General features: G+C 40.4%; 2 protein-coding genes, 1 non-coding gene and 1 pseudogene across 5 annotated transcripts; all 4 read left to right on the forward strand.

Annotated features, from left to right (window-relative positions):
• Positions 1-47,836: 47,836 nt before the first annotated feature.
• Pou6f2 (POU class 6 homeobox 2) lies at positions 47,837-409,478 on the forward strand. Of its 2 annotated transcripts, XM_075970147.1 has the most exons (9): positions 47,837-48,076; positions 165,392-165,483; positions 168,419-168,647; positions 296,725-297,113; positions 363,020-363,160; positions 382,924-383,130; positions 393,826-393,994; positions 405,436-405,604; positions 408,833-409,478. In XM_075970147.1, the coding sequence occupies exons 1-9, from the start codon at positions 47,911-47,913 to the stop codon at positions 409,335-409,337; spliced, it is 2,067 nt and encodes a 688-aa protein (XP_075826262.1). In that variant the 5' UTR covers positions 47,837-47,910; the 3' UTR covers positions 409,338-409,478. The 2 variants fall into 2 exon arrangements, with proteins under 2 accessions (XP_075826262.1, XP_075826260.1); XM_075970145.1 differs by lacking the exon at positions 363,020-363,160.
• LOC142848902 (keratin, type I cytoskeletal 18 pseudogene) lies at positions 218,962-220,285 on the forward strand (annotated as a pseudogene).
• On the forward strand, positions 275,266-275,373 carry LOC142849163 (U6 spliceosomal RNA). Its single transcript, XR_012910556.1, has one exon. It is a non-coding gene; the product is annotated as a U6 spliceosomal RNA (small nuclear RNA).
• A 104,005-nt stretch (positions 409,479-513,483) lies between the features above and the next one.
• Yae1 (YAE1 maturation factor of ABCE1) lies at positions 513,484-518,451 on the forward strand. 2 transcript variants are annotated; one of them, XM_075970148.1, is made up of 3 exons: positions 513,484-513,657; positions 515,090-515,211; positions 515,743-518,451. In XM_075970148.1, exons 1-3 carry the CDS (start codon positions 513,532-513,534, stop codon positions 516,170-516,172), a joined length of 678 nt encoding a protein of 225 aa, XP_075826263.1. In that variant the 5' UTR covers positions 513,484-513,531; the 3' UTR covers positions 516,173-518,451. The 2 variants fall into 2 exon arrangements, with proteins under 2 accessions (XP_075826263.1, XP_075826264.1); XM_075970149.1 differs by lacking the exon at positions 513,484-513,657 and adding an exon at positions 513,779-514,336.
• The last annotated feature ends 31,779 nt before the right edge of the window (positions 518,452-550,230 follow it).

Here is a 550,230-nt window from a genome sequence, read left to right on the forward strand (position 1 = left end):
CACAGTCACCTGTAACTCCAGCTCCAAAGGATCTGACCCCCTCTGCTGGCCTCCACAGGCACACACTCTCACACATACATATACAAAACAGAAGCACACACACTCATAACACATATATTTACAAACTCATATTCATACACTCACGGAGATACATACACACATACACAGAGACCTGGGTGTATACATATACATACACTCACATGAATACAAACACACAGACACAAACATATGAGAATGAATGAATAAATCTTGTAGAAATAACAAGTTTTACATTAAAAAGGAAAATGCACAAGAAATACTGTTTAACAAATCCTCAATGCAAAAATTATAATAAGAATTTAATTGAAATAGTTTCTTTTTAGATAGGTGTTTCTTTCTTTGTCGAGCGAAACATCTGCTACTTGATCATATTTAGCATAAAGAAGAGAGCCTTTGTCCAAACCTCATTATAACTCTGATTTTAGAAAAATTGTATGTACACTATTTTATTAAAGATTAGGAAAATATTATTATTGGCATAAGTAAAATAGATTTTTGGATACAATGCAAATTTATAAAGCAAATTGAAACATTAGAAAATACATTTTATCTCAAGCTTCCATGTGAATATAAAAACATAACAAAATTCCTACACTGGACTATCCATCAACATAAAAGTAATTTTTAACTTTACACCATTGAAAAGAAGTTGCTTTCCTTCCCTTGTTTGACTTTCTTAGAACTGGATCTGCATTTTGATCGGCAGGACTCAGAACTCTGCACTTACAAGTCCTGGTCTGAATGCACCTGAGTTTTTTTTTTTTATTGCAATAATTATGTCTTACTGCATCTGACATGTGAACTGGAAAGGATGTTACTCATTGTATCTACACAAGTGATCTGCTTTTAAAAGAAGGCAGGTGTCTGTATATTCTCAGATACTGGGAACTCTTATTTCAATCCCAAGGATTTTCCTGTTGCATATTCTTTTCCATTGGGCATTGAATGTTGGACATTATGTAGAATCTTGACCTTGCCTCATAAAAAGTCACATGCTTCAGTCAGACATGTCACAAATGCAGATGGTGAGAGAGAATATAATACTAGTGAGTCCTTCATGCTGGAAGAAATTATAGTTAGCTTCGTATTGAATGAGTGCCAAAAGAGCACTAATTGATTAAAAGATGGAAAGGAAACCATTTTAGGATATTTTTGATACGACATCCCGGGAAAGATACCAGTGAATACAATTCCTGTAACACATGTGAATATTCAGGTGAGCAAAATTTACATGTGTTCTTCATACTGGTTTCCTGCAGTTTAAAACGGTTCCTTTTCTCTCTTCATTATACAAGCATTCTACAACTTTACATCCAATCAATCCACACACTTTTCCTTGGAAAGGAGCTGTAACATGAGTTCGTATTTGCATATGCACAGAGAAATTCCGACCTAAAGTTGCTATACCAAGTGCCTGCTTTGTCTTACCGGATACTGCAGGACACCAAGTGTCCGGGATATTCTGAGGCCTCTGAACTACCTCACTGCCACACAGGTCATATTTTTAATAGCCCCTTTAACACAGAGCAGGGGAAACTTCAGTCACACACAGATCAGGACGCTAACTCAGGACATCCTCCCAGGAGAAGGGAGTGCACCCTTAGGCTTGTTTTCTTGTGACACACATTCTCTGTCTAAATTCTTTAGCAAGGATTCTTGAGACTCAGCGCGGTGAAGAGCATCACTTCCCCAGCTGTGATACATTATGGGCTGGGAGTTACACCAGTTCAGTGTGATCAAATGACTGGTAAAACTGGTACTCAAGGTTTCCTTGATCATTGCACAGAGGGGAGACAGAAATATTCCTGAAATGGCTCCCAGCACCCAGTGACTCCACACATATCACATCACATGTGGTTTTAGGTACCAAGAGAATATATGCTTTGTACTGATGAATGGTCACCTGAAACCACACAGATATATTTGGCTGAGGAATACCAAAATCCCATCATGCAGCTACCCTATAAACTGATACAGTTACAAACATATACGCTTGTACGGCTATAATGACATTTCCTTGTATCACATCTATCAGGTTACAAACGGCTAATAATTTTCTTTTCTAGTTACAGTCAAACATTATAATGACACACATCATAAATCAGCATCAACACAGAACATTGCTTAGCAGAAATAAATGTACATGCATTGCAGAATGATCTGAGATTACAAAAATATATCAGAAGTCAAAAGTAGCTTGTGTGGAGAAATGCTATATCTTTAGTTTATTGAGATTGTTTGGAGGATCCTAATGTACTGTCACCGAAAGAATAATTTTTCCTTTACAATCTACTTAGCAAAGATTTATCGATCCTTCCCCCCTTCATAGAGAATTACTGATCCATTTTAGAAAATCAGATTTTCACACCTTTCAGGAGAATGTGCCTGGCACTGTACTCAGGGGACTGCCTGGGAAGTTGACTTTGACACTCGGTCCCTTGGAACGTGCACACCGCAGCCTAGTGCCTCACTGCTGATTTGTTGCAGCAGGCAGTAAATACTTTCATACATTTATAGAGAAATGATTGTTCTGCAAGGACTTATTTTTCCATGCTAGTGGATGTATTCAGGCACTGTCATTTGTGTAAACAGTGTTCGTAGATGTAATGCCTTCTCTTCTCCTTTTCTTTATCCTGTCTTCTCAGCTCTGATGTCTGAACAGTAAGGTAAGATAAAAGTTGTTGAAATTCATGCTGCAAAGCCATGGGATGCTGTAGAATTTTTCAATGTGGGTGTAAATAACTTTCTTTGCGACGTGTGTGCCTGCTCTTGCTTCATTACGGGAGTAACCAAGGTAGCTAAGCAGCTGACGTGCTATATTGAAGTATGCATCATAATGAAGGTGATTTATTGTAATTAAAGCAGCACGGAGAGGAGCTTTGCACCAGACATACTGTCTCACGGAAGAGCTTAATAAAGAACATTATTATTAGTTATGGATTTGGGTGGAGGATGCTGTTTACCATGAGTTACATGATTAGTAAGAATCTCAAGCCGCTTTTTGAGTTCTGAATCAAGAGGGAAGAAACACTCAGCAAAAGAAGGATTTTCACACTGGCAGGAGGCTAAGAGTATATGTACTTGTGTGAAAGGATGGGGAGAGGGCAAGAAAAGAAAGACAGCTAAGAAAATGACGTGAGTCTGAAGTGTTCCGGGCAGGAGCAGTTCTAGAATTCTTTATTACGTATCTATGGAGACAATGGCATGGACTGTAAGTAGCTCCTGTCTCTTGATATAATAACACACATAAAGTCAGGGTCAGATTGGGTTCGCACTGGGCTTTGATGCTGCAGAAGGTCACTAGGAGAATCGATGGACTAAAATGAGCCTTGAGTTTCATGCAATCAATGCTATTTTTCTATTAAAAGTGGACAATACTGGGTATAAGTCTCAAGCTTCAAGTGTGGTTTGTCTGAGCTTGTCAGATCAAGCATACATTTTGGCATACATGGGTTGTTTATTATCATAACTGAGAAGAGGAGAGTAAACTGGGCAAGAAAGTGGAAGCATTGTCTGTAAGTTTGAACCCCTGCTGTAAGGGCAACTAGATTTAGAATCATGTGGCTCTGAAGGGGACCTGTGCTTTTGTTATTTTTAATGAATTAAAACCCAGAGAAGCCTTTAAAATGGAAATAAATTATTGAAAATAAAAATATTGCTTATATGTTGCTGTGGTGTTACTGCTTAACCCCACCCCCACAAAACTACTGTTGGACTATGTTGATTGGCAGGTGGAAAGAAGGATTCTCCCGCATATGTATTTTTTCATACAATTTAAAAGTTTTAGAAGTTTTCACTTAGCAAAGGATGCTTTATTATCTGTAGAAACAGAAATGTCGAGATTTTGTTGATGCTACAGGTCCTTAATCTGCAGGAGTGAGGAGATTCTTGTCAATAGGACTCAGTCATAAATGCAATTTTCCTAATAAACTGGAAGTTCTGGGGCAGCTGGAGGAACTCCCAGGGGCCTCTTCATTTTGCCCCATCATCACTAAGATGCTTCTCTGTTATAATTTAGGAGTGGGGTTACCAAAAAAGCCTTTGTGACTTCATTCAGGGAGATGGTGAACAAGAGAAGGCTGAAGTCTATAGAATAGTTCAAGTCTACTGAAAACTATCCCTGGGCTACTTTACCGCAGCAGGCTGGCACTACAGAGACAGATTCTGTACATAGGGTGAAACTTATTTCTAATCTACCAAGGAAACTAGGTGAAGGAAATGCCCAAATACTAAAAACCAGGAAACTGAAGGAGACAGGAACTATTTAATACTCCATAAACTGATGCACACTGAACTCGGAATTATCGCTTGATGAGGTGGTGCTCAGATTTTCATTCTTCCCCCTTCTAAAAATCACAGTGTTAGCTACTTTTTCATTCAAGTCTAATTTGATTCAAACATCCAGGATTAGTAACGGAAAACTGAGGGAAATGAATTGGCAGCATCATTAAAACCAACTCCACTGTCCCTCACAGGGGCTCTAACAGACTACACTAAAATATGTCTCCCCGACCCCCTAATTAAGCTAATTAAATGTATTTGCCATAGTATAAGTAATGGAGTTTAGGAAGTGAAACTTTCTTTGCTGAACAACAAAATAGTCACCACCCCAGGAAATTAGAAGTGTGTGGGAGAAGATGAGACGTCCTGAGAGCAGTTCAGCCATTGACTTACAGGATGTTTCTGGAACCCACTTACCATGTGGCAGAGTGTCACAGTTCTTGGAGTATGGGTGTGTATTTAGGGTCTAGCTGTAATTTTGGCTCCAGTTAGATTTTTGTGCGGTGAGAATGACCAGAGGTCTTTTTATTTAAGACTTTTTTGAGTTTGTTTAATTATAATAATTTCTAAACAATGGAGAAAAGCTACTAAAAATGGTATTTTAAAGAATATTTAAGTTGAACGCAATCTCAAATCTCAGGACTCTTCTTGAAAGATGTAAAAATAATGCACTTATTTTACATTTTTCTAAGTAGGAAATTTGATTGGGGAAATGGGATATTTTCCTCTGCTTTGTCAATGGCTCTCGAACAGATACAACTCCAAACAATATGAGGAAGGTAGAACTTTCAAAACTGTAGTTGTGATTCTTGCTTTCTAGGGTGAATTTATTCATAAAAATAATAGAACACTAAAGTTTTCTGACCTAGGTTGCATGGTATGTGTACATGTTCATATGTGTGCTCGCATGTGTCCGTGCATGTGGAGGCAAGAGGACGACCTGAAGAATCTGCCTCTCTCGCTTTTCGTCTTGTTTTCTGAGACAGGGGCCTTCACTGAGCCTGTGCCCGAGATGTTTCTGCCCTCCCGGCACTGTGAGGGCAGAAGTGTGCTGTGTGCCCAGCCTTTTCTTTTCTTTTCTTTTTTTTGTTGAACAATAAAGTTTATTACTCCTAAAACAATTTATTGAACCTCATAACAGGTATTTTATTAATTAATAAATTAATAAACTTGAAAGTTACATAACTGAAGACAACATTACCACTGAGAATCTTAGTAACCATTTACCAAGAGTCTGAGCTCAGGCCCTCCCGCTGGCGCGTCAAGTACTTTATCAGCTGAGCTGTCTTCCCAACCTCAGAGAAAGTTTTGTAAAGATCGTATTTTTGTGCTCCAAGAAAGAAAAAAATCAAATATTAATTTCAGTACATTTTTATTATTTTGCTTGAAAATTGAGCCTTTTATTTTCATTATTTTTGTACTGTGATTTATTATACCTTACCCATTTAACTCACAATGCTATTATTCTAACTTGGAGGTTTTGCTAAAATGAAAGAGACGTGCTTTGTTGATTACCATTTTGAAGTCCCCCTTATATAACCCTCATTTGAAAAATGAACTTTGAGCCCCAGTCGCTGTTAAAGGCCTTTTGGGGAGGTTGAATTGAGGCTGCTGGCGAAATGCTTCTGGCTCTGAAATCACTTTTCTCTCAGATGAGGATACTGAGGTAATAGAAAAACTCTTAATCTCAAAAGCACCCTGAATGTGCCACCCAGAAAATTAACCTCATTCATCGCCTTCCCCCACCTTCATTTTTTTTCTTTTTTTGAGATCTCAGAAAAATTGAGCACATAAATTAAAGTGTCCCCTGCCCTAAGTTATGCCCCCGCCTGTACTCCCCAGCACCCGTGGGCTCCAGTCTTCAGGAGTACCACTGGGTTCTTATTTTCACCCAGATGAACTGCTCGTCAACCTTTTTTTTTTTCCTTTTCAACATCTGTGATCCAAAGTGCCTTCTCTTTAATGAAGCTTGCCTTCTTTTCTTTCTAATTTCCTTTATTTTTTGAAAAATTATTAACAGTGGTTATTTCTGCAGAAAATCCTCCCACTTCCAAGCTATGTTCACTTTCTCCTTAGCGTGGCCAGCGGCGTGCCAGGCAAACAAATAGGTGCCATTCTCATTGGGCATATGCTTGACTTGGAGTGTTATTTGGAGGCACCTTCCATGTTTCTAAAGACTTCCTAAATCTAAGACTAAACAACTTTCTATGAATTGTCATTGTTTTAGCTTATCACCTATCTGTATTCTTTCATATACTTCAATCTCTAGGTTATTTATAATACCTAAACCAACATGAACATTACATAAATAGCTGTCATGTGATATTATAGAGAAAATAGTGATAGGAATATAGTCTCTGGCCATGTTCATTTGGATGGGATTTTCACAAGTTCTTTTGACTCCGGGTTGGCCGCATCTGCACATATTGACACAGAAGGCTGAGTGTACTGTGCTTGTTCACAGTTAAGATCACCTAACTCCCTCTGGATACAAAACCTATGTTTGTTTTGGAAGAAAATTCACCTTACTTCTGTAAAATTTGAATGCTCTGGAATATTCAAGGTCTCTATATGTTTTAGAAGACTGTAGCATTTTGTTTTCTGGAATAAGTGTATGCGAATCCTTACAGGTATGCATAAATTGAAAGAGACAACCAAGAGAAAAGGTTCTTCACACCAACTCATGTTCACATCGCCACACTTGCTTCTCTAAAGAAATATGGCCCCAGGGTAATTTGAATATTAGGGAATGTCTTTCCATTCTTTCAATATGGATTACCTTCATTATAACCTTGAAATAAGTGAAGTTTTTCTGTTTTGTCTTGTTTTCTTATCTAGGTCTTTAAAATTGTGCTTACTGATGTTGTTGGCTTTTTAAAGCTATGACTAGCATTCAGTCCTTACTTTTCTGGGTTTTATCAATTGACTCTTTCCCTTTCACTTCTCTATTAAAAGCTTTACAGGTGTAGAGTTCACCTTAGTGGACACTCACTGCTTTGTTGATCTTAGTCACATTTTTGTGGTTTGTATGGGGTAAATGAGATAGATAGCTTCCTTTTATGCGTCCCTCTACCAAGGGGAATTATATTACATGTAATACAAAGAGTAGGCACTGTGGATATTTTGTAAGTACTGAAGATGGAAATACTATTAAAATTCATTTTTGATTCCTTGAAAAGAATACACACACACACACACACACAGAGAGAGAGAGAGAGAGAGAGAGAGAGAGAGAGAGAGAGAGAGAGAGAGAGAGACAGAGAGACAGAGAGAGAGAGAGAGCATGAATTCAGGCCAGTTTGAATTCACATAAGTTTTGCCATACAATTATATCACAGTATTGACATTAGGGCCTCTGGGGTGTCTCTTGCACTGCTGATTTGCAGTTTACTGGTTCCACAATTCCATTACTCTCAATCTGATTTTCTCAACATTTCTCCTTCTATTTTGCCATAGTCAAAACTTCTGCTTGGGGTGGCAGATACAAGAGGCTCCAGGATACTGGCATCATATTCTATTTCCTTGATTCTCGGATGTTCACGTCATGTTCTACATTTTATTAAAAGAAAAAGAATCAATAGTCTAGAAGCCTTATTAATTTCCATTGAAATCTGATGTTATTTAGGGGAGAGTCATTCCTCTGATGTCTACAACCTTAATTTTATAAAGTACAGATGAACCCTTTTGTGACTACATCAACTAATTACATTTACTTAAGGAAGAAAAGAGAAGAGACCATATTTTTCTTTACTTTGTCTATATAAACAATCTTCATAATTGCAAAAGGAAAAGAAAGATATAATAGTGATCCCATGTAATCCTAATTAGGTCAATGGATACCAGGCATCTATCAATTACTTACATAACTTAGAAGTGGGCATGTGTTAGTCAAACAACCATCAGCTTGTGAGTTAATAGTCTCTGTAAAGCAAATGTCTTTAGACACAGAGACTACCTTGGGCATGGGTTTTGAAATATCTCTGAAAATAGAACCCCAGGAAAAGCATGCCTAAAAACCTGTATTCCCACCTTTTGATCAATAGATGGGCATTATGTAAGCAATGCAATTGGATATTAGATTAGAATTTTGATTGGGTCTTGATATGCTGAGATGTTGGATCATAAGGAAAATCCAACACGATGATTTCAAATTCCTGTTGAACACAGGTTTCTGGAATCCCAGGTTTAAGTGCCTTGTAGTGAATTCTCTCATCTGCTCCCTTTTATCAAAAGCTGTAGAGACAAGGTTTTCATGACTACCAAAATGAAATGACTGCCCTGGGTTGCTCTATTTTTCTTGATAAAATTCACATATATATGTATATATATACGAACACACATGCATACATACATGTATACATACATGTACATATATATAGTTTGATATATCAGATATATAAACACACATGAACCATGCATATATACATAATGTATTGATAATTCTTCTATCATATTCACCACCAATTTTATTGTTTTGTTAATAACCTTGCTCTCTCCCTAAAACTGCTTTCCTTTTGGACTTTCCTGTACCTGTGAATCCCTTTTACCCACGTCAAACTTTCATCTGGAATTAATTCAGTCAACTTTGTCTTTTGTTATGAACTTTAAAGGGCCAATAGTATTCTTGTAGTTGAAGTAATATGTACTTAGTAAAGTATGCAATGAACACCTTAGAATGTAGTAAATCTAGGACGTAAATTTTAGCATCATAGCGTTATCATCAATGGCATTTATTAAAATTATTTATCCTCTCTTTAAGACCTACTTTGAAATCTCATTCTTAATTAGTAATGAATGCCATTTCTAAGAAAATAAAATATTATTTCCTAAGACAATATCAGAAATAGTTTAAAATTTCAGCAGAGTTAGAAAATTACTCATATAAACTTTAATTTTAAAGATTACAAAGTTATGTTGTCTCCTAGAAAACTTTCACAGAGGAAATTCACCAAAATTACAGTGCTGTAGTTACTCTAAAGTGGAGGAATTTTGAGCAACTTTTATTTTTCTTTAATACTCTTAGATTTTCTTTTCTTATAGTAATCATGTCTTGCTTTTTTAGCAATAAATGCTTAAATCTCAATACAAGACTATTACATAAGCAGTGATGCTCAGTCAAAAAATTTTCACCCCCAATCATCAGGTATGAGGACTACAAAATGATACTATATTGTTGGGCTGTCTGTGTGGTCCAGTTTCCCTGTACCCTTCCTGACATTTGTTCTGCTTTTCCGCACCCTCTTGCAAAGAGGCACACACACACGTGCTCTGGAGCCAGGCAGTGGTGGTTCACATTTATAATCTAAGCACCCAGGAGGGAGAGTCAGGTGGATCTCTGAGTTCAAGGCCAGCAGTGTATAAATTGAGTTCCAGGACAGCCAGGACTACATAGAGAAAATTTGTCTCAAAAAACAAAAAATTAAAAAAGAAAAACCAACCAACCAAACAACAACAACAAAAAAATCACTGCCCCCCCCCCCCAATTGTCCTGCACAACTCTTATGATTTTCTCAGTCCAGTTACTAAAGATTGGTATCTTGAAAGTAATTATGATAAGAGTTTTTGCATTGTGGCAACCCAGAGACACTAATCAAGTCTTCTTTGTGGTATGGTCCTTGCTGTGTTTTTTATTCTTCAACTTGTTTTTAACTCAGCAGCACTGTAAGTCCTGTTCCACACCTTTATAACTTTTCTCTGGTTCTTATCATAGTCACATGAACTTCTGTTACAGAGACATAACCATCTCTTTGAGTAGATGAATTTATATGTATTTCCTCCAATTCTTGATGTTACACGAAAAACAGTGAGAACTATCATGCTTATTTATATACCTTCATTCGTGTTGTAACTCTGAAGCATTTCCAGTGGAGACTTTTTCTTTTTATGTAAAGCATGCAAATTAATTTGTGGAACACAGGCAAATTACTCTCAACAATCTTTGTAGAGCAATAGTTAATGGATTCAAGAACAATCATTTTAGTTTGCACATCAACCAGTTCTCCATTTTATGTTCAGCACTAGATGAAACAAACTGGTTGGTGTATTATTTGATCAGTAGTGAGGGGAATCATGTTTATTTTTAAAATGTCTGCTTGGTCATCTTTTGCCTTTATAGGAATTTTTGTTATTGTTGACCCTTCAGCTTTATATATTGTAATTTTTCTCAATGTATGATTTTTTTTCATCTTACTGAAGACCTCATTTGCCTTATAAAACTCAACACTTTCCTTTTGATGCCTAAGTTTCCTTTTAGACTCACAGAAACTGCTTTTGATCTAAGTTACATGGATTCTTTAAGGTGATGTTATCAGGCTTCTACAAATGCTGTGCAAAAGGAGATCGCTCTACAAAAGCAGATCTCTCTCCTTCACAGCTGCAGAATGAGTGCAATGTTCTATTCTTACTTCCACTAGACCAATGGTTCTCAACATCCCTAATGCTGTGACCCTTTAATACAGTTCCTTTTATTGTGGTGACCCCCAACCATAAAATTATTTTCATTGTTCTTTCATAACTGTAATTTTGCTACTGTTATGAGTCATAATGTAAATATCTGTGTTTTCTAATGGTCTTAGGTGACCACTTGACTCAAGGAGTTGCGACCCTCATGTTGAGAATCACTGCCCTAGGGCCAGAGGAATTAATAATTTGACAAGGATGCTGAGAAATTAATAGGTCCGATTTACAAATATGTGTTCTGAATGTTCTTAACTTGGTTTTCTGTGGCATTCGGTTTCCTCGCCCCTTCATGTTACACCTCTTGTCTTCTGGGATACATACTCTAAAGGATGAAGAGTGGGCCAAAAATGAAGTACGCTGCAAATTATTACATTGTGAGCAGAGATACGTTGCATTGTTATATATTTATATAAAAGTGCCTTATCAAAAATTTTTTAAGATTAATAAAATCAGACATTGGGGAAACACACTAAATGGGGAGTTAAAATACAAGCTGTAAAATACACAGAAAGCTAAATAAGTGGTGGCATCTATAATGTTACTTGCTGTTGAGACCTGCCGTCTTCATGTTTACTATTTCCTGGACTTTGAGACATTTTCCTTAAGATGCAATAACCATGGAAACTTGCATTGGGAGGAGTCTCTGTCATCAGCATCCCTAAGTGACTATGATGAACGGAGACCTCAACCAATCCATACTGCTAATGTCAGATGAACAGGAAACAATACTGTGTTATGCTCCTAAAACTTTGAAGTTGTTTGTTACTGCAGCTTAACCCTGCTGTTACTGACCATCAAATTTATCAATGCTATGATAAATAAATCTTATCAGAAGCTACTGAAGACCAAGTGAGATGCCCATATTTTTTTTTTATTTTAGCTTCTTCAGTTCTATACAGATGGCTAAGGTGTGCTTGCTGTGCATATCAATCCATGTTTTTATAAAAGCAAATAGAGCAGAAAGCTTTTTTTCCTTCCTTCCTTCCTTCCTTCCTTCCTTCCTTCCTTCCTTCCTTCTTTCTTTCTTTCTTTCTTTCTTTCTTTCTTTCTTTCTTTCTTTCTTTCTTTCTTTCTTTGTCTCAAGTTGTGTGTTATGTTTTATCCTCCAATCAGAGATCATGCCTTTGGAGGATGTGGAGAGACTATCCAGGACAAGTAAAACTGAAACCTGATTTTCAATGAACAAATGGTTCATTTCACTTTTAAAAATTTTTGAAGAGTGCACATTGTGTGACAGTTCCATACCTGTATATGATGTACCTTGACGATCATATTAGTCACATTATTACTCTTCTGTATCTTCCTTCCTTTTCATCAGTCTATAGTCTGCTTGATGCTCTATCATTGCTTCAGACCCAGCCCCACATCAGTCTAAAATCATACACTATTGTGTTCATGGGTCTGCTTTATTTCACTTAACATGTTCTCTAGCTCCATTCATTTTTCCTGCAAGTGACGCAATTCCATTTTCTTTTGTAGCTTTTTGTGGAAAATGTTTTCTAATATGTGTTTATGCTCTGTAAATGGAGTGCAGAGGTAACGACGGGACAACATTTGATAGTTCACAAAAGGCGTCTTCCTTCACACCCATTCTTGTTGAAATTCTACAATTGCTTCATGGGGTCAAAGTTGGAGCAAACCACATTCTTCACACTATTGTGTTTAATATGACAAATTCAATTCAGGAATATGGTTTCAAACTTTACCACCTTTAGTGTAAAAGTGGGGGGTGAAGTGAATGGAAAATTGAACTTTAGAAATTTCACCATCTGATGTAAAAATGGACCTTAGTACGACAAAGTAGAAAGGACTGTTTGTGGGAGCAATCTGTGTGACATTATTGGGCTGTCTATAAATATGTCCTCAGTGCAGAGAGACTGAGGAGGGGAAACTGCCCTGTAATATCCATGTAGAGAAGTGAAGGACTGATTTCCAAATGAAGGCGAGTGCTGCTGCAGTAATGGGGCATCAAACAGGCAAAATTGTATGTGTTGTCAATGACTACAATGTAATTTCATTGATTTACAATGTTGAAACTGAAGACATGATTTCTAGCTTATAGAAGGTGTCACACTGGAGTAATTGCACACCAACTGGATTTTATGACCAGAAAAGAACCTGGTAATGCCCACACGGATCCCTCTGGCTGCATAGCACTTAGGGTTGTTCTACACTCGGAGTTATTATTAGCCGGTGTCTTGCTTGAATACTCATAGAAGGCACAGGTGTCACATATACTTTCATATTAAATCCTGGCTCAATGTATTATTTTCATAATGATGTGGAAGTAAGTGCTGTTCAGTTGGGATTCATACTTTTATTTTTAATTTTCATTTTTTCCTGGGGTAGCAATATAGAAGTAAGCTAGTCTAAATTCTGGGCAGTAGGAGTGAGATACAATTCATATTAAGTAAAATGATCATGAAGAAAACCATTTGATACTCTACAGTATACTGTATCAACCATCATTTAGATATAGTTATTCAACAAATTACATGAGATGTCCAACACTTTATCATAAACTGGCTATGAGTTAGATGACTTTGCCCAGCTGTGGGCATGCTTTAAGCATCCTGGGCACATCTAAGGCAGGCTAAGCTAAGCCATGATGCAAGTTATCTGTATTACATACATTTCTGACTTACTGTATTTTGAACTTAACAATAGGTTTATTGGAGAGCAAGAAATACAATATTTTTAATCACCCGAAGGAAATTGTCTTAGAGTTGCTTGCTTGGATTAGTCCATAGCCATTCTGTTCTCTTCATTCTTCCTTTCCCATCATAATGACCAGGATGCATGCATTTTTACATGCCTTGACTCAAGTAAAAAAGCAAAAGGGAACATCTCTCCTAAAGCAACTTACCAGAGTCTTCTCAGTGACAGCCATGCCCTGGGAACCACACGGGCTGTAGGCTCTAGTTCAGAGCTTCAGTACAGTCTTCAGGGAGTGGAATGTCCAAAAGTACATTCTGAAAAAGAACTCTAGTGGAATCTTGTGCTCAGTGGAATCCGGGACTATAGAAATAAAAGAATATATGATCCATTTAAAAAAATTCAGAGAACATTTAGGGCTTATTTTCATTGGTATTTTAACATGCACTTATGAATTACCCTAAATTACAAAAATGCAAACATCCATATTCATACTAGCATTCTAAACGTGTTTTATGTTGTTTTGAAACACATCACATTTGAGGTTTGTTGTGCATAAGGCTACACCCAAATATATTTACTTAAGAATTAAATATATTTTATGTTAAAACTTTCTCTGGAGCTGACTACTTCCATTGATGACAATAAAATGTCTTGAAATACTTTGAGAATTTTTTCTTTAATGAAGAAGCAAATTTTAGCATTTTGATTTACTCTTAAAGAGGTTATTAGTTTTACTGAATCTAATACAAATTTGCAAAGCTTCTTTCAAAATATTGTCTTAGAGTCATTAAATAATAAAAGTTCTCTCCAATTATCCTGTAATCTATTAGAATAGAAATATGTTTCTATTCTGACAAATTGTTGTGGTCAACACAGGGTATGATTTCTTACAAGCTACAAATTGCTAAGTGAGTTCATGAATAAGTTGATAAATATGAATAGGTTTCTGCAGAGAAATTTGCCCAGGTTAGCATTTAAAAAGAAGAGAACATTGTGTTGCATACAATATTTTATGAAGGCATTATGATTGGTTTAATTGGAAAGCATTAGCATACTAGCAAATTGCCATCGGTATTGAAGTCGTGACCTGTGGTCACTACAGGAATGGTTTGACTCCTTTCTGAGTCCTCATCAGGTATGCCCTTTCTTCATGTAAAACAAATTGGCACAGAAGCACATGGATTTGTGGGTAATGACTAATTGGAACTGCAATTACTTGACTCTTGAAGGCTGTCAACTCTGTGGTCAGATCTAGTATACTTGGGTTATTGCTGTGAAGTTCATGCCCTGTGTCTATATCTTGAGTTGGGCAATTATCAGCACCTTGGTCAGCTCCTGGGCCCTCTGTGCAGTCTTCAGAAGAGAGAATCTTCAAATGCAGCGCTTGCCCATCCGACATATGTGGAAGGAAGAGTTTGTGGGCACAGTAAGATAGTTTCTGTGTTCTTTTTCTGTCATGATTTCTAGGGATACCACCATCAGTAGGCATTTTGGAATTTGCCGTTTCCTGTTACTTGCTGTGGTTTTCACTCTTTATGTCTATCTGTCTTTCCATTATTGCCCTCATTTTCAGTTTAGTACTAAGATATTTTGCTCTCATTAAAATATATTTAATGAAATTAATTATCATGACATAATTTGATTTTTCACATTCAGTCATTCTAAAAAGTAGAACTTAGTAATTTTAGTTAATTCATAGACACACAAACATCCCCACTAAACTGTTTTAGATCACCCCCTACATTCCAATGCTTTTCTGCAGCCAGTTGCCTCTTCTGGCTATAGCCCAGTCAGTCTGCAATATTTTCATCAGTGTAAACCTACCTTTTTCAGACATGTTATTTGTCCATTTTACTTTAAACACATTTTTATCTATCTACTATCTATGATAGATTCCTCAATTGTTTCCAATCTTTTACTATTACAGTAGCATGATATTTGCATGTCATGATATTTGCATACACATTCATGTGGACACATCTTTTCACTCTTTATAAAGATATGTAGGGTTGGAATTTAGGCTATGTTTATATGTTTACATTTCAGTTTTAGAAGCTGATAAACAGTTTTCTAAAATAGCTATACCATTTTAAATACCAATGTTGGACAAAGAGTCCAGGTTTCTCAAATTTACACCAAACACTGGTATTGTTCTTTTAAAATATTTATTTTTATTATTTTTAGTTATGTGTATATGTGTGCATTTGTGTGTCATGCCCACAGAAAGTTAGAAGAGGCTGCTGCATCCTCTGGAACTGAAGTTACAAATAGTTTTGAGCCACAGGGTGGGTGCTGGAAATCAAACTGGGTCCTCTTGAAGAGCTATTAACTGCTGAGCCATCACTCTTGGCCCCAGTATTGCCCTTTAAAAATTTGTAATCATTAGGGTTGATGCGTAGTGCTACCTTTTTATGCAAGTATGGTTTAATTTGCATTCAATTAATGGTGATGGTAAAGCTTTTTGTATGTTTTATATATCAGCATATTGTCTTCATTGAAAATATGTGTAAGACATTTGCTCAAGCTGCGGAGAAACCTTGTCTCGAAAATCCAAAGAAAGAAAAAAGAAAAAGGAAAAAAAGAAAAGAAAACAATTTGCAATTGAATTATCCTATTAGCTTGAAGAGTTCAGTATATATTTTAGATATAAAATACTATGGCAGAAATATAATTTTTGATTGTCTTTTCCAGTTGTGGTAAATACTTTTGTTTCCTTTATGGCATAATTAGAAATAAAAAAGTTGTAATTATAATAATTATGAGTCATGGTGAACCTCATCAATAATAATTATGAGCCACAACAATTACCAACATAACACAATAACCCCAAGGGTGCAATAATGCCATACATACCTTAGCGGTAACCAACATCTCTAACTGGACTTTAGTCCCATTCAACAAGAGGGAAATCATGCGTAGTACTTGAAACCTAGTCAACTGCTAGAGCTAGAGAAGTCATGGATCTTGAAGGAGAAGAACCTAAACTACTGCTTTATGAAACCAGCATAATCCCTAAGTACATTCTAAACATTTGTCCTTATACCCAGAGATACCCTGAATCAAGAAAACTTCTTTTTGCAGCAAATTGAGACCACTTCAAAAAATGCCCACAATCAATGAAAATGTAGAATTGTGGAGCCCATTCCTGCTGAGTACATCTATAATACAATCCCCACACCTAAGGCTCAGGAATCATTGCAGAAGAGGGAGTGGAAATATTGTAAGAGCCAGAGGAACAGGAAGTTTGCTGTGATATGTGTCTCCTAGGAAAATAAGAAGCTACACCCATAAAGTCTTACCACCATGACTGTTTAAACAGAAGAGCAAAGAAATAACAGACATGTTAATATGGAGGGTGATATGGTGGAGCCCAGGAAGCTTCAACACTACCCAAGGAACTGCTAGAAACCAAGGAATGCTGAGAGCAGGAGAAGTAGTCTTCCCTAGGAAAGAGCACACTGTTTATCCAATACCAAATGACCAGTCCTGAAGACATACATAAAAGTAACATTGTGCAGATCGAGAAGGCTGTACTTAAGAATGTATGCACACACATCTATATGCGTGTGTGTATTACATATATTTGAATATGTAATGCATATATATGATACATATATGTACATAAAAACAATGAAAGAGACCACAAATTTGAAAAAGAGCAAGGAGGGATATATAGGGTTTGGAAAGAGAATAAAAAGAAATGGGAAAAGATGTTATAATCTCAAAAATAATTTTTTAAAAAGTTTATTTTATTTAAATATTTTATTTAAATCTATCCATAACAATCCCCTTTTTCTTCCCTCTCTCCATCCCCTCCCATGCCTGTTCCTCCAACCTCACCCCTGTACTCCCTTCACTCTCAAATTGCTGGCTTCTCTTGACTGTTTTTACACACATGCACGCGTGTGCACGTGTGTGTGTGCGTGTGTGTATACATACATCCATCTAAATACAACCTGCTGATGAGCCCATTTAGAGTTCCTTTTATGCATGTGATTTCAGGGCTGACTACTTTGCACTACATAATCAGAGTGCCCATTCCCGGAAGAGACTAATTCTCCCCCCTCTGCAGCCATTGGCTGTCTGCAGTTCTTTGTCTATGGGAGGGAGCCCATGAGATTTCCTGCTTCCATGTGACCCTATCTATTGGCATTGTCAAGGTTCATGTTTATTTAGGCAGCCATATTGTTGAGATATTCCGGGTATAATTCTCCTGTTGTTTCTAAGAGATGCAATCTCACAGTAGACTTCTTGGCCCTCTGAGCCCTAGGCGAAGGAGTTGTGTAGCAGATGTATCCCCTGAGGCTGGGCTCCCCACCATTTCTGCATTATGACCAGTTGTGGTCTTCCGTAATGGTCTCCATTCACTGCAAAGAGAAGCTTCTTTAATGAGAGGTAAGAGCTACACTTATCTATGGGTACAAGAATAACTTTTAGAATGCAGTTAGGGGTTTTATTGGTGGAGTAAAGTGTCAGCAGTGAGCCTTCCTCTAAGATCTATGATCTCGCTGGTCATGATAGTTGGCTCTGTTTCTAGTATCAGACATGGTTTTCTTCCTGTTGAGCAGGCTGTAGGTCCAATTAAACAGCTGTTGGTTACCATGAAAAGATGAGTGTCACTGCGGCCCCTTTAGGGATATCTTACCATGATGACCATTGTTATGTTTTTCATAGGTGTCACAGCCGGGTAGGACTATTGATTTCTCCCTGATCTTGGCAGCTTGCCAAGCACTTTCTGGGACTATGAAAGTTGGACAATAGTACATAGACTTTCAGTTTAGATTTAGCTGGAATTTTCTAAGTCCTGCGTCTGAATCATACAGTATATATTTAGCAATAGGAACTTACCTTCAACCTCTGAGAGGCAGCCAAGGGTAACAGCAACAGCCTATATTGTTTTGGGAGTCCCTTGATATTGCCTGACCAACAACTCAGAAGGAAGTTTCTCAAGCTAGGTACTGGGGGTTTTATTAGAGAGCCTAGGACTCTTGTGGGAAACAGTGTCAGCCCAAGCTGCATAACTTTATTTAACACACATACACGTACACACACACACACACACACACACACACACACACACACACACACACAAAAAGTTATGATAATACAAAGTATGTATATTATTACTAATTTAGGAAAATATAAATCAATAATTTCTCGAGGCTTTATCAAATATCTCTGGTGTTATTTGTCACTTCTCTCTCCATCTCCTTTTGTATTGATTGACCTCTCTTCCTCCTCTCCAATTAAATTACCCCTCCTCAATTTCCCCATTTTCCTCGTAAAAATACCCGTGTATTGTTTCTTGGCTTTTTGGATTAGATCAAGTGTAATACCCATTATTATCAGTTTATTGTTTTATTTTTCTAAAAAGGATTTTAGTTTTTAAAAATTAATTAGGCTAATTTTAATTGTTGAATTAAAAGCATGAAAATTGTACGTAGTACGATTAATTAAAACCCAGAGACAGAACTTCAACCTGAAGTTCAGAAAAGCAAAACACCCAGTTTTTGGCTTACCTCTACCTCAGTCCGAAATGGCAATCCTGCCTCCAGGAATCTCAGAATGAGACTGTCTGAGGGCTGTCTCCCTCCATTTTATATTCCTCTCTAGGGCTGGGATTAAAGGTGTACAAAACTACCGCCAGGTTTCTATGGAGAACTAGCATGACAACAGGGATTAAAGGTGTGTGTCACCATTACCTGGTCTGTAAGGCTGACCAGGGTGGCTGTTTTACTCTCTGAATTTCAGGCAAGCTGTATTTATTAAAATACAAATGAAATACCACTTTAAACACTTATATGTACTTTAACACATATATGTATTGTAACATGCTTAAATCCAGTTAGAAATAGCTATGCAAACATTATTATTATTATTTATTATTATATTTTGAGACAAGGTTTCTCTAACTGTCCTGAAACAAGCTATGTACATCAGGTTGGCTTTGAAGTCACAGAGAAACATCTACTTTCCCTAGACCACACTGGAGTGCTGGGATTAATGTGTCGGCCACCATACTTAGCCATTGATCATTTGTTTCTGGTGGAAATGTTAAAACTTATTTTGATAACACTTTGAAGTATGCACTATGCAATCATTCTCTAAGGTCACCCTGCAGGATAACATAGTAGAAGTTCTTCTGTCTACCCAGCTGTAATAGTTGGTTCAACAAATGGTTCTGAGTTATTGGATCCATACACATTCTGAACAATGAAACTAAATCCTTATTTCAGAAAAAGCAGCTCAAGCTAGATTAAAGACAGAAACATAAGCCCCGAACCCATGGAACTGCTAGAAGAAAAGAGAGTGACTTCGCAACACTGGCATAAGACAACAGTACAGTAAAGAAAAGCAGAGACAGACAAATGGACTTACAACATATGTACACACAGAAAAGGAAATGAGTATTAGAAATCAAGAAACAAACCACAGAATCTAGGAATACACTTGCTATTTCCAAGGTACATTTGACAGGGATTTACGACTACACAGTGCAAGGAAATAACAGGACTAAGGTGAGAGCTCAGCTGGTAAATTAGTTGCCTTGAAAACATGAGGGCTCAAGTTCAGTCCCCATAAACTGTAAAAACAACAACAACAATACCAAAAACAAAGCAAAACAAAACAAAGACCCAAAAGAGTTGATGTGGGAATGTGGGAGTGGGAGTGTGCGTTTGTTCCAGGACTGGGGAAGCAGAGCCAGATGGATCCTTGGAGCTGCTTGACCAGCCAGCTTCGACTAATTGGCAGATTTTAGGCCAATGAAAGACCCAGTTTCAAAACATCATATAAAATTCCTGAGAACTTACACCCAAGGTTGTCCTCTAGTTTCCACACACATGCACACATGTGCACCAGCACACATAAGTGCATATAGATGTGTGTGTGAACACACACACAGACTTCAATTACACAAACTGTATAGCCAAATTTTAAATAACAGGCACGGACCTAGTTAGACATTTCTCAAAAGAGGACACATGACTGAGCAGTATGTATATTAAAAAATTAGACTTTCTGAACATGGCGAACAATGAAGGCTGATGAGAAGCCAAGGACAATGGCACTAGGTTTCGATCCTAATACATGAACTGGCTTTGTGGGAGCCTAGCCTGTTTGGATGCTCACCCTCCTGGACCTGGATAGAAGTGGGAGGACCTTGGACTTCCCACAGGGCAGGGAATCTGGACTGCTCTTCATTCTTGAGAGGGAGGGGGAATGGAGTGGGGGGGAGGGGGGAGGGGGAGAGGAGTGGGGGAGAGGCAATGTGTGGGAGAAGGGGGAGGGAAATGAGAAATGGGGAAGAGGCAGAAATTTTTCTTCCAACAACTAAAAAAAAAAAATAAACAAAAAAAATTGGTAACATTTCTGGTTATCAGAGAAATCCAAACCCAGTCACTGGCTATTTGAAAACTGCTATTATCAAAGATAATAAGTACTGGTCAAAAGACAACCTTGAACACTCTTAATGGAGATGTGTCATAGGTAAAATTCGCATTATTCAAAAATACTCAATAAAATACTGCAAATCAAATCCAAAAACACATCAGAACCATCATCCACCATGATCAAGTTGGCTTCATCCCAGAGAGACATGGATGGTTCAACATACAAAAATATGTCAATATAATCCCCCTATAAACAAATTGAAAAATAAAAACTACACGATCATCTCATTAGATGCTGAAAAAGCTTTTGAAAATACAGCATCCCTTCATGATAAAGGTCTTGGAGAGAGAAGGGATACAAGGAACATACCTAAACATAATAAAGGCAATATACAACAAGTCAACATCCAGCATCAAACTAAATGGAGAAAAACTCACAGCAATCCCACTGAAATCAGGAATAAGACAAGGTTTTCCACTATCTCCATATATATTCAATATAGTTCTTGAGATTGTGGGAAAAGGGAACACTTCTGCATTGCTGGTGGGAATGCAAGCTGGCACAGCCCCTTTGGATGTCAGTGTGGCGATTTCTCAGAAAATTAGGAAACAGCCTTCCTCAAGACCCAGCAATACCCCTTTTGGTTATATATCCAAAGGATGCTTTGTTTTCATGGTGTTTCTAACCAGCTGGGCAGGTGCTGACAGAGAACTTAATTCAGAGCAGCTGTTATAGACATAAGCAACAACCTCAAGGCAACTGATTTGGGAAAACCAGTTCTCATTGGCTGAGGCTGCAAGTGTCTGAGAGCGCTAACCTAAAACTAACAGAGAGAAATGGTAAAGAAAGAGCCCTAGAGATACTTCATATTCTTGGCTTCACCTAAAAGACCCGGGGATACCTAAGCTATTTAGACATTCCTGTCTCAGCAGGAGCCTTTACGATTTACCAAAGAATTTTGTTAAAGACCCCTATGAAGTAAAATAAGAATTAAAATGGCCTGACCGGGAATGTGTCCTTGAGACATAATCAGACACACCGACCAACATTGAGAGAGCCATTGGCTTCAGAAGCTTGAGTCTTATCTCTCTCCAACTTTTGGCTAACCATTGAGTTATGGAGAAGTGGACTCTTAAGAATTTACCTTGAAGTATTGAATAGGAGTGAGAAAGTAAATAGAAGAGAGTATGGCTATATATTTTGAAAAGAATGAATTGCAAACCACTAAGAAGCAAGTTAATAAACAAATATATATAAACAATTTTTAAAATCAGAAACAAGACAACCCTCTAAGAGATAATATAATAAGAATTCCAAATTGCTGTAATTCAATCTGAGAAGAGAGTGTGAGAAAAGTAGACATTTTGCTGAGTGTCCTCAGATTTCACAGTTAGCTGACGGCTTCATCTCAATTATACAAGTGTTTCAAGGACTTAAAGGAATTACAATTAACATCTAGATTGGGCAGTGTTAATCCCAGCACTCCAGAGGCTGGAGCAGACAGATCTCTGTGAGTTCGAGGCCTGCCTGGTCTACAAGTGCTAGTTCCAGAACAGCTAGGGATATTACACAGAGAAATCCTGTCTCGAAAAATAAAAAAAGAAGGAAGGAAGAAAGGAAGGAAGGAAGGAAAAGAGAAAGGATATACATATTCCCCCAAAGAAGAAGCAGTGAAGGGTACAACAGCCTCAATCTGACAAAAGTGCAAGAGACATGGGATGTTATGAATAGCTGTACGCCAATAGACTCAACAAATTAGATGAAATGGACAAACTTCTAGAATATAGGCATTACCAAACTGACTGAAAAAATACAAAGTTTAAGCAGGTGTGCAACTGGACCACTAACCACAAAGGAAATCCAAATCCTGTACTACCCAAAACAAAACTGCAGGTTAATGTCTATCCAAATGCAAGGGCAAAATCATTTACAAATGCAAAAACAAGCTATTGAACAGACAATAAATAACTACAAGATGACAAAATGCGTCTCAGCCAAGGAACAAAAATTAATTTGACATCTCAATATCAATCTATATGGCAGTCTTACAGATTGAGAAAAATCAAAATGTGTTTGGCAAAAATGTACATGAATTCATGACTTTAAAAAATTCCCAATATTGGAATAAAAATTAATGCTTCAATTTTTATTTTAAAATGCCCTCAAATTAGAATTCTTTTGCTTACTGTTTTATTATAACAATGCAAATATTTTTATTGATTTTATTTTACTCTATATTTTTCTCTGCTCCCCTCCCTGCCTCTCCTCTCCCCTTCAACCCTCTCCAAAGGTCCCCATGCTCCCAATTTACTCAGGAGATCTTGTCTTTTTCTACTTCCCGTGTATGTCTCACTTAGGGTCGTCATTGTTGTCTAAAGTTCTCTGGGATTGTGATGTGTAGGCTGGTTTTCTTTGCTTTATGTTTAAAAACCACTTTTGAGTGAGTACATGTGATAATTGTCTTTCTGGGTCTGGGTTACCTCACTCAAAATGATGTTTTCTAGCTCCATCCATTTGCCTGCAAAATTCAAGATGTCATTTTTTTTTTGCTGTGTAGTATTCCATTACGTAAATGTACCACATTTTCCTTATCCATTCTTCAGTCGAGGGACATTTAGGTTGTTTCCAAGTTCAAACAATGCTGCTATGAATATGAACATAGTTGAGCACATGTCTTTGTGGCACAATTGAGCATCCTTTAGATATATACCCAAAAGTGGTATTGCTGGGTCTTGAGGAAGGTTGTTTCCTAATTTTCTGAGTAATCATTATACTGACATCCAAAGTGGCTGTAGCAGCTTGCACTCCAGCCGGCAATGCAGGAGTGTTCCCTTTACACAATACCTGGAAAGCAAGAAATAGTACAAAAGATTTAGAAAAATAAAAATGTGAAAACTGCCCACCATTTGGAAAGAAGATGTTATAGTACATAATATCTTAGGCTGTTTTGTGTATCATTTTCTAGCATCGGTCCAATGAAAGAGCATGGCTATTTTCATAATTTCTGCCATAGAATGGCCACCTTGTCATGGGCATTCCTGAAAGCTTCAATAAATGAAATTTTAAGTGCTATCTTTAGAACTAAATAATACTTCTAATTTGGGCATGATATTCATGTTGAGAACTGTTAGATCATCCTAGGAAGTATGCATGTACTTCTAAGAGACTCAAGAGCACCTTTAGAGAACTCAGTCTAATGTTTAAAGTGAATGAGCAGAGCTCACAGATATAAGATACTCCAGTAAGGGCAAGGTTCCAGGTCACATTCATACTCACGTACAACAAATAGGGAGGGAGGCTAGTAAGTGTCACCAAGGATGTGAGAAAATTGGAACCCTCACATCTTGCTAGTGGGAGTGCACAATATAAAACAGAGCAAGCCCCCATGGGAAGCACAGTAGCTATCGCGTAAATCAGTTTGATGGTGCTAAGAAAGTTAAGCATATTCTTATATGCTTAGTTAAAGAGGGATGGTGGTACAGGCTTGGAATTCCAGCTATTCTGGGGATGTGCACAGAAAGCTCACATGCTCAACGTCAGTGTGATCAACTTCATAAGACTCTATTTCCAAATGAACAAACAGAAAATTGGGGATATAAGTTCATGACTGAATATTAGCATGCGAGCCCCTCTGCCTAATCTCTAACTCAGAAAAGTACTTGATGAATAATTTCCAGTGGTCCAGAGATTGTCCAGTTGAAATTGTTCTTAGAAAACAGAAAACATAAAATTTGTGTATGAATGGTCATCAACAATATTTTTAATAGCCCAAAAGGGAAAAAACTCAACTCACTATTGACTGGTTAATGGCTAGAGAAAATGCTATATATCCATAATGTGGACGCACCTTGATGTATAGCTAAGGAAGTCATAAGTAGAAGCCACACATTGTGTGAGTCCATTTGTTTTTTTTTTTTTTTTGGTTTTTTATTAATTTATTTATTTCTTAAAGATTTCTGTCTCTTCCCCGCCACCGCCTCCCATTTCCCTCCCCCTCCCCCAATTAAGTCTCCCCCCAGCCCGAAAAGCAATCAGGGTTCCCTGTCCTGTGGGAAGTCCAAGGAACCCCCACCTCCATCCAGGTCTAGTAAGGTGAGCATCCAGACTGCATAGGCTCCCACAAAGCCAGTGCGTGCAGTAGGATCAGAAACCCATTGCCATTGTTCTTGAGTTCTCAGTAGTCCTCATTGTCCGCTATGTTCAGAGAGTCCGGTTTTATCCCAGGCTTTTTCAGACCCAGGTCAGCTGGCCTTGGTGAGTTCCCGATAGAACATCCCCATGTTCTCAGTCTAAAAAGTTTCTCTTTGAACTGTCAAAGTGTACGGCTGCATGCTTTGTAAATAAACTAAAAACTGTTTTTATTTCAAAGTGTATACTAAGATGCTGAATTTTATTACATTTAAATAATGTCTAAAATATTTTCCAAATTTTCATTATGATAATGAAAGAGCCCCAAACATAAAAATTTGTGAAATCCCTAGGTAGAATGAATAGTTCACATATTTATTATTTATTGTCCAAAACTGAGATGAATTTTTACTAGTTTCAGTGAAATATCTGATTTGTTATTCACCAATGTGCTGCAGTTGGATTCAAGAAGTAGAATGTGTCATTTTCCCCACTGTTTTCTTTAGAAATGAATAAATAAATAAAAACTGCCCACAATAAATCAGTAGTTCTCAAAGATTTTAATCATAGGACCACACTGTCTGCGTTTTTCTTTCTCTTCCTTCCTCCCACCCTCCTTCCCCTTTTCCCTTTCTTTCTTCAGTGTGTGTATGACTGTGTATATAGATACATGTGTGCGTGTGCACACGGAGGCCAAATGACAATATCCAGTATTGCTCTTGAGGTGCAGCCCACCATTTCTTTGAGACAGGGTATCTCTCTAGGCTGGAACTCACCAGAGCGGCTTTATTGATTGGCCGGCAAGTCTAAGAGATCTTCCTGTCTCTGCAGTAGAATGGCACGTGCACACTTCCCTGCTCAGCCATGCTTTGGTAACAGGGGTCCTAGGGCTGGGACTTAGGCCTTGTGTTTTTTGCTGTAAGTGATTGAACTGCCTCCCTGGCTTTTAAAATTACTGAAAACTGGAAAGAATTTTCATTTATTTTGATAATATCTATTTATATTCATCATGCAAGCCTTACAAACAGAGGGAATTAATTTTGACATCTTTTAATGAATTTTAAAGTAGTGATAAATTTATTGTATGCTAATCATTTTCCAAATCTAAACTGTACTTTTCAAATAGAATAATTTTGAAGAGTTATATTAATTTGTATTTTGACAAATTTCTTTAATATTCATTGAAGATAGCTGGAGTCCTAAACCTACCACTTTATTCTGCTGTGATACGTTTATTTGAGCTTTATGCAGAAATTAAGAGCCATGTTAATGTGAAGTTGTGTACTATTTTCACAGGGTTTTAGGACAATGGTGCTCACTCTTTGGTCCACATCAAAACCTGACAAAACGTGAAAGCTATTGTTTTGTAAGGCTAAGTTGGATTGTAGAATCAAAATGCACGGTAGTAAATACACGAGCTCACTCCCTTGTAACCTGTTCACGTGCGTCACACTTTGGATGGCTCTTCTGTTGACACATATGCAGCGGGAGGCACTGATCATCTGGGCACATCTTTCCAATGCTGGCCCATTATAATATGAAAATCATGTCAGGTATTTCAGCACTGACCTCATGAGAAAAAGGCTCTAAGAATGGACATTATCGAACTTTTAGTGATGGTAAGGTTGTCTAAAGTTCTGTTTTATTTTCTGAACATTCAAACATTTTATTATTAACTACAAATTCTTTCAGCTGTTTCTTCGGCAGTGACAGGCTCACTTCATTCATTTCCTACAAAGTATGTGCTTGACAAGGATGAAAAACTGAAGAACTATGGCTTGTCATTGTTTTTTCTTTTTCATGTTCGCAGCTTCAACAATCACAGAAGTGCTTTTTCTAAGACAATCTATTTTGGCATGCAGCCAAGGTACTTTATTTTTTTATGTCCCGGTTCACAGCACAGAACATTTCAAAAAATGTACTCAAGGATTCAGTTTAGTACAATTAATATTTGTATCACTCCAATAAGAACTTTTAAATGAGCACTGGCTGCTTAATTTTGTTAAATTTCAAAGTGACTTCAAGGGTACTATATATGGGTGCCATCCAATGCCATTGTAATGACTTGTACCAAGACATCAGCAATTTCATCCACAGTTGCGCTTGTATCATGAGTGTAAATGTTAACACAGACAGTGTAATTATTGAGGACTTAGGATGACAACACTGTAGTATTACACTAAAAACAATTTTGACCTTGCAGATTCCTTTAAGGATTTCGGGGACCTTAGGGATTGGTAAAAGCATGATTTGATAAGAATTGGTGAGTGAGTGGGCTTGAATGAGAAACTATATGCTTTTCCTCATGAAGTAACAGATTTTTGAGTCAGCATGAACACAAACCCACCACTTGTTATATTTATATACAATCATGTTATTATGATATCATGAAGAATAACAATGTAGGTAGAAGGTAGCCACTACGCACTCTATCCTGACACATGGACATTACCATGGAAAGCCATGAGTGGGAAAACTGTATTAGCATCCCCTACATTGGTTACCATCCTTTGACAGACATAGTTTCAGAGTGCCAGCAAGAGGATCGGGAAATGAGGAATTGATGCTGCATCAGTGAAGCAACATTACATAAGTGAGCATGGTGGGACACGCCCTTAGTAATCCCAGGGTGGGAGAAACTGAGGGAAAAGGATGTTATTGAGATCAAGACAACCAAGGCTACTTAATGAGTTCCAGGTCAGTCTTGACTGTGTAGTGAGATCTTGTCTAGCATTCCCACCCAAGTAAACAGAAAACAAACAAACGAACAAAAGAAAAGTTACATAGGAAAAAAATCTTAGTGTGACATGGTTCTTGAAACAGTGACAGGAAAGCCAAAGAAAAAACACTGGAAGGCTCTGAAAACGGGGCCACAACATAGCACACTTCACTTACAGCGGGTCTGAGAAAGATTTGGTGATCCATAAATGCGTTTATGAAAAATAGATCAGCATTCCTTTGGGTTTAGTAAATAATCTGGGTTACCTTTTTTGGTAGATAAATTCATAATAAATCAGTATTAGACCTGTATAAAGATGCCACAAAAATGAAAATTAGCATTGTTGTGGATTCTATACAACAGAAAACCTATAAATAGAATGTGTGCTAAACACACAGGGAGGCATTAGAAAATTCATTTGCAGACTTAACTCACAGACTTCCTACTGTGAGAGCCGAAGTCATGATAGTAGAAAAAAGGCCGAGGGGAGAGACAGCAGGATGACAGGCAAAGCAGAGGACCCCGAAATAAGAAAACATTTTAGTGACAAATCAAAATGAGCAAAAGTAACATTAGAGGATCAAAATATAGGTTGTTATCAATGTTTAAGAAAGTAGTGAGGGGGCCAGATGAGCTAAACAAAGACACATTAATTCGAAGAAGAAACACTGGTCAGCAATCTAGACTTTTCGAAAAGGATATGAAAAGATTGTAAAATAAGCAAGGTTTAAGTTCAGGAGCATCGCTGAGAAATGAAGACTGAGGTCTTCATTCTAAGGAAATCAATGATGAGGCTCACCCTAGAGACACCTTAGACTTCTGTTTTAATAAAGAGAATAATTATATAAGCATGCTCCTGGAAACAACAATATGTTATCTAGAAAGAACAACAATCTGGTTAGTTTGAAATTATCCTCATTGAGAAACTAATTTAGTCAGACATTTAAGTGGCCTCTGAAGAAATCGAGCCACAAGTTATAATAGAAAAATAATTTAGTCAGCTAAGACATCTTTAACACATGAAGGCAACAGAAATATATTAGATTAACAAGGGCTTAAACAGCATACCATTGTCATGTGATTTTAAAAATTATTAAAAGGTTAAGATGAATGAAAATTTAAAATTAAAGAAAGAAGGCATCATTGACTTGATGTGCTATTTTTGGATTTGAAGCAATTAAAGAGAGAGGACTGAGCACTGATTCTAAATGTATTTAAAGAATTATATGCCAATAAAAACACTAAACAAAAAGGTTTCAGAATGTGAAGTATTTTCAATAGCAGTAAAATTTGTATGCAGCTCTAAATTACAGGTTTAGTTGAAGTATGTGTTGGTGGTTGCATGTTATATAAAGCACTATTAACTAACTTTATTTTTTGGGACATAATCTCATCATAGACTCAGGTTAACCTCAAGTGCTTGGTCATCCTGCCTCTTGAGTACTAGGATTATGGGTGTGTGCCACCATGTCAAATCCACCAAATATTACAGAAAGAAATATTTAAATTATTTCATTATACTCTTGACTACAGTGACTAAAAACCACAAATCATATGTATATATATGCATATTTTAATGTTTACCAATTGAAGAACATAAAGAAAGATGTAAAACTTCTCAACTTCTATAAAGACCACTTGAAAACTACACAAGGGACAAAACACTCAATGAAAAGAAAGAATACTTGAAATTAAAAATTAAAAAAATGTAAAACTAATAATAAAGTAAAAAACAAAAAATAACAAACAAAAAACCCAGTATAAATCCTAGACAGCAAACTAAGATCAAATATATGGATGACATTAAACATATTTAAGTTTAGTTTTATTTGCATATTATGTTTTATATATTTAATTTTATTATATAATATAATTATATATTATATTCAAAATTTTTATGAAATAATGTTAACTGCACTCTTGTACTGAATTAAAAGGAATTAGGTACTTTAAAAGAAAGGGATATACTTAATATAAAAATAATAACATCCAAACACAAGAAATTATTGTCAGTAAAACTCATGGCAAAGTAGAAGTATAGATAAGAACTGCTAACAAGGACAACAGTTATTATATTGATTTAAAACTATAACCCAAATAAAGTCTAAAAATTCTAAAACAGAAGATATAAGAAACTCAGTTAGATAAATTTAAATCAGCATTTGAAAAATAATTTGCATAAATCAGTCAGCTGAAAATAGATTAAGGAATCTCAAAGTAAATAATGACATTAAAAAACATAAGCCATAATTTTAAATGTTTATTTTGTATAAATTTAGACTATACTATAATATCATGTATTTATAGGATAGTTCCAAAAACTAAGTTTAAATTATTCTTCAAAATCAAAATGCAAACAGAACTCAAAAATGAACTAAATCTGTTGTATTTTCTGACACAATACAATTTCAAATAATCAATAAAATTTTAAACTTTGCTAAATTTAAAATATCTCTAAAATTATGGTTGGGTCAAATAACAGAAGGAGAAACACCAAAATTGTGCATTAGCATTGAATTCAATGACAATTGAGAATTTCCTTCATCTAACAAATTTACAACCTTCTAGTCTCCTATTTACCCCTTTAAAGGAAATCTAAGTTAACTAAGTGTGGAAATCAAGATGCTTAAGGATTTGAAGAAAGAAATAGATAATAAAAGTATAAATAGTATAAAAGTATAATTTGTTTCAAGAAATTAAAAAAACCCATATCAACAAAAATCACATAAAATAAAAATAGTACATATATCTTTTGTGAATAGAGAAATTTCTAATTATAAAAGAAATAGAATAAGACATGAAGGACAAATGTGACTGGACAAATAGTTTTAAACATTTTAAAGAATCAATGTTAGTAAAAAACCAAATCATAGGATAAAAAGTGTAGAAAAGAAATTCACTGGGGATTTTAAACTTAAAATCAGAAGTTTTGCCAAGAATATTCTATTTCCCCTCCAATATTCTCAATTTTAGCATAAATGAAAAGAGAACAATGACCCTCTTGATTTCTGAAAAGTGCAGAAATAAGGTATATATATTCCCTTTCTCATACCCACATGTACATATGTATATGTGTGTGAGAGAGAAATATCAAACTTCTGTGTTCTAAACACTGTCAACTATTGCATTACACAATTATTGATTGCATATAGCTATACCATAATTCACGAGAAAAACACTGAGATTCCCCCAACAGAAAGATATGCAAAGGACACGAGTAATTTATAAAAGAGGAAGTTCAACTAGCCAATAAACTTGAAATTTTTAACCTTGCTAATGATATGCAAATTAAAACATTAATAAAACTCCACATTCCAACTAATAAATTAGAAAACTATTGAACTTATAATACAAAAGGGACGCTTTCTCATGAACTGGTGCATAAATTTTCCACAGCTTGATCTTGAAGGCACTTTGGTAATGGTCCACCCTCTTCCAACCCGCACTGCTACTCCCAGGAATATATTTTAAGCTGTCAAAATTTTATTTTTGTGTGAATAATTAGACATATTTTAAATCAAGAGACTTTATGGTCTCTGATATCATAAATTTTTCAATGAAAATAACTCTTACAGCATATTACTAATATATGTAGACGTATGCATTTGTAGTTATTTTATGCTATGGATTTTGTCACTAAAAACATATAACACAAAATTGAAATGCTGAAGTGAATATAAGTTCTAACATTTTCTCCCTGCACCATAACAGATCAGCTAATATGTGAAGAACTTGTTCCTAACTTCATTCCTAACCTTTGTCCTGAGCTTCATCCTCACTCTGTAGTTAAAAGGAGGGGAAGGAATCACACTGCATCATTCAGAGTAAATGTTACGCAGTTGCTTGGAATCACAATTTTGGATGATATTTAATTCTGAGAACATAGATGGTGTTAAGGAAGGGTGGCTATATCCCTCCTGGCTAGCTCGTGTTTATAACTCCAGGACCTAGCAAAGAGCACAATAGATACTAAATATCTAAATAGTCACTGAATAAGTAACTGAACTGTAAAAGCGGGTCCTAGCTAAGAATTATGCTACACAATTGTAAATCAAGCACCCAACGGTTTGAGGCAGGAGTATCACCAAGTTTGGCAAGCCTGGGTGGCATAAGGAGACCCTGCCTCTAACACATATAGATACATGTACATACAGTAATTAATTAATTAAAGCATAAAAATAGGATACTTGTTGTAGGAGGCCACTTGTTAGTTCCTGGCTGCCCAGACCACAAAATGATCCCACAGAAATTATAATATTTGCAATACGGTTTGGCCAATAGCTAAAGTATATTTCTGGTTTGCTCTTATATCTTTTTTGGGGGGGTGTTCAAGACAAGGTTTCTCTGTAGCTTTGGTGCCTGTCCTGGAACTAGCTCTTGTAGACCAGGCTGGCCTCGAACTCCCAGAGATCCGCCTGCCTCTGCCTCCCGAGTGCTGGGATTAAAGGCATGCGCCACCACCGCCCGGCTACTCTTATATCTTATATCAACCTATTTCTATTATTTTATATTTTATCATGAGGATCGTGGCCTACCTGCAAGGTTCTGACTGGCAACTTGCATCTGTCTCCAATGGCAACTTTATGGCTTCTCCATGACTCTGCCTTCTTTCTCCCAGCATTCAGTTTAGGTTTCCTGCCTAGCTCTATTTTGCTAAGCCACTGGCCAAAACAGCTTTTTTCATTAACCAATAAAACCAACATATAGACAGAAGGACTTCCCACACCAAATACTTACTTATATTTACTATTTGATTTCAAAAACATGTAAATATTATATATATTCATATGTGTCAATGTGCCTCTCTCTATATAGACACATATGAACTTTTGTATATATGTATATTATTTTCAGAAATTTCTACAAGTTCTATAATCTTTAATTAAAATTTAAGGCTGATATAGCAAATCTTGAAGATGAAATATGGCAGTTTTGAAAGGATAAAAATCTGAAATTTAGATTATAAGAAATTAGTAGTTAAATAACCCAAATTTTGCAACTCAAGAGAACAGAAAAAGAAGAACTTAGACATCTTTTCTCTTGTTTAAAGTTAGACTTGTGTATTGCCATGGATACTTCTGGATGCTTGGACACTTGGCTGCCCCTCCTTCTTATTCTGTTCTGTAGGCACACATTCAGTATTCGTAAAATTTTTCCAGCCATCTTGTTATCAGCATAGATCTCTGAGCCTCTCACTCTGAGATCACTTCACAGGTTATAGAGAAAGTCTGAGAATCTATAACCTACACCCTACACAGGGTTATAGCCCATGGGATTTGAAGAACACAGATGAAAGAATCACGAAGAGTGTAGAACCTTCTTGGCATCTGCAAGCCTGGGGATCTCAGAATGAGTAACAACAGCTCGGTAGGAATTGAAGTTATGATTTAAATAGCACTTGAATCATCTTCTGTAACTGCAAGCCAAAAGCTGCATTGAAGCAATTCTTAAGAGCAAAACTTCCATCAGGCAGTGTGGTGCATGCTTTCAAAGACAGACAGATCTCTGTGAGTTCAAGTCCAGGTTTGTCTACAAAGGCATTTCCAGGTCAGCCAAGGTTACATACTGAGGCACGGTCTCAAAACTAAACAAACAAATAAGCAAAATATAACAAAAATTCTTAAGGTCCCTGCAAACAGTTGAAACGGGGCTTTTTACCATGCATGATTAGGTTTCATTTACAAAACACTGAGAGTTCAAAAGAGGCTGGCTTGGTGACTTAACTGGAGAAGGGGTGTCAGGCCTGGAGAGTCCTGCACAGTCTTGCATGTAGTAGTGTTTTTTCTCTGTCAAGCTTGGCTGTGTAGCTGTTAAATTCCAAGGAAGTGACAGACACATTTATCTATCTGAATATCTATCTGTCTGTCTGTCTGTCTATCTATCTCCCTCCCTCCCTCCCTCCCTCCCTACCTACCTACCTACCTATTATGGATGTCAGGTTGGACGCACAGATGTACATATGTAGAGGTCGGAGGACAAATTGAAGGAATCAGTTCTATCATTCTATTATGTGGGTCACTGGGATTGAACTCAGGTCATCAGGGCTTGGCAGCAAATACCTTTATTCACTGACGTCTGAGCTTTCTGGCTGGTCATACATATAGACATGCATATACATACACACACACACACACACACATATAGTCTTGTTTTTTTTAAAGTTAGTATACAATGTGGTTGGTTTCATCATAGTATTTTCATACATGTGCGTCATTATACTTTGTTCTAGTTGGGCTCCTTTCACAGCTGCCCTCTCTTGTGCTCCTGTTTAACTGCTAACTGATTCTTCTCCCTGCCAATACCATGGTCTTCCACTCTGCATTCAGGTCACATGTATTCTGTTCTCCTCTCCTTATGCCCATCCTTAAGATCTCTTTCCTCCCCCTTTTTGATCCTCTGTCCAGTTTTGTTACCTTCACACATACAATTAAATAAATATTTATTAGTACATTTGTGCTTTATATGCATGAATGTTTTGTCTGCATGTATATTTGTGAACCCAATGGAGGCCAGAAGAGGAACTGGAGTTACATACAGCTAGGGGCCACCATATAGGTGCTGGTAATTGAAGCTGGACCCTCTACAAGAACAAAACATGCTTTTGACAAAATCTGAATCGTGTTTCTCCAGCAGGCTATCAAGAGATTAGGTATATGCCAAGGAGTGATACAGCTGGGTCATAGGTAGATTCTTGTAGATTTTAAGAATTCTCACCATTGATTTCCAGAGTGACTATACAAATTTGCAATCCCATTTATTAGTAGTTGAGGGTTCTCCTTTCCCCACATTCCCGTCAGCATTTGTTGTCAGTTGTTTCCCTGATGTTGGCCGTTCTAATTTCATTTCTGTAATTGCTATGGGTGTTGAGTACTTTAAAAAATATTTCTTAGCTATTTTTACTTCTCCTTTTGAGAACTCTCCTTCCAGTTTTTAAAATAGACATTATTTTAGTTGTAGGAAGTATACATAGATGTTAAAGTGACTTTTCAAAGACTGCCTGGGGAGTTCTTCCCGTGTTTACAAGATTGGCCTTCAGAAACATTGGAGCCCAGATCCCTTCCTCTCCTGGTCACCAATAATCCAGTCTAGTTCAAATGGACCAAAAGGCATGGCCAATATGGGTTCTGGAAAGACAGATAAACAGAGAGATGATTCATTTGGTTGATTTCTTAGAGAAATTGAATTGTTTTCATGGCTATTGGGGTAAAACATTTATAAATGTGACTTTGAGTTTTCATAAGATTTGAGTCACTGGATGTTTTTCTGGTTCCATAAATTAACAACTTCTTCATGTCCAATAGTCTTTATTGCCATTTTGTGTTTTCAATTAAAGTTTTATCTAGTGCCCAAACTTCCAGGTATTTTTCCATTCTACTTTTATCTTCCTCCAAAATAGCCTTGTGAAAGAAGAGTTTGGTTTTGGCAGTCACTGTCAAGGACAAGGGACTCCTCAGGTTTGGTTACATCCCAAGTTCTCACCTTAGCCCAGAGGTCCCATATGAGCTTGCTCTTGGTCACTGCCAACTCTTGGTCCCCAGAGGGTACCCCAAATTTCCCAGGACACAGTTTTTTTTCCTGTGATATTCACATGACAATTCTCCCAGTCTCTGTGGTTTCTGCCCAAGGGTCCCTTCCTGTGAGACATGATAATCGCTAAGTACATTTGGACCTCCATATCCAAGGTTTGTACTAGTAGATGCAAAAAATATAGGTCAAAACAATTTTTGAATGTGTTTATAGGGTCAGGAAAATGGTTCAGTGTGTAAAGGTGCTTGCTGCTAAACCTGATGATGTGCGGTCACTCACAGATCCCATCATCTCTGGTTCTCACATGGTGGACGGAGAGAACCGACTCTCACACCTTGTTTTCTGATATCTTTGTGTGACCATGCTTACACACACACACATACACACACACACACACACACTACACAATTAGTAAGCAAATGTTAAAAAAATTAGACGTATTTGTAACAAATTATGCATTTTTGTCCTTGTCCTCATTCCTTAAAAAATGCAGCTTAACCATTTGCATAATATTTACACTGTACCAGATAATCTTCTAAGAAAGCTAGAACTGATTTAAGAACAGCAGATTATGTTTAGACTAAAGACTGACAATTTTTTTTCTATAGATAGGATTTTTCCGTAGAGCCCTGACTATCCTGGAACTTGTTTTGTAGACCAGGCTAGTCTTAAACTTAGGACTGCCTCTGCCTCCTGCCTTCTGGCATTAAAGGCATGCACCACCACTGCCAAGCTCAAAGACTTTGCATCCTAGAAGTTTTTCTTGGGCCTTGCCCAGTACAACTTTAGCTTTGCTCTTAGCTTTCATTACTACCCTTCATTGTGATGTTTCTTTAATTATTTATTTGACTTTTATTAGTACTCCTTACTATAAATTTAGCAGCAAAGGGCTCTGAACTCTATGTCTTGCTTAGTGATACACACCTGTCATATGCAGAAGGGAGTGATATGTAATATTTACAGATATGTATTTTTAATAACTAACATTAAAACACCACGAGCATCAACGTTAAATAAATAAAATAAATTCCATAATCTCTTTACAAGAACAAATCAAACTGATTTTCTCTGGAGTTTTAGAAACATATCCGATGTTTTAAAACCCACTGTAATTGGCTGGATGCTTTTAAATTAAAAAAAAAAAACTTGTAAATTCATCCTTTAGTTTGTCTGAATGCTAATTTGAATTTACTTTATAGCTTATTTTAATCAACATTTTCTTGATGATTTGTTGGATTCACAAGTATGATTAGTTTTGCTTGGCATATGAGGAAACAGTGGCCACAAGGCCAAAGGCCAAAAGCAAGCCTCTGGAGTGCCCCCATCATGGGAGTCCATTAGTGGGAGCAGAAGAAGCTGGTGCCTGAACCCTTGGAGCTGAAGTGTGCAAAACAGTAGGAGAAATGATATTCCACTTCTCATTTGTTCTGCACAAGAAACAGGAAACATTTTAGGCAAAGCGCATGTGTATGCGGAAGTCCAGTACAAGTATCTAAGAGCTGTTGACTGAACACCCTCAGCACTACTGTATCTACTATAGCACAGACTACCTAAGGTATTGACAATGGAACCCAGCCACATTATAATTAACAGGGAAGTTACTCCATGAAAACACATAAAGTCGGATGTCTCTATAAGGTCTTCATAAAAATCTTAGTGTGTTCATTGGGTTTAGAAACCTCTTGGCTACTAAATTGCCTGGATGAAAGCTACAGAGGTTGAATAAAGGCAACTTTATTACATCGAGGGCTGAATTATCCCAAATCTGAGCATGCAAGAGGAATCTCTGACAATGACATCCCTGTGCCCCACATTAGTGTCTGTGTACATGAATGTACCAGTGCCCCAAAGAAAACAAATCCATACTTGAAATTTGGCCTTAAATACTGGACACAGAATAGTCACTGCGATACTCCTTCCTCTCCATCTTCAGAACAGCTTCTGATTGCTGGATGTTAACTTGTCTTCAGACTACTCCTCAAAGTGGGTGATCCTGTATCACCAGTTGCTGACGGTCTCCTTAAAACCAAGAGCTAGGACAAGGTTCTCTGGGTGGAGCTACATGTTCATTAACAACCTCAAAGATGCCTGGACATTGCCTCAAAGAAAGGTAGTGTGTCAGTGCACGCATGCTCAGTCACTTGGAGACTGTGTCACAGTAGCATTTAACAGAGCCACCCAAGCATTGACACCAACAGCAAGTATGCTGAGGCACACTGGAAGCACTGAGTGTCTCTTCTCCTTCCTTTCCTGGTATTTACCAGTCAGCAAAATATGTGGTGGTAGCAAATCTTTCTTGATCTTTCCTTTCCCCGCTCCTGCAATCTTCAGAACAACACTTGGACATAATGAACTCAATAGATATCTGTTGGATTTCATCAGTTTTTGTCTTAAGCAGACCCTGGTTTTTAAGCCGTTCTGCATTTCAGAGGTTAGAGGTTAAAAGACATACTTAAATAAGTCTATTTATCATTTGAGTTGGGGGGAAATCTGCAAAATAATTTTTGACAGGGGTTAAGAAAGCTAGCCAGTGAGGTTGGGATAACCTGTAAAACACAAACCACCCAGCTCATGGACTTGTGAGAGCCCAGAGAAGAGATTTAGATAATCTTTCCAATCATTCTCCCTCCTTCCCCACCCCCATCTCCTTGGAATTATGTTATCTCTGCTTCTCTTAAAAGCTCAGAAGCCTTTTGAATTGGGGCAGCATTCAAAGAACAGTCAAGGGTCACCCTTGGAATATTAAAGGAGAGTGGATTACCCGGAGAGGGAGGGCAAAGAAATGCTGGGGCTGGACTCTGCCATGTGCAGGCTGAAGGGAAAGAGAGGAAGCCCACTAACTGGGCTGAAAGAAGGGGGGACACAGCTAGGAGCAGCCCCATGAATAGTCTCAGCAGGCTGTGTCAGGCTGGGGTGGAGGGAACATTATTGAAATCAATTAGGCAATGAATGGCCTTTTGACCAAAATAGGATGACTCTTTAAAGAACATAGAGACGTCAAACTTATAAAATAAAATTAAAAGCCAGATACAGTCTTAATTTGGAGATAAAATTCTATAGAATTTACAGTCCTCTGACAGTTACTTATTCCTTAAAATAATAAACCTTTAGGATTTATGGAGTAAATTCCTTCTCAAAGGACTTCAGAGTAATTTAGTTTAAAAAAAAACTAACAGGTTTTTGACCTTTCTTTCATTTTTTATAGATATCGATTCTTGTTTTTGTTTTTCAAATAAAATCAATGCCTATTTAGGAGGGGCTTGGTGTGTGCCCCACACCCTCCTGATGTTTGGAGTAGGAAGACCCAAAGGTAGGCTGGCCCCTTAGCAGTGGTTACTGACTTATTTATTTTTGTGTATGTGTAGGGAGTAGATCAGAGTCTCTCTGAAAATATAACGAAGGCTAAGGAGCTCCTTTTACTAAAGTACCCAAACTCTCCCACCTTGTCAGAGGGTAGGAAACAAAGAGCACAGTGCAAGCAATAGAGAAATCTCTTTTATTACTAGGCAGTCAGCGTGGTCTAAGCGCTATTTGAATTATTTATTTAATCTGTAAACGCATCCCATGCGGCATATGCTATTATTACCCCCATTTTCTTCCCAGGGAATTGGAGGCTCAGGGATGTAAGTCCTAGCTCCTAGCCCTGCAGAGAGCAGGTGACCTCATGCCTGAACTCAGGCTGCTGCTGGGCCCAGTGTCCAGACACTCACCCTAGGCACCATGGGACTGGAAAACATCCCAAGACCCCCAAGGAAAGCTGACTAAAGAAAGAGCTCACTGTAGACCAGTGGGTGTTTGTGCACAAATTTGACCAGGTCACCCTAGATACTTTATTGCCACATGACACAAAAATCATCTCCACAATTTCACAACACCAGAATGTGAATAGCATATTCTATGGTTTACAGTGCATAGCAGGGCGCCCAACAGGAAAGGTAGATCAGCACCTAGCATATTACACAAAAATTTGGACCCAATTCACAATGGACACACGGAAGTTTTGAACTGGATTTTTAGGAATATTAATTGGTCAGCAGGGGGCAGGATGGATTTTTCTATTTATTTACAGAAATCAGAAACAAAGGAAAACAGATATTTTGTAAAAAAAAAAAGTTTTAACTCGGTATCTTGTTATTCAGAAGGGAAGGATGAACTTAGAGGCCCCCATGTATTTAAACTACTTATTAAAATGATAGAATTAGAAATTTTATAATAAAATCAAGCTTCGAATACCACCTGTGTGTATTTCTATGGACAACTCCTCGGTGGCTGAGGAGGTTGGGAAGACAGTGGTGTGATGAACTTCCTGTGCCAGGTAGATTTTTCTAGAGAGATGCCAGGTAGACAGAGCTTAGAGTCTGACCCACGGGGAAGGAGCCTTTTGTTCCTCTGGGCCATTCTGAGCCCTGCAGTTTCACTTTGATGCCCAGTCTGAAGGCAGCTCTTTCTCAAGTCCCTCCCTCCTGACCTCCCTCTTGCTTCCTTCACTATTACTGAATCAATCAAAACCCGATGTAACTGGGAGCGTAGTTTGTATCAGACACATTGCTCAGTACTGAGGATTCTGCCTGCTCAGGATTAACCAATAGAAAATTTATCATGATTTTGCCACATCTGAGACGCAACATGGGAGGCTGGAGAGAGAGCTCAGTAGTGAGGAGAGTGTATTATCCTAGAAAAGGTTCTGAGTTCGGTTTCAAGCACCCCTGTTTGACAGCTCACAACTGCTTCTAATTCCAGCTTTTAGGGAATTCAACACCTTCTTTTAGCTTCCGTGGGTATCCGTGTGTACATGTGCATGTCTGTGTATGCGCACTCCTGTGCCACACACTGTCTGTGCACACTAATGTACCAGCGCCTCAAAGAAGGCAAATCCATACTTGAGGGTTTGTCTAGTGTATTACCCTATGCATGCGTGCTCATGGACATGCACACACACACACACAGACATACACACAAACACACACACATGCACACAATCGACTAGTATAGAAATGTAATGTGGGCAGGCCTAGGAAAAGATTTCTTTGAGTATCCTGAAGACTCAGATAAAACAGATGAGAAGAACCAATTTAGTTTTAAAAACAAAATGGGCAGTTCAGTTGTCCTGACTCTCTTTGAGGTCCTAAAGGTAAATCTCTGAAAATCTTAAAACTTCTCAGTCCTTGGCTTGGAATCCCAGACTCAAGATCAGATTATCCAATTCTGAGAGAAGACTGTCATTCACCTTTGCAAAAGTTACAGATGTTGAACGCACATAGTGCACACCCACAAACACATACACACGTCTGCTAGAGATTTTAAGACGTTATAAATAAATTTTAGTTAGAGCAGGGCTTGAATGATTTCTTTTTGTAATTCTTTAACAGCCGTCCACTCCAATTACTAAATGTAAATTCATGTTCCTCAGAGCTGTATTTTGGTTGAGGCCTCGTGCCCATTTGAAGCCTTGAGATTATAAAGATTATGTGAATACAGGGTAGGTGTGTGCAGTGTCGATACTGCTACATAACCCCATTACCTAAAGCTCCAATCCAGACAAGCCAGATTGAACTCTTATTGATGCTTTTACATGAGGCAGCAGAAATCGAATTGATGGTGCTATTAGGTTGTCAATATCAGTGTCTCCCTCTCTTCCCAGATAAGTAGGCATGAAGCATTGTCCATACAGTCATATTAGCTTCCAATGGGCCAAGACACTATAGAAGTCCAAGGTGACGTTCTAGATGAGGCGTGTCCAACTGCAGTTTTGTATAGGTGCTTTGTAGAATTCCAGAATGGATGGACTCTTATTTGTGTGATCATTATGTTGTTATCTCAGCCTACACACTCAGGTGGATGGGGTTTTGCTTATTGCCTCACTTGTGATTAGTTACAGCTGTGTTTAGTGATGCCCTCTTGAACGGAGTCTGAGTTACCCCCAGAGTATAAGCACAGTTAGGAGTATGTGATACTATGGTACCTGGAGAAGGACAGAGACTCTAGGAGGAAGGGGCAGTCATTTACATATCTGAGGTTCAACTGGCGAAAAGCAGTGCTTAAGCTGCTTATATGTTAAACTCACCCCTGGTAAGTGAAATGTCATAGTCAGACACAAAAGCAACCAGATAATATGCTGTCTTGCCTTTTTATTTCATATGATTCTGTATATTGATCTTAAGCAAATAGAGCCTGGATAAAATGTTGAAGATAAAGAGGAAGTGGCAAGCAGTGTCCTACCCAGGGTATGTTCCCAACAGAGGCACTAGATTTTGTCAGTTTTTTGAAGGTTCTTGTTGAGAGGAGTTATTGCTGACATTGCTGGTGCTTAGGAATCGAGGGCCTTGGAAGGAAGAAGAGGAATCCACTATGGTAGATAGTAGAGTCTCCTCCTCCTTCAGCAGCAGTGACTGCTACTCCAAACCAAAGGCAGAGAGAGATGTTAACCCAGGTCAGTGGCTTTATATGGACAGCAGTAGTGTAGAAAACAGTCTACAATACACTCTACCCTTCAAATGTATTGTATGTATTGTCTATTTGAGTCTCACAATATTTCCAAGGAGATATAGAACATCATTTTGAAAAGCAAACTAAGATTAAGGAGATAAGAGGTTCACTCATGGTCCTGTAGATCATTAGTATAAATGTTAGGGACATCCACAATAATCCCCTTCATATTTTTAGAAAACCACTATATGTGTCCAACATTCCTCTGAATTTTGAGTGCCTTGTTGGGTTTCCACAGAATACTTACATACATGGGGATAGAATTAGGAAAATTTCAGCATTCTAACTATGATGGAATCGAGGTAAAAGATGAGAATTGTGACTGTTGATTAGAAAAAAGAAATTCAGATTCAGCCAACATTTCTGTGTGAATTACTGAGGGACCTTCAAGAGCACATGTGGAGTTTTCATGAAGTTTGTTATGATGCAAATTTCTGCTGAGTATTCGTTGAAACTGTGGCATTTCCTGCTTTTCTTAAAATCAATCCTTTTATAAATATAAGAAATTATATTTGAAATAAAATAGTGACAGATAAATGTGTGGCATTTTAGTGTACATATCTGATTTTCCTAATATTCAAGATTTTCCAATTTTCAAAAATACGTACTTAGGAAACATAAAAATAATATAAAAGAGTATCTATTTTCCAAGGTTAGCTATGTTTTTTTTTTAGCTATGTCTTTTAAAAGTTATTCTTAAGAGGAGGTAATAATGACTGCTTAAAAATTAGAGACTGGTAAACCTTAGGGAGAAAATATTCTTCAATATATTAAATATACTGAGAATTGAACTACTTAACATGATAATTGATGAAAAAAAACAAGAAAATTTGTTTTCTCCATGGCCTAAGTAACATCATTTACTTTTGATGTAATTACTTCTCCAAACTTGCTATAGTCTGTTCCTTTCCTCTTAATTATTTTCTACTTTTACCACTTTTCTGTGGGAAAATTGTTCACAAAATATGGTGTTGTGTTTATATATTAAACTGGAAGTAGGTAATTTGATCCTATATTCGTTTCCCTACCCTAAATGGAAACACGTTTTTGTTTTTTTATTCTTTGAGGCAGGGTTTCTTTGTGTAGCCCTGGCTGTCCTGGCACTTGCTCTGTAGACTAGGCTGGCATTGAACTCACAGAGATCTGCCTGCTTCTGTCTCTCAAGTGCTGGAATTAAAGACGCGTGCCACTAATGCCCGGTAGAAACATGTATTTTGTTTTCTTTAAACATAAATAATATTTCTATTGAATTCTGGTGTGGGTAATTTTATCATGCAACCAAAGGAATTTTTCAAGGATTTTTGAGGGCTGCCTAAGTTATTTATATTGTCTCCAAAAGTAACTTCGACTGTCAGTTTCATACATGATTTGTTTACAAAAATATGCTGGACCTAGCTCAAGTTCTGCGAAGAGGGGTGTGGCTGTTCCCATTGCTTGGCTGCCACTGGGCACGGGTGCTTTGCTGAATTCATAATTTTGCTCTCCTTATTTCTCTGAGTAGAAATTGAGAGTGATTATGCTTCCAAAAATTTTGTCAACTTCTGAAGGTCTTGAGCTGAATTATTCGATCTCTGCTTACCTGGCATTATTTTTAGCAACCTGGCAAACGTCCATGCTGAATTCTCCATAGTAATACGGTGTCCTGTAGCCACTCATCAAATAAAACTTGGACAGAGGTGCATTGGAACATCTCTGGTGGGAATTATAGTAAAGGATAACAGAAATTAGAGTATGATGAGAATGCATTCAATCAATAAAAGCTAAATGGAACAAGGCTGTACGTCAGGTGGACTTAACTGAACTTTGAGGACTACCCTTGTATCATAGAATATCTTGGACACCAGTGTTTTGTGACAGGCATTTAGAGAAACACTCTCTCATTCCAACCTTTTTATTTCTGAGATAACAATATTATGGTTGAAAGTGTTTACATGGCGTGTTAGGATTATCTAGAGAGGCCACTGAATGCATCTGGGTATTGAACACCTTACAGGGTCTGGTCTCCTATATGGCAGTGTCCCATGTGTTTTGCCCAAGCAGAGCCATCCTATGGGGAAGAAGATAATACACACAGCCCACTTTGGAATTGCTTGTCTAGGCTTAACGCAAGCCATGGCCCTGTTGACTTTTCGATTCCTACTTCAGTCACACTCAGTGGTTACTGGGAAATAGAAAAGGGTCCATCTACAAGAGCTTGAGATATAGCTTCAAAACTTAGCCATGTGTCTTAGGTTCTGGTCACCCAGCCTTTTTGATCTTGAGTTCTTCATCCATAAAATGTGGGTAATACCTTGCCTTGTGTGTATTACAACAGATACCTCTGAAGGACTTGTCTGACAAAGGTGCTGAGTGAGTGGTTCTTATTCCTTAGGGACACCTGAAAGAGACCTAAATAGGTACTGTGCCCTTTTGATGTTGGGGTACAGTCCTACTGTTCACATTAGGATATGGTGAAAGTTTCCTTGAAATTTTGCTAATGGAGTAATTTCCATTCTTTTTCAATTTTCTTCTGTCTTACTCTCTAATTTCGTTCTTGTCTTTTCACTATCCTGGCCTCTTGAGTCTCTAGCGACCCTTGTGAGTACCTATGGTGACATAGGCTATGTCCTATTCTTGAACCTTTGACACTTAAACAAAAGACCACTTTCTCCTACCAGTGTTTATAACCAAATGACACAGAGGCCTTTATTTCTCCTACTGCAGTGGTAACAACTTAAAGTGGTTAGTATGAAAGTTTTATTCATTTTTCACTTTAGCCATTTTTTTTTCATGTTTGTGGCTGTGGAGATCCTTGGCTATGTTGAAGGGAGAGCTCTCTTACATTTCTGCCAGCTACCATGTGGGTATGTACTGGAAAGTCCTGTCTTCTCTCTGCAGAAATGGCTTTACAGACTACCATAGCACTTGGCACAGAGACTGTCTTCTAAGCTCACTCTTACTTGAAGGAGACACTCGGTTCCCATAAGTCTGCGCTTAGTGGTTACTGCAGGTGGCACATTTTCAAATAGACCACCTAGTGGCTGCATTTTTGATTAAAAGCTGTTTGCTCTCTGACTCACTAGGGGTTTGCTATTTAAGTATGTCATGCGCGTGCGTGTGTGCACGTGTGTGTGTGTGCACATGCAGAAACATGCACATACACAAAATCAACTATGCCATGGAAATTGTAAAGTGTTTTGTTAAATGAAAACTCAAATGAGTACTTTAATGACAAGCTGAATTTTTTAAACTTCTCTCGCGAGAAGCACTACTTGGCAACCTAACCATGTATGAGGTGCAGAAAAGTCATTTAGGAAACTAATGGCCAGTGAATATCCACCACCGCACAGGACATGCTCTGCACAGATATTTAAGTGCCGGTGGACTTACCAGCTTCATCTCAGCTCTTCAGTGGGATTCGGGATTCAATTCTGACCCTTCACAATTAAGCAGGACAGTATTCCTTTTTAAGTCTACGCAGATATTCATTGACACATGAATAGTCTCGTGTAGCTTACAGGAATGTATTGCCAACAGAAGTTCACCATCAACATCCCTTAAAAGATATTCAAATAAGCAGTGGAACGACAGAGATGGGATGTCTCAAAGGGACAAATCATCTCTTCCTTTAGGTTACAGAATATTCAGCCTTTAAGGAAGTATAAAAAAATGTTCTAGTATTTAAACCTGGGTTCTTGTATTCTATGATAAACACACTGTAAATACCAGGAGTCTTGTTCCCTTCCCTGTTCTGCCCAGACTGTTCACTAAATCAGAACAAAACGCACGCGTGCATGTGCACACACACACACACACACACACACACACTCTCTCTCTCTCTCTCTCTCTCTCTCTCTCTCACACACACACTCTCTCTCTCTCTCTCTCTCTCTCTCTCACACACACACACACACACACACACACACACACACACAGTCGTCTGTAAATGTACAGAGGAGAATTCTGAGGAAATTTAGAGAATTGCCTGTCTCCTTTCTGTTTTGTCAGTCTCTCTCTATCCCCCAATGCCAAGTGCTCTAAAATCTAGCCTCCAAAGCCAGTGTCTGGGATGCGAATCTATATTTAGATTGACAATACGACCACATTGATTACACTGATTCTATTTCAAATATTTACAATATACTGAGACAAGCCTAATCTATTTTCTAAAGAGTTCAAGGTAGGTATCAGAGTTTCCGAGGAGGTAACAATGGAGAAATGTTTGTGGTTGCTATCTACAATAATCTGATGTTGACAGAGAGTAGTATTTTATTTAGTAATTAACAGTGTAAAGGGCCGAGGAGCTGTCATGTTGGTTCTTAGGCTAGGGAATGTGATGAAAGATGATATCTGCGATCGCATCCTTTCCACTTGTTTAGGATTGTCAGGATGAGAAATGTCAGCATTATGAAAGCTCAGCTCTGCTCTTGATATGATAAAACCCTTCAAAAGCCAGCCTTTCTCTCTCCCTCATCCCCCTCCTTCCTCGCTCTCTCTGCACTTGCTTTTTTTTATTTATCCTGTTTTGTTAGATGGCAGAAATATAATTCTTTTCTTTCTTCCTATTATAAGCCACCATTTTTGTTTTATTATATGTTTCACAACCCCTAATGCCCCACTGAAAATTACCTTGTTAAATGACAGTGTTTCAAAGCCATGAATCCTTTCCACCATTCCCTCAGAGGTTTGAAACAGTCAACAGACTGTAAAGAATAAATAATAAAAAAGTATTGATTATTTTGATGACTGTGAGATTCAATTAAGTATTAATTTTGCCCTCCAGTGGACCTATCAAGGTATTCAAAAGGGAGGATTCGGCTCAGCTAAATGCGTGCTGAGTGCTTCAGCCTTAAATAGGGAGAAAATGTGTTTACCTACAGTATTTGAAGAAGAAGTGCATTGATGCACAGAGTCCAATATTTAAGTGCTGTGCAAATTAAGCCCTGGTGACAGTGACATTGTTTTCAGTGGTATGAGTATTGACTAAAGAAGTGCATTTGATGACAGCTTAAACTATTTGTATTGATTAACATTTTCATAGATTATCATGTGTCATATCAAATTCACTTTTCAGGCATGAATACATTAAAAAAAAACCCACAGGCATACCACAACCAATGTGATGATGGGCAGGGGAGCATGCGGCCCCACCTGCTCCTGCACGTCACCTGTTTCCTGCTCAGGAACCATTTAGGCATGAACTTGACAATAAATAGCTCCCAGATCACGAAGGAAAAAGGCAGTTTTTGCTTTGCTTTGCTTCTGCATCTGATATCTGTGCCAAAGCCATCTTAGTTTGCAAGTGGACTAAAGGCTAGATTTGGGGGGTATTCCTCCTCATCGTAACATGCCCTTCTGAACGAGCTGAAGATAAAGCCGGGCTAAATTATTGGGGAGAAAAGTTTTGCCTTTTTTTTCTTTCTGGAGGTGATTCTTGATTTCTTTTTCTTTAATGCTCTGGGTGCATGATGCTCTAGGTAACTGAATTATTGAAAACAGTTTGTAAGTATTTTCCCACTTCCTTAAAAATGTAAGGCAATTACTGTATATTTTGTTGTGTACTGTTTGCTTTAAAATGTGCATTTGATTGGGGTCAGTCTCTGTCCCCAGTCTGGGACCCATGTAGGGTAGAAAACTTCTAAGTGTGCTCAGATTTTACATAAGAAATATCTCTTATTCCACTGAAAGCTTGTAGCGGTCTTTTTTTCCCCTGTCTCTTTTCTCTGCTCTTGGGATAGGGTTTAATTGCTTCTCCCCCAGGGAGAAGGCTTCTTAAAATAGTCCCGTTCCCTCCATAGGGTGCCCCTTCTAAAGAGGAACGTTGCTGGAGTACAAACCAGCACTTTCTTTTTTCCCCCCTTACTGCATTAAAGACAGAACAAGGTGTAAAAACATCCTTACAAAAGCACATCCCACAATTAAAGCCTTGTTGGTTAGGCTGCTTGCAAAGAAGTTTTTTTTTTTTTATCCCCCTCCTTCCTTTTCCCTCCGAAGCTCCTGAATCTCTCACATGCTAGTTGAGCTTTAATAGGGTGGGGAGTAATGGAGAACTCATCGAATCTGTAATAGCTCTTCACTTGACTGCAGCCAGCAATAACAGCAGGAGCAGGCAGAGATAAGAGAGAGGAGAGAGGGAGTGTGTGTGTGTGGAAGAGAGAGAGAGGGAGAGGGAGAGAGGACACGCTCTCTAAAGCTGCCACTTTTTTCCTCCCCTTCGCTCTTGCCCCCCATCCTAGGATCCAATGATAGCTGGACAAGTCAGTAAGCCCTTGCTGTCAGTGCGGAGTGAAATGAATGCGGAGTTGAGAGGTGAGGACAAGGCTGCTACTTCAGACAGCGAGCTGAATGAGCCCCTGCTTGCGCCCGTGGAATCAAATGACAGCGAGGACACTCCCAGCAAGCTCTTCGGTAAGTCTGTCTAGGTATTTCATTTCAGTCCTACCATGTTGTCCGGAAGAGCAAGCCAGCCACCACCACCCCAGCCCCCCTTTCCTCCTGCTTTCCATTCAATGTTTTTGTAAGTGCTAAAGAGGGGCTTCGCATCCTAGAGGGGCTGAGGGACCCGAGCCTCTTCAGCTGGCTGGGAGGGATGCCCTCCAAACTTTTTCACCAACAAGGAACTTCCTTACTGTCCATTTTGACTTGTCAAGTAGCGTTGCCGTGCCCAGGTTGCAAATTATTCGAACGAAATAGAAGGAAAGAATGAAATGAAAGAACGGAATGGTAATAATAATCAGGAAATCAGTTCCATTGCGAGAATTGGTTAACATTTATTGAATAAATATCGACTCGGTTTCGGGTTGCTTTGCAGCCTTTTGTTACAGGGAAGGAGAGTAAAGAGTTATTATCTGTAGTCAAAAGATGAGTGAGGAGAACTGAAAATGTCAATACAAATCGCTCTGTGCCAGGTAAACAAAGGTGGCTACAGGCATGGCTCTTTGAAACATGTTTTGTCGTCATCAGCTGAGTGAGTACTTCTGCTAAAAGGGTTGAGGCAGGAGAACCGTCCCCTACCCTTCTCCCTACCCCTCTCTCTTTAACATATTTTTGCCTCCCACCAACCGTGGCAACAGCCCAGGACCTTTTAGGAATCTGTTTCATAAACAAAATGACAACAAACAGAGAGCCACTTCAGCAGAGACATCTGTCATTCAAACAGATGACAGTCTGCAAGCCAACTCCAACCACTGTGATCTCTAATCAAGGGGAGCAGGCTGCTGAGGCACGTGCCGTTGTGATGGATGCTCTGAGACTTCTCTGCAGCACAAGTACTTTATGCTTCTGAGTGACATTAGGTTTTCAGAACAGCAGTCTCCGACACGCTTGCTCTTAATTATTTCCAAGTGTGTCTGTCTACACATCTGTATACAACTAACCTAGTATAACAGGCAGAGAACCGTTGGCTCTCTGATTAAAATAAAAACGGTCCTAAGCCTGAAGTTTAGAGTCAAACAACATCAATACATAAAATACTTGGTGAGGGATGCTGATTAATTTTAAAATCCGTTTTTATTTTTTTTATTTTTTGTAGAGAACAGACAGAGCTTCCTTGGCCAGTGGGTCAGCAGCTCTCAGCGGCTTCCATAGAAAACAGCTTTCTACTTATAAATGTTCAGGCAAACACTTTTATGTTTTGTATTCAGAAGGGAACCACAGAGAAACTTTGTTTTAAATTTTTCTTTTGGTAAAATGCTGATTTTCACCTAAGAACACAACTGATTTCAGTTTTCAGAAAATCCTATGGTTACTTTTAGTTCAAAAGGCTCCAGCTTCTGAAATCAAGCCTTCATGCCTGGCTTGGGAAGTCTTAGCATTTCACTCTGAGGAAGCTTTTAGCTGTAGTCTAAGTTCTTAGCTGTGTGAAAAGTTATGCCCTCAAACACTCATTTTCTTTTAAGAGGCTAGTGAGAAAAATCAGATAAAATTATCAATTGCAGGAAGGCAAAACCCATGTGCAGCGCTCTCTGCAACTGAGTGTATTGAGGAGGGCTTTAGTTTTCTAAAAGCTGCTGATCTCAACCTCAGCAAAGCAGCATATATTAAATTATTTGTCCCAAACATTTTATGTATTTTTCTTTTATCAAAAGTAAGAACATTTTGTCGACTTTGGTTTTTAGCCACAAGTTCTTTTCTGTCAGCTGACGTGATGAAGGGTTGATTGATTTAACGTGGCATTTATTTAGATTTTTCAGTGTTAAGAATTGCTTCACACTCTGCAGCCTACTTTTAATGTTCTTCATGTACAGTGAAGAAAACTTTGAAAGAACCAACGGGGCCAAAGAAATTTTATTTAAAGTTCCCTGAAAAGATTTTAAGTGGAGTCTTTCTGGGATGCCAGAGAATAAGGAGTCAGAGGTTAACCAGAAACTTACAGTGGACTTGGGAGGGCCCCTTCCCTGCATTTTGAGATTCTCAGTGTGTGACAGTGAGCCCAGCCAAGTCCCCACACTCTGCCTTGGGGTGTTTCTTGTTCACTAGATTGCCTTTCTTTTCTAGATTACTTTATAAACACAATATAAATCTTTCCCACTTTTCAATTAGGCAGAAAAGAAATCACTTGATTTAACAATCATGAAAACTTAAAACAAAAAAATGGAGACAATGCAAGACAGAAACGGTAGGACGTCGCCAGGGAGGAGAGCACTCACTGGTCTTGGGAGGGTGTCCTCGTTATTGGGATGATTGCACTCTCGCTTTTGAACAGTACTAAGCCTCAGAATTGGAAATTTTAGTTTGCACATCTGTCTGAAACTTTCTGAACTAATCATCTCCCCGTCTTTTCGGGAACTTTGATGACAAAGTTCGTGATGCAGGAATCTGCTGTTTTCTTTAGCATGTGAATGTTTGGATCTCCATGTTTTGTTTGTAGACATGGTTCTAATTGTGTTCTTTATTTGACATCAGAGAACTGTGTTGTTCGTAGGTAGTTGAGCTTTTCTGTAAACCAGGGTCATTCTGCTGTTTCTCTCTCAAGTCATCATGCCTCTACTCTCTACCACGTGGTTGAAGCCCGCGCTTCTTTTATGAAAGGACAAATTAGAATAATCCTGTGTATTTTAGTACGTTTAATGTCATGGAGAGACATTATCCAATAACAGGGCACCGGAAAAGCGTGCTTTTCCTATTGCACCTTAAATTTCAGTATAAATGGATTTCTTCAAACCTGATTCACCTGTCTGGGTCTCACTCAAATTAGTAGTCCAGAGGACAGGCCTGTTTCCCTCACAGTATGGCATCTCCAACCCCAAACTGCAGGGGAAAGGCTAATGCTGATGCCCTCTATGGATAAACAAAGGAAATTCCAGGAACCATCGGGCTTTTTATGCCTCTGCTTAAATTGCACCTCTGTACTTAACAGCATCCAAAGGGAAACATACTGTGCAGAATGTTTCGGGGCTCTGAGCCGCTCAGAATGCTAGGAGGAGGAACAGGAAGCCATATGCCAGCCTAAGTAGAAAGTTTAGAAAAGGGCCCTTGTGTTTTATGAAGTAATTACATCAGAGGTAACGTTTTGCTTAACTTGAACAGCCATGGAAACTAAAGTACACTTAAGAGAGATAAATCCACATTTCATTGAGAAACATGTGGTGAAGGAGTTCTCTGCAACATCATTAAGTGTACATTATTTATTCTTATAAAGCCTGCAGAAAACTCCCTCCATTTTCAGCTTCCAAGCATATTCTGCTAAATTCTGAGCCACAGGGACAGCAAGGGCGGATGGGGCACAGGCTGGCACGTGGGAGAATTGCCAGAGAAACTGGTGCTGTGTCACATACTGCTCTAGTTGCATGATGGTGACTGAGCCCCCCCCCCAATATAGGACTAGTGATGCACACACTGAAAACGGTACCCCAAACTAGCCTTTGGCAGGCAGTCTCCAAGGGAACAGGTTGCTGTGTTTCTCCGGTGACAGTTATATTGCTCATGTCAACGGGGTGTCTCACTTGGAGTTACGCCTATCAAGCCTTCATTGTCCCACGTTCAGCAGGCAGGATGCTAACATTCCAAAGGTGGTATCCACCGCTTGGGCAGGAAAATGGCTACAGAAAAGACGGAAGTATGGTGTATTCCTGGGAAAATATCTGTATTCTCCACCGAAGAAGTGAGACCTCCTAAAACATACCTGAAATATTTCCTCTGTACATATTTGAGGTATGGATGGTGATTATGGGCAGTGCTTCCCCTGGGACATTTCTTAGTGTTTCAAGTTAAACCTCATGGTTGCTTGCATTTAACTTCCAGCTAGCCTAGGTGACCGAGCTAGGACCAGTGGCTTGTTCTCCTGTTATATCACATGAGCGGGAGGCACAGCCCAGAACCTTGAACTGAAAGGGAAACTCACCCTTTATGAATGCTGTATGTGAAATAAAAAAAAAAAGTCTCTTTTTCCCCTATAACATAGTGCCTTTTTTTCCCCTGGCTTAACAAAAATCACGATGACACTCTCAAGAGTGAGCCGTCTCAATATCATTTATCTGTGAAGTCTTAGGAGAGGGTTGAAGGCTGGGTCAGTTATTTCTCCATGTTAGGAAACAGCACTTGTCTGTTTGTTTCCCTTTCTTTCTCCTGAGCTTTGTCCAAAAGCGCGCGTTGGAAAATTTTCTGTTTTTAAATTGCCATCCAGTTTGACTTGATTAGAATTTATGGCCATGGAGTCGTTTTCAATGACAAAAGGATAAAGGACTAAATTGTCTGTCACCCCTTGAGACAGTGGTCTCTGCAGGTCAGCAGCGAGGTCACTGCAGGACCTAGTGGGGGGCTGCTCTTCGGCAAGGCTGCCTCCTGCCTGTGTGTGCAAGTGGAGGCCTTCGTTATGGGGTCGCTGGCTTCATTACTTTATTTAAACGTCTCTCTCAAGGTTTCAATGCATTAGGTGCTTATAATACTGGGATAAAATATGCTGGAGTCAGTAATCAGCACATAGGGCTTAAGCCCCAGAGGGAGTTAGCTGGAAAATGAAGAGGAAAAGTCTCTAGAGAAATATATTCATTTGAAATATGGAACATGCTTCTACATTTCTAAAAGTTGTTATGCTATATCAATTGAAAATTCATGTTCTTTTTTCACTAAAGAATGTGTTTTGATAAAAAAATTAAAATACCACACACTTGTAAACCAATTAAATAATTTGAACAATATATTCTATGCAAAAACCACTAAACAGAAATCAATAGAAGTCTGTATTTATGTAAGGAAATGGATGCAGGATAAAGTGTGTGCCACAGTTTCCAGCTTAAAAGTCAAGCAGCCCCTTGCCCTGCTGCTCTCTGACTAACAGAGATGGAAATGCAAACTTAAATATTTTTTCTTACATTTCAGAAAATCTAAATCACTGAAGTAACTATTTTAAAAAGTCATTGAGAGGCTGTGTGTATTTAGACAACTTTACTTAGTGGCAATTTTCCTACCAGACTATCATTACGACACTGCATTGTATAAATCCACTTTAAGTAATATTAATATATAGACTTTGAAGCAAGAATAAATCCAGTAAGAAAGGTGCCCGTGTTCTGACTTCTCCCCAGATTGCCTCACTGAACTCTGCTCACTGCTAAGTGGCTCAGCACTGGAGCATGGTGAACAATGTGTGACCGACAATTCAGTGGGGACTTCTTAGGTCCTTCCTTTCCTGCCACTCACCACGCCTGTGGTGCTCTGGTCAGGCCAGTGCTGCGGAAGGGCAATAGTGCAGCGTTCAAGGACTCTGGGAGACAATACATCAGCCAGCCAAAGTGTGGATGTGCCTGTCCCTTTAGCTTCCATATTCTGTTAATGTTGTTAAATGGTTCCATAGGCAGACAAACATACGTTAAGGCATGTATGATCTGATTTATCTGCACTCTGTCCTCCTTTTAAATGATTCCATCTTAGCCTTTAGAAGGTCTTCCTGCTTCTGTCTTAAAGGTTACCTGGAGTTGGAGTGTTCTCATAGTTTGCCCAGCCTTGTCTCTGTCCTAATTAATGGAGAGGTACTTCTCAAGGCTCAGCCTTCAGTAGATTGCCTGCTGTCTTAATCACCTAGTTCAGTTATAGAATTGATGCTATTATTTTCAAAAATTGACCAAATAAAATATTCTCCACCTGAAAGCCGAGCTTTAGTAGGCTGTCTCAAGCAAAAAGTTGTGTGTTATCACACAGTAGACACCTCATTTGTGAGAGAGCTGGCATCTCTTTGGCGACCTTGCTGGTCTATGTTTTGGGATTAATAATACATCAGACATCACACGTTTAAAGGAAAGTAGCGGTGGAAAAAAAGTGGGGGAGCTCAGCTCTGCTCCTGGGCTACCCCTGATTACTCAGACCTTTCTTTGGAAGGCAAGGCAGCTTTAGGAGAAGGCTTGTTTACCCAAATCTGCACCTGGACCACTTAACTCACTTCTTGAGTTTCTTATGCTAAAGAGAAAGATAGCAAAGTGTTGAGACCCAACTGGCACCCTGTCAGGGGGTAATCTGTATAACATTTCCTGCTGTCAGGTTAATAAATTTTTAAAAAATATCCAAAGGCAGAGGTAGCTATGGCAAGCTCATAGTAACCGTCGCCTTTCTCGCCGGAATCATTTAATATCCACCATGGCTCTGGAGTTTCCTTGTTTGTTGTTTTCCTAGGTTCTGTACTTTGCTGGTATTTTTGTTCAACTGTTTATGCTACTTCTTACTTTTAAAATGCTTACCCTTTGAAATTTCTTTTGCATTTCTCTTAGAAATCTGAATATAATTTATTTTAATTTTTGTGGCATTCTGCAACCGGACACGCATGGCCTTGTGCTCCACCCAACCCAGATGAAGCTTTAAGCCACCCAGTACAGAATTTATTTTGGGGAAATATCTTCCTGTAATGATTACATTAAAAATCTATTCATGAAAGAATATTTAGGTCTCAGCAGTAAGCAGGCATAAGGCAATGTCTGGTTAATAACACATAAACCAGTTCTTAATCTTGAAGTGTAAACTCCAATCAGAGCTAGGTTTCATAAAGCTATAAAACTGTGTAGCCTTGTCTAGAGGTTTACTCAATGTAATGTCCTGATTTATGAGGCAGATGAAGCCTTTCTTAGTGATTTCAGGGGTCAGAAAAACATAACACTAAATTCCTTTTCATTTAAGAAAGCATGTCCTCAGAGAAAGGGAAATCAACTTTGTTTTATAAGTATTCAAAGACAAATGTCTAATATGAACACTCAAGATGCACGGCTCGAAGGGTCTCTAAAGCTGCTACTACTTTACTTATTTTATTTTTTCCTAGTGTATTTTATGTCTGTCTATGTTTTATTTCAGAATCTTAAAGAAAGACCTTGTTTAGCCCCCCAGATTCTGCCCTTTGTTTTAGGGTGCTTACACTTGAACACATGATAGGATATACTATGTATTTTACACTAAAATGCTAACCATCGGGAGCTAACACCATGTAAGTACTTTTTGGAGAGCTGTGCTACCATCAAAACTGTTTGAAGGGGAGAAGTGATCTGAGTGCATTAACAGAGATGAGGAAACGGCATCACACAGAACTTGAAAACTTTCAAAGTTTTTTTGTGCTGTGAGAAATAAGACTCTGTAATGAAAGTTGCTATATTAAGATGCTCAAAAGCCTTTTGATAAAATAACTCTGATAAAATTTGTTAGTTTGTCCTGAAAATGAGGTAAACCATAAAGGTGTTTTCAGGAGACCTGTGTACTAATGATACACAGAAAAAAATCACCAATTTAATCAGTTTGTCCTCATGAGTCTTTAGGTAGTAACATTTCCTTATACTTTTCTATCAAATATTAGCCAATAAAGAGTTTTCCCTATTGAAATACTTCCAAGATATTTTGTTTATTGCTTTTAATTTTGTCCAACTAAAGAGGAGGGAGAACAACCCAATTATGACAAAAGTTTGTTAAAGGCAAGAAATCAGAAAAATGTTTGTGTCCATCTAAAATATGAGGTGTGTTTTCCTCTTGGTTTTCATATTTATTCTTATACTACTTCATATTGTCCACCAAATATGTAGTACTATGTATTTTCTGTCACCATGATGATAAAAGCCAATTTACAATACTAAATATTCTTTCAGTTCATATCTTTCATGCATCACTTGAATGTACTTCTGCATGTTAAAATAGTAGATGTTACATAAATTGAATCAAACAAGTTTGCCGGTAAAGGACAACTAAATATACTGCTTTGGGCTCTCATGGGCTCTATTCCAGGCCCAGTGTCCTTCTGATCCTGACTTACAGGTAGTGGGGGAGACAGTGGGATTCCCCAGAAATCGTGCGGTTTCATTCAGTAAAGCAATCTAATAGTTTGCTGTATAAAGAACATCTGGGCTTTGAAAACACAACCCACCCAAGCTCAGGTTATGCTTATGTCTAAATTATGGAAACAGACACGTATTACTTGTGGATATACATCTATCACAATGTAAGTGTTTATCATTATTGTAATCAGCAAAGAGAAATTTGTTCAATAGTAAGTAAAGTGTTCCGCAAGAATTCCAAATACCTGAATAAACAGTTGGTATGTGTTGGGCTTGTGATGCACAAGAAATATTGTCATTTTAATCATTTTCTATTGAGTTAGTTTGGTAAAACTCATCTCTGTTTGCAGCTTTTGATGGCCACATGTAGTGATTTTTCTCTTACTCCTGGTATAGCAAGATTTACTTTTGCAAATTAATGGTTTTCAGTAATGCACTGAAGACAAGAATCACCCCTGTCAGAGGAGAAGAAAGGCGAAAGGATTAATTTGATTTAAAAATGCAAACATTTGAAGCTGTTTAAAAAGCATGAAAGTATTACTGCAGAGTCACTTATTGCCAAAATCAACCAAGGGTAGAAGAGAATATAAAAAAAATCAAATAAGAAAATCTGCACCCCGGTATTTAATTATGAATGTAAGGACCAGGAGTGAAGGGTTGAACTTCCCTTTGTGAGAGCTGGTGTCTCTTTCCCTAATACACCCATTTCATTTACCAAAATTTCAAAAGATAGAAATGTATAAAAAGGAAATGATATGCAAAGGAAGCTGCATGAAGGACATGTTGTATGTTACTGACATTTCAATGAATCCATCTAGTGCTGCCAATGGACGACAGTGTAATCAGTGAGTGGGTAGATAGGTAAGGCAAGGGTCCTCTCGATTCTGTGACAAGACTTCCACAGACTTGAGAGGAAGTGCACATCTGTGTCTGGGTTTTGGATGGCTGATTTTGTGCAGAGTATTGAGACTAAGGCAAATTTGAATTTTAAACTAACTTAAGGAATTATCAAAAATTTCTGGTAGACTGGTCTATGCTTTAGTTTGAAATGTTTAGCTCTCCCCTTATAGTTTGTAGTCATAGTAATTTCCCACTGAACCACCTGGAATCTACAAGGAACCAAAAAATTCCTCAAAAAGTTACGTATCGTGGTTTGATGGGCTTAATATCTGCAACTGATTGCTGGAAATAAAAATGATGAGGAAAGGAAGTAGTGATCTGAGAGCTTGCTGAGGCTCACTGAGAGCCTTGAGATGGGTGGACAGGCTTAGAAATGGGGCCACACGTCTTGTGATCAGTGGTGTATCAATATGGTTTATAATGACATAATAACCTGAACCCTGTAGCAGTTTATGGTTCTTTTGAGAATTCTTATGGATTCTTAGAGTGAGGGAGCTCAGAGGAAAGATCTTGAAAGCTTTCATGAAATCTGGCCGTGTGTCAGGGAACTCCGATGACGGTGATTTAGCTGCTGAGGAATCCCATCGACCGGGAACGTCATTAAATTTTTAAGGTAAAACAAACCACAGAGCAATTGGTAGACGTGAAGGGTACCGAGTACCCAAAGTGCCCACGGAAATTGGAAAGGGAAGCTTCTGAGAGGAGAGGCAAAACGCAGTGAGGCCATCGTCGACCCCAGCGTCCTGTTTAAAACAGCACGCAGTGAGAACCGTGTTCTGGACACTGGAAGCATGTCGGGTATCTGCGTGTGTGTGTGTGTGTGTGTGTGTGTGTGTGTGTGTGTGTATTTCCTTCATGGGATCTGTCAGAATTGATTGCTGCTCTTTCATTTTCCCTGGCTATTTTTAGTCAATGATAAATAAAGAACCAGAATTGTGAATCTGGCACCAGTGAGATATCGCACCAGAAACAGCAGGGAAGAGCCAAGATGAATAACTTTACATCCGTGGACGCGCATAGACCTCGGGCCTCTTAACATTTGTAATCCCGCTAATTTCTATGGGCTTTTAAAAATACACTTCCACATGAGCTCTCAAAACCCATAAACGTGTGGCATGTAAAGTAAATTGTTTGTCACTTGCCGTCGGCCTGCCATATTTATTGTCAGGAGAAATGGACATTAGTTGGAAAAGCAGTTGTTAAAGGCCAAACAATTTTTAAAGATGCCAAAGCTGCGCGAGGGCTTTCCTTTTTCTAACAACGAGCCACCCCTTCAGACATCAAAAGACAAGATAATAAGACACTTCAAGCGCAATTCAAGATTATATTCAACATCTAAAGGCTCGTCTCTTGTCAGTTTGCATTTACCCTCCGAGGGATGGAGCATTTCTATCATCTTTCTGTCAAGAGGAGTCTGGCAGAAGAAGCAAGGGCTCTTATTTCACACACTTAGGGGTTTTCTTTCTTTTTATTTTTTTTTATCAAATAGCCCACACTCACTTGGATTCAGCCAAAATGGAGGGATAATTCCAGGAAGGTCATAACAAGTACAAAAATCTCATATTGATTTGTATGATTAGAAGGCATTAGAACCACACACTCACGCCAGGTTCTCGGAGGTTATGTCAGTTATTCGGTCCTACGCTTGTGCAGTCTGGAAAAAAAAGATGACTAAAAATTTCAAAGGAGACAACTGAAAGCTGAAATTGTCTTAATGTACTGTGCTCGAACATTTAACAAGTGAACATAAAAATAATTTAATGCTTTAACTTCACAATATTTTCAATTAGCTTGTTCTTCGTGGCATACTTCATGCAGTGTACACAGAAAATACGCTCCTGTTTACCAGCTGAAAGAAATGCTTTTCTCAAATTATTTTTAAATACTTTCAAAAATTGATTCCATGTCCTTAATTTGTGGATAACAGGTGACGACATTTTCAGTATAAGTGTAATTACAAGGCTATCTTGCAGTGATTAGCAATGTTTGATAAACATTTTCCACTCTGGGATGATAATGCGGCTGCATTTATCACCTCGTGCCATCCTTTCCAGAGATGTTACTAAAGAAATAATAGCAGAGTTTGTTATGATTATCCTCTACCTAAAAAATCACACTTGCTCTCCGAGAGTCACACAGCCACACAGAGAAGGATTCTAGGCCTTTCGTTTGTCCGGTTTTGTTTTGGGTGTTGGTGGGGACACACCTACAGAAGTTAGAAGAGCCACAGTTTCTTCTCAAAGCAATTGATGAAAATAAAACCATGATATCCTGGGATTGTTTCTATATTGAATCGCTGAAATTACTTTTCTTAGGAATTTTCATCAATTCCCTGTGTCTCTGCTTCTGATATTTCTCTCCTGGTTGTGGAGTGTTTTGAGTCTGGTTTTCTTCTGAACTACGTTCTCACATCAATGCAAACTGAGTTTCCGCAATCTCTCTCTCTCTCTCTCTCTCTCTCTCTCTCTCTCTCTCTCTCTCTCTCTCTCTGTGTGTGTGTGTGTGTTTGTGTGCTTGTTTGTGTATACATAATGTACAGTGTCATTACAGTGTGTTATGGAAGTGAATATACCTGATTCTGCCATATTCCTTCTATTTATTATATGATTCTATTTCTACTCTGCACTGTACAGTTTATGGATCAACATTTGGCAATGAACCAGTTACCTCAGTAAACACATACCAGGTGCCTTCTCTGTGGCGGGTGTTCTGTTGGGTGCTGGAGAGGGCATGGAGAATACAACAGATAGTAGGAGTGACCTCGTTCCACATTCGGACATGGATTCGTATGCAAAAATGAATAGAGCATGGTTGAATAATCTACATTTCTGGTATTTCTTTAGGAAGTATTGATCTTTAAAGTTAAACATTTCTGAAGTTGTTAGTTGTTCAGAAGCCTTGACATTCAGGAAATGTTTTTATCCCAAAAATATTATAAAAGAAAAAAAAGGATTTTTATGTGATCCACAGAAAAGTACATTGGTAATGCTTTGCTATTGTGTCTGGGGCACAGGGACAAAAACTCTGCTTTGCAAAGAGTTTCTTAGTTGTGTCCAAAGGGAAAATAAGCTAGAATTATATTTTGTTGTTTTTCCTACCTCTGTTCTCTTTCCTAAACTCTTGTCACTTACCACTTAACACAATGCTCAAGCTTGTTAAGTCCAGTCTTGAATTTGGGTTTGACTCTGGCTCTGCCATCTATTTCAGCAAGATCCATGACACACTTAAGCTTTTACTTTCTCACCCCTGATTGGAGGGTTTGATGAAATGTTCTGCACAAGGCAGTGCTGGAGTTAAAACGATCGCCATGGATAGAGAGCTCTGAAGAGTTTCCAGCATGTGATTACCACAATTAGTTAAACTGAAAACAAATTCACCATTTCCAGAAATCAATTGATCAATTTATTTTAGCACTAAATGTGATACAAGCAGCAGCCACAGTTCTGAGAGAGCTGGAATGATCTGTACCTCCTCATGAAGAAGCATCAGTTCTCAGAGCTCCGTTGGCCGAAGGAGTCTTCTGGGGATCTTTTTCTCATGATGACAATAGCTTCCCTTCTTTAGAAACATTAGCAACTGCTTTTTCCAAAGACTCATCCAGGAAGAAATCCAAAAATGGATGCTAGAAGATTCTACAAAAGATATAAATCACTGCCTGCATCCTGTAGAGCATATGGGTGTGGGAGAAAGGGTGGGAAAGGGACAGTTGATAAACACATAAATATTTGTCCTGTTCTAAGTTAAAAATGTGGACGGCTGTAATTCTTTCATATAATGAAATCTGTAAAATAATGCTGGTGTTGAGAAGCAATATGAAACAGGAAACCTATGGAAGGAGGTAACACTTCTCTAGCTGGTGGTTTGGTCTCATTCTCCAGGAGCTATATTCTTTTGGGGGGATTCCTTCCTTAGGTCAAGTGCTGACTTTTTTCTGTCTTGAACATATTTTGTTCAAATTTGGTATATAATGTTTGTACATAGTGAGATGTTCTGAGCTCTTTCATAGACTAAGGAGTTTGAGTTCTTACTGCGTGTGTTCTCTAACACGATAGTTAAACTAACAGGCTGGTAAGTTAGGAAGATTAGGACAATATTAAACATTGTCTATGAAGACTATGCAAGGAAGGGCTATTCCTGCAAGAGGGATATTTAGTGAATGTGAGTCCCTTTTCCCACTGGTAAACTAATGTGTTTTTCTGAGTCTGAGAATGAACAGTTATCCTGCTGACAGCCCCTGAAAGTATTTGAAACAGATTTTAATGATTTGACAATATCATTTATTCTCCACGAGCAAATTCTTCAAATATTTTTTGAAAACAAAAAACCAAAAGTAATATGGAACCTTAGTAAGACCTTTTGTTGCAAGACTTGAACATTCTTGTTGGAAGTCATATTTGGGGAAAGAAGCATCACTACCTTTCTGAGAATGCAGATTTAGTTTGAGAGTATAAAAATTTAGTGCCTTTTAGGCACACAAATTGGCCAGGGTAAGAAGGTTCTATTGTTGTTATTGTCCCCATATCAACTTGGTTTTAATTAAATATCCATGCCACTACATATTTCTTAGAAATTATTGACACTTTTAGGTCAATTTATTTCCTTATATGTCAATCTCTCTCTCTCTCTCTCTCTCTCTCTCTCTCTCTCTCTCTCTCTCTCTTTCTCTCTCATATCTACACATATATGTATATATGTGTGTGATGGAGAGACAGACAGAGAACATATTTCCATATATGTCAACCCCTCTCTCTCTCTCTATATATATATATATATATATATATATATATGTGTGTGTGTGTGTGTGTGTGTGTGTGTGTCTATATATGAGACATGTAGATAACACATGCTTTCAAATTTAATTAATGTACAAATCATGTTAATATCAAGTAGACAGACAAGCTTTTTCTCTTTCTGCCTCTTATTCTCTCTTTTGAGACAGATTTTCACATAGTCCAGACTAACCTTGAACTCACTAAATAGCCAAGGGTAATATTAAATTAAACTTTATTTTAAAATTCTTTACTATTATTATTATTATTATTACATGTGTGTTAGTATGAGTGGGTAGGGATTTTGTACACAACATATGCATTGAGGGCAGAGATAACTTCTGGGAGTTGGGTACCTCCTACCATGGGCTAGATAGAACTCAGGGCATCAGGCTTCAGAAGAAGTAAGTGTTTTTACCCTTTGAGCTGTCTTGCCAGTCCAAATTTTATCTTAACTACTTCAATCTAAACGTCAGTCCTAAGATGAATTATTTCTTCTAGGCAAGGCTTTAAACAAACAAACAATAAACAAATTTCTCTGCCTTTATAGTCCAAGGAGGCTTATAAAACATTTTTCTTTAAGGTCTTTTAAGGTCTTTAACATTCCTCAAGAAGAGCAGACTGGAAGAGCTGTGCCTGAGTAGGGAGACGTTGATTAAAGAGAAGAGAGTTTCAGTTGCGAGGGACCTGCTTTTGTGATCTTTTGTGCACTGTGGTAGCTCTGGTTAATAATGTATTGTATGTTTGAAAGTTGTCAAAACAGTAGACGTTTAATGTTCTTCACATATGAACATAAATAAAGTGGCAGGTGTATTAATGAGCCCAATTAATACTTGAAGAATGTGCATTCATGTCCAACATCACATGCATCTTGTAGATATACACGACTACTATTTACCAATTAAAAAGAACGTATTAAATGCAGGAGAATTACCTCAGTGGTTAGAGCACTGGCTACTCTAAGAGAGGACCTGAGTTGGGGTCTGAGCACTGACATGGTGGTTTGCTCCCATTTGTAACCCCGGTTTCAGGGAATCTGATATCCTTCCTTGCCCTCCTTGGGCACCAGTCATGCATGTGGTAGACGCAGAACACTCAAACACATAAAGCTAAAACATATTAGAATATTAAGCCTTCAACTGTAGCTTATCTTCACTTAAAGCATTACAACCCTTTTGCTCACTACAGAGCTTGCTTTAATATTTCTTGTGGATGAAACAATAATTTTATACATTTTTTTCAGAGAATACCATGGCCCTACTCTTCTGATCTTTCAGAGATGCATCTTTTCCTATCAGGTGTCATCATTTTAGAGAAAAATCTATAGAATCTATAGCAGGACATTCTTAGCCAATGTTACATCACTTCAGTGAAATAAAAGGGGCCAGGTGTGCATACACATTTACTATCTTCTGTTGTTATCTATTTTAAACTTATGGCAAGGACTTTTCCCCCAAAGTAATATTTATTGAATGTTCCCCAGCCTGCTCTCTTTCCTTTCTGATGGTAAAAATATTTTGATCAAGCTTCTTGGTTTCCCACACGAAAGCTCATCCTGCCTTCCCTTGTGTTATGGCTGTTCTCTCATTTTTCCCCACTTTTTTTGCAGTCACTCTCAGGGTTTGCCTGGTATTATAATGACTTGTGCATTTGTCTGCCTCCCTTGCTGGGTAGCAAGCCCCTAGAGGATAGATAATAGATCTTGCATATATTAAGTGCCAGATAAATGTTTTTTGAATTGAACCACTTCTGAATTGGATGTTTCTGGACATGATCCACACTTGGTAAATACTTACTGAATATTAAGGGAAAATAGACTCTACCCACAGGAGTCTACTATCCTACCTAGGGACATATGTAAGAAAGGAGGTCAGAGAGAATAACAAAGCCAAGATAAAGAAACGAGTATCCACATGCCAACAATTATTTATTTAGTATGTTTGTGATAAGCGTTGTACAAGGTTTGCATAATAGAGTGGTAACTAAGACAGAATTTGTCCCCGTTCTCATGGATTTTTACAGATAATAAACAATGCAGGTGCTAAATAATGCTTGCCTAGAAATTTAATAATCTACCATTTCAAGAGAATTGATGAGAAAATATGTGGATACCGTTTTGGAAAATCACTTCTCTCCCATTAAATAGATCCTTCATAGGATACTCACTCAATGTCCTTTTTCCCCTAAACAAAGAGAAGTAAGTCCCTCAAAGTAATCGAAGATGCTAGCTGTCTCCTTGGAAGGGAATTCTTCAGCTGAGTGGCCCAAGAACCACAAAACAGTTAGTGTTAGTGATCTAGATGGTAGAGACTTAAGAGATATTAACTGAACATCAGAAATTAACATTATACATTGTTGTGCTGACTCTCCAAATTAACAGCTCATAGAGGGACATTTATTGTGCTCATACACCTTCATCATGGGTGGGTATAGAATAGACAAGGAGCTTCTGTTTCACTTGGTGTCATCTGATGGAATCCAACGGCCAGGTGGGGGCTGAACAATCTGAAGGCTGATTGTTTCAGTTCCTGGTCATTGGGGCTGGAGCCTGGCTGGAATTTTAGCTGGAATCATTAGCCAGGACATTTATTTGGCTTCTTCTTGTGATCTGGGTTTCCTTACAGTGTTGTGACTGGGTTCCCAGGGAAAGCACTGATCAAGAGAAGAGTGGGCAGATGTGAGGCTGGAAATGGCAGGTGGAATCTGCCTTTCCTGAACTCCAGTTTTCAACCTGGCCTTGGAAATCAACAGCATCACTTGCACTATTATATTCTCTTCATTAGAATCAAGTCATTAGGGCAGACCAGAGGTGGGGGGGGAAAGAGAGAGAGAGAGAGAGAGAGAGAGAGAGAGAGAGAGAGAGAGAAAGAGAGAGAGAGAGAGGAAAGGAGGAGGAGAGGAGAGGAAGAGGGAGAGAGGAGGAGAGGGAGAGAGGGAGAGAGAGAGATAGGAGGAGGAGGAGGAGAGGAGAGGAAGAGGAAGAAAGGGAGAGAGAGAATTCCACATTTTGTCAGGAATGATGTCACATTTATATATGAGTTTTGAAACCATTACAAAGTTCCTCTCACTTCTGTATATCATTCCTTTTCTCTTTGAGAAACTAAACTACGTAAACGCACTTGGGAGGCAATGCCCCACTATCAGTTAACAAATACTGTAATGGGTCTGAGGATGTTGTTTGAGACAAGGTTAATGGGATGATGTCTACAGCATTCACTGAGGACAGCTTAATATTTTTTTTTAAATAGTTGTGTTTAGTTCTTTTGAAAGTTAACTTTCTTTTCACCTCTTTTATTTTCTTTGGAATGATTAAGGAGCATACTTTAGATTTTGGAAACTGGGCCTCTACCCTATAAACATGAAAAAAATAAAAGCAGTCTGGTGTTAAGAGTCAGGGGCAGATGGAAGATAGATTCTGGGAGCCCACTATGGCTATACTTATGACAGACCATTGGTTATAGCAAATGAAAATAGATTTCCCAAACCTAACATATTAAGTTCAATACATTTCTCTTTAGTAATAACTGACAGAAATTTAAGTTATAATATACCATCTCTGAGCTTTTATATCCACCACTGGGCAGTCTAAAGAAGAATGGGCCAGCAAAAGAAGGTTGATGTGCTTGATGCTATTTTGTGTCATCATTGTTTATAAGAAAATTATCTGTGCCATAATTTTCTTAAAGTGTTTGAAATTAGATTCTACATTTCAAGATTGTTTTGCTTCAGATTTTTCTACTGGTTGTATCTAGGAGACTCGTGCTTCAAGTATCTGGAATCTTTATAAAAGTCTATTTTGTTTCTTTCTCTTCTTTTTTATTAATTAAAAAATTAATTTATTTCTCCAGCCCGATTTTCCCTTCTCTCCCCCCTCTCTTCCCAGTCACTTCCCTCAACCTCTCCTCTCCCCCCACCCTCCATCCATTCCTCTTCCTTTCTCTTGAAAATAAAGCAGGCCTCCCATGTATCAATCAACCATGGCATAACAAGTTGCAGTAAATCTAGGCACCTCCTCTCTTATAAAGGCTGGATAAGAGGTAAGCCAGACCCAAAAAGAGGAACATTGGATGTACTCACTCATATTTGGTTTCTAAGCATAAATAAAGGACATTGAGCTTATAATTCATGTTCCTAGAGAAGCTAAGTAAGAAGGTGAATCCAAAGACAAACACATAGGCATCCTCTAAATATTAACCTTCATCAGGCGATGAAAGGAGACAGAGACAGAGACCCACATGGGAGCACCGGACAGAAATCTCAAGGTCCAAATCAGGAGCAGAATGAGACGGAGCACGAGCAAGGAACTCAGGACCGCGAGGGGTGCACCCACACACTGAGACAATGGGGATGTTCTATCGGGAACTCACCAAGGTCAGCTGGCCTAGGTCTGAAAAAGCATGGGATAAACCCGGTCTAGCTGAACATAGCGGACAATGAGGAATACTGAGATCTCAAGAACAATCGCAGTGGGTTTTTTGATCCTACTGCACGTACTGGCTTTGTGGGAGCCTAGGCAGTTTGGATGCTCACCTTACGAGACCTGGATAGAGGTGGGCAGTCCTTGGGCTTCCCACAGGTCAGGGAACCCTGATTGCTCTTTGAGCTGATGAGGGAGGGTGACTTGATCGGGGGAGGGGGAGGGAAATGGGAAGCGGTTGCGGGGAGGAGGCAGAAATCCTTAATAAATAAATAAATTAAAAAAAATTTAAAAAAAGGCTGGATAAGTCAACCTGTGGGACTAGACATCCAAACATCAGGGAGGAGTTGCTCCACACACCACTCACACAGCCTCAATTGATGCAAAAGCAAGAGGATTTTTATTCTGTCATGAGAGGGCCCTTCAGGTTCGGGATATGAAGGACATCTGATAGCTGTTACAGCCCATCTTTTAAAGCAAAAAGCCACAGACACAAGGGGGGAAACCTGTAGGTTGTTTTCCAACTTATTGAATTGGCTTATTCAAAGGGTTACTAGCAATGATTGGTCTATTCCAGGGCAGGAGAATAGTTGCTTGGTCAGGTGGTAAGGGAGCATCTCTGTGGTCTTCCTGATCTTGTTCTAGTGACTAAATCAATACACCAGGAACTGAGTCAACATCTGTGGGTTGTATTTGCCTCAATTCCCACAATGAAGTTATGTTTGAAGATTATTCACAAGGACACAGGAGGATGAGCAGTCCAGCATGTGCATGTGGGCGACTGTCCCGTTTTTAAGAGAGAGTGAATGTAAGGTTTTAGAAAAATGTCTTAGGGTTGAGGGGGCTTACAAGTGCATTTAGAGCCTTTCAAACCCAGTAGGAGGCAAGGGTCCCAAAAGCAGACAACATAGTCAGAGGCAACCCCTGCTCCCACTATTAGGAGTCCCACAAAAATACCAAGGCTCACAACTGTAAGGTATGTGCAAAGTGCCTAAGGAAGTCCCATGGAAGATCTCTGATCTCTGGTTGGTGGTTCAGTTTCTTTAACCTACTATGAACCCAGATTAGTTGATTCTGTGTGTTTTCTTTCGGTGTCCTTGGCCCCTTTGTTTCTTACAATTCTTTTTTCTGCTCAAGATTCCCTGAGCTCTGCCTAATTTTGGTCATGGGTCTCTGCATCAGTTGCTGGGTGAAGCCTTCCCTCATGTCAATTGAACTAGGCAACAATCTATGAGAATATCATTAGGAATCATTTCATTTTTTTTTTTTGCTAGTCACGTTTAGTTCTATTCTAGGTCTCTGGGTCCTGGCCCTTCAGGCAGTGTCAGAACTGGGCTCCCTCTCATGGTCTGGGTCTGATACTGGACCAATCATCTGTTGGCTACTCCCAAAATTTATGCACCGCCTTTACCCCAGCTCACTTTGTAGGCAGGGCAAATTGTAGGTCAAAGGTTATGTGGCTGGGCTGTTTCTAAATGGATCATAATTTCTGGAAAGAATAACCATTACAGGAGATTCTTAGATGTTAACCTGAGCAGTGTAAAGTGTTTCCCAGCTTGTTGGGGGAAAGTCGGGAGCAAAGGCTTGCATGAGGAATGTAAAATGAGTAGTGGTTACTTACGGAGTCAGCACATTGTAACTTTGCTTAATTGCCATGCATGGTGATCACATACATCGATTGCTCACAGGTTCTACTAACTGGAAACAACTGGTCCTGAACACGGAGTTCCTTTGCTACTGTGAAAGGTCTAACTCACAGGCATTCTTTCTTGTTCGGTGTCCCCCAAGGTCTGCAGCGCCCCTCTGGGTGCCTTTCATACCCAATACTGACAGGGAAGGTCCCCAAGACAGAAAGGCAGTAGCTCACCAGGAAAACACGCTGAGGTCGGTATTGTAATCATTCTTCATGTTCCCAACTGTGAAGTACAACTCCAGTGCCAAGAGAGGAGGAGAGACAGACCAGGCTGGGAGACTGGGGAGGTGTGTGGAATCTTAGGCAGATAAGATATGTTTTATTCAATGGCACACAGGCCCTTAGACAGGCACACAGCAGCATAGACCATTTAAACACAGGTGGGAATAAACGCCACACACACACACACACACACACACACACACACACACACACACACACAAAAGACTAAGCCACACAGGCCTACAGACAGACACAAATATAGGCAGGCTAGTAAAGGTGAAGAAGACAGGTCCTCTGACTTCAAGTATGTATATTCAAGTACTCTGCCTCCCCCCAAAAGTCATTACACAGCAGACTAATCAAGGCTTTCTTTGGGGTTCTGCAGACACTTGCCATCAACCATCATTTTCTGACTTATAACATCCTCAGATGCTTGACATTGGTCGTCTTGCCTCATGCCAGATCTCCATATCAGCACTGTCATGTTATACTAAACATAAGCTGGCCCATAAGGACTCTGATACTGATATGGCAAGTGCAAAAAATATGCAATATGAAATTCTACCCTGCAGAACTATTTCCTTAAGTCCACTGAGAAGAGCTTCATGATAAAGTAGCTCTGCGAGTGAGTCCACAAGCTAAGCTTCACTGTGTGCAGCCTTCGGTGGGAAAGTAGTGGTTCTGACTGGATAACTATTTTAACATATTGTTACTCTGAGCGACTTCATGAAGCAGATATTTGCCGGGATTTGACTGTTTAACGTCAGCAAATACAGTTTTCAGAATTATGATCATTCTTTGCTCCACCAACTCAAACTTCACAGTAGCTTCTGAGTGATCTCAGAGTAAATTTCAAACATGTACAATGTTTCCACGATCCACAGAACTTCAAGCTATTCTCTCTACATATCTAGATTCCGTTAACCTAGACCTATGCATCCTTGTAGCATTCACCGTCAACACGACATAGCCTAGAACTGTCTGAAAAAGAGACTCAGTTGAGCAATTTTCATTATCAGGTTGGGTGTGTCTGTCAGAGACTGTCTTAATTGATCATTGTGGTAGGCGGACCAAGATCATTATGGATACCATTTAATGGGAAAATGGTCTTGGTCTCACAAGAAAGCAAAGTGAGCATGAGCCTGGGCAAGGAGCAAGCTTCATCCTTCTTTGGTTTCTGTTTTAAGTTCCTGCCCTGGCCACACCAATAACAACCAAACTGCAACGATATGTTATGCTATCATTTTGTAACATGCCTCTCTCCATGTTCAGGTGGGTTTTCTCTCTCTCTTTTCTCTTTTTTTAAAAATTGATTTTTATTGAACTCTACATTTTTCTCTGCTCCACTCCCTGCCTCTCCCCTCTCCTTCAACCCTCCCCTAAAGTCCGCATGCTCCCAATTTATTCAGGTGATCTTTTCTTTTCCTACTTCCCATACTTAGATCTATATATGTCTCTCTTAGTGTCCTATTATTGTCTAACTCTGGGATTGTGATTTGTGGCATGGTTTTCTTTGCTTTATGTTTAAAAACCACTTATGGGTGAGTATATGTGATAATTGTCTTTCTGTGTCTGGGTTACTCCACACAAAATGATGTTTTCTAGCTCCATCTACTTGCCTGCAAAATTCAAGATGTCATTATTTTTTTCTGCTGTGTAGTACTCCATTGTGTAAATGTATCAGATTTTCCTTTTCCATTCTTCAGTTGAGGGACATTTAGGTTGTTTCCAGGTTCTGGCTATGACAAACAATGCTGCTGTGAACATAGTTGAGCACATGTCCTTGTGGCACTATTGAGCATCCTTTGGATATATATCCAAAAGTGGTATTACTGGGTCTTGAGGAAGGTTGTTTCCCAATTTTCTGAGAAATCGCCACACTGTACCATCCAAAGGGACTGTACCAGCTTGCACTCCCACCAGCAATGCAGAAGTGTTCCCTTTACCCCACAACCTCTCCAGTATAAGTTGTCATTAGTGATTGTGATCTTGGCCATTCTTACAGATGTAAGATAGAATCTCAGAGTTGTTTTGATTTGCATTTCTCTGATGTCTAAGGATATTGAACATTTCCTTACATGTCTTTCAGCCATTTTAGATTTCTCTGATGAGAGTTCTCTGTTTAAGTCTGTACTCCATTTTTTTTATTGGATGATATGTTTTTTTGATGACCAATTTCTTGAGTTCGTTGTAAATTTTGGAGATCAGCCCTCTGTCTGATGTGGGGTTAGTGAAGATCTTTTCCCATTCTGTAGGCTGTCATTTTGTTTTGTTGACTGTGTTTTTTGCTTTACAGAAGCTTTTTAGTTTCAGGAGGTCCCATTTATTAATTGTTTCTCTCAGTGTCTGTGCTGCTAGGTTATATTTAGGAAGTGGTCTCCTGTGCCAATGCGTTCAAGTGTACTTCCCATTCATACTTCTATAAGGTTCAGTGTGGCAGGCTTTATGTTGAGGTCTTTGATCCATTTGCACTTGAGTTTTGTGCATGGTGATAGATGTGGGTCTATTTTCATTTTTCTACATGTTGATATCCAGTTATGTCAGCACCATTTGTTAAATATGCTTTCTTTTTTCAATTTTATATGTTTTGCTTCTTTGTCAAAAATCGGGTGTTCGAAGGTGTGTGGATTAATATCTGGGTCTTTGATTTGGTTCTGTTGGTTCTCCTGTCTGTTCTTGTGCCAATACCAGGCTGTTTTCAGTACTGTAGTTCTGTAGTAGAGTTTGAAGTCAGGGATTGTGATGTCTCCAGTTCTTTTATTGTACAGGATTGTTTTAGCTATCTGGGTTTTTTGCTTTTCCATATGAAGTTGAGTACTGTTCTTTTGAGGTCTGTGAAGAATTTTGCTGGGATTTTGATAGCATTGCATTGAATCTGTAGATTGCTTTGGTAAGATTACCATTTTTACTATGTTAATTCTACCCACCCAAGAGCATGGGAGATCTTTCCACTTTCTGGTGTCTCCTTCAATTTCTTTCTTCAAGGTTCTTGTCATACAAGTCTTCCACTTGTTTGGTTAGAGTTACTCGGAGATATTTTATGCTATTTGTGGCTATTGTGAAGGGTGATGTTTCTCTGATTTCTTTCTCAGCCCTTTTATCATCTGTTTATATGAGGGCTACTGATTTTTTTGAGTTAATCTTGAATCCTGCTACATTACTGAAAGTGTTTATGAGTTGAAGAAGTTCCTTGGTAGAATTTTTGGGGTCGCTTATGTAAACTATCATATCATCATCAAATAATGAGAGTTTGACTTCTTCTTTTCTGATTTGTATCCCTTTGATCTCCTTTTGGTGTCTTATTGCTCTAGCTAGGACCTCAAGAACTATCTTGAATAGATTGGAGAGAGTGGACAACCTTTGCTTGTTCCTGCTTTCAGTGGAATTTCTGGGAGTATCTCTCTGTTTAGTTTTATGTTAGCTGTTGGCTTGCTGTATATTGCCTTTATTATGTTTAGGTATGTTCTTTGTATCCATGCTCTTTCCAAGTCTTTTATCATGAAGGGATGTTGTATTTTGTCCAAAGCTTTTTTAGTGTCTAATGAGACGATCATGTAGTTTTTATTTTTCAGTTTGTTTATATGGTGAATTGTGCCAAACCCAATTTCTATCTTAAATGTTTGGGTTTAGAAAATATGAGGGGTGAGAAGTAGTAACTCTTTAATTTTGTTTTTGGTTACTAATTATAATGAATAATTTTTATGTGACATTTGGCAATTTAAAAAAATTCTTTTATTGAGAAATCTTTGTCTTTGTTTTATATGCATTTTCAATCGAAATGGATACTTACTACTATTTTTCCAATATTTTATAAACACCAGTGTACTACTAAACAGAAACTGATAAAAACATTGTCAAAAGTATGGTGCTGAAATGTTTCTTTTATTAAATAAGTATATAGATAAACCAGTAACTAGAACCAACTACTGGCTTATGAATGGCAGAATTTTACTGTATTGAGCCCGGCTCGAGTTCCAGAAATCTGCATATGCAGAGCATGTGTTCTGACTCAGAGACACACCCAGCCTGATAATTGCTTCAGTCTAAACAGAGAGGATATGCTATATTCAGGCCAGGAAAACTGGAAAAAGTTTAACAAAGCTACAAATCTTGGCTGGGATGTTGGGGAACACAGTAAAGAAAAACCATGCACTTAAAAGCACAGTATTCTTATTATCCTTTGGCTCCTACTATATTACATCCTAATCATAGTTTCCCTCCCCCCCCAGTCCCTCCTTTCCACTTCCCTTCTCCCCCAGATCCACTATTCCTCTAGGGCAGGTCTCCTAGGGATATCAACCAAATGTGGCATATCAAGTTTCAATGAGATGATACACATCCCATCATATAAAGGCTAGATGAAGCAACGCAGTAGGAGGAAAAGGGTCTCAAGAGCAAGCAAAAGAGTCAGAGATAGTCTCTGCTTCCACTGTTAGGTGTCCTATCAGAACACCAAGCTACAGTACAATAACATATATGCAGAAAAACTAGGTCAGACCCATACGGGCTCCCTGATTGCTGCTTCAGTCTCTGTGAGCCCCTATGTGCTCTGGTTAGTTGATTCAGTGGGCCACCTTCTTGTGGTATTCCTGATCCCTTTTGCTCCTGCAATCCTTCCTCCACCCTCTTCCACAGGACTCCCCAAGCTCAGCCTGATGTTTGGCTGTGAATCTCTGCATCTGCTCCCATCAGTTGCTGGGTGAAACCTATCTGATGATCTTTTACTTCACCCAAATCATAGGAAAAGGACCATTTCTGTGGAGGGATGCAATTATCCTAAGATTCCACAAGGAAGAACAAAGAAATAAGTTTCCAAACTGAATTCTCTTACATCCCTCCAATAACAAAACCAATTTGGAAGTAGAGGGCAAGAACTGGCTTTGAAGCAGTTTCTGTAGAAAAACCTCCGGGAACACAGAGCAAGGCTGAGAGGTAAAGGCAGAATGCACCCTGTAAGGATAGATAACGTTAGCTAATGGAACAGAAACTTAATTCTAGTACCCATCTCATGCCCCATTTTGCCACTTAACTTTAAAGTCTATGATTATTAATCTATATCATGAGTATAACTGTAGTTCCCTCTTCATATCACTTCTCTGAAGAGAACTAAGGCACCTGTGATCATTTGGCACACAGTACATAGGATGTATGCTTGTGCAGGAGGCAGGAGAGGATCTAAGGAAACTGGGATGGTTTGTCTTTCTTCCCCTTTCTTCACTCTTTTAATTGCAGCTTCTGTCATGGTTGCTGGTTGAGATTCAGCTCAGCATCTGCAGTATAAGTTGGAGGGACCAACCCTGTCCCTTTACTCAGATCTCATTTGGAACATTCACTGCAATGGTTCCCACTCAGCATCAGTCAGACATAAGCATTTTCCATGTGTGTTGGCTACCTCTGACCATGGTGCAGAATAGAACCGGGGTCCTTGTGGTTTGTCCCAGGAGCTTCAGCATCTTCCTTCTGCACAGGCACTTCCAGCTGTGGTCCTTACATCCAGGGAAGCTTGTCAGAAAACTTACATAATAAAATGGATACATAGTCAATGGCACTTTTTGTTTTTACTGTACAGCTGTATGGAATGGGTGTTTAGCATTGACTTACATACAGTCTTTTGTTTCAACTTGTCCTTTTTGGGTAAGTCCCACAAAATAAATCAGAGAGATTTATGTACTTAAACCATAATAACAGATTTATTGACAGCCTTCAGATATTTAGATAGTAATTTACAATGAAAATATATCTTCATTTGGAATGTGAATGTAAAGGTTTGTCATTCAAAACAAGAGGAAAACCTCAAATAATTGTAAGCAATGTCATTTACTGGACATTTTGTCTCTGCCTCAGGCCTTACTTGGCTGTTAATTATAAAATGCTCACCATCTTAACAGTAACTGGCAGAAATGAAATTGCCACAGTTGTGTTTCTTGGTATTGCTCCAAGCTCTTGTTATTTAGCCTGAGATTGCATTTGGAAAGGAATAAGGTCTTCTTGGTGCACATTAGCATAGCATGACCGTGCATTCCAAAGACACTTCTACCCCCATGACAGTGACAATATAGCTTATTCTACGAGGTGTTCCTTCCACCAGCAGGATGAGGGTTTAGCATAGTGACATAACTTCTGTATGAAATTATGATGTATTTATGACATTGGCAAAGATATTGTTTTTATATCTTTATATTGTATGTTAATGACTTGAAATACTTTATTAGAGATAAAGTTGTTACATGTATTATAGAGTATAAAACAAAAGATGTACAAATGTAATTTTTGATGAAGTTGTTCTGAGTGATATTTCTAGTTTAAATTAATGACAGCAGAAAATTCAGGAAGAAGTCTAAAAGTCAAGGTATAACTTAAGAACCACATCTAGATGATGACTCCTCTAGCTCCACCATATGGATGCCTGGAGCTGACTCACGCCTGTGGGAAAGGAAGAGTCTATATTTTCAAGAATTTCGTGTTGCAGCCATTTAACAGTTACCTATTATGAATTCAACTATTTAATCCTACAATTATATAAAGTACACTAAAATCAAATGTGGCAAAGCAGGGCACGGTCCTCACTGTGGCCTCATTGTCTCATTGTTGAGAAAGAGGGTTGGTGAAGCATGACCCAATGTGTTCCTCAGGGCACTCTCTCACTGACCTTTTTCCTCCCTCAAAAACCCATCTCCTCAGGGTTCCCTTGCACCATAGGCAGGCTACCAAACCTTCAGCGAATGGCTTTTGGCAGAAAGTTCAGATTCAAACCTCACAGATATGAGATGTTATTTTGAGTCCATTCTCAGCTCTGTGTTTAATGATATCATGCTGGTAGCTTGTAATTGGGCATTGAGAAACTGTTTACATATTGGAAGTTAGCCAGTGCTTGGTCTACTATTTTGTTGATTATGTAAAAATGAGAAAGTGGTAGTAAACATGCTAATAACACAAATCTACTGAAAGCACACTTTCTAAAAGTTTCATGGAGTTAGTAGCATGAATAAATGAAAAAATAATCTTTTTTATTACTCAAAAGCACTATGATTCTGCAAGGAGTTTGTGTGTGTTGCTGGTAAATGAAGATTCAATATGTAGCCTTCTTATTTCCTTTTCTCTTTACTGGATCAAATGCATGGAAATAGGCTCTGACATTCAGTTAGAATGTTTGGCAATGGCATTAATGGCTTTTATATGAGTCAAATAATAAGTACATTTGCAGTTTCATTTTTGTAAGACTGTTGTAAGTAGTGTTATTACAGAAACTTGCACTGGATTTTATATGAAATAAAAAGCTATAAAATTACAAGTATATAGAAGGTGGTTAGATATATTGCATACATTCATTTTATTTAGCAAGAAAGTGTTACATTTACTGTGTTGATTGATATTAATGTTTGTGTGAATATATATATATATTCACAAAGAAGTTTATTTTTAAATAATTATTGCCATATAGTTGATTAGAGGGTATTAATTCTCAGACTCTTTGTTCTGTTTGTCTTGACATATTAACTTCAAGTTGACGAGAACCCAAAAATATGAACAGATCTTGCTAAGAGTTAACTCAAGGAAGATGATGAAGACATTTGTACTATTGTGCTAGCATTTTCTACTCTACTATCAATATTTTTCAAGAAATAAGATATTTATGAATTACTCTGAGTATTTAAATTTATGTGAATAGTGAAGTTAAAGTGAAAGGTTGTTTTTGCTCATATTAAGATAATGTTATGTCCTCTGCTCAGCTGTTCCATATTTCAGTTCATATTTCTTTGCATAAACAATGTGACAAATATTAAAATCACAGATGTTGCCCATTGCATCTGATAGATACATTACAATCATAGATAATTATTTTAGCTATAGATTAGATGCATATATAGATATAGAGGTGTATGCAAATGAACCAAATGACATGGCTGCTCCTGAAAATGAGCTGCATTTCATTTGGAAATCAAAGAAACCGAGCAGACTGTGGAAACTTCCCTGAGAGATAAAGGGTTGCACAGTCATATCAACACAAAGGTTCAGTCATGAGACACCACAGCCAAACTCCAGAACTTGAAACTTAGAAGCCACAGAAGAGGCCTTCAAACACTAGAAAGGGTTTCTAAGTGTAGGGAAATGCCAGGTCTAGTCTGGATAACTACTGGGATGGAAACAAAGCTCAGGAAGTCATGGGTAGCTGGCTTTGGTGCAATGCAGGAAGGTTATCTAGTAGAACTGTGAAGGTGTACAGGTAGCTGAGGAGGTGGGAGCCCCCATCATCAGAAGTCTTCAGGAAGAGGTGAATCGTCTGCTAGACGGGATGCGGATGATCACACAGTAACCCTCCAAGTCTACAACTCCATGAACTCCTAGCCCTTGAAAAACTGGGTAAATGTGTTGGTTCATAATCTTAAGATATGATATAAGTAAGCTATAATTTCAAAATCAACAAGGTTGTGTGCTATTTTTAGGTGGATAATTGCAGGTAAAATTCTGCTAGAAAAAATATTCTTAAAATAAAAGTACTCTTGGGGGACAGGGAGATGACTCAGGGGCTAAAGCACCTCCCGTGTAACATGAAGACCCAAGTTAGAATCCTTAGTGTCCAGGGAAAACCTGTGTGTGGCAGATGGCCTATACTCACAGCAATTACAAGGAGGAGTCTGGCAAAAAAAATGTGTTTTACATTTAGTGAGGAATTCTCTCTTAGAAAATATGTGGAGAGTAATAGAAGACGACACCAGATGTCGACTCTTGGCCTCTGCCTAAGTACCTACCTGCACACAGACCTTACATGTATATGCACATTCAAACATATAACACACATACATTCACTACTCCCAAAGTATTTCTAACAACAAAGTATTCTGTATTCTTGAGGTAGCACATAGCACAAAGGTCCTGTTAACAACAGATTGCATTTTTTGTAATAATTGGTCCTATACTTAATCATAAAGACTTTTTAGTCCATTGGCTTTTCAATATAGCTAATACATAGGCAAAAATAAAACACAGGACAGACAGAAAGCGTTAAAAAATCTCAACAATATTTAAACTGAGTTACTCTGGCAAGCTTTTTCAATATCCTCATGAAATTATTGGAGCTTAAGTATTGAGTGGATTTTTTTTTGTATTACTTTTTAAAAATACATCATCCCCTCCAGAGACCAATTATATCCCCCAAATCAGTATTTTACTTGAAAAAGTTCATAGATCAAATGAACAAAAATGAAACTTGACTGGCAACCTGGAATATGAATTAGATGTGGCTGTGTGGCTATGGAATTGCTGTGTGTTAAAAGGATTTGTGCTCATTAGCAATGCTAATCAGATTGCTACTGTTCCACCCCCTGAGAAAAGACACTGCTATCTGGAGCCATTATAGATTAGATGTTTATATTTTTAACCCTCTAATTAACTACTCATGATTTTATAAGACAGTTAAGATTTTTTTGAATTATAATTTTAGTCTTACAGGGAAAAAAGTTATTCCAAGAATCAGACAACTCACATAGGTATCTTGGCTTCAAACTTGAATCACCTCAGATATAAGACAAAGAAACGTGATATAAAAAGAAACTTAGAGAAACATTCTTTTCTTGCTTGAATTTAAATTCAGAATAAGTTCTCTTAGTACCAACTTTGGAGAAATATATCATTAGGGTTTGTAAAAAAACAGGGAGAAAGTAATCTAATCTTGTTGAGTTTTATTTTGTTTTGATACTTATACATGCATGCGTGTGTGTGTGTGTGTGTGTGTATGCATGCACATGTGCATGTGAAGAAGCAAAGATAGAAAAAAGCACTTTTCTGAAATTAAGAAGAAATTTAAAATACCAGCACGGAACTGTCTTACCCAGGGCGAGGCCAGGCTCAGGGTCACAGCTGAAGGAGACTGGGACATTACTTGGAACACTCCACCATGGGCAAATAAAGCTTGTGTTTTCTCATCAAGTTAAAATGAAAGGTTCAGAGGGTAAGTGAGAGAAGAAAAACTTAAGGAAATAGAATGATAATTTTTTGTAAAGTTATGCAGGGCGAATGAAGTAAGTGGAGGTGAAAATGGAGCTTCCTACAGATCCAGCCGCTGACCCAGTCCACTCAACAGAAGACCTAGAAAGGTGAAGGACTGGATGCATCGGTACTACATTTTCCTAGACTTTTTTTTTTTTCCCCACAAATTGGCTCTTTAGGGACTGTGCCTCAGAAACAGCTCATCTCTGGTGTCTGTAAACCAGGAAGGCGCCTCATTTCCACAAAATCTAATCCAGACCCAAATAATGTGTGAATCATATGGAGTTGTTTATCATACACTTACTAGAACACACTTGCTACCTGTCTGCTGTATCTTGTTGGTCCCAAGTGCTGGCTCAAGGGAAACAGTGATGGAGAAAAGCGCATACATACATTGCTATTACTGGGAGAAAAATCCAGGAAATCCCTCTGGCTAAATCCAAGCCTTCTTTTTCCTCCTTTTTTTTTTTTTTTGTATTACTGCTTCAAAGGCTTTGTTTAATGAAACTACAGTTCACTGTTTTGCCTAGTTCAAGATCTTGAATTCCTGGTAGACACATTAGCCGTAAACTCATGAACACCGTGGCTATTCCTGTCGGTGCCACACCACAGCAAACACACCAAGAATACCTTTAAGATATAGATTCATGAAACGTCTCTTAAAAAGTGGCTTATCTAGGCATAATGGAGCATGATTGGAATCCCAGCTCTAGGGAGGCACAGACAGGAAGATTATGAGTTTGAGGACAGCCTGAGTTGTGTAACCAGTTACTGGACAGCCTGGACAATCTAGTTAGATGACACTCAGGAAAGAATGAAAAAAATAAAAAGGAATCTATCAGGTGTCAGGGTATAAAGTTTACAAAGCAGGAAAGAGAAAGAAAGGAAGGAAGGAAGGAAAGAAAGAAAGAAAAGAATAGAGAAAGGAAGGAAAAATTGAAGAAAGAAGTAAAGAAAGGAAGGAAAGAAAAAAAAGAAAGAAAAGAGAACAGAGGGAGAGAAAAGAGAAATCCATGAATGCACTGGTATACATATGTTGACTATAGACAGGGAGTTAGAATGCACACATAAAATAAATTCTACCAAGGAGGTTATGGGTAAATAAAGCTGTTTTGTTATTTTTGTCAGCGCTAATAGTCTGGTGATGGTGACAGCGGTCATGATTATCACCTTTCAAAATGGTAAAAATTGTACCCATTTACGATAATGTAAATAGGAGATAAAGCCCATTCTTCTCTTCTGCAGGGTCAGAATGCATATTTGGCTCTAGGAATTTAGCGTTTACCCTTCATGGGTCAATGGATAGGTGAGTCTTAAAACCTCTTTAGGTGGAGATTATTCTTCTTCTAGCCTTCTGCATTTGAAAAGCCCCAAGCAATATTCCACATTTCTTTAAGAAATAAGGTCAAATGTGGGGAAAGAACAAATAAACAATATCATTCACATGGAAATCATCACCTCAAGTTAATAAAAAAAAATGGAGATTTTTTTTTCTCTTGGCAAAAGGGATGGAACTGACTTTTGATGGGATTAAAGAGAAGGGATTTTATTTCAGTTGTTGTTACTGGTAAAGTGATGAATTACAATACTTATACCATAAAGTGAGGTGGTTAAACCGTATTTCAAAGGGAGATTGCCTTTTAATGTTTAATGCTATTTTATCTGATCACTTGCTTCGGAAGAATTAGTGTGTAAAGTAATGTGTTTCTTTTTATGTTTTCACCCACACTTTGTTTTGTTGGTCTCTCTTCATTCCCTTCCCTTGGCCGTATTTGTCACCTTCCAGTGTCTCTCTAGCCACTATGATGTCACATTGACTCCATCACCCTCTCTGTCCATGGCTTAAGCTCCCTTTTGGCCCTCTTATGGTTTCCTTTGTACTTTCATATTATATACATACATAATACACATACACACACTCATATGCATATTTTAAATTATATTTTTTTGCCAAATAAATTATTTAGTATACCTTTGCCAAATAAAAATGGTACATTTCATAGAAGTTGAATATAAAGTCAGTCTGTCCACATACACAATGAGAGCACACACGCAGATGGAGAGGCAGGCTGCTTGATATATGTGGGTTTGCATTATTTGTCTGTAGTCCTTTGATTTAGACAAATAAAAACTGCAGTGGTTTAGGTAGCTAAAATAGAGATTAGCAGTTATATACAGTACACAAGTGAAGTCTGAGTTGTGAAAGACAGAAAAGATACTCCCAACACCAGGTAGGATGGAGAATATATCTTGGAGATGACTACAGCTCTTTATTTGACAGACCAGAACTATAAGGTACAACTGGTCCTTGTGAAGACAACTAAGGCCCTGCAGAGAGAGCCAGGCCTGGCTCGAGCCTCCTGAGTTGCTCCTCAATGCCCCTCTGCTTTCCCAGGTTCTGCCTGTGAGTGACAGGGGTGTGCAGACACTGCATCTTCTCAACATACTGACATATTTCCCGTCATCGTAAGTTCCGACCACCCCAAACCTTTAGCGTTTGCTTTATGAGCCCCTTCAACTGACCTTCCACTTAACTTCTCTGCCCCTTGTGCTCTGGTTACTCCAAATACGATGGCTTTAGTCCAGTGTCTCCTCTTGTCCCTGCTCCTTGTTCTTTGCTTTCCACAGAGAACCTGCTCACAGCTTTAAAAGATAACACTTGCCAAATATTCTTGGGTTCCATGGAAATGTAGAAATGACAGAAGAAACTTCCCTTCATCTTCTGAGAAGAAAACACAGGAACTGCAGACTTGGGCTGGTGTGCTATTTAGTGGAGAGGACGAAAGTGATCAACTCAGGACTGATGATAAGGGCCTGCTGTTCTGTATTTAATTTAGATTTATTTATTTATTTGTTATTTTATACAGAATCTCAATGTGTAGTCCAGGCTGACCTCATATTTGTGATCCTCCTGATTCAATATCCTTTATGTGTGTTATAGGCATATTTGTGTATTATAGGTTATAGGCATATTTGTGTATTATAGGTTGTAGGTATATTTGTACATTATAGGTTATAGGTATATTTGTACATTATAAGTTATAGGTATATTTGTGTGTTATAGGTTATAGGTATATTTGTGTGTTATAGGTTATAGGCATATTTGTATATTATAGGTTATAGGCATATTTGTGTATTATAGGTTGTAGGTATATTTGTACATTATAGGTTATAGGTATATTTGTACATTATAAGTTATAGGTATATTTGTGTGTTATAGGTTATAGGTATATTTGTGTGTTATAGGTTATAGGCATATTTGTATATTATAGGTTATAGGCATATTTGTGTATTATAGGTTGTAGGTATATTTGTACATTATAGGTTATAGGTATATTTGTACATTATAAGTTATAGGTATATTCGTGTGTTATAGGTTATAGGTGTATTTGTGTGTTATAGGTCATAGGTATCTTCCACCATGCCTAGTTGGATGCTACCATTTTTTTGAATTATAATACTGGGAAGAAAAGAAATGAGATTTAAAATAACACATACTTTCTCCTTACCCTTACCTGTATGTAGCTCTGAGAATAGCTATTTATACCTGCATTGTGGAGCTATTCCTTTAAATTATCTATCAGCTTCAACTTTGCATGCTTGTTGTGTATTGGTGAGACAGATCAGAGACAAGTCTTTCACTGTCCCATCTATTGCCATTTTAGACTTGTGCACTCCAGACAGCTATGCGGATAATTGTGAAGTCAGTTACTTCATCTTGTGCCCTGTCATTACTAACTGCCATTTGTTGAGTACGTCTTCCCACTAGTAGTCAAGCCGCTAGCTATGAACGTTCCCTGTCTAATGTCATTTAAATTTTCCAGCCCCTGCTGTTTATGTGAGGGAGTGAAGAGACTGTTAGGGCAGTACCACAACACCGGAAGAGAGTGGGAAAAGTGAAACCAGATGTCTCTCTCCCCAATGTCCTCCTCTTGGGGGCTAACCTGTTGCTCATATAGCCTTTCTCCTTGGGTGTTTGTTGACTTTTACTCTCCGGCCAGCCGCCATCCCCTTCTCTGTGACATTGTTCTCCTTTCTTTCTAGCGTCATCTATCCTGATGATTTCCCTCCCATGGACAGAAACTTTAAAATCCTCTTATTCATGTTGAGATGTTTCTCTGTAAACATCTCACAAGCATGATTGCACATCAAGAGATAAAAAACTCGCAAGGAAATAAAATACAAAACTAGAAACAGACCCTCAAACAGTATCTCATACAGCTATGGGGAAAGTACAGGAGGAAATTAAGAACCCATCCCAAATTATCTGAAGTGACCTTGTATAATGCGCACCTTCTTTGTACGGTGAGCCCAAGAGAGCTCCTATTTGTAAGTGAATTATAGCCAGGAGGCCCGTGCTTTCAGGTGCATATCAATTTTGTGCTTTTGAAAGATAGGGTATATTTCAAGAGAATTTAGCAGTGTTATACCCAGAAAATTTCTTAATAGCAAATGAATTATTGTTTTGCTTGTTACACAATAAATCTTTAAGATAATAAATCTTCCCTGTGCCTGCAGAAAAGCTTGGACTTGGGGTTTGGAGCAGAGGAGAGTAAAGAGAAAGATCTAGAAGTGTGTGAAGCTTGAGTTACAGCATTTTCTACCTCCAGAAACCCAGAATCATGCTGATCCCATCTGCAGTTAGAGAAAAGGAGGGAGGGAGGAAGAGAGGAAAGGAGGGAGGGAGATAGAGGAAGGAAGGGGGGAGGGAGGGACAAAGGAAGAGCTAATAATTGAAAACTAAAAACACTGCACAGATAAATCAGGTGATGAAGCATTTCTTTCTACTTTCTCCTGAATCCCAGAGAACATACCTGTACAGAAATGTACAAGACACAAACCTCCAAAGAACAACAAACAGAAGGGATGACCTCAAATACAGTCACCAAACTTTGGGAAGAGGGGAGAATAATTGTCTTTGCCAAGTATAGAAAGTGAGTCCTTGCTTCATACTGGAGAACTCACTAAGATGGAAACTACCCACCAAACTGTAGAAATTTGCTAGGTAGTTAAGGAAATTATTAAGACAAAAGTTTAAAAATAATTCGAAATAACTATTACATGTAACAGTTTCAATTTTAAGGCAGATGTGCATGATAACTATGTAAGCATCATAGAAATCCAGATTTGAAAGCAAACTAAGAAAAAAGGAAAGAGGAAAAAAAAAATACACCATTTCCCATGAGTCTTAGTGCCAGCTGACTTTAAACAATGTGCTACTGGGTTGTTAGTAAGCAATATAAATAGATTTAAAAACTTGATCTAAAACCTATTTATATAATAGTCAAAATAAACCAGTGATGATCTTGTTAATGCCATAGTTTTTACAAGTTAAAAATATATTTTGTAAGTTATTCAGCTATAAAGTAATGTGTCCCCAGTGAGGGCTTGCACTTCAAAATGGAGACAGGCGTGAACAGTGCACTGAAGTTCGTGGAGGTCAAGGACAGACTCTCAGTTGATACTGTTGGAAATGGCATGGACTAAAATCCACGCAGAATAAGGTGTCTCAAAGCAGGAAGAAGCTACAGCCAGCACTCACAGGACCAGTTGGCCAGTTATTGCCTGAGACATCTACTGACCAGAGCTCATTGACCCCATGAGCCTGATATTATTTTATCAAACAAATTCAGTAGTGTACCAAATCTAATGCATCTTAGCACACTACCTCATATAGTTAAAATGGTCACACTGTGAGACAGGATATACCAGTGCAATAGACAACCTTTCGTGAAAAGTCATATTTTGAATCAGAATCAATAAAATATTATACAGATTATATTTCTTGAAATATTAATTGTTGAGTGATGAAATTCATGGCTTCTTCACAGCTATTGCATGACAGAAACAGCTTCAAAGAAAACATAATGTCCCATAACTCATTGACAACTCAGCAAGACCATCTTCATATTGAAAATATTTATATTCATTTCTTCTCTACTTCATTTTGAACTGTTAATTTCCACTTAGAGATAAAAATCAATACTGTAGGTTAATCACATTTATTTTTATTGGAAAAAAGGTAGAACATTTCAGAATTCTGTGGAACGTAGTACTGCATCCTTTGATTTGAAAAATAATACGGCACCGTGCTTTGACGTTTTCTTACTTGAAACTCCACCTTTTCAAACTTTTGTCTCCAAAAGGCCTCGCAGGGGTGCAGGACTGGTGAATGGCAAGGGTCTGAGAAATGATTGAACCAGCAGGTTTGGTGCTGCGACAGACTTTCTTGATAGTTTACAAGAGTCTGTTCTGCCACCTCGCTAGAACTCTGATCTTTCAACATTGCTTCTTGCTGTGACCCACAGTGAAGAAATGTCAGCATGTATAATATGTAAGGGCAGCCACTGTTGTGTAAAGCTGTTGTTTTAGCTCTATATTGTTGAAAGAGAGGAAGGGAGGAAGGGTGGCTTGGGCGAAGGAGGGAGGGGGTTGCTGTTAGTGGAAAGGTTAAAAAGTCAAAGCCTACCTATTAAGACAATGACCTAGGAATGGCCTAGCCCGAGCTTTGCACAAGGTACAAACCCAGCAAGCTGCCAGTACTTCAGGTACCACAACTTCTCATCTGTTACGTCTTCTAGCCACCTATGTAACACTCTTTCCCCAGTGCAGAGCAAAGACAAAGCCCCACACCCACTCCCGTGTTAGCTTTTACTTTCAGCTTTCCGGCATCCAGGATTTTCTGTCACCAGAACTCTTTGCTAAGTGGTATGTTTAAGACTAGCAGTTTGCAAATGATTTTCCTATCTGGCTAGAAAAGATCCATCAATAGTTTCCTCACAAAATACATACTTCTTATTCTTCCCCCTTCTTTACCCTAAGTAAGCACATGATACACTTGCGGTTTTCTCCTGTAATGTATGCATTTGACTGGCCTATCTTCGCTCAGAAGTGTGCATACCCATCCAGGAGGAAAGATCAGTTAAAGCAGACATGAATGTGTAATAAACAGCTAAGGTGGTTATCTCTGGTGTGGTGCCCAGGAGAGGGATCTGATTCCCTTTTCATTTCCATAACTAATTGTAATGTAATCTTAACCCTCTCGTTGAAGATTTTCCACAATTAGTTGTTTAATGAAGTATGTCTTCACATTTCCTATAAATATTCAGCACTTCTTAAAGCTGTGCTGCAATCAACCTGCAGGGCATGGATGTTCCTGGACTGCAGTGTGATCGATCTGTGAAGTTTACAGATACACACACAAGGATTGGTCCACACTGCAGAGAGCACTGTGTCTGAAAGGACATAGCACAAATTCTGACACAGCCAGGCCACCTCACAAGAGCCAGCCTCATCTCTGAGAAGTATACAGAACTACCTTTAAAGAGAGTTTGAGGGTGTATGCAGTTTCAAGGGAGGGAACTAAGCAGGAATATTTCCTTCCCATAGTGCTCGACTGACTGCTCTCATCCCAACCTGCCTGCTGATTATGGGTCAACGAAATGCCAAACTACTATGCCGTGTGTGTGAGTGTGTGTGTGTGTGTGTGTGTGTGTGTGAGTGTGTGTGTGTGTTCATTTCATCAGTTGGAACTGTGTGATGTAGCAAGTCACTTAACCTCTCTGAGCCTCAGTTCCCTGCATATGAATATTGGCCCATATATACTGAACAGATTAAATCTTTTTCACAGATTAAATGTCATGATAGCTAAGAAAAAGAGTAGCTCCTCAGTCAATGCTTAAACGATACAAAAGAGTTATGTTGGCCAGCAAACTCGGTTCTTCAATAGGTGTAATATCTGACAGGTTTGTCTCTGTCTTAGTTATTTTATTCATCAGTTTTCTGGGTATGGGATGAATTCCTTAACTCTTAGGGGAGTTAGTTGTTTCATCAGAGAGCCATGAGAATATAAAGTGTAGACCTGAGTTAGCCACAGCATCATGGGTGCAGAAGGGCACTAAGAAATGGAGCATTTGTTTGATTGGATTCTTGTGCAAGCAATGCTTTCACTGGTCCTTGGGATTATCTTCTCCAGTATGCACGGTTCTCTTTCCAGATTTTAGAGAACCAATTGTCTGTTAATTCTGGGTGTGTTTAGATTGAGGGTGGTGCTTCAGCCACTGTCCTGGGTGGCTCAGTAAAGATTTCAGAAACCATAAGGCCTTTTCTATTAGCTCTTGCTCATTCTCGGCACCTGTCTGCTCTCAATGTACTGCCTTTGAGCAATGGTGCCTCAGGTTCCTGGAGAAGGAGTTTTTAGCTTTCCTTGATCGTCATGACCTTTGTTGTATTTTTTATTCTTTTATTTACAGTTCTACACACTGACATTTCAGCAGCCTCACGTATGTCAAGGAGAAAAATCAAGTTACCAGTTTTGAAACACATTTCTATATAGGGAATATAAATGCATCTGTGCACACCCACAGCACTGCAGCCTGTGCTCTGCCTGAATATCCTCCAGAGCTTATGTGCTCCTCTTGGCTCACTCACCATAGGCCAGGTCCAAATAAATGGCTAAACGTGTCTGGAAGGAGGCCCAGAAGGATCACTTTGGAGGACAAGGGCAGTAGAAACGACTACTTCGATTCCTAATAATTTTATTACAAAATCCAACCCTCTATGAAATTTCTACTTGTCTTTGTGCATTTTCTAAAGTTAAATTGAACCGTGCAAAAGAGATCAACAACTTCTCTCTTATGAAACAGCCAGTTGTATTTTGAAATGAACAAGCACGGCTTTCAAGATGTCGAGCATTCTTGCTGTTGTCATTATAGCTATTGTCACCGAGATGATGACAATCATGACATCTTAGACGTATTACAGAGTATAATTCCTCAGATACTCCCTTCCTTCTGGGGCTCTTACATTACCAAGGTCTCATATTGAGTGCTATTTCATAGGAGCAGGTTAGATATGATTGACAGTCACAGTCACGAACCCAGAACCTATTGGCATAGGCAGAAGAACTAAAAGGGTTTGGCAGGCACACATTGAGTGACTCAGACATTTCTGAAGAGGTGCATCTTGCACGTGTTCTTGTCTCTATAACATAGTGTCCTTCTGAGGCTGAATTTGCTCATGTTTGCCTGAGACACTTGGCAAAGGCATGATCTTTAGACTTCCAGTAGGTTATACTTTTCCTTTCCTTATGTTGCCTTCATGTGTGCTGTTTATGTATGACAGAATGTAAAGTTCTCATCCTCTATAGATAATCTGAAAAGGTGGGTGAAAGCAACGCAAGTACATATGGGACTTTTAATGTTAGGTATTTTCTAACATGTCCATGTATCATGTCCTGTACAAGATAGTAGATCCTGACCTTTGATACAAAAATGTCTGTTGCATTATTATCCACCCTTCTTATTAATTGATGATAGAAAAATTATATTCTATCTATAATTGAAAAAAGCTACCACAACATTAGGCATGAAGTCACACACTAGCCTGTACCCATCTTAAAACTTGAAACCATGCATATGTGAAGAAAGCATGCTGTGTCTTTGGCAGTGTTATCAGGAAGATCCCCGAGTAGGAAGTCAATGCTGGCTGGTATTTTAAAGCTGAAATTAGATTCTCTGCTTTGATTATTCCGTTGTGGCTCCCAGTTATATTTTAGTGTCCTTCACCCTTTCCTCCTTTATTATTTATAACCCATACTCTTTGAGCAATGACCAGTACTAATCTGTAACCTTCTGTCCTTCTGACTGATTCGCTGCCTTTTTTTTGAACCTCCAAGATTGAAGCATATATTCTGAGACTTTCTGTTAAAAAATATATTACATTTTTTCATATTTCTGAGCCTGAAATAAGAATCAGTCTTGGGTTTGCTAGTCTCATTCATTTTCAGCAGGCCTGAGAGAGAAAGAGAAAGGGAGGAAGGGAGAAAATGGATGGAGAGAGGGAGGAAGATAGAGAGATGATAAAGAATTACATTTTGTATTCATTATCATTTTCTCACATTAAAACACAAATATGCTTTTGCATATACATTTGTTATTGCTTTCTCTTGTTGGATAGGTTAGTGCATTACATCTTTTTCTTTGTGATATTTCTCCTCCTCCATCTCCTACTTCAATCTCTTTCCATCCACAGTAGCTAGGCCTAAATAATAACAAAAACAAAAACTAACAATTCATTTGTTCTTGGTGTACATTAAAAAGAAGTGGGGCATAAAGCAGCATTAGCAAGAAATCCCCCGAGGACCAAAGCTTCCCTTGGTTCTAGCCTCCTGAATGGTGCCTGTCCCTGCCACAGCTGATGACTGAAATGGGATCCTCGGCCACCAGGAGCTTTTAATTTCTTTACATTGTTCAGATCGCTCTGATTCAATGCAAAGTGACAGCTTCCATTCCCGGCTGGCTCATCATCAGCTTTTACACGAGACAGCAAAGACACACATCTTTATCTGAATGTGGAGACTAGCCTCTATCGTGATAACAATTCACAGGCTAAGGTACAAGCTCTCCCAGTAATATGGGCATCTGTGCACACACCACATCCAAAGGCATCCAGGGAAAGCAAAGCAACACAAAGCAGAGGTATATCCTTTATCCCCTGAGATTGACAAACTGGAGAATGTGGATTAGTATAACAGTCACCAGGTAGAGGACAGGCAGACTTCCAGGAAAGTCCAGCTGTGAGAGGGTGACATCAAATCTGAGCTATGGATCTGAAAATGGATGGATTGCATTGCTTTGCTAATAATCTGCTCTTGGTTGGATTTGTACATGAGCACTCCCTCATTGAGTAAGATATTTAGTCAGTCTATGCTAGTTAACTGTGTACTGTGATCTTTTCTGTTTCTAGAAAAGACTGTGTGGGCTGCCTTGGGATTTTCCCACATAGTGTAGATTTTGAGGTAAGGATGATCATATCCGGCTCAGGATTTTTCTAATTATATTCTACTCAACAGCTTGGGTTGTTGTCCTATTGGTGATTTGGAGCTCTTGGCATGACACCTAATACTCCCTAACACTACAAACAAGAAAGCCAGAACCAAATGTATGTATGATCTCTATTAAATACATACAAAGGTATCTATAGATATTATAATCTATACCAACACATGCTTTTCTGGAAGGCATATATTGATACTGAGTGTGAGTAGGGTGACATCTTAGCCTAGTGGACTGAAGAGTAGGTGGGATGTGCTGTAGGTCATTTTCATTCCACAGCCCAGCCAAGCTACACAAGTAACTTTAAGTTTTCTAGTAGCAACATTAAAAAAATAAAAAGATTCTGGCTATCACAAACAATGCTGCTATGAACATTGTAGAGCACAGGACTGAAATCTCAAGGTCCAAATCAGGAGCAGAAGGAGAGAGAGCACGAGCATGGAACTCAGGACCGCGAGGGGTGCACCCACACACTGAGACAATGGGGATGTTCTATCGGGAACTCACCAAGGCCAGCTGGCCTGGGTCTGGAAAAGCCTGGGATAAAACCAGACTCTCTGAACATAGCGGACAATGAGGACTACTGAGAACTCAAGAACAATGGCAATGGGTTTCTGATCCTACTGCACGCACTGGCTTTGTGGGAGCCTAGGCAGTTTGGATGCTCAACTTACTAGACCTGGATGGAGGTGGGGGTTCCTTGGACTTCCCACAGGACAGGGAACCCTGATTGCTTTTCGGGCTGGGGGGAGACTTAATTGGGGGAGGGGGAGGGAAATGGGAGGCGGTGGCGGGGAAGAGACAGAAATCTTTAATAAATAAATAAATTAAAAGAAAAAAAAATAAAAAGAAATCGGATAAATTAAATTCAAATTTTATTCAGAATCATGCATAAAATACTATTTCAACACACAAATTAAATTACTGAGATTAAAATTTTAAACTTCCATAAGGATCTTTTAGTTTTATTTATTTTATTCTATGCGCACGAGTGTTTGGTCTGCATCTAAGTCTATGTAAAACATGCGTTGCTGGTTCCTATGGAATCAGAAGCTGGCATCAGATCCTCTGGAACTGGAATCACAGAGAGTTGTGAGAAACCATGAAGGTGCTGGGAGTCAAATCTGGGTCTTCTGCAAAGAGCAACACGTGCTCTTACCACTGAGCCATCTCTCCAGCCTCGCAAACGTTTAAACACTCTATGAGGGATTTTATATATTTTCCTTTCTGCTTCTATAAGGTATCTGTAGTCTGTGTGTGACTCATACTGATAGCACGTCTCAATTGCACCTGACCACGTGCAGTGCTGTTGACCACAAGCATTCGTGACTTTTGTGGGAGACAGTCAATTTGGATTCTTTACTAAAAAGACGGTTACTTTATACATTTTTAGTATTTTATTTTATTCATTGTGACAGCCTTATATATCCCAGGTTGACCTCAAGCTAGCTACATAAGCAAAGATGACTGTGAACTCCTGATTTTCTGGCCTTTGCTTCCTAACTACTGGAATTTTAGTACCTTGTCTTAGATAAGCAACATTCATTCATTCATTCATTCATTCAAGCACTATTCAAGGTGTGTTATGCTCTAGAAGCTACAGTGAGGAATAGGAACAACATACAGATGTAAAAGACAAATGATGGGAGGACAGGAAGGGGAGGACAGACACAGGGCTTGAAAACAATAAAGACTGGAAGAGCGACGGGTATACTCATGTTATACACAGTTATTTTATATGAGGACAATGGAGCTGAGGTTTGAATGGAGGGAGAGATTAGGTCATATGAACACCTGGGGAAAATTTATTTCAGGTAGCACCCCCCAAATCTCCAAGACAGGAAAGTAAATTCCTATATCCTGTAGGCTGCTAACATGACTTTCATTCCTCTTGTTTGAACTGACCACATTCAGGCTAGAATGACACCAAAACATTTAAGGTAGCGAGGGTATCTGGGTGTCCTACACAGAAGAACCAGTTCAGGTCACTTATATGAATTTGTATTTTTATGCCTATGTGGATTCATTTCCTTTTTAATCATATCATCTCCCTAGAAGTAAAACATGAGGCCAAGTGGCATTTATGAATCCCCTTCTAACAATTCTGTGTGAACCAGAAAACTTATGAACAGCTCTGTCTCTTAACTATGGGGAGCTGAATCCCAGACATAAATTGCATCTAGGACTGTCATGGAGCCTATGCAATGAATCTGAATATTTGTGTATTGGTACACCTAAATTATTACGTATAAATGGACTAAATTAGATGTCTATCTCTAGTTTAATGGTAAGCATTAGAAAATATTCTTACATATAGACTGTTTAGGGTTCCTGTGTATATACAATTCTACTGTTCGTCTTTATCCAAGACCCTGATTAATATCAGTGCCAAGTGTACACAAGATGAAATTGGCTGTATTTTATTCTCATTCTAACTGTGTCTTGCAAGGCAACAACAAAGAAAACCAAAGATATCCTGATGCTTAAATCTGTGATCGCCATGCACTCTCAGGCAGCCCAGCAGCTAGATATAAGCCATTTCTTATCTCCTATTAGAATCACAAGTTATTCCCGCTCTCTGATTTAAGGTTTCTTTGGAGTGAACAAAGTACATTTACCTTAGAAAGGAAATTCAGCTGAAATTCTGTATGAGTAGATTGGACTCCAAGAACAAATCTCTGTCTCACATCCTTATTTAGTAAAAGACTGTCTAAATTCAGTTAGAAATCCAGGATCAGTGTAAGAGTGGATATTGCTTTTGGAATACCATAGTGAAAATAAACATATCTGAAAAGACATGCTTGCCTCTCTGGTGTTCAAAGCAACCAAAAGGCAGCAAAAGATTCAAGGGTGAATTACCTTATCTTGCTCCTGGAGCATTTCTTAGTGAGGTCAGAAAAACTGGCTAACTTGTGCTTGGTGATAATTTCTCAGTTTCTTCGCAGGGAGAGATGTTCTCATTTTTTTCTCATTGAGAAAGATATTAAGACAATCCCAAGGAAGCCATGAGAGTAGAAATTTCACCCATTTTTCTGTATTCCATCTTGTGTCCAAGTGTCCTTAGAATACAGTGATGCTCTGCGAACAGCAAATAATCAACACTACCCTTCGCTGAAATTGAAATTTGATTTCAATATAAATTGTTCTTTAAAGAAGCCCTTATAAGTATACCTGATTACCCACTTAGCCCCCATAGCAAACTTGCACCATCTCTTTAATACACAGTGAACTCATATAATTTGGTTTTGAAGTAATGGCCATTCTGTGGTATTTAACTCTAACGGTTGTTTGGCAATTAAAATATTATTTACTTGCAAACTAACAACACAAATCCATCTACCTAAGATTGATGATAGCTAAAGACAGACAGACAGGCAGAACAATAAATATTCAAACTTCTGGACCTTTGCATATGACTTTTAACTCAAATTGGGGGGATTTTTCCTTCTGCAACAATACAAACTTTCAAAAGTATTGTTATAACTATTCAGAAGTATTTCTATAGCACTGAGTCAAGTAAAATATAATTTTTATAAGTAGATTGTGTGTGTATGTGTTAGAGTGTCCTGATAGATTTTTTCTATAGGATTATCTTTAACTGGAGTAAAGTTATATTTCATATGAAAGGAATCAAAACAAATGGAGGATATCAATTCAAATCACTTCCCTCCGTCTCTCTGGCAGCCAGGGAATTCTGTGCCAGTGGAGCTGAACCTCCCTCCCCCCCTTTTTTTTTAAATGTTAGTTTTTTGATATACCCATCAGGTAACTTTATGCCTGATGGAGATCCCCTTCATGGAGAAGGAAGAAGCTGAGCCATTGCTGAAGGAGGGCTGCTAGTTAGTTCCTGGCCACTTAGCCCAAAATAACCACACAAAACTGTATTAATTAAATCACTGCTTGGCCCATTAGCTCTAGCTTTTTATTGGCTAACTCTTACATATTAATTTAACCAATTTTTATTAAAATCTCTATCACCACGTGGCTGTGGCTTTCTGGCTAAAGTTCTGTCCTGTGTCTGTCTCTGGCTGGGTCTACATGGCTTCTCTTTGACTCCACCTTCCTTTTCCCAGCATTCAGTTTAGTTTCCCCTGCCTACCTAGGTTCTGCCCTATCAACAGCCCAGGTAGTTTCTTTAATCACCAGTGGTGTTCACAGCATACAGAAGGGCATCCCACATAAAGCCATTGCTGCAAAGACTCTCTTATGGAACAAGCAACAAGGTGAGTTAAGCTCAGGACGGCTTGGAGGTTTTCTGTTTAAAGTTTTTGTTTGTTTGTTTGTTTGTTTTTTACCTCCCTACACAAAAGCTGAAAGAAGCCACACATGCCACGTTAGGAAATCCTTCACAGTCTAACAAATAATCAGGTCCATGTGTGTTCGTGAGTTGATTTCTTAGAAAATCGACTTAGACATAAGTTTGTTGTTTTTAAGCAGGAAGAGGATATTTGGCTCCAATTCTTCCGGCCACTGTTCTAAATCACTTCTGAATTTCTAGATGCTATACAGAATGGGGGCATGACGCGTCTCCCCTAGTGAACAAGTGGCATCTGAAACAGCCGTGTTCAACCAGAGGGGCCACTTGCGATTCGCCTGATGTTGAGCAGGAATCCGCGCTCCAGTTCCCACCTGCTGCCCGGAGCCAGCAGCGTCGCTGTGCTGCAGGTGAACCCGGCGCTGAACCACTTTCACAGTCCAGAAAGCATGACATTCCTTGTTACCAGTGGGAGGAAAGGCTAATTGAGAAGTGTGTATAAAGGCTGTAATGAGTAGCATTTACATGTATTGATTAGAAGTAGGGCCACCGTTTCTCATTTATCACCACCAGCAGCTGTGAAAATTTCCCCACGTCGATTGGCACGGCTCCTACTCCCGCTCCTCCAGCCCTTTATTGCCTTTCTCCCCCTTCCCCTCCTGAACCGGAGCGCTGATCCACCAGCTGGAATGGCCTGGTAATTACTCCAGCTCCTCCACCAGCTGCCACAATTGCCAAACCGCTGGAGTGAAAAATTCCATCCTGCATTTCCGATTTTTTACATTACCATTGCATAATCATATTTGACGAATAATTAACCTGGGTTAATACTTCAGGGAGCCATTTGCAAGTAAATTGATAAGCTGAGTGCTGTAAGGGCTCACGGAGGCTGAGGACTTTGGGAGTGGATGGCTGCTACCCGGGCTGGCTCTGGGCTGTACTCTTTCTGACCACCGCACTGACCAAGGCTGCCACTCTTAAGAACAGCTGCTCAGTTGGGAAAGAGGAGCAAAGACCCTAAACCTAAGATCACACTGAGTGGCTGGTAACTCTTTCTTAAAGGGCTACCTTACTTGTTGGAATGGGCATTTAAATGCCCTAAGTCCGTTTTCAGAGATGTGTTAATTCAGAAGGATATACACTGGTATTCAGCAAAATACAAAGACTATTTTGTCTTTGTCTTTGAACTGTCATACTGAGCAGCAGAAAGCAATGTTCTTCCTGCCCACAGCAGCCATTTTAGAAGCAGAGGAAAAAGAAGGGTGGGGATAAGGTCCTTAAACTTCCCAATCAAAAAAGATTTGAACTAGCCAGGCTGTAGACCCGAAGAAGCAAGGAACAATCACATCTAACCGTCTAAATTCAAATTCGTTGGCATAGTTGGTAACTGTAACTTTTCTGTGTGACCAGCTGGTCTAAGGAGTATTTTTTCTCACTTTCAGTTTCTTAATTTGAATACTTCCTGATTTCTAGTCTTCTCACTTTTAATTTAGGGCTGTATTCTCTTCCAAAAATAATGACAGGGGTAGATGACAAGCCTGTGACTTTAGACATGTTTGGGTCATTTACTGGACTTTGGAATATGAGCCCAGCATCCTTATAATAGCTCAGCAGAAGTCAGCTCTGGGCACCATCGCTACACAGGGCCACAAGAAAAGTTGGTGCCTATCAGATTCAACTGGACCACTAAGTGAAATCAACGGACCCAAACCACCTAACACAATTGGTCACCTACCGATGGAATTAAATGTCATTGTTAATGTGACTTGTCATTGATCTGACCAGAAACAGTTCAGGGTAAAAGTAGCCCAAAGTTCCGAAATTCTGTGTATGAAGTGTTCTGTAGGATGAGAATCAGGAAATAGAAAGGAAATAAAATCATTTTATTTGGAACATAGTTTCAGGACTTGACCTTTTTCTTTTAGAGTTTTGATACGATGCTATGTTGACATCCTCCTACGCTAGGAACATCATCCCTGTTCAGTGATGTGTGAGGTTATCTCCTTGACATGAGTGTTATGAATTCCTGGGGACAGTGAAACAAACCAATCCAGCTCATGAAATATCATGTTCTGTTTTATTCTTAGCTACTGACAAGCAGGAACCCGATGCTTGTCAAATATACACTGTGAACCTGTCTTATACCGTTTGCATGCAGTCACATGGTATTGCAAGCTACTGAGGCCAGGAGATCCTGTCCGTATCATTCCTCACGATGCCTTTGAGCAAGGTAGTCACAGTTGCTCAAGCCCACATGTGACTAAGAGGAGAGTGTCCTCATCAGAGCAAGGCAGCTGCTGTGCATAGCCTGTGAGCTGTGGTTTGAGTCAGGAGCACCCACGTGAAGGGTTTTGCTATCTGAAGTGAGTGTTGAGTAGGGAACAACAGGGTTTCCCAGTGTCTTATGTCTGCAATGGTAAGTTGAGAGACCCGAGACTGTCTTTCCGTACTTATTGGGTTTCAAAATGGTCATGGATACTGCGGTGAATGTACTTATGGGATTTGAATAGAAAACATTTTCTCTTCAAAGTAGTTTCTTCAAAGTACTTTGATTTTGACTTGCATATGTCACTGTTGGCCAGTTTAATGAATTCCCCCTAAATAGAATGAATATTTCATGATTACTTTAACATTACCTGTTGCTTTTCTTGTATCAACCACAAATATGGTGTGGTAGGTATTGTACAGCACAAGTATAAGGGGTCATAGTCACAGAGTACACAGTGTGAAACCCATGTTGCTCCAGAGATGATTTTGAAAGGAATATGTTTTTCTTATGTGACCATGGACAGAAATAGTACAAATAGCACAATTGTTCTCTAGTCTAGATTTTAAAACAAATTGTTGAACCTACATCCAGAGACTCCTATTCAATATGATTGTTTAAGACCCAATAATTTTCATTTCAATCAATTATCAGACATTATCACTTCTACTTCAAGAACCATTGTGAGTCTTAGGAGCTGCTTTCTCGATGGTAAAGTGCTTGCTGCACAAGGATGAAGCCTGGGTTTGCATCCGCAGCACCTATAAGAAGTTGACACAGTGGCATGTGTCTGTAACCACAATACTGTACAGCCAGGAGGATCCCAGGGATTTGTGGTTTAGGGATCTAGCCAAAGTGCTGAACTATAGGTTCTGGGAGAAACTTTCCAAAGCAAGGTAGAGACTAAAGCAAGGAATGAGTCCAGTGTCAATCTTTAACTTTTAAACACTCACTAGTGCTTGAGGTCCCCCCTCAAAACCATTGCTAACAGAATCCACAGGTCATAATGTTAGATACAGAAAGGAAAATTAAGTTCAATACACAAATCGTGAAGAAATAATAAAACATATCCTGTGGAAGAGAGAGAATATAATATTGGGTGGGTGGAGATGGGCTGGGAGGTGTTGGAGAATAAAAACATGATCAAAATATATTATACAAAAATATTTTTAAATAGAAAGGAAATGAAAAAGATATCCTGTGACAAGTATATGAGACGCAAGACAAGAAATTTGACTACATTTATAAGGAAAATGTTATACTCATTGATGGAAACTTTGAAAATGCTGAATATATTCTTTTACTCACCAATTCAAGTGTTCACTGTATATCAAGTGCCATCCTAGTTCAAGGTCTAGCAGTAAGCAATGTGTCAAAATTTACAACACTTATAAGTTTATTTGCTGCAAATGCAAATATCAAAATGATATCCCACATGAAGGTGACAATAAGCTAAATCAATAAAGATAGAATCAATAAATTAACAAAAATAGAAAAATTATGTAAGACTATGAGCCTATATTTAACGCCACATCACAAGAACTACTCAACTATACTAATTACAAGATAATATATTAATATTAGTAACTTCATTAATATAATGTGTTAAATCAATAAGTCTATTACTTTTAAGAATGCTGCTCTTGGTATAAGAGACATTATTTGATGAAGAAGGAAAATGCCATGAAATACTAAGAAAGACAGATTGTATACTTAATCTGATGAAATCGTTGTGAAAGGAGAAGCAAATAAAATACTTCACTGTGACCCATGGGAGGCAATTCCTCTAAACCTGAAATAGGGGAATTCTCACCATTGCCAGTGTTCTCTAGCATTGTTTGAAAGTTCACGTAAATACAATGAACAATAAAAGTAAGACCAGTGAGAGAGGAGAGAAAATTATGTTTCTGTGATGACAGTATGATTAGACGCACCTTGGAAATCCAAAGGAACAACTAAATAATGTTTTGAAGTAATAAGCAAGTTCACCACAAGCAGATGGCTTCAGGATAAATTCACAGGGAGCAGTTGTATCCCAAAGAATAGTAATAAGATAATAGAAGGTACAAAGCCATGAATTATCCACATGTAACATCTTCACAAAGAAAATCATGAGGTTTTATTGAGAACCATAAAGGAGTACTTGAATAATTGGGTTGTTTATTTTCTTGACTCTGCCTTTTCCTTAGTTTTTTGTGTATTCTGGATATTAATCCTCTGCCAGCTCCATAGCTAGGAAATAGTCTCTCCCACTCTGTGGCTTTCTCTTCACTTGATTGATTACGTTCTTAGCTGTACAGAAGCTTCTTAGTTTTATGAGGTTCTACTTGTCAAGTGCTGGCCTTTATTTTGGGCAAATGGGTTCCTATTATGAAAGTCCTTTCCTATACTTATGTCTCAAAGGACACTGCTGTAGTTTCTTCTTATAGTTTTAACATTTCAGGTTTAACATGGAAGAATTTGGTCCATATGGAGTTAATTTCTACAGGGAACTAACAGAGGACTAATATCATTCTTCTGAATGTGGGCATCCAACTCCCATAGAACCATTTGGAAATAGGACAATTATACAACAAAGTGATGCTCCATTTACCCAAACTAAGTTTTCATATAATTTCAATCAAAATCCATATTGGATTACTTGAGTAGAGTCAGAAAACCCAAGTCTGAATAAGAAAAACATTAAACAAGTGTGAAAAGTTTGAGAAGTTAGTTGGAAGGCACGGTCCCAAAATAGACTTCTCGACTATGTATAAAAATTTGTTATAATGGTATAAACACCAGATGTCACCAAATGTATTATAAGGAGTTGATGCTCCTTATGATAATGTGTTGCTGTTAGCATAGATGATTCTACTTTTCTGCGTGCTTATAAACTGTAGAGGAACTGCACAATATTGACTTTAGGAAGAAACAATACAATATTGTTTGTATTGTAATAAAGATGTCTAAACATTAGACCATGTTTACACTCTGAGAATTAAATGAGACAATTAAAGTTTACAGGCAAAATACCTGACCTGTGATGGACCTATAGTATTGTCTCAGGAGAGTTTTATTACTTACTATAGTCTGACTGGAACACCCCATCTTAATTTCCCATCAATGGGCCTATAGTCCAAGTGTTCTCCCACCCTATTCAGAGAGGGAAACAGTCACTAGAGGGTCAGCTTCATGAGCGTAAGACCTGGGCAGTCACATAGACCTATGCACAGAAGGACCTGGTGTCTGTTTTAATACTCTGTCACTCACCATCTGGAGCCTTTAACAGTGTTTGAGCAAGGGCCATGTGGTATCATTTTGTGCTGGCACTGGAGATACATTGTCAGCTCTGTAGATGGCAACCTGTCTTCCCAAATTTATGGTCATTCCACTGTTACATAGGGCTCCACTATTACTAAGGTATTAAGAGCTTGCATTGTGAAGATTTGCTCCTGCAGGAGAAGCTGCCTTTGCCCGAAGAGTGTAACATCTTAGCAAGCAGATCATTCCAGCACCTACATGTCGGCACTACGTAGCTCTGATGAGACCTGGCCTAGATCTCCTCTGCTTCCTTTGTGTAATCTACTAGCTAAAGTGTTTGTAGGAATCAACCATCAACCTCAATCTTTGACATAAACATCTTGTGCTTTATCTTTGGGTATCTTCATCACTCTATTATTTTCTGTTTTTCTTTTGTTGAAAATAGATGTTTTTCATGCAGGGTATTAGGATTACAGTTTTCCCCCCAGAAGCTTTAAAGTTTGCTGTGAAAGGTGCCTATAAAATTTTATATTTGGAGATTAGTTCCTCAAATCATGATGGGTTTTGTTTTGAATGAAAAGTGACCCACCCCTCAGGGCTTGCATATTTGAATGCTTTGTCCTAAGCAGTGGCACTGTTAGGAGAGATCACACAACCTTTGGGAAGTACAAAGGTTGGAAGTATGTTATTAGGGGTTAGCTTTGAGGGTTCATAGCCTTCCCCCAGTTCTTCCTGTTCTCTCTCTCTCCCTCTTCCCTTACTTCCTGTGTGCATTTGAGTTGTACTTTCTCAACTTTCTTCTCCTTATGTTGCAATGCTCTTCTGCACTCTCTCTGTCGGGAACCATAATCCAAAGCAAAGCCCTTCTTTTATAAGTTGCTTTCGATCATGGTGTTTTTTCACAGCAACAAAAAGTCACTAATGCAGAGGGAATTACAGTCATAAAGGTGAGTCCCTCATGATGCAATTAGTGGTCTTATAAAGAAAAGAGGAAACCTAAGAGCAGGCAGCATGCTCTTTTTGCCATGTGATGTTCATGACTTGCCATGACCCAGCATGATGGTCCTCCTCAGAAAACAAGCAGATGCCATGTCGTGATCTTAGATTTTCAGAACCATGAACTAAACAAACCTCTTAAGTTTATAACTTCTCTGGTTGGTGGCATTTGATTATAGCAATAAGAAATGGACTAACACAGGGCATTACTCTTTAACTCCCACATTACCAGAGTAGGCAAAGGGTTCGTGTTGATTTCTATTTTTTACCCAGGTGTCACTCTGTTTTTCAATATCATGTCAACAGGACTCTCTTGGCCAGAAGAAATACTATATGCTAAGGGGTAGTGGCTGAGTGGTTCCATTTGTTTGAGTGACTAACTACAAATTCTTCCAGAATGGCTGAGGTGTAGACAATAAGAAGGTACTGTATTAGTTTCCTCTAAGATACTGTCACAAACTGTGTAGCTGATGATATAAATGTACTTATCCCTGGTTTAAAAACCAAAGTCTGAAATAAAGGTGTTATGTGCCTTCTGGAGGCCTAGGTGTGAGTTTGCACTGGCTTCAGCTTCTACTGGGCTGTGACTCTGTTCTTCTACTCTCTTCTCTGTGACCAGTTTCCCCCTCCTCTGTGTGTAGTCAAGTCCAGCTGAGGCTCCTTGTTTATACAACCCATAGAGACAACAAAAGATGATTTATCCTTTCTCAAGACCTTTAACTTTATGACGTCTTCGAGGACCTTTGTCCTCACAGCATCTACTGGCTTCACAATTTTGAAAGTACACAATTTTGGAAGGGACTATTATCCCACCTTTCTCAGAGAGGAAGTTGCAATGGTCTTGGAAGATTGCTTAGGGCAGTAGGGAGTTCTCAGGGTCTCCTAAGAGTCTGTGTTGATTGACTTGCTGTCAGGAGCAGGAACAGCGAGCTGGATACACCACTGCAGGCCAGGGCACTTGACTGAGATTGGAGGCAACACCTCCTCCTTGTTGGACAGTGGGGTCTATGGGTTATGGATAACCAGAAAGTCAGAAGTCTTTATGAGGGCTCCTGACCTGCTGGGCTCTCATCCGAGCTTTTGAGCCCCAGTGTCTGTTCCCCTGTGTCCTTCCATTCACAGCAAAAGGCCTGAAGGGCACAGATGCAATAGCTCACCAAGGTCATGAATAGCTCATCTAATCAGCAACACGATCTCAGTAAAGCAACTTATTTGGAAACCTGGATTTTAGGGGGCAATCAGTGGAACTCTGGAGGAATTTTCCCTCCCATTATGGAGAACCCAAGTCCTTAGTCTTTTCAAATCCAGTTTACACGCAGACATCTGAATCTCTTCCAGGTCTAGTATGCCAGATTAGAATTGACAGAGAAGATGAAACAGAAGCTTGGTAATTTGTATGTTCTTCCAGATCCCAGTAGCCTCTTTTCACTGAGTTCTTATATTTCCTTATATCTGGAACACAATGGTAGAGATTTTTCTGTGTTTTTTAAACTTACATGTTTGAGTCATTTGACACAATTGATATATGTATTATGAATATGGACATATATATATATGAATGAGTAGATATATTACTTCAAGTAATATGAATACTTTGACTTCAATTTCCTATCTCAGTCCCACAATAAATTATTGATCATCATAATAAATATTTGTTTTTAAAAAGTCTATGTGGTACCTTAGGAATATCATTGAAGAAGACTAAGCAACATGTCACAACCCTTCACATCAAACCAAATGAAACCCTGTGTCTCCACCCATCAGAGCATCTCCGAAGGTATGGAGTGGCCCATGGCCCTTCCATATAAAGTGGACATTGTGTGCTGAAGCGTCTGGCTCTGGCTTTTGTCTGGCAGCTTGGGCTTGCCTTTGCAGAGAGCTTTGAGTCTGCTTGTTGCTTGCAGAACATTTTCGGATGGGCAGCAGGGAGGGCTGCTTGGGTGCTCTCTTGTATTAATATCTCCTGTAGGGCAGGAGAAAGGCTGAGCGCACGCTGGTTGTATCCGCTGAAGCTTGTTGGTGTCCTCCTTGTGCATTTAGCTGCACGTCTATTTTAGAAGAAGAGAATGAATTTCCTCTGCCGAGAAGAAAGATAACTACTTTGAAAAACAAACAAAAATATTACTTAATAAAGTTCAGCACACAATGGAATTAGGCTACCCATGAAACCTCATGCACCCCGGATTTGGTTTCCGTATTGATGTTTTTGAACTATAAAACTCGGCTATAAGAAATACAATAAGCCAACTTCTCATGAGCCTAGAAACCTTTGCATGTCTAGTTACAGTCTTCTTTATTTGATCAGTGTTTCCTCACACAAGGTAAAAAAAATTGTAGCCATGTGCCTCTTTCCCGCTGATCCTCCCACTCAGCTAAGAGACGTGAACAGTTTGAAACAGTGCCCCACATATTATATTTTGGTAAATATTAAAGCATGCCTATGTGTTTACTCTCTCACACACAATACACACTTAACTTATAAACACGCACACACCGTAACTTATAAGAACATAAAAGCATTTAATTGAAAGTAATCATTTTTCAATCAAACAAGTTTATCAGAATATAATTGTCTGGATGCTGAGAAGCAGAACAAACATAAACTGCACCTCTCCCACACTTTAAATGAAAGTCTCAAGATCGGAAATAACTTTGGTTTGGCAAATATAGGAGAAGAAAATGTTCCACACAGAAAGCACTTTAAGAAGCCCCTGACTGCAGTGCCATGTGGATCCTCATGATGACCAAGGCGAGAATCTGAAAAAGTTGCACAGGACACAAGGCAGACTAAGAATGACATGAATACCTCTACATGTTCGTCCCAATTACCTCGTTCATAAACCAGGTATGGTCCAAAGGGGGAGGTGACTGGTGCTATGATTCAGATGCAGTCTCTCTTCCGGGACTCAAGTGGAAGCATTGGTCTCCAGAGGGGCAGTGTGAAGCAGCAGGATCTTTAAGAAGTGGCACCTGGGAAGGATCTTCAGGTCAGTTAGGAATGTGTCTAGAATCTGTGTCTTCTTGTCAGATATGATCTGGCATATCCTTTAGCCACTGTGATATCATCTGCCATTAGGGCTCTACCAGAGCTGTCCAAGCCCTCGCAACATGGCCTTGAAGATTCAGAACTAAGCAAATAAACTTTTTTAAGACATAGATGTGGCCTGCAGCAGTTAGTTTGCTATAGGAACAAAAGGCTAACCAATACAAAATGTGGACGTTGAACTTCCTGAGCATCGCTGAAGAAGTGTTGGACTTCAGGACTGGCTGAAGTCAGGTTTGGTTCATAAATGGTGCTTATGGAAAGTTGCGTGTGGATTATAGACTTGAAGAAGAGGGCATTTTTTAAATAATAAAAAGTATTCTATGAAAAGAAGACCAGCGTTTCTCTGAACTGTATTTGCTTTCTAAGAAAGATGTCTTGGCAGACTCAAAGTGGACATTTGTGGGATAAAAAGCCACATGGACTATAGGGGCGGCAAATTGTATTAACTGGCCTTTCAATCCCAAGGCTTGAGCTGAGCAGATGTGGGCACAATATGGGTACTGAAATGACTGCTAAAATAAAGAGACGAGCTGAATGTGGGGATCAAAAGGAATTTTACCAGGGGTCTGGACTGCAAGATAGAAGAATCTGAACTTCCTGGTGCAAACTGTTGCACTCTTTGTGGACAGATTATCAAACAGTTTCGCTAAGGTTCCCTGGCAGGTGGATAGTGAATGGGTTCCTGGGAAATCTGAAATTCAAAGGTTGAATTGGACGCTGTGGGCAAACAAGCAGAAGACACTCTTTGGAGGGCTGATGCCAAGGTCAGCAGCAGAAGTCAAACAGTGCACAGCGTCAACAGAGTCCTTGCTTCTGATTCACCCGCCTTCCTCTTCTCTGCCATTCCTTCTTCAAGTATTGACCCAGTCCTTCCTAGCAGACACCAGGAGCCCAAATGAACATAAGCTGGATTGTGTCTTAAAAGGAGCCTTGTTAAAGCAACACCACTATTTCTCTTAACTTTTGAGTCAAATTATATGAAAAATATATGGAAAGGCTCATCCTTTATCTACATTTTACTATCAATGAGTTAGAAACAAAATTGTTCTGCATGTGCCATATTATATGAGTCTGCCCTATTAAAACATTTCTCATATTTATCTTGATTCTCATGAAAACTGATTCATGGCATGATTCATCCTGAAAACTGGGTGTGTCAGATTCTGAAAAAACCGTGTTTCCTTTGATTGTCACTGTGAATTCATCAGAGTTCTCTTTAATTTCCCGTCCTTCTGCACCAGCCCTGACAGTTCTATTTCTCTTAAGTTTATTATATTGCAATTTTGTATGCTCTGTCAATCCCATGTAAGCAAAAACATGAAGTCTTTGAGCATTACTATTCAAAGAAACAGCTCTCTCTCTCTCTCTCTCTCTCTCTCTCTCTCTCTCTCTCTATGTATATATATATATATATATATATATATATATATATGTGTGTGTGTGTGTGTGTGTGTGTGTGTGTGTGTGTGTGTAGGTATGTGTTATCTGTATGTATGTGTGTATGTGTAAGTGACCATTGAATAATTGCTCTGTAATGTGTCTGTGGCCTGGTCCACCACTGTGAATGTCTCATGGTTGAGATGGTATCTATTGTTCTCTTATGCTCACGCAGAAATGATCTTAGACAAAACTGTCATTTGGTATTATTATCATAACAAATTCTTTATAATTCCCTGGTCACATTGTCTTGGGGATTACATGTACTGCAGGATAAACCTCTGCAAATTTTGAGTCACTCCCTTACTTCTCCTCTGGAGTACTTTGTCTGTCACCGTCTTCTTTCTCTAATGTAATTGGCAATATACTAACTAGCAAGTCATCAATGGCCTTACACCACAAAGGATATGATTCTCTTCCATACTGACACATTTGGTCACTCACAGTGGGTTTTTCAGACTGGTTTCTCAGCAGCTAACATGGTTTCTCAGCAGCTAACCTTATACACTGTGAATATTCTAAACGAACTAAGGTTCACATTGGCAGAGAGAAGGGAATCATGGGGAAAGACAATATGAAATTTCATCGTGCTACTTAGAAAAGCATGTGATTTCAATCTAGCAGATAATTTAAGTCCAGAATTTTCCATTTAGTATTCATGTACATCAAGATCAGGTAACCATTACTAATGAAATCCTGGAAAGTGAATTATGGGGGAAAGGGATAATGGTATGATAAAGTAAATCTTTCTGCAAGTCTAATGTACATTTACATTTAATAGTAGAAAACAATGTGTGAACTAGTGTGTAAGAATACACATAAATATTCAGGAAAGCTAAAACTTACCAACTTTTGGAAGTTGATATTCCCTACAACTTACTAAAGAATAATTTTTTTAAAGTGCCAGTGAGAGGATGCAGACACTTACACTCAAGCCCTGAGACTTGAATTCAATCACTGGGGCCCACTTGGTGGAAGAAAAGAACTGACTCCTGTGGGTTGTGTTCTGATTGCTACATATGAAGCATAACACACAGACACACAGTCACACATACACACACACATGCACAATATACACAATTACACATACACACAAATTCACAATACACACACATGCACCTTATAATTTCAAAATGAATTTTTAAGTGTTCAAATGTTTTCAAAAGGAACCTTCCCTCCTTCCTTCCCATCTCTAGACCACTCGTGACAATACATTTTAAAAATAACTTTTAACATAATGTAAATATGGATGGCTCTGTTGTGAAAACACAAAGTATCACTTCATAACTGGGGTGAGTCCCGCTCTATCAACAGAAAGGTTCATATAGGACAGGGAGGAAATTTTTTTAATCTTCACTAATGTTCAGCTGACCTCTCTGTCACTGGACACTTTCTTATAGATAGACACTTTGGTGAGTTCAATTTGTACCTTCTTGAGAATCACAGGAGAAGTCCAGGGACTAGTTGGGCATTAAGGAAACTAGCTCACCTCTTGACTATATTCTGATAGCTGGATGTCCCTCATTTCCTTTCTTCTTCTGGCCCAAGGGTTCCATCTTTTCCTTGTCCATTTTGATGTGATGATTCTCAGTTTTCTCTGACATGGCCATTTCTGGTCCAAGTGTTTCTTCACTGGATCAGTACTGGTCTTAGATATCCTCTCCAGGAATGGATCTGACTAAAATGATGTAGGTGGTGATAAAAATCATTTTTTAAGAACTTCTATGGACACATAGCTATTGATAGGCTCTTCATGGTAAACTAGGGAACACTATTAGTAACACACTTGTAAAAGAGAAGGTGAGGAAACTCACTAAATTAACCCAGTCAGGGAGATGCAGATCTGTCATCCCAACTGGGTCAGCCTCCAAAGACCGTGGTCCATCAAAATGGTTTTAGGAGACTGTGAGTGGTCGGGGAATTCAGACATGATGAGATAACTAACACATTGGAGCTGCTTCCATCTGAGAAACTGTTTCAGTTAGGAAGGAAGAAGTTGGTGGAGTCTTGGGAAGAATGCAAGGTTTGTTTTTGGATTGTGGAGTTTTGAATATATTTGTTTGCTGAAGAGAAAGCAGAAGCAGGGAAGTGGGGGAGAATCCAGGAGCCAGATGGGATGCTGATAACAGAGAGCTCCAAGAAGGCAGAGCTGGACCTGGGAGCACTGAGCCCCTAGCTGAGGCATTCTTGACTGGCGATCCTCACAGCATGGTATATTTGCCTGGTTCCATCCCTTACTGTTCCTCCCAGAGCTTAAGACAACCCCCCCCATCTCTGGACACCATATGGGCTTTGTCATATATTACTGGCCACGAAACCTTTGTGGTCCCTTTAAAGTTTGAATCTTTATACAGCCATATAGTTACAGCTTCACCATAATACCCTTTGAAAAATTACAGGAAGTAATATGTAGACCTGAACTAAAATGTATCCTTTAGAAAAAAAACAATTCATTTTTTAGACACTGTGTCTTGGTCTGAGGGGACTACATGGAATTGATTAATTCTACTTCATAATTCCATAGAAATCTTCTGCCATCTGGGACACAGAAAACTGTCCTTCAAATTCTCATCATGATTCCAAATACACTGCTAAAGTAGCAGTGCATTCTCTGCTATACATATGGGCCTCTTGCATCTTCTAGAAGGTTCTGTCCTGTAGAGAATTTTTCTATCTGTAAGATCCATTTGTGATTGATCCCAGTTAAAATGGCATTTTAACTAGCCAGAGCCTCTGCATAGAGAAGTGGGTTTATGTTTCCAATGACTGTCCTTAAGTAGTTGTGGAGGTCAGCACTGATCAATAAATCATTCTGATCACACGCATCTTCTCTGGGGACCCATTAGCTGGTGACGATGACTTAGTCTTCTCTCATCAGCTTCCTTAGACCAGAAGTCCAGAGCCTTCTATTTCAAACCACTATTGAACCACGGTACCCCTTCTCCCTCCTGAGCTAGATAGATGGAGTTTCAGAGTTTCTTGTGCAGAGATTTCTATGACATATCATCAGTCATCCAGTGGCAGAGTGGCATCTATGACACCAATTCCCTTTAATAAGGACAGGGAGAAAATGCCTGATACTATCCTGTAGCTTCTGCTTTTTTCTTATTCTCAAGATGGAGAGACACCTTCTAAAACAGCTGGATTTAATTACTTGAAACACCATACCATGACAGTGATGGCCTTTCGCTAAAAGTCCAACCCACTTAAATACAAGCTTGCTGTAAGGGCTTTCGATTAAAACAAAAAAAGCCCTGAGAGTTTGCTCCCATATTATGACAGAAAAAAATAAATGAAGGACTATGGTATAGGACTCTGGATAACCCTCTCAAAATAGAGCAGAAACATCTATGTAAACCATTGTTCTCCCTATGCCTTTTTTGCTGGTAAGATCATCAGGAAGGAAAATAACTCGAACACTTCTTTAAATTGGCAGAATGCATGTCAGGGAGGTGGCCTGTGGCCAGTGCTGCTTACTTTGTTATATTTGTTGCTACCATGAATTTTAGTTTGCTAAGGTTAGAGATGAAATTGAAGTCCAAAGCATCAAAACTATGCCTATCATTGGGTGCTTAGAATCATTTAAAAATCTAGTCTTCCATATCTGATTAATTCTCCTGGACAACTTCCTGATTCAATCAAGGACAACGTGACCATCTATGCATCTGGGTGAGTAAGTGCCCCCACCAACTGGTTTTGTAAAACTGAATACAGAAGGAGCTTGTATCACCAAGCTGTCAGATACATACGGATCTGAAGACGTTGTCTCTCCCCCCATTCCTGGGGAGAGATGTGAGGAGTGTGGTTTGAGGTCCTCTTACATCCCAGCGACGTTGTCAGGACATGTATTAGAGGTAGGCAAAGTATAGGTATTTGAATCCAAGAATTCTGGAATTCCTTCCATGACTGGGTTCACTCAGATCCCAAGGTCAAATTACTTCTGAAGCCCCTCTCCCACTATCTGTCCCTAGGATCCTCTAGCTCCTCACTGCCAACAAGACGTGCTCAGTGCACTTTAATTTTAGTGTGTGATTCTATGTCTATTTTTCAGCTATTTGCTGCAACATTCTGGGGAAGTATGTTTTAAATTTCCTACAATCCAAATCATTTTCTAGTTTACTTATAAGTGATTCTGAAACAGTTGGTCCCTGGAAATCTGACAACTTGATAAAATGTATCTTTCAAATCAACTCTGTGCTGCTTTTATATATAGCTAAATCATCCAAATCCAGGGTGCCCAACTAAGAAACAGAGAACTTCTTTATGTGGCTGTCTGTCACTCTGGGTAAGAAAACACACAGTTATGCTGCTGTGTGCTTACTGAAGTGTGGTCTCTTGGGAAAGAAATAACTGTTGGCTTTTGGCAGGTTTATCTGCTTTTAGCCAATAAGAAATAGTTTCCTTCAGTGATGTGCATTGGACAAGTGTGGTTTGGGAAGACTTAGTGTCAAAACCAGAGACCAATATAAGGTTGATGGAGAAAAGAATTCATATATATTATATATTATGATGAAAGTTAGAGGGTTGAAGAGCAATTCCGAGCATTCGGCATCAAGGATGGCCGTTTATATTGCCTTAAAAAACAGATTGATCTGTATTTGAACTGATGTAGCTTTTTTTCCCCACGACACCAAGCTGAGGTTGATGTGACAGAACTAGTACCTTCCTCGTGTCAATCAAAGCTCCCAGACACTGCACCCTCACTGATTTTTCTACAATGTGGTCAAATCATATTGTGTGGAGAAAATACAGTTATCAAGAGTGTAAAGAAAATATGGATTCATTTTAAAATATGTATTTTATATCTGAGTTTCTAGATGCCAGTAAAAGAGTTTGATGAATTCTGCTTTTAGAATAAATCAGTGAAAATAAATCAATGTGGCCTCAAATTATGCCTGGACTTGACAATAGAATTAGAAGGTTAATTAAAAAGATGAGTACAGTGATTAAGCCAATACGTATTTACATATGAACAGATCAAATAGTGCTATTTTCAATGCCTTTTATTTAGTTATTTATCCTCCACCCTTTTATGCAACTTGTTTTCCTAAAGAGTAGTGCTGAAAGCATCTACAGTTGAGTCCCTTAATCTCACAAGAGCTTGCAGCACCATGAAGAGCCATGGAGGTTCTCACCCTATTATTTCAGTCAGTTTGCTGGGAAGCCAAGAGACAAGACAGGCATCCTTGCACTGATAAATGAAAGCAAATGCAATATTCTCCATGATCTATAATGTTAAGAAGAATATGGAAAGCATATAGAAGCATGACTACTATCTGTTATGAGTCTGATCATGGAGGTGGAGACTGCTCATTGTTTCCTGGCTGTCTGGACCTGAATAATCACACAGAAACTATATTAATTACAACACTGTTTGGTCAATGGCTCAGGCATATTTCTAACTAGCTCTTACATCTTAAATTAACCCACTTCTATTAATCTGAGTATTGCCATGAGGCTGTGACTTACCGGGTGAGGTTCTGGCTGGTGTCTTTCTCCTTTGGTGGCTACATGGCATCTGTCTCCTTTGGTATCTATACAGCATCTCCCTGACTCTGTTCTTTCTCTCTTTCTCTCTGTATTCTGTTCTGATTTCCTGCCTGGTTTTACTCTGATCAGCCACTGGCCAAAACAGCTTTATTCATTAACCAATAAAAACATCACATACACAGAAGGACATCCCACATCATCTCCCCTTTTCTGCCTAAATAAAAAAGGAAGGTTTTGACTTTAACATAGGAAAATTACATATACAAAACAGTTATCAAGCAAGAATTATAATTGCAATATTTAGTCCATTTACATTTGGCAAATTAGTCAGAAAAGGAGAGATGATGTGGGATGTCTTTCTGTATATATATTGTTCTTAATTGGTTAATGAATAAAGCTGCTTTGGCCTATGTAAGGGCAGAATATAGCCAGGCTGGAAGATAATACATACATACATATATACATACATACATACAAGAGAGGAGGGGGGGAGAATATGCAGAGTCAACAAGACGCCATGTGGTTACAAAGGAGAAGGATCTGGATACCCTTCTGGTAGGCCACAGCCTCATGGCACTACACAGATAGATAGAAATGGGTTAATTTAAGATGTAAGAGTTAGTTAATAAGAAGATGAGCTAATAGGTCAAGCAGTGCTGTAATTTATACAGTTTCTGTGTGATTATTTGGGTCTGAGTTACCAGGAAAGAAATGAGTAATCTCTACCTACATGAGTATTCGAATGTTGATTATCACTTTAAGAAATAAATTGGATTATTTGGGTTTTGATAGTGTTTTAGCACACAATGAATTCCATTCACTATTTGTGAACTTTCTAATCAGTGATTTTCAAAATAGAACCAATCATCTAGGGAGGCTGTTAAAATGAAGTCTGTGTTTCCTGCTGTTCCAAGTTGCCCCAGCGTACCCAGCTCTTTTGTAATTATGCTGGCATGAGACAGCAATTACAACGTGGTCTTTGAAGGAAGGGGAGCCTGGCTTTTCTTCCTGATCCTACTTTGTTTTAATACGTTGGAATATAAGCTCTCTTAAATCCAGAATGACGTCTACATAAAATTCTCAGAGAATCAAGTAAGCCAAAATTCACAAAGCTTTTTGCTTCACTGTTGGCAAAGGAAGTCCTCCATTCACAGCTTTGTCACCATCTTGCACTCTGTGAGGCCCTAAGGCAAGGCTATGACTGTGTCATGTCTTCTCTAAAATACTTTCACATCGCCAAGAGCTGATGCATTTTATTGAAGTTACAACCATGGTTAGTATTGTCTTCAAGAGTCAATGACCCTGAGTGAAATATGGATTGATGAGTTGATGGTTTTCTTTGTGTGAAGGCCCTGTGGATGAGGGTGGGACCTCCTGGCCGAGTGGAAAGGATGACGGCTGGCAAAGAGAATGCTTCTCCTGCAATGGTATGATTGACTTGCTATGAAACTAGGAAGGAAAGGAGTGTGGAGAGCTGGGTATGTTCTAAAGAGAGCACAGAATTCAGATGTGGGGGCATCATTGCACATTTTCTGCACAAAGGATGCCTCTGTGCTCATCCATGCTTTAGGACAACTGGAATGTGAGCAGGACAGAGCTACCTGTGGGGTAAATGACCTGAGTACACAGGTTCTCCCTTTCTCCCCAAAGAAGAAACACACCTGAAGACAAGAGCTCGATGCTGACCCTCCAGAGGGAGCAATGCTGTTTAGTGGGATCACACAGCTCCTATCCTATAAGCAGAGCAAGGCCAGACTGATGTAGAGAGTCTTTAGGCTTCACTGTAGGAAACTGAGAAACTTTTGGAAAGGAATAATAATTCCAAACTCTTGTTGATATTATTGATTAATTTTTAGTTTGATACTAAAATTTTTTCCCAGTGTTTTTTCAGGGCAACTTTTGCATAAGTAAGGGGCTGAGAAGTGAGATTGAAAGGACTTTAATAATCTTTTTTCTCTATAGCCATAATTCTTTGCCTTCTAAAGTTCTATGAAAATATGAAAAAAAATTCATTTTGAGGACAAGGCAGAGGAGAATGAGAAGATGGTTTTCTCAAGGTCATTCTGGAAGAGTATACTTCACACTTACAAAAGTTTAATCTGCAAACTATAAGCTTGGAAGTTGTGAATACTTAGGACAGCCTTTACTGGTAAATATACATCAAATACATTTCCTCGTATTTGTTATCAGTGCTTTCCTGAATACTGACTCTGAGTATTTGATACAGCTTTGTGTTCTATCAGAAGATAAATTAAGGGTAAGTCCCCAACTATCATTTATATTATAATTCAGTGATTTTAGTAGTTTGTTCATTAAAGAGGATAGATTTAATTGAAAATGTCTTTCTAAGAGTGCAACTATGATTTAACTTTTCACGTGAAAACATGTAAACAGTAATGTGACTGACATGAGCCTTCTCTAGTGAGCAGCATGATCCTACATATACACAAAGTCCCCTAAGACCTCAAGATTTATTTGAATAAATCCTCATCCTTAGGTTCAAAATACCATGTCCTTCTTGATTTGATAGGCCACTTTAATTGTCATATCAAACTGCTATTAGATATCTTTCAAAAACAAAAATCCAGTAGATATTGTGGTTAATGAAGACAATGATCTAAAAAGATTCCATAGCTCTCTCAAATTATCAAGTAAAACCAAGATTGTGTGTTTCTTGACCAACACAGGCATTTAAGGCAATTAATGAAGAAATAAATAGTAAAATTATGTGATTAGTGAAGTTAGTATATTTGGTATATATGTGGTTTGTTGTTGTTTTGGTTTTATTGTTTGTTTTTTCAAAACAGGGTTTCTATAGCTTTGGAGCCTATCCTGGAATTAGCTTTTGTAGACCAGGCTGGCCTTGAACTCACACAGATCTGTCTGCCTCTGCCTCCTAAGTGCTAGAATTAAAGGCATGCATGACCACCACCCAGTAGTATATAGTTTTTTAAACACCATCCTAATGATATATCTCTATTGGATCATTTACTAAGCTGAATGCTCATAAAATATTGAATGTTTATTGACTTCTGATAGGTCCTATTGCCCAGTAAGTATCTTGCAATGTCATGTGATTTATGCCTTTAGCTCCGCCTGTAATCTTTATTACATCTATATAGTCAATGTCTGGCACTATGCTTTAGATGAACTGAAAAAAGTATAAAATAGGACATTGTCAGACAATATTATAAAATGCAATGCTTTAATAGGTGCTCAATTTCTCAGAATGGAGCAAGGATTTTAAGAGGTGCTTTTTAAAAAAAAAATAATGGGCAACTTCCAAGCAGGTTTTACAAACTAGTTGTTTATACTTGAAAGATTAGCTTTGAAATTTCATACTTGTATGGCTGGAAGATATGGTCAAGACATTCTAATGCATCCTGTTTATTAAAAGATGAGCAGTCTGTACAGGAAAGCTATACAACCACCCTTAAGACTATAAAAGATCATCCTGGAAAATCCAGGACCAAATCTCATTTTCATGATTCTCATCTAGTGTTCACTCATCTTTGATTATGTCCTAGAGAAAGGGAAATTGTGCAGAGCTATGTGAACACAGAACATGTAGGTACAGGCAGCTCTACCAGATGTCCAAGTAGTGCTTTTATGTCACCTGGTCAGGAAGGATCAGTGGAACAGCTTTCTTCATCATAAAAACTTCATCAAGACGTTAACATTTTCAAAGCTTTCTTTTGTGTCTATCTCAGATAAAATTGACTTTCTCCTTGCAATACCAGCAGGTACATCCTTAGAACTTTTTTTTGTATTTACTGTAATCTGTGAATATTGTGTTTTACAGCTTGTAAATTAGATATAGAATTGAATACTGAGGCAGAGCACAGAGTGTGAAAATGTCCAATTCCAGTGGGGGAACCAGAGGACGGTTAAGGCCTGGTGCATATAATGTTAATATTACATTAAGTACTATGTTATTGCATGAGATGCTTATTGTTAATGTCTGTGGGGAAGATCTGTTTCAAAGATTTCAATTTCAATAAACAGATTACCCAGTTCCACCATATGCAATTAGGGAGGTGGTAATGAAATGGTTTTAAAGTCTCCGGTGGGTCTGCCATCTTTTTTAATTTTGTAAATAACATCAGAAGCATTCTAGAGGGAAGTGCTTATGCATTTATTTATTATTGATTTTTTTAAAAATACATTTAACATTACTAGTTATTGCAAATCTTGTCTCAGAGAGTTAAAGAAGATAGGCTGTTTCTAGATTATTAAATGCAGGATGTATAGGGAATTGTGAAGTGAAATCCTTCATATAAATATATTAAATATTTATAAACAATGATTCCAAGAAATTAATCTTCAGCTACATTTACTTGGCAAATAAAATGTTTTCAAGGTTTTGACCTTCTGCGGTACACATTGCATGTTTTACATCTGTCCCTTTAGCAAATGATTTAGATAACAGCACGTGCATCTCTAACTGCTAAAAATCAACCACAACTGCAGGAGCTTCTGCTGGGTTACACATACATTCCTCCAAACAACAACTGATTGTTAGAGTCATTGCAACAAGCTGACAATGTTCCGAGGAACCTCTAAATAGTTAACCATGACTTGTTCAGGCGCCTATAATGCAGTAAAACATTTGCAAAAATTCATGATGCCAGCCACTCATGTAGGATCTGTGCAGATTAAGGAGCAAATTATCTGGATCTCATTCTTTCAAAAATCAGTAGCTTGCATCATTTCTCTGAGTGTTGGTCTCTGTGAAACAGGAGGGATATATTCTTCCCAGGTTGTTACAGAGATAAAAGACATAGTACACACTAAACACAAACAAGGTAATTGTTCATAGTGCTCAAAGTCTACTTAGCAATTTACAAACAGCACTCTTTACCCACTCATAGTTCAAGAATGAATTATTAAACGTCATGTTTGGTAGGGCAGAGGATACAATGGTAAACAGCAGTTCTCAAGTTTCAAACATTTTGTCTATTTCTAGGCATAATTACGGACTACGAAGGTTAATTGTTTAAAACCAGATCAAGCTATGATAGTACAGGCTAGCTTCAAACTCTGAACCGTCTTCAGTCATTCTTCACAATTTTGGGGCTACAGGCATGTGGTCAAGCCTAGCAATGATTGGAAACTATGAAGATTTAAATACTGTACTACTTAGGTAAGATAGTATCTACTTAGATACTATTTCCCACAGTCAGAACCAACATCATAAAGAAACAATAAATGGATGAAGGGAGAATTACTAGGGAAATTCTCTCATGAATTTTAGTAGCCAAGATATCCCGTTTTAGGCTTCCCATAAGCTTGAGAACCAAGAAAGACAATAGCAAAGTTCAGTCCAAACCTAAAGGCCTCAGAACCTGAGATCTTGTTGGTATAATTCAGTTTAATAGCAAATGATCTGAAAATTTTTAAATATTTCCCTTTTTAAGACTACAGGCCATAGACTAGAGAACCAGGAGTCCCCATAGCCATGAAAGAAAATGGGTGCGCCACTTCCAGACCTGAGGGTGAGGTGGAGAAATTGGCCTTGGTTATTTTTTTCTTCTATTCTAGCTCACTATGTATGAGAGTGAATCTCCTCTAGTCTATAGATTCGAGTATCAATTTCTTCTAGAAGCACCCTATAGAAATACCCAGAAACAATGCCTTCCCAGCTGTCTAGGAATCCTGTAATCGATTCAGATTGACACTTGGAATTGACCCTCATGATGTTCTTTCTGGGTGTCATGTTATCCTTGTAGTCATTCTAATAATCTTCTATCCTTCACAGTCGCTGCCCCAAGCACTAACTACTGTCTCTGTTGCCCAACCTATTTTTCAACATTTATCAAATTGAGGTATTAGTCTAAAATTAGTCACATAAATATATTAGCACCATGGACACATGGAAATAATTTACTGTCCCAGAGTTTCCTACCCAAAGATTTAAACTTTATATTCATGACTACAGTTTTTAAAGTCTACATGGGTTTTGTTAAGTGTAGAAACACTGCTTTCTATTTAGCTCAGTATGGATAAGTATTTCTCACCTGCTGTGAGAAAGTACAGGGTATATATTAAAATCGGTGTTATGCTAGGCACTGTGGTGGGAAGATATTTTTAAAAATGTAAGTGCTGGTGGTCAGTAAATGATAGATGACCGCCAAAATAAAAAAAGGAAGAAGGGTATGATGTAGAGAAGGAAGATACAGCAGGAGAGATGAAAGGAAGAAACAAGCAAGGAACGTGAACCCTGTACAGAGAGTTGAACCTGGGAGTATGACAGGGAGAAGGGAAGGAGGAAGGGAAAGAAGGAAGGGGAAGGGGAAGGTAGGGAGAGGAAATAGGAGGGAGGTAGCAGGTAGGGAAGGTGTAAGAAAAAGGAAGGAAGCTATTTATCAAAAGGAGAGGACAATCAGTAGTTGTCAGCTGTTAGACACACTTCCCCAGACCCCTGGTGGCTTAGACAACTTAAATAGGCTGACCTCCACTGATGTGGAGTCAGTAAGGAAGACTGGGAGACAAATGTCAAAACAGTATCAGTAAATGCGGGAGAAGACATCGTGGAATGGGGAGATACAGTCATTCAGAAAAAGTATGGCTGGCATGGAGTAAGTTGTATGAAGTAATCTATGTTAAACAAATGCTACCTATTCGAGTTATGCATAAATTATGGATGTTATTGCATAGTCAGGAAGGAGACTTAAAAGAGGCAAGTGAATTTTCTAACCTTAGGAGGCTGTTGATTAAAGGTTTGCTTCAGAGGCCTACGTGGTCCAGAGAGGGAAAGCCCTTCAATTTCTTCTTTATTTTTCAGTAACATTGTCACTTTTGTGTTTTTTCCATATCTCCACCTCCAGCTGACTCTGTGTGGGAAGCTGTCTCCTCGGTCTACAGCTAGAATCCTTACCACAGATTCATGATAGATTTCTCAGTTATTCACAGGAGAGGGATGATCCATGTGTTGCTTCTTGGCACACCACATCTTTAATTTTACGCTATATCCGCTGTTTTTGGCCTTCCTTCCCATTGGATTAGTCAAAGGCCATGGATCCTATTTAAAATTAGCATGTTTCCAGAGAACTTTCCTGACAACTCACAACTCATTTCTTCTAATCTGTCTGATTGTTCTAAAAGCACATACACTATTCCAGCTTGTGTGACATTTGTGACTCTCAAAAATTCTTCCCGTCAGATTTTAAGACTCTGGAGAAGATGTTTAGAATGTTGAAAGAAACCACAAATTTTATTATACAGTTACTAAGAATTTTCTTAGCCATGTCTCCTTGAGTGCCTAACACAGTGTTGTACATGTGATGGTTACTTCTTAAGTACATTCTGGTTTACTGACATTCTTTTCTTGTCTTCACAATTGGTTATATGATATTCATATATAGGATGAATATTCTGGGTGTCAGCAGCAGACTGTGAGATGAAGAAAGTGGAAGAGGGAACAGATGCAGCGTGCCAGCTATGCATTCTGGTCTACTGCCTAGCCTCGTTACCATCCACTGCTATCGACAGCTATGTATTCTAGTCTACTGCCTAGCCTCGTTACCATACACTCTAATCTACAGCTATGTATTCTAGTCTGCTGGCTAACCTAGTTTGTTATACACTCTGATTTACAGCTTTGTATTCTAGGCTACTGCATAGCCTTTCTATCATCCATTCTGATCTACAGCTATGTATTCTTGTGTACTCCCTAGCCTCGTTACCATATACTCTAACCCACAGCTATGCATTCTGGTCTACTGCCTAACCTCGTTACCATATACTCTGATCTACTCCTATGTATTCTAGGCTACTGCATAGCCTTGCTATCATCCATTCTGATCTACAGTTATGTATTCTTGTGTACTCCCTAGCCTCGTTACCATCCACTCTGATCTACAGCTACGGATTCTAGTCTACTGCCTCGCCTCATTATCATCTGCTCTGCTTTGTAATCTCTTAGACCTTTTTCATTTCTCTTCTTTTCCTGCCTTATATCTGTACATATCTGTAATTGTCCATTTTGACAAAGTTACTTTAATTCCTTAGGTTTTGTGTAACATTTCATTATTTCAATAGAATTCGCACATCTCATTAAATCTGGTGTGTAGCTTGAATCATTTACATTTGCTTTGAGTATGTTTATTTGTCCTAATTTGTACTTATTTATATGAAGATCAGTGAAGGTTGTGCTAAGATTGTTTCCATAGTCATTAGTCTGCTAAAGACAGCTGTGTAGTAAACATGTTAATAAAGGTATCACCATTTTTTAGTCAGATCCATATTCTCATGTTTGTTTACTAGATAAGAAAATAGTAGCTTAGATAGATCAAGCTGCTCAACATAGCTTCAGAATTACCTGAGTAGACTTATGATGTATTTTCCAAGTTTTTGGAACAAAGCTATATAGTTATCTATTGGCTCATGGTATTATATTGGTCAGTGAGAGGTGTCCTTTGAGCCACAATCTCATTATATTTCACTAGTATCATGAAAATTAAGGAATAACAGGAAAATAATAGACAACAAAAGAGTAAATAAATGGTGCAAGAAATACTTTGTACATGCGCGGGTCTATTCTGATGTGGTTTATTTGACACTAAGAGTCAGGCATCTCCTGATGGCTCATCACCTAGTAAAGTCAGTGTACTGATCATTTTCAATACTCTGTAATCTGCATGGTGATACAAGGCTAGCATTTGACCAAAAAAATAAAAATTACATTTGACCTACTGTTCATCATGATGTATTGGATAGGTTTTCCCATGTATTTCTCCTAATCCAAATCCATCCTCTCATGGAGTTTCCATGCTGACTAGTAGTCATCTTTTATAAGACACAAGCTGAAAATTGTGGAACAAGTGAAGGATGTTGGTAAAATAATAGCTATAGAACATGGATGAACTAAGGAGGTAACTTGATAAATGAAGTAATATTATGGAAAGAGTTCTATGGGGAGACAGAAACCATAAACATAAGACAATTAATGACATTAATGTAGATCTTGTTATGACTTTAGTATTTTAATGAGTAGCTGTGTGGCAATAGGCACTGTATAGAAGAGTGACAAGAGCTCACTAAGCAGCTCTGGTTGTACCCTGACTTGAGAAGGATTCATTGATGGTAGCCATATTTTTTCTGTTAAAACACAATAAAAATGTGCACTTTTTAATAGAAAATGATCAATACTTTCAAAGTACACAAGTCTTAAACATTATTCACAAATGAGATTTTTGTCAGAACTGAATTTTGTTTCTTTACAAGATCCAATAGTCTGTATTTATAAGTCAGCACAGGCTTGATACCACTCCTTTAGAGCCATGTTGCCCAAACATGAACACTTGAACAAGATGCTTATAAATAACATGAAATTTTGATTTCAAAGAAGCTTGCTGTATACAAAGTTAAGCAATCTGACTTTCTTAGCAAAACAATAGTGTTCTGATGGCAAAAATTAACATATTATCATGTTGATGCATTTCCAATATTTCCTGTAAACATTTTTTCTTAAAATATACCTTAATATTGCTTTATAAAACTTGGTAAAATTGGGTAAATGGGGATGCCTGGGCTTTCCATGGATCTGCAGAATCATTTGGGCTGGGATAACAGGGACTCTCATAATCAGACTTCTCTGTTAACTCCTGTTCTGTCACTCTGAAGGGAATATCAGGACCCTGCTTAGATTTTAGATGTTTAGTTTTAACCTATAACAGTATGAGTTTAACCCCCTTTTCTTAATTAATCAAAGACAATTATGAATGCAATGTGTCAGAGTGGGCAATAGAGCAGAATGTGAGATGAAGTAGTTATCAAAGTCTGATCTACCTCAGGAAATTAACTGCACAATGAGCTTAATGATTTCTGAACACTTCTCCCTTTCCTGCCCCAAGAACTGGGTCTAAATCATTAGTAAGACTTTACAGAGCTTCTGTGATTCTCCTCTCCTATCTCTAGTATAGAATAGGAGACAGGAAGTTCCCATTACAGCTGCCTGGTGTAAGTGGAGACGGCTCATTCATTTCCTGGCTACCCAGACCTGAATAATCACACAGAAACTATATTAGTTAGGACACTGTTTGGACAATATCTCAGGCATATTTATCTCTACCTCTTACATGTTAAATTAACCCTTTTCTATTAATCTGTGTATTGCTATCAGGCTGTGGACTACCAGAAGTTTCTGGCATTCAGGCATCTTTCTCCTTCAGCAGCTATATGGTGTGTCCCTGACTCTGTCTATTTTATGTATGTATGTATGTATGTATGTATGTATGTATGTATGTATCTATCTATCTATCTATCTATCTATCTATCTATCTATCTATCTATCTCTTCCAATCTGGCTATATTCTGCTAAGTCATTGGTTGAAACAGCTTTATTATTAACCAATAATAATAAAATATACTTGTAGCATACAGAGGGAAATCCCACATCATCTCCCCCTTTCTGTCATAGTTATTTTCTTCTCATGAGTTAGCCAAGCCATATTTAATATAAGACTTAGATTCCTCAGTATAGGATAACTATTGAAACATTTAGCAAATGTGCCTTGTTTGATGTTGTTCTTGCTGGTTGTAATTCTAATTTTTATGTATGTTTTGCCTCTTATATTTCCTGGAAAATACTTGATATTTGTTATTATTGTATATAGTTTTGTATTAGGCTTAGAACTCTCTTAAACAAAAGAGGGGGTGCTGTGGGAACTCCTTCAGCCTTTAAGATACCATCCCACTTTGGGCATGGTCTCATGTACTATAAATGCAGACAAAAACATGTGTGGGTCTCTGGGAAGTTGAATTTGGTTCCAGTTCCCAGCGCACACAGGGAACTGAGGATTACTACTCTTTCTGTGAGTTTATCCCAGATAAATAAATCTTGTTATATTTCATTCCAGGCTATTTTGGACCTCTTTTGTACACCAACAGCCTGGAGCTGTGGAGACCTTGCTAGGAGAGGGTGGAAGTCAGAGCAGAGCTTCAGGAGTTAAGGGTGACTCAGACTTGGAATCTGACTCCTGTTTAGATACCTATGTGCAACTGAATACCTTAAACTCATTCTTGGCCTCAGTTTAATATTTAGAATGCATAGGCTAAAGCAACCTGACTACTGATTATATATAGCCAAGGACATATAATCAACATGTTGAAGAGACAGATCCACTCACATGTTCATCACAGTTAACTCCTCATAATAGCAAAGATATGCATTAAACCATGAATGAATAAGCTATGACGGAATCCTATTTGACCTTTAAAAGGAACTCTTATCATTTGTGATGACATGGATGAACCAGAAGTATGTTAAGTGAATAAATCAGGCACTAGTTTCCAGATGATAAAGCAGGTGTGGAGTGGGTTGGAGAATAAGATTAGGAACACTCTGGTCAAAGTGTATAAAACTTTAGTTAGGTGACATATTACACAGGTGAGCATTAAGAAAGCAATGCACTGCGTAGTTGAGAACTGCTGAGAGTAAATTTAAGAACTCCTCACAAAAAGTATATGAGCTAATCAATGTTAACCAGCTTTACTCATGCTACAGTATATTTATACTTTCAAACATTACTTTTGACCAATTAAAAATAATTAATAATAATACCAAAAGCAGCAACTTAACCAATTTTATATAAGTAAATAAATGCATACTTGCAAGAATAGATGTGGGACCCAGAGTTCTACCTACTCAGTCACAGGGTTGAAACCACTGCTACCCAAGGTTCCTATAACAATCAACTATGCTTGCCAAGTCCCAGTTTCTGCTGGGCAGTGTCAGGAGAAACGAAGCCTATGAAAAGACATTCACTGCCCCAAACACTGGTGTACATCAGTTAAGGGAGCCCGAGCTACACAGACAAGGTTATTACATAAGTGTAATCTAATATTGGGAACCAAGGGAAAGGGGATGTTAGTCATGTACATATATATTAAGAATATATATACATATATATGTATGTATATATTCCTCCCCACTGGTAAAAATGAGAAAGGAAGCCAGAAATCTACTCCTGGGAGCCACATGGCATCTGTTAAAAATATATTTTTAAAAATTTTTCTTTATTTTTTTACTGGAGAATTTACAAGCTGATATCTCACTTTTTTTTTTACCATAATTAACTCAACTACCAATTCCAAGTTATGGACAATAAAATGGCCTTTCACTTCTCATTAATATTAACCACTGTGCCATTCATGATTTCAAATCCAGTCTTTGTTTACTTAAACTCTGCCAAGTATGTATTCTTTGAAATTACAACTTCACCAGGACCACTGATTATGTCCTGGTTCCCTTGGGATAGTAACCAGCCATGACTGGCAGTCATATTCCATATTCTCATAAGACTTTTCCATTCTAACTGTAATCTATGTCATCAAATGGTAGCCCGTATTCTCAGAGCCCCCTATAAAATGTTGCACCAGATGGTGCTAACCTTTCATTACCTAGTTCCCCTCTTCAGTTAATCTGGGGCTGTACTTGATATGTTTAACAGGACAAAAACTCACTGAATATTAGTGAGAAAATCTGAGTCATCATCACATAACCTACCCATCCAATTTCATTTTGTATCAAAGAATAGAAATTGGCAATTTTCCTGGTGGATGTGAGAAAATTAAATGTCCCAGCCTTTATAAATCTCTGCACCATACCAAGCAATGTTGTATACATGATAGTGTTTAAAAGCCATCATGTCTTACTTTCCAATCTATCACTGAAAGCCATGAACTTAAAACTTTTGACAATGACTTTGGCAAATTTTAGCACACTAGATCTCTTGAAGGTTTGCAAGTTTTAAGAAAAATAATCATTTAATAAATGAGGGATCTCTATCACATACCTTCCTAAGTTTTTTTTAATGTAACCTCTAGAATATAACATAAAGTCCATACTCTAGCCCCAATTCAACCACAGACAAAAGCACTACTGAATTAAAAAGTCTTAAAAAGATTTACCCTTCACACATTAAAAAGAAGAAAGAACCAGATGTATGCAGAACATAAAACCCCCATAGCATGGGGTTACCTCAACTAGGATAACAGGATTTTGGAGATTGTTAAATGTAAATGATCCTTGAACATTCATGTTTGGTTTAAGTGTTCCTTTTCCAAACTTGTCCATGCCTGAGTTTAATTTATTTGTGTTTACTGAACTATGAGTTCTTCTCTCCCTTAATCAGAGAAAAATGTTTACTACCAAATAATGTAGTTATTTAACAACTAAGTACATGGCAAATAAATACTAATAGCTTTCCTCATTACAAAATCAAGTTCTCAGTGATGTTAGCGGTTGTGGCACATAAATTTGTTCTTCACAGTATGAACACTTCAGTACTTTCTCAAACATTGTGGGATACAGAAGAGAGAAAGTTAGACATCAAGTTACCAAAGGGAAGCCTTGTAATATAAACATGTTTAGCTCCCCAAAGTTGCTTACTTTTCGCCAGTGGTCTTGACTGAAGATCTATGAAAGAATGTTTCTACTGTATTCTCGACTGAGGTAAGGGAGTTACAGGGTACCCATGTTAGACAGTGGTGCAGCAGGCCAGTCCCGGGCTGTAGGAGGCAAAGGACAATGATGGCACTTCATTACCAACTATCGCTGTTTCAAAAGTCAAAAATTAACGTATCAATAATGAGCAACTGAAATATCAAATTCATTTTAGGCTAAAATTTTTTATGGGTTAATATATTTACTAGTGATTCTGGATATAGGTCATTTTTAAAAACTCCAGTTCTTTTAGAGTTTTGTATAATGCATCTTGATCACATTCATTTCTCCCAAGTTCCTCCCAGATCCATCCCCAACTCCTTGCCCAATTTTACTGTCCACTTTTTTTTTAAACAAATGCTTTAGACACTTCCATTCTAATTTCTGCTGATAATATATTCTTGGATGTATGGTCTTCCACTGGACATCCCAGCAGCTATATTCTGAACCAATTCTCTCTCTCCCAGCATCTATCAATAGCTCCTCAGCTAGGAGTGGAACTTCATGCCCACCGCCCTCTCTCCAGGCTGGGGTGTGGTCTGGATGAGTTTACACAGTTCCTCTGTACGCTATCACAACTGCTGTAAATTCATATGAGAGCTTTGCTGCTGTGTCTGGAAGACACTCTTCTCCAACCCGACTTTTACAGTTCTGCTCCCTATTCTGCAGTGATCCCAGAGCTGTGGAAGGAGACGTGTCATTTGGGGCTGAGCATTTTGCAGTGTTTTATTCTATGTACTTTGACCGGTTGTGAGACTCTGTATCAATCATCCTTTACTGTAAATAGAAGTTTCCCCAATGAAGGTTGATAGATACATGTCTAATGATAACCGTTTAACAGTATAATAGTAGTAGGATCTTCTCTAAGGCCCATGCCTTTTCCAGTCATACGTTCTTGGCCTGATAAAGATGCCAGTTATAGATTTTATCTAATGGAGAGGAATTTAAATTTAATAAGAAAGTGTTTGGTTTACTCCAATGATTTCTGTACCACCATTGTAACATTAGCCATGCCTTGCCAAGGCGGTTGCTATTATAGATCCCATGGTTCACAGCTGGTTAAGACTGATTATTACTTTTCTCCTTTGGCAGCATTCAATGTATCTTTAAGCATTATGAAAGCTACCGGCTAGGGATGAAACTTCCAGATCACTACTAGATTGATTTCATCATGTTCCATGACTCAAGTACATGATAGCTTCAGCAACAGGATTTTATTATCAAACTTTTGGAGGCTAGCCAAGAACAATGGAATAAGCTGTATTGTTTGGGGGTCTATGGAACTTCATTGGCTAACAATTCTCAAAGAGATAACACCTTCCTTGTACTGGGCTCCTTGCTAGCTTCTAGTATGTAGTAGGGGCATTATTGTCCCATTATAGGTTGACTACATTTTAACTCTTTTTGCATATTTGTATGTGTGCATTTTAGGAAGATTCTGCAAAGGTAGGTTTCCATGTGACTTTTCCAACAGTTCTTTAGTGCTATTTCTCCTCCATCATGCACTCCACTGTATTGTCTCTTTTTCCATTTCTGTTTCATTAATTTCAGCCTTGATTTTGAGTATCTCTTCATATTTACTTTCAGGTACATCATTAAGTTATTAATTTGAGTTCTTTTTTTTGATGTAGACACTTAGTGCTATAAATGTTCCACTTAGAGCTGCCTACATTGTGTCCCATAGATTTTGGTATGTTGCGTTTTCATTTTCATTTAATTCTAGAAAAATTTAAGATTTACTTCTTTATTTTTTTGCTTCGCACAACCATTGCCCAGCAGTGCGTTGCTTATTTTACTTCAGTGTGTGCTTTCTGTTGCTATTGCTATCCAGCTTCAACTCATGTTGACAAGACAGAGTCTAGGATATTATTGCAATTTCCTTATGTTTATTGAAACTTGTTTTGTGTTCTAACAAGTAGTCCATTTTGGAGAAAGTTTCATGGAATACTGAGAAGAATGTGTATTTTTTAGTCTTTGAGTGAAATTTTCTACAGTTTCCTGTTAGGTTCATTTGATTTATAATATCATTTAACTTCAGTTTTTCCTGTTTGATTTACTTTTATCTTTTGTTTTGTTTTGTTGATTTTAAGACACGGTCTCTCTGTGTAACCCTGATTATCCTGGAACTCACTGTGTAGACCAGGTTGGCCTCAAACACACCAAGATTCACCTGCCTCTATCTCTGGAGTACTGGGATTAAAGGTATAGGCTGCCACATCCAGCTTCTTTTGGATTGTCTTGCAGATGACATGACTGTTTGAGAGATTGGGGAATTGATATTAACTGTTGGTTTTGGTCAAAGTCTATTCTGTTACATATTAGAATAGTTATGTTTGCTTATTGCTTACTTCCTTTTTTTTTGTAATATCCTTTTCCATCCTTTTCCATGAAGATAGTATCTATCCTTGATAGTGAGGTATATTTCTTGGAGTTAGTGCAAAAATGTATCCTACTTCTGCTTTGTTTTTTCTTTTCCTTTTTTTTTTTTTGAGACAGGGTTTCTCTGTGTAGCCTTGGCTGTCTGGAACTTGCTCTGTAGATTAGGCTGTCCTTGATCTCAAAGAGATCCATCTGCCGTTGCCTTCCAAGTGCTGGGATTAAAGGAGTGTGCTTCCACCACCCAGCTGGACATTGTTTCTAACCTAATCTGTTTGTTTCTTTTTATTGGATAATTGAAGCCATTAATACTCACCGCTTTTGGAAAATGTGTATTTTTTCTATTAATTTATCGTGTTTTCTCACTTTTGAGTACCTTTCCTAATATTTTTTCTTTATTTTCTGTAACTGTTTGGGTATATTTATTCTTCTCTCTGGATTCAAATGGTTCTCCTAGTATCATCTGAAGAGATGTCTTAGTAGTCAGTAATTTTTTATATCTGCTTTTATTTTTATTTTGAAAAAGTTTTTATTTCTCATCCCATTTTAACAGATAATTTCGATGGGTAAATAATTGGGGATGCTTCTTGGGATCTTTCAGGACTTGGAAAATATATTCCAAGCCCTTCTGGATTTAAACGTTTCTCTAGAATACTCTTCCAATAGTCCTGGCTTTGTAACTGACTTGAGCTTTCTCTCTGGAAACTATTCATTTTATTAACTTTGTGTTTTTAACGTTTCAACTATAATGTATTGTAAAGAACTTATTTTATGGTCATGTCTCTGAGGTTTTCTGTACGCCTCTTGTAGCTAGATAGGCAATATTTTTTTCTGATTTGGAAAATAGTCTTCCCTGATTTTACTAAAGATATTCTTTAAGTCTTTGCTATGTATTCTTCTATGGCCATAATTTGAAGATTTGGTGTTTTAATGGTGCCCCCCAAATCCTCCCATGTTCTATTCATATATTTCTAAACTTCTCTATGAGTTTTGAATGATCTAAATCCTTCCATTCCTGACTCTGTTTTTGGCTTTCATTATTTGTTGAAGCTTTCCATTTGGGATTTTTAACTAGATTATTAGCTTTTCATTTCTAGAGCATTTCAGTTTTTGTTTTCTTAAAAACTTCAAATTCTCTTTTCATGTCTTGAATTAACTTCCTTTTTTTCTTTCATCTATTTGTATTTGTCTCATTCTAGTTGTTTGATCATAATTATAATCCATTCTTTTGAATTCTTTGTCTGAGAATTCTTGCAGATTATTTTCAATAAGGGAGACATGTTATTTTGGTTTTCTGTGGTTTTTATTTCTACATGGGGATTTGTGCATCTGGAACTACTTTGTTGATTGAGGGTTTCGTTGTTATTTGAATTAACTTTCTTCTTTCCGCATGGGTTTTTAAAATGTTCAATAAGGGAATAATTCATAGAAATGTTGAGATGTTGATTTCCTCTGTTTGTCTAGTGTTTTGGGGCTAAAGCCTCTATCCCAAGTCTTCTGTTTGTTAGTTTGTTGCTTTTGGTGGCTTGATTAACAATTTCTTCCAGCACTGTGGGTCTCAGAGCTGGATAGAGCAACTGGAGGCTCCCATGCAAACAACTAGCAGACTCTGGTTAGTCTTGAATGGAGTCAATAGCCTGGGTCTGCCTATCTTTTGAACTGTCTGGAGAGTCCCCTATGAGGAGCAGGTTGAAAACTAGTGCGTTCCAACGGGAAGGTGATGGATCAGAAGAAAGTTTTTGTACTTGGAAAGTAGCCAACAAGAAACCAGAATGAGGAGGTCCTGCCACATGGGCAGGATGAAGCATCCATGGTATGGAGAAGTCTGTGATCTGACAAGCTCCAAAGGAAGGCTGGAGGATCCCTGACTAGCATCCATAATTGAAGAGAATCGATGAATAGAAACGCTGTTTCAATCAAGGAAAATCAGATGAAAATATGTTCATTTTAAATAAGTGCAGTTTGAAATAAAAGTTTCCCATGATGTGGCAATGTATGAGAGAACAGCAGTATATTCATGGTGGAGAAAGTCATGGAAATATCTGAGGGTGAAGAGGTGAGGAGAAAGGATAGTACTCTGATTAGAGAATCCAGAGACAGTGGTAGCTAGTTAATAAATATAACATAAACAAGATTTAGCCAATTGTAAGTGAGAAAAGCTCATTCTCAATCCAAGTTCCACCAAATTCATGCCAACCAGTGCGGCTCCTCGTGACAGCTCCCACTCAGGGAGGAGCACCCTTGTCCTGAAGAACTCTCTCCTCTCACTCTAGGGCCACTTAGTTATGTCACCTTTCTATGTTCCTGCCATGCTGCTGTTACCACATCTGGATGCCCTACAGTTTGCCTTCATCTCATCCACTGAATTGTGTTATACTTTCTGACAGTTTTAGTGCCCAGTACAATGTCCAACACAAATAGAATACATCCATTAGCAATGGTCTAATTAGTAAGTATTAATGAATGAGTCTTGCTGCCAATACTGGTGGTATTTTATCATGTCTGGTCTTATTTCCAAACTATTTTTATACTGTGGATTAGCTTGATTAGCTGCTGGACACAAAGTTGGTAAATGCCCTTATTGTCATCTTTTATAGACGTTCATGTGAGAGCAGTTAGACTGTCTCACCAAGTTTGGCTTAGTTTCATCTTGTAACTTCCAAACTTACTTGAGAGTGGGAAATGTTCTTCCAGTAAACAATTGTTTCCAAGAAACTAATATTCTGCAAGGCACTGACTAGGAACGGGTTCTTTGGCTGAGGGAATGTGTTTAACAGGAAGTGAGTATACACATCATTTTTGACAGAGCCCAAGTGTCAGCCTGACCTATTACCTATGAAAGCTAGTTCATATCACTGTTATTAAGGGAATCTGACACGATGGGAAATGGTAGCTTGTTACATCTGTCCCCAGAATGCTCAGGAGCTGGTGCCTTCTCGTCTGGCTCCTTTTGATCCCTGTTTAATCCGTGTCTATGGCTGTGGAACTCTTATTGACAGCTAGTAGCTCTGAGTGTTCACCTCCCCCTAGAAAGGCAAAAATCCTTGTTCAAAGAAGGTCTCTTTTCTAGTTACTAAAGGAGATGCTTTTTTTTAAAGTAATGTCTCAGACAGGAACAGGATTTCTATACACAACCCTAAACCAGTAAGTCTTACATACAATGGTAAAGCAGCATAAGGTCTTTGGAAATTTTCATGGACTTTGCTATTAACATATTACAAAATACATTTGCACCATATTAAGACAGTATAGATGGGGCTAGGGAGGTGTGCAACTGTGAGGATTTCAGTTAAAATCCCCAGAACCCATGTCAAACCTTGGACATGGATGTGTGTGCCTAGAGCCTCTTCTCAGGGGTAAAACAGAGAGCAGAGATAGGCAGATCCCAGAAGCTCATTGACTGGTCAGCCTAGCCAAATAAATAATCTTCAGGTTCAGTGATAGATTGGGTCTCAAAAAATAAAGGTGAAGTGTGATCAGGAAAGATAACCAAAGTCTATCTTATTTCTGGATGCACACACATGGGTACACACACGCATGTAGACATAAGTACACAAACCTACACTAATAAGTATGTATACTATACACATATGATAGAACATACAACAAGATAAAAAACCAACAATAATGCCAGTTAAATTCTTTCAGGGCTCTCTTAGTATCTATTTCCAGTAAAAAAAATTTTTAAAATAGTTTGGTTTATGCTTCACAATTTTATACATTTGATTTATATGAAGAGGGATATTATATGGCATGTATAAAACTATAATGTATGTAGACATAAAGATTTAATGTTTGCAATGCACACAAATGCAATCTTGTTTTGTTAACAAACTGTGCTGCTCATCCTATGCATATAATTTAGAATCTTCCCCAGTCTTCCACACAGACTGTCATGCCCATCTACTCATTGTGTTGCTCATTTTTATCAGCTCCATAGTGTCCTTACGTGTCAGTTTTTAGATAATTAGGATTTGATAGTAGCCTACTGACAGATTCACCTTTGGATCATTTGTAAGGAATCGACCGCTCTCCATGAAAACCCTCTTCCCTCTTCTTTTGGTGAGTGTCACATCTGCTAAAGGAAAAACACTTAGGAATAACGCTTCTTAGCCGACATGGATGGTTTACTTAACCCAGTTCTGCAAGCTTTGCCTGTACAGCAACTGGTCATTCACACTGATCTTCAATGGCTAATGGTCTGAAGAACCCTTCTCTTTCTTTGTTAGCTCTTTGTAGTTCCCTTCTGTTCATTCGTATACTTTGCCTGATTTTCTGTTTAGTTCATTTTGTTATGGATATGCATCCAGGAGTGTAGTTTGTGAATTTTAATGTTCTGAATTTTATGGAGATTATAGTAGATTGTAACAAGTCTTTCATTGTCTTCAAAATTCATTTTTTCCTCTGAAAACTTGTATATGTTTATGCACACATGGTGTTTCACGTGTGTCACACTAAGAAAGATCTTTTCCAACAGATCTATAAAATGGTTAATATATTGTATTTTGATACTCTGTAAACTTTACCAATTCTTATAAATAAATATTTAGTCTATATAGAACACATTCCTTTATGCATGGCAAGGTGTAGGAATTTTCAAGTTGAGAAGGACAACACAAAAATTATGACTGCGATGGAAACACAATTCATTATATTTTATCCTCTTAAGTCTGCAAAAATTATAATAGTAGAATTGTTCACCGTGCATTAGTTCTGTCCTCTTTATTCTCCCAGGAGGCATCTCATGGCAAAGCACATCATATTTATGTAGTACCTTAAACTGCCAAATCTTTTATCACCTGCATTTTCCTTTCCTACATCATGGCAACCCTTTATGTTGACAGGAGGCAATGATACCTGTTTTAAATGACCAGTCTAAGTCTCTAAGACAATTAATGGCTGTACTGATTCAATACACAAGATCTCTTTGCTTTTCAGCTTCCAAGTATTCTTTCTACTCATAAGCTTCCTATGAAGCATTATTTTGCGTATTGAAATATCCCAAGACAAAATACTTTGCCTATAAAATAAGTGAAGAAGTAAAAAAAAAATAGTGAAGCAATTTAGATTTGTTAAAGACTGGTCAAAAACACTTTCTCCTCATGCTGGCCTAACACACATGGTCGTGACTGAGTTGCAAACCTGCTGGAAATGGGTCTGGGGTGGGTGTCGGGAGCAAGCTTAACTGGAGAGGTGCAAATTGTGCCCGTGTAATTCCTAATACAAGACAGTGGAAAATTGCTAGCCCAATTGAGAGTTGTTAGCACAATAGAAAGGACGCTGGAGGAAAACCTGATGTGTCTCTCCCACATCTTTTTTGTCCCCACTGCCATTTTCTGAGGGGATAAAATGAGATGACATTGGGAAGAAAACTATCACACCAGAGCTACATGATTGCTGCTTTGAATGCGGGGCAGGAGCGCCAGTGCGGCCAGATTGATCCATTTCCAAGCAATGGTCATTACATTGCGTTTTACTCGGGAAAAATGCAGCGCTTTTCTGTTTCCTGAGGTGTCTGTCGTGATGGATGGCGGGCTGCCCTACCTCAGTAAATTATTTCATGTTTAACAACCCTGTGTCGTGGAATTAACTGAGTTGCACATTTCGGTGGTATCCAAAAGCTTCCTGGGGGACCGTGAAAAGAATGCAAATTAGGGAGAGGGGGTTTGAATCTGAAGACATGGTTTATCTTGGTCAAATGACTGTGTTTTAGATCTGATTAGATACAACATCTAATTTTTATGCCATTTTTTAAAATGTTTGATGATATTCAAAGAGAAGACGCCCCGTCTTAGAAGAGTTGGCTTAAAACTTTTCTTATTTCTCTCATTTATCATCCCAACATTTTAAAGCCATTATGTTTTGAAAATGAGTCTTGGTGGAGAATTGTTAACACTTTTTAAGTCTACATATGAGATCAGACAAGCTTACAAAGGGTTAATTCCACAGCCCCAAAATCTACGAGCAATGAAATAGCAAACACTGGCATGAAGGTAGTTCCGGCCAGCACAGATGAGACACTCACACGGGCATCCATTACAGTGAGTAACACTGCCCCAAATCATATCATTTTAAATTTTTTTCAGTGATGAAAACATAACTTCTTTTTCTCAAGCCTCACACAAACACGTGGTTAACTTAAGAACAAATATGCCTGGACCTTCTGCCACAGTCACTTGGATTTCGACCCCTAGTCACACAAAGCAGCTCATGGTAAAACAGTTATTGGATGATTAAATGATTGAAATGAAGGCGCATACCAGAAATAAAATAACCATGTTGTCCAATAAAATTGTCTGTCATAAAATGTCCTATCACATTTTTGTCGACTTAAAGGAAAGCTCAAGGTTAAGGTTTTTTGTCCTGTTTCCGCTCAGTCTCTGCATTTTTTTATTGCTTATTACTTTAAAAATTAAGTTAGGCTTATTGCTGTGTACACGTGGGGCTCAGAGGACAGCTGTGGGAATCAGTTCTCTCCTTCCACCGTGTGGGTCCGGGGGGTTGACGCCAGGCTGTTGTGCTCATTGGAAAGACCCTTTCCCACCAACTCTCCTCACCAGCCCTGCTCTTTATCTTTGAGTGATAAAACTATGTGTTCATCTACTCTCATCCCCTACTCTTCATAAAGAAAGTAAAGTAGGAACAAAGAAAACAGCAGATTCTGTTACAATTCCATGCCGCATATGAGTTACAGTAACCTCCTTGGCCTAGGGGCTGTGAATGAGAGCAGAGTGTCAAACCTTAAAAACTTCTCCAGATTCCTAAATTTGAAAAGCTTAAGCATGCAATTTTAATATTGTAATGTCATTTATTATGTATATTTAATCATAAATCTAGGATAATAGATAGTAATTATCTACTCCTCATTAAACTGATTAAAAAACTTTATCTTTATATAAATCATTAGTATTTTAAATAGAATCAGCAAATTTAAACCAAAAACCAGAATTTAAATGGATTTTCTATATATCTGAATTATATTTTATAATATATTTATTCTAATCTCTCCTATTAATTATTACTCTTAAGTGGTACTGTAAAGTTATTAAGTAAAATTTAAGGACATTTCCTGTTAAAATCTTTTAGAATTTGTGTTTAAAGACAAAATGTCTGGGGATCTTAGCATAGTTGTCTCATAATCAGACAAGGTGTCAGACCATTGAAGCACAAGGCATATTTTAACTCAGGAAGTAAACTGTATATTAAAATAGGCCTATTATTTAGATCTAACTTTTTGTTGGGCACTTTAATGCATGTTCCTCAATGTGTTTTGGATTAGCAAAAAAAAAAATCAGGAGTCTTAAAAGGAGAAAAAGAGGCTTTTGGATAAAAAGAAAAGATGTTCAACTTTAAAACAAAGATAATCCTTCAATTGGCTAGTGGCCATCTTCCTAACCCCCAGCAAGCAATCCCCATTTCAGAACGCTTAGCTGTAGGACATCTGGTCACCGTTCCCATGCTATCTCAGATGGAAAGAGATGTCACCCTGTCCTTTGCTGTGTTGGAAGCAATCTTCTCTCTGTAAGTCACTTACTTCCTAAAACATTTAACTGGTAAAAACTTAAAAGTCAAAAGCAACTACCTTATGCCTAGCTTACATCCTCAACAGCAAGGCCGTGAGGCAATTTTTGCAATTGCCTTATTGTTTGCTTGATAATTTGTTTGATTTTTAGGAGAACAAAGAGCTTCTAGAAAGAAAGAGGAGGCTGTCTTGGCTAAAACATCATTTTTATAAAAAATGTTTCCTTTTTGGAAACATAAGGAAAGTGTAAAGAGATAAGTTTGGGGTTTTCTTTGTTTGTTTTAATCAGCCAACTTCATGTTTACCAAAGAGACTGCTGTCAACAGGTTAGTGCACTATCTCCCCATTGTTCTCGGCATGTGTGTTTGCAGTTATTACTGTGAGGTAGACACGGGTCACAAACATTCTCCAGCACCAGTGTAATGGTATCTGAGTACAATTAATATTATAGACCACATGGCATTTTCTGTGTATTCCCCAGTTTACATATCCATTCCCCATCATTGGTCATTTAGCTTGGACCAGCTTGTCATTAAACACTGTTTTAGAGCTGAACTTCTCTGTAATTTAGTTCCTTGGTTACATTAGTTGCTTAGTTTGTAACATCTCCTTGACTGCTCTATAAAATGTAATACACTGAAGATGATTCCTAACGAGGATATCATTATTGGCAAGGCATTTGTAACTCAGGAGGAATAGGGAAATTATATTTGAGGATCAGTTACTATTCATTTACCCATGTCTGTGTTTCAGAAAACGGGAGCTAGGAATTACCCAAGGCCTGTGTTGCCCACTAGAAACACAATCCACAAAAGCAGTCATATGTGTAATTAATGGTCAAGTCATCTAGTAGCCACATTAAAAAAATACGAAATAAAGGAAACCAATATTAATAAATACACTTGATCTAAAGAACCTAAAGTATTACTATTTCAAGTTTAAAATCAGTAAAAAAAAACCCAAATGAGATGTTTTATATATGCTTTGTACTGTTAGAAATCGTGTGTGTGTGTGTGTGTGTGTGTGTGTGTGTGTGTGTGTGTGATATCTGGGGCCTGGAGAGACTGATCAGTCAGTACGAAGCTTACTGTGCAACCATCAAAACCAGAATTCTAATGCCTAGGACCCACATAAATTGCCAGAATTGATGATGCACACTTGTAATCCTAGCTCTCTGAAGGCCAAATCAGGTGGATCCCTGGAGCTCACTTACCAGCCAGTTACCTGAATTGGTGAGGTCAGTATAGTGGAAGATTCTGCCTCAATGCTTAAGGCAAAAAGTAAATGAGTAAGAAACCCAACATTGATATCTGTCCTCCACATGCACGCGGGCGCACGTGGGTGCGCGCGCGTGCACACACACACACACACACACACACACACACACACACACACGCACAGTGTTGTTGGAAGGCCACTTGTTTTTTTCCCTGGCTGCCCAGAACTGAAATAATCACACAGAAACTGTATTATTTAAAATACTCCTTGGCCAATGACTCTAGTGTATTTCTAGCAAGTGTCTACATATTATATTAACCATTTCTATTATTTTATATTTTACCATGACATTCGTGGCCTACCAAAAAGGTTCTGGCTGGCAGCTTGCATCTTTCTCCTCTGGCAGCTCCCTGGTGTCTCACTGACTCCACCTTCTTTCTCCCAGCATTCAGAATAGTTTTCCTTGCCTAGCCTTACTCTACCCTATCACAGGCCAAGGCATATTTCTTTATTAACCAATGGCATTCACAGCATACAGAGGGAAAATACCACATCAACAGAGGAACACACATGCCCACATACACACATAGACACACATAAAACATGCTTATACAAATACACCATGCACATATAGCACACATAAAAGAGTAAAAATGGAATGAAGAGATGGCTCAGTGGTTAAGAGTACTGACTGCTCTTCTAAAGGACCACAGTTCAATTCCCAGTATCCACATGGCAACTAACAACTGTTTTTAACTCAAGTTCTAGGGAATTCAATGTTGTGTTCTATCTTCCATGGGCTCCGGACACATGTAGTATATAGACATACATGTAGACAAAGCACTCACACACATAAAATATAGTTAATAAAAACACCTAAAAAATTAAAAATATCTATATCCACTATAGCTGTACTCAAATGCTCACTCAGTACTACATGGTCTGGCTGTAGTAGATGACCCAGATGCAAAGAACTTGGGAAGATGGAGTAAAGACAGTGTATCGCATCTGGAGTCTGGACTATTCCTGCTACTAGCAAACCACAGACAAATTACTTAATATCTCTGTGCTTTAGTTTGTCTATAAGTAAAATGGCAATAAAACTGTGCAGAACTGAGGTAGGGAATCTATGGGATAACTTTAGGAGTGATATTCAACAAATATATACGAGAGTCTTTTAAAAGCACAGATATCAATCCAACTCTAACTTAAGTGATTAATTTTAATATCCCAAGCCCTTCTTTTGTGATCTTGTTACTATTTCATTATGTATACATTATTTAGATAAGCATCATTACAGCTCATATTCATTATTTTTTCTGCTGTTGTGATAAAATCCCACAACCAAAGAATCTTGTAAAATAATGAGTTTACTTAGACTTTCAGTTCCAGGAGTCTAACTAAGGGTCCGTCGTAGTGGGGAGACCTGAGACAGGAACAGGAGGATAAAAGCTCCTACTTTTTGCCTCAAGCTAGAAGCTGAGAGAGAAAATTGGAAGTGGTGAGGGTTCTTTAACTTTCAAAGTACCCCTTAAACCTTCCCAAAGAGCACCAGCAACTGGAGACCCACTGTTCAGATGTCCAAGACTATGAGGGACATTTCTCATAAAACCACACGCTCTCATACTCCAGAGGAAAGGACTGGTATTCCACTCATTGCCCAGGTTACCATGCATCATGGATGTATGTGCCTCCTGATTCTTTTGTGTGTGTTGGGGACTGTCCTTTGTGAGTCACATACATCCTGCCCAGCAGCAATTAGCATTATTTCCCCATGACAGTCTGGATATTATATTCTGAAATCAAGAGGAAAGGATGCAGAAGGAGCCATGGGTTCTTGGCTTGCCTTAGTCTCTGTCAGATGACTGTATACTTAGTGGAGAATTTGGCCTATTCTACGTCTCCCCGATTTCTAATATCCTACTGTAAGTCTGAAGTGGAGGTAGAGACAGCTAGAAAGTACTTGACATATTTTCCAGCTTTTCACTCTCCCAGGTGTGTGTGCCTCAGCACTTCTGCCCTGTGCAAGGATAGACGTGCCCTGACACAACCCATGTAGGAGACTCAAATGGAGAAATCTTCTTCAGCTGAACCTAGACAAAAATTGGATTCCTTCCAGCAGAAGGACCCTTGTAGATGGAGACTGCTTGTTCATTTCCCTGCGCCCAGATCTGAAATAATTACATATAAACTGCATTAATTAAAACACTGCTCAGTGTATTAGCTCAGTCTTCTTATTAACTAACTCTTACATCTTAAATTAAACCATTCCTATTATTTTATATATAAAGGCTCGTGGTTTACCGGTAAGGTTCTGGGTGGGTGTCTTTCTCCTTCAGCAGCTACATGACGTCTCCCTGACTTCACCTACTCTCTTTCTATATCTCTGTTGGCTTTATTCTGCCCTGTCATAGGCCCAAAGCAGATTCTTTATTAACCAATGATAAGAACATATGTTCACACCATACAAAGGGGAATCCCACATCAGACTCTGACTACAGCCACAAATCTTTTGCACTTAGAGAAGTGATCAAGATTGATAGGAAATATTATGTTGAAACCCAATACCGCTATGGAACACTGCAGGTAAAAATCAAAACAGGGTCTTTGTATGGATTATTTTAAGTGACTTCCCTGTGTTAATATTAAAAATGGAAACTTTCCAAACAGCCTAGCCTAGCAACACAGTCTACTGTGCAGTATAAGCTGGATCCTTTAAGGACCACATGATGGACTGGGAGATACGGCTCACTGCCACTTTCCAGGAAAGTGGCGCACAAAAAAAGGAAAAGACAAAAATCCAGTGTGGTTTCTATTAAATACATATCCCTTCTATACATCCACACATTTGAAAATTCCTTAAGTCAAGCAGTTGCAAGTTGGGGGACAGCTACATTTAAGAAGCTATAACAAGCTACATCTGACCTTTGTTACATCCTAGGACAGCGGTGATCTCTTTACTTTCTTGCACTTATTTCAGAAACCATCAACAAACTAACCTGTAGTCACATCTGTCCTTTTCTGGTACTCAAACATGTATCCTCTTCTGGTGAAATCTCCTCTAATCCCTACGTCCTCTCTTGCCTTGCTCCAGCTCTCTTCTGATTAGCTCCTCTATTCTCTCCTCAAAGCCATCAGTCTTCACTGGCTTTTCTACCTCTTCTCAAGATATTCACTTCTTCCTTGGCTGTGTGACCCTCCTCCTACTTTCTAGTCTCTCTCTCTTTGTTATCTTAGCTCCAATATTTGGAAGAACTGCTGTTACCTGTGACATCCCTTTTTTTGTTTTACCTATTTTTCCAGCATCAGAGATCTGGACCACGCATCTTATGCCATCCACTGCTGTCACCATGATCCAAATGTGTTTCTTGGAACTAAAGGCATAAACACTGTCCCTCTCTTTTTACATGATTCCTCTTTAGTGTTTGATGCTTATCTATTCTTTTCTTTCCCTTATCAAATCAACACTCCTAAGATGCTACACTGATTTTTATGTATTTAAATCGCTCTCCTACCTCTTCAGTTCAGAAGGTCCTCATGTGGTGTGTCTGAGGCCCTGCTTTTCTCTGTGTTCTTTCCCACAGTATTTAAATGACACTCCAGGTGTGACTTCAGATCTGTCTTCTGACTTCAACCCAAGCTTGCTGTTTCATACTCACTAGACACTTTTCATTCTGATGCACAAACATAGACAACTTCTAATGAAGCGTACTCTAAATTTAGTGAAACGGTATAGGGTGAACATACATTTTCCTAGCTAAACTGTGTCATTTTTTATATGAAACAAATGATTTTCATTGCTTATAGCTAAGCTACTGTTACAGACATAAGCAAAAGCTTTCCCAAGGATGTTGGTGGCTTCTTCTTTAGGCACAGACAGCAAAGTTCTGGTAGACTGTGACATTTTTAGAGGCTCATGAAATTATTTTCTGGTCAGCTAGCAAGTCCAAGGTGTGGTCTGTAGCCAAGTGCTCTCTTGTCTATCTTTCAGTGTTCTCTTTTTTTGAGCCTATTTGCCTCTCCCTCCATCAGAATTTTCAGTATCCTTTTACTGCAAGTCACAAACAAAACCACCCTGGCCTATATAGACCGTTCACCAGGCAAGGCTTGGTCCTAACTTCCATTGAGCTTGTTTATGGCAGTCAAAGGAAGACCTTCCTTCCCGGTGCAGAATTGGAGAATGGTGTTAAAGGGACTGAGAGTGGCTCATCTGCCGAAACCGCTGGATATTTGTCTTTACATGCCAAACATCTGATTTTAAGAAAAACCTTAGCTGTAAAGATAGGTAGTTGCACCTTTAATGTTATAGATAATGACATTAGGAATGTTGTACAGCATATAGTCACTGCCTGTGTAAGCAGCTACTCCACAGCTGCATAGAGCTGGTAAATTGTCACATGCTCCATAGATTGGACCAATACGGTCACACTTGGGAGGAATACAGGAGAGCATTTCCCTTCCCAAAGCATGCTCCTTTGATCATCTCTGTTGTGTAGCTATCTGACTGGAAATAATGCTGATATCCTGCTTTCAATATTCCTTTCATCTATACATGAGCACAGAACCAAATATAAAAGTTTAAAAGGAAAGACACATATACAAACATACACTCAACAGCACACATTAGCAAGCAATCACACATTTTCAAACTCTAGACTGTCCCAGCTTTCCAAATACCACACAACCATAATAATTAAAGCGTAGGAAATAAATCAAAGTTCTTAGTCTTGAGGACATTGGGGCCTCGCAGAATGAAAGCTAAAGGCATAGTTAGAACATACTGATTTCATACTAAAAGAAATAGAGCACATTCAGAAAAAAGTCATGATACAAGGCCTCATGCGTATGCCCAATCTCATTACTTTTGCCATCCTTCAGATAGCATGCTGGTAGAGAAATGTGTGCACAGAGAGGGAAACATACTTATCTGAATGGTCGTGATAGATCAAGCTCATCCCCAGACACTGGATTCTCCTCTCTCCTGCTCTACACTCCAAATTCAAATGATCCATACACTGTCACCGAAATGTCCCCAGAACTCCTTAAGTCCTGCTTTTCCTCAGAACTCAGAACAGGGATAAAATGTTTGTTTCATCTGACATACGAAAAAAGACCAAGCTGAGTTCAGAGGAAGAGGGTTGGATCTAACTTGTGGTATCTGCCACGGGAAGTTACAGAATAGTGGAAGCCCAGTCATGGCTCACCAGCAATCTCAGTGGCCTCTACTACTTTATGGGCTGTGAGTCACCACTGTTCTACTCTTGTTTTCTGGCCACGCTTTTCCAAAATGCTTGCACAATTCGTGTCTCTTAGATTCCATTAATTCCAATTCAAGCTGGTGTTCACTGCAGTTACCAATCCATTTCAAAAGGAGAGTCCAGTTAGATCAAGTCTCCAAGGATTTCTATTTCTCTAGTAGATGAGACTAATAGCTCCAAATCAGCCTTCAAGCCATCCTAGAAGGTGGACCTTCACCACACAGAACACCTTGTAATGATGGAGGAAAAAACCCTGAGGGGAGAAAAAAATATAGTAGAGACATTTCTAAAGACTAGACACATAGGTTCTCACACCTTCAAGCCCTAAAAGCTGTTACGCATCCAGTTTCTCCTTTCTGTTAATAACATATGGACAGTGTCTGTGCTTTATCCCCTCGTGTTATTACCAAAAAAGAATCCACCAGACAATGGCAGGAAGTCTCCAGGAACAAACGAGCCATTGATCTGTATTTTGCAGGGAAAATCACCTTAAACTACGCAGAAGAAACTTCTTAAAAATCAAAATAAAACCCAAGAACAAAAACTACTATCTTATGATTAACACCCTAGATCTCCCTAAGAAACTAGTATACTGCTTGTTTGTTTGTTTTTTTCTGTTGTTGGACACTCTAAATTTTGCCAAACACTGTGCTATAGTGCATCTGTGTGATGAAACAGACAGAGGCAGCATCACCTTCAACAGACTGCCTTTTACCTTGATCAAAAGTTGGCAATGCACTTCCAGGAACTCTACATAGGCTTGTAGGTGCGGCCCAAGATTGACCTGAAGGGACCACTAGTTCATCCATAAGATTATGCTTAAATAGTCTGATATCACCAAACATAAGTTTTTCAGTTTTTCATCCTTTGAAGAATTTTAACATTTCCAAATTAGGAAGTATCTCAGAATTGATACTTTTTATATAACATAGTGTTTGAATCTATGAAGCTCCATTTTAATATTAATCATTTCTCTGAATATAAAAGGCCTAACCTGTAACAACTTTTGTTACACATTTACATACATGACTTATGGTTGTCAAGTGCATCCCATATAGCTCCACTTGTCTCCACTATATATAATAACTTCACCACCACCCCACTTTGACACGTCCCACTGTCCAACTTTTCTATATCCCTATAAGTAAGTATCAAGGTTCACATCGTATAGTTTGATTATGAAACTCATCTTTCCACACACTGAGACAATGGGGATGTTCTATTGGGAACTCACCAAGGCCAGCTGGCCTGGGTCTGAAAAAGCCTGGGATAAAACTGGACTCTCTGAACATAGCGGACAATGAGGACTACTGAGAACTCAAGAACAATGGCAATGGGTTTTTGATCCTACTGCATGTACTGGCTTTGTGGGAGTCTAGGCAGTTTGGATGCTCAACCTACTAGACCTGGATGGAGGTGGGGGTTCCTTGGACTTCCCACAGGGCAGGGAACCCTGATTGCTCTTCGGGCTGAGGGGGGGACTTAATTGGGGGAGGGGGAGGGAAATGGGAGGCTGTGGCGGGGAAGAGACAGAAATCTTTAATAAATAAATAAATTAAAAAAATAAAATAAAACTCATCTTTATTTTATACTTTATTTTACAAGTATCATAAGATTATAATGAGTTACAGCATTAAATAGTTAAATATACTTCTAAAACTACCTATATAACTACTCTCTTAAATGTAAAACAGGTAACCCAGCAATTTCATAACTTGTCATTTGGTTGGGTGTAGACTTTGTGGTTATGGGAAGTGTGCCTTGAGCCTGCCCATGTGAAAGGCTATATCATATGGATGAATAGAATCATAGTAATTCATGTTTGGAGACAGCAAATCTGGAAAGCAGGTCTTGGGCTTCCTCAAAAATAGGGTCTCTGATAGGGTTGCTTGGCAGAGGGAGAGCCTGCCTTGTTTCCAGTAACCTGACTTCTATAGAAAAAGCCCTTCTGGACAGGAACACTGTCCACTGCTACTGTCATTCTTCCCTTCGCCAGGTATTTTAACTGAACATTTCTTTTTGTACTCAAGTCTGATCAAGTATAGGGTATTTTTAGCTGACTTATAATATATATATATATAATAATATATAATAATATATTATTATATAAGTATATATTTAAAGAAATGCAGTGTTTTCCTAAATTCTAAAGTCTTCTCTTAACATGAAGATTCTTCTTTGACAGGTCCAGGATGATCTGAGATCCTGTGTTTACTGCTAGGTATAGATAATACTTGGTGAGCTGAAGGGGTTCAAAGCAAACAGAGAATGTTGTTTGTAAGAATTATTATTAAGAATGGAAAATGAGGTGCTCTTCATCTACTGGAAAGTTCTCAGCACAAAGACAAAAAGACCAGCACGGGTACATATATCTATACACAAGAATCCAACACAAGCTTTCTCCATGGAGTGCCATAGGACTGCCCAGATTCAGCCCTGGCCCCAATTGGCTGTGTGAAACATCACTTAGGGCTCACCACTTAAGTGCATTGTATTTCATTTCTCCCATCTTCCAAATGGGGATAATAGTACTTGCTCTACCTACTTCACAGGATTGTTGGAAGGGTCAAATGAGAAAATGTATGTGAAAGCTCTTTGAAAAATTAAAAGTGCTGCCCAATTGTAAAGGGATCAATAGTAGTAGAAGGAGGGGTGGATCGGGGCTGTTTGCTGGTAATGGAGAGCTAGCCAGAAGGGTAGGTAACTTCTGAGCAGAGGTCTGAAGGAGACTGCAAAGGCACATTGCCTTTTATTCCAATACAGAAGTCACTACCACCAGGGGACACAGCACAAAGCTGGAAGGAATCAGCCCAGGTGTGTAAGTATATATATCAAAAGCCAATCCAAACTTTCTTCATGGAGATCCTACCCAAGAGAATTCATGCAATATCCAGTCTCTAAAATGCATAGTCAAAGAAAGAGGTATGAAAGAAAGTTGTAGGAAGGGGAGGGGCTTTCCTTTCTGAAATCTCTACTGAGACTTCTGAGGGATTGCTTTTCAAAACACTTTCTTTTTACTTTTTATATTAAAATTTATTTTGAAACATATTTTCTTTTACTCCTCCCAGTTCTACTCCCATCTTCCCTTTACCCAGAATCCACTCTCTCCCCCCAAGTCTTCCAGGAGGAAAGAACAGGCCTCCAAGTGACAACAGTCAAACATAACCAAACAAGATACACTAAGACAAGGCAGAAGACCTCACAATGAAGTGGTGTAGCAGACAAAAGGAGGAAAAGAGTCCCAAGATCAGGCAAAAGAGTCAGAGACTCACCTACTTTCACTGCTAGGAGTACTCTCCAAGAAACAAGCTAAGAGCCACAGCATATACACAGAGGGCCTGGTACAGACCCATGCAGGCCTTGTGTTTGTCCATATGAGCCTTGCCTAGTTGATTCATTAAGCCACGTTCTCCCTGTGTCCTCCATCCCTACTGACTCCTACGGTCCTTCCTCCCCGTCTTCCACAGGGTTTCCCCACCTCTGTGGGTTTCTACACCAACTTCTTTCTGCTGCCGAAAGAAGACACTTTAATGATGACTGGACAAGGCACTGAGCCATGAGTATAGCAGAATATCATTAGAAATCATTTAAATGATTTCTTTTAACCAGTCATATTTGGTTCTACCCTAGGTCTCTGGACTAACCAATATGATTCCTGGTTATCCAAGCTGAGTCAGGCGTGGGTTCCCTCTTGTGGAGTGGACCTCAATACAAAGCAGACATTGGTTAGCCACGCCCACAAGTCCTGTGCCACCATTGCTGCTAACACATCTTTCAGGCGGGGCAGAGTGTAGGACAAAGGTTTTATGGCTGTGTTGGTGTCTACATTTCTCTTTCAGCAGCCTGCAGAGCACCTTCCCATACCAAAGTGACTCAAACATTGGGGTGAAGGAATCATGCAGGCACCAGCTTCATCTCTTCATAATCAATTAATTGTGTGGATGTCGTCCTCAGAAATGAGGCCAGTCTGTCAGTTTGCAGAGAATACAAGTAGTGAAATCAAAATTATTAGAAGCGGGTCCCAGGTATAAATATATATGCAATGATGCATGTGTGGATCTGGTTCACACTCATCTTAAGGTTCAAAATAATTTTCTTGTTCATTGTAAGCATCTTGCTTGGTCTCCTTGTTCTTCTTGCTTTCACACAAACTTGAATTTTCTCTGTGGTCCTGGATATTTTTTTTTTAGTAGTAGGAATTGGAACCTAGTGTCTCATGTCTACCAGGCAAATTATGTACCATTGAATCAGCCCCAGACCTTTTTTTTGTTTTTTGTTTGTTTGTTTTTGGAAACAAGGATGTGTCTTGCTGAGTTGTTATGGTGCTGAGGCTGGCTTGAACTCTTGATCCTATTTCAATTCTCTAAATTAGCTGAGATCACATGTCTGAGACAACAGACCTGATGGGACCTGGCATTTGTTGCAGTTCTTTTAAGTGGAGATTGCTTATTCTTGCTCAGCCCAGGTACTAGAATACCAGGAGGCACTCAGCAATGTACAGCTTGCATGTTGGTACCACACCATCACTTCTCCCATATGTTCCCACAAGAATCTTGATCCTCTGTGCATGATCACATTGCTTGCCAATTTCTATACAGAATGCGATGTTTTCCAGCCACCTCGATTTAATGACCCTTGCCTTCTCTCTATGGACATGTCTAACTAGCTCTGTTACCATCCCAAACTCTTCTGCTTTGAAAGCCTTATCCTGGGTCATCCCACAGATATTCCCATCATCCTTATTCTCCTACACAGAATACATTTGATTTGTAGACTGAGACATAAAAATGCTGTTTAAGGAGACAATGCTCACCTCACTACACATGATCTTTAAATTTTGCAACGTGGAGCCTCAGACACTCTGTGGTCTTAGCTCTTCAGCAAACTATTTGCTCACAAAAGGCTCTGGTTCCACTCATTTCAGTAACTGTCTCAAACAACACCCATCCCTCCTCTCAAATTCAGGTCACTTCTATATCTGTCACAGCAGTTGAGTTGGTATCTTCTTCCTTTAGAAAATTGAGGCCATTAGGTTTCTTCTCTGTCAGCTTCTTCCATGTACCTTCATCCTCTTTTCTTCTGGTCACCATGTATATCCCCTTCCTATTCTTCAGCATTAGCTCTCTGAGCCAAATCCCTTCTTTGAGAATCTCACTTTGGTAGGAGTAGCAGCTTTCTTACTGAGCTTTGTAACTTTTCTTTGTGGATTATCTCCATTCACCCAGATTATAACTCCTCAAAAACAACAAACTTTACTTCACTCTGACCATTTTCTTCTTTTTAATCCAGAAGATTTCAAACTTTCTGCCCTCAATTTACATTATAACATGATCCACATTAGAGCTTATCACATCCACTAGCAAAACAGAGCTAAAATGGCTTGAAATAATATTTACCCTTAATATGATGCACATATTCCCTATGTGATTTTACTTGTTTGGTTTAATCTTAATAAAGGTCTCTCTGCCTATGCAAAAAACTCCAATCGAACCAGATTAGACCAAATTAAAATGCCTGTGTTTAATAAATGCAGCACTCTCAGGTGGACTGAGACAGCATGGCGGGGACAAAAGCCCATGCAAACCCTAAACCACATGTTCCTTTATCTGGCCTGAGCATAAATAGCCTGTGGGAGTGGTCCTGACCCTCCCCAGGGGAGGGGTCAGTGCTTGGAAGGCTGGGAGTTGGAGTCTGGACCAGGGCGACTCCCAGGCCAGGGGCTTCCAATCATCACAGACTTCTTAGATATAGAGGTATTAGAGGTATGGGGTGATGCCCCCCACTTAATATTACATTCCAGACCTTTTAGATATAGGGGTGTGACAAGGAGTTGAGGTGATATTTATGACCAACATTTAGGTTCTCTTTGGATAAAGGGACATTGGCTCAAGTCTGGCTACTTCCTGTGGGTATGGGGTGACATGGGGGACAGGAGAGCTGAGAGTTGGTGCGCTCACATTCAGTGAGAGGAGTGGCTGGAGCGGTGTCCAGTTTGCTGTCATCCTGGAGTATGAGAAGGCAGGTGGCTAGGAGAAAAATATTGTTATTATTGGCCCTATGAAATGGGGACTAGCCATGTGAGGGAACACAATAGCAGATAAACCAGATTTTAGACGGCAGGTATCCTTGATCCAGAAGAGTTGGTACCGATGGTGAAGTCCCAGCAGCTGTTGTAGGTGTTTGGCATTATCTGAAGAGCACTTTGTGAGGTGGTCTTGGCCTAGGCAGCAGGAGTGACCTGAAAATATTCATAAAACTGGCTGGGGTTAGTGCAGCAGAACTTTAAGAGAACTGGAACAGATTTAGCAAAGACAACTGCTTTAGGTTAAAAGGTATAAACATTTTAGAAGACAATTAAAGGAAATTGGAAATGCCAAACCTCTGAAGACACACCTGAATCCTGTTAATCCTGGACTATGAAGCCTATTAAAGAGGCATACTTGTCTGTATTTTATCAGGAAACTTCAGTAAATGTCATGGATAAAGTAATAAGTTAATAGTACCTTAAGTTGTCAAATACCATTAGATAGATCTGGGAGGGATAAATGAGCAAAAATGAGACAGCATTTTAGCTATGCAGGCAATCCCAAATCCCCTCCTTAGTCCTTGGAGAACACCAGTCTTAGAAGCAGTGCTTGCTATTAGCTGCTGAGTACAAGAGGCCCAAAGATTTTCCTGTGGGGGAGGATTTAATCTACCTGGCTTGGCAGGATGAGGAGATCAATTCCCTGAAAGGTATCCAGGAAGCTGAAGAGGTAGAAGGCTGTTTTTTGCTGTGTGAGTGGCTTTGCCAAACCCAGAGGCAAGGCCTGGAGGCAGAAGGTCTGTCTTTTTGGAGGAGCTAACGGGTGCTGCAGGAGCTGCATGTCTGTGTTAGAAGCTCTTGTTAAAATGCCATGCCCTCAGACCTGTAAAGGCACTTGAGAACTAAGTACTGTTACCTGTTATTTAAACTGGCCATATAAGCTAAATTTAGCTGTGTATTTTATCCCATTAGTTACACTTTATCAATGCTAGTAGGTGCAAGAAGATTAAAAGGAATATGTTGAACACATCATGGAAACACATTTATACATTTACACAGACATAGTGAAGCCGCATCATTCTGACAGACAGATAAAACATTTTTAGAAACCTGTGCTAGCTGACCAACTTAAACATCCCAGTGCGGTTAGGCCTGCCAGGGAAGCACAGCAAACAGCTAGAGAGGGGAGGAACGGAGTATGTGGCAGAAACCACGGGCTTTGAAGCGTTGTTAATTTAGGTTAGATAGCCCCAATTTAAAAGGATTTTTGTAAAAGGCCGTCTAAGGGCAATTTGGAATCAGCTTAGAATCACTAGAAACCCATTTTAAGCACATGTCTTTGTGACTCAAGCCTGTTGCAATGCAGCCACCGAACAGTGCCCTTGAGTCAAACACGGGGGTGCCTGAGAATTGAATGGGGGACGTCTCCTCACACCCAAGTCCCATCACACGGGCTTTTGCTGTGTGAACTAGGTTTCTGCTGAGGAGTCATGGCTTCAATGAAAGCCAAAAAAGGAAATGGGTCACCCCAAGACTGTAATGGCAATGCAGTTTAAAAGGGGAACTCATGGAGTGAAGCCAATGGTGCCTGGTAGAGTGTGTGTGGGAAGGGAGTTTTCCAGCAGGCAGCCCTGGGCCCTGGGCTCTAGGACTATGGGGAAAAAACAGACCCATTTTGGTGGGACCTCCATCTGTTTGGTTTAATCTTATTAAAAGCCTCTCCACCTATGAAACTCTAATCAAACTAGATTAGACCAAATTAAAATACCTGTGTTTAATAAATGCAGCACTCTTGGGTGAAGAGACAGCATGGTGGAGAGAAAAGTCCATGCAAACCCGAAATCACGTGTTTTTTTTTTTTTCTGGTATGAGCCTAAATAGTCTGTGGAAGTGGTCCTGACCCTCCCTGGGGTAGGGGTCAGCACTTGACAGGCTGGGAGTTGGAGTCTGGACCGGGGCAACTCCAGGCCAAGGGCTTCCAATCATCCCTTTGGATATAGGAGTGTTAGAGGGCTTGGGTGACACTCCCAACTAAATATCACAACTTCCTTCTACTGTAATCTTGTATTCTGTTGTATCACATATAGATACATATGTGTATATACATATGTATGTATGTATATATGTTGCATTAACAAAATATATTTTATATCCAAATAATAGCCTCCCATCTGCCATTTGAAAGTCACTCCTCTAAACTATTCTTCCTGTTTAAATACACTATATATTCCACTACTCAATTGTACAGTGCCCCTTTCTCCACTGAAACTGTTCCTGCTAGCCCCAGCTAATCTTGAAACCCTATGTACTTGCATTGCTCACCCTCTGTTGACTAGGCTTAACCCAAGAAAACAAACTCAAAAGAATAACAAAAGTATGATACCTGAGTTTCTGTACATTTCTGGGATCAAGTCTGATAGAGACGTAAACTAATCCCTAGAAATATGAGGACATATTTGAGATAGTCTTTAGTGACCACATGTGTGCCTACAAAGATCTATTCAATCAAATAATAATGTAAGTACCTAATGTATATTAGCAAATCCACACAACTAATGGGTAGATGTCTCTCCTTCCCTTACTTGACCCTTGTAAAGTTACTGAAACAACCCACTCTATGGTCCTACAAAACCTCCCCTTCCAAGGTGACCAGATGTGAACTCTGATTTATAGCTTAAACTCATCAGCTGACAAAAAATAAAACTACACAGAATACAACATTACAACTACCTGACTAAAGGCCATATCTGTCCAGGAAAATACAGGTGTTCCAAGTCATGTTTGCAAATGCTGGACGTCTTTTCTTGGGAATATTCTTTCTGTTTTAATAGACCTCAAGAGGACCAGATAAGTGTAAGTAGTCTATGGGGGAGGACAGATGTCCTATGCAAATAGACCGATACATTATTTGCACAGAAACAGAAACATCATGAACATTAGAGTGATCTAATTTTTAATTTTTCATTTTCTATATTTTGGTTATCTTTCCCCCTTCAGGTGCAAAGCCATTTGGAGTGATGCCAATTTGTTTAATTGGATTTTTGAGTAAGTGGAAAAACATTTTTTAAAAGCCCTTTTTAAGCTTTTATAGTAAGCTCAACAAGGACCCACATCAATTAAGCAGATTGCTTTAAAAATGCCTAGCAAATCTAGCTACGCCCTCCCCACCTCAGGAATAGTATATGCCAGCCAGGCTTGTGCAAAGCAGATCTTCCCAGATGAGTTAGCAATGTCTCAGCACTAAGGACTGACAAGGGAGATGCTGGCAATACCCCAGTCACGGCCTAGAAATGGTGCCACTCTGCTCCAGGGGACCTGCTGTGACAGCACAGAGGTGATGGTACCCATACAGAGGTGATGGTACCCATACAGAGGTGATGGTACCCATACAGAGGTGATGGTACCCATACAGAGGTGATGGTACCCACACAGAGGTGATGGTACCCATACAGAGGTGATGGTACCCACACAGAGGTGATGGTACCCACACAGAGGTGATGGTACCCACACAGAGGTGATGGTACCCACACAGAGGTGATGGTACCCACACAGAGGTGATGGTACCCACACAGAGGTGATGGTACCCATACAGAGGTGATGGTACCCATACAGAGGTGATGGTACCCATACAGAGGTGATGGTACCCATACAGAGGTGATGGTACCCATACAGAGGTGATGGTACCCATACAGAGGTGATGGTACCCATACAGAGGTGATGGTACCCATACAGAGGTGATGGTACCCATACAGAGGTGATGGTACCCATACAGAGGTGATGGTACCCACACAGAGGTGATGATGGTACCCACACAGAGGTGATGGTACCCACACAGAGGTGATGGTACCCACACAGAGGTGATGGTACCCACACAGAGGTGATGGTACCCACACAGAGGTGATGGTACCCACACAGAGGTGATGGTACCCACACAGAGGTGATGGTACCCATACAGAGGTGATGGTACCCATACAGAGGTGATGGTACCCATACAGAGGTGATGGTACCCATACAGAGGTGATGGTACCCATACAGAGGTGATGATGGTACCTATACAGAGGTGATGGTACCCATACAGAGGTGTATGACTCCAGACACTCACCAAAGGCATGGCTGTCATCCAGTTCTCATATCTTTGATGAGACATTGCGACCACTTTGTGCTGGACTTTAAAGAAGGCATGTCTCCCTCCTCTTTCTGGTCTAAAATTGAAAACAGCAGACAAATGGAAACTTTAGTGCCTTTGTTTTCCCCTTTGTTTCCACCTCCTCTCACCTAGCACTTAATAAACACTAGTACAAGAGCTGTATTTTCTTCTGAGCTGTAATATGTAACCAGAACAAACAGAGGACACAGGAAAGGTGGAGAAAAGTTAGATATATAAGCAAGAAAAAGTGAGTTATTGATTTTATTGACTGGTCTGTTAACTTCTGACATTGCAATAAAGTCTTATTTATTTGTATACAGAAGACTCAATTACATAGATACATATCATTTTAACAACTGGGTTATTTACAGGAGAATTGTGGCTTCATAAATAATACAGAGCTGGAATTTCTCAAGCTGATGTTTATCCATTGTTACCTAAGGAAGTGATGGCTCTGGGGCAGCTCAGTGCAGAGTCATTAGGAAGCACCACAATAGCAGGGATGGGGGTTGCCCTGCAAAGAATCCCAGCCTAATCACACCCAGGTGGAAGCTGTTGAACTGCTCTCTCCCTGCCATAGCATGACAGCCAGCAAACAGCCAGAAGCACAAAGGGGCAAAGGCCCCAGTCTTTCAGTTTCACTTAGGTCATCCATTCCTAGAGGACTGCATTTCAGACGTGTGTGTGTGTGTGTGTGTGTGTGTGTGTGTGTGTGTGTGTGTGTGTGTGTTTGTTTGTTTAAGGGTTCAAGGTTCATGTATTTTGGGGAATCGTGTGTGCAAGTGCACATGCAGGTGTTTGCGTGTGTGTGTGTGTGCGCGCGCACGTGCGCTAGATCACAGTCTTCTGGTGTTTTTCCTTCGTAGCCATCCTCCTTGTTTTTGGAGATAGGGCTTCTCACATGGCCCTGGAACATGGTAATTCACCTAGGCTGGCTGGTCAGTAGCCCCAGGTAGCCAACTGAATCCACTTCTCCAGCACTGAGGTTACAAGTGTGGACCATGACACCCAGTTCTTTACATGTGTGCTAGGGATGAAACTCGGGTCCTCATGCTTCACTGCAAGCATGCTAGTGACTAATCCATCCAGCTCCCAGCATCTTTGCTTATACAGTCTTAAGAGTAGAATCAAGTACTTCCCAAATTGTCTTTTCATAGAATGAATCAATTAAGTAAACTGCTTTAAAAGATAACTTATGAGTTGGGGGCAGGGCAGGATTTTTAAACAGATAGCATCAACCTCTATTAAAGCTCATCCTTATTTAGAGGAACACACACACACAAGGTTGTTGGAAATGAAGAGGGCCGTTTTGGTCCTGCCTTGTTTTGTGCGTTCCCTAGAGATCACTTGGGGCCAGTTCTGTAGTTTCTGTTTTTTGTACTAGTTCAATGAGTAGCTTCCTTGCTAGGCTGGACACCCAGCAACCATATTTGGTATTCATTCAGAAAGCATTTGTTGAGAATTCATCAAGCGGTTGAGGAGTGTAATATGTGAAGTGTTTGTGTGTCCTTCTTATCTTGTATAACACCCTTCACCTAGTGAACACTGCAAAAAAATGTAGAATGGGTGAACAAATGAGTAATCAGTTTTCAGATGAGGAGGTTTACAGTTGGTCGCAGGTTTGGGACTCAGAAGCTCTGAGAATAGTCCCCTGCAGGATCAGGGAAGTATGTTTAAGTAATTGACGGTGGCAAGAAACTAGAAACAAAACCCAGGCTGTGTTCAGGTTCTGAAAATCGTCTGCAGCTTAGGTACCCTAGTCCTCCCCTACCCAGCCCTTGTTTATGAATGTGGTTCTTGTGTTAGAATCCAGCTGCACCTCTGCCTGGGCTTATGTTACACACAGATCTGAGTTCTGTGGATGCACAGCAGCTCCACCCCAGACCACGTACAGATTCCTCTGTACCAGTTGAACAATTTTCACAACAGGTATCACTGCTAGTCATTTCCAGGCAAATTCTCCCTTCCACGTTACAAAACCCAGGTTCTCCCATTCTGTTTTCACCCTAGCTCATGTAGGAGCAACTCTGTCTATCCTGGGCTCCACTAATCCTGTCTTGAAGAGTTGAGTCCTCTAGTTGCCTTGCATCCACAGAGGCCTCCGGAGTTGCTGGGCAGGCTTCTGGCTTGGCTCCATCCACTGCTGTCTTCACAGGACGCTGCCACAAGCTTTGGCCCTATTCACTCCTAGGTCTTGACAATGCTTGAGTTTCAGGGCCTCAGCCATATCAGATAGCTGCTGCCTGGTGTATTTGGCCTCCTTTGTTCTGGAGCCTGGGTGCTTGGAACTCCTTCCACATGCTGGGCAAAGGCATCGTTATCTTCCTCCCCAGATCAACTTAAAGAAAGTTCACATTTGCTGAAGGTTTCATCTGTGCCAGAATCTGTGATCATGCTATTTATTCATGTGGATTAGTGGGTTTAATCCTTGCCCCAGAAGGCAGGTACTGTTTTTAGTTCAGTTTTGCAGATGACAAAACTGAGCTAGAAAGATTAAGCAACGTGCTTGCAATCACACACCTGGTAATTCCACTTCAGAGTGGTCTCCCCCTCCTGAGGCACTAATGCTCTTGTGGACCCTTGCCTGGGCTGGCCTGTGTCACTACAACAGATGCAAACAAGCTGCATCTCTGCCTGCCTGCTCCTCCCAAGCCCTTATGGATTTTATCTCTGGAAATAGGGCCTGAAGGTGAGGCGTCAGGCGCACCTCACTCTGTGGCATTGTTGACAGGCCATCTTGGTCACCAGCATGCTGATGGGCAGGAGACAGGACAGAGCAAAGACATGCTTGTGATATGTGTGGGTACCCATGAGCGCCTCTGAGATAAGCCGTGAGTAACGGGGTGGAGTGGGAGAATGGCGAACAGCTACGAGGGAGCGGAGGCAGGGCAGAGGTGATTTAAATGAGGGCTAACAGAGCATGAGTCGTTTGTGCAAATTCAGTAAGTCGAGGAAGAAAGGAGCCCTGCGGGAAATCCACTGGTGAAAATGCTAATCAGCTCCAAGGACTGCAGATGCTGAGTTGAACATCAGAGACCTCTCCCTTGTTCGGGCTCCCCGAATTTCTTCCCAAACATCCACCTTCATTCTTGGGTATTGGTGGGGAACTTGTTTGACTTAACCGGTTCCTCTAAAGGGCCCCGCGCTAGAGAGACTCTCCTGTGGTCATAGTGCTCTCCAACGCCTGTCCCATTACCAAAATCTTGTACGATGGGACCATGTGCGTCAAGTTGTTATAGCAACATTCCAGTAACACTTATGGGGCTCTGGCCACATCAGTGCAGGGCACGGTACTGAGATCAATTTAAATCTCACAGTCACACTGGGGATGCTATTGTGCCCTCTTTACAACTGAAGAAACAATATAAGGTTAATTAAATATAAGGCTAATTAACTTTCCTAAAGTTCTACAGGCAACTCACTTTGTTATTGAATGTGGGGCTCACGTCCGGTGGGTGCCTCAGGCCTAATGTGGCCATCTGTTCTCAAAAGGTCCATAACATGTAGAGAACAGAAAAAGAGATTTATTCAGTGTGCCACATTGGGAAGAGGGACAGAGACCAGTGAATCTCCAGCTTCATCTTTGGCGTTTGGGTCAGACTGAAGTGTAGACAGACGGGAGTGTGCATCTGAACAGTGCTGGTTGAAGTACAGCCCCGCTCATCATTGCCCATCGTTGTCCCACCGTTATCTGGCTTCAGCCTCATCCTTAAAATACTCTGTCCAGTTGTTTGAATGGTGTGAAATCTCTTTCTGGGAGACAAGTTTCCCCTCTGGCTGGTGCCCATCTCTTCTCCAATATGAAATTCCTGGGGAAATACCCATTTCTTTGGGGTCCATTGTTCTATTCATCTGATAGATTTACAGACTAAAGGGTTTCTTTAGAATACTTTCATTTCTGCCAGGCCAGTTATGGTGTGAAACTAAGATAAAAACATAAACCAGTTCAACTCTACCCTATTTTGTTAATTTATTTATTTTGGGGGGCAGGCACATGCTATGGTGTTCATGTGGGGGTCAGCAGACACCTTAAAGGAGTTGGGTCTCTCCTTCCACTTTATACGTCAAGGTGTGTGCTAACTGGCTTTACCTGTTGAGACACCTCACAGGACTCTTTTAAAATTATTATTATTATTTGTGTGTGTGTGTGTGTGTGTGTGTGTGTGTGTGTGTGTGTGTGCGCACACACACACACACACACAGGAGAGGGCAGTAAAGAAGCTGCTGACATGATATAGGGGGGAAGGCTTTTGTTGTGAGTAAGGAAGATAAAATATCCAGAAGCATCTGGAAGAATCCAGAGCAGAGACAAAGAAATGCAGAGTGCACATAGTCAGGGCTCTCTGTGAGACACGTGAGAGAGCGTAGCAGGGGAAACAGGGACAATAAGAGACAGAGAAGAGAGCAATAGAGAGAGTAGGGGGTGGACGAATCATGTAGACTAGAAGGAGGATGAGAAGCTGGGGGAGGGAAGAGCCAGAAGGCTAGCTTGGATTTTGATATACTGATAGGCATCACAGGTATCCAGATGGCCCTTCTGTCACAGGTAAGAGAAATAGCTCCTTTAAGCTGATAGGAACCTGTTTCACAAGTTCCTGAGGAATGCTGGTGGCTTTTATCTATAGAAATTCTTCTATAGTCAATTTCTGGATGTTTGAACTTCTTGAGACCTAACACATGTGTGCGTTTCTTTTAAACAGTGTCTTAGTAGGTAGTCTAGGCTGCCCCAAATATCATGGTCTCCCTTCCTAGCTTCCCAAGTGCTAGCATAAAAAGTTTGTGCCATCATGTCTAGCTTTAGATTGGGTTTTACAAACACTTATTCTCTTGAGGTGGTTCTAGTTCTGGGTCATGTGGATGGTTTCAGAATTTTGCAGAGTCTGATTTTCTGAAGTCAGTGCACCAGGCTGTCCCATGCTGCCTTTATTGCTAAACAATTTACAACGTCTGGTCTTGCCATCTGAAGATTCTGTTCCAATAGCATGGCCTGTTGGCCAGAATGTTATCTAGAGTCACACAGGTCCACTCTGCACCCGAATGAGAGGTGGCCTTCCAGGAAATGCTCTTTGCTACCAATGTCTCTTGCTGGACAAAATTTATACAGAGAGGATTGTCCATCTCTTTAATCTCATTTTTGGGCCCTCAAAATACAACTTGTTTTCTTCCACTGAGAAAGGGAAGATGGCCCTTGACAATCAGGCTGGAGAACAGAGCTCACAGCAAGCACTGATGCCGTCCTAAGGACCCAGGACGACTTCATAAAATTTCCTGTAGGCAGGGCCATGCTGACTATTGTGGATTAGGTTAAATCTGAAACACTCAGTAACCATAAAAACAAGTGCAGCATCTGAACCAAAATGGCTTGAAGGAGTGCTATAATCTTACCAATAACGGCTCCAAATTTGTTCAGTCTTTCTTACCTTCTAAGGAATTATTAAAGTATTCAATCCGAAGTTCCCCCACGTCTATCACTTTCTGAGAAGCTTTGACACCCCCTACCCTGCACCAACTTTGTGATAGTTCTTGCACATGTTGACTTGAAAGCGCCTAGAAAGTTGACGAGATTCTAACTCGGATCCCAGCTCCTCCTCTTTTCTCCCTCCTTTTGCACAAAAGAAAACTGAAACAGCAACACTGACTGTAAGCTGGGGATCTGAGTTATTTACATTCTCCGGGCTTTAATTCTCATGCTCTGTGTTGGACTGAAGATATGGAATTTTCAGCCATATACCAGACACGCTCTGAGCCATTTTTTCTTTCCCTGACCCCTTATGTCAACTCATTTCTTCTACATGCACTGTGCTACCCAATTGTCATTTTCCACTCAGATTACATGTAAATTTCCAGTTTATTCTATCACCTATTCTATGTGTCATAATTTATTGATATGTGGAAGTCAGTGAGTAATGAGTACGAAAATATTTTATTTACACTTATATTGGCAGATTTTCTTCCTTGCACTCATTCTCAGGTGACACCTTACAGGGAACAGTTGAGGATGAGCTGGTATGTGTCTTAGAGTCAGGTGTATGCCAGGGTTTCTTAGTGCATCACACAATATTCATTAGTTTGACATTAATAACATCTTAAGTATCATATACAATTTAGGTGTGTTCCTATTATTGCCCCCTTTGTATTTAGGAGTTAGATCTACTTCTTATTATAATTCCAACACTAGAGTTCTAAACAGAAAGGTGAACTCAGTAAATGGATTTTTAAAACATCTTAACATAGACTGTGTAAGTTACAAGTTGAATCAATGATGGTTTTTTTTTTTTGGTGTCTTTATATAAGATAACCAGTGACATACACCCCAATATGGCAACATAGCAAATGGAAATTGCTACACATCAGATGTTTTTCTGTAATGGAGAAAATATAGTGATAAAAATAATCTGAACAAATTCTCTCCACAGAGCTTTTGTTTCATTTAAGTGGAACAAAAGCTACAGAAGAGGAGGACAATAAAATGATGCTTTGCTAAAAGGATAAGGAATACGACCCCACTCTATTAGGGAAGCACACCATGAATGCATTCCAGTGAATAGCATCATTTTGCAATCACTAATTTTTCAATTACAGTGATGCTAAGAAATAAATAGGCTAAGGGAGAGAAAAATGATCAGAAGATACCTGAATTGGACTAGTCCTTTGGCTGGTTTTAGTTGTTTTTAAGCAAGCAACTCTTGGGTAAAAATAGAATCTAAAAACAGTTTCCTGATTGGGCAAGGATGGACATTTTCAGACTCGAGAAATGCCGAGTGTTATTGGGAAGGCAATGTTTCATTACCCCATCTCTAGAGGTATTAGAGATTCATTCCTGGTGTGGTGTGCAGCATCCTTCTCTTCCAGCTGTGTTCTGTTGTGCTGTTAGAGAGACTCTATTACAGTAACGGGCTGCTAACTAGGTGTATGCTACAGTTTCGTGCCATGTGATTCCTCTGGGGTATTTCTTCCTGTCCGTGAGTCCTAAATGACCCGACTTTCACCAGTCCTGAGCCACATGCAAGCGTGGCTGCAAATGCCACCCTTTAGGAGCATCTGAGAAGAAATGCAGTTTTATTTCCTCTTTAAGGGTTTTTAATTTTTTATACTTCTCCTTTTTTTTTAAGTGGCACCATGGCTACTTTTGTAGGGAATGTGACATTCTGAGAGAAAAATAACGGAAATGAATGAGCCAGATTCTTCCCGGATCTTCACAAATAGCAGGACAAAGATACGAACACAGAGGAGAAAGTGGTCAGAAAATTTTTCATAAATCACAGATCTTTGGTCCTGTTGTGATTTGTGAAGGGCAAATATACGTCTTTTTAAGAACTTGGGCAGCTCCTCCTGCTGGCAGTCTCTTGACTGGTGTCTTGATGTGGTTCTCACTGGGGTGAGGACCAGAGGGGCTCTAATTAGACCCATCCTCTGGAACCCTCCTCTTAACCACTCTTCTCTGCCTCTCGCCCTTCTGAGCCCTGTGGGGGGGGGGTCTTAAAAATCTATCAAAATGTATGATCAGTGTTAGGATTCTTAAGTACATCTATGCTTTAAATACCACTCTTTTTTTTTTGTTTAAAAAAAAGAAAGGTTAGAAAAAGGAGGGAGAGACTCAGAATGGGTGAGTGCGGGAAGCCCAGCGTTATAAACTCAGAAGCAGTTTCTCTTTTTTGTGCCATGTGTAAAAATTGTCTGAGGCATTTTTCCAAATGTAGAGCCGACTTATGCAGAGTCTGAGCCTTGGATTTGGGAAACAGAAGTGAACTCTTCTCACGAGTCCCAGCTAACTCCTATGCTGCTGGTCATGGGCTCAGGCCTTGACCATGAAGCCTGAAAATGCAGCTATCCTTTTAGTTAAAGACGAGTGGACATTTATTACTTAGGTATGCAGCCAAATAAAAGGAAAAATTAGGACACAAGAGTGTTACCCAATTTTTAATATTCTCCATTAGTTTGACTATCCTGTGAAACTCCAAAATCTAGGCAAGTGATTGGTCTGTGACTGCTGGACCACCTGCCCATGGAAGTCATAAAAGCAAACACTGAACGGAGAACCACGAGTTCTTTGTTGGAGGTCTCTGGGATCTTATACCATGTCCATTATCAGAAGTGACTGCACCCAGAGGCCAACATTTCAATTGAAGTAATGATGCATTCTGTTATAGTTTGTGCAACTATCAGACCTTAGGCAGTGTCTGGAGGTCTTAGAGAAGCAAGAAATGATGGGAACACCATAGTAACGTCAGGCTGGGCTGGGAGATTAGTCTTGCCATCATCATACGATCATCATATAACTAGCCCCATTTGACCTCATGTCCCTTTCAGGCTTTGCTTCCCAGGTATCCACGTGAGACTAGGTTAAGACTCAACAAACTGAACATAAATGTTTTCTTTGGAAAGGTTATACCCAGTCAATTCATTATCAGCATTGTTAATGTTAGCCAATAGAAAACAAAATAATATTTTATCTAGAGCTTAATTTTCCACCAAATGTAACTGGTGATAACAGCCTATAAGTGACAAGTTGATATTTTCTATAGATTTCATTCTTTCGGGAGATAAAAATTTGCTCAAATTGCTCTGTAGACATGAGCATTCTTTGGACTTAAACATAGATAGAAAAGGTTTCCCTGATTTATGATTAAAAATTAGCAACTCCAAATGTTTTAGAAACTGAGTGAGTGGAAACATTGAGGGCAGCGGACCTATAAAATCTTTCAGTTTCGGTGAAGTCATGTTAGGTTGTATCTTAAAAGCCCTAATAATTTGCCTTTTGATATGTGTCTTATTGTTAAATTCAGTGGAGCCGGTGTAGAGAGACTTGGAAGCCTGTGGCCGTGAGACCTCTGCCCCCTCCCTGCCATAGTGGCTTTTTCATCCTTCCTTCTGATCTTAAGGGGCGTGGGCTCAAGTGGCAAAGTTAAATATTTCTCAGAGTATTCCCACCACCACTGATCAGGTGAGTGGTGCATACCCTGAGGAGATTGCAAGCTTTGAGTATGTCCCCCTCTAGAAGGTTGAGGCTGTGGTTCAAGGGACAAGGGAATTGACTACCCAGGCCCAGGTCAGGGACCTGCATTTCTGCAGATTTTTCTTTGCACCAAGCACCACAGCTTGTGTAGCTGAGCCTTTCATAGAGTCGGGCACAGATGAACCATGCTACAGATAAACAGAAAGATACTGGATGCACAGGCCTGCCTCATCTGTACATCGCCGGAGTGCCACCATCAAGAAGAAACACCAGATGCCATGCCAGTGTGTTGAGGGTGACCTGAACAATGAGTGACCTTGCCATTTCTTTGGAGATACGTGTCATATGAGCAAGGCTTTCTGGATTTCAAAGACCTTTTTAAAATCACACCACTTCCAAGTGGCTCAAAATCTGTGATTAAATTGCTCCATCCTTTTTAAGAATATCAGCTTGCTCCAGAGTTTCTAATACCAACTGTATGTGGACATCCACATATGTACATCGAGCACTCACGACTCAGCCCAGAGCGGGCCTGCAGGATATCAGGAGATGGCTGTCTTCACCAGGAAGGTCTGCCACTCTCCAGGAGACAGCACTACCCAAGGGCCTTGCCTACCCCCAAGTTCTTTATCCGCTAATAGCGTGCCATAGAAGTTTGTTAGCATTTGTTAGCAATTGTTGGCTCTCTCTCATTGCTCTTCACCAAGTACAGTCATTGGTCTGGATCAAAGGAGTTGGTCTATGCTTTTAATAGATAGATATGAAAACAAATGATAAAATGTGTCTCCAACTTAAGGAAAATTTGATAAATTATAAGAAAAAGAATCTTTAAAATCTCTGTAGAGTGCAAACTAAATCCACATGTAAAACTGGCTGAGTCACTGAACAAAGTCATCAGTTGGTAATCAAGTCCACGTAAGGGATCTGTGGAGAGTATTTGTTCTTTACCTAAATATCCCACACCTCCCTTTGACTTTCGTGTATATATGCAGCCTTAAAATAAAGGTCATTTATTTTAGACCCTAAACTCAAAAAAAGCTGAGTTTACTTTCCACAGGTCATGTGAGTCACGACCAGTAAAAAGAAATCCATTTTTTTTTTACATTAACACCATCAGATATTCTTATTCTCTGAGCTTCTTGCAAAAGCACACAAATCCATGTGGATTGATGAATGTGGAATTTAAGATGCCTTTTATAGAGTTAGCCTTATTACTTTAGAGTCTCAAATTTCACCAGCAGTGTGTAGAGTTCTGTACACAAGCATGTGTGTGTCCAGTGTCACAAAGAGATCCCATCCAATGATAAAAAGTGTCTAACAGTGGCAGTGGCTCCACAAAGGGTTTTCTATAGACACTTCCAACACTTCCGCTCCCTTTCCGGCATTCAGTAATCTTGAAGAAATTGAAAGAAGGGGAAGTTTCATCTAGACAGGCCTTCTGCCCTGCTTAGCTTGGGTTCATCTGCTCAACATGAAATAGTGATGCACTCAACTGCCTATCTTATGATAAGTAACCTGGGCATCCCTCAGCTACTGGTGGAAGAACAATGGGTAAGAACGGTATGAGATACCAGAAGGAGATGGCACGTCCCTGTGACCTTCATGTGATTATGTTTGTGCTAATGCGTGGAGGAGAGACCCCCACATTCAGACTTCTGAGGAACCCAATTCATTAAAAATGCATTGGTCCTTAACAAGGGAACTTTCTGTTCTGTCCGTCAGAGCAGTCTGATTGAGGTCCCTTTTTTTCTCAGTCCCATATCACTGCAGCCACCACTGTGTCCTCTTTACAAAAACAGTGTGGCAAGGCTCCAGAAAGGAGTTCCCCCTCATAGGATGAAAGGAACTCCCGTGGAGGAGTCTCCTTCACAAAGGGAGGCAAATTCAAATCTAGACTGCAGCATGCATTTGCTATATTGGAGTTGCTAAGCTAAGAGATGCTAAGCCTGGCTGTCTGTGTTAAAAGCTGTGACAATGAAAAGAAGTAAAAAGGAATTTGAAAAACAACAACCTTACTGTGAGGAATCCAGTTAGAACCATCAGTGACACCCTGAACTGTGAGCTTGGCTGGACCTAGATGGCAGAGTGTGGGAGGCTGGACCCCCACTATCACACACATACACCACACATTCATGTATTCTCTCTCTCTCTCTCTCTCTCTCTCTCTCTCTCTCTCTCTCTCTCTCTCTGTGTGTGTGTGTGTGTGTGTGTGTGTGTGTGTGTGTGTGTGTGTGTTCCTCCTCCTTTTTCTTTCAAACAGGAACAGGCAGGCAGCATTAGGAGTCACAGATCTGAGATCTGGTGGGAAAGGAGGGCTTGAAAGGAGGAGGATCTCTGACACAGATCCTTGATTTCACATTCCACACTGAGACCCTTTTCCACTTGGTTTCCCCTCCATGAATTACCTGTGAACAGAAAGGCAATTATAGAATGTGTGTCTTTGGTTCTTCTCCTTTCTGAGCTGGCAATCTCAATCTGATTAAGATCAGAGGACATCCAGGGCGAGGAAGCTGGGAAGGCAAGAGGAATCATGCTGCTCACGACCCAAGGGCTATACACAAAGTCGGTGTTATATGATGACTTGAGAGGTGTGTGGTGATGATGCCAATGGTGTACAATCACACAAGTGGCATTGATGGTTCAAGTCATGTATGTTTTCCCAGGGCAAAGGAAGCTTAAACTCTACCGCACAGCAGTGAAGCCACCATTATTTATCCCCCACCGTCTGTGATCCTTGTGAAGTTTAAGAAATGCCCCTACAAATACCATCTTCCACTCTCTGTCCCTAGGTTCCTGTGGGCTGTGAAATGATTCAGGAGGCTCCAATAATTATTCACAGATTTAAGTGGGGCGGCACTTGTGTAAGCCATGGTCTATGAGAGAATTTAGAAGCTACTTGCTAGACTCTTGGCACCACATTTTCTGAGTGTGTTGGCATGGACTAGCAGCCTATAAAGAGACTCCCATATCATCAGCATCTCATCTATAGATTTTTTTAAAAATGCCAATTGTGGGTTGCAACTATTTGGGAAACAATTTTATTTAAGTATGTATAGACTTTTTCTTGTCACAAGTGTTTAAACAATGCAGTATAACAATTACATAGCCATGCCCATTGCATTTAGCATTCTGAGCAATTTAGAGGCGAATTAAATGAATGAGAGAGGATATATAGGTTACATGCAAATGTTAAGCAGATTTAGATAAAAGACTTGAATGCCCTCAGATTTTGGTATGCACAGGGTCTGAGAAACAGCTCTCTGCACACTGAGGGAAGACTATTGTAAACATCACGTTTTGTAAGTTCTGAGAGACTCAAATATGCAGCTCCATTTCCGACATTGATCGTATGGCACACAGTACATAGTGAAGTATGTACACAGTACATAGCCAAGTACCCGTAGCTTATCTATATTTCTGAACTATATACACATAGAGATTAGAATATGTGTCAGTTGGCTTTGATGGGTGAATATTAAAAGCAAATTGAATGGTATGAAATATTACTTTAAGTACAAACCTTATTAAAGTACAATAACCAACAGATGAAGTAGTTATACAGCAAGCATTCAGAGCTTACAATGAACTTACATGTATATTATCTCATATGGCACTCACGGCAGCCAGCTTGTGAAGGAAGTTATTCCTGACTTTCATAAGAGAAAGCTGATGAATAAGCAATTTGAAGACAATTCCAAGTCCACGTTCCTAGTGAGGTGGCAGATCTAAATGTAAACGTGGCCAAGGTTAAGATGTAAGAAACCTTGCCTTTAATATTTTTTACCAAACGACTTCCTATATCTGCTCCAGTCAGCTTTCTGTGACTGTGGCGTAGTGCCTGACGGGGACGAGCCCTTCGGTCAATGGTCTGTTTGAGGCCACAGAAAGGCAGCATATGATGGAGAGGACCCCTTGGATACCAGAGTTATGGTGGCCAGAAAGCAAAGAAAGCATGAGGAAGGGACCAGCATCTCACTCTTCTTTTCAAAAGCATGTCCACTGTGGTTCTGCTTCCTTCTGCTAGTCTCTCCTACCTACAGTTCTATCACTCCCTCATCTTATCACAGGCTGGCAGTAAGGCTTTTAACACACGGGCTGTAGGGACCTTCTACATCCATGTCGTAGCAATCTGTCATTTGGGATTGAGATAGAGTTTGTCAATAACTTCATAATTTAAAGATATTTCCAAGATTTATGCTAAACAGAAGGAAGTAATCAAATGAGTGTCAATGTGTATCTTAAGCCGAACCTCTACTTGTAGTCACTAAGTGTGAATGAAATGTCCTGGCCTGAGAGCTCACAGTCAAAGGGGACCATGAGCAAAAAGGATGAAGGCATAAGAGGATGGGATAGAAGAAAAGGAAGTGACGCACGGTGAATATGATCAAACCGTGTTACATTTTTAGAAACACATTACACAACATTTTTTCTACATGTACTAGTTGCTGACAAAAACATAAAGGTGTTAAAGCACATGCCATTCATCACACAGTTGAAGTCAGAGGGCTCCAATGGTGTACTATGTTTTCCAGGCTCCTGGTCAACTATAATATTTATGTTTCCTTATCTTTGCCATGGAAATGCCTAACCTCAAATTCTTTGCTATCATACAGTAAGTGCTGCTTCAAATCTCTAAAACCTTTAGCCAAAGCCTTTTATTCATTCTGACTGCTGGATTCCCCTCTGGCTCCAGCAAGGCCCCTGTACAGGAACTGCCTTCCAAGCAAGCAGATTACTTTCTGGCCCTACAAGGTTAAGCGCGATACATGTGTTTGGGGAAAATGGAGATGCACGTTAAGAGGAAACATTACTTTTTGATCCAGGCGGGAAAGCATACATAATCTCCTCTAGAGCCTGTGAAAGACTTCATTTTACACATGAAATTGTGTGGAATTGCCCCAGACTGCGTTGAACATGGTTTTTGAGCATAGCCACTCTCAGAACAAGTTGCTGAGCACCAGTTAGGGCCTCAGAGCACCAAAGAATAAATATAAGCAAATGTAATCTGTATGGAATTGTAGAGAATAAACATACACTGCTGTTGGCACAGTGCCTGCATGGGACCAGTCCTCCCTCAGCCTTACAGTGGGATGTGTTAAGAACAGAGTCAAAAATAGACTCTGAACACATGAAGAAAATATGATGCAAAGGGGCCCATCTTGCTGTAGAAAATTCTGATGTCAAGTGTATATTTAATTGTTTAAAAAGGGACTTTTAGATTTTTCTGTACATTATAAAACTTTCTTTTCTGGCATAAAAATCCAGGCCTGAGAAGCTGAAGGAAGCAACCACATTTTTTCTAAGCAGTGAATTCTTAGTCATTTGCAAATTAGCCTAATCTTAATATTTGATCAAAAGCATTATTTGGGGGCTGAATGGAGACCATGAGATTATACTATATAAGATGCTGCCTAGCTTAACATGCCCTGGTTTTCAAGCATAATAAACTACACATAAAAAATTCAGGGGAAAGCTCCTTTGTATACACGGGGATTGCTGGTATCTTCTGATGGATCATCTTATTCTTGTTATTAAATGACAGTGATCATTAAAATGCCAAACATATCTCGACAGAATTTGGTTTATAAAATGTCAGCAAGTCTGTGTTTTTATTAGTTTGTTCCAAATCAATTTAGAAATTTCAATAGACTGCTTGTAAGTATTCCCTAAGCAATGTCCATTCCTGACTTTCTGCACAAAAAAAATATTACAAATTAATCAGATTTTCAGATTTCTGCATAATGGCTTTGCACGTTTATTGCTTAATCCTATTATAAAATGCTGTTATGATTGACACATCACTGTGGAAATAGAAGTCAATTGAATAATATGTAGCAGTCAATTTTATTTGTAGCTTAATGTGCTGAAGTATTTTTTCCACATTTCCATTATTTATAAGTCTGTCCCTTTGGAGACGATATAGAAGAATTTGTTTTAAATGAGCCAATAATACCTTCTTTAAAATTTATAAGCATGACAGAATCATATCTTTTTTCATTGGTTGGCCTCAGCATGCCAGTAAACAGAGCCTGAAATGTCTTTCACTTGCTATTCATAGGACAAACACCAGGAAAGTAGATCTTGTTAAGGTTTGCTTAGAACTGGATTTCAACCACCCCAATAGAAAACTCCAAGAAAACAAAAGCCCCCAACAGGGACACTTTCAAAAATTGCAGTTTTATTTTTATTCAAGTATTTATCTTGTTTTTTTTACTCAAGTATTTATTGTTTCTACCATTATCTGAACCACTTTGGTTTGTCCGAAAATGAAGCACAAATACATGCAGACAATGCCCAAAAGCTTTAGAGATTTGTTGTCAGGGTGCTTGAAATGCAACAGGATCTCAGCACAGGAATACAGCTAGTTCAGTGCCTACCGTAGTGGGTCTCTGTGATTGATGCGAGACATTTCTCTTTTGCTCCACACCCAGAAAACTCGCCTAAGGGGACCCATATTCCTTTTAGGACATTGTGGAAGGGAGCATTAGAAAGGGCTGTGGTTCATAGGAGTCCATCCAAGGCCAGCTTGAAGAGATGGCCTAAGGGAACAGAACAGAGGGAAGAATCTCTACCAGGGAACAATATAAGAGAGATGGTCAAATCTGAGACTGTACTTTGGCTTTGAACAACTGATTTGTCTATTATTCATTTAAGCATAACAGACACATTCACACACATGCCCCAAAACATGTGCACATACACACAGTGAACTAGAGTCTGCTTTCCAAACCGATATCTAATGTAAGTCTTTTGGCATATATATAAAAGAATACCTTTCCCTATTGTCTTTCTTTCTTTTCTATCTCCTGATGACTTTGGCCATCCTGAATGTACTATAGCATCATCTTTGCCCTAACTGGAACTACTGAAAATCCACTCTTTTATAAGCATCTATTCCTCAGTATTCGGTGATATCTCAGAAATATACTGTTCCCAGGCTGCTGTTAATACTAAGGAAGCTTTTCTTTTGAATTCTAGGGGCCAGAGGAAACACAGTACTATCAGACCCAGGAACTCCTGACCAGCACCAGGCCAGTCAGACCCACCCCCCATTTCCAGTTGGGCCGCAGGTCAGTATCTCTCAACTGCTTTCCATTAGGCTCCATTTAGGATGGTTTCACCATATAAATAACCAAATAAATAATAATGAGTTAAGTCCAATTAACTCCAACAGAGCAAAGATGGTGATAAATTTTTGTATGAAAAGCTATATGACTACATTACTTATTAAATACTCTCAAGAAAATATGTGTTTGTAAAAGTCTCTTCTTAAAGGAAAGGTTGGTTTTAATCATGTGGAAATGTTTTTTTTTTCCTTTAAAACCTACTATATCTAGGCTGTTGGTTACCATGCAGTTTTTTTTAAGTAAAACTTTAATGACTGGAGTGTGAAGAAAATTAAGTTATTTCAACCTTACTATAGCCATTTTTGAAATACAAGATGTGATTTAATATAAAAAAGTTAATGCAATTTTAATGCAAGTTCAGCTTATTGGGTTTGACAATACTGTACATCACACATAGCTCTTGCATTAATAAAGAAATACATTCATTATTTTTTAAAGTCCAATATTTGTTTTTTGCAGCCTGGTGTGGGTTATATGGAGATGTAGAACACAATTATAAAAGGCTAGGCTTTCTTTAACCTCTGCCATCTACTGTGAAACTTTCAGAGTTCATCTTGCTTTTAGGGAGAGAAATGCCTGTGCCTTTCTCTCCCCATTGCTGCCATTGTTGTCCCAGGAAATTAATCACGTTCAGTATAAGGAGGGCTTGCCCAAGTGTAAAGCTTGACTCAATTACATCACTCTTATTCTAGTTGCCATGAAATCTTCCAGTGGCCTCAGATCCTATCACCCATCTCAGAGCCCACACAGCTCCAGACATGAAGACTGGGCAGTGTCTATTTGGGAGACCAAAACCTAGATAGAGGTCATAGACATGAGTCATTGGCTTCTATGTGTCATACCCTCATAATGACATTCTTCTTACCTCATAAGTTCATACGTGTAAGTCCTTCTGTACATGTGTGTTCACAGATGTTCCTAGAAGCCCATGAGCTCCAAACTGGTCTAACACTCTAAGTTAGGTAATTAGAATGACGAACTCAAGACAGTGAAGAAGCATAGCTCTGTGACAACCTGGAGCAGGTACATCCTATACTAAGCCCCAAATCCAGTCTTAAAATTTTGCATGTCAAGTCTCCAAACCTGTGGACAGTCTGAGAGCTACTCCATGTTTCCCTTGAAGCTTTGCACTGGTCGGCCACAATATCTTACCCCTAGGAACCTTAGAACCAAGCTACAATTTCATTATTATTCCCTAAGTCTGATGTTTTTTTTCTGCCAAGTAACTTTGTGTATTTTAAAGGAGGGAGCAAAGTTATTACTATAAGTTCAATAAAGTGAGCAAATACATTGGGAGCCCAGTACCTCTCAAGAGCTTCTTTTGAAAAATTGAGATGGTACTCTAGAGAGATAGCCCACTCTTACCCCCATTCTTCAAATGAAACAGCCCCCTTTCTCTGACTCTGTCCCTTGTGTAGACTCTGGAACAGTCTATCTGGTCTTAAACTTGACCTCTCCATGCATGAGACAGGGAACTTCCAGGAAGTTATGAAACTCTCTGAGTCTCATTGGTAGGATAATTGGAACGTAGGGTCTGGTGATTATAATCTGCCTTTATATCATGTACATATTTAAATACCTGTTTTATGTTTCATCAAAAAGAAAGTCAATCCTAGATAGAGTTTAATATTTAATCATGTAGAGAAAAAATGTGGGATTATGTTTAACTCCACAACTCTCAAAAGGGTGTAGAGAAAATCCTGGATTAAAGACCCTAAGATTAAATGACTTACGCTGCCATTTAGCCTGGCCAGAACCACAATCTTAGTATAGAACTCCAGTGAGAACCCCACCCCAGCACTTAACCAAGTTTTCTGCTCTAATGCTGCCTTTTACACCAAACCATGATTATTCAATCAAGAGTGGACATAAACATGTGTTTTAATAATAACATCTTAATTGAGTGAAGAATATGAAAGAATTAACAGAAAAAAATTTAGTATTGTATCTTCGAGTATAAGTATTTGGTTTTCTATTACGTTTTATGTCTTGACATCTCTCTCTCACACATATATATGTATATACACACACACATATATTACCATCTCAATAGTAACCACTTGTCTGTTTAGAAACTATTCAATTTTTTTTCATATCAGGAACATATTTTTAAGTTTCCGAAATAGATACCAAAACGATCCATATTAATGAATACACAAGCACCTCTCCGGGCTTAGCACTATAATATGAACAGCTTCACCATTTATGTAACTTGAAGTATATTGCATAATTTCATACATTTATCTCTTTTCCACTTGAATTCTATCTTGAAACTCTATCCTAAGAGTATATTCTGAGTCAAATAAGGATGAATATATTTGCCGCTCTTGAGATGTATGTGTTTCCAAATTGCTTTCCCAAGGATTATGCCCGCAATCAGGCCCTCCAGCCACAGAAGTGTGTGACAGCATTACTAAAGACCTCCTAGCATCCAGAAAATCTTTGACACTATTTTTGTTAATGTAATACTTGAAACCAGTGTGTTATTACTATTTTTGAACCAAAAATAGAATAAAACCCCTACCAAAATCAGTGAATTCTTTCTGTAACAACATAGAAAAAATTAGCTGAGCGCTATAAATATGTGAGAATTGGGACCAAATGAAAACTCAGTCGAATTTGCAGTATGTAAAGACATTGGGTTTCTTTAAAAGGTGTTTAAGCATCACGGAGGCTGTTAAAAATTTGAAAGTTTTCAAAGGTATAAATGAAACATAATGTCAAACTATTCTTTCCTCCTCCCAGTCTTCTTTTCTGGGATGGAGTATGCTTCTTTGCTGTTTGAGAAGCCTTCTGGTTAGATATAATGGAGGCACTGTGCTTTAAAAACCATGTGTTGTTCTGCTGGAAAGTGAGCCAGGTTTCTCCTGTTTTGCAGCCTCTTCTGACAGCACAGCAGCTTGCCTCTGCTGTGGCCGGGGTGATGCCGGGAGGCCCCCCAGCCCTCAACCAGCCCATCCTCATCCCCTTCAACATGGCAGGACAACTAGGTGGTCAGCAAGGCCTGGTCCTCACGCTGCCCACAGCGAATCTCACAAACATCCAAGGGCTGGTAGCAGCAGCTGCAGCTGGAGGCATCATGACTCTGCCATTGCAAAATCTACAAGGTAACATCATGCCCAGGTGCTGTGCAGTGTTACACTCGTTCTTCTCTGAAATGGACAGAAAGTCCCCTGAAGGGAGAGTGCAGCATAGGGATGTTTCTATCATAAAGGGCATGAAAGGCCTCTGCGGAAAGCAACATTTACAGCTAGCTGTTTATGAACGCTGAGCTTACTTAAGCTGTGGTTTTATCAACCCTCATTTCCTCTCATGAACAGCAACTTTTCAGGTCCTCCGGTACTTAAAAGCAATCATGACGGGGCACACCGTCATTTAAATGTGAAACTGTAGCATTGTTATTTGAAGACACAGTTATAATCTGGCAAGGTATTCAATTTGGCCACATGCAAGAAAAGGTTGGGTGTTCCTTGTATCTGAGCTAAGTGGTTGGGACACCACAAATACAAAAGGTCATATGGCATTATTAATTTAATGATTATTTTGCTACTACTTAGGCTTTAGATGTAAGTATTAAAACACAGACTGTATTATTTCAGCTTTTTTGGTAGAAGCAAGACCTGGTAGAAGGGAGAAGTTTTTCTTTAGAATTTGAAATTTTTAGCTATTCTTAAAAATCTTGGTAAGAACAACACTGGTTGTTGTTAGAGAAAGAATAATTATCGTGAGAAATGTTCTGAATAAGAATATAGTGTCTGATACCAAAGAAAGAAAGAAAAAGAAAGAAAGAAAGAAAGAAAGAACGAAAGAAAGAAAGAAAGAAAGGGAAAGAAAGATCCAACTATTTACTTTGGGATACTTAAAGCAGTTGACAATCCTTATTTATATAAATGTAAGGATATTTTTGTTTTATTACAGAATGAAGGTTTGTCTGGGTAAGTCCTCAGAATAACAATTGAAAGTACTTTTTAAATTGGTCAGATGTTAGATGCTTATATGGTTTTTTAAAAATTGGTTAGAACATCCGTTCACACACTGAAGAACAACTAAGAACTAAAGAATCTTGTTCCTTGGGACCTCTTTGCAGCCTGTGTTCTGATATTTCACCCATTGTGGCTACTTCTTAACTTTCAGTTTCATGTTTAAAACAAAGTCTCCCTTATACCGTTAAATTGTGCCAAGAACTTGGCCATTCATAAATCATGCATGCTCAGGATACACTAATGCATGAACTTTGCTTGTTTCAAATTTGAGTGCCTGGGAAGTGGGGAACTTGAGATTAAGCAAATAAAGCAGGAATACACAAGGTGAAAGCCGAAGCAACAAAGTGTAGGGCCAGGCTTCTTAATGTAGGTGGATGATGAAATCTTAATGAAGAAACGGGCATTATCAAAATGCAACCTTCCATTTGGAACATGTGTGCTTATGGGAATATTGAATATTATAAATAAACATCAGCTCGCCGAACTCCTGGGCTGTGAATTAATTCTGCTTGGTTAAGATGGACTACAAAGTCAGAGTGGAAAAAAGGAAGTTTTTTGTACTTTCACTGTTAGTCAGTGTTGTTGGGATTTTTCGTACCTCTTATTCTAGGGTTTCAAAGTCAGCGCTGGCCGGTGTGCAGCAAGGCCGTCTCCGCTTTGTTTTCAATGTGAAGTATGGGCTTGTGCTTTGGGCCTTGACTTCTTGGCACTGGTGCTTTCACATCAAACCTGTGTCTGTGCCCAGGGTAAGGGCAGCAGAAGCGTTAACTCCTTTCGTCCCTTGGTTCCCATGGCAAATGTTCCAAACAATATTGCCTTCAGAAGCATATCTGTGTTCTCAACTAAGCTCGTGTCAGCCACAGAACCGTGAACAAATATTTTTTGCTTTGAAGTCATCTTTAAAACTTCAGTGATTAAGAGGTGATGAGATTATTAATGTGAAACTCTCCATCAGGAAGTCAGCTGACTGTGGGAAACTTCCCTCATTGGTCTTAACATCAAGCCCCTCCTTTGACATCTTCTCCCTTGAGGTCCAAATCAACACCAGAGAAGGAAGTTCTACTTTTGGTTTCTTTAGGCATTTCTGACCCTTCCATATCCTCTCAACACCCAGACCTTACTAACCAAAGATATAACCCTCCTGGTTTACTAGCAACTGGGATATTTCCAAAGAAATAGTATCTTCAGTGTTAAAAATCAAAAAATTTCCAGGAAAACAGAAAGATTTAGTTGCCCAATAATAAGTCTGAGGATGATAAGGATAATAAGCAGAAAGTTTATCTCCAAGGTGACCAAGATCAATGTGCATTACTTGAAGAGCAAAGTCAGATGTCACCTTGCAAGCCAGTCCATCAGATTCAGCCCAAGGCTGATCTCAATACCTTTAGGTGACCTTCTATAGCAGGGGCTCTCAACCTGTGGGTAGCAACCCCTTTGGCAAACCTCTATTTCCAAAAATCTTTGTATTATGATTCACAACAGTAGCAACATTACAGTTACAAAGTAGCAGCAAAAATAATTTTATGATTGGGGAGATCACCACAACATGAGGAACTGTATTAAAGGGTTTCAGCATTAGGAAAGTTGAGAACCCTGGTTCTAGTCTGTGATGATCCTTAGGCAATGCTTTGGGTGGTGAAGCTTCCTGAGTTATACTGAATTGGAGAAGGGCATGTCACATGGGAAAGTGTAGTAATAAGGAGCGGCGGTGGGGCTATGTCCCCAAAACCCCAGCCGCCTGCCCTGCCCGGCTAGCTTATGCCCCGAAATAATTACACAGACACTGTATTCATTTAAACACTGCTTGGCCCTTAGCTCTATCTAGCCTCTTCTAGGCTAATTCTCACATATTAATTTAGCCCATTTCTAATCATCTGTGTAGCGCCCCTAGGTGCGCTTACCGGGAAGATTCTAGCCTAAGTCCATCCTGAGTCGGAGCTGGGGCATGGCGTCTCTCTGAAGTGTCTGCTCTGGAGAGGAGAGCTGGGGAGTCTGACTTCACTTCCTCTTCCTCCCAGCGTTCTGTTCTGTTTACTCCTCCCACCTATCTCCTAACCAATGAGATGGGCCAAAGCAGTTTCTTTTAATTTAACCAATGACCTTCCTCCATCAGGAAAGTGAACAGATGGCTGGTAGAAAAAAAATCATCTCTAAAGGTTCAGTCTACTTTGAGATGGAATGACCGTTCTAGATGTCCTCAATTCATACATAATTTTTCTCAAAAGTTGTGGTCCTGCTGATGAACACAACAGAATAATCTGTACACACATTTATATAGTCAAAAGTTAGCAAAAAGGACAGAAGGCTGGTCTCCTTGCAGAACCCACTCCTCATACAATAAACATGCTAACTTCAGCCCAACGTTTCCACCTTTTTTGGGGGGCGGGTAGGGTGTTTATTTTGCTAGTTTATTTTGAGATAGGGTTTCTTTGTGTAGCCTTGGCTGTCTCAGAACTAGCCCTTTAGACTAGATTGGCCTTGAACTCATGAGATCTGCCTGCCTCTGCCTCCTGAGTACCAAGATTACAGGCGTGCATCACCACCACCTGGCTGATTTTCAGTCTTTTAAAATGATTGATAAGTCTGTTCATCTGTAATAGACATCCCACTTTCTCAATGATTTTGAGTAGTGAAAGTTGGAGGGAGGCTTTTAATTGTAACACACCTAATCCTAATCATATATTATACGTAGAGCCGGTTAGTTCCCTTTTTCCTCTTGTAGAGTATTATGTTTTTAATTCATGGTTTAACTTAGCCTGCAAGAATTTTGTCTGATGATCTTCCAGATTTCTTGTCCAATCCTCCCTCTGCCTGTTCTTATAATTTCAAAAGCTAAAGGTTTACTAGGAAGATTAGAAATATGTTTCTAGCATCAGTTTCTGAATGGCTTGAGCTCAGTGAAACATTTTCAAATATTTTCCTTTATACTAATGTGATTGAGAACTTATCATCTATATCCCCTATCAAATAACAATATAGTTCTCAAAGGAGCCCATAATGCACAGATGCATCATGATGAGCGCTGGTGAGGAGATGAGAGTGGTCCTCTTGGATCCAGTGGTTCACTCACTGGGCCATCTCCCTTCATGCACACTTGCATCATGATGAACGCTGGTGAGGAGATGAGAATGATGCCCTAGACTCAGTGGTTCACTGGACCATCTCCCCTTCATGCACAGATGCATCATGATGAGTATTGGTGAGGAGATGAGAGTGGTCCTACTAGACTCAGTGATTCACTGGATCATCTCCCCTTCATGCACACATGTATCTTGATGAACGCTGGTGAGCGAGGTGTGAATGGTCCTCTTTGACCCAGTGGTTAACTGGACCATCTTCCCTTCCGAATGTGATCCTAGACAGCAGCAGGGAGCTTAAAAACACAGAACCTCAGGCTGCAGCAGAAACCCGGAACAGAATCTACATTTTCACAATTTTCCCTCGGCTATTCCTGTACACATTCATACTTAAGAAATGAAAGAAACTAAGATGCTTTCTTATCTCCAGTTGGCAACTCCTCTCCTCATGAAGTCTTGGTTCATTTTGGCTGCTATGACAAAAATCCCATGGCCTTGGTGGTGTACAAACAGCAGACTTCCTTTCCTGCAGTTCCAGGTTCTGGGAGTCACAGGTCAGTTCTGACAGATGCCCACTCCCTCCTTCACTGAGCCCTCACTGGCAGGAGAGACTTTGGGTTTTCTTTTATATGGACACTAGTTTTCTACTCTGACCACTTTCCAGAGACCTTATTCATACCAGTTCTTAGGGGGGTTCAGTTTTGCTACAATGTGGGAGGAATACAAACACTCAGGCCATTGCATTCCCTAACACTGGCAGAAAGCTCCTCTGCCAAACTCTGAGCATCCTATGTGGCTAAATAGTGTTCTCGGGAACACTCCTGCTTTTGTCCCCAAGCCAAAGCCCAAGGCGGAGGATGCCAACCTAGGATAGAACTTAGTGGAGACATATTTGTTTTGCTAGTGCATTTGTGTTCCAAAGACCAAGGGAACCAATGCTCTTACTAAATGAGACTGTGACTGAACCATTTATCCAGGAAAACCTTTACATCACCCATAAAGAAAACTTCGGTCCTCAGGCAATCAATCTGCAAGGCCTACTGATTTTAGTTCTTCCTTCAGCAGAGATTTCCTCTCAAGAAAGAGATTCCCTCCCATCTTATTGCTGGCATTGTGTTGATTGTAAAGAATTTTGTTGCTGGTTCCATACTACAAGAGGAAGGAACAGAGCATTACATAGCGTCCTAGGAATGGCCTGGAGGCAAATCTCATTCTAGCCCGAACTGAGGCCTGGGTCCCAGAGTATCCAGTGGCTATGAGGAAGCTAGTTTTGAACTAATTTCATGTGTGCATCAGGCAAATGACTGAAACTCCATTTTACATCTTTTGCTGTTCCCTTCAGGCCACTTCTCTATTGCAACTTAGGTTCATTTGTGGTCCACGTTCCAACTCTTGTAGCTATGAAGAACTTTATACCACTATCAGGCTCCATTGTGTTTCTAGCCCTTTATTTCTATTTATTAAAATTTTAGAATATCCAAGAGAGAAATTACCTGTTAGGATGGGATATTTATATTCTGGATTACCTTATAAGTTCACTAGCCAAGGGGGAGTGTAGTTGGAATTTTCTTTGTGCCACCAACCAGCTCCCAAATAAGGACATGGAGATTTATTATTAATTATAAATGCTCATCCTTAGCTTAGGCTTGTCCCACTAGCTCTTCTAAATTAACTTAACTTGTTTCTATTTCTATGTTTTGCCTTGGTACTTTTTACCTTTCTTTCATTCTGAATGTCCTAATTTCCTTCTTCCTCTATGTCTGTCTGTCCATCTGGCCCCTGGCATCTCCCTATACTCTCTTTTTCTTCTTTTCTTGAGCCTAAATTCCTCCTCCTACTTATACTTCCTGCCCTGTTACACCTATACATCTTTCATCAGTATTGACTGTTCAACTTTTTATTAAACCAATAAGGTTCCTTAGGCATGCAAGATAAAACAGCAACACATTTTTCCATAATTAAACAAATGCAACACATCTTTGCATAGTTAAATAACACATATCCCACAACATGGGAGATTATCAGGCCCCATGTAGAGGTGTTTGTTCTTCGTCAATGTGTATTAGAATGTATGCAACCTGAGCAAGCATGCTGAGGGAACATGCTAGACCTTTTGTGCCATGGTTATAGGACAGTAAATCTCTAAGAAAGAAAATCGCTAAGTGTGTTCTGTGCCACATTATTTTGAGATTCATTTAAAAGTCATCATCCTACCAACTCCTCTGAAAAGCAGATCCTGTGCAGAGTTCCTCAGGAAAGTATCAATTAGATGTAATGGCAAAATAAAATCTTCTTCCCAGAACTCAGACAAATCTGTTGACTCTTTTGCTTAAACTCAGTCAGAAAAAGAGAACATAAGCTTAGACAGTGTGGGTGTCAGGGACAACGGCAGCAAGGGGAAACTGCCTCTGGAAAGATGAGCTGGGTTAGCAACCTGTTCTCATGGCACAGACCAGAGTGACCCACTAATCACCATGGGTAGCACAAATGGAGAATATAAATGTGCCACGGAGATTTATGTCGAAGTGTGAACATTCCAGTTAAGTCAGGCAAAACATTTAAATTAATGACCAAAAATACATTAGAGATTGCAGCTTAACCTGAACATGGAAAAGCAATTAGGTTCAAGGCAAGTTTAAAAAGAAATCAGGTCAAAGATGGTTTCTCTGTCCTTGGCTCTGGCAGGAATCCCGCCCTGCTTTTCTCTGACTCCCTGGATTAGTCTGCTTCGTGTTGCTATAAAAGAATCACTGATGTCAGGTCCTAGGTGAACAGATTTCCTCAGTGGGCAGTTTGGGAGATTCAAAGATAGAATGAAATTGGATATTTCCATAGGTTTGATCTCAGGCAAAGGCCTTTTTGTCCTCCACAATATGGAAAACTAGAAAGGGAATTAGCTATATATATATATAAAAGGCTAAGCACATGGGTTAACCCCATGAACAACCCATTCTCATGAGATTTACACTGCAAGATAAGTATGAACTCCTTCTGGGGATGATGCCCCCATTATCTGATTGCTTTTTAATGTCATCTTCTCCTCTATCAACATTTACATCATTACAAAACATAGATATCACCAACACAATGCCACCACATAGAGATAAAAGTCCCATCCAAGAACCTTTGCTGAACAAGCCATGCCCACCTATAACATTCCCCAAATTAATGTCTTCCATAATAAAGTATTCAGGGATGCTCTGTGTGAGCTATATTCCATTTCCTTTTTGTTTGTGGTGGTATTGTCTTCACTACGATACTGCATGCAATAAAATACATGACCCTAAGTGCTCAGTTCAAGAGCATACAACCTTGCGGCATACATCCACCTCAATCAATAAACAAAACATTCCATCATGTGGCGGCCTTTTGTCCCAACACTTGGGAGGCAGAGGCAGGTGCACCTCTTAATTCAAGGTCTACACAGTGAGTTCCAAGACAACCAGGAGTACACAGAGAAACCCTGTCTTGAAAAACCAAAATGAATAAATAAATAAATAAATAAATCCATTATTCCACCAAAAACCTCTTGTACTCCTTTTCAGTTACTCCTTTCTGTCTAATTTGGCAATTACAGCTCTGGTAATCATTAGTGTTGTCTGTTCTAGAATGACATGTAAATAAATTCATATTGTATATTGTTTTTAAACTCAGAATTATATATATTATATTATATATATATATACAGCTCCTTTTGTTTAATCTCAAAGCAGTTTACCATCATTATAATACACATCTGTTTTTACACAGTCATTCCAGCATCCTAGTATGCGGACACCCTCAAAGAAAATGTCTTTGGGAGTTGTATGAGGTAAGATTCTTTAGAAGAATAGAACCAATGGAGTATGTACACACACACACACACACACTACAAAGATACAAAGAGAGGATTCATTGACTAGTTTATATGATAGGCCTTGGCAATTCAATCCTCTGGAAAGAAAGAGACCCTAATAGCTTCTTAGTCCAAGAAGCTATACCCTTCAGAGAGAGGCCACAGTGACATCAATTAATACTGCTTTTAACTTGAACCACCTTGTAAGGAACCGTCCAATGTGTTGTGTGCAGATGAGCAGGAACTCTCCTTTACAGCTTCCCAATTCTGGGGCTTGGGCAGAAAAAGCAGGTCTTCTCCTGGCAGTGCCATTCTCATTGAGAAGGAAGAGAGAATGATAGGGCCTCACTGCTCTCCAAGCTTTGCCAGGGACATCCTGAGCATCACTTCCACTCATCTTCTTTTGACTGTGGAAGTCTTCTAGTCATGCATGGGGGATGGAAAAGAAAAGCCTAGAGGATAGGAAGGAGGAGCCTGTGCTGAGAAGCTGCAGTACAGATTGCTCCATCATCCTGACAGGCACAGCGCTGAAGACAAGCTGCAAAGCATTGGACCCATATGATCTTTAAAATTCTTGCAGCATCGAAACCCCAAAATTCCATTAGATGAACACATGACTCCATGGAACATATGTATTAATAACTACTTAAAGTTATGGAATTCAAACAATGAATATAAAATCAGATAACATTCAAAATAATTAGAAACTACTTAAAATAGCAAGTTAACATTTGTTAAATTATTATTTCTCCTTTAAAGCATCTAATTTATTTTTAATTAAAATATGACTACATTGTTTCTTCCATCCCCCTCCTGCCTCCAACCCTCCCAGTCCCCACCATTCCAACTACATCTTAAAGTTGTGGCTTCTTTTTCTTCAATTACTATTGTTACATATATATGAATAAATGTATAAATTCGACCTGCTGCATCTGTTTAGTATTGCTTATGTGTATATTGTTTTAGGGCTGATCTCTTTGTACTGGATTAAAAATTAAGGAACTCATATCTGAAGAATCTCCCTCTCTCAACTCTCCTTAACTGCCAATCCCTCCTAACTGAAGGGTAGTTCCCTATGAGATCTCTCCATCCACATTAACATGTCAACTGATGCCATCATTGTTCAGGGTTTGCTTAGGCAACCATGTTGTTGAGATTTTGAGGGTGTAGCTCTACTGTCATGTATAAAAAACACAATGTCACAGCAGAAAACCTGATCCTCTGGTTTTTACAATCTTTCTATCCCCTCTTCTGTGATGTCCCCTCAGACTAATGTAGGGATTATGTCATAGATGTAACATGGGCATCTCGTGGTCTGTTGTCCCGGTATTTGACCAGTGTTGAGTTTCTGTAATGGTTCCTATCTGCCACAGAAAGAAACTTCCTGGGTGAGTGGTGAGAGTGACATTTACTGTAGGTGTAAAGATCAGTACATAAAATACAATCCATAGTTAAGGATTATGCTCATTAAGAAAAATGGTAGTGGTCGGCTCTCTTCTAAGATCCATGACCTCAATGGCCCTTGGGAGTTGGCAAGATTTCCAGTACCGTGGTTTCCCCTGTGCTGAGTGGGCTTTAAGTCACATCTGGATAGGACTATGCTTTGCTTTACTCTCTTGTCAACATAGCACCTTCTGGTACTATGGAAGCCAAGACGTCAAGGAGGAGGCTTTATGGTCAGATCCAACTTAGACCCTGTGAGTCCTTTGTCTGAAGCACATGGTTTTTTTCAGCAAAAGGGACGTACCTTCAACTTCTGGGAAGCAATCAAAGGCAATAGTGATGGCCTATTCTATTTGGGAGCTTCCTGAATTCTGCTAAGCAACAACCCAAAAGGGGATTTCTTTTTCCCCCCTACTGGAATTTTTGTTAAATATTGTATGACTCTTGTGGGGTATTATCACCCCAAATAGCATAACTTCATTTAAATTCTCTCTGCATATAGATACAGTTATATAATTTTACGTTTCATATATAATTTTAGATAAATATAAAATAATTTTCTGTGGCTTTTTCAAACATCCTTAATATTATTTTTACCTCTTTCCTCCCTCTCATTTATTATCCTCACTCCCATCTCCCCAATTAAAGTTCCCTTGCATTTTTTCTCATTTTTGCCTTATTTATTTGACATTGTAGGAAAATTGTAGGGACCAGAAACAGGTGGTGGTTGTGGCAGATGACAACACAGGAGAAAAGGAAATGAGGAGGCTGACACACACTGCTCTCTTTCCCCATAATGGTGGCCACACAAATACGGTGGCTTTGTACACAAAGGGAATTTTTAGTGGATGAAAAATATATTTTAATTGTCCAAATAAAGGTAATAAAAGTAAGAGTATGCTTTAGTGGTGGACTAATTTGGAAGCTCTAAAGAAAGATGCCGATGTACAAGATTGCTGGTGGGGTTAAAGCCTGAAAAGACTTCAGGGAAGTTTCCATTAAAAATGTTGTTTGAAGCTAGAGAGATGGCTCAGTGGTTGAGAAGAGCACTGGCTGCTCTTTCAGAAGAACTGGGTTCAATTCCCAACACCCACAGGGCAGCTCACAACTTATGCAGTATTTACAAATTCGTAGGCATGCTGAGCAGTGGTGGTACACACCTTTAATCCTAGTACTCGGGAGGTAGAGGCTGGTGGAGCTCTGTGAGTTTGAGGCCAGCCTGGTCTACAAAACGAGTTCCAGAACAGCCATAGCTATTACAAAGAGAAATGTTGTTTCAAAAAACAAAACAAATTCCTTGACACATCCTCCTGAATTTTAAAGTCATCTCCAGGTGACTAATAATAACCTGTACATAAAGGGTTGTTGTACTATATTGTTTAGGTAGCAATTACCAAAAATACTATATATGTATACACATTTTCCCCATAGTTGGTTGAACCTGAGGATATTCAATCTGTAGATATGAAGCGCCACTTATATACAACAGTCTTACTTATAGTGTCTACAGTCAGAGATTATAAATGATTGAATTTCTTATGCTAGTTATCTGAATACTCAAAAGTGTCTGTATTAATAAATTAATAATTATTATCTTAAAGTAAGAATATTTTGTATTGATTAAGAGAGATCATGCCCAAAATGTTATTGCCAGCATCACCAAGGTTAGGTATGTTAACTTTCTACCTTGTTTTTCAAAAACCATCTCTTAACTCAAAGTGCATTACTTCCCAAAGTAAAAGCAACAGAAACATAAAAACATGTGCATTCATTATGGGTGAACAAGATTTCAGACCAGGCATAATGTCTGTAAAGGGGGTTAGTCATATTGGTTGAAGTTGGCATTGTTGGCGTGTGAACAGAGAATGGTAGGAACATGCACTGAACATGTCCATGTTGTCTTATTTTTTTTTTTTTTGGATTTTCGAGACAGGGTTTCTCTGTGGCTTTTTGGATCCTGTCCTGGAACTAGCTCTTGTAGACCAGGCTGGCCTTGAACTCACAGAGATCCGCCTGCCTCTGCCTCCCGAGTGCTGGGATTAAAGGCGCGCGCCACCACCACCCGGCCTTGTCGGTGTTGTCTTAAAGATAAGAAGTTAATAGCAACTGCTTGTTCCTGGTAGTTCCTTTGTGCTATCCTGCTGATAAGCACACTCCAAAAGCTGCCCTCCACCCATGACATCAAGAACATGAGAACAGAGATGAGACAGATTCCGGCTTTTAGTTTTCTGTGATATGTGGCTTGTTGTTACCAAGCACAATATTAAAAAGACCTAGTGCATAAATTCATATTTGCAGTGATTCAGAAGAGTCCCACATGACACATCATACAATAATACCAAATCCGCCATGAAGAAGTTGTGAAAGGTATTTACGGCGTGTCTTACTTTGGCAGTTTTCATACCTCTGTATCTCCAAGGCTTCAAGCATTTTATTTAAAACACCTGGAGAGCCTGTTCTCAGCACATTATCCTTGGAACAGGCATTGCCGAGGCACTGGGGCATGGATTAAACTGGAAGCACGCGAATGAGGAGTTTGACTAGTATAGTGTGTATTTAAGAGATACTGTCAATGGAATAAAGCATTGTCAAAGGATAATGGTTTCCAGCTGCCACATAAATGTCAAAGCAGAGCCAAAGCATTTACTTTCAAAGCAGAAGGCAGGAAAGTAATGTGATCCCCAGTTTGCACATAATAAGGCTGTATATCCATCAGGAATTTCCACAGCATCTCACAATCTGTCTACACTAGGACCTGCAAACTGGATTAGATTCCAAGCCAGCCATCAGAGCTGGCAAGAAACTCCTTCCCAAGATGGCTGCTTCCAGAATGGCACAAATCCCTGCCTGGAAAAAGACCAGGCTGTGTTTAAAATTCTTCTTAGTCTTGCACCATCATGAAAGATGAAAGACAGCTGGGATTACCAGTTCATCTTTTCCCAAATGAAGATTTCTGTACCTGGGAGAAGAGTGAGGTATGGAGAATGGAGAGGTATTGAAACGTACAGAAATGGGAGATGTTTTCCAGTTCCTTTTCCCTGAGTTTTAGAGGATGAGGAGTTAATGTTTCCCCAAGAAACTCAGCTCTTATGCATATGATTCCCACAGGTCGTATTCCTACTGAGAGGTCACTATGATATCTCAGCTCCCTCTAGGGAAAATCTACAGCCCATTTCCTCCCACGAACTGTGGCCAAACATTGATGGATCTACAGCTCAACCAATTGCTTGGCATCTGTTCTTTGCCAGGAACTGTGGTAGGCACCAGTCTAATCGAGAGGCTATTGCAATAATCCAGGAAGAGAGCATTGGTGACAGCAAAAGATTAGCCAAAGCTGCTTTAGAAATCTTGAGGATAAGAGTTGCAAAGGCCAGCATTTGCTGTAGAGTGGTAAAAAGAAAGGAAAGGAAGAACAGAATCCTTGATTAGTTCAGCAATAAGAAGCTAACTACTTAAATGGAGACACTTGTGTTAGTTGGAAACCTCAGATCTGGAATGAGGAATGGAATCTGTGCTGAAGATCCTGATTCGGGAACCTGGTGTGACTAAAGGTCAGAGAGAGAGAGAGAGAGAGAGAGAGAGAGAGAGAGAGAGAGAGAGAGAGAGAGAGAAGAGGTTTTGCCCATGAAAGCCACAATTCCAGCGCTTGGGGAAGGCTCAGGAAGACTCCTCTGAACTCTTATGAGCACCTGCAATTATGTCAGCATTGTGTTGTCTTTCCAGGGCATAATGGACATATTGCTATTGGAGTTTTTGCTGGTTACCCCTTATATAGCAAGAATGAAGCAAGAAAAAATTTTCCATCTGTCAGTTGGCTTTTTAATCTTCTAAGGACATGCCAAGTTTCTAAATATACAAACGTTATTTTAAGAGCTTGTTCATGAAAGCTCCGACAGTGTTTTCTCTTTTGCTGAAAAATAACTCCATTGATTTAGATCTATTATTAATTTATTTTATATCTATTATTGATTTAGATCTATTTTTTAAAAATGTAGTTGTAGCTCTAAAAATCTCAAAATGAAAATGTTTGAATTTTTTTTTCTCTTTCTTCTCCTTGGGTTGTACCAACAATGGTTATGTCAGTTGGGTAAATGATGTTGTCTGTAGAGAAATGCAGACAATTTCTGTGTTCTGTAAAACCATAATTTAGGAAATATATTTTCTTAGGTGATTTCCATAGTAAAATTAAGTAATGTAAGCAATAGTAGTTTTCAAAAAATATTGATCTAATGCTAGCCTTTTATTTCATTTTTAGTGTCATCTTTTCCCAAAATATGTTTATCAACTGTGCTCACTAAGATTTCAGCCAAAATTTGGGAGGGGGAAAATCCCACATGGTCTGTTTGCTGTTTATCACTGGGGTAGATTAGCATATATGCTGGGGTCCGTTAGCACATCTTTATGCAGCTCCTTCCCCTGAGTGCCACTTCGTTTGAAATTCGTAGCACAACTTATATATGCACTCAGCATTTGACAAAAGATAATTCGAGTTTGCTGTGTTTAGAAAATAACTCACATGGGAGAAAGTCATATTAAATAAATAATAAAGATAAAACTTATACTCTATATATTTCAAAGCTAATGTCGCTAACTTACAATGGAATGGTAACGTGAAGATACAGTGTTGTAATTTGATTGATTTGTTTTGACAGCGACCAAATAATTGAGAGTGAAAGGTGTCAGCACAGATGAAATACTCTATAAGCCTCATCCAGAAGGCAGCTCCAGTCGCAACAGCCACGGCAGTTTTATTTCTTTTGATTTTGTGTTCTTCTTGACTTCCAGTTTATTAGGAAGCCATGAAAGGTACACAGCTTCCCCAGCTATGGAGATTTCCAGGAGCACAGGCATATTTGGAAGTTTGTCAAACAGTTGAAGAATGAGGACTGACAGAGGTTCTGAGACAGCCATGGTGCACCAAGCTGCACGGCATCAGTCTCTTCCTTTCTTTTTTGCAAGTTGCTGCCGCGGTGCATTTTGTCTCATTTTAAAGTGATTTGGAGTCAGAGCAAATATTAAATCCCATTTCCCAGTTCCTTGACAGGAGACAGACAGCAGAGAAGAGAGTGTGCCTGGCGAGGCCTCTGTGCCATGATGCTTAACTGAAACCCCAAGCACCTGGTGAGGATAAGAATTGAGGAGCTCAGTTAATATAAAAGGTAAATGGTCAGGAGAGAATTAATTAGGACAGATCCTCTGCCCTTAGGCAAACATGGAGAGAAAGTTATTGGAGTGCTATGTGAATCATACTGACCACCTTTAAGTCCAGCCAACCACTCACTGTCTGGTTTCCGGTGGCTATTTTAAAAGGTTGTTTTAGACATTAAATGTGATGCTATGTGGAACGTGATTCACACAAGGCATAAGCACACAAGGATGATAGCTGCTTTCATGACTGAAAGATGTAAAGTCCAATATGGTAGCCATAAGCCACATGCGACCTTTCGGCAGTTGTAAGGTGGCTATTGGAAGGCAAAATACGTTACGAGCGAAAACGCACAAAGTGCATGCTTGTCAATCCAAGATGCTGAAATCTATGCTAGATTTGTTGATTTATTTAGATACAATATCTCTTTTTTTGAGGAGGAGGAGGAAGAGGAAAGCTTTTATTTCAGCTTACAAGTTATAGGCTATCAATGTGGGCAGCCAGGGCAGGAACTCAAAGCTGGGACCTGGAAGGAGGAACTGATACAGAGCCCATGAAAAAAAAATGGTGTTCTCTGGCTTGCTTGGCTAGCTTTCTTCTATAGCCCCAAACTCACCTGCCTAGGCATGGCGCTGCCCTGAGTGGCTGGACCTTCTCAGCCACTCAGAGGAAAATGCTCCACAGATATGCTCGAAGGCCAATCTGATGGATGCAGTTTTTCAATAGAGATTCCCTCTTTCCAGGTATGTCGAGCCGACAGCCAAGACTAGTCCTCATACCTTCCTAGAAACATACACTTTCTTTTGAGGTGAAGCTTCTTCTTCTTGGCTGGAGTTGGCCAGCTGTATTGCCCTGCACAGGTCGCCATAACAAAATACCACACTCTGCCAAGCGTTAACAGCACTAAATTTGCTTTCTCACAGTAGCAGGGGCTGGAAAGTCAAAGATTAAGGACCCAGAGGGTATGGTTTTCTGGTGGATTCGTCCTAGCTTGTAAATGTCCACTTTGGCCTCGTTTAGACTAAAGCTTCCGAGTATGAGGAGAAAGGGAGGAGGCACAGAAAGGTGACTTCTTGGTGTCTCTCGTAAGGGTGCTTATATCATGTGATCATCCCAATCTCATTTAAACTTAATTATTCTCCCTGCAGCAAATACAACCGTATAGATACAATAGCTTTTAAAATTAAAGATAGATTCTTTTCTCTAACAATATATCCTGACAAGAATCTCCCCTCCCTTCACTCCTCCCAACACCCCCCAAACATTTCCTCACCCCCAGACCTACTTCTGCTCTGTTTCCTCTTCAGAAAAGAGCAGACCTCCAAGATACAACAGTAAAACAGACAAAACAAGATACAGTCAAACAAGGTAAATGCACTCATACCGAGACTGGACAAGGCAAGTCAATAGGAGGAAAAGAGCCCCAAGAGCAGGCAAGAAGGGCAGAGAACTGGATAATGATACATTATCAAATTAACTTCCTCTGCTAGTTTTTCACTTTTTAATGTAAGTATGCCAGAGTTCTATTATCACATTTGTGTCTCAAATTGTTGGCCTTGGTGAGTGGTTTCCTGAAGGATCTGCCATGTGCATCTCAGGTACATACAACACTAGTTACAAGCCGTGTTGACTAAAAATAATAATATACATACATTTAAATCTTGAAAACTCAAGCAGAAACTTACAAAGGACCCATGTGCATAACAATCTTTAGACAGCGGATTTCACAGGGTCCCTCTGAGATTTTGGAATGCTGGGCATTGGGTATGTAGAGCAAAGAAGTATTGTACCTTAAGAGACTTCCATCTATCCATCACAATCTAAAGTGATCTATCCTTTTTAAACTCCAAAAGATAGCCTCCAAAATTTATAGAATTGTCATTTTTAAATAGAGAAAAATGGCTATATAGGTATGCATACCTTTTCATATATATTACATACATAAAAGTTATATCAAATTAACAGATGCCAATGTTGGCTTCATTTGCTTAGGAGTCTTCAGGTTATTGTATAAGGCAATGGGTTTTATGCTGTTCTGTGTGGCATATGTCATTACAGCTCATTCTGCATGCAATATTTTATCTTAAGAAATTAAATGGGAAATTTTTTTGCAACAACTAAAAACATAAAATAAACAAACAAAAAACTCAAAAAAATTAAAGACAAAAAATAAAAAAATTGATATAAAAATTATTTTTACTTTGAAAATAAAAATATAACTATAAGTAAATACAAAAAAAGAAATTAAAGGTATTTTTGAGAAAATTGCTAAAGTCTCCACCCCAACCTAGAGTCACCCCATAACATCTTTGCTTCTTAGAAATAAGTTTTACCCTTACAGTGCTGATAATATAATGGCATACATACATGAAATACAGATTTTTCATTTTCTTGATGTGCTGAAGGTTTGCATAAAGACCCTGCACTATGAATGTACTTTTGTATTTTGCCTGTTTTGCTCACTGTTTTTTGTTTGAGATTTATCCGTGCTGATACAGACAGAGAAAGATGTCTTTTTATTTATTTCAATCATTTTATTTTATGATATTTTCTACCTCTTTTCTCTTTTTGTACATTCTAATTCCATTATTATGTTTCCTTTGTTCTCATCTACTGGTAGTCTTTCAGTTATGACTGCTTCTAGGCAGCTAAAGCAGTCATTTCCTCTCATATGATGAACACACTTTGTCTTCCCTTCTTCTGTTCTATGTGATTTTGCACATTATTATATACAGAAGCTCCCTCAACCTTAGTCATGCATGCAAGTCTTTATTCTATGTGTAGTAATTCCTTCCTTCTCAGTCTTCAAGGACAAATTTTTCCTCCACCTACATTTTTTTTTTGGTTTTGTTTTTGTTTGTTTGTTTTTCAAGACAAGGTTTCTCTGTGTATGAGTCACCACTGGCCAGCTTCCTTTTCTTTTTAATGGTTTAACTTGGCTTTGAATTCCAAGTTATTACTCTTAGAAATTGAGAAAACTATCATCCAGTCTCAATATTTAGCTCACTAATAAGCATCCTGTTAGTTTGTCATTGCTTCATACATTAATGTGATTTTGATTGTTTTTAATTTTAAAATGTTCTCTTAATCTTAGACATTCTCCATTTTACTGTGAAAGACCTCTAGGTGAATTTGTTTCTATATCTCTTGCTAGGCATTTGTGATTCTTTTCTTATACATACAGGGGGTCCTGCATTTGCATGTTTTACCTACTGTCACGCATTCCCTATTCTGTATAGCATGCTGCCCATTTTGGGATTTACACAAATATGGTCTACATCCAGTTTACTTATTCTCTCTGCAGCCATGTTTACTGTTTAGTTAACCTTAAATTTCTTATTTTAAAGAAAATGCTTTTCACATTGAGAAGTTTTACTTGACCTTTCTTTCACTCTTTCTTAGTTCTCTTCAATCGTTTTAAATATGCCAATTATTTTTTACTTGGTGTGCTTCAGCTTAAGTATCTAAGAGTTGACTGGAGTACCAGTCTTCTAGTTTTCAGTGTGGGCTAGTTTCTTTGGGATAAGTAATTTCCTATTTTGAGCTTACTTTAAGCAGAGATTAGTTTTTTTCTATGTAAACTTCCCACCTTTGGGGCTGTGCGAGTATTGCTAATAGTAAGGTTTGCTTCTGTGGAATGCCCAACAGATTACAATGAATAATCTGTCTGCTTAGACATATCTCTGCCATGCAGTATTTCAATCTGGGCTCCAATTTTCTTGGGTATCTTTTCTCTAACCAGAACTTTTGACAAAGACAGACATCTTTGTCAATTCCCTGGGAATAAGGAATAGTGACGTGGTTCTCACTTTTGGAATAACTCTGGATTTTCACATGGGCCTCAGTTCAAATATCTTTACTAGCTTGAGGACAAGACCCTAGACCTCTGAGTTGCTGTACAAATATTGGTGGTTAAAAGAATGACGCCTGTATCCATATCTACTGCCATGGATTCAGGGTTTCAGACTTGATAGTCTTTATTCTAATGTATGACTATTACCTTTTTTGCCTATATATTAATTTGATATGTTTTAATTCATAATTTGATGCTTTGGAAACAGGTAAGTTGTCCATGTTAGATCAATGTATTAATAAGTACTGTCTAGAGAAACATAAGAGTTGACAGAGACCAGAAAAGTTGATGATGGTTTCTCTGTAACTAACTAATATTGTTGCTCAGCCTGAGTCTGGAAACCATAGGAAGCTGCTGTGGTACAAGTCACAGCTCACTTGAAGGCCTGAGAATTGGGGAAGTAAGCAGGGTTTTCCACAATCTGTGGCAACTAGATGTTATAAGAGCCTGCATGTTTGTCCCCAGCTGCTCAAGCCTGAAATAACCACATAGAAACTATATTATTTAAATCACTGCTTGACCCATTAGTTCTAGCTTCTTATTGGCTAACTCTTATATCTTAATTTACCCCATCTCTATTAATCTGTGTATCATCATGTGGCAATGGTTTACGCGTAAAGTTTCAGCATGTCTGTCTCTGGCAGCAGCTCCATGGCTTATCCTTCACTCCGCCATTATTTCTCCCAGCATTCAGTTTAGTTTTCCCCACTTAGCTCTATTTAACCCTATCAGGCCAAGCCAGTTTCTTTATTAATCAATGGTATTCACAGCATACACAGGGGAATCCCACATCACCTAGAGGTCTGCTGTCAAAGGGCAGGTGATCCAAAGTGTCCAGCTTAGGAGATAAGGAAGAACAATTCACCTTTCCTTTGCCTCTTTCTTCTATCTGAGCTACAATAGATGATGGCAGATCCTTCTTAGTATCTGAATCCAAAAACCAACTTCTTCTATAAAATACTTGCAACTTCTTCTCAAAACACATGCATACCCCCAAATAATTCTTTATGAACTTTCTAGGTATCCTTTATTCTATTCATGTTGTCATCCAACTTAACTAATAGCAAAATTAATAGTTGGTTTAACATATTATTTTTTTCTGGATTTTTGACTTGAACTCTATTGTATGTTCAGTGGATTGGTGGTTTTGGTTGGTTGGTTGATTAATTTGTTGGTAATATTCATTCTAGTGGATATAAAGTTGTCACTTAGTGTGGATGAGGTTCATTTGGAAAGAACAGTTTCTTAGAGAGTCATGCTCATAGAACTTGATTATACTATATGAATACAAATTTTAAAATAATCACAAGAAAATGCACACTTGGAAAGTTACTTTATACTCCATGTCCTTCCAATGTCAAATATTGTCATTACAGTATTTATTAATAGCTGTTGGACTTATTTAGGTCTATACAATCACATGAGTCATGAAGGCCAACATCAGCAAATTATGTCTTGAAAGAAATTATTGCTATGCTAATGCTGTTTCTTTATTGACTTCCAATGTACATATAAATTTCACTGGACAAAAAGTACACACCAATAAAAGAGAAGTGTGCTTGAATATTTTTCCATCGTGTCTTATTCAGTGGGTTACAATTGTTCTACTCTTCACAGAGCCATTTGTTTCCAACCTCAAAACCACAGATGCCTTTGAGAAGTATTTAATTTCTTTTCTGAATCCTAAGAATTGTGTTTTACTTTCCTTTCCAGTTGCTATAACAAAATATCTTGATGAAAACAATTTGTGTAAACAGTATTTATCTTAGCTTCCAATTCACAAGTCCATCGTTGCAGGGTGTCAAGGCAGTAGGAACTTGAAGCAGCTAGCCATACCACAGTCAAGAACAAAGAGAGAATGGATGTATGCTCACAAGAGCTTGCTGCCCCTCTCCTTTTCACTCAGTCCAGGGCCCAGTCCATGAAATAGTGTTGCTCACATTCAGGTTGACTCTTACCAACTCAATTAAGAAATACCTCATAGATAAGCTCACAGCCAATACAATCCTTACAAGTTTTCTTTTGGGGGGTCCCTTCCCATGTGATTCTAGACTGTGTAAAGCTAACAGTTAAAACTAATTATCACAGTAAGTAAAAATACTTATATCCCTATAACCACAGCCTCATTTCCATCTTTGAGTACCTAGAATATTTCTACCATAGCCATGTTTTAGTCTATAGGGGAGTACTTTATGGTCAACTCATAATATAGTATTACTTTTATAGTTATTCTTGTTATTTTACTTTGACCTAAATTTCTATGACAGGGGCTTCAAATAATAACAAAATTGCATTGATTCTCTATATTAGCATTTCATCCAGTATTTTGTAATATAGTCTAGCCATTTCCATAGTATTTTTAATAATTTTCACATGCAATGAATTGGCATTGTTCAAGAAAAATATGATGTGAGGGGGCTGGAGAGATGGCTCAGTGGTTAAGAGCATTGGCTGCTCTTACAATGATCGTGAGTTCAATTCCCAGCAACCACAGGGTGGCTCACAACCATCTGTAATGAGGTCTGGTGCCCTCTTCTGGCCTGCAGACATACGGACAGAAAAATATAATGTGCAATTAGTGAACTACACTTCACCAGCAAGTTACCTTGTTCTTTCTTTTGTGTATAAAGTTAAATGTTTATTAGTCTTATACCTTTTAATTAAAACATAATTACATCACTTTCTTCTTCCCCTTTCCTCTCTTCAGCTCCTTCCAAATCCCCTTCCTCCAACCTCTTTTTATGTCACCCCCATTCTCAAACTGATACCTCTTTTTCTGTAATTATATACACATATGTTATACAACTATTCCACATATGTGTATGCTTAAGTACGCACAGATATCTAAATACCAGGAAGTTTGCTGGTATTGAAAGAGTATCTCCTATAAATGGCTGCATAACGAAGATCAGAACAATGGCAATATCAATGGACTAATATAGAAGGGGAAAATCTCAGGGGTCCTATTCCTAGACAAAGAACTGCAGGCAGGCAGCCAATGACTGCTCAGAGACGTAGAACTGGCCCCTCCCATGGATGAGCCCTCTCATTAATTAGCCAGTACAAAGTAATCAGCCCTGAAACCATTCACATAAAAACAACAAAAACGGACTTACCTTGTTTTTCCTTAATTTCAGCTACCTGCCCATGCTCTGGCACGTAAAAGAGTAGAAGGTAAAGTAGCCGGGTCACCTCAAAAGTAGAGAGCTGGTCTGCAGAGGCCCCTCAAGATCATAAAGTCATTGGTGCTCATAAAATAATATTGCATCTTTTCAGGATATTAATAGGCGGCTCATAAAATTGCATTAATTTTTGGCCAACTTCCAGGAAGAAAGTTGTGTGTTTCCTAGGTAATGCTTTTCCAACCCACAAAGCCTTGCTCTGAAACTATTTGCTGTTCAAAACACAAAGATCATTACACTTCTTTACTTGAAGAAAAAAGGGAAAAAAAGAAATAAATAAAAAGAAGAAAAGTAGCTACCAACATTGCCAGCACTCCCAGCATTTCTGCACAGACACTTTAGTAAAGGACTCACAAATTTTGGGAATGAAGGTGAGCCATCTGGATAGAGTGTTGGCGAGCATGCTTGATTCCTATACAGCAGCCATGGGAGCACCTCAGAGCCATCAGGCTGATTTATCTTGCCTTACCATGATTCTGTCATGCTCAGGAAATCTGACTGTGCAAGTCCAAATTTCTCTGTGGAAACTGGGACAGGGTTCCATGTTGGGGCAATTTTCTGGTTACAATCATTTGGCAACTGTATTTGAGAAATAAAGTAATCACTTCTCATCTGGAATATTTTAATATCGTGTTCACAGGTTAAGTACTGCTTACACATTTAAAGAACAAAATCATAAAACTCTTTGAATTGCACCAGTGCTGGAAAAGAACCCATTACCAGACATAAATATCTGCTCGATACAAAATATTATCAAATTACATATTTTGACTAAAGAGCAAAAATTCGAGGCCTATTGTGAAAACTTTGCTGCTTCATAGCTGCCCAGTTTGCCCCTGAGATGCATACTTCACTTTCTCCTGACAAACGCCGAAGGTGCCTTTAGTGCCTGAATATTTCTGAGAATTGTATTTGAGTTCCCACCTCTGTCACTGAAGAGAAACCTGGATCTCGAGTGGCTAATGATCAAAGAAACATTTTTATATTTATGCCACGCATTTTCTTTGGTAAGTAGGTTGTACTTTATGCTGGTGTAAAACATTGCTATTTTCATGGTAAATGTTTGGCCATAAGTGATTTCATGCCCAAAGATACACCTGACTTTTAAGGGGAACATAGGAAGCCTTAGGTCTCATGCCAGATTTTAAGGTAGAATTAATTCTTTTTTTTAAGTATTTTTTTTTTTTAGAAAAACAACATTTTTCTAATGTACATTAAGGACATTGGAGAGCTCACTGAAGCATAGGCTCCGAGCTTTCAGGAGCAATCTGTAGTCAGGCATTTTAAATGAAAATTGATTTGTGATTTACATGGTCAGTGGGAAGAAAATTAACTTATGGAAGGTTGTAATGAAATATTAGACAAGTAAAAAGTAGATGGTGATCTAGTGGAACTAAAAGTCCCATCTGGAAGAATTCTGTGACATTTTTACATTTATCTGTGTTCTGCATGAGCTGTAATGTTAGTGGTAATTTTATGGGACTGAACTGAAATGGAAAGGGTGTTATCACAGATTGCCTACAATATAGGATTGTGCTCAGTGGAGAGGCCTGTATCCTTTTCTCCATTTTCCTATAATATGACTCATTGCACTTTTTTCAGCTACTGTTGTTGAATGCATTCAGCCTTTTACTTGAGGTTATTAGAGAAGACCATCAAAGGCTCACAAACACCATCCAACTGCACATTTTAGAGGCACGCCGCTGCTGCTCCTTAGTTCTGCATTGTTTAGGTAATGTCCAGGAAAACTCTCAGATGCACACAGGAGAAGCAAGCACACTGAACGTAAATGTTTTCTTTTAAACCGCTTTCTTTTTTGTCTTGAACGTATGATTGCTACCTCATCAAAACCTAGAACGTGTTAGCAAAATGGTAAATGTGTATCTTCCTACAAATGGATCGTTCAAAAGCCCATTTTTCTTTCTTTGTGTTCCAATTTTAAGAAATAATTGCAATTGTTTCTGTGACCAGAGAAGTACATTCCAGGAAGGAAAGGATAAGCCTGTCCCTTTCTGTTTGTGTGTGGGTGGGTGGGGGGTAGTTCGTAACAGGGAGCCAGGGGTGAGCTATTCCTTCCCTCTTCATTACACTGACAGCTGCACATGACTTTTTCAAGTCTTGAATTTCTAAGTTACTATACCTTAAATATCAGATATAATTTAAATACTTTGACCTTCATGGCAAAGCTTAAGCCTTGAAATTATTTGCCTTAGAATTTCAGAATTTCAAAATCTATTATCTGACTCTTTTTTTTTTTTTTTTTGTCTCTTTCTCCATGAAGCAGAGCTAACTACAGGTAGAATTTCTTTAAAAAAAAAATTCTTAAAACTAAGGTCTTTAGCTAAACTGACACTTATGTTGTTTTTCAGTAAATCCACTCAATACTGGAATCAGCTCCTTTCAGACTGACTGGTTGGACTGCCTCTTCTATCGCCGTTATTCTCATCAACTACACTTCATGTGTGCTGATTTCTACTTTTGACTTTTCTATTTTTTTTCTCATAAGAAAGCTACAAGTTCTTTTCAGTACTTTGAAGTTGGGGCTATCTGTTTCCTACTGCGGTGGGGCTCAGTCAAAGTCGCCACACGGAAGCTTTGACATTGGCTTCCCCACCCTGTTACACAGCTCTGACTTGATGGTCCAGCACACCTCCTGGCTCTGGCATCATGAAAATGTTCTGCTAATATGCAGCTCCTGTTCAGACTGCAGCTCTATGAACGCTGGGCAAAATTAGGCTGTTGTAGGTGGGGGAGGTGAGGAGAGAGGGATGGAAAGGCGGGATGACTTCGCCTGCCTTACACAGGCCACGCTTCTTTTTCTTCCCTCTGTTTTTATGATCTGAGGTTATTTATATTTATATTTGTAGGTTTAAAAATGCAAATAGACATATATAGAAACAGGTTATAAGAAAATTATATGCTATACTTACTAAGATTTTCAAATCCTAAACTCAAAATATACTACATATTATTTATTTTAAGTGTATGTATTTGTGTGTGTGTGTGTGTGTGTGTGTGGTGCATATATGTGTGTGCACACCAGTGTGTGTGGGTATCTGGAGGCCAGAGATCAACACTGAGTCTCTTCCTCTATCTCACTTTTTAGCAATTATTTTTATATTTTATTTATAATTTAAGAAAAAATAATTTATTAAAAATATTTTATCCATTTAATTTCTTTTCCATGGCTCCTCTCCCTACTCCCTCTCAAATCCTTGCCCTTCTCTTCTTTGCTGTATGTGTGTGTGTGTGTTTGTGCATAAAATTAAAATCTGCTGAGCCCATTCAGTGTTGCTTATAAGTACATGATGTCCGAGCTGACCACTCAGCATTGGATAGCCAATTAGGGAGCTCCTTCTTCTGGGAAGACTGCTTCCGGGTGCTCATCCCTTATTTGCCTGTAGGTCTTTGTCTAAGGGTGGAACTCTATAAGATCTCCCCCTTCCACATTAGCAAGTCGATTGATACTGTCTAGGTTCAGGTCTTTAGGTAACCATATTCTTGAGGTATTACGGGAGAAGCTTCCCTGGCATTTCTAGGAGACACAATTTCATAGAAAATTTCCTAATCCTCTGGCTTTTATAATCTTTCTGTCCTATGTTCTTCAATATTCTCTGAGCCTTAGGTACAAGAATTGTGGTGGGGATATATCCACTGGGGCAGGGCACCCCATGCTAGATAAGTTGTTCTCTGAACTCTGGCCAGTTGTGGTTTTCTGTAGTGGTCTCTGTTGCAAAGAGAAGCATCTTTGGTTTAGGTGAAGATTTGTAGCTACTCTTCTGGGTATTAAGAGTAAATGTTTAGAAGGCAGTTGATGGAATTGGTTTAGAAAAGGAGTGGTAGTGGGATCTCCTGAGATCTATGACCTCATTAGCCCTGTGTAATTGGCTAGATTTCCAGGAGCAGCTACAGTCTCTCTTCTGGAGAGCATGTCAAGCTAGACAGCTGTTGGTTACTGCAAAGATATAAGTGGCACTGTTGCACCCTTAGGATTATTTTGTCATGCTGATCTTTGTGGCTCACAGGCTCCACAGCTGGGTAGGACTGTTGGTCACTTCTCTCCCTTGGAAGCTTGCATGACAACTACCCATACCATGAAAGTTAATCCTTAGAAAGAAGCTTTTCAGATCAGACCCAGCTCAGGGCCTCTGAGTCCTGAGTCTGAAGTATACAGTACCTTCAACAGTAGGCACACACTTTCCATCTTTGGTGGACAACCAAGACCAATGACAGTAGTCTATGTCATTTTAGGAGTCTCTTGGACTCCTTTGACCAATAACTTGAAAGAATGCTTCTCAAGCCTGGTATTAGATATTCTGTTAACTAATCCATGACTCTTGGAAGGAGTGCTGGTAGCCCAAGTGGCTTAAGTTATTTTTTTAATATAAATAAATGTATATATATATACATACATATATAATATAAACACATATACTTTCATGTATTGTATGTAATTTGGGGTAAATAAAAAACAATCACTTAAGGCTTTTTAAAACATTCTTATTATTATTTTTGCCTCTTTCCTCTTCCCATTCTGTACTGACCTCCCTTCTCCCTCTTCGGGTTTTGAGGCAAGATTTCTCACTTCACCAGGAACTTGTCACTTCAATTAAACAGGACACAAGTCCCTGAGATTTGTCTGTCCTCTTCCTACCCCAGCACTGCGATTACAGATGCATGTTGCTCTATCAGCTTTTACGTGGCTGCTATGGATTCAAACTTTATGCTTGTCCAGAAAACACTTTGCCTGGCCCATTTTCTTTCTAGAGATGGTGACTTTAAATTATGAGTGTTTCTCTAAATTTAAAATAAAACATTCATTTTACTTCTGAGAACTGGTTGGGATATGTTATAAAGACAGGAGGACCTTTGTGTCTGTTTTTCAGGTTATTAGTTATTCTATACAAATGGAAATCAATTAGTTCTCCCACCAAAATGTCCCCCAACTTCAGAGCCAGAGACTGTCGCTGCAGGTGCTGTCAGAGCATTGAAGGAGCAACTGACATCCATCCCTCAAGTCATTTCCGCCATGCATGCAGTTTATAACATTTCTAGGGGAAAGGTCATGGCTCTGTCACCAGTAGTGTTTGTGGCACTCAGAAAATAAAACGGGGTGGTTAATGATATCTGGGGCAGGCCGTGTAATCACAGGATGCTGCCCAAGTCAATATCCAGTATCGGCTTCCCGTCCTGTCCATCTGAAACAATATACTGAAGTTAATGTAATCAGTAAGTGGCCGCAAATGAATCTTTTAGAGACATCTGCATTACAGAAACAAGAGATTCCTGAAGAGATGCTAAGTGGGATCTTTTGGGTTGTAATTGCAGTCCTGGGAACAATTACCTTAATTAATAGCTGCTGAACCCGGGACCCTTGCTCCCTGGCGCAGGGATGGCTCCACAAAAGCTGTACTGGGAGTACCTTGTGGACTCCTCAGAACAGAGCAGTGGAGTGAACAGACCCTGGGGACCAGACTCAGACACTGAAAGCCTTCTGATCTCCATCTCTTTGCAACCACAAGTACATCCCCGATAATCCATCAGTGACTGCCATGAACCACCGAGTGGTGAGCAGTGGTTGTGGGATGGGATGCAGGGATCCTTTTCAGCATCGGGTTCCTGGTTAGTAAAGAGAGCATCTGTGAGATACACTTGTTCTGGTAGATTGATAGCTTCAGTTAGAAGATAGCAGCCCTCTTGACATTTCCTTGGGAATATGTAAAGGGCTGGAGAGAGAGAGAAAGAAATATGATGGGTTTTCTTTGTGCGTCTTCCACCTATATTGCAGGGAGCAGTCTTGAAGAGCTGGCAAAACCTCTTCTGAAAGGTCAGCCACAGGGAAAACCGAACAAGTTTCAGTCATAATATTTCCTTAGCTTTCCAAAGGTTCTTTCTTCTTCCCTTGGTATCAATTGCTAAGCAAACCGTGTTGACTCTTTTCAGTCCAAACCACTTTTCTGCAATGGTTCCAATGACCTTGCTCTCTAAGAAGTGTTATTTCTCACAGTCTTTCCAGAAGTCAAAAAGCAAAGACTCAAACCAAGCCTCTGCTAACTAATGCGGGGATTATTTTAGAAAGAAGAAATGCCTCCTCCACCTCTTATCCTCACCATGCAGCCTGATTACCTAAGATCTTCACTCCTAAGGTATTCATGTCAGGGGCTCAGATGTGGCCTAATCGATTTGCTCAGTGTTTAGGTTCATGTATTAAGAACTACTACTGATTAAAGTTTTCTCGGTAATTACATAAATGTTCTTTACAAGGAAAATGTACATGTCCAATTGGGATTTTGTAACAGGTGCCTCTCTGGTTATCTTACCATCTTTGCCCCGAACAATCGAACAATGTGTGTGATCTTGGACACTGTAAAATTGTGGGGTTTTTTTCCTAAAGAAAATATTGAAACTTTTAATGCAGATATATACTGCCTCAAACCTAGTTTATATCTGCTGAACATATACTAAAGCTGACCGCTTAAAAATCCATCCTACTTAGTTCTCACACTGAGGGAAAATGAAATGATTCCCACACACTTTGTGGCAAACTCAAGACAGGATCACTGGATGGCGCGAGTGTGGTATGCAGAGGTAGTAGCATGTCCCAACCAGGCTAGAGTGTAGAGCTGAGTGACTGGCGAGAGCAGCCTCCAGTCTCTGACTGTGGTGTTTTCCCTTCCCACAGCAAGGAAAGTGAGACAAGCACAAAGCCTCCCATGGAAGCTTCAGAAGTGACTCAAACAGCTTCTTCCATCCTTGAAATAAATAATAAGCAAAAGGAGAGGGTGGGGTCTCATTTGTCGCTATATTTAACATGTTTTTTATACGTCAGATGAAGTCTAAGCTGACAAAAATGTTCTGACGCAACCACCACCTAAGATTGGTCTGTGTTATTAGGGTTCAGAAATGCTAGGGGGAGAAAGAGGATTGGAGGATGTAGCCAAGTGGTAGAGAGATTGCCTTGCATGCACAAGGCCCTCAGTTCAATCTCCAGTACAGAAGAATTACATATAGCACAGCAGTTCTTAGCTGGGGATGATTCACCTCTCAACTCCCAGGGAATATCTGGCAATGTCTGGAGACATTTTTGTTTTTCCTTATGGAGGAGGCAATGCTACTGGCGTCTACACTGTAGGGACCTAGGGACAATTCTGAATGTGAGGAACAAGACAGCTGTGCATCTAAAGCTATCCAGCCCAAAATGTCAAGTGTGCTGAGCTCAGAGATGTTAGAGGATGAAAGGGGAGAAGGTGGAGGAAGGCCTGATTGGATTTACAATCACAGAATGAAAGATTTTCCATCTAGAAACTGTGTGGTAAGCAGAGAATCAGAGGATCATAATATGGTTAGCTTGACTGAGACTTTTTTGCATCCTTCATAGTTTTGTGGACTTGACTTCAGAAATTCAATCAACTTACAAGAACACAGCATTAAATACCAGACACTTAATGTTTTATAAGCATCATATTTTAATCATCACAACTCTATAAAATTTATATAGTTGGCCCATTTTAGACAAGATGAAATTTTGACTTTAAATGATTGGGTGATACACAGAGTATCTTCTCGTCTGTCTTGCAGCTAAGAAGGACTCTGTTTCACATCTCAGATCATAAGAATGCGGGTGAACTCAGGTATCTTATTCCAGAATTACCACTGAAAGCCATGCTGTGAAGCTCTTCCCCCATCCCATCTCTCAGATGCAGAGGATTCAATGGAATTAGAAAAAGGCCTAGGAAAGTTGTTCTCAGCCTATGGGTCACAACCCCTGGGTATGGAACGACACTTCTGCTGCATGATGTTATAAATGACTACCAACCATGTTGAAACAAGTGCAAACCATTTATAAGAAGTAAATGTAAAATGATGTATATGATTCTTCACTGTGTTTATGGTAGAAAAGTCAAAGTATATAATAATTATTGGATTTTTCTCATTACGGTGATAAAAAGCTGCCAAAAATAGATTCCTAAAACACATCAGTAGTTTAAAATGTTAGAAGCAGATAAAATTATTATGTTTTGATTGCCATCTGAATATATACCATTGTTGACTTGTTTGTCAGATATTACATAGATGTTTGTTCACTGTTCTTTCCAAACACAAACACCAGACAAACAGGCTACAAAGATGTCAGTAATAAAAAAAAAAGAACAAAATCAATGCTGTTTTCCTGTTCCTCTTCTAGATCAAAACAAACGGCTGACTCTTGATGAATAATCAAGGTGAACTAGAATGATATCCACCGCATTTGTAAGCTGGGGAACAAAGAGAGATCCCTCTAGGAAGAATGTGGCTTGTGGAGGCCTGATTGAGAATTCTTTAATTAAAAGGAAAAGTGTTCAATTTTATAAGAATCCATGTCCGTCCCTCCAGCTAGAGGGACCAATATTTGGAGAATGGATGTTAGTGGTATTATGCCACAACAGAGTGACAAGAACAGGGTAGAATGAATAGGAGCAGAAGTTGTTAGAATTCTCCTTTAGCTTCTTGGTATTAGGGATTTCACTGACCTCAACATTTGGAGCAGATGTTATTACTGTAGCAATTGTTTCATGTTTCCATGACATGCTAAGATCAGGAGTAGTTATGGCCCGTGTCATTGGTCTGAAAGAATGCACATGCTAAAGGCAAAGAATCTGCTGCGATGGGATCAATTTCCATGGCATTGAACTTGGGATTTGCCCATGAAATGAAGTTTTGTGCTCTCTTAAGGACATCTACAAAATTGCTTGATTCTGCCTGTTATATTTCTATTCTTCCTGGAACTACTTTTCTTGGTTTCTAAGCTTATCATTAGTAATATTTTAGTTTCTTGTAGATAACATTGTAACTTGAACGTTTAAGGTATTTTCTTACAAAATGTATACAAATCATGAGTTAATTCATCATTCTTTGGATGTTTTACTAGCTAGTGACTTCATTCTTGGCACCAGAATACCAGCTATAAGGCTCTTTGGTCCACATTCTCAATATTGCGATATTCCAACACAAGCAATAGAGAGTTCATAGACAGAACGTAAAAATAGGTTATTTAGAAAATAGGCTTTTATTATTTTTTTAAATGTTTCAATAATGTGGTATTTAGCCTGAATTCAGCAATTTGTTATTTGACCAAATTAGGTGCCTTTCAAGTCACTTAAGTTGTCGGTAATTTGTACCTTATAGACGTGAATCAGTGTGAAGCTTCTTGCACTGCTATATTCTTGTTCTCTGCAATGGAAAGGAAGGGTTTGCAGGGGAACATGCATTTTCATCTTATTGCACCGAGGAGCCATTCTGTCCAGAGGGCCTATGGTTAGAATGCTGCAAGAGAGACCTTGGTCTTGGGACGTCTCTGTACGTTTAGACCACTCCCATTGGCAGTCAGAGTTCTATGAGGAATATAAGCTTAGGAGTGTCACCCCCACCACATGGTTACATAGCTGTACCTCCTTGTGACTCATTTTCCTGCACAGCAGAGTCTTTAAAAAACATAAAACCTTATGACTTTAATTATATCAATCCATCTGCTCAATTGTCCCCCACTCGTGTCTTCTAGGCTCCCAGTTGTGAAATCAGAGCGTGTGGTTATTTCCTCGGAGATGTTTCATTAACTGCTAGTCAGCTCAGAGAGAAGCATTGCTGAATCTTTAATGTTCTGCTACCCATAGCTATGTGGACCTCCTGTCCCGTTTGTGTTAACAGAAATTGTATGGAAACTCCACCGTAAGTGAAAGCTTAGCACACAGTACGATACGAGCCCCACCCTGTGGACAATAGTCCAAGGTGACTGTAAATTTTCTATTAGGAAAAATGTACGTTTCTATTTTAATGATGAATCGGTTCACTCAAATATTAAATAAGATGGCACCCTTGGAAATTATCGTAATTATAATTAGATTGTAAGCCTGAGTGGGAATAGTCCCGAGTCTCTGATAAGCACACAGGTACTTTCACCCTTGCCTATTGGTAAGTCTTCCTGGGATGCTAAGAGAGAAGGTACTGCGAATGGCACCTCTGAAACCACACAGGACTGGGACCTTAGGTGCTCCTCAGCCTCAGCTGCTATGAATTTTGCTGTGAAGATTAGTTTCCATCAGTTATTGGCTTCGGTGATTTCTTTTTCAGGTAAAGAAAAAAATGCAGCTATGTGTTCATCTCCAGGAAGGAGGTGGGGTGGGAGGAGAGGGGGGTCCACCAGGTGTGGTCCTAGAAACTGCCTTCCTTGGTATCTCTGGCTATCCTGCTTCTTAGCAACACACCCCGTCTAGGTATCAAAGCATCTTTTGTTCTAATCATGCTTATCTGTTCTTCACATCAGCAAGATTACTATTTAATGGAGACTTCTAAAAAAAACTTGCTTTCTGCTAATGTCAATCTTCTTGCCAGCACATTGAATTTCCCATGCATCATTAATACCATTGTTTCTGTCTGTTTCTATGACATGTAGCATCTTTCTAGGAGTAAAATAATCCAGATCAGGGCACCATCTAACAAAATAACTTTGTTGCCAGACCTAACCGAATATAAGCTGTCTTCTACAATTCTTTTCAGGCTTAGCTTTCTCACTGTATTCAGAAGCCCGTTTGTTTTGCCTTCCCACATCCTAACCTGCTGGGTTGTTTAGCTAAAGTCTGTACCACAACGATGGTGATGCAAGCCATTCCTCACAGTTCAGGACCAGCGACTTTTCCTATCCTAATTAGTATCATCTCATCTTTTCCTTTCTTACTATCAAGGTGCTTTCACTCGGCCGATTCTTTTGAGAAGCCCATCTTTACTGGTGCAGATCCACAGGCGCTCATTCCTAGAAAAGAAAGAAGAAACAAAAGCAGTATCACAGCAGCGTCAGTGCCCATCACAATGAGAATGACTCCAAGGTGTCGAGCTGCAAGCTCAGGGCAGTCCAGCTGGTTTCCGTTCATCCACATGGTGACTTGGTTGAGGCAGTTGTTGCCATCCCCATTTCAGTCATTCGGAGCACAAACTGGTCAGCTGTGGTGCTGAACCTGCCCGCACTGCCCCTTTCCTTCCATGTCACTGAGTCTCGGGCTGTTTCTCCTCAAAGGTCCTTGGCGTTGACAAGACATGGCCTACATCAGATTGCATCTATTCCTCTCCTTCCTGGGCATTGTCTCTACTGAGCTTTTTAACATACAGGAAGCCCTTCTTCAGAGTAGCTGTCACCGAGGTCTATTGTAATTTATACCTATTGACACTACTTGCAGGAGATTCACCCTTGCAGCTGTCACTTCACACTGTCACCAGAAGTCGCGGGCAAAGGGAAATGGGATGCGTAGTGCCTATCAACAGAGGACCTTGGTGTCTCCCGATGTGAATGCATGTGGCGGGGGAGGGGGTGTGGAGGGGACTTAGCTTGCCCCTCCTGGATTGTACAGACACTTCTTCAGCAGGATCATTGTTCAGGGGCTTTGAAGGAAATCAAAGATGACAAGAATAAACTACGAGGTGTAATAATTATTGAAAGAAAATACTAACTGAGCACATTTGCATTTTCTGGCATAGCCCTTGAGTGGATACTTTTATTGTTGGGTTAAGTATCGAAATGCAATCATAACATCCTCCTGAAAAACTGCTTATAATATGCCCTGGAAACCCTCCACTCTGACCATTTCTTTTGGTGGTCTCAAAATAAAAACCAGGGCCACAAAATTCTCTTTTCTATAAAAAGGACATTTCAGAGATTATTTGTCCTGGCTTGCATTTAGCAACCAGAAAAATTAAATTGTAGGAGTATTAAGGGACTTGTTCAAGGTTAAATATAATGAAGATTCCTCAGAAAATATCACGGAAACCTCTTTCTCAATTAATATCACAGCAGCCACACACACTTCTATGCCCTTTACCCTGCTTCTGTGGCATTGGTAATAACAGAAACGTATTCCTGCCTTCAGATAGTGTTTGCATCTTCTCCCTCACTCTTGTGGTCTGAAACAGCCAAGGCATCAGTTCCAACCAATATTCGCTTGAATTTGAAATTTGTGGTTCGACGTGCCGCTTTTCATTTTTTACCATTTCACACCTTGTCCGCATCTTGAGCAAGCTTGTAAGTTTCCAGCGCATACATTTCGTGTGATGATATATTGTCCTGGTGGAAAATTTCATTTACTGCTGTGCCCTTTGCTGAACCTGTTGCTAGTCAGGGAGCATGATAAGCGTATAAGTAGCATGCTACTTCATTTATCATACATCGTTGTAGACACTCAAGTATCTCATATACAATTCTGCATCCTGAATAGCAAAGAACGACCCAACTCATAGAAAAAAAAAGATCTTTGAAAAAATTGTCAGTTCATGACTTATACATACTTATGAATGTATCCTCTTAATAAAAATTAATCATAGCTTACACTAAGTCTGTAAGTACTCCTTTTCTTTTTTTCCTTTATAACCCTGCTAACCACATGTTATCAAACACTAATAAAAGGTATCTGCCTTTGTGATTTGGTGTATAAGAGGATTGGAAAAATATAAAAGCACGCTCTATTTTCCATAATTGAATTACATTGTAAAATAAATCAGGGCATTGAGAATCTCAGCAGTGTCTCAAGGCTTGTCTAGCACCACGCTTCTCGTGCAGGGAGGCCCTTCAGCATTTTCCTCCTGGCAATTCAGAGAAATCGCTTGCAGAAGCTTGGACGGAGTGCACAATGGTGAGTTTAAAGACAGAAGTCCCCGCCCTCAACGACTACCTAGAAAGTCTGATGTTCAGGGTTATTTTCCAAGGCAGCTACGGGAGGTCATGCCTACCTAATTTCAGTAACTTTCCGTGTATTGATTTCTGCTCTTCCCTGCCTGTCATTACAGTGTTTTACTAGCCCCCATGTTTTATGTATAGCATTAAAAAATCTACATTCTGTCAGAATGGGGCCATTGAAATTTTGAAAGTGAAACTTGATTTACATTAAACACAGCTTAGACTAATTAGGACCTTTCTCAAAGGAATTGTGAGCGTGAAATACAGCTAACAATTATGTGTTCGCTGTCTTGCTGTTCTTTTCGATGCAGGAAGTACTTTGGAGATATAGAACCCATACGTGGTGGGGCCCACCAGCACGTTTATAAAGATACAAATTTAGAGCTACAGATATTTTTACTCATGTGGGATTATTGACCTTCAGAAACAGCAGTGGTACCAAGTGTTTCTGCATCAAACTCACTTACTTGCTTGTAAATTTGACACTGCTGGACCACACCTTGTAGGCAATGCTCATACAAAAGGGGAGAAGCTTTTCAGACAAAACGTCACTATTTTTCTAAGGAAGGAAAAATATCCCTTTCTGAAATTTTATATTTGAATGCAGAATTTAGATGTGTTGCTTTTACTGTTTAGAAAAACATGCCTCAGCTACATGTATGGCAATAAACCATTTGGCTTTTTCCATTTCTCATGATTTCATTTTTCATCTCTCTGTTTAGATGTTAGTTTTTCATGATCTGGGGACATATTTGAAATGCTCATTAAAGCTATAGATCTGCTCTACAGAAAAATACATATGCCCCAGACATAAAATTTCCACATATCATTTCAGGAGGTACGAATACTCTGAGGGTCACTCACGGATTTGCCAGAAGAACACCGCGTACTTGACACCAGTGTGCAGGGTGTTAAATAGCGCCAAACTCACTTTGGGCATCTATAAAATGAGAACAAAATTATGCTTGCTCAAGGAGTATGTAGCCATCCTTTCATTACCACAACCAAACACCCAAGATAAGGTCCTTGTAAAATTATAGGGTTTTGCTGTTGCTGTTCACAGTTTCAGAGGTTCCAATCCACAATCACTTAGTTCTGTTACTTTGGGATGGTGGTGAGGAGCACATCATGGCAAAGTGTGTGGCAAATCAAACCTTCTGTATCATGAACTTGAGAAAAGAGTTAGGGATGAGAGGGCTAGGATCCCATAGTAAGGAACAGGTCCCCAATGATTCAATGACTTCAAAGGCATTTACAAGAAAGGAAGTTTGGCCTGACCGTAGCTTTACTCATCAGATCTCACCACCTTCTGGTTCTCCAACTGAAGATGTGTTGAAGTATACACGTACCTCTTTACTTATTGCTTGTATGTGTCAGAGTCCGTATTTGTCATGAAGATCACCAGGCCTACAAAATCAAAACTATTTACTATATGACCCTTTACAGAAAAAGCTTGTCTTGTAGGACCTCTGCCTTAGAGCTATAAACACAACCAAGGTCATTTGTGGGCCAGCTGCCTTCGTTCTGACTGGAGGAACTGGTTTGCCCTATTGTGATAGCTTATGGAGGCTCAACCTGGCTAGACACTGACAGTTGATGGCAATAAGTACCAACTCTGAAGTGGAACCACCAAGAGAAAAGTGGTTGAGTGTAAATGATATGCTAGCATTGCAACAATAAAAAGAACAAATTATATCTACTTCCAGAAGCATGGGCAAAGGCAGGAAAGGATCACAGGTGATCCTGTGAAATCACCTGAATCAATTACTAGGACATAGAAAACTAATTCATGATGTAAGTTAATGTGGGAAGGGTGGTGCCTGAGGAAGGGTGCAGAGGACTCCTGGGCTGCTCAGATGTCCAATATCTTCATCACTTAGGTCAAGATGGTGGGAAAATCTATTAATTAGTTGATGTCAATTAAATGCACTTTCTATATATAATGAGCATGAATTATTTTAAATTGTGTGTGTGTGAGAGAGAGAAGGCATGCATACATGCAAGCAAGTTTGTGCATATGCTTGAAAAGTCCATACAGAGGCCAGAGGGTGCTTGGATCCCCCCTGGACCTGGCTCTATTGATGGTCGTGAACCACCTGAAATGGGCGTTGAGAATCAAACTCTGGTCGTCTGGAAGAGCAGCAAGTGCTCTAAACCATCAAGCCTTCTCTCCAGCCACAAGAAAGAGGTGTAATTGCCAGAATATTAGTATGCTTGACTGTGGAATGCTAAGGTGTGATCTGATAAATGATATGCCTAACTGGCACATGTGTGTGTGTGCTTGCATTTACATCTGAAGCATCTAGACTGAGGGCTTCAAGTAAGGGCTGTGTATTTATACCTTCCTCGCAGAGTTTACAGGAATTGATGCCATCCCTGCGGGTACTAGAGCAGTGCCTGTCCCACACAAGCTCTTAGCCAAGATTCGCTTTATTATCATTGTGTTCTCTGTTCTCACTCCAAGGAAACCTGTGGTTGTAGTTTTCCTTAGGGCCAGCTGCCATCAATATGGAAACTTCTCCTTTCCACGTACCTAAGAATTGTGGCCTATTCGTTTTCCTTTAAAGAAACTTTTAAAGAAAGGAGTAGAAGGGTTGTGAAGACTGTGGGCCCCCTGGCGGTGGGGGGTAGGCACTAACTCAACATCTGGAAGAACTCACTGCAGGGTCTTTCCAGCTTTTAGATTACATCTCCTCATGTTCATGCTCAGTGTTCTTGGACAGGGTTTCTTGAGAGTTCCCTGATGGACTAGGAGGGTCATTTTATTCAGTGTGAAATCTGCCTGAGTTTGGAAAATCCACCACCGAGGGGTTTCCCTGTAATCACGATTGTTCCAGTACTAGCCTGTTTGTTCTAGTACTTGTTTAGGTATGTGTCAGTCCAATAAAATAAGAATAAGTGAGTGCATCAGTTTGAAAACAAATTGCATCTAGATAAAAAATACAAATGTTAAATTCCAAATGAGTGATCCTGCTGATAGAAGGAATGACACCTGACTTAAACCCGAGCGACATGGACACGCATCTGCAACTGGTGAAGCCATTCCATGTGTAAGATAGCTTGGACAAATAGAAAGAAGTAAAATGACATACAGTATCACTTATTGACAGAGGGACATTGACTGAAGACAGAGAAGGTCATTAGGGGACAGTATTTAAGGACCCATTTGAGAGGATATGTTTTATTGCCTAGTTAATTGACTAAACCTTGTATGTCTGATAATGGGAAGGATTTTCTTTGATTTATTGACCTACAGAGTACACAGTGTTATATCTATCTTTTTAGTATATAGTTCTATGAGATCTGGCAGGCACAATAATCCATTGTAACCGCCACCACAATAGGATTGAAAATTGTCCCTAAACATCCTATCAAGTTCCTTTTTAATTAGCCATCCGTGGCCCTCAGCTCCTAGCCAAGAATCTACTTTCTGCCTCAGTAGTCTACCTTTTCCTGAATGTCAGAGCCATGTGCATCCATTGAGTCTGCCTCCCTTCATTCAGCCTGTACATTTGCTGCGTTCCTGACTTGTAAGGCTGGGTAACTTCCTTTGCCTTGGACTTCACTGCATGACTTTATTACAGTCTATTAATCCATTCACCAGCTGAGGAATATCTGAATAATTTTCTGTTTTTAACAATTATGGATAACAGAATTATAAACACTTGGTTTTCCATCATCATGCGTTCTCATTTCCCTTAGGTAATACTGAGACCATGGTTGCTGTTAAATGTCCATTAACTGCAGACAGTTTTCCAGAGTGGATGTATGGCTTTGTAATCTGATTAACGGTGTCTAGCTGATCCTGTTTCTTCACATCCTTATCAGCACTTTGTGTATCAGTTTTGGATTTGCTTTCCCTTTCTTCTTATTTATTATTTGTAGTTGAGTCATTCTAGTGAGTGTGGAGTAACAGCTCATTGAGACTTTAGCCTTCATTTTTCTGGTGACTACTAATGGGCCTCTCTTTTGCTTTATCTATATCCATCCTTTTTGTCTAAAGATAAAGATCTGTTATAAGAATATGGATAAAGAAATGTTATAAGCTTTTTTCCCCTTGGATTGTCATATCAAAGTCACATCTCTCAGAATAGGAATATGTGTGAAATTACAACCAGATGAGAGATTATTCCATACAGCAAGCATGAGTCAACAGAGTGGGTACAAGGCCAATAGTTAGTGTGCAGCGTATTAGCAGTGATAGACACTGAGTGTGCGAAGCACCTTGTAGGGTGCCTGCCAGGATTTGAAAAGCATAATTACCTTATTTATACTGCCCTGGATGCATGCAGGGGCATTAGTTTTCTTGACATGGCTGCCGCATGTGGACCCAGGCAATCCTCACACGGCCAACATTGAGAACAAGTTTTGTTTGTTGTGTGAGTGAACTGAATCACTTGCTTTAGATCATAGAAATAGACAGTGATCACTGAAACATCTGAACTCTGGTAACATTCCCGTAAACCACCTAATGATACTGCTCCCGTAGGAGCATGTCCATTTGTGTTTATCAGGTTAACTGAAATAATAAATGACAAGAACTCATGTTACATAAATACGTGCAATTATTATGCACCAATAAAAAGTAAAAGGATTCCTTAAAAATGTAATCCCTGACTATTATACTTATTTCATAGTTCTGGTTCTTAGACGAAACCTGGCTTAACAGACACAGCAGGCATAGCTCATCTTCTCAATGATGTGTCGGACAGCTGCCGTATTATTTGGACAATAACAAATGCAATGTGCTTCCCTATTTATCCAGTTAAATAAAGAATAATGGTTCCTAGGCTCGGCAGACTGTAAGACTCCTTATCAATGTTCTGTAGCTCCTTCACACGTCTGTCCTCCAGTTGATGGAAGAGAACCACCATGGACACTTTGCAGAGACTCCTCTCCTGTACTCCATCTCCTGAAGCCATTGCAAAGCTGAGTTGTTTCTGCACTTAGTTGTATGCCATCTTTGTCTATTTCAATAGAAAGATCCAGTATCATGACTGACCATGATTGTGAACTTGACAACACATAAAATTACTACAGAAATGAATCCCTGGGCACAGGAGGGATCATCTGCTAGATTAATTGAGGTGGGAAGAACAACCTGGAATGTGAGTAGTACCATTTCATAGGATGGAGTCCTGTACTGCATACAATGGTGAAAGCTAGCTAAGCATGCTTATCTCTCTCCCTCCCCTCCCGGCCCCCCACTTCTTGACTGTGGTCACAAGTGACCTGCAGCTGCTTGCTCCTGTGACCATGCTTTCTCTGCTATGGTAGGCTCCTCTTTGAAGCCTAAGCTGAAATAAACCCTTCCTTCCTTGAGCTGGTATGGTCAGATATTTGGTTAGAACAACTAGTTGGTATTCCTCAAGAGCATGGCGGCACCCACCTTTGAAGCCACTTCTGCAGAGCGAGAAGGATAAGAGGGAGTAAACAAAAATAACAAAAAGCCCTCTCTCCTTTCTCAGTTATCTGCTTGGCTGCAGGAAAGTTATTTTGTTGAGTCCCTCAAGAAGAGATAAGAAGTGATAACTGTACCATCAATAATTTAGTCTAGGAACAAGGGAAATCTCTGCCACTAGATCAAGATGGACATATTTCTAGAGATTTTATATAATAACAGTTTGAAAATCCCAGTTTTGTCAGGATAGTACGCTAATCCCCAGAAATGAAGTCCCCCAAATCTATTTGACTTGCTTTAAAGTCATTCAGGGAACCCAGAATTTGCTTTTCTTTTGTAACTAGCAGGAATTTTATGTACTCTGCTCTAGCAGACTTGGATGTGGGAAGAGGTTGGGGAGAAGTGGCACACACTTGTCATGCTGATGTTGGGAGTCAGGAATTCGGCAGCCACTGACCCATGCCAGTTTTCAACTTCTTAAAACAAGATACAAACCAAGAGAGACTTGAGGACATTTCTATCAAAGGTAGTAATGACCTGCAAATTTCTACCTATGACATTTTCTCTAATAATGTCAATGATGTAGACTTCATTGAGAGTAGTTATGAATTATTTCTAGATGAAATACAACCACAGGGTAGAGAAACAAAAACCCAATGAAAATATCCTAAACCCCCAATATATATATTTGGAACAGAGTTTCACACTGCAGTCAAAGGTAGCCTAGGACTCACTAGGTAGTCTAGGGTAGCCTTGAAGTCCCAGTAGTCCTCCTCAAGGCCCCTAAGTGCTGCTGTCACAGGTATGAGCCTGGCTTTATTTCCTATAGAAAGAGACATTGTCTTTTTCTGAGGGGATCTAAATTGCCCCATGTCTTCCTCAACATCCATATACAGCCACACTTTGCCCAAAATGATTCTTCCATTTCGAAGGGTTTTCATTATAGAAGGTCTCCGTCCTAATGAGGCAGAGGCAGTCAGTAAAGCAGCCACATAGATTTCATTTTCTGAATATAAGAATGGCCATCTTTTTTTAAAAAAAAAAGGGGGGGTTCTGGAGATGTAGTGTCTTCTAGCACTGTAGGTAATTCATAGAGCTAATGTGAGGCTTAGAAACTGAGTTGGCAGAGCTAAATGAGCTGCCATCAAGCAAAACTAAGTCTGCTTTGTTTCTGTAAGGCATAGAAATAGCTTTTTTTCCCCTCTCTTGAGTTTATTTGGTAGATTCTGCCGAAGAATATCTGCCAAGCCATTGTCCCAAGAGGCTATCCCTATAGCAATATATCTTTTTCTCATACAAAGTCTTCCCTTACGACTTGTATTTTTTTTTATCGAGTGCTCACCTTTCTCTCACACTTATTAACAAAGACACTATTGTCTCTCTGTGTGCTTGTTTGTCTGGCAGACTGGATTAGAACTGAACACTCGCTCTGTCAAGGAATAGCTTAAGATTTACAAAAAATTTCATTATTATCTACAGTAATGATTTTCACTACTACACCAGACTGAACAGAATTGCATTTAGATTTTTCGTAGAGTGCTCCAGTGGAGAAAGAAATCATCTTTAAAAAGTAGAACTACCAAGCAATTAGCCATGCAGATCACACTGTGACGGTCTTGCTGCCTTTGCCACTGTCTCCAACCCTTCTACAAACATGGTAAATGGGACAGGGGACAGAAGAAGCGATTTGAGGACCAAACACAGGGCGAATCTGAAATATCATTCATGACTCTTCTTATTTCCTTTCTTCTCCATGAACTGCAGAGAGCTGCAGACCCCCGGGGCTTAGGGCAACTTCTAAGAAACAATCAACATTTCAGTTTAATAAAAGTCAAACCAAAGGCTTTTCTCCACCTGCCCCTATTCTTCAAAATCCTTACTGGATTTATTCTGGCCAACGTTTGGGTATACTATCAGTGAACTCTTCCCTCAGAAAATACGTCCGAACTCCCTCTTCTGGACCAGGTCCTATCATAGTCGCTAGGAACTTCAGCAAGGAAGCCAAAGACTTTTCTAGGGGCAAGATAACTTACTTACCCAAAGATGTACTCAAATGGCATGTCATTTCACATCATGATAAGCACTATGAAGGAGGAAAACCCAATGTCAGGGCAGAGAAAATAGAAGCCATACAATTTAGACTGAGATAATTTAGGTTAACCCTCACTTGAAAGTGACAGTTAAGGAATATTATTGGAAGATCATTTAAACCAGAGTTCTTGGGGTCATATGTCAGTTCCACCCTACATATTTGACCTTTGGCAAATTACTTCAACTGCTGGAGTCTTAGCTCTCTTATGGAAATCTGGGGTGACAAAACAGCCCGTTTATCACAAGGTATGGATGAGGTGACTTTCCGAGAATGGGCTCACTTCTGAGAAAGTTCAATCCACAGCAGCTGCCATCACTACTCCTCACGGATGAGGAGGGAGTGGGAATAGAAGTGCAAAGGTAGACACTGAATTTGTGAATCAGGATCAGGTTTGGTTTTTTTTCCCCTACTATGTTTCCTTGGCCAATTGTTGTATGGATGTTTCTAGTACCCAAAGAAAGAGATGGAAGCTTTTTTTTTTTTCTGCTCAGTTCTGAGACCTATTCCAGATCAAGTCACTGCGGGATTTTCAGCCTCTCAATGCTCTGAATAAGGAACAAGAAAGGCCAAGCGTATCTCTCGTGCCTATGTTATAGTTCAAGGCCTGTGTTAGGTGAATTCCCATGGAAAGCCACCATTTGATTCATGACCACTGCTAGTGAGGAATGACCATTTCCACTGTACAGACAAAGAAGCTAAGGCTCAAAGATTCCTAGAGAGAGGTCTTAGTGTCACAGTGTTAATAAGGACTTTAAATCCAGTGCCTTTCCTGGTACGATCCAGTCACTTTGAAGCATGCATCTAGCTAGCAATATGTCAGGTATTCCTCAACAATTGTTTAGTGAGGGACCTCACTCTCCCGAGACCATGAAGGAATTCTATAATAAACCCTCTTCCCCAGGCTAGTACTTCTCTTCAGCCAAAACCCAGTGGGTCCAGGCTTTTAGGTTAACGGTCACCTGTGGAAAAATATTTCAGGACAGCTGCTAGGCCATAGACTGTCAGAGCTTAGGTACTTCCCGTTTTTTGAAGATCTCTAGAATATTTGTTAATACTCCTCTGCTATTTCTGGGTCTTTCATTCCTGCTGATCTGAATGGATCCTTTACCTAAGAAATCGCGGGTACATTTCATTCTTTAGTATGTAAGTCATGTGGAATTCCAGAACCACGGGTGGGACTTAGTCAGTTGCTTTCTCTAAAACTCACAGGAACTGTATTCGTAGAAAAGCACAGTGACATTACCATTTTGGGAGGGGTAGACACATTGACTTATTAAATATTGTTGACATCTCAAATGTCAGAAAGATACTTAAGAAGAATGAGACTAAAGTAATAGTTCTGACCAGTGAACGAAGTCCCAGACTAAACATCCACCCAGGAAAGGTTTCTAAAGAAAGACATTCCCAATTAAAAACCAAAGGACAAACAAGAAAAGCTGAGGAAATCATTCTCACCAAGGAGATGAAAAGAGAAGGGTATTTCCAAATCATAAGTCACAGCCAGAGAATCAAAGGACCCCATAGACAGAGAACGGTCCCTGCTGCATCCTAGGCTTTCCATGTTTGGCCCGTCCCTGCACGAGGACACTCCTAGTGGCCACCTGTCTGTGCCTCTGTGTGACAACGGGACAGCCCAGTGAGCATGGAAGTCTTCTCTACATGGAATTTTTTAAACCCCAAGACCTTTCTTTCTTATAACTAGTTTTCTTTAAATATTTATTTATATTATTTACTTACTGTAGGAGATCAGGTCTTGCTAGGCTTGGTCTCAAACTCCTGGCTCCAGGCAGCTCTCCTTCCGGGACCTTGTAAGCAGCAGAATTACAGGCTCCTATCTCTATTTCATGATGCACACAGAGCCGGATCTCCTCAGTAGGGAATGTCTGTGAAATATACACACAGTGTGTGGCATATACACTTAGTCCATATCCCGATTGTCACTGTGCTTCCAGCCGTTTGAGGCAATGCTGCTGTTCACTTTGTAACAGCCAGAGGAAGCTGGGGAAACTGGGCTCGCTCACTTGGGTGCTCACAGTAACTCCATTTTTCTAGGGCAGTTCAGCTAGGCTGGCCACACTTCCAGCCCCACTGAACTGACTGAGTGACTTGCTTCATGGTTTTGAGAGTTGGAGACAATAGCATCTCCCACCCTCCTCCCACCCAGTCTCAATGAGCTTCCTTCCAGCTCTCTCTAACCTCCAGCTCCCTACTGCAAGGGTTCATCGTAGCCTATAAATTTCCTTTTCTATTGATATATATTTTTCCCTGCACCGGTCTTTATATCCACCCGCACCCCTTCCTTTGACATCTGAGGCCCACCCAGCACAGTTATAAAATCTTCTTCACAACAGTGCTTGCAGGCTACGAAGAAATCCTTTTTTGTGTTGTTGCTGGCTGTTTAATGTACTGTCACAATGTGTCGAGCTCTTTTCTGAATGAATTAATTTCAAGGATTGTTTTTTTTTTGCTTCATCAAAGCCCTCCTGCCCCTCCACTTAACAGAACTATTAGCTCCCAGACACCTGCTCTCTCTCCGGTCCTAAGCAGCACCCTGAATGGTATTCTTCCCGCAGAACCACAGACGTTTCAATGAGTCTCTTTCAAAGCATGTGGAGCCCATTACTGCTCAGCTCGGCTCTTTCTAAAATCACATCTGGGGAAACTGAGAAGCTCCTTTTGAAGGATTACATTATGGCTTTGATTTTTATTTATAAAACATAAAGGACTAATATATATCAGTTAGGACATTTTGCTTCCAAAGTGCATTGTAGCAAAATAATTGGAAGGCGGTTGCAGTGTGAAATATATGACAGCTTTACAGGACATAAAGAGCAGCTTTTTCTTTGTAATAGTGTAATTGCCTTAAACCCCACAATCATAATTGTTATCAAAAAATAATCCCAAGGAAAGGCTAATATAAGGTGAGCAGACTATTACAAGAGCCCTAATACACTCGATCCCTTGAACAGCAAATGCAACTCTCAATCTCCGGGTGCTTTTAGTGTCAGTCAGAGAGTGCTCAGTCATTTCTGCGCATCAAGCCTGCAGTATTGATTTTTCCACTGACTGAAACAGCCGTATAAGCATAAATTTTGCATGAGCCCTTTCACTTTGTAGACTCTCCTTTGGTCAGATGACACATGATGTGAACATGAAGACTGTATAATAACAATGCATGGTCAACCTGCAGGCATTAAAGCACGGGCTCTTGCGACTCTGAAGGACAAAAGCAGGGTACAGAGCGTGGCGCCTCGCCAGCGCCCAAGAAAACAAATATCATTCCCATCTCAGCAGCCAGGGTGCATTTTTATTTTCTACTTCTCTCCCGTATGTTCACATCTCCTCTCCAGAAACCCCCCTTCTCTCTTTCTCTGTCTGTCCCTCTCTCTCTCTCCGTGTTTTAACTCAGCTTTTTGGAACAGCATCCAGCAATAATGGCTGCACAGCCCACTGAGCCCTTTTCTTGCACAGCCTCTGATTTTCTTCATGTTGTTTTGTTCCCCTTGCTGGTTGGTGTCATTTCTTTTGTGTCACCCGAGAGACTAAATAGTATGTAACAACATTTGATAAGATCTTGTGTCCTGCTGAGAAAGCCTTATCGAAAGATGGGGCTCACTGGTACACAGGTATGAGGAAACCCAGCTGCCTTTTATAGCCACATTCCGCCCGGCCCACTGTGGCCCCTTGAGAGTTTCTTATTCACGAGCAGCTCTTTAGCTCATCGCTTGGTGATGGGAATGCTCTGTTTGAAGTGCAATCATTCTGCTAGGAGGCTCTGGCAGTGGGGATGAAGAAGATACCCAACCCACAGGTCCGACCCACCTTAAGTCCAGGTGGTGTCTTTGTCGCTCCGCCCCAGCACATTAATTCCAGACACTTCCTGTAATGACATCATAAATGGCACAAGGCATTCCCAAGAGGAAGTTGAATTGACCTGGGAAAGATTAGCTCCATGAACTATTTTCTCTCTCCCACCTCCCATCCCCTCTCTATAGTATATGGTGTGTGTGTGTGTATGTGTGTGTGTGTGTGTGTGTGTGTGTGTGTGGTGTCCCGGTTGCACAGATAAGACCGACCAGAAGAACACCATTTTTGTTCAAATAAAAATCATGGAGCCCAGCAGGACCTTGTTCTATTGAATAACTGCAAATGCACTCAGCTTCTGTCTCTGTGTAACCATTTGGAATAACAATAATAACATTCACCTTGAAGCTTGCTAACCTGGGGAAAAAGGTGTTAGATCCAGAATGCAGCGCTTCAGACTGCTGCAGCTTCTAATTAAGGGCACGAACTTCACACTCGAGGCATCACTTGTTTCTGTTCATCCAACCACAGTCTGTTTTGTTTTTAAAGAGAACCGGGTCTGCTTTGTCTGGAACTGAATGGGAGCTCCCTTGCTCAGCACCAGAGATGGGCTCTGGGCTTGGCAGTTTCCTTTCCTCTCCTGTCTCCTCTGCTTCTTTGTCACAAGCTTTGTCAATGCTGCTTTATGTTTACAAGGAGTTTTGAAGATTATTTTTACTTCCATTTGTTGGTATCACCGGAGACATTTTTCCTTAAAACCCAAGTTATTGTGGTGAGCAGTGTTCTCTGAAATGAGTTTCGGGCAAGGAGAACGGGCAAAACCACACTTGTGAGCCTAAGTTCCGGAAGGCTTGGTCCCCTCGCTGAAGTGTACAGGAAGAACACCTGGCTCACATTCAATCATGGGCAGCTAACGATTTGTGGCACAAATGGAATGAGCTTCCTTGTTAGTGATTTTGCCCTCCTCTCACTGAAACTGGCTCAAATGCCACCCCATCGGAAGAAGCTTACAAAAGCATATTCGGTGAACTAAAACTAAAGAGGAAGATGACGCCCCAGCCCTGTTGATCTTCCATTCCGGACTCCTTTCCTTGTAGGCAGATTCAGCTGAAGGGTCCTGAGACATCATGTGCAAATAAACCACATTCCTTTCTGGCATACATTAGGATGGGACACTCCAGGAAACCAGAATCTGCCAGACCGTCCACCAGCACAGGGTGAAGGACATGTGGAAAGAGATCTTTTAGGTATTGCTTTTCTTTTTCCTCCTTTCACAGTCCCAGTCACCCTACTGAACGTAGATTCCAGCCAGTAGAGAAAAATAAGGAGCTGCAAGATTATTAAAGGGTCTGTCTCGGAAGCCTCAGTATTCCCCAAGTGCCTGGTACCTAGAAATCATTTCTGCCTGATATGTGGCCTCAAGTGATGGTCAGCCTTACAACATTCCTGGTGAGGCCTGTCCTGTCATTTTTCTCATTGTTTTCTTGTCCCTGTAGAGAGATAAGCACCCTGCACTAAAAAAATTAGCAGGCAAAGATTGGTAACTAGCTCTTATAGGCCTTATCACCCAAAATCCTAACCTGCTTTCATTTACTGCCCAGACCAAACATGGGTCCTGTTCCAGAAGAGTCAGAAGGGATTCTGAGCAGGGTGGCTATAGGCCAGTTGCCCTAGGTAGATTTCTTCAGACACCAAAAACAGACAGACAGACAGACAGACAGACACACACACACAGTGAGAGAGAGAGAGAGAGAGAGAGACAGACAGACAGACAGACAGACAAAGAGACATAGAAGGACAGAGAAAGAGATGCAGAAAAATATAGAGAATGAATTATGAGAAGCCATAGAACTTCCCTGACCTTTCAAAAACAAACTAAAAATACAAAAAAAGAGTAGAAATTATTGAATGCTACCACAATAGCTTCTCAGAATCTTTCATCTCAGACCTAACTAAAAGATGGTGGTAGTGGTGTGTGTAAATGTGTGTGTGTGTGTGTGTGTGTGTGAGAGAGAGAGAGAGAGAGAGAGAGAGAGAGAGAGAGAGAGAGATAAGAAGGGAGAGAGGGAGGGAGGAAGGGAGAGAGGGAGGAGAAAGGTAGAAAGAGGAGAGAAGAGACAGGACTGGGAAGAAGACACTCTTAATTGCCAGGGTGGGGGAGCTGGTATGGAGCTGGGACAGAGCCAGTATTTACAAATACAGTATATCGATCTTTTTTACTGACAGCTTCTATTCTTACAATCTGAGGTTCAGAAGGAGGAAGTGACTTGGCCAAGATGTCAGCCATTAAGTGACATTAGTATCTAGATCTCTACATTTTCATCTTTCTAGTCTCAAACTTACACCCCATTCACTACAAAAGGAACAGTCCCAGTTGTCTCCTGATAGGAGTGTTGATACTAGCTGAGGCTAAAAAAGAGGAGAGAAACCTATCCATGCAGTCTGGACTGAGGCATGGGTGGTAGAGCTGACCCTGGCATAATGACCCTCCATAAATAATGGAGACTTTGAAAAAAAAATTAACTGAAAGCTTGAAATGGATTTGTCGCTGAGAATATGATGTAAGAAGCATTCACCCAAAGATGCCATAACTCACTTTTTTCTTTTCCATGGGTATGGTCCTTACATGAGTTCATTAACAAACTTCCTATTACAGAGATTGGACAGTTGTTTGAGGAAACACACCGTCTCTACTTCTGTTCACATGTGCTCAGAGCTCTGAGCTTGCCATTCCTTCCACTGGAAGGCTTTTCCCTCAGTTCCACATGGTTATCGGCCAGGAGTCTGCTCATAGCATCTTATCAGTGAGAACTTGAAGCAATATACAGAACCAGAACCCAGACTCCCTTTCCAGTGGGCACACTATGCTTTCCCCCTGTCGTATTTCCACTCAGAGCTCCATGCAGCAGAACATCACTTATAACGTGGCCACCTGCTGCCTTGCTGGTGGAATGTAAGCTCCATCATGGACATAAATCACTGTGGGTGGTGCTTGCTGGCTTCCTAACCCCCAAGTTACCAAGTCACATTAGGCATTCTGTGACTATTTCATGCATGAAGTCATGTCACATGTCTGTTTTCTAGCTGTCCTTAAAGAAATGAACCCAAACAAATACAGAAAGGCCCATGCAGTCCCTGGACTGGTGTTCTTAGAGTGTTTAAATTCCGCAGGATGACTCTAGGGAGATACTTGAATGAGTAGTTTAGAGACTGAAGATTTTTTTTCTGGAAGATTCTGGTGGATCTTTACCTTCTTGCATTGTACTGCAGCCTTGACCTACAACCCCCTGACGGCAGCAGAAGGCAAGCACAGGTTTGCTAATTAAGGTTGTGCATAGCACCTGGCTAACAGAGCCTCCACCTTCTGCTTTGTAGGCAGAGGCCTGTGATGGACAAGCTTTATAAAATAGCAGCAATAATAACCTTTATTTAATTTTGGTATTTCTATACTTTTTGTACGTTGCCTTTGGGCAGTGTGCAGCTTTAATAAATAAACACACGGCTTCTAATGAGGGAATGAAATTACAGAATCACTACCAACCCCAGAACAACAGCCGAGATGGCTATTGCACATAAATGGAAAACGTGTAATATAGGTCACTGTATTGAGAGGCAAGGACCCAGTGTCATGCAAAGCGAAGGGTGGATAAACAAGGCGTGGGGGAAGGGGATGCTGACAACAACTCCTGAGAAAAAGGCACTGCAAAAAAAAAAAAAAATCTTTTCTTTCTTAAACACACAATGAGGTTTTTAAACTGTGTTTTACCCGGCTATTCTGTTACCACAACTAAACCATCACCATTTTCCTTTGCAAGGTTACTCATCTCCATTCCAACTCTTCATATCTGGGATCATCTCGGTTTAGTTATTAACCTTTCCCTAATCTAGAATGTATTTTGAAAATACCTGACAGTAGACCATTTGAAAGTCAGAATATGCCAGGGCATGAATGGGTTAGAACTCAGAGCAAGAGTAGTACTTTCTCTGGGCCTCTATCATTGGACTTGCCCCTTCATGGTATAATTTTCTCACCCTATCCAGTCTCCCTATCATTTCTTCTTCGGGTCCTAGGCATCTCCTGGGTAACCACTGGCTTACTCTATCTGGGGAATTCCGGCATGGATTTATGCACACAATAAGGCTGTACAAACATTGCTGAAAACATGGGAGATTGATTAATGTGGAGGTCAATGGAACTGAGGTTTGCCTCTTTCTTAGTTTGGCTTGAGCATTTCTAAGAGCCTAGCATCCATCAAGCCACCACTCCATCATCAAAGTGGGCAGCTCTCCCTGTCACAAAGGTTGCCATATAAGAGAACGTGCATATACAAATCACCTCAAATGATCCCAGTCCTCTTACATGCTACTCTTACTCTTTCCGGATGAGAAGAGACTCACTCCTGCAAAAGAACGTCCATGAAAGCTCTTAATGAGCACCTCCTATAAGCCAGAGAAAGGCACAGCGGAATCCTCAGGGAATCATCCCTGAGAAACATCAGGATCTGATGTGTCTCCAGTGGCCTGATACTCTTTAGCCAATATCCCTGTTCTCTCTAAACATCTACTCTTCCTCTCCCCTATCCAGCCATCAGATTCCAATTACTCACAACATCTTCTACAATGTCAACTTCAGTGGCCAGTTATCCACATCCTGCCTGCTTTCTGGACCCGAACTGTCTCTTTAACCTCCATGCCTACTGATTACAGTCTCCCAGTCCTACTTTTACAGAGAATAACATTAGCCCTGTTCATTTGTTTGAGCCACTTAACAAACATAACCAGCAAGGCTTCACGAAGAAAGTAAAATCATTTCAGAGCCTAGGCTAAGGCACAAGGTCATAACAAAAATAATTTTATATTCTCATAAATATATGTATGAGCTGTCAGAACCCCTGTCCCAGTCTCTCTTCACTCTCCTCTCCAGACAACATGAGCTTCACCACCCGCTCCACCACGTTTTCCACCAACTACAGGTCCCTGGGATCTGTGCGGACGCCCAGCCAGCGGGTCCGGCCTGCCAGCAGCGCGGCCAGCGTCTATGCAGGTGCTGGGGGCTCCAGTTCCCGGACCTCCGTGGCCTACTCCTCAAGCATCTGGGGTGGCTCCGTGGGGTCTGCAGGTCTGGTTGGGATGGGTGGCATCCAGACCGAGAAGGAGACCATGCAAGACCTGAACAACCGCCTGGCCAGCTACCTGGACAGGGTGAAGAGCCTGGAGACCGAGAACAGGAGACTGGAGAGCAAAATCCGGGAACATCTGGAGAAGAAGGGGTCCCAGGGCGTCAAGGACTGGGGCCACTATTTCAAGACCATCGAGGACCTGAGAGCTCAGATCGTTGCGAATTCTGTGGACAATGCCCGCATCGTCCTGCAGATCAACAATGCTCGTCTTGCTGCTGATGACTTCAGAGCCAAGTATGAGACAGAACTGACCATGCGCCAGTCTGTGGAGAGTGACATCCATGGACTCCGAAAGGTAGTGGATGACACCAACATCACGAGGCTGCAGCTGGAGACAGAAATCGAAGCCCTCAAGGAGGAACTGCTGTTCGTGAAGAAGAACCATGAGGAGGAAGGTAAAGGACTGGAAGCCCAGATTGCCAGTTCTGGATTGACCGTGGAAGTGGATGCCCCCAAATCCCAGGACCTCAGCAAGATCATGGCTGATATCCGGGCCCAGTATGAGGAGGTGGCTCAGAAGAACCGTGAGGAACTAGACATGTACTGGTCCCAGCAGATTGAGGAGAGCACCACAGTGGTCACTACCCAGTCTGTGGAAATCAGAGATGCTGAGACCACACTCACAGACCTGAGGCGCACCTTCCAGGCCTTGGAGATTGACCTAGATGCCATGAAAAATCAGAAAATCAGCTTGGAGAACAGCCTTAGGGACGTGGAGGCCCGATACAACATGCAGATGGAGCAGCTCAACGGCATCCTTCTGCACCTGGAGTCAGAGCTGGCACAAACCCGGGCAGAGGGGCAGCGCCAGACCCAGGAATACGAAGCCCTGCTGAACATCAAGGTCCAGCTTGAGTCTGAGAATGCCACCTACCGCCGCTTGCTGGAGGATGGCGAAGACTTCAGTCTCAGCGATGCCCTGGACTCCAGCAACTCCATGCAAACCGTCCAGAGACAACCACCCGCAAGGTCGTGGATGGCAAAGTGGTGTCCGAGACCAATGACACCAGGGTTCTGAGGCACTAAGGCTGAGGAGGAGGCTACTATCCCTGGGGACCAAGGAACCAATAAAAGTTCGTGCCTTCCTTGGCAAATAAATAAATAAATGTATAAATATATGTATATATGTATGTATATAAATATATATGCACGTGTGTATGTGTATCTTCTTGTAATTCTACCTAAGGCACTTATTATTTTACACATTATACAGATTAATCTATAAAAAGCTAAATATGATACATTTATAAAATGTCTCAAGAATTTTGAGAGTGTGACTATATATAATCATATTAATTATATAGTATATAATTGAGTATATAAACAAAAATATTAGTTATAAAAATGAACCTTACATTATAAAGAAATAATTAAAACTTTTAGAAGTGAATTTAGATTGCTTTAAAATTGAAATATAAATGGTATTTTCCATTTATAAAATTAACTGGGTCTCATACATTGGAAATCAAAAAAATCATAATGATTAAAGTAATAAAAGACCCAAGCACAAAAAAAAAGCCAAATTGTAAAAAGACCCTTTCAGAGAGTGGATAGGAATATTCCAGGGAAAGAAGATTGAGTGAAGAATCTAACACATTTAGTGGTCAATAAATACTTTAGGAATTAATAATAAATGACTGTGGTCTTAATATTTAGAGAAATAGAGCAGAATGTAAACTACGCGGCAGAATATAAAAGTTTTTTATACTCCACTTACTTAAAAATTAAATCAACTAAGTACCTGGTTCAGATCAACTAGCAGCAAAGAAGCTCACTGTTAGCCAGTAAATTCCTTCAGAAGTGATAGTCCCAGGTAAGGAAAAGGAATCAGTACCTGTGTCTAAAGTTAAGGACATTCTAGGAGATTCAAGAGAGCGCCAGTAATGGAGGCTCTGTCTTTCTTTCCACGGACTGTAGCATCCATCACCACCCACACAGGTTTCATCTGAGAGCTGCAGCAGGAGGCAACTTTATCTTTCTCCACATGCCTTAAATACGTTGTTTCAAACACATATAAAATTAAAATCATCTAGGAGAAAAGAAAGGCATTATCTGAAAGGGACACCGAAGAGGCTTCTGTGGGCTGGGGAGTGAGGATATGGCTCAGATCAAAGCCTATTGTGCAATCATGAGGACCTGGCTTCAGATCCCCAGGATCCATGTAAAAAGACTTTTGTAGTGTTACACACTTATTATGACCTCAGTTTTGCAGGTGGTGGAAGGTGAGGGCCTAGGGCGTTACAGCCAGTCTAGCTAAATTAGAACCAGTAAGTTCTGCGTATCTTACCTCTGGCCTCTAAGTGTACACACACGCATGGGAAAATAAAACAAAATACCCAACAAAACAACAAATCAGAGGGCTTTCTGGGTTACTGATGATGATCTATTATTTGATCCAGGTAGTTGCATCTATGTGTCTCTTTGTGGCAATATACTGGACATGTACTTAAGCTTTGTGCACAAGGACGTGGTTATGTCACGCTTCAATAAAATGTTTACTTTTAAAACTGCATAGGAATATAGAAGACGGTCTTAGTGTACATGTAATAATGCTTGATTGCTTCAAGCAGGCAAGCACAAGAGTGACTTCTGTTCATTATTGCTACTAGGTTCCTTGACTTCTCCTTTGGTGTTTCTTCATCCACTGTGAGATGATTGGCATTTTGTTCTTTTCAGAACACTACCATATTGCTTTCTTACCTGTCATCAGTCTCACCTTGTTGTGTGCATAAATCTACATACATTTGATAAAGGGTATGGCATTGCACACAGTCAAGCCTCAATAAGTGAGGTCATACTGTGTATAATGGCATTTCAGTAAAAATTAGATGTATGTACCATGGTGACCCCACAAGATTGTGTTGCCTGGGGATATCATAGATATCTTGTTGTAACTATATTAATTTGTGCAAATACACTCTATGATGTTTGCACAGTGACTAAATTACCTAAGGATATATTTCCTGGAAGGAAACTATTATTAGATAGCATATAAATATACTCATCACAAAAAGAATGGAATCTGATGGAACAAAAGAATAGCATGCTCAAAGGGTAATGAGCAAAAAAAGGTCTTAGCATCAAAACTCCCAAGAGAAGGTGGCATGGGGATAAGGGTAGGAAATAAAAAGGAAGTTTACTAATCACTAGAGGGAAGCAGAGGATTCTGAAAGACAAAATTAGAATGTATTCCACATTGATATCTGTAATGTATTTATATCTATCTATCTATCTATCTATCATCTATCTATCTATCTTCTATCTATATATCTATATATCATCTATCTATGTATCTATATATCTACAGATCTATGTATCATCTATCTATCTATCTATCTATCTATCTATCTATCTATCTATCTACCCTTCCTATCTCTGGTAAGAACAGTTCCTCCTACCCTTAAAATATCCATATCCTAATGTACAGACTTTGTGAATGTGTTATACAGCATAAAGATTGTATCCAGAATGAAGGCCTGTACCAGCATCTGCTAGCCTCAAAAGGGAGTATTTAGGAATATTGGATGAATTCAATGTGTCCAGAGACCTTAAGGGTCAAATAGGCAGCAGGAAATAAATCAAAAGAAAGAGGAATGATGATAAAATCCAAAGCGTGTCTTGGATTGGCTGGCTTTGCAGATGGGGACAGAGCCATGAACCAGTCCAGAAGCAAAGGTCCTCTCTAGATGCTGAAGAGGGGGTATTTCCTTAGAGTGTCCTAGAGAGAACACAACCCATGTGAAACCTTGATTTTAGTTTAACAAAACCCACATTGGAGCATTAATCTCCAAAACTACAGAATAACACATTTGTGTTGCTTGTATGGCTAGGGTCACTTAGCATGTCTGCAGCTCAGAGCTTGCTGGCTCACATAGAATGAACCACAACAGCCCTCTCAGGTAAAAACTATTCACATCTACTCATTTCCCTTAGCACAGCTAAACTTACTGTCTGTTTACACTTTCACACTTTGGTATTTTCGGCAAAAGCCCTGATAATGTAGAAACATGGGGAGAGAAGACTGTGTGACCCCCTGCTTTGGAGAGTAGTCATTGACATGTCCTAATACTTTGGAGGAAATACTTGCACCTGGAGTCAGAATTAATATAAGTTCTGCAAAGAAAAATGATATTTAGCCATTGTTAAGAGCTGGTTACAATTCAAACAATGTAATATGCCTTAGATTAGAATTTTCAGTTCTTTAAGGAGAAAAATGTCTTCCCAAGACAGAGAAATTTTGAAATCCTATTCCTATTGATTTCACTTTCCTTGGAAATCATTTTGTATTATCTGGTAATAAAAACCATCATTAGCCTCCCTGAAACTCCTTACATAGTGTCTCCATGTGACTACCTGGCCCTCCCTAACCAGCCCCATGAAGCTGTTCCACATCCCATTCCAGTGAGGGAAGATGCCTACTTACAAATAAAGCCAAAATTCAGAAGGTCAGGGAGGGCATGGCCTCGGGATAACTCTCTTCCCTGCCACCGGAAGCCTTAAAAAAGGTAGTGTTTCTGCACGAGCTAAAGCATCACAGCAGGCTGAGAAAGACCTGCTCTCTTACAGACTGTGTGCACACAGGGAAGTGCGTACAGTCCACATTCAAACTCTTTTTACTTCTCCCTCAGAGATATATTGTCATGTGTATCAAAGCTTTCAGAAAATTGGAACGTTTGTGCAAAGGCAACAAAACCCCTTAAAATAAAATACCAGTGTTTATCACTACTAACACTTACCATTGTGAAATGAAATAATGAGGTCACCATTATGTCCCTTCCACTCCACAGTGAGGCCAGAGTTGACAAAAGGGAAGACTGTAATGTAAATGGAGGATGGTGAGGACATCACAGACTTCTTACCTCCCAGGCCCTTGGGTAGTAGAATAAGCTCAGAGATGTTACCACCACACACTGTAACAGGAGAAACAGAAGCTAACTGCTTCAGTTTTTCATTTGTGCATCCTGCCTCACCCCACACACTCAGAAGTAACAACACTACTGTAGGAGGGGCCACTCAGCCTCCCCCCCAAAATCACACAAATACTATATTAATTAAATTACTGACTGCTTGGCCCGTTAGCTCTAGCTTTTTATCAGCTAACTATTACATCTTAATTTAACCCATATCTAGTAATCTGTGTATCACCACAAGGTCATGGCCTACCAGGAAAGTTCCAGTGAGTCTTTCTCTGGTGGGGGCTACATTGCTTTTCTCCTACACCACCTCTTTTCTCCCAGCATTCAGTTTAGTCCCCCCCCAGCCCAGCATTCAGTTTAGTCCCCCCACACACACACACCTACGTTCTGTCTATCAACAGGCCAAGGCAGTTTCTTTATTTAAAAAATGGTATTCATGGCTTACAGAGGGGAATCCCACATCACACTACTCTGCAGTTTGGGGTATTTTGCTTTTTGAACATAAATGTGAATCATAAACCAGAATCTTAACATTTCCTTTGTCTCAGAGCCTTGGAGTTTATCCAATATTTTGCATGCTTTGGTATTATACTTCCTGTCACTCAACCCTGCCAGTACATGGCTAACAACAGCCCCAAGTTTTTCATTTTATGAATCTTATGCATAGACTTTGTATACGAGTAAATCAGTCCATCTTGGTTCTGTTTATTTAATTTTACAGAAGTCTTTTAAAAACAATCTCCAAAATGGTAATAGAACTGTTGTTATTTTTTTCTCATAAATTACATTTTCAGCATGTTTTTGATCAACAATTGCAAACTGTTTGAGGTTGTGTTGTAAGTCTTTACTCTCATTGCTAAATAATAAACAACAAGTGAATGAATAAATAAGTAACTCAAGGAACAGTGGAATTTTAGATGCTGAAAAGTGGGTCAGGTAAATGGAAAAATCACACAGGGACAGCGATGATTTACCTGGTGTGTTAAGTAGGACAAGGAAAGAAAGCAGGGGCTAGTGGCACTGAAGGGGTATTCTGGCTGTGGGCCATTTGTAATTCTAAGGAATGGACAAACATATTATGCTTCGCCCACTATAACATACTGGGGGACTTATACTTAATTTTTTTCTTATTATGTTATTTGAAGGACAAACTCATTCTTCAAGGAAATTGCTTCAGGGCCTAAGGGCTCATGTAACTTGTTTAATCGTGATTGTTATTTGATAGCTAACCTGGTAACAGTATCAAAAGTTGGATGATTATCCAGGAGCCACACTAAGCAAAGGCCTTTGAAGGCTAGATTGACAAAAACCTAACACTGTTCTGTAATAACTTGGTCTTGAATTTCAGCAGTAGTGGATTTTTGCTTTCTAGTCTCAGTATTAACAGAAGAAAACAACAACAGCAAACCCCAGCAGCTGTTAAGCTAACAGATGTTTGAAGTAAATCTGGATAAGGTTCTCAGCCTGTGTAGAGAAGTCTGTCTGTCCTTAAGAAGAACCCATCCTTCTCAAACAGGCATGAATCACAACTGCTGCCTGAGCGAAAGAAACAAAATGGCTTCTTGGACACCATTGTTGCAGGAGGGAGGGGACAGGGTAGTGGACATGTAGGAATAAGAGGTCAAAGGGCAAAACAGGAGCGCAGAGGCTAAACAGGAAGTAGGCTGCTAAGTTCATTAGATAGTGGCTCATCCAGTCTGAGCACTTGGACTTACTTCCTCCTTAAAGCCTTCCCAAAAATAGCTTTCGTCTTCTGAAAGCACATGATAGGAATGTGTCTGGAAAACGGGTGCCTGACCTGTGATGCTAAATTTCCTAGGCCTTGAGAGCAGCCTGTGGAGATGGAGAAGTCCATGCAACATGCTACACTTGCCCTGGATTCTACAAATAGAGACTTTCTCACACCCTATCTCTCCCTCCCACTTCCCCTCAAACGCTGCTCATGGAGTTCCTGCCTGTGTTTTCCATTTGAATATCCCTCTCACTATTGGTTGTCTTTATTCCCCTTTACAACTTCTTCTGCTCCTTTAAAAAACATGAGTACAGCTCATTTGAGCCCAGTCTCCCACTCAGCTCCAGGCTTTTTTGTAAGAAAAACAGTGCCCAGATGCCCAGGGCTGCCAAGCATGGGAGCAGATCCTCTAGCAGAAACACTGGACACAAGTCCCATTCACCATAGTCACCATACACTATCACACAAATTGCATTCTACATACACACACATACATCACCACATAGCACATCACACAAATAGCACACTCAGCATGTACTACGTACAAATATCTTACACACATACCACATACTACATACACATGTATCAGACACACAAGAAGCATATATATATCATTAGCATATACCACATACATTATGGTACACATGCTACATGCTACATATATGCACACCACACATCACAGACATGATATATTTTATACACATCACACACACACACACACATACACACACACCACACCACACCATAGCAGACTCAGGATTTAACCTTGAGCCTTACCGCACTACACCACACTGTCATTTTGCAATAAGAAGTGGCAAGAAGGAGTTCCCAATCCCTAAGACCCCTTTCATTTCTGTAACTGCGTGATTTGTCTCTTTTTTTGCTATTTATATAAATAAGGTTTTTTTTACCATGTTTATGTAGATTGAGTTATCAGAAAATTTACCAGGACTTACTTATGTTTTTAAGAAAGGTTATGAATGAAATGAGCCTACAAGTCTAAAGTACACTCAGTATTTTTTCTTGTCAAGATTCTTGTTGAACTCCTGGCTATGAGGATGAGGTGCATTCTTTGAGTTGCCTGCTATAGGAAGCAATGCTGGGGGTGGAGGAAAGCTGGAAATAGGTCTGGAATAAGAAGGGGCTATAGAGGCTCCCAGTCTAAGCAGATCCTCAGAGATCAAAACCTTTTGCCCACAACTAGGCTATAGTCCAACATGAGCTTCATGTGTTGGAGAACTAAGCTGGTAGAGTGACTCATGACCCTCTTGGTGGCAGGGAACAGGCTTATCTGAGGCTTCAGGGATAGTACAGGAAGAGTCCCAACAGCCAACAACCACGTTTCAGGAGAGGGTGGCTTTCCTGGACAGGGACGAGCAAAGCGGAACTGCTGGTGCTCATGTCCCATGTCTATGGTCACACCCATGATGCTCCCAATGAGCTTATGTCCCAATGGAGGCTGTATTCATTCGTTTCCTCTTTTCGCCTGTGCCCTCCACACAATAATAGTTCACTGGTAGAATCTGCCACTGACTGCTGGTCAGCTCTCATTCTGAGAAGACCAATTACCCAAGCTGCTATGTGCTTATGGGGGACAGACTTGAGCTTCGTTTTTATAAACCAAGTTTTGTAGGGTTTTTTTTCAGTTTTAATACTTAAGAAAGCATAAATATTAATATAGCTAATATGACACTAGGAATACTTTGAAGTGATCTACCTAGAAATATCCAGAATTCTCATAAAACAGTAAGCTACTTCAGACTCTACTCTCATGATAAATGCACTTTATTTATAGTACAGTTGCAGTTCTTTTATTCTTTTCAAGATGACATGAATCATGGCATTAGACTTTTTTAATGTAAAATGCACTGGAAACTATAACATATACTTAACAAAATTACCCAGTGCGTTTCCTGTGAATGGTACCCAACTCCCTTTCTCTTCTGTCTGACAAGAGTGCTGTTGCCCAGAGAATCATCACTTTCCTTGTATTTGACTGAATACAGACAGGGATGCTGGGTTTCCTAAGGTACGGTCTTCAGTTCATCCAATGTGATATCACCTTAAAGATGATTGTGGCAATTTGTTTTCCTAGTGCTGTGAAACCACATGCTTTCCCCAGAAATTCAGGCCACATTTGTAGAGATGGCTTTTGTGTGCCTTTTATTATTGTAAAGAGGTGGCCCATTTTAAAATTTAAAACTACAGAAAACACGAAAAAGAAAACTAGAATCATATCTGATTTGTCAAGAAATGAAGGAAAATGATTCCTTCTCCCTCTTCTCAGTATTACTGAAATAAGAATATATGGTTTGAAATCACTCACGATCTTAAAACTCAAGGCTAACTATTGATAATGTTCAGTGTTGTACCTAATCACACACCGTGCCTTCTTTTAATGCTCCATCCACACACTGTACAGTAGAGTATTGTCTTCTAAGCATCTTATTGTCCATGTATTGCTGAAACTGTCCCTTTAATTTTGAGCTTAAGTGGACTTTTAAAGATCTTAAGATTATGTATTTGCTTATTAAAGGTCCACATCATTGTATAACTTGGCTATCGCTTGAATACAAATTATTCAATAAAAAACAGAACAGATGAGAGGAAGATTCTGATAAAATTTGCATTTTCTCTGACTTGTATAACCTCTGGCAGATGATTCCCAACTTACTATAGTTAGACTTCAGATTTTTCACATTTTCTGTGGGGTAAAAGCAATAAACATTCAGCAGAAACTTCACTGTAAACTAGGATGTTTACCAGAACTAAAAATTAACAACATAACCCTCTCTGGGTGCTGGGTTGAGCACCAACCAACAACTCATACCCAGTCACATGATCTCAAACAACAATAACAAAAGATGGATCCCCTTCAGTGAGCTGTGTCACCAAGCTAGATGAATGCTGTGTGGATATTAAAATGCACATTCAATTGATGGTATATTTCTCTTTGGATCGGCTCATCAAGGTTGATGTCCATTATAAAAGGGAAAGGACTTGTATATGTGCAAACATTTGCGTACATATATACAAATGTACATTATCATTTCCATCTACTTTGCATTTTCTTATTGTGCTTATTGCATGTGACAGAATACTGGAAATCATTTATCTATCCCCCCAAATCTTATCACCACCCCCTCATCCCAAAGCAGAGGTACTCCATGAGGACAAGGACTTGAATACCCTCTTTTGATCCACTCTAGAATCTAGAATTGTGCCTGATACATAACAACAACTCTCCAGCAGAGTGCTGGGTGAGGAGAATTTTGGCCATCCTTTAAGTTAGCATTATCAGTTAAATTAACATAGCCTAAAGCCATATCAAAAAAGAAAAATCTCAATTGCCTAATTGTCTATCACATTGTAAGTATGGTTTTAAGGGATTTTTTTTATTGTCTTAATTAGTTAAGGATGGCCCAGCCCACTATGAGCAACACCATCCCTAGGCAGGTGACTCTGGAAATTATAAGAAAGCCAGCTAAACATCAGCCTTAAACAAGGCAGCAAGCAGTGTTCCTCCTTGGTTTCTGCTTCAAGATTTGTCTCTGAATTCTTGCCCCAACACTCCTCAACGATGCACTATGACCTAAAAGTATAAAGCAAAGAAACTTTAAGTTGGTTTTAGTCAGTGTTTTATGTATTATACAGTAACAGAGAATAGAGCAGCCACATGCATGCCTATGTGAAGACAGTCATCTCTTGATCGCCATAAGGGAATGTGTTTGAATCCCTTTGAAAATATTAAAATCCGCAGATGCTCAATCCCTTAAATAAACTATCACAGCATTTCCCATGACATGCCCTATATTTCTGTATTCCTAATATCATATCTAGATTCATTATAATCCCCAATACAATACAAATGTATGATTAGTTATTATGCTGCATTGTTTAGGGAGCTGTGGTAAGGAAAATATTTGTCCATTTTCTGCACAGGTATAAATATTTTGAAACATCTTTAAAGTAAATTTGAATCTGCACATGTGGAACTTTTGGACACAAAGGGTCAGTGGTGTGTGTGTGTGTGTGTGTTTATGAATATACTGTTAACTAGCATGTATATACCCTTAAATATCACAAAGAATTGTTCCAAGGAATGAACCGAAGAAGGCATCTTAAATTGATTTGAAAAACTCTAAATGTCTCTGCAACAAAAAAGTATTTGCTCTATTGTCAGAGAAGGATTATTAGAGGAGGCTGTTAGGCCAAAGGCTGAACTTTGGAGGAAAAGGTAAAGTTTGGCCAGGCAGAGAAAGCAGACCTGGTGAAATAAACAGAAAAGGTCAAATGCATACCTCAGGCAGTTCTTGATTGCTGTTTGCAGAGAGAGAGAGAGAGAGAGAGAGAGAGAGAGAGAGAGAGAGAGAGAGAGAGAGGGAAAGACATCTTTTCCCACTCCAACTACAAGCTTACTGTAAATTAAGGTATCTCTCATTCTAATTATCATTGAAATCCCAGAAGTTCAAGCCCGTGGTGCTCCCAGGCCTAAGGCCAGTGTGTTTAATCTAGTGACCACATTAGCGATTCCCTGAGCTGGCTCTGTCGTGGGTTTAGAGCAAGGACATATGTGCGAAACTTAAGGTAGCATAATTGCCCTTCTATCCCTACTTCTTTTAGAGGATAAACAGGAATTTTATGTCTTATACCCTCAGCTTCTCGTCATCTGTCCCACACATGATTATTACTGTGTTTGGCATATTAAAAGTAAAACACACATATTCACAAGGTTTACATGTACGTTTCTATACGGGGCAGGTGCTTTCCAGTCAGTCATCCCACTGTCGCAAGAGTGGTTAACATTCAAACAGGGAGTGTTTCCAATAGCTGTTATTTCATCAGCAATGTTTTTTTAATTCCACTTGGTACTTTTGCAGATGGGCTGTGTGTAAGCCAACCTTCAAGGCTGGCGAGCACACCTTCTATCCAGCTTGGACTCCATCAAACTAAGCTTCTGTAAACAGACATCAATTACAACTCTTTTGAAGGGGTTTAAAATGTAATCCAGCAGCACTGCTTAACTAAATGAATCCCAGGAAGTGATCTCCGGTGAATTAATAGCGCGGTGTGCAGATGAGTCGCTATGACTCTGAGTTAATGACTGGAGAAGATCAAATTAATTACAAGTGTCTCCAAGGAGTTTTCTGGAGGAATTCTCCCTTATCAGTGGAAGTCCATTTAACCCTTCATGTTCAAAAGCCCATACATTTTCTAATTGCTGAGATATCAAATAATAACAGGAAGAAAAAGGTGTCTGTCTTCTCCTTGGAAGTGTAGGTTTCAGATGTATCAAAGCATCCCTCCCCACCGGGAGGGAGAATTCTTGTGAAGACCGATTCAGCAGGCCCTTTTCAGAGGCTGGAACCCAGCTGAGTTTGTGTTTGACCCACCATCTGAATTCCCTTGGCAAGGAGCCACAGGAGATTTTAATGACGGTTTTATAGTTAAAATGTATCCAAGAAAGAACTTTAATTGGGTATGGAGGATAGCCATATGAACAGGGTCAGATATGAGTGTGTACTGATCAGGATACAGGGTTCAAAGGGATGATCAACATGACTGCATCCCTATGAGGGTGCAATAAAGGTTGAACATCCCTAACTGAAGACTCCGAGATCCAAAATGCTTCAAAATCTGATTACTAACATAACTCCTAACTTGGAAAATTCCATAGCTGACTTCATGCGATGGATCACAATCACTATATAAGCTCACTGAAAACACAGCATAAAAATTGACCTTCTGGTTAAATGTATAGGATGGATGTGAAAGTAATGGATTTTATTTTTATACTAGGGTCCCATTCCCTCCCTAATATCTCATTATAACACAGAGACATGAACAGTGAGACCATTTTGCATTGCACATATAGGATAGGAGATTACAAGATGAGAATTTTCACAAAAGCTGCTGAAGAAGCCAACTGGTCCAGCCAGCCACAGCTGGACCACACTCAGGCCACACTTTCTGCTCCATCCGTCAGGTTCTGCAAGAATTACCCTTATCTCAGCCCTGGCTTTGGCTCTCTGTACTTCCCAGTAGTAATTTTTTTTAAGTGAAGACTCTATAATTTATGATAATCTGCCTTTAACTTTATTATCATTATGCTGAAAAAAAATAATGGTTACTAATGGCAGTAAGCTTGCTGAATAGCGTAATAAAAGTAAGAAGGCCAAAATGCAAAAATCTAAAAAAAATCAAATTGGAAATAAGAAGTAAATGACAATATGTGGATAAGACAGCCTTGCACACACAGACATACACATGGTCATATTGTGACAAAAATAAAGAGTTTTCCTCCTGGACCCTCAACTCTTCAAATACAGCAGTGTCATTTTCTAAAGTCTTCCTACCTCTGAGCACCTGCTCTTCACCATTTGTAGAACGATCTATGATAGCTATGCTTTTGATTTTGAATGTGTGAGTTTAGTAAGAATATAGCAAGCCAAAGTGAATGAATAAATAGCAAGAGTTAGATAAGTAGACAGACAGACAGACTGGGAAGCCCCTCGAGGGAGCTAGTGGGAGCTCTTGGTTGAGAAAGTCTCAGAAGAGGATTTCAAGTAAAAGAACAAATAGCAGAGATAGATAATGTCACTGAATTGGGTACTCATAACATCCAGCAGAAATGGACTGGGGAAGTTGAGGCAGCCAGCTAGAGACCCTGGTTGAGTTTCACCTCCAGACAAAAGCTTCCCATGACTGAACTTCCAGCTTCTTTTATGTCAGGGAGTAAACAACGGCATCTTTTGTGGGAAATGGATTATTTAACTGTAGCTGTTTCCAAGGACGTTTTCACTGCTGGTCTGTGTTGGTGTTCTCTTCCCTTCCTGTCACAGAGTTAGAGGACGGTCCATCACCAGGGACGCTGCATTAGAGGACGCTTTGAGACAAACATGTTTGTGTGGGGTGTATCAGCCTGCTTCACAGCCAGCTTCCTAGTTAGCTCATACAGCACATGAAAATTTATGAATATAGTGTACGCTACAGACCCCTGTGTTCAGGGCATGAGTTAATGCATGTGTGTGTTTGATACATATGCACTAGCAAGCCACATATCGGACCTGGTAAGGCAGCAAGTGCCCCAGACCTGTTGCTTGTCATTGCACATCCTACAAAGGTCCGTTTTGTGCCCAGTCCCCATTACTTTCTGAATTTGCATAGCATTAACAAGCACTCCATTTTCAAAAAAAATATGTCTAACTGATAAGCAATAGTGTGTTTTTATTTAAACTTCTGCTTTAACTGAGAGCATGCTGTTAATCAGAATTAGAAGTATGGTAACACTATAATTCCCATGTCTCTTTTTTTAACATATTATTCTCAATGCAAAGTTTTTCCTATTCCTAGCCCCTTGTCTCTCTGTGAGTTTGAAATAATTAGAATGAGTCATGCACAGCTTGCTTGTAGGTAGAATCTGTATGCACAGAGTGTGTGATCCACAAAGTGTATCCTGTCGCAAAGCTGAACTTCTTAGCATGAATTCCAGAATGAACTAGCTCTTGGAGACTTCCTCAGTTTCTGGCCTTGCAGTAACATGCTTTTTTTTTTTTTTCTTTTTATGTGTCTTCTGCATAGGGAGATGTAGCAGCAGAGTGTGAAAGTCATGGCGTCACATGCTAGAGTGGCTGATTTTGTTGCCGCTGCAAAGTCCATCAAAGATAATGGAAAGTAGATAAAATAAAATCACATTGCCCATTCCGCACTCACCTGAGCGGCATGGCGATGCACAGACACTAATTGGAGCCGGTTCAGATCCGCCCGGTGTTATGTTTCTGAGTACTCAGCCTTGGGAAGCGATCGTACAAAACATGACAGGGCAGTGGCTGACGCCAGGGAAAGGACAGGAGTCTGGGAAGTACCCAGGCGAAAGGAGCTTGATGACTTTCTGCTAGGTTTTTTTTTTTTCAAGCAGAGAAAGAGAACAGTTGTTAAGTTGCTCAAGCAGAAGGGTGCAGAGGGCACTCCAAATGGCAGTGTTTAAAAGGCTCCTTTGTCACTTTGTGTTCCCTTAGAATAATACGTGGGGGGCAGGAAAGCTAACGCGGGGGCCAACCGGGCACAGTGAAGCACTGCCCTGACCCAGTGTGACTCTCAGATGTTCTGCCAGACCTTGCGTTCTGGAAAACTCTTTTGATGATGATCTCAGCTGTAAACCTTAAATCTACTTTACATAGAAATCCAAATAACATTTTATACAGAGTCACACACTGCGTTGTCCAGGAATGCAACTGTGCCTGGCGTCAGAGGAGGGCTGGTCTTTGTTTAGTTCATGGTTCCGGATGTCAGCTCCTGTGTTGCTGTGGTGTTTGAACTGTCGTCTCCATGCACCTAGGTCCTTCTCCTTCTCACTCGTTTCTGCTAGAACTGCCACTAAGACTTCCACTACAGTCACATCTAGCTTTTCACAGATGGGAAAGGGTTCTTTTATTTTTTTTTTAAATCATCTTTTTCTCATTTCTCTTCTCTGAATACAGTGATTACTTTGAATTTTTAGGAAATACGGAGGGAGGTAGGATAGACTCTTGGAATTCGGGCTGAAAGGGGAGTCTTATTAAATGTTACAAAGAAATTGTCCTTGGTGTGATGTGGTTGAGAATTTCGCAAGGAAACAGAACAAAAGCCCAAGCTGTCAGTAGGTAAGATTCATATTGAGCCAGGCCCAGTACCAGCCACCTGTAGCACAAGAGCTATCCCATTTCAATGGCCCATCTTGGCATCCATAAGTCACATGGGTATGTCCAAGGGACTCCGCTTGTCCTGGAAGTGGTCCTCCTTTCTTCACAAATTCTCCTTTCTTCTCAGACTCTTCTAGCTCAGGCCCTCTAAGGGGCCGCATCTTAGACTTAAGACTTGGATGCTTAACACACTCTCTTCCTATAGCCCAGCTGCCTTAGTGCCTGAAGCAAGACTCCTTCCACTTTGTCTGGCACAAAGCAGGAACTTGCAATGAGCTACTGTGTATCCTTTGTAGGAGATAAATGCAGCAGCAGACTGGGAGAATCCTCATCCTGGCCACACTGTCTTCATTTTTTTTGCTACTACCAAGTCTGTTAGAGACAAAATAGGCAAGGTAAAGTTAGGCAACCCTAACCCTGTCTGGCGGTGTGTGTGTTGGGGGGGGGGGGGTCAGGTGACCCTATTCTCAATTCACCAAAACTGGAATCTCAGTGCTAAGATGAAACAGATATAAACACTCAGTATCTTTCAAGGGGAAGCAGGGAGGATGTTTTACCAGCACAGGAACTAAAACACCAAGCACTAAGAGAAGAGTTCATGAAGTGTGGGAGAGAATGCCCGGCAGCTCACCTGCAACCTTGTTTGTTTCTCTCGTCTTTCTTCCTATGTAAATAGCTTGCCTCACATTCCAGGGGTGGCACCATGACAAGTCCCCTCTCCAAGGCTTGACATCCTCGCGTGTGACACGTGATTAGCCACCTCTACCTGTAAAACTCCTGCCAGGTTGATGAGAGAGTAAAAGAACGATGCACCAAGGACCTTTTTTTGGTGCTGGTGAGGGGAACAAGGTATTGCGTGGGGGCTTTCCACAGGCTAGGAAAGCACCCTACCCTTGATCTAACCTCAACTCCCCCTTTTGATGCGTTTTCCTTTTAACACAGGATCTCACTAAATTACTCAGTATGGTATGGACTTGAGATCGTCTCAGCTCAGCTCAGCCTCCCAAGTGTTTTGAATCTCAGCCCTGAGTCACCAGACCAGGCTTTGCTTGTTTGCTTGTTTCCTTGTTTGCTGACTTGTGACAGGACCTTGTTGGACAGTCTAGGCTGGCCTCGTCCTTCAAAGGTACTGGGATTGCACACCTGGGCCACCACCCAAGGCCCTCAAAGCACTGTTGTAAGCTCCCTGCATATATAAATTTCCTGTCCTTAAAACAGTCCTGCGTTATAGGTGAGCAAACAGAGGCATGTACAGTTTAGAGAACCTGTCAAAACCCTGTGGGCAGACTACAGGAGAGTGAAGCTTTTTAATCTATTATCATTCTGTGGAAATCCATTTAGGAAATGGTAGCTATTATTGTTACTGCTGTTCCTTCTCTTTCTTTCTCCTACTGAGTGAAGGGAAAAGGAAAGGACACAGCCTCTGTAATGGAAAAGTTAACGTGGGACTCTCGTGCCACACACAGGCTCTCCCGGAATCTTGTCCTGTCGCTGAATCAGGCTATGAAATAGCGTTCATCCTTCATGGCCACTGCGAGGCTTGGGGCTGACAGAATTCCTTGCAGCACAACTTTATTTTCTTTGTGATTATCTTATTTATTTCTTAAGTATGCAACAATAGAAGCTATTTAATCTCATATTCAAAACATTAGCTTTTTTTTTGTCCCAATTGCTAACAGAATCAAGCTAGCAGGTTAAATGGTATTTCTTCTATAGGCTTAACAGGTAACTATATTTTAATATTCTCTGAGATCCCTTCTTCCTTGATGATTCTGAGATTCTGTTTCAAAATCACGGGTTAGTTAATTCACTATGGCACACCCCCAAGAACATAAAACAACCTCATCTCCAGTTATGATCCAGGAAAGCCCGAGGCCATTTGGCAAAGCATTCCTTTGTATTTGCCTAAATCAAGCGTTGGCCAACCAGGACTAGTAGGCTGGAGCCAGCCTTCCACCTGATATGTATACCTACAAGCTGAGATTTTCTCTTTTATTACATTTTTGAATCATGAAAGAAATCAAAAGGAAAGGAGTCTTTCATGACACATGAAAATGGCAATAATTAGATTGCAATACACGCCAGTAGCCTCACTGGAACTGGGCCTTGGCCGCTCATTTGCACGTCGTCTATGGCTGCTTCTGCAGCCCTGGCTGAGGTGAGCCAACTCAACAGAGACACTTTGTGGTGTTTTATAGATGTTTGCTGACCCCGGATTTATCATGTAGCAAAAGATAAAGAAATCCAGGTTTTTGGTATGTTTTACAAAGAAATTCAGATACTGTTCTGTGTTCAATCAGTGAAATAAATAACCTTCATGACCAGGCAGTGGCCCCCACAGTCAAGAAATTATTGGAGGCCCAAGGCCTGGGATTGTGTCTGCAAAAGTGGCTTGGCAACTGTGTGAGCCATGGGAAGCAGCTGATTATCACAGCAGCACAGCCTTCACAAAATTCTCCTCTCATGACTCAGGAAATCTAGGGTGTGTGCCACCAGCTCCCATCAGTGGCATGCCCAGAGGCTCCTTTTCAAACATTAGCTCCGCCATGAGAATAATTTGTTGTAAGGTGGGGATGAGGCATCCAGGAGCAGTTCAACTGGCCCTTGACTTATTTTTATTTCTCCTTTTAACTAAAAAAATCCTGGAAATGGAAATATGCATTTTCAACAAAACCAATTTGCAGAGCAAGAGAAAAACCAGAAGATTTGATTAGTTCTGACCAAGTCAGGGGTTGGATTCACCAGATCGATAAGGTCATGAAGAGGATGAGGAGCCAGGTATATGTCTGTGTGTGTGTGTGTGTGTGTGTGTGTGTGTGTATTGTTAGATTGTATTATGAAAATGTGCTTCTGAAAAATACATAGATTTGAAGGTATATTTAAATATGTGGTGGCTACCTAGAAAAGTGAGGGGGAAATCTAGATATCCGAAAGTGACAAAGAAGAGGCTATTCTGTAATTCTGTTGCGGTTTGCATGATGTTTATAAGGAAAGTGTAATACCTAGACTGATACAAAGAGATGGGCCATAAATACCAATAGAAATTTGCTAAAACGTAGTCAATTCATGACCTGTGCAGTTGAAGAGGAGCGAAGTCTAGGCTGACCCCACCTTCCCAACCATTCAATTGCAGCTGGAAGAACCATGCCTGTCAACTTCATCCTGTCTTCCTCTTGTGCCAGGGGACCCTCTCGTCTTCTTTCCTTATCAGACTGGAAGCCCTTGGAAAGTAAGGCCATATTTTATTAACAATAAATTCAAGTGCTAAAGCCAAAATTCTGATAGCTATCCAGTAACTAAATGTTTACCGAAGAAAAGAGAATACCTAGTTAGCTCTACGTTGGAAGTAAGGAGGTACTTTCCACTGAGTACAGAACTCTCTGGAAATAAACATGCTATAGATAGATAAACGTCTTTGTAACTGTAGTCTCAAGATTAAGTTTTTCCAACTTTTATTAAATTTTTATCAACGAAGTAAGTAGATTTGCTGTGCTAAACTTTGGCATTTGTAATGACATGCTTTTTAGAAAAAACCCATTTGTGAAAAAAACACAATGCTAAAGTGGAGGCGATTTATTCACCAGCGGTATGCTTCTACTTTTACATGCTTCTTCCTCTCCTTGGCACCAGGCTTCTATTGTAGAACAAGCAGTAATGTGGCTCTAGTCAAATAACAAGAAATGAGGAAGTAGGAGCATGATCTTCTGGGATTCCTTGACCCTAAGGACGCTCTATGATCTATAATCTACAGATTATGATGTCTGTAAACATCTTGGTAAAGGAAAACATAAGGTAATATTGGCAGAATGTATGGGAATATGTTATTTTACAGGCTCATAACCAATAAGTATCAACTTGAACAAGCAGAGACAAGAGGATAAAAAGAAGTCCCAGGTTTTCCTTAAGAAATTCAAAATAAGAGCCCCACCCTAGGAAGTAGACTCCAATTCTTCTCCATCACTTCCACCTCTGAGATTTGTGGCTTGTGACGAAGGGAAAGATCATGAACAATGGTCAAATCAAGAAGGTTAGTGCCCTGTGCAATGTTTGAGCTCATTGTTCCTACTGTGATGCGTTGAAAGTGTTCGATTTCTTTATAGTTTCCCCTCCCTCAACCTTATTGAATCAAGACAAAAAGATGAGGTAAACTTAAATTGGGAGACATTCTACAGCATTCGTGGCCAATGCTCCTTTGAACTTTAAGTTTATACATAACACAGAAGGATTAAAAACCTGGTCCAGAGGTGGGAGAGTAGATAACTAGCTATAGGATGGAAATCTACATCTGATCCTCAGACAAGAGGGTACTCATGAAAATTCAAAAAGGAAAGAAATAGCATCACCAAAGAAGTAAACAAAGGATAATTCCCTGTTGTGGAATAATCTTCGTGCACACTGTGAAGATGTGTCTTTGGCAAGGCGCCTTCTGATTGGTTTAGTAAAGAGCTGGATGTTCAATAGCTAGGCAGGAAGAGGTTACGTGGGACTTCTAGGCAGCCAGGGAGGAAGAGGAGATAAATTGAGGTGCAGGAGAGATACCAGGGGATACAGAGAGGAAACAGAAGATGCAAGATGCAAGAGAGGTAGAAAGACATGAGGCAAAACATAGATTAATAAAAATAGGTTAATTTAAGTTGTAAGAGCTAGTTGGAAACAAGCCTAAGCTAAGCCCAAGCTTTCATAATTAATAAGAAGTCTCCATGTTATTTGGAAGCTGGCTGGAGGGTCAGGGAAAGACAAATTACAGCTCTCAGCAACTTGTTAACTTTCTCAATGCAATGATTTAGATTTAGAATCCACTTTCTAGAAGTCTGTGGTAACAATAGCATTATAGTGCTAAAGCAATGAAAAGTATAAGTTTACATACTTAAAATATTATTGGAACATATACTACAAAGAATAAAAGGAATGACAACTTTGTATGTTTACCACTAACAAATGTGACTTACTTAAATAGCATATTCAAAGATTTGATGACCTCCTCATTTCAGTTTCAAACTTCTCCCCATAACATGCCTTTCTGTCTATTAGTATTTAATTTGAGCTATCCATATATAAGGTTATCTTTTAAGATACAGCAAGCAGTATTGTGCTTCTGGATGAACTGTTTTTGAACTGTATAAATAATAAAATTTATGAAATGGCTGAATTTTAGTAAAGCTGGGTAGGTAGGAAGTCCTTCTCAACCTCCCAACTAACACATCTGCATAACCAGAAAAGTACATATCATAGAAACTTCAAGCACCAGAGCCTTGACTTCTACCCTGGGGGAGGATGAAGCCTATAGGAGCTCAAAGATTTGCCATCAGCAATTGAGTGAGGACAGAACCAGGGGAAGGGAAAATATTGATGCCCGGGTTAAGTTTCTCTTTCACAAGTTCCATTATCCCCATGGCCAGTGAGGCATTCTGCTGGGATTCTGTGGAAGCCAGGCTATCTTACAAGACAAAGTGGGAACTGTGGATGAGCAAAAAAAGCCCCTGAAGGTTCACCCTGTAAGAGAAACTCTGAGAAGCATAGAAGTGCATTTCAGAAATGTCCCTGGCACAGAATCAAAGACCATGCCACCATCAGAGTGTGACCAGAAACTATAAATAAGCTGCCCCGAGAGACCTGGGTCCTGGAGGCACAGAGCAATGGCCCCAGGCCTGACTGTGGTAGCTTAGTGCATGGTTGGGTATGAGGCAAATTTGCTTATCTGGTTGTGCTCCTCTCCAGAGTGATCAGACAAGCTGCATGGCCCAGGTTACAGCATGCCATCTGTCCACTTCTTACGTCATGAAGAACTCACACTCTAATGCCGCACACACGAGGATGCGGTGAATGAAGGGTACTCGGTGGGTTCTGATTTGACTTCCAGGGCCTCCTCGTAGATTACAGCCAAGCCAACCTGAACATGCATGTATGCAAGTATGCTTGCCCTAGCTATTACATTATTGCCCTAAGACCTGTCTTAGTAGATTTGCTGTTACAAATATCTTCTTAGTAGTTTTTGAGAGAACAGGAAGCCTAATGTCAAAGAGCCAGTCCCTGGTGAGCCTGCTTGCTGCATCATCTATGGCAGAAGGTGAGAGGTGTGGGGCAGGGAAAGAGGGCAGCAAATTGAGCTCCCAATCTCGGGGTCTCTATAATCAGCTTAGTCCATTCATAAGAACAGCTCTGCAAGGCTCAAATACCCACCATGCGGCCTTAGCTCCCAAGTCTGGTGAGTCAGAGCTTAAGTTTCCAACACAAGAACTTGGGGAACACACTCAAACCATACATAGCAGGGTCTTTTTTTTTTTCATGATCAGTGGTTGTTCTTTTATCACTATAAGAAATGCATTTAAGAAACTCATTTATAGAGTGGTTCTATGTCTATGCTCTTTCTTCATGTCTGTATCCAGAGGCTACCCAGCACTGAAATGAACCTATTGCCATGCACGCATGTAGCTCTGTCCAGAAGAATCTCTGTGCATTTTATTCTGTGTGTTTACCTTCCACAGTCCAATTGTCACTAACCACAGGCCCCTTAGACAAGAGAGCGGGGACTTCACCCACCTTCCCCACATCACCAGTCACTTCCAACCCTGTGAATGACCACATTCTAGACACTCCACCTCTGAAATAGCACTAGGGTTACCTTTTGCTCCTTAATCCAACTCGTGGTCTTTGGGTTTTGTTTATTTGTTGAGACAAAGCCTTGTTATGTAGTCCAGACTGGCCCCAAACTCAAGTTTTTTTTTGCCTCTGCACCCTAAGTAACAGGATTCACAGGCATACTACTACTAGGATTAAGAGTCCTCAGCCTCCCAGTTGTTCCCATTGTTAAGAGTCTCTCTCAACTGCCTGCCATGGTCTGGGCATCCAGGGTTAACTCCAACCACTGTTCTGACAGCCTCATGTTCCCCTTGCTATCTGTGCTCGTCTCCAGCACCCAGTTTCTCACCTGCAGAGCCTCTCCCGTCATGTCACTCTATCCACCAAGCATCTACTCGTGTGCTGAGACTAAAGCAGATGCCAGCCATCAGCAGTCCCAGACACGTGAAGGGGCCCCAGCCTGGAGGTCACATGACATTTGTGTGACTTTGGCTTCGTTCGCTGTTTTTGTAAGCCTTACTTTCCATACCATAAGACAAGAGAAAGATAGCCATGCCCTCTTCAAATGACTGATAAAAAAATGAAACTGCGTAACATTTTGGTTCCTCAGAGGAGGCCAGAAAATAAAAACCACAAGCTGGGTGACCTAAAAACAGCTGAATTCATTGTTTTATAGAGGCTTAGAGTAAAGAAGGAAGGCGTAGGCAGGATCATAATCCCTCAGAAAGGCCTTCTCTCTTGCTTGCTTTTTTAATCACTTGCCAGCAATCTTCTGCATTCCTTGGCGTGTAGATGCATGAGGCTAAGCTTACATCTTCATGTAGCCATCTTCATTCTGTGGGTCCAAATATTCCCTTTATCCAGGCACCAGCATGCATTGGATCAGAAACCCCACATTTTTCAGCCAATACTTCAATATACCTTTCTGGGAGAAAGTAATTCAACCTATGTTGACAGAGGTTTCTGTCCCACCAGGTCCCATAGCTGTTTAGTTCCAAATAAACACACAGAGGTCTACATTAATCATATACTGGTTGGCCTAGTAGCTCAGGCTTATTATTAATTAATTCTTACATATTACATTAACTCATTATTCGTGTTTGTGTTAGCCACATGGCTTGGTACCTTTGTCAGCAAGGGATTCTCATCTTGCTTCCTCTGTTGCTGGGTGATAACTCCAGACTGACCTTTCCTCTTCCCAGAATTCTCCTGTTCTCTTTGCCCTGCCTATACTTCCTGCCTGGCTACTGGCCAATCAGCATTATATTAAAAATAATAGAAGTGACAGGATAAAAGACAACTGTCCCACAGCAAACCTACAACAAATAAGAAATGAAGTTTTGGTATATGCTGAGCCCTTGCTCCACAGTATGCTCTGAGGGTTTATCCACTCAATCCTCAGATACAACTGAGGATCTGACAATCAGAGCATGTGGTAACCCAGTGGGGCTATTCTATTTTCCAATCTCTTCTCTAAATGTTCACAGCTAACCTCATAGGAACCCCAGAGTTAGAAAGAATCAAAACAAGACCTTACTTTTAGAAGGTGTCTTTACTTGGGAAATCAAGTTAAAATACAGGACTCTTATTCAGTGTATGCTGAAGGTGTAAGTCACAAACAATCCCACACCAGTTTGGAATTATGATTAATAGAATGGTTATTTATTTAAAGGGAAAAAACTTACAGATCACCATTCCAGACAACAACCCTTTGTATGATCAGGAAAGGAGTCTAGTAGCCGGAAGCAGAGCTGGAAGCAAGAAAGCACGAGGAGGGCTGCTGCTGCTTTATTAAAGAGAGGGAGACCACACCCCAGTGGGCTAGATCTCAGCAGCTATTGGCTGGAAGAGTGGAAGGTGCTCCCACAGCACCTCCCTCTTTTGTTTAAGTAAGAAAGTTCTAAACCTACTACAAAATTATATACAATAAGAACAAATATCCTATTTTAACTAGTTTAAGTCTTGTATAATAAATAACTTGGCCAATTCATGAGAGGAAAGTAACTACATTTATATACTACAAGTCTCCCGCACTAGTATGCTGGTGGCCTAATCAAGTGAAGGTGATATGGGCAGACAGAGTCACTAGATGGATATTCACCCAAGCACAGGGATTCATACAGAGCATGTCTCTGGAACTTACTTTCCTTTCAACTATGTATGAAAATTGCTGATGAAGCATCTGCAGCTGTGTGTTGGTGGTGGAAGCAGTTGTGACTATTTCCAAAGCTGTATGTGTTATATATTCATTATAGGTAATTTAAGGAAGTAGTGAATTGGTTCTTCTACCGAACACTCACAATAGATGATTAGATAGAATAATAGAGAAAGAAAACAACAACTAAGACAACACATATAACAATGCAAGCAAGAGGAAATAAGTTAGTATATAAATTCTTTAGAACTTCCCCAAAATGGAAAATTTGAGTGATCGCCCAACATCATTTCTTCAAGATCCTACAGGGCAGAGATTCTCATGACTTGGCAGACAGTAGTGAATTTCCAAACATTCATGACCTTGCTAGAATTCTGATCTCTTGGCCCAAAATTTCCTTGGAGGGCACTAAAGGACACTTTGCAAGATAGATGCATCTCTTAAGAATCTGTTTATTTGCTAACAGAAAATATGGAGAAAAGCAGAAAAGACAAACACATGAGGCAAATCTACTTAAAAGTCATGAGTTTTTATTTATAGAGCTCTTTATCATGGTGACATATGCATAAGTGCTGCTATTTTAAGCATACTCAATTATACATTTCAGGAGTAAGGGCATTCACTGGTATGGGACCACCACTCTACTTTCAGCAGAACTTTCTAATCATCCCAAACTGAACTCTATTAATTAAACAAGGGCTCTCTAGTCTTCCCAGGCCCAACTCCTGGCAACCACCATTCTGCTCTCTCAATCTATGATTCTGACTACTCTAGACACTTGATATAAGTGGAATTATACTGCGTGTATCCTTCTGTAACTGGTTTGCTTTGTTAGCCTAATATTCTCAAGTTTTATCCATGCTATATTGTCAGACACAATGTCCTTATTTATGGCCACTATTTAATAAATATATGACAGATATATAACATAAATATGTATTAACAATATATGACATATATAATATAATACAATTACACTGAATTATACACTCCCTTCTGTTATCCATCCATGCATTAGACACTGAGTTATTTCCATCTGAGTTATTGAATAAATCATGGTTATCACTCATTCCCAAGAACCACAGATTTTTGTCAACCAAACACGGTAAAGCAATATTGTCTCTGCATAACTCAGCCCAAGGACACAAAATTCATGTCCCTTTCTAATTCTTAAACTCAGTACCTAAGCAGTCTGAAATTGTGACACGGGCACCATTATTCCAAAAGAAGATACTACAGCTGGGACTATAGAAGTGCCTTGCCTAAGCCCACATCTAGTAAATGAGAAACGAGTGCTGAAAATACCATCTGTCTGCCTTCCAGTCTGAGTCTGTACCCCTTACCACCGCCCATGCCTTCAATAGATTAACAAGAGTCTACAGTTTCAAAAAGCAAGAGACTCCTTTGCTCATGGAACTTCACAGTGAGATAAATATTCCCCCATGCACAGGAAATGCCTTGCTTCATGTGCTCCAGATCAGGTTGATTTCATTGAACGCATTCTAGGCTGGGCTGGTGTAACTGTAGGTGTAAATACAGACTTGTAGCCCAAAGTCTTCACAGTGGGAAGTAAATTTACAAGGAAGGGACACAATAAACTCCTGTGGTCTTTAGGTTTTTCTATGGACTTTCCAGGCATGGCGGCAGCTGCTCAGAAGATAAAGGAATCTGGTGGGGTTTGCAAGGGCTGCCAGGCTCGCCTGTATTTCCTCCAATGAATGTGCTGTAGGAAATTTCTCCTGACAGGTTATTACGACTGCCTTAACGTACGTATGACCAGCTGTCTGGAAAACGGTTCAAATTATGAATTGTTCATAAATATACTCTCATACTTGGTGACAGCATGTAGCAGTGCTGAACATTTAATTTGATCTTTGTTCTTTAAAAATAGGGATATTGCCTTAAGAATGGGAGTGTGATACCATATCCTTTGGAAAAACGTGCATCACATTTTTTTTTCTGAATTCTGGCTTTCAAATACTTCCTGGTTTGCATTTTAATATGTTTGACATTAATATCAAAATAGTTTTGTGTTTCTCCGTGCCATTTAAGGAATAATAAATAGCTTTTATTTTTCCTAAGTCAAATTAAAACAAGATGGTAAAGATATGTTATTAGCAGTTTCAGAAACTGTCTTCTCCGACTCCAGATGAATGTGACCCCAACGCCAGCAGTGACAGGGACTAGTGAGGCAGCTATTGTGTCTCAGAGGCTAGGCTTTTGGAGTCCACTACAAGTGTAGAAAATCCACGTCTCTGCCAACTTTTGCCATAGAAATGTCCACATAACTCCCAAGCGGGCTGTATTCAGTCCTCACTGGAGGCTAACATCTGTCTCACTGGGAAGGAAACAGAGGCTCTTATGGTGGCTTGTCTGGTTCATTCAGAAGAGACCAAGTCTATCGTTCACACCTAGATTTTTGGATCCAAATCAATACACACACACACACACACACACACACATACACACACGTACGGCATGCATGCAAGGTAAACATTGAAGGATAAAAGAACAGTTATAAGGGAAAGAAATCTGAAATTTATGAAATACCGTGTCTCCATGGTCCTCCCTCCATGCTGTTTTCTCAGCAACCTTACCCCTCCCCAGTGCCTTTGTCCCTGTAGTCAGACCTGAAACCACTCCCAGGAATGCAGATGATTTTAGGACTGAGCCCAGCAAGGAGGAAGTTTGAGCCTCTGTTTGCTGCCCAGGCCACTTGCTGAGTCTGCATTAGTGTTGGCTGATGGAGTGAGTTAGGGAATGAGAGAGAAGAGGCACCGGTGCTTTCCCTTCCTTCCAGCATGTGTGCTTGAAGTCTTTCCTCCTGTTGGCTGTCCAGCTTTTTCCTCTTTAAGGGACTCTTAGCCCCCGAGAGTTATTGAGAAAGCTGCATGTGGAGAAATAGGGCCAGGGAACTGAAACCACGGTCTGTAGAATATGTAGCTGTTATGTATACTCTAGAAACATCATGCCCAGGCCAAAGATCACAAAAGTATTGCTGTAGCAGAAAACAGCCCATCCTGGCTCGACAGTGACACTGCAGTAACCAATGGCAGCATCTTAAAAGGTATCATTTCGTTAAAAACATTTTTATTAATTCTTTGAGAAGTCCACGTATTTTGATCACATTCATTCCCACCCTCCCTGTACCACTGTGGGAATTCGGTCCAATTAGCCAAGAAGGTAGAGCAGTCTTCAGGATTCCTGCTATACTGTACTTCTCAGACCTGGCCAATCCTCCCCAACTCTGCTTTTGCTTTAAATGAATCAGTGAGTACAATTTGTGCTACCCATATACTCCTGGATATAGGGCCATTCACAGGAGCATGGATGACCTACCAGAGAGACTACACTCATAAAGAAAGATGTCTCTCTGTCAACAAGAAGCCGCCAATTGACAGAAGCGCCTCAGGGGTGGGGCAGGGGAAGCTTGTGAAGCGCTATCCCCTCCATTGCTACAATGTTCACTGGCTTAATCCTGGGCAGGCCTTATGCAGACAACTGCATCTATTGAGTAACACCATTTCTTATGCCTCTGTTTTAATTCAATGGCATAGTTTAATCTACTGTCAAACTAAGGAGAAATTAATAAGACCATGCCAAATTCAAGTGGTATTTTATACCAGCTTCCTATCCTGTAAAATGACATGTCTTCCTAGATATGCTCATCTTACTCCCTCCTTGAACAATCCTGATAGTGGTGAGGTTATTATTTTGAACAGGTCATGGAGTTAGAATACTTCGAAACCTACTTCTCTGAAACATTCACTCATTAGTTGCAATTCATCTTCTGATATCAGCATTTTCCAAACCGTGCCCGGAGAGTGGTAGTTAGTTTCATGGATGTTAAGAAGTAACTTTTAAAGGGAGACAGGGGATTTATGATCAAATAGAATGGAATTCTTATACATTGTCAAGTCAGCCTGCTAGCCCAGATACTTCTCCAAGCCTTGAGGGTGTCTATTGGATGCTTTGAGTCTTCGAGTGGGACGAGCCAATGCATTCTGGCACCCTCCTCAGTGCTGTTTTCTGGGAAAAAAATTCTCAAGATTAATAGTCCATCCAACAAGCAATGCTTATAAAAGTCACAAAAATAAACACAAAAATAAATCTACTTTTCTTCATAGAATAGCTCTTCAAAAAGAAAAAAATAGATAAGGAAGATAAGTTCCAAATACAGGCTAAATAGTCAAGTTTGCTGAGGGCTTGTGCTCGTGGGGCATCTTGAGGCTTCAGCAGAATGCTAGCTCCTTTCCCTGTGGCTGTCTCAATGTTTTCTCTCCCTCTACAGTTGAGACTCAGATTTGTAGTTTCCACTGGCTATGTCCCTTCCCTGTGACTTATAATCTGCATGCTAAAGATAGGGAAAGTCACAGTTTACCAATCTCACTGTCACTTTGAAAATCACATGTAATATATTTAAAGTACTATGCAAGTGTTACTGCTGTGTGCTATTTTTCTCTTATTTTTCCTCTTGGGCTCTCTTCCCAGGTCTTGCCATTCACACTCAGATTCCAGAACACTCACTCCCATGCAAATACACGCACACATGCACAGACACACAAAAGAGAGAAACAGAGACAGAGAGACACAGGCAGACAGGGGAGAAGAGGTGGGATGGAGGGAGAGAAGGATCGCGGATCCATCATCTGAGTATCTGAATCTTACCTGCCCATTTTCATACTTTGGCTCCCAGGAGCCCTGCTGTTGCGGTATGTCTTGCAGCAGGTTGGAGATGGAGAAGCTCACAGCTTAGATCTGTTCATTTGGAACCTTCCTTTTCTCAAGATCCCCAGGTGAATTGTGAGCACAGGGGCTGAGATGTGGAGAGTCCTGGGCTCTGCATGTAGCGGGGGACCATTAGAGCTCACCATCGAGTATCAGGTGAACCTGCGTAAACCTGTTAGCAGGGAGTCTGCCAATTAGAAATGTCAGTGTCCTTCAAAGGCTCGGAACAGGCCTTAATCAGAGCAGCTACTGCAATTTGCCTACGTAAGAGCAAACCAGACACACGTTAAACAGTGATTAAAGACCCAGGTTAGTTTCAAATTATCTCTTCTCTTTAATTGCTTTAATTATTTAATCTTTCAGCTGCAATCAAAGCTTTAAGTTGTGAGAGAGAATGTTATCAGTTCACTAGACTGTTTATCCCCAGAGGTATTAAGATGTAATGTCATGACCTTCACCTTTGTATTCAGATAGACAGACAAGTTCAGCTCTGCCTCTGACGAACTGTATGATATCAGGCAACTCATTTCACCCTTCTGAGCTTTGTTTTCCTCAACTATAACAACAACAACAACAATAATAATACTGATTGATGCAGAACTTGGTTACTCAGAAGCAGCAGGCAAATATTAGTTTGTACCCTCTTTACTTCTGGCTGGCTTAAAAACCTTGACGCAAATCCATACAGGTGTACACACCTGTACTCCTAGCACTTGAGAGGCTAGTGCAGTGACCAAGGTTTCAGCATGTGAACTCTTAAAGGACATGCTCACACTGTGTACAAACTATAGATCCACATGGTCCAGTGCTGGGCAAGCCTATCATTGAAGCAGGCATCATAACGTATACGCCCTATACCTCCTGCAATGATGGTGGTTAGCAAACAGAAAAGTTTTCAGCCTATTCTCTAATTACCAAGACAATGAAAAGGCACTGGAATCAGTGTATCTAGCTGTCAGTAGAGGATACTTTAGATTATAGTATTTGGTACAAGAAGATGCTCCGTCAGTGCTGATGTGTTTCTTTCCTTAAGGATACACGAGTAGAAATGCCTATTCATGCCATAAAAGTACCAACTTCTCAAGAAAGAAACTCTTCTATCCGAGTCTGATTACAAGAACAAATGAGTTTATTGGACTTGCTTACAGTGGTATGAGTGACCAAAAAACAACTCATTAAGGAGAAGTAGCACCCCAGCATTCATGAAGATCCACAAGAGCTGCATTACTGAAGCCCCACTTTTAGTTAAATATTAACCATCCCCTTTGTATATGCTCTAGTCATTCCCAACAAGACCACATACTGCTGGAAGGCAGGGGGAAGCAGTGGCTAGAATGTCAGGTGAGAGTCCAAAGTCCATTGCCATCTTCATACTTGGGAGTGTTAACAGCTCCCTTACATCGCTGCAGACACCACTGTACTGTTGTTCTCATTCTGGTGCCAGTCATTCTCTAGGTCACTCCAGAACCTCTGCTCCATGATGGTGATGGTCTTGTGATGCCTATGGTCAGAGCAAATTACTTCTGCCCCCTTGTTAGTCAACAAGCCCAAGTTAGAGCAGTGTAAGAGGTCATGTTGTACATCTGAATTGGCCCTTTCTCTTCTAACTCAGTCTCTACCTGAGTGGCCCTGGACAAGGTATTATCATAAGTTAAAGCTATCCTGGGATAATCTTCAGATAGTCAAAGCCAGCAGCATGGCTATTTTCCCAATAGTCATATGTACCTCCATGGTCAGTGTTTGGATTACAGGGGTAGCAAGATCAGTGGCAAAGCAAAACGTCCAGGGCTACCTATCAGGGAGCAGAACTTCCAGTACGGTCATCTGTCATCAGCTTACTAGCTGCAAGGAGCAGCCACAGTGGAAGAAAGGAGTCTATGAGCCATAGTGACCATCTCGATGTTGTTAAATGCTTGACAGTCTCACTAGAACTGAAGTTTTGGAGGCTGGGGGAAGGTGGGCTTTGGGTTCAAAACTGACAACAGTCAGGAGATGAGTCATGGATTACTGGATCAGTGAAAGATGACAGTTAATAATTTTCAGAAAATAAGCTATACTTACAGGTAAAACAAAACATGACAGGACAGGATTATGCATGTATCAAATATAGAAAACTTGGATTAATGCCACTACATACGCCACAAGAAACAAAATCTCAGCTGATTACAACCTGACAAGTTGACTTGGTAACAAGAGGGTAACAGAGCAGATGGCTTCTGGCTAGCACAGAGTCTGCGTCAAGGGCACAAGAGCTCTTCTAGTCCACTCTCTCGGGCAGCAACTGAAGCTAGCTTTTACAAGAGAATATATAGTCAGTATCTAACAGCTCTTGTTAGAAATAGGAATTTACATTTCAAACCTGCTTTTCATGGTCCACTGGAGTAAAGACCTTAGCCTCACAGAATGAAGTCCAGCTCTAGCATCTAGCGTGATTGATGGTTCTCTACACTGTTGTCTGTGGTGGAGGAATCTCCAGGAGGCTGGATAAGTCCTCTGTCTGGATACTCCCTTTTCCATTCTCTAAGAGCAGGCTGGAAAAGTCCTCTGTCTGGATACTCCCTTTTCCATTCTCTAAGAGCAGGCTGGATAAGTCCTCTGTCTGGATACTCCCTTTTCCATTCTTTAAGAGCAGTATGAGCAGTGGTGCTCGTCACCGTACAGTTTGGACTTGGGCTCAGAACCCAGCCCTAAGGTGACCCAGGTGATGCTTACCAAGACTAAGTGTAAAACTCAGAGTAACAGCATATAAAGCCACCACTCCCCAGAAATTATGAATTAAAACAAAATTGCAAGTCAGAAAAATACAACTTGAAAAGTACAACTTTTAAAATATTTTTTAATTTATTGTTTTGGAAATCTTACACATTTATACAGTAAATTTTGATCACATCCATCCACCACTACTCTCCCTAGTGCCCTGCACATCGTATCTCCCAACTTCATGGCCTCCTTTTTTGTATTTGCTAATAATCTCGAGTCAAGTTAGTGTTACCCTTATGTGCATGAGTGTGTGCTCAACCACTGGGGCATGACCAGCATCCATATCCTAAAAGAAGAGTGACTCTCCCCACTCAATGGCTATCAAGATGTCACGTCCACTAGGGATGGAGCCTCCTCCTCATCCACTCTGGGTTGCTGACTGGCTTGGTCGTGTACACAGAACCACAGCTGTTGTGAGCTGATGCTTGTAACAGCCATGCCATGTCTAGAAATCAGCATCACAGCTCTGACATCTGTCAGCTCTTACATTCTTTCCGCCCCCTCTTCCAAGATGTTCCCTGAATCTTAGATAGAGAAAGGTTGATGAAAATAATTCGTTCACAGCTGAGCCACAGTTAGGAAAGTATTTTTAATGGAATGCTTCCAAAACTTTAACACAGCTTTTCCTTGCCTTATACAGGTTTTGAGCATCTAGAATCCCCTTCATGTTAGCTGGGTCAACTTTTCCTTTCACAGTTGTCTGTCTCCTCACTATATTGCTCTTCTCAATGATTGTCTCCAGAGTGACCCTTCCACCCACAGAATCCAACTTTCCCCTAGAATTCATGTAGCCCACTTTCTGCTCTCACCTGGAGTAGCTCCCTGAAAGAGTTCAAAGCTTCAGGCTTCTGGGATAAATCGGCACACCAAGCCATGCTCTGTGGGGAATTGTCCTCTAAGCTTTTGACTCTTGTATTCTGCATTCTCAGTATGGTTGCATCATGTCTCCTTTACTCAAGGACCTTAAGGTAAACCTGGAGAATGCTTGAATATATGGTATTTTTTAAAAAGACAAACTGTGTTCCCAAACTGTCCTACTTTCAAAGTTAACTACTGACTGCTTGGTAGATTGAAATTAGCCTAAAATTTCATGAAATGATTTTGATTATTATCTCAAGGTTATTTCTACCTTGGAAGGAAATTATGAGTTGACTTTACAAACCAGTGCAGCCAGAATTCTTCATAATAATAATAATTCTCAGATAAATCCCCCCCCCTTAAAGACTGTAGTTTGCAGTTCTTTGAGAGAAGCTCGCTGGCCTCTACAGACTTTAGCATACCATATAGTTGCCAACTAATAAGAACAGATGATGTGATGAAAATCCCAAATACAAAGGAGGTTTACATGATTAGTCCGTATAACGTCACCACCAATATAGACTTATGGGCCATGTCTCTGCACTAACAATATTTAGAGAAATATTATAGAGGGGCTAAAGCGATGGCTCAGAAGAGCACTGACTGCTCTTCCAGAGGACCCAGGTTCAATTCCCAGCACCCACACTGCAGCTTACAACTGTCTAGAACTCCAGTTCCAAGGCACAGGACACCCATGGCAAAACACCAACGCACATAAAATAAATGTTTTAAAAATAAACTTAATAATAAAATAAACTAAGATAAATGTTTTTACAAAAGAAGTAGGCTGGAGAAGAAAAGAGCACAGGGCTGCAAAATAAACTTACCATTCTTATTGAAAACATTGGTGTTCTCTAGCTGTAGGTATAAAGCTATATTTTATGAGTTTGCTCTGTTAACTTATAACTTAGAGCACTTGGCAGCTCTGTGCTCTAAAAAGTCACAAATTAATTAGCACATAGTTAATCATCATTATCTTTTACTGTGAAATAATTAAGCATAAGTCAGGCTTAGTGATGCATGCCTTTAATTCCAGTATTCAGAAGGCAGAGGCTAACAGATCTTTCTGAGTTTGAGGCCAACCTGGTCTACATAGTGAGATCTAAGATATCTAGGGCTCTATAGACAGGCCTCCATCTCAAATAAACAAACAAGCAAACAATTAAAAAAAACAAGGTTAAAGTAATGAAACATGAGCTAATTAAGTGAAGCTTTTGGAGGTGAAATTATTTGCTGGTGTTGACCTACATTTGACCTTCCATGAGTGTCACGTTAAATACCCAACGAGACTAACGTATTATTTTAAATTTTGCTTTATGTTGTTGCGATCCACTGTAATTACAGAGGGGAATCTTTTCTTTATGGCACACCATGTTCGATGGCTCCAGATAGTATTATATACCTCATCCTGTTTTCCCTTTATGAGATGCAAAGACATCGCCACCGTCCAATTACTCTGGGAAGCGCGCTTTACACCTGCTGTGACTTAATTGCATTTTTGTTCATCCAAACGTTTATACCTCTCGTGCGTTTTCAAATCATTCTCACTCTAGTGGCAATTTTCCAGCGTGGCTGTGGGAGAAAATGGCCTTTGAAATGGTGCTTTCTCTGTGGTGCTCAGGAAAAAAAAAAAAAGGCAGTACATGAAGGAGAACCTCAGAAGATGAGGGCCAAGCTTGAAGCACGGTTTCATTAATACTGGATGGCAGAAAAGGAGCCAAGTCCCAGATAATGAGGAAGGAGTTGCAATTTTTTTTTAAAGCTATCTGGTGACAGGGAAAACAAAAATGACATTCAGCTGACGAATGAGCGGGGTTTGACCTAGCCTTTTGACCCTTGGCCATCAATCTTACCTGCTACTTCATAAAGAATTATGGGGCTGCCACTCACATTTGACTCTGTATTTTTACTATTCCCTATACCTTTTTTTTTTTTGAATACATGGTCCAAGAAGATAAATGTTTATGTTGGATCTAGCAGAGAGGAGGAAATATGGGGTACTCAGAAGGGAAGAAAGCTGCAAGTGCAAAGAGCAACAAGAGGACCAACAGTCATAAAATGGTTTATACATGCAATTCAGGATTGTCAGGGAGATTTTTTATGTGGCCGACCAAAATAGCGACTGGAAATAACGGATGACCCTCCACACACTTTCCCCTGGCGCTGGGCTCAGGGAGACCCGGAAGAGCGAAGGTGAGTGCTAAGCCCACCTCCTTCCTGTCTGCCTCTCTGCTCCCCACCTCCACAAACCCCAACATGCATCCAATGAATTTTGATGAATCCATTGCCTGTCCACGAGCTCTGATTACAGCGTGCGGCGTGAAAAGGTTTCCAAGCCGTCATTACAACGAGAAGGAGAGTGCGGGGCATGAGCCGTTTTCATTATCTGTTCAAGGCGCCAAGGAATGCACTAAACAGCTCGCGCTCGGTCCACCTTTGTGTCCACCGAGAAAGTGTAAATCAGCAGGAGGGAAAAGCAGCCAGCTGGGGAGCAAGAGGAAACACCTTAGGAATAAGAGATAAGGTCTTGTTGGCATTCTGGATGCTTTGTTTCTGTGTGTAATTTGATGCAGTTTGTCTTGAGACACTAAAACCCAAGCTAGTCAGCAAGCGCAACTTTATGGACCTCGTCTTGTGCATAAGTTGACCATGGGGAGTTTTTCTTGGCTTTATAGAGTTGAGATTCTCTTTCATGGCTATACAGGAGCCCACAGCAAAAACTCAGTGTCGTGGAAATAGAATGCAATTTCTGACCATTCAATCCATCCCAGAACACTGGGAATGTAAAGCCATTTTCTTCATCTAGTCTGAATTAAGAGAGGCAGGTTTGGAGACTGGGGATTATGGAGTTTTGCAGTTGTTCTCAAAAAACAAAATATAAAATAAAGGCAAAACCTCAAATGAACTGTCTTATAGAATATTTACAGACTTGGTCATACGAGCTGGTAGCCTCTGTCTTCCTACAGAAATACGCATCCAGGCAAATGAACAGAACCCCACCATCATGTGCAAAGCTATCTCCCTCTGACTCCTTTCTCAACTCTGCTTTGAACCATTTCACAAGCCTAGGAGTGGTGCCTGCCTGTGCTCAATTGCTACTGGGCCGGGGCCTCTCTACCTTAGCCTTCGTTGGTCAGCTGGCTTCTAAGGTGCCGCCCTCCCTTTGCCTGGCACGAAGTTCATTCCTGGGCCCTGCATTCATAAAGAATCTCCCCTCCAAATAGGGCAAGCTTGTTAATGGGGGAAGAGAGGTCAGCATGCTTCTGACAAGCCAAACAAGTGATGAAATTTATGAAGCTCCGTGGTACAAAGATGTAGTTATCTGCCTTCGATTCACATAATAAGGCCACTTGGGGCCCGTTGGTTTCGTCCCTTGAATTTGTTTTTCTTTCCTCACTCCTTTTTGTTGCCCGGAACTCCCTTTAGCTTCCCTTCTTTCCCCTGCTTCTGTTTCCGGATTTCAGGACCCTACCTGCATCCTTAACTGGAGTAAATGGGCCCTCCTCCTTTTCAGGCTATGCATGTGGTCATGGTAATAAGAGATAGTTGAATGGACCAAGTTCTTGGGCTAATTATTTGTAAAATCAGAATGTGGTGTTATGTCTACAGCATTTCAAGAACAAACTAAAATTTCCAATGAAAACCAGAAATGTGTTACAATTTCTTTTAAACCCTTATCCTTTTCACTGTGACAATGGCCATGGCCCTTGCACCACAGTTCTATGGAGGAGGAGGAATCATACTGCCCTTGAGAAGCAGGAAGACACCATGGCCTGGGTAATAAGGAAAGATGTGATAGGAATGGACAGCTTGGCCTGCTCAAGAATGGGATAGAGGATTTGAGAAAAAACGGGGAAAATTACAAGGAAAATGATCAGTTAAATATGGGCATAAAACTAGGAGACATTTGCTAATATCATTTGTTAGATATAAAAAAAACTAGCACAGGCTAAGTAGATGGGTAACAGGAACTAAAACGGTGCATGTATTTAGACAGGAACCAGGGGTCATGTCATTGGAAGAACCAACTGTCCCTCTAGAAAATAACAATCACAATGGCCTAACTATCTCAGTTTTTATACTGAATCAATAGTGCTGGTCAAATTGATGGATTAGAAGTAGACTTTCTAACCCAAAATGTTAATTAGACTCATCAAATATAATTTCTCCTACTAATAGTACAGTCGTGCCTTAGCAATGAGTAAAACCCATGGGCCCTTGATGCCCCTTGTAAAATGATGTAGTCTTTGCACATTTCTTACACACACACACACACACACACACACACACACACACACACACACACACACAAAGAAGCATTTGCTTGAGTTCGCTTTGTTGAATTTCCAAATGCCAAGGCCATGGATATGAAGGGTAAATGCATTTTGCAAACATGTATCAAAAAGAAATCACATTAAAAACAAAATTGAAAAGTGCTAATTCAGATAAGGAAAGCGAAACTAGATCTCTTTTCCCTCCCCTTATCTAGACCCATTCCACGTAGGGAAGATGGGAGAAAATCAGCTATTCTTGTCTTTGTGAGTCTGACAAGGGTGGAAAAGTGGAGTTTTGTGAGTCTGGCTTGTTTCACTTAGCAGAATGATCTCTAGTTCCATCCATTTTACTGCAAGTAACACAATTTCCCTTTCATTTATTACTAAATAAAACTTCATTCCATATCAACAGTATTTTTCAGGCACTAAAATAGGTTGATGGGTATAAAAAGGAATCCTGGTCCCTGTCTCTATAGAATTGCAGCTTACGGTCATTAGCCATTCACATTTTACTGGGAATTAAGTAGTTTTAACTCTGATAGCCCTTTATACCTCAGTGTAGGTCCATTTCTTACACAAATGCTTACTAATACAACTTAAATAAAACAAGACAACCCTGGTTTGATGAAGTTGAAAATCCAGCTTACAATGTTCAGTTTCGCAATTTCAGATTGGAGACCAGTTTTGTCACATAAGTTGAGGCTGTTCATTTCATTTTTAATATTCAGATAGCACAAGAAAACATTTGAGTTCTCTGATCTTACTTAACTATGAGAATTCTAAAGCAAATTGAAGATGGACACTTAAAAGAAATTCCACACTAGCTCAGAATTGAGTACAATAAAGGGTTATTTATTTAGGGGTAGACTCACAGATCACAGTCCTCTGCCCAAATAGAAAAACAGCAACCAAATCCAGCAGCTGGAAGAGAGAGGGAGGGTGTACTTTACATTGGCATTTATAGTATAAAAGGCCATGTCCAAGTGGGAAGGTAACTTAAAGGCTACTGGCTGAAGGATTTCCTACAGCATCTCTCCCTTTTGTTTAAATAAGAGAGTTCTAAGCCTAATACAAAATTATATACAATAAAAACAAATATCAAGTATAAAAATTAGAATTACAACCAGCATAAACAATATCAAGCAAGAAAGATGTGATAAATGTTTCAATAATTATCCTATCCTAAGGAGTCTAAGTTTTATATTATAAATAACTTGGTCAAGTCATGAGAAGAAATTAATTTTGACTATCAAGTCTTTAACCCCATCAAAGACCTGAGAAGGGAAATAATATTACTTGAGGAAGTGCAGTCAAGCAAATTCCAAAATGTGCAACAAATGACAGAGACAACTGGCTACCTGGGCAATCACCAAAAGTCTCATTTGCAATGTTGGAGCAACCAACTTTGGCTAAGGCATATAGTAACTGACAGACCATTTGCAGAGGCAGGAAAAATTTTCAAAACTGTCTTACCCTGTCTTGACAGGATTTGACAATCTTTTTTTTCTTGTATCTTGCTCTATGAACTAGACATGCTGTATGATATTTTTTATGATGGTCATAATTCTAATTTTTATACTTGATATTTGTTTTTATTGTATATAATTTTGTATTGGGCTTAGGCCCACAGAGAAATGGCTGCTGAATTTGCTTAAAGGTGAGACGATCCTTCGGGGTTCCTGCTTCATGAAAGAGTCTGCTAGACATTCTGCAGGGCACAGAAAAGAAAAGTGACTGACAAGCTGCCAAGATAGGCAGAACTGTCTTTGAAATTTCCTGCTTTGTGGAAAAGCAGGCTGAAGATGGATACCCCAGAAGTACCAAAAAAACTTCGGGTGACTATCCAGGCAGAAGGATGTCTCTATCAATTCTAGAGTTCTGGAGGTTGCTTACAATGCACTTCCTGTTTACTAGGTAATATTATATCCTTGTGGAAGAACTGATAGTTATAGTTTTACTTAGTTATGTTAAAAGTTAAAGTAGATATAAATATTGTAACTGTAATTCTTGCTTGATAACTGTTTTATGTAATTTTACTATGTGAAAGTTAAAACCTTCCTTTTCATTTAAACAGAAAATGGGAGGTAATGTGGGATTCTCCTCTGTATGCTGTGAATATCATTGGTTAATAAAGAAACTGGCTTGGCCTGATAGAATAGAACTAGGCTGGTAAAACTAAACTGAATGCTGGAAGAAGGCAGAGTCAGAGAGAAGGTATGTAACCCTGCCGGAGACAGACACCAAAACTTTGCTGGTAAACCACAGCCATGTGGTGATACACAGATTAATAGAGGTGGGTTAGATGAAGAGGTTAGCCAGAAATATGATTAAGCTATTGACCAAATAGTATTGCGAATAATATGGCTTCTGTGTGATTATTTTGGGGCTGAGCTGCTGAGCAGCTGGGAACAAACTAGCAGCTTCTTACAACAGCTAACCAATGTCTCCTCTGTTTCTCCTAACAATACAGCTTTTGGAGTATAGCATTTGTCTCTCTCTCGAGAGCAGGTTACCTTCTCATAATCATAATTGTTTCCATAATGCACATTTTCACATAAGGCATTTTAATAAACGACCCTCCTAGCCCCTTTTGACCTTCCCCAGTCAAAACTAGTATCTAAAATGCAAAGATGGTTATTATCTCAAAATGAATGCTCTGTCCCTCTAGCTCTTAGGATCAAACCTCAAATCCATAAACAGCCTCTTGACCTCCTTCACAGCTCCACAGAAGTCCCCTATGCAGGATGTTTGCAAACCTTGTTCCTCCCATCTGGAGCCTACATCCTCCTCTTCCCAGAGTCTCTCTTTCCAGTGCCTGGGCCACTCCAGAAGAGCACTGCAGAGGCCTCAAGTCTACATGACCAAATATGAGGCTCATATTTTCCCTCTTGACTCACAGTGGTTTTCAAAGCTTTTTAGGTGAAATACATTAACTAGAACTAAAACTTTGACTTCCAAGTTTGGATACGACCCTAATTAGCAATGGGCAATTTTATCCTCTCCAGACATAGTAGGCAGGTGGAGGCAGTTGCAGCTCTCTGGCTGCTATATGCTCACAACAATGACCATCCCACTCTGCAGCTACTGTGCAGCCAAATATCGATGGAGAGCAAGTTAGGTGGATGAAATGGAGTATTTAATTATGTTTTCAACGTACAATGGATTTGGGTGACTAGTCAAGAAATACCTTTATGACTTTGCTTTAAATGGTGTGTCTAATCTCACCCGTACTCAGATCAGAAAGGAGGAGGTCATAGTTTGAGTACACCCAATCCCAACTAATCTAGAAGGTCAGGGTGCCACTCATGTCTCCTTGCTAAGTCCACTTTAAGTAAAAGTATACCTGCTCACAGAGATTTCCAATAAGCGATTCAGGTCTGGAACAGGCCTACCTGTGAATCATCTTGGCTGGGTGGGTGAGACCAGCACAGCCCCCTCCCCCGCTCTCCTGGGCTGCCTAGGGGGTGGTGCTTTTATTTTCACCATTTATCTCGCACATTTCTCCACCTGATATAACTAGTCCACCTTATCAGCAAATCCTCTGACTTCTTCATGCTTCATCCGCCTAATAAATATGCATGTGGATCCATCAAGAGAGACATCAAAAAAATTAACAAACACCAACCACTAATTTGTACCCACGGCATTTGATACCACATGAAGACTCTAAAATACACACACACACACACTCACACACACACACAAAAAAAAAAAAACGTAGGAGGGATATACCAGTCTCCCATCTGGGGCCCAAGAGAACTAGCACTAAATAGGTAATGAGGGGCTGGAATTTTTCAAGTTTGGTACGGGCTTCATGCATCATTGAATGGTTCTGGGAATTGACTGCATGAGTTGGCAGTTGCAGAAAGCCAAACTATGCTAGAGTGTTTGATGTCCTTGGGTGTGCACAGGACCTATATACAGGTACTCACTCAACTCCTCTTGTCTTCTCCAGGCCAGTGTGGCATGAATGGCTTAGACAACTCTCAGCAAGGGACACAGAGCAGCACAGTTCAATTAACTTAGTGGGATTGCACTTGCTGGAGGCAGCTTCCTTTGGGCATGCTTTTCCCTGCCAAACATGAGGGGACTTTTATCCTGCTAGCCTCCCCAGCATCCATAGCCTGCCTTGGCGGCAGGGCTTCAAAACTGCCCTGAATCTGACTAGGTAGCCATGTCTAGCATCCTCTCCCAAAGGCCAGCCATGCTGGCAAGAACCAGACCTGTGACTGCTCAAGAGTGAGGGGTTCAGTCACTAATAATATTCTTAAAGGCCAGTGTAGAATGCTATCCTTCATCAAAATGTCACAGAAACATAAACTATAAAACTTTAAAGTGTCTCCATGGCTCAACTGGATAGTGAATCTACAAATAAAGCAGAGACCAGAATTCCATTAAATGTGCAAAGGAAACACTATTAAGGGGTGCATCAAGATGGCTAAGGATCAGGGAGGTAATGGAATGCCCAAGAGGAGAACCAGACCCTTTGGAAGGTGGTTCCAAATGTTAAGTCTCTCATAGAGAAATTACCGTGTTGGGAGAAGGACTAATAACCAAGGCTTTGTATCCACGGCAGAATGCTAGGACTAGGGACAGCTCTCATCCCCAGCCCTAACCTCATTTCTGCTTTAGTTTGCTAAAATAGCTGTACTGAAGTACTGCAGACAGGGTGTCTTATACCAGAGAAATCATCCTCCCACCAGCGGGTGTTGTGATATTTTGTTTGTGTTTTAACAAATAAAGCTTGCCTGAATATCAGAGTACAAAGTTAAGGCCAGGCAGTGGGGGCACACACTTTCATCCCCGGACTCGGGAGGCAGAGGCAGACGGATCTCTGTGAGTTCAAGGCCACCCTGGGCTACACTAGATTGATCCAGTCTCAAAGAGAAACAGACAGGTTGTGGTGTCCCACACCTTTAATCCCAGCACCAGGGAGGTGGAGTGGGGATGTGATATGGTCGGGCAAGAGAGGAATAAAAGGCGGGAGGAGACAGACAGGAACCCATTGTAGTCTGAGGTTTAATGGAGGCAGTGCAGTCAGAAGCAGTCAGTCTGAGGATGCAGGCAGAGGATGCAGTCTGAGAACAGGATTGCCCTTTTGTTCTGAGGATTTGGTAGAGATAAAAGGTCTCTCTAGTTACTACTCTAGTTACTAGCTACGCTGCTTCTCTGATCTCTCAGCTTTCACCCCATAATACCTGACTACAGGTTTTATTTATTAGAACCAATCAGAATTCGTGCTAAGGATGGGAGGCAGTCCACCCTCAGAGCTGGTTCTGAGGGACCAAGAGAGAAGAACGTGTTCTGGGTGGCCTTCCTCCAGGTTCTGGGAGGTCATTTTCTGCCTATGTCTACCCAAACTTTACCTTCTTATGAGACCATCAGACTTGTTGGATTAATAAATACGGATTACCTAATGGCTCCATATTTATTCACTGTCTCCTTTAAAAACCTCACCTCCAAAGACATCAGCATAAGAATGGAGGGAAAGTCGCTATGACAAAATCTTTCTTAGAAGGCATCTGCCACATTCGAATGATTCTTTTCCTTGTTCTATTTTTGTGTGGTGGGATTGCTTGGTTGTTTTATATGTAGGTTTTGTTTGGTTTGGGGTTTTTGTTATTTGATTTTTTGGTGTTTTGTCTGAAGGTTTGCTGTTTTATTGGTTTGTTTTTGTCTTGTTTTGTGAGACAACATATAACCATGTAGCTCTGGCTATCCTAGAACTGAGTATCTGGACCATGTGGCCTTGAGCTCCCAGAGATCTGCCTGTCTCTGCTGCCCAAGTGCTGGGATTGAAAGTGTGCAGTATAACACCCATCTGGGGTCCTTTTTTTTCATTTCACAGTGAAAATTGTGCCCCGTTTGTTTTTTGATAAAATGCCGTAGAGAGCAGTTTTGCTTTTCTTATCCCCAGCACCTCACAATTTTCTCTCCTGTGATGTCAGTCATCCCGGCCCAAAGTTCAATATGATTTTCGGTGTCCATTTGATAATTCAAGGACTCATTCCATAGCTCTCCTGTGAAATGAGGATTGACACGGTTGTAGAGATTCTAGTTTCAATCATTTCAGGTCATCTGGCATCATGAAGAAATGATGGAGTTCTGTGCAGTGGCCCTAGCAAATCATGCCATCCATAACTGAACACAATATTCCCCCTAGGATCTGCCAGCCCTGCATATAGGGGCTCCTACTACTACCTTTGCTTAAGGTTCTGTTCTTTTATTGATGGCATCAAGTTAGGCTACCCCCATAATTGTGTTGGTTCCACTGTTGCTCACTGTCCACAGAATCTGTGAGGCACTGTACTGTTTGTCCCTCTGTTACCCATGGATCTTTATTCTAAGAGACCTATAGAGGCACATGGAAATGTGTGGGTGTGCCTGTGTCTCTGAGTGTGTGTGCGCGCGCATGTGCACTCGCTTTAAAATCAATTGCTAACTATTCTTCATGATATTTTATCTTGTCAGGTTTATTTCACCACTCTGAGCTCCTCATGAGCGTGGTGTACCCTCATTCTGTCAGTCATCCTCTTGATAGTCATCCCCTCTCTGCCCTTCCTCCAGTCACTAATGAGAATGTTAACTAAGAAAGGGATCAGGGCAGCTCTTTGAGGCTGTGCCTGGGAAAGTTCACTCTGCTCTCCAGGCAGCTGCTCTGTTATGATATCCCCTGGATTTGTTCCCCGTATTCCAGGATTTTTTGAGGTCACCAGAGCCCACATTTTCAACCCCACCTAAAGAGAAACACAAGAGATGTTGTCAATGATTCTCCTCAGATCCAAAGAATTGTAATTTGTTTTTAATCTGTCCCCAAATTTACAAAGCTAATTAAAGTCCTCATGGAATAAATAAGGCAAGGAATTACCTCTCTCGATTTGTTCCTACTTAAAAGGTCATAACTTTGTTCATTTTTAAGCAGTTAGAACCACTCGTTTTATACATAAGGTATAAACTTTACATGAGAATAAGTTAATTTCTCCAGAATTTTGAGAAAATACCTTCTTCTCTGTCCTAAAAAAAAAATCACATTTTCTTAATTGTAGACCCCATTTCCCTAAAGAAGTTCAAAAGTTATGACATTCTGAATTATAGTAACTTGAAGACAAAAGTGGGTCCAGGATCAATATCAAAGACCAATACAGAGGACTCAATATTAGAATGTGGGTTTTTAGAATGACATTTGTTTTCCCCACCTTTGTGTCTTTGTGAATGTTGTCCCAAAGACAAAGTGCTTGGACAAAACTGTCATTGCACTATTAGAAGACTGGAAAGAAGGCCCTCTGAGTAATCCATATTTATTCATTAAACTTAATACATACCATCCCTGGTTTACAATGGTTTGACTTAGGACATGCACACATGTCCAGAAGTCAGGTTTCAGGTTTTGAATCTTAACATTTTCCCCAAGATGTCAATATACCATATCATACCCTCTCTCAGAGCTGGGTAGCAGCAGGAAGTTGCAGTACCCAACCAGCCAGAGATCATGGAGGATGGAAGGTATTGAATAGAATATCTGAGCTATTCAATGTTTGATGACTAAATAGGCTCTTTGTTCAATGATCTTGTAAATGGCAAGTTAATGTTCATCTTCACAGCATATGTAGGTTAGGCTAGGCTGAGTTGTACTGTTCAGCAGTTAAGGTTTATAGCCTTTTCTATTAACAGAGGGTTTATCCAGGTGTAACTTCTAATAACTGATGTCTTTACTTAGCTCACTATTTATCTGTCAGTCAGTCTATCTACCTATCTATCATCTGTCTATCCATCTATCTACCTATCTATCATGTCTATCTATCTATCTATCTATCTATCTATCTATCTATCTATCTATCTATCTATCTATCTATCTATCTATCATATCTATCTATCTATCTATCTATCTATCTATCTATCTATCTATCTATCTATCTACCTACCTACATACTCTATCTGCCTACCTACCTGTCTATCATATATATATATATATATATATATATATGGCTGTCTCTATTATCTTTCTACATTTGTATGCATATGTTGGCACTGCTTCTTCCCGGATTGTTTGCTGATTCTCAGTGAAAATTTAAGTTCCTTGATGATAAAGAGTATGTTGTATCACTCTTTGGAAGTGCAACAGTGATTGGTATGGCACAAGTTACACATACTTCCCCAAAGTATCAGCCATCTTAATGCGAAAGAATCAAGAACCTAGAGTCAAATTAGAATTATATTTTTCATAGAGGACATGAGTCCCTGTCTTCTTTCTCCTTTGCAGCTTGAGCATTTGTCAGAGCCTTTTACAGCCAGAGTGCCTTAAGCAACTGCAGGACTGCATATCTAGGAGGCATGCAATAACTATTACGTAATGAATAACTGAAATTTAGAGGACTAGATGTGAGTTCTACCTGGCAATGTGCTCTGTCTAGCGAAACTGCAACTGGAATCACTAGGAGGATGCCTTAATATGTATGTGGATTTCTAAGGCCCATTTAGAGTTTTCTAGCAACTGGTCTAAGGTGTAGTCTGTCTGACAAGTTCCCAAATGAAGCTGTGGTTGCTGGATTGGTCACATTAAAGAACCACTGCTCTTGCATCCCTGCTCTAAAGGGTAGTGGTTGGTACTTCAGAGACAAGGCTTCAATAGTCAGCTTTGTATTGCTATGCCTCTACCTGGCTATTGTAAATGGGCAGGTAGGAACACCCATCTTATTCTGAGATTACTATGGTTCTTGTCCTCTGTCTTTTCACAATACTCCATTCCTGCAGCTGTCAGAAGGTGCAAAGGGAGTTGATCTTAGGGGTTGAGCAAGGTGGAATGATAACTCGGAGGTTAGGTTGACTCTCCTTCCTCAGTCAGAACGGGTGGCAAATCCTCAAGACTGACTGTGACATGCATGATGTCATGAAACACACATAGCATGACTTGGTCTCTTCAAAGTGTACTCCTAGGAATTGACATGTGATCTCCACATTTGCAGAAAAGGAAGAGAGAAGCTAAGTAAATCCTAAGGAAGTGCCTCTCCAGTACTTCCCAGAACAAAGAAGTTAAGAAATAAAACTGGCGTAGCACCTGGTTCAGGTCTTTGTTAGTTCTGTAAATGGAGAAAATTATCAACAGGGCTGAGATTAAAGGAAAAGCAGTTTTTCTCCGTTTTTCTCTGGCATAAAACAGATCTGCTAATCAGGGAACTATAGGCTCACCTGCAGGGTGGAGGAGCTTTCTGCCCACAAGGGGGCATCTATCACAGCAGGGTGCAGGCAGCAGCAGCACGGAGGGTGAACAGGACTGACCCAGGACAAAGGGTGAAAACGAATGGAAATTAAGGTGGGCATGTATGGTGTTAAGTCAACTGGAGTGTCTAGGTAGAAAGGCAAGCTGGCTACTTGAGTATTTCCCTGACCTTGCAAGGTATTGTTAAAGTCCAGAAAACAGTTACCTCTGGCAGACCCAGCTCACCACAAGGTGTCTGTATGGACACTGTCCTCTGTAAACAAACTTTTGAAGCTGAAGAGAACTTTTGTCCTCATTTGACCAGAATGAAGCTATTGAACTTTTTAAAATTACTATAATTATTGTATCTGGGCCCTATTGTTTTGTTTCAATTCACTTTATCCCAAATATGGAATTAGACTAATTTATGTAGCTCTCTCTGGATGCCACATCCTTATACAAATCCCTCCAGTGATATTTATCTCATCTCAAATGTGACTAAGTATTTCAATAATAAAAATGTAATAAAAGTAAAAGCAGGGGCTGGAGAGATGGCTCAGTGGTTAAGAGTACTGGCTGCTCTTCCAGAGGACCAGAATTCAAGTCCCAGCACCCACATGGCAGCGTACAACTGTCTGTAACTCCAAGATCCGACACCCTCATACAGACAAATGTGCACATAAAAAAGAAATTATAAGCAAAGAGAATGAGCCCATGCTGAAATTTTTCAAAGATATGGCACATAAAAAATCTTCATATTAAAAAAATGAAAAGACAAATAATAGAGGAAAATAGTTGTAACATTACATGACAGACTAGGATGTAGCTTTAAGATACAGAGAATCTTAAAAAATCAGTAATAAAAAGATCAGTGCATCACAGAAAAAAGAGGAATTTACAGCTACAGAAAGAGAGCTGAGTAAGTTCTCATGTGCCTGTAATCCTAGCTCTTAGGTGGTAAGGCAGAAAAAGAAGGAGCTCAAGGCCAACCTCAGTTAGTAGCTAGTTCAAGGCCAGCCTGGGCCACACAATCCCCTGCCTTGATAAATAAACAATAACAGCAACAAAAACAAAACCACAAGAACAGTCTTCTGAGAGTTTATTTAAATCAACATCTTTTGAGTCAACATTTGTTGGGTGTCTTGGACAGGACCAGTTCCCAACGAGCCTCTGCACAAAAGCAGGACCTGCATCTTAAGTGTGCATATCGCGGGATCTCTCCAAGGTTCAGAGCTAGTTTTCAAAACAAAGTTAATTAAAAACAGAAACCAAGAAACAATCTTCAACCAACTTGGACTAGAAACAGAGCCTGAGGCATAGAAAGTGCGAATCATCATCCCTGGTGTGAACAGAGATTCCTCATGCAGAGATGAGCGTGAAACTGCCTCCATGTAAACTGGGAATACACAGCTAACACGCCACTATGTGTAGAAAAGACTGTCCTACTTTTACCATTCTGCCAGCATTTCTAACTTACTTACTTAGTCATGGGGAATTTAGTCACACACTTAGGTTTGATAGTGACCCCAAAAGTGAGAATGAGCCTGAGAGCTAAAAGTTCCTGTGGGAATGCTTATAGGACTCCAGAATATAATAACAAATTCTACAAGGTGGAATCACACAATATCATTTCCATTAGTCCTTACCCCGCCAAATTCATGATCTATATTTCCGATTTTACAAAGGAACCTTTTTCTTAACTGTGTAGATATGTAAATTCACAGGTTAATATGCTTTTAGGCCAACTGTGTCTAAATACCAGAATGTAACAATTACTACTGTTGCACACTCAGTGCTGAGATACTCCCGCAAGGAAGGTGATTTCACTTAATCTTCATAGTAACTTTATTAAGAAAAAAATTCTCATTTTATTCTTGGAGAAGTCAAGCCTGTTAAAGGGCCTAGAGTTAGTAATAGTAACGTTCCAAATTTTTTGCTTCCTATGCTTTAATCAATGAGAATTTCTCACTGTTTTTAAAGACTGTCTAAATCAAAACTCATTTATAATTAAAAGGTGTTTTTGTCATGTGTAGCTCATAACGTACAAGAAGAAATTCAGAGCAGCTCTCTGTATTGGGCTTTATTAACATGAGACCAGGACAAATCAAAAGTGTTTTATGCCACAGTTGTGTTGTTTTGACTGCTGTGCAGCAAGAGTCTGGATATTTCTTGATACTTTGTGTTTTTATTGATAGCTACAGTGCTCAAGATTGAATTTTTGAGATTTTCAGGTGTCGTATTCACATGTGGAGATGCCGATAATCGCTCCTCCTCACTGTGCAATGGCACTGAGAGCACACAATCGTAATCTGGAGGGAAATGTGTGGCTTAAATTGGCAGTGTTATACTTCTCTGAAAATGCAGGGTTGTAAACAGGTCTTTGCTAATGTTCTTCAGTGTGCTAAGAACACTTGAAGCCTGATGCCTTGAGTTTTTATGTGCGTGATTTCTGCTGAATATTTATAAAAGAGAAATGAGCTAAATTTTCACTTAGATGTCTTCAAAAGATACTTTTCTTTGTTAGAATAGAATAGTAAATTCTTTAACCACCCTAGAAGGACTCAATTTCGCTTTTTAGAGAATAACCCTCATTGCTATTTTTCATTTCTTTTTTATTTTTCTTGATAGACATTTAATATTAGAGTCAAATGTTATACTTGTAAAATCAGCCTATGAAATCTTATATATGTGAAGTATACTTGAAATCCTCGGGCTTCTAAAAAAATAGAAGCCAGGTTCACAAATCAAGAGGACCCAACACATTAAGTCAACCAGAACTGCCAGCTTGTAAGTGACCAGTTAGCATTGCTGAAGATAAAGTCACACTTGCTCATAAAAGCATCTATTACTGCTGAATCTAAGGCAATAACCTTAGAACAGCAGAATAGCATAAACCCATGAAGAAGATAATAGCTTTCATTCCTTGGGAGTCTACCACTCTTTAACAACTTACCCAGCACTTCCTGCCTATTCTAGCTATCCTTACAGCTAGATGCCATTAAGCTTGTTATGAACGGGGAAACACTTAGTAACTATTAAAAGACTTAAGCACAGTTCTGCAAACCCACATTCCCTCCCCATATGCCATCCTACCACTCTTAACACACTACTAAGGCATCAACTCAGTCTCTAATTCTGCCTTCTGGGATTTATCATTATATTCTGGTGAGTGCTGCAACCAATGCCCTTGGCTTTTTAACTCTATTCATGTTTGTGGCTGTCAGGCATGGTGACAAGAACAGTTAAGAGGACACATGTTGAACCACAAGTCCAGAGAGAGTGAAATGGGAATAGCTCAAGTTTTGAAACCACAAAGCCTTCTCCAACCAACATAATTTAACAAGGCCACACTTTTTAAAACCACACAAACGGTGCCACCAACTGGAGACCAAGTATTTAAACATCTGAGCCTGTAGGGGACACTGTATTCAAACTACCACATTCCGTTCCCTAACTCAAACCCTCTGGGCTTTTGGCCACAAAATAAGGCAAAATTTAGCCCAACTCCAAGTCTCCATAGTCTTTCAGTCTCAGAACTATTTAAAATCCAAAAGCTCTGCTGGGACTCAAGGCAGTTTCCTAATGGCAGCCCATTGTGAAATCAAAAATCAAATTACAAGCTGGAGAGATAGTCCAGCCACTAAAGGCTAGGCTCACAACCAAAAGGGAAAGAAAGAAAGAAAGAAAGAAAGAAAGAAAGAAAGAAAGAAAGAAAGAAAGAAAGAAAGAAAGAAAGAGGGAGGGAGGGAGGAAGGAAGGAAGGAAATTTCATACTTCCAACATACAATAACACACAATGCACAGTATCATTCCAAAGGGAAGGAATGGGGGAGCATCGTAAAGAAATACTGGACCAAACAAGGCTTTAACAGACAAACACCATGTCCTGTAGTTCCATGTCTGATGTCAATAGGTTCAGATGGCTCATTCCTTCCATCTTTGCCTGGCCATATCATACTTTTCTGGTCCATAAAATAGTTCCTAGTGGTTCCACTCCCTGTATTCAGCTCTCCTTGGCAGATAACCCAGGGATCTGGCATCTGCAATGTCTTGGGGTCTCTAATGTAACTCAGGCTTCCCACCCACAGCTTCATACAATAGCCTCCCAAAGCCTCTATGCCGTTATTCTCCTGTGTATGATGCCTAACCCCAGTGGCTTTCGGAAACAGTGGAAGATTCCATGACTGCTTCCTTAGGAATCTTTACCACATGGACAATATTGCCAAGCTTAGATGCCATCTTAGGGTGGACGTTGCCCCCCTTGAGCTACACTAGCATCAGCTTCTGTTTGTTGTTGTTTTGCAGGAATAGATAAACCCTTAGGCTCTCTTTCATAATTTGGAAGCTTAGCTGGAGGTCTTTCTCTGAGGGTATGCTTCCTTTTGTTTCAGTGCATATTAACTCTCTCCTCAATCTCACCTCTGTAAGCGCAAGTCGTGCCTCTAACATTAAATGTCCTGGCACACTTTTTCTCTTCAGACTGTATATTTTGTATTTCTTTCTGTTTCGTTTGCTCTTTATTTCGTTGTAGACCCTTGTAAGAATGACTACTAATAATCATACAACAGAGTAATGTTAGGTTGTCTTGCAATCTCCTCCACCAAAGAAATTAGTCCATTGTAGCACGATTAATAAAAACCCAGAGACAGAAATTAGGGTTCAACCTAAAGGTCAGAAAAGCAAAACAACCAGCCACTGGCTCTTACCTCTACCTCAGTCCCAAATGGTGATCCTGCCTCCAGAAATCTCAGGATGAGACTGTGTCTGAGAGCTGTCTCCTCCAGCATTAGATTCCTTTCTAGTGCTGGGATTAAAGGCATGCACAACTACTGCCCAGTTTCTATGGCAAACTAGTGTGGCTACTGGGATTAAAGGTGTGTGTCACCACTGCCTGTTCTGTAAGGCAGACCAGTGTGGCTGTTTTACTCTCTGATCTTCATTCAAGCTTTATTTATTAAAATATAAATAAACTATCCCTACATTTTATTGCTTTAAATTATACCTCAGGCAAATTCTTATGACATAGGTAAAAAGCAGCCATATTCTCTGCCAAAATGTCACAAGAAAGGTCCCCAGCACAGCTGCTAATATTGCTACCCTCTGAAATCTCTTGAGCTGAGATTCCAGTACAAATTGCTCTCAGCATGGCTTCCTGATCCTATGAAAAATGCCTGTTAAGGTACAGCATTCAGTTGCTTTTCTAGTCCAAGGTTCCAGTCTTCCACATCCCTCCAAACAACAGCATGGTCAGGACTGTCATAGCAACAGGTCCCTGCCTGGTACACACTTTTCTGTACCAGTTACTTTTCTACTGCTGAGATAAAACACCATGACCAGGGTCACTTATCAAATAAAGAGTTCATTTGGCATTACTTTTACAGAGGGATATGAGTCTATCATAGCAAGAAATTGTGGCAGCAGGCAATAGATATGGCAACAGAAAAAGCTGAGAGCTCACATATCAAATCACAACAGAAAGGGATGCTATTCATTCAAGCTATTATCATGCATGAAGTTTAATTTTTCATGTTGAATTTGAGCTGGGGAACTTCTGTCAAACTGGAGTTGATGGCGTCCAATCACTATGCCACAAGGCCTTTTTTATTTGCTATTTCCATTCAAGTTGTTTTAAGCTTGCTCCTTTAGTTTCTAGTTCAATTTAATTGTCTTATACAGTTTTGGTTCTTGTTTGGGGGGCATTTTGAAGGGATCTGTAAGAAGTAATTTAGCAAGAATTACTCTTATTGAGTACTTCTTAAATCTTAATGAGTTATGTGAGGATATTCAGATGTCCAACAGACCCATGAAATAATGGCTGCACAGATATGGATCCGGGTTCTTAAAGGGGTTCAGAAGAATAAACTTCCACAATTCCTAAGATGCACTTAAGGTAGTTGAAAGCTCTTCCATGGGAGGACTGTGTGTCACATGATGCTGCCACCATGTCAGTAGTGATCCCTGAGAATAGCAGCATCATCCACAGGCAGCATACGATAGTCATTGTCATTGGTTCCACTAGGGGTGTGGGAAAAGGTGGCTCATGTGGTATCAGGAAAAAGGATACACTGACCTCACCAAGAAGGCTGGAAAGCTCAACAAGGACAAAGTGGAACATGTGATCGACATTATGCAGAATCCCGGATCATTTCCTGAAAAACTAAACAAAACAGAAGGATGAACAGGATAGTAAATAGAGTCAAGTTCTGGGACCTTATCTGAAGAACAAGCTCCACGAAGACCTGAAGTGACTTAAGAAGACTAGAGTTCAGATTGGGCTTGCCATCCCTATGGCCCTTGTGTTAAGGCTAACACAGCAAGACTACTGGCTATACTGGCTGTATGGTGGGTATACTCAAGGAGAAATAAATGTTTAAGCCTTGCCTGTTACTAATTTATATATAAAAATATAAGTAGCAGTTGATCACCTTTTAAAATATCTTTTTGTTAATTAAATTATTTATTTACTTAAGTAAATCATATTCTTTCTGTACAGGCAGGTTAGAGTTTTAGAACTCAAAATTTATATAATTTTGGATCCTTCAAAATTATTAGGTATTAGGTATTTGCAGGGTTATGGAAAATTATAGCAAAACAGAAATTTAAAAGTTGAAAGAGTCCAGGCAGTGGTGGCACATGGCTTTCAGATCACTGTGAGTTTGAGGCCAGCCTGGTCTACAGAATGAGTTCCAGGACAGCCAAAGCTACACAGAGAAACCCTGTCTTGAAAAATAAACAAACAAACAAACAAACAAACAAATAAATAAATAAATAAATAAATAAAAGGTTAAAAGAGCCAGAAACATCACAAAATCCACCACACAACCTCTCATACTCTTCAACATTGCCTCTAGTTTTGGTTACTACCTTTCAAATGTCTCTTCAGGTAACAAAGATTATGTAATATCAGTGTTTATAGAAATTTCTGAAGGATCTTTCTATAGTGATCAATCTTCTTTTCAATCCCTAGTATCATGATGGGCTGGAGTTTAGAGCTGTCATAGAAGGACTCAAGTTTCTGGGTTTGCACGTTCAAATGCTCCCTCCACTACTACCCACCATCCTCCAGAGACAGGAGCCACCTTGGGATGCCTGTCCGCATTACAAAGATGTGTGGTAAAAATATTGTTCAGTGCTTTCCTTTACCAAGATATCTAGTACTAGCTTAAAGATACACCACTAAACCAGTACCAAATACAACCCCAACCAGTGTTCTGACAAATGCCCACAGCCAATGCCAAACTAATGCCTTACCAAAGAGAAGAGCTGGAGGTAGGGAAAGAAATAAGAACCAGAACAGACACACACACACACACACACACACACACACAGTCAACTGTACTTGGAGAATCTCATAAACTAGCTATCAGATGGATATTGAGGGGGGCACATCTTTCAGGGGCACTGAAGGACTCTGTGCCTCCCATCTCACCACCTGTTGAAAACTTTCTGAGAGGATGGCATTGTCACAGCCACTCATAAAAGGTACTTTCTGCATTACCTACCCTCCTTTTGGGTGTTTCTCTTGTGTAGACAAGAACGAGGACCTGCTTAAAGATGATAACAATGGCAGGACACAGAGTATGGAGAGGAATAAGATGACTCAGCTTCATTTGAGGAAAGTTGAGAGTCTCAGGTTCTCCAAGGAGAAAGAGGGACCGATCAAGGAATGAAGAGATACCATGAAGATCCTATTTGCCAGTTTGGTGCTAGCTACAAGGGCGGGCCCTCACTATCGTCCCCCTCTCCATCCAACAGATCACTCAGTAGCATGGGAGGTGGGCTAGGATTGGGGGAAAGTTTCTGGAAAGGTGGAGGAATAGAGATGCTGAAGGAAATCTCAGACAAAAGTCAATGCTCTCACCCGGGACAACTAATCCCCGTGACTACTCATAAAATTGTCCCTGACAGGAAAAAATAGTGCCTCTATGTAGATACTTCACACACACCAGGGAAAAAAAGTTCCTCAGGTTTGCAAACTGAAGGACACATAAAGAAAACTGAAGGGCTAGTATAATGTCAAGGTTAACATTTTAATTGCATAAAACACGGAGAAAGCCTACGCTTGTCATTTTCACAAGGTTACCTTTCCTGTACAATGTAGGCTTTTATCCAACAACTATATATGAGTTAGTGACATGGCATAGGATGTGACTTACATAAATGGGAGAGCCCACAGTCTTTCTTCTGTATAGCTCCTTCAGAAGACACCATCAGGTAGCCAAGCTGTGGCCTTTTAAGCTTTTCTTAGAAGGTAAGAAATGCATATGTGTGTCATTTTGTAGATGGGAATGCATGGAATCTAATTCTCCTATGTGCTGCCTGGCCTCTTGGTACCCTGAGACACACTGATTTCAAAGAGGGTTTTGCAAGTGGAGTGACAGCTAAGCGGTACAAAATGTAGATCTTTTGGGCAAGGTGATCACATGACAAAAGGCTGCTGTAACCCTTCGAGAAGGCAAAGCTAAGGTTACAGTTGGACCTTCATTCTGAATTGCCAAAATCTAGGGCAATCCAGAGTCTGCAGCTGCACCATGCAAAACTTCACAGTGTTCTACGGTGAGCAGAAAAAGAAAAGGGAAAACATTTGTAAGGGATGGGAAGCCTTTCAGATCCGGGCGTTGGATCAAAATAAGAAGAAAGAATACCCCAAGTTCTAAGGTTGAAGAATAGTCAAAGTAAGTTTTAAACCATTGCACACACTTGGGAAAGTATCTCTTGTGTAAAAGGCACACAGGTTTATGTACAGATGCCTACCTTTTTGTGTCATGTGACTCTAACACAAAGAAGGTTACAATAATAAGACTCATATTTTATTTTCTTACACACCAAAATGAAGATCATCTCTCTTACCCTGGACTGTTTTTAAAATGAGGAAATTGTTATCTATCCATTTGTCCTTTATGAAGCCAATGCTAAATGCCATGTATACAGCATCTGAGTCCTGGCCTCCCACTCAGAAGGAAGGCAGGACCATTGACATTTCACAAAACCAAACAAATTCAAACATAACTCTAGAGTCAATGAAGGAGACAGCTGTATAAGAAAGCCCTTCCCCTCAGAACAGGCTGAAGAGTATAGAGAGCTCTTCACACCCTCACCAGATCCATTTACTTAGTAGTTGTTGCCACAGCAAAAGAGCTGTAGAGAAAAGACCATTTAACTCCATTATTGGAAGCTAAAAAACCAACATAGTGGCCTGATCTGTTTGGCCTCTGATGAAGGCTTAATGAAGATGATGCTGCAATGATAGCTATGCACATGATAAGGCAGGTAAGATAGGAAGGGTTTGTCTTATCCCTATTCCAAGGGAACTTGCTAGGATTCCACAAGAACTCAACCCCTTCCAAGGTAGCACCCAAAGATATAAGCACCTCATACTAAGCCCCATCTACTCCCTGCAAATGTCTATCAGTGCAGTGACACTAAGAACCAAGCTTATAACACATGAAGTTTGGAAGGAGCTACTCAAACCATACCTAAAGCATAACGGGGAGGGTGAAGAAATACAGAACAATGAAGACTTGCCCGCCCATGGTCCAAACTGATCCTTTTCTCTGTCTCCCTACTCAATCTACAAGGTACCCCAGCCTTCATGTGAACCTCTGAAGGTCGCATGATCCTGATAAGGAAAGAAAAGTTCCTGGGGAACTTGCAGAGAAGAGTGGCAACCTAACATTAGATATGAAATAGAACCATGGTTATCCTGTAAAAACAAAATGCATCCAATCTTCCCAAACACCTTTTCAAAATGCCCAATGCTAACATAATCAGTAGGCATTATCACACATTTTGCCATATTAAATAGTGAGTCAATATATACTTATCATTGACTTTTGGTCTCCTTCCATTACAATGGAAACTGCAGAGACATAACCTGTTTTGCCCTGAGTATACAAAATAGTATCTGGCACTTACTAGGTATCTGATAACTAGCTGTTGAACTGATTTGATGATTAATGCATGAATGAGTACTTCTACAGCATTAGAGGAAACAACAATGGGCTGGCTACACATGTGTAGCTAAGGCCGAGGGCAGAAACACAAATGATTATACTTACAGATATAGTCACATGTATGGGTAAGTGAGGCTGCATAGGGCTAGTCATCAAATGAAGGAACAAAGGATAAAAAGTATAATTAAGAATCTAGTCTGGTGCTCACTTCAGCAGCACCTACACTAAAACTTGGAACAATACCATGAAGATTAACAAGGCCCCTGCCCAAGAATAACACACAAATTCAGGAAGCATTCTATATTTTTGAATCATGGACAAGTAACAAGAATTCAAGGGCTCAAGCACACTTCATCTGATTGTAGCTGAGTAATAAAAGCAATGTGCTGATTTTAAAGATGGAATATATTCTGAAACAAAGAAAATCTAAGGAATAAACATTCTCTATAAAGGGAATTGAAAGAGGACATGAAATCACTGAAGAGGATCTAGAATAAAAGCCCTAGAAGGCATTTTAGAAGACTCCAGGACCCACAAAAATACATAAGTAAAAATGATAATATTAAAGAAGATATTAATAGGAAGAAGTAATTAATAAATTAGAAGCATCAACAACAGAATACACACCGCCAGAAATAGAATTAAGGCCACCACATAGCTCACTGTAAGGAAAACAGAGCAAACCCTGTTGGGGGAGGCCGCTCATTTTTTCCTGGCTGCTCAACCCCAAAATAATCACACAGAAACTGTATTATTTAAATCACTGATTGGCCCATTAGCTCTATCTTCCTGTTGGCTCACTCTTACATATTAATTTAATCCATTTCTATTAATCTGTATAACACCACGAGGTCGTGGCCTACCACTAAAGGTTCAGTATGTCTATCTCCAGCAGCGGCTCCATAGCATCTCCCTGACTCTGCCTCCTTTCTCCCAGCATTCCGCCTAGCTTTCCCTGCCTACCTAAGTTCTGCCTTGCTATAGGTCCAAAGCAGTGTCTTTATTTATGAATGATAATCACAGCGCACAGAGGGGACTTCCACATCAAAATTCCATAAATCCCAGCAACTACAACACAACTTGGAATGTAGAGATTGGTGATCCTACACAAAAATAATTGATTTTCAGAAGAGAACAGAAGACAGAAAAATGCCTAGCAGTGAAGAGAGGGTTGAATCCGCTGTAAAACTTATGTTCTTTGGGAAAAATACTGAATGCTTGCTACAAGGCAGGTCCCTAAACTTGAATGTTATCTATCCAGGCAGTTGGGCATTAGAAACAAGTCATTCAGAAAGCACAGATAATGAGTTTGTCTCCAGCGTCTCCACAGAAGCAATTCCAAAACACTTGGTGCAAATTCAACCAAGTTCTGAAAGGCAGAACACTGTGTTTTCCACTAGGTAAGCTGTCACTCAGGCACGAAAGTCACTGCTACAGAAAAATCCAGAGGACCTGTCACTAGGAAAAAATCGACTCTGTGATAGGAAAAGAATACGCCCTACTCAGAGGAAACCCAGCCCTCTTTCCATGATGCCAGAGACCCTACACCCTTCCTTTTCCCCAATCTTTCCTTCTATTCCACACTGCCCTCCTTCTGTCCTGGGTTCTCCAGTCTGTCTGCCTACTGCTTGATATCGCCACCATATTATTGGCCTATCATGATGGTTCAGCTTCTGGGATTCTTACCCCACATCTGAATTTCCTGCCTCTCACCTGATTGGCAATTCAGTCATTTGCTACCCTACCCACAATTCCACAGTCTCCCAAGAGCACCCCCCAGCCCTGCCCGATTTCTCTTCTTGACAATTTTCACCATCTAACGTATTAAATTTTCTTTATGTGTCTTGTTTTTCCTCATCTGTCCCCATCATTTAGACTATAAGTTTCTTAAGGATACAAATTGCTATCTATGTTGTCTCCTTTCTTATTCCCATAACAGCGGCAGGAACATAGCTAGCAATGGAACATTTACTGACTAGATAAACAAGTTAGAGTTCAGCACTGTCTCTTCCAGTCAGCTCTCTGACAGTGTTGTTTGGGAGTGAAGCCCAGATGAAGGGCCATTGCATCATGAGTCTGAACACCAGATCTCATTATGACCAGCTGATGTATCCCCTGCCTTCATGTGAATTGACCCTAATTTTTATTAGAAAGAAAGTAAAGGGCTTTTCCAGTAGAGTGGCAGGAACAGAACTGGGCATTTATAGAGAACAGTTTTCCTGTTTTCCGAGAATTTAATCTCACATTCAAAATCAATGATGAAATCAGTATCCTCAAGAACAGAGGGCCAGGGTCACTGCCTATAAGAACTGAAAAGTTAGGGGATGTTTTCTAGCAGAAATTCCCACCATGTGTGAGAGTCTACACCAGATGTTCATCAAATAATGTATTCCAAAGTGCTCTGCATATCTACAACATGAGTGCTGTGGACATTTCCACTGGAGGACTGAACTATGCTCTGGCCAGCAGGTCCCTAGCTGCTTATGAATGGCCGAGCACCTAGTGGACAGGGGCCTGCATGGCTGGTTGACAAGGTTTGAAGGGTTTTAACACATTCCTAACATGAATCATTCACTGACTATAACTGACCAAGCATATCATCTCTTCTATCTTTTGAAAATTATATTCATTATTAAATATGTTCACTAGGGAATTTCTCCCATCTATACATAGTTCTTGGTTGAAGCAAAATGTTTTCCTTCCCCAGATGGAAGTTAAAAAGCCTATGAGAAGGAACAGAGTTTCTACATTTCTTTTGCACTGTGCATTTTGGCGGGAGGTTAACGGTTTTCCTGGGGAGTTTATAGAAGAAAGACTACTAGCAAATGGGGGAGGGGTTTCCTTTGTTTGTTTTTGTGTTTTGCCTTGGTTTGGTTTTAAGATCCCAGGGATTGAGCATAGATTCTTTAGAATATAGAATACCTAGAATCTTCCTAACTTTTCACACACTGGCCTTTAACCCACTCCGTAGCCCAGGCTGTCTTTGAACTTGCGATGCCCCAGGCTTGTTCTACCAGGTGGTTGAGGTTACAGGCCTACACTACAGGTCTGGATATTTATGATCAGGCTCTAGCTGAGAAGGTATGACATTTACATTAACATTCAATATACGAGGCAAGATTTAAGATACATGGTCATTATATTTCAAAAGTACTTATTTGGCTTTAAAAGGTGGAACCTAAATTAATCAAGGTTTTTTTTTTTTTTAAAGACTCATGAACTAACTTTTAGCAAAGCTATTACAGAGAACTGAGTCTACAAAAAGAAAAGAATTTTCTTTCTCATCTTCATCTTAAGGGCCAGCAGGAAGTCTCCTGAACTTTAAGGATCCAGCTTTAAAAAATATCTCCTATGCCTTCAATCCCAGCACAGAGGCAGAGGCAGGCAGATCTCTGTGAGTTCGAGGCCAGCCTAATCTACAAAGTGAGCTCCAGAACAATCAAAACTACACACAGAGAAACCCTATCTCAAAAAAACTAAAAAACAAACAAAATTCTAAACTGGTCCCAAGGCAAAAAAAAAAAAAAAATCACTTCACAATTTTTCACAAACCTCTATTTCAGCAGTTCAAACAATCTTTAGATTCAAACATTTTAACACAATATAATCTGGAGACATACTAATTTGAAATTTATGTGTTGTGGAAAATATTAAAAGCCCCCTGTTTTCCATAACTAAAACTTCATATTTCTGTAAGAACAGGAGCTATTTTGTGTAGTGTAGAAACAAATTCATCACGGACAGGAGTCTGGAATCTGAGGTCGGGTGTTTGGTGTTTGTTGGGCGTTCACTGGTGTTTTGTAGCATGGTGGCACTCACACTCCACTGTGTACTACTGTGCTAAGAATCAAAGTGACAGCAAAGTCATGTGTCACAGTACAGGTGCGCACGGCTACAAACTTGGTCTCATTGTGCTTGATTTTGAATAAACTTCAGTTTCTGTGTATTCAGAAACTTCTGCCATTATCATTTATTTTTTGCAATCCCCACATCCAATTCCACAGCCCCATAAGTTTAAAAGACGAGTCTAGACAAAGCTTCAAGAGATCACAATAAACCCAACAAGACCCCAAAGCTCTGTGCTGTTGGATCCTACCCTTTACTGTTCCTCAACCTGTCTGTGATGGATTTCTGCTTCCCAGGTTTAGAAAGAAGGACCTGATGCCTGTCCTTTGCTGAGCGGGTGAGCTGTGTATGCATTGCTTTCAGCTTCCTAGGGGGCTTTTGTCACTTTTATTCTGAAAACTGGCTACAACAGTCTTCCCATTTACAAACACTTCCTTAACATTCACAGTGTCAGCCTACCAAGGAGGCTTAGGGAACTTTAGCACCACTTCCTTTGTCCAGTTTGTGACTTCTCACTGATCCCACAGTGTGGCCTGTGATGAGGTTAAGTGTGACACATAGTAGGTAATTCATGAATGATCAATTCTTTTTTTTTTAATTGCTGTTGTGATGTTTATGGGCTAATGACTCTAAAGCTTTAGAAAAATAAGTGTCACTTGTACATAGATACTCCCTGTCCTCCATCATCTCGGCAGAAAGCTTTCCTGTGCTCAAGCCATGCATCAGTGATTCTGCAGCTGGGAGAGCCAAAGGATCCTTCTTTCCTCTTAAAACCGCTCCACCTAACAAACACACATCCCACAAGGCTAATCCACAGTCTCCAGCAGCAGGAACAGAGACTAGTTAGAACCAAAGGGCGAGATATCAAAACTTCTCTTATGCCTCCCTCAAGTTTGAGTGGCCTAGGGGTTCACACAATCTTGCTCTCATGATCTCTATAACACCCACATGTAGTCATTAATCTTTCTAATGTTTTAGGAAAAACATGAGCAATTTGACAAAATAACTTGGACAAGCTTATTTCAACCTTTTGATATCTTGTGAAAATTCCTTCCAGTCAAAGTGAGAGTAGCTGACCGAGGCAAGAATTGAAGTTCTATAACACATTCTACCCTGATAATGTAAACAACAGAAGTAACAGCATTCACAATGGCCAAGGCAATAATTTTAGAAATAGCTTGCTTTGTTCCTCTATAGAATGCGTGTTCAATCTTCCTGTTCCAAACCCAGTACCACTCACATCACTGGGCTTGTGAGTCTGAGTGTATCAAGCTGCTGGTGGTCCTGTGAGCACTGATACACATTAGCACTTAATATCTTATCTTTTTATAACTGCACATGCTAACAAAACATAATTGTGGTCTCCCTGGATAGCCCCACTAGATCTGAGACAGGACAATAAAGCTAGGATCCAGGCAATGTGGCTGAGAAACAGAAACAAGCCTTAGTTCCTATGTAGCACTTGTTGCATGTGAGTGAGCAGCCACAGGTACAGGGTGAGTCACACCTGGAGACACGGAATTTCACATATTTGAAAATCCCTTGTGGTCTTTTTTGTGTAAGACTTTAGACTTGGAAGCACCCTAGTTGGTCTAGAACACAGTTCTCTGTATACTGTTTCATCTGAAAAACTAGATTTGCTAGTTACCTAAACTTGTGGACTATCAAAATACAGTCTGCATCACTTATGAATACATTCCAACAGATGTATCCTTTATGGGGCTTCATTGTTGTGCAAATATATAGAGTGTTCTTCTCCAGACTAACACAGCTACCGTTACAGCACAGTTCTATGAGGCTACAACCATCATGCACTCGATTCATTGTTGTCCCAGGAGTCATTATATAATACATTACTATATATAAGCACTGCTGTAACTGGAGGAAGGTGAACTATTGCTGAAATTATGCCTTTACATGAAACTTCATTTTCTTAACTGCCTAATAGCACACAAGAAAAAACAGAGTGATGCGGACATGTGACTTCTAAACTGTTCATTCTTTTTAAATCTTTGCACTTGAAAATTGAGCAACAAACCCAGAAGGCAATGCACAGGTGTGGCTCAAGATTGCAAAGCTCCCCAATATTTCCCCTGTGAGGGAGGATCCCCTTCCCAGAAAAGGCTCAGGAGCGCTCCTTCCTTCCCTTGAGATAAGCAACATGCTTCAATCCAGAGCAGAAATCTCTCTCATATTCTGCTTCCTCTGAAGCAAGCCATCCTTCATCCAAGAAGGAAACAGATGTTAAAAGTTGTTTTGACAGGCCCTTAAATACGTTGGAGGGAGGACAAAAGCTTTCCAGTGGCTCCCACCGAGTCAGCAGCATGGAAACTGGCTCCCAGTGGGCAGGACTAGAAATAGTTGTTCATGTGACTGGTGCCCATTGGTGATCCATAAAGAGCTGTACACACCAGAGAGACAGGCAGTCCTTCCAGATGGGAATACCTTGTCTTTGATCCTCCAAATTCTCTGGATGCAGTCACAGCTCCTGAAACCTACCATGCTAATCCATGCTGTCTGAACAAATGAAGATATATACACAACTTAATTCCTGTACCAATGACATTTTTCAGCTTTAATAATTTATAGTGAAAAGTTATGACATAATAAATTATAGTAGGGATTGCTTGTGTGTGTTATGTTCAATAAAATAGTTCTTCAGAAAGAAATTTCCACAAGCCTTTTAAATTATTTTACTCATTTAAACATGTATTGTATTTACAAGGATTTTAACATTAGATGTAGAACTGTCTCTAGAATTCTAAGCCAATAAGAGCCTCCTCTTGGGTTAAGTGTTTATTGGTTTGAGATACCCAAACTGTAGCAGTAAACACCGCTACCTTTCCCTTTGAACAAAGCATTTAAAGTCTCTGGTTCTCATTTCCTTTACTTGCCAAGGCTGAGGTTGGGGTTTGATGCAATCCAAGGACTATGCCAAGTCTGGGTCTTACACATTCACAGAATGTGAGCAAAAGCCAAAGGTACCCTCTTTTTGGGGGAGGGGTGAGTGGGCTGCTGCTTCTTCTTCTTCCTCTTTCTCTTCCTCTTCCTCTTTCTCTTCCTCTTCCTCTTCCTCTTCCTCTTCCTCTTCCTCTTCTTCTTCTTCTTCTTCTTCTTCTTCTTCTTCTTCTTGAGACCGGTCTTCTCTGTATAACAGTCCTGGCTGCTGTAGAACTATCTCTGTAGGCCAGGTTGACCTCAGTCTCAGAGATTTACCTGTCTCTACCTCCCAAGTGCTGGGATTAAAGGCATGAGCCACCACTGCCCAGCTTGGATGGACCTTTTGAAGATCATCTTTTTCAGGAAACTTTTCTTTCTAGGCATAATATTCTCTCTCTCTCTCTCTCTCTCTCTCTCTCTCTCTCCTTTCCTTTTCTTCCTTCTCCAAACCCCACTTTCTGATGCTAACTCTATTATTGCCCTATGTTTGTAATACCACCAAATACAGAAATGCATGACCACATATGCCAGTGATTTACTGACTACATGCATAAATTATTGTATTTTTAATGGCAAGAAATATTCACAGTTTCTTGTGGTATCCTGGGTGCCAAGCCCAGTGCCTAGAAAGCTCAGACAGTACTTTAAGCATGAATTGATGGCCCCTACACCAAAATATTGCTTAAAGGAATCCTTTTATCATTCTACTTTCTGTCTATGTAATAAAGCCTGTGTGAGTAGATCCCTTTAACTAGGCTCTTTATAAAGACCCTACGTGATTGTTCTGCCCTGAGCCTTGATAGACCGAGATATATGGTCACTAAATATATATTTCACACTGAATGAATGATTGCAAAGAAGAAAAAACTCAGTCCTTTCTCTGGCAAAGGATTTGGGCTCAGTGGGCAAAATGAGGAAAAGAAGAGAGAAAAGGATGGTGCCCATTGGCCAGCAGTTCTTATGTTCTGCTGCAAAAAAACACACCTGTCCTTTCAGAAAGAACAAATCAAGGCTTAGATCCTCCAAGGCTTTGTGTCCAAATACTGACCTCATGTTAAATTGACTCAATTGGGCTGCCTTTTCTTCTTCCCCCATGACAGCTCAGGGATGCTCCAGAACCTCCTGGGTCACTCCTACTGCGGACACTGCTCCATGCTGGAGAGTGGGATGCACATACGCAGGTGGTCATCAATATCCATCAATATCCCACCTCGATGCAGCATTTCAGTTCCCCTTTCCACATCCCACTTCCCCCTGCCAGGGGCAAAGATTCTGCCAACTTCCTTTCTTGAGCCTCACCTAAGTTTCATTTCGCCCTTTCTCATCATTTATACCGAGCCTTCAGAGGAAAAAGAAAAGCGAGAGGCACAGCTGCCTTTATGTTCACTGGCCTTGAGGATTTAATAGTTGTTGGGTTTATTTCTGAAAGATACTCTTGTGGGGAAATTTTGAAGCCTGTTGATCATGACCTCTCAGGTACAGATCTCCCGGGGCCATTGATGTGCTACCTCTAAGATCACTCCTGACTGCGTGGGACTCTCTAGTGCTAGTTCTGAGACCGTCCACACTATTGCTGTTTCACCTCCATGGCCCACATCTGCTCTGGTGGAAACTGAAAACTTCAGTGCTGCAATACCATGCCTTACATTCGCTGTGTGCTATGTGGGAGTAGAAGAGGCTGCCTAGAAGGATTAGATGAGTTCTAAGACTTGTAGATGGACCCAACTTGCCTTCATTTTAACTTTTCGGCACAACAATGATGAGAAAGCAATATACATTCAGCAGAACCATTCCTTACGTTCTGAATTTGGATCTTTGCACTGGGCTAGCAATATGCAATGCAATCCTTGACAGGCTGGGCAGATTGAGCCACTCTCCTGATATAGCAGTAACAACCATGTTTCAGCCCATAATAAAGCTAAAATAAAGACCCATAAGTGTCCTGAGAATATTTGAGGTAGACATAATAGGTTAGGCATATTAGATGAATTTTGACAAGGTGCTTTCAATTCACAATGGGTGTATTGGGAACTTCATTATAAATCTAGTAGCATCTATATAGGATTATAATAGAGGAAAACAGCAGGGGAGAGAGGAGGGAGTGAAGGAGTTGGAGAGGCCATTTTAGAAACTGAAGTGAATCGTGAGCAAGTCAAGCATGGTCCAGGCATGATGGTGCATTCCCATAATCCCAAAGTTTAAGAGGCAGAGATAGGGCCATACAGAACTGGAGATTAACCTGAGTTTAACAAGGCACCATTTCAAAATGTGAACAGAAAGCCATATGCAGGTAGTTCAACTGAAAGGTGAGATTGGAGTGCAGTTTTGAAGGATTTTTATGTGAAGAGGAGTGGAGAAAGAATGAAAATAATTATCTAAGAAGAAATAGTATGCCGGGCGGTGGTGGCGCACGCCTTTAATCCCAGCACTCGGGAGGCAGAGGCAGGCGGATCTCTGTGAGCTCGAGGCCAGCCTGGTCTACAGAGTGAGTTCCAGGACAGGCTTCAAAGCTACAGAGAAACCCTGTCTCAAAAAACAAAAGCCAAAAAAAAAAAGACAAAGGCAAAATAGCATTAGCACATCATAGGGCATTATAACTGGCATTTATGTCTGTTTTCCCAGAAAGAATATGAATGCAGTACACATGAGTAGAATCAGAGTTTAATACAAATTTATGTTTACTTTGCTGCAAATTTTCTGGCAAGTGGTCTAATTTATTCCTTTTATTACTTGACATTTTCATACACGGATGTACTGAGTTTGAAGTATTTTCACACCTTACTGCATTTTTTCATGCCCCTTTCCACCGATTCCAAGGAAACTCTTTTCCTTCCCAACCATCCCCCTCCTACCTCGAAGTCTTTTGGATCATGTACCCACAGGGAGGGATGGGCCTTCATTAGTCCCTCTGCCGTGAGTGATAGCTGCAGTAGCAGTGAATGCCTGAGTGTGATGTCCATAAGACATCATTTCACAGCATTTCTCCCCAAACCCTGGCTCTTACAAAGTTTCCACTCCTCTTCCACTGTGTTCCTCGAGCCTTGCAGGGAAGGCTACAGATGTTTCCTTCTTGGAACTGAGCACTCCATGGGCGGTTACTCACCACACTTTGACCTATTTGTTGTAAATCTCTGTATTAACTACTGCCAACTACTAAAGGAAGCTTCAGTGGTGAGAGGTGAGAGCTGCACTAACTTATTTTATAGTAAAAAGCGAATACGGGCTTATGCGAAGAAGCGATGAGATCGGAAGAGAGGTAGAGAAAGAGGAAAAGACATGGAGAGGGAGGTAAGGGATGAAGAGTGGGAGAGGAAAAGAACAAGGAGCTCTTACTTCATTCCAGGCAACGAAGGGTGAGACACTTCATGGAGTAACTCAGATCCTTACTTCCTTTAAACAATGTGCAGTGACCAGCTTGGGATTGGTATTTAATGATTTAAATCATATAGAAAGAAACCCTCCACAGTGTTACCAGCACTGTCTGTGAATCCATGCCTATCTGCCTAAAGGTGCCACCCAGTTTCACTTACGAACAGAACACACTTGAGTAATGGTGGGAAGTAGAACATGGCTATGATTGGGAGAAGGAGTTGACATGTGGGCCCCACACCCACAAGTAAGTCTGTCCCTATACCAGGGCAACGTATTTGTTATGCCTGGTTAACATCCACATACTGGAAGCCAGGACAATCTAAAAACTTCACCTTCAAAACAAACATCCTTAGTCTGTCTGCTCTGTTATATGCCTCTGCTAACTGGGTAGAATTCAGGTGCTCATGGTTAGAATTACACTTTCCATTTTTCTACTGTTATGATTTGTTCTAGTCATCTGAAATACTTTTCTGTATAACCAGATAACCTTTAAGGACTTTCTAAGCTTTTCATTCCCTCTTTGAACATACTTTAAAACTATTTTTATTAGTTCTTTGAGAAGTTCATACAATATGCTTTAATCAGACTCATGCTCCCCCCAGCAACTTCTCCTAGACCTACCTCCTTCCCTTCCCACCCCATTTTATATCTTCACCACCTCCATCAGGGCCAATTTGTGCTGCCCAAATATTCGTGAATGTGTGGCTCTGTTAGAAGCAGAGGGCCTGCTTGTTCGTCCTGGCCGCCTGGCTAGCTTAGCCCCCAAATAACCACACAGAATAAATTACTGCTTAGCCCGTTAGTTCTAGTGTCTTACTGGCTAATTCTTACATCTTAATTTAACCTATTTCTATTAATCTGTGCATCATCTTGTGGCAGGCAAAATTCAGCATGTCTGTCTCTAGTGGCTCCATGCCATCTCTCTGACTCTGCCTTCTTCCTCCCAGAATTCAGTTCTGTCTTCTCTGCCTACCTAAATTCTGCCCTATTAGACCAAGGCAGTCTTTTTATTCATTAACCAATACAAGCAACACATAGAAAGAAGGACCTTCTACATCATGGCTCTTCACTGAAGTGTGATCAACCTACCAGTTTTTCAAATCCTAAATACTTAGATCCTCATTAACATCCTTGAACAACTTGCTACTTAGAAACGAATTATTCTACAGCATTTGTAGAACATGGCTTCAGATGTGTTTTGGACACTGCCTTGGTCCACAAAGTTATTAAAGAATGAACGCAGAACTTGAATTTATATGTAAAAAGAAGTCTACAACATTCTCTAGAACCAGTAGTCACTCCTTATATAGTAGGCGTTTGGTCTCCTATAAGATTTATCAGTGCTCTCCTTAATCCCTCTTTTGTGACTAGATATGAAGAACAAACTAAAGCTAACAAGTAACCAGTCACATTGCAGCTTTCAACAATGATCATATCCCATTATTTAGTGAATATATACTGTAGGAAGATATTGGAGCAGAAAAAGCAGCAAGCAATAAGAGAATCACGTATTATTATAATATGCAAAATAAACTTGGTGTCCCCTCATGGAAGTCAGAAAGGAGCATTTCCCCAAGATGACAGTTGTCACTCAGCTCCAGTCCCTCCCACAAAGCTAGATTGCCATACCTTCTGGGTAGTTTTAAAGAAAAATAGATAATATGTGTATTATGGAGGATTTCCTGGTTTGATTTTTCAGAACTATCAACAGATTCAAACTGTTTCAAAGTCCTGTTTTTTTAAAGTGTGAGAGTGGGGTGTCCCTGCCTACTGGCTGAGCGCAGCCAAGCCCCTCAGGTACTACAGTTGAACTAAAAACGAAGGTTTTCATAATGGCTAGTGTCTAAAAGGGGATTTGGAACCAGAATGGATCTGGTCCCTAGTAATTCTTCGCCATGGGAACTAGCTCATACACAATGATATGAGCCAGGCGTGGTGGTATAGTTTGGAATTCTAGCACTTAGAAACAAAAGTACCATGAGATCAGTATCATTAGCATGATTCTGTCTCAAAGCCAGGATAATAACATTTATACACATGCAAATTGTGTATGTGTGTGTGTGTGTGTGTGTGTGTGTGTGTGAGAGAGAGAGAGAGAGAGAGAGAGAGAGAGAGAGAGATAGAGAGAGAGATAGAGAGATCACATTTGTGTTTTAGAAATTCTCGACAGAGAAAAAGATAGATTAATTGGTTAAGTAGGGTATCAGTTTAGTTACAGGCTCTTGCAGTGATTCACACACAAGGTGTAATGAGATCAAACTAAAGGAAATAAAAACAAAAGGAATGCAATAAATATGTAAACTCTCCAAGGAGCCCTTATAGAGGTCATGAATGTTGGTCACATTTTCTCAGGCTCCTCCCTCTCTGGGAGTTGATTATACTTCCTGGTGTTTGCCAATGCCAATGAATGATGAGAGAAAGTGGTAGGGTTTACAGCAAAGCTAGGATATTTAATTCCCACCCTCAAAGATTCTCTTTCTTGTTGCCATTATCCTGGTAATGTCAGGACAGTGATTGCTTTTCGGAAGTGTCTGTGATGAACTTAGACCCATCTCCTCTGATGTAAAGAAATGAGCTTGTTAGGCTCCAATCCTGCAAGTTTACAAGCAATGTTTCTACAGTGAATTCTAACACACCCAAGCATGATTGTTACTACACTGACTCTTTACCCAATCAGAGAAGGATTGTTTCTATAGTGAATCCTAACCTGTCCAAGGAAGATTGTTACTACAGTGTAGCTTTAACTCACACAAAGAAGGGGTATTACTACAATGAACCCTACCCTATCCAAAGAAGGGTTATTACCACAGTGAATCCTAGCCTGATCGAAGAAGATTCCGTGCTACAGTGTATCTTGACCCAACCAGAGGATTGGTACTACAGTGTATTCTAACCCGCCCCAAGAGAAATCACTACTACAGTGTAACCTAGCATGTCCTGTCCAGCACAATTGTCTTGACCTCTTTTTTTCAATAGTGCACCGAAGACAAAGTAAATATACTACTGCTTTACTTCCTGTATTCAAGATAAGACAGCTTGACAAGATCTGTGAGTTCTGCACTACTTTACAGCAGCTATTGTTCTTTTAGCGATTTTCCTAAGATTCTTTTCCTGACGACCTGTGTTCCTAGATAATTTTACTGTTAGTGTATTTCATTAAAACTATGAGTTGTCATCTTTTGAACTTAATATATCTTTTATATATATATATATATATATATATATATATAACCTTTTAAAATGAATTATCTGAACTTTGTGGTTAATACATCAGTACAAATTAAGAAAATTATAAATGCATCCTATTCATTGGCCCACTAAAGAATTAAAATGCAAAAGATATGAGAAAAGAAAATAAGAATAAGAGTAACTTTTACTATTTTATTTAACCAGCATTTGCCATCCATAGTCATTTTTGCAATGTTTCTTTTTAAAATTCTAGACAAGTTTAACAAAGGAGCATTCTTATAGCTAAAAATTAAAAATAGATATAACTTCAGGGAAGTATCATTGTTTATTGTGAAAGTCATGCAGAGGTAGGGTGCCCATGGCTCTAGACTCAGGTCTCAGACTTTTCATCTGTGAGAGGAAGTACGCCCTGCCTTGTGTTTGAACAACAACGATAACCAGTGCAGGAATCCAGTGAAGTGAGACCTGTAAAGCTTTTGGCAAACCTAAAACTGTTGTAAAGGAACAAAACTGAACTGCCTGTTGAGGAGGTTCAGGCCAGACTAGATCAGGAACGCTCCTAAAGACAGCCAGGGAAATAAAAGAGAACATGGTCAGATTCTTGGGAAGAAATCTCAGACAGTACACGCATGCTTCCAGGGCCTTCTAAAGGAATCAGCCACCACATCTTCGTCACTTAACTTTTTTTTAAATCTGAACTGACAGATCGCTGGAGAATAACTGTAGGGAATAAGCCCCACACTGGCAGAGGGGATGGATGAAATCAACCATGAAAATAGGCACTGGCCCATGTGTCTATGGCTAGAAGAAATGGGAGTGAACGGGGAGTGCTGTGTTAAATCCAGGCACAGCTGCCATTGAATTGCTCCTAATATTTCCTCCTGCAAATCTCCATGTGAAATGAAAAGTGAATGTTGGTGCTTCGAAAGTCAGGGTTCAGCTTGCCCGTCCTTGTCCATTTGAAGAATCCTACAAGTTACTGTTTGATCAGCATAGAAACACAGAACATTTCTTCCTTTTCATTGATCCCTAATCTCATTTAGCAAATATGGATTCTATTGCACCTTAATGAAAGTAAAATTTTCCCTAGAAAATTCATGTTTAATAAGCATTAGCTTCAATTTAAGGAAAAAATTGACAGCTGACAAAAGGTAGCTTGGCTTCCTAAGAAGAAACTGCCAGAGATCTAGACAGCTATTCTTCACGATGGTGGCCCTGTGTTCCATGAACTCCCCATTTCACACACAAATGTGCTCTCTGTACTAAACTAACACAGTATCAAGACAGACAGAACATAGTCACAGCAATGCCCGGTGAATCTCCATCAAACAACTTGGTTATGCCCACAGTGGGAGGGAGGAATCATCCCCCGGGACAATCCCTATAAGATTCTTCACCAAGTCTCTGCAAACTACAAGAGAAGGATCTCAGAAACTGTGGATTAAAATTCTCAGGTGGGTAAACATAACCTCATCTTCAGAGCAAATGGATTTCAAGTAGAGAATCAAGTTTCCACATATAGTCCTTGCAGGGTTATGCAAACATTGGTCGAGCAAATCAAGAAACACATAGGATCTGTCCACGGGAACTCAATTTCCAATGCCTGTTAAAATTCTTAGAGTTACGATGTGCCATTGCATCAAGACCAGAAGAGGACTTTCAAAACTTGATGGGGACCAGCAGAAGAGAAGTTTTTACAGCTTCCCTTTCATCAAGAAGATCTTACATTTATTAATAGAACTTAATCTCCTTGCCTTAATCATGTTATTAATCCCATGAGGAAATTATTCAGGGTAGGCTTTGTTTCTTTAACATTGGCTGGCACTCTATAAGAATGTAAGCAGAAATCCCAAGGACTGGGAAGAGTGGGAACATGGGAGAGAACTCCGTAGTGCAATGATGTTGTAGATTGACAGGCTTGTTTAGCTAAGTGAGGGGAAAGAATTTCACTTTGGGGTGCTCACATACACATTAAAAATCTTGATTCTTTTCCAGATGGCTTTTACAATTTCTTTAGAGGAGAGTCTTTCCATTACTTTTCTGATATTTTAGGTCTAGCTTTGATCCATTCTGCTGAACAAGGTAGTGAGGAGGTTAACTGTTCTATAAGGAGACCTCAGCAAACTCCTAAATTCAGAGTCAGCTTTTCTGACACCATTGGACAGGTGCTGCCCCTTCGTTCTGTTTTCCCTGTCACCTGTCCCTCTTAGTGGTGAATCTGACATGTCTCAAAATCCATACTTCCTAACTGCACTTCAATAAGAATGCACCCCAAAAACCTCAATAAAGGCAGGAGAGACTAGTGAGTTGACTTGTAATAAAATAATAATTTTAGAAAAGCACGAGAGAGCACCCCACTTCCAGGAGTCTGTTTTCCTCTCTTCCTAGCCCATCACACTTCTTTTTCCTTTAGAGCAAGTTGTGTGCATGAAATATTCTTAAAGATCCTAAGAAGATGGCTTACACGAGGAAGAGGCTTCGGTTGAAGGTCAAGGGAGGAGCAGGCTGCACACACTTCTTGTACATCAGTAAAGCTGCTGGGATTCCCAGAGGCGACATCTTCTGCTCCCCTGGGAACGTGCTTTAGAATGCAGATTTTGTACCATTCTGAATGTCCTTCCTAACAAGCTCCCCTGGTAATTCTGGCCCAAAGCCTGCAATGGGTTGCTGGGGGTGGTGGAAGCCATCAAGCTGAGACAGGCTTGGCTAGCTCAAACTAGTGATGGAAGTTTGTATAGAACTTTCAGGGAAGAATTTTTCTGTTTAACCTAGACATCTCAATCAGTATGTAGATCTCTCCCACAAATGCAAAGGATAATAAAAGGGTAAGGGCCTCTGCAGCCATATTTTGGAATTAACTCCTGATGGACTTGGCCGGGCATCCATCATCTCTAAGGTAGTAGTGATGTTTCTTGTTTCTGTCACCAAGAACAAAGCAGATTTACAAGCAAGTCTTCACCTTCTGTAAATTTTCAAAATCCTGTACCTAACTATCTATACTTTTCCATCTAATTTGAAAAATTTTTGTCTACTAATGCAAGTTGGACTTGTCCTCAGTGTGGGCACCAGAAATGGTGGTTTCCTTGCATGCTTGGTTCAGCCTCATTGGATGTTATTTCCTAAGGTCTATGTGAACAGATGTTTAATTTACTAAGTCAGATTCTTCCTGTTAAATCATACTAGATCTTTTCTAATTACGGTGAAGTGTGTAAAATTAGCCATTTTATTCACCTTAAGCTTAGAGCCCAGCAGCAGTAGGCACCTTTACCATTATCTAGATCTAGAACTGTTTCATCATCCCCAGCAGAAACTCCATAGCCATGAGCAGTGGCTCTCCCTTCCTCCCACCCCAGACCCAGTGTCCACCCCTCTGCTTCTGTCTGTTTGCATTTATCCCTCCTGCCTACTTCTACTAGTGAACCCATGCTATGGTTCCCGTGATGGCTCCTTTCATTTACCATATTTCAAGGTTGCTCATTTTTATTTTCTTAACTCTATTTCCCTCCCTTCATGATGGGGTAAGGGTGGGTTTGGAGAATCATTACTCACCTTGTTCTTGGGGGGATACTTGGCCACTTTTAAAAAGGCTTGCCTGCTTCTTTCCTCCTCAGCTTGGGTTCTCTCCCTCTGGGTGCTCTCTCTCCCTCTATGTACATTTCTTTCTTTATAGTAGAAAATATTTATAATAGAACAAATAAATACATTTCTCAGATCATAAGCCAATAATTCATCGCATACATTAGCACAGAACAAAGGCTGCCATTTGTTCTATCGGTGCACATGCGCTGATCCAGCCACTAAATACTGTCACCGTCACTTCTGGACAAACCTGTAAGACAGCTTGTCCCCTGATAACAGGACGTGGTTGGCCTTGCTTGGCACTGCCTCTTCCATTACAGAATAACCAGCACATAGTAAGGACTCAGCAACTATGTGTTGAGTAAGTGAATGCATATAATGATGTAAAATAGAGGAATAATAAGTTACCAGGTGAGCCATAGCAGGATTCCTGCCCTGCAGTCCTCTAACAATACACAGAGGGCTGAGTAATGACCCCGCATAGCCTCCGATTTGAGCACTGTTCTAACAGAGGAGAGTAACTGATAACAAGCATGAGGGTGCTATCCAGCATGCGTGTGCAAAGATGGTGCAATGGCTTTTCTTTGTTTTTGCCTGCTCGATTGAGATGGGGAAGAGAAAGAGACAGAGATTTGGTATTAAAACTCAAATCTGTTCTTTCCCCTCCACAAGTAGCCAAGGAATTTAAGCTGAGAGATAAAGAAAAAGAGAGAGCTGGTAGATTATAGCCAGAGCTCAGTGGAATAGTCAGACACAGGTATATGGAACCAGATAGAACTGGGCATAGCTTGTGTCTTTGCCAGGATTCTCTAGAAGCCCAGAACTCATAGGATGAATTTCTATCTTTAAATGACTTTTTTAGATGGCTTACACGTTGTAAGCAGATAAGGAAAATGTACAAATACACAATGTTTTGTGTTTTGTTAATCTATAAGGAAAAATGAAATTATGAAATTTGCAGGGAACGAATAGAACTGGAAATATAAATATATTGACCTAAGTAAACCCACTCAGAAAGAGAAATGCAGTGTGTTTTCTCTGATATGCAGATCCTAGCTCCAACCCTTTAATGTCTGTACATCCCTCAGAGGCCCTTGGAATCCCAAGAAACTAAAGGCGGGAGAGTTGCGGAGGGCTTGGTTTAAGGCAAGACAGTACCACATTGAAGGAGAGTGGGATTCAGCAGATGGGCGTGTTTTCATTTCTCCAGGATCTCACGGACTCTTTAAAATGCAGGTACAATCAGCTCAAGTTCTGAGATGGAAGCTTCAATAAGCTGGATCAGTAAGGAACGTGCATAGACTTCTCCGTTGTTTTTATTCTCTAGGCAAAACAGCATAACAATTAGCCACTTCCACACGTTATATATTGTCATTGTAATAGATGTAAGCACCTGTGAATTCGGGTCTCCACAGAAGTCCCGGAACCAAAACCAATCTCCAAGGAAACAAAGGACAGCTGTCTACTCTTCCCCTTTTCCTCTGGGCCTTGGAGCTGAGCACACGTGATACTCATCCTACGCAACGCTGCTGACCATCCCGTTGTGTGGGCCTAGTTAACTGTAGGATTCACTATGGCAACGTTAAGCATTCAAAATGAGAAATTGTTTTTAATGTATAGTTGAAATATAGAAACTGGACAAATGGCAAAATTCAGGGTTCTTGGCTACTCCTTGGTCATATTAAATTATTTATTTGGAAAATTTCAAGCCATTTTGCCACAGCCCTCTCTTGGCTCTAGGAAGTTGTGAGTCTGAGAGAATTTTGTTTTCCAATTCCAAGTATTTAAATTTTCCAAGGTGTATTTTGTACACACCTCTTTCACAGGTGCTTACATCTTTTGTAGCCTAAATTCCATCTTTAACATTGGCCCTGTCCAGTGTATTGTAAAGAGATATAGGAAACAAACACAAGAAGACAGTAAAATCTTGGCCATTTGGGGTCAGCTTTATTCTCCAACACAACTTTTTGCCTGCAAACACCATTTTATAGTTCAACTATGTCCTAGAACTTTCTCGGTTTACTTAATTCTTATTTTCCATGCCCATATTTCATTAGGCTTTATAATATGAGTTACTGTGGTTTTGAACTTGGCATCACTGGGGAGACGGTTGAGACATTTTTTGGACCAAGGTTGTATACTCTCACTGTCTACCTCCTTTGCACCTCCACATTGTGACCACATGTGATTTTCCATCTCCGTTTCCCTTCAGATGCAAATCGGTTTACTGGGTGCAATAGGGTTTTGCTCAGGTTTGTGCCTTTCCAGTCAAACTGCTATTCGAGGGCTATCTGAGTAATGTGTGCTCATGGACACAGAGTGTGGAAGACACATCTGGGACTCTGTCTCATTAGTAGGTTAGGGTCTGTTGCACTTGTCTGCCAATACCTATCTGCCAATATTCTGAAGTCTTTCCAGTTCCTAAGTGCTGATTTAGATAAATGCTTTTCTGATACAAACGAAACCATGTGCTATTGAATGCGGCCACGAAAGTAAGCGCTGCTGTATGTGCCCCGGTTGGAAGAAGCCTAGAGAGACCTGGCTTGAATCAGGTAGGAGGGGAGGTGCAATTAGGTTCCAGTGTCTATAACTGCGCCATAAAAATGTCAAACCTCAATCTTCCAGGAATCCCAGAATGTAAGGGATCTTGAGGGTCAAAATTGATTTTGGATCCTTGGTTTTCTATCAAACATGATTTGGTGTATTAAGAAATGCCAGAGAAAATAACAAAATAGGCCTTCCTCTCTTATAGTTTTGGTAATGAGGACAATGACAGGGTCATCTATGAGTCACCTAGACCTTTAGAGTCGCATACAAGCCCCAGGGTAGCCTGGGTGCCCTTTGAAAAGCAGGATTCAGACTGTTTGAAGAGACTTGAAGTGATTCAATGACCCAGGCAGGACTTCTGTCAAACTGGCCATTGTGACTCTCCTCGTGGTACCTGAGATCAGAGAACTGGCATTTGGTGACCCTGTTAACTCACCAGAGGGTCTGTATTGCCCTCTTTGAGTAAACCTGGATCATTATCTGAAATCTAACTTATGCCAAGGCTGATTGTGAGCACTTTTCCCCCACCATATCCCTGAAGTTTAAGTGTCTCAAATCTTCCTTGACTCTTAGTTTCATTCTGTCTGTCTCAAATTTTCCTACAAAGAGGTCACTCTAGTCATGTGGACTTTTGGTGTTTCTCCAGCTAGAGATTCCCTCTATTTCTTCCCAAATCTTTTTTGTGTAGGCCCACATCCAATAAGGTGCGGCCTTCACCTCTCAGGCCACAGAACTCTTCTGATCTGGCTCTGTTAGGTTTACACCACCCATCATTCAACCGATCAACAGTTATGAATCCAGCTTATACTCCGTCCAGGATTCTGTAATAATTGTACCAAATAGTACCTTTTTTATGAATTGATATTATTTCCTCAAAGTCACTATAAGCTTCTAGAAGGTAGGACTCTATCTCCTTAAATCCTACACCTTGTCTGGCACCCTGCCAGTATCTAGGTGGCATTTAATGTCTCTTATAAAATAATTCTTTACACAAGTAGCCATTAGTTAACTTCCTTGTTGGGTACCCTCAAAATATGGCTCAGTACCCATGCATTTTCAGGTATATCTGTTGTATGAAGGTATATACATTGTATGGTGTTTCTTTTTTAAAAAAATATTTATTTATTTATTATATTATGTGTATATTACATTCCTTCCGCGTGTGCCTGCAAGCCAGAAGGGGGCGCCAGGTCTCATTATAGATGGCTGTAAGCCACCATGTGGTTGCTGGGAATTGAACTCAGGACCTCTGGAAGAGCAGTCAGTGCTCTTAACCTCTGAGCCATCTCTCCAGCCCCTGTATGGTGTTTCATATTACATATATCTCTAGATTTAAAGACTGAGATTTCCCTGTGCCTAATGGGTGCCTGAGAGGCAATGTTGCTGGCTTGGTGCAGAGACAGCTTTATACACACACACACACACACACACACACACACACACACACACACAACTCAAGAAAAGCCTAAAGCATTAATTTATTCTCTTAGCTCTTTGAGATGCTAATGTATCTAACCAATTCACAGCCATCAGCCACAATCCCTTCGGTTTAAGAGCTTTGTCTGATCAACGAGCAAAAAAATAATTAAATCATCCAGGGTTCTTTTACTCTGAAAACCTGAGACATCTGAGCTCTCTTTAAAGCAGAACACACACTGAAACCAGGATGTCTGAGAAAATTGGCGGAGGTCTGAAGTAGCAACTGAAAATGATGCCACTAATGGCGTTGATGATGGGTGGAAAGGAGATTACTAACAATTTAGTGTTCTGTTCTTAACTCCAGTCAAGCATTTACCAAAAGAATTAAACGGGTTGAACTTTGAAAATCTAAATCAAATCTTGAAAGCATGAGTATATTTTGCCGGTGGAAAAGAAGGGAAAGAGGGAGAAAGTGCTTCAAAACTGTCTCCATCCCTGGTGCAGCTCCTTAATGCAGTGCTTTTAAAGCAATGCGCAGAGCTTTAAGACTATCTGCTGTGTTCCATTCTGGTCTGAAATTGTAAGATTTTCATAAGAAATGACTTTGTTTCATCCAGCGTCCCGCAGTCCTCTACCATGTCAAGGAGCTTCAAGGAGAGAAGCCACGTTCTGTAAAAGGGGTCTTGGTCATTATGCACAAGACAAGCCATCAAGACACATGTATCTGTCCTGTTCGTTTCACGCCATCCTTCCTGTCTTCCCTGCAGCTACCTCATCCCTGAACTCCCAACTGCAACAGCTCCAGCAGCTCCAACTCCAGCAGCAGCAACAACAACAACAACAGCAACAGCAACTGCCTCCTCCACCACCAACCAGCCAGCACCCACAGCCAGCCTCACAGGCGCCCTCACACTCTCAACAGCCACAATCCCAGCCCACGCCGCCCCACCAGCCACCACCTGCCTCACAGCAGCCACCGGCTCCGCCAGCTCAGCTGCCGCAGGCTCCTCAGTCTCAACAGCACCAATCCCACTCCCACCCCCAGAGCCAGAATCAGTCATCTCCAAGCCAACAGAGCTCAAGTCCCCCTCAGAAACCCAGCGCATCTCCAGGACATAGCCTTCCGTCACCGCTCACGCCGCCCAACCCTCTACAGGTATGTTTTCCATCCTTCTCAGGAGGAGGGACTCCCCCATGGTGTGGTACAGTCCCCAAGGCCAGGAGGCCAGCGAGACATAGCATCCTGTTCCACAGTGTCCAATTCAAATTGATCTCCTAGTCTTAGGGAAGAGGAAGCAAATGGCAGGCAGCTGGGGAACGAAACAAATGTAAACGAAACAAATAGAAGTCCATTGACGCTGCCCTCCGAAGGATAAATGTTATGTCTTTCTTTCGGTGAGAGGACAGCGGTGTAAGTGCACTTGTAGCCTGTAATAACTCCATTTTATGATACTTTTTGAAGGCTGCAAAGATAGCATCCAATTAAAATTATTACTAGCACAGTTTTGTAGCCCCGTGGAGAACTGCATCTCCTGTCCACGAGGCTTGCTGGTTATTTCTCTATATTATGAATACAACAATGTCTTCCCTTCAGTACTTTCGGCTCTTTTGTTTTTATTTTTCTAAATACTCTCTGGGGTTAGGAGGGCAAAGAATTTTAGCCCCAGTCTTATGTCCCAGATTCCAGCCATTACTTCACAGACTAACAAGTACTCTAAATGTATGCCCAGGGCCTCAACAAATCTGCATCTTGATACATGATAAAGCTGCTGTGTATTTACTTTATTACTGTGAAACTGAAGAAATAAAAAATCAATACTTTAGGTTAATCATGAGTGATTATCTTTAACCCACTATCATTGAAGAGGAATGAAGAGGAACATTCTGGAATATATAACTTTAACTACAGAAAGGCATTCTTTAGAACAGATTAGCTTCTAAACAGAATGACTGGGGTGCTAAGGCAGGAGGTATCAGCTACCTGTTTTTCAACTTACATGAGGTACTTTTTCCATGAGATTCCAAATGACTCAGGATATTTCTAGGTGTGATGACAAGCAAGTGAATAGTTTAGGCATCCACTTCAAGGCCAATTTGCCCTCCCACCTTCTCTAGAGGTGAGCCTTGATCCAGTCTCCCCAATCCAAGGATGACACCAGCAATGGCGTTTATGGCTAATAAACAGGAAAACAAGCAAAATCACACAGATCAGCACACAGCCTAAAGGCAGGTAGATTAGGAATTTAGCAATTTAGAACTGATTTTTTTGGATGACCCATTGCTTTTTCTCTTTAAACTTGCTCACTTGGAGTGGTTCCAAGTTTACCTGGAAATCCAAACACTGACTGAGGAATGATTGTGATTTCCTAGTTAAAGGTGGTTAAAGGTGACTTTCACCACGAGTACATTCCAAAGTCAGGGCTAAGGTGTAATTTTTCACAAATATTACAAGGGCAAGACAACCTAACAATTTTGACATGATACTGAAATGAACTCAAGCTAGAAGTGTTTTCCTGGGATCCCTAACGTCTGAATGGAGGCGAGACATAACCAAATGCACACATGCCCCAGTGTCAGCAGCTGAAATGTGTCTCTGTCATCCCAGAGACAGTTTAATGCCTTTTAAGAACAGTTAGCCCGGCAGTGGTGGCACACGCCCTTAATCCCAGCACTCGGGAGGCAGAGGCAGACATATCCCCGTGGGTTCAAAACCAGCCTGGTCTACAAGAACTAGTTACAGAATAGGCTCCAAAGCTACAGAGAAACCCTGTCTCAAAAAAACAAAAAGAAAAAAAGGAAAAACAGAAAAGAAAAGAAAGAACAAACAGTTAAACACAGTTAAAGTAGACAGACCTAGACACCAAGAGAACCGATGACTTTTACACTCTATAGCACACTACCTGATAGAAACAATGTGCTTTAATTTGACTCCCAGTGTTGGAGAGTTGCAGTCCATAATAGCAGAGAGGGCGTGGGGGGCAACTCAGACTGTAGCCACAGTGGATGGCAGAGCCTGTTCACAATTGTAAACCAAGAAGTACAGACCAAAGCAGGAACCAGGGACTGCCTTTAAATGGCTCATCCCCAGGGATGGATTTCTGCCAGCCACACCCACCTAGAGGTTCTACAGCCTCCCCCAAATAGCCCCACTAGCTGGGGAGTAAGTTTCAAACAGGAACCTGTGGGAGATGTTCAGATCCAAACCACGACAAGATGCAATTAAACATTTCTACACTGGTCCCACCGAGACACCAAACTAGGTTACATCACCAAAAAAAAGTCATCCTGCCTTGAGAGATGGCATGACTTACACCTGCCCAAGTTGTTGATTATAATCCAGAGTTGTTTTTCATTTAGTAAAAGCCAGCTTGGAGCTGTGTAGACGCCAATCTTCACAGAACACTGACAACACCTGAGGAGTTCTAAGTTGGCTCCCAGCTGCCGTGGAAATTCTGGGCTGTTTAGTTTTGTTTCACTTTTCAGCCAACGGATGCTCAAAGTCACATTTTGTCTCCTTAGAGTCCGGATAAAATATTCTCATTTTCTTGTCAGGACTTTTGCTTCTGAACTTAATCAATATATTTATGATATTTAAGTGGACCTGAATGAGTGACCACCAAAGAAATGCCTTGTTGAAAGTTTAAAGCCATTTCTGAGTAGATACAGAATTAAACTTGAAGAAGTCTCTGTCAACAAGAATAAAAGTCTGATGTCAGGCATGTGTAAAGAAAGGGAGAGTTTCATGGTCTAAACTTTTTCCCCCAACACTCGCTGTAGGGCTTTTGAGTTTGTGAACATGGAAGGTCTGAACTCTTAAAAAAGAAAACCACTCTAAAGCCACCATGCAGACATTTAATTCTCAGAGGTAATGATCTTTATGAAATAAAATAAAATGTATGATCTGAAAATTATTCAGGGAATAAAGATCAACTAAATTTGTATGTGACAACTTAAGTTTAGTTTTTATGATTCTTTGTTTTGATATGGACTTTATCTTCCTACATTATGCAAACTCCATCTGAGAAAGAGCATTTTAAAACTGTGCAGCATAGATTATGAGGGAAAGCCAGGGCATCAGAAGGCCCTTTTTGTTTTCTATTTGGTTCAAAACCATTTTGAAGGATAACAATTATTTCTCAAGCTCTATACTGTGATGTTTTCAGAAAAAAAAAGTCTTAAATGAACACAGGTTGTAAGACAGATTGGGGTGAGGTCATTTTTCAAGATGGAGGGAAGAAAGTGAGCAATGCTGGCAGGTAGCAACACCTAGACAAAAAGTCTCCAAATAGCTCCTGTCAGGGTTTTCTGTAAAATTGCGGTATAATTTGATTTCACTTTTTCACCCAATTCCATGAAATGGATTGCATTTACAAAACCAGATTGTTGTTTCGTGGCAGACAAGACTCTAAAGCATTACCCCTCCAGAAAAGCCTGGGTAAGAGAGGAACTTTGTTCATTCGTTTTGATCATTTGGGGGCCAGGGAAGGGTGGGTCTAGAGTGGACAGCAGAAGCTGAGCCCTGCAGGGCTGTGTTCTCCATCGAGACTCAGAGCATGCTCACTCGGGACTTCCTTCTGTCCCAGGAGGCTGAGGAGAGACGTTCTAAAGAACGAAGGGGAATCTCACAGGTCCTCAGGAGCCAGGCAGTCAAGGTGCACAGGCAGGTGTGGGCAAAATGCAAAATGAACTTCAGTATTGAGTTCATGGAACAGAAAAGTGTAGCGAGGACTGAAGTTAGTCCTTGGATTCAGGGGTGCTTCTCAGCCCATGCCCCTTCATTTTGATGTAGCTCATCTGCATCAGAATGGGCAAGGATCTAAAACAATGACATAGAAGAAAGCTTTTAGATTGGGAGGACTTCTCCACATTGGTCGAATGTGGCAGAGAGCCTGTGAGCCTGAGAATGGTGAGGCCCCTCCTTTCCAGCCCTTGGAGACTGTTTTTCCTGGGATGCCCTGCGGAGTGTTCCATGCACTGGAGACATCCCAGGCACTCTGCTGATGTCCTAATGAGCAGAAAGGTTCTGCCAGGCACTGGCTCGAGCCCGCTGTGGCATACTGGAAAGTTGGTGGCTTCTTTCTCATCCCAAGTCACTCGTGGCTTTTGTCTGGTTATTGTAACCCTCTGAATGTCGTTTTCCTCATCTGCCATTTCTAAGAATCTTTTCAGGCCTCTGCACGCAGGATCCAAATGTTGGTAGAAGTCTAAGCCTTTAGTGGGCTGCCGAAAACCTTATTTTCAGATTTTTCGGAGTATTCTTCAAGGTCAGGTGAATTTCTTCCCACTCAGCTGGATGGCAAAGTGGAAAGAGAGTGGAAGACAAGCGTAAGTGGGATAATGATAGCAGAAGAAGGTTTTAGCTTAGCCAGAGAGCCCAAATTAAACTCAAGTTTGTATCCTCAGAGAGTCGCGGCTCTGCGCTCTCAGCCCAGATTGTTCTGCCGCACCTGTGCATTAGAGAAGCTTAAGGAACGAAACGCTGCATTTAACCCCGGCCTTCTGCGAACCATCTTGCATGGCAGGAAGCAGGATAATCTTTTCCTTTTCTTGTTGTACTGCACATTTTAATAAACAACAGAGGGACAGAGAGGAAGATGAAACAGGAGCAAAAAATAAAATAAAATAAAATCTATGCTTGTATGAAAAATGAGGGGCCTGATCACCTCCTCAGGCTCCGAAGACGGTATAAGAAGCATTTTTACATGTGAGCATTTGCTGATATGCAGGTCTAGTAACAGCCCAGTAAAGAACCTTGGTCAGAATCCCACCTTGGTTACAGAGGGGCATGACCTTCTGACTTTCTTGACAATAGTTTCTTACTGGCCCACTCTGCATACACTCACTGTCAATATGTAATGGGGAAGGGGAGTGTCATACCCCTTTCTGAAGCAGAAAGTCCAAGTCTTGAAAAGTAGTTCTTTGCATTATTTTTAAAGCAGGTTTTCTTCAACAATGAGCCCACCTCCTCCCCATTAAAAAGGCCAAACTCCCTCTCCCTTCAGCAATTAGTATTGATCAGTTTAGCTCAAGGTTCCTGGCTACAGGATTTCTCATTCGTAAAATTAAACCCTTCTGAGGCCCTTTCAGTTCCTTTTGAGCTTTGCATTAGAAATCAGTGACACTGTGTGGTGTTGGGGCCTCGCACGCGTACACTAGTATACAACCTTCTTCGACTGTGATCAGTTCTGATACGAGAGTCCTCTCTGCATTCACACAGGCAGAGGCACCTATGGAAGTGAGACTAAGGTAAGACAACATGGTTCTCATCTCAGATCCAGAATTTAGGAGCATCCCCAAAACACGCTAATTGAAAAAGATAATAGTCTCATGCAGTATTTCAAAAGTTCAAATAGCAATCATCCATCATCATAAGACCTCAGGTTTTCATCATTAAGCCAGGGTGAGTTGTAGTCTATTCTAAAGCACAAGGGGAAATACAGGGAATCATGATGCACTGGCCTGAACTTGAGACTTGCATTTTCAGGGTTAAAAGGCTGCATTAGGTTGCTTTGCATCTTGACCCTTAATGCAGCACCCAAGGCTTCCTCACTCATGGCTCCTCCACCTGTTGCTACCAGATGTGTTAAGGATGTGGTTAGCAAGCATTCTCCACAGCCAGAGGCATCCCATCTGTTGGAGATTTCAGTACACCTTACTTTCTAGATGTACTGGGAAATGCACCAAATTTTTGCAGAGCAGGGAAACAAAGACATATTGGCTAATAGATTAGGAAAGGATAGGGGCTTGTGAATCCATCTTCCTCTTTGCTCACGACTAATAAAGCAATCTTTTTTTATTTTGACTGAAATATTAGGACAATCAGATAACTTTTCTGGTTGACTGATTTTCCTTAACTGTTTTAGGATTTCCTGAAATCAAGTAAAGTTGCTAAACATGATAGCACTGTCACCATGTAGCCAACACTCTCCCACAGCAGTCCAATCACAAAGACCTTGGCATGGGCTGGGAAACATTTCCTCTTGGCCTAAAGACCCAAAGAAAACTTGATTATCATGGATGAGAAAATCCAGCAAAACTCAGAGATGTACTGCGAAAATTAGATGTAGCACACTAATAGAGATGTTTTGTGTGCTATCAATTTGCCGAGCAAATCTTCATTAGCCTATAGTTGTAAAAGAGTAATACTATTTCGGTTCACACCACCATCCAGAAGATTGAGGCCTTTACTCATGATTCGGCCATTCAGCAAGAGGCCTGGTGGGAAACAGGACTCCCTTTGCCCATCTGTATTAAGCATTGAATAAAATAAGCAAAATATATTTACCCATATACTCTGAAAAGGACCATTTTTCCTTTTATGAAAGGAAGAAAATCTCCTTTAACAAAACCCTCAGTTCAACATTACTGACATTTCAAAGAATTTATTACAAGCATTTGAGATCCGGGAGGAACAACAAAGTTTATATTGCTTTGAGAGTGGCAGGGGAAAAAATTAGTTTACCAAGAATATACTTATACACTGCAGTGATTCTTTGTCATTGTTTAGATTTACCATTCTACTGCACTCCCTGTCGATTAGTCAGATCGTGGGGAAGGGATTTAACAAAGCAGGCAGTGTGGCCTCACCACTCACTGTGAAAGCTCACATCAAATAGTGAGAGACAGAAAGTGTGTACAAGGTAGCAGTGGTGGAAATTATTGCAGCATTTAAATGTGGTAAGTCCTAAGTTGTCAAATACAACAGACCCACTGTGATCATGACAATGGGGCAGATCCATGAGCTCAGCACAGAGCCTGGCACCATACACCTTCTAGTCCCAGCATTGGCTATTGACAGGAGCTGGTGAACCAATCCCCAGATAAGTGCAGAATGGTCTGAAACCCTTTTACCTCCGTGTTCATAAATGTATCATTTGGCTGACGCTTTTCTCTGAACAAGCAAAACTTGCATTTATGTGAACTCAGTATAATATTCTAGTACTTTAACACTGTGTTATTCTTTATGTCTTAGCCTCATTTCCCACAAGTTTGAAGTAAATTTTCCATGGGCTTTTAAATTGACTCCCAAATCATAGACTCGCAAGTGAATATTCTCTAGGTTGTAAAAACTAAAGCACTTTTACCAATCTCTGCAAACATTTGGTAAGCACAAATGGTGCGCATTGCAGCCTTGAGAGCATCTGCAGATCAGACTTGGTGCACCTTAGAGAGTGTCTTTCGAAGCAGACACTGCTAGGATCAAACGCTACCACTGAGGAACACATCGGTCAGGTCAGCACATCCAGCTGAGCCCCTCAGTTTCCTCTGTGACTGGAGAGTGGAGCTGGGGATGAAATGTAATGGCGTATGGGAGAGCTATTGATATGGTTCCAGAGGATAGAGCTAGTGCCCGGTGGTGACTATCGTTCATTGACTGTAGCTATTCTAACCTGGGGAGGTAATGAGACCAACAGATGCACTTGGACAAATGCAAGCAATTAATCTTGGGCTACAAAATGCATGCATTCATAGTGTTCACCCCTGAGCCTTATCTTGTGACCCTGAGTCAGAAGGGTGAAGGGACTCTGAAAGGGACGTTTAACAAAGGCTGTTGAGAATCTCCAAGGGGTGTAAGCCAGAAAGAAAGTAGATGCTTGCATTTAATCCTGACATTCATTAACCACCTCGTTTTAAAGACTTAAACCTGCAAAATCTCATCTTTACCATCAATATTATCAAGAACCAAAATAAACTTACTTCTAACTTACCAATATAGTTTCTAATATGTAAATAAAGGGGGCCTTGTTTACTTATTGTGAGTGTGTATGCCTGCGTGTGTGCTCACACATGCTCTTGTATGCTACTCACATAAGCAAACTAGAGGACAATTTTAGAGAGTTAGTTCTCTCCTCAGGATTGACCTCAGGTTGTGTAGTCCAGTGGCAAGTGCCTTCACCCACTGAGCCACCTTACCAGACCAAAGAATCTTGGTAATATCAGCTCTTCTGCTAGCTTTTGAGACTTAGTTGTGCTTTTATTACATGAAAAGTTTATATTGGATGATATTTTAAACCTTTCTAGATCCACATTCTATTCATGAAGTAAATAGCATGGTTTGATGGCAAGGGGAAAAATCAAACATGTACACTATATTCCGTAAAGTATATGCAATGTTCAAGAAATACTCCTAATATTGACTAATATTTATAGTGTTTTGAAATTTGCATGTGTGTTTTCTTATTCATAATTTTATTCATGGCCTCAAGATCTGAAGCTCTAAACATTTATTAAATAAAAATTTGTGTATATCCTACAGAATTAACTTCAATTTCACATTTCTACACAACCCAAAAGAAGCTAAAATTATTTACCAATATGGGGTCTCAAAAAGTTGAAGCAACTTCCTAAGCATCATTAAAACTGACAGAATTTGTACTCCGGTGTAGGTGTGATTTCAAATTATCATCACTTATATTTTTCTACATCTGCAATGTCTATTTTGAATGTCAGTGACCTATATGTTTGTGTGTTTTCCTTCTCTCTCGCCATCTCCCACTGCTAAGACTTAAATATTGAACGTATGAGTACAGAAGCGGAGGTTGGAAGGGCACCCTGTTGGGAACACCATCCCCAGAGTGTCCACAGACCTAGCACAACAAAGACAGAGTTGCTTCTCGGAGTGGTTATCCAGTGGAAAGCACAATTCTATCCTTGGCCACTCAGCGAGTCTGTCTGTGAGGCCAGAAGAATGTGCAATGGCGGGAGTGCTTAACAATTGACTGCTACTGTCTCTTTTGAGTCTCAGAACTAGTGGCTATGTCTGAAAACCCAGTTGGGTTCAGATTAATGCACATTCCTAGCCTAGTTCATATTGTCTGAATTAAAGTTTGACGGTGATGAGTCCAGTACCATTTTGTTTTCTCTAATAGGAGATATTTGACTGTCGTTAAAAAGAAGAAGAAGAAGTAAAGTTAGGAATCCCTTCGTTTTCTCTGCTGGACTCTTCAGAGTGGGGCCTCTCTCTTTGTATTTTATTATGGCGATACAGGGCACTTACAGCTTCTAAAGAGAACAAAATATTTTAAGAGCTCGGATAAGAGAAGGTTGAAAACAATCCCTCTTGCTATCCTAGGAAAGCTCTCTAGGCCATGATCTGTAAGACTTAAAAGGTTAAATCTTGTTGATTAGGGGAAAATAGCTTTGTATTACTGCCTGTGATCTTAAAAAATGATGTTCCTTGCAAACTCAGCACACACAGTACTCTGCATACAAATGGACTTGTTGAAGATTTTATCTTTTCTCCAATATGCATTTTGTTTGTTAGTTTTTCACTTAAAAAAAAATTTGTGGACTTAAGTCTGGGTCCTCAGTTTTATTCCACTGATCGGTATGTCTGTTTTTATGTGTGTACCATGCTGTTTTTATCACTAAAATTCTGTCATATCCCTTAAAATCAGGGATGGCAATACTCCAACAGGTCCTTAATTGCTCGGGGTTGCTTTAGTCATCCTGGTTTTCTTGTGCTTCTATATAAAGTTTAAGATTATTTCTTTTTCAATTTCTGTAAAAAATTGTGTTGACATTTGAAGGAGACTGCATCGACTCTGTAGACTGATTTTGTAGGGATGGCTACTTCATGGTATTAGTCATACCAGTCCACAAATATAAGAGGTCTTCTATCTTCTGGTATCCTTTTTGTAGTAGTAGGAGCGGCAGGCTGAGTCCCCGCACCCGGCCGCCTGAACGGCCGCTTTACCCGAAATAATTACACGGAAACTGTATTCTTTTAAACACTGCCTGACCCATTAGTTTCAGTTTCTTATTGGCTAGCTTTTACATATTGATCTAACCCATTTCTATTAATCTGTGTAGCCCACAACCTGGCTTACCAGGAATGATCTTAACCTGCGTCTGTCTGGAGTGGGAGAACCATGGCGACTCCTCGACTCAGCTTCCTTCTCCCAGCATTCCGTTCTGTTTACTCCGCCTACCTAAGGGTTGGCCTATCAAATGGGTCTAGGCAGTTTCTATATTAATAAGAAATCACTCCCACATCACCTTTTCAACTCCTTTTTACAAAGTCTTAAAGTTTTTGTTATGCAACTCTTTCAATTTCTTAGATTTATTCCAAAATACTTTTGAAGATATTGTCATTTGTATTTAGGGAGGCTACTGATTTTTGTGTGTTAATTTTGTGTGCCATTACTTTGCTGAAAATCTTTATCAGCTGTAAGAATTTTTTAATAGGGCCTTTAAATCTTTAACGTATAAAGTCATATAATCCGCAAATAAGGATACTTTAAATTCTTCCTTTCCTATTTGTATCCTCTTTATCTCCTTCACTGGTCTTATTGTTCTAGCTAGGACATGATGGACTATACGGAACAATAGTGTAGAAGTGGATGTCCTTTGTCTTAATTCTGATGTTAGTAGAAATAATTTGAATTATTCTCCTTTTAGAATGGTGTCGACTGTGTGGTATGGGAAGTCCTTCTGTATATGTGTTGTTTTTATAAATAAAGTTAATGAATAAAGAAGCTGCTTTGGCCTGTGATGGGGCAGAATAGAGCTAGGTGGAAAAATTAAACTGAATGCTGGGAGAAACAACAACAACAAACAACATCAAACAACAACAGCAGTGGCAGCAAAGAAGTCCAGGATCAGGTGGATTCAGTGCGGTGTTCTAGATCTTCAAAAATGAATGATTACCAATATGCCTGAAATTTTCACAAAATAGAAATGGAAGGAACATTCCTAATTCTTTTTGTGAAGCCATGATTGCCCTGATACTAAAACAATACAAGCACCCAATGACAACAGCAAACATAGACAACTCTAGACCAGTAATCCTTTGTGGATATTGATGCAAAAGTTCTCACTAAAATATTTGCAAATTCAATCCAAAATCACACCAAAAATATTATCCATCATTATCAAGTAGGTTTTGTTCCAGAGATGCAGGGATGGTTCAACATACAGAAATGAATAAATGTAATCAACTACATAAATAGACTGGAAGATAAAAACCACATGATGATCTCATTAGATGCTGAGAAGGCCTCTGAGAAAAATCCAACATTCCTTCATGATAAAATTCCTTGGAGAGACTAGTGATACAAGGGACATACTTCAATAAAATAAATCCAGTTCATGGCAAATCCAAAGCCAACATCATCTTAAATAGAAACACTAAGCATTTCCACTCAAATCAGGAGCAAGACAAGGATGTCGACTTTCTTCATACCCATTGATTATAGAACTTGAAGTCTAAGCTAAACCTAAAAGACAAATAAAGGAGATAAAAGGATTGCAAATAGGAAAGGGAGAGACCAAAGCAGCCCTATTTGCAGATGTATGATTTTATAAATCAAAGACCATAAAGACTCCAATAGGAAACACAACTAATAAACACTTTCACCAAAGTAGCAGAATACAACAGCAAAACACAAAAGCTTTCTAGTTATAAATGATAAACATATTGAGAAACAATATTGTTTTTATTTTGAATTGGAACCATTAATATTGAGAGTTGTTAAGGAGCACTGTTTATTTATTCCTGTTATTTATTGTGGTTCTGTTTTCCTTCCCAGACTTACTCTACTGGGATTATTTACTCCCTGTAGTTAACCTCTTGATACTGAAGGGTTTTTTTTTTCTCATTTTGTGCTTTCTATAGAGTTGGATTAGTGGACAGAAATTAATAATTTGTTTTGATTCTGGAATGCTTTTCTTCTTCAGTCTTTCGTGATTGATATTTTTTCTGAGAATACTAGTCGAGGTTGGTATCTGTGTTCTCTCAAAACTGGTAGAACATCCATCCAGCCCCTTTTGCTTTCTGAGACTCCTTCGAGAAGCCAGGTGTTATTCTAATTGCCCTACTTGTATATGTGACTTGGACTTTTTCCCCTGTAGCTTTGATATTCTTTCTTTCTTCTGTACATTTAGTTTTTTCATTATTATGTGTTTTTGTGAGTTTCTTCTCTGTCATGTGTACTTGGTATGACTCTTGTACCTTGATAAACATCTTTCTTTAGATTAGGAAAATTTTCTTCTTTGATTTTGTTAAAATATTTTCTGTGTCTTAGACCCAGGCTTCTTCTCCTTCCTCTATGACTGCCATTTGTAAATATCTTGTTCTAGTGTCTCAAGATTTCTTGGATGTTTTGTGCCTAGAATTTTTTTTCAATTTAACATTTTCTTTGACTTAGCTATCCATTTCTTCAATGCCTGGGATTCTTTCTCCCATGCCTTGTAATCTATTGGCGAGGCTTACTTTTGACTTTCTAAAATTTTCACTTTCAATTTTATTTCAGTTGTGTTTTCCTTGGTAGGTCTAGTTTTTCTTAAATTCTCCTTTCATGTATTTAATTGCTTTTATCATTTCATTCAACTGTGATTTCAAGGTCTTCATTAAGGTATCTTTGCAAGGTCCTTGAACGTATTCATAATTGCTATTTTGAAGATACTGTCTTGTGCTTCAGCTAAACTGCTTTTCTCAGGACATATTATATATAATACAGTTGGTGGTTTCTGGTAGAAGCATATTGTCTAGTTGTGTTTGTATTTTTTGTGTCAGGATCTAGGCATATAAAGTTATGATGTTCAAGGTGTTTGTTGGTGTAAATTTCTGCTTTCCCCATTGATGGTTGGCTTTTCCATTCTTTGGTTGCCTTTGCCTACTCTGGGTTTAGTCAAGTGTTGTGGTTATAGGGTCCCTGGTAAAGAATGTTTCTTCTGGGTAAGTATTTGTCTCAAAGAGACAGAGCAAGTCTAGAAGGAAAAACTGAAAGTGGTGGTGGAACAGAACAAGGGGGACGGGACCCTAGGTTTTCTTCAAGACATAAATCCCTAGTGGTTCTAGTTACAAGGTTTTTAATTAGTGCTTTTATTTTATTGTATAGTGTGAATGTATTTAAATTATTCACTTCATCTCTTCTTATTATTAGTAGATAGCATATCTAGAAATGTACTCATTTCATTTAGGTCTCCCAGTCTGAATGTAGATTTTGCTTTAACGCATGAATTATGATTCTCTGATTTTCTTCATTGTATGTTATAATGCTCCCCTTTTACCTCTAATTGATTAAGTTGTATCTTCATCTCTGTTTTTTGATTAATTTGGATAAAGATTTATCAGTCTTAGACTTGTGAGATAGTTCAGTGGTTAAGAGCACTGACTGATCTTCAAGAGGTCCTGAGTTCAGTTACTGAGTTCCAGAGGTGTGCAACCATCTTGAGTGGGATATGAAGCTCTTTTCTGGAATAAAGGTGTACATGCAGATAGAGCACTCATACACATAAAAAGTAAGTAATTCTTTTTCAAGAATATCAATATTAATTTTTTCAAAGGACCAATGTTTTGTTTCACTTACATTTTTTTAAAATTATCTTTTCTTCATTTGTTTGTTTGTTTCTGCTTCCTTAATTGAATCCCTGAGTTTGATTAGTTCTTCCCATCCGCTCTTTTAGGGTGTTGTTTGTTCTCCTTTTGCTAGGACTTTTCAGCATGTCATGAAGTTATTAGTCTTTAAACTCTATTAGATTTTACTTGCTTCATCTTATATGTGTGTTTTCCCTACAAGCATATATGTGCACAGTGCACTCAGAGGCCAGAAGAAGGCATCCAGTCCCCTGTAACCAAGGTTAAAGGCAGTTGTGAGCTACCATGTGGGTGCTGGGAATTGAACCAGGTCCCCTACAAGAGCAGACAGTGCTCTTAACCACTGAGCTACCTCTCCAGCCCCAAATGATTAAGTTACTATTAAGTTACTACAATATGAGATCTCTCCAGAATTCTTATGTAGCCACTTAGTGCCACAAATGTCCCTCTTAGGACTGTCTCCACTGTGTCCCATAGATTTTGGTATGTTGTGTTTTCATTTTCATTTAATTCTAGAAAGGTTTAAATTTTTTTCTTGATTTCTTCCTTCACGTACTTTTCATTCCATGGTGTTTTGTTTCATTCTGTGTTTGTGTACATTCTTCTGTTTCTAATGTAGTTGACATCCAGCTTCCTTCCTTTGTAGTCAGATAGGATACATGAGTTTATGTCAGATTTTCCATATTTGTTTAGGCTCCTTTTTGTCCTGATATGCAGTCAATTTTAGAGACAGTTCCATGGGCTCCTGAGAAGAAAGTGTATTCCTAAGTGTTAGGGTGCTATGTGCTGTAAATATCCCTTGGGTCCTTTTGATTTATGATGTCATTTAGCTCCGGAGTTTCTCTATCTCTTTTTTGTCTGGGTGACACATCTGCTGCTGAGGGCAGAGTATTGAAGTTGCTGTTTATCAATCTGTTAGGGTCAATTTGTGATTTTATATTTAATGGTGTTTCTTCTATGAAATTAGGTATTTGGTGCATAAAAATGTAGAATTATAATATTCTTTAGGAGGATTTTTTTCCTTTAATGGGGTTGGAATGACTTTCCCTGCCTCTTCTCAGTAGTTTTGATTTGAAATCTATTTTGTCAAATATTAGAATAATTACACCTACTTGTCTCTTCATTCCATCTGCTTTTTTCTCATCTTTTTGCCTTAAGGTTCTGTCTGTCCTCCAGGCCGAGGTATGTTTCTTGGAGGCAGCAAAGAGAGGAATCCTGTTTTCTAATCCAATCTGTTAGTCTGTATCTCTTTATTGGGGGATGATTAACATTGATAGTCATTGCTGAATAATGTTTGCCAATTTGTTTTTTATTGTTGTGGTGTTGTTTACTTGCATCTCTTCTGGTAAACTGTTGTAGGTTTAATCCTTTCTTCTGATGAAAATATTCCTTCAGGTATTCTCTGTAGAGTTGACTTAGTAGACATAAATTCCGAGAATTTCTTTTTAAGAGGAAACAGTTTTCTTTCTCCTTTTATTACAACTGATAGTTTTACTCAATACTGTAGTCTCGGCTGGTATCTGTGGTCTTTCAGAACTTGTAGAACTTCAGTCAAAACCATTCTGGCTTTCACAGTCCCCAATAAAAAGTCAGATGCTATTATGATGGGCCTACCCATTTTTATACATGATCTGGTCTCTTTTTAAAACCACTTTCAATATCATTTATTTGTTCTATAATTTAATGTTTTGATTATTATATGTCATATGGAGCTTCTTGTTTATTTTGTATTTTTCATGCTTCTTATACCTTCATAGATTTGGAAAAGTCTCTTCTATAATTTTATTGAAAATATTTCTGCACATTTGACTTTAGATTCGCCTCCTTCTGCACCTATTATACACAGGTTTTGTCTTTTGATATTATCTCATGTTTCCTGAATGTTTTCTTCCTGGTTTTTCATTGTTGTTGTTATATGTTTTGGTTTTTTGTTTGTTTTGAGAGTTAACATTTCCCTTACTGGATGAGCCATTTCTTATACCTTGTCTTCAAGACCTGATATTCTCTCTTCCACTTGATCTAAATCTTTGACTTTATTCTGAACTTTTTTGTTTGAATACCTGAGTCTTTCCATTTCATGATTTATTTTGGTTTGGCTTATTCTGCCCTCCCCCAAGCAGAGATTCTATTCCCTTATTAAATTCTATTTTATTACCTTGAATTGTTATTATTTCATTCAACTCTGTTTTCATAGTCTTCACTCATGCATTTATTCATATCCTCTTTCAGTTACATGAACAGGTTGATAATTGCTATTTTGAAGTCTTCTATATCAGCTAAGTTTCTTTTCTAAGGACACATTAGGTTAAGGGTGCTGGTTTCTGGAGTACACATATTGTTCTGGATGTTCATGGTTTTGGTTTAGGGATGGGACCTAGGCATATGGAGTTAGGTGGTTTCTTGGTATGGTTGTCTTATACAACCACCTTGAGTAGCAGTTGTATTGGTTTTTGTTTGTTTTGCTATTACTCCAACTTGTCAAGTTGTAGGCCAGCAGGATGATGCTTGATTTTCAGTCTTGGGTTACCTCTGTGGTTCTGAGTGTGACTCTTCATGGTTCCCTCTTGGTGAGGTGGGTGACGTGCTTACAGGCAGGCATCAGGTCGGGGACTGGCCATGAGAGTCTTTAACTAGGGTTCTGTGTCAGGATCCATGTGATCCTGGATTCTAGGCAGGAGTAGGGAAGCTGATAGAGTTCTGATTTAGATGCCCAGTTCTGCTTCCACTAGGTACCAGGTCAGTGGGTGAGGTTGATGGCTACTGCTTACCAGCTGCCAGTGGTAAATGTTGAGGATACTCAGCCATTACTTGAACTGGCAAAGCCCTGCTCAGAGAACCCTCTGGTCCTGATGCTCCTTTCCACGGATGGAAAGCTCTGTGTGAAGCCCTTAAAGAAACAAGTTGCACAGCATAAAATAATATCAAAACCTCAGCCACTCCGCAACACGAGCTTCTTCTGTGGTTTTTTTTTTTTAAATTTTAGAATTTTCATTGTTAGAAAGGGGTCTCACCAAAAACACATCGTTTCATTCCTTACAGATGAGGATGGTGGTGTATAGCCCAGTTGGAGAAAATATTCTCACTTTCCCACCTGCCTGGCCTTCTCAGTTTGAATTTTTCTCCTGATTTAAATGTTGACCTTATTCCTGCTCAAATATCAGTTCCTTTAAAGGTGGAGATGAAGACAAGACCATACATCTTTTCCTTTTTTTAGTGAGTATACTGGCTTGATGAAGTCATTTCTACCAAATTGAAATACCAATACGGAGAGATCACAGTGGTCTGTGGCTACTAATGAAATTAGATCTAAGATAGACAGAAGCATCCCTAGGAGAGGGCATCAGGTCACACAGTGAGTTTTAGACCTGATTTGCCTTGCTCTATGGATGTGATGACCACGCCCATCTACATTCATAATGTCTTTCATGTACCAGTGAGAGAGCACTATCTGTCTTACTGGAAATTAAAGTCTTCTCTTATACCATTGTGTCAAGACTTGGGGAGAAGCAAAAATCAAGATACTTCTACAACGGTAGCAAAGCATCATTAGAGCCCCAGCGGCGGTGTGCAGTCAAAATGCTATCCTCTGTACTGAGTTTCAGGTCATGTATCTGTTATTAGAAAAATGCTTAGCACTCTTATTAGACTGGGAGGGGGATGCATTGGATACAGCATGAAGTACAAATTAAGCGTCTGGTCTCCAGTCAACATGTATTTTCAAGATGACTATCTGTCAGAAAGAGAATTCATCTCATAAGAACTTGAAGTAGTGCCATCATGGTAGAACAATATTTTTTGGATAAAATGGAGTAACATTTTCAAAAATACTTGCCCCTTTGAAGTTTTGGGTCTGTCTTTTTTTGTTTCCTGCAAGAAAGCATATGAGCCCAAAAATCTAGTCGAATTCTTGAGCCCAAAAATCTAGTCGAATTCTTGACACCTACTCAATATCAGCCTCCACCAGATCGGACAGGCAGGTTCTCCAGATTAAATGGCCAGGGAAATAAATCTCATTAACACTTTCATTATCCAGCAACAGAAACCTAACAGAACTTGTACGAATACTAGCCTTGAAAGCATAGATGAATGCCTCTGATGACCTACAAGAAGAAGAAAGAAAGAAAGAAAGAAAGAAAGAAAGAAAGAAAGGAAGGAAGGAAGGAAGGAAGGAAGGAAGGAAGGAAGGAAGGAAGAAGGGAGGGAGGAAGGAAGGAAGAAGGAAGAGAAAGAGAGAGAGAGAGAGAGAGAGAGAGAGAGAGAGAAGAAATAAGCTCTTAAACCTAGCCAGCACAAATCCAACATGAATATGGCTATGTACTTCCATTCAAGGGTTAGACTATATATGTATAAATTTTGTGTGTGTGTGTGTGTGTACTGTCCATCTTCATAGTTATGTGTCTGAGATTTCAATATTTGTGTGCATATATTCGCGTGCAGATATTTATTTAGAATCCCCCCTGGAAACATCAGCTCAGGGACTCTGCAGCCTCGCTTAAGGTGCCATCCTCGTAGTACCTGCAGATCAGTGGAGGGTAAGCAAGGGCAAGAATGACATTGTCCACTTCGCTTTATGTTTCTCACCCTTTCTGCCTGGATGTCTTGAGAGAATGACTAAGCAGGGCTGGAGATTACGAATTTGCTTAAGTGTGAATGGTTCATTGCGGAGTGTGAGGCGGACCCTCCCTGAAGGTGATTGACTGGGCCTGCAGGTCTTCACACTTGATGCCTGGATTTGACTTGGAAAGTCTGCCAAGTCTTTTACTGGGAAATTTATCTTAATTAGATCTGAAAGACCCGCCACAGCAGAATAGTCACACCGATTAAAATGAAAAACAGGAGAAATTACTGATCAAATTAATCATAATGTCGGGTTACAGCTGTAGGTCTGATGTAATTTGCCACTCCAGTGAGTTACATCGGCCCGGGCCCTGGAAAGGAAGCTGGCTTTACGCTGATCCGTAACACCCGCGCGCTCCAGGCGGCCAGCAGGAGGCTGCTTCATTCATTTTCCTGGCTCGCGCTGACCTCCCTGCTGCAACTAGAAACAAATCAGGCACCAAACAATCGGGGTGGGGAAAAGCCAGGCAGGGTAAGCAAGAAACATTCCCTACCCACTGAGTATGCTAGGGCGCTGCCTCAAAACGGTGAGCACTCCCGCTTCCGCTGAGCTGGATGGAGCTTTTCGGTTTTCCGCTTAACCTCCTTTTAGTTTAACTGGGACTGCCCTGACACCGATTAGATGCAGAATGGGAATCAAAGGGTCAGAGGCCAAAACCCCTGGATCTGAGTTGGGGGGGGGGGGTATTTTAAGAAAAATCTTCTTTTTCTTGTGTAACAAAGATGTCATGACAAAAATGAGAACCTTAGGCCGTTGAATCTTATTGTTCCAATGTGGGTATAGTTCTGGGATTCTGAATTTACAATAAACACTCCGTAATCCCATGCTGGAGGTGGGGTGGGTGGAGTGTGTGTGTGTGTGTGTGTGTGTGTGTGTGTGTGTGTGTGTGTTTAAGAATGAAAATCTTTCCGGTATAAAGCCTGAACTTGACTGAAGTTCATCCTATGTTTAAAAAAATAGCCCCTGTATAAAAATAGAAAGAGTTCTGTGGGAAGCTCCCAGAAGTTGAGATTTTGCAGGACTTTTCTTTAGCTGCTTCTGTCGATGGGGAAGGAGGGAAAGGAAGCAGGTTGCTGGAAAGGTTCAAGGAAGGGCTATCCAGTTTTTTCCAGAGATGGTCAGATAGATGCCTGTCCTGAGGTTAAAAACAGGAGGCAGGATTTATGCATCAGGGCTGCTCTTTTGAACCTGGTACATTTAGTAACCATGAGTAAGAATACAGGCTATCACAGGAGGCAAAGGAAACTTACATCTTCTGGTCTTTTCTACTGATCTTATGTTGAAATAGATCATGTACTTAGATATGGGGAAATAAGCTGCGCCCACACACTGTCAATGACTATTACATCAGTTTTATGGTTGAAACCAACAGTTACAGAGAATAGGGAAACAGAATAGCTCACAGGACACATAGCAAGGCTGTTGCTTCTTTCTTGAAATTTGTATAAATACAGATAGACACATGTTTTATGTATATGTCTATATATCGATGTACACTAACACACTGAAGGTTAGATACCATCTCATGCAGTTCTATATGTACATGGGTTAATTTGAGATATAAAATGTTTCTCACTGAAACAATGTCAAAAGAATTGTTTAGAAAATGAAATAATAACAGTAATAAAATTTATGCTGAAAAAATCCAGATTTTCACATAGACAAGGGTGGGTTTTCTTAGCCACTTAATAAGTCTGGAACATTTCCTGATATATCTCATGTAACAATGAAATCCTAAACACCAAACACTACCCAACAGTCAAAAAAATTAACAATAAAAAATGTAACACCCACCCTCTCCCTCCATCATCCTACACACACGCACAAACCCCTTTCAGGAGAATCAAACATTCAAACATGTTTTGCTACCTCTATGGTCTAAAGCTCACACACTTCAGATTAATAGTGTATACACCTACTAAGTGCCAATGCTAAGTACTCCAGAAAATGCTAGGTTAATTGGTCCTGACCGTGATGAACAGGTCTAAAGAGAAAGGGAAAAGGAGGGAGAAAATGGCAGCAGGGAGCACAGATCTCTGCAGTACTGCTGATACAATCTCCTGCAAAGAGCTGGATCTCATCTGCCCTGGCCCTGGGAAGTGCTATCCCACACCCCAGAACTGCTCTTCCTGCTTCTGGTTTCGTCCTTGAGCCACACACTCTACCAACCACAGCCTAGTAATCTTCCTGAAAGCATTCTCTGCTCACATCTTCTGTCTTGGACCACTCTGTGCTGCTTAAATGGCAGACCAGAAGAGGTCACTTGTAACAAAGAGAAACATATTTTTTTCCCCACACAGCTTTGAAGGCTGGAAGAACGGGATCAAGGTGCCATATCCTGCTGGGTCAGAAGGCAACAGAAGGCTTATGTGAGCGGGACGGAAAGCCTGAAAGATGGTCAAGCTCACTTTATCACAAAGCCACCTTCATGGTGATCACAGTTCTCCTCCTTTATGGATCCCACCTCTCCACTGCCCAAACACGAACAGGGCCTAGTCAAACCACAGCAACCTTATGATCAAAATCTCCCTTTGGTCATCTTGGCTAGGACTCTCTGATCCTGCCCTGCTGTGTGTCTCCCTGACCCTCTGCCCACACTACATCCCACGTGATTCCCCCACTGTCTTTGGTGGTGCCCTGCCTATTACCTGGAATCCCTGCTTCTTCCATAAAAGTGCCTTCAGTGGCCCAACTCTCAGAAGTTGCCCTTTACTCTAAACTAATATATTAGGTAATTTTTGCTTTTTTCTTAATTTTTATAGACATACTTATTATTTTACTTCAATTATAGTCTTGAAAATAGCCACAGGGCCTCACTCCTCTGATATCTGGGGTTATCAATAATTGGTATGCATGATGACATCTCAGTTAACAGCTATTAATTTCATACATATGCAAGTGCCTGTGTCAGACATCTTGAAATAATTTACAAAATTTGATGAGATGATGTTTATTTATTGTGATACTTAAAACAAAGCTTAGCACAGGGAAAACACTGGAATGCCTTGGATCTCATTAGGATTGATTATTGTTCTTAGTCACCCCATCATCTTTATTCTATCTCTTCAATGGGATTTTGGAGATGAAGGCTTGGTTTAGACATGGTTTTAAGTTAGCTACCTTCATCTGGGATCAAACATTTAGCTAAGTAAGGACCATCATTTTCTAATTTTTCTATTGCATTTCTCCCCACCATCTCACCAAAGCATGGTGGTTCTGTATCAAGACTATTATAGGTAGATAAATGGGACTTCTTATTATTTTATATGTCCAAATGATCTATGAGCACCAAAAGCAGCAAAGGGAGACCCTGAAGGAAGATGAGAATGGATCTCTTACTCTGAGTATCTCCCAATGGATACCTGGGACTCCCATGTGACAGACTCTAGCTACCTAGTCTGTCAGAACCTAAGTATACAGGATCTTCGCATAAAAAAGCAATGATTCCCTTAAAACAAATAAAGGCACAAGGAAACGCTGTCATCTATCACATGCCCGATGTCATAGTCATAGTAGATGTCTTATTCATGCATTCTTTGCGATTACTAAGGAGTGAGGAAAACAAGACACAAAGAAGCTAGTAACTCACCAAACCTCTAGAATCTTTAAGAGGTGGAGCTTGGCTTGGACCCAACTCTCTGGCTCCAGCTTGAAGGCCTTCACACACTCTTCTCACCAGGATAGCCTCCGAACTGACTGTCATTCACATACTGAGTGACACTCCACTCCAGTAGATCCTCAGACGAATCTTGCATAGAGAATGCTCACCATTTTACCAGATTGCCTCCTCCTGATGTCAAGCCACTCAACACCACAAAGCTAGGAGTAGATGACTTCTTAACTTAGCAGTAACATGGGAAGGGTAATTCCTATAAGTATGTTATTCCTAGAGGCAAAATTGCAGTATTGTTGGGTTTGCCATTGAAACAAAGGGAGAACCAAAATGTTTATAAGTAAGGGTGGGACCCTAAACTTTGGACTGGCAGGAGGCCCCGGGGGTGCTTCAAAGGGTTGACCACACATCTGAATCACAAAGTGAGGATCGCATCAGTGAATAAATTTTGAGAGAGAGCACATGAGTGGACAGATGAAAAGACACCACTACTGGTTTTCTTGTTGGGCTTCACTGAGGTTTCAGTTTAAGCTTGCTGTAAAATGGAAGGAGTATGGCACTTTAGAAATGCTTGGAAACATGGCTACCAGCGGAATGACTGATGATACCAAAGAGCTACGCCAATGATTTTCATGTAATAGTGCATGCTGCATTTTGTGGCTTTATTTGAATAGGTTTTGAAGATACACACTGAAACACAAACTAAACGGTAGTTTACCTGGAACTCTTTTTGATAAAATATGAGAAAAAACAAGAATAAACAAATGAGTTTAATTTGTAATAATAGACAAAAGAATATTGTCCATAAGTTTGAATCATTGGACACGCATAATGAGCCCAAGGGCCTTCTTTGGGCCGTCTTTGCTTTGCATTTAAGTATTTATATGACAAAAAAAACTAAAAAATAAAGTTTAATCACCTGGGGATTCTTTAGTAATACAAATTCCATTCCTCCAAATCTAGAAACATAAAATTGGAATCTTTAGTGTAGAGTCAAAGATCCTGATGCTCAGCAGGAATTATGAACAGGTTTTCTATGAGCTATAGAGATGGATCAATGGTTAAGAGCACTACCTGCTCTTCCAGAACAGGATTCAGTTCCTAGCACACTCATGGTGACTCACAGCCATCTGTTAACTCCAATCCCATGGATCTGATACCCACTTCTGGCCTCTGAGGGAATTGCATGAATGGGGTGCACATACATACAGGAAGAACACCTAAAGATAGAAAATAATAAAATAACTTAAGAATTAAATGAACAATTCTTTCATGTAGTTGTAAATGGATTAGATTAAGGCTCTGGGGCAATATACAAACTGATTAATGGATTGAAAAAGAGTATGATAAGAAACTAAGGTTTTTAGTCAAAAATTAAATAACCAAAGATGGCCATTAATAGCTGAGAAATTGTGTGGAATAAGAAAGGCACTAGAAAACTAAAAATCATAAAGATACTTCCAGTTCTTCAAAAATAAAGAACTTCTTACTAAAGGGATAAATTGAATGTATACATTTATTTCTGCCTCTTCCTAAGTCCCAATAAAATGATCTTAAAGAAAAAATATTTTAGTGATTTTTGAATCTTCAACAATAAATATAGGTAGAGAAAATGCAGTAGTGGATAAACTGTAAAAGCAAAATACCAAGGATTTGAGAGAAGGACAGAGGGATGTGGGGCAACTCTGGAGAACATAGAACAATGGGTTTGGGGGACAGCACGTGGTAGGAAGAAGGAGATGGGTGCCAAGGTACTGAAAGCCGAAGGATGTTTAAGATGGCAGAGTGGATAGTTAGAATGTCAGCTCCCTCCCAGCCCCAACAGAACAACAGCAATCTCTCCAGCAGTTTATGCATGAGAAATGGAATGAAAGATCCTCTAGATCTGAAGACATAAGTTAGGATGTCTTTCGGGAAACCCTTCACTCTCTCCAGGAGGATCCAGAGAAAGTCAGCATCCTAGATGATGAGACTGACCCACTGAACCATCAGTTCTCCTGTAGGAGTTTACATACAGGCTCACCACCTCCTGGGCTCCACTGCCTCTTATTCTCCAGAAAATGGTGCTGACGGGGAACTCCCTCTAACTAAAGAGGATGAACTTAGTAGTTCATGTCTAAAATCACTAAAGAAGAAGACCATGCTTTTGTCTCCTGGTCACACATGTGAAGATGATGAAGAATGACTCAGAATTTGAGAAACACCTTTGTCTAAAATCAGAAATTCAAACTAGAAAATGAGGAGGGTGAGATAGAAGAAATAGAGACAAGGAAGAAAAGGGGCCATGAAAGCATAAAAGTAAATGTTCTTCTGGAGATTCAAGAAGGCTAGGCATCCATAAAACTCACCCCAGGGTTCTGTGCACAGAACATTTGCAGAATGAGGCAGAGAACATGGTGAGCGTTCAAATAATTAAGCAGATGAGGCTCAATGGAATATTTAGAAGATGAAGAAAATTAGTCAGGAAAAACATCAAAAAAAAAAAACAGAGAAAGGGAAAAGCAACAAGTAAAGTGAAGGAGAAAACCCAAAAAAGTCCAGAAAGTTCAACTTTTAAATAATAGACCAAAATATAAAAGCAAAAACAGTGATACATTTACCAAGGAAAGAATCTCCAAATTAGAAGGATGCTGTCACCCTGAAAGTGTTACTACATATACAATCTGAAAAGATTATAAAAAAAACCCATCTCAGACACATTATAAACATTTTCAAGGAAGAAGAAAAATAAGAAACACTAAAACCCAGAAATCTGAATAGCGTTTGTTTTCAAATGCAACACTTGAATCTGCAAGGTCACACTAACTCTAAGGGTGAGGTTTTCCCGTGGTGTTTTATATCCTGCACAGCTATCCAACAAAATTGAAAAAGCACTGTGTGGGAAAGATGGAAAATATATGAATGCAAGGTCTCTGGAAATTCATTTCCCCTATGCTTGTCTGGTATCCCTCAACAAACACAAGCAGCAGAATAAGCCACGAAAGTGGAAGGCTTGAGACTTATCACCAGAGTTGATCAAAAGGAGTCCCTGGACCTAGTACATTGGGGTAGGAGAAAAAAACATAGAAGATAGAAGTTCCCAGAATGCCTAGCATGATTAACTTTATTGAAAGCAGCACTCATAAAGATCTTACTGTCTCTTTGATGAATTTGGGAAAACTAAATAAGCAAATCAACCAAAAATGCAAACTAAGCTTTTAAGAATGAGAACCTGTAAGAAAGGAAATATGGTTGTGGTTTACTAAAAGACTCAGCAGTGAACAGCACTTTCTAGGTCACTTTTTGAAACGCAGATTAAATCAACAGTTGTTGGGAGGGAGGATGCAGGGCAGTGGATGATTTCGGGAGATTGTGCAGTCAACTTGCAAAGGGGAAGTTAGTAGCATCCAAAATTAGCATATTGGGAAAACTTTAAGTATTATTTAGAATAGTGGAGGTAATACTAAAGAAACATCTAAAAGAACCTAGAGAGAAATAGGGGTAGGTAAGGTAAGAAGATGCATGTATGCTTGTAAAGATTACATGAGTCGACTGTTTGAATATGTATTCTTGGGGCTTGGCTGTCACTGTTCCTTCAGCTTAAATACTTTCAGATATCAAGCTAGGCTTAAATTTTGTCTCATCATCATATATTTCAAAGATATATGCCAACCATGATAAAAATGTGGACAACAGGGACCTGGGCCGACAGTGAGCACTTTAGAGCACAGGGTTTCCTAGGTCTATACATAGGTGGCTGTTCTATCAGAGTATCTAGCAATGGCCCCCACAGAGAAAACCAAGAATGGAGTTGGGCCAGATGAGCTTTCTGGTCCAGTGGGCTCTGATGTTGAGTAGGTAACCCCGTCAAACAAAAGGAAGTAGAATTAAATTTCTGTGCAACAATAACGAAAAGATCAGACAAGACAGGGAGATACTTCTATCAGAAGAGCTGAATTTTAGAGCAAGGAATGGAAGAAAGCAAAAATGCCTTCTTGACAGAGGCAAAGCCCTGTGTGCAGATGAGTGGTAAGGTGCCTATCAGTCTAGCTCAGCTCTGTGTCCTCTGTGCCAATCACAGATCCTAGAGCACACGTTTAGTGTGGCACAAACTGAGACTGTGCACATACGTGATCACCATATCTCGTAAGGAAGTGCTGGTTTCTAGATTTGGTGTGAGGAGACAAGAACACCAACACAGTGTTAGCCAGTGCACCAGACAGCATGGAAAAGACTTCAGCATCCAGGCTGTTTGGGTTGAAGAGGGAAGAGTTACTCCCACACTTGTTATGTCCTATGAATTTATTATAGAAACATTTTTATTATTATAACAGTGTGTTGTTTGTATTTCTCTACTGAATAAACTTTATATTAAAAATACTGTGTAAAACATGTTCTTATCACTACTTCTAGAAACAGGGAGATAGGTACACATAGGTTTTAACTGAGTAAATGATCATATTCACAGACTAAACATATGGGCAGAAATAGGGGGAAAGCCAGAGAAACGAAGCCTGGTTTTATCTACTCAGTACTTAGGGCTTCCTGGAACAGTGGAGTGGGGAGCTGTCAAATGTACTGATGAGAGGGTTTCCAAAGTTAATTTTTCTCAAAATACAATAACTAAATTTCCTTCAACACTTGAAAAAGTCCATCCATACTAAAGAGAGTCAGTTGCTTAATCCCAAAATTAAAGGTTATTGCATGCAAGAGAAAATAATTACATGCTCAAAGTATGGAAAAAAGAAAACTTTTTAAAAATATGTAGGTATTTGTATAATTAAAGACTAATCAAGCGTGAAGGGCTGCTGACTAAACCAGAAAATGAGATTGTTGGCAAGCAATATTGTAATGTAAATGCCATTTTTGTTTAACTACTAAGAAGCTGGAAAAATGATATCCTGAACAGATTAAAAGCAAACAGCATTGATAATAAATATTTATCAGATTTCAAATGCAACACAGAAATTTTTATATTTTACATGCAAGATTTGTTTGCAGCGAGGTATTCAGGCACTTCTCATGATGATAGTTAACAACCTCATTTAGAACTGTGCTTGCAGGTGTTACCTTCCTTCCGCCTACGTGCTTGCGAAATACTAACCAAGGGAAAGCGTCCCTTTTGAGAGTTCTTGTTACAATGCAATTACCTATTAGCTAGGATTTTAGCCATTAGTATTGGCTATTTAGTGTTAAGTGGACTTTAAAATTCGTAGAGGTAAGCTACAAGTTATATTATTTTATTAGGTAATTGATTATTAAAGAAAATAGCAAATGCACAAGTTAAAGTAGATTACATCAAACCAAAAACCTTCTGCAAAGCAGGAAAAATGTGTAGGGGCCATATATAGATTAGAAGAGAAAATTTGCGAACTATAACCAATCAAGGATGAATAACTAACATATATAAGAAACTCAAGCAACCAACCAATTGCCAAAGCAAAACAAACGTATTAAATGAACAAAGAGACTCTATAGGAATTTCTCAGTGATATATAAGAACAGCTAGCAGACATTTGTTAAAAGCGCTCATCTTAATAACCATAAATGTGATATCATCTCATACGTGTCAAAATGGTATTGTGAAGAAGACTAAAGATAAGTGTGAGGGTGTGGGGAAAAGGGAATCCCTGCTGATGAGAATGTAAGTTAGTATGCCTCTTCTGGAATAGTGTGTGGAAATGCATAAAAAGCAAAACACAGATTACCATATTATGCAGCCATCTTACACGCAAGTGTCTACCAAAAGACCTGAAGTTCACCCTGCTAGACAGATACCCAGTGCTACTGCACACCTCCATAACGGTCAAATGATAGACCCAACCAATATTCCATCAACAGCAGGGTGAGTCAATAAAGTGTGTGAGAAAGGCACAATGCAACATTAGCTCGCCCCAAGGAAAGGAATGCTGGCATAGATGCAATGAAATTGGAGACCACCCAGCTAAGTGACGTAAGCCAGGCACGAAGGGACAAACTCTGCATGTTCTTACTTCACATGCAATAGAAAACAATCAAGTACTTTGAAACAAGAGTAGAAGAAAGCATGGGGACATGATAGCTGAAGGGCAAAATCTCAGTGATACACGGAATCTTTTGATTCTTATCTTACAGAATGGTAAAAGCAGTATTTTACTGTAGAAAATTGCTACAAGAAAATTTCAAATGTTCTTATCACAAAAAAATCAAACATTTGCCATTATGGTTATGTTAACTAATTTAATTCAACCATTTCACATTGTATCCCATAAATATATAGAATTAGAAATGATAAAGCTAAAGGTAAAAATAAAAATTGAAACATAAGGAAAACAGAAATAATTAAGATAAAGGATTTTGGTAAGCTTCAGACACATGGCTCAAGATAACAAGAGTAGGAAGTTTGAGGTCTGGTGTAAGTATGCTAAGAATACCTAGCGCTGTCAATGCTGCATGGCCCACTCCTCACCTGGAGACTAAACAGTTAAATAAGGTACCTGCCAGGACCAGGGCTATTTTGTCGCTAGTGAAGCTTAGGTTTCTTCCATTCCTTTCTCTTCTCTACCAACCGGGTCCAATCTGACCACACACAGCCTTACACCTTCATTCCATACTAGAGACCTACACAGACATCCTGACCATATCAGACCTCAGCAGCTCTACGACTCTGAGATGCAGGCAGAGCGACCATGTTCTCCTTTTGGAGTGGAACACTTAGAAGCTCAACCAGCCAAAGCATCTCAGAACAGGCAAAAGCTTCTGATGAATGACACCTTCACCACAACTCCACAACTTTATCCCTCCATATGCTCAGAAAATGTGCTCTGGGTTTTATCTCATAAATCAAGATTAGTTACATAATTAATGGCGAGAACTCAAAAACCTGCACTTCTTGTCCCATGGGTGACACAGTTTGAAATAATCAAAAGTATCATTTAAAACTCAAACAAATATGCCACTTTCCTCTTTTCAAAATCATAACTATAGATGCCTTTTCAGAAGAGACCAGACTACCACTTTTTTCCTTTTAGAAACAATAAATGATCCATTATTTTCATGCTCCAAGTTAGAACCCACCAATCTGACTACCTTTGTTTCTTTGAGATATGGTGTACCCTCCAGAAGGCTGGAAGCTTGCAGACCTACTAAAATGCACCTGGAGGTTTTCAGAGACTGATTGTTGGGAGGCAGAATGATAGCCTTCAGACTTGCTGCTGGAAATTTCTATTTAGCAAATTCTCTCCCTAATGTGGCCGTACCATGCAGCTATTTTCTGAAGATTGCAGAACACATCATCAAATGACTGTTGAAACCCGGCTTTAAAGCTTAGTCTTTCTCTCTGTAAGTAACTTACTTTGTGAGCTGGAAAACAGCACTAACCACTGGCATTCCCACTGCTTCTTCCCACACTTCCTGCTCAAAGGGACTAAAGGGAAACCGCCAGTTCCTGAGTCCAGAGAGAGGGTACCCCCCAGTGTCTGATTACACACAGACTCTGAGGTCACTGCTGAAATGAGTAGGTGAGATGCGAGGGGAGACCACAGAAAGTGCCCACAATACACAGATAACACTCCCCAAGCTGCCACCACACATGCGGACAGTGTCAACTCTTCCAAGCTGTCTCCCTTGGAGACGCTTTCCGAGCTTATAACGTAGTACTCTGTTTCATCTGCCTACATTGTCACCACTGCTGTCCCCTTAGGTGGGGACCCAGAGAGGCAGTGACAGTGAATGTGACCAAAATTAGTCAAATCACTTGAAAGACATCTTCCACTGTAATCTACCGGACATTTCTAGTTCTGACAAAAATCCAAACAGCAGACCATTTGGTGCCTTTTTGTTTGCAAGTTCTAATGCCATTCAGAGGGGAAAAGAGACAGAGCAATCATCAGTTTCAGCCTGCATCTAGGGTTTTGCTTAGAAGACAGGCAAGGCCAGCAGGTCTGGTGGGTACCGTAGATTCAAGGAGGAATCTGTGACAAAATGGCCAGGCCTCCTCATCTGGGGAACTCTTTTTTTTTCTGACTCTTGACAGGTTTGTAATTTACATTTCCAAATATATTTCAGACATCTCTTAATACTTTGAATTCCTCATCCACCCATTGCATTGAATGCCTATGAAGTACGGGTCTAGGGCTAAGGCAGAAATTAAAGGTGAACACAAAATTTAAAAGGCAAATAAACACTTAAACACACAGTATATTGAGCATTTTAACTTCTACGATATAATAATAAATGAAGTCAAAGCAAAAGCAAGTACTAGAAAGAGAAGCTTGCTATTTGATACAGGCCAATCAGAGGAAGGAATGTATCTTCATCAAGACAGACCACGCCAACAAACGGAGGGAGCACACTAAGGGGAAGAAGTAGTGAATTAGGAACAGCTGTCAAGACTGGAACAGAGTGGGGGAGGCCAGAGTAGTGGGACTGTGACTAGTACTTTAAGAGGAATAAGAACCCTCAGGGATGTTGTGAAAAGATGGCTGCCAGAAGTCACAAGGAGGAATTTCATGCAGGGGCAACTAAAGCCTGGGAATGGGGGTATCAGTTTGTACCAGGTTTGTACTAGTTTGTTATGGCAGAAACAGGGAAGCATAACCTAATTCTGCATGCTCTGAAGAAGAGTGATCAGGATCTGCTGATGGACCAACTTTGGGTGTGAGAAAATGGATGCACGGTAAATAGAAATTCCCAGCAGCAGTCACCCAATAATCAGTCTCTGGGGATTCCCAAGTGCATTTTGGTTGGTGTGCAAGCTTTCAGCACTCTAAAGTACATATGGTGTGCATCACTGCCCCTCCCGCCCCCCATCAAACATGGTCAGACCAATGGCTTCTAATTTGAAAACCGAAAAAAAAAATGAATGTAGTATCTACTGACTGACCTATACAATTGAGAGATGAGAGTCTTCACTGTTGAAGGCTGTGGGGAGAACAGAGTTGCAAACAGGCTTTGTTTGGGGGATGTCTGTTTAGGACAGGTAGTATTTTTGAGAGCACTAAATGGTTGAGAAATATGAAGGAGTCAGTCGCATTACAAAGTTCTGGACTTGAGAATTCATCAGAGTAGCTGTGTAAAGCCTGGAAAACACATCTAGACAGTGAGGGTCAAGTGCTGTCTCTGGAAGCCTCCAACTTGAAGGATACCTGAGGATGGAGGGACATTGGCCACAGAAACTGAACAGGGGTACAGAGGTAGGAAAGGGGGGGTACTTGCAAGTCAATGTCTTGCACATGCTCCATGGAGGGAAAAGTAGCTATGCCAGGCAGCTATGGTAGCATCCAGAATAAACAACTGGTCTGATCATAGGAGATTCACAAAGAATTCAATAAAAAATTAAAGACATAAAGCATAGAAAAGTTGGAGCTATGGTATTGCTCTTGTTTGGGGCCCTGGTTTGTTGTCTAGAACAAGGAAAACTCTTTGCTCTAAAATTAATCTGACAGATAGTAGTGGAACCAAACTTTGCTTTTTTTCAAAATGAAAAATGGAATATCATGTTTATTTGCTGACACAGTCCTCTCACATAGAGTGCTCTTTGGTAGGCAAGGGGCACAAGATCCCTTGAGGCAGTTGAGGGTTTCGCTAGAGAAGATTTGAGTGTGCTCTCCCACTGGACACAATGTGAATGCAGATACTGTAGGTGTGTGCTGGTGGCAATGAGCAATAGCGGACATTCTCCTGTTTGACTCTGTTTTCCCTGTGACAAGAAAAACAGTCAGTGTGTAAGAGGGAGAACAAGAAAGGAGATACTGGAGGTATAGGTGAAATGAAAAGATGTAAAACCATCTTTTAAGGACTATGGGGGTATGTAAGTTGCTGAGTAGTATCAGGAGTCTGCCTCCTTGAGGTTACTATTTAATGTGAGGCTATAGGCATCATTGTGTATTACAGCTGCCAGGGTCAGCTGTGCAGAAGTAGGGTATCCAAAGGCTATAAAAAATCACACACACACACACACATAAACACTGCTATAATAATCTTAAATTCATAAAGAGTGACACGGTACCTAATAAAAGGTCTTTAAGCAGCAAGGTAGGGTAACTTAAGGACCTACAGATTTCTGTAACAAAGAGTAGCAACTTGTATGGTTCAGTTGAGCTTCAAGAGACAGTCCAAGGAGCTGGGTGGCATATGGACGTAGGGGCAGCAAGGATGAGCATACATGACCTCCTTGGATCTCCAGGCCCAGTGTCAGGAGAGCTATAGAGAGGGCCACTCGCATGAGCTTTTTAGGTAAGCAGTGTTCTCAAGAAAGAACAAGAGTCATGTTGTGGAAAAAGGGTTCAGACAATAATTTGACAAGGTGGTAAGGGAATAGGCCATTTGACTAATGAGAAACTTCAAAATCCAGGGACCAAAGTGAAGAGTCTCTGGAATAGAGGAGTTTGGAGAGGTTCAGCATGAAGAGACCAGGCAGGATATAACATCCAAGTGTGACTGTTGATTTGAGATTTGCAGACTTCCTGAGGTTACCAGTATAAGATATTACAGTTTAATGTAGATGACTCTAACGTCAGCTATTGTGGGAACTTCAAGTACACAAAACATAACAAGTAAGTGTAGGTGGAAGTTTCTGTCCTGTCACTCACAAGTAACCACACAGAGGCTTAATAAATGCTCAGTCAAATATCTCAGACTTATTACTAGTTAACTCTTACATTTAGATTAACCCATATTTCTTATCTATACTTTGCCATGTGGCTTGGTTTCTTTTCACAGTATGGCATGCCCATCTTTTTTTTTTCTCTGTGTCTACTCATGACTCGTCTCCTGACTCCATCCTTCTTCCCAGCATTCTCAGTTTGGTTCTTCTGCCTAGCCTTATCCTGCCCAGCTATTGACCAGTCAGCTTCTTTATTAAACCAATCACAGTGACATATATTTACAGAGTGTTGGTGTGGGAAGTCCTTCTGTATATGTATTACTTTTATTGGTTAATGAATAAAGAATCTGCCTTGCCTGTGATAGGGTAGAATAGAGCTAGGCAAAGAAAACTAAATTGAATGCTGGGAGAAAGAAGGCAGAGTCAGGAGAAACCATGGAGCTGCCACTGAAGACAGATGCAAGCTGCCAGCTAGAACCTTGCTGGTAGGCCACAAGCTTCGTGGTAAAATATAAGATAATAGAAATGGGTTAATTTAAGATATTAAGAGTAAGCCAGAAATACATTTAAGCTATTGATCAAACACTATTGCAAATAATATAGTTTCTGAGTGATTATTTCAGAGCTGAGCATTCGGAAACAAACAAGCAACCTCAGCCAACAGAATGTAAATGGATATTCTACAAATAAGAGCTTTTTGGAGGGATATACAAAGTTTGGGAATAAGTTCTCAACGACGGAGGTAGAAACTAGGAAAAGGGTAGTACTTTGAGAAACATAAGAAGACCTTTGAACCTGGTTCACTCATAACCAATACAACAGTGATTACTAAGAATACTAAGTCACTTATAAAGACCATTACAGAAATCCACAACTGGTCAAAATTTACATAACAGACTGTGTGTGCTCAACCCCAATTAATATATCTACATTGTAATCAGCACATCTAAGGCTCAGGGAACACCACACAGGAGGGAAAGACTCTAAAATCAGAGGACCAGAGTGTCTGATGGAAGACAGTATCTTCTATATAAGACAGGGAAGGTGCACCCATAAAATCTGGACAATGTGGTCACAAGATCGGCATAATGACAGCATGAGTTCACTTACTATGCTTAGATGAAGAGATAGGGGCAATTAATTAGAGACTGCTAAATCAGTACTCTTTAGAGAGAACCCTTTCCCCCAGTAAGTTATCCAATCCTGGATAGTCAGCCCTAAACACAAATACATAAGCACAATACTAAATGGGTGCAGCAGGGTGTGTGTGTGTGTGTGTGTGTGTGTGTGTGTGTGTGTGTATGAAGAGGTCAGTTATTTGATAGGGAGGAACATGGAAAGAGTTTGAGTGGCAGAAGTATGGGAATGATGTAAATACAATACTCACGTGTGAAATTCTTCAAAAAGTAAAACATGTTAATTAAAATATATTGATGAATTGATTTCAGTTATTGTAATTGTTATCAGTAATAATAATTTGGAAACTGTTTGCTTTTCTCCTATTATAAATTTCAAGTGTATTTATAATTAAATTCAAATATAAAATGAGCCTAGAAAGCCAGCTGTCTATCAGCCTCCATGCCACAAAAATAAATAGAATTTTAAAATGAGAAGAGCCATGGTGCATTTGATAAAACATAGCATGGAAGCATGTCAGAATAACCAAGAAAAATCTTAGCTGTCTATCCCTCTTCAACAAGTTCCTCTCCATAGCCAAGAATTCCCAGAAGATTTAAGGGTTAAACCTTTTAGAGCTAGCACTGTAAAACTTCTAAAATGTGAATCTTTTAAAAGCATTTTACTCCCACCCCTTGCCTTCTTCAACAGAGTGTCATAGTAATACAAATCTTCTATTTGTATCATGCCATGTGGTTTGCACAGTACTTTCACAAACATTATCTCATATTATCCTTCAACATCCTGCAAAGTAGGTCCTTTGCAGATTTGACAGGTCGTGAGAGGGGCAAGTACACAGTGCACAAGGCCCAGCACAGATGAAAGAAAATAGAATTTCAGCTTCCTGGTGACTTTGGGTCGTTGTTATTGGTAGAGAAAATAAAGATGTTTCTTGGGAGGGATGGCCAGATGTGTCACATGAGAATATAGTCAACTATTAAACAGTACAGGCAGACAGCAGGTGGCTCCGAGACTGGGATAGGAGGATTGCTTAGGACTGGGAGTGTCTACAAGGAACTGGGAGGAGGGAAGCCAGGTCTTGAGTTCTAGTCAAATGTAGGATTTCAGGAATCCTGGAAACTGAACACCCTGGGGGCCCAGATGTCTGAGTCAGTAAAAAATATTCATTAGTCCCACTTCTCTCCTGCTACAGGTGGATTCCAAACCTGTGGTCACCTTTTCCCCTCCCCAACTTCACTTAAATCAGTCTTTGTGGTGATGCTTTTTTTTCTCGCAACAGTATTTATTAGGTTACATTTTTTTTATTGAGAAAAAGAAAAAAAAAGTTTCCGCCTCCCCCAGCCTCCCATTTCCCTCCCCCTTCTCCCACCCTTCTCCCCCTCCCCCCACTCCTCTCCCCCTCCCTCTCCAGTCCAAAGAGCAGTCAGGGTTCCCTGCCCTGTGGAAAGTTCAAGGTCCTCCCCCCTCCGTTCATGTCTAGGAAGGTGAACATCCAAACTGGCTAGGCTCCCATAAGTCAGCTTGACTAAGTCACAATGCCATAGATTTGGTCAAGCCTTTCTACAGGTGAGGACATTTTCCAATGAGTTGGATGTTTAAATTGGTGGACAATTAATAAAGCCTCATCCTGTTAGTTAAAGTCTTGAACGAACCAAAACTTGCCCTCTCCTAATCAAGAGGAAGTTCAGATAACCTCTGAATTTGAACTTCGATATTGCCTTTTCTCTGGGATTCCAGCCTTACAGCCTCCCCCTGAATATTTGGGGCTTGCCAGCTTCTATAGTAAATGTTAAGAAAAACCTCTCCACCGGTGCAAAGAACTCCAATCAAACCAGATTAAGCCAAATTAAATGCCCAAGTTTAATAGATGGAAGACTCGGGGGGAGGCTGGAGAGCATGGCGGGGGAGGGGGGAAGACAGAGGGAGCACACATGCAAACCCAAAACCAAGAGTTTCTCTTTTTGGCTCAAGCTTAAATACCCTGTGGGGTCAGCGCTTGGCAGGCTGGGATTTGGAGTCCAAGCACAAAGTGCTTGGAAGGCTGGGAGTGACGCTTCCAACTCAATATTGTATTTAAACAGTAACGTGCGCAGATCTTTTGAATTAAATGTTTTCTAAGTATAGGTAAGTATGGAGGGGGTGGGGGAAAAGAAGAATACACACACACACACACACACACACACACACACACACACACACACAAACACCGCATTGGTTCTGTCTCTGAATACCTCGGAGAAATACAATTTGTTTCTCAAAAACGATACAAATTTCCAGAAAAATAAAAGGGTACAATTCTCCTTTGCAAAATATGGCCCCATGCAGTGGGTGGAAAGAAGAATGCTTGTGAGAACAGTTGATGGACTCAGGGGTGTCTGAGTGTTTATTAGGCAGAGGAAGTCAACTCTGGAGAGTGATTCTCAAAGTTGAGTTCATGAGGACCCCAAGCTCAGAACACTGGGCCCATTGTCCTTTTTCCTTCTCTCCACTGAAGAGCTCAGCTCAGATCTGGTTTAACAGGTCCCCATCTCATGGTTCTTGCTTTCCCATTGAGCTGGCTCTGTAGCTTTACTAGGTAACGCCAACCTTGTTCTGGACCCATATGGCTAACCTGCTATCTTGCCCACTTATGACTCTCAACGCAAACAATTGATCAAACCACCTAGCCAGCTCAGATTCCCCAATATAGTTCATTGCTATAGTGCAGGAGTCAGCAAATACTTTCTGTAAAAGCCACATAGTAATCATTATACTAGTTAAAAGACAAAATCAAGGTTCTCATAATGTACTTATATAATATATAAAAGTAAGTATTAAATATTAAATATATATAACATATATATGCACATATTTGTTTTCTCATATATATGTAATAAAACAAATTGCCACCAATTTTATTGATATAAATTCTAAGTGCTGTAACAATAATTAAATAAATAGTAGTGGTGCACATCTTTAATCCCAGCACTTAGGAGGCAGAGGCAGGCAGATCTCTGTGAGTTTGAGGCCAGTCTGACCTACAAAGCAAGTTCCAGGACAGCCAGAGCTGTTACACAGGGAAACTCTGCTCAAAAAACAAAAACAAAATTGTAGTACAGGTCTACTAATGAGAAGAATAGAATTTGGGGGGAGGATTATTAGTCAGGGTTCTCCAGATGAACTATAGGATCTATCTATAGACTGTAGAATATATCTGAAGGAAGGAGGGAGAAAGAGAGGAAGGAAAAGAGAGAAAGGAGAGAGAGAGAGATGAAGAAGGAGAGCTTCAGTTCTTGGGATTAATATTGGAGGCTCTCAAGTCTGAAATCTGAATAAGGCATATACCAGTTCAAGTCACAAGTTTACAGGACTCTTTCATACTATAGCAGGGAGCCTACTGCTCCTCTCATGGCTTCCATAGACTGGGTAAATCTCACCCCACCCATTCAGCAGAGGGTAATCTGCTAACTCAGTCTATTGACTCAAATGATGCCATCATGGAAATATCCAGAAAAATGAAAACATTAGAGCACTTCATAGTTCAACCAAGTAACACAGGAAATTAACCAATACAGAGGAGGTGTGACATTCATTGGGACTGCACTAAATGCAGTTCACAGTTAGTGCTTGTCATCGTCAAATCAATGCCATTGTTCATCTATGAACACCGTGCTTAGTTAGCTGTGCAGTTCAAACATACTCTATGGGCCAGAGCTGACTTTGATCAGCAGTTGGCCGACTCTTATCACAGAATAACAGTAATGATAAAACATAATAATTAGCCTTAAAATGAAGATAATGACAGCCAGTCTGGTGTACTTAAGAAAGGACTACTTAGGCTTGAAGTCTGACCTTCTCCCTTAGTGACTGAATAATCTTTAGAAAGTTGTTCATCCCTTTAATGACTCAGTTTCCTTCCTTTGAAAGCAGGTATAGAATTGACCTTACAGATTTCCTGGGAGGATAAACTGGGAATATTTTTGAAGTTCTTAGAGCAATGCTGTCCCTCAGTGAGCATGAGGTATCACTGTGAGAGTGATATATGGTGGATGTGGTGGTGGTGACCCTAGGAAAGATGAGGCGGAGCATGGGAAGTAAGTGCTGTTGATACCGGGGCCTTGCATCGTCTCCACATGTTTCAAGCACAGCTGGGAAGTGGATTTATCAACTTCTGGAGAGAACTATTAGCAACTCAAATGAGAGACCCGCTCTTGTGTTCTAAGAGCCAGTAGTCACAGACTTGTGTCCAACAATCAAAGTTACTAATATTGATTATATTCTGAAGATGGGGTAGCCTAGGAGGAGGGTGGGCTTGGGTGGAGCAAAGAGGAATTTGACACCTACCTTTAGCAATAATGCAGACTCTAGCACACAGGAAAACAAGAACTGTGTGCCTAGGTATAGCTAACCGGGTCAGTTTGTTGGAGAAGCGAAGATTTTACCAAGGGGCTGGAAATTGGAGTCTTGATTGAGTAACGAGTCCCCAGATTTACAAACGCTGATTCTTTCTTTTCCATCTCTGTTTAATATTCTGGATTTCTTCTTGATATCCAAACTCTTGAGCTATTCAAAGGAAATGTGTCCATATCTACACTTCCTACAGTGTGTCCACATCCTTTGCGAATTTGGTAACATTTTTACAGATCTTAACTCTTAATTGTAGTCTCTCCAAAGAGATTTTTTTTTCAAAGTGAAATGATGAATTCTAAAAAATAAAAAGTTCTGGCCTTATTGCTTTGATGAAGATTTGCCGTCCATGACCCTTTAAATATTGAACTTGGACTATAAAAATATCACTTCTTATTGATCACGTGGTTATTAAAGTCAGTAAATGCTGAATTTATATGTCAAATACTTGTAATATTTCTGTAAATATTGGGGCAGAGAGAGAAGATGATAATGCCACTGTGAATTGCATTAGATCTGCCCAACTTTATGTAACTGAAAAATAATAAAACTGTCAGCAAGAATTTCATTGTATATGCCCAGCACTTGTCAAAACCCGTTATGCATCATTGACCCACATATATGTGTCTGTGCATGAGCCCAGAAAACATGCACACACATCAGAGGACAGGGTCAAAGCTCCTGTGCGCCTGAGCACCTCCGCTGGGTCCCTGTGGCACAGCACCTCACAGAACCTGGGACCACGCTGCAACCCATGCGAGCACATTGGGGTTTTCTTAAAACTCGAGCCTGCTACAAAGGGCAGAGAAAAGCCGGGAGCTCATTATTTGAGTAAACACTGATCAAGCATTAAGGGGGATTCTCAGAATTCTCTTCTACCAATATTCAAACCTTGTCTGGGGCCCGTCAGCAGAGCGCTTTAGATCCCCAAGACACCTTTCCATATAGGCAAATGCTTTCTAGCCAGTAACTGAAAGGGGCCATCCATCAACCACGGGGCAATCTCTCTGCACTGGGGAACGGGAGGAGTCAGGGAAGGCCCATGACAGAGAACGGGGAGGCATTTCTAATGGCATTTTGATGTACATGTACAAAATTGATGTCGGAAGGATCATTGTAAAGCCCCAGACAGTGGAGTACTGAGGACATTTTCAGGTGGCTGGCAGATTCTGGCTGGGTGAGCCCAGTATATTTTCTCATGTCACAGTTGATTAGGTTCACAGGGAAGTGGAAAGAGTAAAAAATTCTCTTATTACTGCAGCAGTGCCGTCTCAGCCTCTTTTCCCTTTGAATGCAACATTAGTTTTTTGTCCAGAAGTCTAACTGCTTTCTACAGTTTGGGGAATTGTAAAGCAGAAACAATTTCCCAGCCAGGCTGACCTTCACAGTAATGAGAAATGACTGGAATTTCTCTCTATTTCTCTAACATTTGGGGAGGTTGGGAAGGGGTGGGGGAGGGGGAAATATGCTTGTTTTACCTGGTATTATGTTGTGGGTGTCCATTTGGCACTTGGAGCCTAATTTTTTTCCCGTTCAGGGGATTACATGGGCTGTTGCGCCGTATGACCTGCAAGCCAGTCCGCACGTGTATTGAGGACGACAGTAATGTACTTTAAGTCTTCTGCTTTCACGGCAGAGGTTGGCGTTGTGTTTCAGCCATTAAACGAATAAATATTTTTCTCTAGGGAAGCTATTTTCATTTACTCTCCAACCCAGGCTCAGGTGATGAGCACTGGGGCTGGAACACTCCTCTTTGATTTAAGCCATGGGCCAGCCCTCTGTTGTCCCTGGCAACATCCCAGCGCTGCTGCTCCAAGGCAGTCTCCCTCTGTGGGGTTTGTTGTTGTTTGTTTTGGTTGTTTCTTTTCTTCTGTTTCCTCCCTGACTTCATGCTCATCACTCCAGTTCAATCAGGTTTGACTTTGAGACATTCAAATCCAGCTCTTTTACTCATTAGCTGTGCGTGGCTTTGAGAAAGATACTGAAATTCTCTGGACCTCTGTTTTCTCACCTGGAAAATGGGACTTATGACACTTGCCTAATCCCACCAGATTTTTAACTTGAGGGGAAAAATACATTTAGAGTGTGCTCTTCCATCTGTCCTAAATAAAGGGTCTCAATAAACTGTAAGTTGCTGTTAACTAAATTCTAACCATTTAAAAAATATTGCAAATTAGCAATTAATCAGTCATTTGGTCTCAAGTAAGATTCCGCATTTAATCCATTCACTGGTATGTGATATAGAAAGGTGCTGTTCCATGCTTAACTTTGGATGATTTGACTTGGACCTAAATCTCTCCCTCTCTGTAGTAATAAGGGTGGCGGGGCTGCGTCCCCAGCACCCCGGCTGCCTGGCTAGCTTATGCCCGAAATAACAACACACAAACTGTATTCATTTAATCACTGCTTGGCCCATTTCTATCTAGCCTCTTCTAGGCTAATTCTCACATATTAATTTAGCCCATTTTTAATCATCTGTGTAGCGCCCCTAGGTGCGCTTACCGGGAAGATTCTAGCCTATGTCCATCCTGGGTCGGAGCTTCATCGCATGCGTCTGCCTGGGAGCTGGGAGCATGGCATCTCTCTCTGAGGCATCTGCTCCCGAGGGGAGAGCTGTGGAGTCTGAGCTCACTTCCTCTTCCTCCCAGCGTTCTGTTCTGTTTACTCCTCCCACCTATCTTCTAACCAATGAGGGCCAAGCAGTTTCTTTTTATTTAACCAATGACCTTCCTCCATCACCTCTCCCTCTCTTTTTTTCTTTCTCCCTCTGTGACTCTGTCTGTCTGTCTCTCTCAGTCTTTCTTCTCCCTCCCTCTTTCTCTTCCTTTCCTTCTCTGTGTGTCTGTCTGTCTGTCTCCGCTCCCCCTCTCTCTTCTTCCTTTCCCTCTTCTCCATCCTCCCGCTTACCCTCTCCCCCTCTCTCAGAGTCTGTTACAGCTAAGTGTGAAAACAAATGAACGGAAGAACATTGGGGAGGGTCAGCAGAGGCTAAGGAGAGTGGCTGGGAAGACTCAAAAGACTCAAAGGAATATCAATGCTTGACTCCTACCCGAGTGACATCCTCAGGCCTCTCTTGGTCCAGACTGGTAGACCAACGCACCTGCCACCATGCCCATCCAGGGGTAGATGGGTTTAGGTCTCTTCCAGCTCTCACCTGGTGAGCTACTGGAATATCATTTCCTATTTGGAATTTTGACTGTTAAAAGGAGAGACACAAATACCAGAAAGTACTCAAAATGCTCAAAATGATAATAATATATCATTCATTAGCTATGATGAGCAAAGCTTTTATTATTATTTGTTATTATTCTATTTCAATTCTGTAATGGTTTATCTCATTGTTAATATGGTTTAATGTTTACTTATAAATATATATATTTAATTTACAAACTATGTGTAGTGTATAATGTTTAATGATATAAATGTACATATATTTGCATAGTATACATAAATGAGCATTTAATTATATATTAAATATATAATGCAGAAATTAAATTATTTTATCTATACATTGACCTTTACTATCCATGGTTTGCACATCTGCAGATTAACCAGTCTCAGGGTGCATACCATCCTAGAGTGTACTAGAACCACTTACAAGTGTATACCATGTCACTTCCGTGGAACTGTGCTTACACTTGTTGATGGCATGGGACAGTATGATGTATCATGATATGACACAGTCAAGGATGAACCCACAAAACCATAAATTAGAATTCCAGCAAGTCTTAATTCTGCCTGGTCCTAAAATTGCCACTACTCCTTAGAACCCTTTGCTACTTCCAAAACATGAGCCCTTCACTAGATCTTCAAAGCTTTCCCTTCTAACAGTGGGACATCAGGCAAATTTCTGTGCACTTTGCAACCTGAGTCTGTCAAAGAGTCACTCAACTCCTCAAATCTTAGATTTCCCAATGAGAAATTGGAGAATTATCTTGCAATGGTCCAAATGTGAAGAAATTAAGACCTTATTTGGAACAAGAGTAGTGCACAGGAAGAAAAGTAGTAGAGAATTCTTCAAAGTCAAAATGACTAGAAGGAGCCACTGATTGGCTCTTTGAAATGAGGGGAGAGAGGAGCATGCAGGCAGACACACACCCTGAGAAAGAGGGGCACTGGTGCGGGAAGCAGCTTTTACTAGTGTGTAATCTCCATGGCACTGCTCCAAAGACTCTCGGGAATTTTCTTCAGGTAGGCAAAGACAGAAGAGCTACAATAGTACCATGAATTTAATGTGGAACCCATATATCTCTCCTGGCAGAAGAATGGTTTTTGTTACTCTTTGTCCATTAACCTGCTTCCAGACTCTTGACTTTCTAGTCAGTATTACATTTTGTCCTTAGCCAGCCCTTCCCCTGCCATCCAAATGCCTACCCCTCCTCTTCACCCTACAACAACTTCCTTCTGTTATGCTTTTATCTTTTTTGTTGTTGTTGTTTTATTTTGTTTGAGACAGTACCTTGCTATGTAGCCCTGGTTGGACTAGAACTTACAATGTAGACCAGGCTGGCTTTGAAATTGTCAGTCTTCCTGTCTCTGTCTCCTAAGTGCTAAGGTAACGTGTGTTCACCACCATGCCCAGTCATCTTCATTCCTTAAGTTTCCATTCTCTCAGTGCGGTTGTTAACAGGACAATTCTTTTATCTTCTTGCATGACCAGGTACTAAATGGTCTCCCAGTGATACAGTACCAGTTTCTGTGACCCTGCAGAAGGGCCAGACACTCAGCTCTTTCCATGTAATCACAATTAGCTTTGTGTTTTCTTTTTTAAATGTTTTTAATACACAAAAAAATTCAGGGCCAATTTCTCCACTGGTTTGCCCAACCTGGTCCCTAGGTCTCACCAACACCAACTCCCCTGATCTCCAGAGAGAGCTGTTCACTTAGGTCATGAGTGAGCAGACACTCCTTCTCCAAATGACAGCCCTTGTCATTCGAGGTAAAAAGCCCTTCTGACAGCAGTGTGACTTTCTGAAAGAGGGCATTTATAGAACCTCACGTAGATGAATCGTTTTCTTTCAAGCAGGGAAATGTATTTTACTCTTCTTGCTTCAACTGGGATTGAGCTCATTCGTTTCATTTTTTTTATGCTCTCCTGTTTTATTTAGAAATGATCTATTCATCCCAGTGCAATTGAAGAAATACATATAACTCAGAAAAAATTGCTGTATTATTCACATGAGAAGTATAGATGCTCTGACTGAATATTTTCATAGCTTCATTTAATTTGAACTGTATAAACCTGGCCTACAAATTTTTCTTTTATTTATTATACTCTGAGCAGGCAGAATAATCCCTGGGGGGAGACCTAGATTCTAATTGCAGCTGCTCCTGTGTCCCTCACTCAGACAAGGTACTTAACCTCAATTTCTTCACCTAAAAATGGGGATAGTAGGATCTACTTTTTAATGTAGGATTAAATGAGATGATATACACAAACATACACTGCTTTGCCTCTTTTCTTAGCAACCTAGCATTATTTATATTGTCAAGGATAGGAGTTCCTTTTTAAGATCACATAAAATAAAAATATTGCAACTGGGAATGATAGTGCTAACAAAAATTGCCTTGCTATAATTGAAACTTTTACCTATTTTGCTGTTATATTAGCATGTGCCCACTTATGTTATGATCATCCATACAGAAGCAAAGCCACTAAGAATCAATCAAAATGCTGCCTCCTGTCTTTTTTTGTCCTAGAAGTTGTTCCCTTTGGTGCAAGTGTCCCAGTGGCATTTAGTAGTGTCTTAGTAGAGCAGGTTACAAAAAAGAAGTCCAAATCCTGCTTGGAATATACTAACCAGTGGTGGCTTTGTTCTTGATGTGTGGTCACCATTCTCTATAGACGTCCTATATATGTAGAAGAGGGACTACATGCTGGGAAAAGGGGGCCATCATCTTTCCATGATTTCACTTGCCAGAGAAGGACTCACCCATGTAGTCAGGGGCTGACATCACATAGAAAAACTACAAGGGTCCAGCCTCCCCACTTGTCCCCACTTTTAAGTCAGGTCACCTTGACTCAACTCTCATGGGTTCATCTAATCTGATTTCAAAAGTGTCCTAAAGGAGTCTTCTGCTGTGGGTTGGGGAAGGCTGATTGGTATGGGTATGTATTATTCTAAGATATTTGCATGATTGCAATAGACGGTGCCCCTGCTCCAACTGAAGCAGAAAAAAAATGGCCTGATTATCAAATAGATTCCTATAATCAGTTGATTAGACTCCTGATTTTCATTTAGTAACCCAGTTTATACCTTTAATAAAATTATACAACCTCCCTAGAATATATATCTTCAGAATTATTTGGAGCTATTAAGTATGTAATTTCAGCATGAAGTATAAGAGAACTACCATTTTTCCCTCCTGACTAGGGTCACGGCTCTCAGAATGGAAGCACCATGGTTCAGCAAACCATCTCTTTGACCAGTTGAGAACAAAGAGAGAAACATACATATATGTGTGTGTGTGTGTGTGAGTGTGTGTGTGTGTACATATATATGCAAGTATGTATTTTATGTAATATATATGTATTATTTGTGTAAAATATATATATATTATTAGGTCTTGTCAAATGTTCATGCACTGATCCAATCAGACTGGTTTTCTGGTTGCAAAAGCCACTGAAGATTAATAGCAAGAAATAAGAAAAAAGAAAAGTGACCTCTTGATCAGATTAGAGCCTACGAAACTGAGAAGAGTGATGCTCCCTGGCTGGATAGGAAGAGGCAGGGACAGGTCAGCTTCACGAAGAGGAAGAAAGCAAACTGTCCAGTGTCTGAGAGAGCACCATGAGCATGTGGGTAGATAGACGAAAATAAAAGAGCAGGTGGGATGAGGCAGGCAACAGGAATCCACAGATCCCAGCAACTTGGGATGATGCTGGATGAGGGGATTCTTGTACAGACTTGTAATCCTGGAAAGGGGGGACTTTAAGAAAGAGCCCCACTCCCTGGGGATCCTGGGAAGACTAAAGGAGGTACAGACTGAGAGGAACTGCATCCTACAGATTTGCAGAGTAAGAACATGAGCAAGAGGAAATCTATGGTTTTGTCACGAGAGCTTGGATGCTGCCCAGAATCTTGACTTATGGCACTAAGAGAGTCAGAGAGTGTAAGTACACAGTTGTTTAGAGGGAATAAAGATTCTCCAGGCTAGATTCAGAGACACTGCATGACAACAAGGGTGAGGGCGGAATGTCAAGCAGTTCACACACGCTAATTGGTTCTCATTATTACTCCGAAGTCATCAAAAAAGTAGGCATTCCTTTAAGCTTAGGAAATCATTAGGTATTTATTGATATTAAGAGATATGAATTATATGAAAAGTAGTGAAAAAAGGTTCTTGTCCCATCAAAGTACTCAGATTGTGCCTCCACTACTATTTATTTGTTATTTATTATTTATTATGTATGCAACAAGACAGAATCTAAGAGGATAGAAAGGAAAATGTTACATGAAGGTTTTCTATTTTGTGTATAGATATCTTACCTGCATGTGTGTATATATACCACATGAGTGCTGGGTGCCTGCAAAGGTCACTAGAGGGAGTCAAATCCCCTGTGACTGGAAATCAAATCTGTGAATTACAGATGTCTGTGAATTACTATGTGGGAAGGAAACTCAAGTCTACTGCAAGAGTAGCAAGTGCTCTTAACCACTGAGACATTAACCCAGCCCCAGTTTAGATAGTTTTGAATCATATATTTTAATTAGTATAGTTTTTTGTTTGTTTCTATTTCATAGTTTTTTTTTTACAATAAGCAACTATTTTGCCTATAATAAAAGTGACAAGGTAGCAAAATTAGCGATAGGCTTTCTAATATTTTGTTTTTAAGAATAAAAATTTAAACACCCCTCAGTATTCAGAGATCCTGGTGGACAAGCATGAGTCCTGTTTTGACTGAGATTTTCCAAATAGGAACCCAAGGCTAAGCACCGCCCTCAACAACTATCTACCATTGTTTCCTGAAATAGTTTGGCTTACTCTTAGAAAGAAATGATCACTTGCTTTGATATCCTTATTAAATCTAATGGTACCCAATGGTACAAGTTCTTCAGCACAAAGAACTGTGTCTGACCTCTTCTGCCATCAACAATAGCATGTGGAAGTCAGCAGTGAAGACAGAAGTTACAAGAGTTATTGTATTCGTGGGCCAAATGAAAGAAGGAAGGTGTGAAGGTGTTCGCAGTCACACAACAAACCAGTGCTTAGGGTGTTGGATCACTGTTGATGAAGCTCTTCAGCTCCCGTTGCCAAATATTCTGAGCAAAAGCTGCACATGTTCCAGACTATGCAGGCAACTTCCCTGCACGTCCATCTCTTGGCTTGCATCATCTCTTTCTAGCATTCCCACCACAGTGGATTCCACAGAAAGCTTCAGGCTTAACTATCCTCTCTCACTCCTTCCTGCCAAGGCGCAGTGAGTCAGTTCTCACACCTTTCTCCCCAAATGCTCAATTTAAATATAAGAAGTGAGACTCCTCAGAAAAGTCTTAAAATAAGTAGTGAAGTACAAATCATTCAGCATAAGACACTCAAAGACCTTTGCTCTAAAAGCTGATTCAATAATCCAAAGCACTGCCCACTTAGAGGTCTCGGAGAGGAAGATAAATCCAACTAGCCCCAGTGGTTCTCATTTGTTCCACCAAAGTCAGGAAAAGGAATTTTATTGGCTGTGTCTCATAAAATAATAGACACTCCATCCTTAGAAGCACTTGCATTTGGTTCAGATCAAATGCTCCAGGGCTTGGGCCAGACACCATGGCAAGGCAGTTCCCTTTCTACAGTAGCAGTGATAGATAGCCGTGTTGAAATCTGTGCAAAGTTTCTTAAAGTTTTAACAAAATCCATTGCAACACAAAGCTTGTCCACTTGGGATCCCATTTGAAGTCTGTAGAATGCAGGACAACACAGGGAACCTATAAGGCAGTTGGGAGCTGCAGACGTTTGGTGATTCTTTAGTAAGGTCAGTCTGCTGAATGTATTGAGTACAAATTGAGTTAATAAATATCTGGCTGTAAATAATTGTCCAGGCTTAAACAGCCTAACTTGCTCCTGCCTCAGGATCTTGCACTTCTTGACATCTCTCTACCTGGTCATATGTCATATTTTAACATGAGTGGCTTCCTCTCATCATTCTCTCTCTTTCTCACCTTCTCTGAGATATCTCTACTTTCCACATGACCTAATACTTCTGTTCTCTCTCCTCTACCAGTTCCCCTTGCACATTCTCCTGTTTTGTTTTCTTCCCAGCATTTCCCACCACCTACAATTGCCCATTGTTTGCCCCCGACTGCCTAACTTCTACAAGAAAATAACAGCAAGCACCCTGCCCCGTTTGGGTCTTGTCCCTGATTTCTCCAGTATTAGAACTAGATAAAAGGTGGGTGGGTAGATGGACAAACAGACAGACAGACAGATGGATGAATGGACAGATTAATAATTCCACTTATCACTTGTTTCTTTTTGCTTGGTATCTTACTTTTCTCCTTGTGAACCATATTTTAAGCATCACCCCTACCATATTTGGGAATATAATGCTGTTGCACAATAACTCTTTATAAAATTACAATGGAAGCAAAAATATAATGGATCAGGTTGATTCTACATATGTGGAAGTTTTTTGTTACAGGAATAAAACCTTATAATGAATGATGTTTAGAGAGTAATCCTTAAATGCTTTTTAAAAGCCAGAACATGGAAGATGTTATTTGCATACATGGAATTTATAACCTGTCCCCATTCAAAGGGTATCCAAGAGGGATTATGATAAAAAATATATAACAGTCATAAGCAAAGTCAATAAAGCAAACACCAAAATCAATGCAGAGTGAAAGGAAAATAAGACACCAAATGGGTAGGCTAATACCATGTCTATAATTGCTCATTAAACTTAACTCTGGACTTCCCAAGGGTGAAGTCAGGAAATAATAGGTTCTGTAAATCTCACAACCTTGCAATAGCAAAAGGAGCAGTATGTGACAAATGACCAACCATTCCCTTTCACATGTTTATTCAGTCAACGAACATCCATCGCTTCCCTAAGAAAGCACAGCATCAATGCCAGCAGCAGCGCAAGGAAGTAAGAGCATAAGACATGGTCTCTGCTCTGGGGTTGCTTTTACTTCTAGAAGATGTGCCGGGAAATTAGGCACGGCTATGACCAATTTCAGTATGGCAGATATTAATTAGAATCACATGCAGATTACTTAGGGATAACAGAAAAGTCTGGTTTTGATGGGAGAGTTTTGTGTTGGCTCAGAAAGGAACTCACCGATAAAAAAGAAGTCTTTAGGTTATGACTCTGCATTGGAAAGAGCGTGCTGGCTTCTAGAAAGAGCAATGTTCTTCAAGTACTTGGGCCTTAAGAATGCTATGATCATCTTACAATAGCAAACCCTGTGTGAGCATTGAACATGAGACTTCGTATAAGTGCCTAAAGCCAGTGTCTTCCCTATTCTGCATTCCCACTGTAAGAAATGGAGACTTAGAGGGGACAAGTGTAGGTGTGCCTTCAGCTCCTCTTTGGTGGGTGACATGCTGGCCCAGCTGCCTGAAGTGACCTCTGTCAGCAACTCATCCTAAGTGGCCTCAGTTGCAAAGGGCCTCCTTCTTTAAGGTCATGCACTGACCAGGATGACCCACATCCCATGACCTACTCATGTGACCTTTTAAAGCTCTGACCCTTGCGAATCTTCACTCCTCAAGTGTTCCTCTTCTCTCTTACTGTGTAATCTGATCTGTTCTGTCATGTTGCTTTAAACAAAGTATTTGCGCTCCTTTTGTTTTGCTTTGTTTTTCAAGACAGGGTTTCTCTGTATAGCCTTGTTGTCCTGGAACTCACTCTGTAGACTAGACTGGCCTCGAACTCACAAAGATCCACTTGCCTCTGCCTCAGTGCTGGGATTAAAGGCATGAGCCACTACCACCCTGCTTCTTGCTCCTTTAAAATAAGTAACTAAATCAATAAAGCCCAGCTCTGTCCATATTTATGAACTGCTGTAGCTCCACAGCTTCACTGTGGGCTTGGAAGACATCCAGACAGACCTGCACCAAACCCAAGTTCTCCGCTCACTCCTTTCACCTGCTCCTTTTACAGGGCTCAATCCCAAAGGCCTTCCTTCAACAGCATCATTTGCCTTATAGCAGTGGTTCTCAACCTGTGGATCATGACCCTTTGGAGTCAGATATCAGATATTTACGTAACAGTAGCAAAATTACAGTTATGTAGTAACAACAAAATAATTTTAGAGTTGGGATCACCACAACACACGGAACTGTATTAAGGGGTTGCAGCATTAAGAAGGTTGAGAACCATTGCCCTACAGAGCCTGTTTCCAGATAAACCCATCTGGAACCTTGTGAAAGTAGGAGGATGGCAAGCTCCATTTAAAACCTGCACAATAGCACACAAACTCAGCGATTGGTCTAACTTCCCAACGTGATGCCGATGCAGGCATGAAGTTGGAGCTGCTTGTCTGGGGCAGCTGTGACTGCCCCTGTGTGCATCCTCGGGGTGACTTCCCAAGGAAGAAGAAAACTGCCTTTCAGCCTTTACATAACAGCAAATGAGGGTGTGTAGAGGGTATTTTAATTTAAAATTTTGATTCTTCAGAGAATTTCACACATAAAGGCTGTATTTACACCATTCGCCCCTGTCTCTCCTGCTCCAACTCCTCCTCCAGCCTCTCCACTCCCTCTTAAATCCATTCTCTTCTTTGTTGTTTACCTACAGAGTTCATCTAATTGACAGGAGCTCAGAGCTGATCTCATAACATTGCCCTTATTTAAATGAATCAAGTGTGGAGGGGCATGCCTCAGCATGTGTGTGGCCGTCAGAGGATAACCTGAAAGAGCTCTAGCACTCTACATGTGGGTTCTGGAACTCAATCTTGGACAGTTAGACTTAGTAGTAGGTGTAGGGAAAATGTCTTTTGAAGTCAAGTATTTCACTGCTCTTGGTAGTTTTCATTCAGAAAACGGAATCATCTCAGGAACAAGGGCACTTCCACAGCCTTTGTGATGGCCTTGGTCAATAGTTGTCCTCTTCTTGCATCTGCTGTTTGAATGTCCTGTCAGGAGACTTGTGTGATCATCAGAACAATTAGCTGTAGGAGTTTAATCAACTGTTCAAAGCAGCTTTGGGTTCATGGCAAACTTGGCAAACTTGATGGAAGGTGGAGAGTTTTTCACACATCCCTGCTCCCACCCCTGCAGAGCCTCTCCTACTGCATTGTTATCAGTAAAGACCCCACAAAAACAGCATTTTCACCTAAAGCTCAGGTCTACATGAGGGCTCACACTTGGTCTTGCTCATCCTCTCCTTTAGACAAGTGTATAATGGAGTCCATCCTCATTCATTCCCCAGAAGTCCTGGGGACCTCCTCTTCCTCCCACCACTGCCTTTCCCAGAATATCACAGTTGGAGTCACACACCACATACATAGACTTTTCATAGTGGCATCATTTGCTTTCTGTTAGAATGACCCACATTGAGAACATGCCGAAGCTAGAGAAACCTTGATGCAACGGGCACTTGTGAGAGTACAAAAAGACAGCCACTTTGGAAGGCAGTTTGACAGTTTCTCGCAAGCATAAACATACTCTTGCTGTGCAGTTCACCCAGTTTGCTCCGTCATATTTACCCAACAAAGCTGAGAACCAGCATCCACACTAAGACCTGCTCTTGAATGTTTGTATTCTCTTCATAATTGCCCAAACTTGGCAGCAATTAATATATCCTTCAGCAAGTGGGTAAATAAATACAATGTGATACCTTGGGAATATTTAATGTCTACTGAAATTGAGTACTCACCACTAAGAAGGAGTGAACTAGCAAGCTATGAAAGAAGAAGAAGAAATTAAACGTGCATTACTAGGTGAACAAAGCCAATCAAAATGATCTGAAAGAAAGAAAAAGTTGCTGTGGGTGACGCATCTAATGGCTGGGTGAATTCCCTAGACTCTTGTCTTCTAAGGAAAACAAAAATGAGAAGGGACAAAAAGTACTAATTTTACTGCCAAGTTCATATTCCACTTATTCTGTTAAATTAATGGCTATTACATAAAGTGCATTTTATATCTGAAACCATTTCCACTTGAAACAACATATTTTCATAATGTGTTGCGTGATTACTACTTGAATACAAGGTGACAAAGTTCATGAAAGATAAATGCATTAAAAATGTTTAGAAAATCACAGGATTGTTTTGAAATATTTCTAAAATGGAATGTAATTTTCAATGCATTTCCTGTGTTTATTTACCATAATTTTACTGTTTTGCTATTTTTATACGTCTCTATACATCAGTGCATTGGCTCCTCCTCCCCGATTTTGAGAGACGCTCGTCACTGAGAGGCCGATCTACAGTGGCTATAGTGTGCTTAGCAATGGCCAGAAACACAGTTCCTGGTACTGAACAAATTTATCCCAGAAACATCAGGGCTTCTTTAATACAGGTGTCACATGCTTCAAAATGAACTTCAGTGTCAAGTTCCAAACTGTAAAATTGGCTTGGCTTTTATTATAACCAGGTTTTACATTGTAGCACCCAGGTACCCCAGTGCTCTGTCTTCTGGAGTCTGTGAAGGCCTTTGTTCAGCTGACTTACAGTTGTTTACCTTTTCACATCAAGTAGTTTGTTTTTTTATTAAAAATCTATCATAGATTTAACATTCTATTGGTCCCTGTGATAAAACATCATGATGGTTTTATCATATGGAAGTGGTTTCAGCCATCTCAGCTTGACAGGGGTTTACACACCAACCCTGCCCACCCCGGGCTGCCAGAGCTGCTGCAGAAGTCAATGAGCTGCAGGTCGTGCTAGAACCTTGCCATAAGCAGACTCCCTAAAAGCTTACTTCAGCCATGTTTCCATTGTTTACAGCCATTAAGAAAGTTATATTAAGTGACTCGTCTATAATCCCAGCATTTGGAAATCTGAAGCAAAAGGAACAAAAATATTGCTTCAATTTTCAGGCCAGCCTGGGCTACAGAGCAAGACCATTTCTCAAACACACACACTTGAGAGGGTGAGGAGAGGGAGAGACAAAGACAAGGGTAATGTGGAAAAAATAACATTCAATTAATAGGTTTAATATTTCTTATAAACCTTCAAAAAGTTACAGCACTGTTCCCAATTTTATTATATTTTAAGATCATTGTTGTCATTTTGGGGATCTTAAGTGTCCCCAAAGGCCTGTGTTAAAGGCTTGGTCACCCAACTCCAGTGTCATTGGGATGTGGTAGATAAGGCCTAGTGAGACTAAGTAAGGTCACAGAGTCATGGATTTCAAAGGGGACATCAGGAATCGGGCTCCTCCCCTTTGCCTCCATTCCCAGTTAGAGCAAAGTGAGCAGCTTTCCTCACTACTCACACTGTGTCCCCAGTCCCAGATCAGCCAGGTCAAGCCACCAGGTACTTAAGTTTTGCCTACTGTGAGTTTAAAGGAACTTTCTTGAGGCAGGAGTGAAGGAAATGCCTTAAAATGTGCCTTGCAGAGTTTCTATGTGTTGCTGATGTGGCAGGCTGGGTCCAGCTCAGGGCCACAGCTGGACAGGTTTTTTACACTGCAGACCTCCTCGTGGAAGTCAAGCTTCTTGGAGCTGTCTTACCCCCAAAGCCCTTCAGAGTTCCAGGGAAGCAGAAATCTGGCTTTCACCCGTCCTTGGAGTAGCGTAAGTGATGATTACTGGTGGGTCTCGGCATAGGTCCCGAGTTTTCAACAGAGTGCTTACCTCAGCTGTGGCTGCAGTATTCTGGAGTCAGCTTTGAGAACAACTGTGTAGCTCCATCTCAGTGCTGGACAGTACTTGGAAAGATTTTGGTAGCTTTTTGCTACTGGTTGGAAGAACTGCCCTCTCTTCAGTCTCTGCCTGCCTGCTCTAAATATGGGGAAGTCCACCACAGCCTTGCAATTGCTCATGGGGAGATTCAGTTTCATACTTTTTAACCTATGTTCAGCTTTATTAATGAGAACTTCCCAAAGAATCTATGCGACAACTTTTTATATTTTCTTGGCTTATGACTCCTATGGAGAGTGTTTCTCATTGTTAGCTTAATGTTTTTAGAACAATCTATAACCAATATATTTTGTGAGTGCAGAGGATTTTATATACCTTTGAGCATTCTGTTTTTGTTTGTTTGATTGAGTCTATGCAGCCGTATTTTCTCTACTAACTTGGCCACTTGCTTTTCTTTATAGAGTTGTTCACCGCTCTTCAGAGATGGAGCTGTAGCCACCTCTATGATGCTCAGGGTGCCTTATCGGGCCATTTGCCAGAGGTCCTCACCCTGCGTGGTGAAGGGACCACACTACTGTTTACTCAGGAATTCATATAGACACCAACTTAAGAGGGATGTGACCTGACCGAAAATGATATTTTCTTCTATTTATAGCCTAAATGCCCTGTCTAACCCTTACTGAACATTCATAAACAATATTGTCCTAAGGTTCCATGGCAGAAAGACAAAAAACAGGCTGCTTGCTACCTGTTCTGGGGTTGGAAACTGTGACCCAAGTATAGGATTCTTTTCTGAGAATACCATAGCCTCTGAAGCTATAACAACTGATCAGTGAGTAAACTTTATGGAGACAAACATGCCATGTGCATAATAATAAAATCCAGACACAGCTTAAACAAGGGCTTCCATCTGTCCACAAGTGCTCAAAACCAAGATATTCTGCATTAACACTTATTATAAGCACTTTTTAATAATATGATTATTGAGATAGAAGAAATAAGGATTTGTTTTGTTTTTTTTTAATTACATGCTGTTTGGCCTATTAGCTCAAGTTTATTATTAACTAGCTCTTACTACTTAAATTAACCCATTTCTAGTAGTTTATATTTTACCACAAGGCTTGTGGCTTATTACCTCACATCTTGTTTCTCTGGCAGCTGTTGGTATCTCCCTCGACTCCACCTTCTTTCTCCCTGTTTTCAGTTTGGCTTTTCCACCTAGCTATATTCTTTCCTGCCTGAGGCCAAAGCAGTTTCTTTATTAACCAATGGTAATAAAACACATTCACAGCATACAAAAGAGAATCCCACATCATCTCACCTTTTCTGTCTAATTAACTTTTACAGGTTTTAACTTTAACAGTAAAATTGCATTTAACAAAACAGTTATCAAGCAAGAATTACAGCTACAATATTTAGTATATTTGTATTTGACAAAATTAATGAAAATACTCTATCATCTTTCTGTCTTTGTGAGTCTAAAGTTTCATATCTAATTTATAATTTATCATAACTAAGGAAAAGTATCATTATAACTATCTAGTCATCAGCTCCATCAAGGACTTCAGAAGAATATAATATTACTTAAGTAAACAGGAACTGCAGAAAGTAAACAGAAAATTTTGGAAGTTGCTTACAATATAGATCCTGTTTAGTTAGGTAACATTATATGTAAATAACTTCCAAAATTCTAGAGAAGACAGAGATATCTGACTGTCTGACAGTCACCCAAAGTTCTTTTGTAATATTGGGGCATCCATCTTTAGCCTATATGCCTAGAATATCTGGCAGAATTCTCAGTGAAGCAGGAAATTTGAAACTGTCTTATCTATATTGGCAGTTGATCAGTCATTTTCCTCTGTGTCCTACAGAATGTCTGGCAGTTTCTTCTGTGAAGAAGTACCCTTAAGGACCATCCCACCCTGTTTTGACAAAGTTCAGAGGTCATTTTTCTTTGGGTCCTGCATGTCCAGTTCATGTAGCATACTGTCAAGTAATTCAGGCAAGAGCAGTTTTTTGCCTAAATGGCTAGTCACACCACAATGAAAGCAAACTCCATAAGGAGTTTCTTCAGTGCCCATAATTCTTTTGAAGTAATTAGTGCTACCAGGAGCAGACATGTCTCACTGTAGAGAAAAGTCTAAGTTCTTAAAACATTTTAAATGCCATATTCTGTAGGTTTTGAAGTGTTTAAGGATTACCTATTTGAAATATATCTCTGCATATCTAGAAAACCTAACTAACGTGACTATAAGTTTGACTATTATAGATGACTATTAATTTATATTTCTTAACAATACATTACATTTTTATTTTTGTTTTTGTTTTGTTTTTTTAAGAAAGGGTTTCTCTGTATCTTTGGAGCCTCTCCTAGAACTCGCTCTGTAGACCTGACTGACCTTGAACTCACAGAGATCTACCTGCCTCTGCCTCCTTGGTGTTGGAATTAAAAGTGTGTGTCACTACTGCCTGGAGGCTACATTTTTAATTGAGCCACATAAACATAATACACATATAGTATAGAGATACACATATAGTATAACAAAATTGACCTTAAATTTCTATCAGTAAACCAAAATCCATACCAATTGAAGAAGTATTTAGAGATTAACAGTTGTTTTTTGAATTAAAGTAGATTCAATAGTCTACCTTTTAATCATTTCTACATCATATTCCCCTTTTTTCTTTAGAAAGGGATTGACTATTACCATTAATCATTTATAATCAACCCCCTTTAAATGAAAACAAATGTTTGTAAACAATATTTTTGGAATTAGGACATAGTTTTTATGCTACTCCTGCTGATTGGGGTAATCAGCAGGTAATCTTATGGGGATCCTGAGAAAATTTAGGATTATAGTTAAATCTTGGCTATAGTAGTCTGTGAGGCTGCTCATCTCAGCCAGTTTTCTTGAAGCTGTTCTGGATGTAGGATCACCTGGGCCATCGCTTCCATCAGAGATCTCTCAGAGTTTTATTTGATCAAACTATATTAGCCTAGAAGGAATCCATAGCTTCTCATCTTCTGTAGAAACAAAAGCATATCTTCTTTTCCAAAGCAAAAATCCTTAAACCCAAATTATAATAACAAGATACCTTTATGTCGGTTTATCTTAGTAGCCCCCACAATTAAATGTGGCTCTGCTGTTAGTTCATTAACAGTCAGAAAGTTCAAAGAACGCACAATAGTATACATAATCCAGACTCTCTGCATATTTTCCATCTTTACATGGCTTTTTAAATTACTTTTATTGTCTCTTTAAAGACTTTGTTTTATTTTTCAAACTATTTGTTTCTTTCTATAACTGCCTATACCCATTTTTTTCTTTTTTAAGCCTATATATATTTATTAAAAACATTGTGACCCCTTTAGAGGATTTTTTGTTTGTATGTTTTTGCTTTTTTATTGCATATCTGTAACTTTTTTTGTCACTGTTTTAACTGGTAAGTGGTATGGCTAGGACCAGAACAGCCTCTTTGACTGTTTATTGTGTCTTGATTGGCTTTTAAACATGGCAGAGGTAGCAATGAGCATGATGCTTACTTCCCACCCCCCCAATGCTGACATCAGGTAGTCACATTCTGCCCACAGACCCTTTTTGTTTGTGTGAGCAAAAGCTAAATCTGCCACACAGTGCAACAGCAGATTAGTCTCTCTATACTGATGTCTGTGTAAGACTATGGAAACCTACCATGCGTCTTAGCTCATGGCAGCTAGCAGCCAGCTCCATCTTGTAGGCAGCTATTGGTAGATGTGTCTCTGTACGGTGGATGGCAGGAAAGACTAGGGAGTCCAGTATGGCTTCATTGTTGTGCATTTAGTACCCTCTTAAAGTTTTTTAAGTCTTATGTGGATCCATGCCAGACGGTAGACACCACTTGTACTGGAGGTTTCTCATCCCACCTGGTACTGCAGCCACTTCTAAAATAACCACTCCGAGGCTTAGTATTAATTACATACTGTTTGGCCTATTAGCTCAGGTTTATTATTAACTAGCTCTAACAACTTAAATTAACCCATTTCTATTAATTTATATTTTACCACAAGGCTTGTGCCTTGTTAGCTCACATCTTGCTTATCTGGTAGCTGTTGGCATCTCCTTGTTTTGCTTTCTTAATTGAATCAGTAGGTTTTGGGAAAAGATTCCTTGAAGCTTCATAAAGATAGAAACTGTCCCTTGACTTACACTTTGGGTCCCTCTTTCTTTCTTGTCTTTCCTACGAACTCTGTAGCACCTATGTTCCCTTGTAGGGAATCAACAAGTGTTGGGAATCAAGATATAATAAGCTTGAGCAAATAAAGAGTGCAATAAGCTTTTCAATTGCTAGAGATTGGAGTAGTACTAACTGCTGTACCATGGCATCAATTTATTCTCTTTTCATCACAGGAGTATTCACAATTATTTGTTTAAAGTGAATGAGAGAATAAGGAATACAGGAAGAATGATTCTGTAATATCAACAAATTCACCTAACTAATGTGCCATGACACCAGGCAATTGGTAAAAGCAACACTTTATATGTGAGTAAGAAAATATCATGAAACTCCATAAAGAGATGGATTTTCGGGTTATTAGGTGGAGGACTGGACAGGAAAGGAAATGAGATGTGTTGGTTTGTAGTGACTCTCACTTTGTCTACATAGCACTTGTATAAAATCTGATTTAGGGTGAGTGTGCTCCCTTAATGATGGCCTTCCTACTATAAAATCAAATCAGTGTATTATGTTGAAACAAAAGCTAGTTTTTTGCCTCTACTCTGGGATTAACTATTTTATCAGTAAATTTAAAAGTCAAGGAGAAGCACATGCCTTTGGAGAGCTTTCTAGTAACTTCCCACCCGATTACAGCGTGGCAGTCAGACTCATTTCCTTCTTCTTCATCTAGTGTCTTCAGAGCGGTTCCCATCAATTGTCCTTCCAAACATGAACTCAGACCCCCTGCAGCACCTAGCTGTCTCCCAAGTGTGATTCTAGAACACTCACTAAGATACTCATGTTCACTCTGGGGGAGCCCCCTCTGTCCATCTTCAGTGATGCCAGGCCTTTGTAAAGTCAGCTGTACAGAGTCTCGCTTTTGACTTAGTGACCACTATAAAGCCACAAACTATTTGTATACCCAAGGGGCCTGATACTCCATAAATCCCCATCACAGCTCAATGCTGTCCGTCAAACCCAGTGATTTAAAAAAACAAACCAACAAACAAAAAACCACCAAAGGCCACATTTACTACCACCTTAACTTTCAGTGCCCAGCCAAAGTCATGAGTAGCTTATTGGCAGAAATGTGTTACTGGGCCATTTCACCACCCACGGTGCAAATAATACATAGTGCAACTGGACGGTATAGTTCAGTTACTTGCTGACTGTGTGATGCAATCAAGAAGAGACACAATAAACAGAAATGGAGAAACTACTGCACACATAATACAGCATACTGTTTTACAGTTAAGTTCCTGCATAATTAAAGGAGTACATTCTAAAATCACAAAGTATAGTACAGTAAATGCATTCATCAGTAACACAATTATTTTTATTATAAAGTATTAAAGGCTATATGTAAATGCTATACGTTCTTATGATTGGTATGTTTGCTAACATCAACACAAAACATAAGTAATGTCTTATGCTATGGCAATATGGCAACTACAAAATTACTAAGCAATATAAATGCATCAGTTCCATTGTAGTCTTATAGACCATGATTCTATATGCAGTCCATCATTATCTGAAACATCATTATAAAGCACATGACTATAATCTTAAACCAAGTGATTAAGCCCTCTGTTCAGTCCTCCACACCATTTCCAGGCTTTCAGTGTCTTAGAGATGCCACAGGGATTTTCATCCTAGCAGTCCAAAGAAAAGCTACATATTCATCTCTACCTAGCAGCATTATTAGATTTCCATCCTGGAAATTTAATTCTCAACTATGGTCAAAAAGATCATTCAGGGCCATGATAGCCTTGCAGGTTATCTGCCTATACAGCTTCATTTATTGAGCCTAATTCGCCTGATGAATTAACACCTAAGGACTCAGAAGTTTCTGGACTTCCCACCCCACACTTAAAGCCTAGGTTGACCAATGCAATGTGAAATGAGAGAGTTGAAGGTATTTTTAAAAGGAAAGATGCTGATACATTTATTTTAAAAGATATTTACTAAAGATTGAAGGGTTGACTTCTCACAAAGGTACCTAAGGCAGATAGCTTTTTCATGCATTTGCATACTAATTCAGTAAACATCTACCAACGGCCTCCTTAGTGTCTTTCATTGTGAAAGAAACTGAAGACACAGCTGTGGCCCAAAATCTGCTAAAGAGAGTCTTGAGAGAGGAAGAAAGAGAATAGACAAACAGCCTTTGATGAGTGCTGTGAAGTGACTAGATAGGATAAACAATAGAAAGGTGTATTCATTATATTTCTAATTGCCGTGGAAATGTGCTCAACACAGAAACTTAAGAAAGACAGGATTTAGGGTCTATTCTAGCTCATGGTTTGAGGGTACAGGCCTTTGTGGTGGAGATGGAATGGCAGCAGGACCATGAGACATTGAGTCTGCAGTCAAGAAAATGACATGTGAATGGCAAGGAGAGGTATCAAAGTGTAAAACCGTTGGACAGTTTAGAATATTAAAAATGACCAAACAACTACCTTGGATTTTGTGATGGTGTGAAGGTACTTAATCCTAACACACTGGAATACCAGTAAGAGAGAAAATGGATACAAATACTATAGTAAGACTTACAGGGGGCTTACTACTCTATGTCAGGAACTCTTCCAGTATGTTTCATGAATTGGTTCATATAAATGGCTAGTTTTATTGTTTTATTTCATGGTTTTACATGTATGTGGTGCTAAGATTTGAATCCAGGACCTCATACATGCCAAGTACATGCTCTACCACTGGACTGCATCTTCAGCCTTGAGGCATGTATCGTTCAATTTTAGGAAACCATAATTTATTCCCATTTTACTAAAGTTGGAGAAACTGAGTAACAGAAGGAAGAGCTACCTTTCCAGAATCTAGTTCCAGAATCCAGGCTCCCAGGCATGGTACTATACCACTTCCCTTTTAAGCTAGGAAGGCCCTTTAATCACCAGTCACATTTCTGTCCAGGTCCAGGTGCACAGATCACAGCTGTTTAGATGTCTTAGAATCCACTTCATCTTCTCTCAACTATAGACTGCCACCCTCCGAGATTGGAGATCAGTTATTGGATGGCTTCATTTTCTTCATTTCCTTTGCTACCAAATTTCTTCACCTATTTGAATGTAAGTCCCATGAGAGAGGAAACATGTCAGTCTGTCATTCATTACCACACAGTGCCTTAAACACGCTCAGTACTGACTAAGAAATCAATAAGTGAAAGGCTGTATTGATGTCTGTACCTTCAGCATACACATTACTATATAAAAGGACACCTGTTGATTTACTTATATTTCTGCCATGCAATGTATTTAGCTATTTTCCCTATACCAAGCAATTCTCCAATTCCCTGCGAACACTGACAATAATTCCTACTGTTTAATTCAATTCTGAGGCTAATTATCATAAGTAAAATGCATAACCTCACAAGATCAACACACACACCTAACATGCATGCATATTACATATGTCAACTGTAAGTATTGCATCCTCAGAGAATCCCGGCTTCCGTTTCCTTTGGCTACAACTCAGATTCCCACCAGTCCCTCTTCCTGTACAATAATTTGGTATTATAACTCACAGAGCAAGGGAAACAGGTTTACTGGTTATGAATATTAGAAAGATGCAAATGAACAATTCAACTACATCAGTGGTTCTCAACTTGTGGGTTGTGTCACCTTCGGGGTCTCATATCAGCTATCCTGCATATTAGATATTTACTTTATGATTCATAACAGTAGCAAAATTGCAGTTATGGAATAGCAGCGAAACAATTTTACAGTCAGGATCACCAGAATACAAGGAATTGTATTTAAAGGCTCACAGCATTAGAAAAGTTGAGAACGGCTGAACTAGATAAAAAGGATGCACAGGCGAGAGCCAGAGGGTCCTGAGTGTAAGAGCTTCTATTTCTAGGTGGTCTGAGGCACAGTCACCTCCCTTTCAGCCTATGAACCCTCCAAAACCCAGTGTACACACAACTATAACTTTGAAATCAGCAAGTACCCTCTCAGGCCCTCTTCAGTCCCTGGAGGAAAAGGATGAGCTGAGAATTCTAAGCCTCTGATAGCATATCCCGATGGCTCTCCTGACAACCAGCCTCCAACCGCCGGAACCAACTCATAAGCATAAGCTCGGGTGAGGTACAAAGGGGCCATAAGCATATACGGCTGCTCTTTGTCCTTATAACACTCAGAAGTGCCAAGGATTCAAGACCTGTATGATAACTAAAGAGGGTGAGGACCAACTGTGTGTTTATTGTCACGTCACAAAATCTCTGAGATTGATTGGAATTCCAAGTTTTCACGAGCCGTTCCCACCCCTCTGCTTCAACAACTATCACATTCCAAGGGCTTGCTTAGGCTACAGAATTCATTTTACCTCACGAGCCAAGGGTCAACCACACCTGGGGGTTTCCAGCCCTTAGTTGCTCACAGGATGCTCTAACGTGATGCCTGTCAGGTGTGAAAGATGAAGCCCCAGCTTCCTCATATTGGGTACGAGGCCCCATTCACACTCCAGAACTCTGCAGGACCAGACTTCTCTCGTCCCTGACCTGTGGCTAGGGAATCAACACACACATCACATTATCTGCTAAAATTCCAGTTAGGCAATATGACTAGGTATTAGAAAGTAGTAAGCTACAATGCTTGTCAGTTGATGGTTAAGATTAGTTTCAGAAGTATGAAGACCAGTGTGATTTTATGACAACAAAGTGTTTTAGGTTTTAGGTTAGTAAAGCGCTTCAGAACACCTCACCCGAAAGATCACTGAAGACCTTTGTTTGTATGACAGATGTTGAACTGAACAGACAGCGTTTAACACAGAACCATCTCCACAATACAGCAGGAAGTGAGAGAGCCAAGGATCAGCTCAGTATGAAAACACTCGAAAATGGTTTCCAACTGCTCTAGGGGTCTCACGCAGCAATAATCATAGAGCAGGTGAAAGCCTCGCTGCATAAAACACAGGGGAAGTAGCTCATTGGAACAGACATCCAATGCGTGTCTACGTGAATTCCCCTCACCACCTTAAGAGTTGAGGAGCAGAAGTACTGATCTGATTAAAGAATCCCAAAAACACAAGAGATGTGCTTCTTTCCCACATATAAGTAAAAGGAAAAGCAAAGTCTTAATTACATAGATGAACTGAACACTGCAATATTTTCCTGGCTGTTTCTAAACACTCAGCGAGTCATTTGGACGTTAAATGAGGAGTCAGCTGTGATAAATGCGCTTCTCAGCTTCCTCATTTAAAATGAAATGGGATCACATACCCAGACTCTAAACTAAAAGTTAGTAGCAAAAAGAACTGTTCCTAAACCCACACTCTGTGAAATCCACATGGCTCCTAAGGAGAATGATAGAACCCTGGACCATGGGCCCTTAAGCACCAGGAAGGCTCTGTGCCTGTGACTCCAGAGAGCCCTCTTGGGACATAGGCAAAAATTCAGACACATGTCACAGCTAAACTGCATCAGCGTGCTGTCCTATTTATGCAAATGAGTTTTACTCTTATAATTTAACCAGTGATTTCTTTAAAAATGTTGTCACTGCTTATATTCAACTTTCAGAAACACGAGTCTTTTACCAAGATGCAGGATAGCAACCCCTCAGAAAAACGGAGAAAGCCTTGCTCTGTGCTGTGATGACATCCTTGAAGATGACATCTGTAGATGACGTCCACGGTGCCTCTGAAGGCTGCTCTCTGGATGACTTCGTTAATTTTTCCAACATAATCTAATGTCCATAAACAACAAAGAGATACGCAATGCATCTAAACCTGAAAATATGCATTTATTCTCCTGAGATCAGCACCATAGTGATTTGTGAACACGGAAATAAATAACTGTAGGTAGAGACGAGGGAAATCGGGAGTCCAAGGTGATCCTTAGATACACAGAACATTTGAGGCCATCCTGGGCTACAGAGGAAGACCCTGCTGAAAACAAACAAACAAACAGACAAAACCAGAAAACCCGAAAGTAAAATGTGCATGAAGGTGGGAGAGTCATCAGCGTGAGCTACGGGTGTGTATCCAGAGCTCTCACCGGCACGCTCTCGTCTGATTCTCATCCCACTCTTACCGGTGCTCTCATTTCCCCACCGATTTTATCCAGAATATAAAACAAGGTTTGAATTTCTTACATCTACTGAGACCACCTGGTTTTGCTGCCTGACTCTCTCCTGCCTGGACAGGGGAAAGGTGAGGTTCCATGTCCTATTTCAGTGGTACACAACTGCATCTGAATTATTTTGTTTATTTTGTAAAACCCTAAAAGGGGAAATGTCTTAGGAAATGGGTGTTTCAGTGAGTGGATTATTAGACAAGCTGTGGATCTCAAAAGCCACGGCTTGATGTGCTCAGGATGTCACGGGAAAACGAGAATTAGCAGCAAATCCTTCCTCTGAGCCTTCCTGTATTTATAACAAGAACACACCAAAACCAGCATGTCCTGAACTGATCTGTTGAAAATACACCATGTGATACAGTCAGACTTCTCCCAGGCTGCCTTTTCCTAGTAGGTGCATTGGCAGTGAAAGCTATGAAGGCATAAACTTGGCCGCCACCTCAAAGTGCCCAAGTGGCCCTGGAACGTCACTGCGCTCATTATATGCATTTATCGTGCATGAGCTCACAGCTGTCCAAATCTACCCTGAGTCTCCAGCTAGGAAGAAACAGTGATAGGAACACTGCTAATGTGACGTGACTGTGAACAACACAGGATGACATGGCCGGAGGTGATGGCTGTTCTCCATCCCCTGCCACTTATCTTAATGGCAGTGCATCACTGCCCAGGAAGTCACAGACAGAAGGGCCTAGAAGTATTTGTGAAACTGTATAGACCACGAACACCATCTAAGTCACTCTCACACTGACTTGTATGTACCACTAGGCCCACATTGGGTGTCGGTAGTCTAGCTCTAGAACATAGCCAGGCAGACATCTCCCCAGAATCAGACGCCATTCACAAACACAAAGCAGGGAGCTAGCTGGACAGGAATGAAGAAAGTCATTTGGGGCTAGTGGCACACAGCTCAATAGCAAAGTTCTTGTCTAGAATATATAAAACCTGGGTTAGTTCTGCAAAACGGAGCAAATATATCACATATATAATCATCTACGTTGGTATTTTCCCCTTTCAGATGGAAAGACAATGCATGCAAGCACTCATACCCACATGTGTTCACATGCAGAGACACATAGAAATGTCATTAGGAAAGGGAAATCATAAGACCAGGGCACAGAGGAAATAAATGTCAGTAAACCAAACACACCTTCATGGTGCTTAAGCAATCTTCTCAAACACCTATTCCCCATTTCCAACCCTTAAGCACAAAGACTTGGCAGTTTTTTTTAAAGTAATTTATTGGCTTTATATTCAAAATGAGTTCTCTGTGAAGTTTCAGATTTTGCAGCAAACACAAAGGACAATGGTGAACAGTACACTGGTGTCTGAGATGCAGGGAGTTCTCAGTCTCCATTACTGTGCTCCACCCAGACGGTCGGTCCATTGTTTCCCAGACGATACCTTCGTTGACCTAGAATATATCAAATAAGTGCTTGACAATTGAACAAATTGTGTGCTCTTGGTTAAACAGGAATAACTGCCTATCTTCTAGAGAAGATAAGTTTGTACATTTTCTATGTACAAACTGAAAAATTTAACCCACAATCATGGACAAAATTGTCTTTTCAAAATTAAGAGCAAACTTCACATAAATTAATCATTCTTTGAGGGATAAGAAGTTCTTTCTGTGATTCCAGGAATTTTCATTACCATTTCGGCTTCATGCATAGAAGCAATGCAAGCAGAGCCCTCGCAAAGGAACTCAGAATGAAACACCGGTGTGTGCTGTCTGTGCTGGGTGCTAGAGGCACAGGTCATCAAGAAGACAATATGGACCATCTGTTGTGGGCATTCAGACTACAACAAAGAGCATTTCTCTTAACACTTCCCATTCCACAGCCATAGTCACTGGCACTCTATAGACATACTCAAAATTCCAAGATCAAGGCTACCCTGAATGTTAAATCCCATGGTGGTAATCTGGGATAGGACAGGGTTTCTCTATAGGCCAAAGAAGGAATTTTTTTTTTCTCCTTAAAAAAAAGCATAGTTTTTTTTTTCCTTAGGAGAGAGATAAAAGCAAAAGACATAAAGCACTGAGTTTAAAGTGGATTTTTCTTTCTAAAACAATGTGCTAGGTCAATGAGATTTGGTTCTAAGTAAATAAAAAATCTGAAAAGGATATACATTAACAAAAAGTTATTAAATTCCTTTTTTTCATTTTTTCCGATTATTGTTTCCTTTCTCAACAAATGATGTAAAACTCTGGGCAAATTTCCAAAATAATTAAAGCACAGAATATTTTTTTGAGATGAAAAAGAAGAAAAGGGAAAAACAGAGAGGGGGGAAGAAGAATAAAGATCATTTTAAAAGTAGAAAGAAAGTTTAAAAATAACAATAATAAAATAGGAACTCTAGAAGAGCCAAGGTCTGAACTAAGTATGGCTTTAATCCTTTTCCACCAGGCCCTAGCCTAGGCAGGTCTCTGCTAAAATGCAGGAGTTGCATGGATGTGGAAGCCGGTGATGGAAAATGCATTATTATACACAATTGTTGTACTTGAGAGAAACTATATGGAGGAAAAAAATAACACCCTAGAATAAATACAAATGAAATTCATGTATCAAAACCAATACTGTGAAAATAGTTTAAATGTTTCTTGAATTTATATCTAGTCATTAACCTAAATGCAGATTTTAGTTCCTGCCACCCTTCTGCCTCATGGTCAGAAGGCCTGAAAACCTGTGGTGTGGAAAATTGGCAGGATAAAGAATATTGAATTGGTCTCCATGGAAAAACAGAATTTGGCAGCCATAACCTCCTGCCTGTGCTGGTCTGTCTCCCACTTCTGGCTTCCTGCTAAACTTTTGTCCCAGGGAAGAGGCCACACACTAGGTAAAGCTAGAAGCAACTGTCAGCTTGACCGTTCACCAGTGACTTTGAATCTCTCCTCAACATAATACCAAGTGTCCCAGCTCTGTGAAGTCACAGAAGCTGGGCTTTCACTGATTTTGGTTGCTTCTAACCTCAAAAAGGGAACTGAGGTGAGAAACCTGCCTTACCCAAAAGGCCCTGAAGAAACTGTGATTCCCTCACGGAGATGATAAATCCATTCCCAAATCCTGTGGGCATCAATTTCCTCCGCCCATCCTGCTTCACTATTGTGATGATTTCAAGGAAGGCTGACATTTCCTTGGAATTTTCATTAGTGATCTCTCCCAGATTCAGGTTAAATCCCTCCTAGGAGTACCTCAGCAAAGGCTCCACTGAGTAGCCAGCATTGGTGGACAAAGTCCAGCCCCCACCTTGTCCCTGGCCCCTAAGTCAGTCAAGGAATCGCTTACTGGGACCCTGCAGTGGGCTCGGGGCTCTTTGCATGAGCAAGCTGGAGGGAGAGTTGTGTCGCTGTGTGGTTACCCTGCCTCGTGGTGGTTTTCACCCTGATCTTTTCTTTCTTTGCAGCTGGTTAATAATCCTCTAGCAAGTCAGGCCGCCGCTGCTGCAGCAGCCATGGGCTCCATAGCAAGCTCACAGGCCTTTGGCAATGCCCTCTCCAGCCTTCAGGGGGTCACAGGTCAACTAGTTACTAATGCACAAGGACAGGTGAGTGGGAGATGGGAGGAAGAGTGAATTTTTATGGCAGATTGAACTCAGAAAGGGAATGGATTTCTTTTGCATGACAGTGATATGTAGCTGCATCTATTTGAGGCAAATAAATAATGTTTACTAGCAATGTCAAGAATAGGAGAGGGGTTGGGAAGTGTTTCTATATTTCAGAAGCAAGATTTTTCTTTCTTCCCCCTAAAATGTCAAGGTTTTATTTTGGTTTTGTTTTGTGAGATGACTAGTGTTATGCCCTGAGTTAAAGAATTCCTTTCTCGTTTTTGGAACTTTCTTGGAAATAAACAATCAAAAATTGAATTTTGGAAAGGAAACCTTGCTTTCCTTTTTTTTTTAATTTTCCACTTTTAACAACTCTGATGTAATGGGTTGCTGGTTACTCTGATGTGTCTAAACTAACCTCGGTAAATCCAAGATATGCATGTGTGGAGAATCAGTGCAAAGTCCTATTCAAGTCACCAATGGAAAGGGGCATTAGATGCCAGCTTCCAGTCAGCCCCTAGCCCTCTCACTGATTTTTCAGGGACTCAGGAGGTCTCTTGCATGCATGTTGATTATCGCTAACCTGTCAGGTCCTCTAAGCCCTCCCCCATATCACAGGAGAGCACCCACTCTCCAGTAAGGTTCATGTGTCCATGTCATGTTCACGGAGGTGACATATGATAGAGCTTCGGTGATCAGTAACCCTGGAAGTTACAGAAAAACAGCAGAGCAGAATCGAAGCTGATGATGTCACGGTGCCCTCCAATGGAAAGCCAGAGTCCAGCCTCGGTCCTTAGTAACATCAGTTTTCCAGGGTGGCCAAGATGCTTAGAGAGAGAACAATGTTTCTTTACTCGGCAGTGTGTTTACATAGCTCCCTGCTACGGTTGCACTGCAAAACCAGGAACCGCAATACCTTTAAACTCTTATTTTTTTTAATTTTATTTAAAGCATAAGCAAAGATGCATTATAAGCTAAACCATCTCTATCTACAGCCCAAGGGAAGAAAAAGCTGACCTTGTTATATTTCCTGGGCGGGTGTAGGATTGTCCCATCAGAAACCCGAGGGTTGAACGATGGAGCTTGTCAAAGAGAGGCCCCATGTAATGAATCATCTTATCACAGGTGCACACCACACATATTAAAGGAGGGTTGTATGAACACTGTGCCCTCTACAGTAACCTTTCAATGTCTGCTTTAACCCTTGCTCCAATTCCTTTTCATCAAAGGATCATTTTATGCAGCCAGCTCTAAATTGAAGCTCTCAAAAGCACATTAAGATTTCTGGAGGGGTGTGGGTATTGGAGTGGAGGAAAAGTTGGTTTTAATAGCTATAACTCATAAGTACTCCAGGTCCATGCTGGAAGCAGCTTCCTAGAGCTATGCCCAGAAATAAAGCAACATCAAGATGTAAATTTTAGGAGCTGAAGATCAAAACCAAATCTATGTGCAGATAGGCATGTCCTATAACTTTTCTGTTCCACGTGCAGGTGCAGTAGACTGCGCCCCACATGGAGAAATCCTTTGTTGAAAGGAACCACTGTGTCTAACTTTTCAAATGCTTTGGTGGCTTGTTAGCCACCTCTGTCACTGTATCCTATATAATCTCTCTCTCAGCCCCTGAGAATCTCAACTTGAATACGCACAGATTGGTGTAGATACTGAATCAGAGTTGATTTTAGTCTTTTTATTAATATTTTACAAGTTGTTTAAGGATGGTTTATTTGTATTTACGGTAAACATCTTTCCTAAGGGGAACAGCTACTGCCATAAAAGGGGACAAACGTCATTTGAGACTTGTGTTTCTTTGTCCTCTGTTAACGTGACACAAAAGAGACGAATATATGGAACCATGTTGGCACAATTTGCCTTGCTTGACACACCCTGCCACCTAGGGTTGACACACTCAGTTTATTTTTAATTTCTTAAAGTCTCCATCAAGGTTTCCCAGACAGATGTGAAGGAAAACCTCCTTGAATATTTAGGAACATTTTTATTTGGAGTTCTTGACATTGACTCTTTTTTATATTTGGAAGTTTATCTAAGAATAATGGCATTAATATGTAACCCTAGGTTTGAGAAGCAGGGCTGATTGATAGTTTAAAGGAAGGTTTGTTCCACACAGAAACCATAAAGCAGGGGCACCGTCATCCAAATGTCTATCCCTGTCCTCATGCCCTAAGATTCTTTCTGTATCCTTTCAACAGAAGACGGGATTTGAGAGACCTAAATGAGCCTTCAGGCCAACTCAGGAGGGTTTAAGTACCAGTTCTATCTGGTTTTCTGAGCTTCAGACAAAGGCTTAGCTTACTCAAGCCTTCCCTTAACCTTGAAGGAGTCATCTGCTGCAGGCCACAGTCATGGCTGCTGAACCAGTCTCTATTCTATGCCTGAATCTCCTTCAGACTCTTGGCCTTTGGGTCACAACAACAAGAAATCTCACCACTTGGGTCTTGCTATTTTACTTCCCTGCTATGGAATCTGTGTTTTCCAGAAACTAGATCTCAGTAAAAGTATAGATGGCATATCCGGATGTGTTAAAGAATGAGCTTTTCTGCCATTTGCTCTCCCCAGAATCTATTCATAGCTAATAGAGAAAATTGTCCTTTATTTTTTTACTTTTCTTACTTTGCCCTCTCATAACTGTTAATTGAAAGGGCAGACAGTAGTAACTAGATTTAACAATTTAACAGACACGGCAAGGCAAGAAGGTAGTCAGTGTCCCCTGGTAACAGTTGTTGACACTGGCCATGGCCCTGCTGAGAACATTAGCGCTCTCTTTTCTTCCTGTATCAGGGACTTGTGCAAGAAGAAAAAGAATAACTAGTAGGATGAGGGATTTAATTCCAAATACATTCTGAACAAATTCCTTGAGCCCTCTGAGCCTCAGTTTTCCTAACTCCACAATAAAATCCGAGTGAACCCTGGACTAGAAAGACAGCTTATCAGTAGAGTTCTGTCCACGCAGGCGTGAGGACCTGAGTCTGTTCTCCAGTATTCACTTTCAATCCAGGCACAACAGCACAGTTTTGTAATCCCAGCAGTACTGGAAAGATGGAGACCTGAGGATCCCTGGCTTGCTTGCTGGTCAGCCTAACCTAATCAGTGACCCCTAGGTCCCAGTGAGATAGCTTGTCTCGAAAAGCAAGTAGACAGCTCCTGAAGAATGACACCCAAGGTTGACCTTTGGTTTGTACTCAAACACACATACACACACACACGTACACCACATACACACAATCTAAATCCATTGGTAATGAAGATTAAAGGAGATTGTGTCTTAAAAATACCACCTAAGAGTTTATGAACACAACTAAGATTCAATAAACAATGCCACATCATCATCAACAACAACAACAACAACATGGTTCATGGTGTTGTTTGGATATGCAGCAAGAGACAGCAGTATGGTGTAGAGACAAACAGAAAGGGATCTGCAGCCAGGCTGCCATTCACCAGCCAAGAAACCTTGGTTGGCCTCTTTATTCTCTTTGTGCCATGATTTCTCTTCTGAAAAGCAGGGGAATCCTGATGTCATTTCACTGGATTAAAGTACTTAGAATGGGGTCAGTCACATGTTATATCTCAGAGCTACCAGTCCATAAATGCTAATCAAGATGAACGTGAATCAAAATGAACATTTTCCCTTGGTGCGTAGATGAAGGTTTTGAAAACATGTGAGTCTCAGCAGTTGGATGCTAAGTCATCTTAGGGTATCTCAACCTTTCTCCAAAGAGTGCGCCCGAGGGTGGAGAGTGCATGGACCCGTGCGTGCCCCTAATAGTATTTGAGGAATTGGCAGGTAGATTTACCATCCATTTGTTCAGCTACACAACTGCTCCCCTTGCATCCCTGGCAATATCTCCTTATTGGCGTTATTACAGAAAAGTAAAAGCAAATGAGATTTTATTTTATCCTGGGGTTAAGGAAAGCATTTTACATTTCAGTTGAAGCTCATGACTGTTTGCTGATGAAATCAAATCCTCTGCCACCGCGGTAGGCAGCTTTCACCCACCTTTATACTTTAAAGAGCCAAGCATATAAAACACAAAAGTACCTAAAACAAAGTTACTTTTTTTAAAACAGGGTTACCTCTGCACTAGTCTCCCAAGTGCTCAGATGACAGGTGTATGTCACCACACTTTATGACCTTTTCCCCATCTTTTTTTTTTTAAAAAAAAAAAAGAACAGGAAAGGTAAAGACACAGACCCACACAGGTTATTCAGAAACCCACAAGCTTTTATACGACTAAAGAACAGAGACAAAGCTGGTGTGATAAAACAGGAATCACTGTGCTGATGTGGGCTAAAGGCTCCTAAATGACCGTGAGTGGAGGCTGTCGTTGGAGGCATGAAGGTAACCCTCAGCTTCATTGAAAGCCCCATGGCAGGTGGGGGAGGTGAGAATACCTCTGAAAGTGCACTTTAGACACCAGCAGGAAGTCTCCCCACAGTTTAGCTCTCCAAAGAGGAAACTGAAGAACCACTCTCAGTGAAAGGTCCTCTGAAGTATGATCGCGAACAGAGGAACATCTCCAGGGCAGTAGTGACTAAAAAACCCAAGTTCTTGTTGAAACACAAACATTCCTATTTACTAACAGAGTAGCTTCATATAGGTTATATAACTTTTGGGGGGGCTCTTTTCCAACAGTAAATGAGAAAAGAGGTATTTAATAAATTACAGCTGTTCCTTTTAAGATCAAAACCCAGCAACTGACCCTATATAGGTCGCTGAAATGAATATCAGTAGACAATTTAAATGGAAAGACGAGACTCCTTAAGATAAGCTCACTGTAGGATGAGCTGAGATGAAGTTATAATAAATGCTAATATCAATCACAAGATTGAGAGATAATTGATTTGATAGTTGTCTATTGAGTCTCTCCAGGGGTCTCATTAGGTCTGTTTAATGCACTTACAAAGCCATACTCTCACTAGCTGTAAAACACTTTTCCAACCCTGTGGAACAGGAGGAAAGAGTGTGTGGCTCTGATTGTAAATAAAGCTCGGGGCCCACGAGACCCAGGCAAGCCGGCGATAGGGAATCTGGGGAGCTCCACGGAGCCTCCTTTATTCTATATCTTATAGTGGAACACATAAAATGTATAGAAAAATAACTTTTCCAAGACAACACCCACACATTTGTATTTTCATACCAGCCTCAGTTCTCCTTTTTATTTAAAAAAAAAAAAAAAGTCCAGACAAAAAGCATACCCTCCCCTCCATCCCAAGGGTGGTCGTTGGCAGAAAACTGTGACTTTTCTCTAAAATTTTATGTTTTTACTACAGAATATTAATTTTAGAAAACAAAATGCTTAAAATACTATTTTTAAAATACCAAAACAATAGAATATATTTAGACATTTCACATAAATAAGGATCAAACATGTTTTGTTGAAAATTCAGAGTTGGTGTCTCTGTGTTTCCTCAAAAATAGTATAGTTCTGACAAAAACTGTATTTTCCCATTTGCACGTGTCATGGGGGAAGTTTTAAGGTGTAATAATTAAATCCCATTGAATGAACTATCATTTTTAGTGAAACTATCATTTTTAGTGAAACTTTTTTCATTCCTCTGGAGGCCAGGAAATGTATTTTCCCAAGAAATGTATTTTCTAAAAGTTCCACCCTGGCTTCTTTTCAGTGATAAAGATAAAATAACAATCAGCCACCCCAATCCTTCTACTAACGTAGCAAATCTGCCCTTGGAGCCCAGTTAAGAGCTTTATTGGTTCATTTCGGCACTGTTTCCCTAAGTGCTCGCCTTATAGCCCCTCAAAATGCTCCGCAAATGAGAACTCCGGCATCAGAATAGCGGTGCCCCAGCCTGGTGCTAACCACCTCTCTCCAGGTTCTGAGCTGCAGAGACCTGTAAGGTTCAGAGATACCAGTGGAGTCAGGCCGGCAGGCTGCAGACTTGAACTTTCTTAACTCTTAATTCCCCAACCAACACTTATTAAAATGGACATGCTTTAGAAAAACGCTGCTGCCAGCAATTCTCGCTTATTCCTAGCCATGTTTTGAAAATGCTTTTTGAAAGTAGAAATCCCTCAGGCGAGGAGACGCTGCTCTGCCACCAGAGCTTTGCTCTGACTTCCGTTCTACCCCGTGAGGCCTGTTAGCCCGTTTGTAAAAACAAGGGGTCTCAAACCGTTTCAAGAATTACCGGGAACCCACAACATGCAAATGATTGGCAAATTAATGCTTGCCTGTCCCCAGGCTAACTTTCTTTGAACTTTATAACCTGCAATGACAGGTCGGCGGTCTACTATAGGGACCAGCCAATGGAGTCCTGGTGGTGTCTGAATTCTCGCTCTCCAGAACTCTGATGAAGGTCTTGGTGTTTAACCCTGGTGGGCAGTGACCCTATGGGTGCGGAGTTTTGAGGGAAGTGTGGCTACAGGTGGCTCTGTTGCAGACACTGAGACTCAGAGTTGGGACAAGTTTGGTCCCAGCTCTGCCCATCTAAGGCTCTCACTCCATCCCAACACACCCCTGAAGGCCAGGTGAGGCATCTCATTCCCTCAGCCAGGTTCCTCTTCTCTGCCATGATGTTAGGAAGACCACAATTTGCAGCAATAATGAAATTAGTGAGTGGCTGCCACTGATAGAGCAGTCGGTGCCAATTGGCCCTTAGCCCTCAACATGTCACAACCACTTCATCTTTCCTGTTGAAGGAGCTGCGGGTTGCATTCCTGCCACCCTGCTCCCAGCCGCCTGGCTAGCTTATACCCCGAAATAACAACACACAAACTGTATTCATTTAAACACTGCCTGGCCCATTTCTATTGATGTGTGTAGCACCGAGGTGTGCTTACCAGGAAGATTCTAACCTACGTCCATCTTGGGTTGGAGCTTCATCGCGTCTGCCCCCGAGAGCAGAGGCATGGCATCTGAGCTCACTTCCTCTTCCTCCCAGTATTCTGTTCTGTTTACTCCACCTGGAGTAAAAGGCTGGCCTAGCAAATGGGCCAAGGCAGTTTCTTTAATAGCTAATGACCTTCCTCCATCACTTTCCCAACACTGCATGATGTGGTCTGAAGAGATGGAGAGCTTCCCAGGTCACCCTGGGAGAAATGGCAGGAACCAAGCCCAGTTTTGTCTGATCTAAGAAAACGCTCTCTAGCCCATGTTCTGAGAACAATTCAAGCTTCTTGCTTTCTTCTTAATGCACCCCAAGAGCCAAGAACAGCACCTGGCACACAGCGAATATGATGTAGTAATGACGTCCATGGCCCCGATGGTATTCCGGGTATGCTAAGATGTCTTCAGTAAGCATTTGACACAGATTCAGTGTTTCATTCCATGTTCACTGTGCTCTTCACTGTTATCCCAGTTCCCAGCCGATGGGTGGACTGGAGGCTGAGGGAAGTTATCCCGCTTTCCAGAGCCACCCAGTGAATGAAAGCGCCTAGATAGAAACCCAAATCTGTTGCTTCAAAACCCAGATTGTCTTTGAGCAGAGCTGCTCTCAGCATAAGCTTGCTGACATGTCTAACACTGTGCCTGCTGGATAGGAGACATCCCACAACACAGTGTCTGTATACTTAATCTACTTAATTCCCTTTGGTCAGCTGATCCAAGGTAATACCCATTGAATATATCAAAGTGTTATGTGAAAATGTTTTTAAAGGTCACCCCATCTCCCGTTGTCAAGTGATAATGACTGCTTCCAGTTACTTACCTTTCTTTAGCATCTTTTTTAAAAAATTTACAACTAGCGTAAAGTGTGAACACAATAAAGGTTGTTAAACACTTGGGCCTCCCATGCTGAGTCGCATGAGTCATGTGAGTCTCAAGCACGCCCGCACACTTTTCCTCTGACCACATCTGTCATGCCCCCTCCAACACGCAGGAAAGACCAGCGTGGCAATATGGAGTCTGCTACCCACATGATTAGCAAATGGGAAATCTTATTTTCTCAAGATTAGCAGCAGCCCCGCCTAGGTTATGTCTAGTCTGCCCTCCTCCCCGCTTCCAACCAACACCAAACAGTTTCTGTACACAGCAGCATTGGCCTTTCTTCCTAGCAAGAGTACTCAGTTTAACCAAAAGGCAAGGCCATAGTGGGTTATCAACCATCAGTTCCTTTAAGTACTCTTGTTTTCCTCTCATGCCCTAGAATAAGGAAAAAGAAAAAAGAAAAAACAACTCTTTCCCCTTTCTTTGTTGTATCTTAAAGTCATTTTTTAGCCAGCCTTACTAAACAACCAGAAGCCAAGAGAAGTGATATATGTACTAAATAAAGTCTGCTTTCAATTTACAAGGATCTTGAGAAACTGCAACTTAGAAATGGAAGATGTTGAACCATAAGAATCTTTTCAGTATCATTTGGCTAGAAAATAACCGTTTCGGCTTTTTAATATAATGGGTGGCATCTTTGAGAGAAGGGATGCACATATTTAAGACATGATGCAAAAATTACTAAATGAACACAAAACTGAGATACACTGTGTCACCCAGGACTCAGAAAGCTCATTTTGATTTTGAGACCACAATGTCACGTGCCCACTGCATTAGGAGGAAATGGTTTGTAAATTTAACACCTGTTCCCATGATAAAGAATTTAGAAGAGTAACGAAGGACTAGAGTAAGCGTGTGTGTGTGTGTGTGTGTGTGTGTGAGAGAGAGAGAGAGAGAGAGAGAGAGAGAGAGATTTAAAATAGAAATAAGAAAGCTCTGCGAAGCCACCACTGGAGTTGCCATTTCTCACAAACTGGCTGATCATGGGGAATCTGGCTGGAGATTGGCCACCTATGACAATGAGTTCGCAATTGTATAAGACAAACTCATCAGCATAATTCTAATGAGTCTCAGTCTTTGTGTGAGAAATGAGAGATTCTGTGGTCTCACCCTAAAGAACATTAAGAAAACATTACCAACAGGAAATTGAAAAAGTAATAAGTGTTAGAATGATGAGAACAACTTTTTTTTCCGATTGAGCAGATAGATAAGCATAGCGTGCAAGTATCAAAATACATTTAATTTTGCCACAACAATGGGCATTTTCTTCACACACACAAAAAAAATCCCATGCATCATCCTGGGCTTGTGGGCCTGGGCGATGACAGACAGGTGCATCACTAACAGCCCTTCCAGGGGCTTCGCTCCCCACCCTTCCTTTTCCTTGGAGTTTTGTTTTGTTGTTTATCCTCATTTAAATTCAACTTTACAGCCTGGTGCTCTTCCTGGGTATAAACACAGAACCAGGAGGCACTAAATATGCATAGCACGTTCTTGAGCAATTGCCAAGCAGTCTCTTCACCTGTTCTCACCAAACAGGGCCTATTTCAATAAAGAGTAAATTAGGAATATTTGGAGCTCATTATGATTGGTCCCCAATTTATTTCTATTTGGTTGGTTGATTGATTGTGGGGTTATTTTTTGTTTTTGTTTAGTTGTTGCTATTAGTTATTTCTTTCTCCTTTTTTGGATGAAATATAAACTAGGAAGTTCTTAGTTGGAAGGCTTTGTTAGAGGATGTTTGCTGGCTAGGAGTCAAGGTGTTCCTCCAAGCAATAAATAGCTTCAATCAGATTTAGTCACTTAATCTGGCAGCAACTAATAGAAACAGAAATGCTTTCCCTAATTCTAATTTTTTGTTGTTGGTGGTGATTTTTTAGCTGGTATTAGGACTTAAGTCTTGGGGAAAGCCAGGTAAAGGCGGACGAAGTTGGTCCTTCTGCAAAGTGAGGGCTTCACCCCAGTTGTGATGTTTCTTGAAAGGCAAACAGGAACTATGTTGCAATACATACAACCTACATACTCTACAATACAACCAGGATAGGAGAAAAAGAAAACAACTCTTAGTTTAGTTTGTGAACCACCTAAAAGCAGAATCAATGAAGAAAAAACACTCTGATTATCATTTAGAATTTGCCATCATCTGTTTCGCAGGCAGTTCTACTGTCTAGTGGATACATGTAAAGGAAATGTTAGCATCACTGAAGAGACTCAGACACAGAAGTGTTAGCTCCGTTTCATACATATTTCCTTATTTCCCAATATAACTAAACTTATTTATTCAAATAAATAATCAAAGAAAAATAATGTATGGAGTTAGAAGTTAAATCCCATGCTATTCAGCTTAAGGGAATTCATTTGCTTTCAGAAGGTTTTACTTTTGCCCTTGTAATAAGTAACTATGGACTAAAGTGTACTTTTAAAAATCTCAATAAGAAATAAGATAAGAAATGGGAGTCCCTTTTATAAGGGCAGTGGATCTATTCATATGGAGCCTGCCATCTTGACCAATATCCTTCCTGAAGACATAACCTCCAAATACCACCACGTTGAATAAGTTACATTGTTACCTGCTGGGGAGCTGTGCAGAGACTACAGAAATGCCCCCACTGAACTCTGACAACAGAAGAGGTGATACCTTGCAAAATCATCTCCCTTGTTTCTTGCCTTTATTGTCCCACTTTCTAGATGAGTAAAAACTGTGCTGGTAAACCCAGGACCATGGGGACAACCATGAACCGTCTAAAACCCAAACTTCGACAGTCTGTTTCAGTGCAGGGCAGGTAGACATCTGATACATTTCTAAAGCTTGTACTGATGGCAGCCATCTAAGCCTGCTGTCCGCCATCCGTCCTAAGAATAGAGCATAGATGTAGGGATAAGTCCCGCCCCTAAGGGGGCGTGTTCGCCTCGGGCCAATGTTTGCCTATAAATTTGGGAAGCGTGCTCCCAGCCACTGCTTCTGCTTTCCTGGTCTCTGCAGGAACGGTGGTTCTGTAAATCTCCATTAAAGCTGTATATATATTTTTACAATCTGTCTGCATTCGCTTACGCGCCGCTACATTAGCCCAAGGCGAACATGCCCCCTTAGGGGCGTGACTTATCCCTACACATAGAAGCTCGTGATTCCTTGTTTCTGACTTGAATATGACATCATTGGTGTAAGTTTCATTTAATCATTTGGTTAGATGATGGATCAATTTTTTCTATCAATATTTCCTAGCTTTTGATTGTAGACCTCAAGTAAAGGAAAACAGTAAATCTCATAATTGCAGATATATACGCAAATGCAAATTTTATGATGCATTTAAAATTTTTAATTAAAAAAAAACACACTGCTCATGCCACAAGGGGTGCTCTAGCACAAGGTGGGAAGTGACTCAGACCCACGCAGTAGAATCTAGAGAAGTGGTCATCCTGTCCCCTCCAGCTGTGGATGGCCCCTCCCGACAATGACACGGAGTACGCACACTCTCTCCCCCTTCCAGACATTCTCTTTCTTTGTCTCTATCTCCTCCTATTTCAAAATCTGTAGAAGCTATAGAACATAAATTTGAAGAGAGAAAGCTCACTCAAGTACTTTAACCTTGAGGTAAACTCCCAGGTCACCCTGGGAGTGAGGAAAACACAGAGAAATCCAGAGTTCTCGGTGTCTAATTGCACTGTGGAGTTCTGTGTTCTGGAACTGCCTGACAGCTTTGCAGTGGCCTCGTCCATGGGTTCAGCATGCAGTCAAGCCTTTTGAAACACATCGTTATAATGCCTCCCTCCCTAAGACGGGAAACCTTTCATTATGCTTTGTGGTAGGCTACTGTTTTTAATGGTGAACTCTTTTCATGGTGAGATTATGATATTAAAATAACTCAAAGACATGTGGTGGGAAACTGTAATCACCACATTTGGGAAACTGGGGCAGAAAAGGATTGCAAGTTCACGGCCAGTCTCAAAATAAAGATGTTGAAAGTGATTTTTGCAACCTAGTAAAATGTACAGGAGCCGCCACACGAAAACAGAAACAAAAGTTCTGAACGAGCATTTGATGAGCCCCCGGCTGCTGGGTAAAGCCATGTTGAATGCTTTGCATGCCTCGCTTCATTTTGGACTTGTAACAATATTAGGAGGCAATTTTTGCCATTTTACAGAGGAGCAGACTGAGACACAGAGGCAAAGCCATTCACGAGCTCTCCCAGTCAGGAGGGAGTTGCTTCCACCATATCCGTCTTTCACCCACTAAGAGAACTACCCTTTAATGGACCTAAGCTGTTCTGAGGAGAGGAGATTGTCCTTACTGTTCTGTTGAACCTCCAGCATCCACTTCCAAGCACACTGTTCTTAGCACACTGTTGCAGAGAGTGCCAGCTTACAGATCCCCATGCCCCCGGCACTGTGCTTTTGTCTGTGTGTCTCTATGTTCCTAACGTTGAAGCCAAACCTTTTAACATCCAATGGAGTTTTAACTCTGGCAAGGAAAGACATCAAGTGTGAGGGAGGATATTTACAAGTGGAATGTATCTGGAACATCCACAAGAGAAGCAGTAGAACAAACACATTCAAATATTCTTTCTCGTGATTCCTTCTTAGTAAAACATGTATCTTTGAAGTAGGTCTAGAATATTGAGATCCAGAGCCCTGGCAATGCCACCTCTGGCCACACTGTCAAAACAGACATTAGGAATCAGTCCACAGGACCCTATGAACACAGAAACTTCTGGCGTTCCAGGAGGCCAAAGGCACAGCCTGACAAAGGGCCCTATTCTCTGTTCAAGTGTCTTTCTCTGACCGTTCCTTTCACGCCTTTCCCTCCATCTGCGTCCTCCATGCCTTCCCATTCTCTGACTCAGATTAGCTGTGATTTTCCTTTTCAGCGCTCTTGTTCACTTAGACATAGCCAAATGCAAGGAAACACTAGATTACAGTTTGGAAAATAAATATTAGTATAAAACAGTGCGATTTTCCTTTCCCTTAGAATAAATATCCTAATCAGAGATGCCAAAACAACTCCAATAAAGTTAGCTTTAAACCTGAAATGACAACGAGCTTAGAATGAATCCATCATCCAGAAAAAGAGAACACAATGCTTGAGCTAGGAAAGGATCACTGTGGTCAGACGGGAAAGAATGGGCCACGTGATTGGCTGCCTCCATTAGCATCAGCACCTCACAACATCTCAGTTCCTTGTTCTAGGGTGGATGAAACGATGCTACTGTTTACAAAAGCCACTTGACCAAACACCGCTAGGGTGTCACAAATACATGGAAAAGGGTATCTCTGCTAATGCACAGACAGACCCGAGGAAATCACCGAAAACAGCATTTGACAGGCTCTCGTTTTTAAAGTATGGCAACAAAATGACTTGTCAGGGTGACATCTGCCATCACACTCCTTTGGCAGAGCTTAACTGCATATCAGAGACTGTGGCAACACGTGGCCCATCAAATGACTTGTCTGGGTGCCTGGGCCTCTGTGACATCAGCCTAAGACTGCAGCTGATGTCATCTGCGTGTTGACAGTGAATGCACTCACTCATACCCCTCCCTAATTCAGACTTCACTCATCCCTGTGAATTCCTGTTAGGCTGAAGTGCAGGGCGGTGTTGAAATAACAGCCCGAGAAGCTATATGGCTTTTAACTCCTAGTTCTGCCACAGTCCCAAAACAACCTTCATGATGACATTGTTTGCTTCTGAGATAATGTTAGTCCCGACTGCATATAATCCACTCAAATTATGATGGAAACGGAAGTCTTTTAGATATCTGTGCCAACGAACACCATTCATTTGAATGGTTTTTGTTTAGTTGTTCTTGTGTATAAACTTTATTCCTCAGTTGTGACTCTTTCCTTGGATGGGCAGACACAAACAGCAACAGCCACCTAAGTTCCCTGTTAGAGAAACAGGAACTCTTTCAAGTCACAAATTATCATTATAATACCAGTATGGGCCTCAGCCTGGTTAAAGCATTCATCAGAGATGAATCATTACAGGTGGAGAGTCAGGGCAACGGCACTGACTATCATTGCAAACGATGCCTGAGCTATTTGCTGTGGGATTGATGGGGCAATAACTTCACTCAAAAATTTCTAATGTTGCAAGCTAGACATGAAGTAGGCTGCACTTTGTGATTTGAAGTGAAAGCCAATGAATCAAGCATCCTCTGTGTTAAGGATTCATTGAGGCATTTTGCTTCATACTTGGATGACTTCAATAGCATCCTAACAGCTGATCTGGTCTGTAGTCTTTCACCACTTGAGAGTATTCTGCCCACACTGCTGTATTCATACCTGAAACAGGTCCATATCAGCCCTCCTCCTCAGCCCCTAACAAAACCCACTCATCATCAGGAACGATGACACATGTATAATACCAGTACTCGGGACGTTAAGGCAGGAGGATCAGGCTCAAGGTAAGCCTGGACTAAATATCAAGTACAAGGCCAGCCTGTATAAACTGAGACCCATCCCCCCTCCCAGTTACCATAAGTCTTTGACTGGATGGAATTTAACCTTTCCAGGTTGACATATTTCAATTTCCTCTTGCCTCCAAGCTGATCGGCCCACCATCCTCATGCCTCTTACCTTTATACTTGCTTCTACTAGGTTTGACCTCATCCTAAACTTCATTTAGTCCCTGCATCTTCTGTAGAGAACTCCTTCCTCCAAAATAAGTTATTCATCCCCATTGATCTTGAACACATACCACTTAGATATAGACCTTCTTCTCACAAAGCCCTTACTTGTTCCTTTAGTGCTGGATTCTTCCTTTGATTGATAGAATCTTTGCATTTGATACTACTTTAATCCTGCCCTGTCTCAACCACATCTATTTAGCATCCACTACGACCCAAAACTCCGTACTCAAACAGAAAAGAGTCCACGGTTATGCGGCTGCTCTACCTGAGTCCTTTATAATTTGAGGGAGTATGAACTAGTTTCAAATGTTGGAAGGGGTGAGCAGAAGCCAGATCCTGTTTGCCTTGTCTCTGTAGCAATGTAACCTTCCATCAGCTCTTCTCAGCAGTAAATTCTTAGCTTTTGTGAGCTGGGTATTCAAATTCTCTTAGAAGCTAATTTTAAAAGTACGCTTTCTTCCTTCATCCCCAAACCAGAAACTCTCTATAGCGTTGCCAGATTCAGTTTTAATTTCCTGACTTAGTTGAAGTAAATATAGATAAAGACATTTCCCCTGAATTTCACAAGGCCTTTAATTTGAGACACAATGTCCATCGGTAACTGAACAGTGGTAGGAGCATGGGAAGTCTCAGATGTTTGTGCCTCGGCTCCTATTGTCCCCTCGTGGGAGCCTCTGTGAACCCCACAGACTTTGGAGGTGTTCTGATTACAGGTGTGGAAATGCTAAGAGGAATCAAAGTCAGACTGAGGGCGATAATTCAACAGGGAATTTTTAGATAACCTAGAGTATGATCATCTCTACCATTGAACAAACTTAAGCAAATTAAAACTGGGTATTTTGACACCTTGGAGGCTATTACAAAGTTCCCACCATGCGCCGGCAAGTGCTTGGCATGCTGACGTGATAGCCATGCCTCTGAAAGGGAGACAACAACAACAGAGGGATGTGTAACTTCACCAAAAGCTTCCTGACTTTACACCCATCCCTGCACCATCTCTAATCTCACATCCAGACTCTATTAAACAGCATCTTCCACTGGGCAACTTCAGATTCCTCTGCCTCTGACACGACTGCCGTCTAATCCATAAGTGATGCTCATAGCCAGGTAAGAAGAGAGGAGAGGTGGTGGAGACGGAGTGACAAGCATTTCAGTTGTAGCTCAGTGTTGGTGAGTGGGGCTGTTCCTAGAGAAGAGGCTGCTGAGCCGGCTGCATTTCCCTGTCTGTTTCCTCTTTCACCCAGAAAGCGCATCTCATTACCACAGAGTCAGCACATACTCATGTCAATCATCTCGAGGCCAGATGCCTCTCTTCTTATCACAGTATGTTCTATAGCTGTCATGTGCCGTGCCTTACTCTGAGGCATTCTCTCAGGCTACCTACTCCCACAAGCTCCTAAACGCACTGACATCCTGCCTAAAATAGAACCCATAGTCCTGCATTTAAATGCATCTAGCTTCTGCAGCCAATCAGAGGGATCAGGAAGCCAAGGTCTAAGACACTCCAGGCAGCTGGAGTGGGCAGGTCTGTTGCTGAGTTTTCACGGTGCATGTGTTGGCCATCCATATCCAATATAGATTAGGACAGGAGGCTAATCCGGTGTCTCTCTTACAATACCTGTGGGGGTCACAGGAACTGGCTTTTAGCCTAATGTAAGACCGCTCATCAATAAAGTACTTATGCATTATGATCTATTGATGTGGACTCCTCCTGACCTTGCTTGCACTGATGGGACATGTTCATTGCTGTCACTGCAAGACAGACATTGCATGCTTGTTCAGGATACCTGCAAGCCTGACAGCCCATAAGGGATGGCTGGCCAGGCCACTTCCACAATAATGGCTTGACCTTCATCCCCATCCACCAGCAAATGCTGCTGATACCTCAGAAGTGCACAGCTTCTCCATTTTTGCCATCCCCCAGTCCTGCTGTGTTAGAAGCAATAACAGCTGGGGAAAGGGGCTCTCCAAAACTATCCACCCAAATGCAATAGTCTGGTGGTTCTCCCCCTATCCCACCTGCGTCTGGAATCCCGAACTCCAGAGTCCTAAAGCCATTCCCTGAAAACCCATTTGCTGAGACACCACGTTCAAAGCCCTGTGTGAGTGATGTGCAGTAGAAAACACCATCACTTTTGACCTGGGTCCACAGGGAGTTTATCAGCCAGTGGATAACTATGAACAGGATCTGGAGCATTGTCTAAGAGCTAGAGTTCTTCAACATTCAGCGTTCAGTGTCTTCCAGGTGGTGGGACTCAGGAGGCATATGGAAAAGCAAGCATTCAGGGACACCGTTCCAGCTCTGTCACCTACCGACTCCCCCGGGCTACTCCCCAGAGTTCCTCTCAGCACTTGTGTCTGATGTATGAAGTAGGGACCTGGCTAATCCCCAGCTCAGTTCAGAAAGGATGAACTAGAACGCCACATGAGCGTGAAGTCATGGACCAGGTCACCAGGGCTTACAACTGGGGAACAGACATCGGTGACAACTTGTAGTGCAATGCTTAGTATGTGTAGGAGAAATAACCCCACACCCATACCCTATGGCACCCCTTGAGGTTTTGTAAATTAAACCTGTCCCTCGCAGTGCGTAATCAGTCCCCATTTTCAGATTCTGTAGATACCATGGACATTTGTCGCTCCTGGACATGGTGTCTTCTATCACCATAACCATATCGAACTACTTGCCTCCTACTTTTACCACATGATCCCTTTGCTGATGACAAAAGCCACTGGGGGCGAAGGCAGGGGCGTACCCCTAGCACAGAGGCTGAAACCCCTAACACCACCTTCCACTTAAGCTGGGTATCTCATCATTCTCATTTCAGTCCTCATAGTCACATCGCCGCTGTTTGAAGAGTTTTAACCCTTTATTGACTGACTTAGCTCTCTGAAGCCTTTGAGAGGCTGAAGTACCATGACAAATGTGACTGGTTGGTGGCCTGACTAGGATGACATCCTCTTTTCCTGTCTCCAGAGTCTGATCTCTCAACCACATGCATGTCAGGATGCTTGCTTGAGGTTGTTAGTCTACAGAGTAAAGAAGCTGATCTTGACCTTAACAGTGAGTAGAATAAAGGGCAGGGACAGAGGAAAGGATAGAGAACATAAGGGGCAGACTGTGGAAGGCTAACCCCAGTGTTCAGTAGGGCATGTAGAACTGCAGTGAGTGGAGAATGCAGTATGCAGAGCTCCAGGGAGGGGAGGATGCAGGGTGCAGAGCTCCAGGGAGGGGAGGATGCAGGGTGCAGAGCTCCAGGGAGGGGAGGATGTAGTATATAGAGCTCCAGGGAGGGGAGGATGCAGTGTGCAGAGCTCCAGGGAGGGGAGGATGCAGTGTGCAGAGTTCCAGGGAGGGGAGGATGCAGGGTGCAGAGCTCCAGGGAGGGGAGGATGCAGTGTGCAGAGCTCCAGGGAGGGGAGGATGCAGTGTGCAGAGCTCCAGGGAGGGGAGGATGCAGTGTGCAGAGCTCCAGGGAGGGGAGGATGCAGGGTGCAGAGCTCCAGGGAGGGGAGGATGCAGGGTGCAGAGCTCCAGGGAGGGGAGGATGCAGTGTGCAGAGCTCCAGGGAGGGGAGGATGCAGTGTGCAGAGCTCCAGGGAGGGGAGGATGCAGGGTGCAGAGCTCCAGTGAGGAGAGGATGCAGGGTGCAGAGCTCCAGGGAGGGGAGGATGCAGTATGCAGAGTTCCAGGGAGGGGAGGATGCAGGGTGCAGAGCTCCAGTGAGGAGAGGATGCAGTGTGCAGAGCTCCAGGGAGGGGAGATTGAAGGATGCAGAGCTCCAGGGAGGGGAGGATGCAGTGTGTAGAGCTCCAGGGAGGGGAGATTGAAGGATGCAGAGCTCCAGGGAGGGGAGGATGCAGGGTGCAGAGCTCCAGGGAGGGGAGATTGAAGGATGCAGAGCTCCAGGGAGGGGAGGATGCAGGGTGCAGAGCTCCAGGGAGGGGAGGATGCAGGGTGCAGAGCTCCAGGGAGGGGAGGATGCAGGGTGCAGAGCTCCAGGGAGGGGAGGATGCAGTGTGTAGAGCTCCAGGGAGGGGAGGATGCAGGGTGCAGAGCTCCAGGGAGGGAAGGATGCAGTGTGCAGAGCTCCAGGGAGGGGAGGATGTAGTATATAGAGTTCCAGGGAGGGGAGGATGCAGTGTGCAGAGCTCCAGGGAGGGGAGGATGCAGTGTGCAGAGCTCCAGGGAGGGGAGGATGCAGGGTGCAGAGCTCCAGGGAGGGGAGGATGCAGGGTGCAGAGTTCCAGGGAGGGGAGGATGCAGGGTGCAGAGCTCCAGGGAGGGGGGGATGCAGTGTGCAGAGCTCCAGGGAGGGGAGGATGCAGGGTGCAGAGCTCCAGGGAGGGGAGGATGCAGGGTGCAGAGCTCCAGGGAGGGGAGGATGCAGTGTGCAGAGTTCCAGGGAGGGGAGGATGCAGGGTGCAGAGCTCCAGGGAGGGGAGGATGCAGTGTGCAGAGCTCCAGGGAGGGGAGGATGCAGTGTGCAGAGTTCCAGGGAGGGGAGGATGCAGGGTGCAGAGTTCCAGGGAGGGGAGGGTGCAGTGTGCAGAGCTCCAGGGAGGGGAGGATGCAGGGTGCAGAGCTCCAGGGAGGGGAGGATGCAGGGTGCAGAGCTCCAGGGATGGGAGGATGCAGTGTGCAGAGTTCCAGGGAGGGGAGGATGCAGTGTGCAGAGTTCCAGGGAGGGGAGGATGCAGTATGCAGAGTTCCAGGGAGGGGAGGATGCAGTGTGCAGAGCTCCAGGGAGGGGAGGATGCAGGGTGCAGAGCTCCAGGGAGGGGAGGATGCAGGGTGCAGAGCTCCAGGGAGGGGAGGATGCAGGGTGCAGAGCTCCAGGGAGGGGAGGATGCAGGGTGCAGAGTTCCAGGGAGGGGAGGATGTAGTATATAGAGCTCCAGGGAGGGGAGGATGTAGTATATAGAGCTCCAGGGAGGAGAGGATGTAGTATATAGAGTTCCAGTGAGAGAAGGATGTAGTATATAGAGCTCCAGGGAGGGGAGGATGCAGTGTGTGGTTCTCCAGTGAGAAAAGGATGCAGTGTGTAGAGGAAGGATGTAATGCCTGGGTCCACAATGGCCTTAAGTACTAAGAAATCTCTTCCTCCTGTTCTTTGGGCAGAAACTGCATGTTTAAACCTTTATCAATACTAGGTTTTATTTTTAGATAAGATAATTGTCCCTTCCCTTGGTGAAGCCAGTGCATGTGTAACTTTTCCTTCTTTAAATGCTCCTGCCCTAATATTTACTCCATGCCACCAAACCCTGGCCTGCTTGTAGATCCTGCATGAGCCCCTGATAACATTCCTCATGACAAGGTCATAGTGTGGTCTTCGTCTGCTCAAGCAGACCTGGCATTCAGCTGGCTCCTCACCTTCAGGCCTATCTCTTGCAGATTATTGGGACCATTCCACTGATGCCTAACCCAGGGCCATCGAGTCAAGCAACAAGTGGCACTCAGGGCCTTCAAGTACAACCTATCACGCCCCAGCTCCTAACCAATGCCCAGGGCCAGATCATTGCCACAGTCATCGGAAACCAGATCTTGCCTGTGATCAACACTCAGGGTATCACCCTGTCCCCCATCAAGCCAGGCCAGCAGGTAAGGGTCCCACACCAAGGTTTCAGTTCACTTCCCCTCTCCTCCTTTCTCTTCTTTAATCTCAATGTAAAGCAAATTTTGCATTATAAACGACTTAATAGTTTCTTTAAACCTAATGTATCAATACTTGTAAAAATCACACAGATTTACTTCCCGCTCTTAGCAAATATAAGCAATAGCATGAGTAGCTCCCTAATATACTATCAGGAACATATTAAATTATAACAGACACTGTGACCAAAAGTCAGTTACAATGTGTCCTTCTTAACCTAGACCCAATATACTTTCATTTTTAAATAGAGCTACAAAGGAACACAGACTACTTATGCCTTCACTGTAAATGAAAAAGAAATTATTAAATGCGCAGCAATCCCAAGCTGAAACTCTGCTGCAACAGCTGTCTACAAATTAAGAAATGAAAGACAGGGAATTCTCCTCAGTAATTTCCCCAGAACTCTGATGGTCATTTACTTTTTCATTCAAACACAGAGTTTTTTCCCGTGTGTTTATGCTGGAAGTTGAGCATGTAGCAGTACTACAGAAGAAAGATGTGGACCTTGATCTTCATGGATATTTTGGTTGACTAGTCCCTTCAATAAGCATTTTTGATAATCTAAAGCAAGACTCAACTAAATGCTAGCTAAGAAGCAGAACTATGCTTTCTAAGCAAAGAAGTTTATGATTTTATATGGGACATGGGCTTACATAAACAGCACCCTTCCCCAAGAAAACAGAGAAAGCCCTGTAACAGAACAGGAAGAGTAAGAACTGACAAGGAAAAGGAATTAACAGCACTCTAGAAAGTAGGAACAATAAGTACAAAGGGAAGGAAGGTATGCTGAGGGGCCAGGGAACACAGAACAGGCTGGAGACAGTTGTGGGTAGGGTGTATAAACAAGCAGAAAGCATACGTTTTATCTGTGTGTGCTCTTGAAGATGTCACACACCAACTTCCTGCTCAAATTTTCTCATCTGCAAAAATAAAATGGGATGGTGATACAAGTATCTACTTCAAAGAATATGTGTAAGGGTTAGAGGGCTAGAATTGTGTCTGGTATACAGCAAACTACAATCTAGTCACAATACTGAGGTGGTGTCTCCTCTACTGCTGTTGGCAATAAAGATGCCAAACTGGGAACTCTAAGAGGTGGGTGTTGCACAAGAAGGAATTAAGTACTTAGTTATTTCCCCTAAGGAAATAAGTCTGCGATGGTGGCGCACACCTTTAATCCCAGCACTTGGGAGGTAGAGGCAGGCAGATCTCTGTGAGTTCGAGACCAGCCTGGTCTACAGCGCTAGTTCCAGGACAGGCTCCAAAGCCACAGAGAAACCCTGTCTTGAAAAACCAAAAAAAAAAAAGTCTGATAGTGGCCTGAAAGCTGAACTGAAATGATGAGATTTCCATCATAAACAAACTCTGCCCACAATAGCTACCAGCAATATTTCCAGTCTCTCCCAAGCACCCAGAAACAATTCTGGAACTTTCCCACCACATTTGTCTCCCCCTGGACCCTCACTACTGCTGAGGGAACAGCTGGCACGCAACTATGCTGACCCAGAAAACACATGTCAGTTACAGCTAGCATCCCAAATAGAGAGATCTCCTTTGCAGGCAGATGTGCATGCATCTCTTATGTACATGTGTGCATACTTGAGAATTCAAGAGAAGAGCTGAAACGGATGTGGGCATAGTCACCTGCCCCCACGCCACAGCAGCCACCAAGCCTCTTATTCCCAGCACAGCCAGGGTCTATCCTAACCTGGAAAAGCTAAGGGAAACAAGTTGACCCTGTTCACAGATGTCAGGGCAGACACAGACAGAGGAATTTGTCTTGGCATTAGCTGTAATTGAAACACTTCGGAGCATGAAGTTAAAGTATGGAATTGGGCAAACCACCAATAGATACGCAAGTTTAGGTCCTCGGCCCAATAGCTATGATCCCAAACACTCCCACTCAACAGTGAAAACCAGAGGTATGGCAACAGTGGTCTTCACTTTGTCTTTAAATAGTACCCTTGGCGTTGAAGCAATGTAATAAGGACAAGCACTAAAACTAAAGGATCTTTCTCACCCAGCAAGAGATTCTCAATTCATTCTTTTGAATGATTTATGACAAATGCTGGGTCTCACAAGAGCATGGCTCTGACAGTAAAACATGTCATAAGTTAAAGGAAATCCACATTAAGTACAAAGCTGTCAGTCGGGTTGGATGATGAGGAGTAGGTCACTTTGATTTTTTTTAAATAGTACTAACCATACCTGAGGCTTTCTATCAGTTTCCTAACACTAAGAGGACCTGAATGAAATCTAAGAATGGAGTCTCCAGCACTCCTCATGTCTTATCCTGGTGATGAAAGATTGAGAGGAGCCTTCTGCATTGTCTGAAACACAAAACAGTACTTTAGAGTTTAGCAGAATCCAACAGTCCTAGATGAAACTCCATAGAATCTACCAGATCAGAAAAGTTTGATGAGCTGGGCAAGGACATAAAAGAACAAGATAGAAAAGAGAGCCAGATAAAGCTCTTTGTGTATGAAAACGAAAGTAGTTAGTGAGGCTCAAAAGCAGCCTTTGCTTCCCTGCCCTAGATTTTGTGGCTGCCCTGGCTCTTAAGGACTCATTTTGGGTCAGAGAATGGCCTTCAGTCACAGGAGACTGACTAATTTCGTGATTCCTTCATACACTACCATCCCCCCTCCCTAAACATGTCTGTGATGTATGTTTTCTTCCTTTCACTAAATTCTAGCAAATGTTAAGAACTTTTGACCCACAAGGGAAGTTTGAAAAGCAACTGTTTCAACCTAGAAAGTCAAACACCAACATTTTTAATATTATTATAATACCAAGAGATTCCCATACAAGTAACCTTCAAAGTCAAGGTTCTGAAGTTTTCTCCTGAACATTCAGTGCAACCAGAAAACCAATGAGAAGCAACTTAGCTCGGCTCTCTTAAGACGCTAGGTGATCACCCCAGACTATCTTTTTTTTTTTTTCAAATAAATGCAAAAATCTTCTTGCTTATCAGTTTCTTTTCTTCCTATTTGGTTGTCTTATTAACTCACACATTATTTGCCTTCTGTGTTGATGAACACAACACGTACAGCAGTGCCGTCTGTCAGTGTGGCTGGCCATGAAATCTCCAGCACCACATACATCAGAAAGACACTCTTGACTAAAGAGACGGATTTTGCCATGTTTATCCACCTTGAAGTAGTTCAGGACAGTCACCTTAACCTTGCTTATTCTTGGAAGTGGCGCCAGACTTTTTTTCTCAGTGCCAACACAGTGTCAACTCCAGATGAAGAAGGGCAGGCTCTTCTGGAACACCACAGTCAAAGTCAGCTCGTCTTCCAGCTACTTGTCAGCCAAGAAGAGCCGTTGCTGCGGAGGAAGAGTTCCCGCTTGGCCTATACATTTTCTATAGTGTCTGAGGGCTAAGCCTCAGGTCTGATGGTCTTCCTGTAAGACTCCTTATGAAAATCTGCATCTCGGTGACTGTGCCAAGGCAGACGGCAGATTGGACAGTGCTTATCAGTTTTACAGTGTTCTCAGAACTGCATGCACTATGGAACACCTTTTCCCAAGTTCCCTGACCGGCAGCATCCTGTGCAATCTGGTCCACCAGCCCTTGTCTGTAGCTCCTCCCTCTGTAGCTCCTCCCTCTGTAACTTCTCCCTCTGTAGCTCCTCCCTCTGTAGCTCCTCCCTCTGTAGCTCCTCCCTCTGTAGCTCCTCCCTCTGTAGCTCCTCCCACTGTAACTTCTCCCTCTGTAGCTCCTCCCACTGTAGCTCCTCCCTCTGTAGCTCCTCCCTCTGTAGCTCCTCCCACTGTAACTTCTCCCTCTGTAGCTCCTCCCTCTGTAGCTCCTCCCACTGTAACTTCTCCCTCTGTAGCTCCTCCCTCTGTAGCTCCTCCCTCTGTAGCTCCTCCCACTGTAGCTCCTCCCTCTGTAGCTCCTCCCACTGTAGCTCCTCCCACTGTAGCTCCTCCCTCTGTAGCTCCTCCCACTGTAGCTCCTCCCTCTGTAGCTCCTCCCTCTGTAGCTCCTCCCTCTGTAGCTCCTCCCTCTGTAGCTCCTCCCTCTGTAGCTCCTCCCTCTGTAGCTCCTCCCTCTGTAGCTCCTCCCTCTGTGGCTCCCTCACCTTAGCTCTCCTTCCCCAAACTCTGTTCGCTTTCATCAAGCTTTACTGTCACCACAAGTCTACACCTGAAAAACAGGGGCCAGCTTAACTCAGCCTCATCCACACAGGTGCAGGCCCAGACGATGAAGGCTCAGTCAGTGTGGTTCACTTCTTTGCTGTTGAATTCTAGTTCACTGACTAAGGCACTCTGTGGCTTTTCTGCGCCTTCCGTCGTTTGCTGGGATGGCCCAGATTAGTATCCGTCAGAGAGCCTGAGAAGACTTCAGCCTAGTGTTACTTTCTCTCCTGGTGCCTTCTGAATATCAGCCCCTTCTCCTTCCCTATGCCCCCACCTCACTATCCCAGCCGCACACAACCCCTCCTTCTCTGCTCACTTAAAACACAGCTCCCACTCCCCTGTGTGTCCCTGCTGAGTCTGGGCTGGGTCCCAGAGTTGTTTGCGATGCACTAGTCTTCGGTCTGCATTGGACTTGGCACTAAGCCATCTTATTCTAACTCGTTATACAAGTGCCTGGTACAGTGCCCCCCCACTGCCCTCACCTCCCTTTCGCCCCTCAGACAGTCCTATTTGACATGGCCAAGCATGTGAATAATACATGTGTATGGGCCAGACATCCTCCATTGGCCTACGCAGGTCTGGAGACATTGTTTTTTCACACATGAATTTCTCTGTATAAATTTTACTGTTGCTATACATTCTTTTCCCCAACTTAATGAACACACTTTGCATTTCCTTTCATTTTCAAGACACTTACAGACCATACTTGTTTTTTTTTTATCCTCATGGAATTTTGTAAGGTACTTTATTCCAGACTCTATAACACTATACAGATAGCACATGCAAGATACAGTGAACCAGCCAAGGGGGAAAATCACAAAACATCTCCCAGGTGCTGCCATTTCAGTGTCTCTTTGTTGGATGTATGCAACACCCCGGACGTGTGCCAACTGACGCAAACAATCCCATGAAGCCAGCCTGTGGGAGCCAGCATGAGGAGTCAGCCTGAGTCCCATCCTCCCTGTTTGCCATCTCATGTGTAAGACAGATGTGGAGCTTTCTCTGGCTAATGAAGACGGTCCCTTCCTTTCCCAGCGTGCTCACTCCCCATGCTTCCAGCCTGTCTGCACCTGGCTCCCAGCACCAAAAAGGCAAGGAAGGGATTGTGTGAGCTCAGACACAGGTAAACTACACACCGCTCCTTTAAGAAGCTTCATGCAAGCAGCGAGCAAACAGAGCATTTTGTTATATGGAAGGGCAACACCAAGAAAGCAACTTTGGAGTTCTGAAGTATCAGAATGGAGTCTATCAGAGACAGTCTGCACAGTTCCATCTGAAATGCATCCTCACATGGTACCACTTATCCAACAGTATCATGTTATTCTTAAAATACGAAGTTTTAAAGATTTTGGAACCCATAGAGAATAATACATAAACTAGAAAAAATATTTTAAACTTATTAGGGCAGAAATGAGAGTGGGGTGTGTCCTAGTAGATAGATCTGCTCTGGGGATAAGCAGCTCTGTTGGAACACCCCATTGGTTCTCACTCTGGGGATTGGCAGCTTTGTCGGAACACCTCATTGGTTCTCCCAAGCAAGGCTCCGGATCCCAACTTGCTGGCCCTGCACAGGTGGAGAAGCACCGGCTTGCAGTGGGCTCATCAGGGCTCAGGTATTGCTCTGGCCGAATCGTCCCAGGCAAGTCACTATCTTCAGGAGTCTGCTGTCTCCTCTACAAAACACCACCAATACCTAATACAGAGGCTATCGTTAGGTGCATACTTCCAGTTATTTATAGCCTCCTTTTTCCTTTCACAAATTATTCCAGTTCCTCAGGCCAGTTGTATTTTAGTGGCCAGTTCTGTTTTAGTATTTTTTGCAAATACTTCGACAATGCATATATATGATTTTGAAATTGTCAGTATCTTAAAAAGCAACATAATTAAATCAAATATGTAATATTTTCCTAATACTGTTTTTTTAAAGCATATTAATTTTTTATATGGAGCTACAGAGTTCTTTCACGAAATAGCTTAGATCTCTTTTCTTTTTTCCTTTGGTAAATATAGTGCTAAGTATAATATTAATTTATAAAACACTAAAATAATTTTTAAAATGAACATACCAAAATTAGTAAACTTGGAGTATCAAAGACACAGTGCTGTGTTCATGTAGAAGAACTGCTGTTTGCTGGATAGAAAGTGTCTTATTCAGGCTTACGTGGCTCTGATGGAACACCATGACAAAAAGCAGCTTAGGGAGGAAAAGGTTTATTTCCCCTTCCAGTTATAGTCTCTTATCCAGGGAACTCAGGGCAGAAACCAAAGCAGAGGTCATGGAGGAATGCTGCTTACAGGGCCTGCTCTCCATGGCTTGTTCAACCTGCTTTCTCATGGTACCCAACACCAACAGCAGCCCGGGAGTGGAACCACCATGATGAACTGGGCCCACATTAATCACAAGTTAAGAAAAAGTGCCAAGCCTTATCCACAGAGCAATCTGGTGGGGGCATTTTCTCAGTTTGAGGTTCCTCCTTACCAGCTGATCCCAACTTTTATTACGTTGACATAAACCATCTGCACAGCAGTAAATGTCATGGTACCATCAATGTCCTTCTCTTCTGAGAAAGAACTTTGGAGGGAGCTCATTAGTGTATATACCACACAGCTCTCTCTGAGCTCACAGGTCTTCCAGAATCACCATCCAAGTGTCCACCTTGGAGACTGAAGTCAGGAAGAAAAACACTATTACAAGCTACTCAATCGTTTATGACCCAAAACCTTTAAGAATTCTTATGCTTTTGCTGAACTCTCAAGCAGAACTCAGGAAAGAAACTGAGATTCCGATGTCCTTTAAAAAAAATGTTCTCTTTGAAAGAAAAAATATCTTAAATTCTAATAAATCTTAGATTACTCTTCAACTGCATAAACATAGAGCAAATTCTTTTAGAATATTACCTTGTTTTCCTTTTAGATTTCTTGTGCGTGGAATTATCCTCAAAACCCCAGTTTGCTTTCATGGTTCCTAAGTGACCTTGCAGCCTGGTCATGCTTTTCTTTCCTACATCATGTCTCCAGAAGAAATGTCTCAACTGATTATGGTCCTGTACAGTATTTGGATGGCACTTTACCACAGCCAGAGATGATCAACCACTGATGGAATGGGAGGCCAGGGGGCCTCTCTCTGACTCAATATCCCAAACCTGTAAACACTGTTGTCCTGTACCAATCTTTGGAAGGACAACTCAATAGATCAGCGGAGAATATTGACATGAAATATCTTTCACAATTTATGAAGCAAATTAAAATAGACAATCTTTACGAGGCATCTCTAGAGCATAAAATTTGCTGGATTTAATTGCTGATTATGTACTCAGCAAATTGGTTAATTACCTTAGGCAGTTGCTTGATGCCTATCAATTTGGGTTCTTGTGTCAGTTACGACCATCTTTGGCTCATAATTGAGCCTTCATTTAGAATATCTAAGTAACAAGGGTATTCGCTTAAACTGTAACTGCAGGGAGGTCCATTGGGGCATCTATATCCTGATGTTCAGGAGTCATACTTGCCAATCGTGTGTTTATCATAACCACAACAGGCATTGCTGAGCAGGAATAGCCTGTGAGTGTGAATATTGCTATAAACCACTACAGAGGGAAAGGGAACAATGGGAAAGAACTTTAAGTATATTTCTAAGGTCATTCCTTACTAGAGCTGCTGGAACGGTTAGAATGACATTAGAATGTTTAAGAAATTGAGAAGCCAAGGTGCTAGTGATGGTTAAAGAGTAATGGGAATTCTTATGCATTGTTGGTGTCAATGTCAAATGCACAGCCACTTAGGAGATCAGTTTTGGAATTTCTTAAAAAGTCCAACACAAATTTATGGTATGATCAGTATTCAAAGTATAGGTCTAGTCATATTTTCATTAAACACACACAGATACAAGTAAACTCAAACTTGAACACAGGGTTTATAAAAGTTTGATTGATCATGTTCCCAAACTGGAAACACCGAAATATCTACCAATAGAAAATGAACAATGTAATGTATGTGTTGGGGGGAGGGAAGACTTGTAATGGGAGTGAACTACTGCTTAGCAACAAAGAAGAATGAGCTATTGGAGCACACAATAAAATGGATGAACCTGTACATAGGCTGCCAAGCAAACTAAGGTAGATTCAAACAGGGTATGCCGTATATGATTCCATTTCTAGAATGGCACCAAATCCACCATAGAGAAGACAGATGAGTGGTTGTCAAGGCAGAGGATGGAGAGTGGAGATTGCTCACAAGAGAAAACTTTGTGGAATGATAACGTTTCCTTTCTTGATTGTAATCATGATTCCAAATCTGTATCCTCTTGACAGACTCCTCAGATTACGTTTGAAATGGGTGTGTTTTATTATGTGAAAATTATGCACCAAAAAATGTTGACTGGAAAATGAACAGAGAAAGACTTGAGTTGAAGACCAGTCAGAGACTGGTCTGTTCTGTGGGAGCTGCCACCAAAGTTCACAGCCTGCTCTCATCTGGCTCCCAGGCTGCCACACTAGAAGAAGAAGAAGAAGAAGAAGAAGAAGAAGAAGAAGAAGAAGAAGAAGAAGAAGAAGAAGAAGAAGAAGAAGAAGAAGAAGAAGAAGAAGAAGAAGAAGAAGAAGAAGAAGAACAACAACAACAACAACAACAACAACAACAACAACAACAACAACAACCTTGTCATGTGTTTTTAGTGTGAACCAAATATCACCTCCAATTAACATGGTAGCTGCTCCTAAGGCTAACCTTCCACTTCCTTAGGGCCCTGAATCCCTGAGACATCTTTACAGAGGGCAACACAGGATGAGGGCAAGATTCTTCTTGGTCCCTACTGGACCCTCTCCCCTTTCCTCTTACTGTCCTGAGTCTTCTCATCCAGGCTCCTTGCAATCTCAGAGTCACATTCCCTTGAGAGGCCTTAAAGGAAAAATAAGTAAATAGAGATAGATACAGCCTTCCTTAACAAACACAAAGTTCAAAAACTTTTCAAAATTCAATGAGTCCTTCCTTGCATCAGTGTGCTCACCTGCTCAAGCCCCAGGACCAGACTGCACATGCCCAGAGACCTGTTCGTCCACGTCAGGAGGATGGACCTAAAGCATTTCAGCACTGACTTCCTTGTTTATATAGAGGCAACAATAGTGTGAGAATTCAGGTAGACAGTGCATGAACATCCTTAACTCAGTGCCTGGCCCAGAGTGAGGAAGCCGCTGAGGGGCTAGAGAGATGGCTCAGGTTAAGATCATTTGCTCTATGAGGGAGGCTGGAGTTTGTAACTAAGTGCCTAAGTCAGTTCACTAACAAATGCCTGTAGCCTCCGCTCCAAAGGATCTGACACCTCCGTGGGCACTTGCACGCGCAGGTGCAAGACTCTCACACAGAAACACACACACACACGATGAGAGATTTACTTATTCCAATGAGAGATTGATTTCTTTGGCATGGGGAGTGACATGTAAACCAATATTCACTTCTGCTGGTCAGAGGGCAACTTGCAGGAGTCATTTCTGTCTTTCCATCATATGGTCCCAAGGGGTAGACCACACAAGAGGTGGAAGCCAGTCTGAATAAGATCAATATCCTCACCATGGCAAGGTCTGTATTGTTGTAGTTTAGTTAAACTCTGGGGTGCGTGCATTTCTGGAATTCACATCCTAGCTTTATCTTTAAAATGTCTTCCTTCGGGGAAAGTTATTGAAATCCCAAGCACACACACACACACAAATAATTTTTTTAAAAAAGAAAAGTGTCAAGCCTGGTATGGTAGTACATACCTTTAATCCCAACACTTGGGAGGCTAAGGCTGGCAGATCTCTGAGCCCTGAGTTCAAGGCCAGCCTGGTCTGCCGAGTAAGTTCCAGGGTACCCGTGGCAACATAGAGGACCCCTTTCTAGATTCTCCACTCCCAAAAAAGTAGCAACAGAGAACTGCAGATATTATGGGATATTCTGTCCTGACTGTACCAATTCTCGGATTTTTAGAGGACATCAGAAAACATGTTACCACATGTTATCAGCTCTGTATAAGACACATAACAACCTGGATCTGGGAAAGCAGAGCTGCCAGCCTAAACTGGAACATCCCTAAAACTACCAGTTCTGTGAAGGATGAAGGCACAACTTTAAGTTTGAGCTTTGCATTTGAATTGATTGTGTTGTTTTTTCCTACACACGCCTGAGAAGTCTCTCGGGTGTGCGGTAATTGTCTAAAACAGGTAGAAAAGAGTCCAGCCACACACTACGACTGAGAAATGTCAAAAATTGGATGTTCTGGCAAGCCAAATAGGGAATTAATAATATATTTAGAATTTGTAATAAAGTGCCTGTCAAGCAAACAACAACATATTATATACACAAAAAATAGATCCTGCCTGGGTATGGTGCCCTTCCCAAGCAGTATATACACTGTATTCGAGAAAAATAGAACAATTCCACCCCAGAAGAAACGTCTGTTCCCTAGCATTTTCCATAACGTTCCATTTATTTGTGTATTTTTTTTTACATCCTTTATGTAGCTTCACCAATCTTCCCAGTCATCAGTGGGTCAAGCAGGCACCCAAGGGAACCTTCTGCACCTGGCTCATGGCCAAGCATCCACATCTCAAAGTCCCGTGCGACAAGCTTCTTCCTCCTCCTCCTCATCCTCCTCTTCTTCAGCTTTGAGCGTGGGCCAGTTAGTGAGCAGTAAGTATCCTTCCTGGCTCCATCTAATCATGGTAACCTTCTGGCTGCTTAATGCAATATCTCCTCTCTCCCTCTCCTCTCTCTCTCTCTCCTTCTCCTTTTCCCTTTCCTTCTCCCTCTCCCTTCCCCCATTCCTCCCTCTCACCCTTTCTCTTTCTTCCCCTCCTCATTTCTAGGGCTGCTAGGTTATTGTTGGCATAAAGTCTGTATCCAAGGCCAGATGACTCCTTAGGGCTGCTGGCCCCCATACCACACCCCTGCATTAGAGCAAGCTGGGAGCAGGTTCGACTTTCAGCGAGTTTTGGTGTGCTGAGTCAAACCTGTCACTTCCAAAGCTAGAAACTGATCGGCTTGCAGGACATGAACAAACAGCTCAGAGCTGAAATAACCAACAGCAGACACTCAGCTGGAAGGTCAAGCTGCTTTCCTGTTTATTTGAAGTCCCCTGCCACTCCGTCTGTAGGTGTCAGAGGAAATAAAGGAGAGCATGTCTATGGGCAGGTGTGTGAGGGAACAAAGAGCCACCTTCAGTACCAGATGGAGGCCACTGCACGGGCTGGAATCAGATGGAAGTCTCCAAACAACCATTCACAAAATAAAACAAGTCTGAAGGCTGCCTCCATAGGAAGATGGTTATGAAAGTCTATATATGGTGTTGTGGAGTTGGCATATATCCGTAGGGAAGCCAGCATATTTGTTACGTAGAAACGGAAGCATATGAAGATGCATGAAACAATAAGCTTGTTAAATATTATTTTTTACCTTTGTATACTTTTTACTAAATCTTAAAGTCATGTAATAGATAGATGATAAATATATATATAGAGAGAGAGATGATAGATAGATAAATAGATAGATAGATAGATAGATAGATAGATAGATAGATAGATAGGCAGACAAATAGATAGTTACAGATTTCAATTCAGCAGAAATCAAGATTCCAACAGTCCTGAGTTTAAAAGGCTAAGTCACTTCATAGGCATCTATGCCACACAATAAGAATGCCTATGTCACCAGAGATAAGGAAAAGGGCCTGTTAAAGCTAGAGTGTGTGAATCCTCACACAGAATGGGGCAAATCTGATAATACAAAGTGACACTCCCCAAAGGAAAATAAAACATGCTTGTTCCACAACATAGATAACTTAGTCTAGAAAGATGTTGTGCATGGGGAAGAAAACCAGGCACTTGGGGAGGATGCTACAACGCCCAGCTCCTTCAGCACATTCATGGACACTGGACACTCTTAGTCTTCAATGTGGCTCAACATGAAGCAGTGGGGGACACACACAGGGTTTTCTCTCTTGCCTGTCTAAACACACAACACTATTTGGCTAGAAACCCTTGCGCTAGCTGAATAAAATTTTATTGTATCTTCATATTGTCTGTAAAGAAACACCTCATATGGTTATTGTAAGAAAGACTCAAAATCTACCCAAATTCAATTTCCTGTGTGTTTACAAAATATACATTTTAAATAGTAAATATATATATATATTGTGTATATATATATATATTCCTTTATCACATGCATTTGAAGCAGAAGACATGATCTTCATATGCAGAGCCTGGGCAGGAAGGAGCCCACATATATATTAGAGTGTAGGGTAAGCTTTGTCCTGAAAGAAAAGGACTCAAAGTAAAATACAGAGGGAAAAATACATAGGGTGTAAAAGTATGAACTACTCCACTAATGCAGAGTCTTACAGGTGTATTATATTCAACATGGTAGGTGGCCAGAGAGAAGGTTGCGTAATGGACAGATGGGTGGGCTTCGGCTTTCTCTGGCCATTTGTCACAGATGAACAAAGAAGGATTAACCTTTTTTTCCCAGAAATTAGTTAAGGGAGTCTACTTAACAGTCCAGATGGAATTTTAGTTACCTGGCAGCCAACGGTTTGTTTGACTTCTAGGTATACAGTGAACAATCATCAAAATAAAGACTTTGGGAGAGGGAAACTGCTCTATCACATGCATTTGAAACAAAAGACATGACATCTTAAATACAGAGCCTAGCAGGAAGAAGTCCATACCTGTAAGTGGAAGTTTCTTGTCCTGACCCCCTGTTCCCCATCCCAGTAGCGGCTTCCAAATTATCACAGACACTTAATATTATTTATAAAGTCTCAGACAAATAGCTCAGGCTTATTATTATCAACAAGCTCTTACATTTTAAGTTAACCCACATTCCTTATTTATGCTCTGTCATGTGGCAGTACATTTATTAGCATGGCACACACACACATCTCCTGTTCCCTCTACATCTGGCTAGTGACTTCTAGCCCTGCCCTTCTCCTTCTCATCATCCTTACTTTGGTTACCCCACCTATACTTCCTGCCTGGATACTGGCCAATCAGTGTTTTAGTAAACCAATTTGAGTGACAAATCTTTACAGTGTACGATAGGATTATTCCAGAGCATCCCCCCTTTGTTTAAATAAAAAATGAAGGTTTTAATTTTAACATAGTAAAAATATACAACAAAACAGTTATTAAGAATTACAATAACAATTTCTAGTCCATTTTTATTTGGCAAAATTATAGAAAATACTCTATTATCTATCTTTTGTAGTACAAAGTTTTTTAAAGCTAATTTGCTTTCTATTATAACTAAGGAAAACATTCCAACTATCTAGTCTTCAGTTCCATCAAAGACCCTAGAAGGGCTAAATGTTACCTAATGACAGGGACATCAGGCTGCCTAGATAGATATCCAAAATTTCTATATAATGTTGGGACATTCAGCTCTGGCATACAGGCCTAGCATATCTGGCAGACTTTTTTGATAAGCAGGGAATTCTGAAGGACTATCCTACCTTGTCTTGGTAAAGTTCAGCAGTCACTTTTCTTGTGCCCTGCTGGTCCAGTTTGGACAGTAACTATCAGATATTGAGACAAGGACAGTTTCTTTGCCCATTGGTTAACTTTTGCCACAAATAAAGTAAACACCATATAGAATTTCTTTGATGTCTATCATCTTCTTTAAAGTAGATTGCTGCTGCCAGAGCAGACATGTCTCACTGTCATAAAAAAAAACTTTAGGTTATTAAACATATTAAATGCCATATTCTGTAGGTCTTTGAAGGGTTCAAGGATGATCAAGTGTTCTAGGGCCATCTATCTATTTAAAATATACCTCTATATAGCATTGAAAACATATCTGACATGATTATAAGTTTGACTGTTACAGATGACTATTAATCTGTATTTCTTAATTACACATTATATTTTTAAATGAGCTGCATAAACATAATACATTAAACAAGAGTAGAAATATATATAGAATAGAACAAAATTAACTTTAAGTTTTTATCAATAAACAAAAATTCATATCAATGTAAAATATTTTAGATTAATAGTTGTTTTTCAACTATAGATCCTCTTTGCATGAGAGAGTCGAGTGACACCAGTGGACACCAGAGTGCATAAACCCAGTGTGAGCTTACAGCCATGATAGGTTTGGGGTGTGCTCTCTTCTGTGTCAAAACCCAATCACAAAAGAAATGCATGATTCACATATTTATAGTCCATATCTCTTCCAGCTCAGTAATTTGCTATGATGGCTTATTTCAGAGAAACATGCTTACTGGTGTGTTATGAAACACATGATAAAAAATATAGCCTTATCAGCACTTTTTGCACTCAGCAAGAGGTGTACAGGGTAAAGTGTGGAAAGATCTGCATGCAGGACCTTCTCACCCTGTGGAATCAAACCAGTGATTTCTCTCTCTCTCTCTCTCTCTCTCTCTCTCTCTCTCTCTCTCACACACACACACACACACACACACACACACACACACACACACAAAATGGGTATGCTCACAAGGCCAGAGGCTCTTTCAACCCTGTAGTTCAGGGATTTTTGTGGAAGTCTTGATCATATAGACATGGTTGATTATTAACTCAATCTCCAGCCCCTATCACCCTAGATTTTTATCATAACTTGTTTCTCTAATGACCAACTTCTTCCTAAAGCTATCCAGGAGCCAACTAATAGTCACCTAGTTAAGACAAAATATATTACTATCATCCAAGAAATTCCAAGAGTTTAGAAGGTCTGTGTTGGAACCAAAAAGGCAAATCTTCAAGTGAGGATCATAGCATCTCTATAATTATTTAGGATGCTATAAGAGTTTTAAGAATTATGTTCTAGCACAATGCACTAAGACCAAGGACATACTTCTTTATGACAATATCACACAAACTTTTATCAGAATTATAGTTAGCGAATTTCCCACATCACTGTCAAGATTAAAAATTAGTATTAAAATATCTTACTCACTCCAGGTAAAAGAATATCAAGCTAATCCCTTGTAATGATCAAATGACCTTCATGTGTGAAAAATTCCACATCTGAACTCTGAGTAACAAAATAAGCATCCTTGTTAAAACCTTGCAGCCCTGACACCCTTTCCTTAAACTTGTTCAATTTCCAGGGCTCTCACAGATAGGCAGTGTTTCTATTAGCTGGGTTTTTTCATATGTATGTGTATGCATATGTGTTCACTTGTATATGGGTGCATGTGTATGTACAAGTACATGTGATGTGTGTGTCTGTGTGTGTGTGTGTGTGTCTGTGTGTGTGTAGTAATTTGGAGGTGGCGGGGCTGCGTCCCCAACACCCCAGCCGCCTGCTCAGCTAGCTTTTGACCCGAAATAACAACACACAAACTGGATTCATTTAAACACTGCCTGGCTCATTTCTATCTAGCCTCTTCTAGGCTAACTCTCGCACCTGGACTAGCCCATTTCTAATATTCTATGTAGCACACCTAGGTGCGCTTACCGGGAAGATTCTAGCCTATGTCCATCCTGGGTCGGAGCTTCATCGTGTGCATCTTCCCGGGAACTGGGAGCATGGCATCTCTCTCTGAGGCGTCTGCTCCCGAGAGGAGAGCTGTGGAGTCTGAGCTCACTTCCTCTTCCTCCCAGCGTTTTGTTCTGTCTACTTGTGTGTGTGTGTGTGTGTGTGTGTGTGTGTGTGTGTGTGTGTGAGAGAGAGAGAGAGAGAGAGAGAGAAGACCCAGATTAATGTCCAGAATCTTCCTTGATAGACCTTCCACCTTACTCAGTAAGGCTAGATCTCTCAATCAAAGCCAGAACTCAAAGCTACAGCTAGTCTCACTGGTTGGCTTGCTCTGCCTATCTTTGCATTCATTCTGGGAATAGAATTGCAGGCAATATCCCTTGTCCACATGCTAGGTTCATGGGTTCTGGGGATCCCCATGATTAAGTTAAGCAAGAGCTTAAACTACTAAGCCATCTCCCCAGCTCTAAACTGGACTTATAGAAAATCTAGAAGAAAAATCAAATAAATGACTTTCAAAACTCCCAGCTTGGCTTGAAATTTACCGTGAATTTATTTTAAATAAGGAGATTTGAGGTTTTGACTGCTGGTGGATGTGGTTTTTATTACTAGTCTCCATATACTGTTTAGAAACCTGGCTTGTAAACTTTACTTCTAGCAAAAGTCTGCTGGTTACTGTCTCAAAACTAAAGCAGAATCATAAAGGTGGAGACAGTTAATAACATAGAGAAATCTCTGATATAGCCAGAGACATGGTCATGATGCAAGGACCTCTCTCAAGCCACATCCTCAGTCTCTGATGGAGTCTCATTTCTTGGAACTACAGGGTAAGCACCCCCACTGTGCGCTATGAGAAGAAATATGCTATGCTAAAAGCTGACACTTGTTCTGTTTCACTAAGATTTTCATTCATGCTTTTGGCAATTTCATTAAAGATGTATTTCATGCCTGTAACAATTCTATAAGCAGGGATCATAGCAGAATGATGCTGATGTGTGGAAGGTTCAACTACTTAGCAACTTGATTCTACATAAATATCAAGGCTAGCACCAAGACAGAGCTTTAAAAAAATTAAACCACAGCAACACCTGTCCTGGTGTATCCCAAGCCCCCAGTTCCACATGGGCCCAGACACCATGCCTCAGAGTCTACAAAACAGGTTTCTCCTCACTCAGCTTGCACTTCATCTCCATAAAAATCCCTTTGATTTCTCAGTCTTTGCATTCTGGATTTGATGTGACAATTATCACTATACTTTTGAGTCACTGCAAAACTCCAAGTCCAATGTTCTTTAAATTCCTGTGATTCCCTTACAGAGCCAGGGCTACATGATTCCCTGTGTAGCTCCATGGCCATTTTTAAGGTGGACCCTGGCCAATACTGCTAATCCTTTTGGCCTGTATTCTGTGTCCAGGGCTTATTTAATCTTGCCAGCTTCTACAAAAGGACCACCACTTTCTCCTCCATCCAGAGAAATCTCCTCTAGGTTTCTAGCTAGAGTGCTGGACCGACTCTGAGAAAGCCCTGAAGATGCTTCTTGTGATCCCAGTCAAACTGACCTCAGATCATCTTCAAGACTAACTTCCGGGCTGGAGATATGGCTCAGTGGTTAAGAGCATTGCCTGCTCTTCCAAAGGTCTTGAGTTCAATTCCCAGCAACCACATGGTGGCTCACAACCATCTGTAAAGAGGTCTGGCGCCCTCTTCTGGCCTTCAGGCATACAGACAGAATATTGTATACATAATAAATAAATAAATATTTTTTTTAAAAAAAAGACTAACTTCCCCTAGGAGCAAGAGAAATGAAGCCAAATTAATCTTGCTTGCTGTGGGTTGTTACACATCTGCGCTAGGCTGAGGGCTAAAGCAATGCCCGGGGGAAGCTTCCATTCACCACATGCATATCTTCTCCTCCTCCTCAAGTAGAAAAATAGATATCCCTTAGCCAAGGAGAACTGTTGCAGCAGTATAACAGCCAGAAAGTACGAGAACAACACTGAGGCACAAGCACAGTAGCATGGCCATTTGAGCAGTTACTAACACTGAAGAAACACCGACAGTGTCCTTCCAATGTCCAAGGCCAGTCCTGCGGGACAGATAATCAAGAAAAAGATAACAGATGTTCAAAGATGGCTCCCTCTGTGGATGAAGAAACTTCTGTGGGACAAACCATGCAGTGGTTTTTGCTAGCTAAACTTTGTAAGAACGCTAACAAAAAGAAAGCCAAGTGACTCACATCTTTTGTCAATCAGCAAATTGCACACAGATGCTCAGTTATCCTTCCAGACCTTGGTCCAGACCTCATCCTGTGCAAATTTCAAAAAAAAATTCTTATTCCTGGGTATAGTGGGTCACGTGGATAAACACAATACTTGAAAAGCAGAGAACATTATTGTGAGTTGCAAGTGCAGGCACATGTGTGCGCACATGCACATACATACACACATGGACGCACACAAACACACGCTCTTCTCTTTACCACCTGTTTATATAAAGCCACCCTGAAACTTTATATAAAAACTAGAAGCCCACTCATTAGAGCCTCATGGAAGAAATTGAGTGTATAACAGGAACTTCCTTCTCTGAACTCTCATGGATATCTAAGCATCCACACCAACACTCTTCGGTATATGGGACCTCAGTATCCAAAGTGTTCTTTTTTACTCTTATTATTTTCAGTGATACAGTATGGAACAAAACCAACAAACCCTTCACAATCAAGTGACCAGGTTTAGTTCCAACGCAAGGGAATTATCAAGGTGATATGATCTAGAGAGGAGGTAAGAAAGGAAAAAGGTGAGAGGACGCATTTACCTAAACGTGCTGACCACATCCTAAGTTCACCCACACTGTGGTGCTGTGCCCTCTGGCAGCGTCGGTAGTGATGGAGACTGCTCATGAAGACCAGTCCTTCCTGTGCCGGTTAATTCAACTGATTTTGGATAAAGATGTGACTAGTAAAAGCCAAAGTGTTATTTCCCATGGAGGTATCTACTTTGACAGAAAACTTTATCCCCAATCACAGGCCACTGGCCTTCCTATCCCACAGACTCAACTGCTTTGCTATTCTTAGATGCAGAAGGGTAAGAAAAGAAAGAGGTGGGAGGCCCCCTCAGGAGCTCCTCCTCACCAGGCCTGTCTGCCTCGTCAGAGCAAGCGACTTTTCTGTATCATGAAGCATGCGGGATGAGAGCATGAATGGATTCAGAAAAACAGTTGGATGAGAGCATGAACAGACCCAGAAAAGCGGTGATGGAAAGAGGATACCACAGCCAGACTCAGCAAAGGTAAAAGAAGAAGGTCAGACAAGATGCATGAAGGAGCAGGGAGAGCCTCCTGTCAGAACACCTGAACCACCTGTAAAATGTGCCCCTCCCCCACATGTGACTCAAGCCTTTCAAATTAAGAAAAGTGTCATTTTAAAAGCTATGTCTGTACAAGAAAAGTCTGACTTCCTTTTTTTTAAGTTTTGAGTTTTGAATGTCCACAGTTATAGGCAAAACTGTCAGACACTTCACCACCTCTGGACGAGACTAGGTCAATCTTTTCTTCCCCCTGTACCAGCCAGTGTCTATCTCTACTCTAAATCAGTATTCCTGAGATGCTAATTTCTTGCCTCTCTCCTCTTGCAAGTAGACTTTTTGAACTTTTTCTTAATGCTAACAATTCTTCCTTCAGTCAGGCAGTGGTGGCGCGTGCCTTTAATCCCAGCACTTGAAAGGCAGAGACAGATAGATCTTCGTGAGTTCAAGGCCAGCCTGAACAGATTGAGTGCCAGGACAGGGTTCAACGCTACACAAAGAAACTCTGTCTCGAAAAACAAAAATGAAAACAAGCAAACAAAAGAAGATTATAAAATAATTCTTCCTTCCACTGTGACTTTTTTGTTTGCTTTTCACTGTAGATTTGCTATGAATCTGCCCTGTTTATGTACTGTGGCCTGTGGTAACGACAGCCACTGTAATACCTACTCTGTCTCCTTAAGCCCCAGAACCAAGCAGCAAGAATGCCCAGTCTAGACTCAGGCTCACAGCTCACAGCCAATGTGAGGGGAGATGGAGAAGAGGGGCAAGTCGCAGTGGGTATCCATTCCAGGTGACTGGACACAACCACTGACGATGTAGGTCCTCTGCCCGGGAAGAACACCAAAATCTTGCTTCGTCTTTAAACTCCCTTTTTATATTGTTGGCAGCTAATTCCAAATATGTGTGAGACTCCTGCAGTATTCATTTGCAGCTCCTAATTCTGGGATTGCTTTAATGAGTAAATAAGACAAGAGGCACAGGCAGATGTGTGTACATGTGGTCTCCCAGAATTCTTTGTGAACCCTGAGAACCATTCCACACCACTATGCTGGTGGGCTTTAAAATTCAGAGGCCAGTCTCCACCACAAAACACTCAAATGTCTTTCATTAACTGAATGTCAGATTTCTAGAAAGAAATTGGGGGCAGTGTAGGAAAGGATGGATTTTAAGTCATCTCATCCAAAGCAACTTTATAATCAACCCACGGAGTCCTGCACTACACACAATCTCCATGATGCTCACCACTTAGACGAGTTTCTTCTCCAGCCTGTGTCCCTTACATTCTCTGAGAAGATGACCCCTCCTGTCCCTCTTCCAGTCTCTGCATACCTAGAGTTGAATCAAACTGCCCGTTTTTTGTTTTGTTTTGTATTTTCTTTTCCATTTGTATTGAAATAAATCTTTCCATAGAGTATATTCTGATTATAGTTTTCCCTCCCCCAATCCCTCCAAGATTCCCTCCTCCTTCCCTCCCACACACACCCATGCCCTTTCTCTCTCTTATTAGAAAACAAACAGGCATCTGCAAAATAATGATAAAATTAGAACAAACAAACCAGAATAAGACAAAACAAACAAACAGAAGGAAAAGAGCCAAACAAAAATCACAAGAAATATAGACACAGAGACACACATTCACTCACAGAGAAATTCCATAGAAACACAAAAATCGAAAATCATAATATATATATGCAAAAGACCTGTATAGGAAAAAAAAACAGCAAAAAGCCTCCAAACATTCCACTGAGTTTGTTTCACATTGGTCATCGACTGCTGGGCATGGTCCCTGCTCTCAAGTGTGGTTTCTATCTCCAGTGACTGTCTTCCCACCAGTTCCTGATGACTTTCTATCATTTTTCTCTAAGTTTTCATGCATTAGTACTGGACCTCAATCCAAAAAAACTGTGAGTACATGCCTCTCACTCCACTCAGAAACCAGGAGTCGCCTAAAATTACTTACGAGCTGTCGGCATTGGCCAAACCACTCTCTAATCTCTCCCCAGGAAGTGAGGACCTAGTGCTATGAAAATTCTAAGGACTCCTTAAACAGTCTTCCTGAGCTGCCCTGTTTGCCTTGGACTGGAGTTCAAAACTCCTCTTGCTTCAGCACCACACGCACGGGCCACGATGTCTGGCCAGAGGTTCGTTTTTAATGTGAAGACAAATGTGTATCTGTGTCCCTCCTCAGATTAGCAGTACATTTTCCACAGCCTGGAAGGATCACTCCCTACTCGGCCCTGTACCCAGAGGAGCTGTCCAGGGTACTCAAGGCCCTTCCCCCACAGACACGTCTTCCTTATTCAAAAGCATTTTTAAAACTGTCACTGAGGACGCAAACGTTTCTTTCACTAACAGCCAGGGAGTATATAGCGCTGAACCCAGAAGACCAACACAGTCGACAGCAGTCCTGGGACAAGAACAGAAATTCTCTGAAACTGATGGGTTGCTGTGCAGAAAGAGGAAGGACAACTTTCAGCTAAGTCAGAGGAGTGAGGAGAAGAACAATAGGGATGGCTTGCAGCAGGACCAGCTTCGCTACAGGCAGCATTGAGCTGCGCTGAAATCTCCCACCAGGCCTGGCCCATGCTGGCTCCAGCTTGGTGAACGCTTTCATTTATCCAGGGATCAGTAGCCAGGGGGGAGAAAGTTTCATTCTCCAGCTGTTGTGTCATTTCCCTTGATAAGTCCTAAATTGACCGCGTTATCCGGCACCAAAGGAGCCTTCCTGTGGTAGGCAGTTTTTATTATGTGCCCTTTCAGGAGACAAAGGCAGCTGCGAGGGTAAAGCGCTATGGGGAAAAAAGACAATATTCTCACAGCTTCATAACCATGCTCTTCTGAGGGGGGAATGCGAACATAAGAAATGAGGCAAGATTACCATCTATTAGCCTGGCTACATGGCAATCAGGTGAAAGAAAAACACCAAGCGCCGTTTCCTTCCTGGGCGATTCTTAGCATGGAGAATTCCAATTAGTACATTTCAAACAGAAAGCTCCTAGTGTTTGTATTTTTGCACAGTGTATGAATGGGCTTACCAACAAAGTAGGGCTGAATCCCTCTAGCAAGAGTTTCCTCCCCGTGCTGGCTTCTGTTGTTAAACCCTAAAGAAGTGTGCTCTGGCTTTGGGAAGGGGCAGGGTAAACAGGAGGGGCTTTATCTGGGCTAGGAGGTCCTTGAAGGATGGCTTGTGAAGGAGGAAGGTGTACTGAACGATGAGAGACAGAGACGATATGGTGGTGATTTCTCCATCGCTCTATGGCGGCTCGGTGATAAACATCCTGACAGGCTTTGTGTTGACGTGTTGATCCTGTTTTAAAAACATCTCCACAGATCCTCAAACGGCAGCGGGTGAGGTGGACGGGGTTAATCTGGAGGAGATTCGAGAGTTTGCCAAAGCTTTTAAAATCCGACGCCTGTCCCTTGGCCTGACACAGACTCAGGTGGGACAAGCCCTCAGTGCCACAGAGGGCCCCGCATACAGCCAGTCAGCCATCTGCAGGTAACGGGCTCTGCATGCCGCTGACATGGGCCAGTCCGGGCCTTGTTTGTTCTTGCAGCTCAGCTTTTCTTCTTGGGGTGGGCAAACTGGAGGAACAGAGCATGGTAATGAAGGCTGGGGGTGGTGGTGTGTTGGGACTGTTGACATCGATGCAAAATGGGGGTGTCAGTGAAGAGTTGAGGGGTTCTGTCTCCTAACTCCTATCAACTCCATGAACTTCCAAGGCTGCCAGGTTGAAAAGAGCTGTCCTGGCAGGGATCTCCTCTCTCCTCTGTGCCCCTGCTAGACAAGAATACTAACTCCTGTCCGCACATGGACATCCTGAGCAAACGCAAAACTGCTAATCCGCCCTACTGTTAACTCCCCAGAGATGGCTCCAAGGTTTCCCATGAAATGCATATTTTAATAAATTTCACTATCTCGTGGGAGGAAATTTTACAACTTCCCTGCCCAGACTCGTCTTTATAAACAGAAGGGAAGGAAGGTAGAAGAAAGGAAAAAAAAAAAAAGACCTGTTTTTAATGTTTACAAACAGGTAGTGAATCTGACCTAACAGTACCCACACCCTCCCTCCACATTAAATACATGACTGAATCCAGCCTTGGTTGTGTTTGAGTTGATCCGGGTTAAGTCTTCGGGAGCAGCCCCCACGCATGCCTGTGTGTTGCACTAATCCCATGTTTATGCATGAGGGAACGGAGGCACTCGGTAGGAGCTTTTTCCTCTTGGGCAGTGCCTTAGGAGTCCTGCTCCATCAGGAACAGCCAAGAAACCAACTCTAAACTCATTTAAGTGGATTTTGTTCTTGGTGATCCATGAAATGCTGTCTTTTTATCTGCTCTTTATACTTTTAATGTATTCCCCAAAGGACAGAAGTGTACTTTTCCTGCAGTTTAAGACTAAGGTTATAAATAACATCAGTATGGGGTGGTAGCTTGCAGCTCACATTTTGCTCAATGATTTTCCATAAAACCCATTGATTGTTGTTAAATACAAAAAGCACCATAGGATCCTTTCACTTCTACGGTCTCCCCTACTGTTTTTTCTTATAAGATACCTCCCTGTAGAAAATAACCTTTATTCAGTCTATACAAGGATACTACTGCTGGGAAATTTATATCAAGGCTTGTATATGTTATTCCAAACACCACGTACAGAAGCATCAACGCTAACTAGTAGCATCAATGATGGGACTAGAGTGTCTTCCTGTCGGGAGACATTAATTTTGTTTGGTCTTGGCGCCTTGTGCTCAAGGCAGCCACGGGTTTTTATTTTGATGCCAATTTGCCATTGTTGTCAAATTCCTCTTTGGCTTATTTTAGCCCTAAAATGTGATTTTCTTTTATTGACTGAAGTGCTCGCTAATGTTTCGACTCATACACACACGCACACAGATTCCTGGGAATCCCCAATCAGATATGCTGATTTGTTAAGCCTTCCCCAAAGGGAAGCCAAAAATACTGTAGAATTCAGACTTCTGGAAATGTTAGTATCCTTTAACAGAGCAGATCAACGGACTTCAGGGCCTTTCTCCAGCTTCCAGTGTTTTAGTGATGCTTTTTAGAAGGTGTCTATCCAAATGAATTAATGAATAAGTCTCAATACTTTGCATTAAGATAGTCTCAGTGAATTCAAAGGCTGGGAAAGACTGTACCAGTGTCTGCACACCAAGGCGTCACTGTGTGCTAATTGGCTGCAGTGCCCCCTAGAGACTGTGTGATCTTTCTTATCAGAGTTACAAAAGGATGATGACGCCAATATACCAGACGTCCCTTTCACAAGCTCTGCCCCTTGGTGCCACAGCCCTCTGAGACCAGTTGAGTTAGTATCAAGAGTTCAAGCCCCAGGCTTTTATGATGAAAGATGGCAAAATGCAAAAGGTGGCAAGTTGTCACAATGGTGGCTTTGGGGAGCCTGCCACAGGTGACAAAGGCATTAATAATATTAAGTGCCAGAATAAACAAATGCCTTCTCGAACTCTTTGTGGATGGGAGCACCGCGGAGGTAAACCATTGATGGAACCTGTGCTGCCCACCTTAACAAAGAGACCTAAGGATGCACTGCAACACTCGATCCTGGCACAGAGGAAGGCCGACCTGGTTCATCCTTTTGCGAGCATCTTAAACCACACCAGATGACTGCTTTTCAACAACATGAAACACTCTTTTTAAAAGGACAAAAATCTGTGTCCACTGCGGTCAATAGGAGGGACATGGATTTGGACTTAGAATAAAGAAACAAACAAACAAAAGGAACTGGTGGCCTTTTGCATTTCACCAACAGTATGGCTTTAGTACCAGGAGGACTTTTTAAAACACTCCATATAATTTTGTCCAGGATGCTTCATATTTTTTAAAGTAAATGTAGCAAAGAATTGCTGATGGCGATTGATACAGGGAAGACCTCATTTACAGAAAATGATATCATTCAAGTACAGTTTGCAGATATCCCACATTAAACACAGCAGGACGCCCTGGTACAAAAGTGCACCATTACACTGGAGGGTGATTGGAAGCCATGAGGTGGCCTAAGCCCACCCAGGGGTGGGGCATTCCATAGTAATTACAATGTATCCAGCTGTTTAGGCCAGAACTGTAAAGTAACAGCTGGCCTGTATTTTACCTGGACAGGGAGGCATGTTGTTAAGTTACATATGGGGAAAATTGTTACCAGAGAGAAAGAAGTTAAAATAAGACACAAGAGGAGATAAAAAGAAAGGCATGAAGAGGAGCTTGGCCCAGTTAAGCCATACCAAACTATGATAACAGCTGTTAACAATTTTCAAAACCAACACAATAGAGAGGTAACCCAAATGCAAAGCGCCATCGTTTTAAGTAAAAGAATATGACAACTGTTATCGTGAATGTCACTTTCGTGGTGAATGTCTGTCTGAAGATTTCTGAGGGCTGGGGAAATAAAGCAGGGAACAGCCGAGAAGGCAGCTTAGATCTCAGAGTTTAGAGAGAAAAGGCCTGTGAGTTGCTTGTGTTTCCATAGTGTGTGCCGGTGCCTTTTTTCCCCCTCCCCTGTCCGTGTGCTCGGGGATCTGCATGGCTGGCATGGAGCTCGCTGGGAGGGTGGGTGATGGCTGGGAAAGGGCTGGCTACCTTGCAGCTGGCTGCTAATCTGGAGTAAATTCACCCTGCCAGGCAATCAGGCAGGCAGGCAGGAGGCCCACCCTGGCAGAGGACTCAGTGTAAGACTGTTCTTTCTCAATTCTCCCCCCAGACACACCATCCTGAGAAGCCACTTTTTCCTACCACAGGAAGCCCAAGAGAACACTATAGCTAGCAGTCTGACAGCCAAACTGAACCCTGGCCTTTTGTATCCTGCCAGGTTTGAAAAGCTGGACATCACCCCTAAAAGTGCCCAGAAGATCAAGCCGGTGCTTGAGCGGTGGATGGCTGAGGCTGAGGCCCGCCATCGAGCAGGTATGCAGAACCTCACGGAGTTTATTGGGAGTGAGCCATCCAAAAAGCGCAAGCGGCGCACCTCCTTCACACCCCAGGCCCTTGAGATCCTCAATGCCCACTTTGAGAAGAACACACACCCCTCAGGGCAGGAAATGACCGAGATTGCTGAGAAGCTAAACTATGACCGGGAAGTAGTTAGAGTTTGGTTCTGCAATAAGAGACAAGCCCTGAAGAACACAATTAAGCGCTTAAAGCAACATGAGCCCACTTCAGCGGTCCCGCTGGAGCCCTTAGCCGACTCGCCTGAAGAAAACTGCTAGACACACCCATCCATGGTCAGAAGGAAGCACGGCAGAAACTACTCTGAATCTCCACAAAAAAAGAAAGAAGAAAGGATTAAAGACACCCCCAGTCATCATTTCCCTTGTATGTAAAAGACTCAAAAGGAAAGGAAAAAGAAAAAAAAACTAGCAAATGGGCAGGATGGTTTATACATGTCCGTTGGCTTTCCAAAAGGAAGAAGAAAAGGAAATTTTAAATTTTTAAACAGGAAATGCACCACATGGAAGGAGTCTGTGGTAGGATCATTCCCTCCCCCACCTGTCTCCGTAAAGCCAGTTTTTAAAAGCAAACCAAATATCCACTTACTTTTTTCTGTATATGATGAAAATGTGAACACCTATTAAGGAAAAAGAAAAAAAAAGGAAACCAAAAAACAAAACAAAACAACTCACCACCACAAACTTCTATCTGTTCAAAGCGAATGCAAGCCTGCCACCTGGAGGAGGGCCCGCATCCCTTCAGGGACGAAGTGCTGATCACTGCAAAACCTATTAACCAAAGTCAGAAACACTGCGAACGCTGTTGGTCTACTTGCCTTGGCGTGTAAAGCTGGGGTTTGAATTTTTACATTTGTACCAACAAAAAAGCAGGAAGCCTGCTTTCTCCCATCTTTCTTACCGGTTGTCTCTGCCACCAGGGACGTTTTTGAAATCATTCTGTATGGCTCACTCTCTACCAATGTGTTTCTTAGCAGAAGTGAGTTTTCATTTTGTTGGGTTTTTTTTTCCCTAAATTGTGTTATTTCCTTTTGCTTTGTTTCGATTGAGGGTGGGGGCAACCTGAATTGTGTGCCAAAGCATCTGTGGCAATTCTTCTCATTGTGAGCTGGAGGTTTGAGAAAGAAAATGGAGTTCACACCTCCCTTTCTTCCTTATTTCTCCACCTCCCTCTCATGTGGCTCCTGGGATCTTCAGGAAGGTAGCAGAAGTGAGAAGAAAAGGTGTATTTTTCCACTCCAATCCTGCAGAGATGCAGGAAAGACTCCAGAAAAACTAGGGCTTTGCTGGGTGACTGTCAACACCAGCAGAGGCTGTAATTGTGCTCACCGTCCACACCGGAGATTGAGATTTTTCTCAGTCTGCTAGCCACACTTGTGGAGAGCTTATCAAAACTAATTCTGTAATATAAACATAAGCTGCACATATGGTTCAATACTTACATCTGTGTTTTGCTTCTGCTCAAAGCAATTTCTCTCAGAAGTCTGATAGCCAAAGAAATGTCTCAAGGTTTCAACCAACACACACACACACAAGCACACACACACACACACACACACACACACACACACACACACACACACAAGCATGTTCATAACCATCCACCTTGCACAAAGAGACAAGCCACAAAGAAAATGACGGTGGCCTAGATTGTTAGGGGCTGCCAAATATCCTGTTAGCCTCACTTTGTCTGCAACCTCTTTCATCAGACAGTGTTGGCAGACATTTGGAGCTGGGGTACAACTGTTCTTGAATTTATAAATGGGGCAGAAATGTGACAGGCAAAGTTAAGCTACTGGAATTGGGCTCTGACTTCTTGACTAGAAAAGAAGGATTAGCGGAAAGATCCTCCAAGAAAGGAAAAATATACAGAAGCAGCTCATAAAACATATCAGAAAAGCCTTCACTATTAGAACCAGTATATTAATCCATTTTTTTTTAAAAAAAAAAAAAGAACTTCCCCAAGGCATGGGCCATTGAGACCCAAGAAGCCCACAGAATGGACTAAGGGGGAGGATAGAAGGGCAAGAAACTCATGGGCCCAGATGAAGGTAGACAGTTCTACCAAATAAGGCAAAAGAGAATCATCGATTAGCTTGTTGTCAAAATGTAAATATTCATGAGTAATTAAAAAGCATGCTCCTTTACTGTCTAGAGGCAAATCATGAACGGTAAAGAGAAACCCCACCTCACGTTGCCCAGTTGATCACAAAGACCATGATCCCCTTCCCCTAGCACACGCCTCCCACCCAGGGTTCTAGTTTTTGGTTGTGTTGGCTCCTTTGCTGGTTACGAAAATGGGGCAATGTAACAGTTCCCTCAGCTGGTTCAATCAGCAACCATAAAGTTCCAACAAGGAAACTAAGTAACAATGATCCTGGAAGTGAGAGAGTCATTAATAAAAGCGTTTCTGTGCCACCTGTCTGATGCTAATTGGACCACAACCAGCCCGATCAGTGCCAACATCATGGTAGCGTGTCACCACTGCAAAAACTGCACAGATACCAGCAACCCAGAAACCGAAAACTTCACTGATTAAAACCGATTTTGTATTCTCCTAGGACCTGCTCCAAATTCCATCAAGAAAAGCTCCCCAAGAAGAGAAGTTAACAAGAGAACCTATGACGGGTGTTAAATGTTTAAATCTGAACGGGCAGCAGGCACACGAGGCCTGCTCAGTTCTGAGATCTATACTTGGGAGAGCGTAACTAGGATAGTAAAAATATAAAATTAAAGTAATCACCCGGAGTAGAACAAAAAAGGAGTGAATTCATCCCATGGTTGTAAAACTATTCATGTGCAGTGATTTTTTTATAGTTTTATAATTTTGTATTGTTTTATAAATTATTTATATAGTGTTGTAATGCTTCTTATATTGATTTTTTTACTGATGAATTTTTTGCTACGAGGCAAAAAAAAAAAAAAGATGCCTGAACAGATTCTTAGGAATATAAACTGTACTTGGGAACACACAAGCCTTCAGGACCACACCTACTGCTTAGTTTTATTAGACATTTCTTATTTCCTTTGGTAAACAACTTCGTACGCCAATAACATCTAAGTGTCTTTTATGTTTTCATCAACTGAAGGTTAAGGTTGCCACCAACAAAAAGTAAACGCCACTTTGGGCATACGCATTGTATTTCAAGCTTCTGTGATCTTTCTCATACATTCTTTAAATCGTTGTCATCTTCATTTTCTTCATCATTGATGAGAAATGACAGCCAATATTGTATTTTACACTTGCTTGCGGGGTTGTTTTCTCTTTCAACCAAAAAGATATTTTGAATAGTTAAAAGTTTCACTTGCCTTTGCAAGTTTTGGACTCTTTATGTCGTGATCACACAGTTACACACACAACACAACACAAAGGAGAACAAAAAGCGGAAGGAGCTGTGGGAAGCAGAACAAAACAAGTGGAGGCGTATCAAAGAACTCAAGCTGTAACCAAAAAGAAATCCAATTGCCTTTGCTCTCTTCTCTACGCTGGACCAAAGCTCAGTATGTGTAGGTATATGCACATTGTGTAGATATGGCTAAATGTTGCTGACAATCTTGCAATACTAAACTGTTCCTATTTTAAGAAAAAGAAAATCACAAACTGTTCATCAATGTTTTACCTCAGCACTCTACTTCTACCCAGTTAATGATCAAGCATAAAAACAATGGCGAAAAAGGAAATTGATTTTTATTTCCATGTCTGACTGTAAAATCTGTTTGGAAGATATTTTGTAATGAGCTTTTTGTCATGTGATTTGCTTGTCTTCAACTTGACATTATGTGAGGCACATTGGCTTATTCGTTGTTGAAAAGTGACTTTTTTTTTAAGCTTTCTTTCTCATGATTTTGTCCTCTGTGCTGTGATCTAGACTGGTCACCAGGGTCACTTAATGAGACACTGCGAAGAAATCTGCTTCTCCATGCCTGGAGCAGGCAGCAGGAGAGAGGGCAGGAAAAGACTGGCTTGTTCTGGAAAACAAAAAAAAATCATCATGACGAGATACTGACATGATAGACTTGTGACCAAGAAGCCAAACTGGATATTGAAAAGCTCCTTACTTGTTCTAACATTGAAACCAAAGCTGACTTATCTGCACAGGTTGCTTAATGTTTAAAAATAAAAACTGTACTTGATCTAGAGCAATATCTGTATGGTCGGTAAAGCTGCACTTTGTGTATTTCTTAACAGCTTCAGATCTGTCACTTTTAATTTGTATCATGAAAAATAAAGACTTGTTTGACATGAACTTCGGGGCGAAGTATGTCTTGCACTCAGGTATACCTGTCCCTCAAAGTGTAAGCATTTATTTCAGCATCATTAGAACCCCAAAGGTTGAGGGAAGGAAATACCAGATTCACTGGGATGCTTTTCATTGCATCTTACAGAAATTCAACTCAAGTTTGACTAAATGACAAGACGCCATATTTCATGACTTAATGGGAGGTCATCCTGTGCATATCAAACCCAGTTGGTTCAGTCTTGTCCCCTGCCTGTCTCACTTGGCTTTCTTCTTAGCCTGACCTCCTAACTATCCATCCAAAGGTATCTAGGAATTCTCCTTACTCTAGTCCAAACAATGATACTGGGGCAAGGTGTGCTTAAACCAAGCATTTGGAGTCACAGGCGCATTCTTGTCTAGGTGGGACATGGAACCCACAACAACGGCACCATAGGACTGCAGAAATGAAAGAAGAGCCTCCCCAAGAACCAGAAGCTGGAAGGTGAAACATGGCAATACACAGAGACAGCTGAGAACCACTGCAATCTGCTGCTTAGCCCAGCTGGGAGCCCACTGTTACAGAGAGCTCTGCCAGGGGGTCTCTTTCTGTGGTTCTGTGTAGTTTGATGCATAAATTACAAGTTTATACGTCTCAAACAAACTGGTAGGATGAGTGCATTAATCTTTGTTATGCAATTTACTTATTTAAAAGGAAGGTAGACTCATCCTGTAGTAACCCTGGTTATCTGGAACTCCCGTTTTAGACCAGTCTGGCCTCAAATTCATAGAGACCCGCCTGCCTCCACCTCCTAAACACTGGGATTAAAGTCGTGAGCCACCACCACCCAGCCATCTTTTTTTAAATGCCAGTTAAACCCATAATATTTAAAGTTCAAATCTCCATGCATTTGGTGACCTTCAGCAAATATTTCATAAGGTGGTATAGAGATCTACGTATCAGCCTCACCAAAATCTGAGTGCCCATGTAGCATAATGACAGACAAAAAAACAAGCTCCAAGTACAGCTTTAAAAGGAAGAAATACTGATGCCTCTACCCTCACTGGAGGAAGAAAGGAAAGAACAAAGAAAAAAATAACCAAAAAAATCAAAAACAGCCAGGGTTGCTTTAAGTTTTCTTTCCGTGCAGAAGATTCTAAAGCTAGTTTATGGGGCTAGGATGCAACATGGGCTCTTTAAAAATCCAGTCATCACTTAAACTGCATCATCCCATATTCCACAAATATCTTATAAGCACTTTATGTGCCAGAGTATTCTACATGTTAAAGACTCAGAAATAGAACTGTCTCCAAAAAAAACCTCATTGTGCAAAAACCTGAAATTAAAATTAAAATAATTTTATGTTTTTCAATACTACAGTCTACAAATAAAAATAAATCCCCAAATAAAAATAGTTCTAGATTCACCCGAAAGTCAAGAAAATGTGATAAAGAAACAATAATTCATAGGCTTAGAAGATGGCGACTATGTAGCTGGTTGGTTTTTACTCTTTGACTCTTCTGGATCTTTCTTCTTTGGGAGGCCCACCAACCTGCTCCCAAATAAATTATATGGAGGCATATTCTTTCTTATGAATGTCTGCCCTTAGCTTGGTTTATTTCTTGCCAGCTTTTCTTAACAAACTATCCCATCTACCTTTTGTTTCTAGGCTTTTATCTTTCTTTCTTTCTTTTTTTTTGTTTTGTTTATTTTATTTTTTTTTTTTAGTTGTTGCAAAAAAAAATTTCCCCCTCCTCCCCGTTTCCCATTTCCCTCCCCCTCCTCACTCCCTCCCCCTACTCCCTTACCCCTCTCCCCCTCCCTCCCACTCCATTCCCCCTCCCTCTTGAGAATGAAGAGCAGTCCAGATTCCTTGCCCTGCTGGAAGTCCAAGGTCCCCCCACTTCTTTTTTTTTTTTTTTTTTTTGGTTTTTTCAAAACAGGGTTTCTCTGTAGCTTTGGTGCCCGTCCCGGAACTGCTCTTGTAGACCAGGCTGGCCTCAAACTCCCAGAGATCCGCCTGTCTCTGCCTCCCGAGTGCTGGGATTAAAGGCGTGCACCACCACCACCCGGCTGGTCCTCCCACTTCTTTCCAGGACCAGGAAGGTGAGCATCCAAACAGGCTAGGCTCCCACAAAGCCAGTTCATGTATTAGGATCGAAACCTAGTGCCATTGTCCTTGGCTTCTCATCAGCCTTCATTGTCCGCCACTTTCAGAAAGTCCGGTTTCATCCCATGCTTATTCAGTCCCAGTCCAACTGGCCTTGGTGAGCTCCCAATAGATCAGTTCCACTGTCACAGTGGGTGGGTGCACCCCTCGTGGTCCTGACTTCCTTGCTCATGTTCTCCCTCCTTCTGCTCCTCATTTGGATCTTAAGAGCTCAGTCAGGTGCTCCAATTTGGTCTCTGTCTCTGTCTCGATCCATCGCCAGATGAAGGTTCTAAGGTGATATGGAAGATATTTATCAGTATGGCTATAGGATAGGGTCATTTCAGGTTCCCTCTCCTCAGTTGCCCAAGGTACTAGCTGGGGACATCTCTCTGGACACCTGGGAGTCCCTCTAGAGTCAAGTCTCTTGCCAACCCTAAAATGGCTCCCTTAATTAGGATATATATTTCTCTGCTCCCGTGTCCACCCTTCCTTTATCCCAACCATCCCATTCCCCCAAGCTCCCCCCCCCATTCTCCCATTAAACAAATGTTCCACAGCATAAACAAGTGTAACACATCTTAAATTAATATTCTTCAACACACCAGTGTCATTAAATGATTTCTAAAGCTGTGTTGGTGATGATTCCCCCATAGAATCGGTCACACAGACACAAGTCATCCAGGGGCAAGGGCAGCAAAAGTGAATTTGGTGAAAATCCAGAACTGGAATCACACAGAAGTTTTGATGGTTCTGACTCCATTGCTCTGCCCTTGAAAACAAGTTCAAGACAACAGTGCTCATGTGGCTGATTTGCTGTGCTCACAGGAGACCCATGGTCAAAGGGGAAAGGTGACATCTGTGGGTTATTTATTATACTGAGTAAAAGAAAAATGTTTTGTGGGAATTAATCTCTACAATGTCTTTAAGTGAAACATGAACGTAATTTACCCTCCTTTTGGCATCCTTCTGTTTGCTTTCTCTTTGTTAATAGATATTAACTGTCGAAAGCACAAGCTAGGGAACTACCCCTAATCCCTGTACATACACACATATGCATGTCCAGAATGGGATGAAGCAGGAGGAGGTCATGGTGGAATGACTACCAAATGTTCTTCAGTCATAGATCACTTAGAGGGGAAAATATGAGTAAAAGATAGATTTCTTTTAATGGATAGTTGTGATAAAAATTAGCTATCCGCTAAGCAGGCAAGGGAGAATGGCTCCTGAACCATTAGAATGAGCAACATAGACACATAGTGACACCCATCCACACTGAGAGGAAAGCAAACTGGACTTACAAGGTGAGATTTGAAAAATAGATTACCAGGGGGGGGGATGGGAGGAAGAAAAGGGTCAACCAAAACGGCTCAGCACAAACCTACAAAAAAGAACACAATGACATCGTAGGCACATAAACAGCTGCCACGGGACTCTGGGTCCCTGAGGAAGGCAGTTTACCGCAATGAACTAAAGCCTTCCGTCTCTCTTCTGCTTGGCTCTGAATACACAGAAAGGGTCTCATCACACACAGTCCTTGTGAGAAACTTACATTCTTAGAGCCAATGCTTCCCTCGTTCTGGTATAGAACACTGTTCACTTCTCTGCCCACTCCGTGAGCTGTTCTTTCAGTAGTGTTTCTCCATGTTTCTAAGTTTATCTATGGTTTCCTTCCTTACAATTGCGTCCATTCAACTCCTCATTCCCATATGCCCTCTCAATGTACAAAGTGTGTTTTTAAAGGATGGAAAGAAAAAAATGAGACTATAGTTATCTCCATAATCCTCTGTATAGTCTTAGTTTATCAATGTCTCAATAACGAGCAAGGCCAAGCTGGTTGAGACCTTTAGTCCCCTAAGTGGGCACATGTACTGGCCCTCCCAACATATTGATTAACTAATCGGTTTTTAAGATTTATAGAAACATGCTCACTGCCAAAGTCTCTGGGCACTTCTAAGACAGTAACATTAAGCAACGTAGAGAGGTGGGTTTTCCCCGTCCCAAAGGCTTCCTCTTGCTGTTCAAGACTCTTAAATGCACATTAAAAGTAGCCTGTGTGCCATGCACTGCAGATTATCTAACAAAGGTTTGTGATGCTACAAGCCTGCTACAAACCTCCCCCTCTCTCGTGTTCAGAAATCGACGGAATTTTAATGCTGGAAAGGACATTAAAAGCCACTGCTGACGCTCCCAAGTACTAACTGTTGCTGTGCAGTCTCTCATTGATCCGACTGAAATCAGAAAATAAGAGAAAGCCAACAGAGCAGGCTTTCCTAAAAGTCAAGCTCAACTAAGGAAGGTGTCGATATTCTGAGATTATACCCTTCGTATTTGGGGATTATGGTTAAAATGTGGTTTATTTTATAAAAATGTTGACGGCAACTGGTAGTTATTTGAAATTACATTTTCAATTAACAAAGTAGAAAATGACAAGATAATTATATACCTCCAAAATAACCTTTGAATTTTACTGGCTAGTGAAATTAAAAACCTAAAAATCACTGACCTTTCAGAAAACTGAAGTTAAGGGAGACCAAGTGACCCCCAGAGCCAATTAATGGCACAGTGTGGATAGAGAAGCAGACTCATATGTCCCACAAGCCCATGCTGCCGCTTTTAAACTACCATGGTGCTGAGACCATCACAGCCCTCAACAGTATATGTAACTCTTATCTTAAAACTTCAACTTCATATTCTTTTCTATTTGGGCAATCTTTTCCATTTTTAAGACTTGATAGAATACAGAAATCAACTCCTAGAAAGCCAAAGTTAGGCATCACTTCCTCTGTCCCCTGCTTGGGAACTACAGGGGCTCATGAGTTAAGATGCTTCCTCCTGAACTGTTAACCTTGAAGGAATAGCTCAGAGGTGCAAAGTCAAGGAGATAGTTTATTGGCAGCAGAACTGACAGCCATAAAAGAAATAAAAACAGACCATGACCACTGAGACACCTCCCAAACCAGGCCCTTCCCTAACATGGCCCCGGCTGTGCCGTTGTCTTCCCAGCACTCTTGATGAGTACCTTCCCAAGCCTGGTTCTGTATGCGTCCCACATGGTTCTCCATTCTTTCCCACTTAGTTTACCCAAATAAGTTTCTGCTGTTTACAGCCAACAGTCCTAATTTCAACCCTCTCCACCTAGCACTGATCAATATTGGATGTTTTCACCTGAATACCATGAAAAACAAGCTGCTTTGCTTCCCCAGTCCCTCCTATATAATTGCCTTTTTATAAAACAGAAACCCCAGTTATGTTTGAATCTCAGATTAGCAACAAATAATTTATATATTGTAAATATTAGCAGTATAATAAGAAACATTGTTTCCAAATGAAATAAAAATTTAACTGTGCTCTGAGTTTAGTCTGGCAACTACTCAGGGGCCAGTAGCCCCACCATATCTGATTAGAGTACCTCTCACAACACATGAGGCTCAGCACACAAGTATGACAGCTCCCGGTATGCTCTACTTTCTTTCAAAAGAGATGTACAGAAATAGTCCTGCTTTTTAAGTTATCTTTTTGAGTTTATAATTAGATCATTTACCACTTCCCTTCCTCCCTCCAAACCCTCCCATAACCCTCCTTCTTGCCCTCTTTTTAAATTCATGACCTCTTTATTAACTGTAAGTACGTGGTGTGTGTGTGTGTGTGTGTGTGTGTGTGTGTGTGTGTGTGTGTGTGTGTGTGTGTAATCCTAAGTACACAAATAGGACCTGTTCATTCTGCATATCCCTTATATGAATATTTTCAGGGCTGACCATTTGATATTGGGTAATAAATTGGTGTGTTCTTCTCTAATAAAGACTATTTCCTCCACTCTCAGCATTTTTTAGTTGCCTATAGCTCTTTGTGTAGGGTTAAGGAATAATGCAATTTCTCCTACTCCTGGATTTTATCTCCAGAGATTCTGACTTCATCGTTCACTGGGACCACAACTGCTCTCTTAGTGGTGTTAACATGTAGCCAGGATTGAGAACCGTTAGGCTAGTGGGCTTTGTTGAGCCTATTTCAATGCACAACACTGAACACAGCATCTTTAGTTAAACTCTGCACAATGGGCCTAAGCAACTTCCAGCATGAAGCAAGCATGGTCAAGTCTCCCCCGGGTAGGCTCCAGAACGAAGCTCAGTCAAGGGGCTTCATTGTGACTATTGCAGGTCACTAACTAGAAAACATTTCTACTAAATGTTATTACTAGTCCAATGGTGACTTCAAATTGCACAGTCTTAGTTTAGAAGCTAACTTAGTACTAACTCTTCCCTCTCCCATTCAGGTCTTCCTCAGAGTGGCAGTCTTGTCGGGAAGGAAAGCAGCTCTTGTGTGCTCTTCTCCAAAGCCATACCTAAGTGAATGGAGAACCTGGGCTCGTCCAATAACTAAATCAGCACCTTGCTCTTGGTGAAAACTGAGTGTAGGTCTGCTGCCACTGCCAAAGGTATAACGAGGGGGAATTGGAGAGAATTAGGAAACACTTGATTCCTATGCTCCTTTCATTTTGTTCATAGAAATACTGACTGGTTGCTTACTACGTTCCACACAACATTTCAACTGCTGAAAAAGATAGTGTTGCATAAGAAAGTCCAAACTTCCATCCTCGCTGGGCTCACATCTAGCCTAAGGACAGTAAACAAGAGCCACCATGTAGACGCAAAGAGCTGGCTAGTTGTGACAAACCTGTTATCACAAGGCGGGGGAGGGACCTTGGTGCCTGGACCTCGGTGAGTCCAGGACCACGTGGCGGGTAAGAGACAGACATGCCATGCAGATAGAACTGAATGTGGGAATAGAAATGGGGGAAGGGAGGGGGACCAGCCTCTGGGGACCAGCCTCTGGGGACAGGAGCTGTGGAAGAGAAGAAAGGGGGGCAAGGAGAGAGGCGAGGCAAAGACCTGCCTCTTTTCAGAGGAGCAGTGGACAAGAGAGCAGGAGTGGGCGGAGTTTATCTCCTAAAAGGGTCTTTTGTGCCTGCTACAGACTATGTAGTGATGTATCAGCCATAGGACCCTGGGCTGGCCAGGGTACTGCCTGAGTGCATCCTGCCAGGTCGGAATATGACTGAATCCTAACAAAGCCTCATCACCTTTTCCAGTGGACATAGGCTCCTTTCTGCACCGCATGCCCAAGAGTTGCTGTTTTCCTTCATCAATGGCCCAGTGGTCATTGTTCCTCACAGTCCCAATTAAAGAACAGCTTAGCCTTATGTCATCACTTCCCTTCCCTAGCTCAAAGGTCTTCCTCCGACTGGCAACCTGCAGATCAAAAAGAAGGTCTCCTAGTTGTCTATAGCAGTTCCCTATCTGGGAGAAGACAAATGAGAGGCAAGATTGTTCTCACAAAGCCATATGGTGTAAGGACTGAGGTGCCTGGGACCAATGTGAACACAGCCCACCCTCGCGTGGGAAGTGGTCCCCTCTCTGCCACTGACCAGCATAACACATCTCTTCTGTAGGAAGTGTGCTGGATATTTTTCTCAATCTAGGAAACAATGGCTGGTTCCACCTATTGAGTCTTGTTTTCTGTCTGAACATGCTGACAAACGGTCTCAAGACACCCCACACTAGTGACTACTGCCCCTAATCAAGGACAATCTAACCCTCAAAGTTTTCCTCCCATCTCCTACTTTCGGTCATTGGATTTCCCCCTCCCAATATCAGAGAGGACTCCATCTAGAACAAGACTTTTCAAACATCAGCATCACCGACCTACATCCTAAATCCTATATCTCCCGATTCCTCCTCTAACAAGATACCCTGTGGCTCTCTAGGGACCACATTGTTAATGACTGAGCACAAGTTAATAAATCTAACTGATTTGATGGTTGGGTGTTTCTGGTGACTTTTGTTAATGATTTTCAGTGGTTACCTAGCAGTGATACACAACTGTACTAAATACCTAAGATATGTGTCATGGGCTCAGTAGACAGTATTGAGGGTATTAAAGACCACAGAGATAACACATATCATGAAATACTGTAAGCATCACTTCTGAAACACTTTTTTTGTACTTTTTATTCTTTTCCTTTTGGAGGCTTTCAATTCACCCTCATGCCTCCTGTTTTCCAGAGGGCATCCCACAGAGCATCTCTGGGGATGAAAACACACCTACCACTCCTGAATTCACCCTCACCATCCTGAGGGTGACCTCTCAGCATTCCCTAGTTCCCAGTCTTGGTGGGACCTCCACTTGCAGCGCACCACTCCCCATTTGTGCTCTATGCGCCACCATACAGTTCGTGAGCCGGGCAAGAGGCTAAAGATTGAAACACACAAAGACACACAGACAGAGACATGGGTCATCCTTGAAACAGGAACGCCCCACAAATGCCCCCTTTATTGCGTCCAGGGACAGCTTATATAGGGATAGCCACGCCCCAGACAAACACACCAGAAACCATTCCCCTGCTATCAGGAACTCCTGAGGGTCTCGTGCTCAGAGCAGCTGTAGGCACTCAGATCAGGGGAAAACAAGTTGTTTACAAGAAATTCAGGATCTGGGGGTTCACTGCTCCCAATGTCTGAATACTTAGAAGATAAATGTTGTACTTAATGAACTTACTACTCTAACACTGGCAGTATATGTAGGCTGCTGTTGTCAAGGCAAAAGACACTCTCTCAGCAAGATTCTAGAAAGACAACAGCATCTGAGAGACTAGGAGTTTGAATGGAAAAAAAGTCAACATAAAAAAAAAATCACAAGAGAAAAAAAAAAAACAAGAAAAACTACCAAAAAAAAAAAAAAGACTAAGATTTTTCTCCACAAAGCCCGTGATGTGATGAAGGACTCCAAACACCCAGTGGAGCAAGAGACAGTTCATGCTGCTGGAAACACAAATCTGATGTTGATCTCACCAATCCTGAAGAGATGTGTGCACTCCATCAAACTGTATGCACAATAGCCACCATCCCCCATTCCACCACTGCCTGGGGGAACAAACAGTGTGCAGGAGAGACAAACCAGGTAGAATGTGGAAGTGGACATCTAAGGTTGTCCTCTGACCTCCACAGGCTCACCATGGCATGTGTGAGTCCCCACTTAATACACATACACAGAGAAAGAAAGAGAGCACACACACATATAAACAGCACACACATGCACAAAAGTAAAAAGATAAACAAAGAGGGAAGGCCCTCCCCAACTAGGAAAAAGTACGGTTCTTTTTAATTTTATTTTATTGTTCATTTGTGTTTTATTTTATTCATCCTTTTAATCACTTCTGGCCTTTATGGGCGCTCTCTCTCTCTCTCTCTTTCTCTCTCTCTCTCTCTCTCTCTCTCTCTCTCTCTCTCTCTCTTCTCTCTCTCTCTCTCTCTCTCTCTCTCTCTCTCTCTCTCTCTCTCTCACACACACACACACACACACACGGAGAGAGGGAAGAGAGAGAGAGAAAGAGAGAGAACATGCATTCATACAGGCACACATTTACACAAATACAAACATAAAACTAAATCTTAAAAGAAGTCTGTTTCCTGTGCCCCTCTCTGAATATGCTGAACCCTATCCTTTATGTCTGATTTACTGTGATCACCAGTGCAGTGAAGACACAGTTTTGTACTATGGGGTCACCTTAAGTGACGAATCAGTTTAGTAGTGATCTGGGGCTAGCTAGGCTCAGTGTATGTGGTTTTGAAGGTTACCTCTAACCCCTGTGGGCCTTGTGGACATGGCTCTTACCTGGGTGGTCTCTCCATCCCTCCTTGACTTTCCACAGTCTGTCCCGCTATAGTCACCCTCTTCCTTCTGTCTTCCTTCTGTCTTCCCTCTGTGTAATCAAGTAGTCCTTCTGCCTCAGGCATCCTTTCCTCCCCTTTCTCCTGGCTAAATCCTTCTTGTTTCCCAGGTCCTCATATAACTACACTTCACTCCAGTCAGTCCATTAAGAGAGGTTCGGTGCCCCTCCCCTGCTTCTAGATTGACACAGAAGTTAGCACTCTATAGTATGTATTTACCTACTTCTATGACCAAGTTCCTCAAGAACATTTTCTCCAAAGCCTATCCCTGTACATGCCTGACATTGCCACTCAACAATAAATATTTACAAAACAAATATCTCTCTTGATTTCTCAGAATTTCTCTCCTTTATTCCACACACAGAAGCTTATAAGACACAATTTAGCAAACTTTTCCAACTCACTCACACTCTAGCTATGTTTTCCAGTCCCGCCCGTGCTCAACCCTGACTCACATCAGATGCCCCTCGTCTTCCCGGGATGCCCAGTGCTGGTGCCTCATAAATTCATATTGTTTGTGTTTCTGGAGCATTTACATGTATTTAGAGGACTCGTTCTAGTGAACCGTCTTCCCTGACACAGAAGAGCTGGAAGTAAACAGACACTTAGAGTTTGAAACAAAGAGCTGGCCATTTGAAAGGACAAACAACTCTGACAAATTCTTGACCTGAATCATTCAGACAGGAGACAAGTTGTTGAAATGTCAGACACACAAGAATCAAGTAGGAGCCACCATGCCCTGACCCATACAGTCTATGGAACACAAGGCAAAATGGTACTCCAGAGTGTTGACAATCCTTTAAGAAATTTCCCAAGTCACAAAACAGAGACCAACATTAATATACGAGGTTATCAAGCATACATTCTTATCTGCTGCCTTCCTGCTGCTATACCTTGGGTGTAATGATAAATTCAGGATATTACAAAACATGTAAAGAGATCAATACATAGACAAGATGTAGAGAGTAATACAATCTTTTCCAATGAGGACAACCCAGGACCAACGGAGTCAATGACGGATCTTACCTATAGGCTGTACAGTAAAATGGAAAGCAATGCTCCTTATGCAGCTTCACAAAGAGACAAGGAAAGATCATTTCATCAAATTTGGTCTACAAAGCCAGTATTACCCTAATGCTGAAAACATAATAACACACACACACATACATCCTGATGAACTTAAACATGTACATCCAATTTTATTTATTCTTTCAAAAATAAAATAGTAATTTATTTATTAATGTTAAGAATTTAATTGGTGGATGTCATTGGAAATGGCATGCTATTTTGGTATTAATCTCATGTGGGGTTCATATATACCCTTATTTTTAATGTTTAAAGTAATTTTTCTTTTTTTAATTTATTTATTTTTTTATTGAAAATTTCCACTTCCTTCCCTCCTCCCACTTCCCTCTCCTCCTCCCACTCTCTCTTCCCCTCCCTCCCTCCCTTTCCAGTCCAAGCAGTAGTCAGGGTTCCCTACCCTATAGGAAGTCCAAGGTCCTCCCTGTTTTCCCCAGGTCCAGGAAGGTGAGCATCCAAACAGACTAGGCTCCCACAAAGCCCATCCATGCAGTAGAATCAAAACCCAGCACCATTGTCCTTGGCTTCTCCGTCAGCCTCCACCATCAGCCACATTCAAAGAGTCCGGTTTGATCACATGCTCCATCAGTTCCAGTCCAGCTGGCCTTGGTGATATCCCATTAGATCAGTCCCACCATCTCAGTGGGTGGATGCACCCATCGCGGTCATGACTTCCTACATCCAATTTTATGAAAGTCTTTGGTAGTTCACACAAAGTCCAATAACATGTGACAGAAACGATGCTTCATGATCGTTTCTGGATTCAGTATGGAATCATAGGATAATTCCACACAAATGGGTCATCAATAAGCATTTAAGGAGGGATCAAAGGATCCTTGTTCAGCCATTAAGAATGAAATTTTATCATTTTCTGAAATATACATGGGCATAGGGATTGTAGTCTGTAACAGTCCAGTTTCACAGATTTGGTGAGTCTAACTAGAGTCATGTATATTGTCTTAGTTAGGGTTTCAATTGCTGTGAAGAGACACCATAACCATGACAACTTTTATAAAAGAAAGCAGTTAATTGGGGCTGGCTTATACTTTAGGATGTTTAGTCAATTATCGTCATGACAAAACATGGTGGCGTGCAGACAGACGTCGCTGGAGAAGGAGCTAAGGAGCTCTACATTTTCATCCACCAGCAGGAGAAAAAGGCTGTGTCCCACATTGAACATAACTTGAGCATAAGAGAGCTCAAAGCCTGTCTCCAGTAACCCACTTCCTCCACAAGAACACACCTACTCCAACAAGGTCACACCTTGTAATGGTTCAACTTCCTGTGGGACAAGCATTCACATGAGTCTATGCAGGCCATACCTAGTCAAATTGCCACAAATGGGTAGGTGGAACCTTAATAAAAATGGGGGAGTTTTAAGCACATGACAGGGACAGCTGCAATGTAACAGAGCAGGTGAAAATATCTCAGTTCACTATATTCATTTATAAAAGTCACAGGGAATGTCCTTATTTTACACAGTTAAGGTTCAAAATAAGAAAAATGAAACCAAAGTAAAACATGTCCAAGAAAAGAATTTATTAAAGCAAAATGAACACAAAAACAGAAAGACATGCCTCAAGCAAAAGCATTGAGTGCATGAATCAAAAGGAAAAACAACACAAAATCTAAACCAATGAAGAAGAAAACTGCCAGTGTCAAGGTCCAAGAGATTAGTAAAGTCCAAGCTCATCAGAACCAATGCTGGAATCCAACTGCTCTCCAACCAACGAGAGCTTCTTTGCAGTACCAACACAAACCCCAGCACACTGCAGGGCCTCATGCATACAGATTACAAACCCTTCTCACAAAGGTGTTTGTGATGTCACAGCAAGCAATAAGCCAGTAACAGCAGGAAATAATGCAAAGATATTACTCTATCCAGTTCTGCGCACTGCATAACTTTTGTCAAGGCTGTCGGCGGGCAAATCCCCAACAAGCTACAACTTAAGACATAAAGGTACCCCAACTCTCAGGCTTTCAGGGGACAGGGAGGTATGGCAGTTAGAGGAGCTGGTGACTGGGGAAGACAGGTATGAAGCAGTTAGGTATGTGACGTTGGCAGGCCCCTACTGCATCCAGTCACCCAATTCCTCCTGATACTTTCCACAGCCCTGGGCTTTTATAACCTTCCCAAACAGCAACCCCAACTAGGGTCCAAACATTCAAACACATGAGAAACTGTGAGACAATTTTTATCAAATCTTGAGGACATTTTGACTTTAAGAACAGTAAGTGTCATAGTAACAAGGAGGACAGACTTAGGGACTTTGTGCTCACCTGTGTTAAGGATGTGGATATGGACTAGTTAGAGAACGAACCTATAGTCTACTTCGATAGCCCTTTCATTAGTATCCTGAAGTTCTTTAATAACTCATTATTGCAGACTTCATAATTCAAACATTCATGATATCCAATTATGTTATTGTTGTGGAATATTAGTTGAAGATGTGTTACATTTATTTATGTTGTGCAACATTTGTTTAAAGATGCAAATATGTGTTGCGTTCTTTATGCTTCATTTGTTTAACTCCATGAACCTGTGTTACTTTGCCTGTCTAGAACAGTCAATACCAAGGCAGGAGAAAGAACAGGTGGGACTGCTGGGCAGAGAGATCTGTGAAGCATTGTGTTGGGAGTTTGATGGGGATTGCATTGAATCTGTAGCTTGCCTTAGGTAAAGTTGCCATTTTTACTATGTTAATCTCACCTATCCATGAGCATGGGAGTTCTTTCCATTTCTGATATCTTCTTCAGATTTGTTCTTCAAAGTCCTAAAATTCTTGTCATACAAGTCTTTCATTTGTTTGGTTAGAGTTATCCCAAGAATTTTATGTTGTTTGTAGCTATTTTAAAGGGTGTTGTTTCTCTGATATCTTTCTCAGTCCGTTTATCATTTGTTTGTAGGACGGCTACTGATCTTTTTTTATTAATCTTGCATCCCACCATATTACTGAAGGTTTTCATCAGCTGTATCAGTTCCTTGGTAGAATTTTGTATGTGTATATTATCATATTATATGCAAATAGTGAAAGTTTGACTTCTTCCTTTCCAATTTGTATCCCCTTGATCTCCTTTCATTTTCTTATTGCTCTAGCTAGAACTTCCAGTACTCTGTTGAATAGATATGGAGAGAGTGGACAGCCTTGTCCTGTTCCTGATTTTAGTGGAATCTCTTTGAGTTTCTCTCCATTTAATTTGACGTTGGCTGTTGGCTTGCTGTATATTGCTTTTACTATGTTCCTCATATCCCTGATTTTCTTCAAGACCTTTATCATGAAAGGGTGTTGGATCTTGTCAAAGGCTTTTTAAGCATCTAATGTGATGATCATGTGGTTTTTCTTTCAGTTTGTGTCTATGGTGGATTACATTGAGAATTTTATATGTTGAATAAATCCAGGCATCTCTGCGATAAAGCCGACTTGGTCATAGTGAATAATTTTTTTATGTGTCCTTGAGTTTGATTTGCCAGTATTTTATTGAATGTTTTTTGCATCCATGTTCATGAGAAAGATTGATCTCTAATTCTCTTCCTTAATTGAGTCTGTGTGGTTTGGGTATCAGGGTAAACAAAGCCTCCTAAAAAGAGTTTGGTAATGTTCCTTCTGTTGCTATTGTGTGGAACAATTTGAGGAGTACAGGTGTTAGCTCTTCTTTTTTAAATTCTGGTAGAATTCTGCACTGAAACTATCTGGCCCTGGGCTTTTTTTTTTTTTGGTTGGCAGACTTTTGATGACTGCTTCTATTTCCTTAAGGATAATAGGTCTATTAAATTGATTATCTGGTTTTGATTTAATTTTGTTATGTAGCACCTATCCAGAAAATTGTCTATTTCTTTTAGATTTTCCAGTTTTGAGGAGTATAGGTTTTTGAAGAATAACTTGATGATCCTTTGGATTTCCTATCTTTTTTATGACTCCCTTTTCATTTCTGATTTTATTAATTTGGATATTCTCTCTCTGCCTTTTGGTTAGTTGGGACAAGGGTTTGTCTATCTTGATTTTCTCAAAGAACCAACTCTTTGTCTCATTGTTTTTCTATACTACTCTCCTTGTTTCTATTTTATTGATTCCAGTCCTGAGTTTGATTATTTCCTACAGTCTACTCCTCCTGGGTGAATTTGCTCTTTTTGTTCTAGAGCTTTCAGGTGTGCTGTTAAAAGCCGCTAGAGTAAGAATTCTCTAAATTCTTTATTTGGATGCTTAGTGATCTGAACTTTCCTGTTAGTGCAGCTTTCACAGTATCTCATAAGTTTGGGTGTGTTGTGCATTCATTTTCATTGAAATCTAGTCAGTCTCTAATTTCTTTATTTCTCCCTTGATTCAGTGATAATTCAGATGAGAACGGTTCAATTTTCATGAGTTTGTGGCTTACTGTAGTTTGTGTTGTTGTTAAATTCTTCCTTTAACCCATGGTGACCTGATAAAATACAGGGGTTTATTCCAATTTTTTGTATTTGTTGAGATTTGCTTTGTGACCAAGTACATGATTGGTTTTAGAGAAGGTTCCATGAGGTATGTCCTTCTTTAGGTTGGGAAAGTTTTGTTCTATATTTTTGTTGAATATATTTTCTGTGCCTTTGAGCTGGATTCTTCTTCTATCCCTATTATTCTTATGTATGGTGTCCCAGATTTCCTAGATGTTTTGTGTTATGAATTTGTTGGATTTAAAATTTTCTTTGACTGATGAATCTATTTCCTCTATCATGTCTTCAATGCTTGAGATTCTCTCTTCCATCTCTTGTATTCTACTGGTTATGCTTATATCTGTAGTTCCTATTCACTTACCCAGATTTTTCATTTCCAGAACTTCCTCCATTTCTGTTTTCTTTATTGCTTTTATTTTCAAGTCTTGAACTGTTTCCTTCATCTGTTTGATTTTTTTTCTTGGCTTTCTTGGGTTCTTTAAGAGATTCATTGATTTCTCCCAATTTTTTTGTTTGTCTTTTCCTTGATTTCTTTAACGGAATTTCTCATTTTCTGAACTGAACACTGCCACAGACAAAAATGCAAGGAGAATGCAGAAGGGCAGCTTCAGACTTCTTTGCTGTTTTGAGTCAGAGAAATCCAAACTTTCCTTTAATGTATAGGCTTTTGAACTGATGGAGTCACTTTAGACCAGATCACCTCATTTTGGACCATTCTTTAGAAAAATGATTAAATGATAGGTGAACTTATTTACAAAGCACCTTCATGATATGTCTAGATTCGTCTTTAATGAAGTGACTCCTGAGGTGTGTGCAGGTGACACAGGATACTACTCCCCAACTCCCTCTGCTTCCCACCAAGGAGCAATCCTTGAAGCATACCCTAGTGAGAAACATACTAGGAAGGAAGTTCTAGACTACAGTTCAGGTAAGCCAAGGTGGTATGCCAAGAGTTAACTCACATGGAATATGCAGCTTTGACTGGACGTGGTTTTCTTCTCTTATAATTTTTTTTGTTTTTTACATTTATTTATGTATTCATATCATGGTAAATACATGGAGGTCATAGCACGACTTGCAGGAGTCAGTTCTCTCCTTCCATGTGGGTCCTAGGAACTGAACTTGGGGCATCAGTTTTGCCAACAAGCACCATCTCACTGTTAAGTTCAGAGCAGAGCCTCAACGCCCAAAATGACAGTTTGGGTTCAGGGCAGGTTGGAATCTGGGCCAGCTAAACAGATGGATTGCTAGCTGTAAGACTGCATTTACATCCTGGCTGCCCAGACCTGAATAATCTCACAGGAACTATATTAATTACAACAATGGTATGGCCAACAGCTCAGGCGTATTCCTAGCTAGCTCTTACATGCTAAATTAAGCCATTTTTATTATTTCATATTTTACCATGAGGCTCGTAATTTGTTACCTCTTGCTTCTTGGGTGGCTACAGCACATCTGTCTGACTCCACCTTCTTTCTCCACCTGCATTGTGTTTAGTTTTCCCACCTACCTATATTCTGCCCTGCCATAAGCCATAACAGCTTCTTTATTAACCAGTGGTAATAAAACATATTCACAACATACAGAGGGGAATCCCACATCAGCTAGCAAATAAACAAAAGCCTAAAATCAGTATTCCTGAGAAACATGTGAAGTGAGTTTCTGTTTGTGAGGAAAAGCCATTACTTCCCTTATCTGCACCTGTGTGAAGTTAGAGTTTAGCCTCTAACAGAAAGTCAGATTGTAGAAAGAAGCTGAGAGGAATTTCCCTTCAGATAAACTTTACAGGAAAAAGTGAACCTATGCTCTAGATAGGCTATACTTCCCCAGCCCTGCTCATGGTCAACCCTGACTCAGTTCTCTTCCTCCTGGGCTTCCCAGCACTTTCTGGATAGATTCCTACGGATGCTGATGTATAGTTATCATTTGAATTAGAGGTCTTCAGTCTCTATGAACAAATGAGTAGAGTTTAGGAATTTTGTGCTTTTTCTAGTATCTTCCACTCCCTAGGCAGTTATACAAATGTTTGCAAATTTCCTCTGTAGGTTCCACTTGTTTTACTGTTTAGCTAGCTGCTGTCATGTTTTAACTTGTATGCATGTGTCAAGGGAACTCTTAAGAGCTCGGTGGGGTTTGGACTACACACTAAGGAAGAAATAGAATCTACAAATCTCTTCCAAAACACAGCTCTTGTAAAGCATGATGATACTGAACAAAGAGACTTGGCAGCTGGAAGACTAGTGAGGATCTTGAGATGGCCATGTGTGTGTCTAAGCCAGTCCTGTGAGCATATCTGTATACAAGAGAGAGAGGAGGCTGTTGTAAACACTGGAGAAGTGTATCTCTTCATACTGAAAATAATGAAATCCTGTTACACTGCTGACAGAGGGCCCCTCAGCAGGAAGTGGGAAGAGGAAAGGATAGTGAGTTACAACACATCAAAGAAGAGGTGTCTGTATCCAATCACACAGTAGGGCTATTGCAAGTACCCTGTACCATGATGGAGGAATTAGCAGAAGAGGTAACACAGGATATGATGTGCCTCTGGATAGACAAAGGATACTGGAGACCCCTGAAATGCTAGAGAGATTTTTCTTTGAAGGGTTGATAGGCCAAGTGAAAAAGGAGATGCTGAGCTGGCATGATCCAAGTAATGCTTCTCTTCATCTTCACCTCCCCTCTGGCAATTAAATTTGTCTTCTACTTCACTGAGAAAATAAAGGCCATGAAGTATGTCCTTCAGATTCTATTCCTCATCTTCAGACACCTCGGGCTAATGCCCCTGTTGATTTTTGTTCTTTTTTTGAGACAGAGTCTGCGTCTCCCTACTGAGTGATTGGGTTACACATATACACCACCACAGCTGGCACTGTACTTTGTGCTAAATTCTTGAGTTGTGTCACTGTCCTAGGAATGACAGCACAGCCCTCATGAGAAATGGGTACCAGGAACCATTTGCCTTATTCTTCTCTTGTGCCTTTCACTACAGGAATGCGCAACCATAGGCCCGTCTCACAGTTGAAGAGCTGCCCTCACTAGACGCTGAGTCTGCTGCTACTTTGAATTTGAATTTTACTCATCTCAGAATAGTGCGAAATAAATCTCTGTCCTTTATAAGTGTTCTGGCCATGGATGTTTTGTTATAGAAGCCCAAATGGGATAGTAATAGGTAAAGCAATAGTGAATCAAAGACTTCATTTAGATGCCTGAGCATGGATTTAAAAAAAATAAAAAAGGTTGTCTCAGCACACAGCCTGAGGAGAAGTCCAATCAAATCAGACTACATCTGTGAGATGGATATTCTTGGTTATCAACTTGTCTACATTTGGAATTAACTAAAATCGAAAAACGGAGGGCACACCTGTGACATATTTTTGCTTAATTTGAAGAGGAATGGATGGACTACTTTGAATCCAGATCTTTAAGGTAGGAAGGCACACTTTTAATCCAGATTTTTTGATATTGGAAAACACACCTTTAATCTGGGTCACACCTTCTGCTGGAAGCCTATATAAGGACATGGAAGAAGGAAACTTTTTTTCTTTGCCTGCTTGTCCTCACCTTGCTAGAAAGTCCATTCTTCACTGGCATTAGAACCTACTTCTTCGCAATTCCAAGTGTGTACTAAAGACTAGCTGAGACATCCAACCTCATGAACTGAGAAACCATAGGATTCTTGAACTTTCCATTCATGGCCAACCATTATTGGATTAGCTGGACCACAGCCTGTAAGTCATTCTAATTAATATCCTTTCTATATAAAGAGAAAGATTCATTCTATAAGTTCTGTTACTCTAGAGAACCTTGACTAATACAGTCTGCAACAACACTTCATATTTTAAAGTTATCTATTTATTTTATTTATTATTTGCATGTGAAAGAGAAAGATAGAAATGTGAGAGATACAGTGTGTATACATGTGCCGTGGTACATGCTATTATATGAGAGTATTCCTAGAGAAACATAAACAAATATCTACTCACCCAAGATTGAGAACAAACAATAGACCAAAATAAAGGTACCAACTTGGTGAACCAATGAGTTTATTGAGTTTACTTATAGATATATGAAATAGAGATTCTTCTAAGAGTATAAATGACTCAAAGGTAGCTGTATCATTAAAAGATACCATGGTTATTGGCTCATGAAATTTGGAAGCCTGCAGCTCACTGCACAGCTTACAGGAAGATTAACAGGTTTTAAAGTGCAGTTTCTAGTTGTTCTGAGCCTCTTCCAGGTAACTTCCCTTATCTGTGAGTATCACATAGCAGATTCTTACCAATTATATAACCTTGGAAAGGTAAGGAGCTAGTGAGTTTGGCCAGTTTCAGGGACTTCCTGGAGCTATTGAGTTTTAAGGTGCTTTGCTGAAGGATGGAATGTTTCCCCTCCCTGAAGAACATCCTGAGTCTTAATGAGCTTCCCTCATTATATGGAACATGAAATGTTTTCTCTCTGAGGAAGCTGCTTCACAACACATGTGGCCCAAGAATAACTTCGTGTCATCTGTCTTCTCCTTCTACCTTTGCTGGCATTTCAGGGATTGCATTTAGGTCATCAGGCTTTTACACTGAGCCATCATGTAGTAGTTTCACACGGAGTACTTTTTCATCAAGTTTTCCACCTAGGAAAAAGCCTTTACATGTCATGGTACTCTACTATGTAGTTTGAGAGCTGGGTGGATTGTTCTGTCAATTATCTGTAGGCTAGGCTTTCAGAGAACATAACTGAGCCAGTGAAGTACCAACAAGTAAGGAAAAGAAGCCAAGTGGAACCTCAACCAACCTAACCTAACCTCACTGGCGTCTCAGCACAGGGAAGGATACCAGATTACCTGAGGCCAGTCAAGCTAAGAGAGGGCTGTGCCCTGGGTGGGCTTGCCTGCATCTCCTTACAAGGAAATGGTGGAACAAATATTTACCCAGGAAATGGTCTTTCCATACCTGTAAGTGGATGAACCAGGACTCCTCTCAGATCACAGTAAATAAGTAGATAGATAGATAGATAGATAGATAGATAGATAGATAGATAGATAGATAGGAATAGGTATGGAAAGACAGTAAATTTAAAAGCAGTGTGTTCATTATTTTTTTCTGTCAAGATTGACATTTATCAATAAATATCTCTTTATATTTATATTTCTACCTGGCCTAGACATGTAATACTTAGCCATACATGAACAATGTAAAAGTTCGCTGGCCAAAAAGGTAATAAAATAATCATTTAAATTAAATGTTTTCTTTATTAGATTTCATTTTCCAGCTGTATAAACTTAATAGAATTTTTTCCTTAATTTCAAACTACATAATGCTTTTGACTGAACAGTGATTACCTTTCCAGCCCAATGATCTTTTCTGTCAATGGCAATTAAATCCACAAAGATGATTTCTTTCTAACATCTGAGATTCTTATTTTTCCATTGCACATCAAACATTTTGCTACAGTCAACCAAATTTTGTTAGGAAAATGTATTTCACAGAATCAAAAATTCTCTAACTATAATATAAACATGTTAGCAACATGCCAATTGCCAACACTGTGTTTTATTATTATTGTGGGGCTCTGTACTTATTGGCTGAAGACTAAACATTGTGTAAATCTTCTCTTACTTTCAAGCTTATTTCTGGGTGCCATTTTCCCTGGTTCTGATAAACCTTAGCAAAAAAAAATAATTTTAATATTATTTACTATCCTGTAGCTACATATTTTATTTGTTATTTTAGATCTTCTCATTTTAAATGATCATTTCCTACCACCTAGAAAGAATAAATAAATCCCCAGACCAGAATAGAATACAAAGCTCTGGGGTTTCCACCCATTCTCGGCACCATGAAAATCAAATCTGTGTTAATGAGCTTTAATGTTTCCCAATGTCTTAACTCAAACTGACTCTTCATTCCTCTGACAAAACAAAACTTTAAATACACCATCCTAGCTGGAGAGTGAACTTCAGGAAATGCAGAGACTTGTGGATGGTCAAGATTCTAGGAACGTGACTGTTAAGTGTGCAAGCCCTAAACTGGCATTTATACCATCCCCTTTAAGACTCAGGGAATATTGCTGATGAGGGGTGCAGAAAGAATGTAAAAGCCAGGGAGAAGGGCTGTGAAATGTTATACTCACTGCATGGCATGCCAATGCAAGCATGACCTCATGGCAGCTAAGGCTGTCTGCATTTATCTATATGAGACTAGGTTTGTCAACATCCAGTCGTGGAAGGAGGATAGGTTTATGGAGCTCCACTCTTTTTTCTCTGCTAAAGTTTTGGACACTGATAGATTCTGAGGGAGAGGTCACTCTCTTCAACTGTATATCTAACAATGAGCCCACTAGGCTCATTTAATAGATATATTTCCAAACCTGTGGTCACACAGACGGTCTTGGCCTGAGTGTAGGAAAAGGTCTTATATGAAGGTGGGGGTGAGGGTAACAAGGAGGTGTGAACAAGATAAGAAAAAGGAGAGTGAGAGGGAACAGGATGTATTATGTACATGTGTAAAGTTGGTTGTCAAATAACACATTAAATAGTTTTAAAAATGTGTAAAAAATAAATATATTAAATTACACACACGCACGCACACACATGTGAAATCTGAATTAGCCCAGTTAAGAAGGTTTTTTTTCTACTTACCAACCAAATTTCGTTGTTTACAAAGCTTCTAATATAAATACTAAAGTAAAAAAGATAATTTTTAATTAATTCTTTAACAAATGTATTAATTTATTCTTCTAATGTGTCAAATTAAAATTACATTCAAAACACGATAAAAACATAAAACCATTACTAAAAAGAAAGAAATGTGCCGTCCATCAGAAACTGCATTATCAATCACAGCGTCAGTTTTCTCTCTTTCTGCTAATTGAGCGATACAAGTGCAGGTAGAGTCTACCAAGGGTAATACTTGATAGAAATGGTTAGAGAGAGAAAAATTAGGAGTTCTGAGTTCTAGACTCAAGCACCTATTCTAAATGCCCAGACAGGAGAGAGAAACTAGCCCAAGCTCTCTCTCTCTTCAGCCACAGAAGGGATCTGACCAGGAAAAGCTGAAGCATTTCTTTTATCCATTTCACACTAACTGAGGACTCAAGCACAGGCTTTTGGGTTGTTGCTGTTGCTGTCTCAGGGCAGCTATACCTTCAGCATCTGCAGCGATGTGGTCCTGGGACCTTCTTTGATATCCAAATCAGCAGATGTTTAGTCCCTCATATAAACTGGGGTGACATTTTCCCATGTACCTTTCTCACAGCCTGCTGTATAGTTTAAAACATTTCCAGGACCTTCTGGCTTTCATTGTTTCTACTGAGAACTCAAGAACAATGGCAATGGGTTTCTGATCCTACTGCACACACTGGCTTTGTGGGAGCCTAGGCAGTTTGGATGCTCAACTTACTAGACCTGGATGGAGGTGGGGGTTCCTTGGACTTCCCACAGGACAGGGAACTCTGATTGCTTTTCGGGTTGAGGGGGGGACTTAATTGGGGGAGGGAGAGGGAAATGGGAGGCAGTGGCGGGGAAGAGACAGAAATCTTTAATAAATAAATAAATTTAAAAAAATAAATAAATAAAACATTTCCAGGTCTCTTTGACCATCTAGTAGAAGTGAATGCTCTATAAGCAGTTGTTATACTCCATTGTTTAGAGTTCATGACAAAGGTAGAAGGTGCTTCCGTGCTGAGTATTAGCGCAGCGTTGTTTCATTTGTTTGCTTGTTTAGTTTTCATCCCCAGCTCCATGAACCTGCAAATGAAGAATCTGTGCATATGAGGCCCGGCTGTATAATACTTTCCTCCAGGACAGCACACACAAACTCTCCTGCTCTCTGAATTTCAGGGAATATCTGGCTGTCCTTACTGTTCGGAAGGTTAGTTCTAAAATGCATTGTCAACCTTGAACACAACAAACTGTACTTACCTTTAAAATTCAAGACAGGGCATCACTCCAGTCGAAGTGAGTTTCTGTGGGCAGAATAACTGGCATATTTAGGAAATGTGTAGTTTGTCTCCCTTGCTCTTGCACACGACAAGGCACAGTCTAAGCAGTGTCTGTAAGCAAGCTTCATGGTTGTGTAAAACACGTTGGTAGACAAGAGGACAAAACTGGTGCTGTTTTAATTGACTAGGAGTTTTATTTTGAGAAAGACAAAACAAAGAATCTCCCCTAGAATGCCTTCAGTGCACAATTGTTGGAATCAGCTATTTCAATGAGCAATTTCATGTGATTGCATGTGCCACCTCGCAGTTGGCCCTCCTCGAGATCCTTCCTGTGCTGTTCGCACACTCAGATGATGTTTGATCTACTTTTCTTATCTGAATATTTTGCTATTATACTGGAAAAAATTAAAGTACTAGGGAACCAGGCATTGTAATTGCAGCTTTCCTCAGAGGAGAACGAGGTGGCAGGCTCTCATCCTGAAAGCACAAAGACATAAAAACAGATGTCTCTCAGAATATACAAATTGTTAATTGATGTACATTATTTGTTATTTCAAAAAAATATTTCTTTGTCGAACCACATATTCTAGTTACTTTTAATCATTGGGAACAAAACTCCTAGAATTAACATCTTAAGTGTTTCAAAGAATATGCTCCATGATGACATGATGGCTTAATCCCATGTGCTTGGACAAGACATGCTGGTGGCAGGGCATATGGCTAAGGAGTTCCTTTATGGTAGACAGGAGTCAGAGAGAGAGAGAGGCAGGAAGGACCCAGGGGCACAGTAACCCCTACCACCAGTGACCTACTTCCTCCAGGTGGCCTCTGCTTCATAAGGTTTCCAAAACTCTCAAAATAGCATTTCTTAAAACATGGACCTATGAGGCATTCATATCCAAACTATAATAACACCAAAAGAGGTTCTATGTCTTGATGGCAGAAGGGGGAAGTAAATGAATCATTAATTGTCACCAGTATCCCCTGCGAACTTGTTTTAATGCTCTGGAACTTTCACTTTCCAACAGGACAAACGCCCATGACCTGGAAGAATTTAACAAAGTCAATTTTCATTTTCTATCACCAACCATAGAACTTTCTCTATGGGTACAAATGTATTCTGAATAGTGTTGGAAGCAATGTGTTTGTAATGACATTAGCAATTGTTAAGACTATCAAAGGCCCACACAACACTACTTTCATTACACAAAGTTTTCCATCTAATTTAATTCTGATTTTGCCCTGAAGTAACTAATACTTATGAAGACTACAACATGAGTTGCTAAGAGCATTTTTGGGTTTTGTTAAGAAGAGTATTTGACCAAATGCAATCATTTCATGACTGTCACAGACAGTAACAGGAAGCTGTGAAACCAATGGGAGAAAAAGGATAAGGGAATCAGAGTCTTGGCCAATCAAATGTCGCACTCATGGAATCATCAGGTCAGCAATACCGGGGAAATGTTCGGAGGTTTTCCCACTCTTCCAACACCCAGAACCCCTGCTTCTCCCTTTACTGGGACACCCAGATTGCTTTCACATTCACTCTCTATGGGTTCTACCCATCAGCAACTCAGGCCATTCTGTCCTTCATTCGCTCTGTTCAACAATCTCTCCATCTCCTCTCCACCAAACTGGAACCCTTACTTCTTCTGCAACACAGCTTTCAGCTCCCAGAACCTTCTCTAACCTGTTGCTCCAGCATCAATTTCCTTCTGTCATTCTTTACTTGGAATCCTTTCCCAGCCACATAAGTTCTTCCAGAGCCAGTTAGTTATCTGGCTACTTCTGACAAAGTAACTCACTACTGATACTTTCCTTCTCTTCTCTCCTCTCCTCTCCTCTCCTCTCCTCTCCTCTCCTCTCCTCTCCTCTCCTCTCCTCTCCTCTCTCTCTCTCTCTCTCTCTCTCTCTCTCTCTCTCTCTCTTCTCTCCCACTGTGAAACCAACATTTTAGCTTCCACATGTGAGAAAGGTTGATTATTGATTTGTTCTTCTATGCCTACGTTATTTCACTTAACATAACACCATCCAGTTCTATCTATGTCAAAAACGACAGATTTTGTTTAGTTTTATTGCTAAGTAGCATTTCGTTGTGTATGTAAGTCATGTTTTCTTTCCTTAGAATAAGCTTTTTCCCGTATATACTTTCTTAACCCTAAATTCGTTCAAGTGGGGAATTATGTCTTAATTGGCACCTGAAGACTCTCTAAAACCTTGACTAGCCCAAGAATACTTCTTGAATTCACATAAATCAGATACGAAATGAGGAATGTAGGACTCCAACGAGACTTTGAGATAAGGAAAAAAAGGAGAAAAAACCAATAGTTTATTGAAATTCAGAGGCCAGCTCTTCAGAAACATTTGCTGTTTTCTTGAATTTGGTGGACACAATCAGGTGGCATCATTTGAGAGCACCAGTCATAACTGAACGATATATTACAGAATATCGTGTGAAATATTGGCAGCTTAAAAAAATATGTTCCTTGGAATAGACTCTCAGCAAGGCAAAGCCTCTCCTCAGAGCACGGCTTTAAAACTTAGAAGGCAGCTCTCTGCCCATTCCAAATCACCAGAAGTAAAGTATCAAGTCCTAAGTGCCCCCCAGTGACCCAGTGGGCTAGCTGGGGTGGTTTTTTCCCTTCCACTTTGCAGAAAGAAAAGACAGTAAAAGTTCCTTCAGTGAGCTGCCAAGGTGCTCCCAGGCCATTGTGCAGAATCATTGTCAGGTTAAATTAGGGAGTACAGACTCCGTGAGTGTAAAAAAATCAATACTTGATGGAAGATTGCTCCTCAGAAAATCTGTTTTGATTCCAGGATTAATTCGCGACCAAAGGCTTCTGCAAAATGACATGCCATTAGTCAGAAAATGAACACATTCTACCCCTGAAATTGGATGGAAATATGTCAGCTGGTTGACCCATTCATTCTCCTCACTTTCTGGGCAGAAAGAGTGGGTGTGGTAGCTATGTGAATTAGTGCCCCAAACGTGGTCCATTTTCAAAACAGGATAAAAAAAAATTGTTTCGAAGTCCAATGTGAATTGGGAGTAGTCTCTAGGCCATTGTTGGAGAGTGATCGCAAATGTGTTTCATCAAGGCAAATGCATTTGTCTGGAAGGTCCGACTCTCCTGAGTGTTCTAAGCCTTAGAATAAACCCTGCTAAAAATCTTAAAATAAAACAAAGACTGTTCCCCTCAAAGCACTGACTTGCAATATTAATGACAATGAAATCTTGTTGTCATATACAAAGTAACACCCCTCACACTCCTTTTCTCAGTTTTCTTCAACTAAGAACTTCGGCAAAGGGCAAGTGTCACCACTTCATTGGTGCTGGTCCCAAGGCCCTCCTGACTCATGGGACTGATCCACGAGGATTAAGTGCAAGGATGTTCTTCATGCTACAGACTTTATTATATGTAAAAGTTACTGTCTATGCCTTTCAATCCAGTTAAAACTGGGACTATTGGTCATTAGGAATGTTTCTCCATCTCCATGGTGATAACAAAGATGGCATGAACTCTGAGGAAGCAAGTATTCAAGGATGCTCTTTGCTCTTCCTTCCATAGTGGCCACTACCAATGACCTTAGAGCCCAAATATACAGGATTCCTTGAAGGCAAGTGGCCTCGCTGCTTCTGCTCAAGCACAGAAATCCTTGTTTAACACTGGAGTTCTGCGACCACAGCTTGGTCTCCCTTTTTTTCTCTGTTCTCCACCCATCCATCCCCTTCCATAAAAGACACATACTTCTCTCGCATCTACACTCTTCTCCTAATGAGCTCGTCATTAAAGGATAATGCAAAGAAAAGGAATTGCTTATACACACACACACACACACACACACACACACACACACACACACACATACACACACACACACACACACACACACACACACACACACGCAGCAGTCCTGATGTCAGAATCTAGAGCTCCAGGATGCTAGGCACATGCTCAGCTTCTGAGCCATTCCATCTAGGCCAGAGGATTTGCTTCAAACACCAAGTTTCTCAATTCTTTTTCCAAGGGAGCCCTTGGCATTCTAGAAATGGAAGGGAAATTAAAAGCAGATAGATGTCATTTACCATATTGGCAATTCATATATGAAACAAACATCTTTCATCTAGCTGGTCCTGCAACCCCACCCAAACTGCCAGCTCCTGCCTTCCCTCAACCCACCAAGACACAAGCCTTCTCTGCCCATAAATAACTGGAGAGATTACAACAAATGACCAAGATAAAGTTCACCTCTTTCTTGGAGCATCTTCCCCCTACAGCTGCCAAAGACAAATACAACAGTCACACAGCTCACAAGCAGATGGCAGAAACTAGCCTAGAAGGAGAGGACCTGGATCTCATCGTCTGCCATGACTTCATTAGAATCTTTACACAGAAGTAAATCGAGATGGCAGGAAATCATCTTAAACCAGCATTTAGAAGGAAAGCTTCAAAACTGTTGGTTGGACACTGTGCTGCAGACGCAGAGAATGCCTTGTTAGCCCCGCTTAGCGCCGCCCTCCAAACTACAGCTCATGTGTGACCAGTATTCCACATTCAGGGGAAACAGGGACCTTAGTGAAGAAAGCAGATAAGACCAAAAAGATGCTCCACCAGCTCAGATCCAACAAGACGCAGTGCCAAGGCTGCAGTTCTTCTGGTATCTGAATTAATGGCCACGCAGTTAAATTAGAATATCATGATATGAATCTTTATTCTTTAAAACTATTATAAACATTCTTTAAAAGTCAGTATTATAAAACAAAACAAGCAAATCTCTCTCACCTGCCTGTGGATCAGGATGTTAGCTCTGTTACTGCGCCAGCAACATGACTGTCTGCCACCACGCCTCCTCCTGTTTTGATTATGGACTAACCCTCTGAAACTGTTACTAAGTCCCCCCACAAGTTAGATGCTTTCTTTTAGAAACTGCCTCAGTCATGGTGTCTTTTCACAGCAATAGAAGAGTAACTAAGACCATTGTCCCAGAGTCAGTGTGAGAATAAACACTGGGCATGTCTAAGCACATTGTAGATATTTAGCAGGTGTTCCATAAACCCTTCTTCCTCATAATGGAATCTTTTATATCCACGGGACTCCCTAGGTCACCCTCATTATCAAGAATAATTGGCCATTTCCATTTGATTCAAAGTTTCTCCCCAAATATCCTGTCTTCTCAACCCATTGAATATGGAAGGTCCCTGACCGAGACAATGACAAGCTGGCAAGGCATGCTTCAATCCAAACCAATAATTGAAGAGATTCACTGTGCCAAAAACTGCTATTGTTGAGATTTCTCTTCTATATGAATTTCTATCTTTCTGTTTTATCCATGCTCTTCCTCCTTACAGGATGCAGAGTGGAAGACAACTAGTCTAGCTATTACAAGGAACACACAGATAAACTTATGGTAACAAAGGGATTAGTCCAGTCCCATGAAGAAAAGCTTCAGTGAGTTTTTACCTCGAACTAAATGTTCATGCAGAAGTCAATGCAATGAGACTTTGCATGGTAACCTGGATTTTTTTTTTAAAGTTCATTTCAGCATTTCTTGAAAGAATTAGTTTATGGACTTTTCTACTTTATCTTATAAAGAGAATGAACTTTTTGTGTGACTTCCCATCAGAGTCTGAAGATGTAGTTCACAGGAGTTAATGACTTTTTCTCTCCAATTCCACCTTGTAAGACAAAACCCAGCTGAAGCAGACTTTCCCTACAGCAGTGTAACTGGTCAACACTTCACTGCTTGCTCTGTCAATCCCATCGAAATATTGTTTAATAATTTAAGAACAACTATGTCATTTTCTTCTCTAGCAAGGGCAAATTAGGCACTTACTAAGTAATTGACAAAAATGTTTAATTCTAGGGATGACTTGAGAAGGAGCTGTCATTCAAAAAGATTTTAAAATAAAATCTTTCTTCACTATTCAACATACTAACTCGTCCATACTTCCGTTTTGTCTGGTCCTGTCTGGAATCCCATATCAAATCCCCCTCAAAACACTTGGAATTCTTTCTTCAAGATGTGTGTCCGTCCTGTCGAGAACTTTGAGCAAGATCTCTTAGAGAAACCAGCATAGTAACTTATGCCTATAAGCCTAGCATGCAGGAGGCCAAGACAAGAGGACTGGAAGTTCAAGACCAGCCTGTGCTTTACAGCAGGCCTGTATATCAACAACCCAAACAGAAATCACATAGGGAAGCAGGATAAAGCTTAAAGGGCATAAGCGAAATTCTTTTCTTCAGATTTGTCCCAACCAGGAACCCAAATAGGACGCCAATAATCTTAGCTCCTTGGAATTTTGATCTCAGCTAATGAGATGTTCCTGGGGGGGCGGGGGAGGCTCAAACCTTGACCCCTTTGCTTTGGCCCCCTGCCAAACCAGGTGCTCATTCACCATCTGGCTCTGTGGCTGCGATCAGTCTTTTTAATCCCATCTTCCTTAAATGACCATTTAATGGGCCTTTGGGGCATTTTGCTTGACACTTAACCATTTAAATGCCCTGGAAGACTTACAGTCCATATGCCCGCATATTAACCTGTCTCTTCACAGCTTACAAAAACAGGAAGATAGTAACATCAGGCCCTTACTTTTTTTTTCCTGAGGTCACCTCTAAGTGTAATATCCCAGAAGATGAATCTAAGTACAACCCTTTATTAAAATGAGAGCTGCTCCCTGTTCTCTAGAGCTTCTCATTTACCAAAAACAGAGAGGACTTGACAGCATTATCCTGGCTTTCTGGGCACATCTTCTACCTGCTGTGGCCTCCATGAGAGCTAACTTTCTTCAGTGTCATATGCTGAGTGTTGTTCTGACCACATTATCAGCAGAGTGAAGAATTGAATCCCAAAAAACAAATCCCGATTTATTATTTTTATTACTTTAAATCGTATGTGTCTGTGTGGGGGGATGTTCACATGAGTGCAGATGCCAGCAGAAGCCAGGGGTACTGGATTGCCAGGAGATGGAGCTACAGGCAGTGATGAGCCACCCTACATGGGTGCTGGGAGAAGAACTCCAGTCGTCTGCAGGAGCAGTCAGCAATCAGCCCCTTCTCTTTGGTCTACACTTTTTTTAAAAAAACGCTGCTTTCTCTCCTCTTTCATACACTTGCCGCCCTCAGGAGAGTGCACTTTGTAGACCTCTCTGAAGTCTGTGGAATCTTTGATCTACACGGGCTTTGGTTTCAGTCCCTTCTCCTTTCCACTCCGCCACTCTAGCTCAGTCCTTTCCTTCACTGCTATAAAAGCCTGTAACTTAGGCTGGGAAGATGATTTCATCAGCACAGTGCTTTCCATGATCTCTTGAGGACTGGAATTCAGTCTTCCACACCCAGTAAAAAACTGGGCATGGTAGCCGGGCGGTGGTGGCGCACGCCTTTAATCCCAGCACTTGGGAGGCAGAGGCAGGCGGATCTCTGTGAGTTCGAGACCAGCCTGGTCTACAGAGCTAGTTCCAGGACAGGCTCCAAAGCCACAGCGAAACTCTGTCTCGAAAAACCAAAAAAAAAAAAAAAAAAAACTGGGCATGGTGACGTGACACTTGGAATTCCTGGGAAAAGTTGAATTCCCAAGGATCAGTGAGGGGCCAGTGTCGCCTAGCCAGAAAGCTACAGGCCAATGAGAGGTCCCATCTTAAAACTCAAAGTGGAGGACTTTTAAAAAATGATGCCCACGGCGACTGTGCATGCACTCAGCCTCACAGACACGCGTGTGCATACAATGTTTACCGTAAGGGAAACAGTGAAGCAGAAAGGTCTCACAGGTAGGTGGAGCAGGATTGGATATGTAGATCAGGTAGATTGGTATTTGCTGTTACGGATTTCAGTCTGGACTTAGTTTTATGCCCATTCTTCCCTCTTGGAATGCAGAGCGTGTATTCTATACCATTGCATTGTTTAATTTTCATTATTTTACAGGGAGTAACAAGGTTTCCTTGAGTCTCAAATGAGACTTTGGACTAAGGACTTGGAAGCTGTGTTGAAATTGTTAAAGACTATGGAGACTTTTGAAGTCGGGGTAAATGTATTTTGCAACAGGAGATGGCTATGAGTATACAGGGCCCAGGGTAGAATGTAGAGTTTGAATAAGAAATGTCTCCCACAGGTTCATGTATTTGAATACTTGGTCCCCAATTGGTGGTGTTGTTTGGAAAACAGCTCTGGGTGACTGTGGCCACACAGGACATAACTCAGTATAACCAGAAACTACACATGCAAATTTCAGATGATATTTAAGAGTTTTGGATATTTATTCACCTGTAACTCCTGGTATAGTCTAAATATGAAACATCCCCCCCATAGACTCATTTCTCTGATCACTCGGTCTCCAGCTTATCCACAGTTTGGCAACATTGTTTAGAAGGTTTAGGTAATACTTTTAGCAGGTGGAAGCTTTGGCGAATGATTTGAGAATTTGTTTGCTTTGTTTTTAAATAATATTTTTATTAATTATTTAAGAATTTCACACAACACACTTAGTCATATTCCTCCTCTCCCACTCCTCCCATACCCACTCTTTCCAGTTTTATCTTTCTATCCACCCAGCTTTGAGGATTCAGGAGTCGGACCTTCCCTGGAATGTGGTCCACCTACCTGGGTTCACATCAGTAAAGAAAACTGACTTTTCTTCCAGAAGATAGCAAATGTTAATAGCCCCTCCTTTAGCATTGAAACATCATGTCTATCTCCCCCAGCCTCAGTGTTAAGAGTATGTCTAGCCTGAGTATCAAATGTTAATAGCTCCTCCTTTAGCATTGAAACATCATGTCTGTCTCCCCCAGCCTCAGTGTTAAGAGTATGTCTAGCCTGAGTATCAAATGTTAATAGCTCCTCCATGAGCATTGGGACGTCATGTCTACCGTCCAGCGCAATGTCAGTGTTAGGAGGATTGTGTCTAGCCTGAGCTATCAAGTGTTAATAGCCCCTCTGTTAGCGTTGGAATGTCATGTCTACACCCCGCCCCCGCCACCATCAGTGTTAGGATGATTGTGTCTAGCCTGAGCTATCAAATGTTAATAGCCACTCCATTAGTGTTGGAACGTCATGTCTACCCCCCATCCTCAGCGTTAGGAGGATTGTTTCTAGCCTGAGCTTGCACAGATCTTCTGAGAACTGTGACCACTGCTATGAGTCAGCATGTGACACTGCCCTGTTGTGTCCAGAAGACACTATTCCTTAAAGTTATCCGCCAACTCTGACTCTTACAATCGTTCCACTCCCACTTCCATGAAGATCTCTGGCCCCTAGAGGAAAGGATGTGCTCTGTAGGCTTCATTTAAAGCAAAACACTCCATAGACTCTGACTTCTCTGCACTGTAGCATGAATATTATCAGAGTAGCTCACCATTTTTTTTTCAATTTTTTTGAGATTATAATATAATTACATTTTCCCCTTCTCTTTTCTCTCCCCAGACCCTTCTATATACCCTTTCTTGCTCTCTTTTAAATTCACGGACTCTTTTTTCATTGTCATTATATGCATGTATGTATAGGTATAGACATATATATACTAAATATAGCCTGGCAGTTTGTATAATGTTACTTGTATATATGTTTGTTTTTAGAGCTGATCGTTTGGTAGTGGATAATCACTGGGCATGCTCTTTCCTAGGGGAGACTATTTCTCCTGCTCTCAGCATTCCTTCATTATCTGTAGTTCTTTGCCTTCTACTCTGACATCATCATCCTATTCTCCTATGCTGTCCAAAGCAAAAACTCCTCCAACCGGATGTTCCTCCCTTCTACATCCTGTGTGTCTTTCTCTCCATCCTCCTGTCTCCCTCAAACTCTCTGTGGCTTTTTCCTGTCAACTGGTTGCTTGCTCTGCCTCTTGACCTATAGGTGATTTTACTTAATCCTGTTTACAATATTCAAGCAGAAAGCTCCTGGATTAAAGGTGTGGGCTAGAGCTGAGCTACACCACAGCTATAAACAGGTTTTCAAGAAAATAATAAAACTTGGGGTTCACAGTGTGATCAAATAACCTGCAACACTTCCTGACTTTTTCCAATGGAATTGATAGTAGTGTTGTGAACAAAAATAGGAATATTAGGCAAATAAGTTGAAATAGTGTCAAAAATGACCATGAATTTGAGATGTTATAGCTTTGTTTTTCACATCATCATTGTAAAAAATATCATCATGTGGTACTAATTCATGCCAAGCATGTCCTTTGCATCTGATAACAGGCATTTACATACAGAATTAAATATCATTTATGTAAGCCAGAAAGGGAAACTATTTATCTTTCTGGCTATTGAGTTAATGAGGACCAATCAATACCAAATTGGATTTGACAAATGCAAATACTCATTTAAAACATCTAATCAAAATAGAAAAAAATTGTTTACTCTGATAAAGAACAGGAGAAACTTACAGCTGGGGCCTGGCACCAATGCCTCAGCAGGTTAAGGCACCAGTCATTACAACTGACTACCTACGTTTGATCCCCATGATCCACATGGTAGAAGGAGAAAACCAATTCCTATAAGTTGTCTTCTGACCTCTGCATAGGTGCAATGGCACCTGCACACCTGTACACATATATACACATGCAAATATTTAATGAACAATAATTATAAACAAAAATTTAACTTTAAAAATTGAAAGACAACACAGCTAACACCAAATGTATAGAGAAAGACCAAATGATTCCTTCCCAAAGTCAAAACCAAACAAAGAATTTCATTATATTTCTTTTTTTAAACATAATTTTTCATCATGTACACTAATCCTGCTCATTTCCCAGTCCCTCCATATACTCCCCTCACACCTGTAGCATACTTCCCCAAAATAAAACTTTAGAAACATTAATTAAAAGAAAAAACAAACAAACAAAAATTACTTTGCTCTTCCATCTTTTCCACCTCTCCAGCAGCTCTTCATTTGTCTTAGTGGTATTAGGAGCTGCGGTGTATCACATGGCATACCTCCTTTTCCATTCAGCTTTATTTGAAAATGTTCATTGCAATGAGTTGTTGGGCTGGTTCAAGTCCTCTGATTTATGGTCCACCATCAGTACTGGACCCTCACCAAAACTTCTTTCAAATATCCTTCTGTTGTCCTGAGTCATGGCAATCCTGCAGCTATGGGTCCCACGGACAGTCCCTTCATGCTTTCTGCACTCTGGCAGGTCATAGATGGTATAAATGTTGGAGTGAGTCAATTCAAAGCCCTGGATATGGGTCTGGATGGTAGCTGATTTGGTCAGTCTAGGCTGCTGGGATTGGCCCCTTCAGGTGATGGGTAGAACCAGTTCTTCTGCAACCATGCTATAGGGCCAGTTTTCTCATGCCTATAGTGAGAGATGGAGCCATCTCTCCTGAGTGTGGAACCATCTTTCCCCATGAGAAGTGAAATCAGCTCTTCTGTTGTAGTGGCCAGTACGGAGCAGGGCCAGCTCTCCCAGGCCAGCGAAAGGTGGTGCTGGCTCAACATGACCCTCAGATTTCAACAAGGCCATATGTGGCAGTCCAGACTTCAGGAATTCGTGTGGCCTTAGGTGACAACATAGGCTACCAACCTGTTCCTCAGGTAACCTGTGGAGGTCTATTTCCTTTCTATTATTAATTTTCTCTGAGTATAATAATTATAGTCATTCATTCCTCTTTTATTGCCCATCCACCGCCATCAATACCCTTCTCAATGAGTTCTCCCATGATCATGTCTTTTTGTTTTGCTTTTGTTTTGTTGCATGACTCACTGAGGTTAACTAGGTATTCCCATGTGGGCATGGGTGTGGAGCTATCCACTGGAATGTGGACAACTGTCCAGTGGCTATACCACTAAAGAAAATGACTATCCCCCCTACAGTAGCCATCAACTGTCAATAGCTCTCTAGGAAGGGGCAAAGTCATATGAACCTCTCGCCCATCCAAGACTGTATGTTGATGGATCCGGTCTTGGCAGACCCTGTGCAGGCCACCACAGCTCTTATGTGTTCTTGAGTGAAACAGACATTCCCAAAAGACATTTCACATCCCTCAGCTCTATAATATCCAATTCTTCCATTCTTTCAACCCCTTTTTCCATGATTTTGCTTGAGTCTTAAAAGGAATGAGTGATATGGATGTCCCATTGAGGGCTGAGCACTCAACAACCTCTTATCTCAGCACCTTAACCATCCATGACCTTTAACCACTATTTACTGCAGAAAGAACCTTCTCTGACCAGGGCTAAGGGAACCATTAGACAGTGATTATAAACATCCATAATTAGAAGACAGTTTGACTGTCTTTTACAAAACGGAAGCAATAATGTACCCCTACCTAGGGCCTGTAAGCTCCTTGAGCCAGGTTTAAAGTTCCACGTATGAACTCCCTCATTGAAGCAGTTCTCAGATCCAATCAGACCTCAGCTGGTTTCCCCAAAACACTCATGACACTACAGCAGCAGCAAGTACACCTTGCCTGGCAAGCTAGTATTGTAGCATGTAAAATCTATAACTAGGTAGTATCATTGATGATTTTTCTTCCCTGGCTGCCTACATTAGCAACTTCCAGCACTTACAAAAGCTAAGCAGCTAACTTTCAGTATGATTTCTCTAAGCCCTACATCCAATGGAATATCTTCAGGAATGGAGTCTTAATCTAGGTCTGGTGAAGAACCAAGAGCAATGACGAGAACCTGTATTATTTTAGGGGCCTCTTGACACTTCTTAGCCAAAAACTCATAGGTTGGTATCATAACCTGGAATGGGAATTTTATGTTAATAAGCCATGTCTTCTGGGATTAGCATTAAACATCCATGCAGGATAGCTCGATTCAAACTTTATAAAACTTCAAAAAGCTCATAATGTAATAGGTTTCCTTATGGCTTCATACAGATATTTTTATTAACTCCCCACCCATTTCTTGCTCTATCATCTCCATCTCCATCCCAGTTTAAATCCTGACACTACCTCTATCCACTCCCTCACTCACTCTCCGATCTCATGTGTCCTACTATCCCCAACCCTCTTAACATCCTCCAATCCCTCCATAGCCTTTATCTAGCTTCCAAGTGTCCACAGCCATTATAAGTTAAGTATACAAATTTCAAAATTCAAAGCTATGATCTGCACATGCAAGAGAACATGTCATGTTTGACTTTCTGTTACTTTGTTTTATATAAGGATTTTCAGTTCCATAAATTTTCCTGAAATTATCATCAGTTTTCTTATCTTTATAGCCAAGTGAAACTCCACTGTGTGTGTATATAACATTTCATTATCCAACATAATCAGCTGATGGATATCTAACCTGATTTCATTTCCTAGCTACTATAAATAGAGCAGCAATGAATAGAAATGTGTAAATATCTCCATAGTAGAATATATAAAGGATGTATTTTGGATATATATCCAGAATAGAAATATCAGGATAATATGATATTTCTAGTTTTCAATTTTTTGACAAACTGCCAGACTGATTGTCATAGTGACTGTACCGATTTATGTTCTTTTCAACAATGTATAAACTTCTTCTTTCCTTACATCCATGCCAGCATTTGCTGTCATTTGTTTTCTATGATGACTGTTAATACCAGCATGAGTTGGGATCTAAGGGAATTTTAATCTACATTTTCCTGGTGGCTAACAACATCAAACATTTTTTTTTAAATCTTACTAGTCATTTGTATTTCCTTTGAGAATGTTCTACTCAGTTGCACAGCCCATTTTTAATTGGGTTATTTTCTTGATGTTTAATTTTTTATTTCTTTATTGTGTTCGATACGCTAATTTTTTTGTCATGTATACAGCCAGCAAAGATATTTTTTCCCTTCTATGGGCTATGCTTCGCTCAAGGGATGGTCTCCTTGGCTGTTCTGAAGCTTTTTAGTTTCAGGAAGTCCCATTTCTTGACTTTGACCTTATTTCCCACATAACCAGAGTCCTATTTAAAAAGTCTTTATCTAGGCCTATATATTGATGCTTATGTTTTGTGTATCTTTATCAAAAATCAGGTGGTTGTATGCAGTAAGATTGCCAAGTGGGCAAAGACACTTGCTGCCAAACCTGAAAACTTAAGTTTGTCCCCCAGGCCCATAGAGTAGAAGGAGGGAACGGAGTTTCCCAAGTTACATGCATTACACACACATGGTGGCGTGGGTATGCACACTAATTGATCAATCAGCTAATTAATTAGTTAATTTGAAAATTAAAGTGTCTTGTATCTAGGTCTTCTATGCTACTCCATTGATCTAAATGTCTGTTTAGGTGCCAATACTATGCATGTGTATAACATGAAGTTAGGTATGGAAATGCTTCAAGCAATATTCTTTTTGTTTAAGGCTGCTTTATCTTTTGTGCTTCTATATAAGTTTTAAGATTTTTTTTCTATGCCTGTAAAGAATAACCCTGGAATTTTTATTGGGGTTGCATTAAATCTGTAGTCCTCTTTTGAACAGGGTGGCTGTTTCCACAATATCAATTCTTCTGATGTAAGAAGGTCTTTCTTTCCATCTTCTAGTATCTTTCTCTACCTATTTCTTCAGCATCTTAAAGTTTTTATTGTCACATTCTTTCATTTCCTTGGTTAGGTTAGGTTTAGTCCAAGGTACCTTTTTTGTAGCTAGGCACCTGCACATATATTTGTGCACAGACACACATGCACACACACACGCACACATGCACACACACACATAAAATTAGTCTTTTAAAAATTAAGCCACCTACAAAACTTTTAAAAAGAAGCACAGGAGGAAAAAATGTAGAACTTTGAGTTAAACAAAAACACAATGTATGAACAAACAAATTACTAAGCTGAGTTTATCAAAATTTAGTGAATGAAATGAAATTGAACAATAACAATAATAATTGAATAATATAAAGTATACATGCCTGATAATTTCAATTTACATACCCAATAAAAAGTTTATCTAGAAAATAAGAAGCAGATATTTCTAAGTCATTAACTCCCAGTATTTTTTAGAGACAACGCTGCTATGTTTTATACTCTCTATAGTTAATCCTCACAAGCCCTGTGAGTTAGAGAGTAGTCACTGCCCTTTATAAAACGGTACCCTCCCCTAGACGGGGATCATCTCATTTAGTGTTTTCAATGACTGAATATAGGTGTGTTAGTTGTTTGTTTCTTCAATAAAATAGGTAACAAGAAGCAATTAAAAGATGGAATTTTTGTTGTTGCTTTTTCGAGGCAGGGTTTCTCTGTGTAGCCCTGGCTGTTCTGGAACTCACTCTGTAGACCAGGCTGGCCTCGAACTCACAGAGATCTGCCTGCCTCTCCTGAGTGTTAGAATTAAAAGTGTATGCTACCACCTCCTGGAAAAGATGGACGATTTTTATTCTGGCTTACTGTTTAAGGCAGTGGTTCTCAAGCCTACACCATCAGGGCCAGCTCCACTGTGTTGAGGGGCAGGGACCACTCTCCAGAGTGCTACATCTAGCAAGGGGCAGGGACAGCTCTCCAGCTACCTGCCACAAGAGGCAAGGAGTCGGACGAGGGCATCTCTCTGCCTCCCACACCACCATATGACAGCTGAAGGCAGGGTCAGATCTCCCACACACACATTCTCGGTGCCAGTTCTCCCGCACCCCTCCGTCAATAGGGACTGAGGCAAGACTCAGGCCCACCTTCCTGAGTGCTGCAGCTGGTAAGGGAGGGTCAGCTCCCTCCCCCACCACAGGTGGCAGGAGGAGGAGGTCATCTTTCCCGCCCTCAGCACCACATGGCAAATGAGGTGACCAACTCTCACAGCCCCAGGGCCAGCTCCCCTGTACCTCTGTCAACAGGATCAGTTCTGGTGTGCTGCCGGGGGCAAGCAGCCGGACCCACTTTCCTGAGTGCTGCCACTGGTCAGGGGGAGTAGAGAGCGGTGAGGGGTGAGGGGGCACCTCTCCCCCCCATACCACCTCAAGACAGCAGTGGGGACAGCTCTCCCATGCTCACAACTCCAGGGCTGCCTCACCCACACCTTCTTTGACAGAGTCAGCTCTGCGGTGCGGCCCAGGTGAGGTACAGAGCCCACTCTCCTGAACGTTGTAGCTGGTGAGAGGTCAGGTCAGCTCGCCCACCGGCTGTAGCTGGCAAGGGGTGGGAAGGTCCACAGAGCTGTAAGCCTGTCCCACCTTGACTGGAAGACAATTTGAACTTATTTTTGCTCTCTCAAAGTTGTTGACAACAGGCATGGCTGCAAACGAGAGATTCTGACCTAGGGTGTGGTTAATTAGTATTTTGAGCATAGAAGTGGATCCGCTCCACCTGGACCAAAGGTCGGAGAATTCAAATCTATCCCTTCTGTGAAGTCTGTTGACTTCCCCCCTCCCCTTTTGGAGTGAAGTATATAAGCGTGTGGAGACTAGATGAGGTGGATTCAGTTGTACCGGCACAAAATAAAGGCAATGCAGATATCAAAGAATATTTACCAGTTTATTGTTAAACTTACTGAACCAAAGTTCCAGCGTAGCACAGGTAGCGAGGAACAAAAGGGGCCGAGCTGCCTCTCCCCGCACCTTTTATTGGCAGGGATTCGCCTGAGGCAAACCCCGCCCTCTAAAGGGAGCTGATTTAACCCCTTTATCTCCCCCTTTTGTCTAAATAAGACACAACTAAACCAAATATAACTATAACAATAATAACAAATGATAAATATAACAAACAATATTGAGAGCAAAAGTTTTGCTAAAGAGTAACTACAATTAAATAATCTTCAACTCCATCAAAGATCTGAGAAGGGAGTAAATATTACTTAACAAAAAAGAGATATCCAAAATGTGCAACAAATGACAGAGACAACTGACTGCCTGGGCAATCACCCAAAATCTCGTTTGCAATGTTGAGTCAACCAACTTTGGCTAAGGCCTAACATAACTGACATACCATTCTCAAATGTAAGGAACTTTCTTAGGATTATCCTACCCTGTCTTGGCAAGATAAGACAATCCTGTTTATATCTTAGTCAGTAGTTGAGGTATGGGTTTTTCTTAACCCAAAGGCCAGTTCTGCCAGGAAGACAAGCTCCCAGTGGAGTGTCTTTGGTGCTCAACGTTCTCTCGGGAGTAGAGTGGTGTTGCCAGGAGTAAATTGTGTCTCGATGGCACAGAATTCTAGGTTAGATTAAAGGCCATTTTCTACAGCTCTTCAAAGAGGCTGAAGATTATACTATCTATACTGAAAATAATCTCTATGTATCTAAAAAACCTGATTAACCTAAAAATAATATGACAAACATGTAATTCTCAATACCTATCTAATTTGAAAACTAAGGGAATAAACAATTGTGCAATGTATGAAGACAATGATCTTCACTTGTAAACAATGTCATTACTTATCAAATGTAAACAATGTTATTACATAAATAGGACCAGAGGTAGAAATGTACATTGTGATATGATAGATGTATCCATACAATATAAGCATACTCTTATACCAAAATAGAGGTAGGAACACTCACATTCAATATTCAATATATCAATATACAAGAAACAGTACCAACATAATTTTCTAAAAACAGTAAGTCACAAATACCAATCATCCCATCAACCCAGTTAATCCCCCTCTTTTTTTTTTTTTATATATATCCCTAATTCCATACAATATCTCCCCATCCCCTCACCCCTAAACCAACCACTAAAAGATGTCCCTAACCCTGTGGGCAAACTCTGTTGGGAGAGGGGACGTCGTCCTCTTAGATTGCTTCTAGCTGACATGGGGGCGACGTTCTTCTTAGGGGCCCCTGTAAAAGCAAACGATGGTAAAATTCCCAAATTAACCTTTGACTTAAGAAGACTATAACTAGTCTCTGTGTGTTTCGAGAAGGTCCGGCCAGAGCGTTGTCAAAAATGTGCATCATAAGAAATTGTCTCTTGCAATTGGTACCAGAAAACAGATCCAAAATTAGTGCTTAAAAAAAAAAAATTCATGACGTCATAAAAACCAGATTGAGTTGATGTTGTGGGGCCCCATCTTCATCCTGGAAACTTCAAAAATTACTGTAGGAAAATATGTTGCTTGTTATGGGAAATTTAAACATTAACAACAAGGACTTATACTGACATATAAAGAAAGACACAGATGTGAGGGAAGGCAAAGAAAGTTTATCAAGTATAAAATTATTCTTATTCTGTCCCATTTCATGGCTCCTGACCTGAGACAGAAACTTTGAAATATCTCTTATCAACAGGCTTGGAATTGAAGAAGGACTGAGCCATAGTCCAACTCCAAAACCAGCTCTACACATTTATAAAGAAGTGTTCAATAAAACATATAAATATACATAAATATATATAAAACCAATACTTACGATACGTATAGAATTTTATTGTTGATGTTTAATGGGTCGTATCTATTTTCCATCCATCAGTAATTAAATATTCAGGGTCCCTCAAATTCTTTGGAGATGAATATTTTCCTGTGGAGATAAGAAAAGAACCCTGCCCCCATCCTATTAGTAATCCTTACCATCTGTATGTCGGTCATCCTTGTGAATGAATTGTTATTTATCTTTTCCAAGTGACTTCTCTTCCTCAAACCGAACCTTTATTAATTTTGACGGTATCCATAATTTTTCCTCACCTGTGGAGATAAGAGCAAAACCCCTTCCCCAACGCAGCACATCTCCTGGCTTCCATTGTGAGGTCAGTACATCCTTGAAATAAACTGGTTGATTTAGTTCAGCAGACTTTTCCATTATCCAATGTCTTTCTGCAGCCGTCGTTCCCTTCTCGTTAGCGTTGAGAAAATTCAAGGTTAACAAAGCATTATGTAACCTATTTCTAGGGGTGTTTTCCACCCCTTTCTGTTTGTTCAACATATCCTTTATAGTTCGATTTGATCTTTCTATGACTGCTTGACCTGTAGGATTGTATGGTATACCTGTAACATGCTTGATATTGTAATGATCAAAAAACCGTTTCATCTTCCTAGAGACATAAGCAGGACCATTATCTGTCTTTATTTGTGTAGGTATACCCATGATAGCCATGACTTCTAATAAATGAGTGATTACTGAATCAGCTTTTTCTGAACTTAAAGCAGTTGCCCACTGAAAGCCTGAATAAGTGTCGATGGTGTGATGAACATACTTCAATTTGCCAAATTCTGGAAAGTGGAACACATCCATCTGCCAGATTTCATTTCTATGAGTGCCCTTTGGATTAACTCCTGCTGGCAGTGGCGTTTGGTTATAGAAAGAGCAGGTAGGGCATTTCTTCACAATCTCCTTAGCTTGTTGCCATGTAATAGAAAACTCTTTCTTCAAACCTTTGCTGTTAACATGATGTTTTTTATGAAATTCAGAGGCTTGAAGCACACTACCAATCAATAATTGATCAATTTCTGCATTACCTTGTGCTAGAGGACCTGGCAGACCCATATGGGATCGGATGTGTGTTATGTACATAGGGCAAAGCCTGTTCCTGATCAAATCTTGAACCTGGATAAACAATGAGGTTAGTTCTGTATCATCAGGTATAAATTCAGCAGTTTCAATATGTAAAATAACTCTTTCTGCATATTGTGAATCAGTAACTATATTAATAGGTTCTTTAAAATCTCTTAGTACCATAAGAATGGCATATAATTCTGCCTTCTGGACAGAATCATAAGGACTTTGTTCCACCTTACCCAAGTCTTCTGATTTGTAACCTGCCTTCCCTGATTTATTGGCATCAGTATAGAATGTACGGGCTCCAGTTATTGGAGCATCACGGACTATTCGAGGAAGGATCCAAGAAGTTCTCTTTATGAAGTTGAGCCGCTTGCTTTTTGGATAGTTGTTATTAATGTCTCCCAAAAAATTAGCACAAGCTCTTTGCCATGGTTCATTATCTTCCCATAATTTCTTTAGTTCATCAGCAGTGAAAGGCACTATAATTTCTGCTGGGTCTATGCCTGCTAGTTGACGAAGTCTCAGCTTGCCTTTTATAATTAACTCAGAGACTTTTTCCACATAAGTTTTCAGTTTCTTACTTGGTTTATGTGGTAAAAAGATCCATTCCAAGATAATATCATCTCTCTGCATTAAAATTCCTGTAGGAGAAATTTTCGATGGTAATATGACGAGAATACAATCGAGCTCTGGATTCACTCGGTCCACATGTGCCTGTTGTAATTTCTCCTCAATCATTGTCAGTTCCTTTTCTGCTTCAGCTGTTAATTCTCTGGGACTGTTTAAATCTTTATCACCATCCAAGGTCTTGTTCAAATGAATTATTAGATCAGGTGTTATCCCAATAGTTGGTCATAAACTGGAAATGTCTCCTAACAGTCTTTGAAAGTCATTAAGAGTCCGTAAGCGATCTCTCCGAATTTGTGCCTTCTGTGTCTTAATTTTTTGCAAACCTATTCTATAACCTAAATAATTAACAGAATCTCCCTTCTGAATCTTTTCAGGAGCAATTTGCAATCCCCATTTAGGTAACAGTATCTGTATTTCTTCAAACAGCCTGTTCAAGGTATCTATGTTTGAATCAGATAACAATATGTCGTCCATGTAATGGTATACAATAGATTTGGGAAATTTCTTGCGTATTATTTGCAATGGTTGGTTCACAAAATATTGGCACAGGGAGGGGCTATTTAACATACCCTGGGGGAGGACGGTCCAGTGGTACCTCCTCGAAGGTTGAGAATTGTTATAAGTAGGCACTGTGAAGGCAAATTTTTCTCTATCTTCTTTTTGCAAAGGTATAGTGAAAAAACAATCCTTCAAATCAATAACTATGAGAGGCCATCCTTTTGGTAATAAAGAGGGCAACGGAATTCCAGATTGCAGAGGGCCCATAGGTTGAATAACCTTGTTGATGGCTCTGAGATCTGTCACCATTCTCCATTTACCTGATTTTTTCTTAACCACAAATACAGGAGAATTCCAAGGGCTGGTAGATTCTTCTATATGTCCAGCATCTAGTTGCTCTTGTACCAGCTGTTCTAAAGCCTGTAGCTTTTCCTCAGCTAAAGGCCATTGCTTTGTCCATATTGGTTTCTCAGTCAACCATTTTAGAGGCAAGGCTGTTGGTATTTCTGAAGGGACATCAATTGCTTGTTCCTGCACAGCCCTAATGGCCGGTTTTGTCCTTTTGTAATAACTTTTAATATTCCTTTCAGAAATATGGGCTCTAGAAGTAGCAGGAATGTTAATTTGAGTATTCCATTGTTGTAATAGGTCACGACCCCATAAATTCATTGCAATATTGGCTACATAAGGCCTTAATTTTCCTATTTGTCCCTCAGGCCCTATACATTCAACCCATCTCGTGCTCTGCCTTACTCGAGATAGGGTTCCAATTCCCAGGAGCTGAACATTTACATTCTGAAGAGGCCAATATGGATGCCAAGATTCTGGGGTAATGATACTTACATCAGCACCTGTGTCCAGTAGGCCAGTAATAAAAATGCCATTTACACACACTCTCAGCTTAGGTCTTTGATCATTTATAGAAGTTTGCCAAAACACACGTAACTCATCTTTCTGATTACTATTGCTTGTAACAGTAGGCATGTGGCTTTCTAATTGTCCTGACGAGGCATGTTCTCTGCAGAAACTGGGAATGTCTGAACCATGTTTGCCATGGGGGCCTGAGAGGCCCCCCCTCTCACGTTTCCCATCTGTATCAGGTTGCCTTGTCTATCTCTTGTAGACCTGCATTCATTCGTCCAATGTCTGCCCTTCCCACATCTTCTACATAAACCTGAAGGCTGATTCCTTCTATTCCTGTTATTTCTAGAAGACGCATTATTATTATTTCTGAAAACCCGTTGTTTACAATTCCTTTTCATATGACCCATTTTGCCACAATTAAAACATTTGGTATTCTGGTGTCTCCTTTTACCATTGGAAATTGCTTCTTCTACCCATGCTTCAGTGCCATAGTCAAATGTGTCAACATCTAGTGTATGCAAGACCCATTCTTCCAAGGACGCTGATCTGAACATTAAAGGCCTCAAGATCCTTTTGCATTCCACATTAGCATTTTCATAGGCCAAAGACTCAATTATTATACGTCTTGCTTCTGGGTCAGGTATCCCCATTTGTACAGCTTTAGTTAATCTTTGTAAAAAGTCACTAAAGGGTTCTCTCTGACCCTGTTTAACTGTGACAAATGATTCCATTCTCTGTCCTGGGTCTTGTACTCTGTCCCAAGCCCTTAAGGCTGCTGTAGTACACATAGAAAGTATGTTTTCATCCAAATTAGCTTGTTCCTGAGGGTCTGAAAAGAGCCCTTCACCTAGAATTTTATCTAGGGAAACGTCAATTCCCTTCGCCTTTTCCTGCTGTTCTAAAAGTCTAGCCTCTTGCCTGAATAAGCATTTCCATTTTAAGTGCGGTCCACTCTCAAGGACCGCGGAGCTCAGCTGGAGCCAGTCCAAGGGGGTTGCTTTGCTTGTTGTGGCCCAAGATTTTAGCATCTCTTTAACAAAAGGGGAGTGCATCCCAAAAGACATGATGGCCTGTTTAATTTCTTTGAGATCATTCATACGGACAGGCTCCCATGTATCTTCCTTGATGACCCTAGGGTTTCTGGAACCAACCACCTTTTCTGTTGTTATTACAGGAAAGGCATGTAGAGCTGTAGGTAGAGCTTTGTGAAAATTGTCCCGGAGGGATTTATCCACAGATGTAGTTAAAATTTGCCTTTCTACCCTTTGCTCTTCTTCTTCAGAATTTAGAAATTCCTCAATCTTTTCAATTCTATTCACCATTGCTTTTTGTAATGTCTGAATCTCCTGCCCAGAATTATGTTCTAAAGCCTTCATTGAGGATTCTAGAGTATGAAATTTGTCCAGTAGAGATAACTTGTCATCTTTGGACATAATTTTTATGGCATAAACCGTGCCTTCTTGTATTGACAATCTTTCCGCCAATCTGTCATATGCTTTAGACAAAATTCGATTGTCACATTCAGCAGTTTTGATTCTCTCAGTTAACGTTTCAGTTCCTACAGAAAGGGACTGCTGAAACTTACGATCTAATTCAGCTGTTCCTTCTTCCATAGTAATGAATTTCTCCTTAACATCAGAAAGGGACTGCTGAAACTTACGATCTAATTCAGCTGTTCCTTCTTCCATAGTAATGAATTTCTCCTTAACATCAACCTGTACTTTTTTTAGATTTTGCTCAGTTAACCGAGTCATGTTAAACAAAGATTTGTTTTCTTCCTGGAGAACTTCAAACTGATTCTTGAGAAGATTGTTTTCACTCTCAATAGTTTTCAAACGTTCAACCTCTGCCTTAAGAGATTTGATCATTTTCCTATTATCAAACCAAATAGTGCTAAGGAAAATTAAGAATCCCAGGAATATCCATATATGTGGTGTGGTAGACACCTCTTGTAAGATCTCCCAAATGGTGCATTCAAAAGAACTTTTGAAATAGGCTGCGGTCACGTTGTCAGACATTATTTAGAAAAGAAAAAGTTCTCTTACCTGTAATAACTGGTTCCTGCCAGTGGTGGCGAAAGAGCCCAGTTGAATCCACGTGTCCTAAATCTGAAATAAAAGGACTCAAAAACAAAATTGAAACAGACACCAAGCTGATAAGTATTTTTTGCCGGGGCTCTCAGGCCGCTGTCACGTGACCTGAGCGCTGGCGGCGGTGGGGGTGGGAGGGGGAGCAGACACAGGCAGCGCGCGCGCCGGCGGGCGGTTGCGCACGGGAAATCTGGCCGGGGCGGCTCGGAACAGAGGCTTAGGCGCTGTTAAAAAGGCTCTGTCGAATCAAACTCACTGCTTGATACTCTAACAAGCAGCAGGGAAAATCGAGTCGCTCAGAATCTCAGCTGTTTCAGCGCGCGCCCAGAGAGACCGCTGCAGCGGCTCGGGGTGCAAGAGACTCCAATTCGGGGCCGGTTCTCGGCAAAGCCCCACGTTGGGCGCCAGATGTACCGGCACAAAATAAAGGCAATGCAGATATCAAAGAATATTTACCAGTTTATTGTTAAACTTACTGAACCAAAGTTCCAGCGTAGCACAGGTAGCGAGGAACAAAAGGGGCCGAGCTGCCTCTCCGCGCACCTTTTATTGGCAGGGATTCGCCTGAGGCAAACCCCGCCCTCTAAAGGGAGCTGATTTAACCCCTTTATTCAGTATTCATTGACTGTCCCTCCCGATGCTGTTCTGTGTTTCTGGCTCTTATTTCTCTTGTAGCTCTGTTCCTTTTGCTTAATAATTCTAATCCTCACGCTGCTGCCCTGGAACGTACAGGTTTTGTCGAAGCTGGTTTTTTTTTTCTTGGTTTTCAAAACAGGGTTTCTCTGTGGTTTTGGAGCCTGTCCTGGAACTAGCTCTTGTAGACCAGGCTGGTCTCAAACTCACAGAGATCCACCTGCCTCTGCCTCCCAAGTGCTGGGATTAAAGGCGTGCGCCACCACCGCCCAAAGCTGGTTTTCGACAGAAGGTAAGGTAAAAAGGTCATCTTTCCCTCACGCACGCCACCACGTAGCAGAGGAGAGGAGCATGACCTGCTCTCCCAGACTCATGCCCTCAGGGCCAGCTCGCCCAGGAGCCTTCGAACAGGGTCAGCTCTATTATGCGGCTCAGATGAGGTGTAAGATCCTCTCCCCTGAGTGCTTCAGCAGGTCAGGGGCAGGACCAGTTCTCCCTAGAGTTGCAGCCAATGAGGGGTGGGGCCGATTCTGTACAGCCCCATTCTCTTGCCCTTTAGTGGTATCAGGAGCCAAGAACATCAACACAGGCAGAGGCTGCATCAAGGCCATGAACCATACATGGGTCCCAGCAGCAACCCAGGCATCACCAAGGCCCTGGGTGGCCATCAAGTCACCTACTTCAGCCTGCTCCTCATCACTTTTACCTCTCCAGATCTGCCTCTGTCCATATGACATGGCCCATTCTGTCTCTCGCTCTTTCTCTCTCCCATACCATACCATATCTGCTCACCATAATTGTGCCCATTTGCCCATTGCCACAAGGCACCAGGAAGGCCTGTGTTTTCTCCTCAGAGCCAAGTTGACTGCCCACGCCTGTATTTGAGTCTCCTGCTCAGTCTGTCGTGGTGCTGGACAGGACCATGCTTCTGCATGCATTTCATTTTCATACAGTATGCACTGGCCAGAGTTAGTCACAAGAACCCCTCACTACCAAGTAATACAATTCAACCATGTGCCCTACGTCAGAGGATTGGATTTTATTGCACAGTAGGCATTCTTATGATAAATCAGTAATGTTTAATTTTGATTTTATGTGACAGATTTTTAAAATCGACAGTTTCTGAATGTGCATAGTGCTACGTATTTCTTCCTGATGTTCTCACCAAGCATCTTAGAGTAGAAGTTGTTAGAAAAAAAATCAAAGTTTCCTGAGTTTGGGGATGCCTTCATCTTCTTTATTAGTGGTACCTGATGAGACTGGCAGAACTTGAGTCAGGAAGATTGAACATGAAAAGAACAGTGACTGTCATTATTGACGTCAATGGAGCTTGCGAACGTGTAAACTAATCCTCACTCCTATTGTCATTTGACATTAGGGTCACTGAACCGATTGGGTCACACCTGTATAGGTGTGTAGGTCTTCCTGGTATAGAAATAACTAAGAGCGAGATGTGAAGTAAATAGTCAATTAATGTAATTAGATTTCTGTTCTGAAGTATTTTGTCTAAAATACCTTAAAGCCAATATTCATTGTGAATTTCAAGATAGAAACATTACTGAGTGACAAGCTTGCTTGACCTTCAAAAACTTTTTCAAAATCTCTGGAAAGCCTCAGTGTCTGGCAGAGCAGAATTCAAGAGAGATTAAAACAAGATCTTGGTTCTCCCATGTAGTTTGTCCCCCCCACCCAATCAGCACCAGCCTGAGCTAGATGAAATCTCAAAATGTCTTCTTGAGGTCACATCTTGATTGCTGCTGTAGGACTTTGGCTCTCCCCCCAGTGCCCACACATGTAGCTCAGGCTGGCTCACACGAGCTCCACTCCACATTGTCAGATACTCTGCAGACCCCAGATGGTGTTTGCCTCAGGGCTGAACCCCAGCAAGCCATCAGCATGAGGGCTCTTCAAGCCACTCTGGGGTAAATGTCCATGATCACGGAATGCCAACTAGAGGTTAGAAACGGGGTGTGTGCCAGGATGAATGTGACATTTACAAGACCAATTGTTAATTAGACCTCAAACATCATATCATATCAGACAGCCCGCCAGCCTTCTTAGGCAGAAGACTGTATGCACAGTGCAACATCCTACCACCCCTGGAGCCATGCTGACCAGAGGCACCAGTGAATCTGTCTAGCAGAGAGCATGTCTCCATCCATTAGATGAGATGGGCTCATCTAACAGAAAATTTGGGGTACAATTAAGTATAACTACCAGTTATACACCTACTCTGCTGGTTTTCAAAATCACTAAACTTGTAAACTTGTTAAGACAGGGTTTTTATTTGAATACAGATTTTAAAAAAAACTTGACTTTCAAAATGTATCTATTATGGGTAAATATTTTCTCTAGAGTAGGAATATAATTCAAATAGTTTGTTGTGACAGTCTTAGAGATTGAACCCAGGGACTCCTCTACACTAGACAAGCCTTATACCTCAAGGCTTCACCACAACCCTATGAATTCAGATTTCCTAGCCATAAATAAGCCTTTCATCTTGAACACTTATACTGAAATTCACAACTAAGTGCAGACATCTAGCAGTTGGATAACATCCGTGCCTATGTAGCTGCACATGTGTTTAAAGACTGAAAATGTAGGCCAGTGGCCCCATCGCTAGCCTGAAAACTAGCAATTCCTCTGTGTGTGCATTTCCTAATCTATAGTATCGCACGCAATTCCTCCACCCTATGGGTTCTATACAGAAGAGTCGTGCTCAGACCCAACCAGTTTAAACATTCAGCCAGATGCACACATGCTTGAAGCTGCAGACTCAATTATCCCCAGCTTCGAAAGTATCTTCAATTATATCTGTACTGAACATGGACAAACTTGTTTGCTGGCATCATTCCCTATACTGTATATGTGCAGAAGATACACAAACATTATGCAGCCCTTTATATAAATGTACATACTATATATGTATTATATGCGCAAAAGTTATTGTCCCTTATTGTATATTATTTTTTAAAGATATGCTTTTTTTAAAAAGTTTCTAAAACTTTATTAATGGCAAAAATAGGAAAACTTAGAATAGAAGGAAATTACACAGTAAATGTTTTCTTTTTCTACTCCCAATGTCACTCACGAAAATAAAGTATTTAATAATTACTATTCCAGCACAAAACCTGAGGCTCTGAAATAAAATTTCATTTCTAAATGAAGCACCTAGCCCAGGATGCCACAGTGGGATGAAATACCCGGAGACTGCACATTCTGGCTGATGCCTAAGCTACAGAAAAGAATCTCTATATCTCAAAGACAGTTCTAAAAATAAAGCTATCATTAGAAGAAGACTGGGCTAATATCCCAACTAGGTTGCCTGCCTTTGGCTCTGAATAAAAGGATAGCATATATTCCCCAGAAGTATAAATAACCCCAGCGCACTGCTCAGCCCTCTCTCCCACTACAAATGGTTGCGATTAGCCCCCCACTCTGTCACTGCCCCCCCACATTCTGATATTTACATACACACTCTTTTCCTATTCTACCAGACTTGGGCAGACCATGCAACATTGCAAATAACCTTAAAACCAATATCGATATTTTTTTTCGAAGGAATTGGCATGACTGCGTAGAAAACCTTAGGTGTAGAAGTGTCTGCAGAGAACACAGCCGTCCCATTTGGGAAACAGACACAGTATTAAAAATAGCAATTGTGCCAATGCCATATTCTTGAACTATCGCTCACATTCTAAGAGAGTAGAACTGTTGCTGGAACTCACAGTCAGAGTCAACAATACACTTTGAGGTCACTTTACACTGCCAGCCTACTGTGTACTCGGACTGTTAGTTTCACCTGCTTTGAAGAGAACAATGTAACAATCAACCTTACTTGCTTTGGATTTCCCATTAACAACTTCTACTACCTAAACTAACGCATAGCTGCAATCTTAAATTGTGTACTCTTTCATGAGCCCAACACAAGGCAAACGTGTGTGTATCATTTGCAGAAAGCAGCAAATACAGATGTTGAAAGCAACTTCCTAAAATCTCTCATAAAGGTGGAAAGCAAACATTTATAGTCATCTGCTGATAAAAATGATGTTTGTTATCTGGGTGAGTTGGGACCAGAGGAGCCATTTACTTAATCCCTTGTAAAACTCTGTTAAAGATGTCTGTGAAGTATCCCATTCCTTCCCCCATGAGATGCTTTCTGTGCTGTTCCATAAATAGAGCAAAGCCTGTTGTTAGGGACACACACACACAGCTCATGCAACAGACAGACAAACATGGAGATAGACACACACAGACAGAGATAAGCATTCACAAGACAGCCTTCAGGCAGGCACAGATTGAGACTCATGCAATTGACAGAGGACAGAAGATACAAAGAACATAGAGAATTCAAAGCTGGACCATGCTCAGTTAAATGACCCCAGAGGAGAGCTCCTTTTCTTAATGTGACACCTATGCATTACCGGTGAATCAGAGCTAATCACTAATACATATAATTCACACAAGCACCGCTGATCTAGATGCTTGGGCAAAGAGAATCACAGAAGTGTGTCTGTATTACCTGAAGTGGCGGCAATGGTAAGAGGTAGGAATGCCTCAGGTTTTAACAAAGCTCTGGCTATTTTGTTCTACCTGAAAACCTTGGTGGAAATGAAGTTTTGTAATTTCAGAAATTACTTAACAAAGACAAGGATGAAAGAGGGAAAAGACAGAGAAGGAATTTGACCACAGGCTGAGTTGGAAAGATATTTGCATAGAATCAGAGTCCAGAACCTCACTGTTCCACCCCAAGATGCTCTCATAACCCCAGGAATTTAGCAGTTAGCATATCTCAGAGACTTACAAATGTTTATTCCATCTTTCATATTCTGGCATGATAAGTATGGGGAAATTTACAGAGTATTATAAAATTAATTTGTAGTTGAGGTATGTTTATAACATGAATTTTGAATGAAAAAAAAAGAAATTAAAAGAAAAGACATGACTACTCCTAGGTATGGTGTATTGTTTATTGTAGATAGAAAGAGAAATATAGCCAGAGACATAGCCATCTGGGAGAGTCCAGAGTGTGTCTGACCAGACTAAGCTGGGCCATGTGAGGACAAGAGGGAGGAAAGAGAAGCCACTAGTCAAGAGTGCTGGCCAGAGCCAAGAGACTGGCCAAGAGAGTAAAGGGAAGACCAAAAACAGGCCAAGTCACCAAAATGGCTGGATTATATAGGAAAGGGCAGCTGGGGTAAGAGCAGCCCAGCACCTGGTCTAGAGAGGCAGTAAGGACTGAGGTATGCTGGGAGAATTAGGCAGCTAGGGTCTGCTTTGTTATGTTAATGGTCACCACAGCTGTTTGTTAGGTTTGAGACCTAACAAATTCTTCACAGGCAAGACAGATGGGGAAAATTCTGGAATGTAAAATGAATTAACAAAGAAGAATTTGTGGTGAGTTTTAATCAAAAGAAAAAAATAATAATTAATGGCTATCTTCTTTGCTACGGGGTATAAACTAACAATGGTCCATGCAGTTGCTCAATGGCTTCATGCCTCATTTACAGCTCAAGGTTTTTCTTATCCTAGGCCCCAACCATAATTACTTTTCTATTATTATATTTTCTATTTATCTTTATTGATAAAATTTGAAGTTTCCTTTAAAATCTTAAACCATAGGGTTTACATTTATTTGTGACATAAAACACACGATTAGCATCCTCTGGTTAGACGTGGTTATTTTACAGAAGCATACAAAGAGTGCGTCTTTGTGACATCACTAATAAACCACCAGAGGAAGCTGAACTACAACCACCATGATCAAAGGTTTGTCCTGGACCAGCAGCGGCAGCATGACCTTGCTGATGTGAGTTCTCAGTTCCATACCCCCAGGGGCTGTGGTTGTCCACCCCTGCAGGACACTATCGCAAAACAACGCATCTGCCTCATCTTACAGCTTCCACAGATCAAGGTGCAGGTAGCGCCTGGGGCTGGGCTTTCCCATGTGGGATGGCATCACTTCAAAGTTTGTTACCGAGTGGAAAAATGAAGTTCCTCATGGATGTAAGACTGAGGCCGTCAATGTTCAGCTCTCCATGAGGGACATTTCTCAGATGCTGAGGCTGCCACCATTTCTGCACAGAACCTTTTCCAGAGTGCAAGAATTAGTCCTTCAAGGTCTGAAAAAATATTTATCTTTTACTTTGGACCTCTTTAGCCTGCTGAGATGAAATCATTGGTCATACAACATATGGGTGATGACCTCATGGTCATACAACATAAGGGTGATGACCTCATGGTCATACAACATAAGGGTGATGACCTCATGGTCATACAACATAAGGGTGATGACCTCATGGTCATACAACATAAGGGTGATGACCTCATGGTCATACAACATATGGGTGATGACCTCATGGTCATACAACATAAGGGTGAGGACCTCATGGTCATACAACATAAGGGTGAGGACCTCATGGTCACACAACATAAGGGTGATGACCTCATGATCACACAACATAAGGGTGATGACCTCATGGTCACACAACATAAGGGTGATGACCTCATGGTCACACAACCTAACTTAGTCAAGAGTCTGAGAACCCTCCACTTATAGGCCCTGCTCACACTTAAGAGAAGGGAACTTCACCAAATAGATAAGGAGAGGGTGGGAATCCCTGAGACTACTCTAGTCAAGACTCTGACAACCTTCCACTCCTAGGTCCTGTTCACACTTATGAGAATACATATATAAGCAGAGGGTGGGAATCCCCAGGGCTACTGTGTTTTCAATGCATCCTCCAAAAGTTCATGTGATGGACATTTAAGCCCCAAATTCTTATGTACTCAGTAGTGGCACCTTCAGCAAGTAATTGGGGTTAGGTGAGGTCATGACCCCCTTGAGAGCATTAGAGATTTTATAAGACTAAGACCCAAGCTGAAGCACTTGCTCTATCTTGTCATGTGAGGCTCCCAAGCACGTTATAATGCACAAGGAAACCCTGGCTAGGTGGTAAGCAGATGCTGGCCCTGTGCTCCTAAACTTCCCAGCCTTCAGAACTGTGGGCCAAATAAATCTCTGTCCTTTGTAAGTGCCCATGGTGAATATTGCTACAGCAGCAGAAAATGGACTGAGAGACAGGGGCCCTCTCCAAATTCTACTCGCTACACCTGTCCATGCAGAGGGTTCAAAAAAGATCCCAGGTGGTTCTCTCATATCCCCCAACTCTGCAGTGTAGACTGAGGAGTTTACAACCAGGAAGTAATCGAAGAGTTCGAAGGGATGTTGACTCTATGACTAAAACTAACTTCTTCCCATGACGTTCTTCCACCTGGAGCTTCAGGGGCACATTCTGATCTGTATTAGGGATCAGACTTCTCATCTTGGGAGCTGAAAGACTAGATCAATCAAGGGGTTAATTATACAGATCATTTTTCTGGCTCCCATAAGCATAGAGGTTAAGATTCCCACATATTTATGCAGCTGCTGTTAAAAAATGTAACAGCGGAATTGATTTCAATGGAACCATTTGGTGTGTTCAACAGATGCACTGAGAGACAGTGTAAAACGCTGTCTCTGTCGCTTTGAATTTTCTGACTCCTTAAAAGCTTCCAGTGATGGAAGCAAAACGGCTCCTGTACCAGGCCGCCCATCATTACACACGCTCATTCAAATCCAAAGAGCTTGACTCTAAAGAGCGGCGAGTGTATGCGCGCACACCAGCGTGGGTGCCTTGAATGTGGTAATTTGGGAACAGCGCATTGTGTTAGCACTTTGTAGTTATTAACAGACATGGAGAGCACACACACTATCAAAACATCACTTTAGAATACTGATTGAAATTGTAATGATCCCTTCCAATCTCAAGTGCTTTCTCAGCATCCGCAATTCAAGAGGTACGGTGCTCTCTGAGCAACACCATGAGAGCGATTGTTTTCCGACTCAAGAGTGGACAGCGAGAGGTGCAAGTTCCTAGGGTTCCTGATTTGCTGTTAATTCCAGCCCAAGTATCCTCCAGATAGATGGGGCTTCGTGATATGGTGTCTATCCATATGAGTGAGGTCACACTTTGAAATTTACTCAGAGAGAAGTTCCTACAAGGCCTTTAATAGAATATATGGACCAAAGGGAAACTGCCTTCCAAAGCAGAATAAAAGGCTTTTCTGTAGCTGCTGTCTGCAGTGGCTTTGCCCAAACCCTGCTGCCTCTTTTGAAGTCCCTGTTTTCTACACCTTGGCTATCTAGCAGTACAAACAGAGAGGTCAACTGATCATAATCACCTCAAGGTAACAGACATGGGGTGTTTTTACCACCTGCTGCTTCTCTGTAACCTGCAAAGCAGAAGTTACCTCGCTGGGACTCACTGTGCAAAACCACGAAAGGAATAACCAGAGGCACCGGTGCCTCCCAGAGAATAGCAGTTTTGCCTGTTTTCAGGGCCTAAGGAAAAGACCCTTCCTAGAGTCAGCCCCTCCAACATGGCAAAGACTGATTTCCTTGCAAATGTACTCCCAGAGGAGACTGGCAATATTCTTGCTATAGGTTCCTGGGAGCTTCTGGCACACCTTGTTGGAAAACTAGGAGCAGCCCCAGGAAACTGCAGTAGCACTCAGAAACAGCATGTGGGAAGTCTTCCTGTGTTGGAAAGAGTGGGTTTGAGAGCAGAGATGGAGGGGATAGCCCATAACGGAGGGGATTCCCTCTTTCTCAGACCAGACTAGAATCGGGGGATGCTGCCAATGCGTACATTTCTGTCAGTGAGAAAGTTCATATCACTATAATATCAAAACTCATGCTTCAGATTTCAAATACCGTGTTCGCTGCTCTGTGATTCCTTCATCTTAAACCTACCTTATACTTCTGTTTCTATATGCACATGTTTATGAAATCCTTTCAAGGCATTTAATGAATGATAAATGTAGAGTACAAGTGAAGTAGAGTAATATAATTTTTTGTAGAATCAATGAATTATCCCTGGGGAAATAAGATACCCTAATCATATTTTAACCATAGAGTCAACTCTTTTCTCCAGTACTGGAGGTTAAATCTAGGGTCCCACGCATGCTCGACACATAAGCAAATGTTCTTGCATTGACTGACACCCCACACTACTCCCTGCCATTTATTTATTTATTTATTTATTTATTTATTTTAGATAAACTCTCACAAAATTGTCCAGTCTAGACTGGATTTTGCTATGTATCCCAGGTTGACCTCAAACTTGTAATCCTCCTGCCTCAGTGTCCTGAGTAGCTAGGATTACAGGTATGTGCCACTACATCCAGCTTAGAAAAGAAAAGAGGAAAAATATTGCTTGGAAAGCTACTATTCTGGTAAGGGTTTAGTCAAACTCATTTTGGAAGAGATTCGTGTATCCAACTACTTCCCTGTATTTTTATGAGATTTGAATGTCAGAAAAAGAAGAACTGGTGATAAAAATTCCAGATCCCTTTAAAAAATATCCCTCTTTCCACATCCACGTCCATAGCCGCCTGCCACAGACCCTCCTTAAGTTCTAGGGTAACTCTGACCAGGGAATCGGCCTCCCGTGTGATTTAAGCCTTCCAAGAGTGCTATTCTTTGATTGGTTGCCTCTGTTTCACCAGCTCCCAGGTCTAGACTTTTGAGTAGCACGCCTTTTTAGCCTCTTTTTCCCTCTTCCACGCCTTTGAAAGGCCAGGGGAAGGGTTCTATTTTCATTGTTAAACTGTAGTGACTATGTAGAGATTTTAGTCTCCTGGTAAAAGCAACAGAAAAAAAAAAGCCACTTCAGAGCACCTTAGAGATTCCTAAGAAAGGGGACTTGTACCCAAACAATAAAACCCAAGTTGATGGGAGATATTTCAGGGGATGTTTTCTGTCTTTCTTCAACCTATGTCCCTGCATAGCTAAGTGGTGAGAAAAAGACTGCACCATTCCCAAAGCAATTTCACTTGAGATTTGTTCTCATTTTCCCTTAGAAAAGCCAGGATTCATGGTATGAGTGGGCAGGGGGCGGGGTATGACATTCCAGTAAAATGTGATTCATCCACTCGGAGAGTCTCAGGTCTCCAGAGAAAGCAGCACTAAGAGAACTTGAAAAGACGAACTTTAGCATTTATAGGTGACAGAAAAGCAAGGCGATTCTTGCTTGCCCAGATTCTTTCCTGTAACTCTAAGCGGGAACATCTTTCCCCAGTGCGCTGCCAAGAATCAAGCGCTCTAAGCCTTGTCCTTTAGCGCCACCTGGTGCTCACAACTGTAATCACTTTAGCCAGATAATTTTTTTTAATTTTATTTATTTTTAAAACTATCTTTTCTCATTTTACATACCAATCCCAGTTCCCGCTCCCTCACCTCTTCCCGCTCTTCCTCCACCCCGTCTTTCCCTCACCCCACCCCCTCATCCAGTCCTCAGAGAGAGTAAGGCGTTCATGGGGAGTCAACAAAGTCTGGCACATCACTTTGAGACAGGACCAAGCCCCTCCCCTGTGCCTAGGCTGAGCAAGGTATCTCTCCAAAGAGAATGGACTCCAAAAAGTCAGTTCATGCTCTAGGGATAAATCCTGTCCCCACTGTCAGTGACCCCACAAACTGTTCAAGTGTCACCTACATTCAGAAGGCCTAGTTTGGTCCAATGCGGGTTTCACCACAAGCACTGGAGGAGGCAGAGGCAGTTGGATCTGTGAGTTCAAGACCAGCATGGTCTACAAAACACGTTCCATAACAGTCAGGACATTCGGTTTCAAACAAACAAACAAAAAACAAAACAACAACAAAAACCCAACCCAGAAAACAAACAAACAAAAAAACAACAAAAGGTTTTTAAGTACACAGAAGTCAAGTACATAGTCATAGGTAAAGTTCAGACTAAAGAACAATTTGGGGGTTGCTGTACATTCAGGTCATCACAGGACCTTGGAACGGGGTAAAGACCGGCATGTTCAGGTGCAGGGCTTACTTTTAATTGCCACTGTTGATTTTCTAAGAATAAACAAATTTGAAGAAGAACTAAAGAAAACTGGTTTCTAAGAGATAGTAGGTTTGGGGAAATGTTAATGAGAGGCTGGAGAGATGGCTTAACAGTTGAGAGTGCTGGCTGCTCTTCCAGAGGACCCAGCGCCTACATGGTGGCTCACAACCATCTGCTCTGCCCCTCCAATCCAAGGGAACCCAATGCCCCCTTCTGACCCCAGCAGGCGCTGTATGAATGTGGTGTATAAACATACATGCAGGCAAAAAAAAACATATACATGAAATTTTTTAAAATTAAATGTTAATGAATTGGCTTTTAATAGGCAAAATAATAGTTAAGTGAGATTTTTAAAACTTGAGGAAAGAGAAATACTTCCTATCTGAGCTATCCATATTTGGAGTTTGCTTGAGTCTTCAGTTTCTTCCTATGTTTTATAATACTCCTACTAAATAGGTTGCTAATGCGAGTGCCTACTCCTCCCTGAGAAACTACAGAAAAATGATGGAAATTTTGCCATTTTCCGATTTATCTAGGGTCCTTAAAGCTATTCTGAAAAGTAAAGAGCACAGGCAGATGGTAAACGCCTGCTCATAAGTCAGGGTGTGAGTAAGATGCTGAGGTGTGTGTCTTACTGTTGTGGTGTGGATGTGAACTGCCCTCTGAAGGTTCGTATGTTGAAGAGCTGATGCATTTCAAAGTTCATGCTAGCCTCCCAGCCCTCTCACCTCCCCCACTATGCCAGGTCCCAGGCTATTGCAGTTCACAGGATACCCATTCCCTATAAAATGGCAGGTTTCCCACCCCCTCCATCTCTCCTGTTCTCAATATTCTCTTTTGCCCTCTCTTTTCTGGATTCTTTCAGATGCATATCTCTCTCTCTCTCTCTCTCTCTCTCTCTCTCTCTCAATAAAAACATTCCCCTGACCATGGAGTGGCCATTGCTGTGGTTTATTTATTACACCCTCAGTTACATAGGTATGGTACGGTGTGGAGTGGTGTGTGTGTGTGTGTGTTATGTGCACTCTCAAATGTACTGGTATTTGCTTTCCACCTTGTCTGAAACAGAGTCTCTTGTTCACTGCTCTGTGCGCCAGGCTAGCTGGCTCACGAGATACTGGGGACTGTCTGGTCCCTGTCATTTCACTGTAGTATCACAGACACATACAACTACATTCATTACACTTGATGTGGGGAACCAAACCCAGACCCTTGTGCAATCACTTTGTCCACTGAACCATCTCTCCAACTCTCAGAATGAGTTTAAAATGGACAAGGGACTTGAACAGACTTTTCTCCAAAGAAGTACACAAATGGTCGATTTTATGTTGAAATACATTCAATATTACCAATTGCCAGGAACCTGCAAAACAAAACCACTGTAAGATACCATTTATACCTCCTAAGATTCCCTAATTTGGTCTGCTCAGTTGGTTGAGTGTTCACATAGCATAAATAAAGCCCTGTATTCTATTCCTAGCACCATATAAACTGGATTAATGGCATGTGCCTATAATCCTAGCACTTGGTGAGGGGCGGGGTAAGCAATACAATCAGAAATTCAAGGTCATCTTCATTTCCATAATGAGTATGAGGCCAGCCTAAGATGGAAGCCAGCCTGGGATACATGAGAGTCTGTCTCAAAACAAAACAAAAGAACTAGAAGCTGGATATGATGGTACGGCCCATAAACCTGGCACTGAGTTGAAGGTCATCCTGCAATATGTTCAAAAAAAATCTAGTAGAATTAGCATGTGTCAGCAGAGATGTGGAAAAACTGAAATCTTTGTATACTATGTATACTATTGGTAGAATGGAGAATGAGGTAGGAGCTTTGGAAAACCCCGTGGGGGCTCTTCCAAATTCTCAAACTAGAGCTACAGTCATGCGTCATTTTAAGAGAGGGATACATTTTGAGAAATGCATTAGTGAGTGAAGTCACAGTTGTGTGTGCATCAAACAGTGTATCTTCACAAACTAAATCACTAATTACCATGCCACTAGATAATAAAGTTCATGAAACCACCATTTTTTGACAGGTGTACAGTGCACGACTCTCCTATGTGATCTAACAACCCCACTTACTGTTATTCATTCAAAAGAAATGAAAACAGAATCTTAAAAGAGCCATGTTCAAGCTGGAGAGATGGCTCAGCAGTTAAGATCCTGGGCTGTTCTTCCAGACTGAATTCACAGCAGCCGCGTGGCAGCTCACAATTATTTGTAACTCCAATTCCAAGGGTTTCAACACCCTCTGCTAACCTCTGTGTGTACAAGGCAATTGTGGTACATAGATATACATCTAGGCAAAACACATAAAAATAAAAATTATTCATTTCTCCGTCTTTCACTTTCCACTTCCATTCTGAAAGACGTACATATAAAATACTTTTTAAAAGAGGGTTGAGTATTTGCTCTTTTTTGAAACACTTGGCACGGTGTGCGCTGCCCTGAAGAGACTTGCAAACTCAGCTACCTCATCCACTGTTCATTGAGCTGCTTGGCTGGGCTGAATGTCAGTCACACCTGGAAGTAGCCTGCAGCACAGCTCCCTGCCAAGGGCTGGCCCAGGAAAGGATGGGCAGGCATTGTGGTCATGAAGACCGACAGGTGAAGCTCCTGCTGAACTGCTCAGCTGAGTGCTATGCTTCAAGAAGGAGCAGATGGATAGCAGAATCTTCCTGTTTCTGACAAGAGTGAGCACTGTCAAAGATGCGAATCTCAAGCTAGGCTCAGCACTGAAGACTCACAATTCTAGCCCAGGCTGATCTTGAACTCGTGATCCTCCTACCTCCGCCTCCTTCGGCAAATCCTACCGGCACGCACCACCACAACCAGCAAAGACACAATTCTATTCCGATGTGCATTGCTTCCCAAGACCTAACTAAAGATGATGTTGTGACATGGATGCTTATTATTATGAGAGTTAGACCGATAGTTTAGGCCTATTTCTAACTAGCTCTTATAACTTAAATTAACTCATTTTTATTAATTTGCTGTCTTCCTCATTGCTCTTTACTGGGACTATTTGGAGTCCTGGCCTTCAGCTGCTCTTCGCTGCTAGAGCCTTCTGATTAGAGTTACTAAAAGCTGTGCCTTGCCTTGAGGATCAGAGGATAAGGTTTTCACCTGTTGGCCCACTTGACTGTTGGGTATATAAGCCTCCATGGTGCTATTGAATAAAGGGCTTCTTACAAGTCGAGGGGAAAAAGGATGATGTTGCCCCAGGGCCTGAAGGAAAAGATGACTGTGTTCCCAAATTGCCACTGACACCAAGACTTGTACTTTTGGCACCAAGCCTGAGAGCCAGTTGTTTTATTGTAATGTCCCCATAGTCGTGTCAACTATGTGGACCATTTGAGGTGTCTGCTTTATTTGCGTGGAGCACCTGAGCAGGTGGTCAATGGCTAAGGACTCGGGTGCTTAGTTAGTTTGGGCGGCATCCCTTCTGCTCTGAGGTGTTCCGACACACAGAAGGAGCTGGCACATGCACCTGTTCTCTCCCTCCCCAGGAAACAAACACTTTCCATTCTGCAAGCTTAAGTACCTCACATGGTAAAATCCCAGAAAATCATCTTTTAATGCATCTTGATATCTTCACCTGAGCCAGATCTGAACATAGGGTCACATCTGTCATTTGGTTAGGCAAGTCTAAGAAGTGTAAGCCTGGTGCTTTCAAAATGACCTGTGAGTTTCTGTGTACTTTACTTGGAAAAGTTTGATTATTGTAAAATACATACATACATTATATATATATATATGAAACTTCTCTTTCTAGCCAGATTTCCCTCATCCTTTGCCAGAGACTAGAACTGAAAACCCCAGACATAAGTCTTAGCCATTTTTATTTCTTTTGAGTATTCTCTGTCAAGTCTATCACCTAATTTTTTGAGTGGGTCATTTTGTATGTTTGTTTGTTTTGATTCTGTTTTTAGAGTAATTTATTTTGTATAGTCAGATTCTGTCAGATGACTAGCTGGCAAAGATTCTCTCCAGTTCTGAGAGCTTTCTTCTCATCCAAATAATGGTTTCTTTAGCTGTACAAAAAGGCTGTCATTAGTGTTGTTGGCCTTAAGTCTTGAGTAAACGGAATCCTAGTCATAAAGTCCTTCCTTACACCTGTATCATGTAGTTTCTGGTTATGTTTCCTTTGAATGCTTTCAGTTTCTCAAAAACTAACAACAATCTAACAAAAACTAACTAACCTGAATGTCTTTGGTCCGTTTGGTAGTCTTTAAGAAAGGTTAAAGACATGGGACTAATTTCATTCTTCTGTAAACAAACATCCAGTTTTCCCAGCACCATCTGTTGAAGATGCTTTTTTTTCTTGGTGTATTTTTGGCATCTTTGTGACTATTAAGAGGCTGAAGTTACATATCCTCATGTGTGGGTCTTTGCTTTTGTTCCATTGGTCTACACACCTGCTTTGTGCCAATGCCATACTGTTTTTATCACAATGGCTCTGCCACATATCTTGAGGTCTAGAATGGTGATACCTCCAGAATTTTGAGGAGGGAGGCAGGATTGTGTTTCCCATTTGGGATCTCTGTGGTTTCATACAAAATTTAGAATACTTTTTTCTATTCCTGTGAAGAATGAGATGAGGATTTTGATTGGGATTGTACTACAATCTGTAAACAGCTATTTGTGATATGTTTATTTTCACAAAATTAATTCTACCAATCCATGTATACAGGGTATCTTTCCATTTTATAGTTTCTTTCTCTATCTCTTCCTTCAGAAGCTTAAGGTTTTTGTCGTAGAGGTCCTTCCCCTCCTTATTAGGTTTTTTCCTCTATAATTTCTGTGGCTGTTGTGAATGGAAGTAAGTTCATGATCTCTTTTTCTGGATATTTGTTGTTTGTATAGCAAAGCTATTGAATCTTTGCAAGTTGATTCTGTATCCTGCCATCTGGTTGAATTTGTCATTCTAGAAGTTTTATGGTATTATTTTAGGAATATTTTGTATTTATTATCTTGTCATCTGAAAATGTAGTTTAACTTCCTTTCTTCTAGTGTATCCCTTTAATTTCCGTCTCTCACTTACTGCTCCAGTGAGTGCTTTGAGCACAATACTGGAAAGAAGTGGGGTTAGCAGACAGTCCTGTCTCATGACTGATTTCAGTAGGATTGTTTCATGTTGGATGATGTTTCTCACACATAGCTTCTATTATGTTGGGCATGTTCTTTCTAGTCCTACTCTCTCCAGGACTTTTACCATAAAGCTGCGTTGGATTTTGTGACTGCCTTTTTCTGAATCTATTAAGATAATCATTCAATTTGTTTACCTTTAAATTCATTTATGAGGTTTAATACCTTTATTGACTGAAGTATATGAACCATCCCTGCATCTCTGAGATGAAGCCAACTTGGTCATGGTAGATAATATTTTAATGTATATATGTATTCAGAATTCAAGTGTTTTACTAAGCAATTTTGGATCTGAGAAGGATTAACTATAGATCTTTGACTGGTGGAATTTTGCTATGAATCCATCTAACCCTGGAAATTTTTAATTGAAAGTCTTTTTATTACTATTTCAATCTCCTTGTTTCTTCTGAATATGTTTGAGTGGTTGATCTCTTCTTAGTTTATTTGACAGTTTGGCATAGTATAAAATTCATCCATTTCTTTTAGGTTTTCCATCTTAACATAGTACAGAATTTTAAAGTATTCCCTTGAAATATTCTGAATTTCTTTGGTGTATGTTGTAATGCTTGCCTGTTCATTTCTGACTTTATCAATTTCCATGCTCTCTTTCTTTAGTTTGGTTAGCTGGGTCACAAGTTTTTCAGTTTTATTAATCTTCTCAAAATAACAGCTCTTCGAGTCATTGATTCCTTATATTGTTTTCTTTGTTTGTATTTCATTAATTTCTGCTCTGATTTTTATTATTTATTATCATAGACTGGGTTTTGGTTTTGTTGTTGCTGTTGTTTTTCCAAATTCTTTAGCTATATAATTAAGTCATTTATTTGTGCTCTTTCTGGGTTTTAACATAGACACTTAGGTAGGACTGCCTTCAATGTGTCCAGAGGTTTTGTTTTGTTGTCTTTTATTACTACTTAGTTCAGAATAATTATTTCTTTTTGTTATTGTTTGTTTCTTCTTTGACTCATTCATTATTCAGTAATGAATTGTGTAGTCTTCATGAGTTTGTATATTTACTAAAGATTTGTTTGTAGTTATTTCAATCTTTCTGAATTTGTTAAGATTTGTTTTGTGTCCCAGGATACAGTATATTTTAAGAAAGTTCTTATGTTTTGTTGAGTGTGTATCTTTTGGTTTGGGGGAGAAATATTTTTAGATAGCTGTTTAGTCCTTCTGAAGTACGATGTCATTTAATTCTGATGGTTCTCTGCTTGTGTCTAGACGACCTGCATATTGGAGAAAGTAGAGTATTGAAACCACCTACTGTTAATAAATAGGTTGATGTCAATCTGTGTCTTCAGTTCCATTAGTGCCCTTTTTCTGAAGTTGAGCACAACAGAGTTTGGTGCACATAGGTTTAGGATAGTCATGCCTTCTTAGTTAACTGTTCCCTTGGTTATAATGAAATGTCCCCCATTTTTCTCCTCTAATTAGTTTTTGTTTGAACTTCATTTTGCCAGCCATTAGGATAGCGATGCCTATTTGCTTCCTTTTCCCAAGTGATTGGAGTACTTTTGCCATTCTTTTACTCTAAGGTGGCCTATCTTTAAAGCTAAGATGTAGCTCTTGTAGACAACAGATAGATTTTGTTTCTTGATTCATTCAGCCAGGCTGTGTCTTTAGATTGGGGAAATGAGGTCATTAATATTTAAAGTTATTAATGAAATGTGTATATTGATTTCAGTTATTGCACTGAGACATTTTTGTGGTTTTGTGTAAACAGTAGAGTTTTCCTTGTTTTCTTTTTCCAGATTCTTCACTGTCCTCATTCTTCTCTTCAGCCTGAAATACTGCTTCCTGTGCTATTTCCTTTAGTTTGGTCTGTTCACTAGTCATTTCTAAGGCTGTCTATATCATGAAACATTTTTTCCCTCCTCCAGTTATAGAAGTTGTTTTGCTAGGCATGTTAATGTAAATTGGCCCTCATGGCCTTTTATGACTTGGAATACATTGTGCCAAGCTCTTCTGGCTTTCAGAGTTTCCATTGAGAAATTAGCTGTTGTTTTGGTAAGTTTTTTTTTGTTTTTTTTTTATTGAAAAAAAAATTTCCGCCTCCTCCCAGCCTCCCATTTCCCTCCCCCTCCTCCCACTCCTCTCCTCCTTCCCCCACTCCTCTCCTCCTTCCCCCACTTCTCTCCCCCTCCCTCTCCAGTCCAAAGAGCAGTCAGGGTTCCCTGCCCTGTGGAAAGTCCAAAGTCCTCCCCCCTCCATCCTGGTCTAGGAAGGTGAATATCCAAACTGGCTAGGCTCCCACAAAGCCAGAACATGAAGTAGGATCAAAACCCAGTGCCATTGTCCTTGGCTTCTCGGCAGCCCTCATTGTCCGCCATATAAGTTTTCTTTTATATTGCATCATTCAATACTCTTTCTTTGTTCTGTATTTAGTGTTTTAACTATGTTATGCATGAAAAGTTTCTTTTGCAATTTTATCTAATTGTTGTTCTGTGTTCTTCTTGTATCTGAATGGATAAATCTTTCCTTATTTTGAGGAAGTTCTCCCCTATGATCTTTCTGAGAATCTGGTGTATGCTAACGATCTGAGATTCTTCTCCCTCGTGTTTCCCTGTAATCTAAAAATTTGGTCTTTTCAGCAACAATGAACTGCTCCCTTATACCACTACAGTGCCTGTAGTTCTGGCTACTTGGATGGCTGGCTATTTGGAATGATCATTTCAATCCATAAGCTCAAGACTAGCTTCCACAGCATAATAAAATCCCCATCTCTAAAGAAAACATGTATGTCACATCTCTAAGACAGCTTTTTCCAGTTAGTTAGTGCTATCTTTGAATAAAATAAGATCATAAATTTTCTTTAAACATCTCTTTATTTTCACACTTTGTACAATGAATCTCATTTGTGTCTATAATTTGTTCTGCAACTTGGGAGCGACACACTGCAAGAGACTGAAACAAAGGGGCCATGAATTCAAGTCCTGTCTGGGCTACTTAGGACATCTGAGGCCAGCCTTGGCTTCCTAACAAAACTGGGTTTGGAGTTGGAGGAATATTTGTTTGCTTGGTTTTTTTGTTTTTTGAGACAAGGTCCCACTGTGTATCTCCAGCTCACAAGATATACACATGCCTCTGCCTCCAGAGTGCTAGGACTAAAAGTGCATCCCAGCATGCAGAGCTGCTATATGACAAACTTTTCACAGGGAAAACTGTGAAAACTCCAGATAGGGAGTTAAAGAGCTCTGTATTGGCTCAGGACCCCAAGACCAAGCTCTCAGCACAAAGGAGATTCATTTGCCCCAGAAGGACAAAGATCACAGAATAAAAAACAAAGCCAGGAGATAGAGGGTAAAGGAGAAAGGGAAGGGACCATTGCAGAGAGGAGGATGTGACAGAAGTTGACTTAACACTTAGGAAGCAGAAAAGAGAAACAGGACAGAACTAGGGTTCCAGGATCCTCTCAAGGGCACACCCCCAAAGATTTAAGTTCCTTCTGGGCTCCATCTCCTAAAGGGTCCAACATGCCCTGAAGAACACAGGCCTTTAGTAGATAGGCTTTTGGAAGGCATTTAGATTCAAACAATAGCATGTTTACTTAAAGCAGGAACAATAAAGGTTTGGGGTGGTAAGAGGATTCATTATGAATCCTGTAGTGTGTGTTGGGAACTTGGTTTTATTAATGGAAGTCTTTTCAAGACACACCTTTCTCCAGAATGTGACAATATCATTTTTTAAGTCACTATGTAGCCTAGGCTGGCCTCAAATTCTCAATCCTCTTGACTCTACTTCTCAAATGCTGAAATTACAAGTGAATACCACCATAACTAACCTAGAAGTTTTCTCTTTGAAAGCTGCTGTCCATTCCCCTGCAATACTATGGAAGCACATCTTTCTGTCTCTGGGACTCCTCCAGGCCATTATTGCATGTGGAACTGAAAGCAAGACTCCACACAGCCAGATCAGGACTCCATGCCATCTTTGATGAAGAAGACAGAGAACTTGTACACCGTGCTTCCCAGATTTCTGCTCTGTGGAGTGTCTTGCGATACAGTTTGGAAGATGACAGCTTTATAGGTACTGTCAGAGGATGAGCTTGACATTTGTGCAAATACTTCTACAGGGCCACTTCTGTAGTATGTGGAACCCAAACAAACACATTTTTGCAGCATTTCTTTACCTGTATAAACAGCTGAGTACTCGAGGTTAGCATGCTAATACCATCTGGAAGCCCAGTGTTTTCAGTATTCCACAAAAGAAAGAGTAGTCAGTCAACAAAAGCCATTTGCTCTCCAGGCTGCCCCTGACCTTGAGGCCTAGTCCATCATCCCGAGGAGACATCCCAGAATGATACTCATAGAATATGAGCTACGTTGCAATGTCCACATGAACAGAAGATAGAAGACTTCCCTAAGAAGGGAAATGGGACCCATATGTGGTCCAGTACAAGGCTAAAGAGTCCCATCCAGATGGCACCAGAACAGAATGTACTAAAACTCAGGGAAGGAGCTCTGAAAGGTGGAGACCCTCCTTGGTGAAGGCCAAAGCCAGGAACCAGTGTACTCAGGTCTCAGGACAGGACTTTCTTAAGAGATTCCAAATCCTTTGTGAAACTTCCTCTCTTTGAGTTAGGCTCAGAAGGAACACCACCCTCTTTCTCCCAATGTGTAGACATCACAGGAGTCTCCTAAATTTTAGGCCAGTCTTCTGTTTTTGTTATCCCATCATCTCAAACATCATAGCTACCAAGCGAGCAGTAGAGAACTACTACAACAAACTCTTTGCCTATTTGTGACAGCCGTTAAAGTAAATCTGACACAGGGACAAACCAGCCCAATTCTTTTACAAACTATTTGCATATCTGAGTTTCCTCTTAAGAAATTATAAGCCTAGACTTCTACACAAGCCTCCCCCTAACATTCACAGTCTTGATGCAATAATACAGGGACCACAAGTTACCGCCTTCTGCTCTTAGTCTCCAGACCATACAAAAGACATTTTTACTATGCATAGAAGTATCTCAACCTATCCAGACAAGCACTATCTATACCTGCCAACTGTTCTCCCAAACAGATCCCTTTGATTACCCTTGAGCACACAGAGGACACTACCAACCCTCAAGATGAATCTAAAAAGGCGATCATGCAAACCTCAGAGTCTCCAAGAAATCCATGCTTCTGAGATGAGGCATGATCTAGAACAGGGCAGATATGAACTGCAAGTGAGAATACCCTTTGAACTCCAGAACTTCTCATCCCATGGGTGAGGCATCGATGGAAAGGGCACAGACCTAGTCCTTCATTTGCCCATATCAGGGATGTTGCCATTTATCATATGATTTTTAAGCCCAAGCCCTTAACCTTTCAGTTTTGACTTCTTCAGTCTCGTAAACCCATTCCCCAACTACTCTTTTGTTCTCGTGTATAAGAGTTTTTAGTCCCTATTTCTAAGTCATCCTCAATCTAACCTTGAAGCCAGTGTTACACAAGAAAAAAGATATTATATATTTTTCAAAGTCTGCAGAACCTGAATATTTATGATGTACCACATCAAGATGTCCTGGTACAGAAATGTAATTCTTGTCACCTATGGCTACTGAAAAATTACTTTCTGGACACACTGGTGGCACCTTTTATCTTTTGAGGCTGACAGATAATGGAATTGCAAGTTCCATGCCGTAATCTCCTCATTTTATTGTGGTTTCTGGAAACAAAAAATGGTAACAGAGTTAAGCCCTATGGAAGACTGAGCAGACAGGAAAAGAAAATATGCCTGTACTGCAAAAAGCTCTGTCCTGGATGAGATCAGGGGTCTTTTATTTTCTTGACATTGTTCCCATTCATGGAATGAGAATACCAGTAAAAGAGAAGAATAGCTATGAAATTTACCCCAAATGTCAAATTCAGAACAGGAAAAGACCAAGCTCTTTGACATTACATGATATTGCAATATGAGGTCTTAGAAAATGGATGTGATCTTCCTTCTCCTTGAAACCTCATTAACACTTTTCTCTTCATTTCCCTACAGCAGTTGTGTCATTTTAAAATTCAACATTAGTTATTTAGCAACGTTCCTGATTGCATAACTCCTAAAACCTTTTAAATCTCTGGAATGGAGAGTGACTTTTGTATGAGATTGCTAATGGCATTTACTTAGCGTCCTGATTAAGTTATGTTGGCACCCAATCCTTGAGAAGAAATGTAGAAGTTAAGCTCTGCCTTCCAACCCGCAAAGAAGGAAGAAGGGTTAAAAACTGGATCACCTGTATAGTTCTATGAATAAATTGTGCTCACACAGTGGGGTCCAGAGAGCTTCTCGATGGGGCATTCACACACAGGGGAGAAATGCACATTGATCACACACGGACTGAACTGCTACACAAAGGTTGGTATCTAGAGAATCGAAGAATTGTTTTCTGGAGTGGGAAGGCAGCAGACTTATCATCTGGCATCTTCTGTGTCATCGTCACTTGTGTTTAGATCTTTTCAATTATTATTTATTTCACTCGTGAATTATTTGTATAGCTATGTGAACATACATATGTGCAATAGCATACACATGAGGTTGGAAGACAACTTGTGGGACTCAGATTTCCCCTTCCATGATGAAGATCCCAGGAATGTGAGTCAGTTGGGCCTGGTAGCATGTGCTGAGCCCCATGCTATCCCAGAGTTCTGTTCCTTTCCTCCTGTTGCTTTTCTTTCCTTCGAATCCAAGATCTTGTCATACTTGTATTTCTTTTTTTTCCCAATGGAATGTTTCGCAAATCTGTTTTCCTTGCTCAGACACTAATGCTAATCTCTGTATAATTCCAATTTTAGTGTGTGTGCTGCTCATGTCAGTGCCTTATCTTGTATTTCTTATAGCGCCTAATATGTGAGACCTGACTTTAAATAAGATTATTTCTGTCATTTAAGATATTGACTTGATGAAAATCTTCCCTGTTAAACTGTTCCTGGATCTTTTCATGATGGTACACATTTGGGAAGGCTGACCAGTTCTAGGCTTGTAGTCTGGAGGTATTTACAAATCATAGTATGCAACTGCAAGGCAAAATGCGCCCACCAGGGCATTAGTGACACAACTGTCATGAGTGTAACCAGCCACTCTGGTATTGGATTTAAGACCCTTTCCGTGAGAGGGAATGCATGCTTAGTACTGTGAACTAATAATTAAAAAAGGAAAACATTGCTAGGGAGGTCATAGACCCTAGAGGGGACCTCAGGGTGTTTTGTTTAGCTGTACTTACATGGTACCGAACTGCAATCTAAATACTTACATTTATACCCATAGACAAATATTATTCTCATCTTTAATCAAGAAGGCTTCTCTTTGAAGTGAACAGCAATGAGTGCACAGACTCATGGCTACTAAAGATGATTAGAATAAATGATAGCACTAATAAATGTTCAGTCCTAAAGAGGATATTTATGCCAGTTATAGTAAAGCTCATGAAACATTGCAGAAGAGTTGCAAGATGAGAAGGAATGTCACATTCTAGCTTCAGGGCATGACACAGCCTTTGTAAACATGATCTCAAGGCAGCTGTGATTGCATACACAAGACTGGGAATGTCAATAGCCACTCATGGATTGAAGGAGCTCAGGGAACCCTAGCCCTCCCAACAGAACTATTAGTAACTGGCAGATTGAGGAAGGGGGAAGATAGTCATTTTCTGCTTTGTACCTAACACTGAGCTGACAGTGTTCCACAGGATAGTTCCAAACCTATGGCCATGCATGCAGTCCCAATTAAAATCAGTTGGCTGCAGGAGCTAGAAAGATGGCTCAAGAGCACTTGCTGTTCTACAGAGAACTCAAATTCAACTCCCAGAACCAACATACTGTTTTACAACCACCTGTGACTCTAGTTGCTGGGGGACCAATAACCTATTCTGGCCTCTGAATTCATTGTTACTCATAACTCATACAGGTACACACACAGGTGAATAAATAAACAATCATGTTTTTACAAAAAAAAATTAGTGGGTCACAAAACAAAACCTAAACTATGAATGTGAGAAGGTGTGTAATATGCCAAAAAGTAATGTAATTAATATCGTTTCTGTGTAAGGGAATCTGGGAACAAACCAGCAGCCTCCACCTACAAAAGGGTGACCATACATTTGGGGCTAACCTGCATGGCCAGCCATACACTTCAGGTCCAGGTGCTTGTATGCCCACTCTCGGTTAGGAGGAAGGTAGCTAAGAGCATGCCTGCTGCTCAGCACCCACACCTGGGAAAGCAAGTGGATCAGGTCTGCTAGGCATGCAGGAAAGCATGGCAGATTCCCTGTGCCATACACAGAGATATTTCCAGGCTGCACAGCACACTGCATTGTAGACAAAAAGGGTTTATGTGCTGCACGGTGCTTCCCAGAGTTGAGGTGTGAGCATGGCTCCCACCCAGCAGTCCCAGAACTGGTGGCAAACAAACCTCTGTCACACTGAAAAACCAAGAGAGGCAGAGTCAGCATCCAAGGCTTACACTGCTTACCATTTTAAAAGCACTTCTGGTCAGAAAATGATTACATACACACAATAAGACAGATTCAGATTTTTTTAAAAAAAAAAAAAAAACCTCTAAAAAGACACAGCATGTATGTAGGCTTGAGAGAGGGAAGAAAAAGAGTATAAGAAGTTATTTTTTAAAAGTCTTTAAAGAGATAGTAAAAGTAATATAAAGGAGTAAAGAGAAATAAGCCACTTAAAGATGGAAAATACACAGAGAGTCTAGATTATATATATTATTGTGTTTTCTTTGAATTTTTTTTACTACAGAGAGACATTCACTTCTGGAGGCTGCTAATCTAAACCAACATATATATTTTAAAGGTATCTTGTATTCAAAATTTGGGTCTAAGGATAAGTTGCTTTGGGGGAAAGGTTCTGTTTTTGTTTCTACAGAGGATGAGAATCTGTGGATTCCTTCCAAACTAATGTGATTTGATGGACCAAAGCCCCCAAAAACGGTCTCCATAAACCCCCAAAAATACTTTGTCCAAAAAAAGCAGGAAACAGTTTGGAGAGAACTACACCCAAATTCCCAAATATTGTTTATAAATGTTTGCTTTCATTTAAAGGGGGATATGATATAGAGATGCATACTTTGCATTTGTATGAATCTTGGTCTATTGATACAAATTTAAGGTTAATTTTGTTATATGTGTTTCTGCTCTTATTTAAGGTATTGTGTTTGTGTAGCTCATTTAAAAATGTAATGTATAGCTGGGCAGAAGTGGCACATGCCTTTAATCCCAGCACTGGAGACAGAGGCAGGTGAATCTCTGTGAGTTCAAGGCCAACCTGGTCTACAAGAGCTAGTTCTAGGACAGGCTCCAAAGCTACAGAGAAACCCTGTCTTAAAAAACCAAAGAAAGAAAAAAAATGTAATGTATAGTTAAGAAACACATACTAATAGATAGTCATTTATAATAGTCAAATTTGTAGTTATGTGAGTTAGGTTTACTAGATGTACAGAGTTATATTTCAGATGGATAGGTATTCTTCAAATCTTTCAAATATGTACATGATATGGCATTTAAAATGTTTTAAGAATGTAGACTTTTCTTGACAGTGAGACGTGTCTGCTTCTGGCAGCACCAATTCCTTCAAAGAGGTGGGTGGGCATTGAAAAAACTCAATTATGGAATTTGCCTTCAATGTGACAAGGCTAGCCACTTGGGCAAGAAACTGCTCTTGTCTGGACTGCTTGATGATATGCTGTATAAACAGAACATGCAGGACCCACAGAGAAATGACTGCTAAAGTTGCCAAAAGAAGGTGAGGCAGTCCTTCAGGGTTCCTGCTTCATTAAAGAGTCTGCCAGACATTCTGCAGGACATGGAAGAAAGTGACTGACAAACTGCCAATATAGGCAGAACTGTCTTTGAAATTTCCTGCTTCATGTAAAAGTCTGGCAGATGCTATGGGCCTATAGGCTGAAGATGGATGCCCCAACATTACAGAAGAACTTTGGGTGACTGCACAGACAGCATGATATCTCTGCCAATTCTAGAGTTTTAGAAGTTTCTTACAATGCTCTTCCTGTTAACTTAGGTGATATAATATCCTTTGGGGTCTTCAATGGAGTTGAAGAATAGATAGTTATAATTATAGTTTTTCTTAGTTATGATAAAAGAAAATTAGATATAAATATTGTAACTATAATTCTTGCTTGTAACTGTTTTATATATGTGATTTTGCTATGTGAAAGTTAAAATCTTACTTTTATTTAGACAGAAAAGGGGACATGATGTGGGATTCCCCTCTGTATGCTATTAATAGGTTTTATTACCACTGATTATTAAAGAGGCTATTTCAGCCAATGTTTAGTAGAGTAAAGCCAAGTGGGAAATCCAGAGATATAGAGAGAGAATAGGCAAAGTCAGAGAGATGCATGCAGCTGCCAAAGGAGAAAGATGCCAGTCACCAGCCAGAACATTAAAGGTAGGCCACAGTCTCATGGCAATACACAGATTAATTGAATGTGTTAATTTAAGATGAAAGAGTTGGTTAATAAAAAGCCTGAGCTAACAGGCCAAACAGTATTGTAGGAGGGAAGCTGCTTGTAATGGTGTGGGAGGTCCTTCTGTCTATGAGTTGCTTTTATTGGTTAATGAATAAAGAAACTGCTTTGAACCTTTAGCAGAGTTATAGGGAAACAGAACTAGGTGGGGAAAACTAAGCTGAATGCTGGGGAAAAGGAAGTGGAGTCAGAGAGAAGCCATGTAGCCCCACCAGAGACAGATGCCAATTGGAATCTTGCTGGTAAGCCACAGCCATGTGGTGATACACAGATTACCAAAAATGAGTTAAATTAATATGTAAAAGTTAGCTAATAAAAAGCTAGAGCTAATGGGCCAAGCAATGATTAAATTAATGCAATTTCTGTGTGATTATTTCAGGGCTAAGCGGCCGGGGACAAACAAGTGGCCTCCCTCCTACACAGTATTGTAATTAATATAGTTTCTGTGTGATCATTCAGGTAAGGCAGCCAAGAACAAACAAGAATCCTCCACGTACAGGGGTTGGTGAGAGGATGATGGGTGGAGAGAGACAACAGGAAAGGAGTAGGACAGGCAAAAATAAACTGTGTCATGTAAGAGGTTGTCAAAGAATGAATTTAATCAGATTTTAACATACGAGAAAGAATCATGACATGCACTAAGACTACATCTCCACATATCCTCAACAGAACAATGAAGAAAGGATGAATAGGGCTGCTATACAAGAAAGAAGGTGGCAACCAACTCTTGGGCACCACTTCTCTAAAACAGGACAATTCAGATTTATGACTAGGTGAAATTGTGCACTTGAACCTATGAAATGGGCTTCTACAATTCTTTCTCAAGTGGCTAAAATGGTAAATGTTACAGTCAAACACAGAATCTACTATGTAAGAAACCTATCCTAACCAATTGAGAAACTGTGAACTAAACAGAACAAATGAGAAGAAAGATCTCCAAGCACACTTGCATGTCCTTAGTATCTTGACTTGCCTGGGCCCTTGTGTTTCAGACCCAGCTTTGTAGGCATTTCAGTAATGTATCCCAATTTCAGTTGCAAAGACTTCCCTCTAAATATACCAATAGGTCAGTTGCATTCAATAAAAAGAAAGGGAAATAAGAACCAGTCCTCCAACACGTTCGCTCTTGAGTTTCTAAGATGTGAACTTGAATGACGGCCTTCATCTGTCAGTAGGGAATTAAAATCTTCCTACCTCTAACATTTATACATTGGAGATAGTTATAACACAATGAAGACCTGGACTCCCCAGCATGGCTCCAGATGGTGGGGCAGGTGCAGGGAGAAGATATTTCAAGGTTCTACATAATGTTTTAAGGACTTTTTCACTTGTACAGTGTTGTACAGATCTCAGCGTTTTCCTACCCCTTGTTGACACTTGTGGACTTAAACATCTGTACCACGTATCGCAATCACAAGAGAAGCTGCAGAGAGCAGGCACTCCAACAGTACTCATACCTTCTCATCTCAGAAAAGGTATAGAAAAAAACAAGAGGAGGTGAATCAATTAACAAAATGTTATTCTTTTTGAAGTCACAATGGCTAGCTTTTCAGCTAGGCAAGCCACTGGTATGCACACCAAGTGAGGGCTGCATTTGAAAGAGCAGATCTTCAGTTCAGCTTAGGGAAATTCATATTTATAACCAAAAGGTATTTAATAATACAAGACGTGACTGGGCGTGCAGAATCACGACCACAAAAAAAAATTGAAGCTGTGACTATTTTAGTAAACTCTCTGGACCACTTGAGTTCCTTGCAGGACAATCTCTAATACATTATCCAACCTGTTCTCAAATGACTCAAGCAGTGGGCTTTTCACAGGTTTCCTTGGGAGATTATTCTTAAAGCTGAATAGCCAGGATATTTTCCTTGATACTGAGCATCAATCTTTCCTTTTCTTAGTTTCATCCCTGTTATCCTGCAGAATAAACTCCTGCCCTTAGCATTGTCTTTTTTTCTTTAGCGTTTACCAATGTATTTCTGGCACACACTTACTAGACCAATTCAGCTTCTGTGCACCCGAGCCTCGGAGATCAAGGAACATCAAAGAAATACAATGACAAATAAAGACTCTACCACCTGGCAGGCAAAAACATAAATGAGATGTGAGCTCCAAATCTCAATAAAAGAAGGATCACCATCAATCCAGCCTCTGCACGGAGCCCCATGACAACAAGGGAATTACTCTGCAGTGAATGATGCCCTGCCTGTGGGATACGTTCTCACTGTCATTCATTCCTGCAATCTAATGAGTTCTCCCTCCCCCAAAATGATTTTGTGAAACATCAAATTTATTTCATATGTATCTTTAATTTCATCTACTTCCCACTTGTTGTATATTGTATCTGCACTCCTGTAGAGACGTTTGTGTCTAGTGTGTAAATTTTCATTGCACAGACTGTTAAGAGCTAAGAGCTTGCCAGCTCCTTATCTTAGATAGAAAAGTCAACACGGGCTCTGAAAGGAGTGTTGTCTAAGGCAGCATTTGCCTTGTTTTTACACCGATGGATAAGAGAAGATTTGGTTGTCTTCTTTCTACACTTAGAATCTTTTTTTCATGCTCCAGAAAAACTCCAGTAATTAAACATTGCTTTTAAGCCTATTGGCTCCACACCTCCAAATCCTCATTTAGTCTGCTATTCATACCCCAACTCTTACTATGATACCTAATCCAAAGTGTCATTTCATCTCCATCAAACAAGATTTACAGAATTTTATAGCTGGGTGTTTCCTTAAAGGAGACTTCTTGTTAGAAAAAAGATTGTACGGCTTTTTAGTTAAACACTTTTTGTTGTTGTTGTTCTTTTTTAAATTATTTTAAAAATACAATCAGGGTGAGGGATTTATCTCAGCTACTAGAGTATTTGTGTATCAAACAGGAAGCCTGGGTTCCATTCATAACACCACATAACCAGGAGTTATGATGCAGCTATGGTTCCCAAACTAGAGAGGTAGAGGCGAGAAGTTCAAGGTCACCTTCATATAAGCAAGGTCAAATATAAGCATGTTATTGTCCTTGGCTATATGAGACCTGATCTCAAAACATGAAGAAGGGAAAAGCCTCTGCTGAACCTCTGTTATATGGCATGAAGACAAATACTCCATCCCGACCCTCAGAGAACTCTCAGACTGGTGGAAGGCAAGTAGAAACCTGTGCCTATGGTTAATAGTGTAGTCACTCTCCAGCATCCAGAGGATTCGTTCCAAAACCCCCATGCATACCAAATCCAAGAATGTTCAAACCTCTCATACAGAATGGTGCAGTGTTTTTATATGACCCTCAAATCACTTCCATATTACTTATAATTACTTATAGATCGTTCAATGAGAATACCGTGTAAGGAGTTACTATACTGCACTACTTAAGGAATAATGGCAACATCTGTAGATCTGAGCCAAGTGTGGTGACACACCCTGTAGTCTTAGCCTGCAGGAGACTAAGGCACAAGGATTGTGAGGTCAAGATCAGCACTATATACACCGAGATTACAATCTAAGAGAAAATGTGTGTGTGTGCATTCAGAGACACTGTACTTTTAAGCATTTTGTATCTGTAGCTGGTTGAATCCTAAAATGTAGGATACATGGAAATGAAGGACCAGCTGTACTCAGTAAGCACCAGGTGCCGTAGGGAAGTATCAGAAGGATGAAGGTACATCATCTTTTTTTTTCTTCCACTTTTGACCTCCTCTCAGACAATCTCAGATTATACTCAGGGCAGCCTTCTTAAATGTGAAGAAGAGAAACTCATGCCTCTGCTTCAAAATCTTCAGGAACTTTTACACATTCAAATAAAATCCAGACTCCTACTGCAGGGCATACGGCTACACATCTGGCCATGCATCCTCTGCACCTCCTGCCAAGTGCAGCAATGTTGTCTAATCCCAGCTCCACCAACCGCTTCTAGGTCCTAGCCTGCACAAACCCTCACCTTCCTGCTCAGTTCTTCCCATATGCTCATTACTTCTGGTTCCTCTGTCTGAAGTGTTCTCTGTACCACCCCTCTCTTCTATTCCCCCACTGCATCATCTAGTTTACCTGGACAACTCAACAGGTTTTATCTTGTTACATTATCAGACTCTTACTAGGAGCAGACCCTCTCCCCCATCCCACTCACATGTCCTATGCCTCTCTCTCTCTCTCTCTCTCTCTCTCTCTCTCTCTCTCTCTCTCTCTTTCTCTCTCTCTCTCCCCCCCTCCCTCCCCCCTCCTTCCTTCCCTCCTCCCATCTCTCTCTCCCCTTCCTCATCAGCTCTTATTATTTTTGCTTTAAACTTATTTGTGTTTCTATATTTTAATGTTTGTCCTTCCAAACACTGGGACACAGCAAGAATTCTGGGACCTCCTTGCACAGGACACGTCCATCTCTTCTTTTATTACTAACCTCCAAAAGTGTTCACTTATCAAGAGGTCAATCTGCAGTAAAGTATCTTTCTGTGACGGCAAAGGAACTGTGCTGTATTTGCAACTGAAAACTTGAAACGTGGTCAGTGTGACTCAGGAAGTAAAGTTTCAACTTTAATGTTTATTAATTTAGAATTGGAAGGCCTTTTGATGCAGAACGCATCAAATAGGGGGAATGCAAGTCAAATAATCCCAAGATAACTCTGAATAGAGAATACTAAGGTTTTTCTTTATTAAAAAAGGAAACTCATAGAAAAGGAACGAGTATCCAACATCTAGGTGTGGAGCTCGGGAAAAGATGGGCGAGCAGGAGGGACAGAGGCTTTTAGGTACCTCAAAGCCTCGCCTCAACCTGGTCCAGCCTCTCAAAGGCCATTGGCTGAAGGAGGCTCCCCATCAACATTTGCTTTAAAAGTCTGTGTGCATCGTACTTGCTGTACTGGACAATGCAAATGAATGTAATAACTAAATGTCAATTACTAGAATACCTGACCAATTTTTTTCATGTGACTACTGTTGATCCATTTGGATCTTGGCTTGAAGGACACTTTTATTCACTTTCAACCCAAATAATTTTGATTGGTTATTACAAACACAGGAAAAAAAATAGGGCCAGCTGTAGTAGTACACGTCTATGATAGCAGCACTTGGGAGGTTTGAGACAGGGGAATGCTGAATCAAGGCCAAGATGGGCTACATACAATGTCCAGAACCAGTCCGGGCTAAACAGTGAGATCTGTCTCATTTTTTCTGTTTGTTTGTTTTCTGATTTTTTTTAAAAGTTTCATGTTGTTGTCGTTATTTGCATTTTTCTTTTTGTCTTTTTTGTGTTTGTTTACCTTTTCATGTGATCAGGTTGCTAAGACAAACTTCTCTGGGACCTTGTTGCTAATATCATTTTGACACTGGATTTACGAGGTAAACTAAAAGCTGAGCTAAATATCTACATGATTTAAGAGCCGAGAAAAGGGCACTCCTAAGTAAGTAAGTAAAAGGTTATGCTGTGACCTCAATTATAATATTTTTACTTTTGAGGTCATGGATTTTTTTTTTACCTTCATCTTCAAAGACAACCAGGAGAAACGTACGAAAGGAGGCAGATGTGCTAGAACTGAGAAAAACAGACTGAGAGGTGAGGGAGCAGCTCTGAGCAAATGATGACCCCTACCCACTAGGGTCAGTGTTCAAGCGAATCCCTCCGACCTAGTTTCCTGGTTCAGTTTGAACACACCCTGTTCTACTCTCTTGTCTATCTGTATCATCTAAAGGTTATTTTTTGTAAAACGTACGTTTGGGAAGCTGTCAATGGTGTTTGATGGAATTCTATCTCCAACTACTGTTAAACGAAGGGAAATTCAGGTATCATTCACAGGAAGCAGAACATTGAATACTGGCAAGATAATTCTGAAGCATTACCAATCAGACTTATTAGAGTTAAAAATGAATAAAAGTGTCTTTGGAACCAGGGTCCCAAAGGAGCGAAGTCCTTGCTAAAAATTGATTGCTCCATGCTTCCAGGAACAGATGATTTCATTTCAATTGGACATTATTGCTCACCCTTGGCAACATCTTTTTAATGTCTTCTTTGGCCTAAATGAAAAAATTCATTCAGGGTGATGTAAGCAAACTCTTGGATCATGAAGGTGTAACCAGCAACAAAGAAATAGGATTCCAAGTTCAAGCCCCCAAACTTGCACAAACTATCCTGAAGCAGTGTGCCCCAGTCTGGGTGGCCCTGAAACTCTGCACAGCCAAGACTTACCTCAGTCTGGACCACAACAATGGTTCACAGATGCTCGGCTAAGATGTTAACACGAGGAAGCAAATGAGAAACTTGGAGATATAACTTTTCATCGGAAATAATTGGGATAGCATCTTAAACTCTTTCTGAAAACTGAATGGGGTTGATTTTGGAATTACTTACCTGAAACCCTAAGCTAAATATGATTAGTTTCTCATTCCTAAGTTAAAAATCAATCTGCCTGTTGTATTTACTTTTTGGTCAGACCTCATTAATCCATTAATCCTTTGGACCCTTTCTTATCGGTTTTGTCTCTAAGTCTGACATCATCCTTGTTTGAATACAATCATCACTGAAGTGATACATAAACTTAGTTTTTAAGTTCATTGGAAGAACTTTCAATCACAGTTTTCTACAATGTGATAGTTACCATCTTGTGAGACTCATAAACAACACTGCAATATTCTTACGTCCCCTGCTAAGAAACGAAGGTGTGAAGAAGATTAATACTGAACGGCAGACTCAAGATGTAAAACACCTGACTGATACCAGCATTCATGTTTTACATCTCAGGGCACAAAGTCTACTTTCTGTATTATTTTCCTGAACTTAAAGGCATTCCCATTATCTCTGAAGAGCACTGGAGCCAACAGGAAATTCTTCTAAATCTCTGTGAGTAATCTGATTTTTCTCTCTCACTTTCAGAACTTTGTCTTTATTCTTAGCTATTTATCATTTCACCATCTCACTTCTGCAATTTCAGCTTTTTAGAAGAAAAGTGGAATTGTCGTGAGGATTTTTGAATTAGTCTTTGAGCCATTTATTTGTTTGTTTTTGTTTGCTTGTTTATTTTAATATTCAGAATCTTGATATGTTGCCTAAACTAATCTTGAACTCCAGAACCCAAGAAATCCTCCCACCTCAGCCTCTCAATTGAGTACCTGGAACTACAAGTACATACTACTGTGCCTGGTTCACAGGCCTCTGCATTACTGTTGTTATTGTTGGTTGATTGGCTGGTTGGCTGGTTGGTCCGTTGGTTGGTTAGTTGGTTGGTTGGTTGGTTGGTTGGTTGGTTGGTTGGTTGGTTGGTTGGTCATACATCGTAACCTGGACTACATCTACTAAGCCTCCTATCCCATTTGTAGACATTCTGGGATCTCATGTCTTCACCATTGTGCCCTGCCCCATAACCTTTAGAAATAGATCATGTTTTCCTTCTGTTCTGGAAAATTCTCAGCAATTTAATCAACCAAGCTCATGCAATGACACTTCTCTAGAGTCCTTTGAGTGACAAGCCTTGGCACCTCTCTGGTGGTGAGCGTATGTATATTCTGGGAAGGTGGTTTACCTGGAGCACACGGATGCTCTGAATCCCCCAGCTCACACCTGCCTGTGCATCTTTCATTTGGCTCATCCTGAACTGTCTCCTTTATAATGGTAAATAGAGCACTCTCTTGAGTTTTGCTAATCATGCCAGAAAAAACAAATCACTAAATTACCTTGACTCAGGCCAAGCAGTGGTGGAAATCACAGCTGTCTCTGGACTTACAGGTGTCCGGGGTGAGACATGAGTGAGTCAACTGGAGATTGCACTAGTGACTGCTGACGCACTGGAGGACTGATCCCTGTAACTTGTGGGCTCTGAGGCTAAAAGCAGATAAATAATGTCAGAATTAAAATGAATTACTGGATGATCTGATGACGTTCATGAATTTTTGTTAAAATGACATATTTTCTGCCAGAAGCGATTCAGAAAATAGCACATATCCCAAAACTTCCTACCCTGCCCTTAATGACTAGCCTCTATTATGTGGATGGATCCCTAGACACTATCCAAAAACTTTATAAATCCTAATTCCAAAACGGGCCCTATGCTGCAATCTCACCCCTCTCTTATTCCTTTCTTTCCCTTGTCCATTACCAGTGGATCAGAAATGGCTGTGTTATCTTCTGATTTTCCATGTCTAAGTCTTGGAGCACCGTGAATGTGTGTGTGTCTTCTTTTCCTATAAGCATGAAGCTCTAATCCTTTGCAAACTCATCCTCCATTTCTCTACCAAACATCAGCTTGCCGTGCTTTGAACAGCTCACTTCTTCTTCCCTTCTCCTGCATGTTTTAAGGGCACAGTTGTTTTCCATCTGCATCATGCTTTTTGATGCGGTGCATCTATTCCTTGGTTACTCTGAGCTCTTTCTTCAAGGGACTCACAGCCAAGTTAAAGAAGCATACGTGAATCAGTGTGTGTTCACACCCTGGGATGGTGGTGAGCATCCAATGCTCACAGGATGCATACATTCAGGCAGTTTTACTATTTGAAACCTACTGGCCTCAAGAGTCAAATTAATCCTTGAAGCGAACACTTGCAGAATTTGCTAAGTGAAAGAAAGCAGATTTGTTCTTTTTCACACATGAGGTCATAGAGGGAAACAAACTTAGAATTATGTGTCATTTAATAAAACAATAAGTTCTAAGAAAGGTGTTAGGTGATGCTATCATTGTGTGAGCATTAGAGTGTACTTACACAAATCTAGAATTTATAATGGAAGTTTTAACCTGCTTCTAAGTTAATCTAGATGGTATAGCCCTACTGCACAACAGTGTCATATAGGGTAACCTATTGTTCTTAGCTACAAGACGACACATCATATTATCATGCTGAATATAAAGTCAGTCATAACACAAAGGACAGTCAAATGTGTACAAATTTAGGAAAGGTACAGGGAAAATACTGAGAAGAGGATTCTCCAGCTGCACTATAGTTTTATGAGACTTCTATCATAGCATGGGGTCCATTGTTAATAGAGCTGTCAGTACACACTGTGTCACTATATCTGGCTGTGTTTCTCACTGGGCTTATTTATTTTTCCCCAGATTCCTAGTTTATAGGATCAGGCAAGTTTTGAACCCAAGTCAACCCCCAAAGAATAAAAGAAATAGCTGGGCCTTTCCCTCTAGTAAGACAGCTTTTGTTGAATATTGCTTTCCTGTCATTTCACCCCAAATCTCAGAAGCTTCAAACCACAAAGTATTCTGAGTGAACAAAGTACTATATTTATCTTGCAGACCACAAACTGTTGTCCAGCACTTGATCATCTGGGAAGAAGTCAAAACTTTCCTTGCCAATATTTGTTCTTTATTCTTCCCAAAAGAAGTTAATGCTAGGAAAGTGTGGACGCTTTCAAACAATAAAACCCTGGGCAAGTTCTGTTCACATCTATCAACCCTGAAGATTGACGGCTACCCTTGTATTTTCCCACGCAGGGAGCTGTCACACCTCTGGAGAGGTACTTCCTCCTAAACTAAACAGCTGATGAGAAGTCCTAGAGGAGAGAAATGAAAAAGAAACCAAAAAGGACTGAGCACCAATCTCTATTAAGCTGATTCAACTGAAAATAAACATGGCAAGGCTCAACTGCTGCCCTACACTATGCGGGAGACGCTTCCGTTTTATTGCTGTAGTAAATTCAGACCAGAAAGTGACAGGATATTGGCATTTCAATCAGGGAGCTTCAGATAGGCACATAAGCATGTGCACACATCCAGGCAAGCACACACTCACAAATACTTCCCTGCCCAGACCACTCAGCTCGCCGGAATAAGAGCTTTATGAAAGAAAGGCTAGAGGATGTCCAGAGATCACCGGAACGATCTAAAGGATGGAATTGTACAGATCCTTTGAAAAGAACTGGGAGCCACTCCTTGGCAATAGAAATGTGAAATATGTCCCTGCACAGAAGAAGAAAAAAATCACAAACTCATTGCTTGGACAATACAGAAGATACATTGGCACAGAACACAGGAGCCTCTAGCTAAAGGCTCACTGTTCACCTTCCTTCTCTGAGAACTAGTCATCTGTGATGTTACCAGTGTAATGGCAACCTGCCTGGTACCTTCGATCATGTGGCAACTTATAAAACAGGGTTGTGTCACCTCGGTGACTGAAATAAAGAGGCATTATCAAATAAGTATGTGCAGGGTAGGGGCATAAGAAACAGGGCCATATTTCAAGTGGTCAGGAAGTGACAAATTTTACAAGGAGTCGCATCGACTGCGGGGCACTGCATTATATTTTTTTGAGGTGTAGACACTGCGCAAGGGTAAATTGTTCTCTGCACATTTGTATTTATATCCCGTCAGCCTTCTTGCCACTGGGAAAATAATGGCTCTGTCTACATATGTCAGATGAGGTTTATAATGGAAGTCGTAGCCTGCTTCAAAGTAAATTATTAAATCACCAGCTCTTTAATGAAATGAGATTGTCTGCACTGACACTCCAGATAAAATAACTGCCCTAGGATGCTTCAGAAGATGCTCAAAAGGGAAGAAAAGCAGTGTGGTGTTTAAATAAGAATAGCCCCCATAATCTCATATGTTTAAATGCTTGTTCCCGAGTTAGTAGGACTGTTTGGGAGGACTAGGGAGTATGGCGTTGTTGGAGGACGTGTGTCAGTGAGTGAGGGCTTCAAGGTTCCAAAAGTTCATGCCATGCCAGTGTCTCTACTTCCCTCAAGCTTGTTGTCAAAAAATGAGGTTACCAAGGTAGTGGCTCTCAGCTGTTGCTCTGGAGTCAAGCCTGCTCCTTTTCTGCCTTGCTCCCCACAATGACGGTCATGGACATACCCTCTGAAACTGTAAGCGAGGCCCCATTAAATACTTGCCTTTATGTTGCCTGGTCATTGTGTCACTTCACAGCAATAGAAAAGTAACTATGACAACCAGCATTCATTAAGGAAAACAACACTGAGTCAGCACCTACTGTGCAATTTTACTAAATCCTAGTATCAACCCTGCAAGAGAAGAACAATTATCCCTGTGTTAGAAATGAGCATCCAAAGAGGCTAGATCACTTACCCAGTAACACAAGACTAAGAAGGGACAGATGTACGCTTTGAAACTCTAGATCTTATTGAAACATAAATTCATTAAAAGAGTGTATAAGTCCTGCCCTGAACAAAGTTAGCCTAGATCATTTTGATCTAGCTTTTCAAGCTAAATGTAATCATACTTTCAATAAGGTAATATACTTGATGCAGTTGCCGGGAACCAAACCCAGGTCTCCTGCAAGAGCAATACGTGCTTTCAACTACTGTGCCAATTCTCCAGCCCTAAAGACATAAATACATAAAGTTATTTATATATTTATAAAATGAAAAGAAAGAATGTTTCTTCCATCATGGTGGGCCAAGTCCCCTTTCAGAGATCCCAACCACAAGGGAAAATGATTCAAAGATCCGTAGGGAAGGGGCCTTGTGTGACATGGGAAGTTTTCTGATTCAGACTCTGCAAAATCTATTCTTTGGGTTTTAGGAGACCTGTATTTTTTTCCCGCTATTTCTACTGTTTGGATCCATTGCAAGATCATCTCCAAGGTCCTAATTTCTTTAATTTTGCTAACCTCTTATTCTGACGTTCTCTTGGGTTCTTGGAAGAGAGATGCCATCCTGCTAACCCGTAAGCCACTAGAACAAGCCTAGGTCTGGGTCCTGCCCAGAGGACTAAAGACATGGAACTACAAGCCATTAAATCATGAGCAGACACAGTACTTGAGGCACTGTGAAGAAAGCCAAAGAAGGTACCTGGAAATGGAGATGCTCCTCTAGCCTGAGCAGATAAGGAGGCCCTCCTTAACTGTGAATTTATCTTCCAGCTAAAATCTAAATGATTAAAAGGAGCTAATATTAGGGGGAGGGATTCTGGTTAGAACAGTGTTCCTGCAGAAGCGCTAAAGGGGACCTAATGACCTTGTAAGAAACAGAAATATCAATCCTGTGGTAGGTATAATAGGCCATACATGTATGTTCCATAGGTCCTGGTTCTGTATTGGAGCTTGTGGTGGCTGTTCTTGGCTCCTCAAATTGACTACATTTGGAATTAAATAAAACCCAAGCATCTGGTACAGCTGTGAGGGACTTTTTTTTTCTTGACTGAATGAGAGGCAGTGATGTCCAGAAGTGGTATCCCTTAGGCAGGCAGGGACTACCTGAAAGAGGAGCAGGGAACCATGACTCATGATAGACATTGATAAACCAAATGTCAACTTTCAGCTAAATGAAACACACGGTAGGGTTGGGACTTGGAGGTGGTGATTTTTTATTTAACCCTGCAGACATTTAAAAGGAATGCTCGAGGATTTTGGGGTCAGTTAGGCTGGCCAAAGTAATGCCACAACAACAACCCTAAGATGAGTGAGCCTCTGATTCTTGTGCCTTCTCTTGGGGCATGAGTGGTATAAACTGAAGATAAACAGGAGCTGCTTACCCAACTGAAGCAGAACTGGTACTCTACTATAGAAACTTGTTCCTGCAGGACCTCATCGAGGACGTGCTGTAAGAAAGAGCAATGTTTCAGCAGCGCCCCAGCCATCCAGACAGTCACTCCATTTGCAGTGTTTGGTCTCACAGATATCATCACTTCCTAACTTACGAAAAGAAGCTAACTTGGTCAAAAACTTCATGTTATTAAAACTGAAAGTTTTCTTACAAAATGACCCATTCTGTAACGGCGTGAGAGGGTTTTGAGGGAGAAAGGAAAGGGATAGGTTTCTCTTGCTGTGTCTTTAATTCCCAGCGTTTGCTGGGCATTATGAAAGCATGCTGCACAACAGGTCAAACCAGATACTTCCCTCTAAGAAATAAAAGATACTCATCGTTGTGACAATGTGAATACAGTGCCCATGAGACAGCACACGTTCACCAGAGTGACTCGCAGGAAAACACTAAGCATGCCAAGTCCTTCTGGTATGGATGATAGGGCTATATAATGTTACATGCCATAAAATATCATAATCACTCTAGGAAATAACTTTGTAGTTTCTTTTAAACTGCCTTATAGGCAAACCACTACATTCCAAGATATTTACACAACATGAAAAAAGTATATTCCAATGCAAAGAATTACACGAATATTCTTATCAACACTTTGTTCTGAAACTTGAGAAAATTTGGGGTTTTATTTATTTGAAGTAGTGTATAATAGTCATAGTGTATAATCGTGGTATATCCATACAATATAATTCTACTCAGCAATAAAATGGAAGTTATTCATACACAGCATTGACAAATTTCAAAATCAGTATGATGACCCAAATCCCACACTGTTCTATCATTTATATGACACTTTAGAAGACACAAACTAGCAGAGTGACAGTAAGAGGCTCAGTGATCACCTGAGAAAAAACAGGAGTGGGAGCAAGGCAGGTGTAGAAAGACAGGACGGGGAGCACATGGAAAAAATATTGATGGATATGTCCATTACCTTGATGGCAGCGACAGCCTACAGGTCTGTATATGTATCAAAGCTTATCAGACTATACGGTGCTAAAATGCGTGTCAGGAAAGCTGTTTCCATGAAGACTGGGGTAAAATAGGAAAAGCTTGGTTTTGAAGAATTCGTGGCAGTCAAATAAGTTAAAATAGAGACAAACTGGAAGAACAAGATGAGGAAAGGAACCAAAAGTATGAGAGAATGTGCATAAGCAAAAAGAACAGACTGGGAAAGAAGAAGAGTGGAGAGCCATTGGAAGTCATTCATCAGGTGCCTGCTGCTTTGGGTGTTAGCCATTGCAGTGCTGAGAAATGGGTTCCCATTGAGGTGACCCGCAGCATGTCCAAGCAGAAGATGGGACAACTGTGTCTTGTAGTCTGTTGTGCAGCCCCATCTCATGAATAAAAAGCTAAAGCACTGGAAGTCTGGTTCACATAACTAGAGTGGTGGTGCATTTTGGGTGATCACAGCAATCCAATAGCAAAACCCACTCTCTCTTGCTTGCTCACCTGCTCAACTTGAACTCTGTGATAAAAAAAAATACCTGAATTTATGAGTATAACTTTCAAATGTGGAAGAACCAACTATTTTACTTGCAGATTTTTTCCATCTTATTCTTTCATATGCTTCTACTTTTACCATCCAAACTTTCCCCTTTCTCTCCTTTATCCTGCTAGCCATCTTGATGCGATATTGCATAGCATAAATTGTACTGTTGAATTTAGCTTTACTGGTATAAATACCGAGTTAGATCAATACCAGAGATCCTCTACTCTTCAAATATTAATGGTGCAATTTGTCCTTTAAGTGAACTATGTAAAATAAGACTGTATTCCACAGGGACACTCAATCTTCCGCTTTGTCCAAAAGTATGTTTATTGTCCAAATGTATGGTGATTGTTCAAACTTTATTTCTTTTCTACTGGCAATTCTTTCAAGTTAAGATAGTGCACGTGTCATAAGATTCACCTTTTTGAAATACATAGCTCAGTGTCAGGCATGGTAGCATAGGACTGCATGGGGGATTACAAGTTCAAAGCTAGCCTTGGCTATGCAATGAATTCCAAAGTGGCTCTACTAAGCAGCAATGTACAATGAATAGCTGAAAAGAGTAATAGAAAATATAATTGATTCATTTCTCGCATAGTGACAGAGATATGCCACTATAAACATTATCTGGTCAGAATTCTTTTCTAACTCCAGAAAGGACTGCTATCTCCATCAATAGTCGCTGTTCATTCCTCCCTTCTCTCATCACTAACAACTGGTAGTTCATTTCATATCTTTCTGGACTTGCCTATTCTGGAGATTTCATGAAACTACTACATGGTCTCTGTGATTAGCTTGTTTCCTGCTGTAGCACACAACACTAGGACACTTTATAACTGAGTACTATTCCACTTACAGACAAGGCTATCTTATGTTTCTCAGTCCATGCTCTGTTGAAAGGCAAAGGAAAGAGGGCAAGATGGTGGCACTGTCCGTGTTGAAAAGGCAAGAGAAAGACAAGGTCTATAGCAGAAAGAGAGCATGTCTAGTTTAAACACACTGGGCATGAAGTTCCCATGCTCTCTCTTGGTAGAGATGTCTAGTTTGTCAGTAAGTGTGCATATCTACCATTTAAAAGTGGTGTCCCATGTGCTGGTAAGGGTGATGGTGAGGGAAAGATACCCCCTGCCTTGCCCCTGGCTCCTTTGGTGGGCAAGGGAGTTGACCTCCCCCTTACTCAAGAAAGTGGACCCTGCACCTTGCCTGGGCAGCACAGTAGAACTGACCCTATTGAAGGGGTTGTGGGAGATCTGGCCCCTCATCTGCTATATGGTGTTGTGGGCAGGGAAGAGATGCCCTCCCTCCCACCCTGCCATCTCACCATCTGTGGCAAGTGGAAGAGTTGGCTCTGTAGTCATAAGAATGAGAGAGCTGTCCGTGCCCCTCACCAGATACAGTATTCAGGAGAGGGACCCCTGCCCATTGCCTGAGCAACAGAGTAAAGCTGACCCTGAAGGTTTAGGGAGTGGGAGAGCCAAGCCTTAGGGCATGAAAGTAGAAGAACTGGTCCTACCTCTTGCTCATCACTGCAAGGGGTGAACTAGCCAGGGCAATGCTGGAGAGCTCACCCCAGTGATGAAGACAGGGGAGAGCTAGCAGACTAACTAACCCTACAACTACCCAGGCCCATAACCAGGGTTATGAGTTGGCCCACCTTAAGATCTACTCCATCTATGATCTACAGGAGCGTGTGAAAAAGCCAGTCCTGCAGACCTAAAGCTGCAGGAACTTCATGACACAGGACAACAGGATATCCAAAGGGAGTCCCAGTGAGGGACCAGCATCAATAGTGTAGCAGAAACCAGAGACCTTGAACTGTTTGCAATAAACACTTGCAAGTAAAGATATATGGGCAAAAAGGTTTACTGTGTGACTCACTGTCACACTGCAGCTTCATACTGCAGGATAAGACTTTTCCTTTTTTCTTTCTTTTTCTCTTAATTTTTTTTTTTATTGGGAGGGTTGCATACAAAGGGACAGGAAATAAATGGAATTGAGGTGCATGATGTGAAAGACACAAAGAATAAATAGAAATAAAGTTAAAAATAATAAAACAATGAAAGCGTCATCTAGTTGAGAGATGAGCAAGGAGAGCTGAAATACTGAGCTGCTGTTTGAAGCCACTGAGCATATGAGGACAATCCAGGGTGATCACGTGGACCTGATCCTTGTATATGTGCAGTCCTGGTATCCACAGGGCACTCCAAGGTAACGACGAATTTAGCTCCGAATCTTAGCAGTTAAACTAATAAAGGTTTGTTTACTCTATACAAAAGCTGCCATAGGCCCAGCTGCCCTCCAGGGTGATTCCTTCGGTGTCACTCAGTGCGCAGGCTACTTCTCTCTGTAACTCCACCATCTCCATACGTATTGGAAATAAGACAAAACCAAATTCAAGAGAAAGGGGGAAACAAAGCAAGCTTAGGGGTTTTGTTGTGTAATTTTAATTACTTATTTATTTCAATATATTTTAATTAAAATATATATACCTCACTTCTCCCTTTCTTTCTCTCACTTTTACCCCTCCCTCCCTCGCTCTCAAAATAATGGCCTCTTTTTCTTTGATTATTGTTATTACATATACATGTGTATATAGAGAGATGCACAAAAACATAAATACAACCTCCTGAGTCCATTTGTTGTTTATGTATGATTGGGGGAAAAACCAATTTGTATTTGAAAACCATTGGGGATTGATCCTTGAATATGGCTAATTCTCCCTCTCTCAGTGGTCATCAGTTGCTTGTAGTTCTTTGTCTAGGGGTGAGCCCTTCCTCAAGATAGTTTACGCCTTCCGAGTTAGCGTGTCTATTTGTAAGTAGAGAGATCTAGAAAAGAATATATTGAATGAAGTAACCCAAACCCAGAAAGACAAACACCACATGTTCTCACTAATCTGTGTTTGCTAGTTCCAAATCTTCAGATGTGGGTATACAAAACAGAGTAACCAGAGAAACCAGGAAAGTGTAAAGGGACTGTGGAATGGGGTGCATAAGAAGGGAATAAAAGATACGAGTGATATGAAGAAGGAAATGGGGACTCGGAGAGGGAACTCTAATTGCAGATGGAAGTCAACACAGAATGAGAAGAAGGGAGGAAGGACAAATAATACCAATGTTTTTGATAAAGCCATGAGGAATCGTATTATTTTATAGTTAACCTAATTTAAGAATGTATATGTGTATAATATATATGTATGTAGATATATATACATATATGTGTGTATAAAGTTATGTGACCTGAGCTGACAATGCTTTCCATGAGAGCCATGAACTACCAAAAAAAAACAAACAAATACTAGACACGAGAAACCACTGTTTGAGCTGTTGGTCCTGGTAGTCCAAGTGACTCTCATAATAATATAATATATTGAGCTGTTGGTCCTGGTAGTCCAAGTGACTCTCATAATAATATAATATATTGAGCTGTTGGTCCTGGTAGTCCAAGTGACACTCATAATAATATAATATATTGAGTTGTTGGTCCTGGTAGTCCAAGTGACACTCATAATAATATAATATATTGCTATTGCCCTTAGTTATCTCCAAGCAGTTGAAGATAAGCCCCTATTGCTGAAGACACCTTACATTTAAGACACATGACTCAGATTATTTGAGCTGGATCTAACCTGAAAGCCTTCTTTATGTGGTCTAGATTCATAATACCAGAAAGTACTATGCAAGCTGCCAAGAGAGGAGATCAATAGCCCCACCCAACTGTGACACTTATGAACCACACAATTACTAACATGGCAAGATAACCCTAAAGGAACAATAATGGCACTCATATATCGGCAGCAACCAACAGCTGTCTAACTAGACTTACACACTTAACAGGGAGGAAGTTATTCCTGGTTCTAAAAATATAGCCAACTATTTGGAGGGAGGGAGGTCATGGGTGTTGGTAAGAACTTACTATGTCTACTAGGTCAGCGTAATTCTAACTCTATTCTACAGCTTATCCTTAATCCCACAGGTAAGGGCAGCTCTCACCCCTTATCAAAAAAAAGCTCCTCTTTGTAAACAGGGAGCATTACAGAAATCCACAACTGGGCACAATACAGAAACTAATAGATAATAGGGAGACCAGCTTCAGTGGATACATACACAACATAAACTCCTGCACCTAAGGCTTGCCATGGAAGAGTAGACAGAAAGATTGTAAGAGCCAGAGGAATAAGAGGTCTTCTGTGAGACTGTGTCTCCTACATATGCCTGTCTAAACCATACCTGAACAATGACAATATCAATAGAAGGAAAAAGACAAAGCTATTTCTAATATACCATTCTCCAAAATGGTATAGAGAAAAAATAGAAGTGCCTGGAATGCTAATCTGGCACAAGAGAGTGGTTTTAATGTCCCCCAATCATGAGAAATCCCTGTCCTTTCTCCCTATGTCAGGACCTCCCTTTCCAAATGCCCACCTCATTCGTTTAGAAGACAAGACCTTCTCTAATGAATATTCTAGGGACTGAGATTACCCTCTTTTTCTAGTGGTGGGCTCAGTCACACACGGGTGACCTGGAACTTTCCAAGTCTCAGAGTCCTGAGAGAAGCAGGCTCCAGTTGCAGCTGAAGGAGATAAGGGCCTAGCACCTTTGCCTATCTGAAACTCTGATAAATCGAAACTCACCTTGCAGTGAAAATGAACCATCACAGTCTGTTTCTTACAATATGTGATCAGCAGAATTACTGCATGGGGAGAGGCAGGGCAGAAAGAGTTCCTGACCTAAGCTGGGGAGTGAAGAGCATCATTGTCATTTACTAGAAATGGGTCATAATTAGTCATGGATGTCCTACTCCTGCGCCACCAAGTCAGAGAGTGTTGTGGGTATCCAGAAAGGAGAGCAGAATTACGTAATGCTACAAGCAATGCCTCTCGCATTTCTAATGGAGAAAAGATGCCAAATTTCATTCCCAAAGCAGTATTTCTGCTCTGAGTCAGTGAAGGATTGCCTAGATTAGGTAGTTCTGGTTGGGCCTGTAAGGTATTATCTTGATTACATTAATGGAGGTAGAAAGATACATTTGAAAAGTGGGTGACATCATTGCCCAGACTACAGAAAAGGAAAAAAAGCAGCTTAGCACCAGCACTCATCTCTGTCTATTTGGTGGCAGTGGCTGCAGTGTGATCAGTTGCCTCAAACTCCTGCCCCTGTGGCCTCCCTGTCATGAAGGACTAAACCCAGGAACTGTGAATGAAATAAACCTTTCCTGCTTGAAGTTGCTTTTCATGGCTATTCTATCACAGCAAGAGGAAAGGTACCTACTACAGACACACAGGAGATAAAAACCACAATAAGGATACAGAGGCTCTACCTGAAGGTCTTACTGTAGCATAGCAGAACAAACTGGTTTGGAGGCACATATAAATAAAGTGGTACAGACTATCGCACATATGGAAGGGCAACTGAAAACAACTTCTAAGCCAGGTATGGTGGTGTAGGCCTTTAATCCCACTCGGTAGGGTAGAAGCAGGCAGATCTCTGTGAGTTCAAGAACAGTCTGATCTACAGAGCAAGTGTCAGGACAGCCAGTGAGAAACCCTGTCTCAAAAAAACAAAAAACAAACAAACTTCCAAATGGAACTGACAGCTAAGATAAACCTCTAATGTAAGAGGAAAGCATTAGTAGAAGAAGAGGATACACTTCCAAACAGAAGGAAATTGGTGGGTACCAGGACACATATGGCAGTGTTGGCCACATAATGATGGGGGAGTGTCATATATCAATCTGTTGATTTCATTGGTTAAGCAATAAAGAAACTGCTAGGCCCATTTGATAGGCCCACCCTTAGGTGGGAGGAGTAAACAGAACAGAAGGCTGGGAGAAAGAAGCTGAGTCAGGGAGTCGCCATGATTTTCCCACTCCAGGCAGATGCAGGTTAAGATCATTCCTGGTAAGCCAGCTCGTGGGCTACAGCAGATTATTAGAAATGGGCTAGTCCAGGTGCGAGAGCTAGCCTAGAAGAGGCTAGATAGAAATGGGCCAAGCGGTGTTTAAAAGAATACAGTTTCGGTGTAATTATTTCGGGGCATAAGCTAAAGCTAGCCATGTGGGCGGCTGGGGTGTTGGGGACGCAGCCCCACTGCTCATACTACTACAACATAAGTCATATTTTATCTTAGGAGTGGCCATTAAGCAAGTTCTATCAGATTTTGCTTTAGGTATAATGCTCTGACTGGGGAAACAGACAGACTGAGGGAAACAGGGTCACTGAAACAAGAAGATCAGTTAAGGAAGCTGTTGCGATATCTAGGAAAGTGGCAGTGGGAATGGAGGAAAATGAGTAAATGTGAGTAACTTTTAAGACACTGTAATTGCTTATGACCCACTGGTGTGGCCCCAGAGAGGGATGGGGAGTCAGGCTCCTGTCCTGGGCCACTGAGAGCACTGCAAAGCTTCTTGGACTTGGCTATGAAAGCCAATCACCCAAGGATGGAGATACTGATGTAATATTTGTAGGTGGGCACAAGAAACTCATTTCTCACAAGTTTCCCAAGCAATGCTGATGTTACAGGTGGTGGCACCTCAATCTGAACTGCAAGAAGCTGGAAAACATACAAGAAACAAGAATAAATATAGATGAAGACTGCACTTGCATTTCCTGGCTGCCCACACCTGAATAATCACATAGAAACTATATTAATTACAACACTGTTTGGCCAATGGCTCAGGCATATTCCTAACTACCTCTTACATCTTAAATTAACATAGTCTATTATGAATATATATATTCATGTATTGCCATGAAGCTATGGTTTACCAGTAATGTTCTGGCATCTTTCTCCTTCAGCAGCTACATGGTGTATCTTTGATTCTTTGACTCCACCTACTCTCTATATATATTTCCCACCTGACTTTGCTAAGCCATTGGCTTTATTCATCAACCAATGAAAGCAACACATATACAGAAGGACATCCCACATCAAACATTAAGGGAAGAAAATGTAAGATCAGATATGATACATGACAATCTTTGTGGTAAATCTCAGCAAAAAGACCAAAACAAAAACTCTGCAGACAGTTAGCCAGAGTCTGGCACAAGAGGACAATGAGGAGGAGTGATCTGAAAGTCAAATGAAAAAAAAATCTTAAGATTGCCTTAACCTCCAGACCCCATCTCTTTCAATAGTAGTACAGAGGGGTTGGAAGTCGGATTACACTGACTTGAACAGTGAGAGGTGCATCGGGGACTCTTTCAAGAAGTTTAGCTGTAAAGGGAAAGAGAAACATAAACAAATAGCTACAAAAAGCCTGGAGGTAATCGAGGATCTTTGGAAGATGAGACAGGCCTGAGTATGCTTATATAGACAGCCCATCAATAGACCATTAGAAAAATCAATCAGGCTTCCTGTTTGGCATTCCCCCTCATCCTTTTCAGTGGTCACCAAGCGCTCTGTACTGGATTTTAAAGTACTTTTCCTCCCCACTCTGACATTAGGATTGGCTTGAATTTCCAGAGACAAAGCTAAAATGAAGGAGTCCGTTGCTTAGAATCCCCACACCAGCCTCACCGCCATCAAGCTCTCTCTATTGCTAATGTTCTCCAACCTTTTTTCACCACTCGTATCAATTTTTCACATATTACGTAACCTTAGCACCCCCTTGATTAAAGCAATTCAGTGTGGTACATGGGAAGCTATTGCTGAACACTAAAGACAACATTTGCAAGTTTAGGAGGAACAAACAGAAAGCCAGCTTTCCTTAGTTTAAAGGAATCTTCCACTGCCCAGTTACCAAGGCTGAGTGATTAAGTGCCCCTCCCCCAAGCCAGAAACTGGAGAGACTTTAAGAAAGGTTTGTGCCCTCTTGGAGTTTATTATGACAACTATCAAAGAGCTCTTTGTAAGAGGCACAAATAAAGTGTGGAAAACAAAGATAAAAAATGGAAGTCAGCAGGAGATGAGAAATAGAAAGACATAAAGAAGAATTGTTGGAGTCTTTGAAAGTAAAGACAAAGATGAATGACAAGCAGGAGATTGAGGAGAAGCATATTGTGAAGCCTAAAGGCTGACCCCATTAGAGTGTGTTTATATGAGACACACTGAGCTGCAAGATACAGTTCTTAAATCCTCCAGGGTAAGTCCACATCATGACATCAAAATTTATGCAAGGGTGTCATAGTTATTTATGAGGTTTTTTCTTCTTTTAAAGAGTGGGGATGCAATTTTGGAAACAATTGAATAATACACACAAAAGGACATTGAAAGATCATCTGACTGTTGAAGGCAAGAGTATTTATGAGATCTGCTGCAGCTTCCTAGCCAAGGCCACGCAGTTCCAGGACATTCCCCAGGCATAACTAAGCTGACAAGGGAGCATGACATGTTCGTGTGACCCAAATGTATGATTTCCCTTGTTCTTTGTTGCAGAGCTTTTCATACATTAGCTAAGACAGCATGAAACTGCAGCCCAGGACTCCGGTTCTGCCTCCCTTCCCTGTCACAGAAGTTGATCAGCATCACTTTCTGAAAGCTTACTTTGCCTGCATGTTCTTCCTCTCCTTGGTCTCTTGCACATGCATTATGTTCCTGGCTCCCAATACTCTCATACATTCCTAACTCTGCCTCCTAATGGTTATAAGCAGTGCAAAGAATACATCTGTATACATGCATCTGACTTGGGTCTTAAGTCCAGAATCCACAGAGAACTTTTTGAAATACTACAAGAGCCTGAGATGGGTCAGTTGGTAAAGTGCCTGCTGTACAAGCTTGAGGACATGAACTCAGCTTCAGAGCAACCACACAGAAAGTCAGGCGTGGTAGCTCTAGGTAGCAATGGGGCAGATCCCTGGTGCTCGCTGACCAACCAGTCTACCCCATTCATGAGAAACTGTGTCTTAAAAGATAAGGTGAAGAGTGATTAAGGAAGGCATCAGATATTAACCCCCAGCCTGCACTCACCCGCATATGACACATATGTACACAAATACCTGCACACACATTACATAGAGATATGCTGCATAGATTCATGTGCATTTACACACACACACACACATAAGATCTTCTTTAATCAGGAGATCACGTAATTGAAACTGAGTCATGGAAGCATTAGCAACAGTGAAAGGTCTCTGAACACACAACAATCAAAACTCCAAATGTGTAAGGAGTCACAGGTGTTCTGGCAGCATCTGCTCGTGCTGTATTGTTCAGGTTCACTGCAGCTTTGATCTGAACACACAGCAAACACACTGTGTACCATACAAGTCACCATGCCACGCAGCGCCACTGAACACTGCCTCAAACACCTGGGACCAGAATCAAGACTATTGGATGCCAGACACTGAAGTGTTTTTACTATACATACCGCTTTCTGCTTCTATAGAAATACAACAAAAACAACCTTTAATACTCCCTACCCTCATTTCTTAGCATGTAGGTATCAACTAGTCTATCTTCAGACTACACTGTATTAAAATGTTTGATTTTGAAATAGCTATTTGAGCCACAGAGGCATTTCATGAAAACTGATAAATGAATTTTGCTTTAGGATGAGGGCAAAATTTCCAACAACTTTGGAAATAGCTCTAGACATACTTCTAACATTTTGTCTGAAGTGGCATTACCAACATTGACAACAGTTAAATCAAAATGTCAGTAAAACTTGAAAGACACTGAAGATGCTACATTTCCTGCAGTATCAAGTAATACAGCTAAGGTTTAATCATTTATGGAAAAATAAGTAAAGATGTTGAATACATTAGTATAAATATTTGCTTTCATCTTTAATAAATTGCAACATTGCCTGTGATAACATGGAATAATTTTAAAATAACTTCTGATAAGACAATGTGTGTGGGAGTGTACACACATATGCACTCTTATGAATATTCAGGTGCTCTGACATATGAGTGAGGGGGACAGGAGTAGCTAGCCAATTAAACTATTCTGGCTGGTCAAAAGCCTCACGATTCCATTTGTCTTCGCTTCCCGAGATCTGGAATTACAGATACAATTACAATACCTGACTTTTGTATGTGGGTTCTGGGCTCTAATTCATACTTTTATCCCCGCAAAGCAATCATTTTAATGACTGAGCCAAGGCTCAGACAGTTCACCTTTTATGGAGCAGATACTCACATAAGGGTCTGGAGAAGCAGCTCAGCTGGTAGAGCGCATGCTGGAGGCCTTGCGTCCAATCCCCAGCACCACAGAACTGGGCGTGGTGATGCACACCTGTACACCTAGCGCTCAGGAGTTAGAGATGGAAAATCCTCCCCATCCTCTGCTACATTTCCAGTTTACTGAGAGCTTGTCTTAAAACACTACATGTGCTGCTCTTGAGTTTGAATTTATTGTGCTTTTCATCTGCATTGATGGTTACTTCCTAATTCTTGTCTTGTTTAATAGTTATCTTTTATAATGAGAAAAACACAGAGGTTATTTGCTTTCTTTTTATATTTTAAGATTTATTTTTATTTATACATATATGTGTTTGTATGCATGTGTGTATGTGTGTTTGCAAGTACCTTTGGAGGCTAGAAGAGGGCTTCAGAATCCCTGGAGCTGTAGTTACAGGTGGTTGTGAGCCGTCCACTCTCTGTGGATGCTCAAACCTAAGCTAGCATCCTCCCGAAGAGTCGCAAGCATTAACTGCTGGGCCATCTCTCCAGCCCCAGGCTTTTATAGGGTTTAATATGCCAGTGTTGTTTTTTTTATTGCATTTATTTACATACTCTGTGTGTGTGTGTGTGTGTGTGTGTGTGCATGCGCGCGCGCGCACACACACACACACACCACAGTACATATGTGGAGGTCAGAAGACAACTTTCAGGAGTTAGTTCTCTCCTTCCATCACATAGGTCCGGTTCCTCAGGCTTGAGGGCAAGTGCCTACTGAGCCAACTCACCATCAGGACTTTTGCGTTTTTTGCGGGACCCTCACCCCTTAGTCTCAAAGGGGCAAGAAGAAATTTTCTAGCAGAATGTTTCCCCAGGAAGATAGTGGCCTTCCCCCCTCCCACCCAGGAGATTCTGAGCACAAGGTCACTTAGCTCAGCCCAGCCAGCCACCTGGTACAGGCTAATAAAGATGGCCTAACTCAGAAACAGAGGCCTTGCTCTAAAAAAAAGGAAAAAGCTGACTTAACAGAATGGGGGGAGCAAAAGTCCTTGTACCCATGCCAAAGCATCTTCAAAGATTCTCTATGTAGTTATGCCTTTAAAAGCTTACCCCACAAAGGAGATACAGCTCCTCTCTACCTTGTTGTAAGGGGGATGGAGATGAGTTCCAAACATGTTTGTATTATGCTGATTAAACCTTGCTTATTATAGTCTGGGCCTCTCTGGTGGTCTCTCTCTGGGGGTCTCTCTCTGGGGGTCTCTCTCTGGGGTCTCTGGTGGTCTCTCTCTGGGGGTCTCTCTCTGGGGGTCGTGATCTGGGTACAACATTTCTATTTTATTCATTTCAATCACTATCACTATTGCTTCCCTTCATACCATTTTGTCTAATTAATAGCTATATAATCACACATTAACATTTTATATTTGCTTTTATACACATATTTACAGAATGCAAATTCTCCCTGAAAATGTAATATAGTAACTTTGGGGCTGCAGGGAATAGCTTATTGACAGAGCACGTGTTCCATATTTGCAAGGCTTGGGGTTCAATCCCCAGCACAAAAATATAAAATAAACTAAAATAGTAACCTGTCTTCTCCCACAGTAGTACTTTTTCATATCATTTACATCTGCAAACTATGAATTACTTATATATTACTGTTGGTCAACTGCCATTTCTACACTAATAGGAAGTCCACGGGGCCTGAGAACTCGGGGAGAAAACTTTTATTATTGTTTTACTGCTTATGGTGTGCAGTCCCTCAAAGGCCTAAAATGATGTCTAATACAAAAAAAACAGGTATTTCAGAAAACTTTTCAGAAAAATTATCATATGACTCATATTTCTCATACAAAGAACAAAACAAGAACGCTGGTGTCCAGTTCTTCAACATGCACTCTGGGCCAGAAGCCAAATTCCTAAACTCTCAAGCTCGCAGAGCAAGAGCGGAAAGGTTGAGAGGGCAACTGACAATGGACGCTGGTTTTACAAAAGTGTTCACATTACTTAATCTCAAATTGACCGCGGAATCAGCTTTCATAGTCCAATGTCCTCGGTTGCCCGCTGGTGGCCAAGGCCTTCAGCACACGCAGAAACTGAGTCTCAGTCCTGGGATGGTGGGTCTTAGCTCCCAACACCCACCCCACCCCATTCTGCCGCCGGACTAAAACGCGAGGGAGGAGACAGCGGCATTCCCCAGTCGCAGGGCTGCGGGACCAGACGCAGGCGCCGCTTCGTTCCACACCTACCCTTTCGCTCCGCCCCCAGGCCGGAAGCACTTGCGGCCGCTTCCGGGCCTCCGGGCCTCTGGGGCTCGTGGTTTCTTCGGAGATGTCTTGGGTTCGAGCGGTTCCCGAGGTCCCGAGCCCTGGAGATCAGGATGTGTTTGATGAGGAAGCGGACGAGACTCTGTTAGTGCAGCGTGAATGGCAGGGACATATGCGGAGACGAATCCAAGTAAATGGGCGGGGGACGTGGACGCGAGGGGCGTGGGATTCCCACGGGGGCATAGGGCTCGCGGGGGGCGGGACACGCGGGAGGAGGCCTGGACCAGGGGGACAGCTCTCTCTCTGCGACCCCAAGGCCGCCCCGTCTTTCTCCCAGCTTGTTACTTGGTTAAAGGTTGATAACCTTTAAACACGCGTTCTTTGAGAGCCCCGGCTGAGTTTGGAGCAGGGAACTGACGGACTGAAGTGAACTTTTTCCAGAGTTCGGTGTTTGGGGAGGGAAATAGCTAAAGGGGAGAAACACACCGACTAGACTAAGGCTATCAGAAAACTCATATTCACAGATGTTTTTCACTGGGTGGAGAGTCCGAAGTGAGGCGTGGTGTTACTAAGGCTTGGTGAGCCTAAGAATGTTGTCACAGCACGGGAAAGTAGAGAAGGAGATATTGTTTCAGTTTTACTTTAAATGTATCATTCATTCCGGATCTCTCTCTCACCATTCATTGAAACTTGCTTAATAATATCTGGGTAGAATCAGCTTAGTTCTGGTTGAGAACTGGTCAGATCTGCGTCCACAGAGAGGTGGATTCCAGAGTATAATGACCTGAGTTCCATCCCTGGAACCCACATCCTGGAAGGACAGAATAGGCTCCTGGAAGTTACCTTCCGACCTTCACACTCAAGTTATGGTACGCAACGCCCCTCGCCCCCGCAAATAATAATAATAATATAATTAATTAATTAAAAAGTAAAAGGCAAAAAGAACTGTGCCCACCTAATATATTTACCAGCCATTTAATTGTCCTTTTAAAGCTGCAGTTGTGATGATCTCCCTAACAATGTTCCAGCGAGATATTTGTTGAGTCCAACAGCCATGATATCATTATAAAAATGCCTTGGGAGTCTGGGGCTAGACCAATTATAAGAGGACAAAATCTCTATGCCTCATTCAGATTAGATTTCTAAGTTCAGACTTCCTCTCTGCTGTTCCTAAAATAGTTTCCTCTTCTCCGGCCTGGCCAGCCTCCTTAACTGCCCTGTTCTAGTAAGTTACCAAGACCAGACATGGAGTTCCCTGTGAAGACCTTGCTAACAGTTATTAAAAAGAACCTAACACCTGGTGTTTAACCTTTACCAGGCAGCCCTGGATTCCAAAGTGAGCTGAGGATGTGGCGTCGAGGCACATGCCTGTCATCACTTAGGAGGATGAGGAGTAGGATTAGGAATTCCAGGCCAGGCTGGAAACAAATGTGATCAGGAAGGGCAGACCAATAGTAGGGTTTTAGAAGAAACCTTCTGCTTTGGATTTGTGCCTCCGCCGTATCATATTCAGTTAAAGTAATACAAACCTGCTAAATCTATTTTCAGAACGGATTCTGTGCTTTGTGCTCCTCTAGAAAAGATAGACTTGGTGTCAGTTACAATCAGTTTCTTGTCTTTAGGAAGGTTACAAAGATGGAGTAGATGCCGGCAAAGCAGTTACTCTTCAACAGGGCTTCAATCAAGGATATAAAGAAGGGGCGGAAGTCATTATAAACTATGGACTACTCAGGGGAACACTAAGGTAATTTGAAAAGTTTAAGTATGCTTGATGCCTCCATTAAATACTGAGCACTCCTAAGAAATAAACACTGACTGGAGATGTCATTGACACCGCCTCGTGACAGTCTTTAAAGTATTCCTCTTGATAATATTTTGTCTTTCTAATAGTTTAACAAGCCTAGGTTTTCTTTTTTTAAAAGGAAAGAAAAGAAGGAACTGGTTTTTCTGGCTTTATGTAAATTATATCTTCTTGCATAGAAGTTATACGGTCTGGGAAAATATAAAATAAAAAAATTGGTATGGAGCTGTGAAAGGGGTATGATTTATAAACAGTTTATATGATTAAGTCTTGGTTAACTTGTATTAAAAGATGCTTTGTTTGTTCTTTTTGTGTTATTTACATTGTTACTTTCCTGATTTTGACATGCATTATTATTGCTAATCTATTTCTGCATGGTGTTGTCTAGAAGGAAAACATGTAGGGCCTAGAGTTCTAAATGCCTGTGACTATTTGAATTTTTCCTGTTTAACTCTTGTTTATATTTTCGCTCAGTGCTTTGCTGTCCTGGTGTCACCTTCACAGTAATAGTTCAACTTTGATCAGTAAAATAAATAATCTTCTGGATGCAGTCGGCCAGTGTGAAGAGTGTGTGCTTAAACGTCTGCAATCAGTCACTCCACAGCCCCAAGTTACAGATTTATTGAACTCCATTGAGGATATGGACCTTTGTCATGTAGCTCCAGCTGAGAAAAAGATTGATGAAGCTAAAGATGAAAGACTCTGTGAAAATAGTGCTGAGTTTAACAAAAGCTCCGACAAGAGTCCTAGTGGGAAAGATTGTTCCCCTTCAGACTGTTGCAGAACACAGGAGCACGCGCATTTGGAAAAACCAAGCCTCAGTTGGATTCTGGAACAGACGACCAACTTAGTGAAACAGTTGGGACTATCGGTAGACGTGCTGCAACACCTCAGACAACCATAAGATTGTCTCCATACTGTAGTGGGAGGAAGTTCATCAGAGCGATGTGTGTCTACATAAGATGACCATTGGTTGAACAGCTCACCTCTAGTTACCCCTGTGGGATCATGAGGGGGTCTTCAGTGTTAACACTAGTAAATGGAACATAAGCCATTATCTTTGTTATTGGTAACTTTTTAAATTTTTAGATATATTCAAAAATCCTCATTGTCATTTTCAAATTTCTAAGACTAGCAAAACCCAAGAACAAGGGGAAAAAATCCAATGCTGCTTTCTACTTCTGTATCGGGTGACAGTTTAGGGCCTTGTCACCAGCAACCAAACCAAAGTTGCCAAAATAACCTAAAGGTTACCTAGATATATAGAAGTAGATGTATAGTTAGCTATACAGTAAAGTCAAGAGACCAGAGAAACTGACACTATTGATATCATTGAATGAATAATCAAAATATTAAAATTTACCTTGTTTACATTTTGGTCATAGATGTTCAGTTCTATGAAAAATAGAAAAAATACATTTTCATGCTAGACTGTAAAGAACTGCTTGGTTTTCTAGGCAGTGAGGAGTTGGCCATGTTTTCTTAAAACAGACTATTTCTGAGCTGCAACCTTGTTATTTTCATTGGCAAAAACATTCAGACCACTGACTTACCTGTATTCCTTCCAGATTTTTGTTCCATGACTTAGGGTCAGGGAAGGATTTGTCATCACTGTCCCCACCTGCCTGACTTGAGAGGCGCCCGAGTCATCGTCTCTTATGCCAGCTTCAGTTGCTATTTGTCCAGTATGACAGATGCTTCCTTAGCGAGAGACTGGCAAGAAGACCCAAGGGACTATGGAAATGGTCTGCTGCTTTCTTAAGTCCCTCTTTAAAATGCACAGAACATTAAGAAATTGAGGCAGCCAAATTTGAAGTAGTATTGTAGAGTTTCCAGTGTGCTAAAACACGCTTAAGGTATCAAGGTTACATTTGATGACTGGCTTTTTATTATGAAACTTTGTTCTTTGGTATTAGGAACTGAACTTAGGACCTCATGAGTGAGTTTTATATTAAAATCTCAAATCCACACAATATTATCATTAGTCTCTAGACCAGTGGTTCTCAGCCTTCCTAATGCTGTGACCCTTTAATACAGTTCCTCAAGTTGTGGTAACTCTCAACCATAAACTTATTTTCGTTGCTGCTTCATAACTGTAATTTTGCTACTGTTTAGAATCGTAATGTAAATATTTTCCAAGACCGATGTTTGTTAAAGGGACCGCAGTCTGCATTTTGAGAACCTCTGCCCTATGGTGTCACTGTTGTTCTACCCTGTATTTATACAGAATAACCATCTCTCACAATGCATCTCAAAATGGCTACTCAAAGTAAAGATTTGAGTGCAGTAAATCTTGAAAGTTTACTTGGGCATTCCCTGATAAGAGTCCCTGAAGATCAGATCCCTTGCTGCCATTAATTACATAAGGTATCCTTATAGTTAGAGTCACAGGACTGGAAGGGTATTAGCTGGGGAGCTAGACAGGTGGTTCAGTGGTCAAAAGCATCACTACACAACCATGAGTTCAGGTCCCAGGATCCACTATGGTCCCAAGCGTATGTCAGCCCGGGTTGAGGCAGAGACTAGAGGATTACAGGGACTTGCTGACTTTCTGGGGGACATCCTACCTCAGAAAAGTAAAGCAGAGATTGCTAAAGGAGGAATCTGATGCCCTCTGACCTCTATGTACGTGCAGAGATGTATACCCTTATACACTGCACATACACACCACACACAAGAGGCTGTTGAGTTAAGGGGGGAGGGGGGTCTCTTTGCTTTGCTTTTAGAAAAGTTATAAAGAAGTCTTGGACTGCAGAGGAGCAGCAATGGTAATGGCAAACAAACACAGTAAAGGAAAATCTACTTGTGCCCTTTGTCTTGCTTTCTATCCCCTAACAGCCAGGTCTGCCATAAAAGGCCCTGGGTGAGTGTAAATGGGACAGCAGGAGTACCCTGCAGCTGTGACCAGAGTTTCATGGCCAAGAGATCAGTTCTGGTGCTGACATATCCAGGTCTTTTTAAGCAAATGGCAGGGGCCAAGATCCTATGCTTTCCTGACATTTAAGTCACTAGAAGCCTAAGGCCAGCTAACTGTGATTTGCAGAGGAAGTAAGCAGCTAAACTCACCCACTGGCGTCTTTATTTCCAGCCATCTGTGACTTGTCAGGCATGGATTCTGAGAAATGTGACCTCGGGCAGTTGTACTCTGCAAATACTAACATGTAGAAGCTGTTTATGATGTCACTAAGAGATGGGACCTTTTGGGACCATATCATATCTGAACCTCATTTGTGGTCAAAGCATGTGGACATGACTGTGCTGTAAATGCTTGCTCACAGCTTTCATGGTAAACCCAGTTAAAGGCCAAGTTGTGATTCTTACCCTCTTCTAAGGGTGTGTTCTAGTCTAAGACCTAGGGCAAAATAGTTAAGTGTGTGTGTGTGTATTAGATGGATAGAATCTTTAACTTATTTTTTTTATTATTCCCAAGTTTTGAAATACACCCATGCTGTTCATAAACTACCAGTCAAGACTTGTTGCTTCTGTACAGAAAGCACAGATCTGCACTGTGAAGATGCTAGACCCTCATAGATGCCATTTACAACTAGCAGACTTGCAGAGTTGGGTATCCCTGCCCCTAACTGCTGCCCACTCACGCCAGCTTCACTCTGCTTTTCCTAAGGTCACTGTTAGGTAAGGTCACAGTTGCCCATCGCTGGTATGTTCTGAGTTTGGCCACCTTCCTGTACCAGTCAGTGGATGTAGTTAGCCACCTCTTCCCGTAAGTTCCTCTGCTTATCTTTCTTGGTTACTACTGTTCTTTATCATTCTCTTAATGCTCCCCTTTCTGTCCACTCCTTAAACTTCTGGGGGTTTCTCTTTTGGGTCCCTATTTCTTTAGCCAGACGACCTCGTCTCCCATAGTTTCCACTGTTCTGTCACAGAGCTAGCATTTCCACTTCCAACTTTAGCCCAGGCTCCAGACCCAAGTTTCCAACTGCCAATTTCTCAGCCTATTTCAGTGGCTTAGCACAGCATGTCTAGACAGCCTATTCCTTCTTCCCCTCTCCTGACTCGCTTTGGTTCTGTGTTTTGACTCTTAATGTCATCTGCTCTCATCCAAAGCTAGAAATCGTCAAGTCTTCTGCTTTTCTTTGCCATCACACTCCCCATCCAAGTGAGTATTTTCACATCTTCAAATCATTTGAATTTGGCCTTTCATTCAAATAGTTGAGTTGTTTTTTTTTAACTTGGTTTCCCCCACCCACGTGTGTTTGCTCTTTGTTCTGTCTGAGGTAGGGTCTCCCTGTTCCTGGATGTGTTCCTGGATGACCTCTGTGGCCTAGACTGGCCTTAAGCTCACTGTAAGTCTGCCTCTAACTCCCAAATCCAGGCGTACACCTGCTGTGGGAACCCCTTCAGCCAATAGCCTTTAAGATATTGGCGTGGTCTCATGTTCTTAAATCCAGATGTAAAAGCGTGTGTGGGCCCCTTGGCTGCTGGCTTCAGTTCCAGTTCTTGGAGCTTGCAGAGGACTGCAATCACTCCTCTTTCTGTGAGTTTACCCCCTAATAAGCAAGCCTTTATTATATTTCATTCTGGGCTAGTGTGGAAATCTTTCCTACTGCAACAGTAGATGACAAGGGCAGGCCGCTGTCACCAAGGCCCAGCCTCCTCACTCCAGCTGGAGATCCCTGGGCCAGTATCTTAAAGGCCATTGGCTGAAGGGTCCTGGCTTCATCAGATATTAATTAACTTTCATACCAGCCTCTCACTGTTATAGTCTAACCCTTTTCCTGTCTTTTGTTTCACTTGTCTTTGTCTTCCTGAACTAATTTATTAAACAAAACCTTGTATAGGGGCTGGAGAGATGGCTCAGAGGTTAAGAGCACTGGTTGTTCCTTTGGAGGTCCTGAGGCCAATTCCCAGCAACCACGTGGTGGCTCATGCCATCTGTAATGAGATCCGGCACCCTCTTTAGGCCTGCAGGCTTACATGCACACATGCAGGCAGACCACTGTATACATAATGAATAAATATTTTAAAAAAAAAACCTTGTATAGTTAGTTCCCTTTTTCCTACCTATGAAATTACAAACTTGAGTTTCAGTTCTAGTTCCGAGCAGCATGGTCAGCCATAGTTCCCATTCTTCCTCCTTCCATCACGCATTTTACATTTATTTATAGGTAATGTTACAATACTTATGTACATAATAGAGCTATTGTCAACCTCTGATTTTAATTATTTTCAACTCTTGCCCAGAGTACTTTATCCCACAGCCTTCATACCCTGAAAATAACTGATCATCAGTTTAAATTTCAGTTTTATCAGTCTTTCCCAGTGTTTCCTCTACATCCCATAACAGAGTCCTTCAGGAAAGTGCCTTTATTCAGTGTTACTTCCCAGCGTTTCACTCCTACACTCTACAGAGATGCAGAGAGTGCTGGATGAGAGAAGAAAGCATGAGTGAATCTTCTAACTGAAAATACCGCTAGGAATGTGGGATTTCAGAATACCTCTTCAGGGGAAGACTTTGCCCTTTAAAAAGATGTTGCTGAGTTTTGAGAAATAGCTCAGCAGTTAAGAGCACTGCTTGCTTTTCCCAGGACCCCAGTTATGGAGATATGGGGCCCACATCTGGCTTCCATAGCTACAGTTTGTACTACACAGTCACATGCATAATTTTTTTTGCATATTACTGATAAAATCCATATATCCAAATTTGATCATCATTTTATACCAGGATAAATAGTAACATCAAGAAATAGCATTACCTATCCCTAAAATTATACTAATAAGTTGACTATAGCTTAGCAGTTGAGCGTTTGCCTAGCATATGTGATGCCCTAGATTCAATTCATTGCACCACCCAAAAGTAGTACTAATGATTAAATGATATTACGCTATAATGCTAATTTAAAACATAAAAATCTATTTAATAATTTTGGATACTAAGAAAGTACAGAAGCTATGCAGGACTGGATGGAAAGAGTTTAATAAATGCTTAGAGTTAAGCAGGATTCCTGGTAACAGGTTTTAGTAACAGGAGTTGGCAGTAGAAGAGGAAAGTCATAGTGAATACAGTGTTTAGGATGCACAGTCCCTATTCTAAAAGTTCTACATATATTGATTTATTTAATCCTTACAACAACTCTATTAGAGAGATAACCATTAACCCCATTCTAGAGATGAGGAAACTGAGTCAAGGAGCAGGTTGAGCAACTCAACCCAATTCATAACTGCAAAGTAGCATAGATGAAATGTCAAATAAGGTAAGGCTGGTCCCAGAGTTTGTGCTCTGGGCAAATGCTCACTAAATAGTTATATGGTAGCAGTGGTAGTGTTTCATGTTGGGGCTAGGAGCTCTATTTCCCCCTTGTTTTCTGCTGTCTACATTTCACAAGCCTTCCCGTGAGCAAGTGTATTAGAGGAGCAACACTGAGAGAATAAATGTGTGTTATTAAAGGATTTGTCACATTAGATTACGCAGTAGGGGCTTGGCAGACAAGTAGTGACTTTCTACACACTGGAGAGGCTGAGAACCTGGTGCCTGCTCATCTTCAAAACTGTGTGCCTCAGCAGTCCAGGTACAGCGCTGAAGGCCTGGAAGGTTCCCAGAGAGCTACTGGTCTTTAGTTCACATTGGAAGCCAGTTTCTGGTGCGAGTTCAAAACGACAGTGATGGCAACAGAATAGATACACATTCACCAACAAGAAGTGAAGGCAGGGCAAGCAGGCAATGCTGCTTTTTCTTGGGACGTACTTATATCTGGGGTGCCACCAGAAGGTGCTGCCTATGCTTGAGGGTCTTCTCCCCTCAGCTAATCGCTGGGAATGGCCTCACAGACCTTCCCAAAGACTTGTCTCTTATTTGATTCCAGATCCAGTTAAGCTGATAAGATTAACCATCACAGCAAATACTACCATAAAATGTTTTGATAATGTGAATGATAACCAGACGTTAAAAGCAATGAAAGTTTCTCAGAATGTGCTACACATTTAGAAAAGAAAAAAAATACTATTCCCCGCTTGGAGGAGAAAATCTTGATCACCTCTACGGTGATATGGCGAGTTGTACTTAGCATATACAGAAACTAAATCCTCACACTCTAACTGGTATCACCCATTTTGTGATATTGTGTATTTCTTTTTATTTATTCCTACTTAGTTCAAAAAGGGCCTGTTAGAGGATGAAGCCATGGCTCCATGGTTAAGAGCATTTAAGTACAGTTACCACAACACAGGTTGGCGCACAACCTCTTGTAACTCTGGCTCTAAGGGATCCAATGCCCTCTTCTGTGATCCGTGGGCACAAGAGCAGAGGTGGTACATATATAGAAGAGCAGGCTAAACACATCTAGTTGAGAAACAATTGTTTTTAAAAGGGGCTGTAGGCACACCCTTTCATGCTGCTGCAGATTTTCCCCAAAAGAGCCAAGACTCTTAACCTTTGGAATACTACATTTTCTTGCCCTGTCTTTTGTGTATTTGTCTACATTTCGCCATCAGAGAGGCCTGGGCATTTGTATTCCAAGAAACTGTTGAATTAGTTCATAGCCACTGGGTGGTGCTGGTTCACCCTGCTGTGTTTCCTTCCTCTGCATCCTCTCACAAGGAGCCAGCAATTATCCCTGAAGCTGTGCCAAACTGGCTGAGTCATTTGTAAGATGAAGCAAGTAGAGGGGGTTTAGGAAGACTGCGTTAATAAGCAAGAAACTAGGGTGTCAGCCTAATTCTCAGCTGAGAGTTTTCCCAAATTAAAATCAGCACGGACCTGGTATCAAGACTATGTAGCCAGGCCTACATTGAGACCCTATCCAAAAAAGTACCCTTTATTCTCCCAAACTGGGGCCTAAAGGAAAAGATCTAAAGCCCAAAGCATACAGTCTTCAAAGAGTCTGTGAAGTTACAGCCTCACGTGCATGAAGAATCTACTTGCCAAGCAAGACTAATTCTTTTAAACACTTCTAAGCGATCTCTTGTTCTCTAGCTCTGAGTCTTACTTCTCTCACACCCACATAAACAACTTTTTATAACTTAAAGGTAGTGATAGACACCTTTTAAATCCACTCTAGAACATCTCAGCAAACCCACAACTAGACAGATGCTTCTCACATAAAAATACATGTCATTCCAGTAGTTAAGCTGTTCGCTTAGGAATTGCCTAGTCGTTATGGATATATGTTCTCTGGTACTTTTTAAAATCAGTGTTCTCAGCAGTGTCTCTTCCTTTACATTTATTTAACACGGGAACAGGGTACCATGACCTCAGTGGGAAGGTCAGAAGACAGCTTGCAGGAGTTAGTTTTCTTCTCTCACCATACGGGTCTTGGGGATCAAACGCAGGTCTTTAGGCTTAGTGGCATGCACCTTTACCAACTGAGCCTTCTTTATGGCCCCCAATACTTATTTTTAAAAGCATATGATTTATTATGAATTTTTAAACATTTTATCAACATTTTCTAGTACAGTAAGATTGGTTTGACAGCACTGACAGCTCTTTCCTTTAAAACAAACTATACTGATGAGATACTGAAATTTTCCATTTTTTCTTCTTCAGAAAAAATGAAAATACTTTTCTCCCATAGTCAAAACCTAAAAACAATAGGGACTCTATAACTTGTAATTATAAATTATGCTATGAAACATCAGATCATTTTCATATTCAAAACTAATTATGGAACTGAGGAGATGAGTCAGCAGATATGAAAACTGATTGCTTTTCCAGAGGACCTGGGTTCAATTTCCAGCACCCACATAACAACTCACATCAGTTCTGGGGGATCCATTGCCCTCTTCCAGCCTCTATGGGCATCGTACACATGTGGGACACATATATGCAAGCAAAACACTCGCACACATAAAACAAAAACGAAGCTTTTTTAAAAAAATTATGATATTGCTTCTGATGCTTTGGTGAAAATCAATTGTGAAAACCTAGCAACCAATTTGTAATCTATCTACTGCTCTAGAAGCTGATGCTATGGAGTTGATTGTGGAAGAAATGGGAATTAAATGTATTTAGACATTTAAACCCTACATGGAAATACACTTGAAATCACTACTCTGTATTCAGGATGCTAAATGATGTGCTGTTGGTGTGCCTATAGCAGGTTCATTTGATGCTGGGAACTGGCACAGTGTCCATCACAACTCAAACATTTGTTAGCTTGAAGAGCATTTCTGTCTGTGATGGAACAAAACGAGTTCTTCATAAAAGATGGCAACAAGGCCGGGCGGTGGTGGCGCACGCCTTTAATCCCAGCACTCGGGAGGCAGAGGCAGGCAGATCTCTGGGAGTTCGAGGCCAGCCTGGTCTACAAGAGCTAGTTCCGGGACGGGCACCAAAGCTACAGAGAAATCCTGTCTCGAAAAACCAAAAAAAAAAAAAAAAAAAAAAAAAAAAGATGGCAACAGCAGGGAAGCCAGAGGTGTGATGTGTTTTTCTTAGCTGCTCTGAGGCCTCTGCCCCTTCTGTGTGTGAACACAACACTTTTGGTCTTGTCACGGGTTGCTTTGTCTCTTAACTGTGGAACCAAGGGACAACTTGAGAAAGTGGGGCAAAATAAGTGGCTGATGATAAAGGAGTCAATTGATGTCAAGAATGATTAGAGAAGGTGACTAATAGGTTTTCTGCCCCAGATAATAGGTTTCCTCACTGACGCAGTGAACCAGATCAAGCCAAACTACAAAAGTATAACAACAGGTTTATTGAGAACAAAGGACTCAGAGAATGAGGCCAGAGAAGTCACACACCCGAGTCAGGACAAGAAAGTTTTGTAGATTGTAGGCAAGTGATGATGACATATCCACCACAAGTTGGATTTGTGCCAAGTATGATCAAAAGCTGAGCACTCAGATGTGAACTTGGGTGACTGGCAACTTCAGGGGAGGAAGCTGCAGTAGCCACCAAGATGTAGAACTCGGCCTTTGGAATGTTTTTTGTTCGGAGACTCTTCGAGCTGGTGGGGTTTGGAGAAAGAAAGAGAGAGTCTTCCTGGACCATGCAATGGCAAGACAGGTTCCAGCTGAACATCAATGAAATAACATTCTGGAAATCAATGTAGTTTTTAATTTGGTGTGGCAGGATATATATTGAATCAAAGGTAATAATACATTTGCTAAGAAATCCTAGGTCTGGGAACTGGGTTGAGGGAAATAATTAAGAGATTTAAAATATTACCAAAACTATAATTTGTTGCCATATTACCTATAATGGAAAAACACTAAAAGGCCAACAATTTAACGTTTAAAAAAAAGATTAGCCTGGAACAGTAGGATTACAAGTTTGGGGCCAGTTTAGGACATAGAAATTTTTTTTTAAGAAAACCTTCACTAAAATAAATGCTACAAATACAACAGCTTTAGAAACAAAATGTTTGGGGTATATTCTTAAGCAAAAGTCACTACAAGATGTTGTATAAGCACATAGAGGCTCTATTCTAAGGTGTCATGTGTGTTTTACAGATCTAGATTACCCTCAAATGTGGTAGTTTTATATTGTTATAGTGAAGTTAGAGGGCTTGACTTTTACTATACTGTTTTTACAGTAAAAAAAAAAAGTCCAATGTCATGGCTTGTGCCTATATCCTAAAACTCTTAAGCAGAAGGCAAGAGGTCATGAGTTCAAGGCTAGCCTGGCCTGATATGTGTGAAAAGCAAATATATGTATTTCAAAGGATTGAATCAGGAAATAATCTTGTGGGAATAAAATATACAATGGGAAATTATGGAAAGTTTCCTGTTGACTAGCAGTGTGTGGTATGGGTTCTATCTCACAGGGACCTTAAATCCAACCAGAAAGTGGCTTATTACTCCCATAAGGTTTGTCACTATTAAACCTGTATATCTTGTCAGCAGATCACTGTTGTAGGTTGCAGCATATGCAGTTACATTGATATTCTCTTTCTCTATCCAGTAATATGTGAAGTACCTCCCAGTACCATGAACACTAGTCAGTAAGGTCACAGCTTCCAGCTAGGCACCAGATTTCCACTCCCCATGCACAATGGAACATGCAAGTGTTGTTTTCAGCAATAAGGCCCCAAATCAGTTCATACAAAGTAACCAATAGCCTTGAAATAGCCTGTGATGTTTGAAAATTTAATTTCTTTGAGTACCCTTTGGAGTTTGGTTATATAAAGAACAATTAGGACATTCCCTTATGATTTCCTTGGCTTGCTGCCAAGTGATAAAGTGGTGTGGGAAGTCCTTCTGTCTATGTATCGCTTTTATTGGTTAATGAATAAAGAAGCTGCTTGGCCTGTGATAGGACAGAATAGAGCTAGGCAGGAAACCTAAACTGAATGCTGGGAGAAAGTAGGCAGAGTCAGTGAGATGCCATGTTGCTGCCAGAGGAGAAAGATGCAAGGCGCCATTCAGAACTTTGCCAGTAGGCCACGATCACCATGATAAAATATAAAATAATAGAAATGGGCTAATTTAAGATGTAAGAACTAGATAGAAATATGCTTAAGCTATTGGCCAAACAGTATTGCAAATAATATAGTTTCTGAGAGATTATTTTGTGTTTGGGCACTTGGGAACAAATGAGCAGCCTCTACCAACAATAAAAAAAAAACTTCCTTCCTCTTAACACAAAGTTTCTTATAAAATTCTGAGGCTTCTAGCATATTTCCTATGAATAACTGATCAGTTTCATCATTATCTTATGCTACAGAGCCTGATAAACCCCTATGAAATTTGCTATTTGTTATATTCAACAGTTGATTTCTATTTCTGATTATTTGTTGTATTGAGTAACAAATTAACTCTGAATCATCTGGAATATATTCATCAGTTTTGGTATGTAGAACAACAATGAGAGTCAGTAACTATATTAAGAAGTTCTGGGAAATCTAATAATACCATGAGAATAGCATATAATTTGATTTTTGAACTGAATCATAAGGGCTTTGAGCTACTTATTTTTCCTGACTTACAACCTTCCTTTCCTGATTTTTTTGCATCAATATTGAATGTAGGGGCTCCAGAAATTGGTGTTCTTCTTACCATGTGATGGAGGATGCAATTGGTTCTTTTTATAAACTGCAGTTTATATCTTGCTCTTGGGATATTTGTTGCTGAGCTCTCCTAAGAAATTGCTGCAAGCTCTTTGCCAGTGTTCAGTTTCTTCCCACAATGAGGCTATTTCAGCATTAGTAAAAGGTACCACAACATCTGTTGAGTCTATTCCAGCTAAATGACAAAGTCACAATTTTCCTTTCAGAATCAGTTCATAAAAGTTTTCTACATAGGTCTTTATTTTGTTTAACTCAGTATGGTAAAATTATCCATTCTAAGATATTATCTTCTCTTTACATAAAAATTCCTGTAGGAGAATGAGTAGAAGGAAGTATAACGAGAATGCAGTCAAGCTCTGGATCCAAGTGGTCTACTTGTGCATCTTGTAATTTCTTTTCTATCAGAACCAATTCTCTCTCAGCCTCAGTGGATGATTTGCTTGGACTATTAAAGTCCTAATTACCTTGTAAGGTTTGAAATGGATTACTTAGCACTGAAGTAGTTAATCTACTTGTGTGCCTCCACCAATTAATATCTCCCAGCAAATTTTGAAAATTGTTAAGAGATTCATAATTGATATCTCCTGATTTATACTTTCTGTGGTTGTAAACCTATTTTATATACTAAGTAATTAATAGAATCTCCTCTTTGTATTTTTTAGGGGAATTTGTAATCTCCAACAAGGCAAAATTATCTTTACTTCATCAAACATTTTTCTAAGGTATTTGTATCTGAATCAGCCAGTTAGATATCATCGATATAATGGTAAATTGTAGATTGAGAAAATTGTTTACAAATTATTCCCAATGGCCGTTGTATAAAAGATTGACATAAGATGGGGCTATTTAACATTCCTTATGGAAGAATTTTCCAGTTGTTCCTTTTAACAGGCTGGAAATTATTAAAAGTAGGCACTGTTAAGGCAAATATTTCTTCATCTTGTTCTTGTAAAAGTATAGTGAAAAAGCAGTCTTTTAAACCAGTCACTATAATAGACCATCCTTTAGATAATAAAGAAGGAAAGGGAATTCCAGGCTGTAAAGAGCCCACTATTAATAGCTCTCAGATCCATTATCATTCTCCAATTTCCAGATTTCTTTTTAATAACAAATATAGGAGAATTCCAAGGGCTGGTCAGTTCTTCAATATGTTGAGCATGTAGCCGCTCCTGTATCAGCTGTTCCGGAGTCTGTAATTTTTCTGCTGTCCAAGGTCATCATTTCACTCTGACATATATGTCAGTTAACTATTTTAAAGTAGATCTGTTGGTACCATTCAAAGACCAATAGCTATTGTGCCCTGCTTATGTACAACTTGAACTGGCTGTGATTATTCTTAATAATATCTTTTAATATTTAGAAGCATTCTTTATCTTATGGTTTGTTTCTGAGATTAGAGGAATATTAATCTGTGTTTTCCATTACTGTAATAAATCACATCCCCAATAAATTCATTGTTATTCATTAGCTACATATGGTTTTAATTTTTCTACCTGTCCTTCTGGTCTCAATTCACTCAGTCCACTTTGTACTTTGTTTTACCTGATATAAAGTTCCAATTCCTAAAAGCTGAATATTTACCTCTTGAAGTGGCCAATCTGGATGCCAAGACTTCGGTGAATTTGTGGTTACATCTGCACCAGTGTCCGGTAATCCTACCATTATAATGCCATTTATTCACATTTTTAGGTTTTGTTTTGATCATTTGTAGAAGTTTGCCAAAACACTTTTTAAATCATCTCTCCTCAATTTTTTTGCTTTATCTACTGAAGGTGTTCTGTCCTTGGTCACGTTTAGAGTACTGTGTTTCTAACAGTCATTAAGTCTTTTACTGGCTCTGTGGATGAGTTTCTTCAATGCTGACAGGAAATAATTAAACCAAATTTGATACTGGGTCCTGTGGGAGACCCTAAGGTATTTCTCTATGGCAAAGGGTTACCTTACTTGTCCTTTGTTGGTCTACAGCCTTTGCCACACCTCTTCATATTCCAGAAGCCTAAGGCCTTCTATTTGGATTATCTCTAGAAAAAACATTGTTTTCAGGAATACCTTGTTTATAATTCCTTTTCATGTGACTTTGCTTATCACAATTAAAATATGATATTTTGATTTTTCTTAAAATTTTTAGAAATCACTTCTTCTATCAAAGTAGCTTCATTGGTGTGAGATTCAATATCAGCTGTTTTTCTGATCCATTCGTCTATTGGTGCTGATCTTGCCTTTAAATGACTAATCTTCCTTCTGCATTCTGGATTAGCATTTTCAGAAGTCAAAGATTCAATTAATATTTGTCTGATTTCTGGATCTGATACTATTCTATTTTTGCAGAAGTCAATCTTTGTAACAAATTAGTGATGGTATTTTTGAGCCTTGTATAATTTTAGTAAATGACTCAGACCTCTTTCCCGATTTGTCAACCTAGTCTTAAGCATTCAAAGCTGCTAGAAATATCAATACCTCTAGCCCTATCTCATTGTTCAATGCTCCTAGCTTCATCTTTCTACCATGTTCTCCATTGTAACTCAGGACCAGTTTCTAATATATTATAATAATATATTATATAAACATATTTTATATGTATATGAGCTATGATATGATATAAATATATTATATGATTTATATTAACATAAAATATGTCATATGTTATGTATTATTGTATCATGGCATATAATGATATAATTTATATTATATAATATATAAACATATAATGTATTGTTATTATATAAAATAATATAGCATATTATTATAATATGATATATTATATTATTAAATAACATATTGTATATAATCTATTATGCTCATAATATTATAATGCATAGATATTTGTATATATTCCCACTTTTAATCATAGATAGTATATAACTTTAGGTCAATATAAAATAGTAGTATTCTTTGAGGCTTTATCAAACAACCTAGTTATTTTTCCCTCAACACTTCTTCTCCTTCTGTATTGACCTCCCTCGCCCTCAGTTGGAGTTCCCCCAACCATTGTTCCATCTCCCACTTCTTACTACCTGAATCTTGCTCTTCCCCTCTTAGCCCCCTGTCCCACCTATGATCCCTTTATACCTTCCTGGTTTCTGTGGTTACTCCATGTTGTATACTCACATCTGAGGATATGAGCCTAGGAACCACAGATGAGAGAGAACATGCCAGTTTGCTCGTTTTTAGTCTTTTTTTTTTTGGCCTCACTTAATATGATCTTTCCTAGGACTATCTATTTGCTTGTAAATTCCATATTTAATTTTTCTTTACCACTAAATAGTATTCCATATTGTATACGTACTATAATTTATTTGCTGGAGGACATTTAGATTGTTTGCATTTCCTGGTTATTGTGAAGAGGGCAGCAAAGAACATTGCTGGACAAGTATCCGTGGAGTAAAATGTTGTCTTTTTCACGTATGCCACAGAGTGGTATAGCTTGGTCATATGGTAGATTTATTTTTAGATTTTTGAAATATTCTTCATACTGATTTCCAGAATGGCTGTACCAATTTATAATCCTCGCAAAACTTAAAAAGTCCTGCACAGCTAAGAAAACAATCCGGCACATGAAGAAGAAACCCACAGGCGTGAGAGAATCTTGGCAAGCTATAGACCTGACAGAGATGTGTAAGCAGAATCAGAACAAACAAGCAAGCAAAAACAGGGTCAAGAAATCAAATGACCCAACTATGAAATGGGCCAGGATCTAAGCAGAAAGCTCTCAATAGAAGAAATAAAAATGTTTAAGAAATACGTTTAATTCACCATCGTTAGCAATTAAGGAAATACAAATTACAACAGCATTGTGACTTCATCTCACCTCAGTCAGAATGGCTAAGAACAACTGACAGCCGCGCGCTGCTGTGGTTATAGAGAAAGAGGAACCACATTCACCACTCGTGTGAACGCAACTTGGCGCGGCCACCCTGGATATCAATATGGAGAATTCTCAGAAATTCTTCTTCGGAGTTCTTATTGAAAGCAGAATCTGGAGACTGAACTCAGGTTTTCAGGTTGTTGGGGCGAAGGCTCTTTCCTGCTGAGACGTCTCACCAAAGCCTAGCTTTTAAGTCACGTGGTGCTGTGGGCTTGCTCGGCGTCTGGACGGCTGGGGAAAGCTTGCTAAATGGGAAGGTGGCAGCTGTGCTCAGCACTGCAGTTTTGGTGGGAAACCACCACACACTGTTTCTCTGACATTGAGTCCTGCCTCACGGGACACTTCCCCCTGATGTCATCAAGCGTGTGTATCTGCTTAGTAATTTCTTGCTGATTATCACTTACTCAGACTTATTAACAGATTAAACCAAGGCTTCCTATTTATTCCCTTGGCCTCCATCTGATTGGGGGAGGGGGGAAGACTCAAATTTTTATTTTTAAAATTTAGGCATCGTTGAACTTAGTTTCAGTTTAAAATAAATACCTTTTTAGAGAACTAATAAAAGATGAACAGCATCAAAATAAAGATGAAACTTAATGGAAATGGTGTGGATCTGGGAAAAAAAGCAAAATCCTATGACATTTCAGTAGCACAAAGGGCTTTCATTACAAAATGCTTTACATTAAAATTTCAGGTGAGATAGAAATTAATTACTTATTAACTGATGAGTTTTGGAAACTAATGGCAGATAAAAATTCCGGCTATGTAGCTTTCTATGTGGCTTTTTCAGTTGTGTTATGAGTACATGTATTTTAGAATCTTAAATCTAAAACTGAAATCATTCGTTATTTGTTTAGGAAGAGCATTCTTAAACAGGTGGAACATCGGCTATTCCAGACTAAATACATGACCTAAAAATACTTCCATAGTAACGTGAAGACAGGACTTCTGTACTTAAGTGTACAGCTCTCTTAACTATTGCTAATAAGGAGGCAGTTCATTCTGATCACTTATTCTGCTGCACGCCTTTATGTTTTCCATAATTAAAGGCAATTTACTTAAGTACCCCACGTCTCCATTACCAAATAGGTTCCTGTTTCCCAGGAGGCCTATCAAACGTGACTCCCAGGAGAAGCAGAAGAGCCACAACCACACCCAAGCAGCTGCAGCCTGTCAGCCTGCCAAGGAATGAACCCTTATTTCAGGAAGCACTACTCAGAGGCAGCAGACAGAGAACAAGATCGCTCACCACCAAAGATCAAGATTATGACTCACCAAAAGTCCCTCACCACAAACCTCACGACTCAGACAGAGAGAACACCTAACGAAATATGGATGGGCTGTGATTTGTGGTTTGTAACTGTAAGAGCAGAGAAATTTAAAGTAAAGTGGGATGTGATCTCTATACACTCCAGTCCCACAAGCAAGAAAGTCATCTATGTATATAGGTCAGTGATTACTGAGTACATACTAAAGATGTAAATATTTTGTATATTAAGTAATTGTTAAGCTGTGCATTAACACTATGCACCAGGCTAATATATATTGTTAAGATTTCCATCTTAGCCAGGCGGTGGTGGCGCACGCCTTTAATCACAGCACTCAGGAGGCAGAGGCAGGCAGATCTATGTGAGTTCGAGGCCAGCCTGGTCTACAAAGAGCTAAGATTTCCATCTTAACTCAAATGTTAAACATTTTAGTTACTGGAGATACTTTTAAAGATTTTTACAGATTTTAATTGTGTGTATGTGTATGGGGGGCATGCATATGAGAACAGGTGCCCTCAGGGGCCAAAGGAATCAATTCCCCTAGAGCTAGAGTTGTAGGCATTGTGAACTGCCCAAAGTGGATGCTTGGAATTGAACACAGGTTCTTAGCAAAAGCAGTATATGCTCTTATCCATCTCTCTAGCCCTGGAGATACTTTTAAACAAATTATCATCTTAATATTGATTTCAAAGATTTAATGTAGTGAAGTAAAATGAAAATAGGATGCTTAGTGCAACTTGAAAATACATCCAGCACAGGCTAGTGGCTTCACAGGGACCATATTCTTCACTGCACACTTGAAAATACATCCAGCACAGGCTAGTGGCTTCACAGGGACCATATTCTTCTCATAGGATCCTAGGAAATTACCTCTATTTTATAGACACCGGTCAGAAGGAACCTCTGTCTACCTGTCTCACCAGGCTGTCCCCACACAGGATAGTCACAGGCTTTTATTAGCTGTCTTCCCTCCCCTTTTCTAACTTTTCCAGTCCTGCTGTGAGTTTGCTATGACTGCCAACACACACACCATTGTTTGTGGTATGCACAATAAACATTCATTTCCTCACAGTTGCGGGGGTAAGAAAGTGAGAAATAAGTCTCACAATTTGTCCTTTCATCTCCACTGGAGCACCACGGCACGTGTAAGTGTGCACCTGATGCACGCGTGCACACACACACAGAAGCACAAATAAGTAAACAAAATGTAAAATTATGTTCTCTTTAAAGAAAATAAATAATTTTTCTTTTTAGAATGATACCAGTCATGTTGGAATAAGACCCACCCTCAATACGTCCTTTTAATTCATTTGAATCAGCAGAAGCACCTCAGGTCCAATATGATTATGTTTTGGGTTGGCGTTAGAACTTCAACATATAAATTTAGTGAGAATGACAAATTCAGTCCATAACACTAATCCAATAACTCACTTCACCTGAAACTTTCTTTTGGATTGTCTTTGGAAGACGTAAGTCATGCCATAAAACAGGAAGGATATTATCCAACACATTGTACATACAATATGTGATCTTCTTTTAAATGTTGGTCTTCTGACACTAAGTTCTTTTAATTTTATTTTTTGAAAGATTTTTTAATGGCCTTTATACTGTGGTTTTAACGTTTTTAAATTTGTGAGTGTGTGTGTGTGTGTGTGTGTGTGTGTGTGTGTGTGTGTTTGAGTGTTTGCACAGTGTGTATGAGTGTTCCTGTCTGTACACTGGTGGAGGCCAGAAGAAAGGTTTGGGATCCCTCAGAGCTACAGATTGAACTCCAGTTCTCATGATTGCACAGAAAGCACCCCTAACTGCAGAACCATCACTCAGCCCCCAGTTTGTTCCCGTGCATGGTTGGTTTGTTTAATTTTTAAATCCATCATCTCATATAGCCCAAACTGGCCTCTAACTTACTCTGGATCAGAGGTTGACCTTGAACTCCTGATCCTCCCTTTCCTACCTCCCAAATGCTGGTCTTAGACTAGTATCCTTTTATAAAGCAGACTTTAGGTTCACAGCAAAATTGAACAGTAGCTACAAAATGTTCTCTTCATATATGTCTTATGTATGCATAAACTCCCCATTAATGAATTCTTCAAGTTAGCAGTCAAGTACATTTTTTTAAATCTACATGGACACATCATCACATCATGGTTCACACTTGGTGGTATGTATTCTATAGGTTTGAACAAATGCATAGGGGAATTACAATGCCCTATTATATTATACAGAGTGTATTCACCGCCCTAAAATAACCCTACTTATCCCATCCCCCTCACCAGGCAATCAGAATCTTTGGTTGTCTCGACAGTTTTACCTTTTCCAGAATATCATGTATTTACAACCATGGGGTATGCAGACTTTTGTTTGGCCTCTTTCACTAAGGAAGATGAATTCAAGTTTGCCCATCTTTTCATGGCCATGTTCATTTCCATTCAGCACTGACAGTGTCCCATTGCTGATTCAGCACAAGTGTTTTCTCTGTGCATCGACTGAAGGACAACTTGACAATTATGAATAATTTAAATACTTATATGCATGGTTTTTTTAAACAATTTTTATTACCTCCTTTAGGTAATTGCCAACTTCTAGGTCAGGAGGCAAGAGTGTTTTGTTTTTTAAGAAATTGCCAAAATGTTTTCTCAAATCAGTCACCATCTTGCCATCCCACCAACAATAACGAACCTTCTCCCTGTGGTGGCATGTGGTCCCAGCATGTGGAACATTCTAATGGTATTTCACTTTAATTTGCATGTGGGTAAGGATATGTTTCCTAGATATAAAAATCTGCATACCTTTCCAGTTCAAAACCCATACAAATATGGGAGCCCACATGTGACTCAGTTTCCATCTGGAGTCATTATTGACTTAAATCATTTAATTCAAGCTTGGCTGCTCTGTCTGCATCCTTGAGGGCTGTGCGAAAGTTCTGATTAAGCCCATAAGATAAAATATTTTTGCCCAGATGAAAGTACACATTAACTATTAAGATTTGGGCTGGGGTATGCCAGCTGCAGGCACTCCTCCTTAGAGATTAGAAGCTGCTTGCTGAATGAGATAGTGCACCTGCTTGAGCTTCCTCCCAAGGACGGTGCAGGGAGGTGGTCAGCTGACTGGACTGCCCGTTGTTCTACCTTCTGCCTGTAACTAGTATATAAGCTGACTGAGAAATAAACCTGGAGCTCTTTGGTATTTACCTTCAGTCCTCCCAGTGTATCCTATGTTTCTGTCTTCATTTTTTTTTTAATCTGCCATTTCCTATAACATTGCACCCCCTCCCGGGTACCCCTTGCTGATTCCTGTCTAAGTGGGCTCCAACAACAAAACTCTATTTCTTTTTCTTTGGGGTTCTTGCAGTGTTCCCTTTGAGTAAGTCGGTGGTCACAGGTACCACTGTTAACTTGCTACCTACTTGTTCTCTCTTTAAAGGTCTTTCTTTAATCTTGGTTTTCAATAGTTTGATCACGATGTACCCAAACGTGGTTCTCTTTGCACCTATCCTATTATAAATTTCTCAATACCTTGCACATCTCACCTAGTTTGAAAGCATTTTGATCCCTTTTTGTTCAAATACCCCATTTCCCTCTCTTTTTTTCACCCTCTCTTTCCCTCTAGGACTAATTGCACACACTAGGACTTTTATTTCCTCTTAGGTCTAGTAATTAGGGATTATATTCTGGACATAGTGAGTGGATAGTGTGTTGTAGGAATTCCAAACTTTGTCATGTTTTCTCAAGAATACGGACGTTGGTTTTTGTGGTAAACAGTTGCCACGGTGAAACTGAAACTCAAAACTATGTGTTCTATGTTGGTCAGTAGTTGGCATCTCTGTTCAGGTTTCAGCCTTATGTGGGTTGCTTAGATTCTACCTTGCCTATATTTTATAGAATGGACATTTTTGAAACAGAATTCATCATCCTTTCTCCCACCTAGGACTACCTACTTTCTGAAATATTCTCCTTCATATTTCAGTTATGGTTGTCTCCAGATGAATCTGAATACTTAGCCCCTAAGAGTACATGTTTTGGGATTTTGCATTCCCTATGCAAGCTGAACACTATGCACAGTTAACAAAAAATGGAAACTCATATTGTCTTTCCTCTCAACTGAAGTTGACTCCTCTCCATTTCCTTCCCGATTTGCTCATTTTTAATGTCTTTGTGTAGTTATTTTTCACGTTTTGTGTAGAGTTTATGTATTCTTCCTGAGACTGTTGATCTGAATAACACTACTTAATCATTCTCACAATTCATAATTTATTTTAAAAACAAACCCTCATTTTTAAAGAAATATTGATTTCAAATTTATGTCTGTTGTTATTTGTTATTTATTTATGTCAATTCTGTGGCTTCCCATCAACATATGCTTTGATTTTTTTCTTTCCACTTTTCTTTCCAGATAAAGCACTCAGGAAGAACTCACTTACATGTTAGTGAACCCTATGTGACTTTTCTGGTCCAAAAGCAAATCAACAGGAACTGGAGAGCAAACTGGGAACCTGACTGTGGTTCCCAGGACCAGCACTGGGCAGCTCACACTGCTTATAACTCCAGTTCCAGGGAACCCAACACCCTCTTCTAGCATCTGTGGCACTCACATTCACGTGTACACATCCCTACACAGATACACACACGCCCATGTGTGCACGCACACACACACAAAACTAAAATTGGGAAAAGTTAGGGGGATGAGGTAAATATGATTTAAGCACATTGTATGAAATTATATAATAAGAAAAATATATTAAAAGTAAAATAAGGGGCTGGAGAAGAAGATAAAGGCTCTTGCACAGAACTGGAGTTTGATTCCCAACATGGCAGCTCATAACTGTCTGTAACTCCAGTATCATGAATCCCATGCCTTTTTATGACCCATATGAATACCAGGAATGCATGCAGTTCACAGTCGTACATACACACTGAAAGAAAGCAGTGCCACATGGGAAATGTATAGCTTTAATTATCTTCATTGAAAACCCAGAAAGAGCACAAATAAATGACTTAATGATGGAACTAAAGAGTTAGAAAAGACAAGAACAAAACAAGACCAAATCCAGTGGACAGCAAGAAATAAAAATCAGAACAGAAATAATACAGAACAAAGTAATACAAAGAGTCAATGAATGAGTCAAAGAGCTGGTTCTTCAAGAAGATAAGCAAGATTGACAAATTCTTGTCCCAACTCAAAAAAAAAAAAGAGGACCCAAACTAATACAATCAGAAATTAACAGGGAAACAACGTTACAATGAACGTCAAAGAAATTCAGACTATTTCTAGAGAAATATTTTTAAAAAGCTGTCCATTAGGTTAGAAAACCTAAAAGAAATCGATGAATTTCTAGATTCAGTCAAATAACCAAAATTAACCCAGGAGGAATTCAACAACCTAAACAGACCCATAGCAAACAAGGAGTTTAAAATATTAATAAAAAGTCTCCAAACTTAAACAAACCAGCTCCAGATGGATTCACAGCAGGATTCCATCAGACAACCAAAGATTTAGGCTAATTCTTCTCAAATGATTCTGAAAATAGAAAGAGTAGAATACTCCAAACTCCTTCTATGAAAGCCAGTATCACCCTAATACCAAAACAGGTAAAGACATGACAAAGAATGAAGGAAAGAAAGAAGAAAGGAAGGAAAGAAGGAAGGAAGGGAGGGAGGGAGGGAGGGAGGGAGGGAGGGAGGAAGGAAACTGTTCATCCCTGGTAAACATAGAGTAGTTTTTCCCTTGGATTTTCCCTTGGGCCTCTAGCTCACAAATAACATCATAGAGACATTACTAATTTTGAAAGCTCACCCTTAGCTTAGGCTTGTCACACTAGCTCTTACAATTTAACCTGCTTTTGTTGATCTATGCTTCACCATGTGGCTTTTGACCTTTCTTTCATTTTTTTTTTGGATCTTACATATGCAAGAAAATAGGAGGAGATAACTGAAGCATGGAGGAGAAGTCAAGGAGACATGGAGGGAACTGGACATAGAAAATGAAAGATGTATAAATTCCATTGTATATACATCTTTCATTTTCTATGTATAAATTCCATTGTATATACATCTTTCATTTTCTATGTCCAGCTCCCTCCATGTCTCTTTGACTTCTTCTCCATGCTTCAGTTATCTCCTCCTACATCCTCTCTCTGCCTGTAAGTCCCACCCATACCTCCTGCCATTCAACTCTTTATTATACCATTCATAGCAGTCTATCTTCACACAGTATAGAAATATCCCACAACATTTCCTCCTTTTTGTTTAAATGAAAAGGAAAGGTTTTAACTGTAACACAGTAAAACTATATACAATGAGAACTATGATCAGATAAGAATACATTCACAAGGCTCAGTTTATTTATATTTGGCATATTCAGAGAAAATATTATCTAACTTATCTTGATGAATTTAAAGTTTTATACCTAAATCATTTTCTATCATAGCTTGTTTAGACCTCCAAACATTTTCTTAAATAAATAATTTAAGCTTTTATGTCTCCCAATCTTATACACTTTATGCCTCTTTTGTGAACTTCTTTTTTTGATTTGGTAACAAGGAAAACTAACTAGAACACTCTCATCTTCAACCCCATCAAAGACCTGAAAAGGATATAATATTACCTGAGTGAACTGTTGGTACACAGCAAACAACTTCTAAAACTATAAATATAACAGAAACATCTGGCTGCCTGGACAGTTAACCAAGGTTCCTCTGTGATGTTGGAGTATCCATCTTCAGCCTACAGTCCTAGAATATCTGACTGACTTTTCTGTGAAGCAGGAAAGGACTGTCCCATCTTGTCTTGACAATGTTCAGCAGTCTCTTTCTTTTTTTGCCTTGCTTGTCCAATTTTAACAGCATTCTCTCAGCTATTGAGGCAAGGGCAGTTTCTTTGCACAATGGTTAATTTTGTCACAAAGTAAGCAAACTCCATATGGAAGTTCTTCAGTGCCCATCATCCTTTTTTGAAGTAAATTGGTGCTTCCAGGAGCAGATTTGTCTTGCTGTGATGAAAAGCCTTTTGTTATTAAGACATTTAATTTTTTTTATTTTTAAATCTTTTTTATTATTGAGAAAATGAGAAAAAAAACAAGTTTCCACCTCCTCCCAGCCTCCCATTTCCCTCCCCCTCCTCCCACCCTTCTCCCCTTCCTCCCACCCTTCTCCCCCTCCCCCCACTCCTTTTCCCCTCCCTCTCCAGTCCAAAAAGCAGTCAGGGTTCCCTGCCCTGTGGTAAGTCCTAGGTCCTCCCCCCTCCGTCCATATCTAGGAAGGTGAACATCCAAACTGGCTAGGCTCCCACAAAGCCAGCACATTACGTAGGATCAAAACCCCTTGCCATTGTCCTTGGCGTCTCATCAGCTCTCATTGTTCGCCATGTTCAGAGAGTCCAGTTTTATCCCATGCTTTTTCAGTCACAGTCCAGCTGGCCTTGGTGAGCTCCCAATAGATCAGCTCCACTGTCTCAGTGGGTGGGTGCACCCCTCGTGGTCCTGACTTCTTTGCTCATGTTCTCCCTCCTTCTGCTCCTCATTGGGACCTTGGGAGCAGTGTTGAAGACTGTCTCTCTATCTAAAATATATTTCTGTTTTATCTTGAAAACATGCATAACATGGCCACAAATTTGATTGCTAGATGACTAACTACTAACATTTACTTCTTAATTATCTTAAATGGCTTGTAATAATTTTTAAGGACTAGAAATCTATATAACATTGTTAAATGAGCTAAATAGATATAATACCTTAAATAAAAGTAGAAATATCTGCAATTTGCATCAATATACAAAAATCTATACCAATGTAAAATATTTAAGACTAGTGTGTTTAAAAGTACACTCAAAGATCTGCCTTTTTATTACATCATTTCAATACTATATTCTCCCCTTTTCCTATCAGAAAAAGATCCTTGAATCTAATTTCTCTTGTTCAACTTTTTTTTCTGACACGATCAATAATGACTTGAAATCAACTCACCTAAATGATGACAAACATTAATAACCCACCAAATGACTAAAAAAAAACCCGCCTCTGTGGGTGTTGTGTTCTATAGACTGCTGGTCTGGAGGCAACAGCATCTTTAGGGAACTCTGAGAAAATTGGGATAATGGTCAAATCCTGGGTGAACTAGTTCTATCATTTGCTGTCCAGTGTCTGTGTAATGGGAAAGTGCAGGGCTTATCTGAAATCCTGGCTAGAGTAGTCTGTGAGGATGGACCATATCAGCTAGCAACTTTGAAATTGTTCTGGATATATAATTTTGAGGAAACTTCAGCAGAGGCATTTTGAGGTTGGAACACCTGAGCTACTTGTGTTTATTGATGTCTGGTCCCTTTTTTTCTGAAAACACATAAACATTAAAGGTAACATTAACATGAATATGGAATGTGTGTTCTACACATGTCAGCTAAAGATGATTATTTTTGTTCTATACTTGATCAGGTAAAAGGCATCTGTCAACTTTATAAGCCTGTATGAGCTGCCTAACCAAACTGTAATATAAATCTCTCTATCCATATGAAAGGATGGCATGCAATAATAAGTGATGAGGACTCTGCAGCCCACAAGACTTATCATGTCTCATCCAGTCTCCGAGCTATTCTCATGTGAAGGGATCCACATATATATCACCTGCCCTGAAATCTTTCTTGGCTTTTCCCCTCATGTCTGCAGCTAAGATCCTCAGAAAGTCTCCCCCAATCAAATCTGGTCTTTATTAATTTTGACGAGAACGATATTTTTTTGTTTCCTGTGGAAACAAAAGCATAACCTATTTTCCAACAAAACATTTTCTGGCTTCCATTTTGATGTTAAGACATTCTTGAAATATATGCATCCATTTGATTTAGCAGTTTCTAGAATCCAATGTCTCTCAGCAGCTATTGTTTTTTATATTAGCATTTAAAAAATTCAAAGGCAACAAAGCATCATACAAGATCCAAGACACCCTGTGTATTTCCCAGCTTTATGTATCTTATTTTTATATTTCTTTACTCACTCTTTAAAGACTTTACTCTTTTTTAGCTATGTATTTTTTTCTATTACTGTCTATATCCATTTTCTTTCTTTCTTCAACATCTAAGCACATTTAAACATAAACTTTTAAAGATGTTCTGTGTCTAGACCTGGTTTTATTAAGAACCTAAAGCATTCTTTGACTGCATGAGACAAACCTTAAGCTGCCATGTCAGCTGCTGCATGGGTCAGCTTATTAGCACATGGCACTGGCACATGACACTGGTGGCTGGCTCCAGCCCATAGGCAACAGATGGGAGCCAAGTCTCTGTACACCTCTGAGCACTAACACACCTGAGAGACTGCAGGATCATGAATCCACATCCAACTCCTTGTCCAGAACTTTGTTTAGGTTTCTCAGGCCCTACGTTTGGATATTTGAGCCTCCATGTTTGATGACATGTCTTTCTTTGTACCATCAGCCAGCTCCCAAATAATGACATGGAGATTTGTCATTAATTATGAATGCTCAGCCTTAGTTTAGGCTTGCCCTACTAGCTTTTATGACTTAAATTAACCTGCTTTTTATTGATCTAAGTTTACCATGTGGCTTTTTAACTTTCTTGCATTCTGTATGTCTGACTCCCTTTATGTCTCGTTGGTATCTCCTCTGCACCTCAATTATCTCCTCCTATTTCCTCTCTCTACATGAACTCCTGCCTAACTATTGGCCATTCAGTTCTTTACTAAACCAATCACAGCACTGTATCTTCACACAGTATACAAGCACCCCACAACAACATAGACTCAAAATGCTCAATTCAATGATTGCAAATGAATACAGACATTAATAATACAGGTAAATGACATAAATAGACATAAAAAGACAAAAATCATAGATTCAGAAAAAAACCCTTTGACAAAATCAAATGTGCCTTTATGATAAAGACCTAGAGAAAGTAGAACTAGGGGAAAGAGTTTATCATAATAAAAGCTATATATGAGAAACCCACAAACAACTTCATCCTAAATGGGGAAATACTTGAGGTAATCTTACTGAAATCAGGAGTGAAACAGAGAAATTCACTTTCTCCACTCCTTTTCAATATTGTGCTCATAGCAGTAGCTGAAGCAACAAGGAAACAGAAGGGAATTAAAATAATACAAATAGAAAATTAATAAGTCAAAGTATCCATATATTTGCAGATGGCATATTCACAGCTTTTACTTGCCCTGAATTGCCCTTCAGTTCTATTCCTGTGGCTGAGGAAGTAGAAATATAGACTATTGTTTTCAAGGTTGTAGACATTTTTGGGAACATGTCCAGGTATCCCATTAAATTATTCTCTTGTTATTGATGAAGATTTTATACAGTTCTTTTGGAGGTTTGAACAGTAACTTTCTGAATTAAAGTAATTTGAATTAACATGCAGTGGTATTATTTAAAAGGAGAAAGGATTGTCACTGTGAGACATGTCTCAAAGAAAATAGGATCACTGCAGAGGAACCAGAAGTACCATAGAGTCAACCCAGTTCCACACCTGCTTGTGTGACACCTGCGCTTGCCTGAAGGAAACACTTTGAAATCAACCATTTATGACTTGTAAAAAAAACAGCATGATTGGGTCTGGAGATGTAGCTTAGTTGGTAGAGTGACTGACCAGCCTCCATAGAACCTTAGGTTCCATCCCTAGAATCACATAAACCAAGGGTGGCAGTGCACACCTATAATCCTAGCACTGCAGAAATGAAGGCAGGAGGACCAGAAATTGCAATATCATCTCCAGCAAGTGCACCCTGACATGCAAGAGCCTCTGCCTCAGTGAGGAAAAGGAAAGAAAAGTCTCGGCTTTGTTAAGATGTACAAACTCAGTGTCCCTAGTCAAAACCTGAAATCTGAAATGCTCCAAATGAAACTTTTTTGAGCACTGAGTCAACATCACAGGTGGAAACTGCACTTGACCTCATGATGAGTTCTTTTTAAAACCTGGACACATGAAAGCACAGTGTCTAATGGCCTCAGCTCGTATACAATCATAATACTTTCTATCCCGGAATTCTGTCACTTATTAAAAAGAAAGGCACACATGTGTATCTGGGAGCTTGTTTAATCTATCCCAAGTACTTCCGGGAAAGGAGCTCTAAGAAGCAGCTCACCTAGACTCATTCCATTTCCGGTTTCCTTCCAGAGGTGGCCTTACTGAGCTGTTTTCAACACTAACACTGTTTTATATTGACATAGTAGTAGTTCATATGGATTTGTTGGCAGCTCAGAAGTATTTTTACCCACTAGACTCTGAAGCAAAAACAGCTGAGTAGTGTTTTTGCTTTAAAGCTTTATGTAAAGGCAATTTTTTGAAAGCATGGAGGGAGGGATGCAGTGAAGTACTCTTCAGAAAGGAAACCGATCCAGTGTTGGAGAGGAGCCAGTAGGTGGGGCCTGACCTGGATGGTTTTCTTTCCTGAAAGGTACTTCACTGCATCCCTCCATGCTTTAAAAAGTTCTCTAAAAGACTGTTTCTGTCCTTTGTCCTAAACTAGCAAGCCAACCCCTCCCAAATCACTCTTCCAATAAGAGAGACTGTTTCCCATCAACACTGTTACTTTTATTTACTTGAGATTGAACCCAAGACCTTGCATTGGCTAAGCAACTGTTCCATCACCAAGATACATCCCCATAACCAGAATGTTCTGTAGAGGGAATTCAGTGTCTAGGTTGAAAGGGAGGAAAAAGGAAGATAAAACTCTTTTTTTTAGACCAGGCAGTGATGTTAACAGTTACAAAGCTCCAAAGTTACAGAAAAACAGTCTTGTAAGGAAACAAAAACAATAACTCCTTTTTAGGATTAAATATTGATAGAAGAGGCAAATGAATTTGCAAATGCTGACAAGTAAAACAGCAACAAGAAAGAGAAGGCAAAATTACCTAGTTGGTGGTACCTTTCATGCAACAGACAGAAAGGAAAAATGTGTTTAAAGTCTTCCTACCACTAGATTGTGTGATTAGCCTGGGGATGCTTGCTCAGGAACAGATAATGCTGCATTTAGTCTCACTTTTCTCCTTGCTAAGCATCTCAGGGTCTTGGCTTCTTCATGTGTATATAAGGATGATTATAAAAGTTCCTACTTTATAGTATTGCTTTAATAATAAGATGGCAGCCAGGTGATGGTGGCACATGCCTTTAATCCCAGCACTTGAGAGTCAGAGGCAGTCTAGTCTCTGAGTTTGAGGCCAGCCTGGTCTACAGAATGAGGTCCAGAACAGCCAAGGTTACACACACACAAAAAAAAAAAAAAACCCTGCCTTGAAAAATAAAAAAGAATAAAATGGTATAATTAATATAATGATGGTTGGATAATGTTCAAAAACAAAACTGACCACTGTTATTGTTTTGAATTATTATTCCATGTAATTCTTATTCATTTAGGCTCCTCCTGTTTTCCTCCCTAGGAGTAACAAGCTTGAAATAAAGAAGCACAAATCCATAAGATGACATTTTCTAAGGGTAAAACCTGTATTCATCTGTTGCTATATTCCCAATGACTATCATACTGTCTGGTACATATGCAAATATTTGTTGGTAAAATAAAAAATCACTACTATAAGACATAATTTTAACTGCAAATGGCATAAATTAAATTATATTACCCCAATTCATATGCTAAATCCTTAATTTCTGGTATTTCATAATGTGATCTTATATGGAAATACTGTTGATATGATTACGATAAAGTCATAATGAAACAGAATGGATTCTTACTCCAATACAACAGACATGACCACCATGGGAGGGTAATTACTAATATTGGCATAATGAATCTTCAGTCCAAGGAACATCAGAGATCTCCATAAATTCAGAATCTAGGGGAGATATGTTGAATCAGGAGGAGATAATTCAAAGACTCAGTGGATAAGAATGCTTCCTACAAAGCCTGATGATCTGGGTTTAATTCCTCAGACACACATTGTAGAGGGAAGAAACAACTCCCACAAATTAGCCTCTGACTTCCGCTTTAAGCCATGACACGTGTGTGTAGATGGATTTTTCTTAGGGCTGCCAGCTCACAAACAATTACACAGAGATTTATTATTAATTATGAAAACTTAGCCTTAGCTAGGCTTGTCCCACTCGCTCTTATAACTTAAATTAATCCATTTATTTTAATCTGCATTCTGTCACATGGCTTATTACCTCATCCCTTCTTACTGCCTGTACTGCTTCCTCCGTGACTAGCTGGTGACTCTATCTTTCTTCTTCCCAGAGTCCTCTGTCCATGGATGATCCACCTAACCTCTTCCTGCCTAGCTATTGGCCATTTAGTCTTTTATTGAACCAATCAGAAGGCACCTTGACAAAGACACATCTTCACAGTGTAAACAAATATTCCACAACACATACATACCCACAAACACATACATATATATAAAGAATAAAACAAAAAAACCAATCCCCCAATGGCATCATGATCTCATATTTGTTGCTTCTACAACTATGGGATGGTAATTTTATGTTGTTTAAGCCATTCAATTTGTGATATTTTATTATTACAGCCTAACAGTGTGATAACAATTCTCTATAGATACTAGGATCTTCTAATGATTGAATGTGCTCTAAAGAGAATCTTCAGCTGATATTATTTTATATAAGCAGAGTAAATGGAAACAAGGGTAAATGGTAAAACAAGGGTAAATGGAAAATGAAATTGCTCTTCAGGTACATTTCTTCTTGTGTTTGGTTTCATTTTGTTTTGTTGAGACATGGTCTTGTTATGTAGTCTAGGTTGGCCCTGAACTTGTGGTCCTCCTGCCTCTTCCTCTAAGATGGTTGAATCAGATGTATCTATCATTATCACATTTTGCAGTTAAGCACAAGAACAGGTGAAGTGTTTGACTCCGAGGCAAGAGGGAATCAAGAACATAACCAATTTCAGAGCAAACGTCTCTTCCATTCACCTAGACCAGGCAGAATTGCTCCTCCTGCCAATAGCAGTTTATTGATAAGAAGATGAGGTAAACAGGCTGAGATGGTAACGGACAGTTACATCTATTGATTTTTCTGTATCACTTTTAGAATATTTACAAGGCCAATACAGTTAGTAAACCAAACTTCTATGTGTATTAGTTACTTGGGGTTTTCATAGCTGTGAAAATATACCCGACAAAAGTGACTTGAGGAAGAAAGGATTTATTTTGACCTACAGTTTAGGAAAACATAGTTTATCATAGTAGGGAAGAAATTGCAATGAAGATGTGATGCTTCATTGCATCAGCAGTCAAGAAGTAGAGGGAGATGTATTCTAGTGTTCAATTTGCTTTCTCCTTTAAAAAAAAACTATTCAGTATGGGACCCTAGCCCATGAGATCGTGGCAAGACTCTTCCCTTCACAACTATATCTTTCCAGAAACATCATCAAGACATGCCCAGAGGTGTGTCTCGTTGGTGGTGCTAAACCCAGTCAAGCTGACAAGGAAGATTAATAGTGGTAAGCTCATCCCTTGTCAACTCAACACTGAAACACATCATTTTAATATATAACATCCTACCCATTACCTCCAAAGGCTATGACTGTTTTATAAAGTACATTGTTAATCTTTAAAAGTCTCTTAAGTCTTAAGAGCTCTAACATCTCAAAGTGCAAAATCTCTTCTTATATTCAAGGCAAGCTCATAAGTGTAAGTCCCTGAAAACAACCAACCAACCCACAGAGTCAAATATTTTAATACGCAATGGTATAGACAAAATATCCCCATTCCTAAGGAGAGGAGTGGGGAGATAACAAGACTGGGACAAAGCAAACATGAGACCCAGCAGGAAAAATATCATGTCCTGCAGTTTCATGTCCTGTATCTGGGATTTGTGGTGGCATATTGCAGGCATGAGAAGCCCTAGCTCTGACTCTGCTACTTAAAGCCCATGTGCTCCTCTCTCTTCAGCCCACCCACTCAATGTCTGCAGCTCTTCTCAGCACATATTCCATATCTCAGGATCTCCACTGAAACTGAGGCTTCGCCTTCATAGCCACACACAGTGACTTCCTTACAGGTAATCAGGCCCTGGCATGCGTGCCAGACCTCAGCTTTCCAGAATCATGATCCTGCAACTCTTCGATTTTGCATGTCCAAAAATCTACAAAGATGACACCGCTAAGTTCTACTGCCAACTCTAGATATAGTATGGTCTCCTACCACAGGTGTAGGAGTCTCCACGTGCCTTGGCAGCTGAACCTTGAAAAATACCTCCCTAACCACCTGGGCTTTTTTGTTTGTTCAGTTTTTAAACAGGAAACACCTTCAATGGCATTCTCTGTTCAGTTTATTCTATTTCAAACAGATTTGGATTTTTATAAATTGGAGACCTTGGTGAGTGAGGCCTTGAGTACTGAGTTCTTTTTCTTACTAGCTTAATGCAAAGCCTGAGGTTTCTCTTACACAATTATAGTTGCTTTTCCCCCGCCTGTTTTTCTGTAACTTCAAACTCTTGCATTCTCTTTTTATTATAAAATTGGACAGTTTTCATTTATTCCTACTTTAACTTCTCATTATAAACTTTAATAAGTGCAGTGAGTAATAACTATGTCATAGGCTAATTGTTATGCTGCCTTGAAATTTCCTCCTCTTGGGGAATAGTAGAACATTTGTGATGTAAAAGTAGAGAAGGAGAACACTGAGTGTAGAAAGGCTTAAGCAGAGATGGATGTAGAGAGATGAGAAGAGGAAGAGATTGGGAGTGACAGATTCAATCTCATTTAGCCCAAGGTGGCCTTGAATCCTAGGATTAAACGTACGTGCCACCACTCCCTGGCCTCTAGTGGCTTAGTTCTGCACTCTGATTTTCAGGCAAGCTTTATTTGTTAAAACACACACACACAAATAAAATGCCACTATACACCTTTCTTGAGTGGTTGGTTAGGAAGTTTCTAGAGGCTTCCAAAATAAAACAGACTATGGCCATTACTCTTTGTTGCCCACCAGAGGTAGATAGTAAGACCCTTTGAGAACACCACATATTTTGGATTTAAGGTGTAGAAAACTACAGATGAAACTGAGCTGGAAGCTTCCTCCTTATTGGCTAACTTTCATAGTGCTAGGAAAATGCAGATTACTACAGGAGAAAAATCATCAACAGTCTTACACAGCTATGAACCCAGTAGTGGATGACAATGGAATTCATTGGTCCTCGTGGGGAACTTACTACTATTATTTTCCAAATATACCTATTTTTTTTGGTAAAGTTACACACCCACACCCACACACCCCACATACACACACACACAAGTTTTTATGTATAAGTGGGTTTTTAACTGAGCAAAAGAAATCTTACATAACTGGATCAGTCTAGGGCTCAGTGTCAAGAAAAATGGCTCTGAAAAAAATCATTCTGAAAGAATTAAAAGAAATATTGGACATCTCATGCCAGGAAAATTTGCTCTCATTCTGAAATCCCTTGATTGACTTACGCCAGAGAGTATTCAGACCAACCCAATTCACCTGAATCACAAGGGGAATACATTTTTTTTTTTTTTTTTGGTTTTTAGAGACAGGGTTTCTCTGTAACTTTGGTGCCCATCCCGGAACTAGCTCTTGTAGACCAGGCTGGCCTCGAACTCCCAGAGATCCGCCTGCCTCTGCCTCCCGAGTGCTGGGATTAAAGGCGTGTGCCACCACCGCCCAGCCTGGGGAATACATTCTTAAGAAACTCAGGATTACTGAGTATGCAGTGTTACTAACACTGACATTGAGTCTCAAAGAAAACTCTGCATTTCAGAATTGTTTATGATAATAGGTATGTCATATAGATATTGCATGCATATCTTTGGGGTTGATTATGGATAAGATTAATAGAAAAGTCAGGAGTGAAGTGATTTACTTCTATCGTGGGGCCTACAATCTCCAGTTAATAGAATAAAGAAGTGCTGACATCCTCAAGGAAGAAGAAACACCTCTTGACAGACCTAAAACTAAGGTCTCTCTCTCTCTCTCTCTCTCTCTCTCTCTCTCTCTCTCTCTCTCTCTCTCTCTCTCTCTCTCTTTAAATTTTAACATTTCTTTGATAATTCCATACATGTATTTAATAAATTTTGTTTTCTTCTCCAGTTAACTTCTTCGCATGTTATCTGATGTAACCCATCCTTTTCCCTCTTTTTGACTTCTGTCTCCTATTAAAATATGAACTCTTACTGGTCCCAAGACAACTGGTTCAAGAATAGAAACATAAATATGTTTAACACCAGCACATATGAGTGGAAATGGGAGGATCAGAAATTCGAGGCCAGCCTCTGCAACGTAAGACCATTTCTCAAAACTTTAACTTATTCCATACTTAGACTTGAACAAATCAGTGAAGTACTGCATACCCTGTGACTTCAGTTTGCTACCTGGAAGTTTTAGGATATTTCAGTTTTTATTACTAAATCAATCTCTCTATCTTCTCCTCCTCCTCCACCATCTATACACCCATGCAAAATTGGCCGTGTTTCTCTGGAGAAATCTAACACATAGTCTGTAATAATTGAAAACTTTTATCTATACCATCTCATAAGTCTAAAAATTTCAAATTTCATTATGGTATCAGCTTATTGCTTTATTTTTTTCCCTTTGTGATTTCTTCCTCTGCCCTCCCCCATGACTGTCAGCTCCCAAAGAGAGAGTTTTATCACAAGTCAGAAGTAGAAAGACGAGTATATATTGCATTTTTAAACTTTGTATTTTTAAAAATTGTATTTTAAAGTGCATTTCAAAACTACAGAGACATTTGGATTTAGATTTCAACTTCCATTTTACAAATTTTTGGCAAGCTGATGAGTGCTAGTGTATTAAACACCCACTTATAACTAAATCTTCCTTTATCACTGAAAGGCTTGTGCAAATGCAAAAGGAACATAGACTTCTAGTCTCCTTCTCTTTGACAGTGATTAGTTTGTGTCTCCT

The sequence above is a fragment of the Microtus pennsylvanicus genome, chromosome 4 (genome assembly GCF_037038515.1).
Source record: "Microtus pennsylvanicus isolate mMicPen1 chromosome 4, mMicPen1.hap1, whole genome shotgun sequence".
NCBI classification, from domain to species: domain Eukaryota; kingdom Metazoa; phylum Chordata; class Mammalia; order Rodentia; family Cricetidae; genus Microtus; species Microtus pennsylvanicus.

Bases quoted from the DNA above. Each gene is read 5' to 3' on its own strand.
- Pou6f2 (XM_075970147.1), top strand. From the start codon at position 47,911: ATGATAGCTGGACAAGTCAGTAAGCCCTTGCTGTCAGTGCGGAGTGAA. The intron at 165,484-168,418 runs GTCAGTATCTCT...CCTGTTTTGCAG, and splicing joins CATTTCCAGTTGGGCCGCAG to CCTCTTCTGACAGCACAGCA. The intron at 363,161-382,923 runs GTGAGTGGGAGA...TATCTCTTGCAG, and splicing joins TTACTAATGCACAAGGACAG to ATTATTGGGACCATTCCACT.
- Yae1 (XM_075970148.1), top strand. From the start codon at position 513,532: ATGTCTTGGGTTCGAGCGGTTCCCGAGGTCCCGAGCCCTGGAGATCAG. The intron at 513,658-515,089 runs GTAAATGGGCGG...TCTTGTCTTTAG, and splicing joins ATATGCGGAGACGAATCCAA to GAAGGTTACAAAGATGGAGT. The intron at 515,212-515,742 runs GTAATTTGAAAA...ATTTTCGCTCAG, and splicing joins CTACTCAGGGGAACACTAAG to TGCTTTGCTGTCCTGGTGTC.